The 576,716-nt window shown below is 43.2% G+C and overlaps 3 protein-coding genes, 1 non-coding gene and 1 pseudogene across 6 annotated transcripts; 3 read left to right on the plus strand and 2 right to left on the minus strand.

Annotated features, from left to right (window-relative positions):
• Nucleotides 1-63,806: 63,806 nt before the first annotated feature.
• Nucleotides 63,807-173,937, plus strand: LOC124716806 (kallikrein-4-like). The gene is made up of 8 exons (XM_047243355.1): nt 63,807-63,858; nt 80,962-81,062; nt 85,933-86,125; nt 99,031-99,220; nt 128,311-128,494; nt 161,809-161,960; nt 168,107-168,191; nt 173,917-173,937. Exons 1-8 carry the CDS (start codon nt 63,807-63,809, stop codon nt 173,935-173,937), a joined length of 978 nt encoding a protein of 325 aa, XP_047099311.1.
• Nucleotides 169,022-169,096, minus strand: Trnas-cga. Its single transcript has one exon. It is a non-coding gene; the product is annotated as a tRNA-Ser (tRNA).
• Nucleotides 173,938-198,511: 24,574 nt separating the features above from the next.
• LOC124717136 (retinol-binding protein pinta-like) lies at nt 198,512-469,876 on the minus strand. 3 transcript variants are annotated; one of them, XM_047243876.1, is made up of 8 exons: nt 469,802-469,876; nt 395,252-395,266; nt 304,978-305,118; nt 251,293-251,449; nt 240,818-241,064; nt 235,908-236,018; nt 220,450-220,555; nt 198,512-199,165 (listed from the first exon to the last, which is right to left on the minus strand). In XM_047243876.1, exons 3-8 carry the CDS (start codon nt 305,105-305,107, stop codon nt 199,008-199,010), a joined length of 909 nt encoding a protein of 302 aa, XP_047099832.1. In that variant the 5' UTR covers nt 305,108-305,118; nt 395,252-395,266; nt 469,802-469,876; the 3' UTR covers nt 198,512-199,007. The 3 variants fall into 3 exon arrangements, with proteins under 3 accessions (XP_047099832.1, XP_047099833.1, XP_047099834.1); XM_047243877.1 differs by having other exon boundaries at nt 395,176-395,266; nt 469,802-469,822; XM_047243878.1 differs by lacking the exon at nt 395,252-395,266 and having other exon boundaries at nt 469,802-469,844.
• Nucleotides 469,877-531,752: 61,876 nt separating this feature from the next.
• LOC124716807 lies at nt 531,753-532,598 on the plus strand. The gene has a single exon (XM_047243356.1). The coding sequence runs from the start codon at nt 531,753-531,755 to the stop codon at nt 532,596-532,598; it is 846 nt and encodes a 281-aa protein (XP_047099312.1).
• Nucleotides 532,599-536,768: 4,170 nt separating this feature from the next.
• On the plus strand, nt 536,769-536,913 carry LOC124717488 (annotated as a pseudogene).
• The last annotated feature ends 39,803 nt before the right edge of the window (nt 536,914-576,716 follow it).

Raw genomic sequence — 576,716 nt, forward strand, 5'->3', positions numbered from 1 at the left:
TATGTGTTTTCGAGTATTGCGAGCCTGCTAGGGACAGCAGTCTTTTTGAAGAGCGAGGAAGGATGATGGTGATCCTTGTCCTCAGGTCACTGAAAAGGGGATCCTTGGGCAAGTTTGTAGAAGCAAAAACTACGGAGGTATTGCTGATGTCTGCAGTTAACAGCCGCTACGCCAAGATGACGAGAGAGGAATTACGGAGGTGCCATAGAGGGAAGGATACAGAACGTCCAGCCAGGGTGATAAGCACCAATACGGACACGTGCACGGTGCAGTTATTTTTAGCCAGGACAGAAGAAATACACTGTCCAAGGGACATCATGGAGCCAAAATCGAGCTTGCAATGGGTCGGGATGCACTGGATCTTCTCCACCTATGGAAATTTGATAGTAGTAGCAAGTTGTTTTGAGCAGGGAGTATTTGCAGAAGCTAAACGTATAGAGCTCGAGGGGAGCGGAATTTTAATCAATGGAACTGCGTGTAACATAATAGGATCAACCTTCCTGAACCGTAGATTTAGACGTTCAAAATCTTTTCTTAAAGAATTTACTTTATTTACTAGCGATTCATCAAGAACATTAACACATTTAATCACACTAGGTGAGCGTGGAAGCAGTTGCCAGGAAGTAACTGTTGGAAAAATACGCTTAACATATGTGAATTTTATTCCTAAAAGCCTTTTCAAAACAGATTTAAAATTATAAGCAGAAAAGCACACTCGAAATATCAAGTCACAACTTAACAAATGTGAATTTTATTCCTAATGCCTTTTCAAAACAGACTTAAAATTATAAGCAGAAAAGCACCCTCGAAATATCAAGTTACAGTTTTATTTAGAGGCAGGAACAATATTAACAGTAGGAGCCTTCGGGCTCAGAAGCTTGCCTGCTCCCTCTCAACACGGCTGTAGTCATGACCGCTCACAACAACCTCTGAAAGAGTACACTGGTGCAAATCTGCAACACACCAGATTACTTTAAACAAAAAATTTTAACAACTCATACAAACGTGTAAACTATGCACCCCATAAGAGGAATGGAAATGGTACAACCCTCATATTATTTCCTGCTGAAAGTGCAATTTGTTTTTTCTATATTTTTTTAAAGGGCTCTTACGGTGGAAGGGTGGCAAGCTTATAACCTAAAATGACTATTTAAATAAAACTCATAGAACGCAGATTTACATAAAATGTACAACATGCTCTACATTACACATACACCACCTCGCAAGATGATAAGCAAGATAGAAACATATTTCAAGAATTCGGCCTTTAAGCAATAAATTCATTAACACCAAATCCGACAGACATGACAGAGGCAGCTATTAACGTACGGCAGATTGACAGGGGGGGGGGGGGGGGGAAGGGTTTACTGAACAACCCGAACCGCAGATTGCTCTAAGCCTCCCCTACTCCACAAGGGAAAAACGGATCACCCAATTCATAAATAACCACCTTCCCGCGGGTGGGCAAACGGAGGAGAATGGTGGGACGACCCCAACACAAAGCGGCTGATGACCTCACCGAGAAAACAAGTAGAACTTAACAAGTAAATGAAACAACATATCTCCAATCACTTAACTTCTAATAAACTGCGATGTCTGGCGCAGACCTGGCGCAGCACCCCCAACGCTCTCCCGAACCGTCCGCTGCCAGCCGCTTCAACGGACGCAGGAAGGCGCGCCGATCTCCCGTCTCACGGCGTCGCAGCTCGCGCCGGCCAGACCGATGTCGTGGTTTCGCTCCTGTTGCTCTCTTGTGAACCGAGAAGCCACTACCCCTTTCCATACGGCGCTGCCCACTGGACTCACGTGGCGACCTCACATGCGCCGACGCTCAAGGCGGACGAGTCATCTCGTGTCTCAGTGCGCAACCGACCAACCGACCAGTCCAACCGTCAATGACCGTTGCCCGAGCAACTCGAGCAGACTGGCGACCTAACGTGGAGACTCAGATGCAGGAACTCAGCCTCGACCGGGCAACCACTAGTTGAGTTCTGTTACTGGCGGAGTGGCAAGACTCTCATTTTCTGGCTTGAAGTTTGATCCAAACGACAGACATACTCGCACTCCGACGACAGACAGACACTGAGTGCCGGCTGACCAACTGACTAGACTCGCCTCGACTGACCGACTCACCCACTCACTCCAACTGAACCCTTTGCCGAGCTCATAGCACCCCTTAAATGCACGTGAACAGGCAACTTTTCCCCTTTCCCACCAGAGGGAGACACTAAAGCTGCGATTGCCACAGCGGCGCCACCGCCAGAAACGGTGCGCTCTTCAAAACAGCAATTTTAACCATGGCTGACTTCCATCTGGCAGCGTCAATTTTGGGAGTCACATAATTGAATGTTACACAGACATAGCTGTACTGGCCAGAAGCAACTTTAGAGTTTTGCGAAGGCAGGATCTTACCTTGTTAAATCAAACACTGGAGTCAGAACTGTTGAGATCCGTAAACCAATTCATTTCAGAGCAAGAGGCGCACATATCAGCCATGCAGCCTGTGCAGCATGTCGCTCAGTATAGGGAAAGGCAACGACAAGTAACGACCGTCTTGGCACCTCTGTGCCAAGTGTCATTGCAGCCTCCACTTCATTGTGTGTTGTTTTCATTCTGATCAGGTGGAGAGCCAATTTCAAGAGGTAGTCAAAATCCCAGTGGACTGGATACCAAGGGCGTAAGACAGGTTGGTAAGGGGTGATCGGGCATTAAGTATCCAGTAAGGAATTTTGACGTTTTGTCTCATGTCATGTGCTTTAAGAGGCCTAGACCACATCTAAGATTTCCAATAGTAGTAGTAAATATGTCATAAGTATGTGCCAACCGAAACAAGTTTAAGAGTAGTTAGAGGTCGACCAGGGGACCAGGTCTTTCTGATGGGGGGAATAATGTAGCAGCACCACCGTTTAAGATAGGAAAGTTAGATTTGGTGCAATATTTCTGAGCACACAAGTTACAGCCAGGTGCGGGCCTGTTCACAATAAGTTACGCTGACCAGCAGTTGCGAAATTGAATGGAGGCCACAGGTCTGTCAAGCCAATTAAAAAGAGGAAACGCAGCGGTTTGGATGGCGCAAGTTACAGGCAGAAGGGGCCCACTTGCCCAACCTAGGTTTTATGAGTACATGACTCAGAGTGGCGCATTAGCAAAACAGAGGTGCACAGCCACGTATAAATAGGCACTGGTTCACTAACAAGGCATTAGAGTGTGACAACTCTCCTGGATGGCGGGGTGTGTCACACCACTGGCTACACGCAGCAGCAGATGGGGCGCCAGCGTTCCAGTCCACGGCAGGTCAATGGTTCGACCCTGTGAGGCAATGCGGAGCCTGCAGCCAGCCAGCGGCGGACCACGCCATGACTCGCTACCATGGGCAGTCTTGTTGGCTCCCAACACACGCATGAGGCATCCCGAAGTGAGGGCCAGAGATTCAGACGCTGGATCATGAGCGCTTGTTGTCGGCGGGATCGTAGTCACGCTGGCGAGGAAGCACGCTGCAGGCGCCCTGCAGTTCCCACAAGCACCACTGTGGCAATGGGGATGCAGACCGCTGAATCGGCTGCCGGCGCAGCCTGACGCCGTCACGACTCCACAGCCGTACCAGGCCGACTCACCGCAGGGCATTGCATGGGTCGCAGAGGCAGCCATTGCGCACCAAGCCGTTTTGCAGACAGCAAAGTGGTGTCCTCAGCATTGCAAGACCCAGTGACGCAGACCGAGAGGAATGGGGACACAGTAGCTGGAAATAACAGATCACTTGGGCAACACGGCCGAGTTCTAATACGGCGCTCCCTGACAGTTTCCATCCTCGTCCAACAACCCTCTACACTTAAAACGATTTTCTGAGACATCTTATTCCATCATGTGACCGTGTTAATGAATAATGCGTAGTCTTCGTTGTCGTCTCCCTTTCTTAACCCGCCTCGACACTCACACACTGATAATTGTGGACTGATGGCCCACATCTAGTTCCTAGGTGAGATTTAAGGTCCCAGTGTTGCAATGACTAGTAGTCGATAAATGCCTGTGTATCAATGCATTTGAGATTGGTGAGGAAAAAATGTCACGTGTCCAACAAACTGCCATTGTGTCTAGTGTCAGGGAATAATTTTCAATTTAGTTGCAAAACTGAGTCGACGTCTATCTTATTTATGGCGCTTCTCGTGATAATAGAGAGCTTTTACCTCAGCCAGTTCTTACTACCATTTTCTTTTACATAAATATGTGTGTTAAATTTTCACTTTGCATAAGTCTGAGGGAAACAGTTCGATGTTATACTTCTTAAAAAGAACTGAGTATGTTTCGGTGACAACATCTAGTCACATAGCTCTAATACATGTAGGTACGTCTTTGCCCAGACATTTCTCCACACTTCTGATGAGTATGCGTGAGGATATTTATTTGCCATAGTATGCTTATGAGCGTGTTGGATTAATTGTTGGCAGATTCTTCCTGAGATCTGCTCCAAAGTGTCTTCCACTAAGTAAAAAATGGCTCTGAAAATGGCTCTGAGCACTATGGGACTTAACATCTGAGGTCATCAGTCCCCTAGGACTTAGAACTACTTAAACCTAACTAACCTAAGGACGTCACACACAGCCATGCCCGAGGCAGGATTTGAACCTGCGACCGTAGCGGTCGCGCGGTTCCAGACTGTAGCACCTAGAACCGCTCGGCCACTCCGGCCGGCTCCACTAAGTAGCTCGTGTCTACGTAGCAGATGCAGACACAGTTGTAAATTGTAGATCGATATACACTGACGTGACAAAAGTCATAGAATCCCTTCTTTAGCCAGGCGTAGTGTAGCAGCTCGACGGGACATAGACTTTACACGTCGTTGGAAATCCACTGCAGCAATATTGAGCCACGCTGCCCGTATATCCGCCCATAATTCTGAAAGTATTACCAGTGCAGTGTTTCTGACGTCTGAATTGCGTCTCGTAAATGTTTAATGCCATTCATGCTGTATGGTCTGATTGGCCAAAATCATTCGCTCCAATTGTCCAGAATGTTCTTCAAACAAATCACAAACAACTGTGGCTCGGTGACGAGGTGCATAGTCGTACATAAAAATTCCATCTTTGTTTGGGAGCATGAAGTCCATGAATGGCGGCAGTTGATCTTCAAGTAGCCGAACATGGCCATTTCCTGTCAATGAGCGGTTCAATTTGGCCACAGGACCCAGTCCATTGCATGTGAACACAGCCCACACCATTATGGAACCACCATCAGCTTCAACAATGAAAATTCCATCGGTTCTTGGGAACATGAAGTAAATGAGTGATTACAAATAGTGTCCAAACTCTTCAGCTGGACCAGAGGACCCAGTCACACGTGAGCATAGCCTATACCATTATGAACCTACCACCAGCTTGCACAGTGCTCTGTTGACAATCTGCTTCCATGCCTTCGTGGGATCTGCGCACGAACCCTACCATCGGCTCTTACCAACTGGAAACGGACTCACCTGACGCCGCCATGTTTTTCCAGTCGTTTACAACGCAACCTAAATGGTCACAACCCAGTTGTAGACGTTCTGTTGGCAAAGGCACTCGCGTTTGTTTTGTGCTGTCATACCTCACTAACGCCGTAATTCGCAGCACTGTTCTAACGGATACTTTCGTCGTACGTCCCACCTTGATTTTTGCCGCTATTTCTGGCAGTGTTGCTTATCTGTTAGCGCTGGCAGCTCTATGCAAACGTCACTTCTCTCGGTCGTTAAGTGAAGGCCGTCGGCCACTACGTTGACAGAGGTGAGAGGTAATGCCTGAGATCTGGTACACTTGGCACACTCATGAAACTGTGGATCTCGGAATACTGAATTCTCTAATGATTTTTGAAATGGAGTGTAGCTTCAAGTTCCATTCCACGTTCTAATTATGTTAATTCCCGTCGAGCGACCATGAAAACGTCGTAAACATTTTTAGGCTGCTACGGTCGCAGGTTCGAATCCTGCCTCTGGAATGGATGTGTGTGACGTCCTTAGGTTAGTTAGGCTTACGTAGTTCTAGGTTTAGGGGACTGATGACCTTCGATGTTGTCCCATAGTGCTTAGAGCCATTTGAACCATTCTTTCAAACTTTTCACATGATTCACCTAACAAGGGAACCTCCCCATCGCACCCCCCTCAGATTTAGTTATAAGTTTGCACAGTGGATAGGCCTTGACAAACTGAACACAGACCAATCGAGAAAACAGGAAGAAGTTGTGTGGAACTATGAAAAAATAAGCAAAATATACAAACTGAGTAGTCCATGCGCAAGATAGGCAACATCAGAGACAGTAAGAGTTCGGCAGCGCCGTGGTCCCGTGGTTAGCGTGAGCAGCTGCGGAACGAGAGGTCCTTGGTTCGAAGTTTTCCATCGCGTGAAAATTTTAATTTTTTATTTTCAGTGTATGTGACAAACTCTTATGTTTTCATCACTTTTTTGGGAGTGATTATCACATCCACAAGAAAACCTAAATCGGGCAAGGTAGAAGAATCTTTTTTCCCATTCTCCAAGTGTACAAGTTAGGTGGGTCGACAACATATTGCTGTCATGTGACGCACATGCCGTCACCAGTGTCGTATAGAAGAGAGTGTTTTCCTGTGGAGGAACCGGTTGACCTATGACCTTGCGATCAAATGTTTTCGTTTCCCATTGGAGAGGCACGTCCTTTCGTCTACTAATCGCACGGTTTTGCGGTGCGGTCGCAAAACACAGACGCTTAACTTATTACAGTGAACAGAGACGTCAATGAACGAGCGGACAGATCATAACTTTGCGAAAATAAAGAAAGTAAACTTTTCACTCGAGGGAAAACTTGAAGCAAGGACATCACGTTTAACAGCTGCTCACGCTAACCACGGGACCACGGCACTCCTGAGTTCACGCTATCCTTGATATTGCCTATCTTACGCATGGTCTACTCAGTTTGTATATTTTGCTTATTTTTTTCATAGTTCCACAAAACTTCTTCCTGTTTTCTCGATTGATCTGTGTTCAGTTTTTCAAGGCCTATCCACTGTGCCAACTTATAACTAAATCTGAGGGGGGTGCGATAGGGAGGTTCCCTTGTAAGTACAAATGACAGCTCCGTCAATGCATTGCCCTTTTATACCCAGTATAAGCGATACTGTCTCCATCTGTATATGTGAATATGGCTATCCTGTGACTCAGTGTACGCTTAACCTGAAACTGCTGAGTGTACTCTGTCCCAGTCCTCTCCAGTCCCAGGAGAATTGTCAGAGGCAGTAAGGTAGGTCCTCTACATGCCAATAAAAATGTCTACTCGAGTGCACAGTAGCTCAGACTCTAGGACTTCTCGACGTAGTGGATTGTTTCAAATTTACCTCACTGAATAGGAGTCCAGAGAGCGTGCCCTAATCGATATTGGGAGGAGGCGACGCCGATGGATTCAGTGCAGTTGAAACGGACAGAGACTCTTGTGAAGCAGTTTTGAACACGTTTTCCGAAAAAAAATGTTTTGAGCAGCTGGTTCAACAACCCACACAATATCTTAAACTTTGCAGCTATAAGCATGCCTGATGTTGTCGACAGTGTCGGTAAGGTGACAGCGACTAGTGATCATTGAAATGGGCTTTCACGGTTTGTTAATACCACCAAAGGGTGAATGACGGAAGGTGTGGAGCAAAGGGATTTGAGGCACTTCATTCACTGTTTATTTTTTACAACACACTTCTTTATTAATAACATTGATAATACTTTTAAAAGGAAACAACACAACAGGCCTTGTAAAGTGCCTAACTGCATAAGTGAACTACTAAAAATAATCGTTAATATGTTTAGGAACACCGTAAACTTCAACTCACAAATAGCATTCAGTTGTTTACTAATTAATTAAATGTCTGTTGAACGCAATTTCCCCACATAATCAACACAACGTGGAACCAGAATTCAATACACTTCCTTGTTATTAAACGTCTGCATAAGTTAATGGCCATACATAGTATCCTCTGAACAACAATTCAATTGACTTAAAAAAACAAACACCTAAACATGTTTACAGAATTATGGGATAGAAATGCATATACACCTTCTGTTTAGCAAATGAACCACTTTCGGCCTGAGCCACCAACGACATTAGTCGTTCTCATTACCCACATAGAGCCACTCCGAGGTACTGGAAGCAAAACATAAGTCTTCCACGTGTACACCAAAGGCACGGTTTCCCAGACTACAAGCCGTAAGAAACCAGTCAACACGCTCCTGCCACCAAGTACAGGAAGGCGTCGGGCTAGTAAACAACGCCCGCTACGGTGGGCGGGCGCGACTACGTAACTGATTGCCACAGTGGGTCGGTTCCTCCCGCGAAATTAATGAAATTGGCACCACATGTAACACAAAGGGCAAGCAACTCACCAACGTAATAAGGACATAAATTATTTGCATATACAACGTGTCCAAAACAGCTGTCTATCCACTACTTCTAGCACCTCAGAGGACACCACTTAACACAGTGAATTCAGAGTCATCTAAACATACCGCGCAATCTGCGCACAACCACACAAACTTCCTGCATGAGCGCACTACGCTTAAAATAAGGAGTATTAACTTAACACAACATACAACTTCTAAATCTCCGGGTGACTGGCCGGGACTCGTGAAACGGATCTACCAACACATCATCATGGCCGATAAACCACCTCCGCTCTCCACTTGCGAGGCACAAATAGTACATGTCCTGCAACACACTGATTAAAATATTTAAAACAGTGTTCGTTACAAGATTAACATTCAATGTCACAGGGAAACATTAATCAGAGACATCGGTTCGTTACAATAAACGCACAAATTACGTGGCTGAGAAACACAACCAAGTCAGTGGCACACAAGAAGGTCAGTAATAGTAAGGCCTTTATCGTTTTCCCATTCAGACGGGCGTAAAGCTGGCCGAAGTGGCCGTGCGGTTCTAGGCGCTGCAGTCTGGAACCGCGAGACCGCTACGGTCGCAGGTTCGAATCCTGCCTCGGGCATGGATGTGTGTGATGTCATTAGGATAGTTAGGTTTAACTAGTTCTAAGTTCTAGGGGACTAATGACCTCAGCAGTTGAGTCCCATAGTACTCAGAGCAATTTTTTTTTAGACGGGCGTAAAACAATAACACTTAAGCAGAGAAGAATGAATGCATTTGAGCAATTCAGTGACTGACAACAACTAAGTTTTTAAATGCAGAACACAAGTCCTCACAGGATAAACACGGCCTGACGCAATGGACTGCTAATAGTAAGGTCAAGTGCCCAAAGCACACTGCTCAATAAATACACCACAACGGCAAGCACACTCAGCAATCGCCAGAACGATGGACACTGAGAACAAAATGCTGCTTATATCCAAACCAACTGTGCTCGCAATGGCATCCCATCAGTCACAGAGCCATAGAGACGAGAATGTAGTCACTAGGAGCAAACGGTAAATCCATCATAAACAAGGAAGCAGCATGTTCCCGGCAGCATCGGCGCCTCTACCCACCAAGTCCACCGCAAACGCCCAAACACAACCAGGTAACGTGACAAACTTTCCTCTTGCCACCACACACGGCGTCGGCAGACACGGCTTCATGCTGCGCGCTACTGCCTATCTCCTGTTTCTGGTCGCCCTCCAAAATCCAACTACTCGACTGTCCCAGGTGCCTCCCGACTTCCCCCACGAGGGGGCGCCACTTGTCTCTTTCCTCCGCGATACAGCGATAATATTATACGCGGTACGTTCGATAGATCAAACCCGAGCCGCCACGGCTTAATGATGATGTGCTCGTAGCGACGATGGTTACTAAAGTTAATAAACCTGTCAACAAGTGTAGGAGAGTTTTTATGCTTGAAACAGCATATAAGCAGTAGTTAGCATTCTACTTAGACAACCAGTGGACGTTATTTCGTTCCAATATGATGGACGCAGAGGAATTATGAGCAATGTTTAAACGGACTGTAAATCGCGCTCTGTAGAAGCACAGTCTAACATAACAGTCGCGACACTCACTGCTGTAAAAGTTGTTGCCGTTTGACAGATAGAGCGACACTAGCGCTCCAAGCGGCAGGTAAGGTGAACGTCAGACGCGTTGTAAGCATAATATTTGTTTACATCCATTTCCTACGTAATTTCCGAATTATTCGAGTTATTTTCTTGCCTCCAAGAGTTTGTTTAGTATCGGAAGGCGTATATGTTTCTATTAATGATTCTAAAATAAGCGCAAGTAAGGACAAAAACCATGAATAGAGTGGCAAGCTACAACACATTCGTGAAGAAACACTTGTGACATTGGACAGAATTGCAGCTTACCACGTTGATATCAAAAGAATATAAACACACAGATTCACATGTAAGAAGCACAGACATGTACCTCTACATGCAAAAGCGATCGACAGCTCCTTTATCGTTCTGTAGGCCTACCCTGTCTGTCATTGTTGCCTGTTGCCACAAGTACGACCTTAATCTTTATATTATTCAAAGTGGGTAAAGCAACTGCCAAATAGTGGCAGAAATATGCTGAAAACATTATAATGAGCTGATTACATTACATTTCATGAAAAACCAAATATTTGAATAATTTTCAAACAATCTGTCTGTAGGCACTTTCCTTGTCCCGTAACAGTTTCGCTCGATCTGCACATTCTGACACTTCACACGCTTTTGTACAGACATTAACAGCTGCACTTATCTAACCACTTTATCGTCAAAGCACGTCTGTGGTGACGATTCGCACGAATCTGGCACTGATACATGGAGAGCTGAACTGGCTGCTTCTGTGTCATACGACTCTTTTACAGCTTCAGATTGACTGCCGAATCTTTGTGGCAGTTTCCTCTTCATCGTCAGTTGAGGTGGCTTATTTAGGATGTTAAACAGAATGGGTACTGCATTCCACACGAGTTTGTTATTGTCTACGTTCATGAACTGGTTTTCTTCGAAATGTAGCGGACAAAACCTAATATTATGATACAGGTAAACTGGGTCTTTCTTCATAAGGTCTTCTCGTCTGCTATTAACAAGCCATTTTCTGCTCCTAAAACGATACATTCATCATTTATACATACATAGTTTGCAAGTGAATCCGGACGATACAGTTTAGTAACATGATGGTATGTACCTCTCAGGATCTTTAGGAAACCTAAAAAGAGACAGCTGTGGTGTCTTCTTCCTGTTGTTGCTGCAATTTATTGCGCTACAAACGCTCCAGATGGTAAAAACCACTGTATAAATCAAAACAATCAATCACTATTCGCTTTCACGATCGCGCCGAACTCGCAGTTCAACCTACCAGCCGCTTGGGGCGCTGCTGGCGCTGTAGGCAACAAAATCGAGGCGAAGTGTCGCGACTGTTATGTTAGACTGTGGTAGAAGTATGGTTCAAATGGGTGTGAGCACTATGGGACTTAACATCTGAGGCCGTAAGTCCCCTAGAACTTAGAACTACTTAAACCTAACTAACCTAAGGACGTCACACACATCCATTCCCGAGGCAGGATTCGAACCTGCGACCGTAGCGGCATCGCGGTTCCGGACTGAAGCGCCTAGAACCGCTCGGCCACTGCGGCCGGCTGTAGAAGTATGCACCGAATAAGTGGATTCAGGACGAAAAAGGCCCACCGTGGTTTAATAATAAATTCTGGAAATGCTGAGGAAGCAGAGATTATTGCACTCCAGGTTCATAAACGAACTCAGAAATGTCGACAGGAGAAATTTAAGAGAAACTCGTGTATCTATAAAAGGATCGATGCCGAAGCCTACAACAGCTTCCATCACAATACATTAAATGTTGAGAGAATCGCAGAAAATTCTGGTGCTACATAAAATTAGTAAGCGTGCCCAAGGCTTCTGTCCAGGCATTTTTCAAGAGTGTGTTGTGGCAACAGATGACAGCAAAAGAAACCTCGAACTTTTGCATCTCACGTTTAAGAAACGCTTAACGCAGGAAAATCGTACAAACATACAATCTTTTGACCGTGGAATGGTTCAAATGGCTCTGGCAACATGGGACTTAACATCTGAGGTCAACAGTCCCCTAGACTTACTAACTACTTAAACCTAACTAACCTAAGGACATCACACACATCCATGCCCGAGGCAGGATTCGAACCTGCGACCGTAGCGGTCGCGCGGTTCCAGACTGTAGCGGCTAGAACCGCTCGTTCACCCCAGCCGGCTTTTGACCGTGGAACAGACTCCTGTATGGAGGAATATAGTGATAGGCATCCCTGGGGAAGGAACAACTGAAAGAGTTGCAAAAAAGTCAGAATCTCCCGGTGCGAATATCTCGCCCAGCGCAAAGTCGCAAGCGACTGCAAAAAAGCGCAGGTGTTTCCTGTATATCAGAAGGGTAAAAGAAAGGACCGGCAAAATTACGGAACAGTATCTCTAACATCGGTTTGCTGCAGAATATTCTTTGTTCGAATATAATAAATTTTCTGGAGACCGAGAAGGTTATGTCCACGAAGCTGCATAGTTTTAGAAAGCACTGGTCGTGCGAAACGATGCTTGATCTTTTCTCACATGATATACCGGGAACTGTGGACGAAGAGCGAGCAACGGCGTTGCCGCAGTGGATACACCGTTCCCGTGAGATCACGTAAGTTAAGCGCTGTTGGGCGTGGTCGGCACATGGTTGGGTGACCATCCAGCCGCCATGCGCTGTTGCCATTTTTCGGGGAGCCCTCAGCCTCGTGATGCCAATTGAGGAGCTACTCGACCGAATAGTAGCGGCTCCGGTCAAAGAAAACCATCATAACGACCGGGAGAGCGGTGTGATGACCACACGCCCCTCCTATCTGCATCCTCATTTGAGGATGACACGGCGGTCAGATGGTCCCGATGGGCCACTTGCAGCCTGAAGACAGAATGCTTTTTTTTTATGGATGAAGAGCAAAGGGAGATTCCATATTTCTAGAATTCCGGAAGACTTTTGACACGGTGCGACACTGCAGACTGTTAATGAAATGGTTGCCAAATATGTGAGTGGCTCGAAGACTTGTCAAGTAATAGAAACCAGTATGTTGTCATCGACAGCACGTGTATCGTCAGAGACAAAGGTACCGTCAAGAGTGCCCAAGGGAAGTGCGATAAGACCGCTCTTGCTCTCTTTATAAAACGATCAACAATACTTTACGGCTGTTTTCTGAGGACGCAGTAGTGTATGTGTCATTGTTAAGTGACAGTAGGACGATACAATAGAACTTGGACAGAATTTCTAGCTGGGAGGCGAATGGTCGACTTCAGTTTATTGAAAGAATTCTAGGAAATTGCAGCTCATCTATAAAGGAGACGCGTTTACAACACTATTGCGACCCATTCTTGAATACTGCATGAGCGTTTGAAATACCAACCACGTCGAATTAATGAAAGACTTTGAAGGAATTTCTAAATGGTAGGTTCTATCAAGAGTGAGTATTACATACATTCTCAGTGAACTGAAATTGGAATCTCTCTAGGAAACCGGCGTTTTAGACTGACTGCGCCGGCCGCTGTGGTCGAGCGGTTCTAGACGCTTCAGTGCGGAACCGCGCTGCTGCTACGGTCGCAGGTTCGAATCCTGCCTCGGGCATGGACGTGTGTGATGTCCTTAGGTTAGTTAGGTTTAAGTAGTTCTAAGTCTAGGGGACTGATGACCTCAGATGTTAAGTCCTATAGCGCTCAGAGCCATTTGAACCATTTTGAACTTCTTTGGAAATGTATACTCCAGGCTCAAAATGGTTCAAATGGCTCTGAGCACTATGCGACTTAATTTCAGACGTCATCAGTCGCCTAGAACTTAGAACTAATTAAACCTAACTAACCTAAGGACATCAGACACATCCATGCCCGAGGCAGGATTCGAACCTGCGACCGTAGTGGTCGCTCGGTTCCAGACTGTAGCGCCTAGAACCGCACGGCCACCGCGGCCGGCAAAAGTGAATAGTCAATGAAGTAAATTGTAGAGTGCAGAAGCATTGAGACCCATAGATTAAGAAAGGGTGAAAAATCATTGAGTGACAGATATGCTACGTACAACAGGTTTATTAAAAATTTCACAACTCAACAGATTACAGTTGTGTGCTCCATAGAACAACTGCCTTCCATCATCAAACATCTCATAAAAACAAATTAGTCTGCTGAAACACGATAATTGTTCAAACCAGCTGCAGTTCGAGATTATTACACTGCTCTTAAAACAATAATTGATCCAACAGCACAGAAGCTGACCGAATTAAAAATCAGTTGAACGCAGTAAACAGTTGTTCACAGGAGCGCCAAATAAATTGTATGAATTGAAATTACACTGCAAACACCAGTATATTCACAAGTGCCAATCTCTGATAACGTAAACGTACAGCTGATAACTCTACTACAGTTGCAGTTTTAAAAGAAAAACTCCACCATAAATGTAAATAATGGGGCCACAAAATAGATTTTTAACCAGCAGTATCTTACGCTACGAATGAACAATAACCTATTTTGAGCAAATTCTGCTTATTTCGTCTGACAGTCAGATCAACATTAGAAATTATTATCAAACAGAATATCAGAAACGATTCCTTCCATTTTGCAATGCTCGTTCAGTTCCGAGGTGCCTTTCATTACATGCGAATACTCGTCTGATAGGTTTCCAAGACCTTCACACAGTATACAAAATACCTCTTAGTACACCTGAAACATTGCACGTCCGCAGCTCGTGGTCGTGCGGTAGCGTTCTCACTTCCCGCGCCCGGGTTCCCGGGTTCGATTCCCGGCGGGGTCAGTGATTTCCTCTTTCTGGTGATGACTGGGTGTTGTGTGATGTCCATAGGTTAGTTAGGTTTAAGTAGTTCTAAGTTCTAGGGGACTGATGACCATAGATGTTAAGTCCCATAGTGCTCAGAGCCATTGAAACATTGGGGTTTTAGAAACGCACTACAAGATTCCACTAACATATGCGACCCGGGCAACTTAACATAAATCAGCAAAATGAAGTAAATATATTGTACATGACTGAATGCAATACCGGCAATGTCTAGTACCGAACAAATAGGGAAAGAAGTTCTGTAAAGGAGGTGAGCTTAACGTCACATTTTTTTACTCCGATTAGCATCACACGCTGGAGATGCTTATCGCTGGAGCACAACAAGTAAAAGAATGCGTCTGCAGTTCGCATCTACATCGTCGTCTCACATGGGGCACCCAATCTAGCAACTGCTCCAAGAACAGTTACGTTACATGACAGCAAGGAGCCGTAACCTGAAGCACAGTGACTACCACACAGTACATGAAAACACAGTGTCTCCAGAGCAGTTACGATGGACAATCTCTATACGTCTTATTCGTTTACAGACCTGATCAGTACGCTCGTGACCAATATACACAATGAGATCATTCAGTAAGACAGAGGACAGTGTCTTCCATTTAGAGCCATGTAAACGAGCTGTCTGCACTGACCGTGCATACATCGAAACGCGCTCTTGTTGCTAGCTCTCCGTCACTGTATGGAGTCACTTCCCTTCTTCACCACTACGCAGGCACAGTTAAAGCCGACGTTGAGTCAGAGATGTCACCTCTGCATCGACAGAGAGTACAGCCAACGTAACCATAGTGCCCAACATAGCCCGCTAGCCTTAACGCAAAATTTTTGAATTGGTTTTTATGAGTTTGTTAAATATTTCTATAGGATAAGTAAAACAAAGAATAAAGAAAAGGGTATGCATTGTCTGTAAGTGAAGAAAAGTACGAAGAATTAGAATTATCTTCGTATAAGTATTTAATGCGAGCTCCGTATCAGTGAACAAAAATTTCATAACTTCTTATACTGGATGTTTCAAACCAATCTCAACACGTCTTATTCGCTTACAGACCTGATCAGTACGCTCGTGACCAATATACACAATATGTATAGAAGAGAGCTTATGGTTAACAAAAAACTGTAAAGTAAAAACTCTCGTATTAAATTATTTGCCGTACATGTGTGTGTGTGACACTGAACTAGTCACAAGATCTGAAGTATCAAGTGAGTCAAAATCATAAAAATGCATAGGTGATTCATGACAAAACGTTTACTTCGTGATTATGGCCGCACGACGAGGGTTGACAGACTGTAAACGCGGAATGGCGGCTGGAGCTGGGTATTTGGACATCCCATTTCGTTGGGAAAGTCAGTATTCCGAGATCCACAGTGTTAAGAGTGTGCCGAGAAACCCAAATTTCAGGCACTGCTTCTCACCAAGGACAACCCAATGGCCGACGGCCTTCGCATAACGACCGAAAGCAGCGGCGTTTGCGTTGAGTTAAAGTTTTAAAGTGCTATGACTTGTCCAACGTTTTTACCAAGATTTTAGGGAGAGGGTCTTAATTTGTTCACAGGGTGACTGGCCGGCTCATATTTTACGTAAGTGGCCAGCCAGTGACACTTTCCTGTGGCACCCTTGACGCTCCTGTCTCGTTTTCCTTACGTTTTATTTTCTTAAATTAAAAGGAAGGTCAGCGTTGGCCGTAATATTGATGTTTTATTGATAGCAGAATCGATTTTCGATCACATAGTGATCATCTTCAGTGCTGTACAAATTAAACTCAGACACTGGTATCAAGTTATTAATACCCAAAATTGAGAAGCGATCACAGTAACTGTTTGTTCAGTTATTGTGATCGTTTCTCAGTTTTGGTTATTGATAACTTGATATCAGTGTCTGAGTTTAATTTGTACAGCACTGAAGATGATCACTATGTAATCTAAAATCGATTCTGCTATCAATAAAACATCAATATTACGGCCAACGCTGACCTTCTTTTTAATTTAACGTATATGGGCGTCGTGCACACAGCACTCCATGCAGTCACCAATCAATAAGTTTTAATTTCTTATACAGCATTTTTCATCGTTTCCCGCTTTCTTTGCGTGTATGCTTCCATTTTACTAAATTTGTCGACATTCATTTCTTTTAATGTGTGTCAGGGCGCTGATGACCCCGACGTTGAGCGCCCGTAAGCCCCAACACACACAGACACACACACACACACACACACACACACACACACACAGCTTTGTTTAGCAACCGATAGCAGCGACGTTTCGTAGAGTTTTCAATAAAAAAAAAATACAAGCAACACTACGTGAAATAACCAACCGCAGAAATAAATTGTGGAACGTACAACGAATGTACCTCCGGCAGCAGCATGACAAACGCGAGAGCCGTTGCTAACAGGTTGACTTTGCCTGCAGCGTCTCTCATGGGCTATTGGCCATATCACTTGAACCTTAGATAACTGTGAAACCGTGACCCGAGGCCTGGTTAAATGAATCCCGATCTGACTTGGCAAGAGCTGGTGGTGACGTTCGAGCGTGGGGCAGACCCCACGAAGCCATGGTCGCAAGTTGGCAACAAGTTACTGTGCAAGCTGGTGGTGGCGCCGTAATGGTGTGGCCTGTGTTCTCGTATAGACAACGGCCTTGCCGAAGTGGTAACGTCGGTTCCCGTTACTTTACTGAAGTTAAGCTCGGTTATCACTTGGATGTGTCGCCGTCCGGGTCTGCCACGTACTGTTGTCAAGCAGGGTTCAGTCAGCTCTTGTGAGGCCAATTGAGGAGCTACTTGACTGAGGAGTAGCGGCTCCGGTGACGAAAAATGACAACGGCGAGGATTCGGTGTTCAATGTCTGTTCGGACTTTTTTTTATGTTTACATGAGATAGACTTTGTCATCTTGTCCAACTGAACCGATCATTGACTGAAAATGCTTATGTTCGGCACTTAGGGACCATCTGCAGCTATTCATATTCCCAAACAAAGATGGAATTTCTGTGGATGACAGTGTGCCATTTCACTGGGCTTCTATTGTTCGCGACCGGTCTGAAGAATGTTGTGGACAATTTCAATGAATAATTCGGCCGCCCAGATCGCTCGACGTGAATCCCATAGGACACATATGGGACATAATGAAGAGTTAAGTTTGTTTACAAAATCCTACACCGGCAACGCTTCCGAAATTTTTGATGGGTGTAGAGGTAGCATGGCTCAATATTTCTGCGATGGAGTTCCAACGACTTGTTGAATCCATGCGACGTCGAGCTGCCGCACTACGCTGGGCAAAAGGAGGTGTGACACCATATTAGGACTTATTTCATGATTTTGTCATCTCTGTGTGTGTTGCGCTGGTCACGAAAGGGTTGAGTTGCAGAATATTCATTTAGATGTATATGAAGTGTACAAGTAGTAATTATCATATCCACCTAACACATTATTATTGTCTTAAGTGGCTTCCATGCGTTGTTATGCAGTTAGCGTCAGATGTGGCTGCAATAGTTTGAACACACTGAGTATTGTACATCAAAATCATCCCTACCCGTGACAGTGCACAAAAGTGAAGAAAAGGAAATGTCGTACGCATACGAACTTCCCTCATCGAAGACCAGTTATAGAATGTTGAAGCCAATATGAGATTTGCTTATGGACTAAGATGTATATGACTGGAAGAGGTGATGGAAGCCGGCCTCTGTGGCCGAGCGGTTCTAGGCGCTTCAGTCCGGCACCGCGCTGCTGCGACGGTCGCAGGTTCGACTTCTGCCTCCGGCATGGATGTGTGTGATGGACATCACACACATGCTTATCGCGTGACATGTCATGCCGACCTAGGGAATGGATGAGGACGTTTCCTGACCTGGAAGAGCCTTCATAGAAAGCCCTTGCCAGATCTTGGAAACGCTGTCCCAGGAGTGAGATTTCAGCTGCGACGTGCGGATCATCAGTAGGGACAGCTCTTGCCTAGTCAGATCAAGATTCATTTGACCAGGCCACCGTTTCACAGTTGTCTAAGGTTCAACCGATATGGCCACGAGCCCATGAGATACGCTACAGGCAAAGTGAACCTGTTATCAACGGCTCTCGCGTTTGTCATGCTGCTGCCGGAGGATGTAAACGTCATATTTCGCTGAACTTCCATAACAAATACATTCGTTGTGCGTTCCACAATTTATTTCTGCGATAATTTCACGTAGTGATGCTTGTTTCTTTTCATTGACAACTCTACGAAACGTCGCTGCTCTCGGTTGTTAAGCGAAAGCCGTCGGCCACTGGGTTGTCCTTGGTGAGAGGCAGGGCCTGAACTTTGGGTTTCTTGGCACTTAACACTGTGGATCTCGGAGTACTGACTTTCCCCAGCTACAGCCACCATTTCACGTTTACAGTTAGTTAGGTTTAAGTAGTTCTACGTTCTAGGGGACTGATGACCTCAGAAGTTAAGTTCCATAGTGCTCAGAGCCATTTAAACCATTTTTTTGACAGTCCACAAAAGTGAAGAAAAGGAAATGTCGTAAGCATAGGAGCTTCACTCATCGAAGACCAGTAACAGAATATTGAAGCCAATATGAGATTAGCTTATGATCTAAGATGTATAGGATTGGAAGAGATGATGGAAGCCGGCCGCTGGGGCGGATCGGTTCTAGGCGCTTCAGTCCGGCACCGCGCTGCTGCTACGGTCGCAGGTCCGAATCCTGCCTCGGGCATGGATGTGTGCGATGTCCTTAGGTTAGTTAGGTTTAAGTACTTCTAAGGTCTAGGGGACTGATGACCTCAGAAGTTAAGACCCATAGTGCGCAGAGCCATTTGAATCATTTTTTGACAGTGTACAAAAGTGAAGAAAAGGAAATGTCATAAGCATACGAGGTTCATTCATCGAAGACCACTAACAGAATAGTGAAGGCAATACGAGATAAGCTATGTATAGGACTGGACGAGATGATGGAAGCCGGCCGCTGTGGCCGAGCGGTTCTAGGCCCTTCAGTCCGGAACCGCGCTGCTGCTACGGTCGCAGGTCCGAATCATGCCTCGGGCATGGATGTATGTGATGTCCTTAGGTTAGTTAGGTTTAAGTAGTTCTAAGTCTAGGGGACTGATGACCTCGGATGGTAAGTCCCATAGTGCTTAGAGCCATTTTTTTGATGATGGAAACCTTTTATGGTCTCACGTATGTAATAGCGAATAGTCCCATAGTCTCGGCACTAAGTCAGTTGGACGTTTTCCTCAGGAAGTGGCTGAAGAAGATGGTGTCGGACCTGAACGAACCGCTGGAGCGGGAACCGCTGCCGCCGTGGCTGCCCAGCAGGGCAGCGAGCCACGACCACGACGACGAGAGGAGTGGCGCCGTCCGGCCACAGGTGAGAGTGGTCGTGAGGGCGGGATCCAACAGCTCGCTCAGTTTCATACCTTTCTTCAGCGGTTTCTCAGGTTCTTCATTGGTTTCTTAGTAACTGGTCTTCTCACAAGGGAAATTCCCCGTCACACACCTCTCAGATTTAGTGGTAAGATGGCCCAGTGGATAGCCCGTCAAAAACTGAACACACGAAAACAGGAAGAAAGGGCCCAGAATGAGATTTTCATTCTGCAGCGGAGTGTGCGCTTATATGAAACTTCCTGGCACATTAAAACTGTGTGCCCGACCGAGACTCGAACTCGGTACCTTTGCCTTTTGCGGGCAAGTGTTCTACCATCTGCGCTACCGAAGCACGACTCAGGCCCGGTCCTCACAGCTTTACTTCTGCCAGTATCTCGTCTCCTACCTTCTAAACTTTACAGAAGCTCTCCTGCGGCCCCCCTCCCCCTCCCCCCCCCCCTCCCCCCCTCCCTCACCCAGGGCTGTGGCTAAGCCATGTCTGCGCAATATCCTTTCTTCCAGGAGTGCTAGATTTGCAAGGTTCGCAGGAGAGCTTCTGTGAAGTTTGGAAGGTAAGAGACGAGGTACTGGCAGAACTAAAGCTGTGAGGACGGCGCGTGAGTCGTGCTTCGGTAGCTGAGTTGGTAGAGCACTTGGCTGCGAAAGGCAAAGGTCACGAATTCGAGTGTCGGTCCGGCACACAGTTTTAATCTGCCAGGAAGTTTGATATCAGCGCACACTCCGCTGTAGACTGGAAATTTCATTTTAGAAACATCCCCCAGGCTGTACCTAAGCCATGTCTCCGCAATATCCTTTCCTTCAGGAGTACTAGATCTTAAAGGTTCGCAGGAGAGCTTCTGTATAGTTTGGAAGGTAGGAGACGAGGTACTGGCGGAATTGAAGCTGTGAGGACGGGGCGTGAGTCGTGCTTGGGTAGCTCAGTTGGTAGAGCACTTGCCCGCGAAAGGCAAAGGTCCCGAGTTCGAGTCTCGGTCCGGCACACAGTTTTAATCTGCCAGGAAGTTTCATATCAGTACACACTCCGCTGTAGAGTGGAAATTTCATTCTGGAAACATCCCCCAGGCTGTGGCTAAGCCATGTCTTCGCAATATCCTTTCTTTCAGGAGTGCTAGATCTGAAAGGTTCGCAGAGAGCTTCTGTTAAATTTGGAAGGTATGAGACGAGGTACTAGCAGCAGTAAAGCTGTGAGGATGCGGCGTGAGTCGTGCTTCGTTAGCTCAGATGGTAGAGCACTTTCCCATGAAAGGCAAAGGTCCCGAATTCGAGTCTCGGTCCGCCACACAGTTTTAATCTACCAGGAAGTTTCAGGAAGAAAGTGTACTGAACTGTGAAAAAGAAAGCAAAATAGAGACAGTGAACGGTCCAAGCACAGGAACCGCAATACAGAGTAACGTAACCGTGCTACGGTGTTATGGAGAAGTGGTTACAGTGTTGGACTCTCAACTTGGCAACCCTTGTTCAAACCTCCCACGAGCCCATCTATTCCTTTTTTTCTTCTCTGTATTCAAATTTGCATCTGTGTCATGGTGTAATGTCCGTTCGTTACACCGAGGTGTGAGGAACGGTTCTATAATGACAGTTCATTCTGCACAACTAATCTATTAGCAGTTGTAAGGAAGTGGCCTTTGAATGACAACCGCAAACTTTTGATGACAAGTCGACAAAGACAACCGAATTCTCCACCGGAAAACATGTCTGGTGTGACGTGGAAGGCAATAGTGTCAGCACGTGTGTCATATGATAGGAATCTCTTATCGACTCACTGGTGAGTGAGTGAGATATGCCTCCTTGCCCAATGTAGGTGCTCGTATGAAAATAAATGCGATGACTCCCAAGGAAATGATGAAAACATAATAGTTTGTCACATAAGCTGCAACAATGTCACACACTCTCCCCTGTGCTCTGTCAAAACGTATGTTTCTGACGTTCTTTAAGTTACCTACCCTTTTGGTTGACTCTCGAATTTCTTTATTGTAACATAGTTCACACCCGTTTATTTGTCATTTCTATGAGACGTCTAATGTGGCATCTCACCTGCCCTCCCTATTCATCACATTTACTTGCGACGGTAACTTATTCTTATCACATGGCTCATATTCGACAACCACCGTATAATACGACAACTAGCAAGACTACATAAAGAGAAAAAAAAATTTCAACGAGCGGGCCGGCAGTTCATTATGTGAAAAAATAAATAAGTAAAAAGTAAATGGCACCAGGGAGGTTAGAACACGCTTCTCCTACTTCGCAGTCCAGTACTGTAACAACAGGATCACAAAGCGTTGGCTACTTAAATGTTGTCAAAGTTCTTGGACCACTCACTGTTTCTATTGTAGCTTCTTTTTCACAGTTCAGTCCACCTTCTTTCTTTTTTCATGCTTGGTCTGTGTTCAGTTTTTGATGGGCTATCTACTGTGCCATCTTACCTATGACTGAATCTGCGCGGGGATTGTGCGTGGTACGGGGGGGGGGGGGGGGGGGGGTGCGATGGAGAATTTCCCTCCTTGTGAGCACCTCTCCTCACGTATCAGCAGATACCTGTCGTCATCCCATTGCGGCATGACACGTGCAGCCTTTGGGCTGTACCTACGCTCGTTACTAAGTATTTATTCGAAATAAATTCGTCAAATGCGAATATGTTGGCATCAGCTGTGCCAGATATAGATGTACTACCTCTTAGTGACGCATGAAACCTTTTACTGCACCAGAATTTGAATCTGGATTTCTCGTTTATCGCGAGTTCTCGCCCTTACCACTTTGGCTATCCATGCATGCGTCTCAAACCGACCCACGCTTCCACACATCACAGTGTCTACATCGTTATGCTGTAATCCCTTACATTCATCACTTAAGGGGGGATGGTGACAGAAGTAATGAAGAGAATCACAATTCTTTTATTTGCTTATTTTAAAATAAATATAGTTAAGATTGTTATTCCAAATTTCTTTTTGAAATTCGAAGTACAAATGATATAGAAAAGTTAAAACCTAAGCAATGTAATGCGCCATACCCACTTTTCAAGGTAGGCAGTGGAGGAAAAATTTTCTTGCTCAATTTTTCCTGTACACCTGGAAAATATAGCTTTACAAAGCTGTGAATTTTTGGATGCAACACCACTGTTGTATAGAAGGCATTGGAGCCATTTTTTTTTCGTCCAAGCAGTATGGTATAGAAAGCTGTGGAACTTTGTAAACAAGTTTTGTGCTGTTTAGTGGAATTTGAGAAAAGTTGGATTTATTGTGTCATTCAGGGTTCAATATATTTTTACAATGCCTAGACCTAGTAAAGTATTTCTTCATGTAAGCCCCATATTTCCACTATAAAGCATAAAACCGATGCTAAAGTTAGGGTTGGGAGTGCAGATGCAAACATTAGCTTGTCTTCAAGTGCATCTAAACTAAAACTTAGGGAAGGTATTGTGTCAGGAGAAACAAATCATGACAGAAATACAGCTTTCAGAATTGTGGCTCTGGAATTGGTGGCAGATGCACTTAGAAAAGCCCGAAAGTTCTTTTTTTGTGGAGGAAATGTGAATTTGGTGGATGATTGAAAGAGAGAATGTTGGTTTGCACATTGCACATTTTATAGCAAAACTGTGATGCTGACACACCATTCAAGATATCGAAGACCAGTAATAGAACGTTGAAACCAATGTGAGATTTGCTTATGGACTAAGGTGTATAGGATTGGAAAAGATGATGGAAACCTTCTGTGTGGCACTATGAACCTGGTCCTCCACTGAAATTTACAGCAATGAACGCTACTCTCCTCAAGGCAGTTGCAGAAGTAAGTGAAGAGACCATGAAAATGAAAATGGCAGTCCAGGGGGCAATTCAAGAAAGTTGTGATGCAACTAATATTAAAGATACATCACTTTCCTGTGACAGTTCCTGGATGAAGAGGGGGCATACTTCATTGCATGGAATTTCAATGGTCATTAGTATCGACTCTGGAAAAGTTGTAGACTTACAGGTGATGTCTAAATATTGTTCTGCACAAGAAATATAATGTAGCAGGCAAAAAAAAAAAAAAAAAAAATTGGCAAGAAGCTCACAAAGCTGTTTATAGCAGGAATTATGTGGGCTCTAGTGTTGGGATGGAAACTGCTGATATGAAACTCGTCTTCCTTAGGTCTTTGCGAAAGTATAGAATAAGATACACAGTATTTAGGAGTCGGAGAGTATAGTGCTTTAAAGAATGAAGTTGCAAGTCAGCCCAATGGAAAAGACTGCACTACTGAAAAACTGAAGTTCTTAGGCCATATTCAGAAGAGGATGAGTGGACGACTCAGAACACTCGTTCCAGACAATAAAGTCAAGCTACTAGAGGGTGGGAAGCCATTGGGAGGTAAAAACAAACTAACAAGGAAATGAAGTGACAGCCTGCAAATCTATTATGACACTGCAATTAGAAGTAGCCTCACAGATTTGGATAGTATGAAGAAGGCAGTATAGGCCATTTGGTTTCATTACTTGTCGACAGACACTACACGTGGCCTATGTTCTAATGAATTGTGCACATTTCTGAAAAGCAAGGAAAGTGGAGAAGTTTACAGACATAAAAATAACTTTCCTTATGAGGTTGTAATGGCCATTAAACCAACTTTTCGAGCACTGGCTTTACTAGAACTGCTAGAAGAATGTCTGCATGGCAAAACGCTGAACCCAAATCAAAGTTTCAATGCTCTTATTTGGAAGAGATGTCCAAAGGCTGTGTTTATTTCCAATTTGATAGTGAAGATTTTTGCTTTGGAAGTTGCAGCGGTATTTATTGATGGGAATGCGACAGGATTTCACATCCTTGGCAAGTTTACACCTGGACTCTTCACTGAGTAGATACTACGGATCACTGAAGAGCAACGAATCGTGAAGTCGGAGACTTTGGTACAGAATATAGAAAAAATTGCTAGGCAGAGGAGCAAAGGAGCTAAAAGAGCTGTGAAGGATGATGAGAAAGAACCGGAATATGGTTGTGGGCAGTTTCAGGTATGATTAAAAAGTTTTTAAGACATTTCATCCAAACTTTAAAACGACTATTCTGTAACTAAAGGTTTTCTCCCTTCAGGAACACATACATCAGAAACTATTGGAGAAATATTTCGATGAAATTTGGCACACTTATTCTTTATTCTTTTACACGGAAACAATATGCGAGTGGAACAAAATTTAAATCTAGACATTATAAACAGTTTTATCGTTGAAACTTCCTGGCAGATTAAAACTGTGTGCCGGACGGAGACTCGAACTCGGGACCTTTGCCTTTCGCGGGCAAGTGCTCTACCAACTGAGCTACCCAAGCACGACTTACAGTCTGTCCTCACAGCTTTACTTCTGCCAGTACCTCGTCTCCTACCTTCCAAAGGTCCCGAGCTCGAATCTCGGTCCGGCAAACAGTTTTAATCTGCCTGGAATTTTCATATCAGCGCACACTCCACTGAAGAGAGAAAATCTCATTCTGGAGTTTTATGGTTGATAATATATGTCAAAAAATGTTCAAATTCTAAATATCACGGAAAATGATAGAAATAATTTAACAAAAAGTTACCGCACTTGATTGTACATTTATTAGCGTAGGTTATTTTACCATCGAAAAAATTTGCAAAATTTGCCTGGAAAAATGGAAACGTGTACCTTAAAATAATAATGTCACAAATTCCAAAATCTCTTGCAGCATTAAAAGTTTTGTTAACAGTTCTGTAAAACTTATTTAAAGCATATTGGATCAGTGTGCAAAATTTCAATGAGATTGAACAAAAAATGACAGAGACATGAATTTACAAAGATATCAGTGCAATACTGCCACCGCAGCTCCTTAATGCTCGCAGCTTTATTCTGTATTTATGCACTAGTGGGAAAGAGACTATGAGAATCCAGACCCATGGTATTATCGTCTTCAGCCCGTTTTCGGCGAATTTGTGTCGACATAGCGGACCTGGCAGTGCTTCGCAATTGCTAAGTATGTATGGACTAACCTCCTCCTTCCCCCTCCCTTTATCTCTTCCCCCTCCTCCTCCCCCTCCCTCCTGTCTCTGCCCATCACCTTCCCCTCGCTCCCTGTGCAAGTCTTATCCCATATTCACTCTATCCATCTCCTCGTCCCTCATCTTAGTCCATGTTCTCCTTCTCCAACTGTATGTATGAATTTCCTTCCCCCTACCTTGTCCATCTCCTCCTCCCCCCTCTCTCTGATCATATTTATTGTTATTACAAACGGATCCTTGCATGGAATGTGAAGCAAAATCAAAGTGAAAATCGGTTGGAATCATTAGCACACGGGGTCTGAGAGAAACCTTTCCAGCTGCAGGACGTGTGAGGATAGTAGCGTTAATGACAGTATTTCGCATGGTAGTAATCTATGAACAGGTAGAATTATAAGGTTAGCCATAAAATACTACCCCGTTTTACGTTAAAAATGACTGTGACACTGTGACAAGGAAAATAAAACCACACATTCGCACAGCATGGCTTAGCATGTTCTTTCTCGCAGCCGCTGTAATACGTGTTTATTGTATATTTCCTATTCGATTTGAATCCGATTTCGTAGTTGGTCAGCAATGCAGCAGGACTATACGATGTTTTAACACTCACTGATGGAATTTTTCCAGTGAGATGAACAACGGATTTATCTCACCTAATTGCGTTGAACCGAGATCAGTTCAGTCTTCGCGACATACCAGATGTATGGTCCCCACTAGAGTTGGACAACACTATTCTGTTTCCCGATTAGATTCCTACGATTCAATCTCACAGTGCGAATCGATTCCTACGATCTCGTAGTTGGTCAGCAATGCAGCAGGACTATACGATGTTTTAACACTCACTGATGGAATTTTTCCAGTGAGATGAACAACGGATTTATCTCACCTAATTGCGTTGAACCGAGATCAGTTCAGTCTTCGCGACATACCAGATGTATGGTCCCCACTAGAGTTGGACAACACTATTCTGTTTCCCGATTCGATCCCTACGATTCAATCTCACATTGCGAATCGATTCCTACGATTCGTTCACGATTCATTCTAGTCTGCGCTGGCACGATTCTTACGGAATGCAAATTGCGAATCGATTGCTACGATTCGTTCACGATTCATTCTAGTCTGCGCTGGCACGATTCTTACGGAATGCAAAAAGTTCTACATCGTACTCACAGATGGCAGGACATGTCTGAAATTGTCAATGGGGTTAGAATCAAACTGTGTCATGATAAGATATGCCAGAAATAGTTTATTTATGAGTAAACATGCATGTGACGTTACAAGTGTGATTCTCGATTTATACGTGTAATGCCTTAATTGATGAAAGGTCACGTTTGATTTGATTGCATCTATTGTTTTATTTCAGTATTCCAGAAAAGACGAGTCGATATGTGCGAAAGGTGGTGCAAAACTACGCGGTATGCCAGTTTGGTTGTGTGGCTTGAATGTATCTACCTACAGACGTCTTTTTTATAGTAACAAAATCTAGCAGTGAGGCAGACGTGGTTTGGCTCATATAATCCTATGTTTTTCTGTGCTAAGATGTCTTTCCAAGTCCACATCACCGTTGTAATTCATAACGCAGCTGACAGCCCTCTCACGAGGCAAATTTAGCTTAACTTTCATTTCTTCTAAATACAAAGCATAGGTATTTTGCTTTTAATTTGTCTGAGAACTTGCCGCTGTCACTACTATTTCCGTGAGAAGACGACACCGCCAAGTGCCAGCTTGGTTTTCACGAGTAATATTACGGCCCACGAACTTCGTTTGTTCGTTTCGAGCTTCCTTTGTTCACACGCGTCCTCCACGTGACTGCCATCTGGCGGTCGTAATCATTCGGCATGATTCGGAAGTTGCCTTTGAAGAATAGCGTACTAAGAATCGATGAATCGTTGGAACTCTGAATCGTGACGACTCGGAAACACACAATCGTTCTTATGATTCTTTTGAACGACGATTCGTCCGTATCACAATTCGATTCTTACGATCCTTTATTTCGAGTCGTTCAAATGAACGACTCACTCAGGAATCGCCACAACTCTAATCCCCACCGATGCCTCACTCAATTAGCGCTTTCAGTTGTATTATTTTTCGTAAATTTCAATATTCAATGTGGAATTTTGATGTTGTTATGAAAAAATATGACTGCACAACTATCAGTCCCTCGGCTGCATTTGCTTCATTCAGATTTTCATACTAAAATACCATCAAAATATCTGGATTTTCCAGTGGATGTTCCAATTTCTTTTTTCATACAAACCTTATCCTCGACCAAATCGGTCGAGCCATTCTCAGGTGAAGAACTTTCATACATGTTCCAAATGAATTTTATTTGTATTGATTATTTCCTTATGGCTCTCAATTGTCATTTTTGTCTGTTCTTCCAGATATGTAAGTAAATACTAAATATTTCTCCATCTCTGTCTCCTTTCAAGTACAATACTCAGGAAAAAAACTACCCTCTAGCCTACAGCCATACAGCATATCCAAAACCACGCAGCATTCAACAGGGGCTTCAAGCTTGATCTCTCGCTATCAGCGTAGCTTCGCTCTTGGCATATCCCAGCTATTTACCTTCTCTCCGACCAGGTATCTCTGTCGCAATGTCAACTCTGACAATGCATGCCCCACCTCTTCATATTTCTGTTTGCTTCTTTTCATCTTATCTGCTAACTTCACCCATTTATTTGTCGCACTCGTCTGGGCAGTGATCTCCTCCACCTCTCATTCGCTCTATACCGTTCCTAAGGATTTCTGTTAGATCTCATTGCAATGAACAAGAACAAATCAAGGAAACACAAAGATAGTAAGAGTGACATTTCGTAAATTCCATATGTTCAGTGCTATATTTGTTGTTTTCTTTTATTATTATGTAGTCCTCATTTACTATGCATATTTTAATGATTACTATATTATTACTGCTGTTATTAGTAATGTTATTACTATGTAATACCTGTTTACTGGACAGGGTGTTTCAAAGTCTTTTCATCTGATGTCTAGGGATGATTTATCACGTCATCGGAAACAACTTTTGTTGTTTGCTCACACTTCTCTGAGACACTGTATGTCTCCCTGGGAGCTGACAGGGTGTAGACATACTGTTGCGTGCGTATGTAACACGTTTTGCCGTAATCTAGGCATCTGCTCCACGTAAAAGAGCTCAGGCCGAGTAAAAATTGAAGTTCCTGATTCGCTTCTAAAATATCTTTCTCCTCCTAGACACACTCATTCTTAAGATTTTGCTGTTCAAAATCCCTCTACATATTTACTGGGATAGTTACTGTGCACAGGCAGAAGTACACCCTGCTAGCGTGCTGAAATCTCATTGTCCCAGGATTGGATAATTTTGAAAAAAGTTGTTCCCTATGAGGTGATCTGTCACTCTTTGATGCCTGAGATGTAAGATGTAAGATATATAAATTAATAATTCATGAAGCGTATGGGATGTATGAGAGATGAACTCCCATTATTTAAAGTCACAGGATTGTTCATCAATGGTTTTTCTGCGATGATAGTGCAGACTTGCAGTGATGACTTGTTATTTTGACATCAGCACTCCTGGCCTCGTAACGTGTGCGTTATATGTTATGGAACCACATTTGAAAAGTGCGAGAACTTAAGAATCGTTGTTTTGCAACTGGCTTAATATGTAAATGCTAGGCCAACATGTAGGAGTTGAGACGGCAAATTCGATTACTGTAATGCAGTTGACATGGTGTGTAAGCTAGCATCGCCTATACTGCAGTACACATTTGTAAGAGTATAGTTTGGGTCTGTACGTTGGAGTGTTCAGCCAGCATAGAACCGGATTAAATACTTAACAGAGATGGTTTTTGAGTACAGACAAGTAAATTGTTCACCATACCATGTTCGATTCTAAAGCTAGCTTCTAATGAAGTAGATCATCTAAATACTATATATATTGTACGCTAAGACAAAAAAATAAACCGCAGCATGAAGGAGTTTACCAAACGGGACGGAAATCGATAGTTGTGGTGTCGCAGCTCGTGGTCGTGCGGTAGCGCTCTCGCTTCCCGCGCCCGGGTTCCCGGGTTCGATTCCCGGCGGGGTCTGGGATTTTCTCTGCCTCGTTATGACTGGGTGTTGTGTGATGTCCTTAGGTAAGTTAGGTTTAAGTAGTTCTAAGTTTTAGGGGACTGATGACCATAGATGTTAAGTCCCATAGTGCTCAGATCAATTTGAACCATTTGATAGTTGTGGTGTACATGTACAGGCAAAGAAATGATCACAATTTCAGAAAAATTTGATCATTCTTTCAAGAGAAAGAGCTTCATAAATTGGGGAAAGACCATGATGTCTTGGTTCACCTCTGGTCCTTATGCAAGCAGTTACGCGCCTTGGCATTGATTTTGCAGAGTTCTTGGATATCGCCCTCCCCGACCCACCTCCGCGGGCGATATTGTGCGAAATTCTGTCCATTTGGCGTCTTAGATAGTCATAACCTGCCCTTAATGCTCCAAACATTCACAATTTTCGAGAGATCCGGCGACCTTGCTGGCCAAGTTAGGGTTTCACAAGCATGAAGACAAGCAGTAGAAACTCTCGCTATGTCTGAGTGGGCATTATCTTGCCGAAGTGTAAGTCCAGGATGACTTGCCATGAAGGGCAACAAAAGGGGCGTAAACATATTAGACGTACCGGTGTGCTACGAGGATGCCGCAGATAACAACCAAAGGGCTCCAACTGTCAAAAGGAATGGCACTGTAGACCATCAGTCAGAGCTGTCGGACTATAAGGCGGGCGAAAGTGGGGTTGCTATCCCTCGGCTGTCCATGGCGTCTCCAGGCACTCTTTGGCTTGGAATCTCATTGACTGGAGTAAAATTGTCTTTTGTGGTAAGTCCGCTTCGAACTGAGCCACAATGACCAGAGCGGTGGGATACTACCCTCAATGTCTCTTGGCATACGACGTGATAACCAGGAGTGATGGTCTGGTGTGCCATTTCTTTTCATAGCTGGTCCCCTTTGGTTGCCATCTGCGGCACCCTTACGGCACAGCGGTACGTCGACGATATTCCACGCTGCGTTTTGTTGGCCCTCATGGCAAGCCATCCTGGACTTACATTCCAGCAAGATAATGCCCACCCGCACTTGAAGAGAGTTTGTACTGCTTGTCTTCGTGCTACATTGGGCAGCAAGATCTCCGGATCTCTCCCCAAATAAGGTTTGGACCATTAAGGTAAGGGCTCTCCAACCATTTCGGGATTTGACTTTCTAATGCACCGATTGGACAGAATCTGGCACGATATTTCTTGGAGTATATCCAACAACTCTGTCAATCAATGCGAAGCCGAATCACTGCTTTCATAAGGGCCAGAGGCGCACCAATTCGTAATGACTTGCTCAATTTGTGAATCTCTTTCCCTTGAATAAATCGTCCAACTTTCTTGAAACTGTGTTTTATGTACATATAGATCGCGGCTACCAATTTCCGTCCCATTCGTATAACTGCTTCATATATATATATATATATATATATATATATATATATATATATATATATATACTGTAAGAAAATAAAACAAAACACATGAAGCAGTTATATATATTACTATTATTATTATCAATACGTTTTATATATATTATGTAGATATTATCAGGTAAATACTACATGAAACGGTCTGGCACCCTCAATGCATCTTTAACCTGATCTGCATGGATCTGCAGCCTGTGACTGGTGCCGACATTGACCTGGTCTGACCTTTCAGGTCTCCGGGTTGGACGTGGTGCTGTCGCTGCTCTTCCTGGTGCTGAAGGATCTGGTGGCGGCCGACCTGTGCAGTACTCATCATGCGTGCAGTGCTGGTCAAGTTTCATCTGTGTAAATGCTGACACGTATAAATATATCACATATAAAACGTTATTTTTGTTTGCTGTCGTTTATGTTTTTTCTGCACTAGTCTACAACAGATTATCATTAACTAATGGCAACGTATTTCCTCAATAGAGACACAGCTTAGGGAAAGACATTGGTGTAGAATGGAGTATGAAATATTTAATACGGTGACTCACGCAAACCACCACACATGCTTAGTGCTGGAATGTCATGTTCTCTTTGAAGAGCCTGAATGTCTCCACTGGCACCTAATCCCATCCTGAGCAAGAAGTGTCCAGGGGAGTCAAACAGTGCTTGGTGGAGCTGCTGGGGCTGCAGCGTGTCTCCCTGTTGCATCGTATTCAGACAGACACTATGCAAACACCGACCTAAGCTAACCAACCTCGACTGCGTCATCTTATTGGTATTACCAATCTCAAATAATTCATGTATTTCTAACAAATGAATGACATAATTGTTGAAACTTCGTGTCAGATTAAAACTGCCTTCCAGACTGAAAGTCGAACTCGAGACCTTGGCCTTTCGCGGGCAGGTGCTCTACCGACTGAGTAACCCAAGCACGACTCTTGACCCGCCCTCACAGCTTCACTTCCGCAGGATCTCGTCTCCTACCTTCCAAACTTCGCATCAGTTCACAAATTATTTTTGATCAATTACACTACTGGCCATTAACATTGCTACACCACGAAGAGGACGCACTACAGACGCAAAATTTAACCGACAGGAAGAAGATGCTGTCATATGCAATTGATTAGCTTTCCAGAGCATTCACACAAGTTTGGCGACGGTGGCGACACCCACAACGTGCTGACATGAGGAAAGTTTCCAACCGATTTCTCATACACAAACAGCAGTTGATCCGCGTTGCCTGGTGAAACGTTGTTGTGATGCCTCGAGTAAGGAGGAGAAATGCGTTCCATCACGTTTCCGACTATGATAAAGTTCGGAGTGTAGCCTATCGCGATTGCGGTTTATCGTATCGCGACATTGCTGCTCGCGTTGGTCGAGATCCAATGACTGTTGGCAGAATATGGAATCGGTGGGTTCAGGAGGGTAATACGGAACGCCGTGCTGTATCCGAACGGCCTCGTATCACTAGCAGTCGAGATGACAGGCATCTTATCCGCATGGCTGTAACGCATCGTGCAGCCACGTCTCGATCCCTGAGTCAACAGATGGGTCGTTTGCAAGACAACAACCATCTGAACGAACAGTCCGACGACGTTTGCAGCAGCATGGACTATCATCTCGGAGACCATGGCTGCGGTTACCCTTGACGGTGCATCACAGACAGGAGCGCCTGCGATGGTGTACTCGACGACGAACCTGGGTGCACGAATGGCAAAACATCATTTTTTCGGATGAATCCAGGTGCTGTTTACACCATCGTTATGGTCGCATCCGTGTTTTGCGACATCGCGGTGAACGCACATTGGAACCGTGTATTCGTCATCGCCATACCGGCGTATCATCCGGCGTGATGGTATGGGGTGCCATTGGTTACACGTCTCGGTCACCTCTTGTTCGCATTGACGGCACTTTGAAACGTGGACGTTACATTTCAGATGTGTTTCGACCCGTGGCTCTACCCTTCATTCGATCCCTGCGAAACCCTACATTTCAGCATGATAATGCACGACTGCATGTTGCAGGTCCCGTACGGGCCTTTATGGATACAGAAAATGTTCGACTGATGCCCTGGCCAGCACATTCTCCAGATCTCTCACCAATTAAAAACGCCTGCTCAATGGTGGCCGAGCAACTGGCTCGTCACAATACGCCAGTCACCACTCTTGGTGAACTGTGGTATCGTGTTGAAGCTGCATGAGCAGTTGTACCTGTACACGCCATCCAAGCTCTGTTTGACTCAATACACAAATGTATCAAGGCCGTTATTACGGCCAGAGGTGGCTGTTCTGGGTACTGATTTCTCAGGATCTGTGCACCCAAATTGCATGAAAATGTAATCCCATGTCAGTTCTAGTATAATATATTTGTCCCCTGAATACCCGTTTATCATCTGAATTTCGTCTTGATGTAGCAATTGTAATGGCCAGTAGTGTAACTAACCTTGTTTTTGCACTTCGCTCCTCGCTTGTGCGTGGGTTACATCTGGTGTATCCGTAGCAATAGTGCAGTAGTGCAGTAGTGCAGTAGTGCAGTAGTGCAGTAGTGCAGTAGTGCAGTAGTGCAGTAGTGCAGTAGTGCAGTAGTGCAGTAGTGCAGTAGTGCAGTAGTGCAGTAGTGCAGTAGTGCAGTAGTGCAGTAGTGCAGTAGTGCAGTAGTGCAGTAGTGCAGTAGTGCAGTAGTGCAGTAGTGCAGTAGTGCAGTAGTGCAGTAGTGCAGTAGTGCAGTAGTGCAGTAGTGCAGTAGTGCAGTAGTGCAGTAGTGCAGTAGTGCAGTAGTGCAGTAGTGCAGTAGTGCAGTAGTGCAGTAGTGCAGTAGTGCAGTAGTGCAGTAGTGCAGTAGTGCAGTAGTGCAGTAGTGCAGTAGTGCAGTAGTGCAGTAGTGCAGTAGTGCAGTAGTGCAGTAGTGCAGTAGTGCAGTAGTGCAGTAGTGCAGTAGTGCAGTAGTGCAGTAGTGCAGTAGTGCAGTAGTGCAGTAGTGCAGTAGTGCAGTAGTGCAGTAGTGCAGTAGTGCAGTAGTGCAGTAGTGCAGTAGTGCAGTAGTGCAGTAGTGCAGTAGTGCAGTAGTGCAGTAGTGCAGTAGTGCAGTAGTGCAGTAGTGCAGTAGTGCAGTAGTGCAGTAGTGCAGTAGTGCAGTAGTGCAGTAGTGCAGTAGTGCAGTAGTGAACTTGCCAAAAGAGCATGAATCCTCTGAACTGCGCACCTCTTTCCAACGACTGGAATACCCTGATGCAATCGCTCGTCATGACCGTCAGAATGTGGTCCACAGTTTTCAGGAAGGGTATCAAGGAAGTATATTTGCAGAAACATATTATAGCTTTTCAAAGCACGACAGTAATTCATCCACACACTGCATGTAATTCCGTGGTCTCATATTTCCTAAGAAATTGACAGAAAACATTTTAAACCTCTCCCAGTCAGCCATCCCTTCGCCATGTAGCGTTTCACCAAACTGCTTCTCTTTGACCAGATCCCGAATCTCTGGGCCAACGCAGAGTCATTCTTCGACTTTTGATTGACTCAATTGTAGGAATTTTCCCCTGAAGTGCTTTAGGCCTCGCCTTCGCGATTGATTTTCTTTAGAAAATTTTTCTTCAATTATATATAAAACCACTTTAGAACGACATAGAACGACAAATTACAATGACTACCATCTAATTAATAACTAAAGTAAAACTCTTAAGTGGTATCACCTGAACACTGAAAAATAGTTTAATTTTGTGATATGTAACAATTATACATACAATGGCAACAGATTTCTTCTATGGATGTAAGCCTTTGTTAAACAGAAACCAGAGCCACATTTCAGTTTACTTTGTGGTATTCATTATCACAACACTGAAACTGATAATCCCTAGCTAGTTTCATGCAGTTTAAATTTCACTGTTGAACGATGTAATAGTTTAACATTTTGTAGTGAGTTTCATTTTTGTAAGCAAGACTAAAGAAAAATCTATACACGTTCAGAGCCTCTGTCGACCTGGAAAAAGCGTTCAGCAATCTAAAATGGTGCAAGATGTTCGAAATCCTGAGAAAAATAGAGTGACCTATAGGTAGAGACTGGTAAAACATAATACGTACAAGAGGCAAGAGGGAAGAGTGGAAGACCAAGAACGTAGTGCTCGAATTAATTAGGGTGCAAGACAGGGGCGTAGCTTTTCGCTCCTACTGTTCGATATGTACATCGAGGATGGAATGGTAGAAATAAAAGAAGGGTTCTGGAGTGGAATCAAAATTCAAGGTGAAAGGATATCAATGATACGATTCACTGATGACATTCATATCCTGAGTGAAAGTGGAGAAGAATTACAAGTTCTCTTGAATGGAATGAACAGTCTAATGAGTATAGAATACCGATTGAGAGTAAACCGAAAAAGATGAAAGTAATGGGAAGTAGCATAAATGGGAAGAGCGAGAAACTAACATCAGGACTGATGGTCACGAAGTTAAGGAATTTCACTACCTAGGCAGCAAAATAACCAATGATGGACGGAGCAAGGAGAACATCAAAGGCAAACTAGTACTGGCAAAAGGGCATTTCTGGCCAAGAGCAGTATACCAGTCTCAAATATAGGCCTTAAAGTTTGAGGAAGGAATTTGTGAGAATGAACGTTTGGAGCACAGCATTGTACGGTAGTGAAACATGGAGTGTGGGAAAACCGGAACAGAAGAGAATCGAAGCATTTGAGATATGCTACAGACGAATGTTGAAAATTAGGTGGACTGATAAAGATAAGAAATGAGGAGGTTCTCCACAGAATCGGAGAGGAAAGACATATGTGGAAACATTGATAAGGAGAAGGGACAGGATGGTAAGACATCTGTTAAGTCATCATAGAATAACTTCCCCGGTACTAGAGGGAGCTGTAGAGGGCAAAAACTGTAGAGGAAGAAAGAGATTGGAATACGTCAAGCAAATAATTGAGGACGTAGGTTGCAAGTGCTACTCTGAGATGAACAAGTTGGCACAGGAGAGGAGCTTGTGGTGGGCCGCATCAAACCAGTCAGAAGACTGATCATTAAAAAAAAGTGTTTAACCTTTATATCTGCGTAGCAACCAAATTCGATCAATATACTATAAACATTATTTGAATAGAAACAGGACTGGTAGTCTCTGGACTTCCTGAAATTTTTTGATATACTCAGTCATACAGAAAATTTGTCTTCAGTGTGATTTGAGACTATATGAATGAAAATTTGATTCATTAGGTTCTTTTTAATTATGACGTATGGCTCCATTGACGCCATCATAACGACGCCACGTACCACCATAATGAAACAAGCTCCTTCAGCTGAAAGTGGACCATTTTGGACACAGTTTCTCAGGGCATTTCGGCAGTTGAAAGCGATGGTTCCAGACACCACTGCGCACTGTCTGTTCTGCCAAGTTTTGTGCTGGCCTCACTGACGGTGGTCGTATTGAAATGGAGCGACATGCTTTTATTTTGCACAGGCTGATAACAAACTCTACGTACTTTTTTTTCTCTATCCTCAGCAGAATTTTCAACGTCAAACGATACAGCAGACCTGCAACCATCGACAAATATATGAACTCGAAATAAGTATACTCATGGCAGTTGTTTCTGTGTAAAAAACTGTCTGGGAAGTCACCTTTTATACCTAAATATTGAAACATTCGTATACCCTAAGTGGCACTAATAAAAAAGTTCTAAATATGCAGTACCTATAGTTCATGAATATATCAGCTGACTCGCCACTATTCGCCTAGTGGCAACTCCCCTCACTGTCGCTGCTGTTAATTCAAAGAGCTCATACATTTTTAAAGTTTTTTCACTGAGTACACAGTTAATTTCTCGTTATCACGAAAATAATGATACTCATATTTTGCAGGTGAAATTTATTTACTTTCTTAATACAGAATGCATCAGTAACATAAGTATGCTCCTAAGAAGACATTCATGTAAACTAAGAATTCAAAATAAAATTTTTGTGTTGTCTCGTCGCTGTAGGCTTGTACCTTGGAAGGCTAGGAGAGGATGTGGGTTGGTGGCTGGTATCCTGTTTCTATAACACAAACTGCGTAAGGATAGAAACCTACTTAACTCAAGATAGTTCAGGTGTTGTGGTATGCGTTAATCTCAGTGCTGGTGTAGCAGAAATCCCGCTATGCACACTACTGTCGCCGCTATGCGTTGCCTGTCTCTGAGCCAGAGGCTGACCTAACTCCACTACTGCAACTCCCTCTGGGCTGCGACGGATGACTCGACTCGTTGACTCGCTGGATGACGGACTGGAATCGACTGGGGCCTCTCGTCCGAGGGGCGATCTAAATACTGGCGGCTGGAAAGGCGTTGGTGGCAAGTTTCTTGCGAGTCTGTCTTTGGCCTCTATCGATCTTCTGGCAACCCCTTTTGAGCCTCAGATTTCAAGAAGAATATAATAATCCTAATTCCAAAGAGGGCAGGTGCTGACAGGTGTGAAAATTACCGAACTATCAGTTTAATAAATCATAGCAGCAAAATACTATCTTTTACAGAAAAATGGAGAAACTGGTAGATGCCGACCTCAGGGAGAATCAGTTTGGATTCTGGAGAAATGTAGCAACATGCGAGGCAATGCCGACCCTACTATTACTCGTAGGAGGTAGGTTAAGGAGAGACAAATCTACGTTTATAGCATTTGTAAACTTAGAGGAAGCTTTTGACAATGTTGACTGGAATACTCTCTTTCAAATTCTGAAGGTGACAAGGGTAAAGTACAGAGAGCGAAAGGCTATTTACAGTTTTACAGAAAGCAGATAGCAGTTATAAGAGTCGAGGCTCAAGAAAGGGAAGCAGTGGTTGAGTAGGGAGTGAGACAAAGTTGTAACCAATCCCTGATGTTATTCAATCTGTATATTGAGCAAGCAGCAAAGGAAACAAAAGAAAAAATCGGAGTAGGTATTAAAATCAATGGAGAAGAAATAAAAACCTTGAGGTTTGCCAATGACATTGTAATTCTGTCAGAGACAGCCAAGGACCCAGAAGAGCAGTTGAACGGAATGGACAGAGTCTTGAAATCAGGATATAAGATGAACATCAACAAAAGCACAACGAGGATAATAGAATGTAGTCGAATAAAATCAAGTGATACTAAGGGAATTAGATTAGGAAACGAGATACTTAAAATAATAAATGAGTTTTCCTATTTGGGAAGCAAAATAGCTGATGATGGCCAAAGTAGGGAGGAAATATAATGTAGACTGGTAATGTCAAGAAAAGCATTTTTGGAGGAGAAATTTTGTCAACATCGAGTATAGATTTAAGTGTCAGGAAGTCCTTTCCGAAAATATGTCTGTCGAGTGTAGCCATGTTTGGAAGTGAAACATGGACGATGAATAGTTTAGACAAGAAGAGAATAGAATCTTTCGAAAAGTGGTGCTACAGAAGAATGCTGAAGATTAGATGGGTAGATCATGTAACAAATGAGGAGATACTGAATACTAGCAACTACGGCGTAGTTGCTAGAGTCACGCTCCAGTGGCGTGGAGGTCTGCCATAACTTTTGCAGGGGACGACAGTACAGAAGTCGGAGCGGAAACACCTGTGCATGAAATCAGGATCGCTGTTTGGGACCTGTGAAGCGTGAACGACGCCAGAACCTGTGGACAATGCGTGCCACGTGTGGTCGCGCATTATCCTGTTGAAATATGGCTGTGGCCGAGCCCTGAAGGTAAGGAAGGACAACTGGCTCCAGCACCTCGGATATGTAGCGCCGGCTATTTAAAGTACCGGCAATGCGTACTAGAGGCGTGCGAGAGTAATATCCAATACCGCCCCATACCATAATACCCGGTGCAAGACCAGTGTGGCGGTGCATAATGCAGCTGTCCAGCATCCTCTCTCCACGGTGTCTCCACACTCGAATCCGACCATCGTGGTGCTGCAGACAGAAGCGTGCCTCGTCAGTAAAGACAACGTCATTCCATTCTGCCGTCCACATCCGTCTGTCATCACACCATTGGCGACGGAGACGTCTGTGGTTCTGCGTCAATGGTAGACGAAGCAATGGACGTCTTGCGGACAGACCACTCTGCTGTAAACGGCATCGAATGGTACGCACAGACACTGGATGATGCGTTACAGACGCAATGTGCTGTGCTATGGTTCGGGATGTCACTGAGCGATCCGTCATTGCCATGCGCACAATTTGCCTATCAGCACGTGCGGTGGTGCACCGAGGTGAATGCGATCGACCACGTCGGTCCGTCGTACCCTCCTGCATCCAACGGTCACATATCCGCATTACAGTTGTTTGGTTTCGTCCAACACGATTAGCGATTTCTCTGTATGATAATCCACAATCTCGGTAAGCCACTATCCTTCCTCTGTCGAACTCGGATACTTGATCAAACGATGTTCGCTGTTGTCTACGAGGCATAACTGATCGTCTTGTGAAACAACCACAAGGTAAACACACGTGCCGACGTACACTCGTCGAAATCGCCAAGCCTTAAATGGCGCTATGAGGTGGCGCCACAGGCGCGCGTGATGTGCGTCTGCGCTGAAATTCTAATCAGTTGCATATCTCATCGCTGCAAACCCATGGTGTAAATTTCACTTGATTCGGATGCTTCCTTCAGGGTGTTGCATTTACGGTGGCCAGCAGTGTACTTGGCTTCCGGTTAAAAAGTAAGAATTTTCTGGAACCAGGAACATATTACTCATAGTACAGACATCGAGAGAGCGAATTAGTTCATTTATTCTCACAGAGCGAGTCCTTGTTTTACTGCAACAACATAAACGAGTTAATGCACTTCTATGGCATCGAACGTGATCCTACACAGTGGAGACTTTCCTAGACTCGTCAATGAGGAGCCTAAAAGGCGTGTCTCTGTGTATTCTAAATGTGTATGGGTCCATTCTTAAGGCCCACAGTGATGTATGGAGAACGTGAAGATACTCTTAACAGGTATCCAGTATGAGGAACACATTTGGCTTATGTGCGGTGACTTCACAGTTATCGGAAAACTGTTGGGACAACAGGCCGGGTTCGCAAAAATGCCTAACTTTCTATGTGAACGTGACAGTCGCTTAAGGCAGAAGCATTGGAGTGTGGTTGTTTGGTCAGAGCGGGGAAATTTTGTACCTGTAACTAAAAATATCCTGCATGAACCGCTTGTAGAACAAAAAAGTCCTGGCTCCACCTCTACAGATAAAACTGGGCTTGGTGAAGTAATTTCTAAACGCTCTACCACAGGATGTGCCCTGCATCAAGTACCTTCCCAAAAAATTTCCCTTCACCCCACTAGACAAATTGAGGGTTGGATTTCTTTTTTAGCCGCAAATAATGAAATTGATGAAGGATGAAGATTCTAAGAAGACAATAAAGAAAAGATATATGAAAATGGTATCTGGTATGTTCGATAGAACAGATACCATCTTCATATAGTTAAGGCTAACTGGCCATTGACTTTCTTCTTCTGTGCTGGATGCACACGCATTGCCCGAACTCTTACGGGACTCGGTAAGGTTGTCTGCCGCGAGTAATGAGTGTAATGGGCAGGGGCACTACGAATGTGGTGTGTGGACATTAAGTTGGGAATGTGGGTCTCACGGGGGGCGTGCAAGGGATAAGTGCCTGCAGTCGCACTATCCTCTGTGCCCTCGGTGGGTCAGATGGATAGAGCGTCTGCCATGTAAGCAGGAGATCCCGGGTTCGAGTCCCGGTCGGGGCACACATTTTCAACTGTCCCGGTTGATGTATATCCACGCCTGTCGAGAGATTAGGGTCTTGATTCAATTATCAATTCATGAAGAAAAGAGGAAAAGATGCATGGTCACCTTCTGATCAGTTACTGAGAACTTTCTGTGGAATAACAAAGATCGGATCGGTTGGTGGGACATGTTCTGAGACATCGAGGGATCACCAATTTAGTATTGGAGGGCAGCGTGGAGGGTAAAAATCGTAGATGGAGACCAAGAGATGAATACGCTAAGCAGATTCAGAAGGATGTAGGTTGCAGTAGCTACAGGGAGATGAAGAAGCTTGCACAGGATAGAGTAGCAAGGAGAGCTGCATCAAACCAGTCTCAAGACTGAAGACAACAACAACAACAAAGATTTTAATTGCAAGGCCATTGTTAAAAAAAGTTGCAACATTTGCTGAAGATGGGCTGTTAAATGAGTGTGAAAGTCCACTTTCTACACTCACGTATCAACTTCTTTCCGGAAATTTGGAACATTATATTGAAGAGCAGAGTGAACGTTTTCACTGAGATGTTAAGAGGAGGTACCTGCGGCACTGGACAGCAGCTACACCGACGATTGCTGTTGGATGTTGAAGAGGGACTGTCGTCTACAAAGAAGTCAAAGAAGAGAAATTTTAAAAATTTATGGAACAAATTTGATTTCTTCTTTTTATAGAAGGTAATCACGATACCAATTAGGGGAGTTCTGAGGAGTATTTCTAGATGTATTTCATTTTTTAAATGCGTTTTGATTAAAAACTCACCTTGTATGAAATGGTGTTAGAATATATTAGTGGGCTCGGAAGTGAAAATCGTCAAAATATTACTTCTTATTTTATGAAAAACCTGACGTGATAGACAAAAACAGTAGTTCTTTCTCGAAGCAGCATAAAAAATTGATTCAAGAACACCTACGTTCAACAAATCATCCGACAAAAAAGTTTTAATAAGCAGACTTGTGTTATTTATTCACGGTGTTTACAAGTCATCGTTCTTCTGCAGCAGCCTCGGCTGTTACTGATTCAACTGCGTGTCGGATTCCAGCTGATGCAGGCCCAGAAGGTGACGTCAAGCGACCATGGTAGAGCGGCGGCTGCCCAGTGCGTAGTGGTTCTTGCACTAGCTGCGGAGTGTACTCGGTCCCACTGCAAATTCCATGACGACACTCGGGGACCCGTATATGACGTTCCTGGTGTCGGTAGTCACTGTTCAGTTCGTCTCCTCCCTATCCCTGGTAGGTTTCAGCAGCCGAAGGCACTCAAAAAGTTATTTGTGTTTATTCATTACTGAGTGCTCTCAAAATGGTTCGAATGGCTCTGAGCACTATGGGACTTAACATCTGAGGTCATCAGTCCCCTAGAACTTAGAACTACTTAAACCTAACTAACCTAAGAACATCACACACATTCACGTCCGAGGCAGGATTCGAACCTGCGACCGTAGCAGTCGCGTGGTTCCGGACTGAAGAGCCTAGATCCGCTCGTTCACCGTGGCCGGCTGAGTGCTCTCAGTTAGCTTAAAATTTATCCTAACGATATAGTTTCATTCAATAATCACCTTCCTGTGAATTACAGGCACGTAATTCGGAAATTCAAAATTTAGAATATATAGGGATGACAAAGTTCGTAACATGATTTTACTGACTCACTGGTTTCTTTTAACTTCGAATTTTGTTATTATGGATTAACAACTACTGCTAGTCACTTTGTGCAATTCCTACTATTACTGGATCAAGGCGTTAACATATACACTCCTGGAAATTGAAATAAGAACACCGTGAATTCATTGTCCCAGGAAGGGGAAACTTTATTGACACATTCCTGGGGTCAGATACATCACATGATCACACTGACAGAACCACAGGCACATAGACACAGGCAACAGAGCATGCACAATGTCGGCACTAGTACAGTGTATATCCACCTTTCGCAGCAATGCAGGCTGCTATTCTCCCATGGAGACGATCGTAGAGATGCTAGATGTAGTCCTGTGGAACGGCTTGCCATGCCATTTCCACCTGGCGCCTCAGTTGGACCAGCGTTCGTGCTGGACGTGCAGACCGCGTGAGACGACACTTCATCCAGTCCCAAACATGCTCAATGGGGGACAGATCCGGAGATCTTGCTGGCCAGGGTAGTTGACTTACACCTGCTAGAGCACGTTGGGTGGCACGGGATACATGCGGACGTGCATTGTCCTGTTGGAACAGCAAGTTCCCTTGCTAGTCTAGGAATGGTAGAACGATGGGTTCGATGACGGTTTGGATGCACCATGCACTATTCAGTGTCCCCTCGACGATCACCAGTGGTGTACGGCCAGTGTAGGAGATCGCTCCCCACACCATGATGCCGGGTGTTGGCCCTGTGTGCCTCGGTCGTATGCAGCCCTAATTGTGGCGTTCACCTGCACGGCGCCAAACACGCATACAACCATCATTGAAACCAAGGTAGAAGCGACTCTCATCGCTGAAGACGACACGTCTCCATTCGGCCCTCCATTCACGCCTGTCGCGACACCACTGGAGGCGGGCTGCACGATGTTGGGACGTGAGCGGAAGACGGCCTAACGGTGTGCGGGACCGTAGCCCAGCTTCATGGAGACGGTTGCGAATGGTCCTCGCCGATACCCCAGGAGCAACAGTGTCCCTAATTTGCTGGGAAGTGGCGGTGCGGTCCCCTACAGCACTGCGTAGGATCCTACGGTCTTGGCGTGCATCCGTGCGTCGCTGCGGTCCGGTCCCAGGTCGACGGGCACGTGCACCTTCCGCCGACCACTGGCGACAACATCGATGTACTGTGGAGACCTCACGCCCCACGTGTTGAGCAATTCGGCGGTACGTCCACCCATGCTCCCGCATGCTCACTATACGCCCTCGCTCAAAGACCGTCAACTGCACATACGGTTCACGTCCACGCTGTCGCGGCATGCTACCAGTGTTAAAGATTGCGATGGAGCTCCGTATGCCACGGCAAACTGGCTGACACTGACGGCAGCGGTGCACAAATGCTGCGCAGCTAGCGCCATTCGACGGCCAACACCGCGGTTCCTGGTGTGTCCGCTGTGCCGTGCGTGTGATCATTGCTTGTACTGCCCTCTCGCAGTGTCCGGAGCAAGTATGGTGGGTCTGACACACCGGTGTCAATGTGTTCTTTTTTCCATTTCCAGGAGTGTATTTTTGACTGACTGAGATGTGTAAAATGAAAAACTTATTTACCCATGAAAAACTACACTACTGGCCATTGAAATTGCTACACCTAGAAGAAATGCAGATGATAAACGGGTATTCATTGGACAAATATATTATACTAGAACTGACATGTGATTACATTTTCACGCAATTTGGGTGCACAGATCCTGAGAAATCAGTACCCAGAACAACCACCTTTGGCCGTAATAACGGCCTTGATATGCCTGGGAATTGAGTCAAACAGAGCTTGGATGGCGTGTACAGGTACAGCTGCCCATGCAGCTTCAACACGATACCACAGTTCATCAAGAGTAGTGACTGGCGTATTGTGACGAGCCGGTTGCTCGGCCACCGTTGACCAGACGTTTTCAATTGGTGAGAGATCTGGAGAATGTGCTGGCCAGGGCAGCAGTCGAACATTTCCCGTATCCAGAAAGGCCCGTACGGGACCTGCAACATGTGGTCGTCCATTATTCTGCTGAAATGTAGGGTTTCGCAAGGATCGAATAAAGGGTAGAGCCACAGGTCGAAATCTAACGTCCACTGTTCAAAGTGCCGTCAATGCGAACAAGAGGTGACCGACACGTGTAACCAGTGGCACCCCACACCTTCACGCCGCGTGATACGCCAGTATGGCGATGACGAATACACGCTTCCAATGAGCGTTCACCGCGATGTCGCCAAACATGGATCTGACCATCATGATGCTGTAATCAAAACCTGGATTCGTCCGAAAAAATGACGTTTTGCCATTCGTGCACCCGGGTTCGTCGTTCAGTACACCATCGCAGGCGCTCCTGTCTGTGATGCAGCGTCAAGGGTAACCGCAGCCATGGTCTCCGAGCTGATAGCCCATGCTGCTGCAAACGTCGTCGAATTGTTCGTGCAGATGGTTGTTGTCTTGCAAACGTCCCCATCTGTTGACTCAGCGATCGAGACGTGGCTGCACGATCCATTACAGCCATGCTGATATGATGCGTGTCATCTCGACTGCTAGTGATACGAGGCCGTTGGGATCCATCATGGCGTTCCGTATTACCCTCCTGAACCCACCGATTCCATATTCTGCTAACAGTCATAGGATCTCGACCAACGCGAGCAGCAATGTCGCGATGCGATAAACCACAATCGCTATAGGCTACAATCCGACCTTTATCAAAGTCGGAAACGTGATGGTACGCATTTCTCCTCGTTACGCGAGGCATCACAACGACGTTTCACCAGGCAACGCCGGTCAACTTCTGTATGAGAAATCGGTTGGAAACTTTCCTCATGTGAGCACGTTGTAGGTGTCGCCACCAGCGCCAACCTTGTGTGAATGCTCTGAAAAGCTAACCATTTGCATATCACAGCATCTTCTTCCTGTCGGTTAAATTTCGCGACTGTAGCACGTCATCTTCGTGGTGCAGCAATTTTAATGGCCAGTAGTGTACAACAAAAATATCTTTTACCGAATTTTACTTTGTTAAGCGCCGTCTTTCAAATTACTGCTTGCTAGACTGAAGCAGTTGCTTTGATTGGTTATCACTGTTAGCATTCAACCGCGATTCTTATACATATATTTTAACAACGAGTTTCAAGAAACAATGCTCTTATCATCAGGTTGTAAAGTCTATGTCACGAAATTAAACGGACTAAAAACACAAAATACCATCACAAATAGTTGGGAAGTCCACAGAGTAAAACAGAATTAAAAGTACACTCCTGGAAATGGAAAAAAGAACACATTGACACCGGTGTGTCAGACCCACCATACTTGCTCCGGACACTGCGAGAGGGCTGTACAAGCAATGATCACACGCACGGCACAGCGGACACACCAGCATTTGTGCACCGCCGCCGTCAGTGTCAGCCAGTTTGCCGTGGCATACGGAGCTCCATCGCAGTCTTTAACACTGGTAGCATGCTGCGACAGCGTGGACGTGAACCGTATGTGCAGTTGACGGACTTTGAGCGAGGGCGTATAGTGGGCATGCGGGAGGCCGGGTGGACGTACCGCCGAATTGCTCAACACGTGGGGCGTGAGGTCTCCACAGAACATCGATGTTGTCGCCAGTGGTCGGCGGGAGGTGCACGTGCCCGTCGACCTGGGACCGGACCGCAGCGACGCACGGATGCACGCCAAGACCGTAGGATCCTACGCAGTGCTGTAGGGGACCGCACCGCCACTTCCCAGCAAATTAGGGACACTGTTGCTCCTGGGGTATCGGCGAGGACCATTCGCAACCGTCTCCATGAAGCTGGGCTACGGTCTCGCACACCGTTAGGCCGTCTTCCGCTCACGCCCCAACATCGTGCAGCCCGCCTCCAGTGGTGTCGCGACAGGCGTGAATGGAGGGACGAATGGAGACGTGTCGTCTTCAGCGATGAGAGTCGCTTCTGCTTTGGTGCCAATGATGGTCGTATGCGTGTTTGGCGCCGTGCAGGTGAGCGCCACAATCAGGACTGCATACGACCGAGGCACACAGGGCCAACACCCGGCATCACGGTGTGGGGAGCGATCTCCTACACTGGCCGTACACCACTGGTGAGGGGACACTGAATAGTGCACGGTACATCCAAACCGTCATCGAACCCATCGTTCTACCATTCCTAGACCGGCAAGGGAACTTGCTGTTCCAACAGGACAATGCACGTCCGCATGTATCCCGTGCCACCCAACGTGCTCTAGAAGGTGTAAGTCAACTACCCTGGCCAGCAAGATCTCCGGATCTGTCCCCCATTGAGCATGTTTGGGACTGGATGAAGCGTCGTCTCACGCGGTCTGCACGTCCAGCACGAACGCTGGTCCAACTGAGGCGCCAGGTGGAAATGGCATGGCAAGCCGTTCCACAGGACTACATCCAGCATCTCTACGATCGTCTCCATGGGAGAATAGCAGCCTGCATTGCTGCGAAAGGTGGATATACACTGTACTAGTGCCGACGTTGTGCATGCTCTGTTGCCTGTGTCTGTGTGCCTGTGGTTCTGTCAGTGTGATCATGTGATGTATCTGACCCCAGGAATGTGTCAATAAAGTTTCCCCTTCCTGGGACAATGAATTCACGGTGTTCTTATTTCAATTTCCAGGAGTGTATATTGGACTGTGGGTCTTCGTCTTACATTGAAGTTGTTGACACAAGTCGATGGCCGTCCCATAGCTACCAAGTATGCTGTCGCACTGTGCCGGCTCGGGGGCAGTTGTGGACTGACGTGCCTAGGTGTTGTGGCGTGGTTACAGCCGTGTGCTTGACGGTAACGCTATGCTATTGGGCGCCTTATTTCCTTATTGCATTGGTCTGCCATCGTTAGCCTCTCGCAACTCCGTCAGTGACATGCTACAAGTTTAAAGTCGCATACATACCCTAAATTAATTCTAAAAACCCGCTAAAAAATCTCATTTCTTTAAAATTATCTTGTGCATTTAGAACATTGCTTTGTTTCTTTCCATGGATAGCTATCTCGAATTCCTCTAGTAAATCAATTTTCACTTTCTCTCTATCGGGTTTTTTTCTTTTTCTTTTTGCGCTTATTACTTTTCCGTAACAGTTTTTTAACCGTATCTATTCTGTAAACGTTATTCATCGCTATTCTCTTAACGGTATTAATTTCAGTCTCCCTATCTCTTTCGCTCATAGGTATATTGAGACTACGGAAAAGTAAGCGCAAAAAGAAAAAGAAAAAACCCGATGGAGAGAAAGTGAAAATTATCACGATGCCATACTACGGAAGTCCCACAAAAGATAGCAAATATTTTTAAGCCATACGATGTTAAAATAGCTTTTCAGACCAATAACCTAGTGAGGTACAGCCTTAAGCACGATATTGGCGAGAAGAGAAACAAGTTTGAAAGATCGGGAGTTTATAAGATTCAGTGCAGAACTTGTGATACAAACTATATAGGGCAGACCCCAAGATCATTCGCGATCCGGTATAAAGAACATAAAGATGCGTTCAGGTTAGGAAATTATGACAAATCAGCTGTTGCGAACCATATATATGAAGCAGGCCATCCCCTTAATAGCATAGAAGATAACGTAGAAATATTGCATCTAGAAAAGAAAGGGAGGAAACTTGATTTACTAGAGGAATTCGAGATAGCTATCCATGGAAAGAAACAAAGCAATGTTCTAAATGCACAAGATAATTTTAAAGAAATGAGATTTTTTAGCGGGTTTTTAGAATTATTTTAGGGTAGGTATGCGACTTTAAACTTGTAGCATGTCACTGACGGAGTTGCGAGAGGCTAACGGTGGCAGACCAATGCAATAAGGAAATAAGGCGCCCAATAGCATAGCGTTACCGTCAAGCACACGGCTGTAACCGCGCCACACCACCTAGGCACGTCAGTCCATAACAGCTCCCGAGCCGGCACAGTGCGACAGCATTCTTGGCAGCTATGGGACGGCCATCGACTTGTGTCAACAACTTCAATGTAAGACGAGGACCCACAGTCCAATATACTTTTAATTCTGTTTTACTCTATGGACTTCCCAACTATTTGTGATAGTATATTGTCTTTTTAGTGCGGTTAATTTCATGACATAGACTTTACAACCTGATGATGAGAGCATTGTCTCTTGAAACGCGTTGTTAAAATATACGTTTAAGAATCGCGGTTGAGTGCTAACAGTGATAACAAGTATAACGACAACTGCTACCTCGACTCCATAATGGATTATATTAAGAAAAGTTGCTTTGATTATTGTTCTGAAAATTATTGAATTTTTAGTTGCTATTATTTCTCTAATACAAACAAAGTAATAGTTGATAATTAATTGAAACCTTCAGCTGCCGACAGGTGTTGTTGATATACCTCGATTGGGGCATCTGAAAATGTGTGCCCCAACCGGGACTCGAACCCGGGACCTCCTGCTTATATGGCAGACACTATCCATCTGAGCCACCAAGGACAGAAATGAACAGCGCGACTTCAGGGACTTATCCCTTGCAAGCTTCCCGTGAGACTCGTGGATAGAGCGTCTGCCATGTAAGCAGGAGATCCTGGGTTCGAGTCCCAGTCGGGGGCACACATTTTCAGCTGTCCCCATCGAGGTATATCAACAACACCTGTCGGCAGCTGAGGGTTTCAATTAATTATCATTTATTCTAGGGGAGCCCGACGGCCATCAATGGTATCTGTTCTTCCGAGAACAGTAATAGTTTCTCAATCATTAGGACTCTTTCGGATCGTCAGTAGTGAATAGGATGAATCCGACTTAGGAATTTTGTCTTAGGTAAAAATGCGGGTCAACACTTTGGGATAACTGAATATTATTCAAACACAAAATAAACTACGACGCTGGCTAGCCGTATAAAAGTCTGACCAAGTAATTAGTTGGATCTTACTTCAGGTAGAGATGTCGTCGGTACAATGTAAGGCATTGTTGTTGACGATGTTTGGCACAGGCTATTCTTCTTAGATCCGTAACAAATGAAATTGGACCCAGAGTAATTTAATGCCATATGCTCCACCCGCCCACACCAAATGTACGCCGAGCCATTACGTACTTTAGCACCACTGCTTTACGACCATTTCTCGACTCGTCTGCCTCTGTCAACACTCTTACGTTCTGCCTGCGCTATGCTGAACTGCTAGTGCTCCTGAGCGTCCAGTGATAAGGCAACTGCCAATTCACCATACTCTCTGACAATATCGCATCGCCCTGACTAAGCCAGCGTGTCTACTAGCACTAGCTTATACTACTCACATTTATTTAACTTTACAATGAGAAGAAGTTCCGTTTTATCATACGAACATTAGTTCTCTTATTTACAAACTTTGATTCATAGAAAAAAATACATCGGAAAGTAAAATTGCAGGGAAGAAATTTGGTAGCTCACAGAGTTGTTGTGTTACACACTCATCCTACTTTCTCAACAACAACCAGTATTGTGATCAGACGAACATGTTGCTATGTGAAGCGCGTTAGCTCCACCTGTTGCAAACTCCTTATACAGAATTTCGCGACTATTGCCTAACTCACGATGCCGTTAAAGCCTAGTTGATGATTCCTCTAAGTTGACGACACGTTCGTTATTTTGTCCAACATCCATGAAAAATTCGACTTGTCCTTACAGCATCACAATAGCGTTAACAATATCCAATTCATAGTGTAATTAGTAAAAAAAAAAAAAAAAACTATGTATCGCCCTTCCTCGATGTTGACGCCCACCAAGTTGAAATGGATGCCTTGGCCACCGTGTCACAGGAAATTCCTACTTGTATGCCTTCAGCAAGCATCACCCAACAGAGAACTGCACTGTGTTACAAATATTGGTACATCGTGCAAGAACGATATCAGATGCCAATATCTGCTATATGACCTGAACCACATGTGCTGTGTCTTCAGAAACAACGGCTACAACGATCACGAAACAAATGAAGTGACGACAAACTGCCTGTTGACATTGTTCTCGACATTCACTACTCAAGCCAAATGTAATATCAATGTTGTTGTACGACACCTAGTTTATGAGATACCGCGTGATAGATACTGAGTAGCCCGAGAAGCCACTTTTTCTCAAAAACTCAAAGATTCTTTATTTCAGTACCACAAAATTTTCACAGAATTAAAAAAAAAAAGGTGTCAGAAGGTAGTTCTCGGGTCACTCTACCACGTACAGTTGTCAAATTATATAAAACAAATCTTCATTTTTTACGTTCCGGATGCTTACCGACCGGCGGCTAGGAAAACGTTTCACTCAGCGTCCTGTGAACCGCATTGGACACCGGAAGACGAACGAATATTCCACAGGACGTTGTTATAACTTAACGCACCTAGGGGAACGTACATTTAGCTACTGTCTGGCATTCATCGGCCGACATTCGTTTGATCACTTTTCTGACGTTTCGTCAGCCCGAGTGGTTGGCATTGTCAAAGCTTTAGCCTCCAATACTGGTGGTGGACTGGAATCGAGCTCGCGGACGCAGATTGTGTGTACCAGGCACGCCAACGTTCGAGGGCTTTCCCGTCGTCGTCACCGCTGCGGTTTTCCTCTTCACTACCTCCAACGCTCGTTCGCTGGAGCACGGGAATCCAGGATCTGTTTATCTTGAGACTTCCTTCCTTCTTGCTGAAGCTATTGCCATCTTTGTGTTTTTCTATAGCCTCTCTGAACAATCGGGTGTAATATTTCTTCTCTACAGGGAAAAAAGCTCACAAGGTCTTTGTTCCACCGATTCTTGTGTGTAGTTCGTCGATCTGGGAGCCTTACCAGGCAGGACTGATAGAAGAGACGGTGAAGATCCCACAAAGAGCGATGCGTTTCGTCACGGAATAGTTTAGTAGGCTCGACAGCGCTACAGAAAAGCTCAACAAAGTCCAGTGGCAGACGCTTCAAGAGAGGCATCGTGCATCACGGAGAGGTTTCTGCTGAAATTTCGAGAGAACGCTTTCCGGAAATAATAAGACAACATATTACTTCCCCCCACATTCGACTTGGGGAATGACCACTACGAGAAATTTCGAGAAATTAGAGCTAGTACAGAGGCTTACCATGCGCCATTCGCGAATGGACCAGGGAAGGTGATGCTGTCAGATCCTCCTCTTTTTGTGGTTATTTCGTTTGCTAATAATAGATGAAATCTAGTCATATATGCGATTTCAGTCTTTCTCGGCGTATTCCAACGACGCATTCTTCTCTGGTTATCAGCCGAGTCGCACCTTTTCAATGAGTTTCGTACCCATCAACTTATGATCAGCAGACGACGCCACCACTCGGCTGATAACCCGAGAAGAATTCATCATAGAAATCTAGTAAGATTCAACATATTTCAACATTCGCCGTTACAGAGAGTTTGTTGATTGAACAACAAAACCTAGTAGGACCCGAATGTTGGCCACGGTGATTGTAATTGTTCACTTAGCTTATTTCTAGTCGAATCTTGTAGATCATCTCCGTGTGGTAGTTGGCTTCGTTTTGTCTAAGAGGATCTTAATTCCTGCTTCCCTGCAAAAATCTGACGGGCTTACGTTCTTGTGCGATGCTAATCACACGAAAAATAGTTTCAGATGCGAGATGCATTTTTAAAATTCATTTTATTCTTCTCTTACTACCAGCCAGTTGGTATGTGCATATTTGTTAGTGACAACAAAAATTAGCAAAGAACTATATACATGCAAATTTCATTCTAACACACAATGGAATGGGACATGTGCTCTCCGTCCGGATACACAAAGAGCTGCGTAACACACAAGTCCATAGATGATAATGCGATACATCGATTATCGAAGTTATATTTACAAAACTTTTCGAAGTATATTTTTTATTCTACTTTTATGTCACTTCTTCAGATTTAAATATGAAATAAATAACATCATTCATAGTGAAACTTCCTGGCAGATTAAAACTGTGTGCCCGACCGAGACTCGAACTCGGAACCCTTGCCTTTCGCGGGCAAGTGCTCTACCATCAGAACTACCCAAGCACGACTCACAACCCGTCCTCACAGCTTTACTTCTGCCAGTACCTCGTCTCCTACCTTCCAAACTTTACAGAAGCTCTCCTGCGAACCTTGCAGAACTAGCACTCCTGAAAGAAAGGATGCTGCGGAGACATGGCTTAGCCACAGCCTGGGGGACGTTTCATATCAGCGCACACTCCGCTGCAGAGTGAAAATCTCATTCTGGATCATTCATAGTAATCACCGATAGTGTCGATATTTAAATATAAGGCATAAAAGAACAAAAGTTTTAATTAACATTTTAATTAAAGTGTTTTAATGTTTACACGTTAACAAGACAGTTTGTTGGGGTTTAAATGCGATGACAAAACAAAGAATTAGTATATTTCCAGAAAAATGTCTTCTGTACCGTGAAGTCCTATACTTCGAGTATCGTTAGGTTCACTACTTCGAGTGTCGTATACTACTATATGCTCTATTGATCAATTCATTACAGGGGGATCAGTTAGTGGTCCTAGAAGTACCGTCTCCCTCACACTGTCAGGTGGTTTGTGGATTATCGATGTCGATGTAGAAATCAGGAGCACTTGCTGGAAGCGACACATTCAATTTCAGAAGGTTTTGCTGTACTTCGAAGAAACTGCAGGAAAAACCTTCTCGTTCTTTCTTCTGACAGCTGCAGAAAGAGTTATCGTTGATGCCTAGTCAATGTAAGCGGGAAGGAATCGAACCATGATTTGTATGTAATCAAGGTAGCTTTCTGCTCTCCTGAAATTTTCGGAACCAGGGAGAGTTCGCAGCGTAGTATTGTTCTGCATAGCACCCAGGAAAATGCCAGTACTCTGCACATTCTTGGTCGGCCAGTTTCCGCATCCATATCGTGATGTCGGATGATGTTGGACTGACGTTCATTACAGGGCCAGAAAAACACTAGACTTCTTCGCTAACTGGTAAATATCGTCATTCCAAACCAATCCCAAATGAAATGTAGTAGAAGTTGAGAATATGGACAACTATCCGCTACATAATGCAATGACGACAATGAAAATTTGATCCAGACCGGGACTCGAACTTGTATTTCCCACTAATTGCGAGCGGTTGCCTTAACATTTGACTACCCGACAACGACTCACGAACAGGCCGAAACTTCCATATTTCGACAAGCATATGTCTACAACCAGTACTCGTACATCCATTATGTATATTCCCATACAGGGGAGACATTTTATTAAACGTCGCTTGCCCAGTGTCGGCGGATAAGTAGGATATTGCAGGGCTCGTGTTATTCCGAAATAACGATTCAGTGTTCCTTCGGACATTGCATCGTAATTTGGAACAACACAGGCTCTACAACATCGTATCATAATCGTACATGAAGTCGGACCCCTAGAAAGCATATTTTGATACTTCTTCCTTTATTTAGCAGTTCAAATGGTTCAAATGGCTCAGAGAACTATGGGACTTAACTTCTAAGGTCATCATCGCCGGCCGCGGTGGTCTCGCGATTCTAGGCGCGCAGTCCGGAACCGTGCGACTGCTACGGTCGCAGGTTCGAATCCTGCTTCGGGCATGGATGTGTGTGACGTCCTTAGGTTAGTTAGGTTTACGTAGTTCTAAGTTCTAGGGGACTGATGACCACAGCAGTTGAGTCCCATAGTACTCAGAGCCATTTGAACCATTTTCTAAGGTCATCAGTCCCCTAGAACTTAGAACTACTTAAACCTAAACTAACCTAAGGACATCACACACATCCATGCCCGAGGCAGGATTCGAACCTGCGACCGTAGCGGTCGCGCGGGTCCAGACTGTAGTGCCTAGAACCGCTCGGCCACCCCGGCCGGCTATTTAGCAGTCATTCTCGTGGTATTTCCAATATTGGAAGGTTCATTTTACAGTTCTACATCTGGTTTCAGTAGACTACAATACACTTTTTGAGTCTGAGGTTCTGGAGCCCACATCACGACCAAATTTGAGAGCCCCTCGAATCGCGGTAAAAACTGAACATTATGGAGGTAGACGAAATAGCTTAAAACATATCAGTTTGAGGACGAGAAATGGACATCTTGCAGCTCTTTATATCGAGAGCCATCAGCATACAAAAGTACAAAGTACGGGCAATAAAGGTTCAAACAAGCATTGAAACCTGAATTGATTGTGCGAAAGCAATTTTCATAAAACTGTAACAGTGGATATCGAGTTTTCCAACTTTCATCTGATTGGAGTCACAGATGGGGTTATGTAGCAATCTGTTTGAATCCGGCGGTCGATGACACGCAAGGAGGCTAATGCTACCTCTGGCATAGCGCAAAGGTTTCTCATTGCAGATGTGGACCTCATGAGAGGAGGAGGGTGATACTGACCCTTTTTTTTAAAAAAAATCTTTATTCAAATTCATTACATGATACATATTAACCCACTACCTAACTACATTAGTGGGTCCTATTATCATACAGAAGAAATGCAGCTCTCTATTCTACACTACAGGTAATCTTAATTGTATTCTTACCGCTATGTGGTTCTTAATCTACTTAATCTACGAAGAAATTTACGCTACCTGCAGCGTAACAGGTGTGCCAGTGTTACTATAAACCTGATGGATGTTGGCCTGGCCCACTGAGCTAATCCCAGTGGGCATGCCCCTGCCACTGGGCTGGCCAGTAACTTGGTTTCGCTGCAGTCTATCCTAAGCCTTATCCTATCTTCTACATTTAACCTAGGTTTACATAGAGTCATAATTGGTGCGTGGTCCTGTCCGGTTTTTGTACAGCCTCCCCCCCCCCCCCCCCTAGTCCAGAGCAAGGCGGATTCAAGCCGTGAAGCGGCTGGCCAAGTCCCGGCCCGGCGGAACGGAAAGGTGCACGGAGTCTGAGTTGGTGTAATTTTTGCTATTTAATGGTTGTCCCTTAGAAGGTTCTTAAGGACTTTTTTCGAGCTTTCATCTGTTAGCTTATTCAAGATATTGAAGGTGTTGTCGTGCCTTAGTATGTGGTACGTGTCGTTGTTCGGAAGCTGTTGTCGTAGGTCGTTGGCTACGTCATCGAAGAGGTGGCACTCATGCACCACATGTTCTGGGGTGCCTTGCACGGCACCACAGTCACACGCGGGTGTAGCCTGCTTCCCAAACCGACATAGATATGTTGGGTAGGGTCCATGTCCAGTAAGAAAGCGCAGCATTCCTCTCGTAGGCGTGAAAAATGTGAGTTTTGCTCGTTTCTCTATGTTCGGTAGTAGCTCATAGGTTCTGCGTCCCGTATCCTCGTTGTTCCACAGTTCCTGCCATAGTTCGATCCCTGTCTTTTTAATCGCGTTTTTATCCCCAGCGTAAATCCCAAGTATCTCCCTTATCTTATCCCTATTCTCCTTCTTCGCCCAGTACCAGGCGGCCTGCTCACGGATTTTTATGTCCAGTGGACAGATCCCCATTAGCACTAGAAGCGCCCCTCTAGGTGTTGTCCTGTATGCCCCTGCTGAACGTAGGAGCATGTTCCGCTGCACTCTTCTTACGGCCATAGCAGGCATGACCCTCGTGAGTCTGTGTGCCCAGGCCCCTGATCCGTATCCTACTATTGAGGTTAAGATACTATTGTGATATAATTTGATTAAGTTGGGTGGAAGGTGAAAACGTTTGTGGCCTATTCCAATGAGGTTGTTTAGTAAAACCAAGGATTTTTGAGATACTGACCCTTGCGGGAAACAAATTTTCTCGCCAAATACTGACGTCGAATTTACAACAGAGGTTCAGTAAGGCATTAGTCTAAGTCAATTGCTCCGCGGCATATCCGAAGGCATTGGAATTTTTTTTCTTTTATTACACAGTTGGCAGAAAAGCGGGCCGATTTGGATGTAGAAAAATAGGCCTAGGATTATACTTTAAAAAAAATTCAGTCATAACAACGAAACTCGTGCGTATTGCCATTTCACGCAGTGTTCATGTTTTGGAAACGATGTCTTGTAGGCAGGCACCATCATTACATTGACATTCAGATAACTTGCGATCCACATCGTTCGCGGAACGTTCAAGCATCTGTACAGGAATGTTTCTGATTTCCACACGAATGATGTCTCTCAGTTCTGCAACGGCACGTGACGTCTAGCATAGACCATGTGTTTAAGGAACATTCAAATGAAGTGTTACGCAACAAATCCAGTAAGAAAATGTGAGACTAAAATTATTTTCTAAGTGCGTCAGGTGGCATGACAGCTACGCGGGAGTGTCTCCAGGCACCGGTCGGAAAGCGTAAACATTCCAACACGTTACTGCTTCAGGAAGACAGCCATCTCAGCACCAAAAATGGTTCGAATGGCTCCGAGCACTATGGGACTTAACATCTGAGATCATCAGTCCCCTAGAACTTAGAACTACTTAAATCTAACTAACCTAAGGACATCATACACATCCATGTCCGAGGCAGGATTCGAACCTGCGACTGAAGCGCCTAGAACCGCTCGGTCACACCGACCTGCCTCGGACATGGATGTGTGTGATGTCCTTAGGTTAGTTAGGTTTAAGTAGTTCTAAGTTCTAGGGGACTGATGACCACAGTCCGCAGTTCGTGGTTGTGCGGTAGCGTTCTCGCTTCCCACGCCCGGGTTCCCGTGTTCGATTCCCGGCCGTGTCAGGGATTTTCTCTGCCTCGTGATGACTGGGTGTTGGGTGATGTCCTTACGTTAGTTAGGTTTAAGTAGTTCTAAGTTCTAGGGAACTGGTAACCATAGATGTTAAGTCCCATAGTGCTCAGAGCCATTTTTGAACTGATGACCACAGACGTTAAGTCCCATAGTGCTCAGAGCCATTTGAACCATCACACTGGCCGGCCATCTCAGCACCCTTACGAGAGACTGCGAGCAGCTCAGCAGAAAATGTTTAGAATAGTGCAGACAGGGCCGCCGTCTTTACTGCCATAACATTACGCTAGAGAAACTATATGATCCCAGAGGCCTTTTTAAGTCACAAACACCAATGACGTATAGAGTGTTTCCCAATTCATGTTACTCATTTCAAGAGGTTGTAGAGGGGACTCAGTAGATCAAATTTTATAGAGGAACCCATGTCCAGGAACGTCATGCAACGACACTACAAAGCGTTTAAGTTATAGGCGTCGGTGCCTGTATATGTTTGCATATACAGGGTGATGACGTTGTGATGTTACAAACTTTTTAGGGTAATGGAGAAGCGTATAGGTATCGATTAGAGGTAAGTGTCTCCCTGCCGGAAACGAACGAGTCGAAAGTTCTGAGCGAAAACCGTTGTTCTGATACCTCTGACAGTGGAATATGTGTATTCGTACTCTTGTTGCTAAGATTGTAGGGTAGGAAACTTTCAGAGATGGTAGTATGGACTAAAACAAGAAAAAAATATCTAGTAGACATGTGTTCTAAGAAGCATGCCTTAACAGCTTTGACCACTTGCTCAATAGAGAAGATGTATTTCACCCTAGGGAAGATGAACAAGTGCTCATAGCTCTTAGGGTATGCCTTTTAGAGCCCATGTTTACTTGAAATTTTGTCTTATTTTGCTTCATAGTACCACCTCTGAAAGTTACCTACTCTACAACCTTAGCAACGTCAGTACTAGTACATGTATTCCACCGCCAAAAGTATCAGGACGGTTTTTTCTTATAACTATAGACCGGTGCAGGGACCCATACCTCAATTGATACATTTACCCTTCTCTATTATCCTTGAAAGTTCGTAACATCATCACGGAATGACCCCGCATGTGCATACATTTACAGGCGGCGACTACTGTGGGCTTTTAACAAAGGAAGTGTCCAGGCGTTTCGGAGTGAACCGAAGCGATGTTGTTCGGACATGGAGGAGATACAGAGAGACAGGAACTTTCGATGACATGCCTCGCTCAGGCCGCCCAAGAGCTGCTACTGCATTGGATGACGGCTACCTACGGATTACGGCTCAGAGGAACCCTGACAGCAACGCCACCGTGTTGAATAATGCTTTTCGTGCAGCCACAGGACGTTGTGTTACGACTCAAACTGTGCGCAATAGGCTGCATGATGCGCAACTTCACTCTCGACGGCCATGGCGTGGTCCATCTTTCCAAGCACGACACTGTGCAGTGCGCTACAGATGGGCCCAGCAACATGCCGACTGGACCGCTCAGGATTGGCATCACGTTCTCTTCACCGATGAGTGTCGCATATGCTTTCAGCCAGGCAATCGTCGGAGAGGTGTTGGGAGGCAACCCGGTCAGGCTGAACGCCTTAGACACACTGTCCAGCGAGTGCAGCAAGGTGGAGGTTCTCTGCTGTTTTGGGGTGGCTTTATGTGGGGCCGATCTACACCCCTTGTTGTCATGGAAGGTGCCGTAACGGGTGTACGATACGTCAATGCCATCCTCTGATCGACTGTGCAACCATATCGGCAGCATATTGGCGAGGCATTCGTCTTCGTGGACGACAATTCGCTCCCCCGTCGTGCACATCTTGTGAATGACTTCCTGCAGGATAACGACATCGCTCGACTAGAGTGGCCAACATGTTCCCCAGACATGAACCCTATCGAACATGCCTGGGATAGGTGGAAAAGGGCTGTTTATGGACGACGTGACACACCAAACTTTCTGAGGGATCTTCGTCGAATCGCAGTGGAGGAGTGGGACAATCTGGACCAACAGTGCCTTGATGAATTTGTGGGTAGTATGCCATGACGAATGAAGGCGTGCATCAATGCAAGAGGACGTGCTACTGGGTATTAGTGCTTACGTCTATCTGGACCACCACCTCTGAAGGTGTCGGTGTGCGGTGCAACAACATGCAATGTGTGGTTTTCATGAGCAATAAAAAGGGCGGAAATTATGTTTATGTTGATCTCTCTTCCAATTTTATGTACAGGTTCCGGAACTCTCGGAACCGAGGTGATGCAAAACTTTTTTTGATGTGTGTAGTAGCAGTTAACTGAGACACCTACACCTGGGTTTCAGGCAGGATCCCCCGTTTCATTCGATGCTGAGGCGCTCGTCCAGTACAGTTGGAGAGCCTCTGCAGTGCTGCTCGTGTTTGAGGGCAATACCAACTGGACTGAGTTTTCTAAAGGGAATTTCGACTGAGAAGGGAGGCGTGCTAGGCTAGTGCGTGCAGTAATCGAAACCCACTGTGCCGGCGTGGTGTAGCGATTTCCGCATCTGCCTGGTGACCAGGAGACCCGCCTTCGAATCCCTGCCTTGAAACAAATTTTCATCCGTCGCTTCACTCAGTATACAGGGCGGTCCATTGACAGTGACCGGGTCAAATATGTCACGAAATAGGCATCAAACGAAAAAACTACAAAGAACGAAACTCGTCTAGCTTGAAGGGGGACACCAGACGGCGCTATGGTTGGCCCGCTAGATGGCGCTGCCATGGGTCAAACGGATATCAACTGCGTTTTTTTTTTAAAATAGGAACCCCCATTTTTATTACATATTCGTGTAGTACGTAAAGAAACAGGAATGTTTTAGCTGGACCACTTTTTTCGCTTTGTGACAGATGGCGCTGTAATAGTCACAAGGTATTAGTACTTGGTTTCATGTAACATTCCGCCAGCGCGGACGGTATTTGCTTCGTGATACATTACCCGTGTTAAAATGGACCGTTTTCCAATTGCGGAAAAGGTCGATATCGTGTTGATGTATGGCTATTGTGATCAAAGTTCCCAACGGGCGTGTGCTATGTATGCTGCTCGGTATCCTGGACGACGTCATCCAAGTGTCTGGACCATTCGCCGGATAGTTACGTTATTTAAGGAAACAAGAAGTATTTAGCCACATGTGAAACGTCAACCACGACCTGCAACAAATGATAATGCCCAAGTAGGTGTTTTAGCTGCTGTCGCGGCTAATTCGCACATCAGTAGCAGACAAATTGCACGAGAATCGGGAATCTCAAAAACGTAGGTGTTGAGAATGCTACAACATCAATTGCACCTGTACCATATTTCTATACACCAGGAATTGCATGGCGACGACTTTCAACGTCGTGTACAGTTCTGCCACTGGGCACAATAGAAATTACGGGACGATGATAGATTTTTTGCACGCGTTCTATTTAGCGACGAAGCGTCACTAACCAACAGCGGTAACGTAAACCGGCATAATATGCACTACTGGGCAACGGAAAATCCACGATGGCTGCGAGAAGTGGAACATCCGCGACCTTGGCGGGTTAATGTATGGTGCGGCATTATGGGAGGAAGGATAATTGGCCCCCATTTTATCGATGGCAGTCTAAATGGTGCAATGGATGCTGATTTCCTACGTAATGTTGTACCGATGTTACTACAAGATGTTTCACTGCATGACAGAATGGCGATGTACTTCCAACATGATTGATGTCCGGCACATGGCTCGCGTGCAGTTCAAGCGGTATTGAATAGCATATTTCATGACAGGTGGATTGGTCGTCGAAGCACCATACCATGGCCCGCACGTTCACCGGATCTGACGTCCCCCGATTTCTTTCTGTGGGGAAACTTGAAGGATATTTGCTATCGTGATCCACCGACAACGCCTGACAACATGCGTCAGCGCATTGTCAATGCATGTGCGAACGGTACGGAAGGCGAACTACTCGCTGTTGAGAGGAATGTCGTTACACGTATTGCCAAATGCATTGAGGTTGACGGACATCATTTTGAGCATATATTGCATTAATATGGTATTTACAGGTAATCACGCTGTAACAGCGTGCGTTCTCAGAAAAGATAAGTTCGCAAAGGTACATGTATCACATTGGAACAACCGATATAAAATGTTCAACGTACCTACGCTCTGTATTTTAATTTTAAAAACCTATCTGTTACCAACTGTAGGTCCAAAATTGTGAGCCATATGTTTGTGACTATTACAGCGCCATTTATCGCAAAGCGAAAAAAGTGGTCCAACTAAAACATTCATATTTCTTTACGTACTACACGAATATGTAATAAAAAAAACGCAGTTGGTATCCGTTTGACCTATGGCAGCACCATCTAGCGGGCCAACCATAGCGCCATCTGGTTTCCCCCTTCAAGTTAGACGAGTTTCGTCCTTTGTAGATTTTTCGTTTGACGCTTATTTCGTGAGATATTTGGCCCGGACACGATCAATGGACCACCCTGTATACAAGTACACATCATTACACAAGAGAACCTAGGGAGGACGCTTCTATTCTTTTCTTGTATAGGCCGCTCCTGTCGTGATGACGTCCTAGGCAGCATGCTATTGGCTGACGTCGTCTCACAGCCTTCTCTGCTGTATCGTTCTTGATCTTCGTGCCGGCTCTTGTCGTTACGCTGGAACAAGTCAGACGACACAATCGAACCACAGTCTAATAAATACAGTCGCGACCCTCTCTGGTGTGAAAGTTGTTTGACTGCTGGATCGACCCTAGCACTCCAAGTGGTGAGAAAACAGACAGTTGCATGTGTAGTAAGGATGTCTGTTTTTAATTATTTTCTACTTAATTAACGGAATAGTGATATTATTTTTGCGTTCCATGCGCTAGTATGTTACAAAGAGAAATGAATTACCGTGAAAGACGTGTGAAAACAGCCGAATCACACGAATCCAATCACACAAGCTGCAATCCATAAAGAAATACTTTCGAATATGTCTATATTTGCAGCGTTTTCCGCCGAATGCAAGAATACCTTGCAGCTCTGTTGTTGTCTGTTATTACTATCATAGGCACTTTCCTCGACACTTAGAACTTTTTTATGGAGTCCAATGATTGGGCCTTTCTTACACTTCACACGACTTTCTACTGCACGACTATGTTTGTACATGTAATTACCTTTGCTTCAAAAGCTAATGAATTGAAGACTCTTGCCGTTTGTGGCTCAAATTTAGCAACAGTTGCGGTACTGTTTCTCGTGTGTTAGGAAACAGTTTTATTGCTTATGACGATTAATTATCACGTCTTTGAGATTTTTCGTTAAGCTACAGTTGTTGTGGCCTGTTTAGTACGTTAAATAATGTAGGTGTTACATTCCATATGTATTTCTCACGTTCCACATTCACAGCTTTAACTGAAAGTATAGCGAGCATAACTCTGCATTGTTGGATCGATATACAACGTCAGGCCTTTTGCTGTTTACTTCCAATTTTTTGTTATTAAAGGAAAACGACATTATTCATCTTCTAATGCACCGTTTTGTATCTCCTAGGGTCCTTAGGAAATTAAATAATCACAAATGTGGTGTAATTTTTTGGTTATTGTCGTTTTTTGTGGCAGTGCATGCACAAACTACAGCAAAAGCTATGTTTCAAATCAATATAAACGTTAGCATTCGCACTTATGCGATATGGTATTTATAGGTGTCGCTTGCTGGCCGCTTGGAGCGCTGCTATCGCTGGGGGTAACAAAAACAAGATGGAGTGTCGTGACTGCTGTCTTAGGTTGTGATCGAACAGCGTTTTGAGTATCCGAAATTTGTCACGAATTGACACACAGCGAGGGACATGATTCGACTGATGAATAGAACGGACATACACGGTATACAGGTTCCTAACGCCACGAATGGAAACTGTTTCCCAAACTTTTGGACTTAAGTTGACGGACAACTGACAGTATCTGGCTTGTACTGTGAAATGAGTGATTACTCTTCAGTAATTTATGGAAACGAATTCAGTAAATTAGCGGTCAGCTAACGGTTAGGATAGAAAAATCCAAGGTTTCAATAGTCTACAAAAAGTAAAGGCCAGCGTTTAGAAAGAAACACAAAAATCGCGCTTTGACGAAAATTGTGATTAGGAAGATAATCTTTGGTGTGACAATTATTTAATATTTCGTTGGTCTAAACGGCATTATAATATGTATAATCTTTGATGCTGGCAGTCATCTCTGGATTGCAGTCGACGAACAACCAAGCCTCTAAATTACTGAGGTCGATGGTTTGGCGTCAGCTGCGTTAAGACGTATGACCTCAGAATATAGTAAACCGTTTGGACAGGACAGTGTCATATATGCTCAAGTTTTTGTGTACATGTTTGTCAAATGTGTCGCAGTATGGCTTACCACGAGCGTGATTTTAACTTCCGCGACAACTACTACTACTACGGTAAGATTTTCAAGTTAAATTTATTTTCTGACTGTTTCACGAGTGCCTACGGCTTATATTTGCTTTATTATCACCCGAATGACGTTTCCATGTTAAATTTATTTTCTGACTGTTTCACAAGTGCCTAGGGCTTATATTTGCTATATTATCACCCGAATGACGCTGCCTAGATGTAAAACTGTGTACAGTTAGTTATAACGATTATTTAACGTGTGGTGCGAGTTCCCACGCTTGTTTTTCAATTTATGGGTATGGCTTGCGTCCATAAGACAATGTGCTCCAATCTTGTAGCAAACACAGATATTTCGTTTCATCAAACAGAATGATGAGTACTCTGTTATTCGAAATTGAAGACGCAACGAAAGTAAATGTTCCTTTTTTTCCAATCCTCCTCTCAAAAATTAGCGTCTCTCCATTGTTAAGCAGGATGTCAGGGTTTTTCTGATGTTCAGTGTTTTTGTAGTTAGGGCTAAAGTCGCTGAAGAGTAAGAAGTCGACTCCAGTTTTGATCACTTTTTTAATATCGAATAATCTCTAAATATTCCGTCCCTATTTCGTGTTTTCTCTGATTCGTTTTGAGCTACGGGGTCAAAAAGAAGTTATTGTTTTTATATACAGCCCAGAGAAACTTTACCAAAAAGAATCATAGAATAGCATGGCATACTGCGCATGTGACCGACAGCAACCCGAAATAGTTGCGTGATGTTTGTATAACACTGTTGTTTACATTTTGCTCTAACACCGGAACTTCTGTTTTTCACGCGTTTGTTAAGGTATGACAGATGTACTTATTAATAACGGCAGTGGTGCTCAACTGTTTCTGCTACTGACGCAAATCGAAATTCACCAAAGGACAAATAGCTACTTTTAATATGCCAGTGCCACAAAGGTCTAATTACGGTTATCGAACTAATATTTTAGTTGCTGTGGTGTGACATCAGTTCTCAGCACTGACAGTAATTGCTAGTATTAAACCGCCCCTTTATTTTATGCTAGCTAAACCCGGCCACGCTTCGCGGCGGCCCAGTCTGATATGAAATGAAGGGGAAAATAAATAAAAGTATCTACATCTACATTTATACTCCGCAAGCCACCCGACGGTGTGTGGCGGAGGGCACTTTGCGTGCCACTATCATTACCTCCCTTTTTTGTTCCAGTCGCGTATGGTTCGCGGGGAAGAACGACTGCCGGAAAGGCTCCGTGCGCGCTCGAATCTCTCTAATTTTACATTCGTGATCTCCTCGGGACGCATAAGTAGGGGGGAAGCAATATATTCGATACCTCAACCAGAAACGCACCCTCTCAAAATCTGGCGAGCAAGCTACACCGCGATGCAGAGCGCCTCTCTTGCAGAGTCTGCCACTTGAGTTTGCTAAACATCTCCGTAACGCTATCACGGTTACCAAATAACCCTGTGACGAAACGCGCCGCTCTTCATTGGGTCTTCTCTGTCTCCCCCGTCAACCAGACCTGGTACGGATCCCACACTGACGAGCAATACTCAAGTATAGGTCAACGAGTGTTTTGTAAGCCACCTCCTTTGTTGATGGACTACATTTTCTAAGGACTCTCCCAATGAATCTCAACCTGGCACTCGTCTTACCAACAACCTAACGAACAAAGATTCACCGAGAAAACGCATCGTTCAATTCAGTACCCCCTGCCTTGCAGTACAGTAGCTATGTGTCATAATATCAAATAAATGACAGACTATTTTGAGTTTTACGAGTACAACTACACGAAGGCTGAATTTTTATACAAGGTGTTTGACAATTTTGTAGAGGAGACTTAGTACACCAAATTTACATAGGATCCCATATCCTGAAATGTCATCCAACGACGCTACAGAGCGACAAAGTTGTAGGCGCCGCCGTCTGTAAATGCGGGTATAAACAGGGTGATTCCGTGATGATGCTGTTACAAACATTCCAGGGTGATGGAGACGGAGAAATGTATCAATTTCAGGTGAAGGTGCCTGGTTCGGAAACGAACGAGTCGAAAGTTACAAGCGAAAATCATACCTCTCACGGGAGAATACATGTACCGGACTGTTGTTCCTAAGGGTGTAGTTCATCTTCTCTAGTGTGAAACACATCTCCTCTATTGAACAAGTGCTCATATCTCTTAAGGTACCCATTTCAGAGCCCATGTTCACTAGAATTTTTTTCTTTTACTGGTCCATACTACCACCTCTGAAAGTTGCCTACACTACAATCTTAGCAACAACAGTAACAACAGATGTATTTCACTGTCAGAGGTATCAGAACGGTTATAAATTTCGACTCGTTCGTTTCCGGTACATGGACCCTTGCCTCAAATCGATAAATTTATCCTTCTGCGTTATCCTAGAAAGTCCGTAACATTATCACAAAATCACCTTGTATATATTTAAATTTAGAGGCCCCGGCGCCTATAACTTTTACGCTCTATAACGTCGCTGGATGAAGTTTCCGGACGTGAGTTATTTAGTAAAACATGACATGCTACGTAGCGTCTACAACCTCTAGATGTGTGACACGATCTGTGGAAAGCTCTGTATATGAAAGAACACATGGTTTGACAGTTGCAAGTTATCCATCGAGAAGAGCATCATTTTAGTTTCTTATTGGATAAGAGACTACACGCTACAAGCGGCAGCTTCTGAAAAGCAGTTGTCCACGAACACCCTGTCCGATGACTACCATTTTTCCGGAGAAGTCTGTTACGTCAGTCGCGAGCGAGATTGTCCAGTCAGTGGACAAAACAAGGTTGTCGAAATAGACGGATCGCATATAGCTACTATATACCAGGTGATAGGGAAGAACTCTACCTCTCCCAGTACATATATTTCCACAGCTTGAGGTTGCGTGGAAAAATTGACCCTCCTGATACTCTCCCGATATTTGTAAGAGACATAGCAAGAGTGTATCCGGTTATGACAAAGAAGTATTGCTACCGGCGGCTTATGAGGCACGATGAAAAGTGCCTGAAGAAGACGTGGCTGACGAATAAAATAAGTAATGTTCCTGCTTTCATTTGTAATTTTAACTTATTAAATGTTCCTATTTTATCATTTATAATGCTACATGCCCCTACTATCAAAATGTTCGTAGATGTACAGAAAGTAAATATCCTACGTTGCGCTAACTATTCTAGCGTTAACGTATGTAAATTCATAAAGACAGAAACATTCTACTAGAATATAAATGTTTGTTATCCTGCTATGGCTGTCTCGTTGCCTAGGCTGTCTGTTCTTGTTTGTTTTCCATTAAATAGGACCGATGTTTTTTGTTTCAGTAAAGTTCGCTGGAATATTGTTGCTGTTTGGCATCATTAGCGTATATTCATAAATTCCTGATACTTTATACAACACCACTTGTTAAGCAAATGCATTGTGCAGTATTTCAACACAACAACAAAAATTTGATACTTACGTTGACCAATTTCGACAATTGAAACTATTATGGAGTGTCCAACACCTAAAATTTCCACAAATAATACGTACGTTGCTTCTAGATCCTTCTAGAACACTCTGTAGTTCAAATGAATTTTGTTATGAGTGTTTTAACTGAAATAACTTTTCAGATATAATTTACAAAATGTTTTCTAGAAATAAATATTTATGTGCATGATAATAATGGAGGTTGCAAATTTGACAATATAAAGACTATCCGCTTCTTGTCTTCGTATAATTTTTGATTGTATTATCGATGAAAAAATTAGAAAAATTAAAAATGAAAACAGAAACGTTATTTAGATGAAAAATGAAGCGTAAAATTAGTTTCACGGTAAAACGGTTTTTGACTCATTTAGGTTAACAATTGTGATTACGAATTTTCATAGCTCAAGATAGATGCTGCTGAACGGATTAATATGAAAAATAAAATTATATTATGAGAAAAATAGTGTTTTGGTGATCAGATATATGCAAAATCAACTTTTCATGTGGAATGTATATATTAAGTAACAAATTAACTCAAGTTAGGGAGAAATTTATAAGGGATCGAACATTTCAATTGACGTTCAAAAATTCTGTTCTGTCAAGATTCATTACACGATGCTCCAGTGAACCCTTTTAACGGTATCCATAGCTCGCACCACCAGTCATATGGTCGATAGAGAATCGCATTTTCGACATATATCGGTATGGGCCCACGCGTTCGATAGTTAATCATTCTTGGAAATTACCCGTTAACAATAAGTACGGAAAACTGTGCAATAAGAGAAGCTTCACATGTTGATTAATATCGAAAATTTTCGTTCTCTTCCTGTTGGCTTACTTTCTCTCCTCAGAAAACGTCATTCCAGTATTCTACTTGGTCAGTTTTCTAATTGTGAATGTTGGACCTTAAGATATCGCGATTTTGGACGTCTTCTGGTATAGTTTCTGCCAACTTCAGATCAATTCTGATCTCGCCGGTCAATTTCGTGGAGTCCGTTCTGGTATTACTCACGTTGTCAAAGAATTCGTCTATTAGTTTTGTAAGTCTGTATTGGTTCATTCATTTAGTGTGTCCATAGAATCTTAAATTGCCATTTCCAATGTCGCTGGGGATATTTGTGTATTGTCTGGTTTTCTTTCTGCCTCTGAGTCGGTATTGTACCTCCGGAAGGTTTGGGCCTACAATTTTTTTCACGAATTTGCGTTCGTTTTTCTCTATTTATTCAGTTTGTCTTCTTGTTAAAATTAAATTTTGCTGAACCATAGAGCCAGTGTAGTTTCTTTACTGTTTTGAATTATCTTGAGTTAAAACTTCCTGTCAGATTAAAACTGTATGCCGGACCGAGAAACGAAATCGGGACCTTTGCCTTTCGCGGGCAAGTGCCTTACCAACTGAGCTACCCAAGCACGACTCACGCCCCCTCCTCAAAGCTTTACTTCTGCCAGTAACTCGCCTCCTACCTTCCAAACTATACAGAAGCTCTCCTGCGAACCTTGCAGAACTAACACCCCTGAAAGAAAGGATATTGCGGAGACATGGCTTAGCCACAGCCTGGGGGTGTTTCCAGAATGAGATTTTCACTCTGAAGCGGAGTGTGCGCTGATATGATACTTCCTGGCGCATTAAAACTGTGTGCCGGACCGAGACTCGAACTCGGGACCTTTGCCTTTCGCGGGCAAGTGCTCTACCAACTGAGCTACTTCTGCAAAGTTTGGAAGGTAGGAGGCGAGGTACTGGCAGAAGTATAACTGTGAGGACGGGGCGTGAGTCGTGTCTGGGTAGCTCAGTTGGTAGAGCACTTGCCCGCGAAAGGCAAAGGTCCAGATTTCGAGTCTCGGTCTGGCACACAGTTTTAATCTGCCAGGAACCTTCATATCAGCGCACCCTCCGCTGCAGAGTGCAAATCTAATTCTGGAAATATCTTGAGTTTGTGTGCTTTAAAATACATTTCTTGTTGTAGATATTTTCGGCAAATCGGTATGCAGTTTCCATCTGTTGGTACCCAGTGTCGTTCGTTTTTGTTTCGATTCATTTTTCCTGAATCTTTTCAGCGAGCTATGTAAATTGTGCAACTCGTTTAATTTTGTCAAATTTTGTTCCCATAAATTTTGGTACCTGTTTCTAGGTCGTGCACTCTATCTTTTCAAAAAATATTTGGAGACCGACTTCTTCTGCAGTTTCTTTCAAGAGTCCAATCTGATGTTGGTCTGATGAAATGTTGCGAGTTAAAAGTGATAAATCGTCTACAAATTCTACCCCATCTATAGATAACATGCCTCTGTCTAAAGTGACTGGTTGGTTAATTTTAAGGATTGATTTCTGTTTCTGCCTTCCATATATTATTATTTTTATTATTGCTATTATTTTATTATGCTTCTGCCTTCCATACATTATTGTTATTATTATTATTATTATATTTTGCTCAGTGAATTCTCCCAATAAATGGAAGATGTTTAGCAAATAAATCATTTAACTTTCCTTTAGATTCCACTTGTTGATCCACTAGGTTTTCGTTGTTTCCTACATGGCTTGTTTACGTTATTTCGACCACTATGATCTGTACTGTTTTTGTTTTGGTTGCTTTGATGCAACTTCCTACTAGTTTCCTTTGTGGCTGCCCAAACTGTCGGTTATGGTCGCGTTTTTGAGATACTTTCTGATTTTGTTCAGCCAAGGTGTTCAGTTCTTTATTGATGTTACATAGTCTGTTACCTTCCTTGTCAATCGCTTTTCTGTTAGTCCGTTGGTCAAAGAATTTCGTTCGCTGTTTCTGAATGTCATTTTCGAAGACTGAAAAATCTTCTGTTATTTTGATTAATTTTAGCCTGTAACCGCATTGGGTACGTCTTGCTTCAAAAATTTTCGTGAATAACGTTGTTGAGCCATAATATTCCGTAGTACTTTCTAACATTCTGCGTGGTGTCTGTTTGTTCTATATCGTGTCTCCCTACCACTTTCGTGCAACGACGCTCTGAGCGTGTTTTTTAGGGAATTGACTAGTTTGAACCAGGGACCTGTTGCTCGTAAGGAGACGCCAGACCACACATGACATGTAGAATTCAGAAGAGTTCAGTGAGACTAGCGATGATATAACCAAATACTTAATGATTTCAGCGTCAGCTCCTCTGCACTCCCTGTAAAAGAATCTTAATACTAACTAAATTTAGTGGAAGAGGTTCAGGGCTTTCCTATTTTTAGTTAACTGGTAAAATAACGTCGAAAAAACAGTTAAGTTTACCATCGGGAATTTTATTCTACTCACAAAACATCGTTTATAAATTGCACTATTGATAAAAGGAAATGTTTTAAAACAGGATGGTAAAAACAAACTGCGTTAAACAAAAATGTGAACGAATATTCCCTGAATGGGTTTCCAAGTTCTACAATGGATCGAAGGATGACCTATGCCATATCACATCTATAATCTAGGTTTAAATTAAGTTTCACAAAAGAGAAAACTATCAAAATGGTCTACAGTGACCCTCAATTGTCTTTAATTACTTATCTAACTTGTCGTAAATTACAGTGGCTGATGTGGCTTCTCAATAACTATATAACAGAAAAATCATCGCTTTTCAGATTTTTACTTCAAGTGGCAAATGTGAACACCATGAGCTTTAATTGACGATCGACACTAGTATTACGCAAAAAGGGGGTGTAACAGATGAGACGTCTGCAGTTCTGAGTGAAGCTTTATGCGCTGTTATGCGGCATCGCGTGCGTTCATTACCTTGTCGGTGTTCGTCAGGGGGCAGCGGGCAGCACAGCTCCGCTCACCTCGCCGTCTCTGAAGCAACTCTTTCCTAACTTCTCCTTACTGCAATTTACCGAAGTTGGTTTAAAAAAACTATCTGGCTGTGTTTTCATCTGATCAATCAGGGTCTCAATGTTAACCTTAAGCTCCGCCTACAAAAATTCTGTCGATCCAATGAGAAACGTTATACTTTTCGTGGTGGGGCAATGTTTTTAAAGTTTGCAACGTAACAGAGACGCGAAAAAGTCTCATGCTAAAACTTGCAGCTGATGTGGTCGTTTTAGTGTTATCGTAAGATCTATACTGTTCTTCTGGAGGGCCCTATCTTTTAACATGGGCTGGGGGGGGGGGGGGGTCCTGACGTAACAGAGACGCGAAAAAGTCTCATGCTAAAACTTGCGGCTTGTGGTAGCCCTTTTTGTGTTATCGTAAGATCTATACTGTTCTTCTGGAGGGCTATAGCTTTTAACATGGGCTGTGGGGTGATCCTGACGTAACAGAGACGCGAAAAGGTCTCACGCTAAAACTTGCAGCTGGGGTGTGGTCCTAGCGGTTAGCTGGCAACGTGGGTGTCCGTCCCTTATCGTAGGGCCTTCCAGCTTAACACGGTTCAGCTCTCGGCTTCTGTTCACGTTTCTCCCCTCGGAACTGCGTCTGTCTCACGGTGGGAAGGTATGACATGCATTTAGGCATTCTTGTGTCAGTCTGTGGTATTCCATTCGCTCACTCGTTACTCGTATTACTTTGGTTAATTTAATGTCACGATTTATTCGGAGCTATGTGACATACTACTGGATTTGCTTATCATGTCAGGGTTTTCATGGAAGGTGTTGGATTTGCCTGACACCTTACAACTTCTCTCTCCACATTATCGAATGCTTTCTCACGACCCATGAAAGCGAGGCGGATTTTCCTATTGTACTTTCGTCTCTTTTCTCTAAGTTGTCGCAGTGTAAAAACGTTGTCAGCAGTTGATCGCCCTCTTTTAAAACCTTACTTTTTCAGATGTTAGGTTTACAATGATATTTTTAAGTCTTGCATTCAGAATTTTGGTATATAATTTGTAGGCTGAATCCAGAAGGCTTGTACACAATGTGATCAAAAGTGTTTGGAGACCCCCAAAACCTTACGTATTTCACATTAGGTGTATTGTGCTGCCACATACTGCCAGGTAATCCGTATCAGGGGCCTCAGTAGCCAATAGACATCAGGAGAGAGCAGAATGGGGCGCTCTGCGGAACCCACGGACTTCGAACGTAGTCAGGTGATAGGATGTCAATTGTGTCATATGCCTGTACGCGAGATTTCCACACTTCTAAAAATCCCTGGGTCCAATGTTTCCGATGTGATAGGGAAGTGGAAACGTGAAGAGACACGTACAGAACAAAAGCGTACAGGCAGTACTGTTGACTGGCAGAGACCGCCGACAGTTGAAGAGGGTCGTAATATGTAATAGGCAGACATCTATGCAGACCATCAAACAGGAATTCCAAACTGCATCAGGATCCACTGCAAGTACTATGACTGTTTGGCGGGAGGTGGGAAAACTTCGATTTTATAGTCGACCTGCTGCTCATAAGCAACACCTCACGCTAGTAAATGCCAAAGGACGCATCGCTTGGTGTAAGGAGCTTAAACATTGGACAACTCAGCAGTGGATACACATTGTGTGGAGTGACGAATCACGGTACATTATATGGCGATCCGATGGCAGGGTGTGGACATGGCGAATGCCCGGTGAACGTCATCTGCCAGCGTGTGTAGAACCAACAGTAAAATTCGGAGGCGGTGGTGTTATGGTGTGGCCATGTTTTTCATGGAGGGAGCTTGTACACCTTGTTGTTTCGCGTGGCTTTATCACAGCACAGGCCTACATTGATATTTTAAGCACCTTCTTGCTTCCCATTGTTGAAGAGCAATTCGGGGATGGCGATTGCATCTTTCAACAAGATCGAGCACCTGTTCATAATGCACGCCCTATGGCGGAGCGATTAAACGACAATAACATCGCTGTGAAGGACTGGCCTGCACAGAGTCTTGACCTGAATTCTATAGAACACCTTTGGGATGTTTTGTAACGCCGATTTCGCCCCAGGCCTCACCGACGGACATCGATACCTCTCCTCAGTGCAGAATTCCGTGAAGAATGGGCTGCCATTCCCCAAGAAACACGATCGAGTATCTGTTCATAATGCACGGCTTGTGACAGAGTGCTTGCACGACCATAACATCCCTGTAATGGACTGGCTTGCATAGAGTCCTGACCTGAATCCTATAGAACACCTCTTGGATGTTTTGAAACGCCGACTTCGTGCCAGGCCTCACCGATAGACATCGATACCTCTCCTCAGTGCAGAATTCCGTGAAGAATGGGCTGCCATTCCCCAAGAAACCTTCCAGCACCTGACTGAACGTAGACCTGTGGGAGTGGAAGCTGTCATTAAGGCTAAGGGTGGGCCAACAGCATTTTGAATTCCAGCATTACCGATGGAGGGCGCTGCGAACTTGAAAGTCATTTTCAGCCAGGTGCCCGCATACTTTTGATCACGTAGTGTATCTTGAGAGTCAACACATTTATTTTTACTGCCCTTTTTAAAGTTAGACGTTACTTCGGCCGTCGTCCAGTTCTTTGGTACCTTCTTATTTTTCCAATGTTGATTAAATATGTGAAAAAAGTCTTAAATGTAGGAATAACATTCATATTTCCAGAGTTCCATACTAAAACGATCTAAACCAATTACTTCGCTATTTTTTGTTCGTTTTAGAGCTTCCATCAGTTTTCTCATATCTACGTCTCTACATGATTACTATGCTGCTCAGAATTAAATGCCTGGTAGAGGGTTCACCGAACCACCTTCAAGCTACTTCTCTACCGTTCCACTCTTGAACTGTTCGCGGGAAAAATGAACACTTAAATTTTTCTGTGTGAGTTCTCTTATTTTATTATGATGATCATTTTTCCCTGTGTAGGTGGGTACCAAAAAAATATTTTCTCACTCAGAAGAGAAAGTTGGTGTTTGAAATTTCATGATAAGGTCCTGCCGCAGAGGAAGACGCCTTTGTTTAAATGAGTACCACTCCAATTCTTGTATTATATCCGTGGCATTCTCTCCTCTATTTCGCTATAATACAAAACGAGCTGCCCTGTTTTGCACTTTTTCGATGTTCCCCTCCAATCGTATCTGATACGGATCGCACACCGCACAGCAGTGCAACAGAAAAGGGCGAACAATTGTAATATAAGCAAGCTCTTTAGTAGACTTGTCACATTTTCTAGGTGTACTGCCAAAAATCGCAATCTTTGGTTTGTGTTCCCCACAAGATTATCTTTGAGATCGTTACAATTTAACTTAACCATAACTATGATCTCTAAGTATTTAGTTGAATTTACAGGCTTTAGATACGTGTGATTAATCGTGTAACCGAAATTTAACGGATTCGTTTTAGTGCTCATGTGGATGACTTCACACTTTTTGCACCATATAGATAGTTTGACTAAATCTTTTGTAATTCTTTTTGATCATCTGATGACGTTACATGATGGTACATGACAGCATCATCTGAAAACTATCTAAGAGAGCTGCTCAGATTGTTTTATGTAAATCAGAAACAACAGAGGGTCTATGAAACGTCCTTGAAGAACGCCGGATATTACTTCCGTTTCACTCGATAACCTTTAGTCAGTTATCACCAACTGTGACCTTTCTGAAAAGAAAACATGACTCCGGTCACACAACTGCAGATGCCGCAGCCAAGGCAGCGGTCCTCCAGCCTCGGACAGCTTCTTGTTGTGTGCCTTCATCTGATTTTAGCAGGGTCGTTTGTCAGCGCATTTTATCGCTGTGACATGCCGATTGGGCTACACTTACTGACAACAAGCTTCGGGCCTTGAAACCTCTCCCCACGGCTTGGAGGACCTCTTCACGCCCTTCTCGGCGGGAGGAGGTCGTTTTGGCTCGGTTACGGATTGGACACTGCCGGTTCAGCCATCGCCATCTGCTGACGGCTACGCCGGCGCCGTTCTGCCCATGTGGGCAATTGCTGACGGTACGCCACATTTTAACGTCCTGTCCGAATTTTAATACACTGCGAGTTGATCTTGGCCTGCCATGTACTCTGGATGCCTTTTTAGCGGGTGACCCAGGAGCAGCTGCTCGCGTTCTTCGTTTTATCTACGTGACAAACCTGTCTAAGGAGATTTGATTATGCTGTTTTCTTTTAATCCCTTGCCTGTTAATGTGCCTTTTATAGTGTTGTCCTGTTTAGTTGCTGCTTTAACCTTGTGCCTCGCAGTGCATTCATACCTCGCAGTGTGTTCATAATTAGTCTGGGCGCTAATGACCACTGTAGTTGTGCGCCCTAAAACCACAAAAAAAAAAAAACCACAACTGTGACGATACTCCATAGGTACTTAGTTTAATTAGAAGTCGCTTGCGGGGAACTGTCTCATCAGTTTGACGTCGCCTGCTGATAGCACTCATTACTTCGTGAGAATAAAGAGCTAGTTGTGTTTCACAAGAACAGATATTTTCTGAATCCTTGTTGGCTATTTGTCAATGAACCTTGATTCATAATGCTCGAGCACAATATACAAAATCATACAGTAAATCGACGTTGGTGATACGGGTTTGTAATTCAGCGGATTACTCCTGTTTGCTTTCTTGGGTATTGAGGTGACTTGTGTAACTTTTCACTCTACGACCGACCGCTTGTATATGAGTGCTAAGTATAGAGCTATTGTACCAGCATTCCTTTAAAGAAACCTGACTGGTGTTCAATTTGGACCAGAACCCTTGCTTTCTTAAGAGTTTTAAGCTGCTTCGCTACACCGAGGATACCTGTTTCTAAGTTAGTCATGTTGGCAATAGTTGTTGACTCGAATTCTTGAATATTTACTTCATCTTCTTTTGTGAAGGAGTTTCGGAAGCCGTGTTTAGTTACTCTGGTGTAGTGGCACTGTCGTGAATAATATCACCATTGTTATCGCGCAGTTAACGTATTTATTGTTTCTTGCCACTCATGTACTTCACATACGACCAGAATCTCGTTGTATTTTCTGCCCGATTCGAGACAAGAGCGTAGTTGTGGAAACTATTAAAAATACCTCGCGTTTAAGCTCGCGCTGAATTAAGACGTTCTGTAAAATTTCGCCAATGTCAAAGATTTTGTTTTCTTTTAAATTTGACATGCTTTATTCCTTGCTTCTGTAACAGTGTGCCGTGGGGGATCATTACCATCTCTTGTTAATTTTTTAGATATATATCTCTAAACTACCGTCAATACTATTTCTTTGAATTTAACTACACCTGGTCCACGCTTATGTAGTCGGACTGGAAGAAGTAGAGGCTGTCTCTGAGGAAAGTGTCTAGCGAATTTTTATCTGCTTTTTCATCTATTTTGCGTTCGTTTCTGGTGGGTTTGTACGTTACTGTATTCAGGTAGCTACAACAACCTTGTGGTCCCTAATCCCTATGTCTATCACGTTACTGCCTATTTGATCAGGATAATTTCTTACTAAGAAGTCAAGCTTGTTTTCGCAATCATTTACACTTTGAGTGGGCCGCTGAACTAGCTGTTAAAAATAATATTCTTAGAAGGCATTCAGTAAGATGTTGGAGAACGTTTTATGCCTACCACTGACTTTAAACATGTATTTTTATCATATCGTTGATAGATTGAAGTCACCAGCAGCTATAATTGCGTGAGTGGGTTACCTATTTGAAGAGACTGTCAAGTTTTTTTTGAACTTTTCAGCAACTGTATCACCTGAGTCGGAGGGAAGAGACGTCATCAAAAGTAACCAATTATTACTTGATTCTGGTTGTGAATTATAGCCTCTACTCATAGGAATTATCTACTTTAGTTTCACTACAAGGTAAACTACTACTGACAGCAATAAGTGCTCAAATAACAACGGTATTTAATGTATCCTTTCTGAAAATGGTCTGGTCCTTTGTAACAATTTCTGCTGAATTTATTTCCGGTCTTAGCGAGCTTTGAGATTCAGTGTTTTCTATTAGCGCTTGAAGCTCTGGTTTTTTTCGAACACAGCTGCGACAATTGAAGGGCTTATTTCAATAGTGGTACAAGTCCATTACCTCCACTTTTCTGTCTATAATGCTTCTGAAATTAATGAGCCAAACAAACAGAAAGAAAGGTTCATCTCTAGCAAGAAGCCATATGCTTGAATATTTCTGGTATCTCAACTGCAGGTTTTTCAGCGCTCATTTAACTTTAGGACTCTGTATCTGAATATGAACAAAAATGGACTTGTACTACTATTGAAATAAGCCCTTCAATTAACAACTGTTATACCGATAGTTCCTGTATCTACATTGTCCCTGTGTTTGGCCTGCACCCTTTGAGACTGAAACCCTCCTTGTGTTCCCCAAGGCCCTCTAACCTAAAAATCCGCGCAGTCCACGCCACACAGCCCCTGCTAACCATGTAGTTGCCTCCTGCATGTTGTGGACTCCTGACCTATTGAGCAGAACCAGAAACCCAGCCAACCTATGGCGCAAGTCGAGGAGACCCCTTATTGGCCTCTCAGAAAGTATTTTGTTGCTGGTCACACCTTGGAACGATCTTCCACTCGACCACGGGTGATAGGTCAATCTCAGTGCGGGCAGTGCCCAGGATGGCTCAGTAGGGGACTGATGGGGAACATGTGGCTCATGCTGGACGTTCCTCAGACCGTCCTGTCCGGCGTCCCACAGTGATGCCCATTTGAACAACCTGAAGCTGTGTGACCAGAGACAACACCGCCTGGAGCTCTGAACGAAGGGTCATCAACTAGGCTCTCATTGAACACAGTAACCACATTCGCTGTCCGTATTAAAGATGGCCTGATAAATGGGCAGACATGCACAAAAAATGAGTTGAAGCTAAGGAACACTGACGAAATATAACGTCAGTCGCTTCTTATGAGAAACTATGGCAGCTCACAGTACTCTGATGAGCTGTTACAGTTATGAGAGCTATTGCTCGGTTGCAAGATCAAACTAATGCAACTGCCTCTTGAAACACAAAACATATGCCCGACGCGTTGCACACAGCCATTCTATGCGCTACACAGTTAATAAGGCACGGAACTATGCCTGGAGTTGATGCTAAAGAACACTGACAGAATTTAAAATAAGTCGCTTCTAATGAGAAGCCAGGCTTTTTCTGTCATTCAGTTCATGTGACATCTGAATTAAAATTTCATCATACTGCTGTTTTTTTATGAATTATCCATTCCTTCTCTCCTATATAATTAGCATGTATATGATTATCTTGCCTGTTGAGTGAGGTGATTTCATCATTTTATGAGCTACAGTTTGCCTGCCATGTAAATCATATTCTATATTGCTAATAAAGCGTACCCAGGATTGTGTGTGCACTTTCCGAGTTACGTGTTTCGCATTATTTCTCTTCTCTTTATATTTTTTGTACTTTTCATTGGAGGGATTATTTCTGTAGGTCTTGAAAGCTTCTTGCTTTTCTTTAATTGCTGTTTTCATCTCTCGCGTCCAAATCCTTAGTCCTGTAAGTTTCCCATATTTCCTTTTCTCCAGAACCTCATTGGCCTCACTCGATACAGCTGTTTTTAAGTTCTTCCATTCATCTTATGTCTTCTAACGTATCTAAATTTGTTAGTGTTTTTGTCATCTACTTTTGCTAGATATATCTTACGGGGCTATCTTCTTGAAGGTAAACTTTAAGAACTTGTTCTTCCTTTTGATTCTTAACTAGTTCTTCCATTTCCCATAGATGTAAATTATTGACACCAATAAAAAGTGGTTAATCCTGAGCCACTCCTCTATAAACTCAGGTATCTACAACCTGTTCAGTAAATTCCTCATTTATTACTATACAAACTAAAACAGATTTATATTCTCTTGCTAACCAGGTGAATTTGTGTATGTCTTTCTTCCTAAGGAAACCATTGGTAATTTTTAAATGATTAGAAGTAGCAACACCTCTGAGTACTTTTCAATTTTCATTACTATGTTTTCTCCCAATGTGTCTACTACGGTTTTTGGAATTGGTATATTTCCAATTCTAGCATTGAGATCTGGCATAAGCAAAATCTGAGTTTCATTGTATCTGTTTAAGATCACTTGCAATTGTTTGTAAAAGGTCTTATACTCATCAGTTTTTCCTTCTTCTAGGGCATAAGTTACTATTCTTAGGATTGCTCTTGGGTCTTGAATTCCTACGAGTACAATGCATCCATTTATATTCGTAGTCCTGTATTTTATCTTTCCATTTTCTATGAATGTAAATGTCAACACTTTTACTTCTTTTTTGTCCCCGCTTTACTCCGCTGTAGATAATAATATAGCTGCCTACATGTTTAGTTACAGATGTTTTCTTCTTTGTTTCTGTAATTTCTGCTAAATATGTACCCTTTCCTTTCAGATGTTTAGCTAATTCGACTTTCTTAAGGGCAGTCCTTTTAAAGTTCCAAGTGGTAACTTTCCAAGCTCCATTAAACCATTTTCTCTTATTCCTATTTCTGGTCGGAAATCTGTCCTGTTTCCGAGGCTTGACTGAGTACTGAGTCCCTGAATTGGGCCCTGGCCCGTGGCAGATAAGACTGTGGGACTAGCATCTCTGAGCTTTACAAGCCATAGCTCATAAGTCAAATAAGCGAGTGTCGTACAGCATATCCTCTGTACTCGATGTTATAGTGTCCAGGAGCAGGTTCAATAGTAGTGGGAATGTGTCGCCTTGGTGTATCCTACTTTAATTTTGACCATAAAGGGATCAGAGATTTCAACCATGAACCTGACTTTCGATGTTGTCAGCTAGTGTCTGATTAGTCGTAGCGTTTTTGAGCCTATTTCCTGTTCCTCTTGGATAATGAACAGCAATTATCGGTCAAATAAATCGTAGGGATTCTTGAAATTTATGGAGGCGGCATGTATTTTGGAATTGTTTTCAGATTGAAGATATCTACGTCCATATCACTCCTCTATAATTCACACTTAAGTGCCTGGAAGAGGATTCATCGATCCCCTTTCACATCATGATGTATATATGACAGGTCTGGTCACGCTACCATGATCCTGTAAGATGGCGGCCATTTGGGGTCTATAACGCCGCATTTAAAATTATCCAAGTTAAAATGTGTGCATTATACCTGCTGTTCGTAAATCACTTGATTGTTGCTCTCCTTACTTCTGAACTGGCAGAAATTGGAAGTCTGTTAATGCTTCGTGTCTAACCACACCCACTAGTAATAATAATAATAATAATGTGTACAGCACAATAGTAGCCCTTATGTAGTTACTGCTGTGTCGTACTATCAATTAATTCATTTGGCTGTTTCAAAACGAGTAAGAAAGCAATTTCTGGACTACTGAATGTACTATCTACAACTTGGAGAGCACATTTTCACGAAATATATAGCATTCGTTACGTACATGTCTTACTTTCATCATGATCGATGTACGGGATAAAGCACAACATATGTGTGTAGTGATGGTTTCTGTGTGGAACTGGCAACCTCCACCGCATTAATTCTACGGGCGTAATTGGAATTACGCCCTTTCTCCGTCAAAGAGCTAAATCGATACCTCCATATTTGAATTACCCACCCTGAAACTTTCAGATCGATATCTTTGGTGTAGGCTAAGAAATCATCTTAAGAAGGCAGCAGGTGACAGGCAGTTGTCACCTCGTTTACTGCGTATAGGTTATTGTATCGACTCTGAGCTCCTTTGCGTGTTAACTTGTGTGATATAATGAGTGAAGTGAGTGGTAATGAGTCAGACCATGACTTTACAGACAAAAAGAAGAAAAGAACGTTATAGAAAAAAGAAAAGAATGGTCGTGGGCGCAAAAAAATTTAAGCCTGTAGATCGAGGTCGTCCAAAAAAGGGTAGTGCATTAAGAAATCAACACGACTCCCTGAAGATATTTCTCTTTTGTCATTAACAGTGAAACCAACTGCAGCAGAAGCAAAGTTGATGGACATTCAAAACCTGTTGCGCTTTCTTCCTGATACAGTAAAAGGCTGGTATGAAGAACTGCTAGACAGAGTAAATAGTGAAGAAGCTACTGATCCTGAACAGGAACATAAACTGTAAAGGCCATGAACATATATTTTTGTTAATGTACAGTTCAACTGGATGTAAAATAATAAAAGCAATTTTCCACTCAATTTTCATGATATTTTGCAGAGGTATGATGGTTTGATGGAAAAAGGGCGTAAACCATTCATCATATCTTGGATAATATATCACAAATGGAAGAAATATCTTCGGTTGGAAAGAATGATTCTGTATGTTAAAGGTATGGTCTAAGACAGAATTATTACATCATTGAAGTATAACGGTTTTTCAATAACGTATAAACTTGCAAATCTTCAACTCACTTTTACCGGAAATGCACTTTTCGGGCTTACGCCCATAGTCCATCAAACTCAAAATCAATATTAGAGTCTTACAAAATTGTGATAATAGTCTTTTGAAAATAGTTTAGGTTCGTGACTGAAAGAGAATCGAATCGTTTAGTTTTTGCCCCTCAGAAAATTACATTTTACCCATCAGTGGGTAATTACCCTCAGGTTGGGAACCACTGGTCTAGAACCTGGAACAAGTTTCTAGCTACTGGATCAGTTGAGGATCGTCACAGTATTGGCTGTGGAAGAAAAAGAACAGGTGTGCAGAACCGATGTCAGCATACAACAGCAAGTAGGCAACCTCAACTCAATGCTGTAGGTCTAAGGCGGCAGTTATAAACAGCTACTGGAGTGCAGGAGTCAACACAAATTATACGAAATAGTCTCATCGAGCAGGTATTATGTGCCAGAAGACTTCTCAGAACTCTTCCTCTAAATCGGGTGTGGAGATTAGTTGTGTAGTATGGGCACAAAACCACTCTAGGGGCTAGGCAAAAGATAAAACACCCTTTTCTTATGAGACTCATATCAGTGTGGAACCGTTTTTTAGTCGTGCTGTCCCACCAAAGACCACATAGAGGCCTTTGAGGGGGTATGCATCTCTACGATCGTCTCCATGGGAGAATAGCAGCCTGCATTGCTGCGAAAGGTGGATATACACTGTACTAGTGCCGACATTGTGCATGCTCTGTTGCCTGTGTCTATGTGCCTGTGGTTCTGTCAGTGTGATCATGTGATGTATCTGACCCCAGGAATGTGTCAATAAAGTTTCCCCTTCCTGGGACAATGAATTCACGGTGTTCTTATTTCAATTTCCAGGAGTGTATTTTTCTTCGTGATTCGTGTGTAATTGAATTTTGGCCTCATACATCAGCAATGAAATCTTGTTCAACAATAAATACCATCAGCACTGTTCTTAGAAAATGCTGTCTGATTCGATTAATTTTTCCTTTGTAAATAGAGTTCAGTACCACCGGTGCACATTTTTTCTTACACATCGGAATATTGTTTGCAGTTTCAACTAATTTAAATTTGCCGCTGTGATAAAAGTTAAGATGGCGGCCAACAAAAGATAGAGGATTTCTTTTTTAATTAAGATTTTCCTTTACTCAATAAATAATTAATCATTTAAATTGATGCCAACAATAAAAAAATTGTTAAATTGTTTTGCAAATTAGTTTAACACAAACCCATGCTATTTTCAACTAAAAGTACAGACGAAGTTGCTATATAATCGCAACTAACAATGGCTGCACTTCTTGCAGCTATGATAAAACAATTAATACAAAATTATAATTAAAAGGAGAAGTTAATTTTCAATAATTAATCATAAATAGTTTTAACGCATTTGGCTCTATTTGTTTTCACCACCAAATGAACATAAAAGTACAATAATTTTACATTAAATGTTTTTCATTCAACAGACCTCAAATCGATTCGCGTCTTGAGTCAGCGATGTACATCAGAAGAAGACGACAAAAGGGTACAAAAGAAAGGAAACGAATGACGTAGATTAACAAAGAATGTAAAACAAATATTATCTCTGTTTTACATAATTATCATCTTTTTAAGAAATAATTACATAATTGAATGAATATTATTGAGTTACATAATTTTCCACACGTTCATGTTATACTTCTTCTAATCAAATTGTGCCACAAATTTCTCTTCTCTCCAATTCTATTCAATACCTCCTCATTAGTTATGTGATCTACCCATCTAATCTTCAGCATTCTTCTATAGCACTACATTTCAAAAGCTTCTATTCTCTTCTTGTCCAAACTATTTATCGTCCATGTTTCACTTCCATACATTGCTACACTCCATACAAATACTTTCAGCAACGACTTCCTGACACTTAAATCTATACTAGATGTTAACAAATTTCTCTTCTTCAGAAACACTTTCCTTGACATTGCCAGTCTACATTTTATATCCTCTCTACTTCGACCATCATCAGTTATTTTGCTCGCCAAATAGCAAAACTCCTTTACTACTTTAAGTGTCTCATTTCCTAATCTAATTCCCTCAGCATCACCCGACTTAATTCGACTACATTCCATTATCCTCGTTTTGCTTTTGTTGATGTTCATCTTATATCCTCCTTTCAAGACACTAACCATTCCGTTCAACTGCTCTTCCAAGTCCGTTGCTGTCTCTGACAGAATTACAATGTTATCGGCGAACCTCAAAGTTTTTATTTCTTCTCCATGGATTTTAATACATACTCCAAATTTTTCTTTTGTTTCCTTCACTGCTTGCTCAATATACAGATTGAATAACAGCGGAAAGAGGCTACAACCCTGTCTCACTCCCTTCCCATCCACTGTTTCCCTTTTGTGTCCGTCGACTCTTATAACTGCCATCTGGCATCAGCACTTAACAACTGAAATGGGGACTCATCTGATGAGGGCACAAATTTCCAGTCGTCTCGGGTCCAACCGATATGGTCACGAGGGAGAGGCGCTGCATGTGATGTCACGCTCTTGGCAAAGACAGTCGGGTGGATCGTCTGCTGCCACAGCCCATTAACGGCAAACTGCGCCACACTGTCCTAGGGGATGACTTCTGCAAACGTCCCACATTGATTTCTGCGTTTATGTCACGCAGTGTTGCTTGTCTATTGAAACTGACAACTCTACGCAAACGCCGCTGCTCTCGGTCGTTAAGTAAAGACCATCAGCCACGGCGTTGTCAGTGTTGAGATGTGATGCTTCGAATTTCGCATTCTCGGCACGCTCTTGACGCTGAGGATCTGGGGATAATGAATTCCTGATCGATTTTGGAAATGTATTGTCCATTGCATCTTGTTCCAACTACCATTCCGCGTTCATTTCTGCTGAATCTCGCTGTGCGGCCATAATCACGTCGGAAATCTTTTCAGATGAATCATTTAAGTACAAATTGCAGCTCCACCAAGCCACTGTTCTTTTATTCTTTGTATAGGCGATACTGCCACCATCTGTACGTGTTTATATAGCTATCCCACGACTTTTCTCTCCTCAGTATACCATAGTAGTTGTTTCTATGTCTGCTCAGAATCTCAGTGAGCTACGTCACTTGGCTGTTTACACCTACAGAGAAAATGTACTTAATTCATTAAATAACAAATTACAAGCAGCAGGTATTTTCTGTGATTTGTCAAAAGCATTTTATTGTGTGAACCACAATATCCTTTTAAATAGAGATCTATGGCGTCACGGGCAGTGCTGCAAAATGGTTCAAGTCATACCTCGCTAACAGGAAACAAAGGGTGTCAGTGCAAGGGACGAGTGAATTAAGTCATCAGTCATCATCAGAATGGGAAGAAATTACATGTGGTGTCTTAGGGCCATTTCTTTTTCTTGTGTACAATAATGATCTCCTATCAGTTACACTGCCAGAAGCAGAGTTCGTTTTGTTTGCAGATGATACAAGTATTGCAATAAATAGTATGTCAAGTGTATTTCTAGAAAGATCTGCTAATGATATTTTCATGAATATTAATAAATGATTTAAAGCCAACTCACTGTCATTAAACTTTGAAAAGACTCACTATATGCAATTCAGAATCTGTAAGAGGTTTCCACCCAGCATATGCATAAAGTATGAAGAAGAGCAGATAGAAGAGGTCGACAGTCTTAAATTCCTGGGATTACAACTTGATAATAAATTCAGTTGGGAGGAGCACACCACAGAACTGCAGTAACGCGTTAACAAATCTGTATTTCAATTCGAGTGTTAGCTGACATAGGCGACATCAAAATGAAAAAGCTTGCATACTTTGCCTACTTTCATTCCATTATGTCTTATGGTATAATATTTTGGGGTAACTCTTCAAGTCAAACAAAAGTTTTCAGAGTCCAAAAGCGTGTAATACGTATTATTTGTAGAGTAAATTCACGGACGTCCTGTAGAAACCTCTTCAAAGAACTGGGTATACTAACTACTGCCTCTCAGTATATTTACTCCTTAATGAAATTTGTCCTAAATAATATCTCTTTTTCCAACAAACAGCTCACTTCATACATACAATACCAGGAACAAAAATGATCTGCACGAAGACTTAAAAGCACTTACTTTAGTTCAAAAAGGGGTCCACTACTCAGGAACACTCATCTTCAATAATTTGCCAGCAAACATAAAAAATTTAGTTACAAATAAAGATCAGTTTAAAAAGAGCCTGAATGACTTACTAGTGGCCAACTCCTTCTACTTCATTTACGAATTTTTTAATAGAAACAAATGATGTACTGTATATATTCATACTATTAGTATTGTTATTTCAGCTTAAAAAAAAGAAAAAAATATTGACATGTTCCACATCCATGAGGATCTCCTCAGCAAGGACCTATGGAACGAAAAACTAATCTAATCTAATCGTGGCAGTGATAACATGATTCAACAGAGCTTTGCGCACCACTGTACATGACAGTGTATTGTTTGTCACAAGCTGCTTCTACAGCTGTTGCAATTCCAGTGACTTGCAGTGTAGATGAACTGACGCCGGTCGCTTCTCGTGTCGACAGGAGCAGTCGCAGGACGGCCTACAGGATAGCCAGCGGATATACGTGCACGGGGGCCGTCCGGTGGAGCGGGGTGAGTTCCCCTTCCTGGCGCTGCTCGAGATCGCCTACGGAGAGGGCGTCATGGCGTGCTCGGGCAGCATACCCTCGCCCACCACCGTGCTCTCCTCAGCGCACTGCGACGTGGGCACCATCAGTGAGTAGCCCAGTCGCCTGCCACGGGCGGCAGGTCCGTCCACGTAGTATTTGTTGTGACTGACAATCCGCAATTTTTCACAAACACAACTTTTACTGATGTAAGTTCACAAGGTTGATGACTGAACAACAAACGAAAGATAACAATAACAATGCCAGTAAAATTCTCCTAATTGAGGCAGACAAAAGTCCACTTCTAATTGCCCACAAAGGTTCGTGGTAACACACACACACACACACACACACACACACACACACACACACACTAGTAACAGTCCAATTCCGAGACGAAGATATAATCTTCGACGGTCGCAGTACACGAGGTCGGCATCCGGCGTGAACTGCACTTCGGGGCTGGTTCTAGCCCCTGTATAGCTGTCTCCAGCCAATCAGGTTTTGGCGTAGTGATACTTCCTGCAGACCGTGGCTCGAGCTCCCCCTGCGGGAAGTAGAGCTCGGAATGTCTGTTACCATTATCTCGTATGTAAATACGAGGGCTGTCCAGAAAGTAAGTTACGATCGGTCGCGAAATGGAAACGACTATGAAAATCCGATAAAGCTTTGCAAAGATGTGTTGGGCAGTGTCTCTAGTATGGTTCTAGGTAGAATTGTGTCGCTCTTTTCATTCCTGAGCTCTTAGTGAGCGCGTAAAGATGTTGTAGAAAATAGTGTCTCCCGCCAAGTACAAGGGCCTGGTGAGAATTTTCCTCTGAAGCTATGCAACCAACATTACATAACTGTCGTGCGGTTTCTTCTTCAAGACATTTCTCAGCCTCATTCTGCTGGGGCAATGAAGATGTTCCTGCATCGTTTCAATTGGAAATGTTTGATTACCCACACTACAGCCCGTAATTGTCTCCCACTGAGTTTCATCTCTGCTGAAACGAACCGCTGGTTATGAAGACAACATTTTGGCACAGACAACGAGCTTTAGGCCAGCGTAGAGAATTGGCGCAAAGCACTGGCGGCTGCCTTCTATGATGGGGGTATTGGAAAGTTGGTACAACGCTACGACGAATGTCTGAGTCAGAACGGCGACTACGTAGAGAAGTAGCTGAAAGGTGTAGCTAACTGTTACAGATGAAACATTTCTGATTTTCACTGTGATTTTCATTTCGCGATCAATCGTAACTTACTTTCTCGACAACCCTCGTAGCTGGGGTTTACCATGGCCCTTTTGGTACGCCTTGGGCATAGACAACCTCGTCCTCTGTGGTGTAATGTGGGCTGCCGGCCCTCAGGGGCTAGCTTGGATCCGGTATAATAGTATTTGTAGAGAATGGCAGGGAGGGGGAGGGGGTAAGTTGTGAGAGGCGCTGTGAACACTCGCAAATGGCCAAGTGAAGTGGCGCAGTAGATAGCACACTGGACTCGCATTCACGAGGACGACGGTTCAAACCTGCATCCAGCCATCCTGATTCAGGTTTCCCAGGATTTCGCTAAATTGTTTTAGGCAAATACTGCCATGGTTCCTTTGAAAGGGCGTGGCCGACGTCCTCCTCTATCCTTCCCTAAACCGATAGAACCGATGACTTCGCTGTTTGGTCCCCTTCCTTTAAGTCAACCAACCAACACTCGCAAACGGTAGTGCTGCTTTGGTGTTATAAAACTTTTCGTCCGTTGTTCTTTCCCTGGCAGAAAACCGTTGTTGTTGTTGTGGTCTTCAGTCCTGAGACTGGTTTGATGCAGCTCTCCATGCTACTCTATCCTGTGCAAGCTTTTTCATCTCCCAGTACCTACTGCAACCTACATCCTTCTGAATATGCTTAGTGTATTCATCTCTTGGTCTCCCTCTACGATTTTTACCCTCCACGCTGCCCTCCAATACTAAATTGGTGATCCCTTGATGCCTCAGAACATGTCCTACCAACCGATCCCTTCTTCTGGTCAAGTTGTGCCACAAACTTCTCTCCTCCCCAATCCTATTCAATACCTCCTCATTAGTTATGTGATCTACCCATCTAATCTTCAGCATTCTTCTGTAGCACCACATTTCGAAAGCTTCTATTCTCTTCTTGTCCAAACTATTTATCGTCCATGTTTCACTTCCATACATGGCTACACTCCATACGAATACTTTCAGAAATGACTTCCTGACACTTAAATCAATACTGGATGTTAACAAATCTCTCTTCTTCAGAAACGCTTTCCTTGCCATTGCCAGCCTACATTTTATATCCTCTCTACTTCGACCATCATCAGTTATTTTGCTCCCCAAATAGCAAAACTCCTTTACTACTTTAAGTGCCTCATTCACTAATCTAATTCCCTCAGCATCACCGGACTTAATTCGAATACATTCCATTATCCTCATTTTGCTTTTGTTGACGTTCATCTTATATCCTCCTTTCAAGACACTGTCCATTCCATTCAACTGCTCTTCCAAGTCCTTTGCTGTCTCTGACAGAATTACAATGTCATCGGCGAACCTCAAAGTTTTTATTTCTTCTCCATGAATTTTAATATCTACTCCGAATTTTTCTTTTGTGTCCTTTACTGCTTGCTCAATATACAGATTGAACAACATCGGGGAGAGGCTACAACCTTGTCTTACTCCCTTCCCAACTACTGCTTCCCTTTCATGTCCCTCGACTCTTATAACTGCCATCTGGTTTCTGTACAAATTGTGAATAGCCTTTCGCTCCCTGTATTTTACCCCTGCCACCTTTAGAATTTGAAAGAGAGTATTCCAGTCAACATTGTCAAAAGCTTTCTCTAAGTCTACAAATGCTAGAAACGTAGGTTTGCCTTTCCTTAATCTTTCTTCTAAGATAAGTCGTAAGGTCAGTATTGCCTCACGTGTTCCAGTGTTTCTACGGAATCCAAACTGATCTTCCCCGAGGTTGGCTTCTACTAGTTTTTCCATTCGTCTGTAAAGAATTCGTGTTAGTATTTTGCAGCTGTGACTTATTAAGCTGATAGTGCGGTAATTTTCACATCTGTCAACACCTGCTTTCTTTGGGATTGGAATTATTATATTCTTCTTGAAGTCTGAGGGTATTTCGCCTGTTTCATACATCTTGCTCACCAGATGGTAGAGTTTCAGAAAACCGTACTGTTATAAACTAGCTGTTACCTGTGGACGGCCGCTGTGGCGGTTCTAGGCGCTTCAGTCCGGCACCGCGGTGCTGCTGCGGTCGCAGGTTCGAATCCTGCCTCGGGCATGGATGTGTGTGATGTTCTTCGGTTAGTTAGGTTTAAGTAGTTCTAAGCCTAGGGGACTGATGACCTCAGATGTTAAGTCCCATAGTGCTCAGAGCCATTTGTTACCTGTGGCTGCGCTCGCATGTCAGTCGTTTCGTTATGGAGAGTGATGCTGAGTAAGTAAGCTAATGCGCGTCAGCTACCCTCGCGTGTCTATTGTGTAAACACAGCTCATGTGCACGCCCTCTATACGTATCCCCCTCCCCCCCCCCCCCCTAGATGCCACAACTCACGACACGATGACACGCGCATTGTCGCTGCCGAACAGTGTATGTGCAGGAGTGTGGGCAGGAGCGCTCGTATCTGCGCATTTAGAGATACCGATGCCTTCTTGCAAATTACAATCACGTGCTCAGTCCAGTTTAGAGAATGTTGAAATGTGTGTCAATTCCTAAGGGACCAAACTGCTGAGGTCATCGGTCTCTAGACTTACACACTACTTAATGTAACTTATGCTAAGAACGACACACAGACCCATGCCCGAAGGAGGACTCGAACCGCCGGCGGGAGGGGCCGCGCAGTCCGTGTATGGCGCCTCTAACCACGCGGCCACTGCGCACGGCCGCCAGTTTAACTTTTCATCTATCCTTAGTGGGAAAAAATAGGATTTCGCAAAACGTCCTCCCATAGCTTGTATCGGGCACTGAAGCAAGTGTAAGTCCACACACAGCAGCTTATCGAGAAACCTCAGAACTATTTCACCACTCACCGCTGTCACAGAATAGTGAGTATACAGAATGGAAACTCCGCTGAAATCCACCCACCAAAATTTAGTGTGCGTATGTGAATTCTAGCATAGTGAATCGGAGTAAACAGCTTTGTTGGAAGCCAAAGGCGAACGGATACGGTTTGTTTGTTTGAGTCTGCATTTCAACCTCTGAGCTTAGCCATTAGTCAACAGTTGTTTCAGTTATTACTTGTTTCTCCATCTGAAGCTTAAGACGGAGAAACCAATAAGAATTGATGTTGACAGCTGCTGCGAAAGGCTGCCTTGCAGAAAATGCAGAGAACAGTTGCTTCAAGTACTGTATCAGAAATATATCATGAGTAGTAGTCAGAGAAACGACCACACAGGAGGATGAAGCGCGATTCCCATGAAGTGGCTGATAGTAGTAAATGAGAAAAATAAGTTTTCCGATTTTATTGCTCTAAACAATAAAAGTTCATCAAATTGTAAAAAATAATGTATGTAAATGAACCAAAGCTACATCAAGACCAGGAGCTGTTTCTTCTGTTCAGGTTCTTCTTTTCCTTTAAAAATTAAAAAACCGATTGTTTCTCATTTGCCCTTCTTCTTCACTACTGTATGTAATATCTATCATTAAGTTCTGAGAAAGATAAATGACACGTAAAATTGATTTCTTTTTTGTCTTATAGATGTATATCACAGCCTTACGATGAAGTGTGTATGTTTTCGATATGGATCATACTTGCTGTGATAGTTTTTTTCCAAGTACTCTTTAGCCTAAAATTTCAAGGGGCTGTAGTGAAAAATTCACACAAGTGGTGCGTATGGTTTGGCAGCTGCGGCACCCTTCGCGCTGCGCCAACCACTGCCTCGACATTGCGTTATCATACATGGCTCTTGCCTCGCCCCACCCGCGTCAAAAATCCTACTTTTTTTTCTAAACTCAAGCCTATCTGGAGTTCACACTTCTGTACCTTTCATTTCCTGTCCAGTCCTGCATAACCATAAATTTGGTGGAAATCCGTGAAGGCGAGTTTGTGCGGCCGTCTCATCAGTCGTGAACAGCTCGTGGAAGTAAATGCACGTTTCTCAAACCAATGACTGCGATTTTTTTGGAATACTTACTACTGGAAGAAAATGATGAAGAAGAAAATATTCGACACCAATGGTTACATAATAATAAGCTGAACATATTTCATATTTAGGACAAATTTTGACAAAAGAATATTTACGATACTTGTTAATCATCATTTATTAAACGAATACGATTCATATTACATAATATGTTAGAGTGAACTTATAAGTCTGTTCCTAATTCAAAACATTTGTGTAAATTAAATTTTAAACAGCTCACTGGCTTCACTTAAAGTAATATCTGTGCTGTACTTCAAGGTTGAAAATCCGAATGAAAATTCCAGCACTGATACAAACACTGAAATTCCAGCAAAATGTTCCATAACAGCTGTTTCTTTTCGAAGTGAAATTGATGTTGTTGTGCATAGGGGGCGTCCACTACGATGAAAATCTCGCTGCCGCTGAAAAACACTGATACACGCGTTCTCGTAGGATGGATGTTTGGATTATAGGGCAGCAGACACACACACACAATGGAAGTAACACAGAATAATGACTAGTAAAATATATTACTCAACTTTGGTAACGCTGGTTACAGCAATTGTAGAATGCAGTTTGAGCCTATCTCTCATGCGTTGACTATATTTCCGTGAACACTACTAAATAATGTCCTCTGAACTAAAATCAGAAGTAAACTAAGCTTCTCTCTTGATGTACTATTAGAACAACAGTTCCAAACTACACTGAAGAGCCAAAGAAACTAGCATACCTGCCTCATATCGTGTAGGGCCACCGCGAGCACGCAGAAGTGCCGCAACACGACGTGGCATGGTCCCGACTTATGTCTGAAGTAGTACTGGAGGGAACTGATACCATGAATCCTGCAGGACTGTCCATAAATCCGTAAGAGTGCAAGGCGGTGGAGATCTCTCCTGAACAGCACGTTGCAACGCATCCCAGATATGATCAATAATGTTCATGACTGAGAAGTTTGGTGGCCAGCGGAATTGTTTAAATTCAGAAGAGTGTTTCTGGAGCTACTCTGTAGCAATTCTGGACGTGGGGGTGTCGCATTGTCCTGCTGGAATTCCCGAAGTCCTTCGGAATGCACGATGGATATGAATGGATGCCATGATCAGATAGGATGCTTACGTACGTGTCACCTGCATCAGGAGTCCCGTATCACTCCAATTGCACACGCCCCACATCATTATAGAGCCTCCACCAGCTTCAAACAGTCCTGTCTCCATACACGTACACGTGCATCCACTCGTTACAATTACAAACGAGACTCGCCCGACGAGGCAACATGTCTTCAGTCATCACTAGTGTAATGTCGGTGTCGAGAGGCTCAGGCAAGGCGTAAAGCTTTGCGTCGTGCAGTCATCAAGGGTACACGAGTGGGCCTTCGGCTCCGAAAGTCCATACCGATATTGTTTCGTTGAATGGTTCGGACGCTGACACTGGTTGATGGCCCAGCAGTGAAATCTGCAGCAATTTGCGGAAGGGTTGCACTTCTGTCACTTTAAACCATACCCTTCAGTCATCGTTGGTTCCGTTCTTGCAGCATCTTTTCCGGCCGCAGCGATGTCGGAGATTTGATGTTTTACCGGATTACTGATATTCACGGTACAATCGTGAAATGGTCGTACGGGAAAATCCCCACTTTATGGCTACCTCGGAGATAGCTGTTGATATACTTTCCGGGATGTGAGGTCGTGGTCCAAGAACTTTTCTGCTCCTTACGTTTCGTCCAGGCTGCGCTGGACTTCCTCAGAGGCGCTGCTCCGCTGAGTCTTGCCGACTGACTGGTCGGGTGTCTGAGAGCGACTAATATATTGTAAGAAAGGGGGGCGTGGTTCAGGTGACACGTGATGAGCAGTGATAATCCATAGCAAAGATAAGTTTGACTATCGATTACCACTTTTTCAAAGATAAAAATTGTTAGCAATTTTGTAGAGCCACTGTCCATATATCGCTAAGTGTCATAGCCTCCTCTTTCCTCTTTCGTATGAAAATTATCGTGATGTTTACAAATTTCAATAGCTTCTCTATATAGCCGTGGATAGTAATTTAACGTTGTAGATAAAACTTCGGTATCCGAAAGCTTCACTTGGTGGTTGCCTGGTTGAAGAGCATGTTCCGCTACAGCTGATTTTTCTATTTTTCCAAGTCGACAAAGACTTTTATGCTCTTTCAGTCGCGTGTTTACGCTTCTTTTGGTAGCACCAATATAAATTTTACCACAGGTACATGGAATTTTATACACACCACATGTCGACAGGGGAGGGCGTTTATCTTTCACAGATCGTAGTACTTGACTTATTTTCTTTGTTGGTTTAAAGACCGGTTTTATGTCATGTTTTCGTAAAATCTTACCGATCCGATCTGTTACTTTTTTAATAAAAGGGAGAACTACTGTATTTTTCCGTCGTTGTGGTTCATTCTTATCTTTTGGTCTTCTATTCCTTGGACGCAAAATTCTATTTATCTCTTTTCTTGAGTAGCCGTTTTTTTCAAAAGCCTGCTTCAGATGTTTCACTGCAGCATCCAAATCTTCAGGTGTACATATCAGTTCCGCTCGATCGACAAGACTTTTTATGACACCCCTTTTTTGTTGAGGGTGATGATTAGAATTTTTATGTAAATATCTGTCCGTATGTGTTGCCTTCCGAAATAGTTTGGAAGTGAAGTTTTCGGATACCGAAGTTTTATCTACAACGTTAAATTACTATCCACGGCTATATAGAGAAGCTATTGAAATTTGTAAACATCACGATAATCTTAATAGGAAAGAGGAGGCTATGAAACTTAGCGATATATGGACAGTGGCTCTACAAAATTGCTAACAATTTTTATCTTTGCCAAGGTGGTAATCGATAGTCAACCTTATCTTTGCTATGGATTATCACTGCTCATCACGTGTCACCTGAACCACGCCCCCCTTTCTTACAATATATAAGTCGCTCTCAGACGCTCTAAGACGCCGACAATTGTTTCGAACGTCTTCCTGTCGGGACACCTGCGTTCTGGAAATCTGTCTCGATGGAAACGTACCGCGCCACGGCTGTTGCTCCGTGCTAACCTATACATCAAATGGGCATCTGCCAACTCCGCATTTGTAAACATTGCACTGACTGCAAAACCACGTTCGTGATGAACACGAACCTGTTGATGCTACGTACTGATGTGCTTGATGCTAGTACTTTAGAGCAATGAGTCGCATGTCAACACAAGCACCGAAGTCAACATTACCTTCCTTCAATTGGGCCAACTGTCGGTGAATCGAGTAAGTACAGTACATACTGACGAAACTAAAATGAGCTCTAACATGGAAATGAAGCGTTTCCGGACACATGTCCACATAACATCTTTTCTTTATTTGTGTATGAGGAATGTTTCCTGAAAGTTTGGCCGTACCTTTTTGTAACACCCTGTATACCGACGATGGTGCGCTGGATAATATGTGACTCCCATATATTGCGATTGCACTCAGTATGTGCTCGAAAAACAAAAACATGAACCACTGCTGATGAGCGAAAAAGTGGCTTGGAAGGCGTTCTACATACGTCTTCATATAGCCTACTTCTCATTACAGGTTTGGAAATGCATGAATTTTCTTTTTTACATTCTTCTTTGAAGGGGATGGGTACCTTGCTTCACAGACTTGGAGGAGGACATTTTAGGAGCTATTATTCAAGTATCTCTTGACAGGCGGAACCGCGCTGCTGCTACGGTCGTAGGTTCAAATCCTACCTCGGGCATGGATGTGTGTGATGTCCTTAGGTTAGTTAGGTTTAAGTAGTTTTAAGTCTATGGGACTGATGACCTCAGATGTTAAGGGGAGCCGGAACGATGAAAATGAAAAAAATAACGTTTTTTGGTTTTTTCATTATAAAATTATTTGGAGTTTTCTGAATATAACAAACCAAGTTTCACCCTTCTAAGTGAATTCTAAGTGTGTTTTTTATCGCTGCAAAGTTGACGCGCCGCGTAAACGGTTGTAGCGACTTGGTGTGTCACCTCTGACGGCGGCGCTCGCTGGCTGCAAGCAGGGTATCCTTGCGGAATTAGACAGTGTTTTGCTTTCCAACGTTGTATGGCTTTATCTCTGTGACAAGTGACTGTTCATATCGGTAAACATAAACGCTATACCGTGTGTGTTGACTTGTGGAGTTTACTCTGTGTTGTTTAGCTGTTCAATTTTGCGTATTTGACGAATTTTGCTCGTACCTGTTTTACGTATTTGGTTTGTGGATATCAATATGCCCAGTTTCGGCAATAGAGTGTTTAAGAAAAGGTACAATGAGTGGAAGAAGAAATCTTTTGTTGTTTCGAAGGGAGATGCTGCTCAGACTGCTTCACCGACTACGCCAAATGAATGTGATAGAACTTCTTCCAGCAAGAAACTTTGTGACAGAAAAGAAAAATTTGAAAACTATGAAAGTGACAGTAATGATGTGAATGAAATAATTAACATTTCCTTGCTCTCTAATATTTTGAAACATAACGTATTATGCCAAGTTTGCAAAGAAAGAGGACTGGAATTGAAAATAACTTCACACATTGGTTTGGCATGTAAAAGTTATTGAAGTGTAACCAATGTGCTGCAGAAGATTCGTTTTCTAATTCTAATTCTAGTAGTAATAGTGGAAAGAAGGGACAATGTCATGAGGAATTATGAACTTGCCAAAACCACCAGCCAAGTTTGAATTTTATAATGAATTGGTGGGATATTCTGCTGATGGTATTGCTCAAGCAACAATGAAGAAAGCAGTTGAAGAAGCTGTGACAGATAATGGGAATTGTAGAGATTTAACTGTTGCTTTAGATGGATCATGGCAACGTTGAGGTCATGAATCTCTAAATGGAGTTGTGACAGCTACCAGTGGAGATAGTTGCAAAGTGATTGATGTTGCTACTCTTTCAAAACATTGTAGATGTAAGGGCAATACCAAGGACGAAAATAGTGAAAGTTCTGAAGCAAATTTTCACGGCACGAGTGGAGCGATGGAAATAGAGGGAGTGAAAGCAATTTTTTCCAGATCACGGGTGTGGTATAATGTACGATACACTAACTATCTAGGAGATGGTGATTCTAAGGGATATAAAGCTGTAGAGGAACTCAAACTTTATGGCAATGAAATGTACATTAAAAAACAGGAGTGCATTGGACATGTTCAGAAGTGCATGGGGGCTCACTTGCGCAAACTAAAGCAGACATTAGGATCCCATAAGCTTAGTGATGGTAAGACCCTTGGAGAAAGAGGAAGATTGGCAGATGAAGCAATTGATAGATTGCAGAGGCATCATGGGTGTGCAATTAGGCAAAATACAAGGAGCATTGATTCCCCTAGACTTAGAACTACTTAAACCTAACTACCCTAAGGACATCACACACATCCATGCCCGAGGCAGGATTCGAACCTGCGACCGTAACAGCAGCGCGGTTCCGGATTGATACGCCTAGAACCGCTCTGCTACAGCAGCCGGATTTTTTCAAGTCACTCTTGACAAATTGTTCGAATTTCACTTTCTGCAATGGTAGAACCGTTCTGTAAACCTGAAGGGATTAAGACACGAGGGTAACGCCAAAAGAAATGCACACTATTTTTGTAAAAATACAGATTTCATTCTGCTTGTGTGATAGTTTTACAGTGTGTAGAGACATCCTTCCAGCTTGCTTTCAAACTTAGTTCAACCTGTTCCCGTGAGTAACGCCGTCACAGCATGTCTTCAAAATGGCTGCTACGCTTGACGTTCGTCAGAAGCAACGTGCTGTCATAGAATTCCTGTGCTGTGAAAACGAGACAGTGGGAAACATCCACAAGAGGTTGAAAAAGGTGTACGGAGATGCTTCTGTCGATCGCAGTACAGTTAGTTGGTGGGCAAGCAGGTTATGTGATTAAAGCGGGCACGGCAATACTAAGGATTGTCCTCGCAGCGGCAGGCCTCGTACTGCACACACTCCAGACATTGTGCAGAGAATTAACGAATTGGTGACTGCTGACAGACGCATCACAGTGAACGAATTGCGACGCTACGTTGGAATAGGGGAAGGAAGTGTTTGCAGAATACTGAAAGTGTTGGTGTTAAAAAAGGTTTCTGCCAGATGGGTTCCCAGGATGTTGACAGTGACTCACAAAGAAACAAGAAAAACGGTATGCAGCGAACTTTTGGAACAGTACGAGAATCGTGGAGATGAATTTCCTGGAATAATTGTGACAGGTGATGAAACATGACTCCATCATTTTTCACCAGAGACGAAGAGGCAATCAATGGAGTGTCATCATGCAAATTCACCCAAGAAAAAAAAATTCAAACCACACCTTCTGCTGGAAAAGTTATGGCTACGGTGGTTTTCGATTCCGAAGGACTCTTGCTTGTGGACACCATGCCAAGTGGAACCATCATAAATTCCGATTCATATGTGACGACACTGAAGAAACGTCTAGCTCGACTGAGTCGTGTTCGACCACATCGACAAAAGTTGGATGTTTTGCTGTTGCACGACAATGCACGGCCAAATGTCAGTCAAAAAACCATGGAAGCGATCACAAAACTCGGATGGACAACACTGAAACACCCGCCTTACAGTCCTGACCTGGCTCCATGTGACTATCATCTCTTTGGGAAACTGAAAGATTCTCTTCGTGGAACAAGGTTTGAAGATGATGACTCCCTTGTGCACACTGCCAAACAGTGACTCCAACAGGTTGTTCCCGAATTTTACCGTCCGGGTATGCAGGCGCTGGTTTCAAGATGGCATAAAGCAGTTGAGAGGGATGGAAATTATGTGGAGAAATGAAAATACTGTTCCTAAAGGATGTATCTAAACACTGTAAAACTTTCAAACATGTAGAATAAAAGATGGATTTAAAAATATAATTGCATTTCTTTTGGAGTGATTCTCGTACATTTCTGTAGATGGCACGTAAGCAGTGGTGTTACGTATTTCTGGAGTAAGTAATTAAAGGCCCTGTAACAAGCAAATAAGCCATTGCCCCGTTATTTCCGCCACACTTAAACTCTTTTGTCGACTGTTTATACATCTAATTACCGAAGAAGAATTAAGTATGTAATAAAACTTTTCACCTGAATGTAGACCATCTGTACTGCCTGATGCATTCATTTTGGTATAGCGCGGATTGATCAGCCGTCACATGTCTGAAAAACACGATGTCTCGGCAGCAACTTATACGTTTTGCACTATACCACATATAGAGCACAGAAGACATTGCACAGTATGTGGAATGCTCATTTTTATAGCTTTGCAGTCCTCTTCAGTGTATTCCTCAAACCATCAGCACCGATCTTAGGTGATCAATGTTTATTGCACAACATCCAGAATTGTGCAATAAAATTGAGTGTATGAGGGATCATTATCATATTGGCAGGCAATGCCAGGAACTACTGAAAATGGAAATGTGAGATATGTTGACACGCATCTGAACATCATATTTCTCACAGAAAAACAATATGAAAAAATCAAATTCAATATTATGGGTAGTAATCACGCATTAGAAAGTGGTAGTGCTGATATGTTTCATGACCAACACAATTTTCCGATAGTTTAGAGTTTTATTTTGGAAGAAACTCTTTCGTTTCCTTCCCAGCTCTCCCTTCCTCGAAACTAATATGAGTTGCCTCCTATTTCAAATCACGGTTACATTCTCGAGACATCGCAGCCATACCTGAAAGAGGAAATAACCCCAGTGGGTTGGAATAACGGTATTCTATCCAATGTGGACGGCTGAATACCTCAGACATTTCGTAAATGCCTCAAGTTTACATGTTTTAGCTTGACACAATGCCTTTAAAATGAGCAGAGATTCTGAAGTGTAATCATCTACATTCTTTTCCGCTGTGCTGTTTTATTATTTATCTCTGAACAATTTTGGGCTACAGAACGCTAAATTTAATGTTTTTCTCCTTTGCAGCTGCCTACGCCGGGCTAGTTAACAACACTGATATGGACCTAGAGGATGGTAAAACGCAGGCACGCTATGTGGAGTCTGTGACAAAACCTAGCTACCCCAAGTTCTACGACATAATGATCTGTTACGTGAACGAGTCGTGGATATGGAGCGAATTCGTCGCGCCAATCGCCCTCTATCTCAACGAAACAAGGTAGCTACGTTCTCCTCCATGTTTACATTGCCTCTCAGTTTCTCTGTCTTTCTACATACATATGGAGGCGTTGTTGGGGCACAACAGAATACAATTTACTTTTCGAGTTTCCCTCCTTATATCTCAAATGCACTTTATCATCAACTTCAACTAATTGCCCATAAGCATTAATTACAAAAACCTACCAGCCAAATATCTCCAAAAATAATGGACTGCTTTCTTTCAAGTCTTTACATGGTACTGCAATAAACGTTCTGACAGACATGGGCTGCATTTTTAATATCCAGGGTGTCCCATTTATTTTACTCACCCGGAATAACTTTTTTGTGGTGAGTTAAACGAAAAATGTTTCAACCATTGTTTTTTAACGTCATTGGGTAGTAGTTGCTAAGGGTGTACGTTTTATGTATCTCCACAGATGTAGGGAGTACCGGGTAGAGGTTAAATTTTTTAAATGGACCCATGTAAATTTTATTCAAGAATTCACTCTTCTCTCCCAGCACACCTCATATGTTGTTGTTTTAACGTTGTAGTTGTGAATCAGAATAACGCGGTAACTGCGTGGTGGTAGTACGCACTGTGAATGCAATTTTCGTTGTGTAAAGGTGTATGATGTACATGGGTAACGAAAAGGTAGAAATGCTGCTGAACTATGGAGAAAGTACAATGATAGGAAATAATTTAGTAACTTGCATTTTTATGATCAGTACTGTTATGGAACATTATGATTATTGTTTTATTATGTCTTTCTCGTTCTCTACTGTACACAGCTGTACTGTAATTTGCTGTAGCAGGCGAAATTCCGTTCAGGCACAACTTCTGTTCAGCAGACGATTTTCTTTATGGGGGCCGTCAAAGACACTCTTTACCAAAATGTTCCAACAACGCCAGGGGACATGCAACAACACATTATTGATGCTTTTACAGCCATCAGAGGGCAACTAGTAGCATGATGTAGGGCGTCCTTCATCCACAGAGTGACCCTGCGTAAGAATACCAATGGTCAACATTTTCAGCATTTGATGTAAATGTTCTGTTTTTCATATAATTGTAGACTCACAATAAGAGTTTGTACAAACTTCCGTGTTACTTCTGCATTGTCATAAGTGCTGTAATGCAGTACTGTACAATAACTAGATGCAGTTACTGTATGGTGCAGGACTGTTGCATTCAGTGTTTATTGATAGTTTGTAAAATGTTCAAACGCGTCTTGAAGAGATTAAAAGGTTTAGTTAATGAGTTTCACTGACGTGATATTTAAATCAGATATTTTACAATAATTAACCATTTCAGTGGCTACTAGTAACATGAATAAAATGGTATGGTGTGATACATTATTGAATAGCTCTTGGAGAGGGTGAATGTTTTCATCTTCTTTACATGGCTTCATTTAAAAAATTTAAACTCTACCCCATCTGTGCATAATACGTATACCATTATCAAAAACATAGGTTTACAGAATTTTTCATTTAACGCATCACAAGAAAATATTTTGAGTGGGTAAGATAAGAGGAACACTCTGTGTATGGTATATAAATAGATATACATACAATATCAAGGATAAACATAGCAAAAATTGTCGAAAAGTTCTTGACAGATTTAGTTCAAATTTTACACCGTACTTTAACAAACGTTTAGCCAAATAACGACTACTTTTTTTAGGCATGTCACACTATGTAAAGAGAATACATTGTTAACAAAAATCTCGACAAGTTCATGAGTGATTTACTTCAAATTTTTACACAATACCTGTAACACGACAAGAGTATCTGTGTAGGCCTGTTGGAATGGAATTTGGTTGAGCTCAGCAATCGAATCGCACACCCACACAGCATGCTAGGAAAAGAAGCACACACCGCCGCTGGCCGAGATGTAAGCACCCCAGATTATATAAGTGCATATACGTTTGTTTTGTATTGAGGATAAGCTTTTCCATAAGATGCTGACATTCCTTTTCCGCAGTTCCTCACATAATACACTTAATAAATCGCTGCTTCAGAATTCTTTCGCAGTTGCGTCTGCACAACATGTTAGGTAGGTGAGACTGTGTAAATTCTGATGTGTTTTGGCAACGAAGCAAATTTTAAAACAGCATCCAAAGAAATGTGTAGGATTTACTCTAAATTCTCCCCTCGTGAGGCTTCTCTAGAAGTTGCAAATGATTAACAAATCAGGCAGAAATAAATCGCTGCATTTTGTTTGGAATACTTTTTACATACTAATGAAAGCAGAGGTGACAGTAGATGTATTTGGATGATCAGTTTAGAACGGCACTTCCCCTCCAGCGCTCTGCATTTCCCCTACAATGCCAGCCCATACCCCCCCTCCCACCACCACATTCACTACCATGTATGTCCATGGTATTCAGCGTGGCCTATTCAGGGTGGTCCATTGACAGTGACCGGGTCAAATCTCTCACGAAATAAGCATCAAACGAAAAAAACTACACAGAACAAAACTCGTCTACCTTGAAAGGGGAAACCAGATGGCGCTATGGTTGGCCCGCTAGATGGTGCTGCCATAGGTCAAACGGATATCAAATGCGTTTTTTAAATAGGAACCCCCATTTTTTATTACATATTAGTGTAGTACATCAAGAAATATGAGTGTTTCAGTTGGACCACTTTTTCGCTTTGTGATAGATGGTGCTGTAATAGCCACAAACGTATAAGTACGTGGTATCACCTAATATTCTGCCAGTGCGGAGGGTATTTGCTTCGTGATACGTTACCCATTTTAAAATGGACCGTTTTCCAATTGCGGAAAAGGTCTATATCGTGTTGATGTATGGCTATTGTGATCAAAATGCCCAACGGGTGTGTGCTGTGTATGCTGCTCGGTATCCTGGACGACATCATCCAAGTGCCCGGACCGTTCGCCGGATAATTACGTTATTTAAGGAAACAGGAAGTGTTCAGCCACATGTGAAACGTCAACCACGACCTGCAACAAATGATGATGGCCAAGTAGGTGTTTTAGCTGCTGTCGCGGCTAATCCGCACATCAGTAGCAGACAAATTGCGCGAGAATCGGGAATCTCAAAAACGTCGGTGTTGACAATGCTACTTCAATATCGATTGCACCCGTACCATATTTCTATGCACCAGGAATTGCATGGCTACGACTTTGAACGTCTTGTACAGTTCTGCCACTGGACATAAGAGTAATTACGGGACGATGACAGATTTTTTGTACGCGTTCCGTTTAGCGACGAAGCTTCATTCAGCAACAGCGGTAACGTAAACCGGCATAATACGCACTATTGGGCAACGGAAAATCCACTATGGGTGCGACAAGTGGAACATCAGTGGCCTTGGCGGGTTAATGTATGGTGCGGCATTATGGGAGGAAGGATAATTGGCCCCCGTTTTATCGATGGTAATCTAAATGGTGCAGTGTATGCTGATTTCCTACGTAATGTTCTACCGATGGCACAACAAGATGTTTCACTGTATGACAGAATGGCGGTGTACTTCCAATATGATGGATGTCCGGCAAATAGCTCGCGTGCCGTTGAAGTGCTATTGAACAGCATATTTCATGGCAGGTGGATTGCTCATCGAAGCACCATTCTCCCCATGTATGCCCAGCCATCTGCATATCTACCGGCCACGGTATTCTGCATGGGCTGTATAGTGGGGCAGGGAGAGCTGCGACATCCAGCAGGTTCTTTCAGTGGTGTCTGAAAGAACAGACGCCATGCAGAATCCGCAGGTGTTATACGTTATATGTTAACTGAAGGTGGAGTGTGGAAGAAAGGAAAGAAATTGGAGGGGATCACTGCTGTCAGCTACATCTGTACATTACGTGGAACCAGCGGCGATGAATGATAATGTGTACCGAACCAGGATTCGAACTCAAGATCTCCTGCTCACTAGGCACCTTACGTTCACCGCCGTGCCATCTGCAACACAGTGGTATCGCAACTACTGGACTATCTCGATAAGCCTGATGACCAATATACATTCCCATCGAGAGACACCTATCCGCACCTGCCTAGTAAATAGGAGATCTCGGGTACGAATCCCGATAGAGCAGCTTTTTCATTTGTCACTGCTGATTCCATGTAATGTCCCAATGCAGCTGTTAGCAGTGATCCCCTCCCTTTTCTTTCCTTTCCTCCCCTCTCCATATTCAGTTTACATATAATGTATAACAGCTGTGGATTCTGCATGGTCTGAATGAACAAACACCACACAATCATATAATCTGACAGGCCTAGTTCAATGGATCTACCGTCTTCACTGTGTATGCATAAATTCATCTGACCTCTTGTGTGAAGCCGGCCGCTGTGGCAGAGCGGTTCTATGCGCCTCAATCTGAAACCACGCTGCTGCTACGGTCGCAGGTTCGAATCCTGCTTTGGGCATGGATGTGTTTGATGTCCTTAGGTTAGTTAGGTTTAAGTAGTTCTAAGTCTAGGGGACTGCTGACCTCAGATGTTATGTCCCATAGTGCTTAGAGCCATTTGAACCATCCTCTGTGACTCTGTGAGAGCAAACATGGAGGAAAAGGACTCCGGATAGGTGGTGCTCTATGGGAGTGTGGACTGGCCGTGAGGTATGCAGACATAGTCCATGCGGTTGTGATACCGCTGTGACGTATATGGGCAATGGTTAACACACCTGCCTAGTAACCAGAAAATCCCAGGTTCGAATCACGGTGCAGTACACATTTTCATTCATCGCTGGTGATTTCGTATAGTGTCCCAATTCAGCCGACTCCAGTGATTCCTCCCCTTTCCTTTCTTCCCTCTCCACCTTCAATTTACATATAAAGTACTGACTCAGCTACCTGCAGCAACACCCGAATCATGCCGGCGTTGGCCGAACGCAGCCGGAGACACTCGAACGCCCTGGGCGCCGATCTGTGGAACAAATATGTTTGATCCGCTCCGTGCCGCTCTGCTGTCACCGCCACTACAATCGTTTGTTTCGCCAGCTCTGCGCTGCTCTGATCATACAGCGCCACTCCACTATAACCGCAGCCTTAACGACAGCTTTATACCTGAAGAAAGAACTGGCCATTCACCCCTATCCACAACTACCGATAAACTAAGCCTAACGCATTGTCTGCTGAAAGTGGCGAACAAGAAAACGCTGGTACTTCGAAACACTTCAAGGAGCAATGAACAAACAAGCACCCTTACGGTAAGAATCTGGCAAAACATGGCTCACTAAAAATAAATGCACCATACTGTGACAACCAACGACTTTGCAGTGTCCACTCTGGAGGTTATACCACAGACTTTATTCTGGACAGCTCTGGTTGTCCTTTTGGTGGAGGAGTGTGCTCTCGGTGCCTTTATGCACTTGGTTGCTGGGTAGGGCGTGGAGCGGGCGAGTAAACGTGTGGGACTAGTTCCTGGTCGAAATCTGTCACTAACGTTTCCTCTGGCGGAGGTCGTCTTGGGTAATCTAAAGTTCACAAGCATGCAAACACAGTATGACTTTGTCGTCACACGCATTTACCAAAGACCACAGAAACTTTCATTAACATTCGACACTGAGTGCTGAGGAAACACCACGTTGTATACCATAATTGTGTATGATGACTTGCGTGTTATGAAAGTATGCCTTTTGAAGGCAGTGCCATGCTGAAGATTTGTAAAAACACGTCGTTCTTTGTATGATTCCTAGTAGAATGATTTTGTAGGTTATAGCTTACTAACTTAATTTTAAACTAAATACTGTATTTTATAAATAAGACAACTGACTTTTAAGAAATCAGTCAAAAAATCAGTATATTTAATTAACTAGCCCATGTTAAAACATTAACTAAACGCCAAATTTTTACAATAACTCAACAAATTATAACAAACAAATTTAAAAATTAATTATTTAATTTACAACATGATTTAAAAACAACAACATGTATTATTTAACAAATGATTTTTATTTTTAAGAAATTTACACTGTGAGCGTAAGTAAATAAATAAAATATATTAGTTAACAGAAGTAAATTATTTTTAAAAATTCACATTGTGACATAAGTACATAAATAAAAATGAATTAATTAACAAAAGTACATTATTTTAAAACTAAAATTGTGAATGCAGGTAAATTATTTAAAAAAATTTCTCATTGTGAATGTAAGTAAATAACTAAAATGTATTAGTTAACAAAACTGAATTATTTGAAAACTTTTACATTGTGAATTCTGTATCATGAAATTCATTTTTTCTATTTTTAAGTTTCATCGTTCCTTCATATTTCAATTTCATTTGCCATTTTTTAATTGTTTGAGCATCAAAATCATCAATTAATTTAGGAAATCTATTTGATAAAATACCTTTAAAATCATTATTGAGTTCTAGACTAAGTTGATCTCCATATCTAGTATTTAATAATATTATATAAAACATTTATCTCTAGCTCACTTAGTTTTTTAATTTCTTTAGAAATACTTTTATTGTTGAGCTTCTTGATTAAAGTAGTTTCCATCTATGTAGAAAAAATTCATATTACATTTACAAAAATAAATTTGTTGTATGCATTCTACATAGTTTTAAAAAATTCTAATTTTTAACTTACGATTCATTGAAAATTATTCTTTTTTTATTTTTTATAAATTTAATAAAAATTTTTTCTTTTAAATGGAAATCCTAAATGAAATGCAGACTAAACTAAAAGAAACTTATGTACTAATTGAGCTATGTGAAGAAGATATTGATGGTCCTATTTGTTTAGGTAATGAAAATGATAAATTCGTTAAAACTAATTGCAATCACATTTTTCATAGAAAATGCATTGATGAATGGTTGAAAGAAACAGAAAATTGTCCACTTTTTAGAACTATTATTAAAAAAAAAGCATTTTCTGAAATATTGGTAGCTTTTGATTCTGTACCAGAAACTATAATCAGATCTTTTGAACAGTAATGATCAGTTCTAAAATAATTTACATGTATAATTTAAAATTAAAATTAAAAAAAAATTTTAAAAATTAATTTAAAATTAAAAATTTAGAAAATTACAAAATTTCCTTTTCCACAAATGTAATAAATATTTTACATATAAATGGAGCAAGTTCAACAAGAATCTTCTGTGAAATCTAAATTTTGGAAAATTGTAATCCAAAGGAATCAACTGCTAATTTTACTTTCCAAAAATATACAAAATATAGTTATAGAACTATATGTACTCCAGGTATATATAAATATATTATGTTAAGAGTTAAAATAAAAGTCGAATTCCTTGTGTATGTAGAAAAAGAGTAGCTAAATATTATTTTAAGGATTATTTATGGTGATATCCTAGAGTAGAACATTCAAAAATATTATTAACAATGAATAATAAAGAGAAATCTACATCTACAATGAATAATGTAGAAGTTGTAACTGAAGAAACATATACAAAGAAATTACAGATCTAAATTGTTTTATTTAAATGGTTCACATAAAGACAAACACAATATTAAATGTAAGAAGTGTCATTTCGAATATATTAAGAATAAGAAAGCCTTAACTTTATAATTTATTATTTATTAAATAATTAACCTTTGCAATTAATTAAATAAATCATTAACACTAATTGATTGTTAAACTAAATAGTAACCAAGTTGATTGGTAAAAGAAATAGTAAAAAATTCTCTTTTTGATTTATTATCTATTAAATAATATTCCTTATCCATCTATTAAATACATATTGTTCTGTTAAAAATATTTTTACAAATCTAATGAATTTTTTTGGCGATAAATAAAAGAGCAAAATGGAAACATACATTGCTACTGAACTACAACTACAACAACTTAAAGTTAAACTCTTCGTAAATTTTGTAAATTAAATAATTGACAAGGATATTTAAATTCAAGTAAAGCTAATTTAATTATAGTTATTATAAGAAATCGTCCATATATTATTAGAAATCATGCAATTATTTTTCGAAATTAGACACCTGAAGTAAGTGAAAATTATAAAAATATTGTTAAAAAGTATACACCTGAAGTAAGTGAAATCATAAAAATATTATACACCTGAAGTAAGTGAAAAACATAAAAATATTGTTAAAATTATATAACTGTGATAATAGAAATTATACACAATATTGTTTAAATTATATACCAGAAGTAAATGAAAATAATAAGAACATAATTGTTTAAACATAAATTTTAATTTATTTTGTGAATATAAACTACAAACAATTGAAATAAATGAAATAGTTCGAGAAGTTGGACAACAAACACCAAACTATACTATTAATACAGAAAAAGATCTTAGCAAAAAATTTCATTAAAGTAAAAGAGATATTTTAGATAAAATATGTAATTTTCAAGCACAAGAACCAGGATGGTCATAATTAAATTGTTGGCTTGTAACTAGCAATTAATAAATTTATTCGACTACAAGGATCATCTTACACTGAATAACGAGATAAAATAAAAAATGTGAAACATAATGATCAAAAGTGTTTTATGTGGTCTATAAAATCAGCTTTGTATCCTGTACAAAAAATGTTGACAGAATAACAAAATATAATGATGTCTTGATCTTTATAAAAAACTTGAATATTTCTAATTTCCTGGATTAGTTGCTCATATTCCAAAAATTGAAAATATAATTAATGTATCTTTTAATGTGTATTCATTTGATAATGATGATGAAAAAATCAAGTGTATCCATAGAAAACTACTAAATGTAAAAAGGAAAAATTTGTAAAATCTTCTTTATTTAAACAAAGATATAAATTCAAACTATTGTTACACAAGTATTTATCTAAACTTCGATCAAGTCCAATCAACAAACCTGACAGTAAAATTTATTTGTGATTCATTGTTACTACATTTCAATAGAAAGAAAAGTTAGATAACCATATGCCAAATTGTTTAACTAAAAACCATTAAAAGTTGAAATGCCAAGTGTAGGAAAATGTGTATATTTTAAAAATTAACAATATACACAAAATGTTCCAGTTGTTATTAATACTGATTTTTAAAGTTTCCTTTTATATATTGACAATTGTGAAACAATATACAATGATATACCAAAAACATAAACCAAGACAATTTTGTTATTATATTAAATACAGGTATGGAAATTATGAAGAACTTGTTATTTATAGAGGACAAAATTGCCATACAAATTTATTGAATGTATAAATCAAGAAGTTGAAGAAATTGGTAAAATTTCTTCTGAAATTGAGGAAATAAAACCACACATAATAATTCTAAATTTTGTACATTGTGTAAAAATTATTATATAAAAAATAATTAACAATTATGTCATCATGATTTAATTGGGAAATATATTGCTCCATTGTGCAATAGTTCTAAATTAAAAGTACAAAAATCTGACTTTGTACCTATTTGTATAAGTAATTTATCTGGTTATGATTCCTTCTTTTTGGAAAAGAACTTGGTTGTGTTAAAGAAGAGGCCTAAATTAAATACCAAACCCTGAAAAAAATACATTAGTTTTAGTAAATGTACAATAAAGTTAAAAATTACATATGTTGATTCATTTGGATTTATGGCTTCTTCACTTGATAAACTTTCAACAAATTAAAGAAAAATCGATTAAAAATGTTTAAAAGTATTTTTCTCCAAAATTATTTAATTTAGTAACAAGAAAAGGTGTTTATCCCTATGAACATATGGATTCTTGGAAGAAATTGAAAAAAAGAATTACTACCAACAAAAGAAAAATTTTACAATAAATTGATTGTAATATAACTGATGAAGATTATATACATGCAAAATTAGTTTCAGAAAATTTCATTAAAAAATCTTGGTGAATATCATGATTTTTATCTTCAAACTAATGTATTATAGTTAACAGATGTACTTGAAAATTTTGGAAAGACTTCTATACAGACATATAACAAAGATCCTTCTTGGTATTTTACAGGACCAAGTTTATTTTGGGATGCAATGTTAAAAATTACTGAACAAGATCTTGAATTGCTATATGATTATGATATGCTTCTAATGGTTGAAAAATGAATAAAAGGATGAATATTACAATGTTGTAAAGATATGTAAAAGCAAATAATAAATATTTAAAAGATTTAATAAAAAAGGAATCTCTAATTTTAAAACATATCTAGCTGCAAATAAAATGGTGTAAACATAGGTGCAAATACATATGGTTATGCTATGAACCAATATTTACATTATGGTGGTTCAAAATGGCTCTGAGCACTATGGGACTCAACTGCTGTGGTCATAAGTCCCCTAGAACTTAGAACTACTTAAACCTAACTAACCTAAGGACATCACACACATCCATGCCCGAGGCAGGATTCGAACCTGCGACCGTAACGGTCATGCGGTTCCAGACTGTAGCACCTTTAACCGCTTGGCCACTCCAGCCAGCAACATTATTGTGGATTTCAATGGGATGAACCAAATATTTTTAATTGTCCTAAAAGAAATGATATTTCAAACATTTGTGAAAATTGTTATATATTTGATGTATATTTAAAATATTCAAAAGAATTACATGATTTACATTACGATTTACCATTACCTCATGAATCAAAACCTGTTCCAGATACAAATGAATGTAAATTAGTAACTACTTTATATAAAAGACATAATTATGTAGGATTTTATAGAAATTTTAAACAATATTTAACTCTTGGTGTGCAAGTTACAAAAATACATTAGTTTAAAAACAAACTAATTGGTTAAAGAAGTATGTATATTTAAACACATGGTTAATAACTAAAGCTACAAATAATTATGGAAAAGATTTCTGTAAATAATGTATAATTCTGTATTTGGTAAAACAATGGAAAATATAAGAAACAGACTAGATATAAAATTAGTTTCAAATAGTACGGTACATGATAAACTTTTATCTAAACCAAACTTTAAATGTAAAACTATATTTAATGAAAATCTAGCTGGTATTCATATGTATAAAAATTAAATTTTCATTTGATATACCTATTTATATTGGTGTTAGTATACTTTATTTATCTAAAGAATTAATGTAAAATTTTCACTATAGAGTTATGAACCCTAAATGTGGAGAAAATTTTGATTTATGTTATGAAGATATAGGTAGTTTTATTTACAATATTAAAAGTGAAGATTTCTATGAAGATATAAAGTCAATGATTTATTATTTCGGTACAAGTGATTATCCAACAGATGAGATATATAATATCCCACATGTAAACAAAAAAGTTGTTGGTAAAATGAAAGATGAATGTAATGGAAAAGTAATTGAAGAATTTTGTAGTTTAAGAGCAAAAATGTATGCTTATAAATTTGGTGAGAATATAGGAAAATATCTAAAGGAATTAAGAAATGTTTCGATAAGGATAAAGAACATCTTAATTTTAAATATTTCTTTTGACCAATTACCTGTATCCTTTTTCAAAAAGAGTTTTAAGTCTACTAATCCTATCTATATTACTAATCCTAACTATATTAAATTTAGGATTTTCATTAGATACAATGTCACATATTTTTAATTCTTTTCATTTACTTCTATTAATTTCATTCTTATTGTAAATTGTATTGTATTATTACAGTTATCAATTAGATTTTTAACTAAATTTAACCAGTCATAATTTCCTTGTAAATCAATTTTCTTCCACATTTTTTAAGTGTTCTATTAAATCTTTCAACAACAGATGCTTATAACTCTGAAAAATTTGAATAATGATGAATGTTATGTTTCTTCATGAAATCTTTACCAATATCTGTTTGTAAATTATTTGGCTTTCCAACTATAAATTTTTTTTGAGAAGCATCAACTATATTTTTTGCTTTTTTATCTTTAATAGGAATGGTAATGTATATTTTGAAAAAACCTCAATTATTGTTAATGAACACCTATAATTTTTGTTTACTTTTGAAATTCATTTTAAATTACCAGAATCCATTTCAACTAGATCAGCTTTCCATAAATCATCTATACTAAAAGAAACAATATTTCTTCTTATAATATTCTTTGTAATTGGTTTATATATATTTCATTAATTATATTTTCACAAATATTATTTAAACCTACACCATTCACAAATTTTTTTCATGACTTTGCTTCTTTTTGATTTACAAATTGTACAAATACCTTCAATTCTTTGTTTTCCATTTTTAGTTGTTATTCTATGAGGATTATGTGTTCAGTAAACTTTTACATTTCAAACAATAAATATGATGGTCTTTAAGAACTAAATATGACTTATGATTTTCCATTTATACAGGGTGTGTCAAAAAATGTATACACACTTTGAACCATCATAGAAAATTTATTTCCCGTTCTACAGTGTTAAATTTCGGGAAATGCAAAGCTTAACGGTCAACTTGAAAAAGAAATGTACTTTGCAAATGTGATTAATGTTCAAACTGGTGGCCTTCAGCATCAATACATGTCTGAGTACAAGTCACCACTGATTCTGTACATCTTACCAAAGTGTCCAAAGGGTGTCCAGATTACGTGGTTTGCATTTGTACACCTCATCTTTCACTGTGCCCCATAAGAAGAAATCCAGCGGCATCAGGTCTGGAGAGCATGCAGGAAACTCGATTGGTCCCCCTGCCTCCTATCCACTGGTCTGGCACATTGTGATCCCAGTATGCTTGTATGTCCCTATGATGGTGCGGCAGGGCGCCATCTTGTTAGAAATAAAACTCATCATCACTGTATAATGCACGAATGGCAGGGAATATGGAGTCAGCAAGCATTGTTAGTCACGTTTCTGCAGTAACAGTACCTTCAAAGCAGAAAGGCCCAATGAGTCCCCTTCCAGACAAACCACACCACACATTTACACCAGGCACAGTGATACAGTGAATGAATTCCTTGCCATTGCTGCCACCTGTTGAAGAAACATAACTCTACCTTCTCACAGATATTTAACCTTGTAGAATGGGAAATAAATTGTCTATGACAGTTCAAAGTGTGTATACATTTTTTGGCACACCCACTGTATATATGAATTTCATATAGATTAACAAAATTTATATAGAATAAAAAATACAATAAGATTAAATTTTTTCTAACAGCCTTATTTCTTGTATATCTTCTATATCTTCACCTTATGTAAGCCTTTATTAATTTGTGAGTCTACTTTTTTAAATTTACTTTCAATCGAATTAATTATAGTTAATTTATTAAGGATATTTCTTTGCATTTCGATTGATTATACCATTCCTTTGCTTTACGTCTAAAACAATCTTGTGGTAATCTTCTTTATTAACATAATTATTGAACTGTGTTAAAATGCTTGTGTATTCTGGTTTTGTAACATATTCTTTTTCGAAGTTCTATTTGTTAACTATGTCTTTTACATCAATTGGATCATTTCTTCTATTTTTAAAACCAATGTAGCTGTTAGTTATTTTAAAAATGGTACTAAATTATTTTTTAAATTATTTAATTGCATTAGGTATCTTTGGAACTTTTGATGATTGAAGTTGTTTAATGATATTTTCAAATTTGTAATATTTTTCAGTTTTTTCTAAACTGAATTCAGGTGTATTAAGTACTTGTTCAGTTTGTTAAGTTAGATGTATCTTATTTCCAAAAATTGCTCCCCTCAAAAGATGCCTAGTTTATACACCGTGGGATTCGTACGCTGCCCTAAAGCTAGGAGAAAGCAGTGGCCAACGATGGCCAATACTTTGAATCGTAAGTTTTTGTAAGTTTTTCACAACAAAGTCTCGAACTTCGAGAAAAAAAGACGGAAGCAATGTTGTGGACCTAGTAAGTTACATTACAAAGGCTAAAATTCCACTAGTTCATCGTACAGTTCCGCCTTGTGCTTCAAGCGAGCACCTTGTTCCTACTTCTGACTGTACCGCAGCGCCACGTATGTCGAACTCGTCCATACTCAGTCTGGTGTGTGTATCTGACTTTATCGCATCGTTCTCGCCTAGCGGAGTTTGTTGTTGGTTTGTTCTCCGGCGGGGACGTACTCTGCCTGGACCGTGACGTCTTCCGAGTACCATAAGATATTCTTCGTCGCGGTACCGTTCGTTTTACTTTCGACGAGAATAGTATCATGTTCAACCGAGCTCTCTACAAATTCACGATTAGTTAGTTTATATGATTCGAGCTACATCTCATCAGGTAGATGTTGCCGATTTTGCTTCTGATTTGTACCCATTTATTATGAAGCTCCAAGATCACTTGGAGGCAGACCGGCTTCAGTCTCTGGTTGGTTGTCATGTGATGTTTACACATCGTGATGGCTCCGATAGTCCAGTCTATCTCGCAAATGCAGCGATCGAGTACATTCCGGCTAGAGATTACAATCTTCCACCCGATGTCGACGATTCATTTCTTAAGGCGGCGTTGCTTCCTTCCGGAATCATTTAGCATATAGAGGCGGGAACGGTGATCTGCTCAACATCTCTTGCAGTGTTACAGTGATATCCGGATCGTAGTAATGTGTGTTCAAAAGAATATTCCTTCATACCTGGATGTTTGTGCTTACCGGATTCATGCTACGTATGGATGGCAAGAAGGAATCTGCTTCCTTTGTAAAGTGGCCATCTCATATCCAATTGTCCACGCCGTGTTACGATTTTGAAGTCGTCCCATGAAACACGTCGTCCGTTGACATTAGCAGTGTTCGCAATCTGCTATCAGTAGTTCTGCAGCTTTAGAGGACGTTTGGGTGACATTGCTCCCCTGCCCGCGCGACTTTCCGCAGTTACCAGCACGTTCAGATGCGGCCCCTATTGCCGCTTATGCGCCGGCATCGGTAGCACAGTTTAAATGCTGTCGGACTCGGGATGGTGAAGATTTTGAAGTCATCCCTCGCCAGTCTTGCCTCGCCGATAAGGTGGTGGTGGAGGGTGATTCTTGCAGGGTGATGCTTTGTGCACTGACGATAATTACGGATCTTTTTTCGGCAGGGATCACGAAGTTGGTTCTGTCGATGGTGAACTGAGTGTTGCATTTACGGCCTCTCCTCAACCTGTAGGAAAGTCTGTTCGGGTGGTTTTCGATGATTTTACAGAGACATCGTCCGCTGTTCCGCCTTTCAAGTGCTCTAGTGAAATGCTATCCCTTCCTCAATCTGATACGATCGAGTAACAGGTTACAACGGATTCTCTTCCAGGTAGTCAGATGAGGCAGATAACTTCAGACGCTGCATTGCCTGTCTCCTCCTTATCTGATGATGATGATGATGATGATGATCATCATCATCATCATCATCATCATTATTCCGGGCTGTGTTTCTCGCATTTCTTTGAGTGGGGGGGACCTCCCCCTTCGCCCCCCCTACCCCGCCCCAAGCAGTGCACCTTGATGAGCCCTCTCCCTTTCCACATCAAGAAGTTACTTTGTCGCGGAGTTGTGTCAAACGTTTTCAGCCAGACCGTGCGGCGTCGCGCCTAAGTAAAACAATGAATGGAATCTGCACTTCCCGGTGGGGAGGATTCAAATCCTGTACCTTCTTCTCCACCAACTGCCGGTATTGTGGACAACGAGACGTGATGCTTTAATTGGTTTCTAGTTCTCTTTTCATGCCTTACGTGTGTTAACTAATACAGGTGTAGACGTTTCTTACCTAAATGTCAATAGGATTAGCTCTCCGTTGCGGTTTTCTACGTTACGACAGTTTATTTATCATATCCAAGCTGATGTCGTGTGTTTACAAGAAGTGCTGTTCGCTGTGTTTTGTCTCTCTGGTTATTGTGTGTCTTTTAATGTTGCACCGAAAAGCTCGACTGGCGTGGCTGTGCTTCATAGGGACGGTATTCCGTTGACGGACTTAGAAACGCTAGACGATGGCCGCGGTAGAGGGTCGTCTTTATGGTCTCGCCTTAATTCTTCTTTACGCTCGCCTTAATTCTTCTTTATGTCCCATGTGGGTCTGATCGTACCTATGACGAGTGGCGTTTTTAAAAAGAAGATGCCATTTCATTACTTTTTCCACATTCGAGAAATTTTTGACGAGGGGAGAATCCAACTGCGTCCTACGTCCTGTGGATCAGATTCTCAGTAATAACTATTGTCTTTTTGAACTTAAGGGGAGGTTTACTATCTTTGGCCCGAAAAAAACATGTTATCTGAGAATTTTTTCGCGGGATGTGTTATAGATATCTATGTCAAATTTGGTGAAAATGTATATTCATATTTCTTCTACGAACTGGAATTTTTTCGATCGGAAATGTCGAAGAGCAAAGGCGGATGTCACAGGTCAGCCGACTCGTCTGAAATCAAAATTGTGTTGACGTTGGCGACGTATCTAAGATTCTATAGGAGTTGTACCTCGCTTAAGTTATTTGGACCATAGGAAACAAAATGGCGGCCGTTTGGAAAAAAAATATGGTTTGTTTCATCGATTTTTCGACTTCGTCGGCCAAGTAAAAATATTTATAGTTGATGTGTCGGAATAAAAGTGGTACAACTACTAGACAATTTAGTTACCTTCGTCGGAAACAAAGAATCATGCCAATCGGTTCTGTAGATTTGAAGTTACCATACCGCTCGGCTGGTCCCGGCGGAGGTTCGAATCCTCCCTCGGGCATGGTTGTGTGTGTTTGTCTTTAGGATAATTTAGTTTAATTAGTGTGTAAGCTTAGGGACTGATGACCTTAGCAGTTAAGACCCATAAAATTTCACCCACATTTGAACATTTGAACATACCGCGCAATAAAAAAAGTCATTTCGAGAATAACGCTTTTGAAGTTTTGACTACGTATAAATGCTATATTGTGCAACGTACGTTCAGTCTGCTATTCCGGATCCATAAACTAGTCCTTCCCCTTCCTCATAGAGGGCGTTCTGCTCGACCTGGGCCATCCTGCGCTGCTCCAGAGCCGCTCGTACGGCCGGTGACAAGCGGTTTTCGGCCACTTGAATCCGGTGGTCGTCCGAATGCTTGGCGAACTGCGTCGAATAGAGTCCCAGGGTGACGTCCATCGTTGTCATGGTCTTCAGATTTGCTGAACACCCTTTGTTGAGGCTGCTCACTGCCAGGAAAGTCGCAATCTCCACAGTCTTCGCACCAGAATCCAAATGCTTGGGGGTTAACTTCGAAACACATGCGTTCAAACTTTCATTTGAAATTTGTGTGTTTCCTCCCAAGCACCGGCACAATAACTCGTCCTCCGAAAGAAAAAAACTGGTGCATGAAAGAGGCCGGTTTCAGGCAGGTGCATTTTTTTATTCAAACGCGAATAACAAACATTTCCGTTCCGTGTTCGGGAAAAACGTTTCAGTGGTGGATTCTATCACTTTTATGGATCCAAAAATGCAATTTAAAAAAACAGATTTTTGAACCAAATGATAGTAAACATTCACTTAATTATATGGTGGCGTCGTTAAGTCTACAGGATGCTTGGATCTGCAGATATCCCGCTTTAATGCGGTTTACGTATTTTACAGTTACTTCCAGTAGTCGACCGGACTTTGTTTGTTTCTCTGCTGCGCTATGTGGCCAGTCTTTGTCTACCGATGTTATTCCTGCAAGCTCCACTGACCGCTGAGCTGTTTCAGTGACTCTTAATCACGTAGCGTAGGTGATACATTTTTCTCGCCCTGTTTGGAAGCTCAGTATTTTACATTTGGCGGACCCGTCTCTGAATGATATCTTCGGTACCCCGTGGGCGTGGGCAAACCGTTCACAGGAGCATTATACCTCAGTTGTGCAATGGTAGATTACCGTTGCCAGGTCTCAGCTTCCCACTGCTCTCATGCATTTTGGCGCTGGTAAATCGGCTGAAATGAGGAGGTCTCGGAAATTTTATTGTGCTGTCCTTCCTGGTCTTTATGGTGGCGCTCGAGATGTCCCTCTGAGAGTTATGGATGTTCATGGCGTGAAATAAGTTTATCCGGGACGAGTAGGCATCTTTGTATCATCTAATTCGATTTAGATCGCGATCTAAGTGTCGCTCTACCATTCGTTGTATAGATGGACGTGAGTGATCATTCCTGGTATTTTTTCGCTCTTTACACTGGAGTGGCCTCAGACGGTATACCCCATTCGGTATACCGTCTGCTGATTTTACTTCACTCCTTGATAGTGTTATTACGCCAGCTCAACGTGAGGAGTTTTTGACACTTTTTCGCCGTGATAAGGTATCCGACATTGCAGTTCGCTCTCCTTCCCGAAAATCGCCGGGTTTCGATGGGCCTCCGAATGAATGTTCGGTTTTGGTCTCTGATAGGTGATACGAAGACATTTATGGTGAATGTAGTGCAGCAAGGAGCACACATCCCGCCCTCCTTTAAGATCGGAAAAAAATGTTTTAATTCGCAAAAAGACGGGACGTCTATCCCTGGATTAGGTCCGACCGATAAAACTACTCAGTTTTGATATCAAAATCGCTGCCCGGGATACACATAGCCCTTTGTCGGTTTTGCCTGGTGGCATTTTCACACGTTATCAAAGTTCTGTCACGGGTCGAACTCTCCTGGCTCCGGTTGCTGAATGTCGTGATCTGATCTCGATTGCTTCCACTGTTCCTGTGTCGGTAGTGCTGCATGAATGGTCACAGGTCTTTTGGACCGTGGGAGGGTGTCTGAGATGTTGAAAGAACTGAACTGGCAGACTCTCGAAATTGGATGTAAACTATCCCGAGGAAGTCCACTAACAAAGTTTCAAAAACTAGCTTCAAATTATAACTGTAGCAATATACTACAGCCCTCTACGTACCGTTCGCATAGAGATCGTGAGGTCAAGATTAGATTAATTATTGCAGGCACGGAGGCATTTAAACGATCTCTTCTCGCGCTCCATACGTGTGTGGAACAGGAATAATGACTGGTTCAGTGGGACGTTCACTCTGCTTTGCACTTCCCAATGGTTCGCAAAGTATAGATGTAGATGAAAGATATAAGCGCAGTATCCCCTAATGTGAGCCCTATACACTTAAGAAGTAGTCAAGCGTGGGCGCTGCAACTGTATTATAATCAATCTATTTGCAAACGAACTGCAGTTTTCCAGAATTCTATCAGTGGAACTTTTCCTTTTACTTTACCTTTAGCTCATCCTATGTCGTCGTTCTAGTTCATGTTTCCACACATACTTACTCCCAGATTTTTATATGGCAAGAATGATTCAAGCTGGACTCGTTAATCAAATATGAAACAAACATTATATATTTTCACATTTGGGGAAGTGAACGACTTTACCTCAAAAAGTAGTTGCCAGTTCTTGCTCACGACAGCTGTTTCGTCGACATCTAACTATATGTTTCCGCAATTTTTGTAGAATACAACTTCCTCATAGAGAACAATGTAATCTGCGGGAAGTCTTAGGACTGTAGGGGTTGCCCAATCCCAGGCTGAAAACCTCTACTGTTTATCATGATGACGGCCGATGAAATCATCTGGCGTCCCCAGACGCAATAAAACAGGCTAAATACTACCTAATACTCTGAATACATCTCGTCGCAGTGTCTTTGGTGGCAACTGGTGGCTTAGGAAGCCAGTGAAGAATCTGATGAACCCACTGGTCGCTTCAGGGTGCCATATCTCTCTGCATCAGCCTTTGTGCCCAAGCTGGTGACTCCTAGTAAGTGGGTGCTTCCCATGGTGTGGAAGGTGTGCCCGCTGGAAGCTCTGCGTGGAGATGGCGGTGGCTGTCGTGCATGTCTTCTGTCTCACACGCCGTACTGGCAGGACTCTGACCCACCAAGATCACTCTCTGTGCTGTCCCATCAGATCGTCCACGATGTTGGACTCGGTGAAGTCGTGTTGATTGCTGATCCTGACAACCAGTTCACTGGCCAAGAGGCGAAAGCGGTTCTGGAGTTTAGAGAAGTTTGTGCCCCAGGCTGGCAAGGTGTTGGTAGGCCCCTGGCCTATTCATAAGTAGCGGCTGCTACTGGTGTCCGGTTTCTATTATCCATGGCTGTGGATCAGTGGTCATTTCCTAAGGTAGCAGGAATATGACCAGTACTGGAACAATCTCACACACAAGCTGTTACAGTACAATAATAAGAGAATCGAGTATGAGAAATATGAACGCCATCGATGTTCCTGATCGATTGCCTCTAGAATAGTGAAGTTGAGTATTTATGGTGACAAGGAGAGGCTGTACTTTTTGACATAATTCGTCATGACGGAATCGGTTCTGCTCTTTAGCAGTTGTCATCAGTCCCCAATTCTGCTACATTTGCTTAACCAGTTTGTTTCAGTGCCTTAACTGCATTGTGAGACCCCTGATGGGTGTTGTTGCGTCCTCCTTAGCGCTTCTCGTATAACGGTAGGAGAGCAATGGAAGCAGGCTGGTCTGCACTCGCCTGACCATTTCCGCTGAGCAAACTCACATTCACACACAGAAGTGTCGATGTTGCTCTCTTGGAGACTGACTTTTTTGACTCTCCAGTGTACTGACTGGTCTGATGCGGCCTGTCACGAATCCCTCTCCTGTGCCAACCTCTTCATCTCAGGGTAGCACTTGCAACCCGCTTCCTGTGTTACTTACTGAACGTACTCCAATCTTTGTTTTCCTCTGCACATTGTACCGTCTACAGCACCGTCTAGTGCCGTGGACGTCATCCCTCATATCTTAACAGATGTCCTACCATCCTGTCACTTCTTCTTGTCACTGTTTCCCATATTCTTCTTTCCTTGCCAATTCTCCGGAGAACCTCCTCATTCCTTACCTCATCAGTCCACTTTGCAACACTTTTTTGTAGCACCACATGCCAATGCTTGGATTCTCTTCTGTTCCGGTTTTCCCACAGTCTATGTTTCACTGCCATACAATGCTGTGCTCCAGGTGTACATTATCAGACATTTCTTCCTCAATTTAACAATTACGTTTGATACTAGCAGACTTCTCTTGACAGGAACTCCCTTTTTGCCAACACTGGTCTGCTTTTTATGTCCACCTTACTTCGTCCATCATGGGTTATTTTGCTGCCTATGTGTCAGAATCGTTGAACTCCATCTACTTTGTGATCACCAACATTGGAGTTAAGTTTCTCGCTGTTCTAATTTCTGCTACTTTTCATTACTTCCGTCTTTCTTCGATTTACCCTCAATCCGTATTCTGTATTCAATTGACTGTTTATGCTATTCAGCAAATCCTGTAATTTTTCTTCACTTTCACTGAGGAAAGCAATGTCATCAGCAAGTATTATCATTGATATGCTTTCACCCTGAATTTTAATTCTACTCTTCAGCATCTTGAAAAGTGACTGACTAACTAAGTTGTCATGTTTAAAGGTAGCGGCTGGCTCGTGTTGATACTTCCATGTGCTTGAGCAATGCTGTTCGGTTGCTACTTAGCAAATTTTACGCTCCCATTTCTTTACTTTCTTGATGTGGAACAGTCCCCACCACTCTCATAAAATTCAGCCAGAATTTTGCTCCTCTTTAGCCTACTAATGAATTATCTTACGTATTTACATTTTCTCTGAACTTTTGTTTCCTTTAACCACAAAAATTATTTTCCTCGTTAAATATTTTTTTCTTAGTTTGCTTCTTCATACACTGTCCTCTAAAATCTCTTGTTTATTTCAACAAATCAACTCCATGAGAATTTTGTGAACGGTTGCTTCTTTTCCATGAGTGAGATTCCTTCGTACACAAAAATAAACTGCGTAAATAAATGCTAATATCCCGATATCACTAGTGGTTGATACATTGATCATAATGATATTCCATTTACGTTTCTCTTGATATTTCCGTAAATGCTGTAACATTTGATCTGGCGAAATTTTTCCTGTCTCTGAAATGATTAATTCATCTACTGTCTGTAGTAAAGTGCGATCAAAGGTACTGTTTGGGAAGATTAGGTTTTTTTATGGGTAACGTACTTAAAGATTTCTCTGTCCATTACAACATTGGTTGGTTCCTATAATCGTTATAGTACATAAGCTGGGAATCATTTCACCTTCCTGCTATATCACACTTGTTTCCACTAACTAATAACCCATGCGGTATATCTCTAGTTTTGGTATACCCATAAATGTTTTATTGTTATAGCAATTGACTATTACTGTTTCTGGTGAGAACATCGAATGGCTCTAATGATTACGAATCCGCTGTAGAGGTTGTGGCATTGATGCTACCCTTTTGCACTCTGCTGCTTCTGTATTTTCGATGAATAACTGAGTTTCACATGATCACTTGTCGGTTCTGACTATATGTTCTGGACAAATGGTGATTAACTCCTTGACACAATTGCAAAGACTTCTTACTGACATAACAACATGTGTATCAGTTTGTTACGAACTAATAATATTTCAACAAATTATTCACAAGCTTCCATTTGACTGGATAAAGATGGTTCGGAAAACATTGGTAACAGAAGTTTAACTCTAGAAGCACTGGAAACTGTATATCAATGTATACTCCAACTCATCTCAAAAAACCTAAATTGTAGAAACATAAAAGAAAAATGCTGTATTATTTTTATCACAGGTACTACGTGTCGTAAGTGCAGTCGGAAATTCTTTCTCTGCTTGTTGTAGTCCTAATAGAAACTGCTGTGTTCTTCTTAACTGTCCATGTGTAGCGTGGTGAACTGCTTCTTGCACCTTTTCTGCTTCCATTATGTCACCTCCAAAGCTATTAGCTGCTTCCTGTAGCAATCTGGCTACTACTAAATTCTCATCTAGTGTCGTCCAGTGATTCTGGATCGCTTTCAGATCTTCATTTGGTGTTTCCATAGCTCCTTTCGTACACTGATGCAACTAGGTTGTAACTTTGTGCATGGTTTTCGTCATGTTCAACATTTCCTGTTCCATATCCATCATCTGTGTTGCGTGCCAACTAATAGTTGTTTCTATATTTATGACCATTTCCTGTACTGTCTCTATTATACTATTTAAATTTGTGATGTCCTCATTATATGCTGTTCCCAATATTGTTTATAACAGTTTTTCTCCAGCATCGAGCTAACCTCTCTTCTTTCACAGTAGTGTTTCTGGAATTATCCCTGTCAGTTGCTGTAACTGAGCCCTAATTTTTTTGTTGAGAGGAGTTTGTGCCCCAGATACTCTTGATACTCATTCAGTATATCTGTTACTATCTTCCCTTTGGTCGTTCAGTAAATAAGACTAGGAGTGTGAACATACCCTGTAACCGTCGGACTTCATTCTTTTCCTGGCAGACTCAAACGTGACTTTTAGCGACCACTTGCGGTCTGTGAAAAGTATGTTTGGCTGTATCAAAATATGATTCTATTTTACAATGGCTGTATCTTAACAGGTCTAGGACTCCAAACAGGCCGACTTTGAGCAGGAGAGGCACCACAGGAAATTTCAATTACCGCTGTCTATACTTTCACAAATAAACTCAAAATCTTTGTCACCATGACCAGGAAAGATTCAAGATTCACATTTATAGCAGCGGAAGTTCAAAAATATAAAAAAATAATTTTTTTGCATGTGAAATTTCATCATTATTTGACTTACTATTGGCTGCATTTGTTACTATAGGTACACTTTCAGTCATAAGTAAGAGATGAATTTTGCGCAGCATACAAACCATACTTACAGGTGTATGAAACTCTAGAATTTATTTAATTTATGAAAAAATGAATGAGTTGTTACATTTTAAACTTAATATTTAGAAAAAACTCAAATTTTATACGTATTTCAATTTTTACCACAGGTTTTAACAGATTTGGAAAATTCTAGAGTTTCATACACCTGTAATTATGGTTTGTATGCCGTGCAGAATTCATTGAAGAATCTCTCTTACTTATGAAGAAAAGCGTAGCTATGGCAACAAATGCAGCCGATAGTAAGTGGAAAAAACGATTAAATTACGCATGTAAAAATTTAATTTTGTTATGTTTTTTTAACTTCCACTGCTATGAGTGTGGATCCTGAAGCCTTCAGGGTCATGCTGACAAGAGTTTTATGAATTTATTTGTAAAATTATAGACAGTGGAAATTGAAATTTCATGTGATGTGTCTCCTGCTCCAAGTCGGCCCGCTTGACGTCCTATCCCTCTTAATCACATCCGCTTGACATGCATGTAAAGAACACTATGCCCGTGAGAATACATTCTTCCTGATCTTCAACACTACCTAGGAAACAGAAGTATCATAAATCCCGTCCTCTCTTAAGATGAATGTGTATCTGACTGAAAACTACTGACACTATAGCGAACTAAATAGAATAACATTAACCTAGGTAACTCAGGGTAAAATTAAACAAAATGTACTGTTACTCTGTCACCTCTCCCTATACTGAATGAAGTCCGTATGGTGCATTCCATGCCTTTTTTTTTGTAGTAACTTCTCGTTTTGCGGTAATGCTGATGGTACTTGTGGCAGTGTGTCACTGGTACCCTTAAAAGATTTCGTCTGTCTAACATATACTATCGATGATTTCATCAGAAACTGCATCTTGACATTGACCAGGGAAGTAATGTCCTCTATGTGATATGATCCTTGAAACTTTGTCAAGAAATTCTTTGTGCGCTATAAGGATCTGTCCTATTCTGAACTGAAGTAACTTACTCATACCCTGCCTAATGCATTCTTGATGCTCCAGTGCGCTTTTGTTATCACATTTTACTTGTTGCAATACTCCTTCACGCTTTCGCGAATTGCTCTACAAGATCACCCTGTGTACCCGTCTTAGGTTGGATCACGTCAAACGATGACAGCGTACACTACTTTGAGTGGAAAAAGATCTGTTTTTTGAGTGCATTTTAGAGTTGTACACACACACACACACACACACACACACACACACACACACACACACACACACACACACACACACACAACATAACTTAAATATATATCCCAGTCTAGATGTTGGCTGTTCATATAATTGATTTGTGCTGTAGTATGGTAAACTCTCTCCGCACAACCCTTTGCTTGTGGGTGGAAAGGATTAGTCTGCAGTTTCTTCACTTTTAATAGGTGAGATGACTGCTTCATCAGATCGGACATAAAATTAGTTCCTTAACCTGTGACCATAGTTTCTGGTACTACAAATTTAAGTACCAGATGATAACTAACACTTTCTGATCTGGCATCACTATCATTATTGGGTGTCTCAAAAAATCATGGATCGTAATCAGTACAGGCATATTTCCTATTAACCTTCTATTAAACATTCCTAACACTTCAACTCTTATAATCTGAAAATGTTTTTCTGCTACTTATAACCTCTTGGGTTATATCATTTGGTGACTAAAATCTGTTTGCTGAGCCCAAGGAATGGAATTTCTAATGTATCGCTCCATATCATTACCAGAAGCTCTCTGCGCTCTGTAGCTCTATTACTTCTATGTTCTGACAGTACATGGCCATGTGCTTGTCATAACACTTCAGTTTGGAGCGCTACAGAAATGAAGATGCATGGTCCACATTTTGTTGACATACAGAGTAAACCTTCGTGTGTAAGAATCTGGTTGCTTGCTGTATAGTTGACATTCCTTGTCAGCCGCTTGTGCCTTTTTCAAATCCGCCAGACTTACCCAGACACTTGCAACACCAGTTTTCAGCCCCAGTAACCACTTTAGGGCTGCATGAGCTGTTACTACTTTCAATTTACAACCACATAAATAACAACGGAAATACAGAACACTGTATATTAGAGCTAACAGCTCTTTTTCTTTAGTGAAATAATTGTGCTCAGACTTGTTCATCTGGTGAGATGCATATGCTACTGGAGATTCCTGACCATCTACATTTTGACATAAAATGACACCTAAAACAGTATCGCTAGCATCAGATGCTAGTGTAAATTCTTTGGCAAAAACAGGAAAAACTAACTCATGGTCTGAAGTTAATACGTCTTTTTAAATTTTGAAATGCTGTCTCGCACTGTGATATCCACTGAAAAGTAACTTTTTTTCAGTAAACTAGTCAGTGGTTGCACAATTTCTGTAAATCTTGTGGCGAATTCTTAGTAATGATTCACTAATCCATGGTATTATTATAACTCTTTTGCTGTCTGTGGAACCGTAAAATCACATATAGCTGAAGTAAGATCGGACCTGTCTCCATCAGATTAGATTAGATTAGTACTTGTTCCATAGATCATGAATACAACTCTTCGTAATGATGTGGAACATGTCAGGTTAATAAAAGGTATCTATCCAAGATATTACATTACACAAAATATTACATGACACTTAATATTTTTAATTTTTTTGGGGGTGGGGGTGGGGAAATTACCCACTTACTATATCCAAAAATTCATCTAATGAGTAGAAGGAGTTGCCATTCAGAAATTCTTTTAATTTCCTTTTAAATGCTGTACGGTTATCTGTCAGACTTTTCATGCTATTAGGTAAGTGACCAAAGACTTTTGTGGCAGTATAATTTACCCTCTTCTGAGCCAAAGTTAGATTTAACCTTGAGTAGTGAAGATCATCCTTTCTCCTAGTGTTGTAGCCATGTACACAGCTATTACTGTTGAATTCGTTCAGAATGTTAATAACACATTTCATAAGTGAATATATATATTCTGAGGCTACAGTGAAGATTCATAGCTCTTTAAAAAAGTGTCTGCAGGGTGATCTTGAATGAGCTCCACCAATTCTGATTACATGCTTTTGTGCAATGAATACTCTTTTACTCAGTGATGAGCTACCCCAGAATCTGATGCCATACGAAAGCAGAGAATGAAAATAGGTGTGGTAAGCTAATTTACTGAGATGTATATCGCCAAAATTTGCAACGACCCTAGTAGCATAAGTAGCTGAACTCAAACGTTTCAGCAGATCTTAAGTGTGCTTTTTCCAGTTCAACCCCTCATCAATGCATAAACCCAGAAATTTTGATTATTCTACCTTAGCTACCGATTTCTGATCGAAGCCTATATATATTAATGGTGTCAGCCCATTTACTGTGTGGAAAGGTATATACTGTGTTTTGTCAAAGTTTAATGAGAGCCCATTTGCAGAGAACCACTTAATGATTTTCTGAACAACATCATTTACAATTTCATCAGTTAATTCTTGTCTGTTGGGTGTGATAGCTATACATGTATCATCGGCAAAAGTACCAGCTTTGCATCTTCGTGAATACCGAATGGCAAGTCATTAATATATATTAAGAACAGCAAAGGACCCAAGACCACACCTTGAGGCATCCGATTCTTGATTGTTCCCCAGTTTGAGAAATCACCAGTTTTTTGCATATGATGTGAACTGTTTATTTCAAACTTCTGCACTCTTCCAGTTAGGTATGATTTAAACGATTTGAGCGCTACTCATTCGTCCCACAATACTTGAGCTTATCTAGAAGTATTCCATGATTTATACAATCAAAAGCCTTTGAGAGATAACAAAAAATTCCAACGGGTGACTTCCGGTTACTCAGAGCATTTAATATTCGTTAATAACATACCCACAGCAAATGTGCAGGATTACATTTGTCAATGTTCTACATGAGATGAGCTGTTCTCAACCTGTCAAATACTTCTCTAAGACAGTTCATGTGTTATTCTAACTCTTTAGCAGAAACTATGGTGTCAGCTAAATAGACCGTACATTTTTTTTTATTATAAACCTCAACGAACTCGGTCTGGCAAGTGCTGGAATGTTGAGGACACGTTCTTTACATAAAAGGCATTCTGTGATACTGGTAGCGACCAGATGATGTTTTAAACGCTGCCTGAGGCCTGTCATCTGGACATACTTCAGTTAGGTGATAACAACTCATTGAATCTATTGTGGGAAAAATTACATTGCCCCAGGTTACGCAAAGTTTTGGTTGTATTGAGAATTTGATATTCATCGCTTACTGCTCATTTGTTTAAAAATATGTAATCACAGCAGAATCGATATTTCTTTGTTCCATCAAGTGACTCTTTCAGTGCAGTTACTTTACTTGCTGACCACAAACTATCGCTGTGTTCTTTTATGCTTTCCTCAAGCTGCTGATCCATGAAATGTGCTATCAGTGTCTGGTTCCGTAGCCTTTGGTGCTTTCTGTTCATTGGTGTGTGAGTGGCCATTGGAATCTGATGCTATGTAATGGTTATGGCTGGCAATGAACTACCTGAGTTAAATAAATCTTTGTACTGAACTAACAATGACTCCATTACTGATTGATCGTTACTCTCTAAATGACTGTCTTTACTACACAATGCAGATTTGCTGATCGTTTGCTTGACAGTGTTGTTTATCATTAATGTATCGATTTCTTCTTTATCGAGTACTTCTAGTTTAGCTATTACCAACCCCTGCAGAAGACTGACGTCATCTGTTCTGAAATTACCAAGCTTATTGGCACCATAACTTGGCCATATGTCCTTATCATGTACTATACCTCTTTGTATACAACAATGTTCGCACTGACGGCACTTTGAACAGCGGACGTTACATTTCAGATATGTTACGACCCGTGGCTCTACCCTTTATTCGATCCCTGCGAAACCCTACATTTCAGCAGGGTAATGCACGACCGCATGTTACAGGTCCTGTACAGGCCTTTCTGGATACAGAAAATGTTAAACTGCTGCCCTGGCCAGCACATTCTTCAGATCTCTCACCAACTAAAAACGTCTGGTCAACGGTGGCCGAGCAACTGGCTCGTCACAATACGCCAGCCACTACTCTTGATGAACTGTGGTATCTTGTTGAAGCTGCATGGGCAGCTGTTCCTGTACACGCCATCCAAGCTCTGTTTGACTCAATGCGCAGGCGGATCAAGGCCGTTATTACGGCCAGAGGTGGTTGTCCTGGGTACTGATTTCCCAGGATCTATGCACCCAAATTGCGCGATAATGTAATCACATGCCAGTTCTAGTATAATATATTTGTCCAATGAATACCTATTTATCATCTGCATTTCTTCTTGTTGTAGCAATTTTAATGGCCAGTAGTGTAATATTGGGCTTAAAGACACGCTCACATATCTTGAGTAATTTTTCTTAATTATTTAACCTATAAAATTTCATTCTTTCAGAAAACTGTTATATCTTAATGTTTATTAGTATAACATTGAACAATGAGACTCCATTGTTTTTATCTAAATTGTTAACCTGCACATTTATAGAAAACAACTTCAAAACAAAATTATTCCCCAACACAAGACGCCATTCAAATTCCAAACTTCTCATTATGAAACACAGCAGTATCGAGTACTTCAACAGTCCAAAGTATCGTATACTACAATACTCTCTAGTGGAGACAGTTACATTTCGAGTTGAAGCCTTCATAACCCATAGTTAATGAATTTTGACTGGAACTGAAAAGCTCTGTAGGGAGTCAGGGATCCTGTGGTATTTTCCCTGCTTCTTGCAGCATGCAGCCATCGTTCGTGATCGACTGCCAGGTGCTGGGCTTCGGGCAGACGATGCCTGATGGGCCGGTCGGTGTGGCGCACGTGATGAAACAGCTGGTCGGCAGCAGCTCGCAGTGCGCGCACCTGCATCCCATCCTCTGGTTCTTCTCTTTCTGGATGTGCTCCGTCGATGTCAACAACAAGGTACGTTGGTCTCTTTTTGTATATTGTTTACAAATATTAAGAGCTCACGTTGTTGTTGTGGTCTTCAGTCCAGAGACTGGTTTGATGCAGCTCTCCATGCTACTCTATCCTGTGCAAGCTTCTTCATCTCCCAGTACATACTGCAACCTACATCCTTCTGAATCTGCTCAGTGTATTCATCTCTTGGTCTCCCTCTACGATTTTTACCCTCCACGCTGCCCTCCAATACTAAATTGGTGATCCCTTGATGCCTCAGAATATGTCCTACTAACCGACCCCTTCTTCTTTTCAAGTTGTGCCACAAACTCCTCTTCTCCCCAATCCTATTCAGTATCTCCTCATTAGTTATGTGATCTACCCAACTAATCTTCAGCATTCTTCTGTAGTACCACATTTCGAAGGCTTCTATTCTTTTCTTGTCTAAACTATTTATCGTCCATGTTTCACTTCTATGCATGGCTACACTCCATACAAATACTTTCAGAATCGACTTCCTGACACTGAAATCTATACGCGATGTTAACAAATTTGTCTTCCTCAGAAACGCTTTCCTTGCCATTGCCAGTGTACATTTTATATCCTCTCAACTTCGACCATCGTGAGTTATTTTGCTCCCCAAATAGCAAAACTCCTTTACTACTTTAAGCGTCTCTTTCCTAGTCTGATTCCGGCAGCATCACCCGATTTAATTCGACTACATTCCATTATCCTCGTTTCGCTTTCGTTCAGCTCACGTAGCAAGGCAAAATAATGGATCACTACCGCTTCTGGGACAAAGGGCGCATTGTGCACCTTATCAGCGAGGTCAAAGGCCAATGTTCCCTAGATCAATGTTCTCCATTCTGAGGCAATTCTGTGAGTTGTCTACGAGGTCAACCCCGTCTCTCCTCTCTTGACAAGTTGTGCATCACTTGTGTTCTGTACACTGTAGTGAAAGCTTCGTGAAGTGTCATCAGCAGAGAACGCCACGTGGCAGAATAAGAGAGGAAAACTCACTTGAAAGTATTAACCCATTCCTCTCTCTCTCTCTCTCTCTGTCTCTCACGCACACATTATTCATTACATTTGTGCGTAATTTTATCGATAGTTGAGATGCTGGAGGGTAATGGTTCACAGACAGGTTTATGTATGCAGTTGTTTTTTACCTGCTGGTAACAATGAATAACATCTGAGTATCTCAGTCAGGGGTAATCGTATAACTATTTATACGACTATTGTAATGATACAGATAAGAAATTTTTCACCATCTTGGCTGTAATTTTAAGATGACGTTAGACTCACTGTCGAAGTCGTCAGAAGAAATGAACGTGATTGATTGTAATAGCACGGAAAAATCCATATTTGTGATTAGGACGTTGCTATTTGCAAGCTGATAGTGGCACGACCAGTCCCATCTGTGTGAGTAATGGTACCGTTGGCCAAGTATGCATATCATGTTAACAGTGCGTTCATTAAATGCCCAAGTTTACCATGTATTTGGTACATTGGTGTAGCGTTTTACCATGTGCATGCTTTGTTTAGCAACACCGTTTGTTGTAATAGAGATCTTATTTGTATTTTTAGATTAAGTAAAATGGGAAACTACAAAAAAATCGATAAATCATGTATCACCCAAGAGCAGCATGGTGAAGTGGTAATACTCATTAATGAGGGGGTCAATCAAAGGTCTGCTTCGAACAAAGTTGGTTGCAGTGAAGCAATACTTATAGGCTCAAATTAGCGAAGATTAGTTCAGTTGGTTAGAGTCATTAATTTTTTTAAAATTTACATTTATTAGTCAATATAGTAACTTTAATATTAATTGGTATTAGTTATCCTTTTAGTTGGAGTGCCGTAGCTAACTCCATGGCAATACACAGTAAAGTATTCAGTGAAGAAATGGAAACACAATTAGCCAAATATATTAAAGAGTTCGGGTCTAGATTTTACGGAATGACCCGTAAGACGCTCATGAAAATGACGTATGAATTTGCTGAGCAGAATGAGTTACAGTATCGCTTAACAATGAAGTAAAGGTTGCAGGAAAAGCCTGTGTGTACCATTTCCTTCAAGCAGCGCAGCTTAGGAATAGCTGTAGGGTTCAACAAGGTACAAGGAGAAAGGTACCTTCAGAATCTCAAAGAATGTCTGCAGAAGTATAAGTTCCCACCTCACATGCTGCACAACATGGACGCGACTGGCGTATCTACTGTTCCTGGTAAGACTCCCAAAATTTGGCCAACAAAGGGGAAGAAATGTATAAAGAAATCTGAATCAGCAGAGAGAGCTCAAACAGTAACAGCCATAGGTTGTTGTAATCTATGTGGACATTTCATGCCACCTGCATTCAGCAGTTTACATGAATTCTGAATTTTTCCTGGTTTTGCTGTAGCACTTCATCAAACATTTTAAGCATTTTGAACATGACTCCGTCGTGCTGGGTCTTGATAACTAAGTCTCTCATTATACCCTCTAGGCTGTAGAATCTTACAGACAACATCATATTCTTTTGCTAAGTCTGCTACCTCATGCGAAGTCGTATGCTACAGCAGTTAGATAAAGTCATATTTGGCGCATTCAAGGAATTCTATGTAGAACTAATTGGAAAATGGCAATGTAGCAGTCCAGGGAGTGCTGTTATTGAGATGGGAGTGTCAGGTCTATTCTGTGCAGAATTTCAAAGAGTCACAACTACTACGAAAATTTTAGCGTCTTTCCGTAACACAGGGGCTTATCCTTATACTCTGGATGTGTTCACAGAAGATTTATTAGTAGCTGAAACAACAAGAGTCGACTTACTAGCAATGAAAGATCAGGATGAATCAATAACCAGCGCTCTCCCCAACTATGATTATGGTGACCAATAGGGGAAAGAAGCAGGAGCAGTTACCATGAAAGGCGAAATGAGTCAATCATCAGCTACCAATGATCAAAGAAATCAACCCACCATTCCCTCCCTTTCACCGCGAATACCTGTCATCGTCATTCATTCCCTTCCTAAATATTAAAACCGCAACAAAAGGAAACGAAATGTCAAGAAATCGAAGATTTCAGCTTATTCCCATCATAAGAACATCCTTAAGGACAAGCAAAGGTTAAAAGAGCAAGAAGAAAAGAAACAAGGAGGAAGGATGAAGGCAGAACCTGCAAAATTGCTCACCGAGACGAATCCCCGACAGAACAAGGGGATGAGAAAAGCGAGAACGAAAATACATGCAAGCGCAAGAGACCTACAAATTCACAAGAGCAAGCAAATCAGAAGGGAAAGGAAATTCAGAGAATAATGTTTACATCCGGCAAGGATGTGATGGGTGTTGTGATGATGTGGAGTGGCTAAAATGTGGCGAATGTGAAGAGTGGTGGCGTGAGCTCTCCCCACCACATGAAGGACACAAAGAGTTTATTTGTGATCAATGTAAATAACATATAGTAAAATCTACATGCTAATGTGAAAGTAAGGAAAATAAATTCTCTGGTGAAATTACCCCTCTTACATGACAATATGTGTACATTTAACCATCTATGTGTTTGCATCCCACAACTTGATTAAAATTGTGTGTTATGTAGGCTATTATTACTATTTCTACTATGCATGTACATTTTTCAAATTCCGTTCTATCAAAATGTCCTTCAGTTTTACGAAAAAATCAAGGGTGTAAGTATTATAGCAGGCTGAGCAAGGACAAACATATGTCAAAGCTGTGTTCAGTGATTTTGTAAGCTATCTGTGCGACCACGGTACTCATGCAAATAACGGAACAGTGTCTCCACACTATGCTGAAGTCAGCTACTATCACCTCCATTAGCATTAATTACATATAAGCATAATTTACGAACAGAATACCTAGGTTTTTTTTCCTCCCACCTGTTTGACAGCGATGAAGTGTGAATTTGAAGTGTATATTAAAAATTATTTGGGAACTACTTCCGTGTAAATGCAGTAGAGAGGTAGGAAAAGAGAGGAACATTTTTTGATGTTCACCAGTATCAGTGTTGGAAAATGTACAGTAGTAGAATAATATTTTCTTGAAAAATAGTTTCATCTTTTGTCAGCCCCACCCTGTAATTTAATGAGATTTAAGACTTTACAGAGATGTCCAGTCACTGTAGCTTAGTGATTAAGGTGTTTATTTTTGTATAAACCTATGTTTCAGAAAAAACAAAGTCGTTACCATTCTGCCACGAACTTGCTAAGCTACAGTGGCTGTGCACATTTTTGAGAAAGAAACATACACATTACAAATTATTTTATTGGTTTCTTTTTTATAGCCCTCACAGCGCAGGTTAATAGGAGGAGTCAAGCAATTTGATATCATGCGTTTGAATTCTGATGTTCATACTTAGAAATGAGCACATCACACTGAATCTCTGTGAACTATCACGTAACAATGGTATTAGCTGTTTAGGAAAGTAATCGTAGTCAGTTGGGTTTAAACTACAACATCTTTCTATGTTGTTGTTGTTGTTGTCGTCTTCAGTGCAGAGACTGGTTTGATGCAGCTCTCCATGCTACTCTATCCTGCGCGAGCTTCTTCATCTCCCAGTACCTACTGCAACCTACATCCTTCTGAATCTGTTTAGTGTATTCATCTCTTCGTGTCCCTCTACGATTTTTACCCTCCACGCTGCCCTCCAATACTAAATTGGTGATCCCTTGATGCCTCAGAATATGTCCTACCAACCGATCCCTCCTTCTAGTCAAGTTGTGCCTCAAATTTCTCTTCTCGCCAATTCTATTCAATACCTCCTCATTAGTTATGTGATCTACCTAGCTAATCTTCAGCATTCTTCTGTAGCACCACATTTCGAAGGCTTCTATTCTCTTCTTGTCTAAACTATTTATCGTCCATGTTTCACTTCCATACATGGCTACACTCCATACAAATACTTTCAGAAAAGACTTCCTGACACTTAAATCTATACTCGATGTTAATAAATTTAACTTCTTCAGAAATGCTTTCCTTGCCATTGCCAGTCTACATTTTATATCCTCTCTACTTCGACCATCATCATTTATTTTGCTCCCCAAATAGCAAAACTCGTTTACTACTTTAAGTGTCTCATTTCCTAATCTAATTCCCTCAGCATCACCTGATTTAATTCAACTACATTCCATTATTCTCGTATTGCTTTTGTTGATGTTCATCTTATATCCTCCTTTCAAGAGACTGTCCATTCCGTTCAACTGCTCTTCCAAGTTCTTTGCTGTCTCTGACAGAATTACAATGTCATCGGCGAACCTCAAAGTTTTTATTTCTTCTCCATGGATTTTAATTCCTACTCCGAATTTTTCTTTTGTTTCCTTTACTGCTTGCTCAGTTTACAGATTGAATAACATAGGGGAGAGGCTACAACCCTGTCTCACTCCCTTCCCAACCATTGCTTCCCTTTCATGCTCCTCGACTCTTATAACAGGCATCTGGTTTGCGTACAAATTGTAAATAGCCTATCGCTCCCTGTATTTTACCCCTTCCACCTTCAGAGTTTGAAATAGCGTATTCCAGTCAACATTGTCAAAAGCTTTTTCTAAGTCTACCAATGCTAGAAACGTAGGTTTGCCTTTCCTTAATCTAGCTTCTAAGATAAGTCGTAGGATCAGTATTGCCTCACGTGTTCCAACATTTCTACAGAATCCAAACTGATCTTCCCCGAGGTCGGCCTCTACCAGTTTTTCCATTCGTCTGTAAAGAATTCGTGTTAGCATTTGGATCCGTGGCTTATTAAACTGATAGTGCGGTAATTTTCACATCTGTCAACACCAGCTTCCTGTCCACAAGTTTTGTGTAACTTGCAAACCACAGCTCCCACGTGTTTTTAGATTAAAATCACTCGAACGAGAAATGAGCATTAACACACTCATGAGTCTTCTTGTCGAATCCATGTTCTCCAGTCACAGCAATGGAACGTCTTTCAGAATAATTAGTTTCAGAGTCTTTAGGATGCCTAGCGTTATTAGACGTCTTGAATACACTAATGTCGTGCAGTCGTCATTGTCCATAATGGTTGGCAGAGTGTATGGGGAATGCTTCAGTGTTCAAAACTTGCAATATACTTTCATTTCCAACATTGAAATTACCACCTAGCACTATTACTGCGCATTTATCAGGTTGAAAGTCAAGTACATTAACCATATTCATTTTCAGCTGTATAAGTGATGGCACGTGCTACAGCAGTGAACTGGATATAGAGCCTAGCGTATTTTTTCTTTCATACCAAAAATAAAAGATGATCTATAGCTCTACTTTTTTAAAGTTGCGTACACTATTATGAATAATGCTTATTAACACTAGATTAAGAAGTGTTTTCTTCCTTTCGAGCAAGAACTCTAAAAGAGTCAACATGTCGAAACATAGAGCAGCAGGGCCAATCTCATCCTCACTACACCTGTCATGAAAGTATTATCAAGTATGATGTTGAAGGTTTTAAGAAACGGCACTAAAAATGTATTTAACTAATTTTTCTTTTGTACTTCATGCAGGTGTGGCAATGATATCATCACAAACATCGTCAGATGTGAAAATAATGGCGTTTAATTCAATACACAATATAACAGCAGTGATAACAAAACAATGCGTTAAGGTGAGAATGATGTCAGATCATGTGTTCTGCAATGTGTTAGCGAAATTCCGCGATGTAGTGACATAAGAGCGATGTTATTTTATGTAGGTGATACTTCTATGCAACTTTCTGCCATCTTCACAGGGGGGGGGGGGGGGAGGAGAGTATGCATTTGAAATCTTAAGCATATGACACTTATGTGGTCCAGCATGCCTTTCACAGACGATTAATATGGCAGCCATATGCATACAGATTGTATGAGAAAGTATGGACCAAATTTTTGCTGTTACCTCGTCAAAGTCAGCATCATACAGAAGAAATCGTCACTCAATTATATGATGCGTGGTGTGTAAGTATACATGAAAATATATGAATATGTACGTATCATGATAGATCTAGGCACGGAACTATGTTAATATTTAAACATGTTCATAGAGGTACATGTGTTTTCTATTGCCTCCGGCCTGCCTCCCAAAAAAAATATTCCTTGGATAGTCCCTTGAATAGCCATCACCATGACCAAGTGAACAAAATACTCTCGTCACAGGGACTTCACACCAACCAACTGGTCCTGCAGTTCCAATGAAGAAGAGAAGAACAAGAAGAATGAAATACCTCTTTCCCTTAACATATAAGCGATAATTTTTAGCTCGTCCGATTATGTCAGTGCTAACACATCCAGATGGGATTTTCTAGAGGATGTGTACATATTTTCAGAAACATTATTTCAGCCCAAATACCAGCTATTACAGGAGACTGCACAAAATTAATGATGTGACATTCTGAACATCCAGCAAAGCAGTTATATCCTACCACACTGTGTTTATATGCGACGATGTTGAAGTGGAAAACAGACAAGAATCAAACACGGAAATATTTCTATATTTGCAGTCATATTGGGGATGACGTCTTTTATTCTAGTCAGACATACTCTAGGATTTGGAAAGGCTCGCAAGCGGTAACTCTAACGTCATTAACGCCTTCAAACCTGACAGTAGGAATATAAAGCAAATTTTCAAGCATATGTAGGAACTGAAGTTACATTCAATCTATTTAAAACAATATTGGAAGATTGCTAGAGTCACACATGGTACAGTTTTCTAGTTTAAATGAGTCAAATGGCTCTAAGCACTTTGGGACTTAACATCTGAGGTCATCAGTCCCCTAGACTTAGAACTACTTAAACCTAACTAACCTAAAGACATCACACACATCCATGCCCGAAGCAGGATTCGAACCTACGAGCATAGCAGCAGCGCGGTTCCGGACTGAAGCGCCTAGAACCGCTCGGCCACAGAGGAAGCAGGTTTCCAGTTATTGATAAAATAAGAAAACTGGAATATGGGCGATGTAGACGAAACTTCCAAGAGTTTCTTTTAACTTCATAGATACAGTAAAGAAAATAGGTAGGTACATGCATGTCAGGAACTCAGCCTGAGAGGTGTATCATAGAGAGACAGAACATTCGTCCATATGTGGATGCAAAAACTGAAACAAGAACCGACCGTTTCAAAAGCTGTCATACGTCACACTGTGTGTTTTAACGCTCAGTGGATATTAGCATAGGAAGATTGGTGGTCAGGAGCGGCGGCGCAGTAAATTGTTGGTGTAAAGGTCTGGACAAGAGCAAATAATAGATCTGCACAGATTGTAAACATATATTTACGCCACTTTGATCAAGCCATAACTACCGTCTGTAAACATAGTCTGATGTACACTGCAACGGAGGGCACCACTCAACAACACTGTAGGAATACATCGACGTCTGCACACTAGCTCACAGAGAACTGACACAGGGCTGTCCTGTACCCAATCTGCAGAGGTCGCTGTTGACGGCAGCTGGGTCGAGGCAGGCTCACCAGTCGCACATCATTGGCTGCGGCGTTGTCCTGTGTGACCTCTATCGGCTTCCGTCGAAGTCTTTGGATGTGCTACCAACTGTCACCAGACACTGACTGGTGGTGGTATCAGTGACAACGACGCCTCACTATGAAGGTGCAGATGTTGTACTGATCGCATCAGTACAGTAACTATGAAGGTTCATGAAACTGAAAAAAATGTTAAGACATAAAAAGGGACCTCTTGGAGATCATAATACGGAACGTAAAGTTCGTGAAGAAATTGTCACAACATTTCTGAGATTAATCAATAAGGTAAATGCACAGGTTGACAAGACTGAAATAATCTTGGACATACAACAAGCAAACACCATTCATTAATACATATCAGTCTGCATACTTTATTGAATTGAGTTTAGCACAAAACATGTCGACAAAACATAAATTCATCAAGGCCATTCACAGAAATTACGAATGCGAAAGTTAAGCCTTTGGAGCAAACTCAATCGCTAAGGGAAACATTTATACAAGTTAATGGATCTTTTGAATCACCCTCGAAGGTGGAAAAAGATGCCATTTAGTCAAAGCAATGCCAAAATAGCTAAAATACATCGAGTTAGGAGAGGAAAATCATATGCAATAGATACACAATGAATATGTTTAAACGAGCAAACAGTACAGGTTGGTTGGTAGAGAAATTGTAAGAACATTCACTTTACTAAATCTTATACTCCTAATAGTCCCAAAACCAAAGAGTTATTTACCAAAATATCTAGAAATGTATGGTGAAATATCGGGTTTGACTGATGTGAATAAGAATGCCAGTGGAAGATCAAAACCTAAGCAGTGAGAAATAGAATACCAATATTAAACCAACAATGGATGCTAGATGCTGCATAAGTGAGGTGTGTTCATCCAGCTTAGAAAACAACTGATTTCTGCAGTAAATATGTTACAATCACCTCAACAAAACAGTAGAATGGTTACGACTATTCGCAGCAATGGCTGCCATCGGAAATATGACAGTCATGAATGAAAACGTATGAATCATTTCTGTGATTAGAGAAAGACGCATCATCAAATAATTGTGAATACGATAGTTTTGAGAACTCCACAAACAGGTGCACAAAATATTCCCACTTAGATGTATTATAATATAAAGCTTGTATGACTTACCGCAAGCAGATCTCATAGATATGAGGCAATATTTGCAAAGGAATAAGGGTTTCAAATATACACACTAAGACAAGAAACGACGCACCACAAATTAGCCAAATGGGACGGAAATCGGTAGATGTGATGTACATTTGGAGACAAACAAATGATTGCAATTCCAGAAACGCAAGTGAATAACGTGTTGGTCCATATCTGACCCTTATGGAAACAATTATTCTACTTGTCACTGACTGAGTTGTTAGATGTCCTCCTGAGGGATATCGTCCCAAATTCTGTCCAGTTGGTGCAATTAGGTCATCAAAATCCTGACGTGGCTGGAGATTCTTGCCAACTATGCTCCAAACCTTTTCCACCGGGGAAGGGTACAGCTACCTCGCTTGCCAATGTAGGGTTTGCCAAGCGTGGAGACAAACAACAGAAACTCTCGCTATCAGTGTGCAGACATTATCTTGCTGAAATGTAAGCCCAGGATGGCTCGCCACGAAGAGCAACAAAAATGGGTCTATGTACTACTGTGTGGTAACGATGCCATGGATGACAACCTCATATAAAAAGAAATGGCACCCTAGTCCATCACTCCTCGTTGTCGTGCCATATGGTGGGAAATAGTCATGTTAGTATCCCACCATTGTCCAGGACCTCTCCGTACAAGTCTTCACTGGTCAACAGGACTCAATTCGAAATGGGACTCATCACTAAACACAGTTCTACTCCAGTCATTGAGATTCCAGGGCGACACTGCAAACAAACACATAGTCAGTCGTGATGTACAAAAATGGAATGAGTTAGACACTCCTACGTCACAATCTGTGGACCAGAACACACTAAAGAACCTAAAGAAGAAATTAGAATACCAACATCCTCAGGAAAGCAGATAAGAGCAGTACTTAGGTTCTCACAGAGAATACCGAATGTGCTGAGAAACTGAAATAGTTACTCACACAGAATTCCTATCATATCCTCATCAAAGATCCTGCCAAAACCTTTCAACCAATGTTACAACCTCACGAATACGACATCATAACGAAAATAGCGTGTAATACTCTACTACTGCGTACTGTAATTGTTGTGATTAATTTTTTCCATTGCGTAAAGTCTAATTTACAACGTTAAAATCCTGTTTGGTGCACAACATAATTGAAGAGTGCTTAGTTTGACAGTTTTTCAACCAGTGTTAAAACCTTACAACCTTTAGCATTATAAACATGTAACCAGTAATACTGTAATACTGTTTATTTTAATTATTTATTAGGCTTATTATTGTCCGTTGCATAAAGTGTAATTTCAACGTTAAAAAAGAAGTCTGGTGTAAAACATTCTGAGAAAGTGGACTGTACCTTTGCTTATAGTGTTGCTTAGCTAAGAACTAATGTCCCTTGCAGATACAAGTCAGTTTTTCCCGAAAATGTCCCAATAAGCCGAAAACTGGTCACAAATAAAGAAAAATCATTAGAACAAAAAGAGGATACCATACCATAAATCAAGTATATTTTGACTGCTGTGGTTACTTTGACCACTCATATTCCAATCGTTTTACAGCTCACTGTGGGCTCTCAGTTGGGTGTTTTTGGGTGTTTAGTGTATAACGGTTGGTAGTAAAGTTCTATCAGTATACGCTTAATGGTGATTGTAGAGCCGATTTTCTTACAAACAATTGGCGAAGCTGTTGATACTTAAAATCGTATGAGAAAAAGTGATAAAATCAGGTTGTGCTAAATCCACTGATGTCATTTAACGGTAAAGTGATCTATTTTTCCAGCTGGATGATGCATGTTACTCGATTAATTCTCAGAACACATAGCCGATAAGTTATCTGTTAAAATGTACATATCTGCCACTATATTAAGATTCCTGAAGTCATCTGCGTAATTTCTTTCTTTTGGGACTACCTTGACCACTGGTCATTGTTAACCCAGGATTTAAGATATACAATTTATAAAACAGTGTTGATGCCGAAGACAGTACGGAACTAAGGAATGCATACATCAATCTTCGGTATATAGACAAAGGCTCATTTATAATTGTTAATGTGTGTACAACTAAAAACAGTAAATGTCAATAGTATATTGCTCAAATAACAAGCTATTGCGGTTCAGGCAGTGATGTAGGTAAAATAAATAATGCCAAATACCTCTGCAAACAAGGAATGAATGTTTGGCCACAAGTGCCAGGTACTGTCTCAATAATGAAACACAGATAAGCTTAATTCTAACTGAAATAGATGTTTTGGAAAAAGGATTTAGGTCTTAGATGGATGAAATTGAAGGTATTATGCTCAGCTAAATATGGAGCTGTGTGTGTGAAAAATGAAATGAAATGTCCTTTGGCGAAGGCCTCCTGGCGGGCAGACCCGATCGCCTGGTGCAAGTCTTCTGAGGTGACGCCATTTCGGCTACTTGCGCGTCGAAGAGGATGGTGAAGACGACACAAACAAACAGTCCCTGAGCAGAGAAAATTTCAAACCCAGTCAGAAAACGAACCCAGGCACCCTGGCGTGACAAGCTGGTGTGCTGTCCACTCAGCTATGGTGGCAGACTGTGTGCGTGTGTGTGTGTGTGTGTGTGTGTGTGTGTGTGTGTGTGTGTGAGTTTGTGTGCGTGTGTGTGTGGTGTTCCATCTTAGTACCTTTCTTTATGTTTATAATTTTGATAGTGGATCACAGTGATTTATATGCTGTACAAGGTCTTTTTTCATTTATGAGTTTTAATAAAGCGCTTAGGAAAACTCTGCATCAATGTATTTACTTCTGGGTGGTCAAAGTTTCATCGTGGTTTTTAAATATTGACCACAAGTGGATTGATAATTGACAGTTATGGTGGAAGTATAAGCTCATCAGTGTGTCGCCAGATCAATGCTACCTTTGACCATCTACATTTTGTTCCATTACTTTCTCTGCATTTTAGAAAATATATTGTACTAAGTAGTATTTAATTCTTCCATACAACCCCTAGTATTTAATCCTTCCATACAAGCCCCTATGCTTACTAACAGAAATATCATAGAAGTTAAAAAGTAGTATTGATAATCATGTCTGAATCTGAAAAACGATCAGAGTTTACCTGATTACAGCACTTATTAATCGACATTAAATAAATGAGTAACATTTATATATCTGTACATGCCTTTCATCAGCTGGTTTCCATCTCATTCTGATAACGTCTTTATGGGCCATCATTGTTTATGTATTAGAGTGTATTTTAATGGTTATTGACACGTATTCCAAATTTGCCTGGGCACTACCGATGAAAACAAAAACAGGAAAGGAAGTTGCAGGGGTTTCTTTAACAGCTGCTGCACATGGGGAGGAATCACTGTTGAGACGCCCTTCAAACTCATCATTTAACAATAGATATTTAAAGATGGTAATAGAGAGGTACATAATACACTATTGCTCATATTACACCCACATGAAAGTGAGTATCGAGGAAACTCTGAACCGGAAGATAAAAAAAAAAATGTGGACGTGTTTTAATCTTTGAGGATCGTGCAAATGGTTAGATATTTTCCTACAAATAACTGGACAGTATTCACTATGTGACGGAAAGTACCCAGACACCTGACTGAAAATGGCTTAAAAGTTCGTAGCGCCCTCCATCGGTAATGCTGGATTTCAATATGGTGTTTGTCCACCGTTAGCCTTGATGACAGCTTCCACTCTTGTAGGCATACGTTCAATCAAGTGCTGGAGGGTTTCTTGGGGAATGACGGCCCATTCTTCACGGAGTGCTGGACTAAGGACAGGTATCGATGTCTGTCGGTGAGGCCTGGCACGAAGGCGGCGTTGCAAAACATCCTAAAATTGTGCTATAGGATTCAGGTCAGGACTTTCTGCAGGCCAGTCCATTACAGGGATGTTGTTGTCGTGTTATCACTCCGCCACAGGCCATGCATTATCAACAGGTGCACAATCATATTGAAAGATGCAGTCGCCATCCCCGAATCGCTCTTCAACAGTGGGGAGCAACAAGGTGCTTATAACATCAATGTAGGTCTGTGCTGTAATAGTTCCACGCAAAACAAGGGGTGCTAGCCCACTCCATGAAAAACACGACTATACCATAACACCACCGCCTCCGAATTCTACTGTTGGCACTACACACGCTGGCAGATGACGTCCACCGGGCATTCGTCACACCTTCACCTTGCCGGCGGATCGCGACATTGTGTATCGTGATTCGTCACCCCACACAACGTTTTTTCACTGTTCAGTAGTCCAATGTTTACTCTCCTTACACGAAGCCAGGTGTCGTTTGGCATTTACCGACGTGAGGTGTGCCTTATGAGCAGCCGCTCGACCATGAAATCCAAGATTTCTCACCTCCCGCCTAACTGTCACAGTACTTTCAGTGGAACCTGATGCAGTTTGGATTTCCTGTGTGATGACCTGTATAGATGTCTGCCTATTACACATTACGACCCTCTTCAACTGTCGGCGGTCTCTGTTAGTCGACAGACGAGGTCGGCCTGTATGCTTTTGTGCTGTACGTGTCCCTTCACGTTTCCACTTCACTATCACATCGGAAACAGTGGACCTAGGGATGTTTAGGAGTGTGGAAATCTCGCGTACAGACGTATGACAGTAGTGACAGGCAATCACCTGACCACGTTCGAAGCCCGTGAGTTCCGCGGAGCGCCCCATTCTGCATTCTCACGATGTCTTATAACTACTGAGGTCACTGATATGGAGTACCCGGCTGTGGGTGGCAGCACAGTGCACCTAATATGAGAAAAGTATGTTTTCGGGGGTGTCCGAATACTTTTGATCACATAGTATAACTGAACTAAACATAATACAATAAAAACGACACCACGTTATTGTTGTGTTTATGAGCTTCTACGTGCAGTATACAATTACTTTAAAATGATGGATCCACACAGACAGAAATTTAATGTAGGTGGTTTACAATGTATTTCAAAGTACGAGACAGCATCTGAGAAATCCTACTTACCGAACTGGTCAAGAGAGATATTTACTGTTTCGAAAGTGCAGAGAACTACTAATCCCTAAGCCTAGAACTTTCATCTCAGAAAGGCGACAACTTTGCTGAGAATCTGTGCACGGAAGAACTGCAGAGAAGCTATGACTCAGATGTGTTTCTCAGTAGAGCACATCATAAGACATCGAGGGAACAAGATTTTAGTTAAAAGGCTTGGCTCCCCATCATTGCACAACGGTTGGTTGGATGTGGACGATTTGGGCAGGGCGTTTCAGGAGGAATAGTAAATATTTTAGGAGGTGGGAGTATAGACGAATTGCAATAACAAATGCCATATCACACGTGTACAATATTTATTGAGAACAGAGACAGAGCTATAAGTATGTAACCCAAACGAACTTGAAGCAAAGGCAAATGAAGACGGTCAAAGCCGATTTTCAAAAACTGCACCGCCAACTTCGATGCACTTTTGACTTCTCTTGGTAACACCACGCTTTGCTCTTCTGAAGCCGTCTTTGCATTCCTTTATGAGGGCTGCATTAGTTATAATGCTAACAGTCAAATCGGCTCTTGTTACTTTTTCTGTATAGACTTCGCCTTTCAACCATCCCCACAGGCAAAAATCGAAATGTGGTAGGGTCGGGAGACCTTGGTGGCCAAGAATCTTTCCCGTATCGATCGATCTATCTTCTGTGTAATAAAGGGTTTAGATGGCATATCTACCTGACAACTGCAATGTGCAGGAGCTTCGTCATGCTTCATGAACATACGTATTCTTGTAACGAAAGGAATCTCTTCCAATAATGCTGGAAGCTCATTTTCAAGGAAGCATAGATAATAGAGTCCTGTCAGACGATGCGGTAATGCAACAGGCCTAATCAACTGATTGTCTATGAGACCATACCACACATTTACAGGGATGCGTTCTTGAAAATGTGTCATCGCAATGGCATGTCGGTTTTCTTCGGACGACTGATTTGAATCACTAGTGTTATTGATGCCATCACGAGTGACAGTGGCTTCGTCAGTCAAGAGTAAAAATGGGATCACCTGGTGGTTTTAAAGTATACAATGACAAAATTCCAATCGTCTATCTTCATCTCCTGCTCGTAGGTGTTGAATGAGCTGTGAATGATATGGATGGAACCCGTGCATACTCAACGTCCGCCGTACTCTTGTATGTGGAACACCAATACATGCAGAAATTCTCCGTGTGATTTTTGAAGGACTACGTTCTACCGACTGAATAATGTCTTTTACTTCATCCACAGTCTATTCGTTTACTTGCTCAGATGCAATATGACTGCTGAGCACTGTACCAGCGTTACGCAGTGTTGTTGAACACACGAGGAAACACTTTTGGAACTGGTAGTCTGGTCTTAGGAAATTGTATGCCATATTCTCTTCAAGCAGTAGCAGCGTTTCCGTTACAAAACCCATACACGGATACCATATCGGCACACTCATCCTGTGTAAATACGTGTGACATATTTACATGCTACAGTACAGTAGACTTGGTCAACAAATCACTATGAAAACTTCAAGGTAAACTAAAGCACAACTTCACAACGTGAACATGAACACTCTTCTGCTGACATTCGCCAACATAGCAACATATCAACATAGCAACTCATAGCAACCGTTGTACACGAAAGGAAAATGCATTGAACTCAGTTGTATCTCTGTACTCAATAAAAACTGGGCACATGTTATACGGCATTTTTATTGCACTTCGTCTATACTACCGAATCCTAAAATATTTACTGTTCCTCCTGAAACATCCCGTATAGCAGGGAATGCAAACCTTAAACCATGCACTAGCATAACCTGTGTACTAGGAAGTGCATCAGAGGCACTAGCAGAATTCTCAACAAGCTAGCTGGACACATGCCTACATTTAACTGCAGCAGTTGGGGAACAAAGCTGCACAAACCGCTAGCTTATGGCACTAAAGGGATCACTCAGATGGTTGAAACAAACATGTGGCACGATATTCCATACGCTACAAATAATGATCTTCTAGAGCATCATGCTGCAGATCGAATTTTAGCTGATAAAGCTAACGCATTGCATACACGTAGGCGGATTCGTCTAGGATAATGCATTGCGGCATTTGCAGTTGATAAAACGAGGCACACCAAACTTAAATTGGATTTTGAAGTAAACTTCTGTCAAGTTATGAACGCCACTTGTCGTACAAAAAAGGAAATACATACGGGATGTTTAAAAAACTGTATACAGTCAGCGGTGTCAGTGGCTAAAAGTGTCCTGAAGGAGAAAGGAGTATGAATTAGAAGAAAAGGATCGATTATAACGCCTAGGATTTCACCAATGCCTGAGACATCTGATGTAATTATGTCATTTCTAATTCCTGCACTGGTAGATCTTTCAGTGAATGGCTTTTTACCCAGAGGAATGACAGTCATGACCCGACAGTGAAAAATATGAAAAGCGAGCAGAATCAGCTTGAGGAAGTGAAAAGACTCAATATAATGAAGGGATCATTCCGTGTCAGAAAAGAAACATATTGAAAAGGGCAGAGAAAAGGGATTGGACTTCTCATAAGAAAAATCTCCAAGCCATATTATGCAACAGACCACTGAGAGATTCCAATGTTCTTAAATTCATCAAAAAATTCATTACTTCAAGATTTAGAGGAAGGTTTATGCATAATATGTTGCCACGGACTATGTGGAAATCTAAAGAATGTGTGATTGTGAATTTAGATGTTGCACAAGGACCTGTAAGCCACTACGTTGCATATGGAAAATAAATTGAATAATGTGTATTATTCCGACTCATTTGGTGGCTTGCAGCAGCCTGAGGAATTGTGCTGATACTTTACCAACAACAATGTTTTCTGCAATTTACGATACTACCAAAATTTTGATGCTTGTTTCGGTAGTCGTTTTTTCCTCAAGATCTTCCTGAAGAGCTCATAAAGACAAGCACCATGCACATCACTACAACAGCTCAGGTTTTGTTGTGATGTTATAACTCTGGCTACAAAAGAGCGATCGTTAGTTCGATGTTTGATTTACTTTGTGTGAGTCGGATTGGAGTATCACGTCGTTTGGACTGGAGGCATATAATAGCATTCCTAATCTCATCAATATAAAGAGTCATTTACATTAAGAAATTGATGGTAAAAAATGTGGAAATACCTCTTGGCACATAGAGTACAGCATTTTTAACACAGAATTTAAATGGAATTGTTCTATGTGCAAACGTCAGTACACTTATCGAAAAAAAAACAACACAGGTGACAAACTTAAGTCAGGCAGATGCAACATGAGCACTACTATGTTTCTCAGAAATTCACATTTTGCGGAAGACTGGCAGCAAATTTTATAAGTCAGGCCACCAAAAAGATATACTAGCAGTCAGTACAAATATTATTAAGTGTAACATTAACAATGAACTCATATTGCAGCAAAAAATTGATTCTGACAATTTATGATTTCATCCCTGCAGCTGGTCCAGGATATAAGTTAGTTGAGACACCCAATGACCCAAATACGTGTCACTGACTGTCCAGGTCTCAGAACATTCCGAGTTGCGTACTTCAAACCGAGATCGACACCTAGCTGACTTTTGTGCTGAGGAAATTATGATACACCGCCAACTAAAATAGGATGAGCACAATGTATAAAACCAGCACATGCAGCGATCATTGTAGGACCTCGCAGAGAGGACACATGACGACAAGGAAGAACTATCACTTTCTTAAATCGCAGGGCACGATGCCTGACAGTAGCATCATTCCAAATAACGGCTACTGTAGAATTATATGTCAGGGATACTTTTCACACAAGTGCTATGCTTCAGTAAAATTTAATAAAAGCCATGAAATCACGACTTTTCTCCAGACCCACAATGCATTAATCGCTCCTTGCAAAGGTTTCCTGTAACTGGATGGGAAAAAAGGGTGGTATCACTGCGGTAACAATTAATGCCTTAGTATTTCTGTTTCTGGAAACAAGATCTGAACTGAAAATGCCAGAGATTAACCGCACAAGCAATGTATGCAAACATCAATCTTTAAAACGCATGTTTCCGCGTTGCCTTGAGCTTCAACAGTTTAGGTAACACAAGATGGTTCTTAGAGAAACCGGTACACAGAACAACAATAGAGCACAGGTCATTTAGAGCAGGCTTATATCTTAAGCTTATCATAGGATACTCTGAAGACATGAAACGAATTAGCATGAATGCTAGACAGGAAATTACTCTGGTAAAAATTGCAACTGATAATAACGCACTCATTCAAGTAGATCCTGAAGAGAAATTGGATTATAATTGATGAAATGGGATGGAAAATACCTCACGTCAGTGTAACAGATGAAGAGAACGCTTCAGACGTTTGATGTTTGTGAGTACCAGCATTCATAACTGTCTACCCCTACGAGATTGTAATTAACTACTGCTAAAGTCTTTCTTAACTCGGAGTTTTATCCATATGATAGTTTACTAATAGATTGGATACAGAATGCACACAGTCTACAGTACGATATGTATGTAAGGCTATTGCCATTCTTCCTAGGAGAAGAACGTCTGTTCACCCCATGGGAATAGCGCTATTCAGTGTGATAGATCGCTCAAAACTTAACAAAGCAGTTGACTCAGGAGTCAACTGAACAGAATAGAAATCTTCAGCAAATTTCCTATTTGGCACTATACCTTCTGATTTAGTACTACAGGATGGCACCATTAATCATTCACCTCTCATGGGAATTATGCAACGAGTTGTATAAATGAGCAAGTGTTGTGCCACATCTAAAGCATGTGACGGTGACACATCAAAGTGGAAAGGTTGTTATAGACGCTCAGGCTCTGTACGACGAATGTGGACACTTGAGTTGAAGGAAATCACTTGTACTGTGTTCTCAGACAGTGGATGTGTAACAGCACTCACCGCAAACGTGACAAAACACGACAAACTACATTAAGGTTAACATATTTTCACTATTCAAAACGATGAAATGAGTCAGGCATACCTTACGAAATTGTGCAGTGCTTACACAAACGCGTTATTACCAGTGAAGACCAATCAAATTCGGAATATGTATCGATAACCATTGAAATATATATAAAACTTTTATTGTCACATAAGTATTGCTATATGTCTAAAATATTATTACAACTTATCTACACGTGAACGTTTTACATGGTCGTTTGTGGTGCTCTCAAACCATCCTCTTCCTAATTATTTGATGATACATTTATCTTCAAGCTCTGAAATGATTTATATGATTTCATTTGTGTGGATTATGGCTTTTTTTCTGCCGTGTCAGATGGTGTGAGTAATCTTCATCATTCACTAATCTGTATGGGTCATTGTTATACGAACATTACAAAGAACGATTGTTCATCTTCTTACGCTGAATGTGGATATCTTCGACAGCACTATGTCGAGTAGCTAACATCAATTTAATAACGTTTCTGTATTTCAAAATGTTTGGTTTTTTTGGTCCTCCATTGGCTTTTTCGTGTACAACAGTCATATGTAATAAACTGAGATGACAAAAGTTAAGGGATATCACCTAATATCGTGTCGAACCTCCTCCTACCCGTGCCACGAACGTAACAAGCCGATGGACGTGCCCAGCGGAAATATTGAGCCAGGCTGCCTGTGTAGCCATCCATAATTGCGAAAGCGTTGCCAGTGTAGGATATTGTGCTCTCGATTATGTCCCATAAATGTACTGTGGGATTCAAGTTGGGTGATCTGGGTAGCCAAACCATTCGCTCGAATTATGTAGAATATTCTTCAAACCAACCGCAAACAGTTGTAGCCCAGTGACTTGACATCGTTATTTGGGAAAATGATGACCATGAGCGACTGCACTTCAGATGGATGAGAGGACCCAGATTGTTCCATGCAAACACACCCCACACCATTACGGAGCCACCACCAGATTTCCCAGTGCCTTATGGACAATCTGGACAAAATGGACGTCGTGGTGCGCCACACTCGAACCCTACTGTAGTCTCTTACCAACTGAAAGCGGAACTCATCCTACCAGGCCACGGTTTTCCAGTCGTCTAGAGTCCAAGCAATATGTTCAAGAGCGCAGGACAGGCGCTGCAAGAGATGCCGTGGAGTTATCAAGGGTACTCATGCCGGTCGTCTACTGACATAGCCCTCCAATGCCTCATTTCGCAGCACCGTCCTAACAGACAAGTTCGTCGTACGTGCCTCATCGATTCCTGCGGCTGTTTCATGAAGTACTGCATGTCTCTTGGCACTGACATCTCTTCGCAAACGCTGCTGCTGCTCGGTCGTTAAGTGAAGGCCATTGGCCACTGCGTTGTCTGTGGTGAGAGGTGATGCCTGAAATTGATATTCTAGGCACAATCTTGACACCGTGGATCTAAGAATTACCTGACGATTTTCGAAATGGAATGTACGTGTGAATAGCTCTAACTACAATTTCGCTTTCAAAGCCTGTTAATCGTCATGTGGCTGTAATCATGTCAGAAACCTTTTCACATGAATGATCTGAGTGCAAATGGCAGCTCTGCAAACGCCCTGCCATTTTATACTTTGAGTACAAGGTATTGGCGCCACATATATTTGTGCAAATCCCTGTCCCATTACATCAGTGTATTTCAGCACACGTTACCGGATCATTCAGTAAATAATTCTCCGGTTTTTAAGTTTTTGAAAATATTTTATTCAGTAAAGCAGGTGTTCTTTCAAATTCTCTGCCATGAACGTGTACTGTGTTCTCTGTTAAATTTATGGGTTGCATGCCAAGCGTATAGATTGTTCTTGCTGCTGACTGCATGTGTTTCTTATATCTTAGAGTCACTGTTATCACTAACGGAGTGGACAATATCATCATCTTCTTCTGTTTTCGCCTTTGTCAGTCGTTCAAGACTTTCAGTAACAGACTTAAACATATCCCTAACACACTGATCTCGTTCCAAATATCCTAACCTTAGTAACTGTAATTTCCGTTGAACGGCTTTCATAAATTCATGTTTTGTGAAGATGCATACTAAACTGACTTGAAGATGGTATGCAACTGATATAGTCTCATGGGATTCTCTCAAATGTCTATATTTTTTTCAATATCATTGGCCTTTGCTTTTAATATTTCGATTGACTTATGGACGTTTCTAATATCCTTGATATTTACATTGTGTAACGTTTTCGGAATTATACGGACATTTGCAATTAGTGGCCGTACTATTGTTAGCTTCTCAAACACTTATAGCACCAAGTCTCTGAATGATCAGAGGAAACAGGCTAGTATGGGTTTTGAGAACCCCGTTATTTATTTGAATTTCTGTATTATACCTTTTAAGACTATCGATGAAGTTCTCTATTTCCATATCACAGATTTCAAAATTTTCAAGACTTTTTTTCAGTTTCTGTACACTGGAATTTAAGACTTTCATTTCTATTTTCAGTTTTTGCCTCCACATATGAATGAATTTTCTGACTATGTACCTCCTCCTTTTGTACTGAGTTTTTCCAATGTGTAATGTATATTGATGTACTTACCTCGTACTTTTCCGTATATTAAGTTTAAAAAAATAGTTTGAAAGTCCGTCTGTATCGCTCATCAGTCAATTTTCTAGTTTTAACACAAACCAAAAACCCATGCTTTGTGTGATCTCTTCAATCTCGACATGTGGTATAACTTCATTGAATGTCGTGTCAGTTCTTACATGCACTTGATACATCTCTTTGAAGTTCGTATTGTCCTGCTTCGAGGCGATAATAAGACTTGTGTTCGACTTTTACTAGTTCCTTCCGAATCCTGGAGTTTGTCTGATTCAAATAAAAGAAATCAATTCACACATGACAAGCAATACAAAAATACTTCTGTATTTTGTCTTGATTTTCTACAGCAGTATCTTCAAATATAAACACAGTGTTTGGTTTTACTCTTTCCGGTGGTGCAGTATCACTGCTTTCACTGAATGTAGTGTATGTTATATCGTTGATGCCATGCAATATCTACTGCAATGGCTGGTATTTGGTCTGGAATAATGTTCCTGAAAATACATGCACATCTTCAAAGCGGATCCCTTTCTGGATGTGTTGGCATTTACATGATAACATTGATCTTACCACATTAAGATGCGTAACGGATTTTATGTTGTCATGCAGGAGTGTTCCATTCTTCTTCTTTTTCTGTCTTTCGGTAATACTGTAGGATCATTTGTTTACGATAAAGCCCTTACGACATTGGTATTTCGTCCATTTAGCCACAGTGTTGACTATACATTTACATTAGCGTACTGTATCTCATACATTTGTTTATTTCTAAATCCTTAAATGTATCTCGATATACAAACATGCTTAAATAGGAACATAGCTGTGTCTCCACATCTGGCACTACCATTTCATACATATACACATATCCATGTATCGATGCATGACACACATCATACAGTTGAGTGATGATTTCTTCTGATGGGCGCAGAGTTTAGCGCGCTAACTCCACCAAATTGGTCCATATTTGCTTGTAGAATCTGCAGTTTCTCCAGAGCACATTGGATCCCATATGGTCATACATGACAATATGAAGCGTTTGCATGCACTCTCTCTAGTTATAAAGTTTAACTGTTCATAGGAAGCCACCTGCCGAGATGATGTGATTACCTGATATCGCTGAGGAGCTTTGAGAACTTCTTCTGAACATGGCAGCAATTTGCAATTAAGTATCACACACATGAATCCACTCATCCTGTAATAATGTCACTTAAGTATCAGTACACGGAGGATCTTTGAAAGCAAGTACTGGGTTGAACTCGCAATCTGACATTTTCCCTTACTAACAAATTTACTGTCACTGCTATTTAAATTGTATGTTGAATTAAACAGTATTATTTGTGCTAGTGCTCTTTCATCTGCGTGAGAGAGAGACTTCTTCGAGTCACACATATACATGGTGCCCCAGGAGGAATGGGCGATAATCAGAGATATTTAAGCAAAGAAGTCTAGTAAATATGGCCTCTAATAAGCATACCATAAGAGCTATGAGCATTTCTTTATCTTCAATACTATTAAATAAATCTCTTCTACTCTAAGCTATTCGATTTTCATATTTTGGAAGGAGATGGTATGGGTCAAACCATAAAAAATATTGTCGAGCAATACCTTAACAGCAGTCAGCACATTTTTGAGCAGAAGAGATTTGTTTCACAGTATTGAAGATAAAGAAATGCTCATAGATATTAATATATGCACTCTAGAGCCCATTGTTTACTACACTTTTTTGCATGGAACGATCGTTCTGCCTTATTCCTGAATATTGGCCATACCTTCTGGGACAGCCAGTATTTAGGGCGGCATCCTGCTATGACCCTCACCATCTTTACTAATGCTTACATGAAAGCAACACTGAGGAAGCGGAGAGCTGCACTGCACATTTCGACATGCACACACTTTGAGAGTTTCCACAAGACTCGGAAAACACTTTTCAATTCTTGTTAATACATAACACTATGAAATCCGGCAATGCTCTACATCTCCACAATATGTATGGCCATTGTCTATGCATCCTAAGCTCCTTGTCCCTCTCTACCTCTCTGTCCGTCGCTTCCTCCCCCTTCTCTCTGTCCACCATCTCCTCCCCACCTCTTCCTGCACCCCCTCTCTGCCCTTCTCATCCATTTCCCTCTGCATATCCATTGCCTCCCCCTTTCTGTCCTCCTCCACTTCCGTTCTCTCGTTGAGCTTGAGCCTTGTTTATTGTTCCTACCAATGAAACCTTGACTGGCAAATGAACTCGCTTAAAATCATTGGAATCTTCAGTATACAGCGAATAAGAAATGTCTCATGCTGCTGTATCTGTGAGGACGGTAGCTTCAATGATATTATTTCGCATAGTTTAATCTGCAAACTGGTGGGATTACAAATGTTTCAGATGATTCAGTAACCGTAGTAGTATTCTAATGATAAACCCATGAGCCATAAACACAACTTGTCTATTTTCTGTTAAAACGGATTGTGAGGAAGAAAACGAAACATCACATAGTTGTGTATAAAATTTTTGTTTATAATTACATATGAGGCTCAAATGGCTCTGAGCACTATGGGACTCAACTTCTGAAGTCATCAGTCCCCTAGAACTTAGAACTACTTAAACCTAACTAAGGACATCACACACATCCATGCCCGAGGCAGGATTCGAACCTGCGACCGTAGCGGTCGCTCGGTTCCAGACTGTAGCGCCTAGAAGCGCTCGGCCACCACGGCTGGCAAAATTATATATGAGGAGGAAAATATATATGGTGGAAACAACTTGTCTGGTGGTGTAAATGGCTGTTATTGAAGTTAAAAAGAGGTCGGGAGAGAGCAAATGAAACCGCACATTTTCACAGAACAGAAAAGCGCCAGATCTTGTTTTCTCAAGGTCGGTTTTGGCAGAAGACCTTATAGTATGTTGATAAATTATAACTGACGACCATACAAGGAAAAGACGTTCACTCACATGTAAGTAAGTTATGTTATTATTAATAAAAGAAATGTTCATATTTTTTACTCACGAGAGTAAAGTTGCCATAGTCGTACCCCAGTAATATCTCATCCTACATTTATAAAATGCGACATCAAGTGGTGTAAAATTGAACCAAATAGTCGTGCGAGTAAGCAAAAACAAGTGATCGGACCGCTGACTGTCGTGACAGAAAAATAATTAACAGGTAAGTTGCTTGACTGTTTTATTACATTATCTGTCTCAGAGAAGAATATGATGGTAAAGTAATTGTTTAGTATCATGTCTATTTTCCTGGTACTCTTTTACTTATTTAAGCACAATCACATGGTAGGAAACTTGGAGTTTGTGCTTTTAGTTCTGGTTTGAAAAGGTAGAGCTATCACTGCCTAAGTCACACCTATTGAGAATTCGTTAATCGTAATGGTACAACTTACGCTTTGATGGAAATTATACATCAACTAAAAATTGTTTGTTTCAGCTAATCAATAAGACGAAGAGGGCGCACAATAAGTGGAAGCCGGAGGATTTAGGCGAAGCTTTACTGCAAGATCGGAATGGTAAAATTGGATTTAATGAAGCATGTAGAAAATATAATATACCACAGCGAACACTATGTTGTCATTTGAAAAGTTTATCAAGACAGTACTTTCAGTAACTGTCTTCTCGAATGTCGTCAGTGATAGACTGGCCTGTTTAGCTACATAAAAATTTGAAAGATCTACTTGTATGACGGCAGAAATAGATGAATCAGCAAAGAACTTAATTAATTTAGAATCTAGTTTATCTGAAGTAACTATTACTGAATTAAGAAACCTTGCCAACCAACTTGCTGAGGAATATCATCTACCGGATAGAGTCAATAAAGAAAAAAAAGACAGCTGGTAAAAAATGGTTTGTGAAAGATCATCCCACTTTGTCCTCACGAGTTCTGCAGCAATATGGATGGGCTGAAGGAACAGGTTGATGAAGAACGTGTTAATGAATTTTTTGATAAATTTGAGAAAACGCAAGATGAACATAGCTGACCAAATATATAATGTGGTTGCAACCACATTACCACTGTTCACAAACTGTCCAACGTAATTGCCCGAAAAGGCAATCACCAGGTGGCCCCTATCATAAGCGGAGAAAGGAGTCTTACAACTAAATGTGTATGCGTAATGAATGCAGTAGACGAATTCATACCTCCGATGTTAATATTTAAGCGCTGCAGATTGAATTATGGCGGTAACAAAGGGAGCTTCACAGAACACATACGGACGCTCGGCAAATGGATGGATAACATCAGACCTTTATTAGATGACTGGAACATTTCACAAAACGCACAAAAGCAGAAAAAAGAGGCCAGAAAGAAAATTTACTTTTACTAGATGGATGCAGCACACGCCCCAAAAATTTAGAGACAATTCAGCTGGCTCGTGATTATGGTACAACCGTGCTATCATTTGCCGCTCACACGACTCATCGTCTGCAGCCACTGGACAGGTCGTTGTTTAAAACAATAAAAAACCACTAAAATCAAGCGCAATGTTCGTTACTACGTTCTAATCCTGGCAGTGTCAAAAAACAAACTGGCATTGCAGAACTCGTGGGTAGCCCATACTTCAGATCAGCTTGTATGGATATATCCCTACATGATTTCGATGAAATAGACTTGTGGCCATCTGACAGAAATGTCGTGAAAGAAGAGGACTTCGTAGCTGCCACGAATACGGTTCATCATTCAGACCAAGAATCTTCCGATGGATCTGAACCAACAACATGACAATCTGAAAGGCCGCACAATGTTGCAACACCTCTCATTGTTCAGTCTGGACCTTCTATAAAGTCTCAAGAACGAGGATCCGAAAACAATACTGCAACAGTTGCCGAAATTAAAAGTCAACAAATGAACTCTCAGTTGAACTTTTTATCTTCTATCCCGTGTATAAAAATATTTATCAAGGAAAATACAGACGATCAAAATCAACAATAGAATTAACATCAGGTCCATAAAGAAAGGAAATAGAAGCCAAAGAAAAGGCAAATAAAAAGAAGATATCCGTGCACGAACCGCAGTGTACGATCGTGGTATCGCGAAAAATCCGAGGAGGCGCCAGCACCAGCCATAGGGGCTAAAATATTCTGAAGATGGCTTATAGATAAGCCGAAACTGGTTAATAAAGAATTATTATTACGATCTGGATCATTCATTTTGAAACACAGAATCAGGTCGCTGCTCTCCGTGAACTACGTTGTCAAAATTTATGAGCTGTAAGACGAGACACATATATGCATAATACAACAATAATAAAAAAATAAAGGACAGAAGGAACTATTTATGTCAGCTTTGTCAGGAAGGTTGAGAAGACGTGATTCAGTGTATGAAACGTACAGTTTGTGTGCATGACATATTCGCTGGCGTGGAAAATAAAATTAAGAAATATTTCTGTGATAACTGTGTTAAAAAAAATTGATTTTCGATTTCCCAATTCAAGCAATTTAATTTGCTAAGACTTTATATCTTGTTTCCTACGAGTAATATCATTTCGTCTAACTATGTGAATAACGTTATCTTTATTACTTGCAATTTGTTATTGTGACGTTTCTTGTATTATTCTATGGATTTATTATATCGTCGCTGACGTTTTATCCCAAGTATGACATAAGCAAAAGGGGTATGGGTTAGGAAACCAGGCGTCTTAATTGAACCCAAGGTACAGATCTGAGAAGGACTGAAAACTTATTTTGAAAAAAAGATTGTTGTATTTATGTGGAGGCTGGTTCATAGCTGAAAAAATAAAGGTTCAGTGAACGCAAAACAAATTGTGCTATTTAAACTATCATATCAAATACAGTAATTCACCCTTAAAGGGTACGATTTGAGTAACCTTACCCTACATCAGGATCAGTCCACTGTTCATAAATATTATAATGCTCGACCTTGAATTTTTAGCTTCTTGCGTTTCCTTGTAAGGTATATTATGTCGTCACTCCTTTCACAATAATCCTCCTACTAGCCATAATGGATAACAATCGGACTTCAGTACGGTAAAGTCTTCGTGACTTAAAACTGATTTGATGTACTATTATGTGAAAAATAAATCCACAAACACTTGTACGTTTTTTACTGTTTATTTGTGTGTAGATTGCACAGCTCATACTTTTGAGAACAAAGCAAGAGGCCATCTCCAAGAAGAGAGTAACAAAACAGGATCATAAAACTTCACTTTTTTTTACATCAACGATTCTCTGGTAGTGTTAATGATTATACTGCTGCAGTTAGCTTTCTCCGATGAACACGTACTTCTTTTTAGAAATTCTTAGAGAAAACTCCCTTTTCCTCACAAATTTTTTTGTCCTGATAACATCACAACCTGAACACTATTGTTTAAAAAATATATCTCCCCTGTCTGTATGTTTATTAGATTATCGTATAAAAATTTGGAGAAAACCAGTCAAGAAATTTTCCAGATTTTTGGTAACTACTTTAAACATTGATCTGCCTTTGTATACTAGTATAGACTGTGAATATATATTTATATGCCATATACATTTAAAACATGTAGCCTATGTCTGTCCAAATGTTTATTGGAGTATGGTATAAAATTTTGAAATATAACGCCCAAGAACTTTTCGAGATTTTTACTAACAACTTTTCCTATATATATATATTTCAACTTCTGAAGGTGGCACGGGTAAAATACAGGGAGCGAAATGCTATTTACAATTTGTACAGAACGCAGATGGCAGTTATAAGACTCGAGGGACATGAAAGGGAAGCAGTGGTTGGGAAGGGAGTGAGACAGGGTTTTAGCCTATCCCCGATGTTATTCAATCTGTGTATTGAGCAACAATAAAGGAAACAAAAGAAAAGTTCGGAGTAGGTATTAAAATCCATGGAGAAGAAATAAAAACTTTGAGGTTCGCCGATGACATTGTAATTCTGTCGGAGACAGCAAACGACTTGGAAGAGCAGCTGAACGGAATGGACAGTGTCTTGAAAGGAGGGTATAAGATAAACATCAACAAAAGCAAAACGAGGATAATGGAATGTAGTCGAATTAAGTCGGGTGATGATGAGGGAATTAGGAAATGAGACACTTAAAGTAGTAAAGGAGTTTTGCTATTTGGGGAGCAAAATAGCTGACGATGGTCGAAGTAGAGAGGATATAAAATGTAGACTGGCGATGGCAAGGAAAGCGTTTCTGAAGAAGAAAAATTTGTAAACATAGAATATAGATTTAAGTGTCAGGAAGTCGTTTCTGAAAGTATTTGTATGGAGTGTAGCCATGTATGGAAGTGAAACGTGGACGATAAATAGTTTGGACAAGAAGAGAATAGAAGCTTTCGAAATGTGGTGCTACAGAAGAATGCTGACGATTAGATGGGTAGATCACATAACTAATGAGGAAGTATTGAATAGAATAGGGGAGAAGAGGAGCTTGTGGCACAACTTGCCTAGAAGAAGGGATCGGTTGGTAGGACATGTTCTGAGACATCGAGGGATCACCAATTTAGTATTGGAGGGGAGCGTGGAGGGTAAAAATCGTAGAGGGAGACCAAGAGATGAATACACTAAGCAGATTCAGAAGGATGTAGGCTGCAGTAGGTACTGGGAGATGAGAAGCTTGCACAGGATAGAGTAGCATGGAGAGCTGCATCAAACCAGTCTCAGGACTATATATATATATATATATATTAAAAATCTGAAAGAATTCAATCACGAGCTTTTCGAGATTTTTGTTATCAATGTTAAACATTAACTTGTCTGCATATAGTAGTATAGATTCACAGAAATATGTGCAACAATAAATCGTAGAGGAAATGTACTGATATATTATATCTGCTTTCTGTTATAAAATAAACTTACACCCTTACAGAAATGTGCATTTATTACAGCTCAGCTAGTTGGGGATATGGCAGGAACGGGACTGCTCTATTTTGTGTGAACGTCTCCAATTACCTTACTGTTGAACTCCAATGTTTGCATATACTTATAAGCTTTTATATCAAATTAAATGACAGAAAGTGCAAGAGGAACAAAAACAATTCTGTAAGAAGTATAGTTTTACTAAATATGTTTATACAATTACCTGTACACATGAACAGCAATGTTTTGAGAGTAGCCGTTCGTTATATGCCTTAAATTCACTCTGTATTGCGCTCAAACCAACAGGAGCTACCATACATGTGGGTATTCCATTTGCAGATTCTCAATGTACAGACGTAATACGTCTGGCTGTAATAGTTGCAGATACTGGTACTGCATGAATATATGGATTTATACACTGATCTAACTCTCCCTCATGCACACCATGCTCGTGCCCATAGGTCACGAAATAATTAACCAGTGCTTTGACATATTGCTGCCATTGAGCCAGCCTGTCTTTCATAATCAGTAATGCACTGCATGGAGAACAAAAATTCACAACACTCGAATTATGTAAATTAATGCACTGTGAAGAGTCTCGACATGTTAACTTCAGTGTTGGAGTTCCACACATGTTAATGATGGAAGCCTTTTGTTAAAGATGTAGATGTCTGCAGGTGGATGAAACAGGTCATACTACATCATCACTGGACTCTTGATGTAATCCATCATGTTACAGGGATGGTACCACACCATCAATTTGTTGAGCACTTTAGGAATGTGTTGAACATTTTCAGTTTCCATTGTCACTTGGCGACCACCATCTGTAGCTATTCCTGTATTTAGATGTTTGGTTTTGCTGGCAGTCAGTTCATAGGTAGTGAGTAAGAAAGAGCAGTATACTGATACGGCTTAGCTGCTGCACAACAAACAGTGATGGAGAGAACAGAAATTCGAATAGTTGTGTGGCCTGCTCTGATAGATCAGATAGTGCTGACTTCTGCATCAGGAAGCTGTTATGCTGTGGAGGAACTAAAAGAAAAATCATAAGTTTTTGCAAAAACATGTGCACATACACAATTAACACTGTAAATAATGAAAAATTAGGAATGAATTAATAGAGATTTTCAACTGTCTGAATCAGTTTTTTAATCTGTCTGGAGCTGGTGGCTGATGTTTCATATTATCAATCTTTCACTACTGCATTCAGAGAACGAGTGATGAGTGTACCTGTCTACCATGGCTGGGTGAATGGCGAGGGTAGGTGACTGCAGTGCTATGAAAATTGGAACAACTATTTTGTATCCACCATCTAGGATCTCCCTTGTTTGAGTGTGTCACCATATCGAATATAAAAAATGCTAAATGGGCAATAAATTGTACAATAAGGAAGATGGTAGTCATAAATGTCAGTGATGAGGATAAAATATTACAGCAAAAAGGAAATGATTGGTGCTAATTAGGTAATAAATTATAGAGATAAAGGGTCTGAACATCTGGCAACCACATAAGCTACACCAACTTTATAGACCAATAGGATAACACCCCTTTGAATTTCTCACCATTTATGCAGCACTCAGTTGGACTAGAAAGGAATGGAGAGGGGGAGAGAGACGGGGTGACCTTTATCTTAGACCTTGTGGAAATCTAACAACAATAGACTCCACAACAGAATCTGCTTTGGTCCAGTACCATCCAAACTCAGTCTGACTCGATGCCCAGCTGGACCAGAGGTATAAGTGCTGTGTACTAAATTATTCCATGCAGACAGGCAACGAAACTAGTAGCCAACATGTTAGCCAGAAGGAGATTTACTGTAAGTACAGAAAAAAAACTAGCTGTCCAGGAGTACGGTATAGTGACTTACTGCAACAATCTGTCCTTGCTCACGTAATGTATATGTGCAACTGAGTCTACAAATTTTGACTTGTGGCTGACTGGGCAACAGCTAGCCAACACAAAACCTTTGACAGTACTGAAGAAATATTAAATCCTGGGCTAATCATCTTAAGCCAATACTTCCATAAGTGGAATTCAACCCTAAACAAGTGAAACAGAAGCTGCATATTTTTATCAGTCCATTAGACTGACTCACACATAGCCCTTAATGTCTGCCGGCCGGAGTGGCCGAGCGGTTCTAGGCGCTACAGTCTGGAACCGCGCGCCCGCTACGGTCGCAGGTTCGAATCCTGCCTTGGGCATGGACGTGTGTGGTGTCCTTAGGTTAGTTAGGTTTAAGTAGTTCTAAGTTCTAGGGGACTGCTGACCTCAGCAGTTATGTCCCATAGTGCTCAGAGCCATTTGAACAATTTGAACAATCTTAATGTCTACTTTGGGGTAGGCAAACGCCATCGTAACATGAATCCAAGATACCTTGGGATCACTTTAGGCAGGACACTTTCTTTTGAGGAGCACTGATCACGAACTTTTACTAAGCTCGAAAGCAGAAATAATATTCTTTGTAACCTCCGTGGGACTAGGTGCTGATGTCGTATCAAAATCAATGCAAAGTTCCTTTCAGTGATGTCCAGGAAGTGATTAGTGGTGTAATGTTCGCCTACAGCTGTTGTCATTTGTGTTATATGAAGGACTTATTTCAGTAGTGGTACAAGTCCATTTTTTTTCATTTTGAGATACAGAGTCCTAAAGTTAAATGAGCGCTGAAAAATCTGCAGTTGAGATACCAGATATTCAAGCATATAGCTCCTTGCTTTCTGTTTGTTTGGATCATTAATTGCAGAAGCATTATAGGCAGAAAAGTGGAGGTAATGGACTTGTACCACCATTGAAATAAGCCATACTGGAGAATTGTGCTAAAGTGTTGATATATAATATTTTAGTAATCTTTGTGTTCAGGGTGATTCAGGAGCAATGTCACATAATTAATGAGGTGATCCTGCATGAGAAAATGAACATGTGTTCGATTTTCGATAGTTACAGAGCTGGAGCAGGTTGAAGACTTAACAGACATCGATGAATGAATATGCAGACAAGTGTGAATATTGCTTGCCGAAATGCTGCCTAGGCCGTGTGGTGCACGGAATAATGGTGGCGCAGATGACTGATGCATCCTGCAAGAGGCGATCAAAAAGTCCCCACCCATCTCAATGCACTTTGCAACACACGGGAGGGTGTGCTGTGTTGCCATTCAAACATCATCTCGGGGGGCTTTAATGTGGGAAATAACGCCGGTGATGTGAGCGACAAGTTCTTCACGTGTATCCAGCTCCGTAGCGCACACGTCCCCGTTGAACCAGCCCCATAAACAGAAGTCTAATGGGGTTAGGTTGGGTGATCTGGCAGACCGGCTAATGGGTTCACCAAGGCCACTCCACCGTTGAGGAAATGTGTTACTCAGACACTGGGATGTTTGTCTGGTACAGTAAACTTCCATTATTTGCTGTCGTTTATGCTGCTGCAATTGTGACTGCCTGCAGAGCACTTTGCTCAGACACTAGTTCTATGTGTATCCTCCAGTAGTGCCAACTGTCAGCGACGTGTTTGCCTGCCGCAGACAATGTGCCAGGGAGACTCGGGCGGGCCTGTGATGTGCTCGACAGCGACCGGCTTCAAGCAGTGGGCGGTGAACATGGGCGTGGCTCCGGCCGAGAAGGAGTGCCTGCCGCAGAAGACGGCCAACGTGTACGTCAGCACCGCCTACTTCCGGTGAGTCCCCTCCTCCCTCACCACTGCAGTGTACATACACACATTTATACGTAAATGTGCAGTAAATGCACTGCAGTAGTGGGTTTCTTGCAGACTGGCAGTAGGATCGTTGTCATAATGTTACTACTTGTTTGTTGGCGGTTGTGCCAACAGTGATATTCGTATGAAAAAAGAGGCAGTGTTGGTTGCAGTGTTACATTTTTTTATTATTTTCCAAGTATACATTTCGTCTATATTTAGACTTCTTCGGTTTGACCTAGGGAAGAAGTATGAAATTTCATAATATTTACTGAGACTGATTACCAAGAAAATATTAAGCTACTGACATTTGGTAGCAAAGCGTACAGTACATGGGATACGGTGCATACAATATCCAGGCAGGTATATGTCCCTTGCCAAAGCTTTAAAAACAGTGTGCGGTGTCCTATAACACAGAATAAAACAGAACATGACTTAAACGTATTTTAAAAAAATATGATGATGAAATAGGAGATATGATACTGCGTGAAGAGTTTGACAGAGCACTGAAAGACCTAAGTCGAAACAAGGCTCCGGGAGTGGACAACATTCTATTAGAACTACTGACAGCCTTGGGAGAGCCAGGCCTAACAAAACTCTACCATCTAGTGAGCAAGATGTATGAGACATGCGAAAGACCATCATACTTCAAGAATAATGTAATAATTCCAGAGGAAAGCAGGTGTTGGCAGATGTGAAAATTACCGAACTATCAGTTTAATAAGCCACGGCTGCAAAATACTAACACGAATTCTTTGCAGACGAGTGGAAAAACTGATAGAAGCCGACCTCGGAGAAGATGAGTTTGCATTCGGTAGAAAGGTTGCAACACTTGAGGCAATACTGGCCCTATGGCTTATCTTAGAAAACAGATTAAGGAAAGTCAAACCTACGTTATAGCATTTGTAAACTTAGAGAAAGCTTTTGACAATGTTGACTGGAATACTCTCTTTCAAATTCTGAAGGTGGCAGGGGTAAAATACAGGGTGCGAAAAGCCATTTAGAATTTGTACAGAAACCAGATGGCAGTTATAAGAGTCCAGGGGCATGAAAGGGAAGCAGTGGTTGGGAAGGAGTGAGGCAGGGTTGTAGCCTCTCCCCGATCTTATTCAATATGTATATTGAGGAAGCAGTAAAGGAAACAAAAGAAAAATTTGGAGTAGGAATTAAGATATATGGAGAAGAAATAAGCCCAATGAGGTTCGCCGATGACATTGTAATTCTGTCAGCAAAGGACCTGGAAGAGCAGTTAAACGTAATGGACAAATATTGAAAGGAGAATATAAGTTGAGCATCAACAAAAGCCAAACGAGGATAATGGAAGGTAGTCGAATTAAATTGGCTGATCCTGCGGTAATTAGATTGGGAAATGAGACACTTAAGGTAGTAAATGAGTTTTGCTATTTGGGGAACAAAATAACAGGTGATGGTCGAAGTAGAGAGGATATAAAATGTAGACTGGCAGTGGCAAGGAAAGTGTTTTTGAAGAAGAGAAATTTGTTATCGTCGAGTATAGTTTTAAGTGTCAGGAAGTCGTTTCTGAAAGTAATTGTATGGAGTGTAGCCATGTATGGAAGTGAAACGTGGACGATAAATAGTTTAGACAAGAAGAGAATAGAAGCTTTCGAAATGTGGTGCTACAGGAGAATGCTGAAGATTAGATGGGTAGATCACATAACTAATGAGGAGGTATTGAATAGAGCTGGAGAGAAGAGAAATTTGTGGCACAACTTGACTAGAAGAAGGGATCGGTTGGTAGGGCATATTCTGAGGCATCAAGGAATCACCAGTTTAGTATTGGAGGGCAGCGTGGAGGGTAAAAATCGTAGAGGGAGACCAAGAGATGAATACACTAAACAGATTCAAAAGAATATAGGTTGCAGTAGGTACTGGGAGATGAAGAAGCTTGCACAGGATAGAGTAGAATGGAGAGCTGCATCAAACCAGTCTCGGGACTGAAGACCACAACAATAACATATAACCTACTGTGTCCCTAAAATGTCAACCCACACTTTAAATAAGGAGGAAGCAGCGGATTACCTTATTACGGCGTATGGCGCATTCCAATGCAAACCAAGTGGGACCAGACCTACAGTAAAGCTTTATATCATAAACATGCCGGTGGTGTGCTACGTGTTCTGATTTGCACACATCATGTAGGATATGAAAACACACAAGCACGCAGCTCTCGGCAAATGGCGCCTGCTAGTTGTGAGCTAAATCTTGTCATAACGACAAATCATGTCAGTTACTACACATGACTGCTGTTCAAAAATTGCCGATAATATGCTTACATTGATAGGCGAATGAAAATTAAAAATTAACGTGTATAAAGACGGGGAAAGCATAAAAGTACGTAGGAGAGCTCTGAATACCAATTTTTTAGTGTCCCGAGTAGTATTATAGCCAACAACATTGTGCATACCCGTGTCTCCCTGAAATCATTATTTATGCCCCTCCCCACTCTCTCTGAAACACGAGATCGTCACTACCTGTCACTACTGACTAACAGAGTCAATACTATGTTCGGATGCCAAGCTAGTCCGGCATCTAAGTCGTAAAACATGCTTCAGTGGGACGCTGATAAAGGAATGTACAAACATAAAATATAATATAAAGTCACATCAACATTAAAAACCGCCAGCGTTAACTAAACTCATGCTCATAAATTAAGGATAATTGCCGAATGTGGTGCCACATAACGTGACACTACACAAAACTGGCGCTAATAGCATAGGCACATAGGGAACACACACAACACAGATCTGTAAGTCCACGGTATCTTTCAGTGTTCTTCAAGTTGAAAAAGCCGTCCCGAAACAAACGTGCTACAAAACTCCACGTTTTCTTGCGCATGTACCCCGACATCAATATGGGATATGATCACCATGCACACGTATAAAGGCTGCACAACGGGTTAAAATGCTCTGGATCAGGTGGTCGAGCAGCTGCTGGGGTATAGCCTCCCATTCTTGCACCAGTGCCCGTCGGAGCTCCTGAAGTGTCCTAGGGGTTTGAAGACTTGCATCGATACGTCGACCGAGAGCATCCCAGACGTGCTCGAAGGGGTTTAGGTCTGTTTCAAGGTACTCCTCCACGATGGCAGCTCGGTGGGGCCGTGCATTATCATCCATCAGGAGGAAGGTGGGACCGACTGCACCCCCGAAAAGGCGGACATACTGGTGCAAAATGACGTCCCGATACACCTCACCTGTTACAGTTCCTCTGTCAAAGACATGCAAGGGTGTACGTGCACCAATCATAATCCCACCCCACACCATCAAACCACGACCTACATACACGTTCCCTTTCAAGCGCATTAAGGGGTTTGTATCTGGTTCCTAGTTCACGCCAGATGAAAACCCTGCGAGAATCACTGTTCAGACTATACTTGGACTCGTCCGTGAACATAACCTGGGACCACTGTTCCAGTGACTATGTACTGTGTTCTTGACATCAGGCTTTACGGGCTCTCCTGTGACCAGGGGTCAGTGGAATGCACCTTGCAGGTCTCTTGGCGAATAAACCATGTCTGTTCAGTCGTCTGTAGACTGTGTGTCTGGAGACAACTGTTCCAGTGGCTGCGGTAAGGTCCCGAGCAAGGCTACCTGCAGTACTCCGTGGCCGTCTGCGTTCACTGATGGTGAGATATCGGTCTTCTTGTGGTGCTGTACACTGTGGACGTCCCGTACTGTAGCGCCTGGACACGTTTCCTGTCTGGTGGAATCGTTGCCACACTTTCTGGCACATGGAGGGCCCGTGCTACGACCTGCTGTGTTTGGCCAGCCTCCAGTCGCCCTAGTATTCTACGACTCATAACGTCATCAATATGTGTTCTTTGAGCCATTTTCAACACACAGTGACCATTAGCACGTCTGAAAACGTCTGCACACTTACTCGCTGCACCGTACTCTGACATGCACCAACACACCTCTGCGTATGTGGACTGCTGCCAGCGCCACTGTGCGATGACCGCAGGTCAAATGCACCGCATGGTCATACCCTGAGGTGATTTAACCCCGCAAACCGCCCACCAGAGCGTTGTTTCACGATGTATCAGCATTATCCTTAATTTATGAGCATGAGTGCAGATGACAGCCTATATAAAACACCGAGGTCCCTCAGTGCAAAAGATGACAGCAAGAATCAATCTTAAAAATCCCAACTTCCAGAAAATAGTGGTTGTTAAAAAGCATAGTATTACTTCAGGGAAAGAGCGCCAGAATCATCTAAATGTTACAGGATGCATACATAGTAAGAATGAATGAACTTTACAAAATTTTTTCGTTCCCCGAACCATAATGGGCCTTCTTCTCAAAACGTAAAGTTATATCAGCGCAGTGCGCATAATATAGAGCACCCACTGACTGTAACAACTAAAAACTAAAAATCAATAGACTTTAAAAATTAGAAATTTAAAGGGATAACCTTTTGAAAAAATGTACAAGGCGGCGCTATTCAATTAAATAGCGTCCACGCCTTAGCTATAAACATTAAACAATGATCTCATACAGTGAAAGTACACCTGGTTCTTCCCAGTTAGCTGATCGTTTAAATGCTCTAAAATTTCATGTGTGACTTTACTTGATAGCTCTTTTGTAATTATTAATCGGCGGGTGATGTTTTAAGTAGCAAGTTGATATCTACTAATACCAGTATTGCTGGGCCCTGCTTCTATCACAAGCGAGGTATATTCCTACACGTCGGTCAGGGGCCTGAAGATGGCGAAATAAAGCGCCGAAACTGGTTGCCTAATAAAATAAGGTTGAAAACTGACGGCGAAAGGTGTTTAATTTGAAATCCTTATACAGAGAGTGTCAGTGAGAGGAAGATGCTGCATTTGAAAGCCTAACTACAAAGAGAGATTGCGTAAAAGGATTTAGAATGTTCTGTGTTAAAGGAAGGGGAATGCGTTCGCATGCCAATAGTTTTGCTGACGAAGGAGAAATGAGGATTGCGGAAACTGGTTCCCCAGTTTCCTGTCAGAGTGTTCTGAAGAGCTACATTCACCTTTTTTGTGTTCCAACAGAAGCATTTTCTGGCTCCATCTGTTATGTGGTGTTGAGGTATCCTTAATACACCGGAACAGGTTAATTTCATACGGTAACAGTTTTCAAAGCAGCCTAAAATTTTGTTAATATTACGCCACACTGTAGTTCAATGTTTTCATATTTATTTTTAAAAACTTTTAGTTATGTAATGACATTGTGGTAGATAAAAGCTGAACGAAATAAAAATTAAAATACCGGGTGATCAAAAAGTCAGTATAAATTTGAAAACTTAATAAAGCACGGAATAATGTAGATAGAGAGGTAAAAATTGACACACATGCTTGGAATGACATGGGGTTTTATTAGAACCACCCCATATTGCTAGACGCGTGAAAGTTCTCTTGCGCGCGTCGTTTGGTGATGATCGTATGCTCAGCCGCCAGTTGCGTCATGCTTGGCCTCCCAGGTCCCCAGAGCTCAGTCCGTGTGATTATTGGCTTTGGGGTTGCCTGAAGTCGCAAGTGTATCAAGATCGACCGAAATCTCTAGGGATGCTGAAAGACAACATCCGACGCCAATGCCTCACCCATAACTCCGAACATGCTTTACAGTGCTGTTCACAACATTATTCCTCGGCTACAGCTATTGTTAAGGAATGATGGTGGAAATATTGAGCATTTCCTGTAAAGAACATCATCTTCGCTTTGTCTTACTTTGTTATGCTAATTATTGCTATTCTGATAAGATGAAGCGCCATCTGTCGGACATTTTTTGAACTTTTGTATTTTTTTGGTTCTAATAAAACCTCATGTCATTCCAAACATGTGTGTCAATTTGCACATCTCTATCTACATTATTCCGTGATTTATTCAGTTTTCAAATTTGTACTGACTTTTTGATCACCCGCTACAATATACTAATTACGAGAACACATGTTTGCTATTAACGAAAATGTGGTTCATTTGCCGTCATTTTCCATTCTCTTCACGCATCAGCACCAGATTCGGGATCTTGGAAATAAAGAAATAGGAATGATAAATATTTCGAGATAGTTAATTTTACATGTAACAACTCACATCTTCATAGACGTCGTATTCGAGTTATGAGTGTTCAGCGGCAGATCGTATTCTTTTGCAGGAGCTGGATCCTCGACAACATTAGAGACTTGGCATCGTGTGCTGGCAGCGTCCGGCGTGGCTCAATACGAATTTTCACGCGCAAGGTATGGTGTGACATTCAATTTCTCTTCTGCTCTTAGCAGTCTTTGTACAGCATCTCCAAAGCAGCAGATATGATTAAACCACTCAGTACAGCGCTACTTTTGATAGGGTGAGCAGTCTCGATTTAATAAAAGCTCATTGGCCCAATATACTGTACACATTGGACATCTCAGAAGTTATAAATAATAGTAACCTCTCCTGCTGTTACTGGAAGAGATACAAACATTAATGGAAGTAAAACAGTTCTAATAACTATAAAGACAAGTCATCTGAAAAGACACTCAAAATCAAGAACTTCACGTGTGACTTTACTTAATAACTCTTTTGTAATTATTTTTGGCTTCATTACGCACAATTTATCCACTTACTTTCATGTCCTCTTTCTGCAGCATAGATATGATTAATTTGAGAAGGTGAAGAAATTAAAATGGTGTGATGAAAGTTATTTACTTTAAGAACAGCTGAAGATCGTACACGTTATCAACAAGACACTCATGTGGCAAAGCATTTATGAACACGTGATAAATAGGATGTTGGTCCACATCTAGAACGAAACACTGCAGCAATTCTTCATGGCATTAATTCTAGAAGTTGAATTGCTGCGTAGAGCAGGATCAGGTTATCGAGTGTGGAGCGATCCCTCCTGAGCCCACACAGGGAACGATTGAGTAGGGACCTGTTTCGAGAACCCACACTAGGCGTCGATCGACCATGTACACTAGTATCTTTCCTACGCAGCTTGTCAGGCTAATACTACGGGTTTCCAGAATGAGATTTTCACTCTGCAGCGGAGTGTGCACTGATATGAAACTTCCTGGCAGATTAAAACTGTGTGCCGGGCCGAGAGTCGAACTCGGGACCTTTGCCTTTCGCGGGCAAGTGCTCTACCAACTGAGCTACCCAAGCACGACTCACGCCCCGTCCTCACAGCTTTACTTCTGCCAGTACCTCGTCTCCTACCTTCCAAACTTAACAGAAGCTCTCCTGCGAACCTTGCAGCACTTGCCGGCGAAAGGCAAAGGTCCCGAGTTCGAGTCTCGGTCCGGCACACACTTTTAATCTGCCAGGAAGTTTCATATCAGCGCACACTCCGCTGCAGAGTGAAAATCTCATTCTGGAAACATCCCCCAGGCTGTGGCTAAGCCATGTCTCCGCAATATCCTTTCTTTCAGGAGTGCTAGTTCTTCAAGTTTGGAAGGTAGGAGACGAGGTACTGGCAGAAGTAAAGCTGTGAGGACGGGGCGTGAGTCGTGCTTGGGTAACTCAGTTGGTAGAGCACATGCCCGCGAAAGGCAAAAGTCCCGAGTTCGAGTCTCGGTCCGGCACACGGTTTTAATCTGCCAGGAAGGTTACTACGGGTTTGTCTGATTCTACCCCGGTTTTAAAATTGGGATTCCTTCGTAAGGAATACATTACGGCTGTTTTCTTCGATTTGGAAAAGGCCTACGATACTACCTGGAGGCATAATATTTTGTCGCAGATCTCCACTGGCCATTCCGTGGATGCCTACCTACCTCCATACGTCCCTTCCTCTTGGACAGATATTCAAGATACAAGCCTGACCGTTTAAAGCAGAAGAACGGTGTCCCTCAACCGAGTGATTTAACTGTCACGCCATCCGCCATTGCAATAAACAGTATTACGTCCAGAGTGCGACGTTCTGTACTGTGGACCTTGTTTGTGAACGACTTCTCCATTTTCTGTGCATCCGCCAGCATCGCAATGGCTACCCGACAATTGCAACTGACAATCAGACGGTGGGATGAATGGACTTACACCACAGGTTTTTAATTCTCTTTGGAAAAAACTGCCTGTATTGATTTTAATGTGTTCAACTCTCTTTTTAATTCACCCGTTTTAAAACTGGTGGGAGGGGGGGGGGGGGGGAGAGGGAGGAAGAAGATACCGCTCCCGCTTTTAAGGGAAAGGTGAAATATCTGGACCTTACATTTCACGAGAAGCTTATGTGGCTACCACAGCTTTAAGAACTGAAACTGAGATATCTCAAGGCCTTAACATTCTTAACTGAGTCAGTCACAGGTCTTCTGAAGCCGACAGGACCATCTGGGGTCTGTGCAAGGGAGAGTGTTGAGCTGTTACATGTTGGAAACATTAAGGTCCAAAGCCAGCGGTGGAGTTGGGCGTCCCTCTGTCTATTAAAGAGGCACAGATTACTTCTAGAGCTGACTCTTTACATGAAGCATTGTACACCAGAAGTTTAAAGAGGTTTTACATCGCCGGCAGGCCGGAGTGGCCGTGCGGTTCTAGGCACTACAGTCTTGAGCCGAGCGAGCCTCGGGCATGGATGTGTGTGATGTCCTTAGGTTAGTCAGGTTTAAGTAGTTCTAAGTTCTAGGGGACTGATGACCACAGAAGTTAATTCGCATAGTGCTCAGAGCCATTTGAACCATTTTTACATCGCCACCCAGATTTTATTACTGTTACATTGATGGGCCCAAACAAGGAAATTTTCTCGTTTGTTCTGCCGTGGTCACCGACATTGTCCTCAGGATAACGTCCCGGAGCAGTTTTCAGTTTATTACTCGGAACTGTTTGCTATCCTGAAGGCAATGGAGCAGATGAGACGGTGTCATGGCAGAAAATTCTTCATCTGCTCAGATTCTCGAAGTCCTCTTCTCGCTATTGGACAGATGTACCCAGCAGATGGGATGGCGCAACAAGTGCAGGACGCCCTCCTTCTCTTGCAAAGGCAAGACAAGGAAGTCATTTTCTGCTGGGTTCCAGGACACATTGGAATTCAGGGAAACGAACTGGCTGATGCAGCTGCCTCCTCCTGCTCGCTGCTCAGTTCTCCTGCAGTGGAAGGCCATGTGTTGGTGGAAGGCTTAGTGGCTTGAAGTTTCATAAAACATTCAGTGCGACCTAGGTTTACCTCCTTCCAATCGTCACGGCTTCAAGAAAGAGCCCTTTCACGGCTCACAGAGGCATGTCAGAGATGCGGGACATAGCTGTCAGTGCAACATATTTTAACTGAGTATATTTTATATTGAACTGGGTCTCCCTCTATTCTGACTGATAACGAGGCGAGTGTTCGTGTTTTGGGATTGTAGTGCCCGGAACTCTTCCCAAAATATTGTGTGTGAGGTCTTAACGTGTCAGAGAACATATGGTTCACTCATTATTTGTAAGCAGTCATTCAGCGTCGGTTATCATCCCTTTTTTAACAGTGTATTTACAGGTGTTTTTCCATGTTTCTTTTCTAGTTATTCTCCTGTATCTCGTTGGCATTTTATTAAGAGCTGTTCTGAAGCTCATCGTGTTGGGGTTGCCTTACGATTCTTGTGGGGGGATGAAACTTGATTTTAATGTTCATCAGTAAATCATTAACGGAAGGGCGCTAATGACCGTGCTGTTTAACGCCCTCCTCCATCAACCATCATAATTCGACAAGTACTTGTTCATTTATTAGAGGTGTGTGGCACCAGAGACTACGCAAGTTCCCCCAATTGCATGAATTACGGACCGATGGTATTTTAGGCGCGGAGCGGGCTGTCCATAGTGTCCCACATGCGTTCCACTGGGTTCAGATCAGGCGAATTTGGTGGCCGAGACATCAGCGTGAGTTCACTCTCACGCCCCTCATATCACTGTAGCACGACTCTAGCCTTTTGACACAGACTGTTATCGTGCTGGAATTTGTCGTCACCATCAGTGAAAACGTCGAGCGTGACGGGATGCAGAAGGTCTGCAATAAAGTTCATGTAGGCTACTGGTCTCACGGTGTCACGGACTGCTACCATAGGCCCTACTGGAGCCCAGGTGAAGTCCCTCACAGCATAATTCTGTCCTCGGTGGGTCGCATCTTTTGTGGCATGATCGTCGAGCTGATGTATCAAGAAACGTCACCAGGCGACAAGTTCTATTGGTCAACACTCTAATCTCGATTATCCTGTGAGCAACACAAACGTAGCTGACGATGACTCTGGATAAACGTGGCAAAACTCAGTATTGTACTCCATTAGCTTATCTGCCACTGCTTGTCGCCGCCTATCCCACTTTACAGAGTGGGCAAGCCACGTTGTGTGATGAGACATAGACTCGTGCCTAACCCTCCTCTTCTACATCTGCGCAGTTTCCATATGTCGGGGTGCCCTTGGGCTTTCCGTCCAGAAGCACCAGGGTTCAAGTCCTGCCAGTTCCAGGGCGGGGCATGAGATGGGACATCAGCATAGCCTAAGGACAAAGGAAGTCTTAGCAAAATTCGAAATTCCCACCAAAATTCGAAATTCCCATCAATAGAGTAAGTGTGGGAGGGTGAGAGTGAGAATAGGAAGGCCGGACGCTGTGACCGAGTGGTTCTAGGCGCTTCAGTCCGGAACCGCGCGACTGCTACAATCGCAGGTTCGAATCCTGCCTCGGACATGCATATGTGTGATGTCCTTAGGTTAGTTAGGTTTAAGTAATTCTTAGTTCTAGGGGACTGATTACCTCAGATGTTAAGTCCCATAGTGCTCAGGGCCATTTGAACCATTTGGGAATGGGAAGGTTCCGGAACCCAGTCTGCAGCTCGTGGTCTCGCGGTCGCGTTTTCGCTTCCCAAGCAGGGGGTCCGGGGCTCGATTCCCTGCGGGGTCAGAGATTTTCACCTGCCCCTAGATGATTGGGGCTTTGTGCTGTTTTCATCGTTTCATCATCATTTGTGAAAGTGGCTAGTTTGGACTGAGCGAAGGTTGGGAATTTGTACGAGCGCTGATAACCGTGCAGTTGAGCGCCCCACAAACCAAAACATCCATCCAGAACCCAAATGCAGATTGAGGAAAACACATGTTGTCAGTGGCTGGGGGAGTGGTAGTGTGCTATGTGGAGGTAATTCATTGGTCAATTTAATTAATTTGCGTATCAATTTGTTATCAGTTTTACATCAAAATTGTGATTGTGCCGCCATCTACCTACTAGTATTGCAGATCATGATTAATGTCAATGGTAATTGCAATCATCATTTACACAAAAATTTTAAGCAAAGAGGATGTTTTTCAGGCCTTGAATGAACAGTGTAGACAGAAGACCAACCGCTTTTGGGTTGCAGCGTCTCCCATTTGCGTCGCATGTCCTTGGGTAGACGCTTCAGTGAGACAAATGGCTGCAGCGTTTGCAACCACTCGATGTGCAGGTGCAGTCAGAAGCAGACAAGTCGCACGGCGTGACATGGAGCTGCAGATCACACTCACGATAAATTTTATGGAGAGGCACACATCAGCAACGATTACAACGCCTTTTACCAAGCACAGAAAAAATTGTTTCACATAAACACTAGACATTTTTGGGGCGTAATTGGAATCTGTATTTAAAAATGCGTCCACCAATTTGAAAACTGAATGTTGAATTCCCCCACAGAGATTTGGGGAGAGGAGTTAGTGGGTGACCACTCTTAGCACAAATAGATATCCCTCTGGAATGTATTAGCGTTTCATCTGGAACATTAGTTTTGGATTATGCGCATTTCTAGAGATATTTAGTTATTCTAAACAAACGCCTGTATATGTTTTGGCCCTTTAATTTTGCCGCTGATGAACTTGATTGTCCCTTGGATTAAAGACAGAAATCACTTCCATAAAAAAGTGGGATGTTAAAGATAAAGAGGTTGATTTATTCTACAGCACCCATTGTTAAGTCAAACAGCAAACAACCACTTGTAAAATTACCTCTGGCTACCTATTCACTGATTTTGTGAGCAGTCTGTTTCACACCTTTGCTTTCCTTTTTCAGGGTTCCAGGCAGGATACATAGTATGAAATAATATGTACCTTGTACTTCTGTTGTGAATCTTATTGTTACAGGTGCTTCAGTACCTTGTACTGAGAAAACATGTACTTCTGTTGTGTTACAGGCGCTTCCGTATCGACCTCTGTGGCTGTTGCCTATAACCGCAGTCACATTGTTTTATGTGCACTGAATTAGTGATGGTGAGTTCTTTTGCAAATAAAACATTACAATAATGATGTTAGAAATAGTGTTGTAATATATCGTTTCCGAGACCATGGGAATGAATCATTCTCTATTAGTCAGTCAGCTCTCCTAGTTGGCTCTGGAGTTTTGGGGTATCAGGTTTCAGCCAAAGCTTCACAAAGCATATACTCCCAAGAGACTCATCATAAATTACAGAGAGACACCCACCTACATCCTCGCCAGACATGTTGAAAGTCTACTGCTTGTTTGTTATGCTGATTATTTTTCATGTAAGAAGTATCTCCATTTAATATAAGCGGACACAGTGCTCCATGGTTCCCATTTCTACCGCTATGTGTCTAATTCTTTCATTTAGGCCGGATAAATTGAGATGTGGGTAATCAAACCCGCTAGAAAAGATAGTATTCTAATTTAAAAATGAAGCAACGGATAAAGCAACATCGGTGAATGGCCATGGAACAATAAGTGCACATTAGGGACTGTAAGACCTTTTTTTTTTTTTTTTGATACTATGAATTCAGTTAGTTGCATAAAGTGCATAATGCATACAATGGATATGCCTGGATTGAAAATTCATAGAATATAGTCATTATCCCGGTGGTATGGATGAAAGATACTGAATAACGCTAAGAGAGAATTTCAATTATCATTCTGATTTATTTCGATAATATTTAAGAAAACTATTACCCTCTGTGACAAAACATACATGAAATCTACTATATTTAAGAAAACGACCACTCTCGATGACAAAACCTTCATGAAGCAATCACTTTGCATCTCATCATATCGGAAACATAGACAATACTTCGTCGCCAGTTACATTTACTAATGATTAAAATGGGTAAAAATGAATGTTACTGAATGGTTGCCTCTTAACACCATTTAGTTACTGTCACACCTATTTAACGCGCAGAGTAGGTAAGGATATTACCTTTCACTCTTTCAAACATTACTTGTGTTACTACACATGCAGTACCATGCGGATAAGTTCATGTTGAAACCGCGTATTATGCAACCGCAATGCAACGTGAGCAAACCAGCTCAGGCTTCATGACTCCACATTATTCATGCTATAATTAACGAAAGGCAAATCCATTGACTACCGTCATGAATGATGGCAACACGTGGCCAAGTTCGACAACAAAGAAACAAGTAAAATAAACCGTTGAATCATGAAAACTTTATGTTGCTTGTACCCAGAACTAAACTATGCAACAAATGAAACATTAATGAACCTATCCGCTATTGACCTAAGAACAAGAACCGTTGGTTCATGCCCTCAATCACCTCGCGCCCAAATCTGCTAGTTGAAACACATTAATCTGAAAAATTTCTACAAATAAAATTTCGCTGAACGTTTCTCGGTATTAATTCACACCCAAACATGTTTCATAATCACTGTTACCCCAAAAAACCTACATTATGAATAACTTTTCTCACCATCCATGACGAGCGCCGCACCCCTGCGTCCGTCTCGTTCAATCGATGGTCCCATAGCGTCCTAACATGGCGCGTTCCAGGACCAACCGTCAACCGTTCAAACAAACTGGTGGTGCGGGGTAGGACCTCAGTGAGAACCAACCCCACAAACTCTGCCCTGCTCATCCCCACTATCTTTGGAATCACGAACTCTCTGCCGAATCTGCTCACGTTGTTATCTTGGTGCTAAACTACCCTACTGCTACCATCTTTGACTAACCCAGATTATTATATATTCCATGCATAATTACGTTTATCCATCCACATACATCACGGGATCAAAGAATGAGAGAGGAAGTGTGACACTAACAGAAGAAAAAAATATACACGGAAGCATTCTTGAATCCAGAAGTTAATTAGCTAGACAAAACACTAAAATGACCCTCTCGGCGTAAAATAAAATGAATTATTAAACATGTAGAAATTATTTACTTAAATGAAGCGTAAACCTGTGACGTTTCAATGTGCTAAACATTCTCACAAAGCAACATAAAAGGAAAGCTGACAGAACAATGAAAAACAAAGAACTAATAAACGTAGATAATCTGCAACCCACCGTACGGTGCTTGGTGGAGAGTACCCTACACCGTTTCTCGTCATTTCCTTTCCGGTACCACTCGCAAATAGAGCGAGGGAAAACGGCTGTCTGTATGCCTCCGTATGAGCCCTGATTTCTCGTAACTTATCTTCGTGGTCCCTACACACAATGTTTGTTGGCGGCAGTAGAATCGTTTGGCAATCAGCTTCAAATACAGGTTCTCTAAATTTTCTCAATAATATTTATCGTAAAGAACGTCTTATTTCTTCCAGAAATTTCCATTGTTGTTCAAACCCACCGGTAACAAATCTAGCAGACCATCTCTGAATTAAAAAACGAGTGTTCTACAATCCTGTTAAAAGAAACAATCAAGATAACAGAACATGACCTAGATACTTACAATAACACACAACAGAGATAAACACACTCTTGCACACCATTACTGAGCAAAATTACTTTAAATTCAAAAAAGGATTTTAACTTCAAGAAGGATTGCCCATGGGATCCCCAAGTTTATGAGAAGTGAGAAAATATCTTCATGAACAAAATGGAAGATAAAATTGTCCAGAAAACAGCAGCATGAAAATACAGTACACTGCATTGGTGGAGCGACGTGGATTGCATCTTGTACTTGGTAGATGAACCAGAAAATTAAATAGAATATCGACAGTCAGAGATAAACACATGACACAAAAGCATAAAGTTCACCTTTCAGGCAGAACAAGCAGTCCAAATAAACTTCCTAGACATATCCATCACAAAGTAAATTAAGCAAGACTCATAGTCATTTACAGGAAAAACACCACAACAGATATGATATTACATCTGTCATCTAACTGCCCACAGGATCGAAAAGAATCTGCCCTCAGATATATGCTCCACAGAGTAAACATAATAATAGTAAGGAGTTAAACATAATTATTGAGATAGCAAAAAATAACCAATACCAAGAATCGCTAGTAACAGAAATCAACCCAGAAGAACATAAAAGTAAAAAAACGAAACACTACACAAATTTAGAGACCCATAACACCCATCACAAATACACACACAGACATCGTTACCACTAGACAACAAGAGCACAACACAGACAACCTGGTGCACACTCACACACAGAATTGGGAACCCGCTCAAAAAACAAAGAAGAAAAACAGCTTAACAAAGTAATGACTCTGTACAGGAATATCTAAGAAAGGAAGAAAAACAAGGAAGAAAAACAGCATAACAAAGTACTAACTGTGTACAGAAATATCTAAGAAAGGTAGATCACATTGACGTGTACCAAAAATTTGGCATCCCACAATTCCAGTGTAGCAGCTCGATGCTCTATACTTAGAGCAGACAGGCAGAACTTTCGAAATACGGTGTAAATAACACAAAAGAGCATGGAAATATGGCGTCAGTCGGTCAACATTTGTAGAACACCTCAATCAAGAAAACCATCACCCTGCCACAATAGAAATGGACATGAAACTACTCTGATTCAGTAGCAAAAAACGTCTAAACATACAGGAGAACTTCCAAATTCGAAAAGCAATGATAGAGACTAAATACATAATAAAAGGCCAGGAAAACATCAGCAACCGGACGTTGATTAAACTAATAGAACATATTGCACAGAAAGAACAGGGCCCTGAGACACCACAAAATAATATCACAAACTAGATAATATCTCCAGGCTAGATCAGCCATCATTGTACCGCACACACATAGTAATTAAGACATGTTAGCTCCCTTTGCAGAAACGCACACACACACACACACACACACACACACACACACACACACACACAGACAGACAGAGGGCAATAGCAAATGCTCCCACTACTACAAAAACAAACAAAAACCCAACGCATTCCATAATCGGAAAACGACAGTAGTTCTTCACAACACGAAAAACGTGAATATGTTTAGTGTTAGTGTAAGTGCTGCTTGCTGCAATCTAACACACATACGTGGAACAATACGAAGAATGGCGTAAAGAACAAAGAAGCCGTGAGTAACGATAAGAAGTAATACTGTTTAATGTAGTAAGTTCAACCATGCGAAATGTTCATGATCCTAGCAAACGAAATTGTCAGAGAAAAAAATTATATTCTTATAGTGACCACTGAAGATGCTTTAGAATAAACGAAAGGCGTTTCGTCGTAATAAGACATTCAGTACACTTGCAAAAAGCGGTATTCGTATTTAGCCTAACAAATTATACATCTGCAAATGAGGAAAAGAGAGGCTGAAAAACGTGACAGACAACAGGAACACGTAGTTTCTATTAATTTTCAGTGTAGTTCTGTCATGAGATGCACTCTGAGAACTGTGGTCACCAGAAAATGCCCGCTTCATTGTGCAATGAGTACACACCACTGCTTCTCGTACTCTGAAGCATGTGACAAGGTCTCCATGAGTGGAATTCAAGCTTATATGAAGGAACGCTAGGGAAAAAAGTTGGCCGAGTTCAAAGGAACCATGCCAGCGTCTGCCAAAAGTCCTCCAGAAAGCGAGTCCAGTGTGTTACCAAAGCGCAACCTCTTTCGGTACCATGTGGTGGCAAGACATGTTTCGCTTATAATGTAACACGGCAGTTTGATTTTCCAACACAAACAACACATGTAAGCAATCAAGAATTCAAACTTTACCTGGTAACTGTGCAATTCATTCCACTTTAAGATTTTAATTAGTGAAGCACCTGAGTGTAGTCTCTGTTACACTTTATTTTGGCAGTGGTATTCTAATTTGGCAAACGATAAATTAGTAAGGCTCATGTTATCCTCGACCATCACTTAATTCAGACGGTAATGCTAATAGACACTTAGGCTGCTAAAACTAAACCAGATGAACGCGCTAGGGAACAACTATTATGAAAGTTACATAACATTAAGTCCTTCTATAGTCCACCTGTGAAAGGTCCTTATAGCAAAGACTTCTGTCATGATTGTACATCCTCCATCACAGTCATTGCTACTTTCAGATGAGCATGTACAATGGGAAATTCCTGAGGTAACAAGACACTAACGCCGAAATGACAGGGACTTTATGAAAGAAAATCGTTCAACAGAGGTAAGTCAACTGGATATAATGGGACATTTATATCACCAGCGAGAAAATGGTCGTATTGGAGCACAGAAAAAGTGAATATGTTTCTGTTTAAAACACTCCGACCGAATAGTGGCGAACCAGCGCCTCATTCGACACTACTGGCCATTAAAATTGCTACACCACGAAGATGACGTGCTATAGACGCGAAATTTAACCGACAGGAAGAAGATGCTGTGATATGCAAATGATTAGCTTTTCAGAGCATTCACACAAGGTTGGTGCCAGTGGTGACATCTACAACTTGCTGACATCAGGAAAGTTTCAAATCAATTTCTCATACACAAACAGCAGTTGACCGGCGTCGCCTGGTGAAACGTTGTTGTGATGCCTCGTGTAAGGAGCAGAAATGCGTACCATCACGTTTCCGACTTTGATAAAGGTCGGATTGTAGCCTATCGCGATTGCGGTTTATCGTATCGTGGTCGAGATCCAATGACTGTTAGCAGCATATGGAATCGGTGGGTTCTGGAGGGTAATACGGAACGCCGTGCTGGATCCCAACGGCCTTGTATCACTAGCAATCGAGATGACAGGCATCTTATCCGCATGGCTGTAACGGAGCGTGCAGCCACGTCTCGATCCCTGAGTCAACAGATGGGGACGTTTGCAAGACAACAACCATCTGCACGAACAGTTCGACGATGTTTGCAGCAGCATGGACTATCAGCTCGGAGACCATGGCTGTGGTTACCCTGGACGCTGCATCACAGACAGGAGCGCCTGTGATGGTGTACTCAACAATGAACCTGGGTGCACGAATGGCAAAATGTCATTTGTTTTTGATGAATCCAGGTTTTGTTTACAGCATCATGATGGTCGCATCCGTTTTGGCGACATCGCGGTGAACACACATTGGAAGCGTGTATTTGTCATTGCCATACTGGCGTATCACACGGCCTGATGGTATGCGGTGCCATTGGTTACATGTCTCGGTCACCTCATGTTCGCATTGAAGGCACTTTGAACAGTGGATGTTACATTTCAGTGTGTTACTACCCGTGGCTCTACTCTTCATTCGATCCTTGCGAAACCCTACCAACTGTACCTGTACACGCCATCCAAGCTCTGTTTGACTCAATGCCCAGGCATATCAGGGCCGTTCTTACGGCCAGAGGTGGTTGTTCTGGGTACTGATTTCTCCGGATCCATGCACCCAAATTGTGTGAAAATGTGATCACATGTCAGTTCAAATGGCCTGAGCGCTATGTCACTTAACTGCTGTCGTCATCAGTCCCATAGAACTTATAACTACTTTAACCTAACTAACCTGAGGACATCACACACATCCATGGCCGAGGCAGGATTCGAACCTGCGACCGTAGCGATCTTGCGGTTCCAGACTGTAGCGCCCAGAACCGCACGGCCACTCCGGCCGGCTGTCAGTTCTAGTATAATATATTTGTCCAATAAATACTCATTTATCATCTGCATTTCTTCTTGGTGCAGCAGTTTTAATGGCCCATAGTGTACCTTCCATAGCACCTTTAAAGAATTTCTTAAATATTTTGGCATGGGAACACATTCGCGCTCGTTTTAACATGCAGTTCACCTTACACTCCCATGAGCTCCCGTAACTGTAACTCGCACCCACCCACTACTTCAACACTTTAAGTCACTCATATCCATCTACTTCCACTTGCCTGTTTTCATTGCACATTCAGCCCAACTTATTATCATTATCTCTTTGTGTCTCTCTGTCACTGCCTCCGGTCTCACAGCCACAGTCTTTTTCGTTCTGTCCTACTACTACTGTCCCCACTCACTGTCACTATCTCGTTGTTGCTCTCTCTTACTGCTATTATCTCGTTCATTTCCTCCCACTGCTGCTGTACCTTCTCACTGTCAGTATCTCTATCTTCCTCGTTGCCTTTCTCATAGAGTCTGTCTGTCATTATCATTGGCTCTCACCCACTTGCACTTCCTCCTTCTCTTTATATTTCGTGTCATACCGCATTTTACGTGCGTATTGTTCCCATGGAAGTAAGGTAACTCCCTACCTCTGTATCTCGGAGACGGATAAAGATACCAAGAAATTCTTCAAGGCTGATCGAGATCGGTATCGTAGAAACATACCGCAGACATTTCAGCCGTTTTCTGTGCGTAACGGTCTTGGAACCCCCGGCTCGGTTTTGGCAGGAAAATACCGTAAAAAGAAACTTTTTTTCAGGTTCTCTAAGGAATAGCTCGTGAACTAATAACGATGCCTCCATAAACCCTCTAAGATCTTTTGTATACCACATCAAATGCAAAATGGGTCAACCTATTTGCTCCATTTGCCTAAGCAGGAGAAACAGCGTAATATCCATACTTTGATCTTGTACTGTAGGGCAGTGACACTAAGGCAATCCTTCTGTTGGCTATACAAATGGCCCCCAGGCCCAACGGCCATCTAAAACACTAGACCCTACGTTTCTGTTACCAACAGAACCCGAGGTATGGGCCGCGTTAGAATTCTGCTTGTATCGAAGGCGTTTTAAAAGGAAGCGAATGCTGTCGCAAGCGTACCGATTATCCTAAATTTTCGATTGAGAAGTACGTATAAAAGGAACTTGGTAAGAGGATGCAGGAGGTGAATTTGAATCACAAAGAATAAATAGCCATTCCTTAGCATAGAAACATCCTTCTACACTCTCCCGTCGTTTCTGTGTTCGGGTATGTAAGGGATATTCTCTCCTATACTCTCTAATTTCTGTTTTACAACGTGTATGTTCACATTTTTTTCTGTATGGACTATGTTGGTAAATATGTGTTTCTACATGTGTAAAATAGATTAGATTTAAAAACCAAAAAGAAAAATCGGTCTTTCTTATGTGGATTTATTTTGTCGTCAAAATTACAAAATCAAACATTTACGAGTATATATGATTTTCTGTCTCTAATGTTAAAAAATACCAGTTGCATATCAATCATATAAGTACGAGAGTTATTCGGAAAGTAAGGAACGATCGGTCGCAAAATGGAAAATACAGTAAAAATCTGATGAAGCTTTGCACAGATGCGTTGGGCACAGTGTCTAGTACGCCCGTCGATCGCATCATGTCGCTCTTTTCAGTTCTGAGCTCACAGTGAGAACATAAAGATGGCTAGAAATTAGCATCTTCCACCAAGTATTAGGATCTGGCGAAAGATTTCGCCTGAAGCTATGCAATCCACAAAACATAACGGTCATGCGGTTCTTTCTACACAACAGTTCTCGGCCGCACTCTGCAGGGGAAATGGAGATGCTCCTGCAGGGTTTTCGATGGGAAGTGTTTGATCACCCACAATACAGCCCGTAATTGGCTACCCCCGAGATTCATCCCTGCTCAAATGAACCGCTGGCTATGAAGACGATATTTTGACACAGACAACGAGCGGCAGTCCAGAGTAGAAAATTGTCGAAAAACACTGGTGGCTGTCTTCTATAACGAGGGAATTGAAAAGTGATAACGACTGTGTAAAGAAGTAGCTGGAAGGTGTGGCTAACTGAAGCAAATAAACAAGTTTTGAGTTTCACTGTATTTTCCGTTTCGCGACCTATCGTTCCTAACTTTCCGAACAACCCTCGTATTAATTCTTCATATTAACGTATTTACTGCTTTGTTATCTTGTCTACGTAAATTAAAAGTGTGGTCCAGATTTATTCGAGACAAATGCAGTTTTGTCTATAGCACTTACTTATTCTCTGATGAGTTACATGCACCTTATTTTGTTGCTCTTCATGTCTTCTACATGTGCAGTAACATTTATTTTCTTTACCTTTTGCAGGTTTTTATGGGAGTCTCCAATTTTTTGGGATGTTTGTTGATTGCAGCGGCCTGTACTTGCACCAGAAGAAAATTTTAGTTACGATTGTATTGTTTTTATAAAGATGTACATTTATATATCAAACCATGATTATTGTTCTCTGCCCGTTTACAACTGCTGTGTGCTCTAAAATTATAACTCTTACCAGAGTCACGTTTTAAGTATTTGCAAACAGAATCAAAGCAAAATATTACGGGTGGCAGTTGTTGTGTTTGTTCTAAGAATATTCGCCTATAAAATTGAGTTACTTTTGCGTCGGTTCGAAACGACTCCGTTGGCATTTCTCACTACGCTCATGTTGGTACCTCAAAGTCATGGGTTAGGAAAGGTCCGACAGCTTTTTGAGGCGATGAAACTTTTTGTCCACGTATTTTTATGTGATAATAGGGAACTTGCAGACGATATAAACGAGGACAGTACGGGCAGCGAACTGTCAACACTATGTTTTTCTCCCCCAGGTAACAAGATCTTTGAAGTCAAAAAAATGTTCAAATGTGTGTGAAATCTTATGGGACTTAACTGCTAAGGCCATCAGTTCCTAAGCTCACTCACTACTTAACGTAAATTATCCTAAGGACAGACACACACAACCATGCCCGAGGGAGGACTCGAACCTCCGCCGGGTGCAACCGCACAGTCCATGACTGCAGCGCCTTAGACCGCTTGGCTAATCCCGCGCGGCATCTTTGAAGTCCCATGTGGCCTGTGTGGCAGGCGACTTTCTCACGATGGACAGTGTTATGGCTGTTTCTTTTTTCTTTTCTTTTCTTTTATTTTCTTTTTTTTTTTTTTTTTTTTTTTTTTTTCATCGCTGACTTGTGCAAATAGAATGCCCTATACTATTCAGCATTCACTTTCTGAACTTCTGAGCCAACGGTCACGGCGTGTCCAGGGTAACCACTTTGGCTGGTTTCAGTTCAGCTTGGAGTGTCCTGACGATTGACTGCTTTTGAGCCGCCGTCTCCGACGAATACAGTCATGTTTAGTCTCACGTTATCACCTCGTTGAGGATGCGTTAGGTGGTGATCATTTCGGCTTTAGGAAAGGTAAAGGCACGAGAAAGACAATTCTGGCGTTGCGCTTGATAAAGGAAGCAAGACTGAGGCAAAATCAGCACCCGTTCACAGGATTCGTCGACATGGAAACAGCGTTCGACTATGAAAAATCGGCAAAGATGTTCGACATTCTGTGAGAAGTGGGGGTAAGCTGTAGGGAGAGACGGGAAATATGCAACACGAGACTGCACACGAGCCAAGAGAGAACAATAAGAGTGGAAGACCAAGAAAGAAGTGCAGGATTAATAAGTATGTAAGACAGCGATATAGTCTTTCGCCCCTACTGTTTTATCTCTACATCAAATAAGCAATGTCGGAATTAAAAGAAAGATTCAGGAGTGGAATTAAAATTCAAGGTGAAAGTATGTCATTGACAAGATTCGATAATGACATTGCTACCCTCAGTGACAATGAAGAAGAATTACAGAAGCTTGTGAAGGGGATGAACAGTCTAATGAGCACAGAACATGGAGTGAGAGTATATCAAAGAAAGACTTTCATGAGAAGCAGCAGAAAAGAGAAGAACGAGAAACGTAACATCAGGACTGGTGATCACGAAGGAGATGAAGTGAAGCAATTCTGCTGCGCAGGCAGCAAAATAACCAATGACGGACGGAGCAAGGAGGACATCAAGAGCAGACTAGCACCGGCAAAAAGGGTATTCCTGGCCAAGACAAGTCTGCTACTATCAAACATGGCCTTAATTGGAGGAAGAAATTTCTGAGAATGTGCGTTTGGAGCACAGCATTGTATGGTATTGAAACATGGACTGGGGGAAAACCGGAACAGAAGAGTATAGACGCATTTGAGATGTGGTGCTACAGACGAATGTTGAAAATTAGGTGGACTGATAAGGTAAAGAATGAGGAGGTTCTACGCAGAATCTAAGAGGAAAGGAATATGTGAAAAACACTGCTAAGGAGAAGGGACAGGATAATAGGACATCTGTTTTTTTTTTTTAAGACCACTTACGTTAGTAAACCTCCACGTGTGCTCCCTTGGTAGCTCGGAGAATGTCGAGGCGGTATTCCATTTCCCGCCAGGTGTTTCGTAACATGTCCTCTGTCACAGAACCCACACCAGCTAGTATACTAGCCTTCAGTTTTTCGACGACAGCAACTGTTGTAACGCAGACTCCGTCCTTGATATAGCCCCAGAAAAAAAAAGTCATTGGGCGTAATGTCGGGAGAGCAGGGTGGCCAGGCTGTTGGGCCATTCCTCCCAATCCACCGATCCGGACATTACTCCCCTCTCCAGACATTACTCGCCTTGACAGGAGTGATGACTCAAAAAATCTCGTGTATGTTTTTTTCTGAGCATTTCGAATGTGCTGCCATCTTGGACGCGCCTGAGCACATCTCTGCCTCTCACAGTGGGACACGTACCGATCTTCCGCTGCAGTCACGTAACGCTCGGCATCGACAGAGCCGATTTTTTGCGACCTTCACAAGATTCTGAGATGACGGAACACCAGGAAGTTCGGCAAACTTAATAATAATAATAATAGTAATAATAATAATAATGTCTTATGGTTCAACAGCGTGGTGGAAGTCTTTCAGTTGGGCGCCACTTCGGCTACTGAAAACGTGTCCCTGTGCCAAAGGCGCCTGGTGTTCCGAGGCGGAAACACGTCCCAGTACCAACGGGGCCCGGCGTTGCTTCACTTGGGTGGTCGGGCAAAGGTTATGTTAAGCCGAACGAAACTATTGGATCCATTGCTGTTGAGTTAGTATTTACAAAAACTGTAAAAAAAAAATGCTCAGCTTGTTTCACATAATTGTTTCTTTAAAGACTGACTTTAAACAAAAAGCTGTGCCAATTTCTGGTTAATTAAAAATAACAAACGAGAAATCTTGAAACAATAGTGACGTCATGTCTCGACAACGCCGATCGTTGTACAGTAAATTACTGTTTGTTACCCAATATAACGGCTGCGGGAATATTATACATACACCTTCAGTGAGTGAAAGTAAGAGTGCAGTAGTGTATCTGGACCCAAACTGAGCTGTGACGCGAACTTTGAGCTGCCACTCACGGAAATGCACGGGGGTCTTCATGCAGAGAACATCCCAGGGTGCCCTTGAGAGCTGAAACAGCAAGAATCGCTTCTCGACTTCTAGCAGGATCAATGTGTAGTTTTTTTTTTTCAAGATCACACTTTATTACTGAAAATATACAATAAAATCACCAACAAAATTTACAGTTTCACATCTAGCATGCCCCTTACACCAGACAAAAACTGTCTCATCAGCGCCAGCTTTATGACGACTACCTGTTCTCACAAAAAAAGGCTTAATCACATTAAAATAACATGTACCGAGATCTCTATTGAAAACTTCGAAGACATTAGAAGTACGATAAGTACACTACTGGCCATTAAAATTGCTACACCACGAAGATCACGTGCTACAGACGCGAAATTTAACCGACAGGAAGAATATGCTGTGATATGTAAATGATTAGCTTTTCAGAGCATTCACACAAGGTTGGCGCCTACAACGTGCTGACATGAGGAAAGTTTCCAACCGATTTCTCACACACAAACAGCAGTAGACCGGCGTTGCGTGGTGAAACGTTGATATGATGCTTCGTGTAAGGAGGAGAAATGTGTACCATCACGTTTTCGTCTGGCCTATCGCGATTGCGGTTTATAGTATCGCGACATTGCTGCTCGCGTTGGTCGAGATCCAATGACTGTTAGCAGAATATGGAATCGGTGGGTTCAGGAGGGTAATACGGAACGCCGCGCTGGATCCCAACGGCCTCGTATCACTAGCAGTCGAGATGACAGGCGTCTTAGCCGCAAGACTGTAACGGATCGTGCAGCCACGTCTCGATCCCTCAGTCAACAGATGGGGACGTTTGCAAGACAACAACCATCTGCACGAACAGTTCGACGACGTTTGCAGCAGCATGGACTATCAGCACTGAGGCCGTGGCTGTGGTTACCCTTGACGCTGCATCACAGACAGGTTCTGTTTACAGCATCATGATAGTCGCATCCGTGTTTGGCGACATAGCGGTGATCGCACATTGGAAGCGTGTATTTGTCATCGCCATACTGGCGTATCGCCCGGCGTGATGGTATGGGGTGCCATTGGTCACCTCTTGTTCGCATCATCAGCACTTTGAACAGTGGACGTTACATTTCAGATGTGTTACGACCCGTGGCTCTACCCTTAATTCGACCCCTACGAAACCCTTCATTTCAGCAGGATAATGCACGGCCGCATGTAGAAGGTCCTGTACGGGCCTTTCTGGATACAGAAAATGTTCGATTGCTTCCCTGGCCAGCACATTCTCCAGATCTCTCACCAATTGAAAACGTCTGGTCAATGGTGGCCGAGCAACTGGCTCGTCACAATAAGCCAGTCACTATTCTCGAGGAACTGTGGTATCGTGTTGAAGCTGCATGAGCAGCTGTACCTGTACACGCCATTCAAGCTCTGTTTGACTCAATGCCCAGGCGTATCAAGGCCGTTATTACGGCCAGAGATGGTTGTTCTGGTACTTATTTCTCAGGATCTATGCACCCAAATTGGGTGAAAATGTAATCACATGTCAGTTCTAGTATAATCTATATGTCCAATGAATACCCGTTTATCATCTGCATTTCTTCTTGGTGTAACAATTTTAATGGCCAGTAGTGTAATTACGTCACGATCGTTTAAACGCTCTCCGTACAATGCCAACAATGAGCCAACCGCTAACACGTGAAAAGCATCGGCCTTCTTACTACTAAAATTTAGTAGTCCTCCTACGAAAACGCATGGTCTATCCAATGCAGCGAAAGAACCAATGTCTCTCAGCTTCAATTCATTCTTCGTAACGACAGATCCTGTAGCAAAAGTGACATTATCAACAGCTTTATAAACAATACTTACATGGGTAGGGGGAAAAACATGACATCATCATGTCCCCCTCTCTCCTAAGCCACATATCCCCCCCCCCCTACTCCTCCCCTTCTTCACAGCTATACCCCAAACCATACACCACGTCTAAATTGTGTATGTTATTTAGCAAAATACACATAGATATTTTCATTTCTATCTTTCCCCTACTTGACGTTGTGTTCCACTACTGGTATATAAACAAACTTCCATCAACTCACCAGGCACGATTTTAAGAGTGGGAGACGATATGCATCATATTCTACGTAACAAAAATATAATTGACGTTAATAACTGGCTAATACAACTTTTTCAATATTTTTGATCTTATGCATAATTTTGTTATGTTCCACCAGTGGTAGAAAAATTAACTTTCAAGGAATGCTGTGAAATCATCGATTGTAATTCTGGTGCTAAGTTTCTTGTGTAACGGTTACAGTTTACATCTCCCTTACTATTTATAATCAACTAGTAAATAATACCAAGATCTGTAACATATTTATCCTATGGCGTCATTAATTTTCAACGCTTTGGTGTAACAAGTCATACTAAAAATAACGCAATTTGGAGCGCTGTCTAATGTGGTATATCACTTAAACCAAATATTTTCGTAATACGCAAACATAACTGCGAAAAACAGTAAATACGATATGCCAGCTTTGTAAAAACTTAAATCAATGTGGAGTCTTCTTCTGTAAAAGACATTCCATATCCATAGGTGTACTACTAGTGACAAAGTTCCACAAGGACGAAAGTTCGATTTGTGATTACAAACGAAAATCCGATGTTTGCACCAGAATAAAATTTCACTTTAAGGAAACCAAAATTTGTCTTTATCATTTGTTTAATACTTAAAGACTTAGTCTATTATAGTACAAAACCCATATGGCTTGTTTTTTGGCACTACCGTTGTAAGCTGCTGTCGAAGGGTACATTGGCGGCGACAGTAGTTAAATCTTGGTGCTACAGTAAAAAATGTAAATTTGCCAGTATTAGTTCTCAAAAGTTCCTCTTAGTTCTGCTAAAACAGATACCAAAGACATCGTTGTAATGACCCAATACTAGGCTAACAACGTCCTCTTTCAGTGCGACGATTGGAGCCTGCCTCCCCGGTCCTGGAATCTGCACAGTGCTGGAGGATGCGACTGTGTACCCCTTTCACAACCGTTCTTCTACCTGAAAATAACTGGGAATTTAAATTTTTTTTCTTTTATTTCCTGCATAGTGATATTGTAACAGCATTTTACATACTCATTGATATAATATGGCAACTCTTCCAACTCTATTCTAGTGGAACGTGGGTATAATACTTTATGTTTAGCACTTTAGCAGACGGATTATCTTTAAATACAGATATTCCAATAAAACCTAAACATTTTAAATGGCATTTATATCAATTACTAGATGCAAAATGTTGAGACGAATATATTTAGATACAGTTACATCTTAAGCAGATTTCTATGGGTATGAAGGATTATAAAAACGATTTTCGTGTATCCTCGGTAATAGTAAACGTATTTTGATCCATTTGTTGTGAGTGCTTCAACAGAGGGCCACTTTGCATTTGTATTTGCAGCCAATATTGTTCTCTTATAGCCCTCTATGCCATATCAAGTATTTCCAGTACAATGTTTTTAAAGCCGTTTGCAGTTCTTGTCTATACATATGAAATAGATAGTTCATTTTCCAATAGCACGTTATATTCATCCTTTCTTCCAATTGTTTTAGCCAAAATACTTGTTTATTTTTTCTCCCATCTCTTTCATTTCCGGTTTTCTTCTGCATATGCATACACATAACACATTTCTGAAATAGGTAATGGTTAAATCTCTTCAATATATTGTTAATTTTTCGTACGACCTGCTGAAGAAATTTAGTTATCCTCATTTGTCGGTATCTATACTTTTTGGTATTGTGAAGAACGATGTTCTGGATTGAGGAGAAAAAATACGTTTTTATACCTTTATTATGACATTTATATTGTTCTTGCAGACAGAGCATAGTAGACAATCTTTTCTTGCTGTTGATTGTCAAAGGTTTGACTGTAAACAAGACAAATTTTGTGTGTTTTTATTGCTTGAGTGGATAAATTGCAGAACACTGTTAAACGCAACGCAGCAACTATTCTGTAACATGCTAATAGTTTAAACCATACTGAAGTGACTGGCACCTAGTATAGCAGAGCGTATTGTGACTGCTGCTTGTTGACATTTGAAGTGCTAAGAGTAGAAACGCTATAAGAGACATTTCACAACAACATGACCTAAATACACATTTGGAAAGCTAAATTGTGGATCTCTTACTAGTAGAAGAAGAACACGCGAATTCATGCTTAGTGCCGCACTATGTGATGATGAAGTTTACCCTCCAAGCGAATTCCTGGACTGCACTTACTATACAAGTATTACAAGTGGAATGGCAGACAGGAGGAGAATCGTTGACGTGTTTAATGAAGATTCGGATATGCATTTTTTGGAAGTTCAGCAATTCTTTGTTTTTAAGAGCAGTTATAGTAGTATTTAATACATGTTTAAATAGGTCGTTTTTGAAATACTGCTCGTACATCTTGGACCAAAATCAGCATATTTACAGAATATATCATAAGGTCCTTGGAATGTGATAAACATTTTTGGCTCTCTGAAGCGGCAAAGAAACACTTCAGACATGTATTTGTTCCTCTGGTCTGGATGTAAGGACTAAAACAGACCAGCAGAAAGCTTCCCGCAGTGGAAATGAAAACAAAAAACATTCTTTCAATTAAAGCCCTGGGTGCATAGCAAAGGATAATGTTGCTAAAGACACAGAAAGAAGCAAAATACAACAGCGGAATACCATGTTGATGTGCAGTATTTGCATCAAGATGAGTTTGAAATAAAATTTGAGGAATGGAAAAATCTTCAGGAAATGATGAACTATATCTCTCTACTTCATCACGAATTCCATAACAATACATCTCATCGAAGACAGCAGGTACCATGGGTGTAATGAGAGGAAATGGAGAAAGCAGAGGATATTATCAGAGAAGGGTGCGAAAAAGACTGAAAAAAGCAAAACAGAATGGTACAGCAGCACAAGTGCTGCCTAGGAAGGAAATTCTTCAAGAACCGCCACAGAAGGAAATTACTATGATTCTGGAGACAATGACTATGATGCGATTGTAGAAAGTGTCTACGAATAATCTTTCATATTTATTAGAACCATAACAAAACATTTTCATTTTGATATTTTAATTTTATTTTCTGTTTATCTATAGTTTTTCACCTTCTTATATTAATTTTATTTTAATTACTCACATATTCTTGTTTAATAACGAGCATGTATTGTACTATGTACATCATAGGCATTGTAAACAAAATCTTCTAAATATAGTACAGTAAATAAAAAGTTTTTGCACTTGTAACTGTTTTACTCCAAATAGTTTTAAGATGTAAGCAGTATAAATACTTTTAATACATCATAAAAATAATGCAGAGGCACTACAATCTCTAACTATATCGACAACTGCACACAGACTAACTTACCATTAGGAAAAAGTATCCAACGAGTCCATATTAAGTCACATAGTTTATAAATACCCATTTAACTGCGGCAGTCATTTACTGCGAATGCTTTAGCATGCACTAGTACAATTTACGTTGTCAGCTCCCCACTTAATACATTACACAGACTTGCACTTGGTAAAATACAATAACCATTCTGTAGTCATAAGTCAGACCAACCAGTATGGTAGTAGGACGTTTATTAGACGAGTAAGATGTAGAATTTTCTCAAATATATGTATCAGGGACATTTTGTAAAATTGATAGTATGGTGTTTACAATTCTGGGTCTCCACGATAAACCGTCTATTCCAACTGTCTTATCGTTGTTCACAGTCACATGCTATTTCCTTGGTGGTCACTTTGTGCAAAGAAGCTATGATTTGATGCTTTGTATTCCACACATCTCCAGTCTATTACAAATATCAGCCAAATTTTGCGTTATTTCCAGATCCACATGGTAACAGCCGTGTATGCAGACTTGCTCCAATATCCTGGAGAATTTACTATCTAGGTAACTGTTAAATACACATTCATCAACATTACATCCTTAATTGTTCTTGGCAATGCACCAATAGACACCTGTCCCTCTGTGGCAACAACGAGAAACATGTGCAACTTACATCTCTGTAAACGAATGTGTGAAGAAGTATAGACTGAAACCTTGATAACTAAGCTAAGATGTATATACATAACAGCCGAGTTCCCCTCATGTCACATGCGTACTGTACGTCTCACGATGCGCATGATGTGCACTGTTTGTTTGGCCTGTCTGTCTACAAATTACAAAAACGAAATTGTAAATACTTGCCAAAATTCTCACATGAGGACTGTTAGGAGAGACACACACATCATTGAACATAAGATGAAGGTTACTACGTGATCGTCTTATTGGGCGAAGAGTACTTGCTGCATTGTATGGCGTAGTCTCGTAGGTTTGCTCCAAGATATTATCTTGCTCAACGTTGGCGAATGTGATACATACGTGATGGGGTACTGGAACATTTTGCAGCTGATGTAAGACTACACCTAACGCACTAATATCGCCAAAGCTGAATACTTTGGATTCTTGGATCCGTGCCGGCACATCGGCCGCCAGAGACACATGACCTCCGATTTTTCTGTCTGGGGCCTCCTCAAAAGTGAAGTACGCATGAGGGTACAGATGAAGACCTGGGAAAGCTAACTGTGAAGTCTTGTCGAGATTTACCAAATGATCCAGAGATGTTTGAAAGAACTCGCAACTACCTGCAGGGACGAGTACAGCGTTGTCTCCAAATGTGTGGATGACGTGGTGACTACATCCTTTAACAGGTGTGACAGCATGCTGTAACGTGTGGAAGTAGTGTTAAACTAGGGATGTAATCTAACAGTTAACGTTTCAAATATATTTACTGTAACTGTTACAATATATGTAACTTGTATTACTCTGTAAATGCGATTGAAACACATGTTTCTGTCTTGTTTCACATCCTTGAGGGCAACCTCACGTAAAATGAGCCGAATGATTGCTACAACGGAGCACATAAATTCATTCGTGAAGCCTATATTCTGAAATGCATTTTCTCACACACCCTACATCCGTGAACATCTCTGCTCTGGAGATTTATGCCGAAATACTGTATGCAATCTAATATTGCCAGGTAGTGCATATTTATTCGAACAGGATAATGTAAAGTTGTTCCATTTGCAAACTTCAAGGTGCCTCAACTGAGGTTCCAGAACCACTGTTTGAAAACTTATAGAACGTTCCCACTTTCGTTTTTCTTTTCATGTCTTCGATGTTCCATTTTTATGCCGCATTCTTGCTTCAACATGTCATGAAATTCTTCCTTTGTTGTTTCTCGAGAGGTTAGATTTTTTCTATTTAATTAAATAATATACACTGTTTTTGCTTTTATTAGTTACTAAATAATTTTATTATGTTTCGTCTCACTACAAGCTGGTTTCGGTTTGAAGGCAGCTTGTCGGCTGCAAGTAGTGTTGTAATATAAAATTCAACATACAGTATTTTAAAAACAATACACTCAAAGTGAAGGAACATTTCATGCTTGCAAAAGTTTACTTCATTTTTAGCGCCTATGATGAGGAAATTTTCTGAATGTCCGTTATTACGAATGATGAAAGTTCAGATGATTATTAGAACAATCAAAACATATGAATGGACATGATTGATTTGCTGCTGGACTCTGTACCTCCTGCCACACATCAGAGGTTTCCCAATTATAGATACTTGTATTGTACATTACGCAGCTCTCCAATTAGTTACTTCACCATATCCGGCAGTTGAGATATATCTTCTGTTTGGCTCCGTTAGTACATTAACTGCAATGTTGATTACATATAAAATTATGAACTGTTGCTTTCTCGTTCGGCAGAAGATAAGAAGATGCAGAAACTTTAACATCCATGTGAAAAGTATGAAAGAGAATCGGCATCTACACGTATTTCACTCCACAAAATACAAGAAAAGGAAAATTTGGTAGCAGCTATAAAGCCACGCACGGATCTAAGGCAGGCATCATGAGGGTTTGACACGCCCCCTCCACCCTCCAAAAAATATTTTAGTATAAGTGTTCCTACGAGTACAGTTGTCAATTACCATATATGTCAGCTAAATAAAGGAGAATAAAACAGTATCAAAACCAAGCATCTTAAAAGCGACTTTAAAGTGTGTGTGTGTGTGTGTGTGTGTGTGTGTGTGTGTGTGGTATGTTGTAGGATAGAATACAGCAGGATAGGAAATCAGCACAAATAACTACTATGTTTAACTCTCAAGCGAAGATAGTGTTTCTGGATACAGTGTGTAACAATTACCCATGGATAGTGAAAATATGCATTAATAACAAGAATACCATGCAGTGAGCGAGTCACATCTCACGTAAGAAATTCGCTGAAGTGTCGTTATTCGTGGTTTGGCATGTTTTACGCAAAGTATGTCATCAGACGTTTCCACTGAATCTATGACGTCAGGATCGAAGATGGCGATGCAAGATGGCTGACCTCGAATACTGGTTCTATGAGGTTGGAATCCATGACTTGGAATACTTGGACAGTCTCTCTGATGCTAGAATAGAAGATGGCGACATTGCGGTCAAGGTCATACTGACACAGCTCATGATGTCGGAATCCAAGACTTGGAATTTTGGCACTGGCTCTATGGTGTCACAATCCAGCTGAGATGGTCGGCCTATTGGTAGCAGTGTAGAATTCTGGCATACTGTCTCCTCAGAGGTATGTGGTCACTAGATACTGCACCTCCTAAGTTTGTATCTCTACATTTTATTTCTTAAACAGACATTCGGGAGGGAAACGTCACTCGGCCATATGCCGGGTCTCTTCCCTCACCCCGAATTCACTTATGCTATGCTTCATCAACCCCCCCACACCCCCTCTCAGATTTCAGTTTAAACAATTTACGTCTCCACACCAGCTACCAAAAGCTCAAATTGTGAGAAAATCAGCTTAACTCAAGTTTAAACCGAGGGCAAGTCTGCTGGTTGTCATACTTTAAACATGAATAGCCCACTATTGCAGTCTGTATAGTTGTCAAACATTCGTTACCGTCGAGTGTAGTTGGGGGAAAGGAACATTTAAACACCGTTATATTACAGGGTGCCGAATGTCAGTCGCACAATGACGCTGACTCACGTCACATACGCCACACTAAGGCCCACGAGAAACAAGCAGTGGCATGGACGTCACCTTCTGTGAGATTGAAGGTCTTGCCAGCAGCCATCACTGGCGGGGATCAAATAAGTATTTCAGAAGAGTATGCTAGTTCTTGACTAAGGATTTAAATGCATGTAAGCTCACGATAGCACACAACGAATTTAAGACGCTTAGTTGGTATCTTTTAAATTACACGATCATTTTCCCTACACCCTGAATGAAACCAAGCGTTTGCAAAGTGTGGCGAACAAGCCAACTAGTGTGACGCCATAAGTTCGTTGTGGGGCCCCTATCTCTCATGGATCCCACACGACACCTCCCAGCGTCTGCCTTGTTGGAGGATGCCGGTTTGTCTAATAAAACAAAACAAAACTAAACTCCGCCCAAACAGACTATGATGACCCAACGGTACCGTCCGGCCGCCGTGTCATCCTCAGCCCTCAGGTGCCACTGGATGCGGATATGGAGGGGCATGTGGTCAGCAAACGCTGACGCCCGAAGCAAACGCCCAGCCTGAAAGTGTTTATCTAAGACATCTAAAGACCAACCGTCATTATGTTGTAGAATAGAGTAAACCAGGAACGTTACCTCCATTAAAAAAAAAAGAAATAAAAAAAATACCACTGCATGTTGTCATTGTGAGACAGTGCATACTGAATTTAACACCAACCAGAAGCCAGAAACGCAAACTTAGTCCCAACAAATACACATCCATTCTCCCATTGCCCCATACGCAGGGACACGGATTAGCAATGATATCACATAGTCTTCACAATGTATTGTATGCAGGCTTACTACACATCAAAAGTACGTTCACCAGAAACTTCACATCTCACCTCCCATTTCTGCTGAACTGTGAGGGTGCTTATACAGGAGTAAGTTCTGTAACGGCTACACAGCAGCGGCGAACTGCTTCCCAACTTGTAGAAGCACAGTGGGGTCTTCTCATAATCCTGAAGACACGTCGGAGAATACCGTTACACAATCAACATCACACAAGAGCATATGGTACACGTTCTAGTTCTTAGTGGGAAAAAAACCTAACAACACAGTGGAGTCACAAAGAGCACCTTAATAATGTATTCCTTTCGTCATGGAATTTTATAAATTTATCTGTATACCGCAACCACCTAGACTGGAGTCAGGCCATAAATCAGGCACAAACTAGAAACTAGAGAGCAGTTTTCTGTGTTGGGAGGAATCCAATGTAACTGCAGTGAGACTTGTCTCCAGAATACATATCTTATTAACGCTATTTATTGCACACAAACCTTCCATTGCCATATCCATGCGAACTACTTTCACGTTCTTTGTTCGAGGACAATGATATTGTTGGCGCAAATTATAGGTGTAGGAGCATTTGAAGGAACTGTAGTAAACCAAGTATAAAATTTATGATAATGGATAATTTCGACGGATTTTCATGGAGAAACGACGATGAAATTCTCGTAAGGCCGCTTTGGGTAAAGGGATGTGAACATCAAGAATGAAAGAAAGAAACCACAAGCAGGAATGACTTAAACAATGCAAAATTAGATGGTCTTACATAGTATAGTACGTACAGTTAGTTTTACTACAAATTTACGCAATTTTATTGTGGTTCCTCTGTAATTGCGATGCTATTGTACAGTACTACATAGAGAACTCTCAAAACTATATCAGTATGATATACAGGACGTAAAATCCCGTCTGAGACCTGCGATCATTTCTATGTTAATAATTGGCAACCAATGCTGTACAACCGCAATAAAGTCATGAGATGTTCAATTGGCTCTTTTATTAGAACATGTTACGCGTTTCGGGATCACACCCATCTTCAGACATCACAAATTTTAACTCCTCCCTAACCAACCAAGCGTACAGCCTTAACAACTCAAAGAAAGTGTCCAATAACATATGAGATATGTTGAATGACGTGAATTTTTATTTTTTTATTTTATGTAATTTAAATATCCAAGAATTGCCCAGAGACTGCAGTGCTAACAATCTCACGATTATTTTGATGTAGGATACGTTCACAACCTTCATGTAGTTATTAAGGACGTTAATTTCTGCTGTTCTGGTGTCAAAAGCTTCCGTTTATTATGATTTAATTTTCGAATATTCCTCATTATGACACAGTCACGTCGATTAAATATTTGGGCGTAACATTGCAGAGCGATATGAAGTGGGACAAGCATGTAATGGCAGTTGTGGGGAAGGCGGATAGTCGTCTTCGGTTCATTGGTAGAATTTTGGGAAGATGTGGTTCATCTGCAAAGGAGACCGCATATAAAACATTAATACGACCTATTCTTGAGTACTGCTCGAGCGTTTGGGATCCCTATCAAGTCGGATTGAGGGAGGACATAGAAGCAATTCAGAGGCGGGCTGCTAGATTTGTTACTGCTAGGTTTGATCATCACGCGAGTGTTACGGAAATGCTTCAGGAACTCGGGTGGGAGTCTCTAGAGGAAAGGAGGCGTTCCTTTCGTGAATCGCTACTGACGAAATTTAGAGAACCAGCATTTGAGGCTGACTGCAGTACAATTTTACTGCCGCCAACTTACATTTAGCGGAAAGACCACAAAGATAAAATAAGAGAGATTAGGGCATGTACAGAGGCATATAGGCAGTCATTTTTTCCTCGTTCTGTTTGGGAGTGGAACAGGGAGAGAAGATGCTAGTTGTGGTACGAGGTACCCTCCGCCACGCACCGTATGGTGCATTGCGGAGTATGTATGTAGATGTAGATTATGAAGCAAAAATCACAAACAAAAATGTGCACCCATGAAAAAATACACTCGCATTTCGAAACATTTCCAACGTATGTAACCCATCTGTAAATTTGCAAAGTATTTTAATTTCTTACTATAAAGGTTTTGGTATCGTTTATTAATGTGTATCCTTGACACCATTCAAACTAGCTTGTCGTTTGCAAAAGTAGGTCTGTTTATGTCTGTGTACATCTTTACATCGAAATTTTTGCTTTAAAATGTGCAGCTTACTAAATTGCAATTACAGTAAGAAGTGATTTGATAGCTGTAAGCAGGAAGTACCATGTTTATTGTTAGGAGAACTAAACATATAGGAAATTATTCACTCTTTTCCCTCAATAACGTTGTAAATATCTTGTACTAATGCCATGAATTTTCATGGAATATTACATACTTTTATTATGTTTCATATCACACACAAACTAAAATAATTATCAAATAAATTTTTAGTATCAACAGAAAATGGAAGAAAACTGCAGGAGGAGTCTGTGATACAAAGGATGAATCTAAAAGTGGATTTATAAGATGAAATCAAAATGAGATATAATTCCAATTTTTATCTAAAAATTTTTATTTTAGGCAGTAATTATACAAATAAGTAACCTATAATAGGAAGAATCTTAAAAAAATCGTGGAGAAAAGTAGTTGTACAATTGTAAATAACAGCGATCATAAGAGGTGAGTACAGAACATAAGGTGGTGTGTGTCTTGATAGGTAACAAAACTGAAAATTTAGAGTAAGGATAGTAATGTGAAAAAAATGCTATGTCTATAGTATAGCTAGAGAAATGTGGAAGCAAAATAATGTCTGCAGTTGACGTTTTTGCATTCAACCATAGTAGTAATGTACACATAAGCTTCACAATAATACATCCTAACGCTAACAGCAACACCAAGAGGCCTGCACACGTCTTTCTGTGAGGCGACATCCATACTTGTACAAACACCATTGCTATTGCTATAACTAATCCGTCACCAGTCATGGTAATGGAGGTAACCACATGCCCTGGGCTGATGGGAAGTTGGTCAGCACCTGACGGTAGATGCTGCTGTCCAGTCGTACGCTGCTGCCCTGTGTGGTCAGTCAATGTCCAGCTTTTTGAAGGACCCCTCCACGCCGTACAGGGTCTCCGGGGTCCCGGCTTTCGGCTTCCCCTGTCGCCTGGACTCGTCCACACGTCGCTTCTCCTCCTCCACCAGGAAGTCACGGTTTGCCTTCATCACTTCAATCGTTTTCTCTGGAAGCAGACAGGATGCAATAGTGCAATTTCAGGAATTCAGCTTCTGCAAACAGCTATGATATAACGCTCACACATGTTTTAGGATCCATCAATAGGCAGTTTTGGACAGGTCTGATATACATTTTACAAATAAATAGTTATTGGGCAACGAAAACGGGACCTAAAACCAAACGATAATGAGATCAGTGCAGTATTTACAACGGTGTGTGACTAATGTGGTGTATTTACCTTAAAGTCAGCATGTCACATTTTGAGACATCTGTCCCTCCTTACCCTCCTTACCCCCCACAGTCATTAGCTGGGGTAGTCTATGTGAACATTTCTATCTTAGAACTTACCGTGTCATAGTATCTGACTTTTGACCAATGATGACTGGATTTATATTATCTGTTGTCACGGATATTATTATTATTGTTATCATTAGTGGTATTAGTACTAGTACACTACTGGCCATTAAAATTGCTACACCAAGAAGAAATGCACGTGATGAACGGGTATTCAGTGGACAAAGATATTGAAACTGACATGTGATTACATTTTCACGCAATTTGGGTGCATAGATCCTGAGAAATCAGTACTCAGAACAACCACCTCTGGCCGTAAAACGGCCTTGATACGACTGGGCATTGAGTCAACCAGAGCGTCGATGGCGTGTACAGGTACAGTTGCCCATGCAGCTTCAACACGATACCACAGTTCATCAAGAGTAGTGGCTGGCATATTGTGACGAGCCAGTTGCTCGGCCACCATTGACCAGACGTTCTCAGTTGGTGAGAGATCCGGAGAATGTGCTGGCCAGGGCAGCAGTCGAACAATTTCTGAATCCAGAAAGACCCGTACAGGACCTGCAACATGCGGTCGTGTATTATCCTGCTGAAATGTAGAGTTTCGCAGGTATCGAAAGAAGGGTAGAGCCACGGGTCGTAACACATCTTAAATGTAACGTCCACTGTTCAAAGTGCCGTCAATGCGAACAAGAGGAACCGAGACGTGTAACCAAATCCATCCCATACCATCAGGCCGGGTGATATGCCAGTACGGCGATGACGAATACACGCTTCCAATGTGCGTTCACATCGATGTCGCCAAACATTGATGCGACCATCATGATGTTGTAAATAGAACCTGGATTCATCCGAAGAAATGACGTTTTGCCATTCGTGCACCCAGGTTCGTCGTCGAGTACACCACAGCAAGTGCTCCTGTCTGTGATGCGGCGTCAAGGGTAACCGCAGCTATGGCCTCCGAGCTGATAGTCCATGCTGCTGCAAACTTCGTCGAACTGTTCGTGCAGTTGGTTGTTGTCTTGCAAGCGTCCCCATCTGTTGATTCAGGGATCGAGACGTGGCTGTACGATCCGTTACAGCCATGCGGATAAGATACCTGTCATCTCGACTGCTAGTGATACGAGGCCGTTGGAATCCAGCACGGCGTTCCGTATTACCCTCCTGAACCCACCGATTCCATATTCCGCTAACATTCATTGGATCTCGACCAACGCGAGCAGCAGTGTAGCGATACGATAAACCGCAATCGCGATAGGCTACAATCCGACCTTTATGAAAGTCGGAAACGTGATGGTTCGCATTTCTCCTCCTTACACGAGGCATCACAACAACGTTTGATCAGGCAACGCCGGTCAACTGCTGTTTGTGTATGAGAAATCGGTTGGAAACTTTCCCAATGTCAGCACGTTGTAGGTGTCGCCACCGGCGCCAACCTTGTGTGAATGCTCTGAAATGCTAATCATTTGCATGTCACAGCATCTTTTTCGTGTCGGTTAAATTTGGCGTCTGTAGCACGTCATTTTCGTGGTGTAGCAATTTTAATGGCTAGTAGTATAGGTTTAGCATGGAATGTCCGTGGGAGAAGTTGGTACCACTGCCGTGTAGCGGAAGCCAGCGGAAGGAACGACCATTCTCAACAAGCAGTAGCTCGTCGATTACTGTTGTGGTGACTGTTAGAATTGGGCTCTCATTCCAACTTCCGCCGACACGCGCGCTGTAATTCGTTATCTAAATTCTCAGCGCATGAACGCCGTTGTGACTCATCGCGAAATTGTTTAAGTTTTTCTAGAGGCAGTAATGTCAAGGCCACATGGGTATGGAATAACAATTTTGGAAGGCCGGAAATTCACGATGAAGACAGAAGTGGAAGGCCGTGAGTTGTGACTGATGATGTGGTACAGAAAATTGAAAAACATATTCTCTCGTCGTTCGACAATTGACGACCTGCATGCAGTTTGTCCAAACAGTTCACGAACTGTTGTGTGCGCAATGGGCACCCAAGATGCTTCCCGAAGCACCCAAAATGAATAGCGTCAGTGCCGCTCACGAATTTCTTGACCGTTTTGAGCATAGTGACAGGAGTGGGAACTCGGGCTTATCACCGCACTCCATAGAGCAAACGACTATCAATGCGGTGGTGCCATATTCATTCTCCTTCAACCAAAAACTTCAGAACTGAGAAAACAGCGAGGAAAATCGTGGTTTCAGTGTTTTGCGACAGAAAGGGGGTACTGCTCGCAGATTTTTTGGAAAGAGCTGAAAAAATAATTGCTGCACGATATTGTGAGACAGTGAAAAAACTTCGCAGAACCACAAAAAACAAACGTCGCAGGATGATGACAAAGGGAGTCTGTATCATCATGAGAACACACGTCCGCATACTACTCATGCAACACAAGAGCTGCTGATTTCGTGTCGTTGGGATGTTTTAAGCTCACCTATCACAGCCCTAGCGACTATCATCTCTTCACTAAATCAAAGGAACACCTTCGTGGAAAACACTTTTACGACAACGACGAGGTGAAAATCGAAGCGAAGGACTGACCGAAATAGGCGACCGGAGACGTCAAAAAATCCCGTCCACGGATGACAAAATGTATTGAAGTAAATGGTGATTATGTGGAAAAATAATGCTAGACCTATACTATAATGCATATAATTTTATTAAAGTAAATTCAATTTTTGTGCTTCAAAAATTCTTGTAACCTTACTTTCCGGATTAGCTTCGTAATACTCAATGAAATGTGGTGTAAAAAGTATTGTATGTATAAAATACTGTTCCCATGAAAGAGAGTATTTGAAAATCATAATCTGATCACATTAGATAAATAAATATACGATACTAAAGTCACAAATATGATTTACCTTGATATGACATTTTAAGAGTGATGTTTAATTTGTGCGATCTTTTCCATAGCCGTCTTGCAATGTGATTTTGTGTGAAACATTTTCATTTACTATTTCTTGTTGATTTATTTATCTGGGCAAATTTATGGCCCTTAGGCCTTTGTTATATCTATCCAAGCACGCTTCATGTTCTACATAACAGTAGTTCATATACAAATATTGTTAAGTCTTACATGTAATATAAAATTCAGTGCTTAGAAGTGTTTGTTGTCTAATGTAAAGTGTAATATCTGCTGTAGAAAATGATACCGTTTACTAGAAGTAAAACGATAGGAAAACCAAATTACGGGCAGTTGGATTTGAACTTTCGGCATTTGTAGCAATTCTAACGAATGACGAAAGTGTTTGGATACCTCCTAAAATGGCGTCGGACCAAGTTTTGCCTGGTGTATCGAAGCAACTCGACGTGGTCCGACTCAGTAAGTCATTGTAGGTTGGCTGCAAAAATACACAGCCATGTTCCCTCTATAGCCGAACATAATTGCAAAACTGTTGCCGGTGCAGGATTCGTGCACAAACTGACTAAATTTTGATGGGGCTCAGTCGGGCAATCTCGGTTGCCAAATCATTCTCTAGAACTGTCCAGAATGTTCTTTAAAACAATCGCGAACAATTATGGCCAATGACATGGCGCATTGTTCTTTAGGAACATTTATTCATGAAAATGATCTCCAAGTAGCCGAATGTAATCAGAGGAGTCAGACCAACCGATATAAACACAGATGATAACATTATGGAGCCAGCGCCATCATTTCGCCTTGTTGACAACCTGGGTCCATGGCTTCGTGGGGGCTGCGCCACACTCGAACCTACCATCAGTTGTTATGAACGACAGTTATGTCCATACATTGTGAAACAATGCTCTGGTGGGCGGTTTGCGGGTTTAAATCACCTCAGGGTATGACCATGCGGTGCAATTGACGTGCGGCAATCCACATACGCAGAGGCATATTGATGCATGTCAGAGTACGGTGCAGCGAGTAAGTGTCCAGATGTTTTCAGACTTGCTGATGGTGACTGTGTGTTGGAAATGGCGCAGAGAACACATATTGCTGACGTTATGACGGGTAGAATACTAGGGCGACTGGAGGCTGGTCAAACACAGTAGGACGTCGCACGGGCCCTCCGTGTGCCACAAAGTGTGATCTCAAGATTGTGGCAACGATTCCAGCAGACAGGAAACGTGTCCAGGCGCTACAGCACGGGACGTCCACAGTGTACAACACCGCAAGAAGACCGATATCTCACCATCAGTGCTCGCAGACGGCCACGGAGTACTGTAGCTAGCCTTGCTCGGGACCTTACCGCAGCCACTGGAACAATTATCACCAGACACACCGTCTACAGACGACTGAACAGACGTAGTTTATTCGTCCGGAGACCTGCAAGATGCATTCCACTGACCCCTGGTCACATGAGAGCTCGTAAAGCCTGGTGTCAAGAACACAGTACATGGTCATTGGAACAGGAGTCCCAGGTTATGTTCACGGACGAGTCCAGGTATAGTCTGAACAGTGATTCTCGCCGTGTTTTCATCTGGTGTGAACCAGGAACCAGATACAAACTCCTTAATGTCCTTAAAAGGCACCTGTATGGAGGTCGTGGTGTGGGTTGGGATTATGATTGGTGTATGTACACCCCTGCATGTTTTTGAAAGGGGAACTGTAATAGGTCTGGTGTATCGGGACGTCATTTTTCACCTGTATGTCCGCCTTTTCGGGGATGCAGTGGGTCCCACCTTGCTCCTGATGGATGATAACGCACGGCGCCACCGAGCTGCCATCGCGGACGATATCAGGCGAATGGAGTGGCCTGCCTTTTCTCCAGACCTAAACTCCAATGAGCACGTCCGGGATGCTCTCGGTCGACGTATCGCTGCACGTCTTCAAACCCCTACGACACTTCAGGAGCTCCGACAGGCACTGGTGCATCAATGGGAGGCTATACCCCAGCAGCTGTTCGACCACCTGATCCAGAGTATGCCAATCCGTTGTGCGGCCTGTGTTCATGTGCATATCCCATCCTGATATTGGGGTACATGCACAGGACAAAGTGGCGTTTTGTAGCACATGTGTTTCGGGACGACGGTTTTCCCAATTTATCACCAATAGCGTGGTCTTACAAATCTCTGTCATGTGTGTTCCCCATGTGCCTATGCTACTAGCACCAGACTTGTGTAGTGCCACGTTGTGTGGCACCACGTTCTGAAATTATCCTTAAATTATGAGCATGAGTTGTAAAATCGGGAGTCACCTGGCCAGGCCACTGTTTTCGGGTCGTCTAGGGTCCCATCTACAAAGTCACCAGTCCAGGAGAGGCGCTGCAGGCGGTGTCGTGCTGTTAGCAAAAGGCACTTGCGCTGGTCGTCTGTGACATAGGCCATTAACGTCAAATTTCGCTGCACTCTCCTAGCGGATACGTCCGTCGTATGTACCACATTGATGTCTGCGGTTATTTCACGCAGTGCTGCTTGTCTGTTAGCACTGACAACTCTACACAAACGGTCGTAAGTGAAGGCCGTCGTCCACAGCGTTGTCCGTCGTGAGAGGTAATGCCTGAAATGTGATATTTTCGGCACGCTCCTGACAATGTGGATCTCGGAATACTGAATTCCCTATCTCCGAAAGGAAATGTCCGATGCTCCTAGCTCCAAGTACCTTCCTGTGCTCAAAGTCTGGTAATTCATAATGACGTCGGAAACATTTTCACATGAATCACATAAGTACAGTTGACAGCTCCGTCGATGCACTACGCTTGCCTTGTGTACGCGGTACTACCGATATCTGTATATCTGCATGTCGCTATCGAATGACTTTTATCACTTCTGTGGGGCGTTGAGGAAAGGACTGAATACGGATAGAAACATGATAGAACATGACCGACCGCAACCAATGAAGGGAGGAGGAAGAGGATTTCTGCGAAGAAATGAAAAGACTGTGGAGCTTAAATTGGGCAAACTGTAAGCATTTGTTTTCCGTTTGACACTGAGGACTTGCCGTATATATGTTGATTGCTTAAGGAAACGTTACAGGTTTGACAAAAGGAAATGATTCGGCCTTTTCTTGCAGGCAACACGCTACTGCGTGGTGCGGATAAGGTAGGTAGCTTGCACCAGAGGCAGTCTGCAGCAATCGAAAAGGAGTTGTCGATTATTGTTTGTTTATGAGCATAACAGTTGTTGAAACTTCCTGGCACATTAAAACTGTGTCCCGGACCGAGACTCGAACTCGGGACCTTTGCCTTTCGCGGGCAAGTGGTCTACCATCTGAGCTGCCCAAGCACGACTCATGCCTCGTCCTCACAGTTTTACTTCTGCCAGTATCTCGTCTCCTACCTTCCAAACTTTACAGAAGCTCTCCTGCGAACATTGCACAACTAGCACTCCTGAAAGAGAGGATACTGCGGAGACATGGCTTAGCCACAGCCTGGGGGATGTTTCCAGGATGATAACAGTTGTTGTTGGTGTCGCCGTCGTCGTAGTCTTAGTCCGAAAACTGTTTTGTTGCACCACTCGACACCAGTGTTTCCTAAGCAAGCCTTTTCATTTTTTCACAACTATTGCGGGCCACCCAGATCTGAATAGGCTCTCTCTTCTCAAGGTTTGGTCTCCTTGTAGAACTTGTCACACATAACACAGGAAAGCCTCACGTACAGGTTAATCATATCTAGTCGAACTGCTTGTGAAGTGGCAATAGTGTCTCGAAAGCTGGTTGCAATGTACTTTATTGCAAAATGGTGTGAAGCTGTGTGTTGGTGAGTCAGTTGTGAGAAGCTCGTATTGTTCAGTTTTTACAGAATTGGAACAGTTTTCATTTCAACAACGAATTGATATTGTGGAGTGTTACACAGACAGAGTCCATCATCGAATGTAAGGAAATGTTTCAATACAAGTACCGTGGTAGGAAACCCCCACGACCAGCACTATTCAAGACGTGTACAAGGAATGGACGGCTGTAGAATCCGCTCAGAATGTGCAGAGGAATAGGCGAGCGACAGTGGCGACCCCGGAAGCTATACATCGAATTCGTATGGACATTACGAGAAGTCCCTGCAAGTTGATGAGAAGGTTATCACAGCACGTCGGTATATCTCGTACACTGTGTCATTGTGTACTAAAAGGCGAAATGTGAGTGTCGTGCAAGAGTTGAAATTTGAGGAACAGGAGCATGAGGTCATTATTTTAACTGTGTACTTGGACCTTGCTTCACTTCATGTCAGATGAGGCCTGGTTACATGTGTCAGATTACATAAACTCTAGATTTTCAGTTACTAGTCGCAGGACAACACAAACATTCGGCATAAAGAACCTCTCCACTCAAGGAAGGAAGGAGGATTGAGTTTAACGTTCCGTCGACATCGAGGTCATTGAAACGGAACACGAGCTCGGACAATGTCAATGGTGGGGGAGATAATCGACCGTGACCTTACAAAGGAACCATCCTGGCATTTGCCTGGAGCGATTTAGCGAAATCGTGGAAGACCTAAACCTGGATGGCTGAACCGTCGTCCTGAGGAACGAGGCCAGTGTGCTAACCACTTCACCACCTTGCTCGGTCCTCTCCACTGAAAGAATATAGGTGTCTGGAGTCTGTCGTCTAGCATGCGCATTGTTGGCCCTATACTTTTCAGTCATACCTTAAACGATGGCACATATTCAGAGATCTTTGACTCTTGCTGTGCACAGTTAACAATTGCAGACAAGCGGTAGGCAGTGTTCCAGCAAGATGGAGCAACAGCTCACACATGCAGTATGGCCCACGTCATCAATGTCTTCCCTGAAGACAGACTTGTCAGAGAGGCCTCTGGCCCCAAGATCCCTGGTGTGTGATTTTTATTTATGTGGCGCACTAAAAAGCAAAGTGTATGCTAACAATCCTTACACGATAGACGATGTGAAACGGAACATCACTAGAGAAATTAACAACATCATGCCTGAAGAATTACACGTGTTGCCGGTAACGCCATCACACGAAGTTAGCGATGCCTGGATGACCATGGCCAGCATTTTCAGCATCTCTTATAAACAGATAACTAAATGTTCTCGGGTTTCTAACCACGTCAAATGCTTAAAACTACACGAGCTTTCGGCCAAGCACTCCTTGGCACATGGTATGACTGCCCCAGTGAGCTGTTGGTGCGCCCTTATATTCGCTAACTGCCGGCTGTGACGTCACTGGTGCCCGTGACATTGCCATATATGGGCATGTTTTGAGTCGGCGTTCGATGTGCCCTCTTCATAAGGGCACACCAACAGCCCACTGGCAGTCATACCACTTGACAATGGCCAAGGAGTGCTTGGCCGAAAGCTCGTATACTTTTAAGCAATTGACGTGGTTGGAAACCCGAGAACATTTTATTCAATGTTATCGCCGCGAGACTCTGCATTCATAGATAACTAAATGTTTTTAACGTCACTTTTATCTATTCCTTTTTAGTCAGTTTATTGTTACTTGAATCTTGGGCGTCAGGCGTACCGATTTTAAGTGGGACACCCTGTACAGTTGTTATCTCCCCAACTCGCACAAACAGATCCCTACATTACGTAGTTGACTACTCCTTGGTCCCCCAAGACGTGATCTCAGCAGACCCGTTCTTTCAGAAGCATTATACGACAAATTTAGTTTTCCCAGATTTAGTACCTCATCACTAATTACTAGATCCACACAATCTTCTTGTAGCCTGCTGGAAAGTGCCACTTATTAAACAGGCAGAGAATTACACGAGAAAAACAATGGTGCCTCCTCCGTTTGATATCCCCTTTCCATCCGAAAATGACGAGTCTCATCCAGGGATGAAGACGTCTAAAATGGCTGCCGTGTTGGGAAACAACTTCACAGCTTCTCCCTCTTCCCTTCCCATACTATTTGACTTGAAATTTCTGTTTGTCCAACCGTTTTTGTTTTGGACGAATTGTTCCAGATCCATGCACAACGCTGAACACATATCTGTTAGTGTTACGTTCTTCTGACTTGCCACTCGTGAATCACTGAAAAGTAATGGAAGGTGTCTATATTGGAGTTTCAGGAAGACAAAAATTGTTCGCAGCCTGTAGAGTTTCTTCGTCATCATCTACACACTATTCGATTTTCTGCACACATCAGAAAGTCACCCTGGACAGTCTGAACAGTGTTCAAGCAGGCACACTGTCTTGCGGCAAAGTGTATACTCTGTCAGTCCAAAAAACAGATTTTATTCCTGGCGTATAAGCAACGTCAGAGACTGCGGTGACAGCTTGAAGTAACGACTGTTAACAACAGATGTGCATTCCACCAGTCAGCTATAAGTCAGTCCACGTTAATTAACGGACGTGAAGCAGTAGTGTATGAAAATTGTTGTGAAAAATCATCACAGGTGATTAAACTTGGTTTTACCAGTACGAATCTACCACAGAGCAACAATGTCAGAAATTTGCGTGAAGGGTCAATGTTTCGACGGCATGTCTGACATTCACGTCAATGAGATGTGCGAGTTGAACAAAATCCTAGAGAAGGACATTTCTTACAGTTTCATATGGTTGTATCAACGTCCTGGGTCTTCGCAGTTTTCCGTCATGGAGTCCTTGAACAAAAAGTTCTCAGTTCGCCTGCCGCGTCAAATTTGGATAAAATTCCAAGTTTTCTATGATACTCCTCCATCATCGTCGTCAAGGACTAAAACTGACTGTCTTTCTTCTTCTTTGTCGTAATTTCATACCCCTGCCCTATGTGGGCTGTATAAAATATCACAGGAGAGTGCTACATACGTAAAACATGGGGTTAGAATATGTACTTAACACATGAGAAGGGGAAACAAATTGGAGTTAAAATATACAAAACAGAAGTAGTTTGACGAGACACATTTACATAAAACCCACATATAATTGAAATGACATTCGACGAAGATCTAGCACATAAACACTGGCTGGACGAAGAGAACAATTAAAACCGGCTTTCACAGTACGGAATGACGACACTGAACACACACTACATTTATGTTAAATACACGGCGAGCACCAAACCAAGACAAAATACCTGGAGTAAAATAGGAAGGACCTGCCAAGGGAGTGGAGGTCAGAGAGGGGGGGGGGGGAGGAGAGGAAAGAGAGAAGAAGGTCAGGGGGAAGAGAGGAGGCAGGAAGGGGGGAGCAGGTAGCACACCAAGAGGCAGGAGATGGGGAGGGTGGGGGAGGAGAAAGCCCAGGAAGGAGTACAAGGACTGGGGGAAGAGGGAAGTGAGAAGGGCAGGGAGGTAGGAGGGAGGAACCAGCTGGGGAGGAGGGGAAGAAGAGGAAGCCTAGGGAGGAGGGGAGAGGAAGAGAAGGGTCAGAATTGGTAGGAAGGATAAATATCGGGGCAAAGCATATCATCTGGGATGGGGAGATGCTGCAAGTTTCTTTGGGAGGGCAGATGGATGGTGTGGAGATGAGAGAGGGTGGGATACATTGGTAGAGACTCGCAGCAGGCAGGGAGTGGAGAGGAAAGGAGACACTAGAGAGGGTGATGGGGATCAAGGCGACAGTTGGTGTAGAGAATATGGATGTGTTCAAGGGAAAAGAGGAGATGTGGGAAAAGGATGAAGTCATAGAGGATTTATGGTGGGGGATGGGAGCCGGATATGAAAAGCAGGGGGAGTGCATGGAGTTCAAGAATTTGGTGGGCTTTATAGAATTTAGGAGGTGAGGAGATCCAGGCAACAATGGTGTAACAAAGGATGGATGGGTCGACGATTTTTAGGTATGAAGGATGGTGGAAGGGCGCAATCCCTGTGTCTGGCCTGGCAGGAGTTTCAGGAGGTGAAGTCTACTGTGGGCTTTGCATTGAATGTTAAGGGAATGGGAAACCTAGGTGATGTGACAGTCAAGGGTGAGGCCAAGGTATTTCAAGCTGGGGGTAAGTTGGATAGGACAGTCATAGATAGTGAGAAACAAATTATGGAGCCAGAAGGAGAGGGTGGTACATCCTATAATGACTGCCTTTTTTTTGGAAGGATTGAGTTAAAGGAGCCACTGATTGCAGCAAGCAATAAACTGGTCTAGGTCAGTCTGGGGGGAGTGCTGGGTCCATTGACGGTTAGGACAGAAGGCAAGGAAGGTAGTGTCATCAGCGTGTTGAAGGAGATGGATGGCTGCAGGTGGTTTGGGCACATCAGCGGTGTCCAGGAGATATAGGAGATGAGAAAGTATGGAGCCCTAGGGCACAGCTGCATTAGGGTAGAAGGTACGGACATTGGTATTATCAATGGTGTTACAGGAAGGACAGAGGTAGAGGAAGGAGGCAATGCGAACTATCTTTTTTTTTTGTGATTTCATTCCCTGCCCCAAATGGGAATGGGAGGGCTTGCAGCAGCACAATCCGCCGCTCTTCAGTCGAGTGATACGTTTATTAAAAAGATGAAAACGATACATATAAAAGGCGATGAAAGGGGAGTTACGAAAATAGTAAGAGGTGCTAGTGGGGGTTAAAATATACACATACACGGAGATTTTCATGTGGGACAGTGAAAGAAAGTCCACATAAAGTTAAAAAAACACAGTTGGCAATATGTGTAACATGTAAAATATACCGAAGTCACATGTACAAGTTAAAGGTTGGCCACAGTACTAAGATTCTCCAGAACGATGACACTTGAAAACCAGTGCACGAAACAGAGCACCCACCCAAAAGAGTAAAAACGGCCAGGAGGGACCTGCTGAGGGAGGGAAGGCCTGAGAGGAGGGGAAAGAGTGACTGGAGGGACAGAGGGGGAGGGGGACTGGAGTGGGACAAAATCCAAGGGGGTCAGGGGGTACACCAAGGGCAGAAGACGAGTGAGGTGGGAGATGGAGAGGGATGGCAAGGCCGGAGGGAGCACAGAGATGCAGAAGGGGTGCACTGGAAAGGAGGGGGTGGAGGAGAGAGGAAAAACTGCTCAGGGGGAGGGAAGAGGAGGGGAGAGGGAGCCCTGAGGAGGGGGAGGGGAAAGGTGGCATTAGAGTTGGTAGGAAGCTCATCCACTGGGAGGGGTAGGCGCTGGAAGTTGTATAGGAAAAGGAAGATGAATAGAGGGCGAGATACCACAGTAAAGGTGCAGCAACAGGCTGGGGGTAAAGAAGGCAGAAGACAACAGGGAATTGGGGGGGGGGGGGGAGTAGAGTCTGAGGATGATGAACAAGGTGTGGATGTCATAACATACCCCAGGTGTGTATAAAATTCTGTGTAGCTATGGCATGGTTTATATTGGAACAACTAAAAGGAGTGTTAATACCCACCTAATGGGACACACAAGGAACTGTAGATTGGGACAAATTGACAAATCAGCTGTAGCAGAACACGTTTTCAAAGACGGTGATCACAAAATAAAATTTAGTGAGACAAACGTGATAGCTAAGACCTCACATTATTGTACCCACATGTATAGGGAAGCTATAGAGATCTAAAAGCACGAAATTAATTTTAATAGAAAAGAAGAAGGATTAAAAGTAGACAAGATATGGCGGTCGACTCAGTACCAACGAAGTGACTATCGATTACCTATAATCGAGAGACGGCACTAGCCAGAAATAGTTTCAAAGTCGAAAGCACGTGATGAGTGGTGGCGCCATCTAAGCGCTCTGTATAACTGGGACCTCCAGCGCCTAGCAGCCAGTCGCCGACTCACCTCGGAAGATGTTGCCCGCAGTAGGCAACAAAACGTCAGGAAGGAGAAACAGTTTTATATATGGACCACGGCAATTCAGCCCAGAAGTTTTAATCAATGAAGGTGTGGATGTGTTTGAGGAAAGGGGAAGATTTGGGAAGGGGATGGTGTCATAGAGGATACATGTGGGGTATGGGAGGCAGATACAGAAGGTGTGGCAGAGTCCATGGCGTTCAAGGATTTGGAGGGCTTTATAGAATCTGGGCAGGGCAGAAATCTAAGCTACGCTGGCATAACAAAGGAAGAGACGAATCAAGGATTAGGAGGTATGCAGGATGATGGAAGGATGCAGTCACAATGTCTGGCTGGACAGGAGTTTTAGGAGCTGGAGTCTACTGTAGGTTTTGTGTTGAATGTTAAGGAGATGGGAAACCCTGGTGAGGTGATGGTGAAGGGTGAGGTCAAGGTATTTCAAGGTGGGGGTAAGTTGGATAGGGCAGTCGTAGATGGTGAGGTAGAAATCATGGAACCGAAAGGAGGGGGTGGTACATCCTATAATGATTGCCTGTGCTTTGGTAGGATTGACTCGAAGGAGCCACTACTAGTACCAAGCAGTGCACTGCTGTAGGTGAGTTTGGAGGGAGCGCTGGGACTGTTGAAGGCTGGGACAGAAGGCAAGGAAGTATAGTGTAGGAGATGGACAGGTGGGGTCGTTTGGGCATATCAGCGGTGTACAGAAGATAAAGGAAATGAGAAAGAGGGTCACATCTGCGGTAGGGTAGAAGGTACTGGAATTGGTATTATGAATGGTGACACAGGAAGGACAGTGGGAGAGGAAGGAGGCAGTGCGAACTGACTGTCGCAAGTTTCCCTCTTTTATAGCCACAGGACTGCATCTGACTGGCTGGGCTACACTGTGATGGTGGGTACGGAGTTTTGCTTGCACTCTCTGTCTAGCGTTGCTTACAGCAGCATCCATTGCATCAGGCGGCTAACTGCGAGAGTTAGTCCTCTGTTTCTTTTTTTTCTTTTTCAACTGCTCGCTTCCATAGACTGCTAAGTGCATAGCTGTTGTCTCCATTGAATCTGTTTTCACAAAGTCTAAGTTCAACTGCTTCTCTGATCACAAAATCCCAACTGTTCGACGTGTGAGCAGGTATTCTCTTTTATGTGAACAGGTTGTGCTCTGCCGCCACTGATTTCTCCAACTGCCTTTACTTAGGATGACACCGATGCTCGACGCAGCGACCGGCTAGGTCCTTGCAGACTGGCCCACGTAACTCTTGCCTCACTTGCAACGAATGCTATAAATTGCTGGCACTTGCAGGCCGAGATCATCTTCAACCCGTCGCAACATTTCTTTAATTTTTCCGGGTGGCCAGAAGACTGGTCTGATCCCTGGCCTGTTTAGGACGGTGCCTACCTTGCCGGCTGTTGCACCGCAGAACGGAAGCTGCGCTGTGTGTCGGTCCTCTTGGCTTCTCTGAACGGCGACACGCCATGGTTTCCTCGACACCGTTGATCCAACGTCACGACAGAATACCAGTTACTTCCGAATACCATCTTCAGATGCTTAATCTGGAAACCGATGTGGTCCTTGCCCGAAAATGTTCTAGCTCTATGTACTAAAGTGTTCAACATAGCTCCCTTCTGAGCTGGGTGATGAAAGCAAAGTCCGTTGACATACAGATACGTACGCGTCCATTTCCCGTACACAAAATGGCATAGTCATCCATCTGATTCCCGTTCGACCTACACTTTTTAAAAAGGTAGCTTTCCATCCTTCTCCATCTCTACTGTAAATCTTATGTTGGGATGTCTACTATTCAAATAATAGTGGGATGTCTAACATTCAAATAACTGCTGCAGCCTCTCAGTGCTATGTGACCAGGTTGTGCTTGACACTTGTAACGAAAAAACATGGTGGAGTACTTCCCAAAGTTCATAGTCTGATGCGATGGATGACGCTGCAAGTGGTGTTAGAGATAGAGAGCGCAAGAACAATCTGTGGACATAAAGCGCTACACCTATGTATAATCCAGCCAGTCAGGTGCCGACCTGTGGCAATAAAAGAGGGAACCTTGCCTGTTCGGGACAGTCAGTTTTAGCCCCTGACGACAGTGATGGAGGGTATCAAAAGCTTGGAAATTTTATCCGAATTTGAGCCCGCAAGTGAATCGAGAACAATTTGTGCAACATTCTGTGTGTTGCACTTAAGTGGGAGGAGACTTTGTAGACCATCTGAAGTATTAAGAAATCCCTCCACAACTTTCCTCTACTTTTTATTAATCCAGTCTCGGAACGTTTTGAGCTGACGAGGTACGTAGGAACACGACTCGAAACACACCAGGAGAAGTGCTGGACCGGTCGTCGAGATTTCGTACAGGAAACGGATTCGGCGCAGCTGAACAGCCAGAAGAGCAGCTGCAGCCACGTCTCCACCTACACCGGACACACAATCTTCGTCTAAAGCAGGGTAAAATCCGGGGGAGGCGCCACTTGCGCCCTAGATTGCGCACCCCTCGTAGTTTCGGCAAACACTGACACAATGTACGTGCGCGTATCGGCACTGCAGATGTTCAGTGGACACCGCGCCATATCTGTCTGGTTACGTTTCGATCCAGCAAGTTTTACGTAAGCTTTGGGGGAATAACTGAGCTAAGTCTGTTAATATCCCTTCAAAAAAGTTTCTAGCGTCATGATTAATTCTTCGTGTATAAATAGTAAAACACACTACTGGCCATTAAAATTGCTACACCAAGAAGAAATGCAGATGATAAACGGGTATTCATTGGAAAAATATACACTCCTGGAAATGGAAAAAAGAACACATTGACACCGGTGTGTCAGACCCACCATATTTGCTCCGGACACTGCGAGAGGGCTGTACAAGCAATGATCACATGCACGGCACAGCGGACACACCAGGAACCGCGGTGTTGGCCGTCGAATGGCGCTAGCTGCGCAGCATTTGTGCACCGCCGCCGTCAGTGTCAGCCAGTTTGCCGTGGCATACGGAGCTCCATCGCAGTCTTTAACACTGGTAGCATGCCGCGACAGCGTGGACGTGAACCGTATGTGCAGTTGACGGACTTTGAGCGAGGTCGTATAGTGGGCATGCGGGAGGCCGGGTGGACGTACCACCGAATTGCTCAACACGTGGGGCGTGAGGTCTCCACAGTACATCGATGTTGTCGCCAGTGGTCGGCGGAAGGTGCACGTGCCCGTCGACCTGGGACCGGACCGCAGCGACGCACGGATGCACGCCAAGACCGTAGGATCCTACGCAGTGCCGTAGGGGACCGCACCGCCACTTCCCAGCAAATTAGGGACACTGTTGCTCCTGGAGTATCGGCGAGGACCATTCGCAACCGTCTCCATGAAGCTGGGCTACGGTCCCGCACACCGTTAGGCCGTCTTCCGCTCACGCCCCAACATCGTGCAGCCCGCCTCCAGTGGTGTCGCGACAGGCGTGAATGGAGGGACGAATGCAGACGTGTCGTCTTCAGCGATGAGAGTCGCTTCTGCCTTGGTGCCAATGATGGTCGTATGCGTGTTTGGCGCCGTGCAGGTGAGCGCCACAATCAGGACTGCATACGACCGAGGCACACAGGGCCAACACCCGGCATTATGGTGTGGGGAGCGATCTCCTACACTGGCCGTACACCGCTGGTGATCGTCGAGGGGACACTGAATAGTGCACGGTACATCCAAACCGTCATCGAACCCATCGTTCTACCATTCCTAGACCGGCAAGGGAACTTGCTGTTCCAACAGGACAATGCACGTCCGCATGTATCCCGTGCCATCCAACGTGCTCTAGAAGGTGTAAGTCAACTACCCTGGCCAGCAAGATCTCCGGATCTGTCCCCCATTGAGCATGTTTGGGACTGGATGAAGCGTCGTCTCACGCGGTCTGCACGTCCAGCACGAACGCTGGTCCAACTGAGGCGCCAGGTGGAAATGGCATGGCAAGCCGTTCCACAGGATTACATCCAGCATCTCTACGATCGTCTCCATGGGAGAATAGCAGCCTGCATTGCTGCGAAAGGTGGATATACACTGTACTAGTGCCGACATTGTGCATGCTCTGTTGCCTGTGTCTATGTGCCTGTGGTTCTGTCAGTGTGATCATGTGATGTATCTGACCCCAGGAATGTGTCAATAAAGTTTCCCCTTCCTGGGACAATGAATTCACGGTGTTCTTATTTCAATTTCCAGGAGTGTATTATACTAGAACTGACATGTGATTACAATTTCACGCAATTTGGGTACATAGATCCTGAGAAATCAGTAACCCAGAACAACCACCTCTAGCCGTAATAAACCCCTCCATACGCGTGGGCATTGAGTCAAACAGAGCTTGGATGGCGTGGACAGCTACAGATGCCCATGCAGCTTCAACACGATACAACAGTTCATCAAAAGTAGTGACTGGAGTATTGTGACGTTCCAGTTGCACGACCACCATTGACCAGACGTTTTCAATTGGCGAGAGATCTGGAGAATGTGCTGGCCAAGGCAGCAGTAGAACATTTTGTTTCTGTATCCGGAATGGCCCGCACAGGACCTGCAACATGCGGTCGTGCATTATCCATCTGAAATGTAGGGTTTCGCAGGGATCGAATGAAGGGTAGAGCCACTGGTCGTAACACATCTGAAATGTAACGTCCACTGTTCAAAGTGCCGTCAATGCGAACAAGAGGTGACCGAGACGTGTAACCAACGGCACCCCATACCATCACGCTGGGTGATACGCCAGTATGCCGATGACGAATACACGCTTCCAATGTGCGTTCACCGTGATGTCGCCAAACACGGATGCAACCATCACGATGCTTTAAACAGAACGTGGATTCATCCGAAAAAATGACGTTTTGCCATTCGTGCACCCAGGTTTGTCGCTGAGCACATCATCGCAGGCGCTCCTGTCTGTTATGCAGCGTCAAGGGTAACTGCAGCCAGTGTCTCCGAGCTGATAGCCCACGCTGCTACAAACGTCGTCGAACTGTTCGTGCAGATGGTTGTTGTCTTGCAAACGTCGAGACGTGGGTGCACGATCCGTTACAGCCATGCGGATGAGATGCGTGTCATCTCGACTGCTAGTGATATGAGACCGTTGGGATCCAGCACGGCGTTCCGTATTACCCTCCTGATCCCATCGATTCCATATTCTGGTAACAGTCATTGGATATTGACCAACGTGATACGATAAACCGCAATCGCGATAGACTACAATCCGACCTTTATCAATGTTGGAAACGTGATGGTACGCGTTTCTCCTCCTTACACGAGGCATCACAACAACGTTTCACCAGGCAACACCGGTCAACTGCTGTTTGTGTATGAGAAATCGGCTGGAAGCTTTCCTCATGTCAGCACGTTGTAGTTGTCGCCACCGGCGCCGACCTTGTGTGAATGCTCTGAAAAGCTAATCATTTGGATATCACAGCATCTTCTTCCTCTCGGTTAAATTTAGCGTCTGTAGCACGTCATCTTTGTGGTGTAGCAATTTTAATGGTCAGTAGTGTATTTCGGTATCTTTGAATAGTTCTATTAACAATAAGTTCCATTTGGCGTGTCCTAATCCAAATGCGGCCAGCTTAGCAATCAAGGTCGTGAATTTATAAGATGCGGCGTCTGCCCCCCCTGCAGATCGGGATACATACCGCAATAAAATCCAGTGCATATGCGCAATTATTCACTTGGGCTACTTGCCGCGCAAATCAAATAACAGTTTTAAATTGGTGAAAACATTCACGTTTTGTTGGTATTTTCGTTCATATGACGTAGCATTGCAAGGGATCCGTAGGCCCTTACTATAACTTTGCACTCGGCACAGGTCGACAGGACGAACAATCGATTGTGACGTGTTGCGGGATCGAGTGTTGAGTTGCGCCAGAGCGGTGTGTGTGTGAAGGCCATTGTTGAAATACAGGTCTTTAACGGAGAAGGGTGTCGCCATCGCCGTGGTTAGACCCCTATGTAATAGATTAATACCGGGAAAGTGAAGAAGTATCATTACGAAAGTGATCAGTGACGTTACTAATGCCGTTATTTGGTTTCGCGTCTACCGCGCCGGCCTAATCTTGGGTTGCAGTGTTGGATGCAGTGATGGATTAGCGTGTGACGATAATGGAAAATGAAGAAAGCCTGTGCTGAGATTAGCCGTAGTTAGATATGGCAGTGGCTGTCTCCTTTTTTGTGTTTTGAGAAGAATATAAGTTCGTAATTAGTGAAACTGTTGTAGGTGTTCCTCATTACCAGACATTCAGAATTATAGTATTGAGCAGAACGAACTGGAAAGTAAAAACTTCCGTAGCAGTCAATTCCGATTACCAGCCCCATTAGGTACACGGTCATGTTAATAATAAATATTGGACTGCTATTCGATCAGATCAGGTCGGGATAAAAACGGAGGTGTTACAGCATGCACAGCGTTTCACATCTCAACGACCCGGATGACGACACAAAAGCATCAAAAATGTATCGCTAGGTTAGTGTAAGCAGTGCGGAGGATTATACCTGAAAAAAAAAAAGATTCGTTATGATGCGCAACTTGTAAGATTTGGTTACATGAAGACTGCACAATTTTTAATATGGTTTGTATCGATTGTGGCCGAGAAAAAGACAGAAAACCAAATGAACTAAGTTTGTAAATCTTGCTTTTGTTTCGGATTTAATATTTCACCAGGATTTAATGAGTGTGTTAAATAAAGTTTTAACGTTTTCAACTATCAATAACTAACTAGTGCATTTGACCTGCGGTCGTCACACGGTGGCGATGGCAGCAGTCCACATAAGCAGAGGTCTGTTGATGCATGTCAGAGTACGGTGCAGCGAGTAAGTGTGCAGACGTTTTCAGACGTGCTAATGGTGACTGTCTGTTGAAAATGGCTCAAAGAACACATACTGATGATGTTATGAGGGGCAGAATACTAGGGCGACTGGAGGCTGGTCAAACACAGCAGGTCGTAGCACGGGCCCTTCGAATGCCACAAAGTGTGATCTCAATGTTATGGCAACGATTCGAACAGACGGGAAAAGTGTCCAGGCGCTGCAGTACGGGACGTCCACAGTGTACAACACGACAAGAAGACCGGTATCTCATCATCAGAGCCTGCAGACAACCACCGATTACTGCAGGTAGCCCTGCTCGGGACCTCACCGCAGCCACTGGAACAGTTGTCTCCAGACACACAATCTACAGACGACTGAACAGATGTGGTTTATTCGCCCGGAGAACTGTAAGGTGCATTCCACTGACCCCAGCAGCTGCTCGACCACCTGATCCAGAGTATGCCAACCCGTTGTGCGGCCTGTGTACTTGTGCATGGTGATCATATCCCATATTGATGTCGGGGTACATGCGCAGGAAACAGTGGCGTGTTGTAGCGCATGTGTTTCGCGACGGTTTTCTCAACTTATCACCAATACTGTGGACTTACACATCTGTGTCGTGTGTGCTCCCTATGTGCCTATGCTATTAGCGCCAGTTTTGTGTAGTGCCACGTTGTGTGGCACCACATTCTGCAATTATCCTTAATTTATGAGAATGAGTGTGTGTATACAGGTTTTGATTTCAAAAAAGGGGTAGCGTTGCGGTTTTTAGCTTGTGGCGTATCACCTACAGAATAAGTTAGGGGATAGACGCCACAATGTAAAGATGATTTGGTGGTGAAACTGTATGTCATAGACAAGTGGTTTGTTTAGTTGCACATTAAAAGTTTTACTAAAATTGCATCATTGGACGTTATATAAGGAATTTCGGAAATGCGTGCCATCTCTCCCTGATTTACATTTACTAGGAATTATTCTAACCCCTCAGTAATCTAATAAAATCGTGCAGAGCCTTTCCGGCAAACGTTTTGTGGTTTATCATGTCGTATGCAGACGATATGTCTACTAAGCCAGTATGGGTTAATAGTTACTCGAAGAAACTTTAGTCTGTGTGTGCTGCGAGGCTATGAACTTGACTTGTGCATTTAATCATAGTCGCACTAGCAGAAAAAAAATTGCTCTGATCACTATGGGACTTAACATCTGAGTCCCCTAGACTTAGAACTACTTAAACCTAACTAACCTAAGGACATCACACACATCCATGCCCGAGGCAGGATTCGAGCCTGCGACCGTAGCGGTCGCGTGGTTCCATACTGAAGCGCCTAGAGCCGCTCGGCCACTCCGGCCGGCTGCACGACGTATCTGATTGTCAGTATAGCCACCTTTCTCATGAAAGGTAGGAACGCCACCAATTTACTTGTAGCTTCTGCTCGTTCCCGCGAATGTCCAATCTGTAGGGCACGACGTATCTTCAAAATGGTTCAAATGGCTCTGAGCACTATGCGACTTAACTTCTGAGGTCATCTGTCGCCTAGAACTTAGAACTACTTAAACCTACTTAAACCTACTCCGACTAAATAAGTACTGTTTCCTTGTCTAAAAGACTATGGCTGGGCTTAGAATGAACTGTGTTGTAGACAGAAGACCCACCTCTGATAGCCTCCAGGGTCTCCCCCTCGCCCCCCACTTCCTTGGGCAGCAGCTTCAGCGGGACGAACGGCTCCAGGGTGTGCAGCCCTTCCGTGTGCAGGTGCAGCTGGAAGCAGACAGGCGAATCACGCAGGCCCAAAAAGCAGCTGCAGACAACTCTCACGACACATTTTACACAGACGAGCACATCAGCAACGACAGCAGATAACACTAAGGCGAAAAAAAGTCAAGTGAAAGCGATGTGCGTGTATACAGATGACGGTAGTATCACCTACACCAGGTATAAAGGGGCAGTGCATTGGTGGAGCAGTCACGTGTGTTCAGGTGATTCATGTGAAAAGGTTTCCGACATTATTATGGCGGCACTGCAGGAATTAACAAATGGCTTCAAATGGCTCTGAGCACTATGCGACTTAACTTCTGAGGTCATCTGTCGCCTAGAACTTAGAACTAATTAAACCTAACTAACCTAAGGACATCACACACAGCCATGCCCGAGGCAGGATTCGAACCTGCGACCGTAGCGGCCGCTCGGCTCCAGACTGCAGCGCCTAGAACCGCACGGCCACTCCGGCCGGCAGGAATTAACAGACTTTGAACGCAGAGTGGTGGCTGGAGCTTCCATTTCGGAAATCGTTAATGGATTCAACATTCTGAGATCCAAAGTGTCAAGAGTGTGCCGAGAATGCGAAATCACGACGGACAACACAGTCGCCGACGGCCTTCGCTTAACGATCGAGAGCAGCTGTGTTGGCGTCGACTTGTCAGTGCTAGCAGGCAAGCAGCACTGCGTGAAATAGCCGCGGAAATCAGTGTGGGACGTATGACGATATGTCAGGACGTTTCGCGTTTTTTAATAACGCATATACGAAAAGAGCCGCGAAATATCTGTTAGTAATGCCGTGCTTTGAATTTCTTTATCATCATTACCTTTTAACAAAGCACAATATATATATTGAGATCTTATTGTTCTGTATCTGGCCTACAATTAAAGGAACGTTTTTTCATGACTGTAACTCATTCTAAAAATCAACATATCTTCCCTACTTTATAGTTATTGAAAATTGAAATTACTTGGTTATGAACACTGATGTTACAGTTCGTATGATCGTTCAACAACAAAATTTTGCAGTGGATTTTGTTTCTCGGTAAAACACCATTCAATGCCACGACTAGCACAAGAACATGAGACTCTTATTAAAAAAAATACGTTTTCACTATAAAGTTTGCCAGACCAGAACGGAGTACAGCAAGATTCCTATTAGATTTTGACGGTACATTAACTTATTTGTACTGTGAGTTATATACTATCAGCAGCCCGCGTCAACCTGCAACACGTCATAAAATCTGCTGATCTGCACTGCAAGTCTGGAAGCTAAAAGAAATAATATTATTTTACTGTTACTTTACCGCTTCCTTGCGGTATGATGAGACTATATTGGAAGTCGTTTGAATACGCCGCGGCAGCGGCTCTTTCGTTCGCCACGCAGCTCAGCACCACAGATAATATTTATATAACTGAAAAATGTCTCAACAGGATGGGATAATAGGCAAGCAAGCTTTAACAATTAATAATGCAAGTTTTCATATACATAAGTCTATTAAAACATTTAAATATTTCAATTGTTACACACCTTTATGAATTCACACGTAATGGCGTACATCTCTTAGTCTCGACAAAAGAATGCTACACTAGCGTTCGCTACTACGACACAGGATATCTTACTCGCTCGACTCCCAGATGAAGAAGACAAAGAAATTGATGTTCGTCACGTATTATATACTAGTTACTTATTTTAATCTTTGTTCGACATTTATCGTCTGTGGCGGTTTCATTACTCGCCGACGCAGATATTCTCAAAAATAAATAATAAAAAAAAAATACATAATTTTATACAATAACACAATATGATACATGTAATTTTCTCGTTACTACATAATATGTTGTTTTTGTTTCTTACTAGACGTTACAGACGGTGCGGCGAAATTTGTCGTTAATGTGTTACGGCCGCAGAGGACCAACGCGAGTGCCTTTGCTAACAGCGCGACATCGCCTGCAGCGCGTCTCCTCGGCTCGCGACCATAGCGGTTGAACTCTAGACGACTGGAAAATCGCGGCCTATCCTCAGAATTTCCCAGAGAGTATTCGAGTGAACATTGGCAAAAGATTTCTATAAGTCTACAAATGCTATAAATGTAGGTTTGGCTTTCCTTAACCTATGTACTAAGACAAGTCATAGGGTCAGTGTTGCCTCATGTGTTCCTGCATCTCTCCAGAATCCAAACTGATGTTCCCCGTGGTCAGTTTTTCCCAGATTTTTCATTCTTCTGCGAATAATTTGTGTCAGTATTTTGCAACCGTAATTAACAAAACTGATTGCTCGGTAATACACACACGTGTCAGCATCTGACGTCTTTGGAACTGCTATTATTACACTCTTCTTGATGTCAGTCAACAACATACGCAATTAAAGTTTGTTATATCCTAAAAACAGCGGTTGGTATGTTATCGTATACAGAGAGAGAATTATACAATGAGACATGTGGCTTCGCAGCCTTCGAGTCTGCCGTTTTCAGAACAGCGATGCTTATCTCGGATTGATTAGTCTTGTCCCGTGAATGGCACTTCTCTTTAAATGAGCATAAATGCAAGATTATGGCAGTAGTCAAGAGAAAACGATTCTGATGAAAAGATGAACATCTTGAGCACGTCATATAAGAGTGCATAATACCGGGTATTCAGAAATGAATGTCGAGGCTTTAGGGCTTTGTAGCGTTTATTATATTCAACCTACAATTTTAAAAAAACATATCAAATGATAGAGCTGTTCAAACAGTTTTTCTTACAATTGTTAAATGTGAGCACCATTGGTAACACGGCACACACCGAGTCGATAGACGATTTCTTTCCAAATCTTGGTCAGTGTGCCTGGAGTAATGGTCGCAACAACTGCTTCAATCTTGTTTCTTAAGTTGGGTAAATCATCAGGTAGGAGAGGCACATACACCTAATCCTTTATGAATCTCCAGAGGTAAAAAGAGCATGGCACCATAGTGCATGAACGTGGAGGCCATGGGAAAGAAGCCCTAGCCGGCCGCGGTGGTCTCGCGGTTCTAGGCGCGCAGTCCGGAACCGCGCGACTGCTACGGTCGCAGGTTCGAATCCTGCCTCGGGCATGGATGTGTGTGATGTCCTTAGGTTAGTTAGGTTTAAGTAGTTCTAAGTTCTAGGGGACTGATGACCACAGCTGTTAAGTCCCATAGTTCTCAGCGCCATTTGAACCATTGAAAGAAGCCCTGGTAATTAGCCTTGGATTCCTAGATATTTTAGAGGGATGATCAGCTGTTAATGTCTTTTTTCTGAATGTGTACCACCCTCTAATTAAAGGCTCGTCTTAATACGTGAATAATCTGCGCAGCTGAAATATCCTCTTGATTTATTATCACTATGGTAAATACAAAGAAGTGCGAGCATTCAGAGGAGGTAATGTATCTTAAGCAACTCTCAATCTTCCTATACAGTTCATTGATATTATAGTTCACTGCCCTGATACGCAAATGTATTAATTGCTCAGGAGGAAAATGGTATGGATGGTATTAACATTGGCTTAAGTGATTGAACAATTACTTTCGTGAACAACAGGGTTTCTATTTCGGTTACAAACCTCATTTATTTTCCTAAAGTGAAGCATTTGGGGAAAACAAATTGGAACACAATAAATACCGTTACAATGCAACTATGCAACTTAAAAATCATACTAGAATACCAGTCTCGTATTGACTTGGTTAGGGACACAGGATATTATGGGCAAGCCCAGCAAGCATCGAGTATGCCAGATAACGGGTGAGGCCCACGTCGAAGGTATTTTTACACTAGCAGGGTTCCAAGGTCACAAATTTTTTCAAACCAAGTGCTGGTCTGGATCAGGTCACAGAGGATTTAGATTCACTCTGTAAAGGATTTACCAGGGAAGACACCGTGGTTATTGTGGGAGGGCCAGGGAACAGCATCGACAGAGATCCTGGGTACAGTGTAGAGTGTGACCTGGTACAGATTGCGTCGGCATCGAGACACACCAATGTTGAATTTGTATCTGTCCTGAGACGCCATGACCGGCCTCATTTGAACTCTTCTGTTGGGAGAGTTAATTTGGAGTTGGAACGAGTGCTTGGGTCGGGTGCGGGGGCTCGTACTGGTGTGGTTCCTGTTGATTCTCTCAGTAGGTGGGACTATACCAGGCATGGCCTACATCTCAACAGGAAAGGGAAGGGGAAACTGGCTGGGGTAATAGCAGGAAATTTAAGGGGGGGAGGCACTGCCATGAATGGTAAAATACCAGTGGCTACAGGTGTTGGAGCAGCACATTTTTTAGGATAGGTAAGACAGAAATATGTCAAGTTCTACGAGAGGTCAGGATTGAAAGAAATCTTCAGTTTAGGAAAGAAATTAAACAGCACCATTCTAGCACATTGGATCACCAATCACAGCTGTCAATTATAAATTTTCAAAATCACCAGAAATTTTATCTCCACCAAGTTGTATCTCAGTCCTAGGTAATTGCATTGATGAATTAAAGTCACCCAACCCAGCTGACATAATCTGCCTCTCTGAACACCATGTGACCACTGGTATAGGAACTAGGCCTAAGCACAATGAGAAACTCAGACAGGAGAGTACTTCAAATGTTAGAATAAGGAAAGGTCCTCATAAAAGTACAATTAAAAATAATGTAAGTATATTTCATCAAAATATTGGGAGTTTAAAGAATAAAATAGATGAGCTTCTGGTTTGTTTAGAAGATTTAGAAGCTGAGGATGAAATAGATATACTATGCCTGTCTGAGCATCACATTGTTACTGATATGGATAAGGTAAACGTAAGTGGATATAAGCTCTCTGCACACTTAATGAGAGAAAATATGGAGAAAGGAGGAGTTGCCATATATGTCAAAAGTTATCATTGTGCAAAAAGTATAGAAACAAAAAAGTTTTGTGTAGAAAAACATATAGAAGCATGTGCCTGTGAGCTTAAATTAAATAAAGGCACCTTTATAATTGTAACTGTATATAGGTCCCCACCAGGAAATTTTCATCTATTTCTGAAAAATTTGGACTCCTTGTTGTGCTATCTGTCAGACAGGGGGAAGCAAATTATTGTTTGTGGAGACTTCAATGTAGATTCTCTGAAAGAGGGTAATAGGAAAAATGACCTTGAAGTATTACTCGGTTCTTTCAATTTGATACCCGTTATTGATTTTCCTACTCGGGTGGTAAAGGATAGCAGCTCACTGATAGGTAACTTCTTTATAGACCAAGATAAGTTTAACCAGATAAATGCTCAGCCTGTTGAGAATGGTCTTTCTGATCATGGTGCACAGCTAGTTACAATATATGACATAGCTCCATTCAGCAATACTAAACAGTCCTCCAAAGTAGTACATTCAGTCAACAACTTAACAATTGCAAATTTCAGGGAAAGCCTACAGCAGTTAGACTGGGATGAGGTGTACCGTGAACCTGATGCCAATTTAAAATATAATTTATTTCATGACATTTTTGTAAATGCATTTGAAAACTGCTTCCCCAAGAAAATAGTTAAATATACCCGTAAGAAACCTTGTAACAAACCATGGCTTACTAAGGGTATAAAAATAACTTGTAACTGGAAAAGGGAAATGTATCTGACAGCAAGAAAGAGTAGTGACCCAGAAACTATCAAACATTATAAAAACTACTGTGTTATATTAAGAAAAAATATTAAAAAATCCAGAAGTATGTGTATCATGTCTGAAATCAGCAACTCTGATAATAAAATTAAAACAATTTGGAATATTATTAAAAGAGAAACAGGTCAACCAAGAGCACAGGAAGACAGTATCACCATCAAGTTGAATGAAAACTTTATGAACAAAAAGTCAGAAGTTGAAAATATTTTTAATAATCATTTTCTAAATGTTGTGGATATAGTAGGATCCAGGTGTTCATTAGAAGATGCTAGGCTGTTAATGGAAGAGGCCATACCTATGCAATTTGATACAATTGAAATCTCACCCACTTCTCCCTCTGGAATTAGGAAAATAATAAACTTGCTTAAAAGCAAAAACTCACATGGAATTTGATGGTGTTTCCAGCAAAATACTAAAAGCTTGTTCTCAACAGATAAGTAAGATTCTCAGCCACCTGGGTAATAGCTCTCTGGAACAGGGCATTTTCCCTGATAGACTGAAATATGCTGTTGCTATACCTTTGCACAAAAAGGGGGATAGATCTGATGTCAACAATTACCGTCCAATCTCCCTTCTAATAGCTTTATCCAAAATTTTTGAGAAAGTAATGTATTCAAGAGTAGCTTCACATATCTGTAAAAATGAAGTACTAACAAAATGTCAGTTTGGTTTCCAGAAAGGTTTTTCAACAGAAAATGCCATATATGCTTTCACCAATCAAATTTTGAATGATCTGAATAACCTAACACACCCATTGGGATTTTTTGTGATCTCTCAAAGGCTTTTGAGTGTGTAAATCATGAAATTCTGCTAGACAAGCTCAAATATTGTGGCATGAGTGGGACAGTGCACAAATGGTTCAATTCGTACCTAACTGGACGAGTGCAGAAAGTTGAAATAAGCAGTTCTCATAATATGCAAAGATCAGTACATTCCTCAAACTGGGGAACTATCAAGAATGGGGTTCCATGAGGTTCAGTCATGGGTCCTTTGTTGTTCTTAATATATATTAATGACTTGCCATTCTATATTAATGAAGAGGTAAAGTTAGTTCTCTTTGCTGATGATACAAGAATAGTAATCACACCTGACAAACAAGAATTAACTGATGAAACTGTCAATACTGTCTTTCAGAAAATTACTAAGTGGTTCCTTGTAAATGAACTCTCACTGAATTTTGATAAGACACAGTACATACATTTCCGTACAGTGAATGGTATGACGCCATTAATAAATATAGACCTTAATCAGAAGCATATAGCTAAGGTAGAAAATTCCAAATTTTTAGGTGTGTCCATTGATGAGAGATTAAATTGGAAGAAACACATTGATGATCTGCTGAAACGTTTGAGTTCAGTTACTTATGCAATAAGGGTCATTGCAAATTTTGGTGATAAACATCTTAGTAAATTAGCTTACTACGCCTATTTTCACTCATTACTTTCATATGGTATCATATTTTTGGGTAATTCATCACTGAGGAATAAAGTATTTATCGCACAAGAGTGTGTAATCAGAATAATAGCTGCTGTCCACCCAAGATCATCCTGCAGACATTTATTTAAGGATCTAGGGATATTCACAATAGCTTCTCAGTATATATGCTCTCTTATGAAATTTGTTATTAACAACCAAACCCAATTCAAAAGTAATAGCAGTGTGCATAACTACAATACTAGGAGAAAGGATGATCTTCACTATTCAAGATTAAATCTAACTTTGGCACAGAAATGGGTGAATTATACTGCCACTAAAGTCTTTGGTCACTTACCAAATAGTATCAAAAAACTGGCAGATAACCAACAAGTATTTAAGAAGAAATTAAAAGAATTTCTGAATGACAACTCCTTCTACTCCATAGAGGAATTTTTAGGTATAAATTAAGGAAAAAAAGAAAAAAAATATTATTTAAAAAAATAAAAAATAAAAAAATAAAAACAAAACAAAAAATAAATAAAAAAAGTTGTTATATTAACTTAAGTATGTTGTTAAATTAACTTAATTATGTCATGTATTGGAAAATTTGACTCGTTCCACATCATTACGAAATATCGTATTCATGATCCATGGAACTCGTATTAATCTAATCTAATCTAATCTAGTCTAATCAGGAGAAATACGAAAGCAGACGCTAAAAATGCACTGTGAAAGGCACGAGAGCTAACAATTGTACCGGAGGGTTAGCGTGGTAGTTGCCTTATAAGTGTGTATGGCACAAATAGTAAAAAATGGCACACAAATAATCAAACAAGAGGAAAATGTCAGTTACTCTCAAAATTTCACCTCTCATCCAGCTCCAGTCGCCAGTCCAATGGTCTGGTACAACACGGTTTAACCAATCGCATACTGAATTACGTCAGTGAGGCGTCAAACAATCTCGCTACCGAATGAAGTTCTGTGGTTCAGGTTCTTACAGATGTGAGAAAGAGCCATAGTTTCGGCGCATTAAGATAAGAAACACCAGTTACAGTTGCTTCACGGAAAAAGAAAGGCCCATAAACTTTCCTCTGGGATATGGCACATAAAACATTGAATTCTTTGGAGTCTCGCAGTAACTCTGCTATTTGTTGGGGATTCCCTGACTGCCAGCTGCACACATTATGTGATTCATCACTGAACACGACACGATGCCGAAAATCTCCACTGTCAAGCAGCGGCAGTTCGTTTGCAGAGTTGGATTGTAAACCATAGACGACTAAGATCCCGAACTGATTTTTTTGGGCTGCATGCGAAAAAATTCTGTCACTAATTCAACACATTCTTGAGTCATTCTTCGTCATCTCATACTCTTCTGTCTGTCTTCAAACTGATAATACCGTCAATGCATATTATTACCACTTGGAGGATTATAAAGGAACTTAAGGGGGATACACTTTGCACTGTAACAACTGACTCAGTCTTTGTTCACTGGTCGCCATCTTTGCTACTAGCGCTTTCTAACGGAAGACACTGGAAACATCACATCCGCGCATTTACAGACACACACAACTGTTTGAGTTGCTCTTTCATTTGATGTATTATTTAAAATTGTAAGTTGAGTGTAATAAAAGTTTAAAAGTCTTAAAACCCCGATATTCATTCGAAACGCCCAGTACTAAGAAGCGATACGAAAGGCAACAATCACGTAAAATCAGTATTATGTAAGGCATATGGACGACTTAAATTTATTAGAAGGTTACTGGAAAAATTGCATCCGAGATGCTAGTGGTACTGTGGTGTCACCGCCAGACACCACACTTGCTAGGTGGTAGCCTTTAAATCGGCCGCGGTCCATTAGTATTCGTCGGAACCGCGTGCCGCCACTGTCAGTGATAGCAGACCGAGCGCCACCACACGGCAGGTCTAGAGAGACGTCCTAGCACTCGCCCCAGTTGTACAGCCGACTTTGCTAGCGATGGTTCACTCACAAATTACGCTCTCATTTGCCGAGACGATAGTTAGCATAGCCTTCAGCTAAGTCAATTGCTACGACCTAGCAAGGCGCCGTCACCAAGTATATTGAGATGATAATACTGTATTAACAAGACCAATGTTCACCAATTGTGGAGTAAAGTTAAGTATTCCAGCAGCTACGTACTTTTCTTTATAGCATTCATTACGTATCCTGTTTCAGACCTCACGCCAGCCTGCGTGAGTTTAAGCGCGTGCCTTTCGGCTTCCTCTCATTGTGACTTGGCTGTCTTGCCAAGTCACAAAAGGTACTACACTCCTGGAAATTGAAATAAGAACACCGTGAATTCATTGTCCCAGGAAGGGGAAACTTTATTGACACATTCCTGGGGTCAGATACATCACATGATCACACTGACAGAACCACAGGCACATAGACACAGGCAACAGAGCATGCACAATGTCGGCACTAGTACAGTGTATATCCACCTTTCGCAGCAATGCAGGCTGCTATTCTCCCATGGAGACGATCGTAGAGATGCTGGATGTAGTCCTGTGGAACGGCTTGCCATGCCATTTCCACCTGGCGCCTCAGTTGGACCAGCGTTCGTGCTGGACGTGCAGACCGTGTGAGACGACGCTTCATCCAGTCCCAAACATGCTCAATGGGGGACAGATCCGGAGATCTTGCTGGCCAGGGTAGTTGAATTACATCTTCTAGAGCACGTTGGGTGGCACGGGATACATGCGGACGTGCACTGTCCTGTTGGAACAGCAAGTTCCCTTGCCGGTCTAGGAATGGTAGAACGATGGGTTCGATGACGGTTTGGATGTAACGTGCACTATTCAGTGTCCCCTCGACGATCACCAGTGGTGTACGGCCAGTGTAGGAGATCGTTCCCCACACCATGATGCCGGGTGTTGGCCCTGTGTGCCTCGGTCGTATGCAGTCCTGATTGTGGCGCTCACCTGCACGGCGCCAAACACGCATACGACCATCATTGGCACCAAGGCAGAAGCGACTCTCATCGCTGAAGACGACACGTCTCCATTCGTCCCTCCATTCACACCTGTCGCGACACCACTGGAGGCGGGCTGCACGATGTTGGGGCGTGAGCGGAAGACGGCCTAACGGTGTGAGGGACCGTAGCCCAGCTTCATGGAGACGGTTGCGAATGGTCCTCGCCGATACCCCAGGAGCAACAGTGTCCCTAATTTGCTGGGAAGTGGCGGTGCGGTCCCCTACGGCACTGCGTAGGATCCTACGGTCTTGGCGTGCATCCGTGCGTCGCTGCGGTCCGGTCCCAGGTCGACGGGCACGTGCACCTTCCGCCGACCACTGGCGACAACATCGATGTACTGTGGAGACCTCACGCCCCACGTGTTGAGCAATTCGGCGGTACGTCCACCCGGCCTCCCGCATGCCCACTATACGACCTCGCTCAAAGTCCGTCAACTGCACATACGGTTCACGTCCACGCTGTCGCGGCATGCTACCAGTGTTAAAGACTGCGATGGAGCTCCGTATGCCACGGCAAACTGGCTGACACTGACGGCGGCGGTGCACAAATGCTGCGCAGCTAGCGCCATTCGACGGCCAACACCGCGGTTCCTGGTGTGTCCGCTGTGCCGTGCGTGTGATCATTGCTTGTACAGCCCTCTCGCAGTGTCCGGAGCAAGTATGGTGGGTCTGACACACCGGTGTCAATTTGTTCTTTTTTCCATTTCCAGGAGTGTATTTCTACAGTGTCGTTCCAGTGTTTGGTTATGATCAAGCGGGTACGAGAACAGGGACTAAATATATTGAGTAAAGCGCAGCCAGCATCGTAACAGGGCGGCACAGTCTCCACGAAAATATAATATAAATACTTGGGGAACGTACATGTGAATCCTTCGAAGAAAGATATGTTACTCGGTAAGTTTACAGAACTTCTGTTCGAAGAATATCGTGCATCATCGCAAGCTCGCCAGACAAAAGTTAGTCATCCCTAGAGCAATAATTACAAGCATCATTTAATACCGTGTAATTCCACCCCTGAATTTGATAATCTCCTGGATTCGATCACCAAGTGAGTCCTTCAGGTTGTGCACGTATGTAGCATCTACCTTAAGTCACTCGCCGAGGATTTGATCGCTTAGTTCCACCAAACTGCGGGGATGCTGGTATAGGCCTTTCACCCGATGTTGCAACGGTCTCCAAGTCAGGCAATTTTGCAGGCCAATCGTGATGTAATAGGATGTAATAGGGTGGGGGAATGTTCGGAAAACCAGACACATATTCACGCTCCACGACGAACTTTGTTTTTTTCGTCTCTAAGTGCCTGTTTGAGCAATAGCCTTATGTGAGGTGACGGTCTCCGAATATTCATAGCATACAGTTCTTGTCGTATTCTTCTCTCGCTAGCAGCAGTTCTTCCCGGGTTTGGAAGAGGGGTGGGAAAACCGACCTGTTAAAACTGATACCAGTATTTTAGTTCTGAATAACCGGTATTTGTTTGATCTCCGTTATAAAAGGTGCTTTTTATTTCTTAAGTATAAACGGATAAAAAACCGAAATATCAGTTAGCCATAGCAGCAAAGCTAAAGTTTTCTGTTTTGAAAAACACCTTTTTTTAAAGAGGACACATTTTTATTAGGCATTAGTTTGAAACATCGTGTTATTAAAGAAAATGGGAAAAGCGATCTGTGCTGTTTGAGTAACAGTGCCGACGGAAAAGCAGAGTAAGGTACGTGTGTGTGTGCAGTGTGCAAAACTTGCCCCCACCTTGTCTAAACGGTTGTTTCACGCTGTCGTCATATATACTTGTTGTATTGCGAAATGGTACCAGCCCTAATCTGAAAATATTTTACGAACTGACGCAGCAATGAAGTACAACGCTTCATTTACTTTAAAGGAGTGAAAATTGGTTGGTCGTTTGGTTGGTTGATTTGGGGGAGTGGAACAAATAGCGAGGTCTCCGGTCCCATCGGATTACGGAAGGATGGGAGGAACTCGGCCGTGATCTTTCAAAGGAACCATCCCGGCATTTGCCTGAAGCGGTTTAGAGAAATCACTAGAAACGGAAATAAGGATGGCCAGACGCGGGTTTGAAACGTCGTCCTCCCAAATGCGAATCCAGTGCGCTAACGACTGTGTTACCTCGCTCGGTAAAAAGAAATTGGTCTGCCATTTCTACGAAATAATAAAGGAGGAAGGAAATTATGGTAAAAGTAATAAATTAAAACTAGTATAGTATACAGTAAAAACAGAAAGTCGCTGATTTGCTGCCTGTGTCTGCATAATATGTCTTTATGTACATATAGCCCTCGAATACGCACAAATTGACAACAAAAATAGACTATGAGCACTGATTGTTAGTAATGCTCAGATAATGGTATGACCCCCGATTACAACATTATTTTTGAGGAGAGTTTCGAAAAAATTAGAATAAATATAAGGTAGGAAATTTTTTGTTGTATTCAGCTACATAGTGAGAAAACAGCGAACGGTGGACAAGATAACTTTTTTATTTGACTATTTAATTTAATATTTTGATCCTATGCGTGTTAGAACGGAGGCAGTCAAAATTTTTCAATCTTTAATTTCCACGTTTATTATAGGAAATAACTGAAATGAAACACGGAAGTTAGTTATTTCAAAAACCGATTATTTTGAGCGGTTTTAACAGCCAGGTTAAACTAACGCGCAATAAAATCGATGACATAACCAGAAACCGGTTGTTTCAGCGATAACCGCCATCTCTGGTTTGGAAGCGATTTTGATTCACAAGTCGTGAAACATATATGAAAATGGTATCTGTTCTTTCGGATATGTTGTTTCAGTAACATGTCCGAAAGAACAGATACCATTGGTGACGATACAGTGCTCTACAATGAAATGACAACTAAATCATGACCCTACGCTGCCGACAGTCGTTGATGTACGTCAACGGGGACGGTTGAAAATGTGTACCCCGACCGGGACTCGAAACTGGGATCTCCTGCTTACATGGCAGACGCTCTGTCCATCTGAGCCACCAAGGCCAAAGAGGATATTGCGACTGCAGGGACGTATCCCTTGCACGCTCCCTGTGAGACGAACATTCCCTACTTAATGCCGACACACTATATTAATGCCCTCGGTGGCTCAGATGGACACCGGCACGGTAGCTCAGCAGGTTTGGTCAGAGGGTTAGCTGTCCTCTGTAATGAAAACACTGAGTTGATCGATCAACGACGAACTTAAACGGGTGTCTTACGACGTTCGCCCCGAGCAGATGCAACGAACGAAAGCGAACAAAATGAGATTAAAAAAAAAAGATGAATAGAGCGTCTGCCATGTAAGCAGGACGTCCCGGGTTCGAGTCCCGGTCGGGGTACATATTTTCAACTATCCCGGTTGATGTATATCAACGCATTTCGGCAGCGTAGGATCTTGATTTAATTATCATATCAGTCATGAAACGTCTCTAGCCCCTCTGTGCCCTCGGTGGCTCAGATGGATACAGCGTCTGTCATGTAAGCAGGAGGTACTGGGTTCGAGACCCGGTCGGGGCACATATTTTCAACTGTCCCCTTGATGTATATCAACGCCTTTCGGCAGCGTACGGCCTTGATTTAATAATCATTTCAGTCGTGATACACGTCTCCAGTCCCTCGCAGCTAGGATCTTCCTCCGACCAAAATTGTGACGTCATGTGTCCGGGCTCACAGCTTTACACACGCTGAAGCGTCCGCCGCCAAGTACCAACAAATCCAGCACTTTGGACTTTATTCGCTTGCTAGGGACACTACTCCAGCCTCGCCCTAACGCCTCCAGTTTGTCGACCTTCGCACGGAACTTCGCGATAGTGCCTCTGTGTACACTGATGGCTCTCGGACTGACCGTGGTGTCCGGTGTGCCTTCGTCACTGGCACGATTTCCGGTATCGGCTTCCGGAACGCTGCTCAGTATTTACAGCCGAGCTCTTCCCCCTGTATCGGGCCACGCAGTACTTGTGGCGACACAGGTTTTTCAATTGCGTCCTCTGCTCAGACTCTCTCACTGACCTTCAGAGCCTCTGTGTACTGTACACCGTCCGTCCCTTAGTGCAACGGGTCGAGGAAAGCCGTCACTTCCCCGCTGTTGATGGAGCCACTGTGGGGTCCTGGTCGCTTGGGTCTGACGGGAAAAGAGGCTGTTGACGCTGCTACTGAGGCTGCAGTCTTCCTACCTCGGTCTGTTAGTTCTTCTACTCCTGTGTTGCCATCTGTCGGCAGGTGGTGTCACTTTGGAATCACCACTCTTCTTCCCTTCATAGGAACAAGCTCCGGGAAATTAATCCCCTCCCAGCGGCTTGGAAGACCTATTCCCGGCACTCTCGCCGTGAGGAGATCATTGGGAATTGTCGCTCTGGCCACCACCATTTGGTAAATGGTGATACCCCACCATTTTGCGCTCATTGCCGCGTGGGGTAGCCGCGCGGTCTGGGGCGCCTTGAAGTTCGCCCCCCCCCCCCCCTGCCCCGACACCCCCACCCACGAAGGATGGAGTCCTCCCTCAGGTATGAGAGTGTGTGTGCTGTCCTTAGCGTAAGTAAGGGAATACTCCTTTTTAACTACTTACGTTTTAATTTATGTGTACCGTCAGAGTAATCGGTTGTTTTAGCCAATGACGCACGGGCTGTCGACCGCGTTTTACTTTTTATGCATCGTAGCAATATGGCGAAGGATATTTAATCCTTCGTCCAGGACCTCCATTGTCTCTATGGCTTATGTCATGTAACTTTCTCTAAGAGAAACTCCCTGTTTTTAGCTGTCTTGCCTTCCGTCGATTGGGCTTAACGTGCAGTCGCTTTTAACTCGTTTTTCGTCTTCGTGTTCTACGGTTCTGACATGGACGCGTATGACCTTCGTTGTTTTTGCGCCCTAAAACAAAACAAAACATCTCCAGACACCTTTTGGCCATGAGTATGGTTAAACACGATGTCCCCAGTTGCCAGGCAATCACGTCCTTACATTTACCCTTGTTTACGTACAATGTCCACATCAACGTCTCACCCATCGTCTCACCCATCGATACGAAAAAAAAAAAACGATGACGTTCAACTATTTCAAGTGATTATACTATGATGTGGCACTTCAACCATGAACGTTGGATCTTTCGTGCAAGTCGGTGAGTGACTGCATGATTGTGAAGCGTCTAAAAGGCAATGGCGTCTAAAAACGAAATAAGAGAACAGTCAGATGACGAAAATGATACCATTTAGACAATTCTACACAAATATGGTTCCGAAAAACAAAAACAAAAATTCAATTATTGAACGTTGCAATGAAAAGTGTCCCCTTTAAGTACAACACCAACATTTTATTTACTGTTCGTACCATGTCGATGAGCTCCTTCTTCATGAAAGGCTTCATGAGGGCGAGGAATTTGTCCATAAAAGGCACGACGTTGATGTAGTGGATGGCCTTTATCCTGACAGGCAGCGCTTCCTGGAACAAGCAAAGAACAAGGCTATAGGGTAGTCCGAGCGATTTTTCGCGGCTCTTCTTAAGAAATCGGTCGAACAAGAACCTACAGTTATCGCTAAATATGTACAGCTCTTGCACAATATTAAAAATTTTATTTCTTCAAATACAGCCACAGTTCTGTTCATTTTTTAATAAAAATGGAGTAGAGACAACATGAATGTTACTAAATTTATCAAAAATAATGAACATCACCTAAAGGCACCTAGCCAAAACAAAAAATAAAAACTAAAATCTCACAGTACGTAATTTTTCTTTAGAGATGAAGACATGAAATAATGAAGAGAACATTATTACTGGTAAATACGACGTTATATTGTGATGGAATGAGGACAGAAGTGATTTCAAACGATGCCGAAATTATTAATCCTCTTCTTACACACATTCAGTGGCGGAAGTCCTACTGAGTAGGAACAAATACTGAAGGAAATTATGTCGAGTAACGGTAAGCCAAAATCACCACGTGACCACTGACTGCTGAACATATTACCTGCAAAATCCAAAACACTCGGGCTCCTCACTTCCTCCATTCCCTCTTCCCCGGGGAACCACCAGGAATTGATCAACATCTATCAGGGGAATCACGCAGGCAACCGTGCTACTTACATTCAAGGTCATGTGACATGAAAATGACCACAAACCCTTCCGCTCCCCTCTGGACCTAATGGGGATCATGCAGCCCCTCCACACTTTCATCTTTTACAAATGGAGCACTTCTGTGGTGGGGCTCACTCAGGAGAGGATGTGCCTATTCGTTAATACCAATATTAAGTGGCACTAGCAGAGCCCTCTTACGTAGTTTTCGAATTTTCTCATTTCTACGCATTTTTATCGAGATTTCCACAATTTTACGTGTTTTTTCCAATAAAACAAGACTCTTCACGACGTCGGGCCCACGTCATGACCTTCTCAGGCAATCACAATGGAGAATTAGATATCACTGATCTTACATAATTGGGACACTCTGGAGCTGGGAACAACAGGGATATGCCGAGTCTGTTAATAACAGATTACATCAGTTGAGATCTGTTTAACATTTCGAGGCACCACCAGAGGCCTCTCAGTTCAACGTACTTTCGACAACTTACCCCGTTGTACCCAATCACGTGAACTACTTGACAACTTCGCGTTATATCGTGTCACGAGGTCGTGTCACCGTGTTGTGTCTCATAGTGTCACCTAGCGTCGCGGCGCATCGTCGACGTCATGATGCTCTCAGCATGGTCCCGATTTAGGCATCGTTGCTAAGCCATAGCTCCATTACTAGAGTGCGACGTTCTAGAAACGAACACGCTGGTAGAAATAGTGACATCATGTAGAGGATGTCATAGAGAATTTAATAAGGACTACCGATTTCCGGCGAAGCTGAGGGAATTAGATTAGGAAATGAGGCACTTAAAGTAGTAAAGGAGTTTTGCTCTTTGGGGAGCAAAATAACTGATGATGGTCGAAGTAGAGAGGATATAAAATGTAGGCTGGCAATGGCAAGGAAAGCGTTTCTGAAGAAGAGAAATTTGTTAACATCTAGTATTGATTTAAGTGTCAGGAAGTCATTTCTGAAAGTATTCGTATGGAGTGTAGCCATGTATGGAAGTGAAACATGGACGATAAATAGTTTGGACAAGAAGAGAATAGAAGCTTTCGAAATGTGGTGCTACAGAAGAACGCTGAAGATTAGATGGGTAGATCACATAACTAATGAGGAGGTATTGAATAGGATCGGGGAGGAGAGAAGTTTGTGGCACAACTTGACCAGAAGAAGGGATCGGTTGGCAGAACATGTTCTGAGGCATCAAGGGATCACCAATTTAGTATTGGAGGGCAACGTGGAGGGTAAAAATCGTAGAGGGAGACCAAGAGATGAATACACTAAACAGATTCAGAAGGATGTAGGTTGCAGTAGGTACTGGGAGATGAAGAAGCTTGCACAGGATAGAGTAGCATGGAGAGCTGCATCAAACCAGCCTCAGGACTGAAGACCACAACAACATACCGATTTCTAGCCGAACGCATTGTTTTAGAAAATGAAGCATGCTTCCCAGTCTTGCGTCTGTAGAAGGTAACAGATCAGACGAAATGACGTTCAGTCATCCGACAGAGTAACATTGAATTCCACAATTAGTTTGGCTGCCAGTCCAGATGTTTTGTGTAACCTATTTCCGTCTTAGAACTATAGGCATACAGGACATTGTTTTATAAACTATTTTGGTTCCTGACAGCCTTTCTTGTAAGTAGAGTGCCATGTTATTACATCCTTCCATTACAAAAAAATTCATTAAAGCCACAGTCTTCCACACCATCTATTCATCCAGCTAAAAAAGTATCACTTATTTCTTGTAATTTTAGGGATCACTGCCAGAAAAGACATCTCTATCAATACCATATGATTTAGCATCACTCACCCCCAGAGACAAGTTCCAAAATGATCTTCCAGATACATACACGAAACTTTAACAGTTAATGGTCTAGATATCCTTGACAGACAATTTCCCCTATACGAATCAAGAAGGTATAATTTAAAAAATTGGTTCAAATGGCTCTGAGCGCTATGGGACTTAACATCTGAGGTCATCAGTGCCCTAGAACTTAGAACTACTTAAACCTAAGTAACCTAAGGACATCACACACACCCATGCCCGAGGCAGGATTCGAACCTGAGACCGTAGCGGTCGCGCGGTTCCAGACTGCAGCGCCTAGAACGGCTCGACCAGACCAGCCGGCAAGATATAATTTTTTCTGTAACACTACCAATTAGACCTTCTAGAGCAGATGCATGGTTGTTCTTTCCATTCTCGGATTTACTGTATTATCATTAGAATTTTCCCTGCCGATTTGCTTACGACGAATAGATAGTCTTCTGGATGTGCAGCATCATTACTGTCAGTTCCCGATTTGGCGTTGTATGTAACTATTTGTCCCTTTATCAGTCCATTTTGGTGGGGGTTGATAGGGTCCCCCCCCCCAATCACATCTACATTAATTCTCCGGATGGCGGCAGGTTGATTCCACGCCAGTCTATTTTAGTAACTTTACTTATCTACACCCTGGCCATTAAAACTGCTACACCACGAAGATGACATGCTACAGACACGAAATTTAACCGAAGGGAAGAAGAACCTGTGATATGCAAATGATTAGTTTTTCAGAGCATTCATCCACACAAGATTGGCGCCGGTGGCGACACCTACAACGTGCTGACATGAAGAAAGTTTCCAACCGATTTCTCATACACAAACACCAATTGACCGGCGTTGCCTGGTGAAACGTTGTTGTGATGCCTCGGGTAAGGAGGAGAAATGCGTACCACCACGTTTCCGACTTTGATAAAGGTCGGATTGTAGCCTATCACGATTGAGGTTTATCGTATCACGACATTGCTGCTCGCTTTGGTCGACATCCAATGACTGTTAGCAGAATATGGTATCGGTGGGTTCAGGAGGGTAATACGGAACGCCGTGCTGTGTCCGAACGGCCTCGTATCACTAGCAGTGGAGATGACAGGCATCTTATCCGCATGGCTGTAATGGATCGTGCAGCCACGTCTCGATCCCTGAGTCAACAGATGGAGACGTTTGCAAGACAACAACCATCTGCACGAACAGTTCGACGACGTTTGCAGCAGCATGGACTATCAGCTCGGAGACCACGGCTGCGGTTACCCTTGACGCTGCATCACAGGCGGGAGCGCTTGTGATGGTGTACTCAACGACGAACCTGGGTGCACGAATGGCAAAACGTCATTTTTTCGGATAAATCCAGATTCTGTTTACAGCATCACGATGATCGCATCCGTGTTTGGCGACATCGCGGTGAATGCCGGTTGGAAGCGTGTATTCGTCATCGCCATACTGGCGTAGCACCCGACGTGATGGTATGGCGTGCCATTGGTTACACGTCTCAGTCACCTCTTGTTCGCATTGACGGCACTTTGAACAGTGGACGTTACATTCCAGATGTGTTAAGACTCGTGGCTCTACCCTTAATTGGCCGGCCGGAGTGGCCGTGCGGCTATAGGCGCTACAGTCTGGAACCGCGAGACCGCTATGGTAGCAGGTTGGTATCCTGCCTCGGGCATGGGTGTGTGTGATTTCCTTAGGTTAGTTAGGTTGTTCTAGGTTCTAGGGGACTGATGACCTCAGAAGTTGAGTCCCATAGTGCTCAGAGCCATTTGAACCATTTTCTACCCTTAAATCAACCACTGCGAAAGCCTACATTTCAGCAGGATAATGCACGACTGCATGTTGCGGGTCCTGTACGGGCCTTTCTGGATACAGAAGATGTTAGACTGCTGCCCTGGCCAGCACATTTTACAGATCTCTCACCAATTGAAAACGTCTGGTCAATGGTGGCCAAGCAACTAGCTCGTCACAATACGCCAGTCACTACTCTTGATGAACTGTGGTATCGTGTTGAAGCTGCATGGGCAGCTGTACCAGTACACGCCATCCAAGCTCTGTGTGACTACATGCCCAGGCGTATCAAGGCCGTTATTACGACCAGAGGTGGTTGTTCTGGGTACTGATTTCTCAGGATCTATGCACCCAAATTGCGTGAAAATGTAACCACATGTCAGTTCTAGTATAATATATTTGTCCAATGAATACCCATTTAATATCTGCGTTTCTTCTCAGTGTAGCAATTTTACTGGCCAGTAGTGTAGCAGAAGCCAGTTATTATTTCTCTCAGCGTACAATAATAAGCTTGCTATAACCGTTCGACATGCATACATTCCACAGACTGTGGCGACTGCGGCCTGGACGCACCTGCAGGTAGTAGAGGAACCGGGAGAGCGGGCCCGGCGTGAGCCGCAGCAGGTGGCCGAAGACGACGCCGCTCATGTCGAAGATGAGCACGAGGCCGGGCGCGGTGCCCTCGCGGCGCTGCCACACGTCCAGCAGCATGAAGAAGGCGCGGAAGCAGTCCGAGTAGTTGAGCAGCGCCGGCTCTGTGTTGCGGAGCCGCATCAGCACCACGCAGTCGCCGTCCGGAGACCTGCCCGCCATCCCGTACCTGCAACGCGACACACACACATCCCGTAAACAGCGTGCGGCGAACAGACCGGCAGTGGTTCGTCGCTGTTGGTTGGGCCACCACCTCACAACACATATACACTGATGACTCAGAGTATTATGCTCTCGTGAGAGAAGCCGTCGGATGGCGATGTGCGCTTATACAGATAGCGGTACTAATGCATACACAAGACGTAAAAGGGCAGCGCATTGATGGAGATTTGTTCTCAGGTGATTCATGCAAAATGTTTTACGACCTGGTTACGGCTGCACAGAGGGAACTGACGTACTTTGAATGAGGAATGCTAGTTTAAGCTAGACACATGGAATATTCCATTTCAGAAATCGTTAGGGACTTCAATATTCTGACAAACACATTGTTAAGAGAGTGACGAGAATACAAAATTTCAGGCATCACCTCTCACCACAGACAGCAAAGTGCAAGACAGTCTTTATTTAACGACCGAGAGTAGTGAAGTTTGAGTGGAGTTTCTAACAACCAAAGCACAACAAAGGTCAAAAACTAATTATGATTGTAGTGTGGCTCACACTGCTAAATATGGAATTTTCAGGCAACAACAAAGTTATATTATGTGGCAGGTATCACTAGAGTACAGTTATTAAAGTCATTTCTTGAAATAATGGATAAACTAGGCACTCATCTTTTCGTGTTTCCCACGCTGGTCTTGTTGTGAACTCATGGCTCAATCGTCAAAAATCTGATGATTCCAAGCTTGGATGCAAACAGGCCTAGGTGTTATTCTGAGATATTCAAAAGTTTTATAGATGTGTTTCATAAACCATTCTTGAAGATTAAACTTTAGCAAGTTAGGACAATGGTGATGTAAAAAAGTAATCAGCACTCCGAATTTAAGTTACACTTCTTTTTTATTATTTTTCTTGCAATATCGCGTAACTCGTTCCAAAACATCACTTTACAATGTAAAACATACTTGAAAATATCTTCCTCACTGTTAAAGTTCACATTTCATAAACTGACTACAATTTGCGTCTTTTTAACATGACTACCAAAGCTTGACTCTCTAATAACCGCTTACGCGCCCAAAAATCAGAGTTACAAGTACGTCAAAGATCACAGTGACAAAATAAAGAATACACATAAGAACAATATCATTGCAATATATACATATCGATGTATCGAAGTACCTCTACATTAATGAAATCAAATCTGAATGTTGTCACAGAAATATGTTAATTATTTTACAGAAACACAGTAGAAAATTGCTGGTATTGAGAGGTTGAGGTGAGGTGCCGTAATGGTTACATAATTCAAGTACAAGTTGTCAGTGCTAACAATTAACAATGCATGAAATAACCACAGAAATCAATGCGGGACCTACAATGAATGTATCTGTTAGGGCAGTGCAGCAACATTTGGCATTAATGGGCTATGGTAGCAGATGACTGATGCGAGTGCCTAATAGCACAACATTACTTGCAGAGCATCTCCTGAGCTCGTGACCAATTCAGTTGGACCCTCGTCAGATGAGTCCAGATTTCAGTTGGTATCAGCTGATCATAGGGTTTGAGTGCACGCAGGCTCCACGAAGCCATGTATCCAAATTGTCAAGAAGGCACTGTGCAAGCTGATGGTGTCTCCATAATGGTGTGGACTGTGTTTACATGGAACAGATTGGCTCGTCCAACTGAACCGATCATTCACTGGGAATGGCTATGTTCGGCTACTTGGAGACAAGTTGCAGCAATTCATGGACTTCATGTTACCAAACAGTAGCAGAATTTTTATAGATGACAACGCCCCATCTCACTGGTTCATTATTGCTCACAACTGGCTTGGTGATTCTGGACCATGTGAGTGACGGATTTGGCTACCCAGATTGTCCGACATGAATACTATCAAACATATATGGGACAAAACTGAGAGCTCAGTTCATGCACAAAATCCTGTACTGGCAAAACTTTCGCAATAGCGCACAGCTATAGAGACAGGATGGTTCAGTATTTCTGCAGGGGAGTTGCAATGACCTGTTGAGTCTGTGCCACTTCCAGCTGCTTCGCTACAGTATGCAAAAGAAGATATTCCTTGACTTTTGTAACCTCAGTATATAATCACCTGTTTCATAGCCTGTAGTCCACCTTAGGGATACAGAACAGCAGCCATTCTATGTGGCAAGGTTTAGAAAAGTCCTCGACAGGTTTTTGTAGGTATGTGGTCTCAGACATCTGTCCACAGCTTTCATAGTTTCCACACATTACAGGGTAGCAGTTGGTGCAACTGGCAACTAATAGTATCCCACTTGTGTTCTTTTGGGCTCAGGTGAGGTACATTTGGTGACAAAGACATCAAAGTGAGATCACTCCACCACTTCTAAAACTGCAGCAGCTGGATTCTGGCCTTATGATAAGGGTAGTTATCCTGCTGGAAGATGCCATAACCATCAAGACAGCCAATAATGTCCACTGTAATTTTCAAATAATCCATAGCTGATACGGCCCCTTCGATTGGTACCAAAGGTCCCTCATAAGACAATGTCAATGTTGTGGACTGGCAAGACAGCCAATCCACAGTGACGGGTAGCCGAAAGGCACACGTTTAAGCTCACGCAGGCTGGCGTGAGGTCTGGAACAGGTAAAGGAAGTTATAGTAGCAAAGAACGTACGTAGCTGCGGGAATACTTAACTTTAATCCATAATTGGTGAACATTGGTCTGACGGTACATGCATCACAAGATAAATAGCCAATGATAATGGCGCCTTGCTAGGTCGTAGCAAATGACGTAGCTGAAGGCTATGCTAACTATCGTCTCGGCAAATGAGAGCATAATTTGTCAGTGAACCATCGCTAGCAAAGTCGGCTGTACAACTGGGGCGAGTGCTAGGACGTCTCTCTAGACCTGCCATGTGGCGGTGCTCGGTCTGCAATCACTGATAGTGGTGACACGCGGGTCCAACGTATACTAACGGACCGCGGCCGATTTAAAGGCTACCACCTAGCAGGTGTGGTGTCTGGCGGTGACGCCACAGTCAGTGTCTCCCTTAGCACAATACCGTCATTACAAGTACGTGTCCATTGCGCAGTGGATGTTCACACAGATGATGGCACATACACACACGATAATTCACCTTGTGCAACAATAAACATGGTTCTCCTGACCAGGCGATACGTCTCCATTGATCCACAGTCCGATCTCGATGATGCCTACACACTGAAATCGTAAATGATGATGTCGTTGGGTAAACATGGGAACACGTAGAGGTCGTCTGCTGTACGTCAAACAATTTGTCCTTAACCACGTGGTCCTGGAACGTTTGTGTGTGCACCAGCACTGTACTCAGTCATGAGTGAAGCGGCAGTTGTGCAGCTGAGAGGATGCACTTTTAGCTGTAGCAGTTTGTCTGATACAAAATAATTTAATTTAATCTCTGTTTTTCATATACTCCTGCAAATAAATAAACTGTATTGTGTATTTTACTGTGAACCTTACTCTAAGTTCTTTCCATTAATTTTAGTGCATATTGAAATGCCATTGATAATTTTGGGCGTTAGTAGTTGAGAAGCGGCTCCATTGCTGTTGTATGTGAGGGAAGCTGGCAGGTGCAGGGGTGCAGAAAGGCCATGCAACTATGAACCAGCCTGCAGTGTATTTACATACAATTGAAACACCTTCGAAACTTTTCATGCTACATAAGGCCATAGAAGCATGGTCTTCTCCAAATGTTGTTGTGACTAAAATGCGATTCTGGTAACTGGAATCCAAGATTTTTGTAAATCATGCCTTCTACGTGCTTGTGCTGATGTTTCCATAGGGACTTTCATCCCCTAAGACATATTTACTTATATCTAACCAAGAAGATAAATACACAGATATAGTTTTAACAATTTTTTAATATAAGGAAATACTTTCTTAAAAATTTTGATCCCCTATTTCACCACATTAGGGGATGAATTTTCAAAAACAATGAAACAAATACTTTTTTTAATTTTCAACCGTGAAGCCAAATTCAAATTGTCATACATTTAGCTTTAAAAATGATTTCATAATGAATTAGTTTCCTACAACATTTGTCTTTGACACGTATTTTTTATTTCTAACCGAGAAGCCAGAAGTCAGATAGCAATATTCGTAGAAGTATCCTTCAAAATGCTTTAGTAGGTCTTTAATAACGATTTATTTTTAAAAAATTCACGCATTAATTCACCCCCATAAGGGTTAAACTTCCGAAGATACTGAAAGATGTATTACTTTATATCCGATCAAAAAGCGAAATGCCAGTTTTTGTAGGGCTAGCTTCAAAATTGCCTTAATAGCAATATACATTAAAAAAAACTTTCATGTCCTCTTGCACCCCTTACTGGAGGAATTTCGAAAAATCCAGAGTTTTTATCCTAAGTGGTTTTGGCTGAGCGATGATGAGTCAGTGAGTTAGTGAGTCAGCCTTTTACTTATATATATTGAGAAGTAACAGGGCACATCGTTGTTTGGAAACGTTAAGTAAATTAATGGTTGTAAGTGGTGGCTGCAAGTAGCCGAACATAGCCATTTCCATTCAATGATCGGTTCAGATGCAGCAAAAGATCAGACCTTTCTATATAAACACAGTCCACACCATTGACATTTTCGGTCCATGGCTTCGAGAACTCTCCATCTCACGAACCCTAACGTAACCTCTTAGCAACTGAAATCTGCAGTCATTTGACCGCACTACGACGTTCAAGTCGTCTCGGGTCCAACCAATATCGTCACGACCCCTGGAGGGGCGCTGCAGGCGATGCTGTGCTGTTAGCAAACGCAATCACGTTGGTCGTTTGCTGCCACAGTCCATTAACGTGAAATTTCGCCCCTCTGACCTAACTTAACGCGTTCGTCGTACGTCCTACATTGACTTGTGCGGTTGTTTCATGCAGTACTGCTTGTCTGTTAGCAGCGGCAACTCTACGCAACTGCTGCTACTCTTGGTCTTAAGTTGAGGCCGTCGTCCACTGCTTTGTCCGAGGTGAGAGGCTGTTCCCGAAACCTGACATTCTCGACGCAGTCTTGACACTGTGGACATCAGTGTACTGAATTCCCTAACGATTTCCGAAACTGAATGTCCCATGCGTCTAGCTCCAACTACCACACCGCGTTCAATGTCTGTTCATTCTCGTCGTGATGCCATAATGACGTCGATGGCTTCGCACTACTTGCTTATTATTATTATCATTAGATACACCTTGCAGAAGGAATGTACTAACCTTTTATACCTTGTGTATCGAATTCTACTGTCACATGTATATGTGTATGTCACTATTCCATGGCTTATGTCACCTCATTGTGTAAGTAGCGACATGTGGGTAAGGGATCAGTGTGGCATTCGTGATTTTACGATGTTGTTGTTGTTGTCTTCAGTCCAGAGACTGGTTTGATGCACCTCTCCATGTTACTTTATCCTGTGCAAGCTTCTTCATTTCCCAGTAGCTACTGCAACCTACATTCTTCTGAATCTGCTTAGTGTATTCACCTCTTGGTCTCCCTCTATGACTTTCACCCTCCACGCGCTTCAATACTAAATTGGTGATCCCCTGATGTCTCAGAACATGTCCTACCAACCGATCTCTACTTTTAGTCAAGTTGTGCCACAAATTTCTCTTCTCCACAATTTTATTCAATATGTCCTCGTTAGTTACGTGGTGTACCCGTCTAATCTTCAGCATTTTTCTGTTGCACCACATTTCGAAAGCCTCTATTCTCTTCTTGTCTAAACTATTTACCGTCCATGTTTCATTCCACACAACTACTTTCAGAAACAACTTTCTAACCCTTAAATCTATACTCGATGTTAAGAAATTTCTCTTCTTCAGAAATGCTTTCCTTGCCATTGCCAATCTACATTTTATATCCTCTCTACTTCGACCATGATTTTGCTCCTCAAATAGCAAAATTCATTTACCACTTTAAGTGTCTCATTTCCTAATCTAATTCCCTCACTTCATTTAATTCGACTAAATTCCATTACCCTCGTTTTGCTTTTGCTGATGTTCATCTTACATCCTCCTTTCAAGACACTGTCCATTCCATTCAATTGCTCTACCAGGTCCTTTGCTGTGTCTGACAGAATTACAAAATCATCAGCGAACCTCAAAGTTTTTATTTCTTCTCCACGGATTTTAATTCTTACTCCTAATTTTTCTTTTGTTTCCTTTACTGCTTGCTCAATATACAGATTGAATAACATCGGGGATAGGCTACAACCCTGTCTCACTCCCTTCCCAGCCACTGCTTCCCATTCATGCCCATCGACTCTTATAACAAATATCTGGTTTCTGTACAATTTGTAAATAGCCCTTCGCTCCCTGTATTTTACCCCTGCCATCTTCAGAATTTGAAAGAGAGTGTTACATTCGACATTGTCAACAGCTTTCTCTAAGTCTATAAATGTGAGAAACGTAGGTTTGCCTTCCCTTGATCTTTCTTCTAAGATACGTCGTAGAGTCACTATTGCCTCACGTGTTCCAACATTTCTACGGAATCCAAACTGATCTTCCCCGAGGTCGGCTTCTACCAGTTTTTCCACTCGTCTGTAAAGAATTGGCGTTAGTATTTTGCAGCCGTGACATTCTATTTTGATAGTTAGGTAATTTTCACATCTGTCAACACTTGCTTTCTTTGGGATTGGAATTATTATATTCTTCTTGAAGTCTGAGGGTATTTCATTTGTCTTATATATCTTGCGCCCCACATGGTAGATTTCTGTCAGGGGCTGACTCTCTCAAGGCTATCAGTAGTTCTAATGGAATGTTGTCTACTCCCGGGGCCTTGTTTCGACTTAGATCTTTCAGTGCTCTGTCAAATTCTTCACGCAGTATCATATCTCCCATTTCATCTTCATCTACATGCTCCTTCATTTTCATAACATTGTCCTCAAGTACATCGCCCTTGTATAGACCCTTTATATACTCCTTCCACCTTTTTGATTTCCCTTCTTTGCTTAGAACTGGGTTTCTATCTGAGCTCTTGATATTAATGCAAGTGTTTCTGTTTTCTCCAAAGGTCTCTTTAACTTTCCTGTAGGCAATATCTATCTTACCCCTAGTGATACGCGCCTCTACATCCTTACACTTGTCCTCCGGCCATCCCTGCTTAGCCATTTTGCACTTCCTGTCAATCTCAATTTTGGGACGTTAGTATTCCTTTTTGTCTGCTTCATTTACTGCATTTTTATATTTTCTCCTTTCATGAGTTAAATTCAATATTTCTTCTGTTACCCAAGGATCTCTACAAGCCTTCGTGATTTTTACCTACTTGATCCTCTGCTGCCTTCACTATTTCATCTCTCAAAGGTACCCATTCTTCACCTGCTACATTTCTTTCCCCCATTCTTGTCAATCGTTCCCTTATGCTCTCCCTGAAACTGTCCATAACCTCTGGTTTTGTCAGTTTATCCAGATCCCTCCTTAAATTCCCACCGATGTACATATGGTAAATGTGAAACCGTGAACTACGGCGTCGATATTACCACATGCGTTCAGACAGGACCAACGCGCTGTTATTTGTTTCTTGGCTGCCAACGGGCAAAGAATGAAGCACGTGTATGGAGCAGCTTGTCCATCGGAAGCCAAGTTTTGTGCCGGTCGCTACTCGACACGTCCCCATATCGTGAATGTCTTACTGCAGAAGTTACGCCACTTCAAGTGGGAGACAATCGAGCAACCGTCCGACAGTCCTGATCTGTCCCCATGCAGTCATCATGCCTCCAGTCCCTTAAAACAAGACATGAGTGGTCGACGATTTCTGTCACACGAGGATGTGACAGCACACAGTTACGGAATTCTTCGTGCAAACTTGCTGCGTTGCTGCCTAAGTGCTCACTGGTATTTTCCTCGATTGGCTTTCCGATTCTGAACTGTATGGTCTTCAGATGGAAACTTTTTGATGGCCCCTCTAACTTAATTGGGTCGCATAGAACAGAATTGAGCCGTGCGTGGCTCGTGTTCCAGTCATCACGTATTTTACACCCTGTTTTTAAGTACTTCCACCTCACTACGTTAATTTAAAATACTACTGTCACTGAGTTGCTGCTTTGCCTGACCATGAGCTGTGTTAGCAGCATGTATCAATATATCCCCTCTCGTAGTATCTTTGCTTGACTGCAATTACTTCCCGGTCGTTGTCTGTCGTAAGTGGAATACGGATCGCGAGTTTGGGCTGACAGTCAGTTGGAATGTGTCTGGAGCGCAGTCCGGATCTGCCAGTCGGGGAGTTGCAGTGCGGCACTAGTGCAGTCGGGTTGGAGCAGCAGTGAGGTCTGCGTCGACATGGCTCGCCCGACCATTGCCACCACGCACCACTTGAGCCGGCCCACGGTCTTGGTGGATCGTCGGTCGGTCGTCCTACCGGACGACGCGTTTTGGCTCGCCGATCGTTCATGAATTGGCAGTGTGTGCGTGTGTGTGTGTGTGCATCGACACCCGATTTGTCTTCGTGTGCGCTTAGTTACTGTTGGGTATGATTCAGGTCTTCATGCAAGTGTTTGTCAGGTTGGGTGTGTATTTGGCGTTATTTCGACTGACGACTATTTTAGGTGTTGACAGCATTCTGAGGGAGTCGGTCGGTTGCTGGGGACCAGGGAAGATATCTCCGCGTTGGCTGGGTCTGCTGGCGGTCCCTGCACAGTGTCGGAGCGTGTGTAGAGCTGTCCGATCTCTACGAGCTTCGTGGCTCACCGACAGAGGACGTCAAAGTTGAGTGGTGTTTTAAGTACCCAAGCCCCGTCGTTTCGGTAGTACGCCGCTGGGGAGGTTTTCCTGTGAGCAACACCGTGTGTTTGTATTCCTGAAATTTAGCTGTCATGCTATGAAATTAACTATATTGGTTGACTACAATTCAGGTGCACCAGTGGAATTTTCTGCCTTGTGGTTGTTAGTGTTTTGGTTACCTGACATGGCCACTAACGTAATTTCAGGTAGCGTTCTTTCCTCACCTGTTGCTGCTGTCCAAGATGGTGTGTAGTTTTGACAGCTTAATACATATTTCACTGAGGATAATCACGTTTGAAACATTTTGTGTTTGAGTTCTCATGTACCGATTGGGAGCAAGCAACTCGTTTTGTCAGTCGGTCCATGGCTGTTCCCTGGTTGAGTTCCGACGGATCAAGTGTAGCTGGGCTCACCACCTGCCTCACCTAAGTGAACGAGGGCAGACCGACCCCCTGGAGGCTTCTGAGTGCCGTTATCTTTATTGTCTTTCTCACCGGTATTTAATTGTCTGTCTATAATCTATCATAGTCAATGATTTAAAAAATTCTTGGTTTTACTGTATTTAATGTAAATTAAAGGCCTTCAGCTGTGTATAAGTAAGTTTGAATTGCGGAAAGTAGATATTTGCTGAAAGTTTATTGTCGTTGTGTTGTCTTTTGTTTTAGTGCGTTTCAACCACCTAAAACTTAAGATTTATGGTTATAGTATTTTTTAAAAAATTTTGAGAAATTAATTGTGGGCCTTCAGCTGCTTGGAACCTTATCTTAAAATTACCTTTCAAGCTTAAATATTGCGGCCTTCTGCCCTTAGAGGTTTATGGTATTTTTGAATTTTGGAAAATCAATTGGGGGCCTTGAGCCTCTTAAAATCTTATTCTTGAAGTTACCCTTTGAACAAGAGCATTGCGGCCTTCTGCCTTAGAAAGGTTATGGTAATCTATTTTAAAATCTTGAAAATTTTATTGTGAGCCTTCAGCCATTTGTATTGCATCTTGTTTATATTTATATATGTATATTAATTCTTTTAATTGTAATAGTAACTGCGTGTCTTTAGACACTTGAAATTGTTGATTTTTTTAAAGATTTCTTGTTTGGAGGCCTTCAGCCGTGAAAGATTTGGAGTTTGATGCGTTATTAAATTACAGTAAATTACAATTTTAAGATGAAACTGACCCCAACCTTATTTGGCCCTTTCCGCAGTCCTAATCACCTGTTCTTCCCAGCAGGTATAGCGGGCGTTTCAAGAATGATTCAGTAATCTGGGTTAGACAAGAGAGGATGGCATTCTGGAGGAGAGAATTAACTAAAGGTCGTGTTGCACAACCGGGGAAGGCTGCCAAGCGTGAGGTGGAAGGACAGTACGATGGATGGTTGAGTGGATGGTGTTCTCAGGATAGAATGGAAAATTAAATATATGAATGACGAAGTTCAACGTTCACCAAGGGTTGTAGTGGCCAAGAAGAGGAAAAAAGGCACGTGGTCAGGGTAACGCACGTGCTGGCGGTGCTACTCACAGGTACTCGTTGGTGGCGACGTTGACGGGCAGCAGCGGGTCGCGGTCGGTGAAGAGGTCTGGCATGTGGGTGCGCGCCGTGTACGCCGCGTCGATGGTGTTCTTGGCCGCCTCCAGCCGGTAGTGGCAGCTGTGCAGGAACAGCACCAGCTGCAGGTCTGCAACGGAAGATAAGGCGGGTCCAGTCAGGCCGGCAGGTCAGCGCTGGACGCAGCCAAGCAACTGTGCCGACACCAATCCCAAAGTGAATCTGTCTTTTTTACTCATAGAAGGAACTTTTTAATTTTATTTTAACGGTCCGGGATATCGAAAAACCCCCCAGGGTAGCCCAAAGAGCCAACGCCCTGCTTCCTGGACTCGGGTGAGCGCGCCGACCCCGCATCGGATCCGCCCGGCGGATTAACGACGAGGGCCTATGTGCCAGCCAGCCTGGATGTGGTTTTTAGGCGGTTTTCTACGAGTTAGATTCAAGTTCTAAGGCCTCCGATTTTTTTTTTCTAATTAACTACTCACCCGAAATCGATGAAACTGGCGTTACTTCTCGACGTAATCGCCCTGCAGACGTACACATTTTTCACAACGCTGACGCCATGATTCCAAGGCAGCGGCGAAGGCTTCTTTAGGAGTCTCTTTTGACCACTGGAAAATCGCTGAGGCAATAGCAGCACGGCTGTTGAATGTGCGGCCACGGAAAGTGTCTTTCATTGTTGGGAAAAGCCAAAAGTCACTAGGAGCCAGGTCAGGTGAGTAGGGAGCATGAGGAATCACTTCAAAGTTGTTATCACGAAGAAACTGTTGCGTAACGTTAGCTCGATGTGCAGGTGCGTTATCTTGGTGAAACAGCACACGCGCAGCCCTTCCCGGACGTTTTTGTTGCAGTGCAGGAAGGAATTTGTTCTCCAAAACATTTTCGTAGGATGTACCTGTTACCGTACTGCCCTTTGGAACGCAATGGGTAAGGATTACGCCCTCGCTGTCCCAGAACATGGACACCATCATTTTTTCAGCACTGGCGGTTGCCTGAAATTTTTTTGGTGGCGGTGAATCCGTGTGCTTCCATTGAGCTGACTGGCGCTTTGTTTCTGGATTGAAAAATGGCATCCACGTCTCATCCATTGTCACAACCGATGAAAAGAAAGTCCCATTCGTGCTGTCGTTGCGCGTCAACATTGCTCGGCAACATGCCACAAGGGCAGCCGTGTGGTCATCCGTCAGCATTCGTGGCACCCACCTGGATGACACTTTCCGCATTTTCAGGTCGTCATGCAGGATTGTGTGCACAGAACCCACAGAAATGCCAACTCTGGAGGCGATCTGTTCAACACTCATTCGGTGATCCCCCAAAACAATTCTCTCCACTTTCTCGGCTTGTGCGAGCCCGAGGTTGTTTCGGTTTGTTGTCACATGATGTTCTGCCTTCATTAAACTGTCGCACCCACGAACGCACTTTCGACACATCCATAACTCCATCACCACATGTCTCCTTCATCTGTCGATGAATTTCAATTGGTTTCACACCACGCAAATTTAGAAAACGAATGATTTCACGCTGTTCAAGTAAGGAAAACGTCGCCATTTTAAGTATTTAAAACAGTTGTCAATCTCGCCGCTGACGGTAAAATTCCATCTGCCGTACGGTACTGCCATCTCTGGGACGTATTGACAACGAACGCGGCCTCATTTTAAAACAATGCGCATGTTTCTATCTCTTTCCAGTCCAGAGAAAAAAAATCGGAGGTCTCAGAACTTGAATGCACCTCGTACATCCCGCTAGGTGAATACCGGGCTGGTCCCCATGTTCCGCCTCAGTTACAGGGCTCGCAGACGTCTGAACACGTTCGCACTATTCCATGGATTACACTCGACGCAGACAGTTGGCAGGAAGGGCATCCGGCCACCAATTAACCATTAACATGCCAAATCCGATTAACGATGGCTGACCCTATGTAACTGCGGGACAAGCCTCAAGTGATACATAGATAGATAGATCCGAGATATCGAAACAAGGTTCTCGACAGACGATAATAGTCATAGTGGGACGCATACCTTCAGTGTAGAATGATCTGATTTTTGACGGTAATAATTACGAAACGCCAGCCGCTGTGGTCGAGAGGTTCTAGGCGCTTTAGTCCGCAACCGCGATGCTGCTACGGTCGCAGGTTCGAATCCTGCCTCGGTGATGTCCTTTAGTTAGGTGTTGTGTACATACACTCCTGGAAATGGAAAAAAGAACACATTGACACCGGTGTGTCAGACCCACCATACTTGCTCCGGACACTGCGAGAGGGCTGTACAAGCAATGATCATACGCACTGCACAGCGGACACACCAGGAACCGCGGTGTTGGCCGTCGAATGGCGCTAGCTGCGCAGCATTTGTGCACCGCCGCCGTCAGTGTCAGCCAGTTTGCCGTGGCATACGGAGCTCCATCGCAGTCTTTAACACTGGTAGCATGCCGCGACAGCGTGGACGTGAACCGTATGTGCAGTTGACGGACTTTGAGCGAGGGCGTATAGTGGGCATGCGGGAGGCCGGGTGGACGTACCGCCGAATTGCTCAACACGTGGGGCGTGAGGTCTCCACAGTACATCGATGTTGTCGCCAGTGGTCGCCGGAAGGTGCACGTGCCCGTCGACCTGTGACCGGACCGCAGCGACGCACGGATGCACGCCAAGACCGTAGGATCCTACGCAGTGCCGTAGGGGACCGCACCGCCACTTCCCAGCAAATTAGGGACACTGTTGCTCCTGGAGTATCGGCGAGGACGATTCGCAACCGTCTCCATGAAGCTGGGCTACGGTCCCGCACACCGTTAGACCGTCTTCCGCTCACGCCCCAACATCGTGCAGCCCGCCTCCAGTGGTGTCGCGACAGGCGTGAATGGAGGGACGAATGGAGACGTGTCGTCTTCAGCGATGAGAGTCGCTTCTGCCTTGGTGCCAATGATGGTCGTATACGTGTTTGGCGCCGTGCAGGTGAGCGCCACAATCAGGACTGCATACGACCGAGGCACACAGGGCCAACACCCGGCATCATGGTGTGGGGAGCGATGTCCTACACTGGCCGTACACCACTGGTGATCGTCGAAGGGACACTGAATAATGCACGGTACATCCAAACCGTCATCGAACCCATCGTTCTACCATTCCTAGACCGGCAAGGGAACTTGCTGTTCCAACAGGACAATGCACGTCCGCATGTATCCCGTGCCACCCAACGTGCTCTAGAAGGTGTAAGTCAACTACCCTGGCCAGCAAGATCTCCGGATCTGTCCCCCATTGAGCATGTTTGGGACTGGATGAAGCGTCGTCTCACGCGGTCTGCACGTCCAGCACGAACGCTGGTCCAACTGAGGCGCCAGGTGGAAATGCCATGGCAAGCCGTTCCACAGGACTACATCCGGCATCTCTACGATCGTCTCCATGGGAGAATAGCAGCCTGCATTGCTGCGAAAGGCGGATATACACTGTACTAGTGCCGACATTGTGCATGCTCTGTTGCCTGTGTCTATGTGCCTGTGGTTCTGGCAGTGTGATCATGTGATGTATCTGACCCCAGGAATGTGTCAATAAAGTTTCCCCTTCCTGGGACAATGAATTCACGGTGTTCTTATTTCAATTTCCAGGAGTGTAGTTCCACGTAGTCACGCGTACACTACTTTCCCACTAGAACGCTCCCCGCCAAGCACAACAGCGCAGGCGCAGCGCTCGTCCGTCTCCGCACTACGAGATGGCGCTGTCTTGGATTCAAATGGTTCAAATGGCTCTGAGCACTATGCGACTTAACTTTCGAGGTCATCAGTCACCTAGAACTTAGAACTACTTAAACCTAACTAACCTAAGGACATCACACACATCCATGCCCGAGGCAGGATTGGAACCTGCGACCGTAGCGGTCGCTCGGCTCCAGACTGTAGCGCCTACAAACGCACGACCAACTGTCTTAATTTAGATACTTAATTTGTACATTTGTACATATGCATATTTCTTTGCGCGACTGTTCCATAATTTCAATAGTATTTCCACCAAGTGGCAACAAAACGACTATTCACGTTGGTGTGTAGAATATATGAGTCTGGCGATATACCATCTGACTTTCGGAAAAGCATCATCCACACAATTCTGAAGACGGCAAGAGCTTACAAGTGCGAGAATTATCGCACAATCAGCTTAACAGCTCATTCATCGAAGCCTCTTACAAGAATAATATACAGAAGAATGGAAAAGAAAATTGAGAATGCGCTAGGTGACGATCCGTTTGGTTTTAGGAAAAGTAAAGGGACGAGAGAGGCAATTCTGACGTTACGGCTAATAATGGAAGCAAGGCTAAAGAAAAATCAAGACACTTTCGTAGGATCTGTCGACCTGGAAAAAGCGTTCGACAATATAAAATGGTGCAACTGTTCGAGATTCTGAAAAAAGTAGGGGTAAGTTATAGGGAGAGACGGGACATATACAATATGTACAACAACCAAGAGGGAATAATAAAAGTGGATGATCAAGAACGAAGTGCTCGTATTAAGAAGGGTGTAAGACAAGGCTGTAGCCTTTCGCCCCTACTCTTCAATCTGTACATCGAGGAAGCAATGATGGAGATAAAAGAAAGGTTCAGGAGTGGAATTAAAATACAAGGTGAAAGGATATCAATGATACGATTCGCTGATGACATTGCTATCCTGAGTGAAAGTGAAGAAGAATTAAATGATCTGCTGAACGGAATGAACAGTCTAATGAGTACACAGTATGGTTTGAGAGTAAATCGGAGAAAGACGAAGGTAATGAGAGGTAGTAGAAATGAGAACAGCGAGAAACTTAACATCAGGATTGATGGTCTCGAAGTCAATGAAGTTAAGGAATTCTGCTACCTAGGCAGTAAAATAACCTGTTGTATCCTAGCCAGTAATGCCAACCGAGCCCGCTGCCAAAAGGTTGGCAGCATCAAAGTACGGACGCCGTCCGCATAAGCAGCGCCAGCGATACAGGAAATCGCCGCAAGTCTGCGCGCGCCACCGCTGGCTTCTGGCTTCTTAAGCGCTGGAGTCGCGAGCGCTAAGACAGTTCTGTATTCGCCGCTCAGTTGTATACTCGCCACCGAATTGTGTACTTGCTAGTCAGTTGTGTGTTCATCGCAGCAGAGTTGTTGTTTGTCGTCAGCCGACGCTGACCTAGCCGCTCCGACTCGAACTAGACAGATTTCTGTAGACACCGAGTTCACTACTGTGTTACTGTATCTTCATTAATAAAAGATAAGTACCGACCTTTATTTAATATGAGTGTTTGGGTTTTCATCTTTCTGTTCACTGTTCCAGCGGACCGGTCGGCCCGCTATTAAAGTGTGGCGGTGACTTCGTAAGCCATTTCTACAGCCAAGTGTTTGTCGCTACGAACACCGCCACAAAATAACCAATGACGGACGGAGCAAGGAGGACATCAAAAGCAGACTCGCTATGGCAAAAAAGGCATTTCTGGCCAAGAGAAGTCTACTAATATCAAATACCGGCCTTAATTTGAGGAAGAAATTTCTGAGGATGTACGTCTGGAGTACAGCATTGTATGGTAGTGAAACATGGACTGTGGGAGAACCGGAACAGAAGAGAATCGAAGCATTTGAGATGTGGTGCTATAGACGAATGTTGAAAATTAGGTGGACTGATAAGGTAAGGAATGAGGAGGTTCTACGCAGAATCGGAGAGGAAAGGAATATGTGGAAAACACTGATAAGGAGAAGGGACAGGATGATAGGACATCTGCTAAGACATGAGGGAATGACTTCCATGGTACTAGAGGGAGCTGTAGAGGGCAAAAACTGTAGAGGAAGACAGAGATTGGAATACGTCAAGCAAATAATTGAGGACGTAGGTTGCAAGTGCTACTCTGAGATGAAGAGGTTAGCACAGGAAAGGAATTCGTGGCGGGCCGCATCAAACCAGTCAGTAGACTGGTGACCAAAAAAAAAATTTCCACTAGCACATGGAAATTAATTTTTTCTATAGTACATTTCAAACACAGTCCGTTTTTTTTTCGTGTCTAATACAAACTGGGCGAAAAGAATACCCAGGTGTCGCCGCGCGTATCAGCTAATTTTGTTATAAAGAATGGAAACTAAACGATAACTGTTTACAATGTACCACAGCGGAGTAGAGCAAGTCGAGACGAACAGTTCGATGCAGGATACTTGTGGCCTATCAGGTCGGGAAGCTACCTTTTAGTGGCCTACGAACCTTACCGAGGCTGCAGTGGGTGCGTCCCGTGGGAGGTTTTCTATATTCTCTCTCTCCCCTCGCGCATACTATTAGCGCTGGAGAAAAAACATGAGTACGCCCTTGGTCGTACTAAATTTAATGCAGTTTAGTTTTGTTCTGAGATAAGTTTTCACTAGATGCCGCTGTTTTCGAGTTATTCGAAAAAAAATGGTACAAAAATGACATCCAAAGGCAACCGTAGCTCCAAACTCACCTCTCACCGATCAGGGTTTTTAATATTTTCTTTTTCTCTGTCTCGTGATGACTGGGTGTTGTGTGATGTCCTTAGGTTAGTTAGGTTTAAGTAGTTCTAAGTTCTAGGGGACTAATGACCATAGATGTTAAGTCCCACAGTGCTCAGAGCCATTTGAATTTTAATATTTTCTTCACAGCATTCCTTCCTACCTCTGCACAAAATTTCCGCCTACAAGAGTTATCTTCCATACTCGACTCATTTTGGTTATTACCGACTGTCCTTAATCATGCACTTATAAATTGTAAAACCGACGTTTGTGTAAATTTTACCTCACAATTTTACGAATTTTAACAGCATAAAATTCACAAATTAAATATTGTTGTTTGTATGGTTTTCTTACTACAAGACCGCTGTGCTTGTAGGGATTAAGCCTTGACTCAATTGTAAACGTAATTAGTTTTTGCAAAATGTTCACAGAAGTATTTTTCTGTCATTACCTTTAAATTAATAATGTTACCAAAACAGTCAACTAAGCTGACGGCATAATGAAGACTAAAAAAGCCGAATATGGATAATAATTGGTACAGTCACAAATTTTTACATAGAGTTAGGAGGGAGCGCCATAAACAATATACTCTAAATTTTAACCAGTAGGGAGCGAGCGTGGACGTGGGCGTATACGAGGGTAAGTTAAATAAAAACCTTAAATATTTTTTTAAATATTATTTACTGTGCAGAAGTGGTACAAAGCTGTATCACTTTTCAACATAATCTCCCCCATGCTAAATGCAAGTCCTCCAGCGCTTACAAAGTGTATAAATTACTTTAGAAACAAATTATTTTGGTAGCCCGCTCAACCACTCATGCACCGCGTGGGGTACCTCTTGAACAGAACGGAACTTCTTTCCTCCCATTGCGTCTTTGGGTGGTCCAAACGTATGGAAATCATTTGGGGCAAGGTCTGGTGAGTATGATCGATGAGGAAGACACTCAAAATGCAGGTCTGTGATTGTTGCAACTGTTGTACGGGCAATGTGGCACCTTGCATCGTCATGTTGCACAAGGACACCTGCTGACAGCAATCCACGTCACTTTGATTTGATTGCAGGTCGCAGATGATTTTTAGGAGATCTGTGTATGATGCAGTGGTGACAGTAGTCCCTCTAGGCATGTAATGCTCCAAAATGACTCCTTTTTCGTCCCAAAAGAGAGTCAGCATAACCTTCCATGCTCGTGGTTCTGTTCGAAACTTCTTTGGTTTTGGTGATGAGGAATGGCGCCATTCCTTGCTAGATCTCTTCGTTTCCGTTTGGTGTAAGTGAGCCCAGGTTTCGTCCCCAGTAAAGATTCTTGCAAGGAAGAAATCACATTCTCCTTCAAAGCGCCGAAGAAGTTCCTCACAAGCACGTCGTTAAATTATTTCAGGAGTCAGCTGCCGTGGCACCCATCTTGCAGACACTTGATGAAACTGGAGCACATCATGCACATTGTGGTGTGCTGACCCCTGTCTAATCTGTAAACACGCTGTAATGTCATTCAGTGTCACTCGGCGGTTTTCCTTCACTATGGCTTCAACTGCTGCAATGTTCTGTGGAGTCACAACTCCTTGTACCTGACCTGGACGAGGAGCATCTTCCACTGAAGTCACACCATTTGCGAACTTCCTACTCCATTCGTAGACTTGCTGCTGCGACAAACATGCATCACCGCACTGCACCTTCATTCGTCGATCATTTCAGTAGGTTTCACACCTTCACTACGCAGAAACCGAATAAAAGAACGCTGTTCTTCCCTGGTGCAAGTCGCAAGTGGGGCGGCCATCTTTATACTAATACTGCGACGGTATGTGTGCATCTGCACTATGCTGCCACCTATAGGCCATTCTGTAGGCTGTTTGTAGCACGCTTACCAACTTACAGGATAATGGCGCGAAATTTCGATTTGTTATTACAAATTTTAGGGTTTCATTTGACTCACCCTCGTAATTCAAGGAAATTTTTGTACGTTTTTCTCGAATTACTCTTAAACCGCTGCCTGTAGCGAAAACAGACCCCAGTCCAAAATTATGCCGCGTTAAATTTCCTACGAAAATGGTCTTATTAATTTTTTCTCTACGCCTAACAGTTTCAGAGGGAGACTACACTGAAAGTCTAGTGCGAGACGCATGATCTGTATCCTCGGTGGTTTTTGTAGACGAGTTCGAGGTTGCTTAGCGGCTTGACAGTTCCAGCGCACCGTATCAGACTATTCGTCTCGCCTTCCTCTATATCCCTGTGGTAGACTATAAACAGTTATCGTTTACACGCTGTATGCTTTACAGCTTAAAGAACGGCAGACCGAAGCTGCAAAATGTTGCTGTAATGTGTGGTCATTGATCGACAACCAGTTTCGGTCAAGCGGCAGCCCTCAAGTCGCGATTCTCATTAGTGAAACACAACTAGGAGATGGCGTTTTTGTGCGGCCAAGCAGACGGAGACGATCGAGAGTCAGCAGGGCAATAACAAAACAAGTACCCGCACAGTCAACAAACGTATCGCACAACATTTGAAGCCCTTTTTGGCCATTTGTGTGATCATGGTTCCTTTCAGATAGACAAACGTGCGGAGAGGTGGCGGACTGCGCATTCATCACTGGGTTCTACAAGATGCTGAGACGAACCCTAGTACAAGCTCCAGGAAAATGTCCTAGCAATATAAGCCGAAGTGCGGTTATGGGCATCCTGCATGACAACCGCTACTATCCTTATACCTGCAACGGGTGCAATGGTTATCACCAGCGGATTTCCCGCTACGGTAAGGATTTTGTCGATGGTTTTTGTACCATACATCTACACCTACATCACGCTCTGCAAGCCACCTAATGGAGGGCACTTTCGGTACCAGTCATTCAAGTTCCAAGGCCTCCGATTTTTTTTCTAATTAACTACTCACCCAAAATCGATGAAACTGGCGTTACTTCTCGACATAATCGCCCTGCAGACGTACACGTTTTTCACAACGCCGACGCCATGATTCCATGACAGCGGCGAAGGCTTCTTTAGGAGTCTGTTTTGACTACTGGAAAATCGCTGAGGCAATAGCAGCACGGCTGGTGAATGTGCGGCCACGGAGAGTGTCTTTCATTGTTGGAAAAAGGCAAAAGTCGCTAGGAGCCAGGTCAGGTGAGTAGGGAGCATGAGGAATCACTTCAAAGTTGTTATCACGAAGAAACTGTTGCGTAACGTTAGCTCGATGTGTGGGTGCGTTGTATTGGTGAAACAGCACACGCGCAGCCCTTCCCGGACGTCTTTGTTGCAGTGCAGGAAGGAATTTGTTCATCAAAACATTTTCGTAGGATGCACCTGTTACCGTAGTGCCCTTTGGAACGCAATGGGTAAGGATTACGCCCTCGCTGTCCCAGAACGTGGACACCATCATTTTTTCAGCACTGGCAGTTACCCGAAATTTTTTTGGTGGCGGTGAATCTGTGTGCTTCCATTGATCTGACTGGCGTTTTGTTTCTGGATTGAAAAATGGCATCCACGTCTCATCCATTGTCACAACCGACGAAAAGAAAGTCCCATTCGTGCTGTCGTTGCGCGTCAACATTGATTGGCAACATGCCACACGGGCAGCCGTGTGGTCATCCGTCAGCATTCGTGGCACCCACCTGGATGACACTTTTCGCATTTTCAGGTCGTCATGCAGGATTGTGTGCACAGAACCCACAGAAATGCCAACTCTGGAGGCGATCTGTTCAACAGTCATTCGGCGATCCCCCAAAACAATTCTCTCCACTTTCTCGATCGTGTCGTCAGACCAGCTTGTGCGAGCCCGAGGTTGTTTCGGTTTGTTGTCACATGATGTTCTGCCTTCATTAAACTGTCGCTCCCACGAACGCACTTTCGACACATCCATGACTCCATCACCACATGTCTCCTTCAACTGTCGATGAATTTTAGTTGGTTTCACACCACGCAAATTCAGAAAACGAATGATTGCCCACTGTTCAAGTAAGGAAAACGACGCCATTTTAAGTATTTAAAACAGTTCTCATTCTCGCCGCTGGCGGTAAAATTCCATCTGCCGTATGGTGCTGGCATCTCTGGGACGTATTGACAATGAACGCGGCCTCATTTTAAAACAATGCGCATGTTTCTATCTCTTTCCAGTCCGGAGAAAAAAAATCGGAGGCCTTAGAACTTGAATGCACCTCGTACCTCCAACCCTGTTCCACTCGCGAATAGTGCGTGGGAAGAGTGATTGTCGGTAAGCCCCTGTATTGGCTACAATTTCTTGAATTTTCTCCTCGTGGTCAATATGCGAGACGTATGTGGAGAGGGGGGGGGGGGGGGGAAGTAATATATTGTCTGACTCCTCCTGAAACGTGTTGTCCCGAAAGTTCAACAGTAAATCTGTCTCTGATGCTTAACGTCTCTCTTGTAACGTGTGCCAGTGGAGTTTGTTTAGCTTCTCCGTAACGCTCTCTCGCCAGCTAAACGATCCCGTATATGAGCCCACTCGAAGTGTAAATGGTTGCGAAAGCATACGTGACCTTTTAGCAACAAATAATCCTGGACAAATAGTGAGTATTGTGACGAATACAGGGATTACCGACCACAAGGCAGTTGCAAACGACCACAAGAGAGTTGCTGCTAGGCTGAATACCGTAACACCCGCAATCATAAAAAAGAAACGCAATTTTAAAAAGCTGATAAAAATGCTCTTAACGCCTTTTTAAGAGACAGTCTTCACTCCTTCCGATCTGATCATATAAATATATAAAAGTTGTGGACTGTTTTCAAAGAGACAGTGTCGACAGCAATAGAGATTTATACCACATAAATTAATAAGCGATGGTACTGATCCCCCATGGTACACAAAACGAGTCAGATCGTTGTTGAAGAAGCAACTAAGAAAGCATGCCAAATTTAAAAGAACGCTAAATCCCCAAGATTGGGAAAGTTTTACAGATGTTCGAAATATAGCGCGTACTTCAATGCGAGATGCTTTCAGTAATTTCCACAACGAAATTCTGTCCCGAAATCTGGCAGAAAACCCAAAGAGATTCTGGTCACACATAAAGCACACCAGTGGCAAGACGCAATCAATACCTTCACTGCGTGATACCAACTGTGAAGTCACTGATAACAGTGCCACTAAAGTACAGTTATTAAACACGGTTTTCCGAAACTCCCTTACCAAAGAAGACGAAGTAAATATTCCTGAATTCAAATCAAGAACAATTGCCAAGATGAGAAACATAAAAGTAGACATTCTCGGTGTAAAAAAGCAGCTTAAATCACTTAATAAAGGCAAGGCCTCCGGTCCAGATTGTATACCAATCAGGTTCCTCTCAGAGTATGCTGATAAAATAGCTACATATTTAGTTATTATATACAACCACTCGCTCACAGGAAGATCCGTACCTAAAGACTGGAAAATTGCTCGAGTCACACCAATACCCAAGAAGGTAAGTAGGAGTAATCCACTGAATTACAGGCCTATATCACTAACGTCGATTTGCAGTACGTTTTTGGAACATATACTGTATTCGAACATTATGGAGTGCCTCGAAGAAAACGATTTATTGGCACATAGTGAGCACGGATTCAGAAAATATCGTTCTAGTGAGACACAACTAGCTCTTTATACTCATGACGTAATAAGTGCTATTGACAGGGGATGTGAAACTGCTTCCATATTTTTATATTTCCAGAAGGCTTTCGACACCGTTCCTTACAAGCGTCTTCTAACCAAACTGTGTGCCTACAGAGTATCGTCTCATTTGTGCGACTGGAGTCGTGATTTCCTGTCAGAAACTTCACAGTTCGTAGTAATAGACGGAAAGTCATCGAGTAAAACAGAAGTAATATCCGGCGTTCCCCAAGGAAGTGTTATAGGCCCCCTGTTGTTCCTGATCTATATTAACGACATAGGAGACAATCTGAGTAGCCGTCTTAGATTGTTTACAGATGAAGCTGTCATTTACCGTGTTGTAAACTCATCAGATAATCAAAATCAATTGCAAAATGATTTAGATAAGATACCTGTATGGTGCGAAAAGTGGCAATTGACCCTGAATACAGAAAAGTGTGAAGTTAAGCACATGAGTACTAAAAGAATTCAGCTAAATTTTGATTACGCGATAAGTCACACAAATCTGAGAGCTGTAAATTCAACAAATAACCTAAATTGGAACGATCACATAGATTGTGGGTAGAGCAAACTAAAGACTGCGATTCATTTGCAGAACACTTAGAAGGTGCAACAGGTCTACCAAAGAGACTGCTTACGCTACTCTTGTCCGCCCTATTCTGGAATATTGTTGTGCGGTGTGGGATCCGCGTCAGGTGGGACTGACGGGTGACTTCGAAAAAGTACAAAGAAGGGCAGCTCGTTTTGTATTATAGCGAAATAGGGGAGATTTTGGCACATACATGATACGTAAACTGGAGTGGCAATCATTAAAACAAAGGCGTTTTTCGTTGCGACGGGATCTTCTCATGAAATTACAGTCACCAGTTTTCTCCTCCGATTGCGAAAACATTCTGTTGGCACCCACCTACACAGGGAGAAATGATCATCACGATAAAATAAGAGAAATAAGGGCTCGCACGGAAAAATTTAAGTGCTCGTTTTTTCCGCGCGCCGTTCGAGAGTGGAATGGTAGAGAGACAGTATGAAGGTGATTCATTGAACCCTCTGCCAGGCACTTTATTGTGAATAGCAAAGTAATCACCTAGATGTAGATATAGACAGCATGGAAGCACCATGAACACACGATAAGAAAAATTAGGGCTCTACGGAGGCATACAGACAGACATTTGTCTCCGGCTGCACTTGCGGGTGGAACAGGAAAGGGAGTGTAATGTGCTGCGAATACATAGAAAGTTTTGTGGCGGTGTTCGTAGCGACAAACAATTCGCTGTAGAAACGGCTTACGAAGTCACCGCCACACTTTTAATATTTAATAGCGTGCCGACCGGTCCGCTGGAACAGTGAACAGAAAGATGAAAACCCAAATAAAATTAAATAAAAGTCGGTACTTATCTTTATTAACGGAGATAGAGAAACACAGTAGTGAACTCCGTGTCTACATAAATCTGTCTAGTTCGAGTCGGAGCGGCTAGGTCAGCGTCGGCTGACGACAAACAACAACTCTGCTGCGATGAACACACAACTGACTAGCAAGTACACAATTCGGTGGCGAGTATGCAACTGAGCGGCGAATACAGAACTGTCCTAGCGCTCGCGACTCCAGCGCTTAAGAACCCAGAAGCCAGCGGTGGCGCGCGCAGACTCCTGTCTCGCTGGCGCTGCTTATGCGGACGGCGTCCGGACTTTGATGCTGCCAACCTTTTGGCAGCGGGCTCGGGTGGAATTACTGGCTAGGATATAACAGAAAGAAAGATTCCTTATCATTTAGCTACAATATAGCGGGTCAGCAACTGAAAGCAGTTAATTCTATAAATTATCTGGGAGTACGCATTAGGAGTGATTTAAAATGGAATGATCATATAAAGTTGATCGTCGGTAAATCAGATGCCAGACTGAGATTCATTGGAAGAATTCTAAGGAAATGCAATCCGAAAACAAAGGAAGTAGGTTACAGTACGCTTGTTCGCCCACTGCTTGAATACTGCTCAGCAGTGTGGGATCCGTACCAGATAGGGTTGATGGAAGAGATAGAGAAGATCCAACGGAGAGCAGCGCGCTTCGTTACAGGATCATTTAGTAATCGCGAAAGCGTTACGGAGATGATAGATAAACTCCAGTGGAAGACTCTGCAGGAGAGACGCTCAGTAGCTCGGTACAGGCTTTTGTTGAGAACGTGCAAAATGGCTAAGCAGGTATTGCTGGAGGACAAATGTAAGGTTGTAGAGGCTTATCTCACTAGGGGTAAGATAGATACTGCCTACAGGAAAATTAAAGAGACCTTTGGAGAAAAGGGAACCACTTGTATGAATATCAAGAGCTCACATGAAAACCCAGTTCTAAGCAAAGAAGGGAAAGCAGAAAGGTGGAAGGAGTATATAGAGGGTCTATACACGGGCAATGTACTTGAGGACAATATTATGGACATGGAAGAGGATGTAGATGAAGATGAAATGGGAGATGTGATACTGCGTGAACAGTTTGACAGAGCACTGAAAGATCTGAGTCGAAACAAGGCCCCGGCAGTAGACAACATAGACAACATTCCATTAAAACTACTGACGGCCTTGGAAGAGCCAGTCCTGACAAAACTCTACCATCTGTTGAGCAAGATGTATGAGACACGCCAAATACCCTCAGACTTCGAGAAGAATATAATAATTCCAATCCCAAAGAAAACAGGTATTGACAGATGTGAAAATTACCGAACAATCTGTTTTATAAGCCACAGCTGCAAAATACTAACGCGAATTCTTTACAGACGAATGGAAAAACTAGTAGAGGCCGACCGCGGGGAAGATGTTTGGATTCCGTAGAAATATTTGAACACGTGAGGCAATAGTGACCCTACGGCTTATCTTAGAAGCTAGATTAAGGAAAGGCAAACCTACATTTATAGTATTTGTAGACTTAGAGATAGCTTTGACAGTGTTGACTGGAATACGCTCCTTCAAATTCTGAAGGTGGCTGAGGTAAAATACAGGGAGCGACAGGCTATTTACAATTTGTGCAGAAACCTGATGGCAGTTATAAGAGTCAAGGGACATCAAAGGGAAGCAGTGGTTGGGAAGGGAGTGAGACAGGATTGTAGCCTATCCCCGATGTTATTCAATCTTTATATTGAGCAAGCAGTGAAAGATACAAAAGAAAAATTCGGAGTAGGTATTAAAATCCAAGGAGAATTAATAAAAACTTTGAGGTTTGCCGATGACATTGTAATTCTGTCAGAGACAGCAAAGGACTTGCAAGAGCAGTTGAACGGAATGGACAGTGTTTTGAAAGTAGGGTATAAGATGAACATCAACAGAAGCAAAACGAGGATAATGGCATGTAGTCGAATTAAGTCGGGTGATGCTGAGGGAATTACATTAGGGAATGAGGCACTTCAAGTAGTAAAGCAAAATAACTGATGCTGGTCGAAGTAGAGAGAATATAAAATGTAGACTGGCAATGGCAAGGAAAGCGTATCTCAAGAGGAGACATTTATTAACATCGAATATAGATTTAAGGGTCAGGAAGTCATTTCTGAAAGTATTTGTATGGAGTGTGGCCATGTATAGAAGTGAAACATGGACGATAAATAGTTTGGACAAGAGGAGAATAGAAGCTTTCGAAATGTGGTGCTACAGAAGAATGCTGAAGATTAGATGGGTAGATCACATAAATAATGAGGAGGTATTGAATAGGAGAGAAGTTTGTCGCACAACTTGACTAGAAGAAGGAATCGGTTCGTAGAGCATATTCTGAGGCATCAAGGGATCACCAATTTAGTATTGGAGGTCAGCGTGGAAGGTAAAAATCGTAGAGGGAGAACCAGCAGATTCAGAAGGATAGATTAGCACGGAGAGCTGCATCAAACCAGTCTCAGGACTGAAGACCACAACAACAACAATAGCCTTCAGCGAAGAGTCGAGCAGTATATTGCTCCCTCCTATGTATATCTCGCGAAGAGACCATGAGGATAAAATCAGAGAGATTAGAGCCCACACAGAGGCATACCGACAATCCTTCTTTCCACGAACAATACGAGACTGGAATAGAAGGGAGAACCGGTAGAGGTAAGGTACCCTCCGCCACACGCCGTCAGGTGGCTTGCGGAGTATGGATGTAGATGTAGATGTAGATGTAGAAGTGTCTAGTTACGGTACAAGGTGCCCTCCGCCACGCACCGTACGGCGGCTGGCGGAGTATGTATGTAGGTGCAGATGTAGTATCTGACCTAGTGTTCGACCGCCGACACACAATCTCGCCGCTTCGTAGCAGCGGAACCGGTTGTCACGAGTTTCACTGTCAGTCGGCGGACAGGTTTTGTGGCTCAGGCGGGGACGCGATACGCAAGGTCAGGGGCACCTCTGCCCAGTTGTACAGCCGACTTTGCTAGCGATGGTTCACTGACAAATTACGCTCTCATTTGCCGAGACGATAGTTAGCATATCCTTCAGCTACGTCATATGCTACGACCTAGCAAGGCGCCATTATCAATTGCTATTTATCTTGTGATGCATGTACCGTCAGACCGATGTTCACCAATTATGGATTAAAGTTAAGTATTCCAGAGGCTACGTACTTTTTTTACCAGACTCAACTCCTTTAACTGTTCCAGACCTCACGCCAGCCTGCGTGACCTTAAACGCGTGCCTTTCGGCTACCTCATAGTGGCTTGGCTGTCTTGCCAAGTCACAACAAATGTGATGTGTTGCGAATATATAGAAAGAAGGATCCTTTATTGAATGATTACATGATAGCGGAACAAACACTGGTAGCAGTTACTTCTGTAAAATATCTAGGAGTATGCGCGCGGAACGATTTGAAGTGGAATGATCATATAAAATTAATTGTTGGTAAGGCGGGTACCAGGTTGAGATTCATTGGGAGAGTCCTTAGAAAATGTAGTCCATCAACAAAGGAGGTGGCTTACAAAACACTCGTTCGACCTATACTTGAGTATTGCTCATCAGTGTGGGATCCATACCAGATCGGGTTGACGGAGGAGATAGAGTAGATCCAAAGAAGAGCGGCGCGTTTCGTCACAGGGTTATTTGGTAAGCGTTATAGCGTTACGGAGATGTTTAGCAAACTCAAGTGCCAGACTCTACAAGAGAGTCGCTCTGCATCGTGGTGTAGCTTGCTGTCCAGGTTTCGAGACGGTACGTTTCTGGATGAGGTATCGAATATATTGCTTCCCCCTACTTATACCTCCCGAGGAGATCACGAATGTAAAATTAGAGAGATTCGAGCGCGCACGGAGGCTTTCCGCAGTCGTTCTTCCCGCGAACCATACGCGACTGGAACATAAAAGGGAGGTAATGACAGTGGCACGCAAACTGCCCTCCACCACACACCGTTGGGTGGCTTGCGGAGTATAAATGTAGATGTAGATGTACTGTATTTAGCAGGATGTTCCGGGAACGAAATCACGTAACTGTGATGGCCTGGTGCAAAAACCATTGACAAAATCCTTCCCGCAGAGGGAAATTCGCTGGTGTTAATCCTTGCTCTAGTTGCTGGTGACACAGGTAGTAGCGGCTGTCATGCAGGATGCACACAATCGTGCTTTGGCTTACACCATGTTGGAGGGACACTTTCCTTTTGCTTGTACTAGGGTTCGTCTCAATATCTTGTAGAACCCGGTCCTCTAGATTCAGTGTACACACACTCCACCATCCCTCCGCAAGTTTGTCTGTCTGAAATGACACATGATCACACATACGACCAGAAAGGACTTGAAATATTGTGTGATGTGGTGGGTGTCTGCGAGGGTACTTGTTTTGTTATGGCCGTGCTGCCTCTCCACCGTTTCCATCTGCTTGGCCCTACACAAACACAATCTCGGCTTGTTCCCTGTAGTGTACCTAAACTGGGATACAAAAGGACTGCAATTTTTTTAAAATTATTTACCTCTCTCTTTCTCATGAGTTGTAGGAAGAAAGTCCTGCAACATGTGGTTCAAATGGTTCAAATGGCTCTGAGCACTATGGGACTTAACATCTGTGGTCATCAGTCCCCTAGAACTTAGAACTAATTAAACCTAACTAACCTAAGGACATCACACACATCCATGCCCGGGGCAGGATTCGAACCTGCGGCCGTAGCAGTCGCGCGGCTCCGAACTGAGCGCCTAGAACCGCGAGACCACCGCGGCCGGCGGGCAACATGTGGTATAGCATGAATTTCAATTTTTTTTTAATTTACAATTGTTAACAGATTTCTTTTATTAATCACTTCTCTTGTTTCGGTGCGCCTCCAATGTAGGACGTTTTATGGAGACCCTCTGTCTTTTGTGTAAAAAAAAAAAGTGTAAACTTGTATCACAATACAGTGTTTATTACATTATGCCACATAGGCTATACCGATTACGTAACATCAGATCATGGCTTCCGCATGGAAGGAGACTGCAAGGGAGACAGCGATGTGATTGTGGGCAATGATTAGATAGCTGGAATAGACTGCTGAAAGTCGAGACCTCCTGCTGTAGAATAAAGATGTGTAATAAATTTATGTGTCCAGCCCAGGCATGAACAAAGTATTCGGTAGCCACCTTATAAATTTTGTAATGTCTCCAGACACGTATCTATGAGGAGATTTGACGTGCTCCTTGGTTTAAGAACATCGTATTACCACGCTGGAAGCTTCAGTACACAACTACAGAATGAATGGTGTGTTTGACTCTGCGCAAGACTGTTTACGTCTTTCTGAACTGCAACAAACAGTATTTACAATGGGCTCCACTGTACTCTGCGCCAGCTACATCCGTGTGGTGACAGCCAACGGATAACCTGCAGAACAGCTGCACTTTGTCTCCTGGAGGTTGCAAGAATACTCCAAAGTTGCCGTAAGCTGCCCTGAGATTCAAGACCGAGAAAAGCATATTAACTGTGTTCTGTCTGCATAGAGTTTTAATTATCTACTACACGGAGATTCTTAATACTGAGTCCAATAAAAATAACGTAAGTATTTCTCGGAGGAGCTATATTAAAGCATGAGAAACATATTTCATTTGAATCCCGGAAGTTGTTCTACGCAATAACGTCAGGTAAAGATATCACCGAGCTAGGACTGGTACCCACAAACAATATTGACCACAACAGCAGGACTGTGTGGTAGGTCGCGGCTGCTGTCGTAACATAATCATCAGGGACGCCGGACTGCTGTTCCACCCACCGCTCTATATCTCATCGCCACTGGGTGCAGTAGATCATCTCTATCACTGATGAATCGTCCACGCACGAAGAAATCTCTATCTGCCATCCAGCGACCTCCTGCCGTCATAGTCCAATGGTTGTAAAAATACTTGAAAAGTCTCGCGACCATCAAAGTTGTTACTACAGACATTTTATGCACGAAGCATGTTGTGGTACACACTCTCCAACTCAGCTGGTGTCTCTTCAGTTTCTAGCACAGCGGTCAGAAACTCGTGCCAGTATATCTCCCTCCTTCTCTAAAGGTGTCTCATAAAGTAAACCTTACATACATCCCCGCAATAAGTAGTCCATAGGAGTTATTTCTGGCGATTGCTCGCCCTGTCCATCTGTCACGACATAGACTGTTCAGATGTCTCGGAACCGAATGTGAAGAGTGAGGCAATCGTAGAACGGAAACTGTGTTTCCGGACATGGGTTCCTATTCCAAATACGAGGGTTGAAACTTTAATAGTGGCAAATGTTTCTTTACAGCTCGAACAAAATACATACGATTTTCAAAGTTTTACTGACCTTCAAAGTAGTCACCAGCATTGTGTATAACCCGTTGCCAGCGATGTGGAAGTCGTAGGATACTCTTGCAGTGCCAGTTGTGTTGACAGTTCGAGCGGCGCAGTTTATTGCCCGACGAATTTGTCGCAGTTCGGAAGCGAATGCCGTGAATTGTTTCCTGCAGTTTAGAAATCTAGTTGAACTTACGAGGTCTTAAGACAGGAGAGTGCAGTAGGTGGTATAGAACTCAGCAGCCCCATCAGTCAAACAAATCAGTAACAGCTTACACTGTACGTGCATGAAAATTGTCTTGCAAAATGATGGTCAGGTCCTGCAGAAAGTGTCATCACTTCTGTCTCTAAACTGGTCGTAGGTTGTGTTCCAGGCGTTGCCTGGTGAAACATTGTTGTGAGGCCTCGTGTAAGGAGAAGAAATGCGTACCATCACGTTTCCGACTTTGATAAAGGTCGGATTGTAGCCCATCGCGATTGCGGTTTATCGTATCGCGATATTGCTGCTCGCATTGTTCGAGATCCTGCGACTGTTAGCAGAATATGGAATCGGTGAGTTCACGAGGGTAATACGGAACGCCGTGCTGGATCCCACCGGCCTCGTACCACTAGCAGTCGAGATGACAGGCATCTTATCTGCATGGCTGTAACGGATCGTGCAGCCACGTCTCGATCCCTGAGTCAACAGATGCGGACGTTTGCAAGACAACAACCATCTGCACCAACAGTTGACGACGTTTGCAGCAGCATGGACTATCAGCTCGGAGACCACGGCTGCGGTTACCCTTGATGCTGCATCACAGGCAGGAGCGCCAGCGATGGTGTACTCAATGACGAACCTGGGTGCACCAATGGCAAAACGTCATTTTTTAGGATGAATCCAGGTTCTGTTTACAGCAACATGATGGTCACATCCGTGTTTGGCGACATCGCGCTGAACGCACATTGGAAGCGTGTATTCGTCATCGCCATACTGGCGTATCACCCGGCGTGGTGGTATGGGGTGCCACTGGTTACACGTGTCGGTCACCTCTTGTTCGCATTGACGGCACTTTGAACAGTGGACGTTACATTTCGGAAGTGTTACGACCCGTGGCTCTACCCTTCACTCGATCCCTGCGAAACCCTACATTTCAGCAGGATAATGCAAGACCGCATGTTGCAGGTCCTGTGCGGGCCTTTCTGGATACAGAAAATGTTCGACTGGTGCCCTGGCCAGCACATTCTCCAGATCTCTCACCAATTGAAAACGTCAGGTCAGTTGTGGCCGAGCAACTGGCTCGTCACAATACACCAGTCACTACTCTTGATGAACTGTGGTATCGTGTTGAAGCTGCATGGGCAGCTGTACCTGTACCCGCCATCCGAGCTCTGTTTGACTCAATGGCCAGGCGTATCAAGGCCGTTATTACGGCCGGAAGTGGTTGTTCTGGGTAATGATTTCTCAGTATCTATGCACCCAAATTGCGTGAAAATGCAATCACAAGTCAGTTCTAGTGTAATATATTTGTCCAATGAATACCCGTTTATCGTCTGCATTTCTTTCTTGATGTAGCAATTTTAATGGCCAGTAGTGTAATTATGCGGTGTGAATGGTATTCTGACACACTCCAGACATGAGATTCGTAATAAGAAAATTAAACTCGGTTCCTGCATTATCTCCGCGCAGTAGGGCTGCAATTTTCTTGCGTGGATTTGCGAGCGACTGGCGAGCGAAACCTGTGAAGTGCTGCGAAGACCCTCAGGCAGTGGGTGCATCTGGGCAGGATGTGAGGGCTATCCTCTCCGCGGCTGCCCTTGTAACGTACCAGTTCATTTACCTAGCTGGGTTGGCTGATGGAAAATTATTCTGTTACGTAGCTCTACACATTATTAAGCGAATTTAAACAGGGATTTCATTACAGAATACATCTAGGGTAGCCACCCGAATTGACCTACCATTTAATTACCCTGAATGTTTACCTGAAAAGAAAAAACAATTATGGATAGGCCACAATTCAGGACAGTTTATGAAATTTTGAGTACCTCGATAATTCTTGACTAGTTCTGCAGGAGAATCAGCTTGGTAAATGCTATGAAATAAACTAAAAATTTATACAAGAGCCTCGATAGGGAACACGGTAAATAGCTGGTAGGTTACTGAACATGAGGAACGACTTCTACTATACACATATGTCATGATTAAATCTTTAAGAGGGAAGCACATGAACAAGCGTATATTTAAGAGAAAAAACTTAGCCTACCGTTGAGTGTCGGTGCTGAATATTGTTTAAAATGTCCGAAATGCATACCGGGTAATCAAAAAGTTAGTATACATTTGAAAACTTAATAAACCACGGAATAATGTAGATAGAGAGGAAAAAATTGACACACATGCTTGGAATGACATGGGGTTTTATTAGAACCAAAAAAAGAACAAAGTTCGCAAAATGTCTGACAGAAGGTGCATGACAATCGTGTATAAAAGGAGCTGCAATGAGAGAGACGTGACGGGTCAGAGGTACGCCGATATGTTACAGAATCGCATCATCCCCAACCTGGCTGATAAACACCTGCTGAAACATACGATGTTTATGCAGGATGACGCTCCATTGATATACGCGTGAAAGATCTCTTGCGCGCGTCGTTTGGTGATGATCGTGTGCTCAGCCGCCACTTTCGTCGTGCCTGGCCTGCGTGCGATTATTAGTTTCGGGGTTACCTGAAGTCGCAAGTGTATCGTGATCGACCGACATCTCCAGGGATGCTGAAAGACAACATCCGACGCCACTGCCTCACCATAACTCCGGACATGCTTTACAGTGCTGTTCACAACATTATTCCTCGACTACAGCTAGTGTTGAGGAATGATGGTGATCATATTGAGCATTTCCTGTAAAGAACATCATCTTTGCTTTGTCTTACTTTGTTGTGATAATTATTGCTATTCTGATCAGATGAAGCGCCATCTGTCCAACATTTTTTGAACTTTGGTATTTTTATTTATTTATTTATTTGGTTCTAATAAAACCCCATGTCATTCCAAGCATGTGTGTAAATTTGTACCTCTCTATCTACATTATTCCGTGATTTATTAAGTTTTCAAATTTATACTGACTTTTTGATCACCTGGTACATTAACAACACGATTATTTGAAATCGGGAGTCCCGCAGAAAAGATCGATTACACACGCATACATTCAGACTAACCATCCATTACAGAGAAGGAAGTCGTTCAATAATTTAATAAGGGAAACACGGTCCAAATTGCATTAGAGAGAGACTAACCACCATGGTCGAATATTTTAACAGAAAATTATTTCCAACTTTATAAAACAAATTACGTGGGATTGCAATTATGAACAACAGAAAATTATGATCACATAAAATTAATTGTTGGTAAGGCGGGTACCAGGTTGAGATTCATTTGAAGAGTCCTTAGAAAATGTAGTCCATCAACAAAGGAGGTGGCTTACAAAACACTCGTTCGACCTATACTTAAGTATTGCTCATCAGTGTGAGATTCGTTCCAGATCGGGTTGACGGAGGAGATAGAGTAGATCCAAAGAAGAGCGGCGCGTTTCGTCACAGGGTTATTTGGTAAGCGTTATAGCGTTACGGAGATGTTTAGCAAACTCAAGTGCCAGACTCTACAAGAGAGTCGCTCTGCATCGTGGTGTAGCTTGCTGTCCAGGTTTCGAGACGGTACGTTTCTGGATGAGGTATCGAATATATTGCTTCCCCCTACTTATACCTCCCGAGGAGATCACGAATGTAAAATTAGAGAGATTCGAGCGCGCACGGAGGCTTTCCGCAGTCGTTCTTCCCGCGAACCATACGCGACTGGAACATAAAAGGGAGGTAATGACAGTGGCACGCAAACTGCCCTCCACCACACACCGTTGGGTGGCTTGCGGAGTATAAATGTAGATGTAGATGTACTGTATTTAGCAGGATGTTCCGGGAACGAAATCACGTAACTGTGATGGCCTGGTGCAAAAACCATTGACAAAATCCTTCCCGCAGAGGGAAATTCGCTGGTGTTAATCCTTGCTCTAGTTGCTGGTGACACAGGTAGTAGCGGCTGTCATGCAGGATGCACACAATCGTGCTTTGGCTTACACCATGTTGGAGGGACACTTTCCTTTTGCTTGTACTAGGGTTCGTCTCAATATCTTGTAGAACCCGGTCCTCTAGATTCAGTGTACACACACTCCACCATCCCTCCGCAAGTTTGTCTGTCTGAAATGACACATGATCACACATACGACCAGAAAGGACTTGAAATATTGTGTGATGTGGTGGGTGTCTGCGAGGGTACTTGTTTTGTTATGGCCGTGCTGCCTCTCCACCGTTTCCATCTGCTTGGCCCTACACAAACACAATCTCGGCTTGTTCCCTGTAGTGTACCTAAACTGGGATACAAAAGGACTGCAATTTTTTTAAAATTATTTACCTCTCTCTTTCTCATGAGTTGTAGGAAGAAAGTCCTGCAACATGTGGTTCAAATGGTTCAAATGGCTCTGAGCACTATGGGACTTAACATCTGTGGTCATCAGTCCCCTAGAACTTAGAACTAATTAAACCTAACTAACCTAAGGACATCACACACATCCATGCCCGGGGCAGGATTCGAACCTGCGGCCGTAGCAGTCGCGCGGCTCCGAACTGAGCGCCTAGAACCGCGAGACCACCGCGGCCGGCGGGCAACATGTGGTATAGCATGAATTTCAATTTTTTTTTAATTTACAATTGTTAACAGATTTCTTTTATTAATCACTTCTCTTGTTTCGGTGCGCCTCCAATGTAGGACGTTTTATGGAGACCCTCTGTCTTTTGTGTAAAAAAAAAAAGTGTAAACTTGTATCACAATACAGTGTTTATTACATTATGCCACATAGGCTATACCGATTACGTAACATCAGATCATGGCTTCCGCATGGAAGGAGACTGCAAGGGAGACAGCGATGTGATTGTGGGCAATGATTAGATAGCTGGAATAGACTGCTGAAAGTCGAGACCTCCTGCTGTAGAATAAAGATGTGTAATAAATTTATGTGTCCAGCCCAGGCATGAACAAAGTATTCGGTAGCCACCTTATAAATTTTGTAATGTCTCCAGACACGTATCTATGAGGAGATTTGACGTGCTCCTTGGTTTAAGAACATCGTATTACCACGCTGGAAGCTTCAGTACACAACTACAGAATGAATGGTGTGTTTGACTCTGCGCAAGACTGTTTACGTCTTTCTGAACTGCAACAAACAGTATTTACAATGGGCTCCACTGTACTCTGCGCCAGCTACATCCGTGTGGTGACAGCCAACGGATAACCTGCAGAACAGCTGCACTTTGTCTCCTGGAGGTTGCAAGAATACTCCAAAGTTGCCGTAAGCTGCCCTGAGATTCAAGACCGAGAAAAGCATATTAACTGTGTTCTGTCTGCATAGAGTTTTAATTATCTACTACACGGAGATTCTTAATACTGAGTCCAATAAAAATAACGTAAGTATTTCTCGGAGGAGCTATATTAAAGCATGAGAAACATATTTCATTTGAATCCCGGAAGTTGTTCTACGCAATAACGTCAGGTAAAGATATCACCGAGCTAGGACTGGTACCCACAAACAATATTGACCACAACAGCAGGACTGTGTGGTAGGTCGCGGCTGCTGTCGTAACATAATCATCAGGGACGCCGGACTGCTGTTCCACCCACCGCTCTATATCTCATCGCCACTGGGTGCAGTAGATCATCTCTATCACTGATGAATCGTCCACGCACGAAGAAATCTCTATCTGCCATCCAGCGACCTCCTGCCGTCATAGTCCAATGGTTGTAAAAATACTTGAAAAGTCTCGCGACCATCAAAGTTGTTACTACAGACATTTTATGCACGAAGCATGTTGTGGTACACACTCTCCAACTCAGCTGGTGTCTCTTCAGTTTCTAGCACAGCGGTCAGAAACTCGTGCCAGTATATCTCCCTCCTTCTCTAAAGGTGTCTCATAAAGTAAACCTTACATACATCCCCGCAATAAGTAGTCCATAGGAGTTATTTCTGGCGATTGCTCGCCCTGTCCATCTGTCACGACATAGACTGTTCAGATGTCTCGGAACCGAATGTGAAGAGTGAGGCAATCGTAGAACGGAAACTGTGTTTCCGGACATGGGTTCCTATTCCAAATACGAGGGTTGAAACTTTAATAGTGGCAAATGTTTCTTTACAGCTCGAACAAAATACATACGATTTTCAAAGTTTTACTGACCTTCAAAGTAGTCACCAGCATTGTGTATAACCCGTTGCCAGCGATGTGGAAGTCGTAGGATACTCTTGCAGTGCCAGTTGTGTTGACAGTTCGAGCGGCGCAGTTTATTGCCCGACGAATTTGTCGCAGTTCGGAAGCGAATGCCGTGAATTGTTTCCTGCAGTTTAGAAATCTAGTTGAACTTACGAGGTCTTAAGACAGGAGAGTGCAGTAGGTGGTATAGAACTCAGCAGCCCCATCAGTCAAACAAATCAGTAACAGCTTACACTGTACGTGCATGAAAATTGTCTTGCAAAATGATGGTCAGGTCCTGCAGAAAGTGTCATCACTTCTGTCTCTAAACTGGTCGTAGGTTGTGTTCCAGGCGTTGCCTGGTGAAACATTGTTGTGAGGCCTCGTGTAAGGAGAAGAAATGCGTACCATCACGTTTCCGACTTTGATAAAGGTCGGATTGTAGCCCATCGCGATTGCGGTTTATCGTATCGCGATATTGCTGCTCGCATTGTTCGAGATCCTGCGACTGTTAGCAGAATATGGAATCGGTGAGTTCACGAGGGTAATACGGAACGCCGTGCTGGATCCCACCGGCCTCGTACCACTAGCAGTCGAGATGACAGGCATCTTATCTGCATGGCTGTAACGGATCGTGCAGCCACGTCTCGATCCCTGAGTCAACAGATGCGGACGTTTGCAAGACAACAACCATCTGCACCAACAGTTGACGACGTTTGCAGCAGCATGGACTATCAGCTCGGAGACCACGGCTGCGGTTACCCTTGATGCTGCATCACAGGCAGGAGCGGCAGCGATGGTGTACTCAATGACGAACCTGGGTGCACCAATGGCAAAACGTCATTTTTTAGGATGAATCCAGGTTCTGTTTACAGCAACATGATGGTCACATCCGTGTTTGGCGACATCGCGCTGAACGCACATTGGAAGCGTGTATTCGTCATCGCCATACTGGCGTATCACCCGGCGTGGTGGTATGGGGTGCCACTGGTTACACGTGTCGGTCACCTCTTGTTCGCATTGACGGCACTTTGAACAGTGGACGTTACATTTCGGAAGTGTTACGACCCGTGGCTCTACCCTTCACTCGATCCCTGCGAAACCCTACATTTCAGCAGGATAATGCAAGACCGCATGTTGCAGGTCCTGTGCGGGCCTTTCTGGATACAGAAAATGTTCGACTGGTGCCCTGGCCAGCACATTCTCCAGATCTCTCACCAATTGAAAACGTCAGGTCAGTTGTGGCCGAGCAACTGGCTCGTCACAATACACCAGTCACTACTCTTGATGAACTGTGGTATCGTGTTGAAGCTGCATGGGCAGCTGTACCTGTACCCGCCATCCGAGCTCTGTTTGACTCAATGGCCAGGCGTATCAAGGCCGTTATTACGGCCGGAAGTGGTTGTTCTGGGTAATGATTTCTCAGTATCTATGCACCCAAATTGCGTGAAAATGCAATCACAAGTCAGTTCTAGTGTAATATATTTGTCCAATGAATACCCGTTTATCGTCTGCATTTCTTTCTTGATGTAGCAATTTTAATGGCCAGTAGTGTAATTATGCGGTGTGAATGGTATTCTGACACACTCCAGACATGAGATTCGTAATAAGAAAATTAAACTCGGTTCCTGCATTATCTCCGCGCAGTAGGGCTGCAATTTTCTTGCGTGGATTTGCGAGCGACTGGCGAGCGAAACCTGTGAAGTGCTGCGAAGACCCTCAGGCAGTGGGTGCATCTGGGCAGGATGTGAGGGCTATCCTCTCCGCGGCTGCCCTTGTAACGTACCAGTTCATTTACCTAGCTGGGTTGGCTGATGGAAAATTATTCTGTTACGTAGCTCTACACATTATTAAGCGAATTTAAACAGGGATTTCATTACAGAATACATCTAGGGTAGCCACCCGAATTGACCTACCATTTAATTACCCTGAATGTTTACCTGAAAAGAAAAAACAATTATGGATAGGCCACAATTCAGGACAGTTTATGAAATTTTGAGTACCTCGATAATTCTTGACTAGTTCTGCAGGAGAATCAGCTTGGTAAATGCTATGAAATAAACTAAAAATTTATACAAGAGCCTCGATAGGGAACACGGTAAATAGCTGGTAGGTTACTGAACATGAGGAACGACTTCTACTATACACATATGTCATGATTAAATCTTTAAGAGGGAAGCACATGAACAAGCGTATATTTAAGAGAAAAAACTTAGCCTACCGTTGAGTGTCGGTGCTGAATATTGTTTAAAATGTCCGAAATGCATACCGGGTAATCAAAAAGTTAGTATACATTTGAAAACTTAATAAACCACGGAATAATGTAGATAGAGAGGAAAAAATTGACACACATGCTTGGAATGACATGGGGTTTTATTAGAACCAAAAAAAGAACAAAGTTCGCAAAATGTCTGACAGAAGGTGCATGACAATCGTGTATAAAAGGAGCTGCAATGAGAGAGACGTGACGGGTCAGAGGTACGCCGATATGTTACAGAATCGCATCATCCCCAACCTGGCTGATAAACACCTGCTGAAACATACGATGTTTATGCAGGATGACGCTCCATTGATATACGCGTGAAAGATCTCTTGCGCGCGTCGTTTGGTGATGATCGTGTGCTCAGCCGCCACTTTCGTCGTGCCTGGCCTGCGTGCGATTATTAGTTTCGGGGTTACCTGAAGTCGCAAGTGTATCGTGATCGACCGACATCTCCAGGGATGCTGAAAGACAACATCCGACGCCACTGCCTCACCATAACTCCGGACATGCTTTACAGTGCTGTTCACAACATTATTCCTCGACTACAGCTAGTGTTGAGGAATGATGGTGATCATATTGAGCATTTCCTGTAAAGAACATCATCTTTGCTTTGTCTTACTTTGTTGTGATAATTATTGCTATTCTGATCAGATGAAGCGCCATCTGTCCAACATTTTTTGAACTTTGGTATTTTTATTTATTTATTTATTTGGTTCTAATAAAACCCCATGTCATTCCAAGCATGTGTGTAAATTTGTACCTCTCTATCTACATTATTCCGTGATTTATTAAGTTTTCAAATTTATACTGACTTTTTGATCACCTGGTACATTAACAACACGATTATTTGAAATCGGGAGTCCCGCAGAAAAGATCGATTACACACGCATACATTCAGACTAACCATCCATTACAGAGAAGGAAGTCGTTCAATAATTTAATAAGGGAAACACGGTCCAAATTGCATTAGAGAGAGACTAACCACCATGGTCGAATATTTTAACAGAAAATTATTTCCAACTTTATAAAACAAATTACGTGGGATTGCAATTATGAACAATGAATAAGAACTACGTCTTGTGAGTAATTCTTCCAAAAGGTAGGAGCTGCCGAAAATCAATAATAGCAACGTGCCTACCCACTACAAAGAAACATCGAAAAAATGTAACAATAATTCACGACAACTAAGCTCTATAATTTACTCTTGAAAGGAAAATAGTTAAATTGCAACCCAAAAAAAAACACTACAATACAATCTTACGAACAAGACACGTGGTAACAGCTATCAACAATGCGGAAAGAAAGCTCATTCAAATCTGCAAAAAACACAGTTGTCCTTTTCTTAATACGACTCTCAGATGTTAAAACGATACGTACTGCTCCAATCAGTTACACAATTTATTCAGGAATCTAGTCACACTCATTGATCCACGTTGCCTCGTGCCCCACGATCACAAGGTTGTAGACCGCAAAGGAAATACACTTAGACGGCCGCTGTGGCCGAGCAGTTCTAGGCGCTTCAGTCTGGAACCGCGCGGCCGCTACGGTCGCAGGTTCGAATCCTGCCTCGGGCATGGATGTGTGTGTTGTCCTTAGGTTAGTTAGGTTTAAGTAGTTCTAAGTTCTAGGGGACTGATGACCTCAGATGTTAAGTCCCATAGTGCTCAGAGCCATTTGAACCATTTTTGAAACACACTTATAAATTAAAAAAATCGCGAATCAGTTCCTACCTACGCAATGTATCCCGAGCTATTCTATAATATCTGAAATGTACTAAACAATTAATTAAGGTCTCGGTTACGCTGAAAAGTTACACATTCACAAAATTACGACACTAAGAACTAAAACTGGATGTTACCTGCTGGACGATTTCCAGCGCAGTAAGACTGCTCGCCACCTACGCACAGTCCCTGCCGCAGACCAGAAATCGGCGCACAGACATATGCACATTCTACCTGTGCCAACTTAGCGAAAGTGACGGATCATCTGTCGCCGGTGTTTCTCTGGTCCAGAAGATTTCCCTTTGAGGCACGCAATAGTTGGCTAAGCCGCTCCTGCATTCATAGAATCTTATTATAAGTCAAAAGAGACATAGAAACTCCAGGAGACAACACGCTTCCAAGCAGACAACTGGAGGGATGGAACAGGAATAGATAGGGTGATAAGGCAGATGTATGATGAATGCTTTCCTGTCTCAAATTAAACTCTGGTCAGAATAGTATTCTGTGTAGCTGCGAGTGCGTTACATCGGAGCCGAAGTGTTTGGGTGTTTCAAGAGGCACCGTATCGAAGACTGATTTCGCATACAGGAAAAGCGTAAGAACATAATTCGCCAAGTCTCAACGTGGACGAAAGGATGTGTTAAGCGCTTGTGACAGACGGTCATTGAAGAGGGAGCTCCATAAAGAAGGAATCGCAGGCCGAGCACTCTGGGTATCGCAGCGCATTGTATGGTAGGCTTTGTGGACTAAAAAGACTGAAATCATGATATCAGTTCCTGAATTACAACTAGGTTGAACTCCCTGTCTGCTGCCCAGTTTCAGAACATCCTCCAAGGAGCGTTGAATTAAACTACAAGTCTTGGAAAATGCTAAACAGTATCAGAACTGGTCAAAAACAATCTTGGTTGCAATCTTTATTTTTATTTTTTTTATTTATCTTTCTTTTTCAACTACGCGTTTCGCCTTATTTAGGCATCATCAGGTTATCTTAATTTGGTATTTCTTAGAAGAATCCATTAGTCAATGTAGCCAAAGGGCATCGTGGAATATATCAGGCCAACAGCGCCTTCGTTAAATTCAGTAAGTTTTTTGCTGAGTTTAACGCTGATAATGATGGGGACATCATAATGACATATATATGAAGATGGTGTCTGTTGTTTCGGACATATCTGAAAGAACAGATATCATCTTGATATACATATATATATATATATATATATATATATATATATATATATATATATATATATATATATAGTTGAGGCTCACCGGCCATTTGACCATCTTCTTCTGTGCGGACGCACAAACAGTGCCCGAACTCTTACGGAAATCGGCAGTAAAACCGAGAGTAATGAGTATGATGGGCAGGGGCACTATGAATATAGTGCGGGACAATAAGTTGCGAATGTGGGTCACACGGGAGGCGTGCCAGAGATAAGTCCCTGCAGTCGCAGTATCCTCTGTGTCCTCGGGGGCTCAGATGGATCGCCGGCACGGTAGCTCAGCGTGTTCGGCCAGAGAGTTGGCTGGTCTCTGTAATAAAAAAAAAAAGTGAGTGAAGGGATCAATAACGAACTTCAACGGATGTCGTGTGACGTCCGCTACGATCAAATGCAACGAACAATAACGAACAAAATGCAAAAAAAAATATGGATAGAGGGTCTGCCATGTAAGCCGGAGATCCCAGGTTCGAGTCCCGGTCGGGGCACGCATTTTCAAATGTCCTCGTTGACTTATATCAACGCCTGTAAGCAGCTTGGGGTATTCATTTCATTATAACATCGTAATGAACATGACATATTAAGCTACAAGTACAGCAAATACGAATTTTTTTCCCGAATAATTTCTGTAAAATCGTTCCGGAAAGGTTGCAGCGCCTGCTCCTCGATTCTGTCAACGCTCACCGTCCGAAAGATGGAAAACGCTTGTCGGCCTCTTGTAGTGGGACGCGAAATTGAAGCATCACCCATCCACCAGTGTCAGCCCATTTTGCAGGTGAATATAAGTTTAATTCAGTGTTTTGTTTATGTATTTTTGTAATATTTGTAATGGTTGTGAATTATCTAAAGTTTTGTATTTATTTTTTATGTTTCATGTACGGAGAGGGCGGCGCAACGAACGGAGACAGCATCTTCACTGCCGGGACCAGAGAGAAAATTGCTGGCCACTATACGTCGCGGGTCGACAGCCAAAGAGCAACAGATGATCCTGAAACCGAGTTGCTGCGTCGTGCTTCTAAAACCTGAAAAAATAAGAATTTGTAATGTTTCTACAACAATGACGTCGTAGAAAGTTTATTCATGTTGTAAATGTTCAGTCCTATCTTGTCAAGGCTCAGGTTCACGTCTATATGTAGGAAGATAATAAACTAGTGGATGCTACTAAAGTTTAAATACGTGTTCCGAGAATTTATTTATGAAGAATTATGTTAATGAATTACTAATTTATTTGACAAGATTATTAATTTTGACAACGTTCATCGCGAGTTTGAGTCTTGAAAGTTTATTCAATGTGGTTCTAATATTTATTAAAGCAGATAACTTGCATTAATATAATTTCTGAGAAGAAACAAAACGAAATCTAAATCGAAAAGAGTTTGCGCAAACCAATTGGACTGGGTGACGTAATTCTGCGCATACGACTCAAATGATGATGTTTTACAGTTTCGTTCAAGAACCATTCAGAGACAATTTAAAAAGAATTTAACTAATTTTGAAGCGTGTTGTAACTGACGTAGGTGACGAAGTCTGCACATGGTCATATGTTAAAAGAAAATCATTTATACAAAACTTACGTCGTTACACTACACTCTCCATCCCAACAAACGAATGAATTCGCCCAGCCTTTGGAAGAAAAGCAGTCACCGCGCATCGGTCACCGTATCCTGGCCGCACTTTTCTGTCTACCGGGAAATGCCGGCAATTCAGCACTGAAATACCCGTGTCGGTTCTAACCGGTCGGAGTTTTTCCATCCCTGGTCCGCACTGTGGCGCAGTGGACGAGTGCATGGAGGTGGGGTCGCAAAACTACGCAGACTTCCATCGCGTGGCGGCCGGTGTAATTGCCCGTGTCGTTCAGAGGGCAGCCGCGTCTGCTGTGTTTTCCGATCCAACGGCCTTGGCGACTCTTGAGTTTCGCACAACGAGCTCGCGCGCTGAGATCGGCATTCCGACACTGTGGCTGCCAGCTGCCGCTCACCGCCATGTCGTCCAGACAGGCCCCCGTCAACCCAAAACGTTAAAAGTGACTTCAGCGCATTAAATTTTGTGTCGTCAATTATAGTCATTCAAATTCTTACTAATTAGACAATGGAGAAAAGAGCAGCACTTGACCGCCAAATCTGTCGTTTTTATTACAGCAGATCAGTGATCATAAGGCCGTTGCAGCATCCCTGAATATGCAAGTAAATAGGAATATGAAAAAGGGGAGGAAGGTTTACCTGTTTAGCAAGAGTAATAAGAGGCAGATTTCAGACTACCTAACATGTCAAAACGAAAATTTTGCTCCGACACTGACAATGTTGAGTGTTTATGGAAAAAGTTCAAGGCAATCGTGAAATGCGTTTTAGACAGGTATGTGCCGAGTAAAACTGTGAGGGACGGGAAAAACCCACCGTGGTTCAACAACAAAGTTAGGAAACTACTGCGAAAGCAAAGAGAGCTTCACTCCAAGTTTAAACGCAGCCAAAACCTCTCAGACAAACAGAAGCTAAGCGATGTCAAAGTTAGCGTAAGGAGGGTTATGCGTGAAGCGTTCAGTGAATTCGAAAGTAAAATTCTATGTCCCGACTTGACAGAAACTCCTAGGAAGTTCTGGTCTTACGTTAAATCAGTAAGTGGCTCGAAACAGCATATCCGGACACTCCGGGATGATGACGGCATTGAAACAGAGGATGACACGCGTAAAGCTGAAATACTAAACACCTTTTTCCAAAGCTGTTTCACAGAGGAAGACCGCTCTGCAGTTCCTTCTCTAAATCCTCGCACAAACAAAAAGATGGCTGACATCGAAATAACTGTCCAAAGAATAGAAAAGCAACTGGAATCACTCAACAGGGGAAGGTCCACTGGACCTGACGGGATACCGTTCGATTCTACACAGAGTACGCGAAAGAACTTGCCCCCCTTCTAACAGCCGTGTACCGCAAGTCTCTAGAGGAACTGAAGGTTCCAAATGATTGGTAAAGAGCACAGGTAGTCCCAGTCTGCAAGAAGGGTCGTCGAGCAGATGCGCAAAACTATAGACCTATATCTCTGACGTCGATCTGTTGTAGAATTTTAGAACATGTTTTTTGCTCACGTATCATGTCATTTCTGGAAACCCAGAATCTACTCTGTAGGAATCAACATGGATTCCGGAAACAGCGATCGTGTGAGACCCAACTCGCTTTATTTGTTCATAAGACCCGGAAAAAATTACATACAGGCTCCCAGGTAGATGCCATTTTCCTTAACTTCCGGAAGGCGTTCGATACAGTTCCGCACTGTCGTCTCATAAACAAAGTAAGAGCCTATCGAATATCAGACCAGCTGTGTGGCTGTATTGAAGAGTTTTTAGCAAACAGAACACAGTATGTTGTTCTCAATGGAGAGACGTCTACAGACGTTAAAGTAACCTCTGGCGTGCCACAGGGGAGTGTTATGGGACCATTGCTTTTCACAATATATATAAATGACCTAGTAGATATTGTCGGAAGTTCCATGCGGCTTTTTGCGGATGATGCTGTAGCATACAGAGAAGTTGCAGCATTAGAAAATTGTAGCGAAATGTAGGAAGATCTGCGGATAGGCACTTGGTGCAGGGAGTGGCAACTGACCCTTAACATAGACAAATGTAATGTATTGCCAATACATAGAAAGAAGGATCCTTTATTGTATGATTATATGATAGCGGAACAAACACTGGTAGCAGTTACTTCCGTAAAATATCTGGGATTATGCGTGCGGAACGATTTGAAGTGGAATGATCATATAAAAGTAACTGTTGATAAGGCGGGTACCAGGCTGAGATTCATTGGGAGAGTCCTTAGAAAATGTAGTCCATCAACAAAGGAGGTGGCTTACAAAACACTCGTTCGACCTATACTTAAGTATTGCTCATCAGTGTGAGATTCGTTCCAGATCGGGTTGACGGAGGAGATAGAGAAGATCCAAAGAAGAGCGGCGCGTTTCGTCACAGGGTTATTTGGTAAGCGTGATAGCGTTACGGAGATGTTTAATAAACTCAAGTGGCAGACTCTGCAGGAGAGGCGCTCTGCATCGCGGTGTAGCTTGCTGTCCAGGTTTCGAGTGGGTGCGTTTCTGGATGAGGTATCGAATATATTGCTTCCCCCTACTTATACCTCCCGAGGAGATCTCTAATGTAAAATTAGAGGGATTTGAGCGCGCACGGAGGCTTTCCGGCAGTCGTTCTTCACGCGAACCATACGCGACTGGAACAGGAAAGGGAGGTAATGACAGTGGCACGTAAAGTGCCCTCCGCCACACACCGTTGGGTGGCTTGCGGAGTATAAATGTAGGTGTAGATGTAGATGTAGATCCAGATTTACGTTCAACTATGTAGTAGCCCTTATGTAGTTACTATTATATCATACTGTCAATTAATTCATTTAGATAAAATTTTTGAAAACATTATCAGGGATCTTTTATAAATATTATAAGTAAAAACACAGTCTTGATCGCAAATTTCTTTTACTCGGAGTGACCGGTTTCAATCCTTACGGATCATCTTCAGACTCGAGAACGGCAGGTAGACCTCTATGGAGCAAGCTGCGCCGACCCACGACGCTGAACTGACTGCTCCATGCAAGTCCACCTGCCATTCTGGAGTCTGAAGATGATCCGTAAGGATTGAAACCGGTCACTCCTATTAAAAGAAATTTGCGATCAAGACTGTGTTTTTTAATTATTATAATTCATTTGGCTCCTTTGAAGTGAGCAATGAAGAAATTTCTGGCCTGTTGCATGGTATACCTACAACTTGGAGAAGAAATTTTTATCTAGCGTTTGTTATGTATAGGCCCACTGCCTCGTTTTTACAGTCATCGATGTATTGTAGAAACCCCAAACAACGTGTGTACTTGGTCGAGTATGTGACGGACCTGCAATCTCCACCGCATAGTGTCACGCATTAATGCAAGTGATTGAGAAAAACTAATTATTCATAACTTATATAATGAATATCATGTTTTGAAGAATATAGTCCCACAACTGAAATTGCCGCGCGGGATTAGCCGAGCGGTCTAGGGCGCTGCAGTCATGAGCTGTGCTGCTGATCCCGTCGGAGGTTCGAGTCCTCCCTCGGGCATGGATGTGTGTGTTTGTCCTTAGCATAATTTAGGCTAAGTAGTATGTAAGCTTAGGGCCTGATGACCTTAGCAGTTAAGTCCCATAAAATTTCACACACATTTGAACATTTTTGAACACAACTGAAATTATCAAACCCTTTTGTTTTTACCCCTCAGAACACGTGATTTTACCCTTCCGGGGTAAATACCCTCGGAATGGGAACTGCTGGTATACACTGAAAACTTAAAGAAACTAGTACACCTGCCTAATATTATGTAGGGCCACCGCGAGCACGCTGAAGTGCCGCAACACGACATGACATGGACTCTACTAATGTCTGAAGTAGTGCTGGAGGGAACTGACACCACGAATCCCGCAGGGCTGTCGATAAATCCGTGAGAGTACGAGGCGGTGCAGATTCCTTCTGAACACCAAGTTGTAAGGCATCCCACATATGCTCAATAATGTTCATGTCTACGGAGTTTGGTGGCCAGCGGAAGAGTTATACTCAGAGGAGTGTCCCTGGAGCCACTCTGTAGCAGTTTTGGAAGTGTGGGTTGTCGCATTGTCCTGCTGGAATTGCCCAAGTTCGTCGGAATGCACAATGGACATGAGTGGATGCAGGTGATCAGACAGTATGCTTACGTACGTGTCACCTGCCAGAGTCGTATCTAGACGTATCACGGGACCCATATCACTCCAAGTGCACAAGCCCCACACCATTACAGAGTCTCCATCAGCTTGAACAGTCTCTTGCTGACATGCAGGGTTCATCTACACTCCTGGAAATGGAAAAAAGAACACATTGACGCCGGTGTGTCAGACCCACCATACTTGCTCCGGACACTGCGAGAGGGCTGTACAAGCAATGATCACACGCACGGCACAGCGGACACACTAGGAACCGCGGTGTTGGCCGTCGAATGGCGCTAGCTGCGCAGCATTTGTGCACCGCCGCCGTCAGTGTCAGCCAGTTTGCCGTGGCATACGGAGCTCCATCGCAGTCTTTAACACTGGTAGCATGCCGCGACAGCGTGGACGTGAACCGTATGTGCAGTTGACGGACTTTGAGCGAGGGCGTATAGTGGGCATGCGGGAGGCCGGGTGGACGTACCGCCGAATTGCTCAACACGTGGGGCGTGAGGTCTCCACAGTACATCGATGTTGTCGCCAGTGGTCGGCGGAAGGTGCACGTGCCCGTCGACCTGGGACCGGACCGCAGCGATGTACAAATGCACGCCAAGACCGTAGGATCCTACGCAGTGCCGTAGGGGACCGCACCGCCACTTCCCAGCAAATTAGGGACACTGTTGCTCCTGGGGTATCGGCGAGGACCATTCGCAACCGTCTCCATGAAGCTGGGCTACGGTCCCGCACACCGTTAGGCCGTCTTCCGCTCACGCCCCAACATCGTGCAGCCCGCCTCCAGTGGTGTCGCGACAGGCGTGAATGGAGGGACGAATGGAGACGTGTCGTCTTCAGCGATGAGAGTCGCTTCTGCCTTGGTGCCAACGATGGTCGTATTCGTGTTTGGCGCCGTGCAGGTGAGCGCCACAATCAGGACTGCATATGACCGAGGCACACAGGGCCAACACCCGGCATCATGGTGTGGGGAGCGATCTCCTACACTGGCCGTACACCACTGGTGATCGTCGAGGGGACACTGAATCGTGCACGGTACATCCAAACCGTCTTCGAACCCATCGTTCTACCATTCCTAGACCGGCAAGGGAACTTGCTGTTCCAACAGGACAATGCACGTCCGCATGTATCCCGTGCCACCCAACGTGCTCTAGAAGGTGTAAATCAACTACCCTGGCCAGCAAGATCTCCAGATCTGTCCCCCATTGAGCATGTTTGGGACTGGATGAAGCGTCGTCTCACGCGGTCTGCACGTCCAGCACGAACGCTGGTCCAACTGAGGCGCCAGGTGGAAATGGCATGGCAAGCCGTTCCACAGGACTACATCCAGCATCTCTACGATCGTCTCCATGGGAGAATAGCAGCCTGCATTGCTGCGAAAGGTGGATATACACTGTACTAGTGCCGACATTGTGCATGCTCTGTTGCCTGTGTCTATGTGCCTGTGGTTCTGTCAGTGTGATCATGTGATGTATCTGACCCCAGGAATGTGTCAATAAAGTTTCCCCTTCCTGGGACAATGAATTCACGGTGTTCTTATTTCAATTTCCAGGAGTGTATTCATGATGCTGTCTCCATACCCGCACAGGTCGATGCGCTCGATACAATTTGAAAATAGACTCGTTCGGCCAGGCAACATGTTTCTACTCATCAACAGTCAGATGTCGGTGTTGATAGGCCCAGGCTTTGTGTCGTGCAGTCGTCAAGGGTACACGGGTAGGCCTTGGGCTCGGAAAGCCCATATCGATGATGTTTCGTTCAATGGTTCGCACGCTGACACTTGTTGATAGCCCAACACTGAAATCTGCAGAAATTTGCGGAAGGGTTGCACTTCTGTGCTTTGAACGATTCTCTTCAATAGTCATTGGTCCCGTTCTTGCAGGATCTTTTTCCGGCCGCAGTGATGTCGGAAATACGATGTTTTACCGGATTCCTGATATTCACAGTACACTAATGAAATGATCGTACGGGAAAATCCCCACGTCATCGCTACATCGGAGATGCTGTGTCCCACCGCTAGTGCGCCGACTATAACACCACATTCAAACATACTTAAATCTTGATAACGTGCCACTGTAGCAGCAGTAAACGATCTAAGAACTGCACCATACACTTGTTGTCTTTAATAGCCGTTGGCGACCTTAGCGCCGTATTATGCCTGTTTACATATCTCTGTATTTGAATTCGCATGCCTGTACTAGTTTCGTTGGCGCTTGAGTGTATAATGCTGTACTCAGTATAATTTTTATTATTGTTATAGTAACAAGACACAAAACATTAACACTCCAAAGTCTTTCAGTTTCTGCCACTGCAGATGTAAAGAGACCAAAAATCAAGCGACTTACAAACGGTAAGAACAGAGCACACATATGAATTTGGTTGATTTGAAGTGTAGTAGTAGATGAAAGAGTTGCTGCTAGGACGAGGATTACTGCAGAAGAAGCATCTTTTGTAACAAACTGGACCGGCGGGGGAAGGGGGAGGGGGCGACGTACTACTTAATATCTGTTTACACTAAGGGATAATCGTCGATGAAAGGGTGCCAACCACTGAAGCATATCGACGTACGAAACGCTGCGGATCAGCCTGGACGTCGGACTACGGGGCAACTTTACGGGGATTTCACGGTTGCGTACGTGTCAGGTCCCATAGTAAGAGCGGAATTTTTGGTGCGTTATCTACCGCTTAATGACATGGCCAATCCGTGGCTTGTGGGCGCCGCCACTCTGTTGCCAGCTGCAGGTTTTCGTCGAGATGCGGCAGGGTGCACGGCTAAACTCGTGCAAGACACCAGTGGCGAGTACGCTGACTTACTGAAGCACGGACGAGACCTCAGGAAGCACCGGAGCACATAACCCCACGACACGGTGCAGCACACACAGACTACAGACGGCCCAACAGACTCCTACTGACCTCTGCGCTAGGCACCAGATAGACCTGCCACAGCAAAAGCGGAATTTGACGTCATGATCCGTGAAAGCGTTTTGGAAAAAGATACATATCATGAAGCCATTAAAGTCTGAACTGTCGCCAGTAGCTACTAGGATGGTTTTAATACCCTAATACTACTCCTTTGGTAATTTTATAGTATTCAGGTATGTATGTCAAGCGGATTGCGTTTTGTTTCCCATTTCATACCTGTAATAAACTAAGGATTTTTAAAGTTATGTAAGGCGGTTCCCAGCCTCCAGTTGTTTTTCTAGTCATGACTGCCTCCTTGGAGCTGTTGGTATGTTTGTATTGTATTGAACCGGGGACCTAGAAACGACGGAGAGGCTTCTTCCGACCCCCTCCCCGGTAACGTCTCATACCAAACGAGTGTAACCCCAAATGTTTGCTTACAAGGGAACCTCCCCATCGCACCCCCCTCAGATTTAGTTATAAGTTGGCACAGTGGATAGGCCTTGAAAAACTGAACAGAGATCGATCGAGAAAACAGGAGGAAGTTGTGTGGAACTACGAAAAAATAAGCAAAATATAGAAACCGAGTAGTTCATGTGCAACATAGGCAATATATAGGCAAATGAGAACATAGGAGTGCCGTGGTCCCGTGGTTTGCGTGAGCAGCTGCGGGACGGAAGGTCCTTGGTTCAAGCCTTCCCTCAAGCGAAAAATTTTAATTTTTTATTTTCGGTTTACATGACAAACTCTTATGTTTTCATCACTTTTTTTGGGAGTGACTATCACATCCACAAGAAAACCTAAATCGGGCAAGGTAGAAGAATCTTTTTACCCATTCGCGGAGTGTATAAGTTAGGTGGGTCGACAACACATTCCTGTCACGTGACGCACATGCCGTCACCAGTATCGTATAGAATATATCCGACGTGTTTTCCTGGATCAAATGTTTTCGGTTCCCATTGGAGAGGCACGTCCTTTCGTCTACTAATCGCACAGTACTGCGGTGCGGTCGCAAAACACAGACACTAAACTTATTACAGTGAACAGAGACGTCAATGAACGAACGGACAGATCATAAGTTTGCGAAAATAAAGAAAGTAAAATTTTCACTCGAGAGTAGACTTGAACCCACGACCTTTCATTTCGCAGCTGCTCACGCTACCCACAGGACCACGGCGCTCCTGAGTTTACGCTATCCTTGATGTTGCCTATGTTGCGCATGGGCTATTCAGTTTGTATATTTTGCTTATTTTTTCATAGTTCCATACAACTTCTTCCTGTTTTCTTGATTGATCTGTGTTTAGTTTTTCAAGGCCTATCCACTGTGCCATCTTATAACTAAATGTGAGGGGGGTGGGATGGGGAGGTTCCCTTGTTAGTAGTATACGCTTACATGGAGACAGTGTTTGCACAACATTCACCGACATAGTGTAACTGAGGTGGTATAGGGGGAACCATCCCGCATTCGGCAAGGCAGATGAAAACCGCCTTAAGAACCGTCCACAGGTTGGCCAGCACACCGAACTTCGACGCTAATCCGCCGGGCGGATTCGTGCCGGGGACCGGCACGCCTTCCCGCTCGGGAAGCAGCGCGTTAGACTGCCTGTCTAGCCGGGCGGGCTTCGTATGTGTACTTTCTCTTCCTCTACGGCTGCGTGGCCTTCTGCCATCAGTGCATTGCTAGCCTGCACGGGCTGCTGCCAGCACACGGGATTTTAAGTTTTACTTACGTCGGGTTTATACAGTGATGCCTATCGAATTCAGTAATGTATCCTCCGGTATGTTAACAGTAAAGTATTTTTCAGATTTCTTCCATTCTCGACTTTTCGGTTGCATACTAGTGTATTATTTCTTTGGGTGACATTTCCTGTGTACTTATAGTACTTTCCCTACATATTAGTTAATTTTTAAGCATTTTTATCCGCGTTAGCAGTTTTCTGCCCCACTTTGTACACTTTGACAAGCAACTTTTGGGAGCACTCAGTTTTACTCTGACAACCCACCATTATGGTCTGACTCTTAAACGTGGATGACTTCTCAAAGTCTGGGACTCAGTGACTGTCGAACTACATCATTGAAATAAAACCATTGTGAGTACCCGTCACTATTTTTTGTTGAATGCCAACTCCATGGTTTGTATTTCTACAATTTCAAAAATTTCACACAGTGATATATATTCTTGACAGATAAACCTGAAGATGGATCTGTACCGAGATGAAACCGGTAGCTGCGAGTAAAGCACCTTCATACAGCTATGCGGCTTTTGCAAACACCTCTTCATTCTTTACTTTTTAACTGTTATAATTTTTATGATAATGTAAGTGGTAATCGAGTGTTGTTATTCGTATGACACAGTCATAACAGCTAATTATGCCAGGACTTTTAATATTCTTATTTTTAACTTATATCGTACAACCTGCTTGGATAGCTATGCATGTTAAAGCACCGCCTTCGGGACAGGGAGGTGCGCCAGCTCCAGATGGGATCCATTTGGCACATTACCGACAAGGGCAAATCTGACAGCCAGCCAGGATACGGTTTTTAGGCGGTTCCCCACATCCCACTAGGCGAATACTAGGCTGGTACCGAAGTGCCACCTCAGTTACACGATTCGCAAACTTTTGCTAACATTCACGTGAATAACACTACACGCAGACAGCTTGGTTACACATATTCTGTTCCTTGAGGGGCTAATGGGGTGGCGACACAAGTCGCATCCAGCCTCCCTTTGAGCTAAACACAACCAATGGCGGCTGCTGTGTAAGAGCACAGGAGCACGTGAACACCCCCCCCCCCCCCCACCCCCACCCCCAACTTTTGACACGTTCCGGAATTTTGGGTTATTTTCTCAGAGTGTCATTGAACGTAACGTTAGATGTAATCTGAAATACGAGGGTTGGAACTTTAATAGTGGCAACTATTTATTTACAGCTCGTTCAAAATAGATGCGTGTTTGAAAGTTTTACTGACCTTCAAAATAGTCACTAGCATTGTGTATAACCCCTTGCCAGCGTTGTGCAAGTCGTAGGATACTCTTAGGAGTGCCAGTTGTGTTGACAGTTAGAGCGGTGCGGTCTATTGCCCTACGAATTTGTAGCAGTTCTGAAGCGAATGCCGAGAAGTGTTTCCTTCAGTTTAGAAATCGAGTTGAACTCACGAGGGCTTAAGTCAGGGGAGTGCAGTATGTGATGTAGCACTTAGCAACTCCTTCAGTTAAACAAATCAGTAACAGCTTGCACTGTAAGTGCTTGAGCATTGTCCTACAAAATGATGGTCAGGTCCTGCAGAAACTGTCATCACTTGTGTCTAAGCTGGTCGTAGGTTGTGTTCCAAAAATGAACAGCATAGAGACAGAAGTGATGACACTTTCTGCAGGACCTGTCCATCATTTTGCAGGACAGTGCTTAAGCACGTACAGTGCAAGCTGTTACTGATTTGTTTGACTGATGGGGTTGCAAAGTTCTATACCACCTACTGCACTCCCCTAACTTAAGCCTTCGTGAGTTCAATTCGATTTCTAATCTGAAGGAAACACTTCACGGCATTCGCTTCAGAACTGCTACAGATTCGTCGGGCAATGGACCGCGCCACTCGAACTGTCAACACAACTGGCACTCCTAAGAGTATTCTACGACTTCCACATCGCTAGCAACGGGTTATACACAATGCTGGTGAATACTTTGAAGGTCAGTAAGACTTTGAAACACGCATCTATTTTGCACGAGCTGTAAATAAATAGTTGCCACTATTGAAGTTCCAAAGCTCGTACATGGCACTAAATCTACCGTGTCATGCTACACTGCTATTGTAGACTTCGTGAAACGCGGTATAATAGTCGTGGGCACACCTTCAATTGTGCACGTTTTAAGGACTTTTTGAGCACGCGCAACTGGCCTGACGTAGTTGCCTTACGGGCCAAATACATGCGTATTTTATAAAAAAACCTGCACACTTCATGCATGGCGGGCGTAGCTTAACTACTTGTTTACATCAATGCCAACAGGCGGTAGCACACTGCAGCAAACTTTTATCGCCGTGAACCTGGCGTAAATGCCGCTAGACGGTAGCGCGCTCCTCAGATATGCCAATTCACTCTCTACATGCTAAAATTAGATCGGATGTCAGTATCTGTTATAGCTATCCTGACAGAAAAACCTATTTTGCGGGTTTATGAATGAGATACAGTGTATTAAATTTTGGATTTTATCATGCAGTAATCCATTTGAGGCGCTGAGAACCATAAAACACATCATCGTCGACTGTGGGTCTTTAGCGTTTATTCATGCTTCTGACATCTGTTGATCTTATGGTGGGTCAGGTTTATCTGTACTGGAGGCCCACAATGTATGTATATATGAACATTCATGAAAAGCTGCCTCAATGATTTCTCCGATATTGACTTAGATTTGGGGTCGAAGACGGTGTCCTTTTGCCTCTTATGGTTCTCAGCACCTCATTTGTATTCTACTGAAGTGACCATCGAGGTAGACATTACTACCTGAATTTAATCATGTACACAAACGGCAGTTTGGAGTTGGTTGTTTACTGTGCTGCAAACGGCTTTCGTGTGCGATCTCAATATGAACTCTATTGAATCAGTTTGTGCTACCAGAAAAGAAACTTACTGAGGCCTCCCAGACCGGATCCGTTGACTCAGAAGTGATGAAATCAAATAAGGATGCCTACAAGCGAACATATAACGAATAAGTGTATAATAAGCGTAGGTTGTTGTGGAGGTGTAATTTAAGAATGTATTGGAAGTTAATTCGTGGACTAATACATACGTATGTTACGGATCTTGTACATTTGTCCCAAAGAATAAAAAAAAAAAAAAGCAGAACTCATCTTACACAAAAATGCGAAACGGGGAGTAACAAAGCCTAAACATTATTTCATTCTTACCATGAACTACTGTTAATTATGTACAAAACAACAAAATTCCACAAAAATAATTACTTCATTTTCAGACAAGTTACCATCATCATCATCATCTTGGACAGTTTCCAGCCTCTCAAGGCCTCGGCCTTAACTTCTCTATCTCCTCCTGCAATGGTTCCACCTTCATTAACTCTCTGATCCTCTGAATTGTTAACCTGTCTATCTTTGTCACTCCAATACTGATTCTCAACAATTTCATCTCACTGGCTTGTATTTTGCTTTTCTCTCTTCCTTTCATAACCCAAGTTTCTGAAGCATATGTCAGGATCGGGCCATAGTATGATCGGTATGTAACCTTTCTGCTAATTTGGGGTACATCCTTGCTGCATATCAGGCTTCTGACCCTCTTCCGAAATGCTTCTGCTTTTCTCCCCCACTCGTTAATTTCTCTGTCGTTTTTTCCATCTTCCTCAGTATTTGAAACTCTCCATTCTCCTCAATCGTTCCACACCAATTCTTATTCCAGTTGTTCCTCTCTCATTTCTTATTGTGATAATCATTTCACTCTTACTTATACTAAATTTTATCCAATATTATTATTATTATTATTATTATTATTATTATTATTACCATTATTGCCAATTGCTCTAGTTGTATAAACTTGTTGATAAGCATAAATGTTACATAGCAGATGCTACTAACGTCTGTGCCATCCCTGCGCCGATCCGGGACAAAGGCACCAGAAGCAGAAGAAGAAGCTATGTTAGAGCGTATAAACTTTCAGCTTTAGTATTCCATTATTACAGTTAAGAACTTGAAAAAAGCAATGTACAGTGCAACGGGGTTTAGTACAGGCCCCACTCGCTGTTTCTCTGGTTTGCCACCAGACAGCAGTGCTTGGAATACACTGAAGTGACACAAGTGATTGGGTAGCGGTATGCACAGATGGCGGTGGTGTCGCGTATACAAGGTACAGCATATAAGGGCAGCGCATTGGCGGATTTGTCATTTGTACTCAGGTTACTCATGTGAAAAGGTTTCCCAGTTGATTCCGGCCACGCCACGGTGATTAACAGTCCTCGATTGCCGAATAGGAGCTGGAGCTAGACGCATGGGACATCAGGAATTCAATATTCTGAGATCCACAGTGTCAAGAGCGTGCCGATCACGCCAAATTTCAGGTGTTACCTCTCACGACGGACAACGCAATGGCGAATGCCCCTCACATAACAACCGACGGCAGCGGCGTTTGCGTAGAGTAGTCAGTGCTAACAGACAAGCAGCTCTATTTGAAATAACCGCAGAAATCAATGTGGGACGTACGACGAACGTATCTGTCCTGCGGCGAAATTTGGCGTTAATGGGCTACGACAGTAGACGACCGATGCGCGTACCTTTTCTAACAGTACATCTCCTGCAGCGCCTTTCCTGGACTCTGAGCACATCGGTTGGGCGCTAGGTAACTGGTAAACCGTGGCTTGCTCATTCTTGACAGTGGCTAAATTGGACTCAGTAAAGGAACTGGACAGTGTGAAGAATTAGGGCTTTGCATGAGCGCTGATGACGGCGCTGTTGAGCACCCAACAAAACCAAACATCATCGTCAACATCGTTAAAGTCTTTCTTAAAATGACAACATCGATGTCTGACATAACGAAGAACAGCTTTTCATTTTCCGTGACAAGTGTAATTGAACGATGGTCATAAAATTGAAAATATACAGTAACAAAAGTTGGTGCATTAACCAGGTATTGACACATTGCTTGAGACTGATGGGTATTGACACATTGCTTGAGACTGATGGCTGTCAGTTCCCATTCCGCCACAGTACCGACCACACATGTGTATACTACATACATACCGAATGTTGCATTTGTTGTATGTTGTAATGGGCATCAGCTGCCATATTATTCACATGCGCCACGCCACAGCAACAAATACGACGTGATTATGTCTCGTATGAAATGATGTAAATACTAATTGGTCAGTTGCTAAGTTGTTATAGCGTAACGTCTTTGGTAAGACGGTACCTTTTACATTTCTTCACTTTAGTGGCTAGTTCCTTATTGTTTTATTTTCACTGCCTTTTCTATACAATAATGTGTATTTTCAGTTTTATGACCATAGTTCAATTACACTAGCCATGAACGATGAAAATCTGTTTTTCATTATGTCACGTACAGGTGTTGTCATGTTAAGGAAGATTTCAACGATATATGAAGCCATAATGGCAACAACACTAATCAAGAATTTAATGTTATGTATTCTGTGATTAATTTGTGTATACATACAATACCGTGTGCAGTTCTGTAAGCTGTTGTAAATTACTAACATGGAAAATTTGTGTTTTAGATCTGAAGGTGGCTAGATTGTTAGCCGAAACTAGTCATCAGGCCAAATAAAGAAGATCTCATGTGTGATCTTGACTTCACACGTTTTAAATACTTTGCACAAATAAAAATATAAAGAACTGACAACAGATCACGTATCTCCCTGTTTACAGTTTCAACATACTTGCTAAATTTTGCTACTTTTCAGGTATCAAAACTAGTGAACAGTGCAATTTTCAGGATTGCTTTATACACTTTCAAAAACAAGAAGTGATATTATCATACTGCAGTACGATTAAAATTACTTGATAGTTGACGTCTGTCACGTGTCGCCACGGTGTTGCCACACCGGCCGCTGGCTACCGCTCGGTTATGGGCGACACACAAACACAGCGGGTCCCTTCACAAATGTTGTTAGTGTGAAACGCGGAGCAATATTGGAAGTGGCAGCCGCGAGTATGACGGAAATGTGAGGTGCACTGTTGATAGTTGATCTAAAGCGACTACTGACTGAGCTGCGGCAGACGATATGTTTTGTAGTCCTGGGCTTAAACTCTTGTCCTTAGCTAATCACAACCGCGTGATGCGCAACGTGTCCCAGAAAATGGCTGTCAACAATGTGTGGCAGAACTAAAATCACAATCGCTTTGTCCACGGCGATTGAAGCTAATCTTTACGAGCAAACTCAAGATCGAAAACGCACTTTTCAAGAGGTTCAAATGGCTCTAAGCACTATGGGACTTAACATCTGAGGCCATCAGTCCCCTTAAACCTAACTAACCTAAGGATATCACACACAGTCATGCCCGAGGCAGGATTCGAACCTGCGACCGTAGCGGCAGTGCGGCCACAGCGGCCGACAAACGCACTTTCCAAAAACACCATAATTAAATTCGCTTTCCGAACTAACAACAGTTTAAGAAGGAAACTACACTTCACAACCATCAAAAATTTCAACTAATCAGAACCAGAAATTTACAAAATCTCATTCGGTACGTTAGTTGAAATAACTTCTACAGCGGTGAGATAGGACGTAATTTCATCACACATTTCCGTGAAAACGAAGAGTCGGTGAAAACAACCAATGAAACTTCAATCTACATCCAGCAAACGAAAATCACTCACCGCAAAACATCGAAACTGCTCTAACAACATCTGTCGGCTCATTTATGTAATTATCTATTAGGTCATTTATGTATATATAGAGAATAATACAGGAGTCGCGAAAGAAAACATACAATTATTTAATTGCCAAAATAAAGTAGAGGTTGAAGTCTATCGTCAAAACCTGTATTACTGAAATACGCAGTTTAGGAATTTACTTCTTAAAAATAATGCCATTTAAATGCAATCCAGCACGTCTACGGCGCTCATTTAAGCAATGAACAAAATTTTACGAGACGGGTTGGCATGTAGCCACTGGGATGGCGTGGGGCCAATTTATATCATCCCTCATGGGGAATAATTCTCCAGGGAAAATTTGAAGACATCGTAGTATATACGCATTGGGCATGGGTGTTGCGGCTCCGTCATGCTGAAACCACGTTTTTTGATTAAAACCAGGGAGGTTTTGCAATTCAGACACCAAAAATTCATTTAACACCGTTACAACACGTTCAAAATTCACTGTAACTGCACCATCGCTGTCATCCTCGCAAAAGTACGGGCCAATTTTTCCTCGAGCCGACACCGCAGCCCGTTCAGTAACTTTTAGCGAATGAAGATGATTTTCATGCTTCTGTTTAGGATTAACCGCACTCCAGTAGCGGCAGCTTTGCTTATTGATGTGACGGTCAGGGTGAAAACGATCCGCATCAGAAAATAAGAAGTTTTCAAATGACGGGTACTCAGTCACATCATTAACAACTGCAACCTACGACTGGCATCCTAAGGCTTTAATTCTTGAACCACTTGAATTTTGTAACGGTACAGTTTAAGGCCTTTGTGCAGAATTCGGTGCAGTGATGATCTATGCACGTTTAAAGACCTTGCACGTTTCCGAATGGAGAGGTTAGGGTCGTCACCAACCGACCGGTTGACACTGTTCACGGATTCGGCCGCTCTTGATGACCTTGATCGCCAGCATTCCGGTTTGGCCAGTGTTGAACCGGTCTCCTCAAATGTTTTGATCCATTTCCGGATAACACTTGGAGCGTCATTCACATTATGCAATCCACGATCACTGCGTATTTTCTTCCGTGCCACAGTCGCGAATCACAGCTTTCGTAAAATTCTCTCACACGGAACGCTCGATCAGCTCCGGAGAAGTTCTCCGTATCGACTGAATTCCTAAATGTATGAAGGTAGTATCTGTTTTTTCGGACATGTCTGAAAGAACAGATACTATCTTCATATAGTTAAGGCTAACCGACCATTGACCTTATTCTTCTGTGGGGATGCACACGTATTGCCTGAACTCTCATGGGAGTCTGCCGCGAGTAATGACTGTAATGGGCAAGGGCACTACGAATGTAGTGTGTGGACATTACGTTTTGAATGTGGATCTCATGGGGAGCGTGCAAGGGATAAATCCCTGCAGTCGCACTATACTCTGTGCCCTCGGTGGCTCAGATGGATAGAGCGTCTGCCATGTAAGCAGGAGGTCCCGGGTTCGAGTCCCGGTCGAGTTACACATTTTCTAATGTCCCCGTTGATCTCTATCAACGCCTGTCGACAGCTTAGGGTCTTGATTTAATTATCATTTCATTGAATTCCTAAAGGCCGAGCAAGTGATGACTGTACCCCTCACTGTCATCTGATTTGTTGCGCATGTCCAGTGACCTCCTCAAATATAAACTTTCTTTTGAGACACTCTGCAGTCGCCTTATCACACTTCCCTGGGGCTCTCGTGACGATACCCATGTCTCTGATGAACACTCGCCGTCGAGGACAACATACAGGCAGCCAATTCTGTACGCTAAGACCTTTCTCAGCAATCTGACGGGGGACACCATGTCAAACGCTTTCTGAAAATCTAGGAATATAGAATCTGCCTGTCGCTCTTCATCCATGGTTCGAGGGATATCATGTGCGAAAATGGCAAGCTGAGTTTTCCACGAACAATGTTTTCGATATCCGACGATGTTCTATGGGCAGAACATTTTCTGTCACGATAAAATTTACTATAGAGGTACCTGGGGCAGAAAGGAGTAGCTGTGGCAGCACGTGCTTCTGCTGTTTCCAAAACCGAAGACTGCTGCAACCTATTGTAGTCACGTGTAACTATGGGATGTTCCGCAATTCATGTTACACACTTCCAGAGTTTGGTGGGGGGAATTAGTAGATCGAGTTTTACACAGGAACCCATGTCCGGAAACGTCATCCAACAACGTTATAATGCGTTTAAGTTATAGCCGCCGGCGCATGTAGATGTGTGTACATACATGGTGATTCCGTGATGACGTTGCAAACTTTCTAGGATGATAGAGAAGGATAAATGTAGCAGTTTGAGGGATGGTTCCCTGTACCAGAAACGAACGAGCCGAAAGTTATAAGCGGAAACCGATCTCTCACTGACAGTGGAATACGTGTACTGCTACTATAGTTGCTAACACCGTAAGGTAGGCAACTTGCAGAGGTGGTAGTATGGACCAAAACAAGGAAAAAATGTCCGGTAAATATGGGCTCTAGAACGTAAACCTAAGAGCTATGAGCACTCGTTGATCTTCCCTAGTCTCAAATATATCTCCTTTAGTGAACAAGTGTTCATAGCTCCTCAGGTATGCATTTTACAGCCCATGTTTACTAGACATTGTTTCCTTGTTTTTTTTTTTTTTTTTGTTTCTTGTTTTCATACTACCATCTCTGAAAGTTGCGTACCCTACAACCTTAGCAACAGCAGTAGCTGTACATATATTCCACTGTCACAGGCATCAGAACGGTTTTCGCTTATAACTTTTGACTCGTTAGTTTCCGAACTAGCGACTCTTACCTCAAATAGATGCATTTATCTTTCTCTATCGTCCTCGAAAGTTTATAATATGAACACGGAATCACCACGCATACAGGGTGTTACAAACAGGTACGGCCAAACTTTCAGGAAACATTCCTCACACACAAATAAAGAAAAGATGTTATGTGGACATGTGTCCGGAAACGCTTAATTTCCATGTTAGAGCTCATTTTAGTATGTACATTCCAGCCCATGACTCGCGACTGGGGAAGACCTAGAACGACGAGGACACCTGCAATCGATGAGGCAATTCTTCTTCAGCGTCAGAGAAGTTGTTGCTGTACAAGGTAACGTTGACCACGTCACTGTATGGAGAGTGCTACGGGAGAACCAGTTGTTTCCGTACCATGTACAGCGTGTGCAGGCACTATCAGCAGCTGATTGGCCTCCACGGGTACACTTCTGCGAATGGTTCATCCAACAATGTGTCAATCCTCATTTCAGTGCGATTGTTCTCTTTACGGATGAGGCTTCATTCCAACGTGATCAAATTGTAAATTTTCACATTCAACATGTGTGGGCTGACGAGAATCCGCACGCAATTGCGCAATCACGTCATCAACACAGATTTTCTGTGAACGTTTGGGCAGGCATTGTTGGTGATGTCTTGATTGGGCCCCATGTTCTTCCACCTATGCTCAATGGAGCACGTTATCATGATTTCATACGGGATACTCTACCTGTGCTGCTAGAACATGTGCCTTTACAAGTACGACACAACATGTTGTTCATGCACGATGGAGCTCCTGCACATTTCAGTCGAAGTGTTCCTACGCTTGTAAACAACACATTCGGTGACCGATGGATCGGTAGAGGCGGACCAATTCCATGGCCTCCACGTTCTCCTGACCTCAACCCTCTTGACTTTCATTTATGGGGACATTTGAAAGCTCTTGTCTACGCAACCCCGGTACCAAATGTAGAGACTCTTCGTGCTCGTATTGTGGACGGCTGTGATACAATACGCCATTCTCCAGGGCTGCATCAGCGCATCAGGGATTCCATGTGATGGAGGGTGGATGCATGTATCCTCGCTAACCGAGGACATTTTGAACATTTCCTGTAACAAAGTGTTTGAAGTCACGCTGGTACGTTCTGTTGCTGTGTATTTCCATTCCATAATTAATGTGATTTGAAGAGAAGTAATAAAATGATCTCTAACATGGAAAGTAAGCGTTTCCGGACACATGTCCATATGACATATTTTCTTTCTTTTTGTGTGAGGAATGTACCCTGAAAGTTTGGCCGTACCTTTTTGTAACACCCTGTATACATACATTTACAGGTGCCGTCGCCTACGACTTTGACGCTCTTTAGGGTGATAAACAGTTAATTCTTAATTGTACGATCTTAAATGACAAGTAGTATAATAGTGCATAGCATTCGTTATACATCAGTAATGTAAAATGTTTAAATGTGTCAGTCATTACGCTCGTTGGATGAAGTTTCCGGACATGGCTTCCTATGCAGAACTTGATCTACTAAGTCCCCTCTACCACCTCTAGGAGGGTGTGACATTAACTGTGGAACACCCTGTATGTCTCTCACTGGAATGGAAAGTGCGACAGCCATGTTGACTTAGACCCGTGCATCCATGATGAGATTCCTGTTGAGAATAGCGGTATCATATTTGTTTAGCTGAAAAGATATATGGCTTAACCTTACTTTACAGATCGCAGTAACCTGCACCCGTTCTGTCTCATGTGAATGCATAACCGTATCTCATCATGGAGTATTCCCATTCAGAGACTTGTCAGACAACTTACATCTCTTTGACAAAAGAGAGGTCGAGCACAGCTATGCTGTTGAGTATGTATTCCACAGCTTATTACCAGGTACTACTATTAAAGTCCACGTGAGAAAGATATACCACAGATGAGCTGTACACAGATTGTTGCTTCTTACTACACTCCATTAACTATGAAGTCACCGAACCATGACCATATGTCAACAGCCAGTTTTCCCATGCAGTGTCAGGTGAAAGCAGTTTACTCACATCTCTTTGAATACGCAGAGGTATGCTGCAGCTGCATTGTTCACATACCGTGGCTTCTTTGAAGACCCCTTACAGTCTGCGAATCAGCCAGTAATGTATTTGGTATTGGAAAGTTTTCTATATAGCATCTATTGACAATAGCGTTATCACATTTCTTCGGCTGAAGTGAGGTATGCTGATGATATTCTGTCCACTTCACGGATTGTGGTTTATTACTAGGCACCTCCACCCACAGTCTGTTACTGATTCAGGGTCATGTGTCAATGGAGACTGCCCCATACTATGACAGTTTACTATAGCTACAGTGTCCATTATAATTATCCGGGCTGTTATTCCGTGGTCGGTTGATGAATTCTGACACAGAATTCATCAACCGACCACGGCATAACAGCCCGGATAATTATAATGGACATGACATTTCTGGCTTTGAAAGTCTAAATTTTAGTATAGCTACATTACATCTCCTTGGCTGCAGGACATACACCAATACTGTGCTGTTAAATTCATGCACTGCATCTCACCACCTGTCAAACTGCATTTACGAGAGTCTCGCAGTATTGTGCGACAGTAACACCTTAGCATGATGGGGGAGGGGGATGGCGGAGGCAAAAGTGTGCTACACAGGTTAAACCATTAATGTCTGTTAGTATAAAAGTGAGTGTTGGAGTCGAGTTGACTCACCGTCGATGTCAGGCAGGTGGGGCTGCTTGGAAAGCCACGCCTTGAGGTGGTCCAGGTCAGCTTGGTTGAGCTCCGGGTTCCTCTTCATCTCCTCCTCCATCGTGACGCACGTCTCCCGGATCGTCCACATGTTTGCTCGACCTGCGAACAGCACAAGGCCAAACATGCTTACTGTGCAACACTGCAGAAAGGGGTAACAACATGCTCACTGGTATAGCAAATGTTCCACATAAACAAAGGTGACATCGAGTGTGTCCCAAGCAAGAATAGTAGGACCTCTAATGTTTACAATATGTTGTTGTTGGTGTCTTCAGTCCAGAGACTGGTTTGATGCAGCCCTCCATGCTACTCTATCCTGTGCAAGCTTCTTCATCTCCCAGTACCTACTGCAACCTACATCCTTCTGAATCTGTTTAGTGTATTCATCTCTTGGTCTCCCTCTACGATTTTTACCCTCCACGCTGCCCTCCAATACGAAACTGGTGATCCCTTGATGCCTCAGAATATGTCCTACCAACCGATTCCTTCTTCTGGTCAAGTTGTACCACAAATTTCTCTTCTCCCCAATTCCATTCAATACCTCCTCATTAATTATGTGACCTATGCATATAATCTTCAGCATTCTTCTGTAGCACCACATTTCAAAAGCTTCTATTCTCTTCTTCTCTAAACTATTTACGTTCCACGTTTCACTTCCATACATGGCTACACTCCATACAGATACTTTCAGAAACTTAAATCTGTACTTGATGTTAACAAATTTTTCTACTTCAGAAACGCTTTCCTTGCCATTTCCAATCTACGTTTTATATCCTCTCTACTTCGACCATCATCAGTTATTTTTGTCCCCAAATAGCAAAACTCATTTATTACCTTAACCGTCTCATTTCTTAATCTAATTCCCTCAGCATCGTCCGATTTAATTCGACTACGTTCCATTATCCTCGTTTTGCTTTTGTTGGTGTTCATCTTATATCCTCCTTTCAAGACACTGTCCATTCCCTTCAGCTGCTCTTCCAAGTCCTTTGCTGTCTCTGACAGAATTACAGTGTTATCAGCGTACCTCAAAGTTTTTACTTATTCTCCATGGATTTTAAATCCTACTCCGAATTTTTCTTTTGTTTCCTTTACTGCTTGCTCAATATACAGATTGAATAACGCCGCGGATATACATTAGTTGATAAAATAAAAACTGAAGCGGCCAGAAAAGGAGGAGTTGAAGAGATGAATCTTGATGTGTTCAGAGGACACGTGGTGTTGTTTGAATGATTACAATACCTAGTAACATTTAGGAAGAACTAGAAAGTGTTAGTCCACTTATCAGCACAACATTACACTCCCTGTGGCTTGGATGCATACTTTGATTTAGCAGGAAAGGATATGATAAAGCCATTGCATCCTCTCCTGAGACAATCTGGACCACTAATATGATAAGTGGTCCTCGATATCCCGGATACTGGAACTGGGGTGGACATCCAAGCTGGCACCACATGTGTTCTATTATAGACAGATCTGGGGATCTCACCGGCCACATGAGTACCACAACATCAATCCAGAGAGTTCATAGAGACTTGTGCCAAGTGTGGACGAGCGGTGTCCTGTTGAAAACCGGCATCTCTACACTGTTGCATGAGACGTAATACATGAAGACGGCTATCAGAGTTCCATCAATCAGTGCCAACTGTGACCCAATGTCGCACCCAATAGCTCTGCACACCATGACGCCAGGTATTACTACACCGATCCATGTGGCAAAGGAGAGTCTTTGGCTGGACACAGGTATACCACATATACATCATTGTGGCTCTCCAAACCACTGGAAAAATGGGACCCTCCCACCAGATCGCTGCCCTACACGCCATCCCGGCAGTCACGGGACCACTCTAAACGAAGCCTTTTTGTGTTGTGGTGTTAACGACAGCCTAGGCACGAGACAATAGTTCCCTACTTCGGCTGCTAATAGTCTTCGAGGAATGATGTGGGTTGAGACAGAATGTTCCAGGAAGTCCACTAGTTGCACCCAGATGGCAAGCACAGACTCAAAGGGACTGCGACGAGCTTGGTACACAATATGGCGAACATTACATTTGGTACACTGTTGGAAATTTGTGGAACGTTCTATGGGACCATACTGCTCGGTCCCTAAGCTTACACGCTACTTAATCTTACTTACTCGAAGGACAACACACATACCCATGACCGAGGGAGGACTCCAACCGCGGCCGGGGGAAGCCACGTGAACCGTGACAAGGCGCCCTAGACCGCGCGGCTACCCCTCACTGTTTATGAAGAGTGTGACAACAGGGTTTACCGTTCTTGTCGAATACTGACAAGCATTCGGCCTCCCTTCGACAGCTGCCAAATCAGTTCTGCTATCATATCCAGTATCTCCTCGAACTGTGGTTCAGCACTTGGAGACGTATGGGACTCGAGGACGGCTTTGCGCCAGTTCGCGTAAATACTTGTCGGCGTCGATCTGACTGCCGCAGATAAAAGAGAGACTCATCGACAAACTCCGTAGAATGCCACCCAGTCTCTTAAACAGTTTCGCCAGTAAACGATACGTGGCCCAACTTTCACTAACCTGTTCTCGGCGGTTGGCAGTGAAACTCTGCCTGCAACCTTAGCCCAGTATTCGGCTGTCATCGCATTCCGCAGAGCCAGTCGGAAGACTGGGGAAACCATCTCTTTGTGTAGTGTGTTCCTCCTGGAGGGATGATCAACTCCGCTTGCGACTTTGTCCTGAGGCCGCCTCGCTACCGCTCGTAAAAACTCTTGCCAAAGGACTTTCGCAACAGACACATTGAAGCGTAGCGCCGTATATCGATCCTGCCTTGGAGGCGGTTAAGTGGGAGATGTGTCTGAGAGCCGGATAGTGACAGATGGTGACGCGAGACTGGACGCGCACGTAGTTTATCAGTCGATAGAGGACAATATTGGATAGGGGACTGAAATAGTTTCGATTGTGCCCACTAGAGTGAAGTCGCTGACCTGGTATTGGGCAGTAATCGAATGTTTTTCATAAACTGTTCTAGTATTTTCATACTGTGTTATTATGTCTTTTTGTGTAGGTAAAATGTTATAACTCTGTTTTAACAGTAGGAATCATGCGTGAGTGTGGTTTAAGGTTAATATGAAGATAATTGTTTAACGAGTTATGTAGTGGGATTTAGTGTAGGAATATTTAGAAGAAGTATGGATGTGTACAAGGGGGATTTTTATACAATAGATTTGTAAAGTAAGTTTGTGGTAAAGGGAAAGATAATTCATGTATAAATAACAACAGTAAATAACTTTATGCATAAACGAAACTTTAGCATATTAGATAATTACGTCGGTAAAAAGTGCAATCGTTAGGTTCACTATTTTGCGATTGGTTATTGATGGAAAGCGCGGACTGACGCGGGAGAGTGTTGTTTTGCTATTGGCTGTTGAGTAAACTGACCAATGGTAAAGCAATATGCTTCGCGAGCCGGCCGGAGTGGCCGAGCGGTTCTAGGCGCTACAGTCTGGAACCGCGCGACTGCTACGGTCGCAGGTTCGAATCCTGCCTCGGGCATGGATGTGTGTGATGTCCTTAGGTTAGTTAGGTATAAGTAGTTCTACGTTCTAGGGGACTGATGACCTCCGAAGTTAAGTCCCATAGTGCTCAGAGCCATATGCTTCGCGCGCCTTTCTCTGCTGGTAGAGAAGACAGAGTATTCTAGGGAGGAGTCGGAGCCTAGCCATGAAACAGTTGGGACGTGTGTAGTAGTAGTTCCGATGGAAATGATAAGTTGCCGGATCTAGCAGTGTTTCATACATCAAAAGTGTTGTAAAGTTGGTTGGTTGGTTGGTTTGTTTGGGGAAGGAGACCAGACAGCGTGGTCATCGGTCTCATGGGATTAGGGAAGGATGGGGAAGGAAGTCGGCCGTGCCCTTTCAGAGGAACCATTCCGGCATTGGCCTGGAGTGATTTTTAGGGAAATCACGGAAAACCTAAATCAGGATGGCCGGACGCGGGATTGTTGTAAAGTGACGGCGTAATTATTCCGATGGGTGTGTAGAAATTTCGGAATTTTTAAGTGAATTGATTTTTGGAGTATTTAGTACGAAGACTTCACAACAATTAGATGTCAAGTCTTCCACGTAAATGCTCCAAAATGCCTGAAGATGGCATTAGTGAGACGCCGAAACTGGTCGTATAAATTAAGAAACATCTAAAAACATATGGCTGTCCGGCGATTTCTCTGCGGTAAATATAGAAGTTTGGATCTCGCCATGGTCGTGCTCGGATAGCCTAAGTTGTGAAGACGACTCGTAAATCCAGGTTGAAGCCCCGGTCTGGTACAGATTTTCACTGCAGTCATTCCATTATGCATATGAAGTCTGTTCCACTGTATTCAGAACTGCAGATACGTTTCATGAAGTTCAGAGACGTTCGACACACCCAACAGCCCCCATCTACTCTCACCAGTCTTCATCTACAGGAATGGCTCTTCTGTGGTGAAAATAAGCCTGTATAAGGATGACATTGTACTCAACATATTCTACAGCTACGGAAGTACTAGAGTGCCAGGTTGGTAGCGCTCGGTCGATCTGTTCGCACTTTACACTTCAAACCAGTGTATGCAACAAAAATTCGTTAAACAAAATTCCAACTCTACCTCAAGCAACGCTAAACACTAGTCAACGTATGTTATGTGGGCCTGTGTGCTATACGCAAACTTTTAAATTTCCGTCTGCTACTAAGCACTGCGTTAACATCAGCTGTTAACAAGATAATGCCATATCATGTCAAATGTGGTGTACCAGAAAGACAGTAAAAAACGGGAGGTATGGTAATGACTGGAGACACAACATCGTTGTTACCAGTTCATAGATGTTGCCCACTGATGGAATCGTGTATACAGTTGGTGTTAACACCGTCAGGGTCAGTTACGGCCTAAAGATGGTGTACCGAATCACAGGAATGGGTGACCATATAGTAAATAACATCGAATTTTATTACATACTCTACCGATGTTGTGCGTCGTAGCAGTCACTTACGAGCGTTCGAAGCAACAGCCAGGGCGAAGATGGTGCTATCTGATTGTAGGAGAATGTGACATTTGTTTCCTTTTTTTAGTCGTCATACTGAGGAGATCATTGACAGTGAAAGTGAAGGCACTATTAAAAGAAGACTCAGGCTGTTTAGCGTTCTGCCAGGTTTTATGATTTAAAAAAAAAAAATGGTTCAAATGACTCTGAGCACTATGGGACTTAACTGCTGTGGTCATCAGTCCCCTAGAACTTAGAACTACTTAAACCTAACTAATCTAAGGACATCACATACATCCATGCCCGAGGCAGGATTCGAACCTGCGACCGTAGTGGTCGCGCGGTGCCAGACTGTAGCGCCTAGAACCGCTCGGCCACTCCGTCCGGGTTTATGATTTAAGCCTTCGTGTTTTGAAAACTAAAAGTTATTAACAAAATTTGAAAAATATATAGTTCTTAGCTCTGATGAAATGAAAGGAAACAATGATTTATATTTTGACCAGGCAGAGAGCAAAAAGATCAGAAAAGCTGACCAGCGAATTTGTCTTATACCGAAATGGAAAGAGGAAAAAGAAAGAAGTACGTCCCAGAATATTAAAGAAAAGGAAACTAGTAATATATAGTTTAGTAATAATAACAATAATAAAACAACACTAAAACATGGAGAATCTCGATTATATTCATGCCTGCGTATGAGTTAAACGTGTGCGTCGTGTGCGTATGTGCGTATAAGCCTCAGAGCAAAGCGGCGACGCGTGGGGGTTCACGGTGATGTCACAGTTTACAGCCCGGCTACAGTGTATTCTGTTAGAATTTCACCGAAATCCTCTAACCACTGTGTTTTTAATGATAAACGGTGACTTGTAGAATTACTGGTCGTACTGGCATAGCCCGTTAATACGATTGTTTGCAGAGTCGCTAAGTCGCAGCTTACAAGTTCGGCATGGTAGGCGTTTGTATGAAGAATTCAGCTGTAGAACTATGGCTTCCCTACCGTGCTGCCCCGTTAAGCAAGAGGCCCCCAATCACTCCCGCTGTTGTCTGTTTGGCTATGCGAAACTGTGGTGTCTCTGTGAGGGGGGGGGGGGGGGAGGGGGGGAGGCATGTAATATTGCATGCGAACATTCCAAGCGCTTCTGTTATCCGAGTGCATTGTCAGTTCGATTCGATGCCCAACCAGATCAGAGGTAGTGTTGTAGTGTTGCTTCCACAGTTGGCAGCACTGTGTACTGGATTCCAGAGGTGTGCAAATTCTCCTTCGAGTCTGTCTGCCCCTATTTCTGCCGCAACCATTAAAGCAGCTCAAACCGACGCAACGGAGAGACGAGAGTACCATGTACTGAAGAATACAGCGGTTACAGCAGTGGGTTTCCGCAAGCCTGGCAAATTTCACGGGGTCCGTTCAGCCTGTTGCAACTGACAACAGGTTGCGCTAGTTACTCCGACGTGACTATCGAACAGCCAGGTATATGTTTGTGTAGGTAGTTTCACTGCAGCTGAGATATCTTAACGGTGGGAGCAGCGCAATAAATAAATAAAACTATTCTACATCTACATCTACATTTATACTCCGCAAGCCACCCAACGGTGTGTGGCGGAGGGCACTTTACGTGCCACTGTCATTACCTCCCTTTTCTGTTCCAGTCGCGTATGGTTCGCGGGAAGAACGACTGTCTGAAAGCCTCCGTGCGCGCTCGCATCTCTCTAATTTTACATTCGTGATCTCCTCGGGAGGTATAAGTAGAGGGAAGCAATATATTCGATACCTCATCCAGAAACGCACCCTCTCGAAACCTGGACAGCAAGCTACACCGCGATGCAGAGCGCCTCTCTTGCAAAGTCTGCCACTTGAGTTTATTAAACATCTCCGTAACGCTATCACGGTTACCAAATAACCCTGTGACGAAACACGCCGCTCTTCTTTGGATCTTCTCTATCTCGTCCGTCAACCCGATCTGGTACGGATCCCACACTGATGAGCAATACTCAAGTATAGGTCGAACGAGTGTTTTGTAAGCCACCTCCTTTGTTGATGGACTACATTTTCTAAGGACTCTCCCAATGAATCTCAACCTGGTACCCGCCTTACCAACAATTAATTTTATATGATCATTCCACTTCAAATCGTTCCGCACGCATACTCCCAGATATTTTACAGAAGTAACTGCTACCAGTGTTTGTTCCGCTATCATATAATCATACAATAAAGGATCCTTCTTTCTATGTATTCGCAATACATTACATTTGTCTATGTTAAGGGACAGTTGCCACTCCCTGCACCAACTGCCTATCCGCTGCAGATCTTCCTGCATTTTGCTACAATTTTCTAATGCTCCAACTTGTCTGTATACTACAGCATCATCCGCGAAAAGCCGCATGGAACTTCCGACACTATCTACAGTGACTGTGGTGACTGTGACTGTGGAGAAATTAATAACTGGGGAATACACTGGTCAGGCAGAACATTATGGCAACGTGCCTCATAGCCGGTATGTCAACCTTTGGCACGGATAACAGTACCGACACGTCATGGCATGGAAGCAGTGAGGGCTTGGTAGATCGCTGAGGGAGTTGGTAACACATCTGCACACACAAGTCACCTAATTCCTGTAAATTACGGAAAAGGGGGGGGGGGGGGGGGCTTGAGCTCTGACACCACATTCACTAGCATACCAGATGTGTCAGATCGGTTTCAGATCTAACGAGATGGGATGGAAACACATCAGCTGCAACTCGCCACTGCGTTCCTCGAACCAATCCATCACACTCCTGACCTTGTAATATAGCGCATTATCTTGTTGAAAAATGCCACGTCCATCGGGAAACACGATCGCCATGAAAAGATTATGTGGTCTTCAGCCACTGTACAATACTTCTTCGCCGTTGTGGTACCTTGCACGGACTCAGCTGGACCAACTGATGCCCACGTGAATGTTTCCCACCGCATAGTGGAGCCGCCGACAGCTTGTCTCCATCCTGCAGTAGAGGTCTCAAGGAGATGTTTCCTGGAAGGCGACGGATTCGCGCTTTTCCATCGGTATGATGAAAAAGGTATCGTGATTCGTCAGACCGTCCAACGCTCTCACACAGCGCCAACGTCCAGTGCCGATGGTCACGTGACCATTTCAGTCGGAGTTGCCAATGTCGTGATGTTAACGTTGCCACATCTACATCTACATTTATACTCCGCAAGCCACCCAACGGTGTGTGGCGGAGGGCACTTTACGTGCCACTGTCATTACCTCCCTTTTCCAGTCGCGTATGGTTCGCGGGAAGAACGACTGTCTGAAAGCCTCCGTGCGCGCTCGCATCTCTCTAATTTTACATTCGTGATCTCCTCGGGAGGTATAAGTAGAGTGAAGCAATATATTCGATACCTCATCCAGAAACGAACCCTCTCGAAACCTGGACAGCAAGCTACACCGCGATTCAGAGCGCCTCTCTTGCAGAGTCTGAGACTTGACTTTGCTAAACATCTCCGTAACGCTATCACGCTTACCAAATAACCCTGTGACGAAACACGCCGCTCTTCTTTGGATCTTCTCTACCTCCTCTGTCAACCCGATCTGGTACGGATCCCACACTGATGAGCAATACTCAAGTATAGGTCGAACGAGTGTTTTGTAAGCCACCTCCTTTGTTGATGGACTACATTTTCTAAGGACTCTCCCAATGAATCTCAACCTGGTACCCGCCTTACCAACAATTAATTTTATATGATCATTCCACTTCAAATCGTTCCGCATGCATACTCCCAGATATTTTACAGAAGTAACTGCTATCAGTTTGTTCCGCTATCATATAATCATACAATAAAGGATCCTTCTTTCTATGTATTCGCAATACATTACATTTGTCTATTTAAAGGGTCAGTTGCCATTCCATGCACCAAGTGCCTATCCGCTGCAGATCTTCCTGGATTTCGCTGCAATTTTCTAATGCTGCAACTTCTCTGTATACTACAGCATCATCCGTGAAAAGCCTCATGGAACTTTCGACACTATCTACTAGGTCATTTATATATATTGTGAAAAGCAATGGTCCCATAACACTCCCCTGTGGCACGCCAGAGGTTACTTTAACGTCTGTAGACGTCTCTTCCATTGATAACAACATGCTGTGTTCTGTTTGCTAAAAACTCTTCAATCCAGCCACACAGCTGGTCTGATATTCCGTAGGCTCTTACTTTGTTTATCAGGCGACAGTGCGGAACTGTATCGAAAATGGCATCTACCTGGGAGCCTGTATCTCATATTTTCCGGGTCTCACGAACAAATAAAGAGAGTTGGGTCTCACACGATCGCTGTTTCCGGAATCCATGTTGATTCCTGAGGGTACATTCTGGGTTTCCAGAAATGACATGATACGCGAGCAAAAGACATGTTCTAAAATTCTACAACAGATCGACGTCAGAGATATAGGCCTCTAGTTTTTCGCATCTGCTCGACGACCCTTCTTGAAGACTGGAACTATCTGTGCTCTTTTCCAATCATTTCGAACCTTTCGTTCCTCTAAAGACTTGCGGTACACGGCTGTTAGAAGGGGGGCAAGTTCTTTCGCGTACTCTGTGTAGAATCGAAGTAGTATCCCATCAGGTCCAGTGGACTTTCCTCTGTTGAGTGACTCCAGTTGCTTTTCTATTCCTTGGACACTTATTTCGATGTCAGTCATTTTTTCGTTTGTGCGAGGATTTAGAGAAGGAACTGCAGTGCGGTCTACCTCTGTGAAACAGCTTTGGAAGAAGGTGTTTAGTATTTCAGCTTTACGCGTGTCATCCTCTGTTTCATCCCGGAGTATTTGGGTATGCTGTTTCGAGCCACTTACTGATTTAACGTAAGACCAGAACTTCCTAGGATTTTCTGTCAAGTCGGTACATAGAATTTTACTTTCGAATTCACTGAACGCTTCACGCATAGCCCTCCTAACGTTAACTTTGACATCGTTAGGTTCTGTTTGTCTGAGAGGATTTGGCTGCGTTTAAACTTGCAGTGAAGCTCTCTTTGCTTTCGCAGTAGTTTCCTAACTTTGTTGTTGAACCACGGTGGGTTTTTCCCGTCCCTCACAGTTTTACTCGGCCCGTACTTGTCTAAAACGCATTTTACGATTGCCTTGAACTTTTTCCATAAACACTCAACATTTTCAGTGTCGGAGCAGAAACTTTCGTTTTGATCTGTTAGGTAGTCTGAAATGTTGCTCCCATTACTCTAGCTAAACAGATAAACCTTCCTCCCCTTTTTTATATTCCTATTTACTTCCATATTCAGGGATGCTGCAACGGCCTTATGATCACTGATTCCCTGTTCTGCACTTACAGAGTCGCAAAGTTCGGGTCTGTTTGTTATCAGTAGGTCCAAGATGTTATCTCCACGAGTCGGTTCTCTGTTTAATTGCTCGAGGTAATTTTCGGATAGTGCACTCAGTATAATGTCACTCGATGCTCTGTCCCTACCACCCTTCCTAAGCATCTGAGTGTCCCAGTCTATATCTGGTAAATTGAAATCTCCACCTAAGACTATAACATTCTGAGGAAATTTATGTGAAATGTATTGCAGATTTTCTCTCAGTTGTTCTGCCACTAATGCTGCTGAGACGGGAGGTCGGCAAAAGGAGCCAATTATTAACCTAGCTCGGTTGTTGAGAGTAACCTCCACCCATAATAATTTACAGGAACTATCCACTTCTACTTCACTACAGGATAAACTACTACTAACAGCGACAAACACGCCACCACCGGTTGCATGCAATCTATCCTTTCTAAACATCGTCTGTGCCTTTGTAAAAATTTCGGCAAAATATATCTCTGGCTTCAGCCAGCTTTCTGTACCTATAACGATTTCAGCTTCGGTGCTTTCTATCAGCGCTTGAAGTTCCGATACTTTACCAACGCAGCTTCGACAGTTTACAATTACAATACCGATTGCTGCTTGGTCCCCGTATGTCCTGACTTTGCCCTGCACCCTTTGAGGCTGTTGCCCTTTCTGTACTTGCCTGAGGCCATATAACCTAAAAAACCGCCCAGTCCAAGCCACACAACCCCTGCTACCCGTGTAGCTGCTTGCTGCGTGTAGAGGACTCCTGACCTATCCAGCGGAACCCGAAACCCCACCACCCTATGGCGCAAGTCGAGGAATCTGCAGCCCACACGGTTGCAGAACCGTCTCAGCCTCTGATACAGACCCTCCACTCGGCTCTGTACCAAAGGTCCGCAGCCAGTCCTGTCGACGATGTTGCAGATGGTGAGCTCTGCTTTCATCCCGCTAGCGAGACTGGCAGTCTTCACCAAATCAGAGAGCCGCCGGAAGCCAGAGAGGATTTCCTCCGATCCCTAGCGACACACATCATTGGTGCCGACATGAGCGACCACCTGCAGATGGATGCACCCTGTACCCTTCATGGCATCCGGAAGGACCCTTTCCACATCTAGAATGACTCCCCCCGGTATGCACACGGAGTGCACATTGGTTTTCTTCCCCTCTCTTGCTGCCATTTCCCTAAGGGGCCCCATTACGCGCCTGACGTTGGAGCTCCCAACTACCAGTAAGCCCACCCTCTGCAACTGCCCGGATCTTGCAGACTGAGGGGCAACCTCTGGAACAGGACAAGCAGCCGTGTCAGGCCGAAGATCAGTATCAGCCTGAGACAGAGCCTGAAACCGGTTCGTCAGACAAACTGGAGAGGCCTTCCGTTCAGCCCTCCGGAATGTCTTTCGCCCCCTGCCACACCTCGAGACGACCTCCCACTCTACCACAGGTGAGGGGTTAGCCTCAATGTGGGCAGTATCCCGGGCAGCCACAGCCGTAGTCCGGTCGGTGGATCTGTGGGACGAGCTGGCCGTCCCCGACAAACCCCCATCCGGACCCCCACAGTGATGCACATTGGCAACAGCCTCAAGCTGTGTGGCCAAAGCCAACACTGCCTGAAGCTGGGAGCGAAGGGATGCCGACTCAGCCTGCATCCGAACACAGCAGTTGCATTCCCTGTCCATGCTAAAAACTGTTGTGAAAAGAACATCTGAACTAATCTACAGTGAGCACGAACAAATCGACACAAAATTTAAACGGTTATTAAAATACAAGATTGCCTAGTAAATGCAGTAATGCTGCTACTTGCACGCTGCTGACACACTGCTCGGCGGCGGAAGGAGACTACGCGATTTTGCACTGTTCAGGTACTAAAACGCGATGCTACATCTCTCAAATACTATAATACGTCCGAAATTTATGAATTAAACAATGCAAGTACCAAAAACACGCAAAGAAATTAAGAATTAAACTATGTAACAAATAAGTGAGCTAGGAGTATACGACTTTCTGCTGGCAGCTGCTTATCCAACGGCGGCAGGGAGCACACTGGCGTGGGTCGACGGCAGAGAAGACTCATCGTTAAGAGTTTTCAGTGCACTGTGCGTCCAGACACACTTGTACTCTCTCCCGAATTAAAGTCAATGTTAGTTCTGCCACAGTTCGCCGCCTGCACTGTTTTAGCAGTCTGTTAATGAGGGGTGCCCATTAACCCCCCGACGTCTAGATGTCTCGACCCTGGCTTGTCACGTGTTGAAGACAATCTCCACACCACTCCTCGAACACACAACATAGTGTTCTGGCTAATCGGTGTGTATACCAGAGACGAATCGGAGACCAAGACCATCACGGGAAAATTTGTGGGACAGCTTCAAATATACTACTGGCCACTAACATTGCTACACCAAGAAGAAATGCATATGATAAACGGGTATTCATCGGACAAATATCTTATACTAGAACTGACATGTGATTACATTTTCACGCAATTTGGGTGCATAGATCCTGAGAAATCAGCACCCAGAACAACCACCTCTGAACATAATAACGGCCTTGATACGCCTGGGCATTGAGTCAAACAGAGCTTGGATGGCGTGTACGGGTACAGCTGCCCATGTAGCTTCAACACGATACCACAGTTCATCAACAGTAGTGACTGGCGTATTGTGACGAGCCAGTTGCTCGGCCACCATTGACTAGACGTTTTCAATTGGTGAGAGATCTGGAGAATGTGCAGGCCAGGGCAGAAGTCGGACATTTTCTGTATCCAGAAAGGCCCGTACAGGACCTGCAACGTGCGGTCGTGCATTATCCTGCTGAAATTTAGGGTTTCGCATGGATCGAATGGAGGGTAGAGCCACGGGTCGTAACACATCTGAAATGTAACGTCCACTGTTCAAAGTGCCGTCAATGCGAACAAGAGGTGACCGAGACGTGTAATCAATGGCACGCCATTCCATCACGCCGGCTGATATGCCAGTACGGCGATGACGAATACACGCTTCCAATGTGAGTTCACCGCGATGTCGCCAAACACGGATGCAACCATCACGATGCTGAAAACAGAACCTGGATTCATCCGTAAAAATGACGTTTCGCCATTCGTGCACCCAAGTTCGTCGTTGAGTACACCATCGCAGGCGCTCCTGTCTGTGATGCAGCGTCAAGGGTAACCGCAGCCACGGTCTCCGAGCTGATAGTCCATGCTGCTGCAAACGTCGTCGAACTGTTCGTGCAGATGGTTGTTGTCTTGCAAACGTCCCCATCTGTTGACTCAGGGATCAAGACGTGGCTGCACGATCCGTTACAGCCATGCTGATAAGATTTCTGTCATCTCGACTGCTAGTGATACGAGGCCGTTGGGATCCAGCACGGCGTTCCGCATTACCCTCCTGAACCCACCGATTCCATATTCTGCTAACATTCATCGGATCTCGACCAACGCGAGCAGCAATGTCGCGACACGATAAACCACATTCGCGGCAGCCTACAATCCGACCTTTATCAAAGTCGGAAACGTGATGGTACGCATTTATCATCCTTACGCGAGTCATCACAATAACGTTTCACCAGGCAACGCCGGTCAACTGTGTATGAGAAATTGGTTGGGAACTTTCTACATGTGAGCACGTTGTAGGTGTCGCCACCGGCGTCAACCTTGTGTGAATGCTCTGAAAAGCTAATCATTTGCATATCACAGCATCTTCTTCCTGTCGGATACATTTCGCGTATGTAGCACGTCATCTTCGTGGTGTAGCAATTATAATGGCCAGTAGTGTAAGTCGGTAGGTGTTCAGCAATGCAAATTGTGTAAAAAGTTATTGAACACTCGCTCTGGGTCCTAGAGTATGTTACGACATGTTTGCAAATTTAACCAGTAGTTCCCTCACGCCTCAATTACTTTTTAAGGAGAACGAAGACATGCTGACAAGTGTTTGGAAGTGTGTGCTAATGACTTGAGGCCATTTAGCGTTACATAAGCTTTCCAAATTTAGAGCAAACATTGACTGAAATAGGGAAAATATATTGCTCAATGGGTATTAAAAATCACATTCTGGTGGTATTCAAAGTAGAGGAAAAGAGCTTAATATGAAAGAAAACCTTCTCGTATCAGACGTGTACTTTTTAAATAAGTACATTAAGAAAAACAAACTTCGTGTTTTCTAAAACGCATTTGGGGAATTTTGGCCCCTTACAATGTATTCAGCGAACCTGCACTACGCACCCTGAAACAAGTAATTCAAAATGGTTGAAACAGGGTTCATATTTGGCTGAAAAAAGCTAAGGTTACAGAAACCAGACTTCCAAAACCTTTATTTAGTTGGCGTTGCAGTATAATAGACATCTTTAGCTTCTTAAGTGCAAAGGATCTTGTCTTTCAGACATGGTTCTGCTAACAACAGAAAACATGTAGTAGAGGTGACCTCACGATAATTAGAATTGAGAATAGCCAGTACTAGTCGCAAGAGGGTGAAGGTGCAGGGAAAACCGTTCATACTGAAGTAAATAAATAAGTCCGAAATACGCCGAAAATGAAAAAAGAACGGTGGCCGCGGTGGCCGAGCGGTTCTAGGCGCTCAGTTCGGAATCGCGCGACTGCTACGGTCGCAGGTTCGAATCTTGCCTCGGCCATCGATGTGTGTGATATCCTGAGGTTAGTTAGGTTTAAGTAGTTCTAAGTTCTAGGGGACTGATGACCTCAGATGTTAAGTCCCATAGTGCTCAGAGCCATTTGGACCATTTGAAAAAAGAACAAATGAAATGTACCATTTTCTGGGCTACAGTAATCCCAAATGAATGTATGTTTCATTAACCCTCGTTTAGTGATACTCAGATACAAACAGACTGTTCATCACCTTCGGAACTCTACTCGTAGCGCTACAGTGAAAGCGCACAGAATAGAACACTCCGTAGCGTAGCACAGTGGGAAGACGGTCAGGCAAGTAAGATGCAGGCAAGATGCTTGGGCTGGGCACAAACTGGCTTGGATGGCAGCAGAGCAGCCTGCCCCCTTCTGCGACTCGCCTGCCTGACTAACAGGCAAGTATGGACACATCGAAAGCGGAATGTGTACACCTCTCCCTACTACGCACAGTGTCCCATTCAACTTCATCATCCCAACGAAATTAAAGATGCATCACGAAAATGTGGTTTAATTAACGGTTGGGCATTGGTTATTACGAAGACACGAATAGCTGTACGTCAATTTGAAACAGCCCACTACATTTCTGTTCGGTACTTCCATTGCCCCTCCTCAAGACACGTTCATAAACGCAACACAGACTCGCATAAATATGATATTATTAAAAATGTAACACAGCAAGCTCTTTATTCTCACGAAGTAACGAGTGCTATTCACAGGGGATGTCAAAGTGATTCTATATTTTCAGATTTCCAGAAGGCTTTTGACATCGTTCGTCACAGTCGACTTTTAAGTAAATTGCGTGTCTATGCAGTATCGTCTCAATTATGTGACTCGACTCGTGATTTCCTGTCAGAAACCACGGATGGAAAGTCACCGAGTAAAACAGATGCAATATCTAGCGTTCGCAAAGGAAGTGTTATAGGCCCTCTGTTATTTCTTATCTACATAAACGATTTAGGAGACAATCAGAGTAGCCCTCTTAGATTGTTTGCACATGACACTGTCATTTACCGTCATGATATATGAAACGTCCCCTTTGAAAAATTATGAATGACAGTGCTGGAAAAACTCTTAAGTTATTGGATACAGAAACAGGTGAGCAAAACTGAACGCACTCAGACATTTCTCTCTTTTTACTTATTCTAATCATCACTAAAATGACATACAATATATTTTGGCGCAACGCAATCTGACTTTCAATAATCCCTAGAAACAATGGCCCTGACTAACAATAACCTATACCTTTCATGAATCACTTACCTCACAAACTCAACCTCACCATTCGAACTACTGCAATACAGCGAGCGCCAATACTGCCAGCTAAATGAAAGATTCTAACTACTGAAGGCACTAGCTACTGATAGGCATAGTTAGCAAATGAAAGATTTTGATGGAGAACAAACAATTTATTTACCTTAACAGAGTTCAAAATATATATATAGACAATAACAAACACAAACACACACACAAATTTCAAGCTTTCGCAACCCACGGCTGCTTCATCAGGAAAGAGGGAAGGAGAGGGAAAGACGAAAGGATGTGGGTTTTAAGGGAGAGGGTAAGGAGTCATTCCAATCCCGGGAGCTTGTGTCCGTATATGTGCGGATGGATATGTGTGTGTGTGCGAGTGTTTACCTGTCACTTTTTCCCCCCAAGGTAAATCTTTCCGCTCCCGGGATTGGAATGACTCCTTACCCTCTCCCTTAAAACCCACATCCTTTCGTCTTTCCCTCTCCTTCCTTCTTTCCTTATGAAGCAACCGTGGGTTGCGAAAGCTTGAATTTTGTGTGTGTGTTTGTGTTTGTTATTGTCTCTATCGATGTACCAACGGTTTCGTTTGGTAAGTTACAAAATCATTGTGTTTAGATATATTTTTCCCACGTGGAATATTTCCCTCTTTTTTGTGACATCCAGTTAAACAAATTTCCTTTTTCTGACGGACACACGTCCAGATCGTCCGCTCAAAACTCTGACATCTCTCTCCCCACATCCACCACTGCTGGCGCCTCACCTCCAACTGCCCAACGCAACGCGCTGTTCCCATCCAATTGCCCAACACTACACAAGCGAATATTCCAACAATGAGTCCAACCAGCCACAGACTGCACACAGCGCAATCAGATATTTTCAAACAGAGCACTACGTGCCGTTACCAACATAAAAACCTAAACAGCCTACTTACATATGTTATCATATGATCAAAACGAATTGCAAAACGATTTAGACAACGTATCTGTAAGGTGCGAAAAGTGACAATTGACTTTAAATCACGAAAATTGTGAAGTCAGCCACACGAGTACCACAACGAATCCGCTAAATTTCCGTTACACGAAAAATCACACAAATATAAAGCCTGTAACTTCTTCAAAACATTTAGGGATTACAATTACGAATTACGAATTCGAACGATCATGTAGATAATGTTGTGGGCAAAGCAAACAAAAGACTGCTACTGAGCACTGAGAAAATGCAACAAGTCTACTAAAGAGACTCCCTACACTACCCTTGTTCATTCGCTTGTAGAGTTTTGCTGTGCGGTGTGCCATCCGTATGAGGTAGAACTGACGGAGGACATCGAAAAAGTTCAAACAAGGGCAGTTATTTTTTTTTAACTATAGCGAAATAGGGGACAGAGTGACACGGATATGTTACGTAAATTGGGGTAGCTATCATTGAAGCATATGCGTTTGTCGTTGCGCCAGGATCTTGTCATGAAAATTTCAATTACGAGATTTCTTCTCAGCCGGCTGCGGTGGCCGAGCGGTTCTAGGCGCTTCAGTCCGGCACCGCGTGACCACTACGGTCTGATGCCCTTAAGTTAGTTGGGTTCAATTAGTTCTAAGTTCTAGGGGACTGATGACCTCAGTTGTTAAGTCCCATAGTGCTCAGAGCCATTTGAACTATTTCTCCTTAGAGTGTGAAAATATTTTAATTTCACCCACCTACATGGGGACAAACGACCATTATAATGAAAAAAGAGAAAAAAAAACTCGGACAGAAAGAATTGAGTGTTGGTTTTTCCCGCCCGCAGTTCGAGAGTGCAACAGTAGAGAGGTAGTTTGGAGGTGTTGCGATGAACCCTTTGCCAGGCACTTAATTGTGAATTGCAGAGTGATTTTGTATATGTAGATATAGATGAAAAAATATGGAGTTTATTTAAGAAAAACATAAACACTACTGGCCATTAAAATTGCTACACCACGAAGATGACGTGCTACAGACGCGAAATGTATCCGACAGGAAGAAGATGCTGTGATATGCAAATGATTAGCTTTTCAGAGCATTCACATAAGGTTGGCGCCGGTGGCGACACCTACAACGTGCTCACATGAGGAAAGTTTCCAGCCGATTTCTCATACACAAACAGCAGTTGACCGGCGTTGCCTGGTGAAACGTTATTGTGATGTTTAAGGAGGAGAAATGCGTACCATCACGTTTCCGACTTTGATAAAGGTCGGATTGTAGCCCACTGCGATTGCGGTTTATCGTATCGCGTCATTGCTCATCGCGCTGGTCGAGATCCAATGACTGTTAACAGAATATGGAAACGGTGGGTTCAGGAGGCTAATACGGAACGCCGTGCTGGGTCCCAAAGGCCTCGTATCACTAGCAGTCGAGATGACAGGCATCTTATCCGCATGGCTGTAACGGATCGTGCAGCCACGTCTCTATCCCTGAGTCAACAGATGGGGACGTTTGCAAGACAACAACCATCTGCACCAACAGTTCGACGACGTTTGCAGCAGCATGGACTATCAGCTCGGAGACCGTGGCTGCGGTTACCCTTGACGCTGCATTACAGACAGGAGAGCCTGCGATGGTGTACTCAACGACGAACGTGGGTGCACGAATGGCAAAACGTCATGTTTCCGGATGAATCCAGGTTCTATTTACAGCAACATGATGGTCGCATCCGTGTTTGGTGACATCGCGGTGAACGCACATTGGAAGCGTGTATTCGTCATCGCCATACTGGTATATCACCCGGCGTGATGGAATGGGGTACCATTGGTTACACGTCTCGGTCACCTCTTGTTCGCATTGACGGCACTTTGAACAGTGGACGTTACACTTCAGATGTGTTACGACCCGTGGCTCTACCCTCCATTCGATCCATGCGAAACCCTAAATTTCAGCAGGATAGTGCACCACCGCATGTTGCAGGTACTGTACGGGTCTTTCTGGATACAGAAAATGTTCGGCTGCTGCCCTGGCCAGTACATTCTCCAAATCTCTCACCAATTGAAAACATCTGGTCAATGGTGGCCGAGCAACTGGCTCGTCACAATGCGCCAGTCGGTACTCTTGATAAACTGTGGTATCGTGTTGAAGCTGCATGGTCAACTGTACCTGTACACACCATCCAAGCTCTGTTTGATACAATGCCCAGGCGTATCAAGGCCGTTATTGCGTTCAGAGGTGGTTGTTCTGGGTACTGATTTCTCAGGATCTATGCAATCAAATTGCGTGAAAATGTAATCACATGTCAGTTCTAGTATAATATATTTGTCCAATGAATACCCGTTTATCATTTGCATTTCTTCTTGGTGTAGCAATTTTAATGGACAGTAGTGTACTCGCTTTCCCCATCTTCGTAACGGCACATATATTATCATCCTGGTTAATATTTCTCTGGTAACTAAATAACATTTACTTCTTGTTTTTATAATTTTATTTCTGTACAAAAAAATTAAAGGGGACAAACTATACGTACACGCACACTATGCCAAATATATTTTTCTCTATTCCTCCTGGTGCTGAAGTTTTAATATTCACTAATGTAGGCTACAGCCCTCGCCTTACTAGAAGACACGTGAAGTGCAGTTTACAAGCGGTAGGATCGATATTATGTACTCCCGTACTGCCTGTGTTGGAACAACTTTCCCGTGTTAATCAGGGGAAGACAAGTTACACTGCCTGCCTTTAGTGTTTGCCGCCAGCTGAGCAATGTCTTGTCTTACATAATCTCCACGTGTCACGAAGTTCCGCGGAATAAGCAATGTAGGTGCAGCAACTCGGTGCTGAGGGAATGTGAAGGCCAGCTGCTTGGTTCACGTCCCAGCACAGCCGAGGGCAACACTCCAGTGCAGACCCAATATCTGTGTAAAGTCTGTGGTGGAGGATAAAGCACTTATTGAACCACAAACCCAGTGACTGACGAAACTGAACCGGCTCGCTTGGAAGAACGCTAAGACACGCGGAGAAACATGCTGAAAGCCTCTGAAAAGTAACAACAACAATTGCACAGAGATTGCTTTTAGGGAAGTATGCAGTATTCTGTATAGTGTGTTTGCGCGTAAGGGGTACTGAACGACAAGGTTATCTGCGCCTAAATATTCAATATAAAGAGTTGTTGTTGAGGTCTTCACTCCGAACAACGATCTGATGCAGCTCTCCATGCTTCTCTAACCCATGCAAGTCTCTTCACCCCCCCGTATCTCCTTCCTGTATTCATCCCTTGGTCCCCCCCCCCCCCCCGGTTCCCTCGTGCCAAATTGGTGATCTCTTCATGTGTCCTACTAAACGGTCCCTTCTTTTAATCAGGTTGTTCTAGGCGCTACAGTCTCGAGACCGCTACGGTCGGAGGTTCGCGTCCTGCCTCGGACATGGATGTGTGTTATGTCCTTAGGTTAGTTACGTTTAAGTAGTTCTAAGTTCTAGGGGACTGATGACCTCAGAAGTTAAGTCTCATAGTGCTCAGAGTCATTTTTTAATCAGGTTGTGCCAGAAATTTCTGTTCTTCCCAATTCTGTTCAGTACCTCCTCATTAGTTACGCGATGTACCCATCTAACCTTCAGCGTTCTTCTGTAACATCACATCTCAGAAGCTTCAATCCTCTTCGTGTCCAAACTATTTATCGTCCACATTTCACTTCCATACCTGGATACTCACCAAACAAACACCGACTTACTAACACATAAATCTATACCTGACGTCAACAAATTTCTCCTCTTCAGAAATGATTTTGTTGCCACTGCTAGTCTACAGTTTATATCCTCTCTCCTTCGGCCATCATCAATTATTTTACTGTCGAAATAGAAAAACTCCGGTATTACTTCAAGTGTCTCGATTCCTAATCTAGTTCCCTCCGCACCACCTGGTTTAATTTGAATACATTCCATTATCCTCGTTTTGCTTTTGTTGATGTTCATCTTATAACCCCCTTTCAAGACACTGTCCATTCCATCGAACTGTTCTTCCAAGCCCTTTGTTATCCCTGACAGAATTACTTAGCCCTTTGTTATCCCTGACAGAATTACTTACTAACACATAAATCTATACCTGACGTCAACAAATTTCTCCTCTTCAGAAATGATTTTGTTGCCACTGCTAGTCTACAGTTTATATCCTCTCTCCTTCGGCCATCATCAATTATTTTACTGTCGAAATAGAAAAACTCCGGTATTACTTCAAGTGTCTCGATTCCTAATCTAGTTCCCTCCGCACCACCTGGTTTAATTTGAATACATTCCATTATCCTCGTTTTGCTTTTGTTGATGTTCATCTTATAACCCCCTTTCAAGACACTGTCCATTCCATCGAACTGTTCTTCCAAGCCCTTTGTTATCCCTGACAGAATTACAATGCCATCGACAAACCTCAAAGTTTTTATTTCTCTTCCCAGAACTTTAATTCCTACTCCAGGTTTTTCTTTGTAATCCTTTACTGCTTGTCCTCTGTAAAGATTGAATCACATCCGAGATAGCCACCAACCCCATCTCACTCCCTTCTCAACTACTGCTTCCCTTTAATTCCACTCTTATAACTGCCGTCTGGTTTCTACACAAGATGTAAATAGCCTTTCCCTCCCTGTATTTTACCCTTGCTACTTTTGTATCCCGTGGGTTGGATCAGGAAAAGGTAAAACACGTCGGTACTGCTGTATGAATTTAAATCCCCTTTACTCAGGCAGTGAGAATACATAACTTGGAATGAGGTGCGAATCTGAAGCGAAGTGTCCTGGCTGGCTGCACCTGATGAAATGGGCTGAAACTGTGGCGGAGCTTGTAGAGCTGCACAGCACCAGCTAGAGGGCGCTGCCGTCGATGTCTCGTGGTAGTGCCAACCTTTGAAACTATGTGGCATCGTTACTATCGATACCACAGCTACCTTCACAATTTCGAGGAGAGTATTTCAGTCAACATTGTCAAAAGCTTTCTCTAGGTCTACCAATGCTACAAACGTAGCTTTGCCTTTCCTTAACCCGTCCCCTAAGGTAGGTAATTGTGTCAGTATTGCCTCACGTGTGCATACATTTGTCTGGAATGCAAACTGATCTTGTCCGAGGTAGACCTCTACCAGTTATTCCATTCTTCTGTAAAGAATTCATTTTAGCAGTTTGCAGCTATGACTTGTTACACTGATACTTCGGTGATGTTTATTGTGTTGGCAGAAGAGCCAACACCGTGTTGCTAGAGAAGGCCGAAATGCACGCTTTTAAGCTCACTCAGGCTGGCGTGAGGTCTGGAAAATGACAATGTAATTAATATAGCCAATAAGGTACGTTGCTGCTGGAATACTTAACTTCAATCCATAATTGGTGTACATCGCTCTTGACTGTACAGGTTTTACAATCTCAATATTAACTGGTAATGGCGCCTTGCTAGGTCGTAGCAAATGACGTAGCTGAAGGCTATGCTAACTATCGTCTCGGCAAATGAGAGCGTAGTTGTCAGTGTAGCATCGCTAGCAAAGTCGGCTGTACAACTGGGACGAGTGCTAGGACGCCTCACTAGACCTGCCGTGTGGAGGCGCTCGGTCTGCAATCACTGACAGTGGCGACACGCGGGTCCGACGTATACTAGCGGACCGCGGCCGATTTAAAGGCTACCACCTAGCAAGTGTGGTGTCTGGCGGTGACACCACAATGTCCACACACATCAGCACCAGCTTTCTTTTGAATTAGAGTGGTTACTGTTATGCCGGAACCAGGGTAGCCCCTGAGGGCCGGCAACCCATGTTACACCACAGTGGACGGGGTTGTCTATACCCAAGGCGTACCAAAACCACTGACTATTTATATACAAGATAATGGAAACAGACATTCCGAGCACTACTTCCTGCAGGGGGAGCTCGAGCTATAGCCTGCAGCAAGTATCACTACGCCAAAACCTGACTGGCTGGAGATTACAAGTTAGAGGCTAGAACCAGCCCCGAAGTTCAGTTCACGCCGGATGCCGACCTTGTGTACTGCGACCGTTGAAGATTACATCTTCGTCTCGGAATTAGACTGTTACTAGTGCGGGAGTTTGTTACCACTAACCGTGGTGGAATATTAGAAGTGAACTTTTGTTTGCATCATTTAGGAGACTTTTACTGGCATCGTTATTGTTACCTTTCGTTTGTATGTCCAGTCATCAACCTTGTGAACTTACATCAATAAAAGTTGCGTTTGTGAAAAATTGCGAATCGTCTGTCACAATAGTTATATTCTTCTTAAAGTCTGAGTATCTAATCAAATGTATCCGTGTACTCCTGCGTCATACGGGTTCGACCGCCAGATGAGAGGCGGACCAGCTAGAATAAAAGAAGGCAGGGAGTGATGTGTTCCCGGCAGAGAAGCGGCGACAGCGCAATGGGTCGGCCAGGAGATCTCAGTGACGTGGAAGGTGGACGAGGCACTGGATGTCTCCTGACTAACAAATCCATCAGAGACATCTCAACCCTTCTCGAGCCCCCCAAGACGACCGTTGGTGATGTGATTGTGGAAATGGGAACGAACAGCCAGCCACGGTGGCCGGGCGGTTCTAGGCGCTTCAGTTCGGAACCGCGCGACTGCTACGGTCGCAGGTTCGAATCCTGACTCTGGCACGGATGTGTGTGATGTCCTTAGGCTAGTTAGGTTTAAGTAGTTCTAAGTTCTGGGGGACTGATGACTTCCGGTGTTAAGTCCCGTAGCGCTCAGAGCCATTTTTTGGGAGCGAGCAGCCACGGTTAAACTAAGATCAGACATACTTCAAGTGTTGACGGAAAGGGATGGTCGAAAGGGATGGTCTAGCATTGTGGAGGGAGACTGTGAAAAATCGCATGAAATCAGTGAAAGCAATCTCTCTTCAGTTACAAAGTGCTGCAGACCAGCTAACACAATGACTGTGCACAGGGAGAGTTCTGGTACACAATATGGTCAAAAGCATCTCGACATCCCCCAAAACATACGTCTTTCATATTAGGTGCATTGTGCTGCCACCTACTGCGAGGTACTCCATCTCAAGACCTCAGTAGTTATTAGACATCGTGAGAGAGCAGAATGGGGTGCTCCGCGAACACACAGACTTCCAAGGTGGTCAGGTGATTGGGTGTCACTTGTGTAATACGTCTGTACGCGAGATTTACACACTCCTAAACATCCTTAGGTGCACTGTTTAGGATGTGTTGGGGAAGTGGAAACGAGAAGGGACAAGTACAGCACAAAAGCGTACAGCCGACCTCGTCTGTTGACTGACAGAGACCGCCAACAGTTGAAGAGGGTCGTAATGTGTAATAGGCTGACATCTATCCAGGCCATCACACAGGAATTCCAGACTGTATCAGGATACACTGCAAGTACTATCACAGGCGGGAGGTGAGAAACCTTGGATTTCATGGTCGAGCGGCTGCTCATAAGACACAAATCACGCCGGCAAATGCCAAACGACGCTTCGCTTTTTGTAAGGAGCGTAAACATTGGACGATTTAAAACTGGAAAAACGTTGTGTGGAGTGAGGAATCACGGTACACAATGTGGCGATCCGATGGCAGAGTGTGGGTATGGCGAATGCACGGTGAACGTCATCCGCCAGCGTGTGTAGTGCCAACAGTAAGATTCGGAGGCGATGATGTTATGGCGTGGTTGTGTTTTTCATGGAGGGGGCTGTCACCCCTTGTTGTCTTGCGTTCCACTATCATAGCACAGGCCTACAATGATGTTTTAAGCACCTTCTTGCAACACAATCTATCACCAGTTCATAATGAACGGCCTGTGGCGGAGAGATTACACGACAATAACTTCCCTGTAATGGACTGGCCTGCACAGAGTCCTGATCTCAATCCCATAAAATACCTTTGGGATGTTTTGGAACGCCGACTTCATGCCAGGCCTCACCGACCGATATAGGTACCTCTCCTCGGTTTGCACTCCGTGAAGAATGGGCTGCCATTCACGAAGAAACTTTCTAGCACCTGACTGAACGTATGCCTGTGAGAGTGGAAGCTGTCATCGAAGCTGAGGGTGGGCCAACACCATATTGAATTCCAGCATTACCGATGGATGGCGCCACGAATTTGTAAGTCATTTTCAGCCAGGTGACCAGATACTTTTGATCACATAGTGTAACACGAATGCCTGGAGCACGATGCTACACAGCTATTCAGCGGTCTACCAAATTCTTTCCTCGCAGTTTTACTTATTCCGTGTATTTTTACTCCGAATTAAAGTTTGTAAAAAAGTGCGAGGTATGTTCAAAAAATTCCGGAAGATACGTACTTTCATGCCATTGGTGTGTTCGAGTTAAATGTTGTTGGCATCCCTGCACACACCTGTGTTTAATGTGTAACTGACGGAAGCTTCATTGTTGTACCTCAGTTATTTATAAGTGCTGTATTGAGTAGGAAGTTGAGTCGCACAGTTTGCGAACTTCGAGATGGCAGAGTTAGAGGAACAACGCGTGTGCATAAATTTTCCGTGAAACTCAAGGAAACCTTTATAGACACACACGCCAAATGATGCAGGAAGGCTACGGTGATGAGTGCTTAGGCCGTACTCGGTGCTACGAATGGTTCGCACGTCTCAAAAAATGGCCGGACGGAAGTTAAAGATGACCCTCGTTCAGGACGCCCTTGTACGTCTATCGACGACGCTCATGTCGGGACCGTCAACGAAATTGTGCGTGCCACTCGAAGACTGACAGTGCGAGAGACCGCACAAGAATGTGACATTTCAGTTGAATCCCGTCATGAAATCCTGACACAGCATCTTGCAATGCATCGCGTTGCCGCCAAGTTTAACGTAATTTTCTTATATTAACTGACAGCAATTACAGAGACAGTAATTTTGCTCAAGTAGTGAGCTGGCGACGATTAATATTCAATGTTTCATTAATTAAATTTATAACATTTTGCAAAGTAACTGATCAGTGTAGTCCCACCCAGCCTAGTTTTTTATTCATTTACTTTAACCGAGTTTTCTTCTCTTGTTGTCATTGCTGTAATTGCTGAGCATTGACGATTCGGTTATAACTGCACCTACATGTCCCGGATTTCATCAACCCTTCGGAGTAGACGTTTTTCCCGCAGAACAGGGAACTTTAGGTACACGGTTCATTTAACTTCCAATTAAAGCGATGCGTAGGGGATGGTTAAAATGTTACTTGTCAGCACGCCAACTCTGAAATATAAAGGTGGTGCTGTTAAGGTATGGGGGTGTGTTTCGTGGTCAGGGTGTAGTCCCCTTATTGTGCTTAAATAAACCCTATATGTGATGGATATGAACAAATTTACAGCTTTGTGTTTGAAGAACAGTTCCGGCACGAAGACAGCACAAGCATAGTAGCTGACATTGTCAGAAGGCAGCATCTGTGAGACATCGGGTTATGGAGAACAGTATTCGTGAAACGGCTTGCCCAAAGGCCCAATGTGAACCCAACGGAGCACCTCTGGCGTGAGTTGCAGACCGAAGTCTCCAGCATCGCTACACGCTCTAGTTTCCGCTACGTAACCAACAGGTTGTGACCTTGCTGAGTCCCGGTGACGTAACGGGAGTAATTAATTGTCACGGCTGCAGTTGTTGCTCCAAAGTGCGATGAGTGACTGTTCGTCGTTGTTTGAGTTACTGGAGTAAATGAAATGAGCGTATGGCATCGTTGGCCAAGAGGCCCCACCGGGGAAGTTCGGCCGCCAAGTGCAAGTCTTATTTCAGTCAACGCCACACTGGGTGACGTGCGCACCGAAGATGAGGAGGAAATGATGAGGACAACACAAAACCCGGTCCACGAGCGGAGAAAATCTCCAACACCGTCGGGAATCGAACCCGGGGCACTTGCATGAGAGGCGAGCACGTTAGCACCCAGCTAAGCAGGCGGACAAATGGCTTTGAGCACTATGGGACTTAACATCTATGATCATCAGTCCCCTAGAACTTAGAACTACTTGAAACCTAACTAACTAACCTAAGGACATCACACAACACCCAGTCATCACGAGGCAGAGGAAATCCCTGACCCCGCCGGGAATCGAACACGGGTGCGGGAAGCGAGAACGCTACCGCACGACCACGAGCTGCGGACGCAGGCGGACATTCAAGTAAAGTTTGCCACATTCTGGCTTTGACCGGTTCACTCTATGACCGTTTTGGGTCACTTAAAAAGACTCGTGAAATACACTGAGCTGACAATGCTCATGGGATCGGGAGCCCGATAGATCGATATTTAAAAAAAATACCGTTGTTGGTCCTCAATATATTGACAAACAGTACCGAAGGAGAAAATATCGACCTATCAGCTAATAAAAATTTCGGTTGCACATTGTAAATATACTGCTGGTTTCAGAGGTTCACAAGTGTTGATTTATTATTAGATATCATATACCTCAACATGCTAGCAGTCTGCCTGACCCACTTGACCAAGAATTGAAAGCAGAAAAACTTAATTTGAAAATTTGCAAGTTAATAATGAGACTTGGGCAGATGAAAAACTTGTATTACAGTACTTTTTTGGTCGATTGCTGTGTTGTTAATAAACAGCTGTGTACATGGTGCATTGTCAAACAATATTTCACCCAGTTAACCTCTCATATCTTATTTTCTTAATTTGTAGTTGGCTACATGTCGACATAAACTTTTTTCATGTCTTTGTAGGAGAACTATGTGGTGAAGCTAAACTTCGCGGCTTCTGTTGGCAGCGCCGAGAGCCGATTACATCAGCAATTCTCCTCACACGTCTCCAACAGCGGCAAAGACATATCTTGTCGCTTAGATTTTTTGTCAATATTTCCAATAACTGTTATTGAAGAATGCCGACGCGGAGAAATCGCGCACTTGTTGTGTTAAAAATTGGTTTCTAACGCAACTAGTGTGCAATTTCTTCACGTCGGAGATCTTGTTATTCCACTCACATCGCGACCCCCCCCCCCCCCATGCGATCGGACTTCTTCTTTTGCGTCACCTATACTTGCTTCACACAGTCAAAGAGAAAGACTGGACGTGATGAAAGCTCAAAAATTAGTAAGACTCCTCCGCACAGTGAAAGTAAAATTATGTTCTAATACAGTTTCAAATGATTACAGAAAATTGCGAGGAAAAAATACAAAACAGAAACATCGGCACTCGATATTGCCATTTTGATATCGATATATCGCGGAGGAAAATGTCGCCGATATATATATATATATATATATATATGTATATATATGGTGGTCCATTGATAGTGACCGGGCCAAATATCTCACGAAATAAGCATCAAACGAAAAAACTACAAAGAACATATATACAGGGTGGTCCATTGATAGTGACCGGGCCAAATATCTCACGAAATAAGCATCAAACGAAAAAACTACAAAGACGAAACTTGTATAGCTTGAAGGGGGAAACCAGATGGCGCTATGGTTGGCCCACTAGATGGCGCTGCCATAGGTCAAACAGATACCAACTGCGTTTCTTTAAATAGGAACCCCCATTTTTTATTACATATTCGTGTAGTACGTAAAGAAATATGAATATTTTAGTTGGACCACTTGTTTTTTTTGCTTTGTTACAGATGGCGCTGTAATAGTCACAAACGTATAAGTACGTAGTATCAAGTAACATTCCGCCAGTGCGGACGGTATTTGATTCGTGATACATTATCCGTGTTAAAATGGACCGTTTACCAATTGCGAAAACGTCGATTCGTATTGATATATGGCTATTGTGACCAAAATGCCCAACGGGCGTGTGCTATGTATGCTGCTCGGTATCCTGGACGACATCATCCAAGTGTCCGGACCGTTCGCCGGATAGTTACGTTATTTAAGGAAACAGGAAGTGTTCAGCCACATGTAAAACGTTAACCACGAACTGCAACAAATGATGATGCCCAAGTAGGTGTTTTAGGTGCTGTCGCGGCTAATCCGCACATCAGTATCAGACAAATTGCGCGAGAATCTGGAATCTCAAAAACGTCGGGTTTGATAATGTTACATCAACATCGATTGCACCCGTACCATATTTCTATGCACCAGGAATTGCATGGCGACGACTTTGAACGTTGTGTACAGTTCTGCCATTGGGCACAGGAGAAACTACGGGACGTAGACAGATTTTTTTGCACGCGTTCTATTTAGCGACGAAGCGTCATTCACCAACAGTGGTAAGGTAAACCGGCATAATATGCACTACTGGGCAACGGAAAATCCACGATGGCTGCGACAAGTGGAACATCAGCGAACTTGGCGGGGTAATGTATGGTGCGGCATTATGGGAGGAAGGGTAATAGGCCCCCATTTTATCGACGGCAGTGTAAATGGTGCAATGCATGCTGATTTCCTACGTAATGTTCTAGCGATGTTACTACAAGATGTTTCACTGCGTCACAGAATGGCGATGCACTTCCAACATGATGGATGTCCAGCACATAGCTCGCGTGCGGTTGAAGCAGTATTGAATAGCATATTCATGACAGGTGGATTGGTCGTCGAAGCACCATACCATGGCACGCACGTTCACCGGATCTGACGTCCCCGGATTTCTTTCTGTGGGGAAGTTGAAGGATATTTGCTATCGTGATCCACCGACAACGACTGACAACATGCTTCAGCGCACTGTCCATGCATGTACTAACATTACGAAAGGCGAACTACTCGCTGTTGAGAGGAAAGTTGTTACATGTATTGCCAAATGCATTGAGGTTGACGGACATCATTTTGAGCATTTATTGCATTAATGTGGTATTTACAGGTAATCACGCTGTAACAGCATGTGTTCTCGGAAATGATAACTTCACAGAGGTACATGTATCACATTGGAACAACCGAAATAAAATGTTCAAACGTACCTACGTTCTGTATTTTAATTTAAAAAACCTACCTGTTACCAACTGTTCGTCTAAAATTGTGAGCCATATGTTTGTGACTATTACAGCGCCATCTATCACAAAGCGAAAAAAGTGGTCCAACTAAAACATTCATATTTCTTTACGTACTACACGAATATGTAATAAAAAATGGGATTCCTATTTTTAAAAAACTTAGTTGATATCTGTTTGACCTATGACAGCGCCATCTAGCGGGCCAACCATAGCACCATCTGGTTTCACCTTTCAAGCTAGACAAGTTCCGTTCTTTGTATTTTTTTCGTTTGACGCTCATTTCGTGAGACATTTGGCACGGTCACCACCAATGGATATACCGGGCGATCAAAAAGTCAGTATCAATTTGAAAACTGAATAAATCACGGAATAATGTAGATAGAGAGGTACAAATTGACACAGATGCTTGGAATGACATGGGGTTTTATATGAACCCTAAATACAAACGATTAAAAAATGTCCGACAGATGGCGCTTCATCTGATCAGAATAGCAATAATTAGCATAACAAAGTAAGACAAAGCAAAGATGATGTTCTTTACAGCAAATCCTCAATATGTCCACCATCATTCCTCGACAATAGCGGTAGTCGAGGAATAATGTTGTGAACAGCACTGTAAAGCATGTCCGGAGTTATGGTGAGGCATTGGCGTCGGATGTTGTCTCTCAGCATCCCTAGAGATGTCGGTCGATCACGAGATCTTTCACGCGTCTAGCAATACTTTTTTTTGTTCTAATAAAACCCCATGTCATTCCAAGCATGTGTGGAAATTTGTACTTCTCCATCTACATTATTCCGTGGTTTATTAAGTTTTCAAATTTGTACTGACTGTTTGATCACCAGGTATATGAAGAACAATATAAGGGAAAAAGTGTACTATGTGGCCTCTATTGAATGATGGCTGCAAGCTCTGCTTGTGATCTTGGTCACACACTAATAAAAAAAAGAGGCAAGTTTATGACACATCAGGTGAATTTCTATGTATTGTCAGTGTAATTGTATAAAATGTGACAGCTTGCTTAAAAGTCTAACGTTGATGTGCTGTGCCAGGCCGGCCGGTGTGGCCGAGTGGTTCTAGGCGCTTCAGTCTGGAACCGCGCGAACGCTACGGTCGCAGGTTCGAATCCTGCCTCAGGCATGGATGTGTGTGGTGTCCTTAGGTTAGTTAGGTTTAAGTAGTTCTAAGTACTAGGGGACTGATGACCTCAGATGTTAAGTCCCATAGTGCTCAGAGTCATTTGAACCATTTTAACAGCACCTGTCATTGACTGGAAACTGCTGCTTGAAGATCAATTTCAGCGATTCACGAGCTTCATGTTCACAAACAACGACGCGCCATGTCACTGAGCCACAAGTGTTCACGTTTGCTTTGAAGAACATGCTGGACATTTGGAGGGAATGAATTGGCAACCCAGATCACCCAACATCAATCCCATGAATATCTGTGGGAGTTAATCGAGAGGTCATGCACAAAATCTCGTGATTATTGATGACTCCAGAGTCAGCAAGGCTCAGTATTTATGCAGGGGACATCCAACGACTTGTTGCGTACACGGCATGTCTAGTTGTTGTACTAACCCAGGCGAATGGAGGTCCGACACTATATTAGGAAGTATCCCATGACTTCTGTCGCCTCCAGGATTTCTTCAGGAAGCGGTCTTCAATCGTTGACAAAGAGATATCGGTTCACTCGCAATGTCTCTAATGCTATCCGTAAGCATTCAGTTTGCACATCGGAAAGGGTTCGAACCATTTTGCAGAAATGTGCATGCCCGAGGCAGGATTCGAACCTGCGACCGTAGCAGCAGCGCTGCTCCGGACTGAAAGCGCCTAGAACCGCTCGGCCACAGGGCGGGTGACGATACTCCGTATGCACGAAATTTAATTAGAAGTCGCTCATGATGAACGGTGTCAAAAGCCCTCCGGAAATCTACAAATATGGAATCAATTCGATGTCACTTGTCGATAGCAACCATTACTTCGTGAGAATTAAGAGCTAGTTGTGTTTCACAAGAACGATATTTTCTGAACCACTGCTGGCTATCTGTCAATAAACCGTTTTCTTTGAGGTGATTCATAATGCTGGAGCGCAGTATATGTTCCAAAATCCTACTGGAAATCGGCTTTAGTGACATGGGTGTGTAATTCAGCGCAGTACTCCTATTTCCTTTCTTAGGTATTGGTGTGATTTGTGTAACTTTCCTGTCTCTGGGTACGGATCTTCCTAGGAGCGAGCGCTTGTATATGATTGCAAAGCATGGAGCTATTGTATCAGCATACTCCGAAAGGAACCTGACTGGCATACGGTCTGGACCGCAGCCCTTGCCTTTCTTAATTACTTTAAGCTGCTTCGCTACACCGAGGATACCTGCTTCTAATTCCTGGTTTGCGGCATTGTTGTCTTGTCACTGATCAAGTTCCAGACATGTTACGTCATTGAAATCGTCTTTGAAGCGTCGTTCCAGTGCCACAGAAAATCGAGTGTAGTCATTAAAAAGAATTGCTTTCGGGTGAGTTGGAAGCTATAAGAATTAAAACTACTTGCGTACGTGAGAATATTTGACGTACTGTCCGCTGTAGGTTGGAGAGAACCATACTTCGATGTGTTCAGATGGCTTAACCCATTCATGCAGGATTCCGATAGCGACTCCGCAACCGTGGTACAGAAAGCGTCTGAATTAGGCAACAGGACTGCCTGCGGTGCATCATTCAAGGCACAGAAGGGAAAGCAGTGTCTTCGGCCGTCTGCAGGCAGATCGTGTATTCGAAAGTTGAGCGTTGAGCGTGCCGAGTTTCTGACGTTACAGGGTGAAAAAGCGCTTTGGGGAGTCTCTCAAACGTGCGGGGGAAATACACTACTGGCCATTAAAATTGCTACGCCACGAAGATGACGTGCTACAGACGCGAAATTTAACCGACAGGAAGAACACGCTGTGATATGAGAAAGATTAGCTTTTCAGAGAATTCACACAAGGTTAGCGCCGGTGGCGACACCTACAACGCGCTCACATGAGGACAGCGTCCAACCGATTTCTCATACACAAACAGCAGTTGACGTGCCTGGTGAAACGTTGTTGTGATGCCTCGTGTAAGGAGGAGAAATGCGAACCGTCACGTTTCCGACTTTGATAACGGTCGGATTGTAGCCTGTCGCGATTGCGGTTTATCGTATCGCGACATTGCTGCTCGCGTTGGTCGAGATCGAATGACTGTTAGCAGAATATGGAATCGGTGGGTTCAGGAGGGTGACCTAGTAAAACGTTGCAACATAGCAGCGCTGAAAGCTGGACTTGTTGATGTTCTTGGTCGGCCACACAACCTGAACAGTACCATTGGCTTCAAATTTATCCCGATTAGGATAAATTGATGTACGTGTTGGTGGATTAGTTCTGTACACATTACATCATAGTCGTTGTACCTCGCTCATGTTATCGTGCTTCCAGTGCCACTTCAACACGGCCTTGTCTTGCTCAAACGCCAATCTTAATTCAATCATTGTTGCACTGTCATGTGCTGGAAAACGCTCGCCAAGATCTGTTGAGGAAACAACACACTACGCTACCGTGCAAATTTGCAACGATATGCCGTTTTGTTCCAAAGATCCTACCTATCGAAAAGTGTATTTTTCTGGCCCATCTGTACATAGGGGATTCAGCTGAAAGATAATATGGCGTCTCGTGACTCTGTAGCGGAGAGACACAGGACGTAGGTGGCGTCCCTCCATCTCATTGGTCAACGATCAGAATATCTGTCTTGCTAGATACACTACTGGGCATTAAAATTGCTACACCAAGAAGAAATGCAGACGATAAACGCGTATTCATTGGACAAATATATTATACTAGAACTGACATGTTAATACATTTTCACACAATTTGGGTGAATAGATCTTGAGAAATCAGTACCCAGAACAACCACTTCTGGCCGTAACAACGGCCTTGATGCACCTGGGCATTGAGTCAAACAGAGCTTGGATGGTGTGTACAGGTACAGTTGCCCATGCAGCTTCAACACGATACCACAGTTCATCAAGAGTAGTGACTGGCGTATTGTGACGAGCCAGTTGCTCGGTCCCCATTAACCAGATGTTTTCAATTGGTGAGAGATCTGGAGAATGTGCTGGCCAGGGCAGCAGTCGAACATTTTCTGTAACCAGAAAGGCCCGCACAGGACCTGCAACGTGCGGTCGTGCATTATCCTGCTGAAATGTAGGATTTCGCAGGGATCGAACGAAGGGTAGAGCGACGGGTCGTTACACGTCTGAAATGTAACGTCCACTGTTCAAAGTGCCGTCAATGCGAACAAGAAGTGACCGAGACGTGTAACCAATATCATCATGCATGCTGATACGCCAGTATGTCGATGACGAATACACGCTTCCAATGTGTGTTCACGGCGATGTCGCCAAACATGGATGCGACTATCATGATGCTGTAAACAGAACCTCGATTCATCCGAAAAATGACGTTTTGCCATTCGTGCAACCAGGTTCGTCGTTGAGTACACCATAGCAGGCGCTCCTGTCTGTGATGCAGCGTCAAAGGTAACCGCAGCCATGGTCTCCGAGCTGATAGTCCATGCTGCTGCAAACGTCGTAGAACTGTTCGTGCAGATGATTGTTGTCTTGCAAACGTCCCCATCTCTTGACTCAGGGATCGAGACGTGGATGCATGATCCGTTACAGCCGTGCGGATAAGATGCCTGTCATCTCGACTGCTAGTGATACGGGGCCGTTGGGATCCAGCACGGCGTTCCGTATTACCCTCCTGAACCCACCGATTCCATATTCTGCTAACAGTCACTGGATCTCGACCAATGCGAGCAACAATGCCGCGATACGATAAACCGCAATCGCGACAGGCTACAATCCGACCTTTATCAAAGTCGGAAACGTGACGGTACGCATTTCTCCTCCTTACACGAGGCATCACAACAACGTTTCACCAGGCACGTCAACTGCTGTTTGTGTATGAGAAATCGGTTGGACGCTGTCCTCATGTGAGCACGTTGTAGGTGTCGCCACCGGCGCTGACCTTGTGTGAATTCTCTGAAAAGCTAATCTTTCTCATATCACAGCGTGTTCTCCCTGTCGGTTAAATTTCGCGTCTGTAGCACGTCATCTTCGTGGCGTAGCAATTTTAATGGCCAGTAGTGTATTTCCCCCGCACGTTTGAGAGACTCCCCAAAGCGCTTTTTCACCCTGTAACGTCAGAAACTCGGCACGCTCAACGCTCAACTTTCGAATACACGATCTGCCTGCAGACGGCCGAAGACACTGCTTTCCCTTCTGTGCCTTGAATGATGCACCGCAGGCAGTCCTGTTGCCTAATTCAGACGCTTTCTGTACCACGGTTGCGGAGTCGCTATCGGAATCCTGCATGAATGGGTTAAGCCATCTGAACACATCGAAGTATGGTTCTCTCCAACCTACAGCGGACAGTACGTCAAATATTCTCACGTACGCAAGTAGTTTTAATTCTTATAGCTTCCAACTCACCCGAAAGCAATTCTTTTTAATGACTACACTCGATTTTCTGTGGCACTGGAACGACGCTTCAAAGACGATTTCAATGACGTAACATGTCTGGAACTTGATCAGTGACAAGACAACAATGCCGCAAACCAGGAATTAGAAGCAGGTATCCTCGGTGTAGCGAAGCAGCTTAAAGTAATTAAGAAAGGCAAGGGCTGCGGTCCAGACCGTATGCCAGTCAGGTTCCTTTCGGAGTATGCTGATACAATAGCTCCATGCTTTGCAATCATATACAAGCGCTCGCTCCTAGGAAGATCCGTACCCAGAGACAGGAAAGTTACACAAATCACACCAATACCTAAGAAAGGAAATAGGAGTACTGCGCTGAATTACACACCCATGTCACTAAAGCCGATTTCCAGTAGGATTTTGGAACATATACTGCGCTCCAACATTATGAATCACCTCAAAGAAAACGGTTTATTGACAGATAGCCAGCAGTGGTTCAGAAAATATCGTTCTTGTGAAACACAACTAGCTCTTAATTCTCACGAAGTAATGGTTGCTATCGACAAGTGCCGTCGAATTGATTCCATATTTGTAGATTTCCGGAGGGCTTTTGACACCGTTCATCATGAGCGACTTCTAATTAAATTGCGTGCATATGGAATATCGTCACCTCCCCTGTGGCCGAGCGTTTCTAGGCGCTTCAGTCCGGATCCTCACTGCTGCTACGGTCGTAGGTTCTAATCCTGACACGGGGATGGATGTATGTGATCTCCTTAGGTTAGTTAGGTTTAAGTAGTTCTAAGTCAAGTGGAATGATGGCCTCAGATGTTAAGTCCCATAGTGCTTAGAGCCATTTGAACCATTTTTGGAATATCGTCTCAGTTGTGTCTCTGGATTCGTGATTTACAGTCACAAGAGTCACAGTTCGTACTAACTGACGAAAAGTCAGTCAAGTTCCCCGCGGAAGTGTTATAGGCCTTCTGTTGTTCCTTATCCATACCAACAATGTGAGCAGTTCTCTCAGATCGTTTGCTGAGTCTGCTGTCATTTACCGTAATGTAATGTCATCAGATGATCAGTACGAATTGCAAAACGGTTTAGACACATGTATATTGCAAGAAGTGACAAGTGACTGTAAATCATAAAAAGTATGAAAACATCCGCATGAATACCAAAAACAAACCGCTAAATTTCAGTTATACTATAAATCGCAAAATTGTTAAGGCTGTAAACTCAACTAAATACTTTAAGGGATTACAATTACGAAAAACTTGAACTGGAACGATCACATGTTGTGGGGGAAGCAAACTCAAAGACTGCGATTTAGTGGCAGAAGAGTTAGAAAATGTGACAGGTTTATACTAAAGAGAGTTCTTACATTACGCTTGTCCGTCGTCTTCTGGAGTACTGCTGTGAGGTGTGGAATCCGCATCAGGTAAGATTGACGAAGGACATCGAAGAAGGGCAGCTCGTTTCGTATTATCGCGAAATATGGGAGAAGGTGCCACGGTTATGGTACATGAAGTGGGGTGGTAGGCATTTTTCGCTGCGGCACGATCTTCTTGCGAAATTTCAATCACCTACTTTCTCCTCTGAGTGTGCAAAATAATTTGTTGGCGTCCACGTATATAGGGAAGAATAATCATCATAATAAAATAAGAGATCGCTCGGAAAGATTTAAGTATTCGTTTTTCTCGGACGCTGTTCCAGGGTGGAACGCTAGAGAAGTAGAATCACCAGGCACTTGATTGTGAATTGCAGAGTAATCACGTAGATGTAGATGTAGAACTAGTGTGCCGACTTCAGCAGAAGAGCGGAGAAGAAGCTCCACAAAGTATGTGGCCCAGTGTGCCAAATGTGAGCAAACATGTGACTCAGGTACCGTACGAGCGATTACTATTATTAGTGTCCTATCGATTGCTCAGAATTACTCCAGGCAGTACCGAATGGTGATCTGCGTCTGGACTCATCACAGTGCAGGCGCGTGTCATATGGCTTCTCACGTCTTCGGAGTCATAGTTGTTACCTTACGAACTTATTTCTTTAATTTTCTTAAGAGCTGACAATATAAAAGTCATACGCATAGTAAGCATGCGGAGCTTTTAGTGTATTACGAACGACCGATGCACCGATTTCCAAATGTTCTGTTAAGAAGATCTGTAATTATCTACGGGGACTTACGTTCACTTCATAAAATACCTAATGTGAATATTTCGTCTAGATGAGCAGAATCAATTTCCGAAACGCGTCATATAAGCATGAAGCAACAAGAAATACGTCACTCGTACAGTGTTCCATTATTTAAAGCATGAATGATCGGTTGCATGCTTTCCAAAACATAGATTACGATGAACGAAATTAAGAAAATATGATGATGATGTTTGGTTTGTGGGGCGCTCAAATGCTCGGTTATCAGCACCCGCACGAAGTCCCGATTATTACACAGTCCAATTACACAGTAGAATTGTAGTCACTGTCACGAATCATGATGATGATGATGATGAAATGACGAGGACAACACAAACACCCAGTCCCGGGGCAGAGAAAATCCCCAACCCGGAAACTAAGAAATGGCATTTCTTAAATGCGTATCATATATGCAAACATGAGGGGCTACTTTTACAAGGGCAGACTGAAATGATTGTTGGCTCGTTCTCAAATAACTTTCGTTGTTCTTTATGTCCTCACACCGAGCTCATGAAGCAAATCCCGGTCAACACATCGAGCTTCTCTTGTCGCTCTCCACGGTTTCATCCACAATCGTTTCCAATCCTCTTTCTTTTCAAGCAGTGTTGATAGGTGTCGTGTATAATTCTGGTATGTGAATTTCTAGTATCTGAATCGATTGTGAGCGAGCAGCGATGTTGTAAGCTGCATCGCAGAAGTTAAGCGAATATCTATGAGCTGCGCGAGGGCGCAGGGGAACAGACAATGTTTAGCTCTGGTAGCGAATGGTGTTAGTGTTAAGCAGATAATTTTAAGCAATGTTAGTGAGGAAGCTATGGCAATTTTATAATTCAAATTAAAATTGATCTTTTATGCAAGCAACATGATTACGAAACTGATTTGTGAAGGAAGAAATCTAATGGAATATCAGGTAAATATAGTAATGATGCTATTTTTCACTATTGCTGAGCTATCGAACTAACTTGGTTATTGTACTGAAAGTTGTTACATTTGAGAGAAATGAAAGTGTATTGTTTTGATGTAGAGAAGTTCATTAAATTTAAAATCTACCTTGAGCAGTTGATCTCAATACACAGAAAACACAGTGTCGTCATTTATGTGGATATTTCATTTGCTTGCCAACCTTTCTGTTACAATTTTTTTAATGGATGATCCAACCAAGTATGTTCGATTTGCAATTAACAGAGAACTCATTGCATCTCTCAGTGTCTCTGCAGATACAGTAATCTGCAACTTTAGTGTAGCGGCGCGCAAGACAGAGCAGTACTGCAACGCGTTATCCAGATTTGCCCAGATTAGAGGTAAGGAGAAAAGATTATGAATGTTCTATTTATTCAATCAGGGCCAACTTACGTTTTTCAGACAATTTTTTTATCAAATTTTGTAAACCCAGTTACTCTAGGTTTCATGACCAAGTTAATTATTCAGGCAGTTTATACTGTTCAAAATTCAGTAGTCAGATTGCTAACTTCTACAGTATGAAAGACCTCCCATTTCATTACGACAATTAATTATTTTTACTGTGCTTGGCTTTCACAATGCGACAGTTAATTTATTATCACAGCTAAAGCGTACAATCAGAAACAGTTCATATTTATATTTATTGAAAGGTGACCTTCAACGTGCTCGCTGCCAACATATGCTGCTGTAAAAGCGATTAACTGCTTGGCATTCATACCCGAGAAACTACGAGAAAAAATTTTACGATCGGTTAATAGCTCCAGAAAAGTACACTCATGCTCGTAAATTAAGGATAATTGCACAATGAGGTGTCACACAACGTAGCACAACACAAAACTGGTGCTAGTAGCATAGGCACATATGGAACACACACGACACAGATCTGCAAGTCCACGGTATTGGTGATGAGAAAACCGTCCCGAAACACGTGTACAAAACGCCACTGTTTCCTGCGCATGTACCCCGACATCAATATGGGATATGATCACCATGCACACGTACACAGGCCGCACAACGGGTTGGCATACTCTGGATCAGGTGGTCGAGCAGCTGCTGGGGTATAAGCCTCCCATTACTGCACCAGTGCCTGTCGGAGCTCCTGAAGTGTCCTATAGGTTTGAAGACATGCAGCGATACGTCGACCGAGAGCATCCCAGACGTGCTGGATGGGGTTTAGGTCTAGAGAACAGGCAGGCCACTCCATTCGCCTGATATCTTCTGTTTCAAGGTACTCCTCCACGATGGCAGCTCGATGGGGCGGTGCGTTATCATCCATCAGGAGGAAGGTGGGGCCCACTGCACCCCTGAAAAGGCGAACATACTGGTGCAAAACGACGTCCCGATGCACCTGACCTGTTGCAGTTCCTCTGTCAAAGAGATGCAGGGGTGTACGTGCACCAATCATAATCCCACCCCATACCATCAAACCACGACCTCCATACAGGTCCCTTTCAAGGACATTAAGGGGTTGGTAACAGGCTCCTGGTTCACGCCGGATGAAAACTGTTCAGACGATAGCTGGACTCGTCCGTGAACATAACATGAGATCACTGATCCAATGACCATGTACTGTGTTCTTGACACCAGTTTTTACGGGCTCTCCTGTGACCAGGGATCAGTGGAATGCACCTTTCAACTCTCCGAGTGTATAAACCGTGTCTGCTCAGTCGTCTGTAGACTGTGTGTCTGGAGAAAACTGTTCCAGTGGCTGTGGTAAGGTCTGGAGCAAGGCTACCTCCAGTATTCCGGGCACTGATGGTGAGATTCCAGTCTTGTTGTGGTGTTGTACACTGTGGACGTCCTGTACTGTGGCGCCTGGACACGTTTCTTGTCTGCTGGAATCGTTGCCATAATCTTGAGATCACACTTTGTGGCACACGGAGGGTCCATGCTACGACCTGTTGTGTTTGACCAGCCTCCAGTCGTTCTAGTATTCTACCTGTCATAACGTCATCAATATGTGTTCTTTGAGCCATTTTCAACACACAGTCTCCATTAGCACGTCTGAAAACGCCTGCACACTTACTCGCTGCATATTACTCTGACATGCACCAACAGACCTCTGCGTATGTGGACTGCTGCCAGCGCCACCGTGCGACGACCACAGGTCAAATGCACCGCATGGTCCTACCCCGAGGTGATTTAAACCCGCAAACCGCCCACCAGAGCGTTGTTTCACCATGTATCAGCATTATCCTTAATTTATGAGCATGAGTGAAATTCCGTCAAAAATGTTTGACGAAATCTATGACAAAGATGGTTGTCAAAGAACTTTTACAGTGTAATACGCTGCTCAGACTTCACGCATTTGTCGTCCGGCAATAACACTAAATTGCTGACTGTCATATATTGATGACTTAATAACTTGTACATTGTTACGCGTAAGACTGTTGGGAGCCATTCAGAGTACTGGAAGAATGGGAATCAGAGACCGAATGCAGAGAGCAGGTAAAAGTGGTGGCGTTTAAGTTACCGGTGCTAAACAGTAACACCAGAGTCCTACAAATTGTAGACGCTCTGTGCAGCTGTCCCAGGGGAGAAGATTCACTGCAGAGAATTAACCGGTAACTCCACCCACCACGTAGACTCTGTTCTAAGGCGTCACTTTAGAAGACGAAAAGGCACGTCTTAGCAGAGGCAGCAAGCTTGATACTTGCTCCAGAGAACTGCAACGTCAGCGGGTTTAGACAGATTAGAGTGCTACTACTGCAGTCCCAACCCACAGAAGAGCGGAGGGCAGGGCCAAGTAACGTAAAACACTATTGTTGCTGGCCATAATAGTAATGGCAGTGACGTTTGTTTTTCAGCAGAACGCTGTGGATACCAAACCTTTTTTTTTTTTTTTTTCCTTTATAGAGTTTCGATTCCCCCTAAAGGTTGATACCAAACTTGGAGTAGGTTAGTGTTAAGTCCAGAAGCATTCCTACTTACCGAGTAGGAGAAGGGGAGGAATCTAAATGTGGATGGCGACAGGCGCCCTGAAGGAGCAGAACGACTCGCTAAATTGGTCGAAACCTGTTAAGTGCCGGTGGATTGGTGGGTCCCAAAAAGAATTACCCGATCGTAACTTGTAATAATATTGAGACAAATGTCACTAGGTAACTGAAACAGCGCTAGAGGTAATCGGCATGGTATAGTGTTTCAGAAAAAATCCGCTAGATGTCGCTACGAGTGCTGACCTGGAGCATGCAGCCAGTCTCTCACAATTTGGCGTCCGCGCAACAGAAGATGTATTGTGTTTTGAATTTAGTCGCACTCAATCAGTGATCGCAGTTCAGCGGGCGCATATGTTGAACAATGTGTTTATGTTCCTCCCTTACCTCGTGACATTGTTGAACTAAAAACCAAAATATCAGCTGCTGTAGCTTCAGTGACAGAAGACACCTTACATTCAGTTTGGGATGAATTCGGCTATCGGCTAGATGTCGTCCGTGCAGCCAATGGAGGACATGTTGAACATTTATGATGGATTTGAATAAACTTCTGTCTATTCTCAATAATTTTGTATGCAATTTGTTGGTGTTAAGCCCTTCTTCCTAATAAATAACTCTATTTAAAATCGGGTCATTCTTTTGGGGACACCCTGGGAGAAATAGTGCGCCGCCACGATTCCTGAAAACCCCATCTTTTTGTGTTCAGAGGGGAGTTCTCAGTCAGATCTCTGGGGCGCCGACTCGTGGCCATCTTCGGTACAGTCCAACATGTCTGTCTTTCTCACGTGGAGTGCTACTCTCAAGTTTGTGTTTAACCTGCTGCCATTTGAACCATTTTTTGGTAAGGCAGGTGCCAGGTTGAGATTCGTTGGGAGAGTCAGAAAATGTAGTCCATCAACAAAGGAGGTGGCTTACAAAACACTCGTTAGAGACCTATACTTGAGTATTGCTCATCAGTGTGGGATCTGTACCAGGTCAGGTTGACAGAGGAGGTAGAGAAGAGCGGCGCGTTTCGTCACAGGGTTATTTGGTAAGCGTTACGGAGATGTTTAGCAAACTCAAGTGGCAGACTCTGCAAGAGAGGCGCTCTGTATCGCGTTGTAGCTTGCTGTCCAGGTTTCGAGAGGGTGCGTTTCTGGATGAGGTATCGAATACATTGCTTCCCCCTACTTATACCTCCCGAGGAGATGACGAATGTAAAATTAGAGAGATTCGAGAGCGCACGGATGCTTTCCGGCAGTCTTTCTTCCCGCAAACCATACGCGACTCGAACAGGAAAGGAAGGTAATGACAGTGGCACGTAAAGTGCTCTCCGCCATACACCGTTTGGTGGCATGAGAAGTATAAATGCAGAATACGCGCCTCTCGTAGGCTCCCTGTGACAGTGATTGGTTTGGCACTGATCCAAATCATCAGCCTGCCTTCGCTGGGAACGTGTCTTTCTGCATTTGCTCCTCACCGCCCGGAAATTGCAGATTGACCTCAAGCGCCCTGTCTTCCCTCTATCATCTGTTAGGACACGGCGTGACGTCACACAGATGTGCGCTCAGGCCTGTGTTTCTCGTTGGCCACGTTCCGAGCTATCTGTAGTGCAATGTTACAATTTTGCAAGTGCATTCAAAGGTGTACGTGGTTTGCAAACTGTGTTGCGAATAGAGTTAGTAGTAAAATAGTAATAAATTAAAACGAAATTCCCAATACTGCAGTCTGACTTCATGAACAGCGAGTGTATAGTAAGCGATGAACACTTTTCCTTTCATCATTTTGTGGAGGATGTCAGTGACAAAGAGTTTCGTAAAGTTTTGAAATTATGTGTGAAGTTTGTTGGAAATTCTAAGAAATACAAATCTGGGAATGTGGACTGACAACCTAAATGTGCTACTGAGCTCAAATCCACATCACTTACATGAAATTCAAAACAATCCTATCTGTGTGAAAACCGATCTCTTTCATAAGCAAAATATAAGCAAACCAATAATTTCGTGCTCAATAGACTTGGTCAGTGCAAACTGTCTGAAAAGAACTTTACTGTATATAAAAATTACACTGTAATGTCGACCTGTGTAAGAATGTACCCTGAAACACACGAAAATTTCTGCACTGAAAACTGGCCCTGCTAAAATAAAGAAACTGGCAGAACCTACACTGCTCAAAGGAAACGAAACAATCACGTATTATGAATCTCACCTGCAAAATGAAGTACTAGCAGAATCAGCAAGACTACACAAAAGCTAAAAAATTACTACTAAAAACTAACTACAATTGGTCCAGGGAAATTGTGTTCATAATCTTGACACAGAAGGCCAATGAAACACATGACTCAACATTTAAGTGCTGAAATATCAGCCAGCCGCGGTGGCCGAGCGGTTCTAGGGGCTTCAGTCCGGAACCGCGTGACGGCAACGGTCGCAGGTTCGAATCCTGCCTCGGGCATGGATGTGTCTGATGTCATTAGGTTAGTTAGGTTTAAGTAGTTCTAAGTTCTAGGCGACTGTTGACCTCAGAAGTTAAGTCGCATAGTGCTCAGAGCCATTTGAACCATTTTTTGAAATATCAGTTAGGAAGGGACTCATCAAACATAACAGTTATAGACTCTAATATGAAAATTCATTTAATAACTTCCAAGGTACAGAAGATTAATCAATAGAATAATTATCAGAAACTCGACTGTGACGAAAGTGAAGTGGAGCAACAATGCAAATCTACAAAAATAAAAGTGAACTTTTTACCTTGCCAATAATAGCTTGTTCTTCGTTTCACAACCTTTTTCATGTCCATATGCTACCCTCCCATTGTTCTGGGTCGTCATTACTCCTCGTAATAGATCCTCAACTCACGTAGTTCGTCCGTAGCTCGTGGTCGTGCGGTAGCGTTCTCGCTTCCCACGCCCGGGTTCCCGGGTTCGATTCCCGGCGGGGTCAGAGATTTTCTCTGCCTCGTGATGACTGGGTGTTGTGTGCTGTCCTTAGGTTAGTTAGGTTTAAGTAGTTCTAAGTTCTAGGGGACTGATGACCATAGATGTTAAGTCCCATAGTGCTCAGAGCCATTTGAACCATTTGAACTCACGTAGTTCCAAAACTGCGTCCGTGAATTACACTGTACACTCAACCACCCCCACCTCCTGCACACCGCAGCTATCCACTACTGACTGTCAAAGTTTCTACGACTCCGCAGTGCTGCCGTCGCAAACACAGGTACTGTTGCCTCACAATTGTCTCTCTCACCACAGCTCTTCAAACACAGTGAAGCGCCAAAGAAACTAATATAGTAATGTGGATTCAAATACAGAGATATGTAAACAGGCAGAATACGGCGCTGCTATCGGCAACGCCTATATAAGACGACAAGAGTCTGGTGCGGCTGTTAGATCGGTTGCTGCTGCTACAATGGCAGGTTATCAAGATGCGAGTTTGAACGTGGAGTTATAGTCGGCGGACGAGCAATGGGCCTCAGCATCTCTGAGGTAGTGATGAAGTGGGGATTTTCCCGAGTTAGCCATGAAGTGGGGATTTTTCCTTTACAACCATTTCACGAGTGAATATCAGAAATAGGGTAAAACATCAAATCTCCGACATCGCTGCAACCGGGAAAAGATCCTGCAAGAACGGGACCAACGACGACCGAATAGAGTCGTTCAACGTGACTGAAGTGCACCCCTTCCGCAAGTTGTTGCAGATTTCAATGCTGGGCTGTCAACAGGTGTCAGTGTGCGAACAATTCAACGAAACATCATCGATATGGGCTTTCGGAGCCGAAGTCCCACTCGTGTTCCCTTGATAATTGCACGACAGAAAGCTTTATGCCTCGCCTGGGTCCATCAACAGCGACATTGGACTATTGACGACTGGAAACATGTTGCCTGGTTGGACGGGTCTCGTTTCAAATTGTGTCGATCGGATGGAGGTGTACGGCTATGGAGACAACCTCATGAATCCATGGACTCTGCATATTATCAGGGGACTGTTCATGGTGGTGGAGGCTTGTGCGGTTGGAGTAATATGGGGCCCCTGATATGTCTAGATACGACTGATAGATGACACGTACGTTATCATTGTGTCTGATCAGCTGCACCCATTCATGTCGATTGTGCATTCCAACGGAGTTGGGCAATTTCAGCAGGACAATGCCACATCCCACTCGTCCAAAAATGATACAGAGTGGCTCATGGAACACTCCTCAGAGTTTAAACACTTCAGCTGGCCACCAAACGCCTCAGACATGAACATTATTGAGCATATCTGGGATGCCTTACAACGTGCTGTTCAAAACAGATCTCCAACCCCTCGTACTCTTACGGATTTATGGTGTCTGTTCCCTCCAGCACTACTTCAGACATTAGTAGAGTCCATGCCACGTCGTGTTGCGGCACTTCTGCGTGCTCACCGGGGCCCTGCACGATATTAGGCAGGTGTACCAGTTTCTTTGGCTCTCCGGGGTTGTTTACAATAAAAACAGAAAGTAGCTGACCTGTTGCCTGAGTTTACAAAATACGCCTTTATCTGCTTGTAGCTTCTGAAACTGATAAATTAACACGAAAGATAGAGTTCTTGAAGCTGTCTTCAGCCTTTAGCACAGACAGCTCGTAATACCCAAGTAGTGGTTTGATCATCGAACGGAACATGATTTTTTAACAGAGTTTAAAAAAATTAGGATCAATAGGAGAATAATAATGATTTTTGCAATATTCATGCACTTATGACTCAGAACTGCGGTCATCTCCGTCTCTCTCTCTCTTTTTTTTCCAACCATTTCCTGCAGTTAGTCATATTCACGATTGTCGGGCTTAATTGAAGCAGAAACGCGAGGTATCCGATCTACCAAAAAGGACTGATCAGCCACAGTACAGTGCTTCATACATTGAAATTATTGAACTCTTTTGATTGTGCAATTATCTTTGCAGTGATATTTACGCACTCTATACAGATCCCGTTCAATTTTGGGTATTTTCATTGTGCAATTTTAGCTTAATTGATATCTCTTGCCCCAATTGTATTCAATTTGTTTGTATTTTATCTACCCCCCAGACATGGTCATCAACCATCTTAGTATTAAAGAGCCTTAGAATAGTTAGGAATTTCGCTTCGCAGTTGTGAACACCCAGTATCAATATTTTACCATCCTGTACGTATTATAATTTTTACTGTGTTATGAAGTCATACTTAGAGAAGAAAATAAACCTTGATAACGAAAATCTAAGATTTTCATTTTTGCTTACATATAGTTAGGCCTGGACCTGTACACTTTTTTCTCTTAGCGATAAAGTTTCATTTACAGGGAGTGTAGTGGAACCGACATTGAGATAATTGTCTGATTACATCACTGTCCGTACTGCTGCACTCTTCTGCATGAGATGGTATCTTCGTACCTTGCAGGCCGCAGGTTCAACACCAAATTCCTAAAACACGTCCTTGCGCAACTGTGGAAGGAAGATAGATCAGAACCAGTCTCACACATGTTAGATAATGTATTCTGAAACAGAGGGAGCCAAATTTTTCAATCCTTCTGCGATTTCTACGTTTAATACACCAAGTAATAGGGACAAAACATTGAAAATCGGTTGTTTCAGAAACTGTCAATTTCGAACGCTTTTAACACTCAGGTTAAACTGACGTTGAAAAAATAGAAACCTAAATAGCGTAGGTCCGGGAGAGTTGGACCACTGGGTGAGACGGACCAGTGCTATATTTCCCAAATGTGCCACTGGAGAGCAGCACCTGCTGCTTGCGATGAAACCCTTTTGTGAACAAAGGTGGTGCAGAATGATTGCTGTCATTTTTGTATTATTTCTGGAGAAAAATCGCATTCTGCGTTCTGGCAAGCCGAAAAGTTTTATCCTGAAGTTACATAATTCTGATGCAGCTTTTTTACTGCGTGCTTGACAAGTATGCAAGCATGAAACTAACCTAAAATGGCCACCGAGTTCGCTACCTGCAGATATAAGTCGGGGCAGTCCATGTATCCCACACAATCCAGAGAGAGAGATCAGTGTTATTTGAAACAAATGGAGCTCTCGTTTTACTGTGGGGGAGATGGAGGGCAATTAAGTTTAGCTTTCAAGCCATGTGCAATAATACCACTGAAGCTGACCGTTGCACAGACCATGTTTATTTGTCGTAAGACACGTCTGTGGGAACAAATTGAAGAGCACGAACTCGCACACAGGCCAACCAACCAACTCAAAGCTCATCAAAAGACCTAGTCTTCCCAAGCACATCAAAAGAACAGAGTTCTTTTCACTGGTCAAATTCCTTCACGGACACAACTTCAGAGTCCAGTCGCACAAAACCTGAAACGTCGAATATTACCTACTCCTAAACCAACGCAAGCAAAACTTTTGGAAGAAATGTCACCTGCTTCTTCTACTGATGAAACTACGAATCTTAAGAGAAAAGTAGCAACCGTATCCAGACGCCTTGACTTTGATGAAAATACTGAAACTGTAAAGAAAAAGAGGGATAAGAAAAGAAACAGAAAAAGTCGCAAAACGATCACCAAAGGGAAATACAAGTGAAGAGAAAAACAGACTGTTGATGATGATGATGATGATGTTTGTGGGGCGCTCAACTGCGCGGTGATCAGCGCCCGTACAAAGTTGCCACTGTTTAAGTTCCAGCACTCGTATTTAGCAAGCATAGTTACTCTAGAATGGTTCAAATAGCTCTGAGCACTATGCGACTTAACTTCTGAGGTCACCAGTCCCCTAGACTTAGAACTAACTAACCTAAGGATATCATACACATCCATGCCCGAGGCAGGATTCGAACCTGCGACCGTAGCGGTCGCTCGGCTCCAGACTGTAGCGCCTAGAACCGCACGGCCACTAAGGTAGACCCCAATTATTACATAGTCCAATTTTTACGCAGTTCGACCTTGCAACTGTCACGAATGATGACGATGATGATGAAATGATGAGGACAACACAAACACCCAGTCCCCTGGTAGAAAAAATCCCCAACCTAGTCGGGAATCCAACCCGGGACCTCGTGATCCAGAGGCAGTAACGCTAGTCACTAGCGCACGAGCTGCGGACAGAAAAACAGAGTGAAGAAGCTAAAAAGCAAAAGTACTGCAAATAAGTCAACGAGGTCATGAGATGCAGACGTTGTAGAAGATTACGAAAATAACTGGTGAATGGGATGAAAATGAATGTGTTGGGTATGGTGAAATCTATTCCGAAACTAATAAAAAGGACAATTAAATTCACTTTGTTTGCTCTTCTCGGTGGTCACGTCCATGTCGCTCAACATTTGGTAATAGGGGTGATTGGCGTGCTGAGGTAAAGAAAACTCAATGGCAAAGCCAATGTTCAGTCACGATGTATAATAAACTGATAAAATTGTTTTGGACTAAAATATATGATAGCATAATTCTGCATTCATTACGACATATTCAAAATAAAAATACGCAACTTCAATTGACTACTTTCTTCATATACAATCGTTTTTATATGGTCCATTTCTCCCACTACACTGGTCAATCTCACCCGTACATCTTTGGATGAGACGAACTATTCATGAGTAATTTCAAGTCTGCCTGCTTAGCTGGGTGGCGTCCCATGCAAGCGGAACTATTCATGAGTAATTTCAAGTCTGCCTGCTTAGCTGGGTGGCGTCCCATGCAAGCGGTCCCGGGTTCGATTCCCGGTCGGATTGGAGATTTTCTCCGCTCGGGGACTGGGTGTCGTGCCATTTCATCCTCATCACCGGCGCGCAAGTCGCCCAATGTGGCGTCGACTGAAGTAAGACATGGCGGCCGAACTTCCCCAGATGGGGCCTCCCGTCAACGATGCCATACGCTCATTTCATTTTTATTAACAAGTTATCATATATCTTAAGTGTCAATACCTCCATAATACATTGCACTTAAGTTTATATAACACTCTACACAAACATGTTGCTACACGTAAAATAAAAATATATAAATAAATGTTCAAATTTTATGCTGGAAAGAGCAGAGGTCCAACTCTTCCAGAGTTACCCTAACCAGAAACTGTTTGTTTCAGCGATAATCGCCCAGCTAATCTCTCCTAGAGCCTTAATGTTGGACGAGAAAGAGAAAACGGACGCGATCTGTGTAACAGGAGGCGCGCAGCAGACCGAATCGCAAAGCATCCAGTTTCCGGCGGACGCGCTTGAATGGTTCAGCGACCCAGCACAACACAAGGTCACACTTCTGGCAGTGCCCCGCAGAGCACAGGCTGGCCGATATAAACACAGCGGCTCCGTTATGCCGCTATCAGCGCCACGCCTACGCGTCTATGATGTTTCTGAGTGGGACTACTGTCAAAATGTGACGTCAGAGTGTTGCAGTCTGGGCCGGTTCCACATTGTCCCACTCCTTAAGAGCGCGTCTGCACGAGACATAAAAAAATTCCGTATAGTCGATAAATTATTCCGAAAACTTAGTGTAGGGTTGCCAACTTCTCGACTTTTTCACCAGATCTTGAGTTTACTGATTCAATCTGGAGACTGAGCGGCTGAGCTGCCCCTCTTCCATCGACACTACCGGCCATTAACATTGCTACACCACGAACATGATGTGCTACAGACGCGAAGTTTAACCGACAGGAAGAAGATGCTGTGATATGCAAATTATTAGCTTTTCAGAGCATTCACACAAGGTTGGCGCCGGAGGCGACACTTACAACGTGCTGACATGAGGAAAGTTTCCAACCGATTTCTCATACACAAACAGCAGTTGACCGGCGTTGCCTGGTGAAACGTTGTTGTGATGCCTCGTGTAAGGAGGCGACTTTCGTACCATCACGTTTCCGACTTTGATAAAGGTCGGATTGTAGCCTGTCGCGATTGCGGTTTATCGTATCGCGACACTGCTGCTCGCGTTGGTCGAGATCCAATGACTGTTAACAGAATATGGAATCGGTGGGTTCAGGAAGGTAATACGGAACGCTGTGCTGTATCCCGACGGCCTCGTATCACTAGCAGTCGAGATGACAGGCATCTTATCCGCATGGCTGTAACGGATCGTGCAGCCACGTCTCGATCCCCGAGTCAACAGATGGGGACGATTGCAAGACAACAACCATCTGCACGAACAGTTCGACGACGTTTGCAGCAGCACGGACTATCAGCTCGGAGACCGTGGCTGCGGTTACCCTTGACGCTGCATCACAGACAGGAGCGCCTGCGATTGTATACTCAACGACGAACCCGGGTGCACGAAGGCAAAACGTCATTTTTTCGGATGAATCCAGGTTCTGTTTACAGCATCAGTATGGTCGCACCCGTGTTTGGCGACATCACAGAGAACGCACCGTTGGAAGCGTGTATTCGTCATCGCCATACTGGCGTATCACCCGGCGTGATGGTATGGGGTGCCACTGGTTACACGTCTCGGTCACCTCTTGTTCGCAGTGACGGCACTTTGAACAGTGGACGTTACATTTCAGATTTGTTACGACCCGTGGCTCTACCCTTCATTCGATCCCTGCGAAACCCTACATTTCGGCAGGATAATGCACGACCGCATGTTGCAGGTCCTGTACGGGCTTTTCTGGATACAGAAAATGTTAGACTGCGGCCTGGCCAGCACATTCTCCATATCTCTCACCAATTGAAAACGTCTGGTCAATGGTGGTCGAGCAACTGGCTCGTCACAATACGCCAGTCACTGCTCTTGATGAACTGTGGTATCGTGTTGAAGCTGCATGGGCAGCTGTACCTGTACACGCCATCCAAGCTCTGTTTGACTCAATGCCCAGGCGTATCGTGGCCGTTATTACGGCCAGAGGTGGTTGTTCTGGGTACTGATTTCTCAGGATCTATGCACCAAAATTGCGTCAAAATGTAATAACATGTCAGTTCTAGTACAATATATTTGTCCAATGAATACCCGTTTATCATCTGCATTTCTTCTTGGTGTAGCAATTTTAATGGCCAGTAGTGTATAATCTATCGTAGGTCCCTCGAACTAAAAACCGTGCCAAGCTCTTGGAAAAAAAGCACACGTCACACCCGTTTACGTGAAGGGTACCAGACGTAACCCATAAAACCACTGCCCAGTATCCTTGACGTCGATTTGTTGTAGAACCGTAGAACGTATTCTGGCCTCAAGCAAAATGAGGTATCTTGAAAAGACTGATGTCCTCCTCACCAACCAGCATATCTTCCGAAAATATCGATCATGTGGAACCCAGTTCGCAGTTTTCTCGTGTGCCATACTAAAAGCCTTGGATCAAGGTAACCAGGTAGATGTAGTATTACTTGATTCCCGCAAAGCATTTTACTCCCTACCACTCTTTCGCTTATTGTCACAAGTACGATCATATAGGGCATCAATTGAAATTTGTGACTGGATTGTCGGCCACTGTGGCCGAGCGGTTCTAGGCGCTTCAGTCCGGAACCGTGCTGCTACTACGGTCGCACGTTCATATGCTGTCTCGGGCATGGATGTGTGTGATGCCCTTATGTTAGTGAGGTTCACGTAGTTCTAAGTTTTAGTGGACTGATGACCTCAGGTGGTAAGTCCCATAGTGCTCAGAGGCATTTGAACTATTTTTGTGACTGGATTAAGGACTTTTTGGTAGGGAGGGCATAGAATGTTGTTTTGGGGGGAGAGTAATCGTCAGCTGCAGGAGTAATTACAGGTGTGCCCTAGGAAATTTTGTTGTGACAGTTTCTGTTCATGTTGTATAATAAGGACCTTGCAGACAATACTAATAGTAACATCACGCCTTTTGCAGATGATGCAGTTATATATAGTGAATTACAGTCGGAGAAAGCTGTATCAATATTCAGCCAGATCTTGGAGAGATTTTAAAGTGGCGAAAAGACTGGTAACTTGCTTGAAATGTTCAGAGACGTAGAACTGTGTACTTCACAAAACGAAAAACCACAGTATTCTATAACTACATCAATGAGTCACTGTTGGTATTGGCCAACTCATACAAATACCTGGGTGTAACACCTTGTAGGGATATGAAATGGAATGATCACATAGCTTCAGTCGTGGGTAAAGCAGGTGGTAGACTTGGATTTATTGGTAGAATACTGGAGAAGTGCAATCAGCCTACAAAAGACATTGCTTACAAATCACTCATGCGACTGGTTCTAAAACATTTATGTAGTGTGTGGGAACCGTAACACATAGGACTAACTTGGGATATTGAACATACAACGTGCGACAATAAAGTAATGAGACTGATTTCCTTTGCGAGATGTGGCAACCCCGCAAGCTTCAGTAGGCACAATACCTTTCACCTTGGTCTATAAGCTGCTTCTAGTCCAAGCAGCACATCGATGCAACTGCTCAGTCGTGAGTTGTGTTGTAATAAGTTAACACGTGTGATTCTTGAGTTTCTCCCGGCGTATTTGATAGTCAAAATATCCACGAGTATGCTGCCGGTCTATAGTGTCCAACGGGCACAATATTTCGGCGATCATACATGTCGCCATCATCAGGTGAACTGACGGACTGAGCTCCTGTGAACGTGCCGGCACGGAGATCCGTACGCTATGGCTGCTCAGAGGGAACTGGGTTCGGTCGCGGCGGCGGCCGTGGCGCGGGGCGCGGACGGCGGAGGGAGCGCGCCGCGGGCGGAGGGTATTTAAATCGACCGCCGCCGCGACAGAACCCAGTTCTCTCTGTGCAGCCATAGCGTACAGATCTCTGTGCCGGCACGTTCACAGGAGCTCAGTCCGTCAGTTCACCTGATGATGGCGACATGTATGATCGCCGAAATATTGTGCCCGTTGGACACTATAGACCGGCAGCATACCCGTGGATATTTTGATTAAGTTAACACGTGTTTGTGTCTCTCGTCACGGAAATGGAACCACATAATACTGCGCAACAGTATGCCATTTCTTTTTGTGTTAAATTGGGTAAAAAAGCGACAACTTACGGTAAGCTTCAGAAGGCTTTTGGAGAGGAGGTTATCTTAAGAGCTCAAGTTTTTTGTTGGCGTAAAATATTTAGTGAAGGAAGAGCTAATGTTGAAGCTTGTGTGCTTCTTTGATTCCAAGGCAACTGTTCATAAAGAGTGGGTGCCTCCTGGACAAACAACCAATATTACTACAAAGAAATTTTAGAAAGACTTCGTAAAAGAGTTCATTGTGTCCATGCCAACATAGCTGATAGTTGGATTCTGCATCACAATAATGCGCCATCCCATACTGCTCTGTCAGTAGAGCAATTTTTAACCTCAAAACAAATTTCAGTACTACCACAGCCACCTTATTCACCATATATCGCTCCGTGTAGCTTTTTTTATTTCCACGAGTCAAATCGGCAGTCAAGGGACACCATTTTCAAACAACACAAGATGTCCAAAAAGATGTGACGAGGCTCTTAGAGGATATTACAGAAGATGAGTTCCAGAAATGTTAGCATCAATGGCAGAAGCGGTGGAAAAAGTGTGTGCAATCAGGAGGGAACTACTTTGAAGGAGACAACACTAAACTTGACTAAAACGGTAAGCAACATTTTTTTTATCAAATCAGTCTCATTAGTTTATTGTCGCACCTCGTATACAGAGAAGGGCAGCACGAATGGTCACATGTTTGTTTGATCCTTGGGTGAGTGTCACAGAGATACTGAAGAAACTCAACTGGCAGGCTCTTGCAGATAGATGTAAACTATCTCGCGAAAGTCTGCTGACAAAGTTTGAAGAACCGGCTTTAAATGATACCTCTAGGAATATAATCCAATCTCCAACGTATCGCTCACAAAGGGATCCTGAGGACAAAATAAAAATAATTACAGGGACTGTGAGGACTAGAAAAGAATAATAACAGCACGCACAGGGGCATTCAGACGTTCATTCTTCCTGCGTTCCATACCTCAATTGGGAAGAAACCCTAATATCCGTTATAATGGGGCATACCCTCTGCCATGCACTTCACTGTGATTTGCAGAGTATAGATGCAGACATGAGTTTACTTTTTGCAACATGCCTCATTACAGGAGATTTTTAATGCGTTTTAGCGAATTTTTTTTATGAATAGGATGACAATAAATTGTAAGTTTCAGTCAGACATAAAATGTATAACGATTGTTGCAGTGGTTAGATGTACACGACCCTTGACTTCCTGCGATGCTTTTGGCAGGATAGTTCCTCTGTCGAATTTACGCGCTTTGCGTCGTTCTGTTCGGCTAGCGCCCTCTATTTAGGACAGCTGCAGCTCACGAGGTAGCCCATGTGAATCATCTATGACCCGATTCCTTTCCCCCATGTGCTCCTTTTCCTCGAACATATCTGCGTCATTTACACCTCCCGCCGCCTTGATTCCCCTCATCCCTTGGTTGCTCCTCTCCTCTCCAACCCCCCCCCCCCCCCCTCTGCTGCGCCTTCACTGGTGTGTCCGCCCTACCCTCCATCTCTAGACCCTTCATCTCCTTTCCCAAGGTGGCTTCCGTCGACTCCCTCTCCTGGATGATGCCCTCTCCCCCTCTGTTTATCCTTCCTACGAACTCTGATCCTCACTTCCCCCTCCCTTCCTCTGTCCTTTTCCCGGGCTCCCTCTCACCCCTTCCCCCCTTCCATCCTGTTTTTTCCCACCTACTCTCTCTCTCTGCCTCCCTTCTTTCCCCTTTTTGCTCTCCCCTCCACCGCCTTTCCCACTCCTTCTCGCGTCCGCCCAGCCCTCCCCACTTTTTCTATGTCCCCTACCTCCATCGGCTCCTCCCTTTTTTCCTCTCCTCTCCCTCCCCCTTTTTCCTCTCATCTGTCTGGATACTCCCCCCCTCCCCCATCTGCCACTGGGTCGCCCGTATAGTGCTTTTACTGTATGTAGTTTTTTTTTATCTCATGCAAACAAAAACCAGACTGTCGCCCATGTTTTTTAATTGTGCCTGTCTATTTACTATGTGTTTTAATCAGCATCACTGACCGTTTTGTTTCTATATTTTTCTTCGTATGTTTTTCTCCATCTTTCAGTTTTTAACAGTCACCGTTTTATCGCCTGCTTTTGTTTTGTTTTTCAAATCTCCTATTTCTGTTTTTTAACTTTTCTGTAGGCTGCAGAGGGCGTATTGTGCTGCTGTCAGCGGCTGCTGATAAAGCGCGCGACGGAATGCCGCTGTGTGTCGTGAGGGGACGAGTTCACATCGTTTGAAAAGCACTGTCATTCGCTTGTCAGCAATACGTTTCAGCAAATTAAATATGTCAAATCAGCATACTTTTTCCGGATACTCGTACTTTGGGAATAATACAGACCACATTCTTAGTTTGCTTAACCTCTGGTGTAATTAGTTTGTTGTTGCCGATACCGTCCATCCAACCATTGAAATGCCCTTTCTCCTCACTACGAGCCATTTACAACATCGTCATTCGTGGGGGTTTCTCGACTGTTTCTAGCTTAGAGACAAAATGCTGTGTCCGCGTGGGTATAGTATAATGCCACTTCTTGCATTCATATCAAAGTAATCATAGTAAAACTTATACACTTCGGATCTTGGATGATTTTTAGCAGGAGCACAAAGAGGATGCATCTGTCGAAATTTCCACCTTTCGAATGTACATTTTGTAAGTTTCCGCCAGCAAAACGCAGTCTTTAGTTCGCCTTTCCGACAACATCTTCTACGTGTCCTTTCCAAATTGCGTTGTTCGTAATTGTAATTTGAAGGTTTTAATTCAAATTACGGCCTTTAGATATGATTGATTTACCGTGTAAGCAAAATTTGATTCTCTTTAGCATTCATGGGGATGACCTCACACTTCCCGTTATTTAGGGTCAAATGGTTCAAATGGCTCTGAGCACTATGGGACTTAACATCTACGGTCATCAGTCCCCTAGAACTTAGAAATACTTAAACCTAACTAACCTAAGGACATTAGACAACACCCAGTCATCACGAGGCAGAGAAAATCCCTGACCCCGCCGGGAATCGAACCCGGAAACCCGGGCGTGGGAAGCGAGAACGTTACCGCACGACCACGAGCTGCGGACATTTAGGGTCAAATGTCAATTTTCGCAGCATATAGGTATCTTTTCTAAATCATCTTACAGTTTGTTTAGATCGTCTGGTGACTTAGCTAGACGAAAAATGACAGTATCATCTGCAAATAACTTAAGACTGCTGCTCAGATTGTCTCCTAAATTATTTATATAGGTAAGGAACAGCAAAAAGGCCTATAACACTACCTTGGGGAATGCCAGAAACCACTTCTTACTCGATGACTTTCCGTAATTACTACGATCTGTGACCCCTCTGACAGGAAATCATGAATCTAGACGCTTAACTGACATTCCATAAGCACGCAATTTGATTACAAACCGCTCGTGTCGAAAGCCTTCTGAAAATTTAAAAATATGGAACCAATTTGACATGTACTGTCGATAGCACCCATTACTTCGTTACAATAAAGAGATAATTGTCTTGTGAATGAACGATATTTTCTCAATTTTTTTCTTTGTGGTAGTTCATTACGTTTGGACACCGTGCACGCTGCAAAATTTTATTGCAAGTCGACGTCAGTGGTACGACTATGTAAGTCAGCGGATTACTCCTCCCTCCCTCCTTTCCTGAGTGCCAGTGTGACCTGAATAACTATCCAGTCCTTAGGTATCGATCTTGCGGTGAGCGATCTGTTGCATAGGATTGTTACGTTCTGAGCTGATGTATCAGCACACGCTAAAAGGACTCTAACGTGTCTACAATCTGGACCGGAGGACTTGAGCCTATTAAGTGACCTGAGTTGTTTCGCTACACAAAGGATATCTACTTCTAAGATATTCATGTAGTTGTTGATTTGAATTTAGGAATATTTAATTCGTCTTCTTCGGTGAAGGAATTTCGGAAATCGTGTTTAGTATCATTGCCATCGGTACTGCATAGTGAAGGTACTCACTGTGTGTTGCTGCTGGTGTACTTTACGTTCGACCAGAATCTCTTTGGATTCAGGCTACAAGATAGAGTTTCGTTGTGGAACCTCTCACATTGAAAACCGCGCAAAATTCGAGCATTTATAAAACTTGAATTATCTTGAGTGATTTCCTGCTCTTTTAAATTTGGCGTGCTTCTTTCATGGCTTCTACAACAGTGTTCTGGACTTTTTTGTGTATCATGGGGGATCATTTCCGTCTATTACTAATGCATTTGCTACGAAGCTGAAACTGTCGTCGATACTATTTCTTTGAATGTAAGCCACATCTGGTACACGATTACATAGTGAGGTCGGAATGAATGGAGTGCATCTCTTAGGAAGAAGACAGGAGAATTTTTATCTGATATATATTTTTTAAACAGATATATTTTGCGTGTACGTTTGGTGGGTTCAAATGGCTCTGAGCACTACGGGACTTAACACCTGAAGTCATCAGTCCCTAGAACTTAGAACTACTTAAACCTAACTAACCTAAGGACATCGCACACATCCATGCCCGAGGCAGGATTCGAACCTGCGACCGTAGCGGTCTCGCGGTTCCAGACTGAAGCGCCTAGAACTGCTCGGTCACCACGGCCGGCAACGTTTGGTGGGTTTGGATGTTACAGTTTCCAGTCTCGCTTCAACGACCTTTTGATCACTAATTCCTGTATTCATGATGAGGCTCCTCATTCGTTCCGGATGATTTGTTAAGCATGATATGTCATGAATCGATTATGTTTTTGCTTCCATCTACGCTTCGAGTGGTCTCCTGAACTAAATGCCCGAAATAGTTTTCGGAGAAACTGTTAGTACAAATCATTTAGTAGTACCTACTAAGTCTTAGATTGAAGCAGTTGAGAAACGGTTTGAATTCACGAAACCCAGAGATATATGACACTGTATGGCATTAACATTTATTTTGAGAAATACGTATGGGGCCTGAAAAATGCACAGTGCAATGCCGAAACCGCTTGTTGTCAAAATAAAATAAAATAACAGCTACACAGCTGTCGGAGAATTTCAGTGATATTGACAATTAATCCCGGCCTACGTTTTACGCGGCTGTGACCACGTATTTTCGCCAAAATATGGAGGCTGGTTGGTGAACAGAAACAATCGTCATTGACGTCTGGTGACAGATAAGTGCCACGAACAGTGGGAAGTCTGTAGGCGGAATCTAAAAGGAGCGAGTCTGGTTTACGATCCATTCCATTAAACCGCCGCTGTCTTTTACGAGTGCAGCTGTTTGACGGCCGAGTTAAGATGGAAATTGCTTACAGTCAGAGAGCAATGAAAGCAAACGACTTTCTAGGTCACGCACAAGGTCTGGGGGACGTCCTCTATTCCTCCTCTTTAACACTCTAATCTTCCTTCCGTCCTTATACTCTTCCTCGAACTGCTAAACAGTCTGTGCCCATGCAGATGATGCGTGACTAACTGAAACTTGTGCAAGAGGGTGGACTCGAATAGCAACACTTACCTGCCCCGAAAATCAGCAGGAGATGTGGCGTCTTGCGTACCTGACGGTTGTGTTCTGGGGCCACAGCAATTTGCGGTGCGCTAGCACAAGAGACCTCACTGGTAAAGGCTGCTGCTCTCTCAGGTTACTAGCAAGCGATGTGACACCCTCAGAAGCTTATCAGGAGATGTAAACAGACTTGCAGATAATCAGCTAAAATTTCTAAACAAGTAAACAATGTTCCAGGAGCAGATGAGACTCCTATCAGGTTCTGCACAGAATCTGCATCGGTGTTAGCTTCCGTTTTAAAGATGATATACCGTTGATCCCTTAAACTATGTATCCAGCAACTGGGAAAAGGCACAGGTCGCATCTGTTCACAAGAAGGGTTCAAAAGTGATCCACAAAACTACAGCCCAACGTCATCGCTATAACTCTGTTGCATTATCCTAGAACATATTCTGAGCTCAAATGTAGCCAGGTATCTCGAACAGAATGATCTTCTCCATGTCAACTAGCACTGACTACGAAAACATAGATCATGCGAAACACATCTTGTGTTCTTGCCACAAACGATGCCGTGAAAGCCACGAAAGGAGGTGAAGTAGATGCAGTATTTCTCCATTTGTGAAATGCATTTCTCTCGGTTCCACACTAGCATTTATTAATAAAAGTAATTTTATTTGCAAAGCAAAGACAGCTGTACCTCGGCTGAGAACGAAGCATGGATGAAGAGTAAACGAAAGGTGTAGAACTAACTTCAAGTGAGCTGCAGGGAAGTGTGTTGCGGCTCTTGCTGCTCATGTCGTATATTAACAACCTTGCAGACGCTATGATAGTAACCTCACATTCTAAGCAGATGATCCAGTTACCTGTAATAGCGTACTGTGAGAAAAACCTGTACAAATACTCAGTAAGAACACGATAAAATTTCAGTGTTGTGCAAGGACTGGTAACCTACGTTAAATGTGTAGAAATATTAAACTGTGCATTGCACAAAACGAAAAACTTACAATCCTATGACTACAGTAACAACGACTCAGAATTAGAATTCGTCAACTCGTGTTAGGTAACTGGTTGTGTAGCCTCCACACCATATTTATTTCTATATTAAACTTAGCCCAACTTTACCTCCCACTCTATGGAAGTCCAGACTTTGTCTATTGTAGCCCTAAATTTGAACTCATGTCCTAACCTAACCACACCTTCGTAATGTGCAAAGTATCTGAGAAAACGGCGGTCAACAATCTGCGGCAGAACTGAAATAATGGTCATGGTGTTTTGGGCTAACCTCTGTGAGCAAACTTAAGACAGAAAAATTTCATAATGTCTTATTTGCATAGCCAACTTCGACAGAAAAATTTCGGTCGTAGTGATAAAAGCAAACTATACTTTCTCTCTGTCGGTGGTTACCTGAAACTGCCCTCACACCGGCTACACGGGATACTGCGTTACCAATCGATGAGCAGTCCTGATTGGCACTTGGTTGCAGATTGTGACCGACGCTACGAAATTCCAAATGAAACACGAATGTGAAGAAGAAAATAAGGGCAAATAAAAAAGTCTGTACAGTGATGAAAATGATATGGCAAAATATTATAAATAAAACAATCAAATTTAAACCAATCAATTGAATAGAAATGATAATCAAAGTATTTTGATTACGTTTAGAAAAATTAAAACTTTGCTTCTTCTGACGGCATTTGAACCTACGGCCTTCTAGACGTAGGGTTTATATGCTACCTACTTCGCTACACCATTACATGGCATTAACAGTGTTGTATTTATGACACTGGCGTCACAGTCGCAACGATTAATAGTAGCCTTCAAAAATTCGATTTCACGCAGTGTCGTGCGAAACTTATCTAACACAGTCCGACCTCTGTGATTACGAAAACTGTATACGTGATGCTGAATCGCGTTTTCTTGCAGGGAAGGATCCAGCAGTGTTTGGTCAGTACTGTGTATGAAATGTGTGTGTGTGTGTGTGTGTGTGTGTGTGTGTGTGTGCGTGCGTGTGTTTGGTGTGTTTATGGTGTGTGATGAAATACGAAATAAAAGGGCCTGGGATCTATACTCAACGTGAAAGAAAGCCGGACAAGAAATTGAAAGTGAACTGACCAATTGTGACAGTTTGGCAACGGCGAACTGATAGAGCGTGACGTTGAGCGCTCTGATTGGAGGAAAGCAGCTACAACGCGTGAAGTGTCAACTATCAGATAAATTTAACTGCGCTCTATTAATGCCCTCTCTTCGCCAACAGTGACGATTAATTCAAGCTCCCAATATGCAGATAAAGAAATAGATACCATGTTCAAAGATTGGCCGCTGCCTCTAAACACGAATAAATGTTACATGATTCGCACTGTTCGCCAACCCAAGCGGAAGACGTGGTTTGTTGGTGCTCTACAATTTTTTCAGTGGGGACTGTTATAACGGCCCCCTGCCTTAATATGATGAAAATTCAGTTTTATGTTAATAAATAAAATGTCAAAACATTTCAAAGGTGTTCGCAGGGTGGTCGTCACAACGCTGAATAATACTGTTTCAAAGATAAAGTTTATTGCTCTTCACTTTTGTTGTCTAGGGTATTATATATTTGTAAGTGGTCCGGATTTTTAAAAAAAGGTAAGGATTGAGACACCTAGTAGTTTTATAAAAGTCATCACAAGTTTTTATTCCTCTTTAAAAAACACACGTAAAGTTTACATGGCGTGTCTGACACAACAGTTACATCTTGTGCATCAACCTCTTTGGGTCTGCGATCTACACATGTTTACATACAATGGAATTAGCCGGCACTAAAAACACTGACCGACGTGACTTTCACAACTATACTGAGCCAACTGCCTGCCGGTCTTTGACAGTGCTCGTATTATAACCTTCCAAAGAGATCAACAAATTATCTCTTTCTTTAGAGTCAAATTGTTATTAAATGAATTATTTACATGAAATAATTACGAATGATTCTGGTGCTCAGGTGTTTTGATTAAAAAACATAAATGGTCCATTTTACAAATAATTACAAGTGTCAACCAAGTGAAATAGCTGGATTACAAAGTGTTGAATATGACCTTTCTCATTTGCATAATATTGGGGTTAAAAAGTGCAAATCTGTAAATAACGTGACTATACAGTAAAAAATAATTATTAAACTTATTTGTTTTTCATACTATGTGTAGTGAATAATCAGGTTTTCCTGGCCAACTTTTATAACGAACAATTTCGTAGTCACATATGTTGACACACTGATTAAGCCTATGTGAGCAAATCATAACAGTTCCTAATGAAATATTCGTGTTAAGGCCGTTTAAACAAATGTACCTTGCTTTTTGAATCTCTTTTGGATCGAAATATTATTTATTAATGACATTGAAAAACATTGCATCATAATTGCACCCATCCGAAATTTAAGTAATTTGAGTTTAACTTACTGAAAAATCGTAATTTATCCTCAGTATCGTATAACCTATACTTCTTTTCCCTCCTATCGGGATCGTTACACTGTGACCAAATGACGCTGCAAAGTTCATCATCACGGTGTAAATGAATTTCCATTTCCTAGTGCTGCAAATGACGTTTCGAATGGCAATCAGCTGAAGAACAGCTCTAAAACCGGCAAAAGAACGGGTGTAGAGCAGAACCTATTAAATTTGCCAATGATGATGCTTTCCAAATAATAAAGGCGAAACATGTATGGCAGCAAAAATTTGTTTCCTTCATTTGTAATTAGATGCAACACAAATTGATCATTATCAACATAATGTTCACAGTAACTTTTTCCTATATTCATGATGAATCCTCCAACCGTTACACCTTTTTCTGATGCTGTTGATTCGTTTCACCACATACACTTACCTGCTTTCCATTTCATTTCAGTTACCACAATATAGACCACTAGTTCCCATATCTTGGGTAATTTTGTGGAGGATAAAAACTGTAAGATGTTCGACTGTGTTTCAGTCAGGTTACTAAATTATTTTTAAAAGATAATTACTGTTATCGCAGTTTTATGAGACTATAATGTTGATTATATAAATTGCCAATAATTACTTCTTTTCTCAGTTACCAGCATTAATGCGAGACTGTGGTGTAGGTTACATGTTCCTGACATAGTCCACCCACTGCGCAAATACTTTCTACCACATATTGTGGGACATGTACGTAGCAGAAACAAAGTATCTCATGGAACTGTGTTCTCCAAGTTTTGGATAGTTCCTGCATTAGAACAGAAATTTCATCATTACTCACACTGCAACAGACAAAGGAACTAACAGACAGCAAAGCGCAACAGTGACTATACGAGGCCTGCCACAGTGCTGTACTGAGTGTTTTTGTTTTCATTTCCATATTGACCAACTACAATGACGTACCAATTTCAGGTTTTTCTTCTTTCCCTGTCGTTTCCTATTTTTCCAGTACTCCTTCATCCTCTACCCATGTTTTCTCCTTTCTGCTGTCCATGTTGTCCCAGATTTCTTATTTCTTCTACATTGAAAGCCTACTAAACTTAGTATATTGTTCATAAAAACGTTTCTATCTGTTACTTCCGATTCTTCGATGTTGTTTCTTTCTACTTCTACTTATTTCTGTAATCCATGATACTATCGATTCCTTCTTCTAGAAGTATAGGAACGTCTGTTTTTTAGCTTGTTCTCATCCAGTCGTTAGAGGAGTCCAAAAAACGTTAACCTCCTTTTAGCTATAGCTTCTAATATTTTTTCTAAATTTTCTCTAAACCCGCACGGCACTTCCCATTTCCCAGGCGTCTGTAGTTTGTATTATACCCATTATTTTTCTAATAATATGTAAAAATTCTGGTCTTATCAATGTTCTGCAGTGTTTTAGTTTCACTTTTCTAGATATGAATTACCTGTTGCAAATTTTGCCGGCGGGTGTGGCAGAGCGGTTCTAGGCGCTTCAGTCTGGAACCACGCCACCACTATGGTCGCAGGTTCGAATCCTGCCTTCGGCATTGATATGTGTGATGTCCTCAGGTTAGTTAGGTTTAAGTAGTTCTAAGTTCTAGGGGACTGATGCCCTCAGAAGTTAAGTCCCGTAGTGCTCAGATCCATTTGAACCATTTCTTTTTTGTTGCAAATTTTCTTTGCCAAACCATTGCCCTCTCAATTCTGTTAACCCTTACATCTAATTCAAACTCCTGCAACCTGGGTTCCAAGTGTTCCAATGTTGCCTGTCACAAATCGGGATAAAGGAGGTGTGATAAAGCACACCACCTTGTAAGATGGCCATTCTTTGACGATGTTATTGGATGTGTTAATATCTGTAAAGCCAACTGATGTACTTGAAGAACTGTGATCAGACAAAAGAGTTGTTAGGTAACAGTATCTGTTTCTGCTATGCCAACACTGTGGAGTGGTAGAGTCTTTGGCAGTTAGTAATGTGTAGCTGCGGTGTGCAGCGGGGGTATTCGTTGAGTGTGCAGTGTAATGCACGGACGCACTTCTGGAACTATGTAGCTACAAATTTATTACGAGGAGGAATGATGAATCAGAACAATCAGCTCTATGGCTGGACGTTACCTCAGGCAGGAAGTATTTCTGTAGGCCTGGGAAGTGGGTTTCTAGTGGAGGCGATAAAATCGTTCCAAACAGTCTTGGGGACCACAGCCCAAATTTTCCTGTTGCTTCTTACTCACCTGTTTTGGTGCGCTCGGGACATTCCGCAGCGCGTGAGAATGAAGTTTCAGGGCTCTCTCCACTTGACACAACCTGTGGAATGGTCCTGATTTTACGAACTTGTTGAGAATGAAAAGAAGAAGGCAAAAAGCTTATTTTTATTTTTTGTAGTCTTATATTGTTGGTCCACTTCACCCTACTCACAGTCGAGCTTTTGATAGTTATTCTATTGATTGATCTTCTGAGGTAATTTACTGTACCGTGGCAGTTATTAGATTAATTTTCGTATTAGTCAGCCATCTCTCATCTTGTACAAGACTGTCGGCCAGGTTCATTTTCGTTTTATTTTCTACTTCATTCGATACAGAAACTTGAATGACCACACACTGGGGATTTAGATCAAAGACTCCTTACTTTTCCTTCTCATTATACAATCAAACTTACTACGGTCATTACCTTCATATTACTTTTTCTGGTGGTCAACAGTAACCGCCGGCCGATGTGGCCGAGCGGTTCTAGGCGCTTCAGTCCGGAACCGCGCGACTGCTACGGTCGCAGGTTCGAATCCTGCCTCGGGCATGGATGTGTGTGATGATCTTAGTTTAGTTAGCTTTAAGTGGTTCTAAGCCCTAGGGGACTGATGACCTCCGATGTTGAGTCCCATACTGCCCAGAACCATTTGAACCATTTTTTGTACACTAACCACTTCAGAATGGTCAGCCGGCTCAGAGGTCAAAGAGTGCGGTACAGCCTGCGAGCGACCAAGCTCTATGGCTGGACGTTACCTCAGGCAGGAAGTATTTCTGTAGGCCTGGGAAGTGGGTTTCTAGTGGAGGCGATAAAATCGTTCCAAACAGTCTTGGGGACCACAGCCCAAATTTTCCTGTTGCTTCTTACTCACTTGTTTTAGTGCGCTCGGGACATTCCGCAGCGCGTGAGAATGAAGTTTCAGGGCTCTCTCCACTTGACACAACCTGTGGAATGGTCCTGATTTTACGAACTTGTTGAGAACGAAAGTTATTACACTGACGGAAAAAATCGCAACACCAAAAAATAATTATATACGAATGCGTGGTGTCTGTTCTTTTGGACACGCAGTGGTTAACACATCTGCCTAATAAGCAGAACATCCCCTGATCGAATCCCGGTCTGGCACATGTTTTCACTCGTCGCCGCTGATTCCAACATAAAGTTCCGGTGCAGGTGACAACAATCCTCCCTTCCGATTCCTTTCCTTTCTTCCCACTTCACCTTCAATTTACATGCAAAAAATAATTAATGTAGAGTAATGTAATTTTTGTAATACATTTGTTTAGGTAACACATTTAAGTGATTAACATTGCAAGATGACAGGCTAATGTAAACGCGAGAGAAGCCATTGCAAATATGAAATACTGGAACATTTATGACTCGTGTAACCACCAGAAGTTTGAATGCAAGCATGCAGAATCGCATGCATTTCGTTGTGCAGGTGCCGCATGTCAATTTGGGGGATAGAGTTCCACGCCTATTGCACTTGGTCACTATAAAAACGGTTAACATTTGTTATGGAACATCTTCTTGATGCAATAATTTACCAAAAGCCGTATGTATTGTAGAAATTTATTTTATTTTATGAACTTCTATGTGCTGCCAGTTTCGGCATTGTATTGATGCCATTTTCAGGCCCCACTCGTCACAGTCGTAAAATAGCTATACACGGAAGGAGCCATATAACTAGATCCGTGAATCATTTCAGCTCTTGGTTGCCAAGCGACACAGACTGTGTCACGGATCTAGTTATATGGCTCCTTCCGTGTATAGTGATTTTGCGACTATGACGAGTGAGGCCTGAAAATGGCATCAATATAATGCCGAAACTGGTAGCACATAGAAGTTCATAAAACAAAATAAATCTCTACGATAGATACGGCTGTTGGTAAATTATTGCATCAAGAAGTTCATGCCAGCCGTGGTCCCACGATCCATAATGGATCAACGAAGATTGTTATGGGACACGCTGGAGTTGTCGTCCAATGATGTCCCATGTGTGCTGGATTGGAGACAGATCTGGTGATTGAGCAGACCAAGGCAACGTCACGACACTCTGCAGAGCATGTTGGATGCCAACAGCGCTATGTGGACGAGCGTTATCCTGTTGAAAAACACTCCTAGAATGCTGTTCATGAATGGCAGCACAACAAGTCTAATCCCCTCGCTGACGCACAACCTTGCATTCAGTGTGCGTGGGATAACCACGAGGGTGTTCCTGCTGTCATACGAAATCGCGCCACAGACACACTATCCAGACTGTCAAGCGCACAGACAGGTTGGATGCAGGTCCTCAACTGGTCTCTTTCTAACCAATACACTGGCACCGAGACAGAACCAGCTTTCATCAGAAAACGTAACAGACCTCTATCCCGCCCTCCAGTGAGCTCTCGCTTGACACCACGGAAGAGTCGCAAATGGCGTTTGTTTGGGGTCAGTAGAATGCAGGCTACAGGGAGCCTAGCACGGAGGTGTCCTTGAATAACCGATTTGTAACAATTCGTTGTGTCACTGTGTTACCAGCTGCTGCTCAAATTGCTGCTGCAGATGCAGTACGATGCCGCGTGGCTGTTCGGGATCCGGTCTTTTTGCGAACGTACTTCCTCGTGATCACCGCTCTCACTACTCATGTACAGTGGTTAAATTTCTGCCAAGTCTTTCTGCGATATCTCGTTGGTGGCGACCCAAGTATTACCCTTTTTATTCTTTATTCCTTTTCTTGTTCAGATTTAAAACCAATCCAATGTCAGTTGTGCTTTCAATGATCATTTCTCTTTGATTATCGTAATGTTGTTGTTCTTGTGGTTTTCAGTCCGAAGACTAGTTTGATGCAGCTCTCGATGCTACTCTTCGAATGACTACAGCAACTTACGTCCTTCTGAATCTTCTTACTGAATTCATCTCTTGGTCTCCCTCTGTGGCAACGGCCTTGCTGCGGTGGATCCACCGGTTCCCGTAAGATCACCGAAGTTAAGCGCTGTCGGTCGTGGTCGGCACTTGGATGGGTGACCATCCAGGCCGCCATGCGATGTTGCCATTTTTCGGGGTGCACTCAGCCTCGTGATGTCAATTGAGGAGCTACTCGACCGAGTAGTAGCGGCTTCGGTCAAGAATACCACCTTACGTCCGGGAGAGCGGTGTGTTGATCCCACGCCCCTCTTATCAGCATCCTCCTCTGAGGATGACACGGCGGTCGGATGGTCCCGGTAGGCCACTCGTGGCCTGAAGACGGAGTGTCTCCTCCTGTGATTTTTACTCTCACACTGCCTTCCAGTACTAAGTTGGTGATACCTTGATGTCTCAGAATGTGCCCTATCAGTGTAACACTTCTAATAATCAGGTTGTGCCATAAATTTCTTTTCTCCCCAGTCCCGTTCAATACTTTCTCTTTAGATACGTGATCTACCCATCTAATCTTCAGCGTTCTTCTGTAGCCCAACATTTCAAAAGCTTCTATTCTCTTGTTGTCTACATTGTTTATCGTCCATCTCTCACTACTATATATGGTTGCACTCCATACAAATACTTCTAGAAAAGACCTAACACTTACATCTATGTTCGATGTTAAGATATTTCTCATCTTCAGAAACTATTTTCCTGCCATTGCCAGTCTACACTTTATATCCTCTCTACTTCGACTATCAACAGTCATTTTGCTGCCCCGATAGCAAAACTCATCTACGACGTTAAGTGTCTCGTTTCCGCATCTCATTCCTTCTGCTTCATCTGGTTTAATTCGACTACATTTCATTATTCTTGTTTTGCTTTTGTTGATGTTCATCTGGTATCTACCTTTCAAGACACTGTCCATTTCGTTCAACGGATCTTCCAAGTCTTTTACTGTCTCTAACAGTAAATCTTTTATTTCTTCTCCGTGAACAGTAATTCCTTCTCCAAACTGTGCTTTGGTTTCCTTCATCGCTTGCACAATTTTCAGATTGAATAAGACTGGGGATAAGCTGTAACCCTGTCTCATTCACTTCTCAATTATTACTTCCTTTTGATGCCCTTCGACTCTTATAACTGCCGTCTGGTTGCTGTACAAGATGTAAATAGCCTTTCGCTGCCTGTATTTTACTCGTGCTACTTTCAGAGTTTCAAAGACAGTATTTCAGTCCGCGCTGGAAGTCTACAGATGCTATAAACATAGATTCGCCTTTCCTTCAACTATGTTCTAATATAAGTCGCAATGTCAGTATTGCCTCGTGTGTGGCCACATTTTTTCCGTAATCCAAACTGATCTTCCCTGATGTCGGCCTCTACCAGTTTTTCCATCCTTATGTACAGAATTCGTGTCAGTATTTTGCAATTATGCCTTATTGTTAAACTCACAGTTCAGTCAAATCCACACCTCTCGGCACCAGCTTTCTTTGGAATTGAAATTATTTTTTTTTTCTTCTTGAAGTCTGAGGGTATTTCGAATTAATAAATTACGTTTTTCCAGATCAGTGTATGTTATTCAATAGCTAGAAGCACGGAAACGAGGACATTACCACACATCGCGTCATCGTACTATGTGATCAAAAGTATCTAGACGCCCCCAAAAACATACGTTTTTCATACTAGGTGCATTGTGCTGCCACCTACTGCCAGGTACTCCATATCAGCGACCTCAGTTGTCATTAGACATCGTGAGGGAGCAGAATGGGGCACTCTGCAGAACTCACGGATTTCGAACGTGGTCAGGTGATTGGGTGTCACTTGTGTCATACGTCTGTCAGCGACATTTCCACACTCCTAAACATCCCTAGGTCCAGTGTTTCCGAAGTGATAATGAAGTGGAAACATGTAGGGACACGTACAGCACATAAACGTACAGGCCGACCTCGTCTGTTGACTGACAGAGACCGCCGACATTTGAAGAGGGTCGTAATGTGTAATAGGCAGACATCTATCCAGACTATCGCACAGGAATTCCAAACTGCATCAGGATCCACTGCAAGTACTATGAGAGTTAGGCGGGAAGTGAGAAAACTTTGATTTCATGGTCGAGCGGCTGCTCATAAGCCACGCTTGTTTTAAGGAGCGCGAACATTGGACGATTCAACAGTGGAAAAGTCTTGTGTGGAGTGGTGAATACAGGTACACAATGTGGCGATCCGATGGCAGGGTGTGCGTATGGCGAATGCCCGGTGAACGTCATCTGCCAGCATGTGTAGTGCCAACAGTAAAATTCGGAGGCGGTGGCGTTATGGTGTGGTCGTGTTTTTCATGGAGGGGGCTTGCACCCCTTGTTGTTTTGCGTGACAGTATCACCGCACAGGCTTACATTGGTTTTTTAAGCACCTTCTTGCTTCCCGCTGTTGAAGAGCAATTCGGGGATGGGGACCGCATCTTTCAACACGATCGAGTAGATGTTGATAGTGCACGGTCTGCGGCGGAGTGGTTACACGACAATAACATGCCTGTAATGGACTGGCCTGCACAGAGTCCTGACAGGAATCATATAGAATACCTTTGGTATCTTCACTTAAAACTTCCGGGCTGATAGGCCGTGGTCGAAGTATAAAACTCTCTCCTGACGTTTCGTCTCCGACTGCGGGAGACATCCTCGGAGGTAAAGCGGCGAACTGCGAAGAGAACTCGACGAAGCGCTGATTATATTGGCGGTACAGAGGGCGCCACAGTCGATCTTAAAAATTCTTTTATTTTTCTGGTGGGTCTGAAAATAGTTTCCACCCCATACTTGCCTAAAACTTTCCCAATGCGGTCTGTGACCTTACTAATGAACGGAAGAAAAACTTTGCCCTTGGACGACTGTTGTTCGTCGTTACTCCTGATTCTCTGCCTAGAGCGAAGTGCTCGATCTATATCCTTGCTAGAATAGCCATTCTTCACGAACGTTGACCGTAGATGTTCAATCTCATCTTTTAAATAAGCAGGTTCACAAAGTTTGTAGGCCCTGTCTGCCAAAGTTTTCATTACACCTCTTTTTTTGTCTATGGTGGTGGTTTGATTCTTTGTGTAGATAACGATCAGTATGTGTGGCCTTCCTATACACATTATGGTCCAACGTTCCGTCCCGTCGTTTAATCACAGACACATCCAGGAAGTTCAATTGCCCATTCCTTTCCGTCTCCATAGTGAATTGGATTTTCGGATTAATGCTGTTTAAATGTGTCAGGAATGCATCCAACTCCTCTGCTCCGTGTGTCCATACTACGAACGTGTCATCGACGTAGCGATACCATCTGGCTGGTCTCTTACTGGCAGTCTGCAACGCCCGTTGTTCAAAAGTCTCCATAAATAAGTTAGCCACAGCAGGACTGAGAGGACTGCCCATAGCCACCCTGTCAATCTGTTCATAAAAATTATTATTGTATTGAAAGTAGGTTGTGGTGAGGCAGTGTCGGAATAATGCCACAATATCGGTAGGAAAAATATCAGCTATGCATAAGACAGCTTCGTTTACCGGAATCATGGTAAATAACGACACAACGTCAAAACTGACGAGGATATCATCCGGGCGCACGCTCGTTTCCTTTAACTTGCCGATGAAATGAGCTGAATTTTTAATACGACTGTCCGTCCTACCAACATAAGGCTGCAGCATTGAGGCAAGGTGTCTAGCTAACTCGTGTGTTGGTCCGCCTATAGCGCTGATAATTGGCCTCAACGGAATCCCAGATTTATGAACTTTGGGTAAGTCATAAAGTCTAGGTAGATATGCTTCTGTTTTACAAAGCAGCTTCTTATCGTCGGAGCCAAATGAAGACGCTTTCACCAGTCGATTTGTGATTCTTAAAACCTTCATAGTCGGATCTTTCTGGAGTTTTTTGTAATTGGAGGGAACCAAAACGTCACTGATTTTTCCATGATAGTCCTCACTGTTCAGTATGACTCGCGCGACCTCCCCGAGTACTCTCTCGCCTTCAACTTGCGAGAGGAAGCCGCTCCCCCGTGACTGTAATCGCACGCTCTCGTCACTGAGTCATTCCGTAGAAGCAGAACCACAAAGAAACGATTACTGCCGAGCAGACATCTATGGCTAGTATGATTTATGTGGCAACTGTGCCCTCTGCGTGATGCAGCTGCCGCCTACACAGCGCGCCAGTGTTCCACCGTGCGATTCTTGTCGCTACTTCGCTACTGTACGGAATTCTAAGATCGTGAAGGTCAGCGAGCGGGTGCCGAAGTACGTATGCTGTCTGATCTGGGCGATTTCTGTCGATTGATGACTATAGCGACACTGTAAATACTCCTCGAAACAAATAAGTTTACTAAATTACCTTCCATTAGGAAGTAGAATACGCTCCACGACTGTGATATAGCTTTCAGATCGGTAAAGAGCGCCGGCCGGAGTAGCCGAGCGGTTCTAGGCGCTACAGTCTGGAGCCGCGCGACCGCTACGGCCGCAGGTTCGAATCCTGCCTCGCGCATAGATTTGTGTGATGTCCTTAGTTCGGTTTAAGTAGCTTTAAGTTCTAGGGGACTGATGACCACAGGAGTTGAGTGCCATAGTGCTCAGAGCCATTTGAACCATTTTTTGGTAAAGGGCAGCAATCGGTCGTCGTTTCCGTTCTAGTTTTGCTAGAGCAGATCCAAATTTCGGCTGGAAACTATACATTATCAATGCTAAAAATGCAAGAAGTATGTAGTCTGAGCATAGTAAACAAAAATCGCAAACTATGACCTAACCTAATTCGCTTATACATTAAACGGCATACCAGTATTTTGGAGTTGTTATACATGTCCTAGTACATCTACACCTGTTGTTCAGGCTTTTGTCACGGTCCATTGAAGACCAGAGTGTAATGAAAGTAGGCTTTGCGAAGAACTATGGCTGTTTGGCGCTCTCTATATGACCTACGTTATACATAACCTTCATAGTGAAGCACGTAAGGTCCCTAATGAAATTTAAAAGCTGCGTAGGAATAAAATAAAACAAAACAAATTTACGTAAGGTTTCTGGCTTTGCTGTACTAACTTACCGCTATATTTAACAGTTAACACTTTTTTTCCTTTATTGAGTTTCAAAAAAATGGTTCAAATCGCTCTGAGCACTATGGGACTTAACTTCTGAGGTCATCAGTCCCCTAGAACTTAGAACTACTTAAACCTAACTAACCTAAGGTCATCACACACATCCATTCCCGAAGCAGGATTCGAACTTGCGACGTAGCGGTCGCGCGGTTCCAGACTGTAGCGCCTAGAACCGCTCGGCCACTCCGGCCGGCGTATTGAGTTTCGATTCCCTTCGAAGGGGGCGGCCTGGCAGCAGTTTAGTACGCCGCTCTTCAGCCTACAGAATTTGTTTAAAAAATGAAGATAATAAATAATGAAAGCAGGCGATAAAATCGGCGACTTAAATGGTAAAATGGCGGAAAATTATGGAACTTAAAACATAAAACAAAGTGTTAGTGATGTTAATAAAACACACAGGAAGCAGACAGGTAAAATAATAGACAATTAAAAAACACGGCGACAGTCTGGTTTCTGTTCGCAAGAGATATAAAAATCACACCCAGCGACAGCATATGTCTGTTCACAACACTGGAAAGACGCACAACACTGAACACTCACTTGAACACTGCACTAAAAAGTTGTCACAAATATGACACACCACAGCTGAGGGCAGACGGGGGGAACCTGGACAGATGATGGGAAAGAAAAGAGGAGAAGCAAAGGAAAAACGAAGTGGGGGGGGTAGGGGGGGAAGGAGCCGACGGTCGACGAGGATTCGCAAGAGAGGAGGGGGGGGCTGGGCAGATGCAAGAGGGAGTAGGGAAAGGCAGAGGAGGGGAATGCAAAAGGACTCGGGGGGTGGGGGAGAAGGTGGCAGAGAGAGGGTAGGTGGAAAAAAAAGCAGAAGGGGGGAAAGAGGGAGCCCACTGAAAGGACAGAGGAAAGGAGAGGGCATGATGATCAGAGTTGATAGGAGGAATAAATGGAGGGACAGAGGGCTTCATCTGGGAGGGGGAGTTGACCGAAGGCACCTTGGGAAAGGAGATGAAGGGTGTAGAGATGGAGGGTAGGGGGGACACAATAGTGAAGGCACGGCCGAGGGCCGAGGTTGGAGAGGAGAGGAGCAACCAGGGGATGAGGGGGAGTAAGGTGGCGGGAGGTGTAGAGTATGAGGATATGTTCGAGGAATAGGAGCAGATGGGGAAAGGAATCAGGTCGTAGAGGATCCGTGTGGGGGATGGGAGGTGTATGTGGAAGGCGAGGCGGAATGAATGGCGCTCGAGAATCTGGAGGGACTTATAGAATTTGGGAGGAGGGGGGGGAGCGGATATCCAGGCGGGATTGGCATAACAGAGGATGGGATGGATTAAGGATTTGTATGTCTGGCCAGTGAGGAGTCAGGGGCAGTTGTGTACTTTGGATTGGATGGAGCAGAGATGAGAGATCCAGGTGAGGTGACGGTCAATGGTGAGGCCAAGGTAGGTGAGGGTGGGAGAGAGGCAGACAGGACAGGTACAGATGGAAAGAGAGAAATCCAGGAGCCGGAAGGAGCGAGTGGTACGACCTATGATGGTTGCCTGGGTCTTGGAAGGATTGATTTTCAGGAGCCACTGGTTACACCTGGTGGCAAAAAGGTCAAGGTGATTCTTGAGAAGGCGTTGGGACCGTTGGAGGGTAGGAGCGAAGGCAAGGAATGCGGTGTCATCGGCATACTGTAGGAGGTATACTGGAGGGGGGGGGGGGGTTGGGGCATATCTGCCGTATACAGGAGGTAAGTTAACATTAGACTTCTTGCCACTATGTAGCAGCCATTGACGCACTCCTGTATTACTGCTATGGCTGTAATACTGAACGTACATAACTTTCTCCATGTTACACTGGTTTAGAAGCTGGCACATTGTTAATAACAGTAATTCAGAATCTTCTTTTTATTGTTCTTATTGATTAAAAATCTGTATGAAGTGGCATAGAAATCATTATCTTCTACATCCGTTATGTATTGGCAAATCACACCAGCGATCTATCTTAGCGATATCTTGCGCCATCTATGAACTATTCAGTAAGTAATATGAGCCACATTCCTTCCCATGACAACTAAAATCCAAAATAAAATATTCTAATAAATTCCAATATTCGCAGCGTATATCATGTGCCTCCTAGCTGTTTGTAAATTTTATGAAAATAATTTTCCATATGCTTTTAAAGAATAACAAAATAAATGACTCACAAGGCGAGAGTGCCATTTTTATATCTTCTAATGTTAACTTTTAAGGGTGGAAGTAAGTCAATACAGCAACGTCAGTAATATAACTTGTATTTCATTTTATTTTGTCCCTATCCAAACTTTAAAATTTATTAGAGATCATAATTCCTTTACTATGAAGCTTATGTATTATGCAGTTCATATAGAGGGTGCCACACAGCAGTAGTCTTTAATGAGCTGTGACAAGAGCCCAAAAATCAGGTGTAGCCATACCAGGCACTTATAACAACTCCGAAATACTGGGTTGGGGTTGTTGTGGGGGAGGGGACCAGACAGCGAGGTCATCGCTCTCATCGGATTACGGAAGGACGGGGACGGAAGTCTGCCGTGCCCTTTCAAATGAAACCATCCCGGCATTTGCCTGGAGCGATTTAGGGAAATCACGGGAAACCTAAATCAGGATGGCCGGACGCGGGATTGAACCGTCGTCCTCCCGAGTGCGAGTCCAGAGTGCTAGCCACTGCGCCACCTCGCTCGGTCCGAAATACTGGTGTGTACTTAATGTACAAGCGACATGGGTTATGTCACGAGTTGTAATTTTGTATACCATACTCTGACTACTCTAATGTTATTCCAACTGCATTTCTGGCTAAAATACTTCTCATTACGAGAGATTCATTGTAGAATGAGAGTTATGTGGTTTTTGCAGTGGAATAGTTAGCTCTGAACCGTCGAATCTCCTCCACCACTAATGCCCATTAGGTGATGTTTATTTCCGATTAACTGATTTATAATGTAAAGTTAATGACTTACAACACACTGTTTGTACAGTTTTTAAGAGAATAAATGATGATTCACTCTAATTACATTTCTAAATGTTATTCTTCTGACTTCTGTGTGGAAAGTTGGTTATGAAGTTACAGTAACAATACTTATCGTAAAATCATTAACTACATCTTGATTTCACGTTGAATTTTATTTCTGACAATAATAAACATACATTAAAAATACCAAAACGGAATTTAAGATTAAAGTTCTGTATGATTATTTCGTAGCACCAAAATTACTGAAAATCAATAGTGTTTGCATCAGAAAGTTCGAGCATCGTTAATTTAAAAGATAATTACAACTGATGTAATTGGTTTTTCGTTATCGACATGATACATAAAGTCACGTCAAATACACCAGATGACAAAAATGTTTCAAAAGTCTGTTTTCAGATGTGTTGAATTTTACGAATTTTGCTAATTAATTGTTGGTTTACTTACAACATACATATTTATCATAACATTTCTATGGGAATGTAATAATGCGATCACGAGAATGAAATTGGAAATTTTCCTGAAATTTACGACAGTATATTAATTTACAACATCAGGTTGTAACAAGTTATACCTTTCTGTTAATTACAGTTAAGTGATCTGTAATAATGTTAATGATGTTGATTCGATATACAAGTGAAACGTACATTTTAATTTGCTGATAAAAAACCCACGCTTTCTAACTCTTGTCCACTAAATATTGTGGATCGGATAATAAACAATCTACCAAACTTTAGTGGTATCGAAGCACTCATTAACTACTCTATAACTAGTCTTATTACACTACGTACTTGTATTTTTGACACTCATAATGGGCAGTTACTAGCCGAAATCTGGCTCTGCTCCAAAACAGCTAGGACGGAAACGTCGATTAACAGATGCACTTTACAGGAGCAAATTTGGTGCATTCCCGTTTCCTCTTTATTTCAATTACTCATCTAGGTTTACATCTAGATGGATGCTCTGCAAATCGCACTTAAGAGTCTGGCAGAGGTTTCATCGATTTATCTTCACAATAGTTCTCTAATATTCCAATACCTAACAGCGCGCGGAAAAATCCAACACCTGTATCTTTCCGTTCGATTTCTGATTTCCCTTACTTTATTATGATGATCCTTTCTCCCTATATAGGTCGGCGTCCATAAAATATTTTAACATTCGGAGTAGAAAATTGGTGATTGAAATTTCGTCAGAAAATTCTGCCGGAACGAGAAATGCCTTTGATTTAATGATGTCCACCTCAAATCCTGTTCCATGTCCGTCACACTCTCTTCTGTCAGTAAGACGCAGTCTTTATTTCGCCTTCCTCACAACATTTTCTGTGTGTTATTTCCGATTAAGTTGTTCGTCATTGTAATTCCTAGGCGTTTAGTTGAATTTAGGGTCTTTAGATTTGACTGATTTATCGTGTAACCATAGCACTTATGTGGATAATCTCACCCTTTTCATTATTTAGGGTCAATTTCCATTTTTCGCACCATACAGATATCTTTTCTAAATCGTTTTTCAATTTGTTTTGATCTTATGACTTCACTAGACAATAAACAACCTAAGATGGCTGCTCAGAATGTCTCCTAAATCGTTTCTCTAGGTAATGAACAGCAGATGTCTGTACACTATGCTCTGACTACGTACTTTTTTGTGTGGCTAGTTAGTAGTCGAAATCTGAAACCGCTCGGCCACTCCGCGCGGCCAACTCGTGTCCTTACGGTGTGGGATGCTACTGGATACAACCAAAAAACACAGTTGGAGCATGTCCAGGACATTATGACCAGTGTGACCTACATGAATGACGTCCTACGATCCTTAGCCATATCCTTTCTGCACAGCACCCCCTGGACGCCAATATTCAGCATGACAATGCACTACCACATGTTTCTGCACGAACACGTGCCTTCTTGGTGTCACAGGATGTGGGGTCCTGCCCACTCGTCTCGTATAGTCCGCAAATCGTGGTCTCGCGGTCGCGTTCTCGCTTATCGAGCACGGGGTCCCTAGTTCGATTCCCGGAGGGACCAGAGATTTTCACCTGCCTCGAGATGACTGGGGGTTTGTGTTGTCCTCATCATTTCATCATCATTCATGAAAGTGGCGAGTTTGGACCGAGCAAAGGTTGGGAATTTGTACAGGCGCTGATAACTGTGCATTTGAGCGCTCGACAAACCAAACGTCATCATCATCATCGTCGTCTCGTATAGCGTGTCTAAAGGATGCTGCATTCTCGTAATGGTATACAACAATTCAAGCATGTCACATAATAGTTATTACAATAAAGAAGATAGACAATACTTAACTTTGAATTTACGAGGTGCATTCAAGTTCTAAGGCCTCCGATTTTTTTTTCCGGACTGGAATGAGATAGAAACATGCGCATTGTTTTAAAATGAGGCCGCGTTCATTGTCAATACATCCCAGAGATGGCAGCACCGTACGGCAGATGGAATTTTACCGCCAGCGGCGAGAATGAGAATACTTAAAATGGCGACGTTTTCCTTACTTGAACAGCGTGTAATCTTTCGTTTTCTGAATTTGTGAAACCAATTGAAATTCATCGACAGTTGAAGGAGACATGTGGTGATGGAGTTATGGATGTGTCGAAAGTGCGTTCGTGGGTGCAACAGTTTAATGAAGGCAGAACATTGTGTGACAACAAACCGAAACAACCTCGGGCTCACACAAGCCGGTCTGACATGATCGAGAAAGTGGAGAGAATTGTTTTGGGGGATCGCCGAATGACTGTTGAACAGATCGCCTCCAGAGTTGGCATTTCAGTGGGTTTTGTGCACACAATCCTGCATGACGACCTGAAAACGCGAAAAGTGTCATCCAGGTGGGTGCCACGAATGCTGACGGACGACCACACGGCTGCCCGTGTGGCATGTTGCCAAGCAATGTTGACGCGCAACGACAGCACGAATGGGACCTTCTTTTCGTCGGTTGTGACAATGGATGAGACGTGGATGCCATTTTTCAATCCAGAAACAAAGCGCCAGTCAGCTCAATGGAAGCACACAGATTCACCGCCACCAAAAAAATTTCGGGTAACCGCCAGTGCTGAAAAAATGATGGTGCCCATGTTCTGGGACAGCGAGGGCGTAATCCTTACCCATTGCGTTCCAAAGGGCACTACGGTAAGAGGTGCATCCTACGAAAATGTTTTGAAGAACAAATTCCTTCGTGCACTGCAACAAAAACGTCCGGGAAGGGCAGTGCGTGTGCTGTTTCACCAAGCCAACGCACCCGCACATCGAGCTAACGTTACGCAACAGTTTCTTCGTGATAACAACTTCGAAGTGATTCCTCATGCTCCCTACTCACCTGACCTGGCTCCTAGTGACTTTTGGCTTTTTCCAACAATGAAAGACGCTCTCCGCGGCCGCACATTCACCAGCCGTGCTGCTATTGCCTCAGCGATTTTCCAGTGGTCAAAAGAGACTCCTAAAGAAGCCTTCGCCGCTGCCATGGAATCATGGAGTCAGCGTTGTGAAAAATGTGTACGTCTGCAGGGCGATTACGTCGAGAAGTAACGCCAGTTTCATCAATTTCGGGTGAGTAGTTAATTAGAAAAAAAATCGGAGGCCTTAGAACTTGAATGCACCTCGTACAACGGCGTCGCAAGCGATGGGCGACATGCAAACAAGTAATAATGTTCGCTTTAGACATTGCCCATGTAAGCAATTTATATGGATCACACGTCACTGATACCATAGTTCTCTCCTAGAACTATGCGAATACTGTCCCGGGCTGATGCTGTGCAGCCGAGGTTGGCAGGAGCGGCGCTTACATTTTCTTCGGGTGGAGTGCGCTCCTGTCGTGGTCAGGTCCTTGTAAGCAGGCTGTTGGCCGACGTCGTCTCACCGCCTACTTTGCTCTTGCGATCTTCATCTTCGTGCCGGCGCTTATCGATTCTCCGGAACATAGGGTGTCAACATTTTGCCCTGATCCGCCAGATCACCAGACTTGTCGCCAATGTAAGAGGTGTGGGATATGGTGAAACGATGGGTTCAGCGCTGTGAGCCAACACCGACAACCACAGATGAACATTGGGACCACGTAAATACAGCATGGATGGCTGTAACACAGGACCCCATTCGCGCCTTATACGCGTCGATAGTCACGCAAGGATGGCCCATGGCGGACCCTGTGCCATGGACACATGCTGAAACGAGGTGACTAAAATGCTAATCATTTGTGCACAACATACTAATTTACATATCCTGTGAATATGAATGTCCTACCTATAGGTGTCCTGTTTCTTTCTGAACATGACTGTATCATTCTCACAAAAATCTGCAGTGGAACCGTCTTTGTAAAGGTTTTTTAAATTAACGCTACCAGTCACAAACTTTGTTAACTATTGTATTAGCCGGCCGCTGTGATCGAGCGGTTCTAGGCACTTTAGTCCATAACCGCGCTGCTGCTACGGCCGCAGGTTCGACTTCTGCCTCGGGCATGGATGTGTGTGACGTCCTTAGGTTAGTTAGGTTTAAGTAGCTCTAAGTCTATGGGATTTATGACTTCAGATGTTAAGTCCCATAGTGCTTAGAGCCATTTCAACCAACTATTTTATTATATACTTATTTTGCTACATGTTTCGAGGGAATACCTCATCTTCAGGCTGAATCGCATTACAAAAACAATTTCACGACAAGATTATACTGATGTTACATAGTCTTTTCATAAAGTCTGTGGTTATCCTGTGGAAGAAGAGGAAACTTAGTAAGAGGCGATGTGACTTTGGAAGCTGGACCGATGTTCGACTAAAAATGTTTTGTAACAGTCACTGACTTTGTTCCTCTGGCGTGGCAGTCTCGTTGTGATGAGCTGAGGTGTTTCCGTTTCCGTGGCATGGAAACACCTCAGGTCATCACAACGAGACTGCCATCCCCGAGGAACAAAGTGAGTGACTGAAAAAAATTGAGTCATTCAGCATGATAATGTTTTGTAACAATCTTTACTCGATTTCTATTTATATTACAGGAAACAATAATGAAAAGGTAGTGTTTTTTGTCACCAGAGTGTAATCTGTCAAGTGTGTTTTTTCTTTAATTTTTGTATTTTTAGGAATGTATGTAATTTATATCGAAAATGTAGTGATACAGCTTTTTTTTATAGAGAATAATAATACAATACGATTATTTACCATTTCTTATTGTGTACGACTGGTCAAATTTAGGTCCCTCATTTTTCGCATTTATCTTTTATTTTCACTTCCGTTATTCACTATTATACCATATTTCCACTTTAACCATTTTCAGACCTGAATTTTTTGCTGAAGGAAGGAAGACTTTTCTCTACATGGTAACATCTACATTTACATCTACATTTATACTCCGCAAGCCACCCAAGGGTGTGTGGCGGAGGGCACTTTACGTGCCACTGTCATTACCTTCCTTTTCTGTTCCAGTCGCGTATGGTTCGCGGGAAGAACGACTGCCGGAAAGCCTCCGTGCGCGCTCAAATCTCTCTAATTTTACATTCGTGATCTCCTCGGGAGGTATAAGTAGGGGGAAGCAATATATTCGATACCTCATCCAGAAACGCACCCTCTCGAAACCTGGCGAGCAAGCTACACCGCGATGCAGAGCGCCTCTCTTGCAGAGTCTGCCACTTGAGTTTGCTAAACATCTCCGTAATGCTATCACGGTTACCAAATAACCCTGTGATGAAACGCGCCGCTCTTCTTTGGATCTCTTCTATCTCCTCCGTCAACCCGATCTGGTACGAATCCCACACTGATGCAGAATACTCAGGTATAGGTCGAACGAGTGTTTTGCCAGCCACCTCGTTTGTTGATGGACTACATTTTCTAAGGACTCTCCCAATGAATCTCAACCTGGCACCCGCTTTACCAACAATTAATTTTACATGATCATTCCACTTCAAATCGTTCCGTACGCATACTCCCAGATATTTTACAGAAGTAACTGCTACCAGTGTTTGTTCCGCTATCATGTAATCATACAATGAAGGATCCTTCTTTCTATGTATTCGCAATATATTTGTCTATGTTAAGGGTCAGTTGCCACTCCCTGTACCAAGTGCCTATCCCTGCAGATCTTCCTGCATTTCGCTACAATTTTCTAATGCTGCAACTTCTCTGTATACTACAGCATCATCCGCGAAAAGCTGCATGGAACTTCCGACACTATCTACTAGGTCATTTATATATATTGTGAAAAGCAATGGTCCCATAACACCCCCCTGTGGCACGCCAGAGGTTACTTTAACGTCTGTAGACGTCTCTCCACTGAGAACAACATGCTGTGTTCTGTTTGTTACAAACTCTTCAATCCAGCCACACAGCTGGTCTGATATTCCGTAGGCTCTTACTTTATCAGGCGACAGTGCGGAACTGTATCGAACGCCTTCCGGAAGTCAAGGAAAACAGCATCTACCTGGGAGCCTGTATCTAATATTTTCTGGGTCTCATGATCAAATAAAGCGAGTTGGGTCTCACACGATCGCTGTTTCCGGAATCCATGTTGATTCCTACAGAGCAGATTCTGGGTTTCCAGAAACGACATGATACGCGAGCAAAAAACATGTCCTAAAATACTACAACAGATCGACGTCAGAGATATAGTAATTTGAAAACTTTCTTTCTAAATTTGGTTTCATTTTTTTAACTAAAGTAACTAATTGCGAAATATTCTCAATTGTAATAAAAAGCGAAATTAGCGTTCGATAATTTGCATACAAAATAAGAACAACAGTTTTCAATTACGCAGTGTAATATAGTGAACCAACCACACCTGCGTTCTCCGGTCGTCACGAGCTGCTGCGCGCTGCATTTTGCTGATATTTTCATATTGATGCCTAGCTGTTGGCAGCACTTTCGTATGATGAAAAGAATGAACATTCAGAAATGTATACCTCAGGTTTCTAGTGGGAAACATACTGAATGTTCCCGTATACCGTTGTAGCCAGAGTGTCTGAAAGTGTTAAAGAGTTGGCAGTCGTAATTTTCGCATACCTCTGCGCTCACTGGCCAGTTTTACTACAGAGAACGGATACGCCGGACGTGATTATGTAACGGAATGCACCTCACTATCTGCTCGGCTGTGTTGCATGCAAGTGGCAGCCTGTTCGACACGTACAGGCGTTATCTTTAAAAGCGCTTTCCGTAATCTATACTCCACTGCTGCCTTATCAGTCGAAAGCGCACGACTGCAGTTGGAAATGCATTTCTATCACACGAGTTGTTCGCCCGTCATTTTGTCGTACCCATGAAAATACGTTGTGCGCATCACAAAAAAGAAAAAAAGACGAAGTGCGTGCGTGTGTGTGTGTGTGTGTGTGTGTGTGTGTGTGTGTGTGCGTGTCGCAGAATCTCTGTGCATCCTTGAACAATTAGAGAGTAACGTCCAGCAGTCTTTTTTTTTTTTAACTGATTTTATTGGCCGTTGACTTTCCCCATACAATCGGCTCGTACTTACGTAAAATACATTGGTATTGGTAGAAATATATCTTTGCAAGCACACAGGCGTAGTAGATAGAATATACATAATCACAGAGAGACCAGTAACGTATAATCACTGTAAAATGAAATGTCGAAGGAGGCTTCCGTGCAGTCCATTCTCTCTGCTATGTCCGTCTTAGACGCAGCAACAATGAACCCGCACATCGTGTGGAAAAGTCTTATGACCTTACGTCGTTAACAAAGCTGTCAGGCAGGTTGGCGATACTGATAGGAATATGTGGTCACAATACTAGATACGGGGACTGTAAATTATTTTATTTGAATTTAATCTGTCTCATCAATATTACGTCCACATGAAAGAAGAACACGCATGTGCACCATCCATGTACACTCACAAGGGAACCTCCTCATCCCAGCCCCCTCAGATTTAGTTACAAGTTGGCACAGTGGATAGGCCTTGAAAAACTGAACACAGATCAATCGAGAAAACAGGAAGAAATTGTGTGGAACTATGAAAAAAATAAGCAAAATGTACAAACTGACTAGTCCATGCGCAAGATAGGCAACATCAAGGAGAGTGTGACTTCAGGAGCGCCGTAGTCCCGTGGTTAGCGTGAGCAGCTGCGGAACCAGAGGTGTTTGGTTCAAGTCTTCCCTCGAGTGAAAAGTTTACTTTCATTATTTTCGCAAAGTTATGATCTGTCCGCTCGTTCATTGACGTCTCTGTTCACTGTAATAAGTTTAGCGTCTGTGTTTTGCGACCGCACCGCAAAACAGTGCGGTTAGTAGACGAAAGGACGTGCCTCTCCACTGGGAAACGAAAACATTTGATCGCAAGGTCATAGGTCAACCGATTCCTCCACAGGAAAACACGTCTGATATATTCTATACGACACTGGTGACGGCATGTGCGTCACATGACAGGAATATGTTGTCGACCCACCTAACTTGTACACTTGGCGAAGGGGTAAAAATATTCTTCTACCTTGCCCGATTTAGGTTTTCTTGAGGATGTGATAATCACTCCCAAAAAAGTGATGAAAACATAAGAGCTTGTCACATAAACTGCAACAAATGAATGCAACAGTTTCACAGTCGCACAGTTTTCCTTGTGCTCTGTCAAAACACGTGTTTTTAACGTTTTCAAATTTTTCCGTGAGTAGACCGTCAAATCCTACATATGTCCAAGCAAATCTGAAAATGTCCTGGAATTTTGGAGAGCGAAGTTGATTATGTGTCCCCATACTACGGCGCTTTTACCTCGCATCGGACGGACTGACGGACAGACAACAATTGTCTGAAAATAAAAAATTAAACTTTTCACTCGAGGGAAGACTTGAACCAAGGACCTCTCGTTCCGCAGCTGCTCACGCTAACCAATTTTTTTATTTTTTTTATTTTTTTATGATTACAGATAGGAAACGTGTACAAATGAAAATTCTAGGAACTCAGTGTTACAAGTATGTGTTACAACAACAAAGGTGGCATAAAAGAGTAATCAAAAAAATAAAAATGTAAATCACTGATTCAATTCCAGCTAAAAGGTTCTTCAATAAATGTAACTGGTTCCACTTGGTGCTTCGCCATCGTTATCTGGTATCTCCAACAGCGCCTGTCAAGGGCATCTGCAACGGAGGCATTCTGCATCGCTACTGCCTCAAGGAAAACAGCCTCCTTGCAGCAGCCTGTCTCTTCCGTCGCTCATGGCCGACAAGGCAGAACGTTCAGCCGTTAGTGTGATGCGGCACAGAACATTAACCGCAGCTTGGCACTCCCCAGCTGAGTGGGGGGTTAACGAAAACGCTGCGTAAATAATTTGCGAAGAGCGTTCGGTATTTCGGTGTGCGTTCGAGGGCATTGTGAGCATTTTGCAGGAACCACCAGTAAACAAGCTGCTCTTTCTCTCCGTCGCTAAAGATATAGGCGACAATAAGTCCTTTGAAGCATGTAAGCGCATGATATTTTGCGGCCGGAAAGTAAGTTTCATCTGGACAAAGTAGGGTCTGAGGGTAAATCATATCAGGTGTGACCCGGAGGTAACAAGCCAATATCTTCTGTGTTAGTCGCCAAACTCCGGACGACGATGCGCATGTAAAACGATGTTCATCGGTATCCAAGAGGTGACAATCTGGGCAATAAGGTGAGTCTGCCAGTCCAATAGCGTGAAGTCGCTGTCGTGTGGCAAATTTTTTGCTGGCGATTCGAACGCACCGTGGATGACAGAAAGTTGTGGTGTATCTTTTTCCACACTCTTGGCCAGTGAACCGTAGGGTACTTGTTTTCCACCTCGTTATGGGGGACAGCGCCACTGGACCAGTGCGCTCCTGAGCTCAGAGGCTCCTTCATGTTGCTTATCATGCACATGGACTACTCAGTTCGTACATTTTGCTAATTTTTTTCTTAGTTCCACACAACTTCTTCCTGTTTTCTCGATTGATCTGTGTTCAGTTTTTCAAGGCCTATCGACTGTGTCAACTTACACCTAAATCTGAGGGGGTTGCGATGGGGAGGTTCCCTTCTCAGTACATCGACTTTTCATATCTGTGTATACCTCAGTGTAAGATCTTTGGAAAAGATGCTTAATACGTTATATGGCGTCCACCCCCGGTAGCTGAATGGTTAGCGCGACAGAATGTCAATCCTCAGGGCCCGAGTTCGATTCCTAGCTAGGTCGGAGATTTTCTCCTCTCACGGACTGGGTGTTGTGTTGTCCTAATCATCACCATTTAATCCCCGCCGACGCGCAAGTCGCCGAAGTGGCGTCAACTCGAAAGACTTGCACCCGGCGAACGGTCTACCCGACGGGAGGCCCTAGTCACACGACATTCAAATGGTTCAGATGGCTCTGAGCACTATGGGACTTAACTTCTGAGGTCATCAGTCCCCTAGAACTTACAACTACTTAAACCTAAGTAACCTAAGGACATCACAAACACCCATGCCCGAGGCAGGATTCGAACCTGCGACCGTAGCGGTCACGCGGTTCCAGACTGACGCGCCTAGAACCGCACGGCCACACCGGCCGGCTTACACAACATTCTTATTTCAGTTAGATGGCCACAGTGAACATTGTGCAGCCGCAGCGTATGTGTTCAGTGCAATGGAACGTGAAATGTATATACATATAAAAAAAAGTTTTGCATCACCCCGGTTCTCAGAACTCCCGAAGATAGACGTTGACTGTGGATATTGTGTCACAGGCACCATCCCTTTGTTCAGAGATGTTACTAAACCCGCCCAAAGATGTGAACAACCATCCATGAGCAGCACCCCCAGTCATTCCACCAGGAAGGAGGTACACGGCTCGTGTTGACTGTAGTTCAACCAGGCCTAGCCGGCCGGAGTGGCCGTGCGGTTCTAGGCGCACCGCCTGGCTCTCTCATCTTACACAAGACTGTCGGCCAGGTACATTTTCGTTTTATTTTCTACTTCATTCGATACAACAACTTGAATGACCTCAGGGTGAACACACTGGGGATTTAGATAAAAGACTCCCTACTTTTCCTTCTCGTTATACGATCAATCGTACTACGGTCATTACCTTCATATTGCATTTTCTGGTGGTCAACACTACTCGTCGGCCGTGGTGGCCGAGCGGTTCTAGGTGCTTCAGTCCGGAACCGCGCGACTGCTACGGTCGCTGTTTCGAACCCAGCCTCGGGCATGTATGTGTGTGATGTCCTTAGGTTAGTTGGGTTTAAGTAGTTCTAAGTTCTAGGCGACTGATGACCTCAGAAGTTAAGTCGCATAGTGCTCAGAGCCATTTGAACCATTTTCACCATGCCAAGACGATCCGCTTTGTGCTTTGTGCCAGGAAGAGCTTTCAACAAGGGAAGTGTCCAGGCGTCTGGGAGTGAACCAAAGCGATGTTGTTCGGACATGGAGGAGATACAGAGATACAGAGAGACAGGAACTGTCGATGTCATGCCTCGCTCAGGCTGCGCAAGGGCTGCTACTGCAGTGGATGACCGCTGTCTACGCATTATGGCTCGGAGGAACCCAGACTGCGACGCCACCATGTTGAATAATGCTTTTCGTGCAGCAACAGGACGTCATGTTACGACTCAGACTGTGCGCAATCGGCTGCATGATGCGAAACTTCACTCCCGACGTCCATAGTGAGGTCCATCTTTGCAACTACGACACCATGCAGCGCGGTACAGATGGTCCCAACAACATGCCGAATGGACTGCTCTTCCCCAATGAGTGTCGCACATGTCTTAAACCGGACAATCGTCAGAGACGTGTTTGGAAGCAACCCCGTGTTAGACACACTGTCCAGCGAGTAAAGCAAGGTGGAGACTCCCTGCTATTTTGGGGTGGCATTATGTGGGGCGACGTGCGCCGCTGGTGATCATGGAAGGCGATGTAGCTGCTGTACGATACGCGAATGCCACCCTCCGTCCGATAGTGCATATCCATATCGTGTCACAATACGGGATACGGGGGGGGGGGGGGGGGGGGGGAGGGTGAATACAACCATATAATAACTCGTGGCATATCGCCAGGGTAGGATATTGGCGAGACATTCGTCTTCACAGACGACTATTCGCACCCCATCGTGCACATCTTGTGAATGACTTCTTTCAGGATAACGACATCGCTCGACTAGGGAGGCCAGCACCATGAAACCTATCCAACATGCATGGGATAGATTCAAAAGATCTGTTTATGGACGACGTGGCCCACCAACCTCTCTGAGGGATCTACGCCAAACCGCCATTGAGGAGTGGGACAATCTGGACCAACATTGCCTTGATGAACTTGTGGATAGTATGCCGCGGCGAATATAGGCATGCATCAATGCAAGAGGATGTGTTACTGGGTATTAGAGGTACTGGTGTGTACAGCAACCTGGACCACCACCTCTGAAGATCTCGCTGTATGGTGGTACAACATGCAATGTGTGGTTTTCAGGAGCAATAAAAAGGGCGGAAATAATGTTTATGTTGATCTCTACTCCAATTTTCTATACAGATTCCGGAACACTCTGAACCGAGGTGATGCCAATCTTTTTTTGATGTGTGTGTGTGTGTGTTTTTTAAAATTGTGACATCCTCCCATATTAATGGGGCTAGCGTTTCCAATTTTATGACAATTAGGACACCTGCTCTCAGACACAATGCCGGTGGACGCTATTTAAATAGACATAGGAACAGAGACCTATATGGCATTATGGGCTATCTATTAATTTTTTTGTAAAGCGACTTCTATTTTTCCTAGGATATCTTAAGATCTGTTTCTGTGTTTAATGCTTTAAGTGGTTGCTAATAGATGGTGGTTATAATCAGACTTTCACTACTTGACACGACCCTCATTGCAAAATAGTGATGTAGGAGAATGACACTTTGTGGAAACCTTTGTAATGACATGCGGAAGAGAGATAACGAATAAAACATTGAAAGAGGCACATTTTAGTTTCCACATGAGAAGGTAACATTTGTTAATGGCGTACCATGTGTATGTTCCAGTGTGCTCCATGTGACGGCCATCTGCCTGGAACCGCACTTCTGTTGCCCAAAACAATGGTGGACAATGGACTGTCCAGCTGTCGTGACACAACTCTTGCACTACTTGAAGATCGCTCATTATGTCCAGCACTCTCTACCCCAGCAACAGTAAACTCTTCAACAACCTGCGGCGCAATTCGCCGCCGGCGTCTCCCAAGAAAAATTCCCAAATCGCCAGTTAATTCGAACTTTCGAGTCATGTCCTTCAATCCCGGTGCGGAAAGAAAACCTGTCCGTATTGCTTTGATCCCGATGGATAACGATACGAGCGAAGAGCGTTACGAGTAAAGCCCTGCCCGTCTTTCCAGACCCATGTTGACTGATCAAATGGTTCAAATGGCTCTGAGCACTATGGGACTTAATATCTGAGGTCATCAGTCCCCTAGAACTCAGACAACGTAAACCTAACTAACGTAAGGACACCACACACATCTTTGCCCGAGGGAGGATTCGAACCTGCGACCGTAGCGGTCGCACAGTTCCAGACTGAAGCGCCTAGAACCGCTCAGCCACAGCGGCCGGCCATGTTGACTGTCTGCAACTGCAATGCTAACCGATGCTCCTGTTTCAACTCCACATCGCCCTGCCAGTACCGGCGCCTAACGGAAAGTCAAGACACTAGCATACACTGTCTGAACATCATTCGCCGGCCGAAGTGGCCGTGCGGTTAAAGGCGCAGCAGTCTGGAACCGCAAGACCGCTACAGTCGCAGGTTCGAATCCTGCCTCGGGCATGGATGTTTGTGATGTCCTTAGGTTAGTTAGGTTTAATTAGTTCTAAGTTCTAGGGGACTAATGACCTCAGCAGTTGAGTCCCATAGTGCTCAGAGCCATTTGAACCATTTTTTTTAACATCATTCCTATAATGTTGGGTAACCGTCGATAAATACGAGGTTTGCAACTTTAATAGTGGCAACTTTTTATTTACAACTCATACAAAATAGATACGTGTTTGAAAGTTTTACTGACCTTCAAAGTAGTCACCACCATCGTGTATAACCCGTTGCCAGCGATGTGGAGGTCGTAGGATACTCTAAACAGTGCGAGTTGTGTTGACAGTTCGAGAGGCGCGGTCTATTGCCCGACGAATTTGTAGCAGTACTGAAGCGAATGCCGTGAAGTGTTTCCTGCAGTTTATAAATCGAGTTGAACTTACGAGGTCTTAAGTCAGGAGAGTGCAGTAGGTGGTATAGAACTTAGCAGCCCCATCAGTCAAACAAATCAGTAACAGCTTACACTGTACGTGCTTGAACATTCTCCTGCAAAATGATGGTCAGGTCCTGCAGAAAGTGTCATCACTTGTGTCTAAGCTGGTCGTAGGCTGTGTTCTAAAAATGAACAGCATAGAGACAGAAGTTATGACACTTTCTGCAGGACCTGACCATCATTTTTCAGGACAATGCTCAAGCACGTACAGTGCAAACTGTTACTGATTTGTCTGACTGATGGGGCTGCTAAGTGCTATACCACCTACTGCACTTGCCCTCGTGAGTTCAACTCAGTTTCTAAACTGAAGGAAACACTTCACGGCATTCGCTTCAGAACTGCTACAAATTCGTATGGCAATAGACCGAGGCGCTCGAACTGTCAACACAACTGGCACTGCTAAGAGTGTTCTACGACCTCCACATTGCTGGCAATGGGTTATACACAATGTTGGTGACTACTTTGAAGGTCAGTAAAACTTTGAAATACGTATCTGTTTTATACGAGCTGTAAATAAATAGTTGCCACTATTAAAGTTGTATGTAGCTTTAAAAGAACAAAGAGTATTTGGAATTTTGTGTCCTGTTTAAAAAATCGGCAATGGAGACTCACCAAATGCTTCAAGAGGCTTTCCAGAAGGATGTTATGAGGTGCGAACAACGTGGCGAGAAAAGTGTTGAAAACCAACCTCGTTCTGGACGCCCTGCAACAAAGCAAAACGAGGAAAACATTTAAAATATCCGTCAAATAATCAAGGAGGTTCGCCGTTTGATGATCGACCAAATTTCAGGAGACAGGCGTGAGAGGGAGCTCGTGCCAGTTGATTCTGAGTGAGGATTTGCACACGAGGCATGTTTCCGCTAAATTTGTTCTGAGCCTTCTCACAAATCAGCTAAAAATCATGTGTGTGAAAATGTGCCAAGACTTGAAAACAAAGACTGAAAGATATCCAAATTTTGTGAACAAAGTCATTACAGGCGATGAGTGTTGGTGTTACGGGTATAACCCAGAAACGAAGCAAGCATCATGTCAGTGGAGGACTCCCAACTCTCCTAAACCAAAAAAAGCAAGGCAAGTGAGGTGGGATGTGAAGCCGATGACGATTGTCTTTTTTGATGTTCGTGGAATTGCGAATCGGGAATTTGTACCCACTGGCCACTTTGCCACAGGTGACAGCGCATTCATCGCGACAGCGCGCTCGCACGCATAGCCTTAAGAGCAACCCACTATTTGGCATCTCAAATAAATGCTGAATCTACTTGCTTCTTCAGAAATAGTTTATGCCATTAACCATGAGAAGAAGCATACCAGGCTGATACAATGAATGAGAAGTTAAACTCTTTCCTGAGCTTATTCCTTAAACATTTTGAAGCTTCTTTCCCCCAAAGACAGATTAAAATCAAACCAACCTGTAGTAAAAGGAAACAATGGCTAACTACTGGCATAAAACTATAATATAACAAAAAGTGAGATCTGTATGTACAATAGAGGACAAGTACAGGCCCAGCAGTAAAGTTACATTACAAGAAATACTGTAAAATTCTAACAAGTGTAATGAAGAAGGCCAAACAGTTGCACTATGCACAAAAACTTACCAACTCAAACAATAAAATAAAAACCATATGGCACATCATAAAAAGTGAGACAAATAGGAACATAAAACCTGACAATAATAACCGCAGAGTTGCAGCCTCAGATTTCAACAATTTTTTCCTCACTATAGCTGAAAAAACAGTGAACTATAATAAACAGTCTCACACACAAGCTATTGAACTACTTAACCACATGCAAACAACATCCAAAGTATCACTTTATTTCAGAAGTACAACTCCTAAAGAAATTGGAAAAACCATAAAATTACTCACAAACTCAGATTCCTGTTGATACGATGGCATATCAAGCAGGATTTTAAAATCATGTGCAGACTTAATCTGTTATATAATATACTATTTGTGCAACCAATCTATGGAAACTGGTGTGTAACCAGATAGATTAAAACATGCAGTAGTGATTCCAATCCACAAAAGTGGAGCAAGGGATGAAATATCCAACTATCAGCCCATCTCTTTGCTGCCAGTGTTCTGAAAGGTATTTGAAAGAATAGTGTATGATATTATTTATAGTCACACGACACAAAATGGCTTACTGGCTCCTACATAGTTCAGCTTTCATAAGGACTCCTCCACAGACAGAGCTATATTTAACCTAACAGATGAAATTTTAGGTGAACTAAATTACAAAAGGTATCCATGGGGATATTTTGTGACCTTGCCAAGGCATCTGATTGTGTAGATCACAACACACTCTTAAAAAAGCTTCTACATTATGGCATTAAAGACAAATCTTTGACTTGGATAGAATCATACAGAACAGGAAGCAAAAGGTTGTCTTAAGGAGGACAGGTACAGCATTAAAGTCAGACTGGGGAAATATAATGCCTGAAGTCCCACAGTGCTCGATTCTTGGGCCACTAATTTTCCTGATCTACATTAATGATCTAAAAATCACAATTAAAAACAGATCAAAAGTTTGCTGACGATACAAGTGTTCTTGTAAAAGGACCCAACTCCACAATGCAGGATATTGCCACGACAGTCTCTACTCAAGTACACAAATGGTTTACTGCGAATAGCCTAACCTTAAATCTTTCAAAAACCAGTATGATGCAGTTTCTGACAAAAAATAAAAATAAAGTTCCTGAAATACATGTTAACAGTCACAAAATAAATGAAACCACACATACGAAATTCTTAGGTATCCAGATAGACAGTCACCTAAGACAGAAAGAACAAATTGATGAGCTGGTCGAGAAACTTAGCTCATAGTGCTTTGCACTAAGAGATCTCCATCAGTTAGTGGACAGAGAAATAATGTTGTTGTCATATTTTGTATATTTCTATTCTGTTCTCTCCTATGGCATAATCTTCTGGGGAAATGCTGCAGGTGTTGAAAAAGTCTTCAGAATACAAAAACGAGCAGCGAGACTAATATGTGCGGTCCCTAATGGGGCATCTTGCAGGTCTCTTCAAATCTCTCAGGATTCTTACCATCACAGGTCAGTATACATACTCACTGATGTTATTTGTAGCCAACAACAAGGAATTGCTTCGGGAAAATTGTGACATCCACAACCATGACACAAGACAGGTGAAACATTTTCACCCAGGCTGTGGAACTCTCACTAGAATACACAGGGGAGTTACATAGTCAGGTATAAAGATCGTCAATAAGCTCCCTATCAATATTAAAAATGAAATACATAATGTACAGGTTTTCAAAAAGGAAATTAAAATTATTCCTTATAGAATAAACTTTCTGTAAAATGAATGAATACTTAGAGTTATAGGGTATAATAGTGGGGGAAACTACCTAAGAAAAATACTCCCTTAAAGATAAAGGACTGATGACCACAGATGTTAAGTCCCATAGTGCTCAGAGCCATTTAAAGATAAAGTATGGTGCTGTTACTTGTAGTTTAACTGAAATTGTGGTGATAAAATGTAAATTTACAAATTTATCTGTGTCATTAGGAGAAAATGTGAACTCCCACGTATACCACACTCTTGAGCATTCACTTAAACCTCTTCTTAAGGAATGCAGTTAAAATTTGTATTTAATTCAAACCATGCCCATGAAGCAAATTTACCTGTTTATTATGTCAGTAGCATAAAAATATGCACTATCACTTATTCTACTATTTTATACAGTCACTTAAACTAGAATGATATTTTCACTCTGCAGCGGAGTGTGTGCTGATATGAAACTTCCTGGCAGATTAAAACTGTGTGTCAAAACGAGACTCGAACTCGGGACCAGTCACTTAAACTGTTTTTGGCATAATGCAGGCTTTAATACTGCATGCAAGTAATTGTTATTGGGAAATAAACAAATGTCTGTGCAATGTGATGTATAAATGTTCATGTATTACTGTATTGTATCAATTGACTTGTCCTATATTACTTGCAAACTGGTTGTACAATATGTAATCAACAGGACCAAATAAATAAATAAAAGAGATGGCCTGTCGTTTTCCACCTTGGATATTCGCCAGAAAAGCCCCCTACGACTTTCTCCTCCCGCGAATGAAAAATGTGTCAAAGGAAAGCGGTATGATGATGTGGAGACGGTAAAAATAGCTTCGTGAAAGGCACTGTACAGTACTAAAGGTGGAGGGTTACACACATGCTTCTGTGGGAAAAAGACTTGACAAGTGCACCGTATCTTATGAAGAGCACTTTGACAGTGACGGAAGGAATCTGTATGAGCATTAACTGTTCGTTTGCTCTTAATAATATGTATATACTTTTGATGTAGTTTTTGCAGTTTCGGATATACCATTTTGACTATCTGTTACGACGATTTGAAGATTGGTTCCGGCCTAAAATTAGTCATCGAGTAAATAAAGAAGTATGAAATTTGTAAATTTCGCTAGTTTTTCGTTGTAAGTTTTCAATTTCTTTTAAAAATCGATGTCAAAATCACTTCGATGATTACTTTTTATTCAGTTAATTAGTTTAAATGTAATTTTTATTTCTATTCCTTTGTCATATCATTCTAATCATTATATCAAGTTCCTCATTGGCTCTCATTTTTCTGGTTATCAAGCTTTTTCCCTTGAGTCATGTGATATTGATTAATTTTATGTACTAATTTCGATTTAATTTCTTTCATTGTATCATCTTATTTTTTCTTACCACTTTTTGCACCCTTGCACAGTCAACATATAAAGATTATTTCGTCTTTTGTGTTTTAACCGACAGATAAACATTTCCAAATATTATAGTACATAAATATAATTAAATTCACATTCATAAATTCCTAAAAATTCCAAGTTGAGAAAGAATGACACAAAAATGTGAAAGTCCATGGGGCGATTAAAATGTGACACGGGAATAGAAATAAAATATTACATTTAAACCAAGCAACTGAATAAAAATAGTGATCAATATCATTTCGATACAGATTTTTTTTTAAATTTGAAGCATATGATGTGATTCGAAACCACAAATTTTTGCATACAAAGTGCTACCCTATCAATTACACTACGCAAGCAGTCTACACAGTAATAGTTGTTTAAAGATGCTGTGCGTCACGCAAAATTCAGTATAATTTTTTTCATCTATTACTCGCAATTGAGGGCCCACCAGGGAGAATGGCTGCAGGTTATGATACCTGGGATCTTAAACTACATCACTATAGATGGTTTAAAAAAGTCTATCCCATCACTGGGTAACTTTCCTTGTTACATAGAAATGGAGATCATCAGCGTATATGTGTTATTTGCTGTGGGACGAGACTGACGATACGATACTGCAGTGTCTGCATTATTCTGATTGCGATACAAAGTTCTTTTACACGTCCATCCATGTCCAAAGGAACAGGCACTGCGGCGACTACAGCTGTTATGAAATACATTAAATGTATTCGCAATAGAGGATTATGATTACCATCAGCTTTAGAAAGGAGTGAAGACAGTGCAAATTTGTGCCGGGTCGGGACTCGAACCCGCTTACCCTGTGCGGTCGACTTACCATGTCTAAGTTTGGGGCTGGCCCTGAGTAATGCACGGATAGCCAAATGGTGAACCAACCGCTCGCCATAAGCGGGAAATCCGGGTTCGGGTCCCGATGCGGCACAAATTTTCATTGTCACTCCATTCTACAGCTGATAGTTATCATTATTCGCAATAGGGAATGCATTTAATGTATTAAACTGACGATACGTCAGCGACATACAATGAGACGCGTATAGGACCTAATACTGAATCTTAGGGGTCGCCTGATGCTGCCTGTCTCCTTTATGATGCCGGACACGACGCAATGTTGGCGAGAAGTCACGTACTACAGAAACCATTACACTGCGCTTGGCGAGAAATTTAGGCTGTCAAGTTTGGCAAATAAGTCGACAGTGTCAAAGGCTTTGCTAATGTCTAAGAAGCACATGATAGTCACCTCTTGTCTTTCCATAGCAAGCCTGAGGTGATATGTTACCTTTGTTAACTCTTGTACGTATAACAGTGTGATTTATAAATGGCAACGTTTCATGCTGTCCAAAAATTGACTTAAAATTTATTGATTTTAGCCGATGTGCTGGGTAACACTTGGAATTCATCTGGTTTTGCTCAGAAGGAAACTGTTTGTTGGACGTAACAGTAATTGTTTTACTTTATAAATCTTATAGTCCTACTAGTGTAATGCATTAAAGGCGTCTTTTAGACCACGTAGCGAAACAGCTGCCTTTTAGGTACTTTATATTTATATTTATGCATATATTTATACACTCCTGGAAATTGAAATAAGAACACCGTGAATTCATTGTCCCAGGAAGGGGAAACTTTATTGACACATTCCTGGGGTCAGATACATCACATGATCACAGTGACAGAACCACAGGCACATAGACACAAGCAACAGAGCATGCACAATGTCGGCACTAGTACAGTGTATATCCACCTTTCGCAGCAATGCAGGCTGCTATTCTCCCATGGAGACGATCGTAGAGATGCTGGATGTAGTCCTGTGGAACGACTTGCCATGCCATTTCCACCTGGCGCCTCAGTTGGACCAGCGTTCGTGCTGGACGTGCAGACCGCGTGAGACGACGCTTCATCCAGTCCCAAACATGCTCAATGGGGGACAGATCCGGAGATCTTGCTGGCCAGGGTAGACTTACACCTTCTAGAGCACGTTGGGTGGCACGGGATACATGCGGACGTGCATTGTCCTGTTGGAACAGCAAGTTCCCTTGCCGGTCTAGGAACGGTAGAACGATGGGTTCGATGACGGTTTGGATGTACCGTGCACTATTCAGTGTCTCCTCGACGATCACCAGTGGTGTACGGCCAGTGTAGGAGATCGCTCCCCACACCATGATGCCGGGTGTTGGCCCTGTGTGCCTCGGTCGTATGCAGTCCTGATTGTGGCGCTCACCTGCATGGCGCCAAACACGCATACGACCATCATTGGTACCAAGGCAGAAGCGACTCTCATCGCTGAAGACGACACGTCTCCATTCGTCCCTCCATTCACGCCTGTCACGACACCACTGGAGGCGGGCTGCACGATGTTGGGGCGTGAGCGGAAGACGGCCTAACGGTGTGCGGGACCGTAGCCCAGCTTCATGGAGACGGTTGCGAATGGTCCTCGCCGATACCCCAGGAGCAACAGTGTCCCTAATTTGCTGGGAAGTGGCGGTGCGGTCCCCTACGGCACTGCGTAGGATCCTACGGTCTTGGCGTGCATCCGTGCGTCGCTGCGGTCCGATCCCAGGTCGACGGGCACGTGCACCTTCCGCCGACCACTGGCGACAACATCGATGTACTGTGGAGACCTCACGCCCCACGTGTTGACCAATTCGGCGGTACGTCCACCCGGTCTCCCGCATGCCCACTATACGCCCTCGCTCAAAGTCCGTCAGCTGCACATACGGTTCAAGTCCACGCTGTCGCGGCATGCTACCAGTGTTAAAGACTGCGATGGAGCTCCGTATGCCACGGCAAACTGGCTGACACTGACGGCGGCGGTGCACAAATGCTGCGCAGCTAGCGCCATTCGACGGCCAACACCGCGGTTCCTGGTGTGTCCGCTGTGCCGTGCGTGTGATCATTGCTTGTACAGCCCTCTCGCAGTGTCCGGAGCAAGTATGGTGGGTCTGACACACCGGTGTCAATGTGTTCTTTTTTCCATTTCCAGGAGTGTATTTCTGAAGAAGAGAAATTTGCTAACGTCCAGTATAGATTTAAGTGTCAGGAAGTCGTTTCTGAAAATATTTGTGTGGAGTGTAGACATGTGTGGAAGTGAAACGTGGACGATAAATAGTTTAGACAAGAAGCGACTAGAGGCTTTCGAAATGTGCTACACAAGAATGCTGAAGATTAGATGGGTAGATCACATAACTAATGAGGAGGTATTGAATAGAATTGGAGAGAAGAGAAATTTGTGGGACAACTTGACTGGAAGAAGGGATCGGTTGGCAGGGCATATTCTGAGACATCAAGTGATCACCAGTTTAGTATTGGAGGGCAGCGTGGAGGGTAAAAATCGTAGAGGGAGACCAAGAGATGAATACATTAAACAGATTGAGGAGGATGTAGGTTGCAGTAGGTACTGGGAGATGAAGAAGCTTGCACAGGATAGAGTAGCGTGGAGAGCTGCATCAAACCAGTCTCTGGACTGAAGACCACAACAATAACATTTATATTTCACCAGAATGACTTATTAAAGTAGCTAGATTACTGATAACGATTGTCAGTTTGATACAACTGTACTCTTCACTGAGAGCTCAGAAGCAAAATCTATATGCCAGTCCTCAACTGAAAACAAGAGTATTTTTCAATGCCAAAACACTTTCAGATGAATGTAAGTTTTGTATCATAAACAGAATAAGTACTTATAATACTATTTTTCGTTAATTAGAACACAATCCGATACCAAACTGTCCCTAAAGACAGAAGAACATTTGCAGCCAGCGAAGGTGATCAAAACTTCAAATCAATTGTTAGTGAGTATCTTGAAGATGAAGCTTTCTTCCATCTGATGGTCACCAGGACAATGAACCCACGTCATCAGTCGTCCCAGGTGAAACAAGCACTGAAGAGTTAGATGACACAGACTACACAACTGCTGACTCCTTTATCGATCTTGATGGAACTCAGTAGAGATAATCGCTGCCTCCAATGAGCAGGATACCAGTACACAGTATCACGAAAATTCCATCTTGTCGAGTAAGAGACATAGTGACTAAACAATCACTCCACCAAATAAAGGCTTCCATGGCCTGAGAACTTTTATTATCATCTTTCGTCTGAAATACAATTTGACACTTTCACATTGTGTGGCGAAAAGAGAACAAACGTGTGATGTAGCTAAGGCAAACAGCCCAACTGTAGATGAAAGACGTACAAACGACATTATTATACAGGGTGTAAATTTTAAGTTGACAAACCAGAATAACTCGAAAAATAAACTTCACACGAAAAAATGTGAAGAATCCAAAGTTGATCATTTTCGAGGGGGACATCTGCTGGTGCTAAAATTAGCCCGCCAACCCAGACCCCTGGGTGTGGGGCGGGAGACAACTTTAAAAATTTCAAATGGGAACCCCCAATTTTTACTGCAGAATCAGATTCTACATAAAAAACTACGTATATTTGGTTTTAAACATTTGTTTTGATTATTGGTAGTTGGCGCTGTAATTCAAGAAAATCCATGTTCTCATTATTGCGTGGAAAATGGTTACGGATAAATAAAAAATACTTATTTACTTCGTAAATTTTGATTCGCTAAAACTAAAACTCTCCCTCTCTCCCCATAGGGCGGGGTTTGAGAGAGAGGAATTACAGTTTTATAAATCTTGACCCAAACAAAACTTATCCGAATCTGAGGAAGAAATTAATATTTGGGTCAACATTTGTAAAACTCTAATTCCTCTCTCTCAAACCCCACCTTACGGGGAGAGAGGGAGAGTTTTAATTTTTGCGAATCAAAATTTATGAAATAAATAAGTATTTTTTATTTATCCGTAGCCATTTTCCACGCAATAATGAGAACATGGATTTTCTTGAATTACAGCGCCAACTACCAAGAATCAAAACAAATGTTTAAAACGAAATATACGTAGCTTTTTATGTAGAATCTGATTTTGCAGTAAAAATTGGGGGTTCCCATGTGAAATTTTTAAAGTTGCCTCCCGCCCCACACCCAGGGGGCTGGGGAGGCGGGCTAATTTTAGCACTAGCAGATGTCCCGTCTCAAAAAAAGAAATGGTTCAAATGGCTCTGAGCACTTTGGGACTCAACTGCTGAGGTCATTAGTCCCCTAGAACTTAGAACTAGTTAAACCTAACTAACCTAAGGACATCACAAACATCCATGCCCGAGGCAGGATTCGAACCTGCGACCGTAGCGGTCTTGCGATTCCAGACTGCAGCGCCTTTAACCGCACGGCCACTTCGGCCGGCTGTCCCGTCTCCCCCCCCCCCCCCCCCCCCCGGAAATAATCATCTTTGGATTCTACGCATTTTTTCGTGTGAAGCTTATTTTTCGAGTTATTCTGATTTGTCAACTTAAAATTTACATCCAGTATAGTGAATGTGTATCAGAAGTCTCTTGACCTGAAGGCAGTTACGTACACTTGGAAGAGACGTCAACAACAGGGTATTTTGTCTCATGCACAGACATATTAGATGTAGGAGCAATAATTTTCACGGTAACATCCCAACTAAATGGAAGCCAGACCTGATAAAAACTTTGTTATATGGAGAGGGGAATCAACAACCCTACGCCCCCAAAATGAAGTTCTACAAGCCATGGCACGCTGTGGAATTAGTAGCCAACAGTTCGAAGATGGCGGCAACTGTAAGACCACGAAAAGGAAAATGCTTCACGTGCCCGCGTCTATAAGACAGAAAAGAAGTCATTCATGCTGCAAATAAACAAAAATATGCGGTTATTGTGGAAGAGTTGGACCACCGGATAAGACAGAGAGGTGAAGTACTTCACAAATCCGTCGCTACAGAGCACCACCCGCTAGTTATGAGGAATCTCTTTTGTAAAGAAACGTGGTGCAAAAGTTTTGCAGTTATTTTTGTGATACTTCTGGAGAAAAATCACATTCTCTGTTTTCTAAGCCGAAAAGTTTTGTAATGTGATTGCATGATTTTAATATTTAGGCTTAGTTTGCGCAATACTGGTGCAGTTTTTTAAATGGCTGCAGAGTTCGGTACCTGCAGATAGAAATCTCCAGACAATCGAGAGAGACGGACCAGTGTCATCGGGAAGAAATGGACCGCTTGCCGTACTATGGAAGAAATGGAGCGCAATTAAATTTAAACTTAGCTTGAAGGCATGCGGAATAATCCCATTGATTATGCCCGCAGTCCCATATTATGCTTATTTGTCGGAAGGTAGGTCTACGCCAACAAAAGGAAGAGAAGAATCACACGCACGGGACAACCGACCACTTCAAAGCACATCAAAAGACCTACTGATCCTAAACAGTCCAAAAGAGCAGAGTTATTCACCTAAGTCAAATCCTTTCACTGAAACAACTTCGGCTTCCCTCCTACTAAACCTAAAACTTCAAAGATAATCAATTCAAAACACCCTACTCCTAAACCAACACATAAAAATCTTCTGGAAGAAATATCACTTGTATCTTTTATTGATAAAACCATGACTTTTAAGAGGAAGCCAGTAACTGTAACCAATAGCTAAATTCTGCGGAATATACTGAAATTGCAAAGAAAGAGAGGGATCAGAAAAGAAACAGAAAAAAGGCACAAAATGGCCACCATAAGGAAATACTAGTGAAGAGAAGAGCAGACTGATGTAGCTAAGAAGGAAAAATACTACAACTAGCTCACAGCGTTAATCAGACAAAGGTATTGCAGAAGGCTACGAAAATAACATTTATGAATGGGATGAAGAGAACTTGTTGGTGTTATGAAATCTATTACGAAATTAAGAAACGTACCGATTGGATGCACTGTGTTTCCAGTTCACGATTGTCACGTGACTGTTGTTCAACATTTGGTAATAAGTATAACTGCCGCATTAACAGAAGGATACGCTAATACACGGGGGAAAAAACTCGTTACAAAAGCTAACGTTCAACGCAGCTTTTTATAAACGGACAATGTTTTGGAATAAAATATTTAACAGTGTAATTCTGCGTTGAGTACCAAATATTCCTAATAAAAATATGCCTCGCGGAGCAGCCACGCGGTCTGAAGGACCTAGCCACGTTTTGCCCCCCCCCCCCCCCTTGACCAAAGTGTAAGTTAGTTTAAGTTATATTAAGTAATGTATTAGCCAAGGGACCGATGACCTCAGGAGTTTGGTCCCATAGGAACTTACAACAAGTTAAATTATCAAATATGCTTAATTTTAATTGACTTTTCTTCATGAATAGCCCCCGCGATCACACACAAGTGCCGCAACACGACGTGGCATGGACTCGAATAATGTCTGAAGTAAAGGTGGAGGAAACTGACACCACAAGTCCCGCACGGCTGTCCATAAATCCGTAAGAGTAAGAGGGGTGGAGGGAGATCTCTTCTGAACAACATGTTGCGAGGCATTCCAGATATGATCAATTATGTTCATATCTGGGGAGTCTAGTGCCCAGAGAAAGCGTTTAAACTCAGAAGGGTGTTCCTGGAGTCACTCTGTAGCAATTCTGGACGTGTGGGGTGTCGCAATGTCTTGGTGGAATTGCCCAAGGCCGTCAGAATGCACAATGGACATGAATGGATTCAGGTAATCAGACAGGATGCTTACGTACGTGTCACCTGTAAGATTCGTATGTAGAAGTTTTAGGGTTCCCATGTCACTCCAGCTGCGCACCCCATACATCGTTACAGGGCTTCCACCAGCTTAAACAGTCTCCTGCTGACATGTAGGGTCTATGGATTTATGAGGTTGTCCACATACCCGTTAACGTCCATCCGGTTTATACAATTTGAAACAAGACTCCTCCGACCAGGCAACATGTTTCCAGTCTTCAACAGTCCAATGTCGGTGCTGAGGGGCCCAGGCGAGACGTAAAGTTTTGTGACGCACAGTCAACAAGGGTACAGAGAGGCCCTTCGGCTCCGAGGGGCATATCGATAATGTTTCGTTGATTGGTTCGCACGCTGACACTTGTTGATGACCCCATATTTAAATCTGCAGCAATTTGCGGATGGGTTACACTTCTGTCACGTTGACCGATTTTCTTCAGTCGTTCTTGCAGGATGCTTTTTAGCCGGCAGCGACGTCGGAGATTTGATATTTTACCGGATTCCTGACAAGCACGGTACACTCGTGAAATGGTCGTATAGGAAAATTCCCACTTCATCGCTACCTCGGAGATGCTGCGTCCCATCGCTCGCGCAACGACTATAGCATCACGTTCAAACTCACATCTTGATAACCCGCCATTGTAGCGGCAGTAACCGATCTAACACCTGCGCCAGACACTTGTTGTCTTATATAGGCGTTGCCGATCTCACAGACGTATTCTGCCTGTTTGTATATCTCTGTTCTCGAATTCGCATGCCTATACCAGTTTCTTCGGCGCCGACGATGAAGCTTGGCTTACATAAGATAAGACCTGAGAAAAATTTCACATCGTGAAAAACAGGCAGCTTTTAAATGAGTGGAAACATGGACAAAGTCGCACAATAATGTGCAATGGTGATAGGTTTAAAAAATATACAAAATTTCTATTACGAGAGAATATTTTAAAGACGTTGTAACCCTTACTAATCGGCCTATCCTGCTTGCGATATAAAATATGACCGTGGATCGCGTGTGTACCTAATGGATTTTTTTTTGTAATTGGATAAGGCTATCTTTCCCGAAGAAGTAATATCGATAAGTAGGGGGAAAGTGTGCAACCGATCTTTCTCATAGAAAAGTCTACTAAAAATAACAAAGTAATTAAACCGAACAGGGCTGCAGTTTGGTAAAATGAAAGTTATTTTGTGCATTCACTCACGCACAACACTGGACAGTAAAGGGATACCACTGATCATGGATCCAAAAGTTACACTAATGGACGAAAAGGAAATACTTACGGCCGCCAGCCCACTATGGCGATTTGCATCCAAAATCGTGTCCAAGATGCTAGGAAAGAAAAACATTTATGATTAAACGCTGACGTGGCAACTGAATGTTGTAACGTTTTTTGACACTAACTTTAAGTGAGTATGTAATGATAAAGAAAACTGAGAGGTCACTTTTACGTTAAGTTTGTCATTAAATTTTTAAAAAGGCAATCGAGTAATGATTTGAAAATATCCACTTAAACAGTATGTTAGTATGGAACTTCGTTACGTGAACAATGACTTTCAGAGACCTCAACATAACGTCATCAAAGAAATTTAGGGAAAGGCAAGCCCTTTTTACTTTGCAGTTAATTTTCCAATTGGATTTCATATTATTGTCTGAACAACTGACTTGAACAGAATTAAATACTAGAATACATACCAAACCAAACAGCCATGTACTCCAAGCTATATGTAACATAAATAAAACTTCCGCACTCTTAATTTGTGCATTTTCTTTAGATTTGGATTTTTTCCAGTGATAGATTCTCAAACTTCGGTTAGAATATAAGGAAAAAAGCGAACAAGGACCCTGCTTGGTAACAATGTCTGGGGGCAATGAGGACACAATCGCCCTAAATTTAACTTATTATTATTTAAATAAAGTTCATTAATCAAATCACATTCAGTGGTGCTGCTGGGTTAGCCGTTAATACTTTCTACCAATGAACAGTCTTACTTCAGTGCTGTGCGTGTGACGGAACTCTGAGCCGACGACTAAACTGTGTTGCTGGAACTGCTGCTGTTGTCGAAGACGGTAGCATCTTGTGGAGCCACGGCTAATTACAGGAATGGGCAATCGTAATTAAAACAGCCTCTTCCGCCCGTCCACTGTCCTTCCTCCTGCTACTAGTCATCTGGCCAGCGCACGTACATGATGCCGCCGAAATGTTTCTCTCTACTGCGAGAGCGCTAACACCACACTTCTGCGCTGGAAACCGTCTCTCGCGCTCTGCGCAACAACCACCTACCCAAAGATTTTACAACGCACAAGCACTGCTATTATCGTTGCTAGTCGATGCAAATAACAATTCCTTTGGCTTTTCCCATAGAGTAAATATCTCTGGAGTGAGCCATTCACATGCGCAGAACAGATTTTGTGTTGTCAACATACATTACCGACCTGGTCACGTGTTCTCGGGACGTCGTGTGTTTGTCCGTATAGCGCCCAGTATATTTCGAATGTCACTACACCCCTAGTACAGACGGATTCGTTTCGTACGTGTTGTCAACATACATTACCGACCTGGTCACGTGTTCTCGGGACGTCGTGTGTTTGTCCGTATAGCGCCCAGTATATTTCGAATGTCACTACACCCCTAGTACAGACGGATTCGTTTCGTACGTGTCGTGGATTTTGATATATGTTGCGCAGACATTTTAACAGTATCCATTTGATACCAGGAATAAACCAGCTACGTAACTTTTAAGGGCAAGTGATATTGTATTCTGCCTCTTTGCGATAGGTGTCACAGTTCAGATGCACTCGATTTTTGGTAGTTTGCGGTATGATACGGCACTTTATAGTATTACAGAGCCTGACGTACATTTTTGCAGTGGTAGTCTTGCAAAACGAACTGACAGTACGCCAGTACTTTTGCAAGTGTCCGAAAAACACCGAATTTGCCACACATTAGCGATTATATCCCTGCTAATTCGTCCTTTTTTCTGCTATTTCTGCGTATTTATTTTCTCGTCTTTGCGACCTAAAGCACAATTTTTCTTACTGGTGACACTTTGAAGTGTTTATTTAACGCATTTTACGTACTTGTTCCCAGTTTATTAAATAAATAGTAGACTGAATAAGAAGGGGAAAAAAAGGCGATCGGAGAACAAATGTACTGTAAACCAAATACAGTTGATCATGTAACAGTCAACCCATATAACACCATAAAGGGAAGTGTAAAGTGACACAAATGAAAGGAGTTTGGGGACGTGTTTACTAATATTTTATTTAGGCTTCTTAGTCAAATGGTGAAGAAACAAATTGAAGGCAAAATACACCAAAGAAGATGAATGTGTGCTTTGATTAGCTACACCATTGTGTTTTTTATTTGATTTGTGCAGAAAATGTGTTTAAGCCGAATGCAGAAATTGGTAGTAGGTGCTCTGGAAAATTAAAAATAGTTGGTATAGCATCTACCTTCAGCCACACACGTCTAAATTTTTCTCTGTCTAAACATTCCTCATCAAAGTGTTTTGAACATGCTTTGGAATATTTTGTGGGGACAAAATTACTCCTCCTTATTTTCTAGAGCCACATCTTTACTCGTTCTTCATCCCTCATTCTCCATGTGGTAGACACACTTAACATGGTCTCCTACTGTAACTTTTAGTAAACAAAAAGGTTTGGACACACATATTATACGAAGACAATTACAGATTCCCACTCTATTGAATTTATCTGTCTCCCGTCTTTCAAATCTATATACATAAGCGACAAGTCACTGATAAATGCATGGACGATAGTATTTGCTGAAACAACTAACCATTCTCTTTCCTGTTCCAGTAGCAAATTTGCGAGAGGAAACGATTGTTTGCAAGCTTTTGTACGAGCCGTAATATCTATTATGTAGTCATAAAATCGTAGAAATATAGGTCTACGAAATCAAGCCGTAATTATAATGCGTCTCGAAATTTCTAAACATAGTACCCATGAAAAGTTACTATCCCTCCTTTCACATATTTTTCTTTGCATCCGCAGCAACAACAGTAATTCACCATCGCTATTACAGTATCAACAAACGGTGAAAACACAACAAAAACTCTTGATATTATAAACTTCAAACTCTGCGGAAAGCGCACACGCACAGCAAAGTCCCGAAAACACGTGACAATACTGGTTTAATGTTGATAACATGCGCAGAACGCAATGCTCACTCCAGAGACATTTACTCTATGGCTTTTCCCAGAGCTTATAAGTTTCACAGTAAAACAAAGATAAATACAATGAAACGTCAACAGACTTCTACCTAAAGCCGGTCGAAGTGGCCGTACGGTTCTAGGCGCTGCAGTCTGGAACCGCGAGACCACTACGGTCGCAGGTTCGAATCCTGCCTCGGGCATAGATGTGTGTGATGTCCTTAGGTTAGTTAGGTTTAACTAGTTCTAAGTTATAGGGGACTAATGACCTCAGAAGTTGAGTCCCATAGTGCTCAGAGCCATTTGAATCATTCTACCTAAATGTACACATACAGTGAAGCAATGTCCTTACTTATTAAAAGAAAGCATTTCAATTACAAATCTTTACTTACAATATATATATATATATATATATATATATATATATATATATATATATATATATTGACAACAGTATGTGTAAGAACAGTGGCTATAAATCATTACGTATATTTCAGATTATGTTTGCTTATTGAGAAATTACAATAATTTAAGGTTATATTATGGATCATGTGAGTTTTTTTAATGAACTATGGAACATCTAAGTTTTGACAATCCCCATTTTGGATCTTGTGAGTTTTGGTACTGAGCTGTTTGGACGATGTTGGTTTCGCGGGAACTATCGTGTTGGGACTCGATATGAAACACTTTTTCTTCCATGACTTGCGTTGCAAATCAGTTCTATTCCAACCACTATAATGAATTATATTCCCCAAAATAACTGAACAGAACAGAAAACACACTTCACTGGCATCAATATTTACCACCACACAAGAAAATGACGCCGAGTGAGGTAATCGGTGATTGGTCAAGATGAGGTACGGGACAAAACTCACAAGATCCCGCAGATCATGAGACTTTTGAAACTAACCATGAAGTTTAACACCGGTTTTCTCGAGGACCTTGTGCCAAATGTGAATAGCTGTTTCGTGAATTATTTTCTATGCATAAAGCTATATGAAAATATGTCGGAAACACAATTTTCATTATTTTGGAGCATGTGAGTTATGACTCTAACCTACACACACACACACACACACACACATATATATATATATATATATATATATATATATATATATATATTACAAAAAGGTACGGCCAAACTTTCAGGAAGCATTCCTCACACACAAATAAAGAAAAAATGTTATGTGGAAATGTGTCCGGAAACGCTTAATTTCCATGTTAGAGCTCCTTTTAGTTTGGGCGGTATGTACTGTACTTCCTCGATTCACCGCCAGTTGGCCCAATTGAAGGAAGGTAATGTTGACTTCGGTGCTTGTGTTGAAATGCGACTCATTGCTCTACAGTACTAGCATCAAGCACATCAGTACGTAGCATCAACAGAATAGTGACCATCACGAACGTGGTTTTGCAGTCAGTGCAATATTTACAAATGCGGAGTTGGCAGATGCTCATTAGATGTATAGATTAGCACGGGGCAATAGCCGTGGCGCGGTACGTTCGTATCGAGAAAGATTTCCAGAACGAAGGTGTCCCGACAGGAAGACGTTAGAAGCAATTGATCGGCGTCTTAGGGAGCACGGAACATTCCAGCCTATGACTCGCGACTGGGGAAGACCTAGAACGACGAGGACACCTGCAATGGAGGAGGCAATTCTTCGTGCAGTTGACGATAACCCTAATGTCAGCGTCAGAGAAGTTGCTGTTGTACAAGGTAACGCTGACCACGTCAGTGTATGGAGAGTGCTGCGGGAGAACCAGTTGTTTCCGTACCGTGTACAGCGTGTGCAGGCACTATCAGCAACTGATTGGCCTCCACGGGTACACTTCTGCGAATGGTTCATCCAACAATGTGTCAATCCTCATTTCAGTGCAAATGTTCTCTTTACGGATGAGGCTTCATTCCAACGTGATCAAATTGTAAATTTTCACAATCAACATGTGTGGGCTGACGAGAATCCGCAAGCAATTGTGCAATCACGTCATCAACACAGATTTTCTGTGAACGTTTGGGCAGGCATTGTTGGTGATGTCTCGATTGCGCCCCATGTTCTTCCACCTACGCTCAATGGAGCACATTATCATGATTTCATACTGGATACTCTACCTGTGCTGCTAGAACATGTGCCTTTAGAACTACAACACAACATGTGGTTCATGCACGATGGAGCCCCTGCACATTTCAGTCGAAGTGTTCCTACGCTTCTCAACAACAGATTCGGTGACCGATGGATTGGTAGAGGCGGACCAATTCCATGGCCTCCACGCTCTCTTGACCTGAACCCTCTTGACTTTCATTTATGGGGGCATTTGAAAACTCTTGTCTACGCAACCCCGGTACCAAATGTAGAGACTCTTCGTGCTCGTATTGTGGACGGCTGTGATACAATACGCCATTCTCCAGGGCCGCATCAGCGCATCAGGGATTCCATGCGACGGAGGGTGGATGCATGTATCCTCGCTAACGGAGGACGTTTTGAACATTTCCTGTAACGAAGTGTTTGAAGTCACGCTGGTACGTTCTGTTGCTTTGTGTTTCCATTCCATGATTAGTGTGATTTGAAGAGAAGTAATAAAATGAGCTCTAACATGGAAAGTAAGCGTTTCCGGACACATGTCCACATAACATATTTTCTTTCTGTGTGTGTGAGGCCGTACCTTTTTGTAACACCCTGTATACATATATATATATATATATATATATATATATATATATATATATATATATATATATATATATATATATATATATATATATATATATATATATATATATACAGGGTGTTTCAAAAATGACCGGTATATTTGAAACGGCAATAAAAACTAAACGAGCAGCGTTAGAAATACACCGTTTGTTGCAATATGCTTGGGACAACAGTACATTTTCAGGCGGACAAACTTTCGAAATTACAGTAGTTACAATTTTCAACAACAGATGGTGCTGCAAGTGATGTGAAAGATATAGAAGACAACGCAGTCTGTGGGTGCGCCATTCTGTACGTCGTCTTTCTGCTGTAAGCGTGTGCTGTTCACAACGTGCAAGTGTGCTGTAGACAACATGGTTTATTCCTTAGAACAGAGGATTTTTCTGGTGTTGGAATTCCACCGCCTAGAACACAGTGTTGTTGCAACAAGACGAAGTTTTCAACGGAGGTTTAATGTAACCAAAGGACCGAAAAGCGATACAATAAAGGATCTGTTTGAAAAATTTCAACGGACTGGGAACGTGACGGATGAACGTGCTGGAAAGGTAGGGCGACCGCGTACGGCAACCACAGAGGGCAACGCGCAGCTAGTGCAGCAGGTGATCCAACAGCGGCCTCGGGTTTCCATTCGCCGTGTTGCAGCTGCGGTCCAAATGACGCCAACGTCCACGTATCGTCTCATGCGCCAGAGTTTACACCTCTATCCATACAAAATTCAAACGCGGCAACCCCTCAGCGCCGCTACCATTGCTGCACGAGAGACATTCGCTAACGATATAGTGCACAGGATTGATGACGGCGATATGCATGTGGGCAGCATTTGGTTTACTGACGAAGCTTATTTTTACCTGGACGGCTTCGTCAATGAACAGAACTGGCGCATATGGGGAACCGAAAAGCCCCATGTTGCAGTCCCATCGTCCCTGCATCCTCAAAAAGTACTGGTCTGGGCCGCCATTTCTTCCAAAGGAATCATTGGCCCATTTTTCAGATCCAAAACGATTACTGCATCACGCTATCTGGACATTCTTCGGGAATTTGTGGCGGTACAAACGGCCTTAGACGACACTGCGAACACCTCGTGGTTTATGCAAGATGGTGCCCGGCCACATCGCACGTCCGACGTCTTTAATTTCCTGAATGAATATTTCGATGATCGTGTGATTGCTTTGGGCTATCCGAAACATACAGGAGGCGGCGTGGATTGGCCTCCCTATTCGTCAGACATGAACCCCTGTGACTTCTTTCTGTGGGGACACTTGAAAGACCAGGTGTACCGCCAGAATCCAGAAACAATTGAACAGCTAAAGCAGTACATCTCATCTGCATGTGAAGCCATTCCGCCAGACACGTTGTCAAAGGTTTCGGGTAATTTCATTCAGAGACTACGCCATATTATTGCTACGCATGGTCGATATGTGGAAAATATCGTACTATAGAGTTTCCCAGACCGCAGCGCCATCTGTTGTTGAAAATTGTAACTACTGTAATTTCGAAAGTTTGTCTGATTGAAAATGTACTGTTGTCCCAAGCATATTGCAACAAACGGTGTATTTCTATCGCTGCTCGTTTAGTTTTTATTGCCGTTTCAAATATACCGGTCATTTTTGAAACACCCTATATATATATATATATATATATATATATATATATATATATATATATATATATATATATATATATATATATAATCAGATGCCATGCATCCTGCACTTTTGGTGTTACAATGTGTAAAATAAATGGGGTGGACCTGGCAGGCCTCACCTTAGGAGGCAGGCGAAGTTGCGCTGGCCTATTTACGGAAATACGGATGGTTTACGTCTAGCGGGTTGTTTACGTGGTTGGGCAGTTGGTCAGCTGCTCGTGGACCAGGGGGCTTCTCGCTCGAGGCGCTGGCCGCCGGATGTGCCCTGCCTTTCCCTCTGCTCATTGCTCGGCCCTGTTCGCCTGCTCCGCTGTGTTCCGTGCTGCTCGCAGAGCAGCGGACGCGCACACGGCTGGCTTCCATTGTGGCCGTCTCCGGCCGGCATTGAAGGCTGATCCCGCCAATCTACCTCCGGGTCAAGGGCGGCCCTGCGAGCCGCACACAGCGCCACACTGGTGGACAGCGGGCCCCGTCTCACCTCACAACGAGAGCCGGGAGCCGGACTAGCGCTGCCCTCATACAGCCAGCCGTCTCGCGCTGGTATTCTTTACGTGTACATCTACAGTAGCGCTTGCAACGTGACACGCTCCTCCAGTATTACTTTTCCTCAACAGCAGTTGTCGATACCACTATTATTCTTTGAATTTTGTACAAGTCAATATTATCTCAGCTGCTTTTCAGATAACTTTCATATAACAGTATGTTATATATCAGAGCAACGGCCTTGCCGCAGTGGATACACCGGTTCCCGTCAGATCACCGAAGTTACGCGCTGTCGGGCGTGGCCGGCGCTGCTGCCATTTTTCGGGATGCACTCAGCCTCGTGATGCCAATTGAGGAGCTACTCGACCGAATAGTAGCGGCTCCGGTCACAGTAAACCATCGTAACGACCGGGAGAGCGGTGTGCTGACCACACGCCCCTCCTACCCGCATCCTTAACTGAGGATGACACGGCGGTCGGATGGTCCCGATGGGCCACTTGCGGCCTGAAGACGGAGGGCTTTATGTTATATATCAAGCTAAAATTTATGAAAAGAAAACACTTTATTTTTGGTGCTATAATCGACCCCTACTAGCTCTGGATGTTCAATGAAAATAATTTTTTTAGAAACATTTGCAATTAACAATTTCTTGACATACTTGAAATTTCTATTATTGATTACGCAATCTAGTACTGTTTATTATATTTCAGAATTTATTTATGAAATAATAATCGTAAGTAATAGAAATTCATTTGTCGAGAGAAATTGTACACCCTTCGGAATATTGTTATTCCCGCGGAGTGAGACAGTATTAAGCTTGCCTCTGATGTGGTCGGACATATTTCTGTATCTTGTGCCTACAATGTACGAGAGTCGTTCAATAAGTAATGCCCCACATTTCTTTTAAAAAAACAACCATTAATATACATAGACAAGCATCCTTGTTGGTGCTTCACATTTGATATTTGTTCTGTGCGCCGGTGAAGTTTCGAACCGTTCCCGCAGATGGCACAGCTGTAGTACAGAGTCAAAATGGCGTCTAATTACGACTCATGTTACAAGCAAAGTGCCCTTAATGAATTCTTGTGTGAAGAAAAAGAAACCGTGATGAGCATCCATAAACGTTTGTGTGCAATGTATGGCGATACTGCAGTTGATAGGAGTACAGTTGGGCGATGGGTAAAGAAAGTTACAGCCTGAGGAAATGCAGAGGCAGAGCTCCACCATCAGCCACGCTCGCGATGGCCTGTCACAGCCGCTGCTCCAGACGTGCTGAGTCTGAATAAACTGAAGAACCGTTTCGGACGTGTTCGGTCCAACACGGATCCAGCAGAAATCTTGCTCCAGCACGATAATGCACGCCCACACACAAGTCTGAAAACCCAGGAACACATCGCCAGATTGGGTTGGACATCATTGCCTCATCCACCCTACAGTCCAGACCTGGTACCCTCGGACTTCCATCTCTTTGGGCCGCATAAGGATTCTCTACTGGGAACACACTTTGAAGATGACGAGAGTGTTAGTCATGCAGGTAAAATATGACTACGCCTACAGCCTACGCCATAGAACGTTACGGAGACGACGTAGGAAAGTAGGACATCGGCAAGACATGTTGATTGTCACCAAATTCTGACTCTTAACATCAAATATATTGCGAGAAAAAAGTGTTGGGAGTTACTTATTGAACGACCCTCGTAATTTCTGCTTTGTTAATGTGGCAAATCAAAAGACTGTATGATATACTAAAATGTAATACAATATATTAACGTGTATATTATTACAAATATTTTGAATGGGGGGAAATGGGGAGAGTATTTTGCTGTTAACTACGGTATCTGATGTTTTAGAAGATGTTTTTTAGCCTCGTGGGAGTACGAAAGATTTCGACATAAGCGCACCTTGTTCCGCGCAGTGATGTGTTGGATACTTGAAAGAAGCGATCAATAATTTTGATACACTTTTATGGAAAACAAAAACGGGGATTGTAACCAAATTTTCACCGGATAGCTTGTGAGCCTGGATTTCAAGATTACCGAAGGGACCTACGTTTGGAAATAAAGTACAGCGAATTACCATTCAGTGACGAATAGTAGTTTGCTGATTACGACAACTTCTTTCAAGTTCCTTCGTCCTGTGGAACCGTCGATGATTTCTATGAACATTTCTACTAAAATGACAATTAGACATTTATGAACATAGGGCATGAGAAATTGACTGGTGATTGCTATTTAAATAACAAGTCAAATAACTGCATTCAGTTTAGAATTAATTATTAATAAGCGAAAGAGAAACTTACTTTAAACATTTTTCACACATTATCGTGGCTGCTGATGTCACATAAACCAGTTTTTGTGCTAATAATTACAATTCTTCAGAAACAGGCAAATATCCATTGGTTTTTTTAATATGTCATATTTCTTGATATATCGGGAAACTATTCACATTACATATTTTTAATTATAAATTACAATTAACTGTAATACGTGCGTCTACATCTACAGACAGACAAAACATAAGTGGTATAGGATTTAGTACACATTTTGTTTTCACATTGTATCTCATATTTTGTTTCACCGCGGTCGGGCTTAAAAAATGTCTTTGACCACTTTTGAGTATATCGGAGCGCAATAGTAATCTTTGGTGCTCTGGGCCAAAACACGTCACGTCATATCACGCGACCTTTACAATTTCACTCAGTCTTTCATTCTCTGGAGAACTTATTCAGTTAAATTCGGTCGATGAACACACATAGTGTTACACGTGAGAGCAAAAATTCTGCAACAACAATCTTCAAATTTATTTAGATCAATTCAGTCATGAGGGCATAAAATGTGAGAATTTCAGCTTCAAGGACAAGAAGAACTGGTGCCAACTCTACGTGAAAAGATAAGTAAACTAGAAAGTTAATTGTAGTTTTCGCCCCTCCAAAATCTTCATAAAAGATTATTGTCGACAATAACTGCAAGTAGGAAGGAGGGGATAGATTACACGCTCCAAAATATTTTGTAGTTGCGGTGTTACGTTGTCAGCATTGTTTGCACGCAGTCACAACAGATCAACCCATAGCAGCTCTAAAGAATCTTGTCTCCTCCGAACTTTCGTACTTTATTTGATATGTTCGATAAATTTGTGCCTCACTCGAGTTAGTTTTTAAACAGGGTGACGCAGTTAAAAGCAGCCCTCCTCCCCCCTTTGAATACGAATGCAATATTTCGACTTCTGAAATAAACAGTTTTATGCAATCATTGATTGTCAGCATTCTTCTGTCACCATTTAAGTTTATTGCCTCTGTGAAGTTAAACGTTTCTCCTTGCGGTCTCCAAAATGATTTTCTCGATAGAAGAAAGAACTGAAATAGTGGAAGCATATGTGAAAACAGGTACCATAAAGGAAACTTTCGGGCTACCACCAAAGGCAGCAATACAGAGTCTGTATCTATGCAAAATGTAAAACGAGAAAGAATTCCTTCAGTTCGTACACCATACGTTACTATTAACTTTCGCTGAAGAATTGTTCAGAGCCCAAAGAAGCCTACACGTAAATTTTTTGTACGTCCATCCTTTTGAGTGGAGTTCTTGAGGGTATTATTGTTCTGTCGTTGCAACTACAAAAATGAGTGTTCCTTTTTTTCGCTAGACGCGTTTCGCTTTGTTGAGGTATAGCATTGTCAGTGGTGGTGATTTTCGCATGATTTCTTGCTTACATCGGGAAATGCCGCCTCCTAGCATATCGCTTATTCTTTTCGTCTTTGACACTGATAGTTGTGGCCTAATTTTTGGTTGTTCTGCAGCGCTACGCATTTCTTATGTTTTTACACCACACTTTTTCGCAAACCACTCACCAAAGTGCGGTATGAAAAACATAAGAAATGCGTGGCGCTGCAGAACAACTAAAACTTAGACCACAACTACCAGTGGCTAGGAAGAAAAGCACAAACGACGTGCTAGCGGACGGCATTTCTGGATGTAAGCGCGAAATAAAGCAAAAATCACCATCGCCGATGATGCTTTAGCTCAATAAAGCGAAACGAGCCTGGTGTAAAATAACAAGCATTTTGGTAGTAGCAACGACAAAACAAAGCTACCCTCAAGAATTGTAAAGCAGCTACGGACAACAAGGCCACAAAAATGAAGAATTTTTGACTGGACGTCTGGGGGCCACCGCCATTTACTATTGTAAGAAAATGAAACGCGTAAAACCATCCTTTTGATCTTATTTATTGTGTAGCCATCATTTTCGGCATTACACATTACAGTGCGCCATGTTCAGGCATTAGTTGATACAGGAAGGGTTATCACGATCCATATATACAATGTGTCAGTGGCAAATGTAACTAGTTGACGCAGACAATCTGTAACTGCGATGTCGACTCTCCAACCATTACCAGTTGACAGTTGATGGTTGGAGAGAGTGTCACAGTTACAGATTGTCTGCGTTAAACAGTTACTGTATGTTTCCCACTGATGCATCGCGTATATGGATCGCGACAACCCCTTCACCGTCAACTATGGTCTGAATATGGCCCATTGAAGCGCCGAAACTGGTAGCTACACAATAAATAAGATCGTAAGGACGGCTGTACGCATTTCACTTTCTTACAAGACAGGTAAATTGGTCCAACAGGCGCATGTAAGCAGGGAGGATATTGAAAAGTCATAATTTGAAGTCATATATCGTGTGAAGGTTGAAAGGCAAGGTTTCATCTTTCCGGTCACGTGAGTTCACAGAAAACGAGGTAATGGGCAACGGAGAACCCTAATATTGTGTGTCAGCAACCACTCCAGGATGAAAAAATAGGTCTTGGTAGGCTGTAACAGGAACGCACACAATTGGACCGATATTTTTTGACAGTATCTTCAACACGGATGCATGTATGAACATTTTTTATGCATTCTGTGCTCATCTCACTGAATATGAAAGACAACACCGCTTCTTCCAGCAAGATGGGGCAACATGCCACACGTCTAAGGTGTCCCTGGAACGAGTTCATGATATCTTCACTGAGGAAAGAATTGTCAGCAAACACAAATGGCCACCACGTTTGCCGGATCTAACAACATTTGATTTCTTTTGCAGGGAAAGTTGAAGAGCAACGTCTGTGAAACAAATCCATACACTCTACAGGAACTGAAAGACAACATCGGTCGTGAAGTTGGCGCCATCATTATCCGAACTTACGTCGGGTGTATCCGAAAATGCTTAGACGACCACAGCTGTGTACTGATATTGAAGGGTATCACTTTCCACATCTTGTATGAATTTATTTTTCACTGTAAATAAAAATGCATTACCGTGCATCTACATGTAGGTGTATGCTCCGAAAGTCATCATAGGCTCCAAGGCGAACGGTTCCTTGTGTCTGATGTCATTCATTGCAAATGTTTTGTGAAAAATTGCGACTGTGAAAATAGTTTGTTCATAAATAAGTTTTCTGCTACCAGTTATACTCTTCTTTTATTTATATTTTACACGACGTGTTTCGGGAAATGATTATCATCATAGAGTGCTATTTTTCTCTGTGTACTATGCCATTTTTCGCAATGTTTTCCATTTGCGAGCTTCTGCATTATTCAGCAATACATGTTATTAGCCTGTTGAGAATCCTAGGGGAACAATATAAAAGCTATAAAAATTTAAGCTGTTTTTATTGAATTGGAAAAAGTTTTCGACAGAATACAATGGAACAAGTTGATGGATATTTTGAAGAGGAAAGGAGTAAATTGGAAGAACAGACGATTTGTTCAGAGCCCATATTTACAACAAAAAGTAAGAATAAGGATTGGAAATTGAATATCTGAAGGAAGCAGCATTGGAAAGAGCGTTAGTCAAGGTTGATGCCTCTCCACTTTATTGTTCAGCTTATACGTGGGAGAGACGACTGTGAAAGGCTTAGATGGAAAAAGAGGAGAGTTTATTGGTAGAGAGAGGACAGAATGTATATGATTTGTTGATGACATGATATTAGTGACAGCAAGTGAACGGACTGTAAATAAAATGCTAAAAGATCTGGATGATGCCTGGGTGGAATATAGGATGAGAATCAGTACAGCAAAAACAAAGACTACGGTAATGATTATCTGACACTGTCCGCCGTATTGAAGGCGATCTCACAACCTAAACATGGTTGTTCTTCTAATTACAGATTTTATTCGCCGAGATCGCACAAAAATCGCCATCTTCAGATCATTAGCATAGCAAAAAATTTACAGAGCCAATCCATTACGTCGGCGATTAGAGACGACATTCCATTGTCCGTTTTTCGTCATACAGCAAGAGGACAGCGATGCGAACCATGCACAGCAGTGACAAAGTACGTAAGACGTCTATAAAATCTTTTCATGTTATGTCCTTGTTGACATAGCAGTAATTCCTCCACGTCCTTTATCTGCGTTTGGTCGATGTTTGGTATAAAGAGGGCCACGCTGAATTGTACAAAACTATGTCACGGGATGGCCGGGGTTCTTTCGTAAGTCATCTTCGTCAGACTACACATCAGGATTCACAGCCTGCTTAAACATCAGGGTAAAAGAAGATTTTATTTCGTGATGCACCCATCTCATATCCAGCCAGTTGTTGCCATAATCATCAACCACTTTCTCTGTTCGTTACTGAATTCTCGACGTTTACGATGGATATGAAGTCTGAGAATTTCATTTCAATGATCTCAAGTCTGGGCGGTCCGCCCCCGGTAGCTGAGTGGTCAGCGGGACAAAATGTCAATCCCAAGGGCTCGGGTTCGATTTCCAGCTGGGTCTGAGATTTTCTCCGTTCATGGACTGAGTGCTGTCCCAATCATCATCATTCATCCCCATCGACGCGCAAGTCACCGAAGTGGCGCCAAATCGAAAGACTTGCACCCGGCGAACGGTCTACCCGACGGGAGGCCCTAGTCACACGACATTTACATTTAAGTCTGGGCGACGTTTTCTTTACATGTCTAACGATATTTCCTACTGGTAAACCAAAATCATAAGTGTCAGGTAGGTAAGAATATTCTAATACTAATAATTTGTGGTAAGTGGCTGAGATTTCACGCGCACCCTTACTGACTTCAATTCTTAAGAAATGTTTGAAGCTAACGTCTTTAGGATTTCTGGAACCAACTCTTTTCCGAGACCTCGTAATCGGACGTGACTGAACAAGTCGCCGACTGAAATCCATAAGTTTCTAGAAGGAATGGAAAATGTCCTCTCTTCGCCCATAATCATGAGTTCTCTTCAATTAGAGCTCACACACTGAGAAAACAAAGCAAGTAAACTGTGACAGTGGAGATGTTCGCAATGGGCGATGAACAAAAGACTACTTTCCTTCACGCTCAGAAGTGTTGCCAATACATTAGCAGTTATTTACAATGTCTGGACAAGAATCTTTCATAATCTGGGAACAACTTCATCAATAGTACAGTGCGTCGCGGACAAAAGAAGCCAGTGTTAAGTATAACAGAAATGTGAAATTACAGAAACGATGAGCTGAAATGGACTTAAGAATGGAAAAAGGCAAAAATGCGTTTATAGAATATGCTGAAAGTTACTCTCTGCTACATCAGTACAGACCTGTTCACGGCTAAGGATACTCAGATATACCCAGCGTAAAGTTCGGATACTGATGGCGGAAACTTTACTGCTGATGTTGTCTTTCAGTGACCCTGTATTGTGTGTGGATTTGTTTCATAGTCCTTGTTCTTCCCCACAGGAAGAAATCTCGTGTTGTTAGATCTGGCGAACGTGGTGGTCATAAATGTTTGCTGACAATTCATTCCCTAGTGAAGATATCGTGGACACGTTCCAGGGATACCTTAGACGTATGGCATGTTACCCCAGCTTGCTGGGAGAAATAGTATTGTCTTTCATATTCAATTTGTTGAGCTCAAAACGTATCAAACAATTTCCGTACATGCAACCATGTTGAGGGTAGTGTCAATACCAGTCCAATGATGCGCGTTCCTGTTACACCGCACCAAACGCCGACTTTTTCATCGTGGAGTGATTGCTGGCACACAATGTTAGGGTTCCCCGTTGCCCAGTACCTCGTGTTGTATGAATCCACATGGCCGGAAAGATGAAACTATGCTTCATCGCTCATGGTGTAATGGAAAGGGTCTAACAAATCATCGTCGATATTATTCAAAAGCCACGTGCAGTAGTCTACACGTTTCTGACTATCGTCCTCTCATAACTGCTGCAAACCGTCACACGATATATGGCTTCGAATTAAGACCGTTCAATATCCGCTAACATCTCCTCCTAGGTAAATGGACCAATTTACGTGTAGACTTCTTTCGGCTCCGAATAATTCTTCGGCGAATGTCTGAAGCAACTTCTGGTGTGCGAACCGAAGAAATTCTTTGTCTGTGTTATTTTGCACAGATCCGTAGGTGCGCCAATTTTTATACTTGACCCTGAAAAATTCGCGAGTTTCCTTAATCAAACCAGTATTAACATACACTGCCTCAATTCAGTTCATTCTTCTACCGAGAAAGTCATTTTGCAGACGACAAAGGGAAGAGTCCAAGTTCGGTGATGAAATAAACTGGAATTCTGACAGTAGAATCCTAAAAATCAAAAAAATGGTTCAAATGGCTCTGAGCACTATGGGACTCAACTTCTGAGGTCATTAGTCCCCTAGAACTCTTTTTTTTTTTTTTTTTTTTTTTTTTTTTTTTTTAAAAAAAAAAAAATTTCTTTATTCAAATTATTTCATACATAGTAACCCACCACCTAATACATTAGTGGTTCTTAGATCTACATTACATTTAATTGATATTAGCAGCATTGTTAACTTCTATTACTAGTGTTAGTGAACTTACTTGCTACAGGAAATGAGGAGTTAGTTTCTTGTTGGGTAGGATCTAGTTTTACTCTTAGCTAACTAATCTAAGGGCTACTTCCTGCAGCGTTACAGGCGTGCCAGTTGTTTTAATATAAACCTACTGTGTGGCCGTGCCCACTGAGCTAACCCCAGTGAGCATGCCCCTGGCACTGGGCTGGCCTTAAGAAAGTCGCTGCAGGTTCTTTTAGGGGTCTTCTATCTCCTATCTGCTAAGTGGTTAATTAGTTCTAAGTCACAATCGGTGCGCAGTTGTCAATTTCGGGTATTGGCGCTCCCTCCCCCTTGTTCCAGGGCATGGCGGATTCCTACCGTCACGGCGATTGGCCAGTCCACGCCCTGGCGGAATGGGATGGGTCGCCTTCAATTATGTCATGTCTGGTGGCTTATATATTTTCCCTAAGGTATTCTTGCAGGACTTTTGCTGACACCTCGCTGGCAAGGCGATTTAATATGGTGAATGTAGTAGGGTCTCTAATTAGCTGGTACGTGTTATTGTGAGGCAGCTGGTTTCTTAATTCCCCGGCTACGTCATCAAAGACCGGACACTCATAGATCACGTGATCCGGAGTGCCCCACTCAGCTCCACAATCACACGAGGGCGTAGCCCTTTTCCCGAATCGGCAAAGATATGCCGGATACGGTCCATGCCCTGTGAGGAAGTGCACCAGTCCCTTGCTTGGTTGAAAATGCGAGAGTTGGAGGCGTTCTTTGATGTTGGGGAGCAGCTGGTAAGTCCTTCGGCCTGTTGTTTCTGTGTCCCAAAGTTCTTGCCATAGCTCTTCTCCTCTCCTCTTAATTGCAAACTTGTCCCCCACCCGCACTCCCATGATGCTCTCGGTCTTTTCTATATCTCCCCTCTTCACCCAGTACCAAGCTGCCTGTTCCCGGATTTTGATGTCCAGGGGACATACCCCCATGAGTGTTAGTAGTGCCCCTCCTGGAGATGTTCTGTACGCTCCAATGGAGCGCAGAAGCATGTTACGTTGCACCCTCCTCACAGACATAGCGGGCACGACCCTCGTGAGCCTGTGTGCCCACACTCCGGATCCGTAACCCACGATGGAAACGAGAATGGTGTTGTGGTACAATTTTATGAGTTCTGGTGGAAGGTGAAACCTACTGTGTCCTATCATGATGAGATTATTTAGAGCTTCAAGTGATCTTTGTGTAACTGTTTCGATGTGTTTGGCAAAGTTCCACCTTTCATCAATTGTTACTCCAAGGTATCGGGCCTCTCGACGCCGAATCACTGGTGAGCCCTCAATTCTTACCGTTGGATTCCTGGCCAATTGGCCTTTTAATAACAAGTATGTTGACTTGCTAGGCGCAATAGTCATTTTTGTGTTTTGGCACCACTGTGTAAGAATTGCTAGTGTCCTATTAATTTTAGGTTCGAGGTCCTCGCGACTTCGGCCGCCAACCAGCAGAAGGAGGTCGTCAGCGTAAGCTATCGCCTCTAGCACATCCACACTATTTTCCAAGCTCTCCAGGAGAGGCTCCATATTGATATCCCAAAAGAGTGGCCCCAGGACAGAGCCCTGTGGACACCCCTTCGTGATTTTCTTACCAATTCGCTCGCTAGGGGACGATAGCCAGACCTCTCTTTCCATACAATAGCTCCTAAGACAGCCGTATAGCGGCCCTGGACACTCCTTCTCCCGCAAGCAGGAGAAGAGCGAAGGCCACCACAGGTTATCAAAGGCGCCACTGATGTCCACCATGATGCCAACTATGTACTTGTGCGGAGACGACCCACAGACCTCGGATGCGAGGGCAATTGCGTCACACGCAGATCGCCCCTGCCGAAAACCGAATTGTCTGTCGCTCATCCCGCACAACATCCGGTGTGCTGTCAGTCTATCAGCTAGTAACCTCTCCAGCAATTTGCCTAACAGGTCCAACAGACAGATGGGTCTGTAAGATTTTGCTTCTTTAGGGTCTTTGTCCCGCCCTTTTTTGATTATTACAACATTGGCCTGTTTCCAGATTTTGGGGAATGTTCTGAGGCGCAGGGCCTCGTTGTAAATTCTTGCTAAAGGTGTCACCAGTTGAGGAGCGAGGTATTGCACCACCTCCGCGATGATGCCGTCTGGTCCTGGGGCCTTTCCTTTCTTTAGTAATTTTATGTGGGCTGCCACTTCCTCTTCTGAAAAAGGGTACACCATGGTGTTATTCTCGTAGTCAGCCTGCATAGCCTGCCTAATTAGGCATTGTTCTTCTGTGTCCTCTTCCTCTTTATCATCAGGGAGGAGGGAGTGGAGAAGGACCTCAGCAGTTTCCTGCCAAGATCCAGTCATCCGGTTCCCGTCCCTGATAGTGGAGAGCACCATTGGCGACCTGATTTTCTCTCTTACTATTTTGTAAGGAGTGCCCCAGGGATCCATAGCCAATTGGCTGTGCACATATTTCTTCCAGCTTTCCAGTCTGACAGTTCGCAGTTCCTTCTGGAACTGCTCTTTAGCTTCCCTGTATGTTCGTAGCCATGTTTGTTTTTCTTCCCAGACGACACTTCGCTGGTAATACCTCCTCGCCCTCCTGACAGACTGACGCATCTGCCCCAGTTCCGCTGACCATGGTGATGGAGAAGCCGCAACGGCTCTCCTCCTGGTTGGTACGGCAGCCTTGACTGCCCTGGTAAGAGCGCCCACCAGATCTTCGGCGTGTTTGTCGATATCTTCGTCATCATCTGGCCATGTCGGAGTGTCAAACTCTCTTGCGAGGCGCTCCCAATTGGTCTTGTTATAGTTTAGTTGTACTTCCCACCCTATGTCCCAGTGGCACTCCCGATCTGAAATTGTAAATGTGATCAAGTTGTGATCGCTGGTTGTTTCTCCATCAGTGACAATCCAGTTTTGTATATTGGCAGCGATGTTGGTGGTCATCAACGTGATGTCGATATTAGTTCCATCTCCTCCCCCTCCTGTATAGGTGGGGGGGTTTCCTGGTCTATTGGCAATGAGGAGTTGTAGGGACATGATAGTCTCTTCCAGCTTGCCTCCTCTTTCATCTCGGGTGCCACTGTGCCACAGGGGGGATTTGGCGTTCGCGTCCGCCACCACAACTGCCTTTCTGCCCCTCAGCACCGTTGCCACTTGCGTGAGTTGGTCAAGGTAAACGTCAATGTCTGTACCGTATTGAAAATACATGTTTATTAAGTATATCACGCCAATTGGTGACTGAAGTTCGATGACATTGCAGTGATCGTCCGAAAGATGTGAGAGCACCGTTACTCGCAGTGCCTTGTTGGTTATTATGATGGTGGCCTTCGGGTCATCTCCGAAACTAACCACTTGCCAGCTCATGGCAGCAAAGGCTATATTCCCCGCAAGAGAGTATGGCTCCTGCAAACAGAGCACATCAAGGCTCCTCTCCTCCACCACTCTTCGAAGCTCCTGCATGACCAGCCTACTATTATGTGCATTTAGCTGCCCTATCTGTATTTCTGTAATTATGGGAAATATGTGTGTACATATGATGCTGGGAAGGTTTTCGTCCAGTCGTAGGCTATTCTCCCATTGGATAGGACAGACTGACTGTATATTTCATCTAAGTTGAAGGTCTCATTCCTTCTCTCAAACACCTTCTTTACTAGGTCACGCAGGGCGCCAAAGTCGGTGGGGAGATTCATAGTCTTTAGTTGTACCCTATCAACAGCCTCCATGACCGAGAAGGTGACCTTACGCCCGTACCTATGTCCTACCCGCACTAGATGTCGCAGTGCAGTGGTCAGGACAGCCGGCTCCTCCAGGCGGGATAATTGTAAAGAATGTTCAAGATTAGGGTATATTCTGATCGGATCAACCACTGTTCTCACAGCTGTTGGTTGTCTCGAATCAGTACTAGCGTTGGTGTTGTTGGTTATTTGTGTATTTGAACTTGTAATTGTGTTGACCTGCACCGGCAATTCCAGTACAGGACTCCCCTGAACGAATGCTGGTCGGCCCACCGCTACAGGACGCCTGACTTGAGTTGCCTGATTTCCTGGCGTTCGTGATCCCCAGCAGTAGGGAGAGGGAGCTGCCGCTTGTTCTTGTGGATCCGTTTGGACACACGCATCCTTCATTCTCTTCCTACCATCTCTTCCTTCTGCAAGTGTTGCAAGGAACTGTTTGAACTGGGCTGCTCTTGCCGCGTCCCTTCTCCTCTTGCATGGGGATTTTCTTTTAGGCATCCTGGGTGCCGTAGTTGACTCAGCCATAGTCGGTTCTTGATATTAGCCTCTGCTCCAGCATCCTGTACGTTGGGCAGTTGCGACCAGAGGCATTACAGGTCTTTTTACCTCTTCTCGCGCAGGGGATGCATATTGCAGATTTTGTGCAGTTTTTTCTAATGTGATTTTCTTCTCCACACCTGGAGCAAGCCGACTTCCTTTCACAATATTTATGCACATGGTCAAGATCGCCGCAATTATGGCAGCGAGGTACCACCAAAAAGTCCCGCACATTGATGGCGTGAAAGCCAATGTAGATTCTACCCATTGAGGTTAATCTCTTCCACATTTGGCCAGAGACTTCTGCTACATGATGTACAACGTCTTTGTCTCTTGGCCCCGTTTTAAATTTAAGTTTGAATTCGTTTTTAAATTCATCAGTACTCATATCATCAAAATTCTGATTTCGTATTGTTTCCTGGAGTTCATTATTATCAAATGTTACTGGTATGTCATACATAATAACAAGAGGATTTCTCTTTCTTGGTGGCTCACATTTTACTGCTTTACATAGTTTCTGGTTGTTTAGTATCTTATTCCGGTCATCCTCCGTTGCCACATCGACTATTACCACATTCTTTGTAGCTTTTACTTTATTTATTTTTATTTTATCTTTAGCAGGATTGATCGTTGTTGTAAAAATTTCCTGTACTTTCTTAGTGTCTTGACCGGGCAGTGGTCTCAAAAAGACAGCAGTATCCGGTCTTTGTGACACTTTTACTATGGTATCTCTTGTGGACTGGCTCTTAGGTGCCGTTTGAGCGACTACATTAGCCCATGATTTTGTTGGCTGCTTGCGCAGCCTTTCGTTTTCCTTCTCTAATTCTTCAACTCGCCCCTCGAGCTTCGCATGGGCGATAGCCCAGGAGGCGAGTTCATTTTTTAGGGTCATGATCGCAGCCTGGCTTATCTTTCCATTTTTTACATTGGCTTCCAGGTATTGTGTAATCCTGGCATGCCTCTCACTAATGCTTTCCTCGATCTGCCCCGTGCCCCCTGATGGGGAGGGAACAGTAAGCAAAGAAGCCCTCGAAGGCGCGCATGAATCGCTTGTCTCTGTCTCAGCCATGTTGTTGACAAGCGAAAAAAAAAGGGGTTGGGAGCCCGTCTCTTGCCCCGGACCGGCTCCTCTGGCATGGGGGGGGACTCTTGCAGCTCGCCCACCGACCTCGCCCCTAGGTCAAGGGCACTCCAGAGCTGCAGGGTTCAGCGCGCCGTTGCCAGCGCACTGGTCCCCGTCGAAGGCCTCGTCGTCGACGATTTCACTCGACGCTCCTCGGCAAGTGCACCCCGCACTCCGGAGAGGCGGATGCACCCCTCGCCCTTCGCCGCCTACTAGCCCGAGTTTCCACCAGAAGGCCAGGGACCCACTCCTACTCAGGTGGTGGGTCGGTCTCCCAGTCGTTCGGCGGTCTGGGCCCATCTAACCTAGCCCAGGCGATGTCACCACCTACTGGGTTTGGCAGAACACGCCCCGGTTACCCAGGGGCGCGGCGAAGCACCCTTGCCGACTCGCGCCGCGATCCCACGCCGACAAACGAGGTCGCCGGCATGCAGAGCACCTGCTGGTCTGTGCCCTGCGAACAGAAAAGGGACTGGTGTTCGGTCCCTCGACACAGCTCCCCCTGTGCCACGCACCCTTCGCTTTCGCATCGGGTTGGGTCGCAGCTCTCCCTTTTGACGCAAGGCAGAATGCCGAGCTTGACGTCTGGCACCACGGGAAGGCGGAAAGAGCCACTTGGGAAGGAGAGGCTGTAAGAGACGCTTCACTTCCCCGAGTGAGGACTGCCGCGGCACGCCCGACTGGAAAGCGATACGCCCCAGTGCGAGCCTCCGTGCCTTACGGCGCGCCGGCAACGGGCGGGCCCGCGCCGAAACGCGCCGTCAAGCGACTGACCTCACGCCAGAACTTAGAACTAGTTAAACCTAACTGACCTAAGGACATCACACACATCCATGCCCGAGGCAGGATTCGAACCTGCGACCGTAGCAGTCGCGCGGTTCCAGACTGCAGCGCCTAGAACCGCACGGCCACTTCGGCAGCCTCCTAAAAATCGATTATTGCGTAAAAGTGGCCATTGTTGTGGCCGCTTACTCTGTTTCAGAAGTCCAAATACTGTAGTCGCATTCAGAGGGGAGGCGAGCTACTTTCATCTGCGCAACCCTGTACTTGAAAGTAGAATAAATCCAAAATGACCTAAAATGGACTTGATTCCCTTGAGCTCTGAACGCCCTATTTGAGTGTTCTGCGACCTTTCTTTCAACGCTTCTCGTCGGCTATTTTGGTATACAAGGTCGTGTTTACGAAGAGGCGGTCAAGGTCGTACCGACGGCAACCGTCCTTGCGTTACATCACTGTTCCCGGAAGTAGAGAGAGAAATAGATAGCGTGGTTTCCGGTGTGGGGACCAGTTATGACCTCGACCAAGAGAAAGAGGAGGAGGTTAGTGTTTAACGTCCCGTCGACAGCGAGGTAATTAGAGACGGAGTACATGCTCGGACTAGGAAAGGAAATCGGCCGTGCTCTTTCAAAGGAACGATCCCGGCATTTGCCTGAAGCGATTTAGAGAAATCACGGAAACTAAACAAACTCTTACAGATATAGCATCCGAAATTTCTTCTTCCAAATTTTATTTATTTATTTATTTAACCTGCCAAGATTAGGGCCATCAGGCCCTCTCTTACATCTAACCAGGCATTCTACTTATTTTACTTTCATATGTTTTAGTAGTCATGTTAAACTACATCTAGTACAAAAAGTGAAATAAACATTACAAAGGTACACTTGGAAAAATACATACATACACAGTTTATATTCGTAGATGATAAGTACTGCTATAATTAGACATTATGAATGAGACAGATTTTAGATAGGAGTGCTAGCAGCAGGGTGTATGAGGGAGACTGATGGTCAAGGGAAGAGAAGAATAGACACATGATGAAACATAATTAAGGAAATATAAAGGAAAAGAAGATTACGTGGCTAATAGAGATAGATGAAGAAGAAGAAGAGAAAGGAGCAAGATAGGAGACACTAGCTTTGCTATTTGTCAGAGGAGAGGATTGGCCTTGTACATTAATTTTGTGAAAAACGTTATGAGGATGATAGTAGCAAATGCTTCAATTTCTTCTTAAAAGCAGCAGGGGATTGAATTTTGCGCAAGGTAAGGGGCAGTTTGTTCCAGAGACGGACAGCTGCAACTGAGAAGGAGTTTTCAAAAGTTTTTGTTTTGTGAGTGGGCACCGTTAGGATACCAAATAAGAGTGACCTCGTGTTTCGATTATGATGCCATGAAAGGTGTTTAATCTCTGAAGCGAGGTACTGTGGTGCGTGCGCGACGAGGAGTCGGTGAAGTAGACATAGTGTGGTAGTCACGCAATTTGTCCGGCCGCAGCCACCCTAGCTGGGAGTATGAAGCACTAACATGATCATATCGGCGCATGTTGCAGGTGTAACGCACACAGGCATTCGTGGTTAGTTCTAGCCAGCTTTTGTTTTCACTACTCATGCCTTGTTGAATTGGCCGTGCGGTTCTAGGCGCTACAGTCTGCAACCGAGAGACCGCTACGGTCGCAGATTCGAATCCTGCCTCGGGTATGGATGTGTGTGATGTCCTTAGGTTAGTTAGGTTTAAGTAGTTCTAAGTTCTAGGCGACTGATGACCTCAGAAGTTAAGTCGCACAGTGCTCAGAGCCATTTGAACCAATCTTGTTGAATTACATCACAATAGTGGAGGTTGGGTAGAACGAGTGCTTGCACGAGCTGGCGTTTCAAGTCCTGTGGAAGTACGTTCCGAAACTTTTTGAGAGCATAGAGACAAGCGGACGTCTTCCAGTACATTGCGACTTTATTCTCTGCCCAGCTGAGATGCTCATCCAAAGTTACACCCAAGTTCTTAACTGTTTTCTGATATGGTATTGGGATACCGTCGAGCAGAAAAGGAGGCAGCCGTTCGCGGAAATATGAAATTATTAATTTATGATGGCTATTAAGATTACTTATGTCTTTTTTGCATTTGGTTTAAGCCCCAGGTTTTTCGCAGATGTCACTACTGAAAACAGATCATCGTTCATCTGAGCAATTGCAGTGTTTATATCTTCAGGCCTGACGCTTAGGTAGAGCTGGAGGTCGTCGGCATAGAAATGATATTTACAGGAGGACAGAACCGACGAAATATCGTTGACATATAAAGAAAACAAAAGTGGTCCTAAGACTGATCCTTGTGGCACTCCCAAGGAGGCATGTTTCCAGGAAGATTTTTCATTTACACAGACAACACGTTGCTGTCTGTCTGTTAAGTTGCTTTCAAACCATCTCATTGCACTATCTGAGAAATTAAGCTGTAGCATTTTTCTGAGCAATATGGTTCAAATGGCTCTGAGCACTATGGGACTTAACATCTTAGGTCATCAGTCTCCTAGAACTTAAAAATACTTAAACCTAACTAACCTAAGGACATCACGCACATCTATGCCCGAGGCAGGATTCGAACCTGCGACCGTAGCAGTCCCGCGGTTCCGAACTGCAGCGCCTAGAACCGCACGGCCACCGCGGCCAGCTCTGAGCAATATGTCAAAGTCAACAGTGTCAAAAGCTTTGCTGAAGTCTAGTAGCGTCAATATCGTTGCCTTTCGGCTGTCTATGGCATATTTCAGGTCATCAATTACTTTAATTAGAGTAGTGTTTGTACTATGGTGTTTACAGAAACCGGATGATTGTTAGGAGTCTGGCAAGGAGACGCTTTGTGACCAATCTTATTCAACTGTTTGCTGGGAAAAGTTATAATAGAATGTAAAGAGAGGAAGATAAACAAGAAGTTAATAACTACATTAAGCTGGGTAGATCGAAAGAAGCAATAAATTGTTTGGCCTTTGCAGATGATCTTATGATAATAACTGGAACTACAGAGAATGCAAAGAAAAGATTAGAACTTCTGAAGGAAGTAGATGAGAAGAATATTTACAAACATCATTTGAAACGACAGAATACATGTCCCACGGAAAAACCTCACCGTAAATTTTTAAACCAAGAACGGCAACATCAACAAAACACAACTTTAAATATGTGGTTGAAAATATAAAAAAGTGAATAGTAAACAAGGACTGAACAAAATGAGAACATACATCAAATTGAGAAATCTACACAAGACAAAATTTTTTCCTACAGATGTTAAATTAAGACATTAGAATACAACTGGAAGTCCTTTTTGGATAAAAAGCATTATTTCTATCCTAATGCAAAAGCGGTTTGAAGAATTGGAAAAGACAGAAACAAGAAGCCTGCCAAAAACATTAGCTGTAATCAAGAACAAAAATAGCAATTGGATTTTGAAAGTAAACAAGGAGATACACTCATTCTGCCCTAAAATAACAGTTTAGGAAAGGAAGTGTTATATTTTAACGAAGTGTAGAGAGAATAACGAAGACAGATTAACAAAGGAGATCCACACATTCTTTCAGAACAGGAATCCAGACGAAGAAAATGGGAGGGGGGGGGGGGTGCAAGACAACAAACGACTTAGAGAAAATGTAGACCGAACAGAACACCTGACGCAGGAGAGACTAATTCAGACGAGAAATTAAGAAATTCGAAGGTTTTCAGGAACCTGAAACCAACAGAAAAACACTTATCAAATGGCCAGATGAGAAAATGAAAGAGTTTTGGAGAAAGAGAAAGGGAAAAGAGAAGTAAGTAGTTATTTTGATGTGGTTCCTAGTTCGCCTATAACGATTAAAAAAAGAATAGACCGACCAAAATTTGGGATACAGCCCTGAGTGGAGATTATTTTAGAACTAAAGTTAGATTTTTGTTTTGTTCTGAAATAACTTTTATTTGCTTTCTGTCATTATTTCTAAACGACTCTCTTGAGCTTTTCGTTGTTAAAACTCATTTTACATGTATTTCAGAAATAAAAGCTCAGATACTGTATTCATGTATGACCAATATTACATTTTTATTAGCAGATCTTTTTTTAACTATACAGAGTTTCCAAAATCAGTGAGGTGGTACACATGGGTCCGATGAATCCCACTAGCTCCAAGTTTTCCTTACAACCTAGAATTTTTCAAGCTCAATTTTCATTTGAGTGGCATTGTTAGAATGATAAACACTAAAAAAGTATAACCAATCAGTACCAAAACACATTTCTACTCATGAAAGTGAATAATGTGATGTATCACGTATAGATTTCCAGCATGAAGTTTGAATATGACTGCGTTTATGAGCCGTGCTCACTCCCAACTATGTGTTTTCGTGAACTTCGCTGTCTGTCTGTGTTTGGTTTCCCGCCCTTGTTGCGGTTACATGATGGTTCTTCTTCCTTCTACGAGTGGCAGCACTGATGTGTATCGATATTTGCACCGTATACCATATTTGGTTTGGTGCATATAGTTTCCGGCTAAGGCGTCTGGAGTCAGTCGGTCGGTTGCTGCGGACCAGGGAAGCTATCTCCGTGCAGTGCAGTCGGCTGGGGAGGCTGGCAGCCCCTGCGCAGTATCGGAGCGTGTGTGGAGCAGTCCTATAGCTACGAGCTTCATGGTTCACCGACCCAGGACGTCAAAGTTGAGTAGTGGTTTCAACTACCCAAGCAACGTCCATTCATGTTGTGGTGGATCGTTTTGGTGGTTTGCTGTTGGGGAGGTTTTCCTGTGAGCAACACCGAGTGTTTCTACTGCTGAAATTTAGCCGCCATGCGGTGCAAATAACTATTTTGGTCTACTACAATTCGATTGCACCAGTGGAATTTTCTATCTTGTGGCCGTTAATATTGGTTACCTGCCCTGGGCACTGACGTAAATTCAGACAGTGTTCTTTTGGGTGAAGTTAACTATATTACCGTGTTTCAAATTCCACTGTACCAGAGGAATTTTCTGCCTAGTGGCCGTTAGTGTTCCAGTTACCTGCCCTGGCCACTAATGTAATTTCAGGCAGCGTCCTTCCCTCACCTGTTGTCGCTGTCCGACATGGTGTGTAATTTTGACAGCTAATACATTCTCCATTGTGGATTATCACGTTTGTAACCTTTCCAGTTGTCATGTACTGATTGATGGGAAGCAAGTCGCTGTGTCAGTCGGTATGTGGCTGTTCCCAAGTTGGGTTCCGACAGGTCAAGTATAGTTTGGCTCACCACCTGTCTCGCCTAAGCGAACGAGGGCAGACCAACCACCCTGAAGGCTTCTCAGTGCCACCGGTGTTTAATTATCCGTTGTCAGATACCTTAAATTTAAGGCTTATGGTTATTTTTTTAAAGATTTTGCAAAATTAATTTTTAAATTTATCTTTCAAGCTTAAACATTGCAGCCTTCTGCATTTAAAAGAGTATGATATTTTAAAATTTTGAAACTTAATTGTGGCCTTCAGCCATCGGTATTGCACCTTGCATATGTGTGTTCTATCTGCTTAGCCTTACTGCTTTCCACGTAGCCATGATACGTTTTTCTATTTATTTGATTTTCCTTCTTAATTGCATTTAATCTTGTTGATTTTTAAGATTACTTGTTGTTAAACATTCTGGCCTTCTGCCTTTAAAAGTCTATGGTAATAAATTCTAAAATTTTGAAATTTAATTGTGGCCCTCAGACATTTGTATTGCACTTTGCATATGTTTGCTCTTTTTTTTTAATTATTTTATTGCTCTCTTAAGTGGGTTTTTATTTTCTGGATTTGTTAAGATTTCTTGTTTGGAGGCCTTCAGCCGTAAAATAGTTGAATTCGGTAAAGGTCTGGCTATGTGCTGCTTTAGTTGTAAAAGTCATTAAATTACAATAAATGACAATTACAAGGAGAAACTGACCTCAACCTTTGGACCTTTCCACAATCCTATTACCTGTTCTGTCCAGCGGGTTTAGTGGGCGTATCAGGTTACATACCAATGATTTTTCTTTCCTCGAAATTCGCTGGGATATAGTGACTCAACTATGTACAAATAATGTACACAATACCGTCCTTACTACAGAGTGCAATAATGTTCAGAACAATGCCTACAATACACTGAGCGGACGTCGGGTTCGGTTCCTGGACGGATTGGAGATTTTATCTGCCCAGGGACTGGGTGTTTGTGTTGTCCTCATCATTTCATCATGATCATCGTCATCGTTATTCGTGACAATAGCTAGATTGGATTGTGTAAAAAAAATTTGGACTGTGTAAAAATTCGGACTTTGGTTCGGATGGTTCAAATGGCTCTGAGCACAATGTGACTTAACATCTGAGATCATCAGTCCCCTAGAACTTAGAACTACTTAAACCTAACCCGAGGCGTAGCGGTCGCGCGTTTCCAGACTGAAGCGCCTAGAACCGCTCGGCCACTGCGGCCGGCTTGGGACTTTGTACGGGCGCTACTGGCGGCGCAATTGAGCGCCCCACAAACCAAACATCATCGTCATCATCATCGAATTTCTCTGATTTTTGCCACCAGGTTGTTTTCACAAGAGACACTTGAGAGAAAGCAATACGTTGCTAGATTACTGCAAGAAGGTATGATCACATAATTTCATCGTTAAACCACTCCATCATGCATAACGTCTCTCTTGAAACGCCTGCCAATGGAGCAGGCTGAGCATCTCAGTGTTGCTCTTGCACTTACTAAATGAACCTCTTATGAAACCCACTGCTCTAGTTCCTATCTTCTCTATTTGCTCTATTAGTTCTATTTGGTACGGATCCCACTGTAACTAGCAATATTCACTTATCTGGTCGAATAACCTCCTTTGTGGTTGGGCTGCACTTCCTGAGGATTCTGCCAATGAAAGCTTGGAATCTGCCTTACCTGCGAATACTTTTATGTGCTCCCTCCGATTTCAATCGCTTCGGTCCTCAGGGCCTCAGAATTCGTTTGCTGGGTACGGGCTTGGCGACCCTGAGGTTCGTAAGCTGGGGAACGGTAAGCGCCGCCAGTCCTCTGTCACCGTAAGCTCTGGGCATCCGACCACCGTGTGGAGCGGCAGTGGAACGTTGCGTGTCACAGGGACTTTGGCTTAACCGCCCAGATCGCGAGGATGGTAACCCCCCCCCCCCCCCCCCCCCAAAAAAAAAAAATATAAAAAAAATTTAAAAAAAACGCTGAGTCTCAAGCTGTTCTACACACCGATAAGATGAAGTGGAACAGTCGGTAAAGGACAATCTCTGGGGAACCTGCCGCATCTCAGTTGCATAAGGCTTATCTAGGCACGTGGAGCTCTGTCTAGGTGGGCTTATTTCCCTAGCAGCTTGTGGAACTTAGATGGATGTCTCTAAATTCTTTCCTAGTTGCAGCGGGTTGGGTGGCCACTGGTAGATACAAACACCCAATCTAGGAAAACGACTCGAGTAGCCAGCCAGATTACTCAGAGTTCTTCACTGAATAGTAACAGAACTCATGCTGCTGGACAGAATGTCTTTCTGAAATGGAAAGTGGGCAGCTTGGAGAAGTTTTCGCCTTTTTATATTCATAAAGGCTTTGAGGGCCTCACAGATATGCTGCAATCAGTCAAACTATTGCATTATTGAACTCTGCTGGTTGAAACTGCTAATTCCTAACAAAAGATAAACTTCTGCAAAGCTAAAAGCCCTCGGGAGTATACCACAGAAATGTGGCTCCACTACACGTTGAATTACAGCAAAGCTGTTGTGTCGTGTAGAGATGTGGTTGACATTTGCAAGGAGGAATGGGAAGGTGAGTGGGCTGAAGAAGGGATTTTTTATGCGCAAAATGCACTGAAAAGGGTGCAGAGGGATCTCGTAAAATCTGACTCCTTCACCCTCACCTTCAACAGCACGAAACTCCTGGACTACGTCAAGGCAGGTTTTCTTCGTCTAAACATCTCAGCCCAGTGCGCTGTTTTAAACGCCAGCGCTTAGGGTACACCACTTTAGGATGTAAGGGTGAAGCAACTTGTTGCAAATATGGCCGCCCACAACGGTGTTGGCTGCTCCCCTCCTCTGAAGTGTGTGAATTGCACTGAGGATCACCTTGTCTGGAGTAGGGACTGCATTGTCTCCCTTGCAGAAAGGAAGATACAGGAAATTAAAACATCCCATATGGTGAGGCCAAGAAGATCTATAAGGCCATGCAGCCTCCCCCACATTCACTACAAACCACTTTATACACACAGAACTTTATACTGGAAGGATGTGCTACTTCTAGTGATTGTTCTACAGTCGCGTAATCACACCGTAGTAACTTAGTAACTGAATTTTCCGTCGGTACGCAGCAGGAAATAAATAGGAAGTGTCCCCTATTTAATATTATACTCATACAACGTTATATCTTCCACATACTTACGCGCAATACGTTAGATTGGTTCAGCTGGCACTCACTGAACCAAGTGGCGAACATCTGCAGGTCCTCCTGCACTTCGCTACAGATTTTCAGCGTTGCGACGTTTGTGTATACAACAGCAGTAGAAGAGTATTAATGCAGGTACGGGAGCAGATAATTATCTTATCTCAAGGTCATGGTGTAACCTGATACTCAGCCCTTGGCTCTAGAGTATTTGTCTGTGATCCACTCAAGGTCACTGTGTAACCCACCTGTCACCAGACCCTTTCGTATTACTATGTTTTGGTGATCGCGTATTACAGGCTTTCTCAGTTTGTGGAAGTATTTTCAAAGAATGTAGTTAATTCTGGTAACATAGTCGAATAAATCATAACTACATTATTACTCTGTAATGAGCCACCGGTGACCACGGGTCCCATACTCCACAATGCTCAGAACGTATCGTTGAACAACCTCTGTAATTTCGTCAGTGGAGCTCTGTTTCACCCTCTATACTGTATTCCTTATAGAAGGCTTGCACTCCCTAAGAAGTCCTCCGAGAAGTCCAAGTCTTCTATACGACATTAGTGTACTGAGTTCATGTGATCATGCGACATAGTATCGCTTCCAAGTGTTACTACTAAATGCTTGCACAATGTGACGGGGTTACCACGTTAACTGACATCAGATGACATCATCCTTTTCTTTCTCCTTGTTACAAGCATTATCTTATATCCACCAGCGTTTAATTTGAGAAGTATTCATTACAGCAAGAGGAAATTTTGCACAAGGCTCTATGCATTTCCCTGCGATCGTCCAGCAACCCTACTTCCCTTTGCAACATCAGCATCAAACAGTCTTGCAGTGCTACTGATCCTGTCTCACAAATCGTTTACGTGTATTGAGCACATGAGAGGCCATTAAGAAGATATAGCTCTCGACGAGCCGAAGCTTGGTTCCAGCACCACAGTTCTGTACTAGACACAGCGTCTGGACGTCTCAACTTACTCACCCAGCGAGCTATAGGGACAGCTACAGTCTAAGATAGACACCGACCCCTGGGACAACTCAGTATTTTCCACATCGCCAAACAACACCCTAGCTGAAAGAAATGATGGGAGGCGATGTATATCCTTGCACTGCCTAGAGGTGACATATGTGCAGGGTGAAGCCGGAAGCCCACCAACAGACTTGTAGAGGTTGTTCAGGGATAACACAGTCCAATATAACAGTAGCAACACTCGTCTCGTTGCTCTTACCCCCAGTGATAGCAGCGCCCCAAGAGGCCAGCAAGCTACACTTCTAAATACGACATCGGATGAATGCGAACACTAATGTTGTTATTGATTTCTAACATAGTTTTTACAATAGGGAGTGTGCGAGATGCGACAATAAAGTAATGAGACTGATTTTCCTTGCAAGATGTGGCAACCCTGCAGGCTTGCATAGGCACAGTATCTTTGACCTTGGTCTATAAGCTCCTTCTAGTCCAAGCAGCACATTGATGCGAATGCTCAGTCATGAGTTGTGCTGTAATAAGTTGACATGTCGTTCTGTCTCTTGTCAAGGAAAAATTTGGAAGCCGATCTGTTAGAGCAAACTGAAATCAATCCAGAATCGTTGAGCTGTGGTTTTTTCAGTACGATCCAGAGACAAGGGATCACCCAGACCAAAAAAAAGCTTGCATGTCAAAGTCAAAAGTGAAATGCATGCTTTTGTGCTTCTTTGATCCCAAGGAAATTGTTCATAAAGAGTGGGTGCCTCCTGGACAAACAGTTAACGAATATTACTACAAAGAAATTTTAGAAAGACTTCGTAAAAGAGTTCTTCGTGTCCGTGCCAATATTGCTGATAACTGGATTCTGCATCGCGATAATGCGCCATCCCATACTGCTCTGTCGGTAAAGCAATTTTTAACCTCAAAACAAATTTCAGTACTACCACAGTCACCTTATTCACCAGATATCGCTCCGTGCGACTTTTTTCTATTTCCAAGAGTCAAAACGGCGGTCAAGGGACACCATTATCAAACAACACAAGATGTCCAAAAAGCTGTGACGAGGGTCTTGGAGGATATTACAGATGAGTTCCAGAAATGTTACCATCAATGGCAGAAGCGCTGGAAAAAGTGTGCGCGATTAGAAGGGATCTACTTTGAAGGACACAACACTAAACTTGACTAAAACGGTAAGCAACACGTTTTTCACATCAGTCTCATTACTTCATTGTCGCACATCGTATGTAGGAGGTAAAAAATCGACAATAACTAAAAAATTACACCACATTTGTGATTGTTTAGTTTCCTGAGGACACTTGGAGATACGAAACGGTGTATTACACGACAGTTCATTTACTATTATCTTGTAACCTACAGGCATTTACTGAGTAATATCATTTTCCTCTAATAAAAAAATAGCTACTCAACACCAGAAGACCTGACATTTTGCAGAAAGATGTCGGTATCTATTCAACAAAGCAGAGTTTTGTTTGCCACACTCTTAGCCAAATCAGTGAATGTGGAACCTGGGATATCTATATGGAATATAATACCTACATTATTTAACGTAGCAAATAAGCCACCACAACTGTAGCTTAAGGGAAGACCACACAAATGTGATAATAAGTTGACGAAAGCACTAATACTGTTTCCCAACACAGGAGAAACCAGTTCCACAATTATTGCTAAATCTGAGCCACAAACAGCAAGAAACAAACATATTCGCTTTTGAAGAAAACTTAATTACATTTCTTGAAATATTTGTTTATTAAAAAGTCGAGCGAAGTGTAAGAATGGGCAAATCATTGGACTCCATAAAAAAATTCAAAGTGTCAAGAGAAATGCCTGTAATAACAACAACAGAGAACAGAAATATGATTCTCGTGCATGAAATGTGTTTGTATTGTCTAACTTTCAGTTTTTTCTTCTTAATTGTGATTTCATCCCTCTGCCCCATATGGGCAGGGGAGGGCTGTCAGCGGCACAATCTGCCGTTCTTCAGCCGAGTGACATGACAACTAAAAGAAGAATAAAATAATACATACATAAGGTGATAAAAAAGGGGAACATAAAACAAAGGGGAGAAAATGGAGGTAAAAATACACTGACATGGAGACGTTAAAAAAGTCACCAGAAAGTTAAAAAAACGCAGTTGGCGATTCTTAAAACACAGAGAAGACACTGTATGCACATACACAGGTTAAAAGTCGGCCACAGTATTAAAATCACTCTGCAACAACACACAACACACTGAAAACCCACTTGGAGCACACATGACGAAGAATAAAACTGCCAGGTGGGACCTGCCGAGGGAAAGGTCAGAGAGGATCGAAAAGGAGGGGAGAGCAAGGTGCAGCAGGGGAGGTGGCGGGATGAAAAGGGTAGGGGTGTCAGCAGGTACACGAAGAGGCAGGAGACATGTGGGGCAGGAGATGAAGAGGGAAGACACAGCAGGAGGGAGTGCAGAGACACTGAAAAGGGGCACAAGAGAGGGAGGAGGAATAGGAGGGGAAGCCGCTCAGGAGGAGGGAAGGGGTTTCAGTTTTTTTTTTCTTTATTGTGATTTCATTCCCCTGCCACATATTGGCAGGGGAGGGCTGTCAGTAGCACAATCCGCCGCTCTTCAGCCGAGTGACGTGACAACTTAAAATAAGAATAAAATGTTACACACATAAGGTGATAAAGGGGAACTTAAAACAGAATAATGGGAGAAAATGGAGGTAAAAAATAGACTAACACGGAGACGTCCATGGAAGACAGTTAAAAAAAAGTAAGTTAAAAAACACAGTTGGCGATTCTTCAAAACTCAGAGAAGACACTGAATGGACATGCACAGGTTAATAGTCGGCCACAGTAGTAAAACACTCCGGAACAACACACTTAAAACCCACTTGGAGCACACACAACGAAGAATAAAACTGCCAGGCTGGACCTGCCGAGGGAAAGGGCAGAGAGGATGGAGAAGGGAGAGCAAGGGACAGCAGGGGAAGTGGTGGGATGAAGAGAGGAGGGGCATCTGTGGGTACACGAAGAGGCAAGAGACACGTGGGGTGGGAGATGAAGAGGGAAGACAGGGCAGGAGGGAGTGCAGAGACACTGAAAGGAGGCACAAGAGATGGAGGGGGAGTAGGAGAGGGAAGCTGCTCAGGAGGAGGGAAGAGGAGGAGAGGGAGCCCTGAGGAGGAGGGAGATGGGGTTAGAGTTGGTAGGAACAGCAGATGTCAGGGCGAAGCTCATCATCTGGGAGGGGTAGACGGTGGAAGTTGTGTTGGGAAAGGAGATGGAGGGTGTGGAGATGGAGAGAGGGTGGGACACAACAGTAAAGGTGCGGCAACTGGTTGGGGGTGGAGAGGAAGGGAGACACCAGGGGGTGATGGGGATCAAGGCGGCGGACAATATATAGTGTGCGGATATGTTCAAGGAAAAGGAGAAGGTGGGGGAAGGGGACGAGGTCGTAGAGGGTGCACGTGGGGGACGGAAGGCGGATGCGGAAGGCGAGGCAGAGCGCACGGCGTTCGAGGATTTGGAGGGCTTTATAGAACTGGAGAGGGGCGGAAATCCAAGTTACGCTGGCATAACAGAGGATGGGGCAGATCAAGGATTTGTAGGTGTGAAGGATGGTGGAAGGATACAGACCCCACGTCCCGACGGACAGGAGTTTCAGGAGGCGGAGTCTGTTGTGAGCTTTGTTTTGGATGGTAAGGAGATGGGGAGTCCAGGTGAGGTGGCGGTCGAGTGTGACGCCAAGGTATTTGAGGGTAGGAGTGAGGTGGATAGGACGGCCATAAATGGTGAGGTAGAAATCAAGGAGCGGATGGTGCGGTCTATGATGATCGCCTGGAGGGGGTTTCAGCGAAATAAGCTGCAAATATATACGTATTCGAAAATATTTCTTCATGAATGAGTTCTATATTATTTCGTGGAATCAGTTTTGTTCGGCTGTTTTTACACGCATTTCAAGATAATTCATGTCTCTTGCTGACTCACTAACACATTGAACGCAAAAATATAGCAATTATTTTGTTAATTAAGTAGAAAATAATTCAAAACAAACATTGTCCTTACGACGCATGAGACTGCCTGCTTTTTCACCGCTTGGAGCGCTAGAGTCTCTCCAACTGCCAAACGGTGACAACTTTCTCACCAGAGAGCGTCGTGACTGTATTTATTAGAACGTGGTAATATTGTCTGAGTATTTAGCTTTTAGGGAACCACAGTCTCTGGCAGCTCCTTACAGAGTAATAATGTAATTACGATTTATTCAGTTTGTTGCACCTACCTCCTTTGAGACAGAATCGAACAAGTTTATTTCCAAAAACGATACAGAGCACATACCGGCGACATTTGCGCTGTTTTGCAGTTAATGATATTTCCTTCGCCGGGAACCTGTCACAACTTTTTGAGTGGAATGTCTTCCATGTGACTGCAAATTGCTATTTATTTATTTGACACAATCATGATCTCGGCTTTATAGCCAAGCCAAAACGCAAGTTGAAATGTCCCAAGTGTCCATGCCTAAATGACATGTCAGTCTTCCAAATAACCAGTCATTGTATTACAGGATATGAGCAGATAACAAAGACATATGACGTTAATATTTGTCCTGACGTAAAATGACATTTGGACGTGACGAAATCAGGCCGCCAAAGGCCTTGCCGCAGTGGTAACACCGGTTCCCGTCAGATCACCGAAGTTAAGCGCTGTCAGGCTGGCCTAGCACTTGGATGGGTGACCATCCGGTCTGCCGAGCGCTGTTGGCAAGCGGGATGCTCTCAGCCCTTGTGAGGCAAACTACTTGACTGAGAAGTACCGGCTCCGGTCTCGGAAACTGTCAGACGGCCGGGAGAGCGGTGTGCTGACCACATGCCCCTCCATATCGGCATCCAGTGACGCCTGTGAGCTGAGGATGACACGGCAGCCGGTCGGTACCGTTGGGCCTTCATGGCCTGATCGGGAGGAGTTTTTTTTTTCTTTCTAGAAAGCAGGTCACATCAGTGTAGTGGCTGTCAAATAAGCATCAAAGTTCGTTAACGTTTATTCGATGTGCACAATGCGTCTTTCATATTTACTCATATCCTGTAATAATGGTTCAAATGGCTCTAAGCACTATGCGACTTAACGTCTGAGGTCATCAGTCCCCTAGACTTAGAACTACTTAAACCTAACTAACCTAAGGACATCACACACATCCATGACCGAGGCAGGATTCGAACCTGCGCAGCAGCGTGGTTCCGGACTGAAGCGCCTAGAACCTGTAATAATGAAAAATGCTACAATATATGATCAAAAGTACCCGGACACGTCCAAAGACATTCGTTTCCCATGTTAGGTGCATTGTGCTGCCACCTACTGCCAGGTACACAGTATCAGTGGTGTCAGTAACCATTATCCATCGTGAGGGAGCAGCATGGAGCGCTCCGCAGAACTTACGGACTTCGAACGTGATCAGGTGATTGGGTGTCACTTGGATTATACGTCTGTACGCGAGATTTCCACGCTCCTAAACCACCTCCATTAGGACCTTGCCTAGTAAAGTGGTGTGGGTCTCCTGCATCGTTCCCCTACGCTCTGTAAAGAAGCATGGGACTTTCTTTCATTTTCAAACATCCCTAGGTCCACTGTTTCCGCTGTGATAGTGAAATGGAAACGGGAAGGGACACATATAGCACAACAGTGTACGGGCCGATCTCGTCTTGACTGACAGAGACCGCCGACTGTTGAAGAGAGTCGTAATGAGTAATACGCAGACATCTATCCAGACCATCACACAGGAATTCCAAACTCCATCAGGATCCACTGCAAGTACTATGATAGTTAGGCGGTAGGTGAGAAAACTTGGATTTCATGGTCGAGCGGCTGCTCATGACACATAAATCACGCCGGTAAATGGCAAACGACGCCTCGCTTGATGCAAGGAGCGTAAACATTGGACGATTGAAAAGTGGAAAAACGTGTGGAGTGACGAATCACGGCACACAATGTGGCGATCCGATGGAAGGGTGTGGGTATGGCGAATGCCCGGTGAACGTCATCTGCCAGCGTGTGTTGTTGTTTCGGGTGGCGCTATCACAGCACATGCCTACATCGATGTTTTAAGCACATTTTTGCTTCCCAGTGCTGAATAGTAATTCAGGGATGGCAACTACATCTTTCAACACGATCGAGCACCTGTTCATACCACACTGCCGGTGGCGGAGTGGTTACGCGACAGTAACTCCCTGTAATGGACTGGCCTGACCTGAATCCGATAGAACCTCTCTGGGATGTTTCGGAACGCGTACTTCGTACCAGGCCTCACCGACCGACATCGCTACCTCTCCTCAGTGCAGCACTCCGTGAAGAATGGGCTGCCAGTCCTCAAGAAACCTTCCAGCACCTGATTGAACGTATGCTTGCGAGAGTGGAGGCTGTGATCAAGGCTACGGGTGGGCCAACACCATGTTGAATTCCAGCATTACCAATGGAGAGCGCCACCAAATTCTAAGTCATTTTCAGCCAGGTGCCCGGTTACTTTCGATCACATAGTGTACTGATGCGCGGTTTTCACAGAATGGATTGGTTCGTATTGTCAGCCAATGAACAGATTGTAATAACACTTAGACAGTGTGTTTTTGTGAAAGCATACACTTTTTTTTAGGTAGAACAATAACCGACTAAAATTAGGATACATTAGAAAGTCATTGGTGTCTGTTGCAGGATTCTGTAGTCTGTCCAAAATTATTTTAGGAGTGTCGCTTCGGCAACAATACATTGAGGCTCAGAACATAGTTGCCACGTCACGCACAGAACACACGCGTGATCTCAAATTTCATTCAACTCGCTCAAACAAGCAAAGTAGTCAATTTATGCACGTGGAAGTTGTATCAGTGTGTTAAAGAGTTACACTACATTTTGGTTTGAGTATTATCTGCGGCAACGAATTATTAGGCAATATTACGACCGTTTACGAAAGCGCGTTTTCTCAAGATGTTACCGAATTCTGGAAATGCGGGAAACCTTTTTGTTGTTGAAATTAGGTGAATGCATTATGCGAATGAAATCTTAAGAACGCATCATATTTTCATTTGAAACAAGAACTCTGACGGAGATCTGTAATGCGAGGTAAGTTGAGCTAAATATGACGCAGAATGGTCCGATCGGGCGTCCACTAGTAACCGGACGCCCACACAGTTTCGGCACGAGAAACATATCGCTACAGGTTTGTAATGAAACTGTTACTAATTTTTGCAATCCGTCAACTCAATTACAGCGCAACCAAAAGTAAGATTAAGCGCGTTTATCGCGGTGGGAAAACGTGTCTTAAGTAGCCCAACTTCTATTGTTAAGAAAGAACAAAAGCGATACAAAGAACAGGGCGCTTGTATTTCAGCAGTTATATTTTGAATAATACTTATTTTGTGTGATGAATACTGCATACCTGACATGAATTTCCTTTGAAAATTTCAAAACTTACGAAGGTCTCATTTTGTTACGAAGTCTATTACAGATGTAAACTGTGCGCGCCAGACACCGTATCTGGATCCGCCTTGGCTGCGCTTCTAGGGGGATAATCTAAAATCTCCACTCGTTCTAGTCGCTATGGCGGATCCTTGAATTGTCACATCACTGTCACTGTCAATGCCACTGTCGTCATTTAATGAAATTATCGTGTCCTCCACTGAATTTTCCAAAAGAGCTTCATTCTGCCATGTCCTTCCCACGCTGTTCTGCGTACGTTTAACGGCTTTCGTGCAGTCTTCAACGGTGACGTTCCTGACAGCTTCTCTTGTGAGTGCTTCAGCTCCAGAGAGGGTAAATTTGTTATTATTCCTGGCAACATAATTCTAATTTGGGCACATATTAACGCTACTGTGTTCAAATGGCAGTGATAAGGTGGTAGCCCAACGACCGCACCCCCATATTTTCTTGCCAGTTCGCCGATTTCGTATAGGGGAACTGTGGCTTTTCCATAAGCTCCACCTTCTTAACATCATCACTCGCATCGCCGCTCTGACGCTAAAACCAATCAATCATTTCCTCATCTACATCTGCATGGATACTCTGCAAATCACATTTAAGTGCCTGGCAGAGGGTTCATCGAATCATCTTCACAATTCTCTATTATTCCAATATCGTATAGAACGCAGGAAGAACGAACACCTATATCTTTCCGAACGAGCTCCGATTTCCCTTATTTTATCGTGGTGATTGGTTCTCCCTACGTAGGTCGGAGTCAACAAAACATTTTCGGATTCGGAGGAGAAAGTTGGTGATTGGAATTTCGTGAGAAGATTCCGTCGCAACGAGAAACGCCTTTGTTTTAATGATGTCCATCCCAAATCCTGTATCATTTCTGTGACACTCTCTCCCATATTTCGCGATAATACAAATCGTGCCGCCCTTCTTTGAACTTTTTCGATGTACTCCGTCAGTCCAATTTGGTAAGGATCCCACACCGCGCAGCAGTAGTCTAAAAGAGGACGGACAAGCGTAGTACAGGCAGGCTCCTTAGTAGATCTGTTACATTTTCTAAGTGTCCTGCCAATAAAACGCAGTCTTTGGTTAGCCTCCCCCACAACATTTTCTATGTGTTCCTTCCAATTTAAGTTGCTCGTAATTGTAATACATAGGTATTGAGTTGAATTTACGGCTTTTAGATTAGACTAATTTATCGCTTAACCGAAGTTTAATGAGTTCCTTTTAGCACTCGCGTGGATGACCTCACACTTTTCGTTATTTAGAGTCAACTCCCACTTTTCGCACCATTCAGATATCTTTTCTAAATCATTTTGGAATTTGTTTTGATCCTCTGATGACTTGATTAGTCGATAAACGACAGCGTCACCTGCAAACAACCTAAGACGGCTGCTCTGATTGTCTCTCAAATGGTTTATATAGATAAGGAACAGGAAAGGGCCTATAACGCTACCTTGGGGAACGCCGGAAATCACTTCTGTTTCACTCGATGACTTTCCGTCAGTATCTACGAACTGTGACCTCTCTGACAGGAAGTCACCAATCCAGCCACATAACCGAGACGATATTCCATAAGTATGCGATTTCACTACAAGCCGCTTGTGTGGTACAGTGTCAAAAGCCTATCGGAAATCCAGAAATACGGAATCGATCTGAAATCCCTTGCCATAGCACTCAACACTTCGTGTGAGTAAAGAGCTAGTTGTGTTTCACAGGAACGATGTTTTCTAAATCCACATTCACTGTGTGCCAGTAGACAGTTTTCTTCGAAGTAATACGTAAAGTTTGAACACAATATGTGGTGTCACCGCCAGACACCACACTTGCTAGGTGGTAGCCTTTAAATCGGCCGCGGTCCATTAGTATACGTCGGACCCGCGTGTCGCCGCTGTCAGTGATAGCAGACCGAGCGCCACCACACGGCAGGTCTAGAGAGACGTACTAGCACTCGCCCCAGTTGTACAGCCGACTTTGCTAGGAAAGGTTCACTGAAAACAACGCTCTCATTTGCCGAGACGATAGTTAGCATAGCCTTCAGCTACATTTCCTACGACCTAGCAAGGCGCCGTATTCAATTGATATTTATTATGTGAAGCATGTATCATCAAGAGCGATGTTCTACAATTGTGGATTAAAGTTAAGTATTACATCATCTACGTACTTTATTTGCAATTCTCAAGATATTGTCCTGTTCCAGACCTCACGCCAGTCAGCGTGTAATTAAACGCGTGCATTTCGGCCTCCTCTAGAAACACAGTGTTGGCTCTTCTGTCAACACTACACAATATATGTTCCAAAATCCTGCTGCATATCGACGTTAAAAATATGGGCCAGTAATTTAGTGGATTACTCCTACTACCTTTCTTGAATATTGGTGTGACCTGTGCAATTTTCCAGTCTATGGGTACGGATGTTTCGTCAAGCGAACGGTTGTACATGATTGTTAAGTATGGAGCTAATGCATAAGTACACTCCGAAGGAAACCTAATTGGTATACAGTATGGAGGAGGAGAGTTGCTTTTACTAAGTGATTTAAGTTGCTTCACTACTCCGAGGAAGTAAATACGATCTACGTTACTCATGTTCGGTTTGACACGGTAGATGCCTTGTCAGCAACAACTGAATGGTAAGCAGGATTATCTAATACAATTGTTGACTGTTTTCCAAGATTTGGTATTAGTGAATCTTCCAACCACTTTCTAAATGTGGCGTGGTTGATTTCTTCTTGATAATCTCCCGCTTTCTTTGATTCAAAAAGCAGGAGACGTTTGGAAGAAAAGCCTGCGAGGTGCCTGCATGAAGAAGAGTAAGTCTGGCACTCTTGCCAGAAGGCATCGGCATTGTTCCTTTAGCTGTGTCGTTTGGTCAGGCCTGCTTCACAACGTGAGAGTAACTGACCCATGTTTAGACAAGCTACACCACTTAGTCAACATTTATGTTGCAGATGTCCCTTAAAAATCGGCATCGCCATGCATCTGTGTCCTCTCTCTCTTCATCAACAGCTTACAGCCACAGAAATGTCCATAGTGAAAGCCAAGGTTGTATAAAACTGTGAACAAGGATGTGCGACTGCCTTGAAAAAAAGTCATGATTCTTTGTGACCTGTAACTTCCTGAGCGTCGGATGTTCCTGAGATAGTAATCATAAATATGACGACGAATCGCGTCCTCTGCTAACGAATAGATACTGGTAATTCGCTTATCTATGTGACGTTTTTTCCCAGGGGTGTTAAGTTTCTATGGTTCTTCAGCTTCGTTTTCTTTGCATAGCATTTCGTTCCCAATCGTCACAACAATTGAGCCGTGCGTGGGTCGTGTTCCCGTCATCACGTATTTTACACCCTCTGTTTTTTACGTACTTCCACCTCACTACGTTAATTTAAAATACTGCTGTCTCTGAGTTGCTGCTTTGCCTGGCCGTGAACGGCGTTAGCAGCGCGTATCGATATATACCCTTTCGTAGTATCTTTGCTTGACTGCTATTACTTCCCAGTCGTTGTCTGTCGTAAGGGAGTTCGCGTCCCAAGTTCCGGTCTGCCAGTCAGCTGGAACGCTTCTGGAGCGCAGTCCGGAGCTGCCAGTCGGGGAGCTGCAATGCGGCACTAGGGCAGTCGGCTTGGAGCAGCAGTGAGGTCTGCGTCGACATGGCTCGCCCGACCATTGCCGCCACGCACCACTTGAGCCGGGCCACGGTCTTGATGGATCGTCGGTCGGTCGTCCTACCGGACGACGCGTTTGTGCTCACCGATCGTTCATGAGTCGGCTGGGTGTGTGTGTGTGTATCGACTCCCGATTTGTTTCCGTGCGTGCTTACTTACTGTTGTCTATTATTCAGGTCTTCGTACAAGTGTTTGTCAGGTTTTGTGTGCAGCTGCCGTGATTTCCTTGGACAAGTCATTTTAAATGTTGTCGGCATACTGGCTCTGAGAGATCGGTGGTCTCATCAGGCGACTTGTATGTAGTTCTCTGAGCGCTTCTGGGCCCCTTCAGTTACCATCTTGTGGAACTTGGCTCAGTCCTCTCCTGGGGCAGGGATGTCGTTTAGCAAGTGTGTGTGTTTCCTCTGCATGGTTGGGTCCGAGCCAGTATTTCCGCTGTCGTGTGTCTGGAAGTGAGTGGGAGACACACCAGCAGTTCAGTCGCGACAGTGCAGCAGCCGCGGACGGAGCAGCAAGCTGCCAGTCGGTTGTTGCGGACGAGGGAAGTCATCTCCGCGCGGTGCAGTCGGCTGGGGCCGCTGGCAGCCCCTAGGCAGTGTCGGAGCGTGTGTGTGTGTGTAGCTGGTTTCCGATGGATCAAGTGTACTTGGGCTCACCACCTGTCTCACCTAAGTGAACGAGGGCAGACTGACCTCCCTGGAGGCTTTCTGAGTGCCACCGGTGTTTAATTATCTGTTTTCAGCTACTTAAAATTTAAGGCTTATGGTTATTTTCCTTTTTTCTTAAAAATTTAACAGAATTAATGCTTAAATTTATCTTTCTAGCTTAAACGTTGCGGCCTTCTGCCTTTAAAAGATTATGGTAATATTTTTTAAAATTTTGAAACTTAATTGTGGCCTTCAGCCAGCTTGCATATGTTTATTCTATCTGCTTTGCCTTGAGGCTTTCCACATAGCGGTGATATTTTTTTAATTTATTTTATTTGCCTCTTTAATTGCATTTTATCTTGTTTTTAAACATTCTGATCTTCTGAAACTTCCTGGCAGATTAAAACTGTGTGCCGGACCGAGACTCGAACTCGGGACCTTTGCCTTTCGCGGGCAAGTGCTCTACCAGCTGAGCTACCCAAGCACGACACACGCTCCGTCCTCACAGCTTTACTTCTGCCAGGACGGGGCGTGAGTCGTGCTTGGGTAGCTCAGCTGGTAGAGCACTTGCCCGCGAAAGGCAAAGGTCCCGAGTTCGAGTCTCGGTCTGGCACACAGTTTTAATCTACCAGGAAGTTTCATATCAGCGCACACTCCGCTGCAGAGTGAAAATCTCATTATGATCTTCTGCTTTTAAGTCTATGGTAATATATTCTGAAATTCAGTTGTGGCCTTCAACCATTTGTATTGCACCTTGCATATGTTTGTTCTATCTACTTTGGTGTCATCTATTTTCAAAAATCATTTTATTGCTATCTAATTGGTTTTTTATCTTGTTGATTTGTAAGATTTCTTATTTGGAGGCCTTCAGCCGTGAAAGAGTTGCATTCGGTGAAGGTCCGGCTATGTGCCGCTTTGGTTGTAAAAGTGTTATTAAATTACAATTAGAAGGTGAAACTGACCCCAACCTCATTTGGCCTTTTCCACAATCCTAATTACCTGTCACGCCCAGCGGGTTTAGCGGGCGCATCAACAATTTCTGTCTTTATATTCAAAGCTACAGCACTTCTGTCGATCACTTTGGTAATGGAGTGCACCGGTCCACCATTTTTTCAGCCTCGAATTAGGTACGTAAAGCGGAAAGAGTTTCGCGTGACTGCCCTGGTATTGCAGTCCTCTGGCCAAGATAACGACGTCCAACTTTTTGAGTTATAGCTTTCGACGAACTTATCGCTCACATCGTTCAGTATCACGCAACGCAAAACAGTAACAATGAATAACAGGAATAACTCCTACAACTGTACAAACGAACACACAGAAGTCACAGGGCGCAACGACCACAAACGACAGCAGGCTGACTGCAGCTGAAGCCCACTGCTAGCAGGCAAGTGTTGTAGTGCGGGTGAAGGTCTGGCAACTTTGGGGATTTGCTGCAGCTTCAGGAAGCGTGGTACTGGCGGAAAGTGCCCCACGCCTGCCGCGTGGGATCCACACCCCCCCCCCCCACCCCCTCCGCCCGCGCTTCCGTCCTCGCTGCCAGTTCCAAAATAATTTTCGGCTGACTGTAGTGCGAGTTGTTTACGAGAAACAGTACTTTGAAATGCTACCACACCGAGACTTGTACAATAGCTGTAGTAGCACACACTAAAGAACAATACAAATGCATAAAATAGTTATGCGGATTCTGACCCGTTACGAGACAATTTGCCATTACGTGTTCAAAAGGACCACTGGTACTGGCAGTACATGCTCCCATTCTGATACGTAACGACTGCTACACACGTGCTACGATTTCGGCGGAGATGTCACAGCACGCGGGCCGAAGTGCCCTTCCGGTTCTAGGCGCTACAGTCTGGAGCCGAGCGACCGGTACAGACGCCGGTTCGAACCCTGTCTCGGGCATGGATGTGTGTGATGTCCTTAGGTTAGTTAAGTTTAATTAGCTCTAAGTTCTAGGCGACTGATGACCTCAGACGTTAAGTCGCATAGTGCTCAGAGCCATTTTTGTCCGAGCACGCTGCAGTAACAAACACATCGTTGCATATCATCGCGTGAAGTTGGTTTATGCTTGTAGACAGCGCTTTCAGCTTTCCCCACAGAAAAAAAGTCCACAAGCGTCAAATCAGGGGAACGGGCTGGACAAGTGCATTGCGTCGAATCCAGCGATTTCGAAACAATTTGTGAAGGCATACTACACTATTGGCCATTAAAATTGCTACACCACGAAGATGACGTGCTACAGACGCCAAATTTAACCGACAGCAAGAAGATGCTGTGATATGCAAATGATTAGCTTTTCACAGCATTCACACAAGGTTGGCGCCGGTGGCGACACTTACAACATACTGACACGAGGAAATTTTCCACCCGATTTCTCATACACAAACAGCAGTTCACTGGCGTTGCCTGGTGAAACGTTGTTGTGATGCCTCGTGTAAGGAGGAGAAATGCGTACCATCACGTTTCCGACTTTGATAAAGGTCGGGCTCTAGCCTATCGCGATTGCGGTTTATCGTATCGCGACATTGCTGCTCGCGTTGGTCGAGATCCAATGACTGTTAGCAGAATATGGAATCGGTGGGTTCAGGAGGGTAATACGGAACGCCGTGCTGGTTTCCAACGGCCTCGTATCACTAGCAGTCGAGATGACAGGCATCTTATCCGCATGGATGTAATGGATCGTGCAGCCACGTCTCGATCCCTGAGTCAACAGATGGGGACGTTTGCAAGACAACAACCATCTGCACGAACAGTTCGACGACGTTTGCAGCAGCATGGATTATCAGCTCGGAGACCATGGCTGCGGTTACCCTTGACGCTGCGTCACAGACAGGAGCGCCAGCGATGGTGTCTGAGGTCATCAGTCCCCTAGAACTTAGAACAACTTAAACCTAACTAACCTAAGGACATCAGACACATCCATGCCCGAGGCAGGATTCGAACCTGCAACTGTACCGGTCGCGTGGTTCCATACTGTAGGGCCTAGAACCAGGCGGCCGCCCCGGCCGGCTGCGATGGTGTACTCAACGACGAACCTGGGTGCACGAATGGCAAAACTTCATTTTTTCGGATGAATCCAGGTTCTGTTTACAGCATCATGATGGTCGCATCCGTGGTTGGCGACATCCCGGTGAACGCACATTGGAAGCGTGTATTCGTCATCCCCATACTGGCGTACTATCCGGCGTGATCGTATGGGGTGCCATTGGTTACACGTCTCGGTCACCTTCGCATTGACGACAGTTTGAACAGTGAACGTTACATTTCAGATGTGTTACGACCCGTGGCTCTACCCTTCATTCGATGCCTGCGAAACCCTACATTTCAGCAGGATAATGCACGACCGCATGTTTCAGGTCCTGTACGGGCCTTCCTGGATACAAAAATGTTCGACTGCTGACCAGGACAGCACATTCTCCAGATCTCTTACCAACTGAAAACGTCTGGTCAATGGTGGCCGAGCAACTGGCTCGTCACAATACTGCAGTCAACTCTTGATGAACTGTGGTATCGTGTTGAAGCTTCATGGGCAGCTGTACCTGAACACGCCATCCAAGCTCTGTTTCACACAATGCCCAGGCGTATCAAGGCCCTTATTACGTCCAGAGGCGGTTGTTCTGGGTACTGATTTCTCAGTATCTACGCACCCAAATTGCGCGAAAATGTAATCACATGTCAGTTCTAGTATAATACATTTGTCCAATGAATACCCGTTTATCGTATGCATTTCTTCTTGGTCTAGCAATTTTAATGGCCAGTAGTGTATGATACTTCGTGCACTATGGGTTAGACAGCCATCACCTTATTATCACGGGTTCCTCCCTTTCTGCAGAGAACACCTTCTAGCATCTGTGGCAGATGATCTGTTAGCAACCTGCGATACTTATGCGTGGTCAGTGTTCCCTCTATGAAAAACGAGCCTATGGCGTGATGGTTCACCATCCCACATCACCCCTTTGTACTCCATGCAAGCAGACGTTCGACGTGACGAAGCCTATGAGTATTGTCAACAGACCAGCAGTGCATGTTCCGGCGCCTTACATGGCAATGATTGGTAAATGTGACTTCATTACAAATGTGTGAATTCCTAAGGGACCAAACTGCTGAGGTCATCAGTCCCTAGTCTTACGCACTACTGAAACTAACTTATGCTAAGAACAACACACACACCCATGCCCGAGGGAGGACTCGAACCTCCGGCGGGAGGGGCCGCGCAGTCCGTGACATGGTGCCTTAAACTACGGGGCCTCTCCGCGCGGCGACTTCATTACATGCTATATCTGGAGTATCTTGTCTTACTGGCCATGTACAGAAGTTAACACGATTCTCATGATCGTTTCCATGCGCCTCTTGATGGAGACAAATGTGACAGGAATAGAACCTGTGTCGTTAGAAATGCGTAGGGCACTTGCCTGACTCGTGCCACTATCTCGTGTGATTGCGCAGCTGACGTGCGGATCAGCTGCAAGAGCAGCAAGAACATTAATTTCCCTCTCTTCTGTCCTCAGCTTGTTTCCTTCTTTTTTTTTGAAAGACATCATGTTTACGCCAGTGACTGTTAGACTTTTTATTTCCACTATTACAATTTCGATCTTAGGTCATTATCAAGTGCAGATCTTTTGGCTTTAAGCCATGTCAACTTTATACATGCTGACACATTTATATGGCGTTGTCATTTGATGTTATATACATTCGTAATGCTACTAAGTAGTGCGAGCGTTACGAATGTGTATAACAGCAAATAACAGCGACATATAAATACACTCCTGGAAATGGAAAAAAGAACACATTGACACCGGTGTGTCAGACCCACCATACTTGCTCCGGACACTGCGAGAGGGCTGTACAAGCAATGATCACACGCACGGCACAGCGGACACACCAGGAACCGCGGTGTTGGCCGTCGAATGGCGCTAGCTGCGCAGCATTTGTGCACCGCCGCCGTCAGTGTCAGCCAGTTTGCCGTGGCATACGGAGCTCCATCGCAGTCTTTAACACTGGTAGCATGCCGCGACAGCGTGGACGTGAACCGTATGTGCAGTTGACGGACTTTGAGCGAGGGCGTATAGTGGGCATGCGGGAGGCCGGGTGGACGGACCGCCGAATTGCTCAACACGTGGGGCGTGAGGTCTCCACAGTACATCGATGTTGTCGCCAGTGGTCGGCGGAAGGTGCACGTGCCCGTCGATCTGGGGCCGGACCGCAGCGACGCACGGATGCACGCCAAGACCGTAGGATCCTACGCAGTGCCGTAGGGGACCGCACCGCCACTTCCCAGCAAATTAGGGACACTGTTGCTCCTGGGGTATCGGCGAGGACCATTCGCAGCCGTCTCCATGAAGCTGGGTTACGGTCCCGCACACCGTTAGGCCGTCTTCCGCTCACGCCCCAACATCGTGCAGCCCGCCTCCAGTGGTGTCGCGACAGGCGTGAATGGAGGGACGAATGGAGACGTGTCGTCTTCAGCGATGAGAGTCGATTCTGCCTTGGTGCCAATGATGGTCGTATGCGTGTTTGGCGCCGTGCAGGTGAGCGCCACAATCAGGACTGCATACGACCGAGGCACACAGGGCCAACACCCGGCATCATGGTGTGGGGAGCGATCTCCTACACTGGCCGTACACCACTGGTGATCGTCGAGGGGACACTGAATAGTGCACGGTACATCCAAACCGTCATCGAACCCATCGTTCTACCATTCCTAGACCGGCAAGGGAACTTGCTGTTCCAACAGGACAATGCACGTCCGCATGTATCCCGTGCCACCCAACGTGCTCTAGAAGGTGTAAGTCAACTACCCTGGCCAGCAAGATCTGCGGATCTGTCCCCCATTGAGCATGTTTGGGACTGGATGAAGCGTCGTCTCACGCGGTCTGCACGTCCAGCACGAACGCTGGTCCAACTGAGGCGCCAGGTGGAAATGGCATGGCAAGCCGTTCCACAGGACTACATCCAGCATCTCTACGATCGTCTCCATGGGAGAATAGAAGCCTGCATTGCTGCGAAAGGTGGATATACACTGTACCAGTGCCGACATTGTGCATGCTCTGTTGCCTGTGTCTATGTGCCTGTGGTTCTGTCAGTGTGATCATGTGATGTATCTGACCCCAGGAATGTGTCAATAAAGTTCCCCCTTCCTGGGACAATGAATTCAAGGTGTTCTTATTTCAATTTCCAGGAGTGTATGTCAGCGTGTATAAAGTTGACCTGGCTTAAAGCCAAAACATCTGCACTTGATAATGGCCTAAGATCGAATTTATAATAGTGTAAATAAAACGTCTAACAGTCACTGGCGTAAACATGATGTCTTTCAAAAAATTTTACATGACTGTGAATTCCAGTTATGAAAAGTTAATTAATTGTTTCCTTCTATTGCGTTGCCTAGGTGTTACAATGCCACTTTCACCTAACTGATTGAAGAAGTTGACAAATAACTGCCGAGATGGTTGACATCTATTGGAATATCTTGCCGCATACACCATACGAAAACGAGCTGCATTCTTCCTACATTTTCCATACACCATAAACATGTCGGCTTTTTCTGCATTCGTAAATCCCATCGTCCGCTAACGAAAGTGGCAGTGCAATCAAGGAACACACAAGCATACTGTAAGCAAACATAACAACATCGTTCCTAGCAAGTACGCAGATTGAATGGCCCAAACCAGTGTCGGTGTGAAAAGCTTTGCACAACTGGATCTCTCGTAAACGACTCGAATTAGTATCCTGCCACAGACATCATTGTCATTCTAGACTGGATCGCCAAAGAAACTGGTACAGGAATCCGTATTCAAACACAGAGATATGTAAACAGGCAGAATACGGTGCTGCGGTAGGAAACCCATATGTAGGACAACAAGAGTCTGGCGCAGTTGTTGGATCGGTTACTGCTGCTACAATGGCAGCTTATCACAATTCAAACGAGTTTAAACGTGCTGTTATACTCGGCGCAGGAGCGATGGGAGATAGCTTCTCGAGGAAGCGATGAAGTGGGCTTTTCCCGTACGGCCATTTCACGAGTATACCATGAATATAGATAAAACATCGAATCTCCGACGTCGCTGCGGCCGGAAAAGAATCCTGCAAGAACGAAACCAACGACAACTGAAGAGAATCGTTCAACGTGACAGAAGTGCAACTCTTCCGCAAATTGCTGCAGGGCGATTAGCAAGTGTCAGCGTGCGAACCATTCAAGAAAATATCATCGGCATGGGCTTCAGGAGCCGAAGTACCATTCGTGTGCCCTTGATGACTGCACGACACAAAGCTTTACGCCTCAGCTGGGCCCATCAACACTGACATTGGACTGTTGACGATTGTAAACATGTTGCCTGGTCGTAAGAGTCTCGTTTCAAATTGTATCGAACCAACGGACGTGCACGGGTATGGAGACAACCTCATGAATCCATGGACCCTGCATGTCAGTACTGGACTTTTCAAGCTCGTAGAGACCCAGTAATGATGTGGAGCGTGTGTAGTCGGAGTGATATGAGTCACCTGATACGTCTAGATACGACTTTGACGGGTAACACGTACGTCAGCACCCTGTCTGATCACCTGCATCCTTTCATGTCCATTATGCATTCCGACGGACTTGGGCAATTCCAGCAGGACAATGCGACACACCACACGTCCAGAATTGCTACAGAGTGGCTCCAGGAACACTCTTCTGAGCTTAAACACTTCTGCTGGCCACCAAACTCCCCAGACATGAACATTCTTGAGCATATTTGGGATGCCTTCGAACGTGCTGTTCGGAAGAGATCTCCACGCCCTCGTACTCTTACGGATTTATGGGCAGCCCTGCAGGACTCATGGTGTCAATTCCTCCAGCACTACTTCAGACAGTAGACGAGTCCATGCCACGTCGTATTGCGGCACTTCTGCGTGCTCGCGAGTCATGTACACGATATTAGGAAGGTGTACCAGTTTCTTTAGCTCTTCAGTGTAATTTACACTACTATTAGTCTGTTAATGTCAACAGGCATGGTTCCATTTTTTTTAAATGTATATTTAAAAAAAATACACTTCCTATGTTCTGGTTCGCCCTGTACACGCCGCACGCCTTTTGAGGGCAGAGCCACTGTCAGACTCAACCTAGTAGACATGCAGCAAAGCCCGCCCGGACGTCTGCGGTCCGAGTCCCGAAGTTTCACAGCTATACACTGCCACTAAGTTCATTAAGAACGATTAGTCAGCCATGCAGTGGCAACGTAATTACTATGTAGAACTACGCTGCATTCTCTCACGAAGCAGAAGGTCACAACGCAACACAACACGAGCCACAACAGGTGGCAGCCTCCAGCACGTGAAAGGCAAGGCGGGAGCGTCTTCTGCAGAAGCACCTGCAACAGCTTTATCAGTGGAAGCCTTAATTCCCTTCAGCAATATACGACCTGTCAGTTTCGAGGACTCCGCAAGTTAGTTACATGTTCCACTGATCTTCCGAACAATTTTCATATCGAAACTTCGAGGATTAGTTTGTTCAAATGTGTGTGAATTCCAATGGGACTCAACTGCTAAGGTCATCAGTCCCTAAGCTTACACACTACTTAACCTAAATCATCCTAAGGACAAACACACACACCCATGCCCGAGGGAGGACTCGAACCTCCGTCGGGATCAGCCGCACAGTCCACGACTGCAGCGCCTAAGACCGCTCGGCTAATCCCGCGCGGGGTTAGGATTAGTTTCAGTGGATGGCAACTAGTAGGCCGGTTACAAGTTCCTAAATTTAATACTGATGATCAAATTACACTGAGTTAGCAAACGTGTTGGGATAGCCGCGGTGCCCGAGCGGTTCTAGGCGCTTCAGTATGGAACCACGCTGCTGCACCGCTCGTAGGTTCGAATCCTGCCTCGGCCATGGATGTGTGTGCTGTCCTTAGGTTAGTTAGGTTTAAGTAGTTCTAAGTTCTAGGGGACTGATGACCTCAGCAGTTAAGTCCCATAGTGTTCAGGGCCATTTGAACCATTTGAACAGCGGGTATGCACACATATGCTACTGACCATTAAAATTGCTACATCAAGAAGACATGAAGATGATTAACGGATATTCATTGGACAAATATATTATACTAGAACTGAGATATGATTACATTTTCACGCAATTTGGGTGCATAGATACTGAGAAATCAGTACCCACAACAACCACCTCTGGCCTTAATAACGGCCTTGATACGCCTTGGCATTGAATCAAACAGAGCTTGGATGGCGTGTACAGGTACAGCTGCCCATGAAGCTTCAACACGATACCACAGTTCATCAACAGTAGTGACTGGCGTATTGTGCCGAGCAAGTTGCTCGGCCACCATTGAGATTGGTGAGATATCTGGAGAATGTGCTGGCCAGGGCAGCAGTCGAACATTTTCTATATTCAGAAAGGCCCGTACAGGACCTGCAAGATGCGGTCGTGTATTATCCTGCTGAAATGGAGGGTTTCGCAGGCATCGAATGAAGGGCAGAGCCACAAGTCGTAACACATGTGAAATGTAACGTCCACTGTTCAAAGTGCCCTCAATGCGAACAAGAGGTGACCGGGACGTGTAACCAATGGCCGGGTGATAAGACAGTATGGCGATGACGAATACACGCTGCCAATGTGCGTTCACCCAGAAAGGTAGCTGGAGCTAGACGTACAGGATATTCCGTTTTCGAAATAGTTATGGAGTTCAGTTTTGCAAGATCCACAGTGAGTGTGCCGACAGCAACAGATTTCAGGCATTATCTCTCACCACAGACAAGGCAGTGGCCGAAGGTCTTCACTTAACAGCCGAGAGGAGCAACGTTTGCGTAGTTGTCAATGCTAACATACAAGCAGCACTGAGTGCCGCAAAAATCAATGTGGGACGTACGACGTACGTATCCCTTACGACAGAGCGACGAAATTTTGCGTTATTGGGCTATGACAGAAGACGATTGATGAGCGATGTGAGAACCGTTACTAACAGCCTGACATCGCCAGCAGTGCCCGTTCTGGGCTCGTGACACTACCAGTTGGATCCAAGACAGCTGGAAATTCGTCATCTGGTCGGATGAATCCCGATTTCAGTTGGTAAGAGCTCATGGTAGGATTTGAGTATGACGCAGATCCTACGTAGCCATGAACCCAAGTTGTCAACAAGGAACTGTGCAAGCTGGCGGTCGCTCCATAATCGTGTGGGCTGTGCTTACATGGAACGGACTAGGTCCTCTGGTCGAACTGAACCGATCATTGACTGGAAATGGCTACGTTCCGCTACTTGGAGAACAGTTGCAACCGTTCATGAACTTCTTGTTGCCAAACAACGGCGGAACTTTTATGGGTGCCAAAAGGCAATATCACTGGCCACAATCGTTCACGACTGGTTTGAAGAGCATTCTGAACGATTCCAGCGAATTATTTGGCCACCCAGATCGCCCGACATGAATCCCAACGAACACTTACGGAACATGACCGAGAGGTCAGTTCGTGCACATTTGCACTTATGGACGGCTATAGAGGCAGCATGGCTCAACATTTCTGTGGTTGTGTTGATGTGGGGGAAGAGACCAAACAGCGAGGTCATCGGTCTCATCGGATTAGGGAAGGTTGGGGAAGGAAGTCGGCCGTGCCATGTCAAAGGAACCATCCAAGAATTTGCCTTAAGCGATTTAGGGAAATCACGAAAAACCTAAATCGGGATGTCCAGACGCGGGATTGAACCGTCCTCTCGAATACGAGACCAATGTGCTAACCACTGCGCCATCTCGCTTGGTCAACATTTGTGAAGGAGACTTCTAACGACATGTTGAGTCCATGGTAGTCGAGTTGTTGCACTGGGTCGAGTCAAAGGAGGTTTGTAGGTTGGTTGGTTGATTGGTTGGTTGGTTTGGGGGAGGGGACCAAACAGCGGGATCATCACCCCATTGGATTTTGAAAGGCTGTGCTCTTTCAAAGGAACCATTTCGACATTTCAATTTATCGGTTTAGGGAAATCACGGAAAACCTAAATCAGGATGGCCGGACGCGGGTTTGAACGTCGTCCACTCCCGAATGCAAGTTCAGTGTGCCAACCACAGCGCCACTTGATCGGTTCCAAAGCAGGTCTGCACATCCCATGATTTTTGTCACCTAAGTGCATTTTTCTGTTCCACTCACGCAACCACAACTATAACTTACTTTGCTTTATTTGATTTATTTATTTGTTTTGGCTGCTACTTCTCCAGAGAAAAAATGAGTTTAGGTTACATTTAATATTTGTTGTACTACCTCTAAGGCACTTTATATCTTTGGATAAATGGTAAAAAATGCCCATTGCTGCATATTGAGCGCCTTTTTGAGTCTGACAGTTTTAATAGCAAATAATACAAGCAATTGTTTCTTATAGTGTCCAAAACATGGACATCACCGTTCTTCAGAAAATGTGATGCATCATTTATGACTAATTTAATTAATTTATATGTTGTGAATGTACCGTTAGAATGTCTACACGGAGTGTGGGGCTGACGAAGATCCAAGCCACCTACTTGTATGCCCCCTCCTGGGCGACCCGTGCACAATACAAGATGTTTACGAAGGAAATGGCAAAGCTATCGCAGGTGCTATTTTTTGGAAATGCCACGGAAATGAATGAATGAATGTGATGGCTTACCACAGAAATTATTTCATATGACATTGTTGATTGTAAATATGCAAAACATGTCAGGAGGCTGAATCGTTTGTTCCCGATACTTGCAGAGGAAAAAGTAGCTGAGCTTAAACATTGTGTTGCTCAGTAATGTGCTTCTCCAGCTGCAAGTTTTCGACAGTATGAACACCAAAAAATTTTGAACATTCTAGTCTGTTTACTGACTACTGTTCACGCGTTACATCAATTGCCGATATGATTATTTCTTGTACCGAACTGCATATGTAATATGATTACAAATTATTCGTCAGGTTTTGACGATTTACAGCTTCAGATACAGCGGGTGATTCTTATTGGCGTATGAAAACCTTGAAACTGACGTAGGTGACCCTGAGGCAAGTAATTTAATATAGGATACGAAGGGTCGCAAATATCGGGAAATACCCCAAAAATGGGCGGTGACTTTAGAAAATGTGACGTTACCAGGTGGCGTAACTCGTCGCACGCGCAGCGTTGAGCCTATTGGTTAACATGTTAAACACTTCTCAGCCATTATTGGAATATTTCCCGAGATTTGCGACCCCCATGTGTCTACATATATATATATATATATATATATATATTTACATCTACATGGGTACGCTACAAGTTCCTGGCAGAGGGTCATAAAAACATTTTCACAGTGTTTCTTTATTATTCTACTCTCAAGGGGCGCGTGGATTAAACGAATACCTGTATCTTTGCTTATGAACTCATATTTCAGTTATTTTATTACGATGATCGCTTCTCCCTATGCAGGTTGGCCTGAACAAAATATTTTCACATTCTGAGGAGAAAGTTGGTCGCTGAAGTCTCGTGACAAGATCCCGCCGCAACGACAAACGCCTTTGCTTTCATGATTTTCACACCAAATCCTGTATCACGTCCGTGAAGCAACAGTTTGTAAGAGTAAACAGCTAGTTACGTTTCACGAGGGCGATCTTCTCTAAATCATTCCCCTATTTCTCAATAGTACAAACACAAACACTCTTCCCCATTTCTCGATAACACAAACGTACTTCTCGATACACTCCGTTAAGCCTATGTGGTAAGGATACCATCACCGGCCAGCAGTACTCCAAAAGAGGACGAACAAGCGTAGTGTAGGCGGTCTTTTTAGTAGATCTGTTGCGTCTTCTAAGTGTCCTGCCAATAAAACGCTGCCTTTGGTTAGACTTGCTCACAATATTTTCTATGCGTTCTTTCCCTTTTAATTTGTTCGTAATTGTAATTGCTAGGAATTTAACTGAATTTCTAGCTTTTAGATTTGATTTCTCGAGCAACAGAAATGTAACGAATTACCTTAGCACTCGAATAGATGACATCAGAATTTTCATTATTTAGAGCTAACTGTAAATTTTCACAACATAAAAATATTGTTTCTAAATCATTTTGCAATTTGTTTTGGTCTTCTGATGACTGTACTAGACGAGAAACGACAGCGTCATCTGCAAACAACTGAAACGGTGTCTCGTTTCTGCAAATAAGGAACAGCGGAGGATCTATACAACTTCCTTGGGAGACACCAAAAATCAGTTCCGTTTTGGTTCAAATGGCTCTGAGTACTATGGGACTCAACTGCTGTGGTCATAAAGTCCCCTAGAACTTAGAACTACTTAAACCTAACTAACCTAAGGACATCAGACACATCCATGCCCGAGGTAGGATTCGAACCTGCGACCGCAGCGGTCGTGCGGTTCCAGACTGTAGCGCCTTTAACCGCTCGGTCACTCCGGCCGACTCAGTTCTTTTTACTCGATGACTTTCCGGCGGCTACCACGAACTGTGAGCTCTCTGAAAGTAAATCACGAATCCAGTCCCATAACTGAGACCATATTCTGTAAGCGCACAATTTTATTACAATCCAGTTGCGTGGTACAGTGTCGAAATAGCCTTCTGGAAATCTAGAAATACGGAATCAATTTGAAATTCCTTGTCGGTGGCGCTTAACAGTTTGTGTCAATAAAGAGCTAGTTGTGTTTCACAAGGACGATCTTTTCTAAATTAGTGTTGTCATTGTGTCAACAGACATTCTAATGGAGGTAATTCTTAATGTTCGAGCACAGTGTATGTTAAAAAAATCCTGTTGCATATCGACGTTAAAGATATGGGCCTGAAATTTAGTGGTTTACTCCCATAGCCTTTCTTGTATATTGGTGTGACCTGTGCATATTTCCGGTCTTTCTGTACCGATCTCCAGTCGGGCGAGCGGTTGTATGTGATTGTGAAGTGTGGAGGTATTGCATCAGCACAGTCTGAAACGAGCCTAACTGGAATACGGTCTGGACCGGAAGACGCTTTTATTAAGTGATTTGTGTTGTTTCACTACTCCGAGGACAGCTACTTCTAAGTTATTTACGTTGACAGCTCTTCTCTAATTCTCATTGTGGAATATTTACTTCGTCTTCTTTGGTTATGGAATTTCAGAAGGCTTTAGCAGCACTGTCGTCAACAGTATTTCCAACACTATCACGCAGAGAAGGCGTTGGCTGTCTCTTGCCGCTAGCAAACTTTACTAGAATGTCTTTGGATTTTCTGCGAGCGTTCGAGACAGAGTTTGGTTGTGGAAGCTATTATGAGCATCTCGCAGCGAAGTCTGCGCTGAATTTCGAGCTTCTGTAATAGATCGCCACTCTTGTGTGTTGCTTTAAGCTTACTAAACTGCTTTTCTAAATTACTAGTGTCAGTCTCACCTACGTCCGTCGCTTCGGGTGTTTTTGAACGTAATAAAGATTCACCCTGTTTTGTTTATGTCACTCCAGGTCTCATTATGATGAGTGTGCAAAACGGCGACTAGTCAACAGAGGCCATTTTGGGTCCTTCAATATCCGTACAGCATATGGCGGCAACCCACCACAGCATTCTGCGGCGGTATCGATATTTCGTAGGATGCAGGTCGCCTCCGGAATGTGAAAAGTTTCGGATGGCCACGTGCTGCAGTTTAAAGAGTGGACAGTGTCCGCGAAGCGCGCCTTCGTAGCACAAATCAGTCGACACGCCGTGCCAGTCGCGAACTGGCCATTTCACAGCCAGCTGCGCGGAACATCCTCCGCAAGCGATTACATCAGAGACCGTATCGCATACAGATTCTGCAACTTTTACGCCCCCACGCGACTGCATCATCACTCGCGAATTTTGTGATTCCACTCCGACTCGCGTTCAGTGATGATGTGACGTTTCACATAAAGGGTCAAATGAATCGTCACAAAGTCCGCACGTGCGACGGCAAAACTGGACGTTAACAGTGAACAATAAAAGAAATTTCCCAAAGCCGAACGGCTTCTGGGCTATACCACGAAGCAAAGTGTATGGGAAAATTGTGGTAGGTACACATATCTACATCTACATCTCCATACACACTCCGCAATCCACCATACGGTGCGTGGCGGAGGGTACCTCGTACCACAACTAGCATCTTCTCTCCCTGTTCCACTCCCAACAGAACGAGGGAAAAATGACTGCCTATATGCCTCTGTACGACCCCTAATCTCTCTTATCTTTGTGGTCTTTCCGCGAAATATAAGTTGGTGGCAGTAAAATCGTACTGCAGTCAGCCTCAAATGCAGGTTCCTCAGTAGCGATTCACGAAAAGAACGCCTCCTTTCCTCTAGAGACTTCCACACGAGTTCCTGATGCATTTCCTTAACACTCGCGTGATGATCAAACCTACCAGTAATAAATCTAGCAGCCCGCCTCTGAATTACTTCTATGTCCTCCCTCAATTCGACCTGATAGGGATCCCAAACGCTCGAGCAGTACTCAAGAATAGGGCGTATTAGTGTTTTATAAGCGGTCTCCTTTACAGGTGAAACACATCTCCCCAAAATTCTACCAATGAACCGAAGACGACTATACGCCTTTCCCACAACTGCCATTATATGCTTGTCCCACTTCATATCGCTCTGCAATGTTACGCCCAAATATTTATTCGAAGTGACTGTGTCAAGCGTTACACTACTAATGGAGTATTCAAACATTACAGGATTCTTTTTCCTATTCATCTGCAATAATTTACATTTATCTGTATTTAGAGTTAGCTGCCATTGTTTACACCAATCACAAATCCTGGCCGCCCGGTGTGGCCGAGCGGTTCTAGACGCTACAGTCTGGAATCGCGCGACCGCTATGGTCGCAGGTTCGAACCCTGCCTCGGGCATGGATGTGTGTGATGTCCTTAGGTTAGTTAGGTTTAAGTAGTTCTAAGTTCTAGGGGACTGATGACCTCAGAAGTTAAGTCCCATAGTGCTCAGAGCCATTTGAACCAACAAATCCTGTCCAAGTCATCTTGTATCCTTCTACAGTCACTCAACGACGACACCTTCCCGTACACCACATCATCAGCAAGCAGCCGCACATTGCTATCCACCCTATCAAAAAATCATTTATGTAGATAGAAAACAACAGCAGACCTACCACACTTCCCTGGGGCACTCCAGATGATACCCTCACCTCCGATGAACACTCACCATCGGGGACAACGTACTGGGTTCTATTATTTAAGAAGTCTTCGAGCCACTGACATACTTGGGAGCCAATCCCATTTGCTCGTACCTTAGTTAGGAGTCTGCAGTGGGGCACCGAGTCAAACGCTTTCCGGAAGTTAAGGAATATGGCATCCGTCTGATACCCTTTATCCATGGTTCGCAAGATATCATGTGAAAAAAGGGCGAGTTGCGTTTCGCAGGAGCTATGCTTTCTACAGCTGTGCTGATGCATGGACAGCAACTTCTCTGTCTCAAGGAAATTCATTATATTCGAACTGAGAATATGTTCGAGAATCCTGCAACAAACCGATGTTAAGGATATTGGTCTGTAATTTTGAGGATCCGTCCTTCTACCCTTCTTTTACACAGGCGTCACCTGCGCTTTTTTCCGGTCGTTCGGCACATACACGTGTTGCAAGACTGGTTGTTTTCTAAACTGACAGGGAACATCCAAAATTTCGTATTCCAACAAGACGGAACTCCGCCTCATTGGCACAAGGCAGTGCGTCACCATCTGCAAGAAGGATTTCCAGACAGGTGCACAGGGAACAGCGTTCAGCATGATTTGGCAATCTTCAGGATACCGTTAAGGCGTTTGCGATATTTTTCTTTGGGGATGTGAGAAAGACAGTGTGTACATACCGCCTACGCTGCACAGTCGTATCGATGCCACGCTTCTGAACATTGACAGGGGCATGTCCGAACGATTATGGGTCGAAGCTGACTACTGTATGAAGTCTGTCGTGTAACACGAGCAGGATACATTAGCACATTTGTAATGGTGTGTAAGAAACTTTAACCCTGTAGTGCATATCGTCCACTACAGCGGACAGCTGTTAATGGTCGATTCTTTAGCATTTTCAATCAGTCCTGGGGCTGCAAATGCACACATTTCACTGCAGTGGGCACTCCCTACTGGTGTTGTGTCCTGCATGCAAATTCAGCCTCATGACTGACTGAAAACGCCAGAAAATTGACCATTATAAGTTGTCCACTGCAGTGAAATTCATGCACCACAGGGTTAAAACGTGCTCTTCCATGCAATGTATAATCACTATTTTTATTTTGCAAAAACAGACATAATGTCTTATGGGATAACAGCAATCAGTGATTTATGTAATACTTTGTAAAATACATTCATCCAGAACTCGAAGAATTATTTGTCCATTTTCAAACGGAACCAATAATTCCTTCAAAAATGTTATTAAGTATTTCTTCAGCTACTTTCTCCGTAATGAGATTTTTTGTAATATATCGTCTGCAAAAAAAGTAACAATTCTTCTCCTGGAATGGTAAGTTCACACACATAAAAAAATGATCGGGGGGCATTGTTGGCTGGGAGCCCCACCCGGGGAAGTTTTCAGTCGACGCCATATTGGGCTACTTGCGTGCCGGTGATGAAGATAAAATGATGAGAAGGATAACACAACGCCCAGTCCAGTTGCGGAATAATCTCCAACCCCGCCCCGAACTGAACCCGGGCCCATTGCATGGTACGCAAGCATGTTATCACTCAGCTAAGCATGAGGACATTCACATATATAAGTAGTCACCCACACTAGATACCGAAAGGAGTGAGACAAGACATGCGTGGGATATTGAAGAACGTTATACCTGCGAACTGTGTTGCTACAACGAGAACTAAAATTAGAATGCGGTATATATAGCTAAGAGTAATTTCCTTGAATGGATCACCACTTCGTTCCATACGAATAGAAAATTCCCTCCAGCTGTCAAAAGAAAGGGAGGGGCGGTATGCGTGACTGAGCTGACTGCAGTTGGCTAGGTAGCCGCGAGCACACTCACCGCTGCAGCAGTTGCTTCTCACGCACGTCTGAACAGCTGGGCGGTCGGCAGCCGACTGTCCTGCTGCGCCAGCGTCGCGCTCCATTGGTGCCTCACTAGCGCCGCCAGCGGCCGGACTCGGCAACTTGCAGCTGACCCCTCTGCCCCTCTGCACCAGCGCGGTAAACAATAGTGAAGGCTGACGGATGGGACGCGGAGAGAGGACTTTTCCATAGTCACTCTAAAGACTTGCTAACAAAAAAGATCTTTGTCAAAAATCTGTCTGAGGACAACGAAAAAAGTTCTAAATGCATAACAAAAAACGATCTTTGTCAAAAAATTACGTATCTGAGGTCAGCGAGAAAACGTTCTAACTAGTTGTGTAACGTATTGCCGTGACTGTAATCGTGATTTCCTGCCAGAGAGGTCACAGTTCGTAATAACTGACGGAAAGTCATAAAGTAAAACAGAAGTAATTTTTAGCATTCCCTACGGTATCTTATAGGCTCTCTGCTGTTCATTATCTCTATAAACGATTTAGGAAACATCTGAGGTTGTTTGAAAATGCTGCTGTCGTTTATCGTTCAATAAACTCATCAGAAGATCAAAACAAATTGCAAAACGATTTAGAAAAGATACCTGTTTGGCACGAAAATTGGCAATTTACCCTAAATAATGAGAATTGCGAGGTCATCCACATGAATGCTAAAAGGAATCCGTTAAACTTCGATTAGACGATAAATCAGTCAAATCTAAAGGTGTAAATTCAACTAAATATCTAGGAATTACGATTATGAACAACTTCAGTTGGAAAGAACACACTGAAAATGTTGTGGGGACAGCAAACCAAAGACTGAATTTTACATCTACATTCCGCAAGTCATCTGACGGTGTGTGGCGGAGGGTACCTTGAGTACCTCTATCGGTTCTCCATTCTATTCCAGTCTCGTGTTGTTCGTGGAAAGAAAGATTGTCGGTATGCCTCTGTGTGGGCTCTAATCTCTCTGATTTTATCCTCACGGTCTCTTCGCGAGATATACGTAGGAGGGAGCAATATACTGCTTGACTCCTCGGTGAAGCTATGTTCTCGAAACTTCAACAAAAGCCCGTACCGAGCTACTGAGCGTCTCTCTTGCAGAGTCTTCCACTGGAGTCTGTCTATCATCTCCTGTAACGAAGCGCGCTGCTCTCCATTGGATCTTCTCTATCTCTTCTATCAACCCTATCTGGTCCCACACCGGTGAGTAGTATTCAAGCAGTGGGAGAACAAGTGTACTGTAACCTACTTCCTTTGTTTTCGGACTGCATTTCCTTAGGATTCTTCCAATGAATTTCAGTCTGGCATCTGCTTTACCGGCGATTAATTTTATATGGTCATTCCATTTTAGATCACTCCTAATGCCTACTCGCAGGTAATTTATGAAATTAACTGCTTCCAGTCGCTGACCTGCTGTATTGTAGCTAAATGATAAAGGATCGTTCTTTATACGTATTCGCAGCACATCACACTTGTCTATATTGAGATTCAATTGCCATTCCCTGCACCATGCGTCAATTCGTTGCAGATCCTCCTGCATTTCAGTACAATTTTCCATTGTTACAACCTCTCGATATACAACAGCATCATCCGCAAAAAGCCTCAGTGAACTTTTGATGTTACCCACAAGGTCATAGTGAATCGCAACGGTCCTACGACACTGCCTTGCGGCACACCTGAACTCACTCTTACTTCGGAAGACCTCTCTCCATTGAGAATGACAGGCTGCGTTCTGTTATCTAGGAACTCTTCAATCCAATTACACAAATGGTCTGACAGTCCATACGCTCTTACTTTGTTCATTAAACAACTGTGGGGAACCGCATCAAACGCCTTGCCGAAATCAAGAATCACGGCATCTACCTGGAAACCCGTGCCTATGGCCCTCTGATTCTCGTGGACGAATATTGCGAAACCCATGCTGATTCCTACAGAGTAGAGTAGATTTCTAGTCTCCAGAAAAGTCATTACACTCGAACGTAATACGTGTTCCAAAATTCTACAAGTGATCGACGTTAGAGATATAGGTCTACAGTTCTGCACATCTGTTCGCCGTCCCTTCTTGGAAACGTGGATGACCTGTGCCCTTTTCCAATCTTTTGGAACGCTACGCTCTTCTAGAGAGCTACGGTACACTGCTGCAAGAAGACTTAGAAAATGTAGCAGATCTACTGAAGAGACTGCTTACACTACGCTTGTCCCTTCCCTTTTGGAGTACCGCTGCGCGGTCTGGAGTCCTTACCAGATAGAATTAACGGAGTACACCGAGACAGTTCAAAGAAGTGCAGCACGTTTTGTATTATCAGGAACTAGACGTTTTTCGCTGTGGAGGAATCTTCTCACGAAATTTCTATCACCAACTTTCTCCTCCGAATGCGAAAATATTTTGTTGACGCCGACCTACATAGGTAGAAACGATCGTCATAATAAAATAAGGGAAATCAGAGCTCGCACCGAAAGATATAGAGGTTCGTTTATTCCGAGCACTGTTCGAGACTTGAATAACAGAATTATTGCGTAGGTGGTTCGATGAATGCTGTGCCATGTACTTAAATGTGATTTGCAGAGTATTCATGTAGATTTAGATGTACATGAGTTGTCTTTTTATGTGGCTTCTTGGAGATGACTACATAATTTTTAACACAGTGCTAACTTATCTTTCAGTGTAGCTCATAATTTTTCTTTTCAAGTTACAGCCGGCCGGTGTGGCCGAGCAGTTTGCAGGCACGGTAGCTAAGCGTGTTCGGTCAGAGGGTTAGCAGCCCTCTATAATAAAAAAACTGAGTTAATCAAATGGCTCTGAGCACTATGGGACTTAACATCTGAGGTAATCAGTCCCCTAGAACATAGAACTACTAAAATCTAACTAACCTAAGGACATCACATACATCCATGCCCGAGGCAGGATTCGAACCTGCGACCGTAGCGGTCGCGCGGTTCCAGACCGAAGCGCCTAGAACCGCTCGGCCACACCGGCCGGTTCTGAGTTAATCGATCAACAACGAACTTAAACGGATGTCTTATGACGTCCGCCCCGAGCAGATGCAACGAACAAAAGCGAACAAAATGAGATTTAAAAAATCTGGAACCGAGCGACCGCTACGGTCGTAGGTTCAAATCCTGCCTCGGGCATGGATGTGTGTGATGTCCTTAGGTTAGTTAGGTTTAAGTAGTTCTAAGTTATAGGGAACTGATGACCTCAGATGTTAAGTCCCGTAGTGCTCAAAGCCATTTGAACCATTTTTTTTTTTTTTCAAATTACAGTGTCACTGACATAGGCAGCTTCTGCCAGCAAATGCAGCTATCAGTACGAAGAATAACTCGATGAGTGAATTAATCATACATTATAAAACTCATAATATTCTAATCTTTTAGTACGGCATTAAGAATACACATAACTGATCAAATAAACGTTCGCTAGTCCTCTGCACAACTGTCGTCAGATTCAATCATATCCAAGTTCGGCCCATCTTCTTCCTCTACTCAGGCAATCAGTGTTTTGAAAAAGTTTTGTCCACCAGTCGCCAAAAAAGGAAAAAGCAGCTTGAGGTCTTGAGTTTTCGACTTCTTGATCTTGAGAACATTGTTGTAAATCTGACTGAAAGTTAACTTGGGTGGAAGTTTCACGGTATTCCGAGGAGTGCTCGTACGCCACGGTCCTGTATAAGTGTCCCGCACAAAGACGTAACTCTTGCAAGTCATCCTTAACCCTTTAGATTTGTTTTTCTCGCGGGTGGTTTGAAGTAGTGGTCAACAGCTTCCCTCATGTTGTGTATCACTGAGTGGCCTACTTTGTAGATGCGGAACGACGTTGGATTTTTTCGAGACGAGTAAATGACTGTGTCCCAATCATCACGTACTTTAATGACCTGATCCTGTCTTTTACGCAAAATTAAGGACAAATCCTGATCATTGAGCAAAAACCGATAGCCTCCCATGCGAAAGATGTAAGTTACTCCGTTGAACATTTTCAGGCCGTGTACTAGCATACAAAAAAAAAAAAGACGGAAATTTTTAATCTGACTTGTGCTTCCCTCTGAAACCGAAACTAAACATCTCTCCAGATGTTGCCTGCTTTTCAGGTAATGAAAGAATAAAGGTGTCACTTTGTCGCGCTGTTTGGCGGGAACACTTTTGCAGATATAATTTATGCGTTCCTCGCCCAACTACTTCTTCTTCAGATGGCAGAGCACTTGCCCGCGAAAGGCAAAGGTCCCGAGTTCGAGTCTCGGTCCGGCACACAGTTTTAATCTGCCAGGAAGTTTCATATCAGCGCACACTCCGCTGCAGAAAAAGAGTGAAAATTTCATTCTGGAAACTTCTTCTTTATTATATTTTCCTTTCTTTATGGTGTTATGCTTTTTAAAGTCACTGAACACAATGTTCGGAATTCATTATAGAATCACAGCAACTGAACTGCCACATGCCAAAGCGTAGGCTGTAGTAATCCAAGTAGTATGAACGCGACACTGAAAATTGAGGTTGTAATGTCGCCTACTTTCACAGAAGAATAGCGCTTGTCAGTTTCTGTTATTTTCAGAAATTATTTTGGTAAAGCCTATTTTTGTAGGACCATCACATTTTCCAGCTGCAATACCTGAGGACATGGGTCATCTCTGTCATATCTGATTAGAACAAATCGTGAGGCTCGGGGATGGCTAAAAGAGAGCGCTGGAATCGAGAAAACGGAAAAGCTGAAAAGGGTTGTTTTTGTTATGAAGTCTTATCGCATCACGATTAAACGACGCCCTCTTGCTCGTTTACGTCTGCATTATACTCCGCGAAACTCTGTACGGTGCATGACGGAGGGCATCTCGTACCATTTACACCAGTTTTCTTTTCTATTCTGTTTCCGTACCGATCGAGGGAAAAGTGGTAGTCTATATGCCGCTGTACGCACACTAACGTTTTATAAGCCGTCCTCTCATGGGACGTGAACATTCGAAGGCTGGAACCCCTCTACCTCTTGGGAATAAGAACTGCCTCCGCTGCTCTCAGGGTATACATTACGATAGGGAGCAGTCTCTAGCTTTTTCGTCTTTGTCGTCGCCTTCGCTACCAGGCCTCGCTACACGTCATCGGCTCCGCCACCAGCTGTCGCTACCTCCATCGCCCTTGGTGCTGGTCATCATTTTCGCATCGATATCACCCTGGTTACTGGTCATCGCTATCCCGCATCTTCACTGCCAATCTTGGCCTCCATCAACGTCACCTCCGCTCCGTAGCCTGTTTGTCATGGCACCGCCGCCCTCTGTTGATAGACGCCACCACACCACTCCTGACATATCTGTTTCCATCTCTGTCACATCACAGCCATTCTCATCGTTCATGACTTCACCATAGCTCGTCGCCGTCGTCCCTGCACTGCTTCGGCGGCTGCTCACCACAATCAACGCCATACCTCACTCTCCGTCGTCATGGACGACCATACTGCGCCAATTGTCTACACCTCTCCATCCCCTGCTCCGTCACCACAGGGAGCACTTCCCATAACCCACCCCTACATCTTTCCCCCATTATATACCGTATTCAGTACTACTGCACCAGTTACACACGCACCTGAACCGTGAATTTACTTCCAAAACCTTTTCTCAAGAATTTACTTTATTTACTAGCGATTCAGCAAGAACATTAACACATTTAATCACACTATGTGAGCGTGAAAGTAGTTGCCAGGGAGTAACTGTTGAAATCAAAATAAAATTGCTTTTAACAAATGGGAATTTTATTCCTAAAAGCCTTTTTTTAGAAACAGATTTAAAATTATAAGCAGAAAAGCACCCACTAAATATCAGAGGCAGAAAGAAACAAATTTTTGAGTGTATGAGCTTTCGGGCTGAGAACCTTGCCGCTCCGTTTTGACACTGCCGTAGTCACGACCGCTCACAACAACCTCTGAAAGACTATACAGGTGTACATCTGCAACGCACAAGATTACCTTAAAGTAAAAGTTTTAACAATTCACACAAGAACACAAACTATGAACCCCGTAGGAGGGATGGAAATGGTACATATCACTAAAATTGAAAGAGTAACTTGCCACCGAAGGTTCAACTTGATTTTAACTTCTAAGAAAAGTATTACGGTGGAAGGGTGCCATTTAAGTAAAAGCCCATGAAATGCAATCTTACATAAAATTATACAAGGTTGGCCAAACATGCTCTACGGTACACATATACTGCCTCTCAAGATGATAGGCAAGATAAAAACATATTTCAGGAATTAGGCCGTTACACTTCAAGCAATAAATTCGTTAACACACCGAATCCGACAAACATGACGGACGCAGTTCCGAACGACAGACAGACACTAATTGCCTAACAAATGCGGACGAGAGACAGACGAGCAAGCTGGGGTCGAGAGACTGCCCAAGAAAACAAGTAGAATGTAACAAGTGCAAATGACACAACATATCACCAATCACTTAACTTGTAATAAACTGCGATTTCTCGAGAGGACCTGGCGCAGCATCCCCAAAACGCTCTCCGGAACCGTCCGCTGCCAGCCGCTTCTACGGACGCAGGAAGGCGCGCCGATCTCCCGTCTCACGGCGTCGCAGCTCGCACCGGCCACATCGATGTCGTGGGTTGACTCCTGTTCCCCTGGTGTCGGCTGCGAAGCCACTACCCCTCGCTATACGGCGCGGCCCACTGGACTCACGTGGCGACCTTCACATGCGCCGACGATCAAGGCGGACAAGTCATCTTGTGTCTCAGTGCGCGACCGACCAACCGCTCGATCCAACCGCCAATGACCGTTGCCTGAGCAACTCGGGCAGACTGGCGGCCTAACGGGCAGATGCAGGAACTAAGCCCCCGACCGGGCGGCCATTCGTTGAGTTCTCTCACTGCGCCACAAATTCGGACGAGAGACAGGCTAGCAAGCTGGAGACGAGAGACTCACTCCAGACTCACCCAGACTGACCGACTGGCGAGCTCATAGCGCCCCTTAAATGCACGTGAATGGGCAACCTTTCCCCTTTCCCAGCAGGGGGAGACACAAAAGCTTCGAATGCCACAGCGGCGCCACCGCCAGAAACGGAGGGCGACTGCTTCACACTACGCAATGCGGCGCGCTCTTCAAAACAGGAATTTTTTACCACGGCTCAGATATATCCTCCAAAATAACCATCCATTCCAACGACCACAAATCCTCCAACAAATCTCCCTTGCTACCTGCTCCATCTTCCACCTCAACACCCACACAACCAGGTTCACTTCGTCTTCACCCACCTTGGCATCCTTGTTTGACCTACTCAGATCTTACACACACAAACCAGTCATATTCAGTCTCTCCCTCCCCACCAATAAACATATTTTAATGCATATCCTATCTCTTCACAAAGTCCATACTTTTATCTGTAATGAAACAATCTTTCAACCCTACAGACCATCCAGATCTCTCCCCAAATCCTTCACCCTGCAGATAACCTCTTTTTCCCTTGCAAGAGGGGAAGTTGCAATTGGCCATAACGAAAACATCCCTGATGCGCATTTTCAACTATTCGCGGCTTTATAAATAGTTCATTAGATTTCGTACATGCAGCCGCGCAGATAAATTGACAATCCTTCAATCCTATCACACCATCCAGACATCTCCCTAAATCCTTAATCGTACAGACAGCCCCTTTCACCTTAGCCAGAGGGAGTGTTGCAATTGGCCACAACCAAAACATTTCTGACGCGCATTTTCATCTATTTCCTGCGTAACGAACAGTTCCTTAAATTTCATGCATACAGCCGCGCAAATAAATTTTCTTCCAATGTGATTTCTCTCGCATTTCGTCTGGCTATCCTTATAGTGAGTCCCAAGCCTGATGGTAAACTTCCAAGCGCAGCATTATATGCTCCACCACGGCTGTACACACAGACGATGGTCGGCAGCAAAGAGATACGCTTACACACGCGTCGCCTGTGGCGGAGGCGTACAGACATTCGATCCGCTTATCGATGTATGTTTGGCGACGACGACACCATGACGATTTCTCTGCAGTTGAATTATCCCAAGAGCCGCATTCCATGCTTTGTCCAGATTAAAAACATTATATCTATTTATTAAATCATTAGCCAATCTTATCTCTACAGCTTCCTTGAAGACAGAATCCTAAAAGGAAGAGTAGTTCATGGAATTCCCCGTATCAGTACAATGTTCGGCCACAGCTGACTTGTCTGGCTGTGATAAGCTTGTGTATCTTCGATGTTCCACACATCTCTCATGAACGGTGCGTGTTGTTTGACTTTTGTATGACTTCCCACAATGTCCGCAAGGAATCTGATACACACCCGCCTTACGAAACAATAAATCGTCCTTTACAGAGCACAGTGAAGCTGCAATCTTCGTTGGAGGCCGGAAGATGTAGTGTTTCTCGAGAATACGGCCTTTCTTCGTGGAAAGAGCACCCACATAGAGCAAAAACGCACTTTATCTGGAGGAATTACTATCTGCTTCCCCATCATACACCTGCATTCTAGATTTTTCATCGAATGCTCAACGAATTTGTTGCGGAGGAAATCCATTCGCTTTAAAAATGCTCTTGAGGTATGTGAGCTCTTCTTGGAAATTATCTTTATCGTATATAAAGTGCGCTCTATGCACTAAGGTCTTAAGGACACCTTTTGTTGTGGTCTTCAGTCCTAAGACTGGTTTGATGCAGCTCTCCATGCTACTCTATCCTGTGCAAGCTTCTTCATCTCCCAGTACTTACTGCAACCTACATCCTTCTGAATCTGCTAAGTGTATTCATCTCTTGGTCTCCCTCTACGATTTTGACCCTCCACGCTGCCCTCCAATGCAAAATTGGAGATCCCTTGATGCCTCAAAACATGTCCCACCAGCCGATCTCTTCTTCTAGTCAAGTTGTGCCACAAACTCCTCTTCTCCCAAACTCTATTCAGTACCTCCTCATTAGTTATGTGATCTACCCATCTAATCTTCAGCATTCTTCTGTAGCACCACATTTCGAAAGCTTCTATTCTCTTCTTATCCAACACCTATGGTCTGCAAAAGGTGCCGGCAGCTACTGACATGTAGATGTAGATTTGTGTATGTTGGTTTACGATATACAACATGTCCTAATGTGCCATCGGATTTACGGCAAACGACAGCGTCCAAAAGAGGGGAGGCAGCCGTCTTTTTCTATTTCCATAGCAAATTTGATACTAGCACAGATAGATTTCAAATGCTTAAGAAATCGATGTAATTCATCCATCCTGTGTGGCCATACTACAAATGTGTCGTCTACGTACCTGCAGAAGACCTTTGGTTTAAAACTTGCTGAGTGCAGTGCCTTGTCCTCGAAGTCTTCAGTGAATACAGCAGCAACCAAAGGGGAGAGGGGGCTTCCCATGGCAGCTCCATCAATCTGCTCAAAAAATTCACCATTAAACTGAAAATAAGATGACAAAAGTACACGTTCAAATAAGGCCGTGATGTTCTTATCAAAATGTTGGGCGATAGGAGACCATTAAAGGTGTCTTGGTATATAATGTGAAACGTCCCCTTCGGAAAATTATAAATTACTATGCTGGTAAACCTCTTACGTTATTTGATACAGAAACAGCTGAGTAATACACAACGTACTCAAACAGTTCTGTCTTTACTTATTCTGATCATCACTAAACTGACACACAATATTTTTAGCGCAACGCAATCTGACTTTCAATAATCCCTACAAAAGAATGGCCCTGACTAACAATAACCTATACCTTTCATGCATCACTTACCTCACAAAAATCTTCGTTACTCGAACTACTGCAATACAGCGAGCGCCAACACTACCAGCTAAATAAAAGATTCTAACTACTGAAGGCACTAACTACTGATAGGCATAAACAGAAAATGAAAGATTCTGATAGAGAACAAACAATGTATTTACCTTAATAGTGTTCAAAAGTCATAATATATATATATATATCAGTTCATGACATCCAGTCTTACAAATTTCGTTTTTCTGGCGGACACACGTCCAGATCGTCCGCTTTCAAAATTGTGCCATCTCTCCCCCCACATCCACCACCGCTGGCGGTTCACTCCAACTGCAGAACGCTATGCGCTATTCACATCCAACTACCCAACACTACAATAGCATATATTCCAACAATGCAAACCAGCCACAGACTGCACACAGTACAGTCAGTGATTCTCATATAGAGCGCTACGTGGCGTTACCAACATAAAAACCTAAACAGCCTACTTACAAATGATACCACGTAAAACTAGCGAGCACATCCGTACTGTTTAGCCTGACATTGCTGAGTCTCTAAATAAAATTCATAGAATTCGAATGTGGTGACTACATTTTCCTACCAAACATTTTAATAAGGAAGCTAAATATTTGGCAGAAAAATACGTTGGTGAACCAATACTGGCCTTTAAAGGCCTCTTAGACAGATCCTCTAGACACTCATCCTTACCCATATTGTGAACTTTAGGGAGGTCACAAAATGGCGGTGTCACTGGCCCTCACACTTTTAAACTTGTTATGACTTCCTCAGGTAGTGATGAAGCGTTCAGCAAGACATCAGTGCTTATCGTCACCTTGTTGGCAGGATCTCTGTTTATCTTCCGATACGCACCAGAACTAAGTAGACCACATACCTTTTCCTTGTAGACTTCCTGGGGCAAAAGGACAGTAGCAATACCTTTATCAGCACACAGGACGACTGCGTCAGTATCCTTACGCAGTTTTCTCTGTATCTGAATACGCATGCTGTAATATTATTGGGATTTCCGTCGTGTGAAAGCTGTGAGTACCCTTGGAAAGGCATTCACCTATCTGTATATTAAATGATCAACTTCTGAGATGAGATCTATTCTTTGAAAGACATTTGTTTTATATAATTTACGTAACTGTAAAGATGCGCATCTAGCGCGGACGCTAATACATCGATTGCGCAGTCAAAGAAACATTTTAACAGAAGCTGAACTGTCGTTCCGCTTCAATCTAAATAAAAGATGAGAGTAAAAAAAAAACTTTTGTAGATCTTCAGATTTTAATGTACTTCTGCTTGTTATGTGAAAACGTAAAGGTGGTCGACTTTAAGCTAGAAAAGTGAGCGGTCTTGCCAGCGTGCAGACAACACTATTAATTAATAAAATTCAAGTAATTTATGTTCGAAACTGTAAATCGGCAAGTTATTGTTATGAAGGTGTTGAACAGTGCAAGAATTGTCTTTAACGAAGGAGAAAAGTAATGACTGTAATTTGTGACAAAAACGTGAACCAAGGAGACAGCACAGGACAGGCTGAAATCTGATCGCACCATACTGTTAGCAAAGTACTTATGTAAGTTATATTGTTTATAAATAAGCCCTAATTTGCTAGTGGGAATTGTTTGAATATATTTAGTGTTTACCAGACTTCTTATTCTGTTATTTTCCTTTATACTTTTTTATCCTCCATGCCATATTATTTTTATAAATGTCAAACAGCCTTTACTACAGCAGAGAATACTGCGGCATCCTGGTCGTAGACAGAAGGCCGCTCCTTGTCTTCTATACAACTCATAGCTGCCCCATTTATTAATGATTTCATTTGCAAATGCATTTTTTTACTGTTCATTGTTAAAGGTCCCTTAGGTAATTATAAAATTCATACTGATTACGTAAAGAAATTCGGGTTGTTTTTTTCCAAGTAATAGAAGTCTTTGCGTAATCAAAAACTAGCCTCCTTCTGACAACGATCAGGAGCCGACCAGAAGACGGATGTCTTCGACCGCTTTCGTGTCTCCTGTGGCAAAGCTGTGCCAAACTGGGAACACAACATTCTAGTATGAAACACAGATTTAAATTGAAAGAATTGAGATACATTTAACCTAATAATTTTTTTTATCATACTAGAATGCCTATACCAGTTTTTTTTTGCCGCTTCAGTGTAATACTGGATGTCACAGTGCTTAAATTAATGAAAGTTTGTCCAACATCTAGGTTATAATTTATATACCTCAAAGCTTTCAGGACGTAAAACAAAAAAAGATGCAGATTTTGGTTATTCAAAAGTCACAGTATACATATTAAAATCGGAATTTCACATGTTAGTTTTCCTCCACGTTCGCATCCATTCTGCGGCACGCCACGATCAAGTTTTAATCACTATTCTTCAAAATTATCACATCTGTTCAGAGCTCCTTATATCCGCATCTGAACGTGGTGATGCCTGAGCTCCGAACTGATTCTTTAGACTTCCCAGAGCAATTCTTTAGCAGACAAAATACGAAAGAACGTCCTGCCGTCTGATTGGCTATTTCACATCACAACCAATCCGATACGAACAATTTACTAAATTAAGAGATTTAGAGATTCCACAAATATCAAAATAACTGACCCTTTAAATAAAAGAACCATCGTAAAATGTTTATTGTTTCCCGAGTCCCATAAACTGGCTAGTTGTGTATTACAAAATTCGCCTGAAAGCATAATTCAGTTTCTCTGTACAGTCACAGGTCTTACGCTAACGCGTACTTAGTAGATAGACATAACGATATTCATTCAATATCTTACTTAACATTCACACCATCATTCACGTTAATAAACAAATTATTACAGTCGAGCCGGCCGCGGTGGTCATGCGGTTCTAGGAGCTGCAGTCCGGAACCGCGGGACTGCTACGGTCGCAGGTTCGAATCCTGCCTCGGGCATCGATGTGTGTGATGTCCTTAGGTTAGTTAGGTTTAAGTAGTTCTAAGTTCTAGGGGACTGATAACCTGAGATGTTAAGTCACATAGTGCTCAGAGCCATTTGAACCATTAGCCATTACAGTCGTAATTATAAAAATAACTACAGTTTTGTCTCCAAAGTATGTTTTAACTAGTTGGTAATTTCATAGGCCGTAAGAAGCTGACACCTTTCAGTGGTAACTTCTTGCAGCTGGCTACTGGATCAAAGCGCCTCTGTCATGAGATAACCGTGACCTTCTGTCTGAAGCTGTCTGCCCGCTACCATCTCCTACTTAATGTAGGCGCGATAGTGATGCAGCACTACGCCTCGAAGGGTGGATACCTATAGATAGACTACCACTATCAACAACTTTCATGGTGATGGTGGTTTAATTTTTTTGTGGCGATAACCACAACTTTATACACACTTCCTGTAAGGCCATTTTCGCACGTATGTGGTTCCATCCAGTTCGGTTCGTTTCCCGTCGCTGCTGACAACAGTGCTTCGGTTTCCTTTCGGTGCCTAGTAGAAACAGTAGAGCATCTAATACTCCCTCGACACGAACAGGTTTCATCAGGTTCCTATAAGGTGCGAACTCGTGTCCAGGGAACAGAAGGCAATCAACGCGTTCATACATACACGCCGTTCGTTTTCTGTTTTAACATGATTCTGAGTGGATCTCTTTAAAAATTGCCTCTTATTGTTATTTTTTGAAAGTTGTTGTCACACTTTTGTGGGTAAAATGAGCAGTTTACCAGATGTTGATATGGATCGGTTGATTTCTGAAGAGCAATCTAAACCAGTGCTGTGGGATAAGACCTGTGAAGAATGTAAGGACAAATTTAAGACGCAGGAAGCATGAAAAGACACCTGTGTTGAAATTTTCAACAACTTCGATGAGTTTGACGTCACTAGAAAAATGGAGTTGGGTAAGTATCGAAAAACTCATTTTTGTCGAATAAAAGATGTAGTACATTAGGAAAGGAAATTGTTTGAAAATCAAGGAATAACCAATGGTGTTTATTTAAAATAAATTATAACAAAGTCAAACATTTTTTGTGAAAAGTATTAAGGTATATTAGATTTTAGAAAACTGCCAACTCACTGAGCCCACTTCAGGCATCAACTAATCTTTCAGCTACTGTTCTATCTATCGCTTGCGCCTTTGTCCCGCATGTTGTGCGGCGTTGGGGTGGTTAAAACGGATTTGGCATGTTAATGTGAAGGGGTAGCCGGATGCCCTTCCTGCCGCCACCCCGTACCCTCCTGGGACGGAATCAGAGTACCCCATATGTCTGCGTCCAGTGTAAATCATGTAAAAGTGCGGATGCGTTGCAAATGTCTGTGAGCCGTGTAACTGAGGCGGGACGTGGGCACCAGCCCGGTATTCACCTAGATGGATGTGGAAAACTGCCTAAAAACCACATTCAGGCTGGCCGGCACACCGGCCCTCTTCGTTAATCCGGCGGCGGATTCGATGCGGGGCCGCCGCGCCTACCCGAGGCCAGGAAGCAGCGCCTTAATCCTTCAACTACTGTGTGTGGAAGAAAACACAAAACGTAATACTGATCGTGTGAGAAACATGTCTGAGTGACAGAATATCATTCGTTTTCGGTTGCAACCATAAAGGCGCTGAACCGCATGGAACTGCATATATGTGAAACAAAAGCATCTACATCTACATGGATACTCTGCAAATCACAAGTGCCTGGCAGAGAGTCCTTCGAAAAACCTCCATACTAATTCTCTATTATACCACACTCGAACAACTCATATGGTTCGACTGGGTGTTGTGTGACGTCCTTAGGTTAGTTAGGTTTAAGTAGTTCTAAGTTCTGCGGGACTGATGACCATAGATGTTAAGTCCCATAGTGCTCAGAGCCATTTAGCTCATATGGTTGAAATGGCTCTGAGCACTATGGGACTTAACATCTGAGGTCATCAGTCCCGCAGAACTTAGAACTACTTAAACCTAACTAACCTAAGGACATCACGCACATCCATGCCCGAGGCAGGATTCGAACCTGCGACCGTAGAAGTCGTGCGGTTCCGGACTGAAGAGCGTAGAACCGCTTGGCCACAGCGGCCGGCACTCGAACAGCGCGAGGAGATAAACGAACACCTATATCTTCCCGTGCGAGGTCTAATTTCCCTTATTTTATGATGAGCATTTTTCATTCGTTGCACAGACCTGAACACTTCAGACTATTTTTGATTTGGTCATTTGACTACTCCTTGAGACTGATCTTGCCTCAGTTTCCCATCTTTATATCATTCCACAGCCCTCATAAGCTTTGTGTGCGTTGATTACAAAATTTTCTACCATTACCAGAATGAAGGATTTTAGGGGCGCCAAAGGTGCTACAAAGATGTAGTGCTACATGAGCTCTTTTCGAAGCTGATGCTCAGTGTGTAGCAAATTTTGTGAGATGATTCTGGTATACAAGTATGAACTTCGAGTTATTGTCTGGGTTTGCCTGATGTCAGCCAAGTCAATTTCACATCGTGAATTCATTTTACTGTATGATATGTTTCACTACAACACCCCTTTTCAGTGTTCATTTTTCTTCTGACATGGTTTAGATAACCTCAAATAAGTAACTATTGATTTAACAGTCACGTTCTAGTACTTATGATTCTGTTCCATAATCATCAGAGTCTGACCGCTATCGCTCTTAACGCCTTTTTAAGAGACAGTCTCCACTACTTCCGATCTGATCATGTAAGCGTAGAAAAGATGTGGAACGATTTCAAAGAGATAGCATCGACGGCATTTGAGAGACATATACCACATAAATTAATAAGTGATGGTGCTGATACCCCATGGTACACAGAGCGGGTCAGATCGCTGTTGCAGAAGCAACGAAAAAAGCATGCCAAATTTAAAAGAACGCAAAATCCCCAAGATTGGCAAAGTTTTGCAGAAGTTCGAAATACAGCGCGTACTTCAAAGCGAGATGCTTTTAATAATGTCCATAACGAAACTCTGTCTCTGAATCTGGCAGAAAGCCCAAAGAGATTCTGGTCATACATAAAGCACACCAGTAGCAAGACGCAATCAATACCTTCACTGCGCGATAACAAAGGTCAAGTCACTGGTGACAGTGCCACTAAAGCAGAGTTATTAAACGCGGTTTTCGGAAACTCCGTCACCAAAGAAGAAGAAGTAAATATTCCTGAACTGCAATTAGGAACAACTGCCAAGATGATAAAGATAGAAGTACATATCCAAGGTTGCGCAAAGCAGCTTAAATCACTTAATAAAGGCAAGGCCTCCGGTCCAGATTGTATAGCAGTCAGGTTCCTCTCAGAGTATGCTCATAAAATAGCTCCATATTTAGCAATTATATACAACCGCTCGCTCGTAGAAAGATCCTTACCTAAAGACGGGAAAATTGTTCAAGTCACACCATTACCAAAAAAGGGAAATAGGAGTAATCCATTGAATTACAGGCCCGTATCACTAACATCGATTTGCAGTAGGGTTTTGGAACATATACTGTATTCGACCTCCCCCCCATGAACCATGCACCTTGCCGTTGGTGGGGAGGCTTGCGTGCCTCAGCGATACAGATAGCCGTACTGTAGGTGCAACCACAACGGAGGGGTATCTGTTGAGAGGCCAGACAAACGTGTGGTTCCTGAAGAAGGGCAGCAGCCTTTTCAGTAGTTGCAAGGGCAACAGTCTGGATGATTGACTGATCTGGCCTTGTAACAATAACCAAAACGGCCTTGCTGTGCTGGTACTGCGAACGGCTGAAAGCAAGGGGAAACTACGGCCGTAATTTTTCCCGAGGGCATGCAGCTTTACTGTATGATTAAATGATGATGGCGTCCTCTTGGGTAAAATATTCCGGAGGTAAAATAGTCCCCAATTCGGATCTCCGGGCGGGGACTACTCAAGAGGATGTCGTTATCAGGAGAAAGAAAACTGGCGTTCTACGGATCGGAGTGTGGAATGTCAGATCCCTTAATCGGGCAGGTAGGTTAGAAAATTTAAAAAGGGAAATGGATAGGTTAAAGTTAGATATAGTGGGAATTAGTGAAGTTAGATGGTAGGAGGAACAAGACTTCTGGTCAGGTGACTACAGGCTTATAAACACAAAATCAAATAGGGGTAATACAGGAGCAGTTTTAATAATGAATAGGAAAATAGGAATGCGGGTAAGCTACTACAGACAGCATAGTGAACGCATTATAGTGGCCAAAATAGATACGAAGCCCACACCTACTACAATAGTACAAGTTTATATGCCAACTAGCTCTGCAGACGACGAAGAAATTGAAGAAATGCATGATGAAATAAAAGAAATTATTCAGATAGTGAAGGGTGACGAAAATTTAATAGTCATGGGTGACTGGAATTCGGTAGTAGGAAAAGGGAGAGAAGGAAATGTAGCAGGTGAATATGGATTCGGGGGAAGAAATGAAAGAGGAAGCCGCCTGGTAGAATTTTAATCATAGCTAACACTTGGTTCAAAAATCATAAAAGAAGGCTGTATACATGGAAGAAGCCTGGAGATACTGACAGGTTTCAGATAGATTATATAATGGTAAGACAAAGTTTTAGGAACCAGGTTTTAAATTGTAAGACATTTCCAGGGGCAGATGTGGACTCTGACCACAATCTATTGGTTATGACCTGTAGATTAAAACTGAAGAAACTGCAAAAAGGTGGGAATCTAAGGAGATGTGACCTGGATAAACTGACTAAACCAGAGGTTTTACAGAGTTTCAGGGAGAGCATAAGGGAACAATTGACAGGAATGGGGGAAAGAAATACAGCAGAAGAAGAATGGGTAGCTTTGAGATATGAAGTAGTGAAGGCAGCAGAGGATCAAGTAGGTAAAAAGACGAGGGCTAGTAGAAATCCTTGGGTGACAGATGAAATACTGAATTTAATTGATGAAAGGAGAAAATATAAAAATGCAGTAAATGAAGGAGGCAAAAAGGAATACAAATGTCTCAAAAATGAGATCGACAGGAAGTGCAAAATGGCTAAGTAGGGATGGTTCAAATGGTTCAAATGGCTCTCAGCACTATGGGACTTAACATCTATGGTCATCAGTCCCCTAGAACTTAGAACTACTTAAACCTAACTAACCTAAGGACATCACACAACACCCAGTCGTCACGAGGCAGAGAAAATCCCTGACCCCGCCGGGAATCGAACCCGGGAAAACAGGGATGGCTAGAGGACAAATGTAAGGATGTAGAGGCTTATCTCAATAGGGGTAAGACAGATACTGCCTACAGGAAAATTAAAGAGACCTTTGGAGATAAGAGAACCACTTGTATGAACATCAAGAACTCAGATGAAAACTCAGTTCTAAGTAAAGAAGGGAAAGCAGAGAGGTGGAAGGAGTATATAGAGGGTCTATACAAGGGCGATGTACTTGAGGACAATATTATGGAAATGGAAGAGGATGTAGATGAAGATGAAATGGGAGATACGATACTGCGTGAAGAGTTTGACAGACCACTGAAAGACATGAGTCGAAAAAAGGGCCCCGGAGTAAACAACATTCCATTGGAACTACTGACGGCCTTGGGAGAGCCAGTCCTGACAAAACTCTACCATCTGGTGAGCAAGATGTATGAGACAGGCGAAATACCATCAGACTAAGAAGAATATAATAATTCGAATCCCAAAGAAAGCAGGTGTTGACAGATGTGAAAATTACCGAACTATCAGTTTAATAAGTCATAGCTGCAAAATACTAACGCGAATTCTTTACAGACGAATCGAAAAACTAGTAGAAGCCGACCTCGTGGAAGATCAGTTTGGTTTCCGTAGAAATGTTGCAACACGTGAGGCAATACTGACCCTACGACTTATCTTAGAAGCTAGATTAAGGAAGCATTTGTAGACTTAGAGAAAGCTTTTGACAATGTTGACTGGAATATTCTCTTTCAAATTCTGAAGGTGGCAGGGGTAAAATACAGGGAGCGAAAGGCTATTTACAATTTTTACAGAAACCAGATGGCAGTTGTAAGAGTCGAGGGACATGAAAGGGAAGCAGTGATTGGGAAGGGAGTGAGACAGGGTTGTAGTCTCTCCCCGATGTTATTCAATCTGTATATTGAGCAAGCAGTGAAGGAAACAAAAGAAAAATTCGGAGTAGGTATTAAAATCCATGGAGAAGAAATAAAAACTTTGAGGTTCGCCGATGACATTGTAATTCTGTCAGAGACAGCAACGGACTTGGAAGAGTAGTTGAACGGAATGGATAATGTCTTGAAAGGAGGATATAAGATGAACATCAACAAAAGCAAAACGAGGATAATGGAATGTAGTCGAATTAAGTCGAGTGATGCTGAGGGAATTAGATTAGGAAATGAGACACTTAAAGTAGGAAAGGAGTTTTGCTATTTGGGGAGCAAAACAACTGATGATGGTCGAAGTAGAGAGGATATAAAATGTAGACTGGCAATGGCAAGGAAATCGTTTCTGAAGAAGAGAAATTTGTTAACATCGAGTATAGATTTAAGTGTCAGGAAGTCATTTCTGAAAGTATTTGTATGGAGTGTAGCCATGTATGGAAGTGAAACATGGACGATAAATAGGTTAGACAAGAAGAGAATATAAGCTTTCGAAATGTGGTGCTACAGAAGAATGCTGAAGATTGGATGGGTAGATCACGTAACTAATGAGGAAGTATTGAATAGGATTGGGGAGAAGAGAAGTTTGTGGCACAACTTGACCAGATGAAGGGATCGGTTGGTAGGACATGTTTTGAGGCATCAAGGGATCACCAATTTAGTATTGAAGGGCAGCGTGGAGGGTAAAAATCGTAGAGGGAGACCAAGAGATGAATACACTAAGCAGATTCAGAAGGATGTAGGTTGCAGTAGGTACTGGGAGATGAAGAAGCTTGCACAGGATAGAATAGCTTGGAGAGCTGCATCAAACCAGTCTCAGGACTGAAGACTACAACAAGAAACAACTGTATTCGAACATTATGAAGTACCTCTAAGGAAACGATTTGTTGACACATAGTCAGCACAGATTCAGAAAACATCGTTCTTGTGAAGCTATGAGTGCTATCGACAGGGGACGTCAAATTGATTCCATATTTTTAGATGTCCAGAAGGCTTTCGACACCATTCTTCAGAAGCGTCTTCTAATCCAACTGCGTGCCTATGGAGCATCGCCTCAGTTGTGCGACTGGATTCGTGATTTCCTGTCAGGAAGGTCACAGTTCGTAGTAATAGACGGGAAGTCATCGAGTAAAACGGAAGTAATATCCGGTGTTCCCCAAGGAAGTGTTATAGGCCCTCTATTGTTCCTGATCTATATGAACTACATAGGAGGCAATATGAGTTGCCGTCTTAGATTGTTTGCAGATGATGCTGTCATTTACCTTCTTGTAAAGACATCAGATGACCAAAACGAACTGCAAAGTGATTTAGATAAGACCTCTGTGTGGTGCAAAAAGTGGCAAATAGCCCTGAGTAAAGAACAGAGAGAAGTCATTCACATGAGTACTAAAAGAGATCCGCTTAATTTCGATTACGCGATGAGTCACACAAAGCTGAGGGCTGTAAATTCAACTAAATACTTAGGGATTACGATTACAAATAACCTAAATAGAACGATCACATAGATAATGTTCTGAGTAGAGCAAACCCAAGACTGCGATTCATTGGCAGAACAGTTAGAAGGTGCAACAGGTCTACTAAAGAGACTGCTTACACCATGCTTGTCCGCCCTATTCTGCAGTATTGCTGTGCGGTGTGGGATCCGCATCAGGTGGGACTGACGGATGACATCGAAAAAGTTCAGAGAAGGGCAGCTCGCTTTGTATTACCGCACAATAGGGGAGATGTTGCCACAGACATGATACTTGAATTGCACTGGCAATCACGAAAACAAAGGCCTTTTCCGTTGCGACGGGATCTTCTCAAGAAATTTCAATCACGTTTTCTCCTCCGATTGTGAAAACATTCTATTGCGACCGACCTACATAGGTAGAAATGATCATCACAATAAAATAAGAGAAATTAGGGCTCGCACAGAAAAATTTAAATGCTCGTTTTTCCCACGCGCCTCTCGAGAGTGGGACGGTAGAGAGACAGCTTGAAGGTGGTTCGCTGAACAGTCCGCCAGGCACTTGATTGTGAATAGCAAAGTAATCACAGGGATGTATATGTAGACGTAGTAACATGGGTCCCCTTTATTTCATTAAGTAGTTCATCAAAACAAACGTAATAATGAATTACTTACTTTCCACCAGACACAGGTCCCTTCACCCCCGATGTTGAGAACGTTATATCGCTTCAAAAGCCTATAGTGAACAGGTTTTTTTATTGGCAGAGGTCTTTACATTTTTCACTTACTTCACAGACCACTGAGTTGCTCAGTATTAACAATAAAAATGTTGTCCTACTTCTTATTCACTGATGCACTTAGAAGTTCATTTAGTCTGTTACACTTAACATCACTCACTGTGGTGCAAAGCTTCGGAAGAAGCAACACCACTAAAACGACCATACATCCACACACAGACAGATTGAAGCTACGCAGCGGTGAGTGGACTGAGAACAAAAAATTTGCCAACAGAGAAACATTTCGAACCTGCATGGCGTAGGTGGGAGTCTTCGATCCAAATTCTACCAGTTGGCATGAGTAAGTCTTAAGATTTACCAATGTGTCAAAGTTCAAGATCTGTGAACAGAATAAGAAATTTTGGACTGTTGCCAAACCGCAATGGTAAGTTTTAGGTTTTACCGATAAATTCTACGATTTACCAATCATCCTACTTTCACAGTAACATATATATCAGGAAATGTCCTGAGTGACTGACTGAGTGACTCATCATCTTCCAGCCCAAACCGCTAAGGACAGAAACTTGAAATTTGGCGAAGGTGTGGATCTTATACTGTAGGCGTCGTGTAAGAAGGGATTTCCCCAAATGCGAACCGTAAGGGAGCGAAATAGGGGATGAAGAGTTTTCTCAAAAAATGTCGCTAGACCTACGAAAATCGTTATTTGGTTTCTCGGTCAGAAATAAAGAAATATGTTTTAAAGGCACATTTGCATGATGGGCATGGATATATAGCAAAAACGTAGATATGGGTTCAGAATATAAATAAAGAATTACTTAAGATATTAATTAGTATAAGCGATTGTATCGATTGTGGCGTGCAATCGCTGAAACATTAGAATAATTACGCAATTCAGTTGTCTTGCCGAGAAGGCGGCACCTTTTTTGTTCTGGAAGCCGTCCTGATCGGACGCTTATCTGCTATCGCTGCAGATAATTACCTGGCACATCGCCATTATTCTATGAGACGCAGTCTCACTAGCCGTACTCATAGTTGCACACAGCAACAGAATTAATGTAAGTGTCTATGTAATTTAATTTAGTATAATATTTTGTGAATACAGCGATATTATTTAGTCTTGCGTTTCATTTTTGTTGTAAGCTATTGCTCCAATTAATCGGCGTCTTGGCAAGTCTAAACGTTCCGTGTCACAGATTATATCAAAGGTGCAGTACCAACCAAAACTTTGAAATTATTCAATGTACGAAGTTCGGTACAGAAATATTTTCAGAAAAATCACTCACGGTGAAAAGCCATTGTCAAGCGTACAAAAGTTGTATGCACTGATCACATATTACAATCATTACCAATTATTATTTCTCTTTTCTTTAATATTCTCAAACCAGACAGGGAACGCCACGATAAATCAAAATTTGTTTCAGCTTTTTTTCAAATACAGATGAAACAGTGTGTGAAAGCTTTTTTTTAAAAAAAAAACATTATTAAAGAGCTGCTAAATCATTTTTAAAGCTACATCGATGACCATTGGTATTTGACGTCTCACTTACAAATAAAACAGTGTGTGTTTCAGTGTTTTTCGAAATTGAACCCTTAAGGGGATGAAATTTTTCATGAAAATATTTTATTATGAAAGCATTTTTAAAGCCAAATGTATGAAAATTTAAATTCGGCTTCTCAATTAAAAATTTAAAAATACGTGTTTCACTATTTTTGGAAACTCAACTGCTATGGGGGTGAAACGAGGGTTTTGCGGAAACGTTTCACTGAGCAAGCATTTTCAAGCTAAATCTATGAAAATTTGTTCTTGGCTTCTCTTTTAGAAATAAAAGATACGTGTTTCACTGCTTTTGGAAATTTAATGCCTAAGAGGGGGAAATAGGGAATGAAAATTTTTAAGAAAATATTTCATTTCACTAAAGAATTTTAAAGCTAAATTTACGGTGATTGGTACTTCACTTCTCGGTAAGAAATAAAGAAATATTTGTTAGGGATGAATGTAGCTTTGGAAATATCTCCACAAGAACGCAAAAGGCATAATTAGCAACACCTTTGGAAGCCAGCTACCAGAACCGCTTTTTGGTCAGAAGTTCATTCGGAAAAGCCCATGCTTATATGGCTTCAATTAGCGTGAATAGCTTAGAAGGTGTTGCAATTTGTCATCAACATAAAAATTCGATTAAATTAAAACATAAGAAATCTCTACTGGCCATACAGTCTACACGAGCGAAGGAGCGGGCGCTAAGATTAGGAACAGTAGACGGCCTGTAGGACTGCCTTGGGGAACTTCAGAAAACGCTTCTGTTTTATTCGATTACTTTCCGTCAGTTATTACTAACTGTAACCCTTTGATAGGAAATTACGAATCCAGCTGCGTAACTGAGACGTTATTCCATAAGCACACAATTTAGTTACAAGCCGCTTATGAGATACGGTGTTAAAAGCCTTCTGAAAATCCAGAAATACGGAATCAGTTTTAAATCCCTTTTCGATAGCCCTCAGTACTTGATGTAAGTAAAGAACTAACTGTGTTTGACAAGAACGGTGTTTTCCAAATTCGTGATGGCTCTGTGTCAATAGACAGTTCTCTTCTAGGTCCTATGCTGACAGGAGTTACAAGTCGTCGGCAAACCTCAAAGTTTTTATTTTTCCTGTGTGAATTATATTCCTACTCCAAATTTTTCTTTTGTTTCCTTTGTAGCTTGCTCAGTATGTAGATTGAATAACATCGGGGATAGGCTACAACCCTGTCTCACTCCCTTCTCAGCCACTATTTCCCTTTCGTGCCCCTCGACTCTTGTAACTGCCGTCTGGCTTTTGTACAAGCTGAAAATAGCCTTTCGTTCCCTGTAATTTATCCCTACCACCTTCAAACAATTTGAAAGAGAGCATTCCAGTAAACATTTCCAAAAGCTTCCTCTAGGTCTGCAAATGCTAGAAACGTAGGTTTTCCTTTCCTTCATAAGATAAATCGTAGGGTCAGTATTGCCTTGCGTTTTCCAAGGTTTCTACGGGATCGAAACAAATATTCCCCAAGGTCGGTTTCTAACAGTTTTTCCATTCGTGTTAGTATTTTGCAACCGTAAGTTATTAAACTGATAGTCTGGTAATTTTCACGCCGGCCGCAGTGGCCGAGTCGTTCTAGGCGCTTCAGTCTGGGACCGCGCGACCGCTACGATCGCAGGTTTGAATCTTGCTTCGAGCATGGATGTGTGTGATGTCCTTAGGTTAGTTAGGTTTAAGTAGATCGAAGTTCTAGGGGACTGATGACCTCAGATGTCAAGTCCCATAGTGCTCAGAGCCATTTGAACCATTTGAATTTATAATTTTCACGCCTGTCAACACCTGCTGTCTTTGGTATTGAATTTATTATCTTCTTCTCGAAGTTTGAGGGTATTTCGCCTGTCTCATATATCTTGCTCACCAGATGGAAGAGTTTTGTCATGACAGGTTCTCCCAAGGCTATAATTAGTCCTAATGGAATGTTGTCTACTCCCGGGGCCTTGTTTCGAGTTATGTCTTTCAGTGTTGTGTCAACTCTTCACGCAGTATCATATCTCCCATTTCATCTTCATGTACGTCCTCTTCCGTTTCCATAGTATTGGCAACAAGTGCATCGCCATTGTATAGACTCTCTGTATAACCCTTCCACTTTTCTACTTTCCCTTCTTTGCTTAGCACTGGTTTTCCATCTGAGCTTTTGGTATTCATACAGATGGTTCTCTTTTCTCCAGAGATCTATTTAATTTTCCGTAGGCAGTATGTATCTTACCCCTAGTGATATATGCTTCTACATTGTTACATTTGTCCCCTAGCCATTCCTGCATAGCCATTTTGCAGTTACTGTCGATCTCATTTTTGAGACGTTTGTATTCCTTTTCGCCTACTTCATTTAAGGCACTTTTATATTTTGTCCTTTCATCCAATAAATATCTCTTTTATTACCCAAGAATTTTTACTAGCACTCGTGTTTTTTGCCTACTTGATTTCTCTCCACTATTCTTTTCAATCGTCCCCTAATGCTTCACTGAAAATTTAAAAACCTCTCAGACAAACAGACACTAAACGATGTCAAAGTTAGCGTAAGGAAGGCTATGTGCTGAAGCGTTCAGTGACTTCGAAAGTAAAATTCTGTGTAGCGACTTGACAGAAAATCCTAGGAAGTTCTGGTCTTACGTTAAATCAGTAAGTGGATCGAAACAGCATATCCAGACACTCTGGGATGATAATGGCATTGAAACAGAGGATGACACGCGTAAAGCTGAAATACTAAACACCTTTTTCCAAAGCTGTTCAACAGAGGAAGGCCGCACTGCAGTTCCTCCTCTAAATCCTCGCACGTACGAAAAATGGCTGACATCGAAATAAGTGTCCAAGGAATAAAAAAGCAACTGAAACCACTCAACAGAGGAAAGTCCACTGGACCTGACGGGATACCAATTCGATTCTACACAGAGTACGCGAAAGAACTTGCCCCCCTTCTAACAACCGTGTACCGCAAGTCTCTAGAGGAACGGAAGGCCCAAATGATTGGAAAAGAGCACAGGTAGTTCCAGTTTTCAAGAAGGGTCGTCGAGCAGATGCCCAAAACTATAGGCCTATATCTCTGACATCGGTCTGTTGTAGAATTTTAGAACATGTTTTTTACTCGCGTACCATGTCATTTATGGAAACCCAGAATCTACTCTGTAGGAATCAACATGGATTCCGGAAACAGCGATCGTATGAGACCCAACTCGCTATATTTGTTCATGAGACCCAGAAAATATTAGATACAGGCTCCCAGGTAGATGCCATTTTCCTTGACTCCCAGAAGGCGTTCGACAGAGTTCCGCACTGTTGAAACTTCCTGGCAGATTAAAACTGTGTGCCCGACCGAGACTCGAACTCGGGACCTTTGCCTTTCGCGGGCAAGTGCTCTACCATCTGAGCTACCGAAGCACGACTCACGCCCGGTACTCACAGCTTTACTTCTGCCAGTACCTCGTCTCCGCACTGTTGCCTGATAAACAAAGGAAGAGCCTACGGAATATCAGACCAGCTGTGTGGCTGGATTGAAGAGTTTTTAGCAAACAGAACACAGCGTGTTGTTCTCAATGGAGAGACGTCTACAGACGTTAAAGTAACCTCTGGCGTGCCACAGGGGAGTGTTATGGGACCATTGCTTTTCACAATATACACTCCTGGAAATTGAAATAAGAACACCGTGAATTCATTGTCCCAGGAAGGGGAAACTTTATTGACACATTCCTGGGGTCAGATACATCACATGATCACACTGACAGAACCACAGGCACATAGACACAGGCAACAGAGCATGCACAATGTCGGCACTAGTACAGTGTATATCCACCTTTCGCAGCAATTCAGGCTGCTTTTCTCCCATGGAGACGATCGTAGAGACGCTGGATGTAGTCCTGTGGAACGGCTTGCCATGCCATTTCCACCTGGCGTCTCAGTTGGACCAGCGTTCGTGCTGGACGTGCAGACCGCGTGAGACGACGCTTCATCCAGTCCCAAACATGCTCAATGGGGGACAGATCCGGAGATCTTGCTGGCCAGGGTAGTTGACTTACACCTTCTAGAGCACGTTGGGTGGCACGGGATACATGCGGACGTGCATTGTCCTGTTGGAACAGCACGTTCCCTTGCCGGTCTAGGAATGGTAGAACGATGGGTTCGATGACGGTTTGGATGTACCGTGCACTATTCAGTGTCCCCTCGACGATCACCAGTGGTGTACGGCCAGTGTAGGAGATCGCTCCCCACACCATGATGCCGGGTGTTGGCCCTGTGTGCCTCGGTCGTATGCAGTCATGATTGTGGCGCTCACCTGCACGGCGCCAAACACGCATACGACCATCATTGGCACCAAGGCAGAAGCGACTCTCATCGCTGAAGACGACACGTCTCCATTCGTCCCTCCATTCACGCCTGTCGCGACACCACTGGAGGCGGGCTGCACGATGTTGGGGCGTGAGCGGAAGACGGCCTAACGGTGTGCGGGACCGTAGCCCAGCTTCATGGAGACGGTTGCGAATGGTCCTCGCCGATACCCCAGGAGCAACAGTGTCCCTAATTTGCTGGGAAGTGGCGGTGCGGTCCCCTACGGCACTGCGTAGGATCCTACGGTCTTGGCGTGCATCCGTGCGTCGCTGCGGTCCGGTCCCAGGTCGACGGGCACGTGCACCTTCCGCCGACCACTGGCGACAACATCGATGTACTGTGGAGACTTCACGCCCCACGTGTTGAGCAATTCGGCGGTACGTCCACCCGGCCTCCCGCATGCCCACTATACGCCCTCGCTCAAAGTCCGTCAACTGCACATACGGTTCACGTCCACGCTGTCGCGGCATGCTACCAGTGTTAAAGACTGCGATGGAGCTCCGTATGCCACGGCAAACTGGCTGACACTGACGGCGGCGGTGCACAAATGCTGCGCAGCTAGCGCCATTCGACGGCCAACACCGCGGTTCCTGGTGTGTCCGCTGTGCCGTGCGTGTGATCATTGCTTGTACAGCCCTCTCGCAGTGTCCGGAGCAAGTATGGTGGGTCTGACACACCGGTGTCAATGTGTTCTTTTTTCCATTTCCAGGAGTGTATATAAATGACCTAGTAGATAATATCGGAAGTTCCATGCGGCCTTTCGCGGATGATGCTGTGGTATACAGAGACGTTGCAGCATTAGAAAATTGCAGAGAAATGCAGGAAGATCTGCAGCGAATAGGCACTTGGTGCAGGGAGTGGCAACTGACCCTTAACATAGACAAATGTGATGTATTGCGAATACATAGGAATAAGGATCCTTTATTGTATGATTATATGATAGCGGAACAAACTCTGGTAGCAGTTACTCCTGTAAAATATCTGGGTGTATGTGTATGGAACGATTTGAAGTGGAATGATCATACAAAATTAATTGTTGGTAAGGCGGGTACCAGGTTGAGATTCATTGGGAGAGTCCTTAGTGAGTATTGCTCATCAGTGTGGGATCCGTACCAGGTCGGGTTGACAGAGGAGATAGAGAAGATCCAAAGAGGAACGGCGCGTTTTGTCACAGGGTTATTTTGTAACCGTGATACCGTAACTGAGATGTTTAGCAAACTCAAGTGGCTGACTCTGCAAGAGAGGCGCTCTGCATCGCGGTGTAGCTTGCTGTCCAGGTTTAGAGAGGGTGCGTTTCTGGATGAGGTATCGAATATATTCCTTGCCCCCTACTTATACCTCGCGAGGAGATCACGAATGTAAAATTAGAAAGATTCGAGCGCGCGCGGAGGCTTTCCGGCAGTCGTTCCTCCCGCGAACCATACGCGACTGAAACAGGAAAGGAAGGTAATGACAGTGGCATGTAAAGTGCCCTGCGCCACACACCGTTGGGTGACTAGTGGAGTATAAATGTAGATGTAGATGCTGTCACTGAAACTCTCAACAAAGTTCCTACGTTAATGATATGGGCCTGTAATTTAGTGTATTGCTCCCATTGCCTTTCTAGAATACTGGTGTGACCTGTGCAACTTTCCAGTCTTTGGGTGCGGATCATTGCCGAAGAGACAGTTACTGCTCGTTAACTCATCACGCTGCGCCGTTGCCTGCTCGTCCAAAGCTGGCGTCGTTTGTCGCCGCGGCCGTGACACGCACGGAGAGGCGGCGTGGCCTTCCCGCAGGACTTTGCGTGTGTCGATAATTGCAGCGCTCCCGCGGTCGGACAGACCACGGCTGCTATTGTGGAAGTTGCGAGAACGGCCGCCCGCGGTGCACGGGCAACACCCGCTTCCGCACTCTCTCCCAGCGCCCGGTGCGACCTTGGCGCCAGCCGCAGCAGTAATTACGGACGGCTGCGCGATGTCGAAACACGTGTGAAAGAAGCCGAGCCGTCAATAGGATAGTGCGGGCGGCGTGCAGGACACGAATCACACGCTATTCGGAGTACCTGCAAAACCGGACCACAGACTGCTGCAGTTACGTCACGCAGCCTAAACTGCAAGTCATACTCGTGGCCGAAAGCAAGGTTCCGGAGATCTACGATTGTCCGTATGGCGGTTCGCAACAAATCCGCAACTCCTACTCCCGAACGACGAATTGCATATTATTTAATGGATTCTACACACAAGCATCACCTCGGTTCCGAGAGTTCCCGAACCTGTACAGAAAATTGGAATAGACCACAACATAATCATCATTTACGCCCTTTTTACTGCTCATGGAAACCACACATTGTATGTTGTACCACCATACAGCGAGATCTTCAGAGGTGGTGGTCCAAATTGCTGCGCACACCGGTACCTCTAATACCCAGTAGCAAGTTCCCTTGCATTCTTGCATACCTGTATTCGTCGTGGCATACTACCCACAAGTTCATCAACGTACTGTTGGTCCAGATTGTCCCTCTTCTCAACGGCGATTGGGCGTAGATCCCTCAGAGTGGTTGGTGGGTCACGACGTCCATAAACAGCCCTTTTCAATCTATCCCACGCGTATTCGATAGGGTTCACTTCTAGTCATGTCTAGTCGAGCAAGTCATTATTCCGAAGGAAGTCATGCACAAGATGTGCACGAAGGGGACGCGAATGTTCGTCCATGAAGACGAATGCCTCGCCAATATCCTGCCGATATGGTTGCACTATCGGTCGGATGATGGAATTCACGTAACATACAGCCGTTGCGGCGCCTTCCATGACCACCAGCGGCGTACGTCGGCCCCACATAATCTCACCCCAAAATTGCAGCGAACCTCCACCTTGCTGCGCTCGCTGGACAGTGTGTCTAAGGCGTTCAGCCTGACAGGGTTGTCTCCAAACACGTCTCCGACGAGTGTCTGGTTGTAGGCATAAGGGACACTCTTCGGTGATGAGGACGTGATGCCAATCCTGAGCGGTCCATTCGGCATGTTGTTGGGCCCATCTGTACCGCGCTGCATGGTATCGTGGTTGCAAAGATGGACCTCACCATGGACGTCGGGAGTGAAGTTGCGCATCATGCAACCTACTGCGCACAGTTCGAGTCGTAACATGACATCCTGTGGCTGCACAAAAAGCGTATTCAACATGGTGGCGTTGCTGTCGGGGTTCCTTTGAGCCATAACCCGTAGATAGCGGGCATCCACTGCAGTAGTAGCCCTTGGGCGGCCTTAGCGAACCATGTCATCTACAGTTCCTGTGTATGTGTATCTCCTCCATGTCCGAACAACATCGCTTTTGTTCACTGGACACTTCCCTTGTTGAGAGCCCTTCCTGGCACAAAGTAACATTGCGGACGTGAACAACCCGCAGTATTCACCGTCTAGGTATGGTTGAACTACAGACAACACGAACCGTGTACCTGCCTCCTGGTGGAATGACTGGAAACGATCAGCTGTCGGACCCCCTCCGTCTAGTAGGCGCTGCTCATGCATGGTTGTTTACGTCTTTGGGCGGGTTTAGTGACATCTCTGAACTGTCAAAGGGACTTTGTCTGTGGTACAATATCCACAGTCAACGCCCATCATCAGGTTTTCTGGGAACCGGGGTGATGCTAAACTATTTTTTTAATTTGTGTATTATTCGACTTATTATGTGTAGACAGAAGCACTTTCTCGTTTCAAAGTAAAGCTACAATCAATGAATTTTATACATATAAAATGTATTTTCTGTATAAAATATGTAAACTAGAAACGTAATGTATTAAGTTATTTAAGGAATAATGCACTCAAGTAGCAATGAATTACATTATACTATTATTTACAACCGTTAGTGTATTTTTCAAGTAGAGCTAAATTTCATGTATTCCATGTGCCAAATGGTCAATCAGTATTGGATGTGTACAATACCAGGTGTATGTACGTAAGATATCGCAGTTCTAGGCGCTACAGTCTGGAACCGCGCAACCACTACGGTCGCAGGTTCGAATCCTGCCTCGGGCATGTATGTGTGTGATGTCCTTAGGTTAGTTAGGTTTAAGTGGTTCTAAGTTCTAGGGGACTGATGACCTCAGATATTAAGTCGTGTAGTGCTTAGAGCCATTTGAACCTAAGATATCACAGAGAATTTACCACAACTACCAGCAATAGGACAAACAAACAGCTGTTGAATATCATTTAGTGAACTGACATGCAACACTCCAAGTAATATATCAGTACACACAAACACAATAAACATGCTTAAGAACAAACCATTTCAGATGAGAATAGTTAGAGGTACTACAGAGACCGTCTCACATGAAATACCTAGAAATTGGCTGTTATCCAGCAACAAACTACTTAGACTATATTAAACATGCAAATATAGTATAATACTTCCCTTTACATATTGCACCTTATTTTCACCACACTCATTGTATTACATTTTTTTTCTTTTTCTTTACATTTGCGTTATATAAATTATATTCTCATCAATTAGGCAGAAACAAATTATAGAGAACCACTTTGACAATTGTTAAGCATTCAATTCGCTTTAACCTTAGAGAAATTGTATATATTATATTCTCTATATTATTTATAAAAGCTTTAACAACTGTATGCCAATAAGACTGTAATAATGAGAAGTCTTTGCTGTTAGATTCAGAAGCATCCGACCCACCTTATATACAAGGCAGTGGGTTACTCTGTACTGATAATGAAATAAATAAATAAATAACAAATAACGACAATCTAACACATGACACGCTCTGTGGTGCGAAAGTTGTTACCGTTTGACAGCTGGAGCGACACTAGCACTCCAAGCGGTGAAAAAGCAGACTGTCAAATGCGTCGTACGGGCCCCCTTAATGATCAAACGTGTCTCTGCCAAAATCGTTGTTATTTACGAGGTCCGTCCTAAAAATTCCGGAATATTCGTAATTTCGTGCCACTGGTACGTTGGATCGAGATGCGGTTGGTACCCCTGCACACACTCGTGTTTAGTGTGTAACTACCGGAAGTTTCATTGTGTGTCTGTTAGCTATTGTTCAGTGCTGTATAGAGTAGGACGTTGTGTCACACAGAATTTCGAGAAGGCGGAGTTATAGGAGCAACGCCTCTACACTAAATTTTGCGTGAAACTCGAGAAAACCTTGATAGAGACACACGGAATGATTCAGGAAGAAGTTGAGACCAAGATTCAGTTTTGACAATGGTTCGGGAAAGACTCTCCAAGACCAAAAATGTTCCTCAGGTAAGGTCAAAAGCCTTCTGATGGCTCTGAGTACTATGGGACTTAACATCTGTGCTCATCAGTCCCCTAGAACTTAGAACTACTTAAAGCTATCTAACCTAAGGACGGCACATACATCCATGACCGAGGCAGGATTCGAACCTGCGACCGTAGCGGTCGCGCGGTTCCAGATTGAAGCGCCTGGAACCGCTCGGTCACAATGGCCGGCCAGGCATTAGTTCATCATGCATTAGATCCATAAGGACAAACTGTTAATCGATGGTACTACCGGGACGTGTTAAGACGCATGCGAGAAAATGTGACAAAGAAACGGCTCGCAGTGTTGAAAGGTACACACAGAGGACAAAAATTTTGTAACAAAATAACAAAATTTAGTATTGAACCAGAAATGGTCAAATGTAGTATGGATTGTATAGTAGCGTCGCTGCTCAACAGCGATCGCTGGTTCAAGGTATTATGGGTACTGTGTTAGAATAATTTTAGATAGAGAGATGTGTGGAGAACTCTCAAGTGTAAAGACGTGTTGTATCTGATGTGTGCTGGATATGTACTTCACCCAAAGCGCGTAAGCGACGAGATAAAATACAAGTTCTCATGCTATTCACATTCTAACAGATGTGTTGCAGGCTACTGACAGTTATCTTATTTCAGACGTACGTGCTTCAATGTGGCGAGACAATTCATGGCTCTTGCATCACGATAAGGCACCCGGACATTCATCCCTGTTGGTGCGTGCACAAAAGACGCAATCACGGTGTTGCCTCATACTCCGTATTCTCCCGATCTGGCCCCTGCAGACTTTTTTTTTATTTCCAAAGTTGATACCCCGTTGAAAGGACAAAGATTTGCAATGGTACACGAGATAAAAGGAAATTCTCAGACGGTGCTTCTCGCGATCCATAAAAGGCGTACCAAGACTGCTTCCGGAAGTGGAAACGGCGTTGGGAACGGTGCGTCAACTGTGAAGGAGAGACCATACACAGTAAGTAAAAGATAAACGTAGAAAAATTTTGTGAGCAATGTTCCGGAATTTTATGATCAGACCTCGTTGCCACGAATTTACCAAGCAAGCCTTAATACGTTGAAACTATGTTTGCCAGTTTAACCTCACTTGAAAGCAGACGGTGATTCGTGTTCGTGAGTATTTTGACAGTAGTGAGACCGGCTATAGATGCAAACAAAGCAGTCCTGGCATTAACTTTGGTACTGTGTTTAAAGACGAAGAAGAAGGAAGTAAGACTTTGGTCCAGCGAGTAGCTTAAAATGAGCAATTTAGCCATGAAAATCTCCTAAGGGAAATATTGCTCTCAGAAGCCGATGATTACTTCAACTTTCTTCAAATGGACACTGAAAACTTTTCATACTTGTTAACGCCCTCCAAAAAGAGCAAACTTGTCTGTCAAGTTTGCTGGTATCTAGCCACTGATGTTCAAACAAGCCCGTGGACGCACCAAGAACCCTTGTCATTTTAATCTTACTTTTGAAGCAGACGCTTTTAGTGTATGCTGTATTTTGGCACTGGTGGGAATGGTTATAAATGCAGATGAGGCGTTTCTAACATTGACTCTGGCGCTGTGTTTAAAGAAGAAGCAAACAAGACACTGGTTTACAATGAGAGGGAAATACACACAAGAAAACGTGTTAAAGGGAATGTAACATTCAGAACCTGATGGTTACATCAACTTTCTGCTGGTGGTGTGATGAATGGCAGCTAGCCCTAAATGAAGAAAAATGTAAGTTAATCAGGATGAGTAAGAAGATCAAACCTGTAATGTTCGGATACAGTGTTGTTAGTGTCCTGCTTGACACAGTCAAGTTCTGCTAAACCGAACCCCGGTAATCCGAACGTTCGGTTAATCCGAACATGAAAAATGTTAGTCTAAGTGTGGAAAACTGTGTGGTAAACTGCTGTACATATACACTATTTTTATTTACACAGTATAGGAATCATGTATTACAAAATTGGCAAGAAAACATTGGGTTTAAACAATGCATAACAATGGAAGAAAAGCTGTCAAACTAAAATACAACGGACATTTTACCCCTTCTTTGTTGTTGTTGTTGTTGTGGCCTTCAGTCCTGAGACTGGTTTCATGCAGCTCCCCCTGCTACTCTATCCTGTGCAAGCTTCTACATCTCCCAGTACCTACTGCAGCCTACATGCTTCTGAATCTGCTTAGTGTATTCATCTCTTGGCCTCCCTCTACGATTTTTACCCTCCACGCTGCCCTCCAGTACTAAATTGGTGATCCCTTGATGCCTCAGAACATGTCCTACCAACCGATCCCTTCTTCTAGTCAAGTTGTGCCACATACTCCTCTTCTCCCCAATTCTATTCAATACCTCCCCATTAGTTATGTGATCTACCCATCTAATCTACAGCATTCTTCCGTAGCTCTACATTTCCAAAGCTTCTATTCTCTTCTTGTCTAAACTATTTATCGTCCATGTTTCACTTCCATACATGGCTACACTCCATACAAATACTTTCAGAAACGACTTCCTGACACTTAAATCTATACTCGATGTTAACAAATTTCTCTTCTTCAGAAACGCTTTCCTTGGATTGACAGTCTACATTTTATATCCGCTCTACTTAGACCATCATCAGTTATTTTGCTCCCCAGATAGCAAAACTCATTTACTACTTTAAGTGTCTCATTTCCTAATCTAATTCTCTAAGCATCAAGCGACTTATTTCGACTACATTCCATTATCCTCGTTTTGCTTTTGTTGATGTTCATCTTATACCCTCCTTTCAAGACACTGTCCATTTCGCTCAACTGTTCTTCCAAGTTCTTTGCTGTCTCTGACAGAATTACAATGTCATCGGAGAACCTCAAAGTTTTTATTTCTTCTCCATGGATTTTAATGCCTACTCCGAACTTTTCTTTTGTTTCCTTTACTGCTCGCTCAATATAAAGATTGAATAGCATCGGGGAGAGGCTAAAACGCTGTCTCACTCCCTTCCCAACCACTGCCTCCCTTTCATGCCCCTCGACTCTTATAACTGCCATCTGGTTTCTACAAATGCTAGAAACGTAGGTTTGCCTTTCCTTAATCTAGCTTCTAAGATAAGTCGTAGGGTCAGTATTGCCTCACGTGTTCCGATATTTCTACGGAATCCAAACTGATCTTCCCCGAGGTCGGCTTCTACCAGTTTTCCCATTCGTCTGTAAAGAATTCGCGTTAGTATTTTGCAGCTGTGACTTATTAAACTGATAGTTCGGTAATTTTCACATTTGTCAACACCTGCTTTCTTTGGGATTGGAATTATTATATTCTTCTTGAATTCTGAGGGAATTTCGCCTATCTCATACATCTTGCTCACCAGATGGCAGAGTTTTGTCAAGACTGGCTCTTCCAAGGCTGTCAGTAGTTGTAATGGAATGTTGTCTACTCCTGGGGCCTTGTTTGCGACTTAGGTCTTTCAGTGCTCTGTCAAGCTCTTCACGCATAATCATATCTCCCATTTCATCTTCATCTACCTCCTCTTCAATTTCCATAATATTGTCCTCAAGAACATCGCCCCTGTATAGACCCTCTATACACTCCTTCCACCTTTCTGCTTTCCCTTCTTTGCTTAGAACTGGATTTCAATCTGAGCTCTTGATATTCATGCAAGTGATTCTCTTTTCTCCAAAGGTCTCTTTAATGTTCTTGTAGGCAGTGTCTATCTTACCCCTCGTGAGATAAGCCTCTACATCCTTACATTTGTCCTCTAGCCATCCCTGCTTAGCCATTTTGCACTTCCTGTCGATCTCATTTTTGAGACGTTTGTATTCCTTTTTGTCTGCTTCATTTACTGCATTTTTATATTTTCTCCTTTCATAAATTAAATTCAGTATCTCTTCTGTTACCCAAGGATTTCTACTAGCCCTCGTCTGTTTACCTACTTTGTAAATGACAAAAACTCAGCTATTGTTTCTTGGCGTAATGAAGATTGTTATATGATGCATAGTTGCGCCATCGTCCCATAAACATCAAATCAGCAGGTGTAGCAGTGGGCTGTAGCTCCAAATATTGTAGCGCGAGGTCAAGGGATTCTGCTGCGTCACTGGGTGGCAGCAGCTCTCCTTTGTCGCTTTCAGGCTCATTGTCACTTCCGTCACAGAAGTCACCTTCTTCCTGGTCTTGGGTCGCAGCAGCGTCAGTAAGGTTTTCCCCACAAACCCCATCCGCTGCCATCCACAAATCTACAACTCCTTCACTAGCTTCTTCACATCCAGGGATTGTCTGTATCATTTGAAGTAGATGTCCACAGTTTTCTCCGAGATTTTCTAAGAGTATTTCCGAAATTTTGTGCCATGCCTCAGTGGCCCAAAAACAACATCCTTTACATTGGTCTTTTTCATTTTGTCCACTAAAGCAATGCTATCATCTTGGATCATCATTCTTAAAAATTGTTTTCTGTAAATCAGTTTTAATGTTTGCAGTACACCCTGATCCATCAGCTGTAGAATTGGTGTAACATTCGGCAGCAAACACTTCACCACAGTTTCTCCATCACATGATTCCTCAGTGCTGGGGTGAGATGGCGCGTTATCAAGCAAAAAGACTGCAAGGGGAGACAAATGATTTTCCTTAAAAAACTGTCGAACAGAGGGAACAAACTGGCCGTGAAAGCATTCTTTGAACAGCGTACCATCGATCCATGCTTCTTTCCTGTTGCGATAATATGCGGGCAGGGACTTAATGTAGCAGTTTTTAAAATCTGTGGGCCTAGAAGATCTGCCGATCTGCATTAAAGGTACCTTGTGATTACCAGCAGCGTTGCTGCACGCTTATAAAGTCACAAGATGTTTGCACATTTTAGCACCAGGCTTTTTGTTGGAAATGCCCTGAAATTAAGGCCAGCCTCGTCAGCGTTATAAATTTGTTGGGGAGAATCTTACCCTCTCCTGCCATTTTTTCAAACTCACCCAAGTATTCTTCCGCTGCATCACGGTCAGAAGAAAACTCCTCTCCAGTAACTGTTAGCTGACGGATTCCTTGAGGCTTTTTGAATCTGTCCAACCAACCCGTACTCGCACTAAAAGACACATCACCATTCATTAACTTCTTCAGGTAAACAGCCTTCTACTGTACCAGTTCTCCACTCAGAGGAATTCCCCTTTCTTTTTCCTGCGTAAACCAAAGGAAAAGAGCTTTATGCACTTTATCTTACTGGGACTGTTTCAAAGTCTGCCGGATTTCGGGTGTTTTTGCTGAAGACGTTGCACAGGACTGTTGAAGCTTCACTCGGTTCTTCTTCCAATCACAAATGGTTGCTTTACCAACACCCAGTTCCGTTGCCAGTTTAGATGCATTCTCACCATTGTCTATCCGGTTCAAATCAGTCAGTTTTTCTTTGAGATTTGTGTGTTTCCGTTTACTCATGACGAAAATACGTACGCCACTACACCAGAACGAATACAATACAACTGTTACGCGTGCCAGCAATCGACAACAAACATAACCAAGCGCTTTGCGAGCCAACTGGCAGTGCACTGACCTCAGACACATAGCCCATATCGTCCATGGAAGAATCGGAGAGCTTCAGTTTTGTTTATTTCATTCCACTCCCGCTTGTATGTTACTCTGTGTGTAAAATACAGATTTCGTTCATAACCTCTACATACGTAATGTATGGCTGGGAGAGATGTGATTCCTGTACCATTTTGATAACTGTCAGTTTCTATTTTGGTTTTGTACTTGATCGTACTTTCTGTAGCTTTGAAAACTCACGATGCAACGAGATAAATTGTAATAAAACAATTTTTCACTAAACTTATGCGGAGAGACGACACAAACAACGACCGCCATCTTGTCAAACATTCCGTCAAATAAAATTTCTTGCAGACACGTCAAACAGTTTGACAAACATGTCTAACAGCACCGTACACTGTCAAATACGTAGGATGGAACTTAAATAGTGGTAACACTGCTGTGGAGACAGTATCAAGCTACTATTGTTGCTGATAGCACACGTTGTTGACATACCTACCTAACCCCCGAGAAAATTGATTTTCCAGTCCCACGTCACAGGCGTGCGCACTATCGAGGGAAACACAGTCACTTGCGAGCGAGCGGTCAAAAGTAACGCTGTCACTTTGTTTTCGAAACAGGAACAGCGGAGTTGGATCAAGACTGAATGTGCCAGAGGTCGTACAGCACGACAGTGTCATCAAGGTCTTCGAGAACCGCGCAGGAAATCGACGTTGCCGCACAGAACAGTGGCACGTTGGGTAACAGCTTTCAATGAAGGTCGGCAAACTGTGGCAGGCGTACATAGGGCAGGTCGTCCTAGCATCTCTGAAGAAGAAGTGCATGCTGTTGCCGCGTTAGTGGACAGTGATCGACGCCATACGATTCGTGAGCTCGCACACGACAGTTTTTCGCATCCTGAAGGAATGCCTGGGCACGAGAAAAATTGCATCACGAAGGGTTCCGCGTGACTTGACGGAAATGCAGAAATGGATGAGTTACGACGCTGTTCAGACGCACTTGGAGCGCTATGAGCGCGAAGGAGAGGCTTTCTTTCACCGTATCGTAATACTGGGCCACATCATACGAGCCAAAACTGAAACGCCAATCCAACGAATGGCGTCATTATGGGTCGCCGCGAAAGTCGAAAGCGCGGCAAATCCCCAGTATGGTGTAAGCTATGGTGATTCTCGTGTACGACTGTGATCGTGTCATCATAACGCATTCCGTTCCTCCACGGCAGACCATCAAAGCACAGTATTACTGTTTGTTTTTGGAGCATGACCTACGACCAGCTTTGCAAAAGAAGCGGCGACACTTTCTGCGCAACACACCAATCATTTTGCACGACAATACGCGGGTGCATACAGCGCAAGCTGTGGCTGCTCTGTTTCGTCGATGGGACTCGGAAGTACTGTTCCATTCACCATAATCCACGAACTTAAGTTCTTGTGACACTGATTTGATTCCGAAGATGAAGGAACCACTTCGTGGCATTCGCTTCAGAACTGTTCCAGAGATTCGACAGGCAGCAGACCGCTCCATTCCCACCACAACAGAACAGGCTCTGCTAACGGTATACTACGTCTTCCACATCGCTGGCAACGGGTTCTACACAACGCTGGTGACTACTCTGAAGGACAGTAACAAGTGCAAACATGCAACTCTTTTGTACCGGTTGTGAATAAATAGTTGCCACCATTTAAGTTCCAAACCTCGTATTTAGCAAGCATAGTTACGTTACACAAAATATTTTATCGTTTACGGAGGCCTTAAGGATAATGTTTCTTTTTAATTTTTTCTGCTTAATTAACGAAATAATTCTTACATATTTGCGTTCCATGCCTTATAAATTACGGAGACATATGAATTATCATGAGATACGTGTAAAACAGAAGAATCACACTAATGACATAAGTTGCAAATTATTCATGAAGAAATACTTTAAAAAACAGTTCAAATGGTTCTAAGCACTATGGGACAACATCTGACATCATCAGTCCCCTAGACTTAGAACTACTTAAACCAACCCAACCTAAGGACATCACACATATCCATACCTAAGGCAGGATTCGAACCTGCGACTGTAGCAGTAAAATACTTTCATGTATGCGTATATTTGGAGCTTATGCCGCTGAAAGCTAGATAATACACTCCTGGAAATGGAAAAAAGAACACATTGACACTGGGGTGTCAGACCCACCATACTTGCTCCGGACACTGCGAGAGGGCTGTACAAGCAATGATCACACGCACGGCACAGCGGACACACCAGGAACCGCGGTGTTGGCCGTCGAATGGCGCTAGTTGCGCAGCATTTGTGCACCGCCGCCGTCAGTGTCAGCCAGTTTGCCGTGGCATACGGAGCTCCATCGCAGTCTTTAACACTGGTAGCATGCCGCGACAGCGTGGACGTGAACCGTATGTGCAGTTGACGGACTTTGAGCGAGGGCGTATAGTGGGCATGCGGGAGGCCGGGTGGACGTACCGCCGAATTGCTCAACACGTGGGGCGTGAGGTCTCCACAGTACATCGATGTTGTCGCCAGTGGTCGGCGGAAGGTGCACGTGCCCGTCGACCTGGGACCGGACCGCAGCGACGCACGGATGCACGCCAAGACCGTAGGATCCTACGCAGTGCCGTAGGGGACTGCACCGCCACTTCCCAGCAAATTAGGGACACTGTTGCTCCTGGGGTATCGGCGAGGACCATTCGCAACCGTCTCCATGAAGCTGGGCTTCGGTCCCGCACACCGTTAGGCCGTCTTCCGCTCACACCCAACATCGTGCAGCCCGCCTCCAGTGGTGTCGCGACAGGCGTGAATGGAGGGACGAATGGAGACGTGTCGTCTTCAGCGATGAGAGTCGCTTCTGCCTTGGTGCCAATGATGGTCGTATGCGTGTTTGGCGCCGTGCAGGTGAACGCCACAATCAGGACTGCATACGACCGAGGCACACAGGGCCAACACCCGGCATCATGGTGTGGGGAGCGATCTCCTACACTGGCCGTACACCACTGGTGATCGTCGAGGGGACACTGAATAGTGCACGGTACATCCAAACCGTCATCGAACCCATCGTTCTACCATTCCTAGACCGGCAAGGGAACTTGCTGTTCCAACAGGACAATGCACGTCCGCATGTATCCCGTGCCACCCAACGTGCTCTAGAAGGTGTAAGTCAACTACCCTGGCCAGCAAGATCTCCGGATCTGTCCCCCATTGAGCATGTTTGGGACTGGATGAAGCGTCGTCTCACGCGGTCTGCACGTCCAGCACGAACGCTGGTCCAACTGAGGCGCCAGGTGGAAATGGCATGGCAAGCCGTTCCACAGGACTACATCCAGCATCTCTACGATCGTCTCCATGGGAGAATAGCAGCCTGCATTGCTGCGAAAGGTGGATATACACTGTACTAGTGCCGACATTGTGCATGCTCTGTTGCCTGTGTCTATGTGCCTGTGGTTCTGTCAGTGTGATCATGTGATATATCTGACCCCAGGAATGTGTCAATAAAGTTTCCCCTTCCTGGGACAATGAATTCACGGTGTTCTTATTTCAATTTCCAGGAGTGTATAAACCCATATTTGATGCATGAGGAGACTATACATGGAAGAGCCAAAGTAACTGGTACACCTGCCTAATATCGAGTAGTGTCCCAGCAAGCATGCAGAAGTGCAGCAACATGACGTGACATGGACTCGACCATGTCTGAAGTAAAAACGCTGCCCTCGGTCGTTAAGTGAAGGCCCTCGACCATCGCGTTCTCTCCGCCAATGCAACGCCGTTGTATACCTTGTGTACACGATACCTCCGCCATCTGTATATGTGCATATTGTTATCCCAATTTAGAAGTCAGCGAGTGGAAGACCTGCCAACATCTTCACAGCGTACGACTTCTCGGCTGGCTTATTCACACATACTTTTTGAGTACAGCTCGGCCTTCCCCATACTCTGATTGCAGGGGGCATTTCTGCGTTGCATCCAATCAAGCATTCGCACTTCAGTGCCAAATTTCGTAGGCGCTCTTTCAGTCTACCTGTTATGGTAAGATACATTATCCATAGCAATAACTGAATTAGGTGGGAGATTTGGCTGTAATTTTTGCACTGCAATGGGCACCATTTTGTCGTATGTCCGACCTTTGTATCTGCACAGTGAGTGTACTAATGTGTGCAATCTTAGCTCACCACTTAGTGCGCAAATGGATAATACATCTGAAAAATGTCTTCTCACACAGACGTTCTAAATAAATACGACCCTGACCATGTAAGGCAGCTGATATCAGGTGCAGATCGTAACAAAAATCATTAGAAATGCTGCTGTCATGTACCTGTTGTTGTTGTGGTCTTCAGTCCTGAGACTGGTTTGATTCAGCTCTCCATGCTACTCTATCCTGTGCAAGCCTCTTCATCTCCCAGTACCTACTGCAACCTACATCCTTCTGAATCTGCTTAGTGTATTCGTCTCTTGGTCTCCCTCTACGATTTTTACCCTCCACGCTGCCCTCCAATACTAAATTGGTGATCCCTTGATGCCTCAGAACATGTCCTACCAACCGATCCCTTCTTCTGGTCAAGTTGTGCCACAAACTTCTCTTCTCCCCAATCCTATTCAATACTTCCTCATTAGTTATGTGATCTACCCATCTAATCTTCAGCATTCTTCTGTAGCACCACATTTCGAAAGCTTCTATTCTCTTCTTGTCCAAACTATTTATCGTCCATGTTTCACTTCCATACATGGCTACACTCCATACGAATACTTTCAGAAATGACTTCCTGACACTTAAATCAATACTGGATGTTAACAAATTTCTCTTCTTCAGAAACGATTTCCTTGCCATTGCCAGCCTACATTTTATATCCTCTCTACTTCGACCATCATCAGTTATTTTGCTCCCCAAATAGCAAAACTCCTTTACTACTTTAAGTGCCTCATTTCCTAATCTAATTCCCTCAGCATCACCCGACTTAATTAGACTACATTCCATTATCCTCGTTTTGCTTTTGTTGATGTTCATCTTATATCCTCCTTTCAAGACACTGTCCATTCCATTCAACTGCTCTTCCAAGTCCTTTGCTGTCTCTGACAGAATTACAATGTCATCGGCGAACTTCAAAGTTTTTATTTCTTCTCCATGAATTTTAATACCTACTCCGAATTTTTCTTTTGTGTCCTTTACTGCTTGCTCAATATACAGATTGAACAACATCGGAGAGAGGCTACAACCCTGTCTTACTCCCTTCCCAACCACTGCTTCCCTTTCATGTCCCTCGACTCTTATAACTGCCATCTGGTTTCTGTACAAATTGTAAATAGCCTTTCGCTCCCTGTATTTTACCCCTGCCACCTTTAGAATTTGAAAGAGAGTATACCAGTCAACATTGTCAAAAGCTTTCTCTAAGTCTACAAATGCTAGAAACGTAGGTTTGCCTTTCCTTAATCTTTCTTCTAAGATAAGTCGTAAGGTCAGTATTGCCTCACGTGTTCCAGTGTTTCTACGGAATCCAAACTGATCTTCCCCAAGGTTGGCTTCTACTAGTTTTTCCTTTCGTCTGTAAAGAATTCGTGTTAGTATTTTGCAGCTGTGACTTATTAAGCTGATAGTTCGGTAATTTTCACATCTGTCAACACCTGCTTTCTTTGGGATTGGAATTATTATATTCTTCTTGAAGTCTGAGGGTATTTCGCCTGTTTCATACATCTTGCTCACCAGATGGTAGAGTTTTGTCAGGACTGGCTCTCTAGAATGCATGAATTAATGAAAGTGAAAGTTTGGGGTCTATTCTAGAAAGACAACACAGCTATTTCCTTTTTTTTCTACATATAATTTATCAACTTTTGCTTTCAAGGGTCAAGTGATGCACAACAATCATGTTCAATTACTTTTGACACTTAATAACAAAATATTTAAGTCTTGGACATATTGAAATGACGATTATTAAAATCGTTATCTGTACACAAGAAAAATTTTTTATCACAGGAAAGTATGATTATCATTTAAATCTATGTCGTTGTAGCTGGTAAATGCACTGAGTTAGTGGAGAATAAATTTACTATTTGAACCAATGAAGAAAACTCTCACGTACTCAATGTGAAGGTAGGTTAGTATCCTAGCTTCTGATATTCAAAGGTCAAAGTGTATGCAACTTGGAGTGAGCAAAATCTATACTCAACATTTACCGTGACCTAATGCGCGATGGTACTTTACCAAGTGGCATCTGCAATGGCGTTGTCTCCTTGTTGGATCTGGAATGCTAATTCCCTACTCTGGCTTTAACTGAATGCACTCACTCGCAACTTTCCTGCATTCCATAGAACGTTAATCTTTCCCCAGTCGAAATAATGGCTATTGCACACTCGCTATGGGTTGGAAAGATGTGCACAATTTCTTTGCCTGCAAAAATTCTCACAGGAATCATTAACTACCGCTTTGCCATCTGTAGCCACGATACATGAAGTGTATCGTCCTCACTTTGCAGAAAGCAAAGCTCTCAATGCACTCGCTTATTTCCACGCAATTGGAAAAGCGTTCAGTGAATTCGAAAGTAAAATTCTATGTACCGACTTGACAGAAAATCCTAGGAAGTTCTGGTCTTACGTTAAATCAGTAAGTGGATCGAAAACAGCATATCCAGACACTCCGGGATGATGATGGCATTGAAACAGAGGATGACACGTGTAAAGCTGAAATACTAAACACCTTTTTCCAAAGCTGTTTCACAGAGGAAGACCGCACTGCAGTTCCTTCTCTAAATCCTCGCACAAACGAAAAAATGGCTGACATCGACATAAGAGTCCAAGGAACAGAAAAGCAACTGGAATCACTCGACAGAGGAAAGTCCACTGGACCTGACGGGATACCAATTCGATTCTACACAGAGTACGCGAAAGAACTTGCCCCCCTTCTAACAGCAGTGTACCGCAAGTCTCTAGAGGAACGGAGGGTTCCAAATGATTGGAAAAGACCACAGGTAGTCCCAGTCTTCAAGAAGGGTCGTCGAGCAGATGCGCAAAACTATAGACCTATATCTCTGACGTCGACCTGTTGTAGAATTTTAGAACATGTTTTTTGCTCGAGTATCATGTCGTTTTTGGAAACCCAGAATCTACTATGTAGGAATCAACATGGATTCCGGAAACAGCGATCGTGTGAGACCCAACTCGCTTTATTTGTTCATGAGACCCAGAAAATATTAGATACAGGCTCCCAGGTAGATGCTATTTTTCTTGACTTCCGGAAGGCGTTCGATACAGTTCCGCACTGTCGCCTGATAAACAAAGTAAGAGAATATCAGACCAGCTGTGTGGCTGGATTGAACAGTTTTTAGCAAACAGAACACAGCATGTTGTTATCAATGGAGAGACGTCTACAGACGTTAAAGTAACCTCTGGCGTGCCACAGGGGAGTGTTATGGGACCATTGCTTTTCACACTATATGTAAATGACCTAGTAGATAGTGTGGGAAGTTTCATGCGGCTTTTCGCGGATGATGCTGTAGTATACAGAGAAGTTGCAGCATTAGAAAATTGTAGCGAAATGCAGGAAGATCTGCAGCGGATAGGCACTTGGTGCAGGGAGTGGCAACTGTCCCTTACCATAGACAAATGTAATGTATTGCGAATACATAGAAAGAAGGATCCTTTATTGTATGATTATATGATAGCGGAACAAACACTGGTAGCAGTTACTTCTGTAAAATATCTGGGAGTATGCGTGCGGAACGATTTGAAGTGGAATGATCATATAAAATTAATTGTTGGCAAGGCGGGTACCAGGTTGAGATTCATTGGGAGAGTGCTTAGAAAATGTAGTCCATCAACAAAGGAGGTGGCTTACAAAACACTCGTTCGACCTATACTTGAGTATTGCTCATCAGTGTGGGATCCGTACCAGATCGGGTTGATGGAGGAGATAGGGAAGATCCAAAGAAGAGCGGCGTGTTTCGTCACAGGGTTATTTGGTAACCGTGATAGCGTTACGGAGATGTTTAATAAACTCAAGTGGCAGGCTCTGCAAGAGAGGCGCTCTGCATCGCGGTGTAGCTTGCTCGCCAGGTTTCGAGAGGGTGCGTTTCTGGATGAGGTATCGAATATATTGCTTCCCCCTACTTATACCTCCCGAGGAGATCACGAATGTAAAGTTAGAGAGATTAGAGCGCGCACGGAGGCTTTCAGACAGTCATTCTTCCCGCGAACCATACGCGACTGGAACAGGAAAGGGAGGTAATGACAGTGGCACGTAAAGTGCCCTCCGCCACACACCGTTGGGTGGCTTGCGGAGTATAAATGTAGATGTAGAATTGTGCGGTCTGCCTCGAGACGAGGGAGAGAGATAGAGCCTTAATGTCTCAAAATGCTTTTATATAATGGGGATCTCCTGACCATGTCGCGTCTGCATCGCCAAGTATGCCTCCAGCCTATCACCGTCTCGCTAGAGGTGAATAAACATTTGTTTTTCTTGCTGGGTCGCAGCCTAGCCCTGTTAATGACAGGCAGCCACTTACCCTCAGTCCTGGCTTTATTTACATTAAAAGGAATAAAGTATTGTTCTGCCCTTATCCCTTCCTGTGCTGAAGCTCGCCGTTCTATTGCTAAATGGGAGTTCTACGATATCATGAACCACCTGCTCGGTTCGTCTCCAAAATGCGTTTCGCTTTAACTCGTTTATTCAATGCAATTGTCCATATTGGAAGAGATAGTTTTGTTAGTTTTTGGTAGATGAGATTAACTGCAGCTGCCTTTTGTAGATATAATGTAATTATTATTTTCTGAGGATCCCATATTTTGTCGTACTGTCGCTATGGATCAAGTTCACGTAAGGTCTGTAAATCTGGACGCCTTACACTTTCTCTCTGAACTACTTTTCACAGTTCACCGAATTTGTCTCCCTGAGAAAATCGCCCTTTGTCGATTTCACCCAGAGCATAGCTGCGCTTCCCTGGCAAGTCCTTTCCTGCATCCAACACTTGGTATGATCAGTCTTATCGATGTGCTCCCCTCCCCCACACTATGACACACCCGTTAGTCTCTTCACATAACACACTTGTCCTGTGCCAGCATTTATTACACTTTAAATTACTGTCCATCCATAACTCATCACGATCAAATTCACAGTGAGACAAAAAGGACTTTACAAATTTGGAATGCCTTTTTTTTTAGTCATCAGTGTACTGTCTGGTTTGATGCTGACCACCACGAATTCCTCTCCTGTACCAACCTCTTCATCTCAGAGTAGCACTTGCACCCTACATCTTAAATTATTTGCTGGATGTCTTCCAATCTCTGTCTTTCTCTACAGTTTTTGCCCTCTGCAGCTCCCTCTAGTCATTCCCTGACGTCCTATCATCCTGTCCCTTCTCCATGTCAATGTTTGCCTCATATTCCTTTGCTCTCCGATTCTGTGCAGAACCTCCTTATTCCTTACCTTATCAGTCCACCTAATTTTCAACATTTGTCTATAGCACCTATAAAATGACTTTTAGCTAAATAATATGAATATTTATACACTCCTGGAAATTGAAATAAGAACACCGTGAATTCATTGTCCCAGGAAGTGGAAACTTTATTGACACATTCCTGGGATCAGATACATCACATGATCACACTGACAGAACCACAGGCACATAGACACAGGCAACAGAGCATGCACAATGTCGGCACTAGTACAATGTATATCCACCTTTCGCAGCAATGCAGGCTGCTATTCTCCCATGGAGACGATCGTAGAGATGCTGGATGTAGTCCTGTGGAACGGCTTGCCATGCCATTTCCACCTGGCGCCTCAGTTGGACCAGCGTTCGTGCTGGACGTGCAGACCGCGTGAGACGACGCTTCATCCAGTCCCAAACATGCTCAATGGGGGACAGATCCGGAGATCTTGCTGGCCAGGGTAGTTGACTTACACCTTCTAGAGCACGTTGGGTGGCACGGGATACATGCGGACGTGCATTGTCCTGTTGGAACAGCAAGTTCCCTTGCCAGTCTAGGAATGGTAGAACGATGGGTTCGATGACGGTTTGGATGTACTGTGCACTATTCTGTGTCCCCTCGACGATCACCAGTGGTGTACGGCCAGTGTAGGAGATCGCTCCCCACACCATGATGCCGGATGTTGGCCCTGTGTGCCTCGGTCGTATGCAGTCCTGATTGTGGCGCTCACCTGCACGGCGCCAAACACGCATACGACCATCATTGGCACCAAGGCAGAAGCGACTCTCATCGCTGAAGACGATACGTCTCCATTCGTCCCTCCATTCACGCCTGTCGCGACACCACTGGAGGCGGGCTGCACGATGTTGGGGCGTGAGCGGAAGACGGCCTAACGGTGTGCGGGACCGTAGCCCAGCTTCATGGAGACGGTTGCGAATGGTCCTCGCCGATACCCCAGGAGCAACAGTGTCCCTAATTTGCTGGGAAGTGGCGGTGCGGTCCCCTACGGCACTGCGTAGGATCCTACGGTCTTGGCGTGCATCCGTGCGTCGCTGCGGTCCGGTCCCAGGTCGACGGGCACGTGCACCTTCCGCCGACCACTGGCGACAACATCGATGTACTGTGGAGACCTCACGCCCCACGTGTTGAGCAATTCGGCGGTACGTCCACCCAGCCTCCCGCATGCCCACTATACGCCCTCGCTCAAAGTCCGTCAACTGCACATACGGTTCACGTCCACGCTGTCGCGGCATGCTACCAGTGTTAAAGACTGCGATGGAGCTCCGTATGCCACGGCAAACTGGCTGACACTGACGGCGGCGGTGCACAAATGCTGCGCAGCTAGCGCCATTCGACGGCCAACACCGCGGTTCCTGGTGTGTCCGCTGTGCCGTGCGTGTGATCATTGCTTGTACAGCCCTCTCGCAGTGTCCGGGGCAAGTATGGTGGGTCTGACACACCGGTGTCAATGTGTTCTTTTTTCCATTTCCAGGAGTGTATATGTGTTTGGAGAGAGAGAGAAAGAGAGACTGATTTTTGATTGAGATTTTTACTTTAAGTCGTAACTGGTACCTGAATTTTGGTTGCTGCCTCCTTGAAAGATCAGCTTGTGCACCAGTTAGTGATGGGTTATAATTTGGAGGAAGTTATTGTTCTTTAAGGTTTAAAATACGACTCTGTTAGTTACTTGGCTGTATTGCGGATAGCTTAGAGCCCACGTTTTCGTAGATTTTCATACCTATGGGACCACTGTTGTAAGTAATGAGGTCAAACAGCAATCTGCTTTTCGTGAGAAAAGGAAATTGCTTAGCACACAAACTTCCTTCAAACTACACGTCCTGCTGCATTGGTCAGTGGAGTTCAGCACCATACTATTATACAAGAACATAATCCAATTACTGCAATTAAGAAATTATGAGAGGTTGTTACGTATTGAATGAAACTATAGAGAATGTAGCGTCTGAACTGCTAGAGGAGCGGCTACAAACAGCGTCTGTTCTCCATGTTAGGAGCGGCTGAACACACACTCTGGAACTTACAATCCCAGTTTTAACCTTGGAGTGGCCCAAAAAGCCATCTCCCCCCTGAATTTCAAACAACTATGCATGATGTCAGTTTCTCTAGATAGAACTACTCCAGGAGGTAACCAATCCTCCGCCGCTAACAGCAGCGCAATCAGGCCTAAGGATTCTAGAGAGCCTGAAGCACCATGTCGTTCAAGAAATTCAAAATCCTCTAAACTGAAGAAAAACAACGTACATTTCTTTGGAACCCTAAATATTAACTCGCTCTTGAAGCCGGGAAAACTGAAGCAGCTCACCAAAGTCTTGAAGGTATATAAAATCCAAATATGTGCGCTGCAGGAAACCAGATTTACAGATGAAGATTTAATGGATTATGAAGGATACAGGATATTTAAAGGAAAGAAAGGCTGGAACCCATGTGGAAGAGGCCTTCCCCACCTTGGAACAGGCTTCATCGTGAAATCTAACTGGGTAAACTCAATAACCGACTTCCAGTCACCTAATGAACGCTTGTCTTTTCTCACATTCCGCGCCCTAAATAAAACCTATACACTTATTAATTGCCACGCACCCATCAACAATGACAATAAGAAAAACCCTCAGAAAGTAGATACATATTGGGAATCTCTAGACCACGAACTGTCTAAAATCCCAACATCAAATGTGAAAATACTGTTTGGGGACTTCAATGCACAAATAGGCCAAGAACAAAAATACAAAATAACAGTAGGAAACTACCCGGCTCGCAAAAGGACAAACAGAAATGGAGAAAGATTAATAGAACTATGCAAGGGTCATAACTTAAAATTAATGTCTACAAATTTCAAGAAACAGAAAACATGGAAATCACCAAAGTATTGGAGAGTTCCAGATAGATCACATAGCCATCACACACTGTAATCAAAAAGAAATAATGAATGTGAGAGTTCGGAAAGGGGCAAACATTGTAACTGACCACTACGTATCGACAATCAAATTAAATTTCATACCACAAAGAAAGAAACAAATACAAAACAGGAAAACTCAAAAGATAGACGCAAACATCTTGAAAGAGAAAAGAGAAGAATTCTGTCAAAACATAGTTATATGTTCGGATAAATGAGAAGATATAAAAGAAGGAATGATAAGATCTGCTCAAGAAGTCGCAAAAATGAAAAAGAGAAAGAAACACGAATGGTGGGATGAGATATGTGAGGAAGCAATAGAACAAAGGATGAAGGCATAGAAGAAATGGCACTCAACCAGAAGTGATAAGGACTACCTGGAGTTCAAACAGCAAAGATCCTCTACAGCAAAACTCATTAGATCAGTAAAAAGACTATTTGAAAAGAACCAACTTACACAAATGGATAAAGATTTTGAGAGAAACAATAACAGATCCTTTTACAGCACATTCAGGCAGAAACTACAAAAATATGTAGCACCAAATCTGTGTTTTAAAGATACCAGTGGAAAACTGGCAATGAATAATGAAGAAAATTGTGAAATATTAGCAAAATATTTTGAACAACTCCTCAACTGTCAGGAACCTATTGAAAAATTACCAGCCAACACCCCAAACACAGTAAACAATAATTCTGAACCCCCATGCCTCATAGAAATCAGAGAAATCATTAAAAACCTTAAGAACAATAAAGCACCAGGGGAAGACATGATAATTGCAGAAATCTGGAAAAGTGTGGATAATACAACTCAAGAAAAACTACTGGGAATAATCAATGAGATTTGGAGAACGGAACGTATACCGGAAGAATGGAAAACTGCATTAATCCACCCCATCTTCAAGAAAGGGGATAAAACCGATGCAAATAACTACAGAGGGATATCTTTACGTCCGGTAACGTATAAAATTCTATCTAAGGCCCTACAAAACAGATTGTAGAAACAACTTGATCAAGAAATTGGCGAATACCAAGCAGGCTTTAGGAAGGGAAGATCTTGTGTGGAGCAAATTTTAAACTTGAAGTTAATTATTAAATATAGACGATTAAGAGGAAAAGACATCTTTATCACGTTTGTTGACTTCAAGAAGGCGTACGACTCCGTTGACAGAACAACCTTGGTTAACATCCTTAGTGAGTTTGGAGCAGACAAGAAAACAGTCGCAATCGTCAAAGAAACACTTACGGACACCTATGCAAAAGTAAAGTTCCGTGGTGAGGTATCCAGACCATTCAAAATCAGAACAGGATTAAGACAAGGAGATGAGTTGTCACCTACCCTATTCAACTGTGTGTTAGAAAAAGTTATTAGAGAGTGGAGGAAGAAAACGACTGAAGAAGGAATACAAAAAATCAGATTAGGAAGAATAAAGGATGGATTAGAAGTAGATTGCCTCGCTTTTGCTGATGACTTAGCGATTCTGGCAGGAAGTTTGGAAGAAGCAGTCAAACAGATCAATATTCTGAATGAAACAGCAGAAAAAGCAGGACTGAAAATCTCCTTTGAAAAGACAGAGTACCTAACCAATGTAAAAGAGGCACCGAACAATATGGTTACAAAGTATGGCCAGATAAAGAAGGTTTCTAATTTCAAATATTTAGGGGAAATCATCCAGCCCAATGCTTCAGGTAAAGAAGGAAATAAAACAAGAACAAGAAAAATGGAAATGGCATTCCAGCTAACAAAGAGTGTGTACAACAAGAAGTCAGTATCAGTTAACGCAAAAATAAGGCACTACAACACTGTGATTAAGCCAGAGTGTCTGTATGCATCTGAATGTTTAGCAATGAACACTAACAAGGAAATGGAAGCTATAGCAAAAAAGGAGCGAAAAATCATTAGAAGAGTACTTGGGCCGAGGTTTGAGAATGGGACTTGGAAGCTTAGAAGTAATAGAGAAGTGTATGACAAAATTGAGAAAGTGGGAGATACTATGAGGAAGAGAAGAGTAAGCTTTTACGCCCATTTGAAAAGAATGAATGATGAAAGGCTGACAAAGAAAATATTCATGTTTTTTGACAAGAACCCCAGAACCCAAATTACCTGGTTCAAAGAAGTCAAAGCAGACTTAGAGGAGATGGGTATAGGAGAAGATGATATAACCAACAAAGACTTAATGAGAGACAAAATTCAACATTTTGAAGGATTTGAAGTGAAGAAGAGAAGAACTGGAGGAACAGTGTGGACAGAAGACCGAAGGGAGCAGCACAGAGAGAGGATGAAGACTTATTGGCAGAAGAGAAAAGAGGAGGAGCGCAATAGGAGAAATGTACATTGAAAAATAGTTGTTTAACGCGGTCCCTAGACGGCCAAAATCGAAAAAAATAGAGAATGGATTTCCTTTCCTGTATTTTAGTGAACTTTGTACACTTACACCTTCTGTCGATTGATAGCCGGCGACGACAATGACGTTCACCTCCTTTTCCAAAAGCAAGATATTTTTATTCTTCCCTGCCAGAAAATTCGTATACATAAATGTTTGGCAACTATTACACATGCTTTACTCGGTTTTATCATTGAAACAGCAATTCTCATTAAATGAGCGACGCCCTAGCAACTCATCCTCTTTCCACAAGATACAGATTAACAGCCCTCTTTTTTTTTAATAAATCAATTGTCTTTTCTTAGAGTCCATACTCAAAGATTCGCAACTACTATTGTTGCCCGGGTTGCGCGCTAAAGAGTTTGTTGCTGTCCAACTGCGCTTCACTTCACTTCCAGAACTTTTTGAATCAAATTTACAATTACGGCATTTGCATAGATTACTGAGCTTCTCAGAATAAAATTAGTTTAAAAAAGGGTCAGTGAGGCTCACATAACATTACACACCACATCTCAAATGCTTGGATTCTCTTCTGTTACGGCTTTCCCACAGTCCATGTTTCACTACCATACAATTCTTGGCTCCAAACGTACATTCCCATAAATTTCTTCCTCAAATTAAGGCCTATGTTTGACTCTAGTAGACTTCTCTTGGCCAGGAATGCCCTTTTTGCTAGCACTAGTCTGCTTTTCATGTCCTCCTTGCTCCATCCCTAATGAGTTATTTTGCTGCCTAGGTAGCAGAATTCCTTAACTTCATCTATTTCGAGACCATCAATCTTGATGTTAAGTTTCTCGCTGTTCCCATTTTTGCTAATTCTCATTACTTCCGTCATTCTTCGATTTACTCTCAATCCACATTCTGTAGTCATTAGACTGCTCATTCAGTTTAGCAGATTCTGTAAGTCGTCTCCTTTTCCATTTGGGATAGCAATGTCATCAGCAAATCGCATCACTGATATCCTTTCGCCTTGTATTTTAATTCCACTCCTGAATCTTTCTTTTGTTTCCATCACTGCTTGTTCGATGTACAGATTGAACTGTAGGGGCGAAATACTACATCCTTGTGTTACACCCTTTTCAATCCTTGCGCTAAGTTCTTGGTCGTCCATTCTCATTACTCCCTCTTGGCTCCTGTACATTTGTATATTACCCACCTCTCCCTATAGCTTACCCGTATTTTTCTCAGATTTTCAAACTTCTTTCACCATTTTGCATTGTCTAACGCTTTTTCGAGGTCAACAAATCCTATGAAAGTGCCTCGATTATGCCTGAGTCAGAATTGACTCTCTCGTGCCTTTACCTTTCCAAAAACGAAACTTCGCCATCTAACACATCCTCAATTTTCTTTTGCATTCTTCTGTATATTATTCTTGTCAGAAACTTGGACGCATGAGCTGTTAAGTTGGTTGTGCCATAATTCTCCCACTTGTCAACTCTTGCAGTCTTCGGAATTGTGTAGATAATATTTTTCACAAAGTCAGATGGTATGTCGCTAGACCGTACATTCTACACACCAACGTGAATAGTGTTTTTGTTCCCACTTCTCCCAATGATTTTAGAAATTCTAATGGAATATTATCTATCACTTTTGCTTTAAATTCTGATTCGAATATTGAATTCCCTCTCTTCTAAATCGACTCCTGTTTCTTCTTCTATCACATCAGACAAATCTTCCCCCCCCCCCCCCCCCCCCATAGAGGCCTTCCATGTACTCTTTCCACCTGTCTCCCCTCTGTTCTGCATTTAACAGAACAGTCCCGTTGCACACTTAATGTTACCGCCTTTGCTTTTTATTTCACCGAAGGTAGTTTTGACTTTCCTATATGCTGGGTCAGTCCTTCCGGTACTCATTTCTTTTACGACTTCTTCACATTTTTCGTACAGCCATTTCGTCTTAACTATCCGGCACATTCTGTTAATTTCATTGCTCAGCTGCTTTATATCTGTATTCCTGAATGTCCCTGAGCAATTCTGTGCTTCCTTGTTTCATCGATCAACTGAAGTATTCCTTCTGTCACGGACGATTTATTCGCAGCTGCCTTGTTTAGAGAAGTCCATTCCTCTTCAACCGCGCTACCTACAGAGCTATTCCTTATTGCTGTATCTATAAGCTTAGAGAACTTCAAGCGTGCCACGTCATTCCTTAGTACTTCCGTATCCAACTTCTTTGCGTATTGATTCTTCCTGACTAATCTCTTGAACTTCAGCCTACTCTTCATCACTACTGCATTGCGATCTGAGTCTATATTTGCTCCTGAGTACGCCTTACAATCCAATATCTGATATCGGAATCTCTGTCTGACCATGATGTAATCATCCTGCCTTTTCCAAGTATACCACCCCCACTTGTGATACTTGAACAGAGTATTCACTATTACTAGCTGAAACCCTTTACAGAACTCAATTATTATTTCTTCTCTCTCATTCCTCGTCCCAAGCTCATACTCTCCCGTAACCTTTTCTTCTACCCCTTCCCATGCAACTGCATTTCAGTCATTTTCATTTCCCTTTACGCACTGAATTGTCCCTGTAATGTCCTCAGTTACTTTCTCTATCTCTTCATTTTCAGCTTGTGACGTCGGCATGTATACCTTAACTATGGTTATCGGTGTTGGTTTGCTGTCGATTCTGAAAAGAACAACCCTATCACTGAAATGTTCACAGTAACACACTCTCTGCCCTACCTTCCTATTCATCGTAAATCCTACTCCTTATACCATTTTCTGTTGCTGTTGATATTACCCTATTCTCATCTGACCAGAAAGCCTAGTGTTCTTTCCGTTTGACTTCACTGACCCCTACTATATTTAGATTTGGAACGTTATACAAACTTATTGAAATAACTTACAGAATCGGTAGATGCTTCATTTTGTAGCAAAGAACCTCCAGTTTGATTCACGTAGTGCATCAGTACTCCATCTCGCCACCAGCGTTACCAGCGTTGTGTACAGTTAAAATGACCACTTTCACTAGTAACGTGTATCTCGATATGCTTGAAGGCTTTTTTAATTCCATAGATCGATGAAGATTACCGAGATAGGATGGTTTGCTACCAGCAAGACGATGGAGCATCTTATTTTCTCACAGAAGTTCGAGGTTCCCTCGTTAATCGTTTCACTCCTATCCTTTCACCTTGAATTTTAATCAATCCCACTCCTGAATCTTTCTTTTATTTCCATCATTGCTTCTTCGATGTACAGTTTGAACTGTAAGGTCGAAAGACTACATCCCTGTCTTACAGCCTTTTTAATCCTAGCACTTACTGGCCGTGAAGGGCCCACTGGATAGCCATCTCGCACCCCAGACTTGACACCAGCGGATTTCTTTCTTTGGGGTTTCGTTAAAGAACGTGTGATGTTCCTACCCTACCAAACAATTTAGCAGACCTGAAAACTCGAATCTACGCTACCGTTGCACAACTAAGTACGATTTTCTGCTGTGACTTCAAAAATGGTTCAAATGGCTCTAAGCACTATGGGACTTAACATCTGAGGTCACCAGTCCCCTAGACTTAGAACTAACTAACCTAAGGACATCACACACATCCATGCCCGAGGCAGGATTCGAACTTGCGACCGTAGCAGCAGCGCGGTTCCGGTCTGAAGCGCCTAGAACCGCTCGGCCACATCGGCCGGCTGCAGTGAGTGTGGGAAGAAACTGGTTACCGGTGGGATTTATGCCGCAACGCAAATAGTAATCACATCGAAAAAAGTGACACTTGATGCTCTTATGTGATACTTGAGGTTGTCTGCCGCTAAATGACATATCTGCCAATTCTGTAAGTTATCTTAATAATTCCCTACATCATTTCAAAGCTGTAGAGTCCTCCTTGACTCACCTCGTATTTCTCTGTCAGCTTCCCCAATATTCTTCATCTGCATAATGAAACGAGATCGTCAGTGATCAATGTCTGCACGCTATAATAAAACATTACTTTCGTTTTCGACCTTTTTCCGCATGAAACCCATGGATATCAGTACTTTTCTGAGACACAATGCTCCACTTCCAATCTGTTTTGTTGTGCAGAAGTGAATTGTACCGACTCCGTACAATCCTCCTAGCTGCGTAAAATTCTGCTATCGTGTCCCGAGCCACACGTTGGCTTCTATCGTCGAGCATTACTTACAGATTTACAAGGAAATGTGTTCTACACTGCATGCAGTAGTTAGCATGTCGCACTGTACTATAATACGAATGTGTTTCTAAACAAAACAAAAACCGGCAGTGTTCCTATACGAAGTAATGCAGCAGTAATGAAATGTACAATATAAAGTAACTGAGACGAAAGAGTAGGCTCGTTCAAAGTCATCTCCAGCAAAATATTTGGAATGAAAATGCAGCTTTTCTTGAAAGGCGTTTTCGGGGATTCGCGAGGATGGTTCTCGGAAAACTGTTTAAATCTCCCAATGCTACGCCTACTTTGTCATGTGTATGTAGCAGCTCTCACGGAAATTTGTGGACGCGGTGGAGCAACTTTTTCCGCCCGCGTTGCGTTTCGCAGCATTCAGTTACACTCAACACAATTTTGCGAGCATCTCTACGTAGTACTGATCTACTTCTAGGAATAGGCCTACCAGGCGACTTCCAAGATGGGCTAGGGACTATCTCATCACTCTTATTTCGATAACGTATCGTCCCGTAAAAACAATGAAAACTATGAAGTGCGGAACAATAACAAAGTAGACGACAATGGTACGGTCAGCTACCTAATACTGCCTCACAGCGTTACATTACTGTACTATGTTCGTCATAAGAATAAACGTGATGTAAACATTACACCATGTATTCTTCCGCATTTGCTTGAATCTGATTGGGTTTCGTTTCACGTGATGCGGAAGCCAAGCTACGATCGTAAGTCTAATGCTGTGTTACGAGGGCCTGTGTGGCCGAGCGGTTCTAGGCGCTTCAGTCCGGAACCGCGCTGCTGCTACGGTCGCAGGTTCGAATCCTACTTCGGGCATGGATGTGTGTGATATCCTTAGGTTAGTTAGGTTTAAATAGTCCTAAGTTCTAGGGGACTGATGACCTCAGATGTTAAGTCCCATAGTGGTTAGAGCCATTTTCCTGTGTTACACGCACATCAACTAGCTACAATGCGGGACAACAGCTTTACCGGAGCATTTAAATTGGACAGCAGTTGCCAGCCAGTGGTCCAACTAACCTACAATGATGTGACAAGTTCCAGTTCAGACTTAAAGAGAGACGAACAGAGAAATAACATAGCTTCGAATGTCATTTAATTTTGAAAGATAATGAATTAACATTCTGAAAAACTCCATCTCTACCGCACACTTCTTAGGTGACCAGACGGAAAGTATAAAATGCTTTCGTTCTCACCTAACATAGTATTCCAATTACAAATAAGAGTGATGAAAATTCCTAACATAAAAACAGGGTAACTTTTCTGAGCGAGCTGATGCAAAAGCACACTGCAGACTTTCACCGTAATGATGAATACTGAAGCCACTGAAGGTATTGATTACAGTCAGACGTCTGGTAGTCTCTTAGCTCCTGCCTTATCCTAGACATTAATTTCAGTTCTGGAATGGACTTCTGTTATGTTGGTAACGAGTCGATCGACAACAGAATCCACGAAGCCACCAGGCGCCGCACTTTCTCCTCTTCTTTGATGACGTGCCGTCCTATATGCCTCCAGTGATCGGCAGTGAGACGTGAAAAAGCTGAGCGCATTAGTTCCAGTACGTCTGGCAGCTTGACGGTCTTGTTGAAATCCTTTAACTTGACTCACATCAGTCCTGTTGGGTTCATATTGTAGTGGTACACTGGCAAATGTAAAAATGTACCATGTGTATGGCGTGTTCGCTGCAGTGAAAAGGTTTATCGTGTTTCTACGTCAGTGATCACTCCGGTTCGTGTGAGACTACATCTGTGGTATGAAACAATGGACATAGTCCAAGTAAAGAGAATTTGGTTTTTCATTTTTACCCTAATAAATTAAACTGTTACATTTTCTTAATTCAATAACCTTTATTAAAAATCTTTCATAAAATGTCGATAATTAAGAATTTATATCTGAAATGAAAACAGCAATTTAGCGTGCAATATGCAGTTAGGAAGAAGAAGAGGCGCATTATTCATTAAAACAAATGATGATGAATTTTACAACTACGAGCTGTAGGTATTTCAAATTGAACGAAAAAAAGGATGAACACGGCGAGTCTTGAACCAGCGACCCATAAACTGCTCTTATGCTACTAAGTCCATTATACAACCAATGTGTATTTGTATCCCAACTGTATCAAATACAGTCCCAGGGAAAACTTCAAAGCCGATTTTTTTCTGTAGATTTGTGAAAAACATTAAAAACAACATATATCTCGGCATTTTATCCGTGTTACACAAAAGCTTCAAGCAGTTTCGTAGTGCGTATTAATAGCGCGACAACCAGAGCATAACAGTACAGAGACTGTGACTGTACACGATTTTTTAAATAAAAACTACATAGCTAAAGCGTAAGGAAAATTTTGCTTGCTGTTAGTACGTTAGTATATCTTTAAGTTACATTTAACGTAACGTTACGTAATAAGATATCATTACATAAGTAAGGCTTGTTTCCAAGAGTACAACAACACCAGTGTACGTGTGCTACGGCTTCTGACCAATTATCGCGTTTGTGTTCGTTTTCATGAAATTCATTCTTATGACGAACATTATATAGAGTGGCAAAGGTGCATCTTTTACTGAAGCCTGACGTTTAGTGAGCTAAGATGGCGGCGTCATGACGTTTGCCTATGGCACTACTACGATTTTCTGAGACGAAATAAACGTTGTAAGCTTTACGAGATGGTCTAAACAAATTCTGCAGCTGAGCAAATATTTTACGTGCTGGTTGAGCTTAACACATTGTAGTATCTTGTTACAAGAGAATCAAGTTATATAATACGCTTACAGCAGACTGTAGTTTTCGTAAGAATACTGAAATAAATAAAAACAGTTGTTATAAACGACAAATAGCACATTCTGCTTATAAGAGCAAAGTTGAGCAAAACTGGTAAAAAGCATACATTAAGCTACGTCTGTTAATACTAGATTTATTAATCCCTTTAAAAGATACATAAACTACTTAAACATTACCGGTATTTCAGATGGGAGAAACTGTAATGTAATTATTTAGGCTCACGTACACAACAAAAGCAAAAATACGTAAAAACTGGGTTGTTTTGAAAATCAGCCTTATGCAAACACAATTAGTTTATCTTTATATTTCCCCAGCCATGTTTCGACTCCAATGTGTCATCTTCTGTGGATTAAATTTTTATTTTTGTAAAGTACAATATCACATTTGTAATAATTTAACTGCTGTAGGCCTAAGAAATACAATATTTGCAATATGCTTCGTTTTGTTTGGACACTCACCTTAAAATTACATCGCTAATTGGACAGTATTATTATACATCGATTTAATGCCCGTTTCCGGTTTTTTTTTTTTTTGACAGAATTTCATCTGAAAACTAACCATGAAAACGACGAAAACGAGCCCTAAAATCTTTTTTTTTTACAGCATTTCATCTCCAAACTAACCATGAAAACGACGAAAACGAGCACTAAAATCGATGTATAATAATACAATTCAATTAGCGATGTAATTTTAAGGTGAGTGTCCAAACAAAACGAAGCACATTGCCAATATTCTATTTCTTAGGCCTACAGCAGTTAAATTATTACAAATGTGATATTGTACTTTACAGAAATAAAAATTTAACCCACAGAAAATGACACATTCGTGTCGAAATATGTCTGGGGAAATAAAAAAATAAACTAATTGTGTTTGCATAAGGCTGATTCCCAAAACAACCCAGTTTTTAAACCGAAAACATGGCATAACGAAAAGAGACCCTTCAAACCTTAGTAAAATGAGTACAACAGAAATAGGTAAGATGTCTCTAGTTATGGTTGCATAGAGATATGTTCCTTTCCTTGTATTTTCCGTCTGCTGTACGAAAAATTACAGCCAAACACGACCCATTGTACGTATTGACCATTATGTCAAAAACTCTAAATATAACGTAGTTTCATCGGTTTATCCCCATTTTTACGACTGATATGTCAGTAAATAAACAGCTGTTTACACATCGTTTGCGCTCGCCGCCACAGAGCGATTCTAAACCGCTGGCTTCAATGACACCAATGATACTGCATACGATATTGCCAGTGTATTTCTGAGTGTTGGCTGCAGCCAAATAATAAATGACTGCAGACCGAAGCCTTCCGACGTCTACCGACTTATACCGAGTCGTGATTAAGGAGTGCTCTGCCAACTAAAAATTAACCGTTTAACTATTAGCAATAAGCATTTGAAGTAAAACTGCTGTTAAGAAACATGTTATATTTCAACTACCCGGAACCCAAAAGTTATAACGATTATTTTTGCTGCGAAATAGCGAAGACATCTAAATCAGTTCAATGAGGCAAATTTGGTTAATAAACAAAGAACACTTAAGTTGAAATGGACAAATAGCACTTATTTTTATCTAAACGATAACATCATTCGAACAGCAAACAGAGGAAAATGGTAACAAACTCCTAAACAGTGGAAAGAAAAGGGTACTTCAAACACGTAGTTTGCCATATCAAATTCCTTCAGATGTAAAGTGAATGAGTAACGCTTTCGAACTTTTCCATGTGTTTCCTATCTTCAACACAGAATCTGTAAGTTGAACATATTATGTGTGCTGTATAACTGTTTTACATGCGTAAATTTACCGCTTATCGAAATTATCTCCTCGAGCTTTCACGAATGGAAATTAATCTTTATTTCTACGTTCTGCTCCTGGCAAACTTTGGTGTGGATTAAAGAGTCGGATTATATTTACATCAAAAGCTTTTTGAATTACTTGTACCCCTTATTTGAAATCCGAATGGAAGGGGGTTTGGTTAAATAATAATTACGGTGAAGCTGCGAAAGAACGGGAGTAATCGGTGTGGGACATTTCGAAGCTTAGCGTTTGAAGTTCTGAGACTCTTATTCTATCATTCAAAGTTTTCTTCTTCTTCTTCTTCTTCTCGACACCTTTTCCTTGTTCTCGATATTACTCAGGCACATAAATTGCACTTAATTTCCGCCTTAGCGTCAACAACGACGCCACAAAGGCGGACTTTTGAGCTGTTACTATTATTACGCAAGGTCCGCTACGGCGCGTATCCACAACAAAGCCGAGGCGAAAATTTCAAACATTCACAACGCTGCAATGCGACACGGAGCTCACAGGAGTCCGTAACGCACCTGTTTTGTGATTAAGAAAATACTTAAGTTTCCACTGGTGTCTTTCCTGTGATCACGACAAGCCTTCCTGTAGCTCTGGTTTAAATTTCCCTGCCTCGCACTGGGTTATGCGGTTTGGCGGGGGACAGATAGAGTGCCCCATCTGAGTGACATTGCAAGGCACGGGCCTGTTCCATTATTTAATCGTCCTTTCGCCTGTGATGAGCTACAACCGGCATGCTCTTGACGTCACGAAAGGCGGTTGGCATCGGTAATATCGAAAGTAATTAGAAGTCGCATCCCCTGTTACGGCGTCCTATATAATCGGAGCTATGACCACGTCGATCCACTGAAGGTGTCTGGAGTGCCTGAGTTGAGTCTGCGTTCGTTCCACCACTTGCTCAGAGCTGGGGTAGTAACGGTAGAGACTGCATCTGGAAGAATCCGGGTTTCAGCGATGGAAAAGCAGAAAGGGAGGAGTCAGCAACTGAAGGATACGGGCAGTGCAGTTACAGAGGACCTCACTTGGGACGAGGTGAACTGCTCCGTCCTCGGGAGCAACATTCGTCTCTTGTACTACATGGGCCTGTGGCCGCTGGGGAGTTCCCGGGCCCACCACGCTTACACGGCGTTCAGCCTCAGCTTCAGCGCCGCCGCCATAGTGATGAAAGTGGTCGGGGCCTGTTACAACCTGAGCGACATCGACCAGGTGACGGGGGCGCTGAGCACCATCCTGCCGATGAGCGGCGGACTCGCCAACGGGCTGCTCCTCATGAGGCGGCGGCCCGCCATCTGCCGCATGGTGCGCTCCATCGACCGCCTGGTGGCCCAGCAGCGCCGGTACTTCGATCGCGACGAGCGGATGGCGGCCGTCGTGGGTCGCGCCCAGAGGAACACCCTGCTGGTGACGCTCGCGGTCTCGGGCTACCTGTTCGCGATCGCCGGCTACTGGATCTTCATCGCCTTCCTCGAGCCCCCCAGCAAGAGGATCATGCCGTTCGTCCAGCTGCCCTGGATGGCCACTTCGGGGCTCAGCCTCTTCTGGTTCACGTTCGCCCTGCAGCTCTACACGGCTCCCTTCTGCAGCTACACCACTCTCTTCGTGGAGTTCTTCTACCTCGCAGTCATGCTGCACCTTTCTGCCCAGTTCAAGGTCCTCGGCAGCCGCTTTGCGAGCCTAGGACGGTCCCAGGGATCCAAAGCTAAAGCTGGGACCGAGTCGGAACTGGCGACAGCGGACTCCAATGCAGTGTACGACGAACTGCGTCTGTGTGTCGAAACGCATCAGGAACTGCTCAGGTAAACACAATAAATGAATTGCACTCGAACCTGCACTAATAAATAGTGACACAAAGTAGAATACAAGGAAAACGATCTAATGTGCTATTAGCAACAGAAGATCACCCTCGGACTTAATAAACGAGGAAAGAATTCCTGACAATGAGTATGTTATTACTGTTATTGCACAAAAACGTACACTACTGGCCATTAAAATTGCTACACCATGAAGATGACGTGCTACAGACGCGAAATTTAACCGACAAGAAGAACATGCTGTCACATGCAAATAATTAGCTTTTCAAAGCATTCACACAAGGTTGGCGCTAGTGGCGACACCTACAACGTGCTGACACGAAATTTTCCGACCGATTTCTCATACACAAACAGCAGTTGACCGGCGTTGCCTGGTGAAACGTTGTTGTGATGCCTCATGTAAGGAGGAGAAATGCGTACCATCACGTTTCCGACTTCGATAAAGGTCGGATTGTAGCCTATCGCGATTGCGGTTTATCGTATGATGACACTGCTGCTGGCGTTGGTCGAGATCCAATGATTGTTAGCAGAATATGGAATCGGTGGGTTCAGGAGGGTAATACGGAACGCCGCGCTGGATCCCAACGGCCTCGTATCACTAGTAGTCGAGATGACATGCATCTTATCCGCATGGCTATAACGGATCGTACAGCCACGTCTCGATCCCTGAGTCAACAGAAGGAGACGTTTGCAAGACAACAACCATCTGCACGAATAGTTTGACGACGTTTGCAGCAGCATGGACTAGCAGCTCGGAGACCATGGCTGCGGTTACCCTTGACGCTGCATCACAGACAGGAGCACCTGCGATGGTGTATTCAACGACGAACCTGGGTGCACGAATGGCAAGACGTCATTTTTTCGGATGAATCCAGGTTCTGTGTACAGCATCATGACGGTCGCCTCCGTGTTTTTCGTCATCGCCATACTGGCGTATCACCCGGCGTTATGGTATGCGGTGCCATTGGTACAGGTCTCGGTCACCTCTTGTTCGCATTGACGGCACTTTGAACAGTGGACGTTACATTTCAGATGTGTTACGACCCGTGGCTCTACCCTTCATTCGATCCCTGCGGAACCCTACATTTCAGCAGGATAATGCACGACCGCATGTTGCAGGTGCTGTACGGGTCTTTCTGGATACAGGAAATGTTCGACTGCTGCCCTGGCCAGCACACTTTCCAGACCTTTCCCCAATTGAAAAAGTCTGGTCAATGGTGGCCGAGCAACTGGCTCGTCGCAATACGCCAGTCACTACTCTTGATGAACTGTGGTAACGTGCTGAAGCTGCATGGGCAGCTGTCCCTGTACACGGCATCCAAGCTCTGTTTGACTCAATGCCCAGGCGTATCAAGGCCGTTATTACGACCAGAGGTGGTTGTTCTGGCCACTGATTTCTCAGGATCTATGCACCCAAATTGCGTGAAAATGAAATCACATGTCAGTTCTAGAATAATATATTTGTTCAATGAATACCCGTTTATCATCTGCATTTCTTCTTGGTGTAGCAATTTTAATGGCCAGTAGAGTAGTTGACCTCAAGGTGAAACGTATCCTATAAATGAAGTTGTTGTAACTATGAACAGTACAGCTGTCCTATTTGTTCGTGGATGTATGTTTATAATCCAGAGTGAGTCAAAAAGGACTTTACAGCTCTAGAAAGATATAGAAATTTATGTACATAACTTGCAGACTGGGTAGATGTGTCATTTTGTAGCAGACAACCTCAAGCTTCACATAAAAGTGTCAAGTGTTATTTTGTTTCGATGTGATTACCATTTGTGGCCCGGCAAACATAACACCCGTAACTAATTTCATCCCACACTCGTTACAGAAATCGCCGTAAGTTGTCCAACGGCAGAGTTTTCAGGTCGGCGATATTGTTTGGTAGGGAAGGAACGTTAGTACGGTCTTTAATGAAACCCCAGAGAAAGAAATCCAGTGGTATCAAGTTTGGGGAGCAGGGTGGCCATGCGATTGGCCTTTCATGGCCAATCCACAGACCTGGGAAGCGATTATCGAGAAAACCTCGAATATCCGTGAGGAAATGAGGTGATGTACCGTCTTGCTGGTAGTAAACCATCCAATTTCTGTCATCTTCATTGACCTGTCTGCAGAGTTCGTTAGGTGTAACCAAAACAGACAGTGAGCACACTCCACACTAGTGAAAGTAGCCGTTTCAAGTGTGCCCTATGCTGGCGCTCCTGGAGGCAGAATGGGATATTGATGCACTACGTGAATCAAACTTGAGGTTCTTTGCTACAAATCTACGAATTCTCTAAGTTATCTCAATAAATTTCTTTATTATTCCAAAGTTGGAAAGTTCTTTTTGGCTCACCCTGTGTATGAACCATAACAAACCCCTCGCCTAAATGCGAATATGAACAAATAAAAAAAACTAGATGTTCCATTTGAGTGTAAAATCCTAATAATAGTCAGTCCTTAACATCTCGACATACGAAGACCTGGATTGTAAATAGTGGTAAGGGACAGTCGATGAGAAACATAGTTTCTGTGTGTAAAACCTGTCATGATGTAATATGCTTGATTGCCGTTAGTTGACAGCTCCATGATTAATAAAGAACTGGCAGACTCTCAATAATGGTAAGTTAGTATGGATGTGTGTATGTTAACTGTGGTAAGCCCTAAAGACATGGCTGCCATTAGCATCAAGGCTGCGGTGTTCATGACACATAAATGCGTCCTAGAGACTATTTTTACAATAATCAGGTGAACGTTAATAATTGTTTAAGCAAATAAGTGATGTTATGTTGTGTTCCTTATCCTGGTTTGAGTGAATTTTGGTGACATTGTGATGGCAGAAATCCTAAGGGCCATCCTAAACATTGTGCTGAATCGTAGATTGATTTTTGAGGTTGAAGTATTTCATTATGTCAAAAATTGGTAACGCAAATCTTAATGCCACAAACTGAAACAATTCGGATCGTTTAAATGTTTACTTTTAGTGTTCTGAGAGTCATTTTTTCTTAACTCGCCCAGAATTCCGTCAAAATCAAATATTTGTGGGCACTGCTGAATGAATTATAGAATTTCAATAACTGTAAATAAAGCAAGTTTTAATGTTAATTTATTAACGTAACTATGTTATTTTACAGATACATCCTTGATTAATAATAGTAATATTAACAACTGCTAAAGAATCACAGAACTGAAGCAATAATTACAGGAATCAATACAAATGGAGTTAGTATAGTGCCTGCAGTCGATTTTGGAATATTTTCAGAAAATCTGACAGACACAATTGTTCAAATAAATCTTCTGGAAGATATAGGAAATAGGATTGTTGTCAAAATTTTAGTTAAATAAACAAAACTGATGACAAACATAAAAAATGCTCCCATATTTATAGAAACACATATTAGGTAGAATAAAGCGAGTAACTAAATTCAAATATATTGGAGAAACTGCAGAACAGCGTGGACTAAAAAAATTTGCAGTAGATGTAAGAGTTAACAAAATGGAGAGAGTATGTGGTTCGACGAAGAATATTTACAACAAGAAATCCATAACTAGAAAAATAAAACTAAAACGTTATACCACAGTGGTACAACCAGACTAGTTAATTGGATGTGTATGCCTAAGAATGAACTACAAGCTGGACAGAATAGAGGTTCTTGAAAGGCGGATAGTTAGAAAAATAATGGGTACAATACAAACTACGGATGTCGGGAAAATGAGAAGAAATGAGGATATGTGCGAAAATATAGAGAAAATAGTAGAAGCAATGGCTAAAACAAGATTAATATTTTTAGCCACCTCTACCATATGATTGCGAAAAGGCTCACGAAACAAATATTCTTGTGTTTCTGGAAGAAGAAATCAACAATAGTATGGATTACAGTACCGCAGTACCGCGATCATTTTACCAACACTTTATCAGTTGCGTTATTGTACGGATATCAGAGGACGCCTCACTTACAGTGAATACTTTCGCTAGAAGTATCTCTTTTGTTTCTGTTTCCTCATTTGCGTTTTCCATTTTATATTAGTTTCTTACCTGATGCACTTATTTAGATTTTGGTTACATTTCACAACACATACTCCCTTTTGGAATTGTTACTAAAAGCCTTATGTAAATAACTAGTCACACATGTCAGTTGTACTTATTTCTGCTCTTAAAGGATTTCGGTTATGTGACATATTGACCAGACATTCACAAGTACATTTTTCTGTACATGTATTGTTGTATTGCTGTTACGTTCATAAATCAATGCAAAAAAAAATTGCGCCTAACTTGGGTGCATAATTTTTGGTAATCGGGATTGCGTTCGCGCTGTCCCGAAATTAACAAAAACAAGAAGGACGCCTGTGGCCATCCTGATTTAGGTTTTCAGTGATTTCCCCAAATCTCTTCTGGTAAATGCCGGTACGGTTAGTGTGAAAGGGCACAGCCGACTTCCTTCTCCATCCTTCCCTAATCCAATGGGACCGATGATCCTGCACCGAATCAACCAACCAACTAACCTCCTCCCTCTTTTTACGCTGGAAGGACCGCCTCTGGTGACACCTACTGATCAAACCCACATCGCATAAAGGCGTCTGCGTACTTTTGATCACGCCAGAGACGAAATGAGAGTGACCAGGAAATTTGGAGGAGTAACTGATATTAAGCTCTGTTCTTTCCTCAGTACAGGCACCTGATTGCACATCTGCTGCATTTCCCTTCAAATCTTAACAATTGACTGCGCTCTCCAGTGTTTTGATTTTGCAGGCAAAAGTTTTGGTTCATTAAGGTACATCGCATACCTTCATTCCAGCCAGATATCATTCTCTCTTCCTGAAAGTTACTGAATCATAGTGCTAACAAATTATGCAGGTTGACTAAATAAGGGCCGGCCGCGGTGGTCGTGCGGTTCTAGGCGCTCCAGTCCGGATCCGCGCTGCTGCTACGGTCGCAGGTTCGTATCCTGCCTCGGGCATGGGTGTGTGTGATGTCCTTAGGTTAGTTAGGTTTAAGTAGTTCTAAGTTCTAGGGGACTGATGACCGCAGCAGTTGAGTCCCATAGTGCTCAGAGCCATTTGAACCATTTGACTAAATAAGGGGGAAACCCGAAAGAAATTTGTTAATACCAGAAACGAAAACTGTGTGCAACTGCTACTCCTACTTATACTGACGAGCCAAAACATTACGACCAGTGCCCTCCGCGACGTTGGATGGCACCTGATGACGTTCCGAGCACGTGACGCGCTGTCAGACGTATGTAAGGGGAGCAGACACGGACGGGGGAGAGCCCCAGCAAATATACGTGCAGCAAATGTGGAGATCCATTGACATAAGCGACAATGACAAAGCACGGATTATTATTGCACAGGGCCTATAAAAGAGTATCTCGAAAACTGCGAAGCTGATCAAATATTGATGTGCTACTATATAGCGGAACAAACACTGGTAGGAGTTACTTCTGTAAAATATCTGGGAGAATGCGTGGGGAACGATTTGAAGTGGAATGATCATGTAAAATTAATTGCTGGTAAGGCGGGTGCCAGGTTGAGATTCATTGGGAGAGTCCTTAGAAAATGTAGTCCATCAACAAAGGAGGTAGCTTACAAAACACTCGTTCGACCTATACTTGAGTATTGCTCATCAGTGTGGGATCCGTACCAGATCTGGTTGACACAGGAGATAGAGAAGAGGAAAGCAGCGCGTTTCGTCACACGGTTATTTGGTAAGGGTGATAGCGTTACGGAGGTGTTTAGCAAACTCGAGTGGCAGACTCTGCAAGAGAGGCGCTCTGCATCGCGGTGTAGCTTGCTGTCCAGGTTTCGAAATGGTGCGTTTCTGGATGAGGTATCGGATATATTGGTCCCCCTACTTATACCTCCTGAGGAGATTACGAATGTAAAATTAGAGAGATTCGAACGCGCACAGAGGCTTTCCGACAGTCGTTCTTCCCGCGAACCATACGCGACTGGAACAGGAAAGGGAGGTAATGACAGTGGCACGTAAAGTGCCCTCCGCCACACACCGTTCGGTGGCTTGCGGAGTATAAATGTAGATGCAGATGTAGATGAGGATCTATGCAAAGAGGTAAAACACGATGCACTAAATGGATGGACGTCCACGACGCTTCACAGAAGTTGGGGTTCGGGACTTGTCTGCTCTGTAAAGTGGGAGAGTTGGTGATCTGTGGCATCTTTGCCGAAAGAGGACAATACTGGTGCACGCACAACTGTTTCGGAGCACACCGTTCACCGTACATTGTTGAACACGGAGACCTACAGCACACCCCAGCCCCTTCCCTATATGTTCACGTGTTGACACAATGACATTGTCAGTTACCACTGCAGTAGGCACGGGACCATCGGGGTTCGACCGCCTGTCAATGGAAACGTGTCGGCTTTCCCGGTGAATCACATTTTTAATATACTAGGCCGATGGTCGGCTCGACAAACGCCGTCATTGAAGTGAACGGTTATTCGAAACATGCAGCGCGCCACGGACGCTGGCTGATGGGAGCAGTATTATGCTACAGAAGACATTCTCCTGCGCTTGCATGGGACCTGTGGAAGTAATCGAAGACACGCTGACAGCTGCACCCTTTCATGCTCGATGTCTTCCTCGACGGGAATGTCATCTTTCAGCATTACACTTGCCCGAGTCTCTGTGCTAGAACCGTCCCACAGTGGTTTAAGGGGCATTATAGTGAAGTTGATTCGGATGTAAACCCCATGGAACCCATCTGGGCAACTATCGGGCGCCATCACCGGTTACAGGTATCGGCGGCTAGTTGGTTCAAATGGCTCTGAGCACTATGGGACATAACATCTGAGGTCATCAGTCCCCTAGAACTACTTAAACCTAACTAACCTAATCACACACGCCCATGCCCGAGGCAGGATTCGAACCTGCGACCGTAGCGGTCGCGCGGTTCCAGATTGAAGCGCCTAGAACCGCTCGGCCAAACCGGCCGGCTCAGCGGCTAGTTATTTAGGACAACTAAATGACCTGTGCGTAGACTTCCAATGCCTTATACACCCTACTGACTGGTTTGATGCGGCCCGCCACGAATTCCTTTCCTGTGCTAATCTCTTCATCTCACTTGCAACCTACGTCCCCAATTATTTGCTTGACGTATTCCAATCTCTGTCTTCCTCTACAGTTTTTGCCCTCTACAACTCCCTGTAGTACCATGGAAGACATTCCCTCATATCTTAGCAGATGACCTATCATCCTGTCCCTTCTCCTTATCAGTGTTTTCCACATATTCCTTTCCTCTCCGATTCTGCGTAGAACCTCCTCATTCCTTACCTTATCAGTCCACCTAATTTTCAACATTCGTCTATAGCACCACATCTCAAATGCTTCGACTCTCTTCTGTTCCGGTTTTCCCACAGTCCATGTTTCACTACCATACAATGCTGTACTCCAGACGTACATCCGCAGAAATTTCTTCCTCAAATTAAGGCCGGTATTTGATATTAGTAGACTTCTTTTTTGCTATAGCGAGTCTGCTTTTGATGTCCTCCTTGCTCCGTCCGTCATTGGTTATTTATCTGCCTAGGTAGCAGAATTCCTTAACTTCATTGACTTCGTGACCATCAATCCTGATGTTAAGTGTCTCGCTGTTATCATTTCTACTACTTCTCATTACCTTCGTCTTTCTCCGATTTACTCTCAAACCATACTGTGAACTCATTAGACTGTTCATTCCGTTCAGCAGATCATTTAATTCTTCTTCACTTTCACTCAGGATAGCAATGTCATCAGCGAATCGTATCATTGATATCCTTTCACCTTGTATTTTAATTCCACTCCTGAACCTTCTTTTTATTTCCATCATTGCTTCCTCGATGTACAGATTGAAGAGTAGGGGCGAAAGGCTACAGCCTTGTCTTACACCCTTCTTAATACGAGCACTTCGTTCTTGATCGTCCACTCTTATTATTCCCTCTTGGTTGTTGTACATATTGTATATGACCCGTCTCTCCCTATAGCTTACCCCTACTTTTTTCAGAATCTCGAACAGCTTCCACCATTTTATATCGTCGAACGCTTTTTCCAGGTCGACAAACCCTATGAAAGTGTCCTGATTTTTCTTTAGCCTTGCTTTCATTATTAGTCGTAACGTCAGAATTGCCTCTCTCGTCCCTTTGCTTTTCCTAAAGCCAAACTGATCGTCACCTAGCGCATTCTCAATTTTCTTTTCCATTCTTCTGTATATTATTCTTGTAAGCAACTTCCATGCATGAGCTGTTAAGCTGATTGTGCGATAATTCTCGCACTTGTCAGCTCCTGCCGTCTTCGGAATTGTGTGGATGATGCTTTTCCGAAAGTCAGATGGTATATCGCCAGACTCATATATTCTACACACCAACGTGAATAGTCGTTTTGTTGCCACTTCCCCCAATGCTCACCTATAAACAAATTGCTACATGCGTGATACGCAGAATCAGAGATGTATTTCGTTCTAAAGAGGTAAAAAAAATGTCGTGTGACTATGGTCTCCCATCCGGTAGATCGCCGGGTGCAAGTCTTTCGATTTGACGCCACTTCAGCGACTTGCGCGTCGATTGGGATGAATTGATGATGATAGGGTCAACACAACACCCAGTCCCTGAAAGGGGAAAATCTCCGACCCAGCCGGGAATCGAACTCGGGCCCTTAGCATTGACATTCTGTCGCGCTGACCACTTTCTTTTGCGTGTTTGGTCGTTGCGGACGTCACATGAGTTCCATTCAAGTTCGTTTGTTGATCCTTCCACTCAGTTTTTTACTACAGAGGTCAACCGGCTCTCTGACCTAACACACTGAGCTACCGTGCCGGCGGCGACCACTCGGCAACCGGGGGCGGACTCCAAAGAGGTACAAACAAGCTATTAATGAGGTGGCCGTAACGTTTTGGCTCATCCGTGTATATCAGAATACAGACATACGTAAAGAATGTGCGGATCTGTACAAGGAGGAGATGATTTGGACAACAGAGTAAGAGAAGAGTGATGTGAAATTAATACTGAAGAAATGCCAGTCCGGTGGAAACTGATTCACTGACTGGTGTCGTTACTTATTTACGCGTCCACATTGCTGTTTTAGTGGCATGCTTCAGCTATCTTCTATTCTGTACTCGTTGTGTACCCAAAGCTTCACTTTGCAGGTTCGTCAGGTTCCTGGACGACGTGATGAGTCCGTTCGCCATGATGCAGTTCGTCGCTGGGACGTTGGCAGTTTGTGTCGTGTTGTTCCAGGCCGCAAATGTAAGCAGGCCTGCTCCTCAGACGATCATCCGATCTCTCCTCTGTAAACTTAAATTAATCTGGGATACAATTGTTAATCATATGCAGTTATCAGCGTGTTTTTTTTTTTTTTTTTGTAGTTAGCATAACAAACCTAAAATACATTTTTTTTAAATTTTGTTGTTGTGTGGCTCCACAACTTTAATATATTTTAACATCGGAAACATGGTCCAAGCAGATCGAAATTAGCTACTAGCACGGACAACAAACAGATTACAGACGGGTTGGACCATATTTTCGTTCTTAAAATGCCTTAAGATTATTACTGTTTCTTGTTGTTTTATTTTTGCTGCTATTCCGAAAGATTATGATGAAATTATAGTAACTCCCTAAAACTATTGGCTTTCAGATGTTTTTATATAATCTAGTACAATGTCATAATTAAATCATCTTCTGTAATCAGATTTAAATACATAAAATTTACATCTATGAGAAATTTTTTACTACATTTGCTCCAAATAGATATCATCAAACGTACTTCTCCTTGGAGGCAGTGTTTTCTAGTTATTTTGCGGCTGTATTTAAATACATCACTCTCCTACACCAACTGAGTGTTTGGAACAAAACGAAAGTCTTATACTGTTAACCTGAGCAATATTCAAATGAAGTTGATTTGAAATGCAGTCATGTTTTTGAGAGATTTTGAATTGAACCTTCTCAATTATGGAGCATTTCACTAAGCACTTTATTCATAAAAGTTGATTAAAAACCAAAACACGAAAATAAATCTCAAGCGTTCCGTACCTACCACTTCTCAACATAGATTTGAAAGTCTGAGGTTGCCATCACCATTATTAAATTTTGTTAGTAGCCTGTTAAATGAATCGCAATAATGTACAAATTTTCCTGTACATTGGTTAAGAAAATGCTGTATAGGTGCGATTTTCTCCAATTAATCTTTAGTGAGTGAGTGTCTAAGATATGAGGAAGTACTGGCACGGGAGTGGAATAGTTTGAACAACCAACTTCAGTGTGCGCGGAGTCCACGAACTGATGGCGCAGATGGTCTTCCTTCATTTTTTCCAGGCATCATATCCTTGATTTTCTACTTTTCCGCAATTTCTTCAGTTTTAATCTGCAGCTCATAACGAGTAAAATAGGGTAAGACTTCATTTCAGTACCTGCGAAATGCATGACAGTTTCAAATCTCTCTCTTTCCATGAAATAATCTATGTGAAACCTTGCGTTCTCCAGGTTTCTTCCACGTATCTAACTTTCGATCATGTTTTTTAAACACAATGTTAGACGTGATTAAATTATGCTCTGTGGCAAACTCTACAAGGCGGCTTCGCCTTTCATTCGTTTCCCCCAGTCACTGTTCTCCTACTATTTTTCTTTCTGTTTCCCTTCATAATGTCGAGCTACAGCATCCTGTAATAATTAAATTCTCATCTTCCTTAAATGGCCGGCTGCTGTGGCCTAGCGGTTCTGGATGCTTTAGTCCGGAACCGCGCCACTGCTACGGCCGCAGGTTCGAATCCTGCCTCGGGCATGGATGTGTGTGATGTCCTTAGGTGAGTTAGGTTTAAGTAGTTCTAAGTTCTAGGGGACTTATGACCTCAGATGTTAACTCCCATAGTGCTCAGAGCCATTTGAACCGTTCCCCTTAAATGTCTGGATAATTTCTTCTCGTCTAACATTGTTTGAGTTTCTTCATCATCTACGGAGCTAATAGGTATACACATTTGAATTCACACTTATCGTATTTTGACTAAAGTTCAGTCTTGATCACATCATTTATGTTTTAAAGATGTAGGTAACCGGTTTCGGTTCTTTTTACAAAACCATCATCAGAACTGTGGACAAATTTTAGGAAATACTAGAAACCAATCTTTAAATAAAATGAAAGTGTCTAATGATGTCAAAATTTAACAAGATAAAATAAAATTAATTATACCCATGGCTCCCTTAGGATGGTAGGCGGAGCTATCCTCGCTGCTACGCAGTCAACTGATGGTTATGAGTGCTGAGCACGAGCTTAAATATGCAGAGGCTCCGCCTACTTCCTGTCACACTACTTCACAACTGCCAATCAGCGTTCATGATATGACGCCATCGTCAAAGTATAAAAGTAGGAAATACACTAATAACATAAATCTGATTCATTTAAATGTCTGATTAACAGATAGTTAGTATGTGTACAGCTTATTTACATTTTGGATAAAAACAGTGAACTACGATGTGTAATAGTTGTGCCCTCTATGGGCAACCTTAATACTATTACAGTGTCAGTTACATCAAAGATGTGAAAGTCCTTGGCGTTGTGGTATATATCGATTATACCGAGTCGCCTACATCACAATTGCATCTTTGTTGGATGCTGCAGAATCGTCTTATTTTAACTCTAGTTTTTATTGCAATATTCTTTATAGCAGTAGGGTAGCAGCCAAGAGTACGTTCCGCATTATGTATGTCTGTATAACTGATGAGACTGCTGATTAAAGTTTTAAAACTCATCGATGTAATAGTTTTTATAATAATCAATGTCGGTTTAATAAATTTTTTAAATGTTGTGCAGCATATTTTACATATATTGCTTTTGCCATGGGTATAACTAGTCTTATATTTAAAAAACAAAAGAGTAGATGCTTTTATAATAAAATTTCGTCAAAAAGGTCGTAATAATATTTTCACGAAAATCTAATTGTTCATTGAGCAGCATTGGTGATTTGGTTTTCAAATGAGCATATATCTCGATTTCTTCTAGGATATTCATAAGTAAGCCTTTATTTGTATAATGAAGAACTCGTAAATTCTGCTCTACTTACCTATATCATTAAAACATAAATGATGTGATCAAGACTGAACTTTGGTCAAAATATAACAATTAATTGATCACTGTTTTCCAAAAATGTTTACCAAAATTCACACTTATCAGCCAGAGTGTTATGACCACCAAACTAATAGCTGGTATGTCAACCTATGGCACGGATAACAGCGACGACGCTTCTTGACAGGAAGCAATGAGGCTTTGGTAGTTCGCTGGAGGGAGTTGGAACCACATCTGCACACAGAAGCCACTTCATTACCGGAAATTCCGGGGGTAGGGGATGAGGACTGACGCCACGTTCAATCACATCGCAGATGTGTTTGATTGGATGCAGATCTGGCGAGATGGGGGACCAGCACATCAACTGAAACTCACCACTGTGTTCGACGAACCATCACACTCCAGCCATCTGACGCGACGCATTACCCAGCTGAAAAATGTCACTGCTTCAGGAAACATCATCCTCATGAACGAGTGTACGTAGTCTGCAAACAGTGTACGATGCTCCTTGGCCGTCATCGTGCCTTGGATGAGCTCTACTGGACCCATGAACGCCAACATGAATGTTCCCAGAGCCCAAAGGAGCCGCCGCTAGCCTTGTCTTCGTCCCACAGTACGCGTGTTAAGTAGCTGTTCCCCTGGAAGGACGGATTCGCGCCCTCCCACCGACATGATGAAGAAGGTATCGGCATCTGGCATCTGGTTGGGTGATACAAATAGTAGCCACTCTGATGTTACTATTAAATTACACAGTCCCGCATGTTTTACATAACAGATTAATAGCATTAATACGCAATGTATTAAATGAACAAATTTGGAAACTCCACAAATATCTAATAACTTCCTCTTTAAACAACAAACGTAAAATGTTTCTTGTTTTCACAGCACAACTGTCTAGGTCTATCCAGAATGAAGATTTCACTCTTCAGTGAAGCGTACACTGATATGAAACTTCCTGGCAGATTAAAACTGTGTGCCGGACCGAGACTCGAACTCGAGACCTTTGCCTTTCGTGGGCAAGCGCTCCACCAGCTGGGCCACCCAAACACGACTCACTCCCTGTCCTCACAGCTTTACTTCCGCACGTACACTCTTTGACATAAAACTTGACCGGCGGCCGGCCGCTTCAGAGGCTAAGTCCGCGCCGATCGCGACATGGGACAAAAAAACTGGCCAACTCGCTAATTCTCTAAGTCCGATTATCTGCACAATCTGGCAACACTGTAGACTGCGGCACTTCCTGGAGGAAAACTTCTCCCATGATAGAGAAACGCTAGGCTGATTACGCCTGTGGTCTAACGGTAGCGTGCGTTGTTTCTGTTCATAATGTCAGTGGATCGAGAGCAGGTGGTATAAAATATTTTTATAGCCTCTTCTGTCTGAATGCTGAAGACGTGAATGTAATGGTAGCGCAGATTCAATCTATTTCGCTTTGTGACACACCGATATCAAAATTTTATCCAGTAACGATTTTGCGGCAGATTTCCTGCAGACTGTCCTCCTCTGGACGCCGTATGCGGCAAAGCTCCGGGATCCATTTGCTGGCTACTGGCAGCGGCCGTGGCGACAGCAGCGGCGCTGCACTCCCCCGTTCTTTATCGAAAGCGCCTGCTACCGCTCATCGCTTTTGATGATTTAAAACGCTTTATTATTAAATGTTGCTCCACAGAAAATTTCTACAATTTCCATTCACGCTCAAAAGCAACGGAGACAGACGCCCTGATTAGTAGGCGGGTATTATATTACATTAATCGGCAAGAGCTGAGTATGGCCCGAAATTAATTTTATAGACTGGGACGAAATTAAACCACCTCACTACATTCGATGAATTTATAAATGCTTCATACCTCGTTTCTTTTCCTTTCAAACTCAATTATTTGTGCAACTTTTGGTCAATGTTTGGATGTTTTCGTCAAGCCAGAGTGAGCGTCTGTGGTGTAAAGTGTATTACAGTTCTTGTTTCATTCCTTATGGTAAGTCTATGCGATAAACTGTGTGAATACCTTGCAATGCATGCTCTGTAGCAGTGCAGGAACACTGCACATTTGGAGTTCCATGTATGGGTTCATGAAGTATTTATTGTTGATCGGAAGTGATAGTTAAGGTCATCAGATTTAAACCAGAAAAATTTGTCGTTTTGAAGGTTTCAGAGAACGGAAAGGAATTGCTAACGCCGGTGTTAGAAAACGTCTACAGTTAAATGCTATTGCAAAAATTTAGAAGAAGGGAACTACATTAATGAACATGTGCACTTCATAAACAACCTTCTGACATGTTAGACCCATATGACGAACAAAGCTCAAATTTATATCGTTGACAGTCGGTTTGAATCTTTTCAGGGTCTATTTTACAGTGAAGCACCTTGGAATTCGCAAAGCAGAAATCCATGATATTAACTTAATTTACTAAGTCGAAATCGGACGAAGATTGATGTTTAAAGGCATTCTTCAGATTTCGCATAAGAAATTTTTACTAGCAGTTTACAACTCCATTAATTAAAATGGAAAATAAAAGGTTGTACTCAGCGGCTTCTACCGTGATTCGAACTGCTATGTCTTATAGTACAAGCACTGCAACGCACAAGGGAACCTCTGAGCTAACGACACACTGGCGACCAGAGGCGGAATATAGTCACTGCGATGTTGCCTGAGCCTCAAAACGCAACCTTAAACACACGAACAGAGGAGGTGGAGATTACTGTTTTAACGTCCCGTCGACAACGATGTCATTAGAGACGGAGCACAAGCTCGGATTAGGGAAGGATGGGGAAGGAAATCGGCCGTGCCCTTCCTAAGGAACCATCCCGGCATTTGCCTGAAGCGATTTAGGGAAATCATTGAAAACCTAAATCAGGATGGCCGGGCGCGGGATTGCACCGTCGTCCTCCCGAATGCACACACAAACAGGTGTTACTTATGTGAAGAACGCCATTCTTGGAGTCCAGAAATTAAATATACTTTCTAATTGTGTCATCTTGCAGTGGATTATATCGTACGAGTCTTCGATGTGGAAAACGAATGTCAAGTGAATTTAGCGAGGTAACGCCGACCTACACCCGGAAGTAAATGCACTATCACAGTGTTGACAAATACTTGCTACGACGCTGCCATTTCTCGCCTCTCTGACGAGGCAGCTCTTCAGCGAAATGCTTGCCGTGATTCTCCGATACGGTTCTTCAGAGTGGAGACGCACGCGCACGTTTGGTTTTTATGCGGCGTTCTCCCCTGATGGTTTCTGACGTCGCCTTCTGGGCTATGTATACATATGAGACATTCAATTATCATTAATCCAGAATGATACAAGTTTCAGCTTCCGGCGTGGAAGAAGGCTGTTGACGCCGACATTATATCATTTCAACGTAGGGAAAGCAAAACGGATCATTCAATGTTTCTCATTCAACATAAAGCATGTGAGATAATTTTCCGTAAAGTTCATAATCATCTAAAAATACAAACGAAGTAAAAATACACCGGAAGCTTATTCGAATTGAATATAACGCTTTCCACCTCGATGTCGAATTTGTCCACTTGCAATCTTTTGCAGCATACACATAGAATGTCATGATTACCACGAGAATGAAGAAATATGTTGGTAAGGATGGAAGCAAGAAGAGACGCAGTCAACAAATATTCTATTCCTCATGGCATTCATTTCATTTGACACGTAAGAAGAGGTAAAGCGGGAATTTACTTTCGTTAACACGAAAGATATGCCGCACATATTGATAACGAGGAAGTCTGCGTCTTCATACGTTTCCTCCTTGAAATCTGTATGCTCTCTTATATACTAAGTAGCCCGATCGTTGTTTCAGTAATGTTACCCTCTTGTTTGACCCCGTAACGATGAACAGATTCCAAATGCATGTCTCCCTTCCTGGGTTGTTTTTTGTGTTTTATTGCTTGGAATTCCTGAAGCAGACCACTGTGCCTTCCCCCCTCGTGGGTTAGGTCTCAAAACTAAACCGCTTTGTATCCAATGGCATAATTTATTCAGACAGCATCAGCATAAGACTATCAAACAAAGCCTTCCATTTACAGTTGCAGCACTCTAACCAGCACTGACCAAAGTGTAATCCACGGTCATGGTCCTAAATTACCAGCTGTCTGCTACTGTGGCAAAGTCCGTAACTACACTGTCGATTCCGCAGCACCATTTTATCTGGTAACACTGTGTAGTTGCACAGTTGTGCTACCAGGTCTGTCCTCACACTGTCAACTTTATGTATCTCACTTCTCCTGTAGCGTAGATCACGAGGAGCCGAAGTAAATGAGTGTATTCTGCATGACGTAACATTCAGTATTCCCTTCTTTCATAGCCACTCTTCATGTGCATCGATACCAAATAGGAATGCGAAAACTCTTGCGAGTGAGAGAATGACAATAACAATCGTAACAAGAACAAGCAAATAATGAATGATGTTTATTCCAACGCAGAACGAGAATGGCTTTAAATATAAAAATCTGTATCTATATCTATATCCATATCTATTGATCTTTGAGTTGGCACAATGCAAATATATTCTTAGCATATAGTTACTGAATTTAGTTCTGGATGTTTGCAGAGAAAAGGAAAAGTCGGTACTTCTCGCTAGTGCAATATAATGTGAACCAGCAACTACCCTTTCCTTAGAACACGACTCAAGCAGGTCCTCAAGTAGGTAGCAAGGCACTGCTGCATTCTGTTCCCTGACATTGCTCTGATGACGGTTAATGCAGATAGTTCCGATTATGAAATACAAAACGTATTGCAGGTTAGTTCCTAGGATAGTAACATTAAATTTGCGTTGTAGACGGCACATGAACGTGACGACTATCCATATTACTCATCAATATAAAAAGACAATATTTAGGGAATTTAGCAGGATTACTCAAAATGAATTCTGAAATTGGGTGACTGACTGCACAGGTGTGGCCGTGCGGTTCTAGGCGCTTCAGTCTGGAACCGCGTGACCGCTACGGTCGCAGGTTCGAATCCTGCCTCGGGCATGGATGTGAGTGATGTCCTTAGGTTAGTTTGGTTTAAGTAGTTCTAAGTTCTAGGGGACTGATGACCTTAGAAGTTAAGTCCCATAGTGCTCAGAGCCATTTGAACCATTTGAACTATTTAACACAAAATGACATTAAAAATTAAAGTTATTCACGAGCAGCTAGTTGAGAATATGTATGAACATTAAATGACACGACGAACTGAAATAATATGACGAAGAGTTCAGCGCTCACTGGGAATAGAGCCCCACACATATCGTTGTTGACTACACACAAAGAGACGTCAGCTACCGAATTTTTCTCCACCAGCTGCTCAGAATAGCATCTTGAACTTACAGTCGTCTCGCAAATAGTTCTGTGTCTCACTGGGAGTTCAAAACGTCAGATTTCGTTAGTGTTGACAACGAATGAAAATACATTAAAAATCAAAATTATTATCCACCAGCAGATAGGTGTTCTCATGATAGAGCTTGATAATACATAATTAAATCTTTAGTGCCGGGCCAGGATTCGATCCCATTCACGCGTAATATGTGAAGGTGTTGAGGAATCTGCAGTTTTGAACAAACAACAAATTGTAGCCGAGCTGTATTGCCACGAAGGGATCAAATTCCGCGTTAAGGGCGGTCTGAGTTGCATTCCCAGTTTAGAACCAATTTTATCGACATACAGAAGCTCAAATAAAAGATGGAATAAGTGTCCTGTGACCATACATAGCGTTTGTGTCGTCACTTGAAATAAATAACTAGTATAAGAAAGGTTACTGGTGATAGAGTTTCTACATGTCGCCACTCCAGACTTTATTGTGGTTCAACCTACCGCCTACTTGGTAAAGAAGGAATATCATCTTTAATGTGAATTTTCAGACCACGCAGCCATTATATCTCCTCACTTGGTGTAGCCAGGAGAGAATGGAATCTGTCTCTCCCTATCTAAAATCATTGACGGAAGTGGGAATCGAACCCAGACCATAGGTATAACAACCTACCATCCGTCCAACAGACCACGAAATCCTCTTCTCTGCGAGTCATTTTTCTATCGTAACGCAGTTGCGCCACACTGGATGAGAATTCTGACACACAGGCTCCCTGTAGTAATTTGCAGCATGCTCAGTAAATTCATTTACTTGGTTGACCGAATCACCATGAACTAGCTGCCTCGGCTACCCAGTTCATACATTCGACTATTTTGTAATCACAGAAATAAAATCACGTAACTGCCACCTACACACAACTGCCAACAGTGTAGGATGCAGAAGTTTAAATAGGAAGTGTTCCTTTCCACTTGAGCTATTCTATTGCGCTATCTGTTACTAGAAAACGTCGTTCAGTCCAAAAGAAAAGCTGTAACTGTTTGTCTCTCAGAAGTCAAGACCTGGCCATATGCATAATCTCACAGTGCTGTGGAATCCAAAAGTTCTGGAGGAATAGTTACCGAGCTCTGGAGCTGCTGTAGCTACGTGTCAGCTTGTAGCATAGATAAGATGTCGCGAGTTCGAATACATTCAGTGCTACATTTTTTAAAACGCAATTCTGCTCTCTGCTGAAGGTATCAATCTAATGGAACTTTGAACATAATTCCCTTCACTTCTCAACCCAAAGTAGTCGCATGTGGAAAAAGGGCTAACTACTGTGACATTTTGTTCTATTCAGGTTTAATAGACAGCAGGCAGCAGATGCATCTCGAAGATGTGCAGGGAGAGCGCATCGTGCCATAATATGTCAGAAAAGTATTTTCTATATTAGCCGTCGTGTGGTAGTGATATTTTAGTCTTCTTCAAACTTTGTTTGACAGCTTTAACTCAGAACAAGTTTTCTACATGCATGTAATCAATAAACTGCATGTGCATTGTCAGACTGTCATAGGTAACATCTGAGAATTCGCATATATCGTTGATGATTAATTTCTCTCTCATGTTTACTATTGTTTTAACAACACTAAAGGAAACCTTACGAAAATTGTGCACTGTATTATAAGAAATGAAATAAAACTAACCATGGTAACCTTACGACGAAAGTATCTGTAAACAAGCATGCCTCTATCGACACGAATTAGTAAAATACTACTCATTTAGATTTTGATTGGGTCTGTGTTTAATTGGTATGCTGTGTCATACTCAAGAGGTATGCAAATGTGGCATTTCATAAATATAGTTACGTATTCCTAGAAACCCAAAATTCGCTTGTCAGCAGCGGAAAGAGGCCTTACCTGTTGTGCAGCATTGTAAGTTTTTCAACATTGCACTATGAGCTGAAAGCATTTTCTTGCGATTTCCTTATTGATGTTTGATCTGACTGCTTGTAGCTCTTTCACAGAAGGGATAAAAACGTTACACTCAGTGAGACTGGAACTGCGAACCGTAACAGACGCTTTTTCACAGCTCAGCACGTTACCACAGAGCTGGCGAGGAGGTATGGGTCTTAGCTTCCTATTACGACGGCAATAGTAACTAGAACTCGTAAACCGCTATTTGAATGTCGAGATTAGTTGCGGTTTCCACCTGCAACGACTTTCCTGGGCTGTAAACCGTAAATTTTCAATCTTTTGTTACCCTGCAAGCGATAATAACTCGGATTATTCAATGGAAATGACAGGTAAAATCAAGTGAACTTTGAGGCTTAATTCCGTGCACACCAGGAAGTAACTCGTCGATCACAGGATTGCCAAACATACGTTGCCTTGTTGCCAAATCTCAGTTACAGTACCAGCAGGAAGAAGACGAACCGATGTGATCCTACAGCGGTCTGGGAAGTGACCATAGCTGGTGTCTCCAAGTCACGGCTGCTACGGCCTGGAATACGTAATGCGTCTGATTCGCTTTCTGTAACTAGGTTTAGGGACTGGAGCGTAGTTACTAATAATACTCAGAACTGACTGCAAACTGAGCATCATAAATCAGTAACTCTCATTGTTGTTTTTATATTTCTTTCGTAAGTGTACTCAAAACTAAGAAAGTCATTCACAGGCGTTTTCGTGCCTCGCCGATAGTCGAGCACAACATACAAATAAAAATAAAAAAGAATGTGTGTGTGTGTGTGTGTGTGTGTGTGTTTGTGAGAGAGAGAGAGAGAGAGAAATAAAAAGCAATGAGAGAGAGTGTAAAAAATTGTTGTAAAGAAATTGAATCAAGGTATTTAAAGAAATCTTTCATTAAAATGACACGTTCCATATCATTACGAAATGTCGTATTCATGATCTATGGAACAAGAGTTAATCTAATGTAATCTAATCTAATCTAATCACATCATATTGATGATTAGCCATGAAGAGTCATGAACTACCGAAATTTTGGCCAATACCAGTAACCAAATCTAAACTTGAAAATAAAAGACGACAGTTTTTGTAATAAACCGTGACTCCTATCAAGACCCTTTCGTCCCTGTTATCGAACCACGAAAGATGTCTGATATACCTCCATTCTGAAGTAACAAAGTGTGCATGCATTTAAAGATGAAGTGCATGATGTGAAGTTCTGTGACGGAGATACGAACCCAACACGTAATCCGATTGTTAACTAAGAAAAATCAAATGTTACGTATCGGTTTTTCTTACGAGCCGCTAGGTGTCTGAATCTAAAATAAGGATACAAACTTTTGTGCCTAAGCGACAATCGAACTGCACACCTACCGTGCATCTACGAATATAGCTTAAGTTTCAGTTGCTTACTCATGAACAGTAAGATGTGTGCGTGTTTGACCAGAAATAACGACACCTGTTGCCATTGTTGGAAACACATGAACAGACATTGAAATTGCGCGTTAATTTTCACTAGCAGGTGGTTGTGCACTTGATAAAGCTAGAAATGAAATTATGAATATTTTTGTACTGGATCAGGTTTCAGACCCACATACTTACCTTTTGAGGAGACCTAGAGAAGATTGCAGTCTTGGGAAAAGGAACGAAATGACTGAACTATACTGTTCCGAGAGATTCAGATCCTCGAAAGAGGAGATACGAATTCGAATCACAGTCCAGCACCAAATTTTTAAACGTCTCTAGTTCAATCAAGTACAAGTAAAATAAGAGCCCTGTCCCTTTAAATGGCTATCGGTTCATCAAATAAAATAAAATTTTCTAATGTAAGTAAGCTTACTGGCGACTGTATTTCTGTTTACCATGACTTCCGCTGTGTCATTTCCCAACGTAAACCGGCTCTGCCCAGTTGGTAATGAAGGAACGTGATGTTTAATGCGGATTCTGGATTATAACGTCTTTCTCTTGAGGTTACCAGAGGTAAAATAAATCTGTTTGTGCCTCTTAAAAGTAAATGCCTGAACCCATGCATTGCACCTGTGATAGCTCGTTCCACCATACCATTGTGGCCACATTACCCAGCCCCAAGAGTGTGCTGTAACGGATGATGTGCTTAGCTTACAAAATTAGTCACGGTGGAAAAAATGCGAGTCTATTAAATGGTCGAGTAGAAGCAAGCTTCTGACGCAGAGATTATGCTATTCTCATGTCATCAGGATGTAAAGACTCTTCTAGGCATCATAGGCTGGATGTGAAGCCATTTTGATTTTTCACAAATTCAGCAAATTTCTTAGTTCGAGAAAATCCACTGTGAAGTGTGAAGTTGCCGGATAATTCGATTATTACTGTTATTATTACTTTCATTTTATTCAAACCGCTGCTGGAACACGACCGTAGTCTTCAGGTAAAACGCGAGACCAGCTAATATGACGTCTGGCGACCGAAAGCACATATCGACAAAATATTTATCGCCCCTTTCCTCTCGGTGCTGAAGCTATGAGTGTAATTCAAGCGAATCTACAATATCATATTAGCTGGTCTCGCGTTTTACCTCAAGACTACGGTCGTAGTCAAGAGTAATGTACTAAGACTGGAGTCAAGACTTCCTCTGGGAAGTGCCGCAGTCTACATGTTGCTAGATCGAGCATATTGCCAGACATAGAATTCTGAGAGGAGCACGACTGTATTGTCCACCTTACGTGAACGACTCGGCGGTCAATTTTTTGGTCTGAGACTGTATCTACAACACATATTGCACGCTGAAGACCCAGAAGAATTAAAAAAAAGTAGTTTATGAGAGCAAAGTTAACCATGGCGTTCGAAGTATTCATAATATTGTATACGTGTGTGTAAACGCCTTCCAATGACCACTCAAGAAAGACAAGGATACACAGTCTAGCTCCAATATTATAAATATGCCTCAGTTTGTGGATGAACTCAGACTTAGGTTGATAATAATTGTGAAAATTTAGCGGGTGTTAAACTCGTTTTCAACCAATGATTCCCACAGCTACAAGGATACTACTTGTGATACCTCTTAGACAAAATACTTAAGCAGTGTTATCAGACGAAAAGATCAACCTGACACAAACTGTGGGAAGTTTGTTTTACAACCTTCGTACCTGGATATTCAGCTTTTTCCTATTTGAGATATCTGTGATTGTTGCTGCTTAAGACGATTTAAGCAGAAACTAAATTCCCTCAGCTTCGACAATGTTTAAAGAAATCGTCTTATTGGCACTAAATCGTGGTTTGTGAATTGTTTACCGGCCGTACTCTGCCGTATTTTGCCGGTTGGAAGGCAAAAGCTTACTGACAAATTTCACACAGAAATTACTGTTACAGTGTACTTATGGAGCCAAATGAGTGAATTGCGTATTTTCCGGTGAGAAAGAGCACTGGCAAACAGTCTTCACTACATTAGGTTATTTAAACTGGTGTCACTCTGAGCTAGAATTTATGGTCAGCGACTAAGTGTAAGGTCAACGTTTCGGATGCGAGTTTTGCGACTGTGAAATACTTTCCTACATTATAGAAGCGAATATTAAATTTGAACTAAAATTGCGAAAATTTTGTACTTGGGCAGCTTAGAATGAAAATACTTCTGTTTATTTCAAAGGGAAACAATAGATTTTCTAAAACACTGTCTGTCATACACAACTTGAAACAGGTCATGTCGACCAAATCATGTGGAAGAACTAACAGCAACGTATATCGGAAGGCAGTAAGATCTCTTGCCTTTTGGTTTGTCAGTACTCGATAGCCATTTCTAGGCGAAAGTAAGTGAAGAAAGGCAGTGCGTTTTTGTTACCAAGTAACGTCTTCGTCAATTACTTTAGTTTTAAAGTAATCTACGAGTAATTGCTGGTGTTTGATATTAACATGAAAAGGATTCCGTAGACAGGGAAAGAACCTGTTCATGAGAAACTACATCTATAGTGACCAAAAGGCATTAAATGATGTTCAAGCACTTGTGTTACAGCAGCGGTATGAATAAAATGATATTAATAATAACAGTAATAATCGAATTATCCGGCAACTTCACACTTCACAGTGGATTTTCTCGAACTAAGAAATTTGCTGAATTGTGAAAAATCAAAATGGCTTCACATCCAGCCTATGATGCCTAGAAGGGTCTTTACATCCTGATGACATGAGAATAACATAATCTCTGCGTCAGAAGCTTGCTTCTACTCGACCATTTAATAGACTCGCATTTTTTCCACCGTGACTAATTTTGTAAGCTAAGCACATCATCCGTTACAGCACACTCTTGGGGCTGGGTAATGTGGCCACAATGGTATGGTGGAACGAGCTATCACAGGCGCAATGCGTGGGTTCAGGCATTTACTTTTAAGAGGCACAAACAGATTTATTTTACCTCTGGTAACCTCAAGAGAAAGACGTTATAATCCAGAATCCGCATTAAACATCACGTTCCTTCATTACCAACTGGGCAGAGCCGGTTTACGTTGGGAAATGACACAGCGGAAGTCATGGTAAACAGAAATACAGTCGCCAGTAAGCTTACTTACATTAGAAAATTTTATTTTATTTGATGAACCGATAGCCATTTAAAGGGACAGGGCTCTTATTTTACTTGTACTTGATTGAACTAGAGACGTTTAAAAATTTGGTGCTGGACTGTGATTCGAATTCGTATCTCCTCTTTCGAGGATCTGAATCTCTCGGAACAGTATAGTTCAGTCATTTCGTTCCTTTTCCCAAGACTGCAATCTTCTCTAGGTCTCCTCCAAAGGTAAGTATGTGGGTCTGAAACCTGATCCAGTACAAAAATATTCATAATTTCATTTCTAGCTTTATCAAGTGCACAACCACCTGCTAGTGAAAATTAACGCGCAATTTCAATGTCTGTTCATGTGTTTCCAACAATGGCAACAGGTGTCGTTATTTCTGGTCAAACACGCACACATCTTACTGTTCATGAGTAAGCAACTGAAACTTAAGCTATATTCGTGGATGCACGGTAGGTGTGCAGTTCGATTGTCGCTTAGGCACAAAAGTTTGTATCCTTATTTTAGATTCAGACACCTAGCGGCTCGTAAGAAAAACCGATACGTAACATTTGATTTTTCTTAGTTAACAATCGGATTACGTGTTGGGTTCGTATCTCCGTCACAGAACTTCACATCATGCACTTCATCTTTAAATGCATGCACACTTTGTTACTTCAGAATGGAGGTATATCAGACATCTTTCGTGGTTCGATAACAGGGACGAAAGGGTCTTGATAGGAGTCACGGTTTATTACAAAAACTGTCGTCTTTTATTTTCAAGTTTAGATTTGGTTACTGGTATTGGCCAAAATTTCGGTAGTTCATGACTCTTCATGGCTAATCATCAATATGATGTGATTAGATTAGATTAGATTACATTAGATTAACTCTTGTTCCATAGATCATGAATACGACATTTCGTAATGATATGGAACGTGTCATTTTAATGAAAGATTTCTTTAAATACCTTGATTCAATTTCTTTACAACAATTTTTTACAGTCTCTCTCATTGCTTTTTATTTCTCTCTCTCTCTCTCTCTCTCACAAACACACACACACACACACACACACACATTCTTTTTTATTTTTATTTGTATGTTGTGCTCGACTATCGGCGAGGCACGAAAACGCCTGTGAATGACTTTCTTAGTTTTGAGTACACTTACGTAAGAAATATAAAAACAACAATGAGAGTTACTGATTTATGATGCTCAGTTTGCAGTCAGTTCTGAGTATTATTAGTAACTACGCTCCAGTCCCTAAACCTAGTTACAGAAAGCGAATCAGACGCATTACGTATTCCAGGCCGTAGCAGCCGTGACTTGGAGACACCAGCTATGGTCACTTCCCAGACCGCTGTAGGATCACATCGGTTCGTCTTCTTCCTGCTGGTACTGTAACTGAGATTTGGCAACAAGGCAACGTATGTTTGGCAATCCTGTGATCGACGGGTTACTTCCTGGTGTGCACGGAATTAAGCCTCAAAGTTCACTTGATTTTACCTGTCATTTCCATTGAATAATCCGAGTTATTATCGCTTGCAGGGTAACAAAAGATTGAAAATTTACGGTTTACAGCCCAGGAAAGTCGTTGCAGGTGGAAACCGCAACTAATCTCGACATTCAAATAGCGGTTTACGAGTTCTAGTTACTATTGCCGTCGTAATAGGAAGCTAAGACCCATACCTCCTCGCCAGCTCTGTGGTAACGTGCTGAGCTGTGAAAAAGCGTCTGTTACGGTTCGCAGTTCCAGTCTCACTGAGTGTAACGTTTTTATCCCTTCTGTGAAAGAGCTACAAGCAGTCAGATCAAACATCAATAAGGAAATCGCAAGAAAATGCTTTCAGCTCATAGTGCAATGTTGAAAAACTTACAATGCTGCACAACAGGTAAGGCCTCTTTCCGCTGCTGACAAGCGAATTTTGGGTTTCTAGGAATACGTAACTATATTTATGAAATGCCACATTTGCATACCTCTTGAGTATGACACAGCATACCAATTAAACACAGACCCAATCAAAATCTAAATGAGTAGTATTTTACTAATTCGTGTCGATAGAGGCATGCTTGTTTACAGATACTTTCGTCGTAAGGTTACCATGGTTAGTTTTATTTCATTTCTTATAATACAGTGCACAATTTTCGTAAGGTTTCCTTTAGTGTTGTTAAAACAATAGTAAACATGAGAGAGAAATTAATCATCAACGATATATGCGAATTCTCAGATGTTACCTATGACAGTCTGACAATGCACATGCAGTTTATTGATTACATGCATGTAGAAAACTTGTTCTGAGTTAAAGCTGTCAAACAAAGTTTGAAGAAGACTAAAATATCACTACCACACGACGGCTAATATAGAAAATACTTTTCTGACATATTATGGCACGATGCGCTCTCCCTGCACATCTTCGAGATGCATCTGCTGCCTGCTGTCTATTAAACCTGAATAGAACAAAATGTCACAGTAGTTAGCCCTTTTTCCACATGCGACTACTTTGGGTTGAGAAGTGAAGGGAATTATGTTCAAAGTTCCATTAGATTGATACCTTCAGCAGAGAGCAGAATTGCGTTTTAAAAAATGTAGCACTGAATGTATTCGAACTCGCGACATCTTATCTATGCTACAAGCTGACACGTAGCTACAGCAGCTCCAGAGCTCGGTAACTATTCCTCCAGAACTTTTGGATTCCACAGCACTGTGAGATTATGCATATGGCCAGGTCTTGACTTCTGAGAGACAAACAGTTACAGCTTTTCTTTTGGACTGAACGACGTTTTCTAGTAACAGATAGCGCAATAGAATAGCTCAAGTGGAAAGGAACACTTCCTATTTAAACTTCTGCATCCTACACTGTTGGCAGTTGTGTGTAGGTGGCAGTTACGTGATTTTATTTCTGTGATTACAAAATAGTCGAATGTATGAACTGGGTAGCCGAGGCAGCTAGTTCATGGTGATTCGGTCAACCAAGTAAATGAATTTACTGAGCATGCTGCAAATTACTACAGGGAGCCTGTGTGTCAGAATTCTCATCCAGTGTGGCGCAACTGCGTTACGATAGAAAAATGACTCGCAGAGAAGAGGATTTCGTGGTCTGTTGGACGGATGGTAGGTTGTTATACCTATGGTCTGGGTTCGATTCCCACTTCCGTCAATGATTTTAGATAGGGAGAGACAGATTCCATTCTCTCCTGGCTACACCAAGTGAGGAGATATAATGGCTGCGTGGTCTGAAAATTCACATTAAAGATGATATTCCTTCTTTACCAAGTAGGCGGTAGGTTGAACCACAATAAAGTCTGGAGTGGCGACATGTAGAAACTCTATCACCAGTAACCTTTCTTATACTAGTTATTTATTTCAAGTGACGACACAAACGCTATGTATGGTCACAGGACACTTATTCCATCTTTTATTTGAGCTTCTGTATGTCGATAAAATTGGTTCTAAACTGGGAATGCAACTCAGACCGCCCTTAACGCGGAATTTGATCCCTTCGTGGCAATACAGCTCGGCTACAATTTGTTGTTTGTTCAAAACTGCAGATTCCTCAACACCTTCACATATTACGCGTGAATGGGATCGAATCCTGGCCCGGCACTAAAGATTTAATTATGTATTATCAAGCTCTATCATGAGAACACCTATCTGCTGGTGGATAATAATTTTGATTTTTAATGTATTTTCATTCGTTGTCAACACTAACGAAATCTGACGTTTTGAACTCCCAGTGAGACACAGAACTATTTGCGAGACGACTGTAAGTTCAAGATGCTATTCTGAGCAGCTGGTGGAGAAAAATTCGGTAGCTGACGTCTCTTTGTGTGTAGTCAACAACGATATGTGTGGGGCTCTATTCCCAGTGAGCGCTGAACTCTTCGTCATATTATTTCAGTTCGTCGTGTCATTTAATGTTCATACATATTCTCAACTAGCTGCTCGTGAATAACTTTAATTTTTAATGTCATTTTGTGTTAAATAGTTCAAATGGTTCAAATGGCTCTGAGCACTATGGGACTTAACTTCTAAGGTCATCAGTCCCCTAGAACTTAGAACTACTTAAACCAAACTAACCTAAGGACATCACTCACATCCATGCCCGAGGCAGGATTCGAACCTGCGACCGTAGCGGTCACGCGGTTCCAGACTGAAGCGCCTAGAACCGCACGGCCACACCTGTGCAGTCAGTCACCCAATTTCAGAATTCATTTTGAGTAATCCTGCTAAATTCCCTAAATATTGTCTTTTTATATTGATGAGTAATATGGATAGTCGTCACGTTCATGTGCCGTCTACAACGCAAATTTAATGTTACTATCCTAGGAACTAACCTGCAATACGTTTTGTATTTCATAATCGGAACTATCTGCATTAACCGTCATCAGAGCAATGTCAGGGAACAGAATGCAGCAGTGCCTTGCTACCTACTTGAGGACCTGCTTGAGTCGTGTTCTAAGGAAAGGGTAGTTGCTGGTTCACATTATATTGCACTAGCGAGAAGTACCGACTTTTCCTTTTCTCTGCAAACATCCAGAACTAAATTCAGTAACTATATGCTAAGAATATATTTGCATTGTGCCAACTCAAAGATCAATAGATATGGATATAGATATAGATACAGATTTTTATATTTAAAGCCATTCTCGTTCTGCGTTGGAATAAACATCATTCATTATTTGCTTGTTCTTGTTACGATTGTTATTGTCATTCTCTCACTCGCAAGAGTTTTCGCATTCCTATTTGGTATCGATGCACATGAAGAGTGGCTATGAAAGAAGGGAATACTGAATGTTACGTCATGCAGAATACACTCATTTACTTCGGCTCCTCGTGATCTACGCTACAGGAGAAGTGAGATACATAAAGTTGACAGTGTGAGGACAGACCTGGTAGCACAACTGTGCAACTACACAGTGTTACCAGATAAAATGGTGCTGCGGAATCGACAGTGTAGTTACGGACTTTGCCACAGTAGCAGACAGCTGGTAATTTAGGACCATGACCGTGGATTACACTTTGGTCAGTGCTGGTTAGAGTGCTGCAACTGTAAATGGAAGGCTTTGTTTGATAGTCTTATGCTGATGCTGTCTGAATAAATTATGCCATTGGATACAAAGCGGTTTAGTTTTGAGACCTAACCCACGAGGGGGGAAGGCACAGTGGTCTGCTTCAGGAATTCCAAGCAATAAAACACAAAAAACAACCCAGGAAGGGAGACATGCATTTGGAATCTGTTCATCGTTACGGGGTCAAACAAGAGGGTAACATTACTGAAACAACGATCGGGCTACTTAGTATATAAGAGAGCATACAGATTTCAAGGAGGAAACGTATGAAGACGCAGACTTCCTCGTTATCAATATGTGCGGCATATCTTTCGTGTTAACGAAAGTAAATTCCCGCTTTACCTCTTCTTACGTGTCAAATGAAATGAATGCCATGAGGAATAGAATATTTGTTGACTGCGTCTCTTCTTGCTTCCATCCTTACCAACATATTTCTTCATTCTCGTGGTAATCATGACATTCTATGTGTATGCTGCAAAAGATTGCAAGTGGACAAATTCGACATCGAGGTGGAAAGCGTTATATTCAATTCGAATAAGCTTCCGGTGTATTTTTACTTCGTTTGTATTTTTAGATGATTATGAACGTTACGGAAAATTATCTCACATGCTTTATGTTGAATGAGAAACATTGAATGATCCGTTTTGCTTTCCCTACGTTGAAATGATATAATGTCGGCGTCAACAGCCTTCTTCCACGCCGGAAGCTGAAACTTGTATCATTCTGGATTAATGATAATTGAATGTCTCATATGTATACATAGCCCAGAAGGCGACGTCAGAAACCATCAGGGGAGAACGCCGCATAAAAACCAAACGTGCGCGCGCGTCTCCACTCTGAAGAACCGTATCGGAGAATCACGGCAAGCATTTCGCTGAAGAGCTGCCTCGTAAGAGAACCGAGAAATGGCAGCATCGTAGCAAGTATTTGTCAACACTCTGATAGTGCATTTACTTCCGGGTGTAGGTCGGCGTTACCTCGCTAAATTCACTTGACATTCGTTTTCCACATCGAAGACTCGTACGATATAATCCACTGCAAGATGACACAATTAGAAAGTATATTTAATTTCTGGACTCCAAGAATGGCGTTCTTCACATAAGTAACACCTGTTTGTGTGTGCATTCGGGAGGACGACGGTGCAATCCCGCGCCCGGCCATCCTGATTTAGGTTTTCAATGATTTCCCTAAATCGCTTCAGGCAAATGCCGGGATGGTTCCTTAGGAAGGGCACGGCCGATTTCCTTCCCCATCCTTCCCTAATCCGAGCTTGTGCTCCGTCTCTAATGACATCGTTGTCGACGGGACGTTAAAACAGTGATCTCCACCTCCTCTGTTCGTGTGTTTAAGGTTGCGTTTTGAGGCTCAGGCAACATCGCAGTGACTATATTCCGCCTCTGGCCGCCAGAGTGTCGTTAGCTCAGAGGTTCCCTTGTGCGTTGCAATGCTTGTACTATAAGACATAGCAGTTCGAATCACGGTAGAAGCCGCTGAGTACAACCTTTTATTTTCCATTTTAATTAATGGAGTTGCAAACTGCTAGTAAAAATTTCTTATGCGAAATCTGAAGAATGCCTTTAAACATCAATCTTCGTCCGATTTCGACTTAGTAAATTAAGTTAATATCATGGATTTCTGCTTTGCGAATTCCAAGGTGCTTCACTGTAAAATAGACCCTGAAAAGATTCAAACCGACTGTCAACGATATAAATTTGAGCTTTGTTCGTCATATGGGTCTAACATGTCAGAAGGTTGTTTATGAAGTGCACATGTTCATTAATGTAGTTCCCTTCTTCTAAATTTTTGCAATAGCATTTAACTGTAGACGTTTTCTAACACCGGCGTTAGCAATTCCTTTCCGTTCTCTGAAACCTTCAAAACGACAAATTTTTCTGGTTTAAATCTGATGACCTTAACTATCACTTCCGATCAACAATAAATACTTCATGAACCCATACACGGAACTCCAAATGTGCAGTGTTCCTGCACTGCTACAGAGCATGCATTGCAAGGTATTCACACAGTTTATCGCATAGACTTACCATAAGGAATGAAACAAGAACTGTAATACACTTTACACCACAGACGCTCACTCTGGCTTGACGAAAACATCCAAACATTGACCAAAAGTTGCACAAATAATTGAGTTTGAAAGGAAAAGAAACGAGGTATGAAGCATTTATAAATTCATCGAATGTAGTGAGGTGGTTTAATTTCGTCCCAGTCTATAAAATTAATTTCGGGCCATACTCAGCTCTTGCCGATTAATGTAATATAATACCCGCCTACTAATCAGGGCGTCTGTCTCCGTTGCTTTTGAGCGTGAATGGAAATTGTAGAAATTTTCTGTGGAGCAACATTTAATAATAAAGCGTTTTAAATCATCAAAAGCGATGAGCGGTAGCAGGCGCTTTCGATAAAGAACGGGGGAGTGCAGCGCCGCTGCTGTCGCCACGGCCGCTGCCAGTAGCCAGCAAATGGATCCCGGAGCTTTGCCGCATACGGCGTCCAGAGGAGGACAGTCTGCAGGAAATCTGCCGCAAAATCGTTACTGGATAAAATTTTGATATCGGTGTGTCACAAAGCGAAATAGATTGAATCTGCGCTACCATTACATTCACGTCTTCAGCATTCAGACAGAAGAGGCTATAAAAATATTTTATACCACCTGCTCTCGATCCACTGACATTATGAACAGAAACAATGCACGCTACCGTTAGACCACAGGCGTAACCAGCCTAGCGTTTCTCTATCATGGGACAAGTTTTCCTCCAGGAAGTGCCGCAGTCTACAGTGTTGCCAGATTGTCAGGTAACCGGACTTAGAGAATTAGCGAGTTGGCCAGTTTTTTTGTCCCATGTCGCGATCGGCGCGGACTTAGCCTCTGAAGCGGCCGGCCGCCGGTCAAGTTTTATGTCAAAGAGTGTACGTGCGGAAGTAAAGCTGTGAGGACAGGGAGTGAGTCGCAGCTAGTTACTGGATCAGAGTGCATCTGTCATGCGACAAAAATGGTTCAAATGGCTCTGAGCACTATGGGGCTTAACTGCTGAGGTCATAAGTCCCCTAGAACCTAGAACTACTTAAACCTAACCAACCTAAGGGCATCACACACATTCATGCCCGAGGCAGGATTCGAACCTGCGACTGTAGCGGTCGCACGGTTCCAGACTGTAGCGCCTAGAACCGCTCGGTCACTCCGGCCGGCTGTCATGCGATAACCATGACTCACTGTATCTGTCACATATGCACGATTGAAGGCACTACGCTTCAAACTTTAAAATAAAGAGATCTATAAATTAGCAAGGCCAATATGGGGTGACAGGATACAATGGCAATGTTCTGGCATTAAATCTGTGTTACAGAATCGAAGAGGACATTTGATGTGTCGAAAGTCTTGTCATATGAGAGTGTGTATAATCCGTTCATCGCCGGCCGGTGTGGCCGTGCGGTTCTAGGCGCTTCAGTCTGGAACCGCGTGACAGCTACGGTCGCAGGTTCGAATCCTGCCTCGGGCATGGATGTGAGTGATGTCCTTAGGTTAGTTAGGTTCAAGTAGTTCTAAGTTCTAGGGGACTGATGACCACAGATGTTAAGTCCCATAGTGCTCAGAGCCATTTGAACCAATCCGTTCATCATAAGAATAAACCTGATGTAAACATTGCACTATGTATCCTTCCTCGTTTGCTGGAACCTCTTTGGATTTCCGTTTCACGTGCGACTTCAGCCAAGCTGTCTCGAGTACTGTCAAGTACGGTAATAAGAGTACGTTTTGTGCTGTGCGTTCTGCGCACATCGACTTTGCAATAATACGGGACAACAACTTTACCGGCGCATTTAACTTGGACAACACTGGCCGGTCAGCTGGTACAGCTAGCCTGCAGTGACGTGGCCAGCTGCAGATTACACGTAAAAAGAGACGAGCAGAGCGGCAATACAGCTTCGAATGTCATTTAATTTTTAAGCAGAATGAAGTAGTAAACTGCAAATCTCCCACAATACGCTCCTTAGACGAATAGATGAAAACCGCGACACGTTATCGTTTTTATCTAACGTTCTATTGTAATTAAAAGCAGGAGTGATGAAAATTCCTGACTTAACCACAGGGTAATTTTTTTGCATAATCTGTGTAGCGTAATAGAGTATTGAAGGATTCCACCGTATAGTTTATATATTGAAGCCACTGAAGGTATTACTAACCGTCAGTCGTCTGGTAATCTCTTAGTTCCTTCTTTATCCGAATCCGAGAAATACATTTCAGTTCTGGAAGCGTCACCTGCTACGTTGATAAAGATCCTATCAACAACAGAATCCACGAAGCCAACCAGGCATAGCCTATAAAACTGCAACATTTGTATGATGTGCTGGATGCGGCAAAATGATTGTTTTTCATGTTTCTACTATACTTCCTTTGTGATATAAAACGATGGACATAGTCCACGTAAAGGGGATCTGATTTTTCATTTTTGCCTTAAAAATTAAATTGTTATGTTTTCTTACTATAAACAACTTTTATGAACAATCTTTCGTAAAACATCGATGATTAAGAGTTTGTATTTGAAATGGAAACAGGAATGTCGCGTGCAATATGTAATTATAAACAAGCGGACATGCATTATTCATAAAAAATGATGATGAGTTTTATAATTACGAGATGTTCAAATTGAACGAAAAAATAGATACAGGAGAGATTTGAACCAACCGACTGTGCTACACGTTCAATGTAAGTTTGTTTTTCAACTGTATCATGTACAATAATGAAAAACATTAAGAACAGCCACTTTTTAATCCTGTTCCGAGCGCGTGTTTCACTGCGGAACAGAAAGCAGCCTCAGGCATTTTTATACTACTCATTATTTGCGCGACAATCAGAGCACAACGCTGCAGAGGCTGTGACTGCACACGATTTTTGAAATAAAAACTACGTAGCTAAAGCGTGATTAAGGAAAACGTTGATGGCTGTTAATACATTTGAATATCTTAAAGTATCATTTAGCAAAACTTAGTGGCAAGGTATCTGATACATAAGTAGTAGTTTAACACAAATTAGTGGCAAGATATCTAATACATAAGTAGTACCTGAAGAAATAAAAACTTTGACGTTCGCCGATGACATTGTAATTCTGTCAAAGACAGCAAAGGACCTGGAAGAGCAGTGCAACGGAATGGACAGTGTCTTGAAAGGAGGCTATAAGATGAACATCAACAAAAGCAAAACGAGGGTAATGGAATGAAGTGGAATTAAATCGGGTAATGCTGCGGGAATTAGATTCGGAAATGAGACGCTTAAAGTAGTAAATGAGTTTTGCTATTTGGGGAGCAAAATAACTGATGATGGTCGAAGTAGAGAGGATATAAAATGTAGACTGGGAATGGCAAGGAAAGTGTTTCTGAAGAAGAGAAATTTGTTAATACTGAGTATAGATTTAAGTGTCAGGAAGTCGTTTCTGAAAGTATTTGTATGGAGTGGAAAGTATTTGTATGGAGTGTAGCCATGTATGGAAGTGAAACGTGGACGATTAATAGTTTAGACAAGAAGAGAATAGAAACTTTTGAAATGTGGTGTTACAGAAGAATGCTGAAGATTAGATGGGTAGATCACATAACTAATGAGAAGGTATCGAACAGAACTGGAGAGAAGAGAAATTTGGGGCACAACTTGACTAGAAGAAGGGATCGGTTGGTAGGGCACATTCTGAGGCATCAAGGGATTACCAATGTAGTATTGGAGGGCAGCGTGGAGGGTAAAAATCGTAGAGGGAGACCAAGAGATGAATACTCTAAACAGATTCAGAAGTATGTAGGTTGCAGTAGGTACTGGGAGCTGAAGAAGCTTGCACAGGATAGAGTAGCATGGAGAGCTGCATCAAACCAGTCTCTGTACTGAAGACCACAATTGCACAATAAGTAGGACCTACTTCCAAGAGCGTAACAACACCAGTGTACATGTGCTACAGCTTCTGACCAACCATCGCGTTTGAGGTTGTTTACATCAGGTTTATTCTTATGATGAACGGATTTTAGTGTATGGTAGACAGTAAGGGGCAAATACCTATAGCGCCGTCCTGTGTAGCTTAGACCAGTCCTCCTCTGTTGACAGAATCAGGACCTGAACACCAACCTGAAGTGCGCCGGATGGTTGCCGGGGCCATCGCTCGAGCTCTTCATCTACTGTGGGGGCGCTCATGAGGTCGTGCACGAGGTAAGCTGAACATCGATAACATATATCCGTGGGCCACTGACACATCCACGCATAACAGCTACCTCTCCACACAGCGCCTACACTGCCAGTAAAAAGAGCGAAGCACGTAGGAGGCATGATTGACTACCGCTGTAAATTCGTACGTGTACGCACCACCTCGGTGATCGCAGGGGCCCTAAACGGTATTAGGCGGATGTACCAGTTTCTTTGGCTCTTCAGCGTGTAAGGGACTTGAACGGTGTGAAGTTTGGAACGATTACTGTGAAGGACAGAGAGATGTTGCATATTCGTTTGAACCACCATCATCAGCACCTGATGGAATCTCAAACGTGCTTTATTGTGGGTCCCCATTTGGCTGGCTGATCGAATCGTGCAATATTCAGATTTTTGTAGTTTTAGGGCGTGATAGAAGAAGAAACTGGAGTCGATTTAGAAGAGATAGGGGATCCAGTATTAGAATCGAAATTTAAAAGAGTTTTGGAGGACTTACGGTCAAATAACGCAGAAGGGATAGATAACATTCCATCAGAATTTCTAAAATCATTGGGGGAAGTGGCAAGAAAACGACTATTCACGTTGGTGTGTAGAATATGAGTCTGGCGATATACCATCTGACTTTCGGAAAAGCATCATCCACACAATTCCGAAGAGCTGACAAGTGCGAGAATTATCGCACAATCAGCTTAACAGCTCATGCATCGAAGTTGCTTACAAGAATAATATACAGAAGAATGGAAAAGGAAATTGAGAATGCGCTAGGTGACGATGAGTTTGGCTTTAGGAAAAGTAAAGGGACGAGAGAGGCAATTCTGACGTTACGGCTAATAATGGAAGCAAGGCTAAAGAAAAATCAAGACACTTTCATAGGATTTGTCGACCTGGAAAAAGCGTTCGACAATATAAAATGGTGCAAGGTGTTCGAGATTCTGAAAAAAGTAGGGGTAAGCTATAGGGAGAGACGGGTCATATCAAACCAGTCAGTAGACTGATGACCAAAAAAAAAAAAGTGTGAAAGGTGACCACTGTCGGACTGTATGGGAATCTGAGGGAAGACTTTCTGACTGAGAAAGTCTGACCACTACAATGTAGGGCCAGTTTATTATGCACCATACAAATGGTAAACCCTTCACGTGTGTGACTGTCATCTGAGAAGATGTAGTGGATTGCATGCAGTAGTCTGTGTCGCCCTGTAGGTATGGGTGGCACTAGCTCTGGCGTCAACCCTGTCCCAGTACCAGTATGCAGGACATAAATGACCAGTCGCAAAAAATGTGGGCAGAAACCTCACCAACTAACCAATCAACAGAAAGCCTACAATAGGCCAAAACTACTAAAACTACCAATTGGGCCAACTTGGAGATGACACCCCTCACTATACACCGCGCCTATGAAATCCTGATCTGACTCATCCTCTGCTAGGCAAATGTTGCATGGATATCTGCCCCACCAATGTTCTAGCGCTGTGCAAGTCCCTTCAGATCCTTGAATGCCATGCATTCTGTTTCACTTTCTGCATCCGTTTACGTTTCCCCACGCAGATACCGTACCTTCCTCACCCACATCAAACAACTCAACATTTCCTACACTATCACTAAATAATCCATTAGCCCCAGTGTTTAACCTCTTTGTCTTGCCTCTGATCACCAACTCTGGTTTACTGCTGCACCTTCATAAACACATTACTCCATCCATACACCTACACACAGTCCATATCCTATCTCAACAAAACTTCTACCAACACCCTCTCCTAGAGAATGAGATCTGCCCTGATATTTATCTCTGCTACCAGCTTTAACCTTTTCCCACCTATCCCACTCCACATCAGAGCTCCTCTCCTTTTCTTTCTCCATCCTCCCCTATCCCTTCTTTCTTGTATCAATACACTCCCCATAAACCATTACACTTCCTCATCATATGTTCTTTCCACTGTCTGTATTCCCACTTACCCTCCTACCTATCATCTCCATATTTTCCCCTCCTAACAGATCCATATCTCTTTATCCACTTGCCTCAATCTCTATAGAACAATGTCTCCTCCCACAATACTTCTCACCCTGTGTAATTCAGATGTTAAATGCCATTCTCTAGTGCTTTTTTCACAGATGAATATCACCTCATCCCAATTGTGTTTTTTAAAATGTATATATTTTTCGTCCTTTTAGCTGTCTGTCATTTATCTTTTTCACTTGAAATGTAAGCAGTCCTCATATTCTTTCTATCATCGTCTTTATACACTACTGGCCATTAAAATTGCTACACCACCAAGATGACGTGCTACAGACGCGTATTCGTCATCGCCATACTGGCGTATGACCCGGCGTGATGGTATGGGGTCCATTGGTTAGACGTCTCGGACACCTCTTGTTCGCAATGACGGCACTTTGAACAGTGGACGTTACATTTCAGATATGTTACGACCCGTGGCTCTACCCTTCATTCGATCCCTTGCGAAACCCTACATTTCAGCAGGATAATGCACGACAGCATGTTGCAGCTCCTGTACGGGCCTTTCTGGATACAGAAAATGTTCGACTGCTGCCCTGGCCAGCACATTCTCCAGATCTCTCACCAATTGAAAACGCCTGGTCAATGGTGGCCGAGCAACTGGCTCGTTACAATACACCAGTCACTACTCTTGATGAACTGTGGTATCGTGTTGAAGCTGCATGGGCAGCTGTACCTGTACACGCCATCCAAGCTCTGTTTGACTCAATGCCCAGACGTATCAAGGCAGTTATTTCGGCCAGAGGTGGTTGTTGTGGGTACTGACTTCTCAGGATCTATGCACCCAAACTGCGTGAAAATGTAGTCACATGTCAGTTCTAGTATAATGTATTTGTCCAATGAATACCCGTTTATCATCTGCATTTCTTCTTGGTGCAGCAGTTTTAATGGCCAGTAGTGTATCTTTATGTATGCTCTTCGCTTAAGAGCGAAGCATTGTACCGCTGACAGCACCTCTCCCCTCGACCCTCCCCTACCCCGCCCGTATGAGGTGTGAAATAACAACAAGAAAAAAATCAGTTTGGCCTGGCCTGCCTTAGGAGAAGATACAAGTGTTTTATGAGAGTCTTCCCTCCTAATGAGTGCATGCAGTCAAGCCAAAGGCAGTGTAACGTAGTAGTGTTAAGAGGTACCACACTGCCACCAAGTTCTTTGTAAATGTGACTCCATTTTGTAATCACTGAAATAACGTCACATATCCTCTCAGACAGTAAACTTACATTTCGTTTGCTTCTCCTGTTCTGGGTGTTTCACCTTTTTGTCAGAAAACGTATTTAATTTACTAGTTGGCTAAGAAATCGCGCTGCTCAAATTGTAATGACTACTGTAGCACTGCCGTTTACCTCTGTCACAACAGGTTTTCGGTTAGATCGTTTTTTTCCACTACAGTTTAATTTGACTGTCAAAACCGTTCAAATTAACCTGTTTCTGATATAGTCAATTTCCAGCTTTTTGCTCCTATTATTTCCTGTAATAAACCTTGAATTCGAACAAAAGTTTAAAATTTTGACTCTTTCAGTTTGAGGATTGTTGTTGTTGTTGTTGTTGTGGTCTTCAGTCCTGAGACTGGTTTGATGCAGCTCTCCATGCTACTCTATCCTGTGCAAGCTTCTTCATCTCCCAGTACCTACTGCAGCCCACATCCTTCTGAATCTGCTTAGTGTATTCATGTCTTGGTCTCCCTCTACGATTTTTACCCTCCAAGCTCCCATCCAGTACTAAATTGGTGATCCCTTGATGCCTCAGAACATGTCCTACCAACCGATCCCTTCTTCTAGTCAAGTTGTGCCACAAATTCCTCTTCTCCCCAGTTCTATTCAATACCTCCTCATTACTTATGTGATCTAACCATCTAATTTTCAGCATTCTTCTGTAGCACCACATTTCGAAAGCTTCTATTCTCTTCTTGTCTAAACTATTTATCGTCCATGTTTCACTTCCATACATGGCTACACTCCATAAAAATACTTTCAGAAACGACTTCCTGACAAATCAATACTCGATGTTAACAAATGTTTCTTCTTCAGAAACGCTTTCCTTGCCATTGCCAGTCTACATTTTATATCTTCTCTACTTCGACCATCATCAGTTATTTTGCTCCCCAAACTCCTTTACTACTTTAAGTGTCTCATTTCCTAATCTAATTCCCGCAGCATCACCCGACTTAATTCGACTACATTCCATTATTCTCGTTTTGCTTTTGTTGATGTTCATCTTATATCCTCCTTTCATGACACTGTCCATTCCGTTCAACTGCTCTTCCAAGTGCTTTGATGTCTCTGACAGAATTAGAATGTCATAGGCGAACCTCAAAGTTTTTATTTCTTCTCCATGGATTTTAATACCTACTCCGAACTTTTCTTTCGTTTCCTTTACTGCTAACTCAACATACAGATTGAACAGCATCGGGGAGAGGCTACAACCCTGTCACACTCCCTTCCCAACCACTGCTTCCCTTTCATGTCCCTCGACTCTTATAACTGCCATTTGGTTCCTGTACAAATTGTTAATAGCCTTTCGCTCCCTGCATTTTATCCCTGCCGCCTTCAGAATTTGAGAGTATTCCAGTCAACATTGTCAAAAGCTTTGTCTAAGCCTACAAATGCTAGAAACGTAGGTTTGCCTTTCCTTAATCTTTCTTTTAAGATGAGTCATAGGGTCAGTATTGCCTCACGTGTTCCAACATTTCTACGGAATGCAAACTAATCTTTCCCGAGGTCGGCTTCTACCCGTTTTTCCATTCGTCTGTAAAGAATTCGCGTTAGTATTTTGCAGCTGTGACTTATTAAACTGATAATTTGGTAATTTTCACATTTGCCAACACCTGCTTTCTTTGGGATTGGAATTATTACATTCTTCTTGAAGTCTGAGGGAATTTCGCCTGTCTCATGCATCTTGCTCACCAGATAGAGTTTTGTCAGGACTGGTTCTCCCAAGGCTGTAAGCAGTTCCAATGGAATGTTGTCTACTCCCGGGGCCTTGTCTCGACTTAAGTCTTTCAGTGCTCTGACAAACTCTTCACGCAGTATCATACCTCCCATTTCATCTTCATCTACCTCCTCTACTATTTCCATAGTATTGTCCTCAAGATCATCGCCGCTGTATAGACCCTCTATATACTGCTTCCACCTTTCTGCTTTCCCTTCTTTGCTTAGAACTGGGTTTCCATCTGAGCTCTTGATATTCATGCAAGTGGATCTCTTTCCTCCAAAGGTCTCTTTAATTTTCCTGTAGGCAGTATCTATCTTACCCCTCATGAGATAAGCCTCTCCATCCTTACATTTGTGCTCTAGCCATCCCTGATTAGCGATTCTGCAGTTCCTGTCGATCTCATTTTTGAGACGTTTGTATTCCTTTTGTCTGCTTCACTTGCTGCATTTTTGTATTTTCTCCTTTCATCAATTAAATTCAGTATTTCTGTTACCCAAGGATTTCTACTAGCCCTCGTCTTTTTACCTGCTTGATCTTCTGCTGCGTTCACTATTTCATTCCTCAAAGCTACCCATTCTTCTTCTACTGTATTTCTTTCCGCCATTCCTGTCTCAGTTTGAGGATACATAGACTCAAAGTATCAAATTAGATAGGCAGGTGAAAGGGAACTCCATCCGTCGAACGTTCGCCACTATTCTGGGAAAGTGGTTCATGCACCCTAGCTGACTGCTGTTCATCGGAGACGAAGTATGGAACTCGTGCTACGCCACTACTGCAACTGGACCTTCACTGAATTTCGACAGGCGGCCTTCTCAGATGAGTCATGTTTTATCCTCCATCGGACAGACGGGCACTAGTGTATCCGGCGTGAAACGCTGAAAGCCGACACCCAGCAACGATCATCAGGAGTGTACATGCTACACGATGGTGCGTTATGGTCTGGAAAATGTTTCCGTGGCGTTCCCTGGGTGAGCTCCATTCTGGAAGCCACAATGGATCAACACAAGTGGGTATCTATCTTTGGGGAGATTGTGCACCTATAGTTACAGTTTTTTATTTTTTTATTTTTCGAGGCGACGGCGGGACAATAGAGGCCCTAACAAGGCCACTCCCAACCGCGTGATTTAAGACGGGCTACACAAATCCGCGCGCAAGAATGCCCGTGTGAATGCAATCTCAGTAAGCACGCGGGCGGTCACAAGCGCACCGCAGCTCTGACCGCTAGCGCGCTGAGACAAACACGCGGGAAGCGTGGCGTTGTCAAGCGTGCTGCCGTGTGTGAGCTGTCTCACTGATTCTTCTCTCAGTTTCCTACAGCACGCGACGAGGTAGTTGCGTCCTCTTCCGCAGATTCTTACCAGCAACCTACAGTACGCGATACGATCATGTAACGCTTCCGTTACTGGACCGTCGCCTTTTTCACGGAATTTACAGATATGGGCGAAGAGCAACGGTGCTTGTGGAAAGAGAGATTAAAACACTATAAACGAGGGTTGGAACTTAAGTAGTGGCAACTATTTATTCACAACCGATACAAAAGAGTTACATGTTTGCACCTGTTACTCTCCTTCAAAGCCAGCCGGTGTGGCCGGGCGGTTCTAGGCGCTACAGTCTGGAGCCGCGCGACCGCTACGGTCGCAGGTTCGAATCCTGCCTCGGGCATGGATGTGTGTGATGTCCCTCGGTTAGTTAGGATCAAGTAGTTCTACGTTCTAGGGTACTGGTGACCTCAGAATTTAAGTCCCATAGTGCTCAGAGCCATTTGTCCTTCAAAGAAGTCACCAGCGTTGTGTAGAACCCGTTGCCGGCGATGTGGAAGGCGTAGTATGCCGTTAGCAGACGCTGTTCTGTTGATGGTGCGAATGGAGCCGTCTACTGCCTGTCGAATCTCTGGAACAGTTCTGAAGCGAATGCCACGAAGTGGTTCCTTCGTCTTCGGAATCAAATCAAAGTTGCAAGAACTGAAGTTCTGGGAGTATGGTGGATGGTACAGTACTTTCTAGTCGCGTCGACCGAACAGAGCAGCCGCAGCTAGCGCTGTATGCGCCCGCACATTGTCGTGCAATCTGATGGGTGGGTTGCGCAGGAGGTGTCACCGCTTCTTTCGCAAAGCTGGTACCAGGTGATGCTCCAAAAACGAACAGTAATACTTTTCATTGACGGTCTGCCGTGCAGGAACGTACATCTACATCTACATCTACATCTAGGTGATTCACAATAAAGTGCCTGGCAGAGGGTTCAATGAACCACCTTCAAGCTGTCTCTGTACCGTTCCACTCTCGAACGGCGCGCGGGAAAAACCAGCAATTAAATTTTTCTGTGCGAGCCCTGATTTCTCTTAGTTTAACGTGATGATCATTTCTCCCTATGTAGGTGGGTGCCAACAGAATGTTTTCGCAATCGGAGGAGAAAACTGGTGATTAAAATTTCATGAGAAGATCCCGTCGCAACGAGAAACGCCTTTGTTTTAATGATTGCCACTCCAGTTCACGTTTCATGTCTGTAGCAACATCTCCCCTATTGCGCGATAATACAAAACGAGCTGCCCTTCTTTGTACTTTTTCGATGTCATCTGTCAGTCCCACCTGATGCGGATCCCATACCGCACAGCAATACTCCAGAATATGGCGGACAAGTGTGGTGTAAGCAGTCTCTTTAGTAGACCTGTTGCACCTTCAAGTGTCCTGCCAATGAATCGCAGTCTTTCGTTTGCTCTACCCACAATATTATCTATGTGATCGTTCCACTTTAGGTTATTTCTAATTTTAATCCCTAAGTATTTAGCTGAATTTACAGCCTTCAGATTTGTGTGACTTATCGCTGATTTCTTTTAGTACTCATGTGAATAACTTCACACTTTCCTTTATTCAGGGTCAATTGGCACTTTTCGCACCACACAGATATCTTATCTAAATCATTTTGCAGGTCGTTTTGATCATCTGATGACTTTACAAGATGGTAAATGACAGCATCATCTGCAAACAACCTAACACGGCTACTCAGATTGTCTCCTATGTCGTTAACATAGATCAGGAACAATAGAGGGCCTATAACACTTCCTTGGGGAACGCCGGATATTTCTTCTGTTTACGTTAGCATAACACATCACAGTCCTACACGAGAATCACCATAACTTTAGAGCGCTCCATTCGCACCATCAACAGAACAGGCTCTGCTAACGGTATACTACGCCTTCCACATCGCTGGCAACGGGTTCTACACAACGCTGGTGACTAGTTTGAATGACAGTAACAGATGGAAACATGGAACTCTTTTGTACCGGTTGTGAATAAATAGTTGCCCCTATTTAAGTTCCAACCCTCGTAAATAAGAATTAAAAACTGAAGCTTTACGATAAACTGATTTCATTTTGGGAACGAGTTGTCCTCTAAGTGAACCATGATCTTGTTGCAACTAATAAAATAATTTTCATTTAGAAAGTAACTAAAGAAAGTTAGTGACCATAAGTGTAGTGGTAGGTCCCTCTATTACATTTATGTACCAACTTTGTGGTACTACGACTTGCTTGTATCTACTGTGCATCAAAAGCTGCCAAGGGATGATGAAAACTTTGACTAAATATACTGAACTGTTTGACAATGGCATGTATAAAGTAAATCTCTGTCGATCCATTCTGGAATTGGGACAGCGGCCGGGCAAATATTTACAAAGGAAAATCACGACACAGCAGTATGTGTCGAGAAGTTATTTTATTTAGATAACCAGTTTCAGCATCTCAGTAATCCATGTGTAGAGAATCAGATATATTGATACTTGCGTACTGGAGCCATCAGTATCTGCATTCCGTGAATTCATCTTTGGAGTGTTGACTTCGAAGACTTGAGAACTTATACATGGGGTGCATAGGGACCTGAAGAGCGCATTATTGAGATGCCGTAACTGGTTATCGAAATAAAGTAACTTCTCAAAATATACGGCTATCTGTCGATTTTCGTTGGCAAAATGTGTAACGTCATGCTGCTACCAGCACCGTTCCCTGCTTCAACGCCTCTTTCTCCTTCGTCTCCTTCTACATCTGCAGGGACTATCATTTCAGTTCCACGTCAAGGCAATGTTTTTTCACTTAACACATTTTATAACCGATATCGTTATTACAGGAGTACAGAGC

The sequence above is a fragment of the Schistocerca piceifrons genome, chromosome 9, assembly GCF_021461385.2.
Source record: "Schistocerca piceifrons isolate TAMUIC-IGC-003096 chromosome 9, iqSchPice1.1, whole genome shotgun sequence".
Lineage (NCBI taxonomy): Eukaryota > Metazoa > Arthropoda > Insecta > Orthoptera > Acrididae > Schistocerca > Schistocerca piceifrons.

What these genes read in the sequence shown, in the direction of transcription:
- LOC124717136 (XM_047243876.1), bottom strand. Translation starts at nt 305,107, where the DNA reads ATGTGGACGATCCGGGAGACGTGCGTCACGATGGAGGAGGAGATGAAG. An exon ending in AGAAGGAGCTCATCGACATG is followed by an intron (nt 220,556 to 235,907) that starts GTACGAACAGTA and finishes GTCTGCTTCCAG; the next exon opens with CTGCACCTGCACACGGAAGG. An exon ending in GACCCTGGAGGCTATCAGAG is followed by an intron (nt 199,166 to 220,449) that starts GTGGGTCTTCTG and finishes GTCTGCTTCCAG; the next exon opens with AGAAAACGATTGAAGTGATG.
- LOC124716807 (XM_047243356.1), top strand. Translation starts at nt 531,753, where the DNA reads ATGGAAAAGCAGAAAGGGAGGAGTCAGCAACTGAAGGATACGGGCAGT.
- LOC124716806 (XM_047243355.1), top strand. Translation starts at nt 63,807, where the DNA reads ATGGCTTACCACGAGCGTGATTTTAACTTCCGCGACAACTACTACTAC. An exon ending in CGACAACTACTACTACTACG is followed by an intron (nt 63,859 to 80,961) that starts GTAAGATTTTCA and finishes TGTCATTAACAG; the next exon opens with TGAAACCAACTGCAGCAGAA. An exon ending in CTGCGACGTGGGCACCATCA is followed by an intron (nt 86,126 to 99,030) that starts GTGAGTAGCCCA and finishes TCTCCTTTGCAG; the next exon opens with CTGCCTACGCCGGGCTAGTT.